Source organism: Nycticebus coucang, chromosome 11 (assembly GCF_027406575.1).
Source record: "Nycticebus coucang isolate mNycCou1 chromosome 11, mNycCou1.pri, whole genome shotgun sequence".
In the NCBI taxonomy this organism is placed as follows: domain Eukaryota; kingdom Metazoa; phylum Chordata; class Mammalia; order Primates; family Lorisidae; genus Nycticebus; species Nycticebus coucang.
Window position 1 is genome coordinate 36,432,694 of NC_069790.1, and position 576,716 is coordinate 37,009,409.

Here is a 576,716-nt window from a genome sequence, read left to right on the forward strand (position 1 = left end):
TCATATGTAGTAAAGGAAATCCATCACATCCACATGCATAATTTGTGCTATGGTTCCTAGCAAATTAAAGAGACGTTTATAATCCAGACATTCTCACTTGTCTAAAAAGCCAGTGGAATATTTCAAATGACTTGCACTAAATAAGCAAAAATATGGACCCAAAATGTAATGCTATCAGATAAAGCACAAGAAGCAAGTTATGCAGTTGCAGAAATCATAGCTAGGAAAATGAAATTTCATACAATTGCAGGTTCTGTTATTTTACTGGCCTGCTGTGCAATTATCAAAACAATGTTTGGAGAAGAATATAAAATGGAAATTTTAAAAATTTCACTTTCAGATAATACAATTTCTTGGCAGGTTAAGGATTTACCTGAAAATAATTTCAGGTAATATCTCAAAGAAGTAAACGTGTGCAATTCAGTTGGATCAATCTACTGATATCAGTGGTAAACCCCAACTTTTAGCCTTCTGTACATTTGTCTATAAAGAAGAAATCATAGAATAGTTTTTATTTTGTTGACCACTCCAAAAAACAGCAAAGGGCCAATATATTTTTTATTTGATTGATAATTATTTTAATTCTAATAACTTGTCTTGGGATTCCTGCACAAGTATTTGTACAATCAGAGCCCCATCTATGTCTGTAAAAGGATTTGTTACACTTGTCCAAAAAAAGGAATCCAAAATTATTTTTACACATTTCCTACACAGAAGTACTAGCATCAACATCATTAGTGCCTGAATTACAAAAGGCCCTAGAAGAAGATACTGTTAAAATTATTAGTTGTATAAAAAGCAGGCCATTGCAATCAAGATGATTTGCAAGGGTGGCACCTGTGGCTCAAAGGATTAGGGCGCTGGCCCCATATGCTGGAGGTGGTGGGTTCAAACCCAGTCCCAGCCAAAAACTGCAAAAAAAAAAAAAAAAAGATGATTTGCAGAATTATGTTCCTCGATGGATGCTTTTCATGTACAACTCTTACTGTATACAGAAGTGAGATGGTTATCTCAAGGAAGGAAATGTTCTATCAAGATTCTATGAATTAAAAGTATCAACCTTTTTAAAAATGCAACATTCTAAATTAGGTGATTTACTTTGTGATGAGGTTTGGTGTAATAAAGTTGCATTTGTTGCAGATTTATTTCAGTGTTTGAATACTCTTAATAAGAGTATGCAGGGAATCATGAAGATATTCTCACATCTACAGATAAAATTAGTGCTTTCTGAGCAGAACTACTGCTCCAGAAGGAAAGAATTAAAACAGAAAATGCAGTAGAAATGTTTAAACTAGTGAAAAGGTGTAAAGTAGATAAAAATCTTATTGAACACATTTTACAAATTTTAGATTTATTGTACACAAATTTTGAAAAATATTTTCCTGAATCTACATCTGACATAACGTCCTTGGATTGGGTAAGATGTCCCTTTGTTTTAGTGTGTGTACATCAGCAAATTTAAATACTACAGAAGAGGAAGAATTAACAGAAATAAGAAATGACAGAGAATACAATTAAAATATTCAACAACAGATATTACGACCTCATGATTATCTCTCAAGGGTGAATTTCCAAACATTACCCAGAAAAGCAATAGAAATATTTCTTCCATTCTCAATGTCATATTTGTGTGAAGTGAGCTTTTCTACAACAAATAATATTAAAAACAAAAATCAGGGTGGCACCTGTGACTCAGTGGTGCTGAGGGTGGCAGGTTTGAACCTGTCCCCTGCCAAACTACAACAAAAAAATAGCCAGGCATGGTGGGCTCCTGTAGCCCCAGCTACTCGGGAGGCTGAGGCAAGAGAATCACCTAAGCCCAGGAGTTGGAGGTTGCTGTGAGCTGTGTGACGCCACAGCACTCTACCGAGGGTAATAAAGTGAGACTCTGTCTCTACAAAAAAAAAAAAAAATCAATCATGGCCAGAATCCTTGGAATAAGATTTAAGAGTATTCCTGTCCAAAATTTGACCTTGCAAAGAAGATATTCTAAAAAACGTCAAGCTCAGATATCTCACTAAATGTTAAATTATAATAACAGAAAAATAAATATTATAATAAACTGTTTGGTTTTTTTTTTGCCTGTGATGGTGCATTTTGTTTGTGTTAATAAATCAAAGAAGGTATATTCTTCTTTTTACTCTTTTTTTTTTTTTTTGACCAAAAAATGGAAGTATGCCACAGAAGTTTAACTACAGGTTCAAATGTGCTATGAGATTTAAAAAAAAAAAAAAGGTTGAAAAACACTGCCCTAGAGTCTCCAGTAATGAATGTGGGCCTGCCAATATCTTGATTCTAGTTTAGTGAGACCCATTTTGGATTTCCAACGTGAACGATTGTAAGGTAAGTTTATTATTTTAAGCCACTTCGTTTGTGGTAGTTTGTCACAGTGTCAATAGGAAACTAATACAGCTATCCTTGGGTCCATGTTTCAAATTCATGTCACTCCCAGGTTTTAGAGCCAGTGTATTAGATTCTGAATCTCAGATGAGTATACCTCTGTAATTAAATTTAGCCTTATCGAGACTTACATGCTGGTGTTAAACAATCAGTTCTGTAGGAATAAAGCCCTGGTTTATGGCATATACCGACTTGCAATTTGTACCTACTCTTACCCTGGCTCACGTCATGCTCTAGATGCCCAGACGATCACAGAATGGGGCAGAGGCACAGTGGCTCATCACTATGGAGTGCCTCCACTACATAAATACAATAACCTCAAAAACATGGTTAAAAATAAACTGTAGTGAAGATAACTAAAAGTTTGGAGTAGAGATACCTTTGTTTTTCATGTATCTAGTTGTAAGCTTATGTGATTTAAGTTTTAACAAGGGCCATGTTTAACAACTATCTGGTACAATTCCTAAAAGTGTAACAATTGGCTCTCATGAGCTGGTCTAGCCATCGCCAGCACACCACTGCTAGCGTTTCATCGTCGTCCATCCAGCATTGTTCGAATGCATCATGGAAAGTACTCCTGGACTCCTGCCATGGGAATGGCTAAGTTCACAGTAGGCCTGTTGTCTGGGCTGTGTTGGGATCTTATGAAAGGCCTAGTAGTAGAATGGATTCTGAAAAGAACTGTCATCTCATAAGCAGCCGCCTGCTAGGATGTCATTGAAAGGTTTTATGCAGGGTGTAGGTAGTTTGCTCAGGTGGGTAAGGAACTGCCTTTGAAGACAAGACAGATTTAAGGGCAACTGAATTCCTGGCTTCATCACGTCTATCCAATGTCCCCGTCCTGTCTCAGACTCCCATTCCTTTCCTGGTAGTTCCTTATCTGAGTGTGGTACTTTTCACACTTTCACCCACGTTAGACTCACCTGAAAGACTTGATAAAACACGGGAGCTGGAGCCCCCCCCACCCAAGTCTCCGGCAGTGTGGGCAATGCAGTCGGAAACTGTCTTAGTTTGGGAGAGCTAGTCAGTTTGTGTATGCATATGCTGCTGCAACTGTGTGGCCCCAAGAATCAGGTGTTGGGCTCAGTTCCCAGCCACATCTGCCTGAGGTTACAGGAGCTGTAGGAATCCTTCCATGTTGCCATAATGGCTGCTGACTTTCCAGCTGGACATTCATTGCTTCGATTTTCCCTTTTCCCTAGATCCAGTGGTTCCTACAAGCTTTATAATTACTGTTGCAATTAGCATTTGAAGTGTAACCAACGACTCCCAAGCATAATGACTTAAGGTAATCCTTTTATTTGCCCACATTTGCGCTAAGCTGGTCACTCTTTTCCCATCTGAGAGCTTGACTGGGTAGACTTAGCCTATCAGGGGCCTCCCCTGGGATGTTGGGGACACCTGAGGTGGCTGGAGCCTTCTTCCCATGGCTTATCCTCCAGGAGGGCAGCCCAGATGTCCTCATATGATGGTGCAAGGGCTCCCAGCAAGCAGCCAGAGATGCGCAAGCCATGAACATGCACGCCCTTGCCCCACTTGTGCTAGTGTCACATTGGCTAAGTCTATTGGCTGGGGCAAGGAAATGACTCCTTCCACCTCTTGATGGAAAGAAATGCAAAATATTGTGCCCATTAAAAAAATGAAATCAATCATATCACTATTGTCTCTGTAGCAAAAAAGGTACACAGTCACTTAATTTCTCCATATCTTACATCCACTTGAACTTTATCCTGTGCAACCACTGCAGAATAATTTGCTTAATCAGGATGCCACCACATGCCATGAATCACATCTGTTCTATTTCTCTCAACAAAGGAGGTTATCCATGATGCCATCAAATACATGGGTGAAAAATAATCCCACAATTGCATTTTGAGGCCGTTTCGTTGAACCACTTCATAAAATAATTACAAGTAAGTCCTAACAAGCAAAAGATGGCATACTCAAAGTGGACACTTTGAGAGGAGTTTACCAGAAGGACTGTTTACCAAGGTAGGGGAAGAATTAAAGCAATCATGAATCATGTTTAGTGCAGTATTTTGGAGGTTGCCCTTGCAGGGAGGGGTTACAACCTAAGCCTGGACAGACAATGGGAGGCAGGGATTTCTGGAATTCCAATAGAGTAACCAAATCCTTCCACGGATAACATGATCAACCTCTGATGACCCAATAGGGAGAAACCCAGGGGGATGAAAACCCTGACCTCACTCTCCCACTACCCTCTGATCTCTCACTGATGATGGTTCCCATTGGCCAATCCTAGATATGATCCCTGCAGGTCAACCTCCCAAGGTATAGAGCCAGTGGGGTCAGTCACATGGATGGCCTCATTCTGGCCTCATTCTGCTCATGTCTAGGTCACATGAAGAAGAAGTCACAATCCTGTGGTAACACAGTACAATTGTCAGTCTCTCCCAATTATAGGCCGTGTTCCTGGGCATGAGCTTATTGAAGGGCATGTCAGCTCTGAGTAGCTTGCTGTTCCCGTTTTATAGTCAGAACAGTAGGGTAAATAAGTTTCTAAGAAAGTTTGAGCTTTAAAGTCACACACCTGGTAAGTGGGATTACAACCCTCTGTGATCTTTGGTTGTATACAGTTGTGGGTACGGTGTAAGTAGGCTCTTCAAACCATAATTAGTGCCTGTATCAACATTCCAGAGCTGCCATAACAAAGTACCACAAACTGAATGGCTTTAGGAAGAAATTGTTTCACAATTCTGGATGCTAGAGGTCTGAAATCAAGATGTTGGCAAGGTTGGCCCCTTCTGGCACTACAAAGGAGAACCCATTCAGGCCTCTGCTCTGGCTTCTGGTGGTTTGCTGGTAATCATTAGCATTTCTTGGGTTCTGCATGCATCACCCCAATCTCTACCTTTATGTTCACATGGAGATCTCCCTGAGTGCCTATCTCTGCATCCAAACTTCTCCTTTTAATAAGGAGACCAGTCCTATTGGATTAGCCCCAGGTTCTCAGGCGTCAGACTTTAACATCCGTTTGCAGAACACAATTCAATCCATAACAATGCCCTATCATTAGAAATATGAACTATATTAACTATGTTTATTGAGGGCCTTATGCTCTTTATGTTGCTAAGAAGAGTCAATTCTATTTAATACTGTTTGAGTGTTGTGTTTTGGCCATATTATGTTTTCTAAAAACTCATGGTCAAAGAAAATTATATTAGTCAAAACACGTTATTAGCTAGAAGAGTGTCTTTCCTCCTTGTACCAGGTAAGTGGGAAATCCCAAAACAACAAATAGAAAGATAGCAACAGACCCTGGGTCTTGGTTTCTTTTGTGAAATCAAGGACAGGTGATATCCGAGAGTTTGGGTTTCTGGTTTCTCCCTACCTGGTTTGAACCTGTTATAAACAGCAGGTGTCGCTGTTGCCTGCTCTGTGACTGTTCATTCTCAGCAAAAGCCCTGGGTGTAGAACTGAGCAAAAGAACTTACCCAAGGCTACTGCAAGCCCAGTTTCTGCAACTACTAGTCATTTTTTGTTGTTGTTGTTCACTCAACTCTTACCCATTTGGGGACGTTCCATGGGAAAACGTGCGACCTTTCTTGGCCTGTCTCTAGTCCTTGGGACCCTTCCCAGCCTCCATCTCTGCATGCGCTAGCTCAGGACAGAAGACGGGTCCACGTGATTAGGAAGTTGGGGATGAGTTCTGTGCAGTTCAAGCCTGCAATTTCACATGTACCCACCACTGATCCTGCCCTGCTGGGTAGAGACAACGGTGGTTGTCTCTCAAGGGTTGTTAGAATTGTCATCTGTAAGGATGTGGCTTCCATGGAGCTTAGTGGGGCCTGCCAAGAACATTAGTTCCCACTTTCCCCTTTTGTTAGGGTGAAGGTATTTGTTTTAAATTCCCCCCTGGGTCTGCATTTTAAGGCCGAATTTCTTTTGCAATAAGTGGTTAGTGCAGCACAGTTGGGGTGACAATGGGGGCAGGTTCCTGGCATTCTTCCCACAGGGTGACTAGGTTGGGCAGGGGTGCTCTCCTTTCTCTGGCTTGTACAGTGACAGATGGGAGGGAGGTACATCCTTAAAGGTTGTGGCCCAGATAATAAAACTCTTCCTTTTACTCCCCCACCAAACACAAACAAATCAGGGCTTCACAGGAAGTTGGGGAAGGATAGGTGGGGCAAGGAAGGAGAGGAACTCCATCTGCTTGGCAAGCAGGCAGGGTCCTGAAGGCCACAGGGACGGGGCAGCTGCTTCTGGGAGGGTGGAGTCAAGGAGGTGCCTGGAGAGAAGGGAAACAGAGGTGGGGACAACAGCACAGCCACCTGTTTCCCACATGGTTGGAGATATGTGCAGACACTGCAGTTTCTGGGGGACCCGTGGGAGTGGCCTCGTGTGGGGTGGGATGTTCTAGGACAGTCCTGATCTCAGTTACTCAGACATGATATTAATATAATTTTCTCAGTTTTATATTTGTCTGTACTTTTTTCCATTTGGGGGAAGGCAATATGGTAGATGTATAACAAAATGTGCTTTAATTTCCATGCTTTAGCAAGAGTTTTCAAGAGATAGCTTTTCAAAGATATTTTGATTATTGTGATTTTTTTTCTTTTTTTTTTTAATTAAATCATAGCTGTGTACATTGATATAATCATGGGGCATCATTCACTAGCTTCACAGACCGTTTACCAAGTTTCTATTGTGATTTTTTAGTTAGGATTAGATCTGATTGTGGTGACATTTTAAGGAGCTCTCCAGTGCATCAAATGTAAATTCCTTGGATGCAGCAAAGATTATGTCATTTATTTATCCACACATCTGAGAAACAAAAGGGACATTTGATAAGTAAGTGGTAGTCCTTGTTATCCACAAAGGTTTTTCACTCCTTCTCCTTTCTTCACTATCTATTTGGAAAGACAAGCCACCAGCAGTTGTTAGGAGGACTCTTAGTATTTACAGTAAAGGGCTTTCTCATAGCCCTTCAGGGAGGGGGCGCTGCCTTTGGGACATCTTCCTGGGGAAAGGCACTGCATGAGCTGAGAAGGTTGAGCAGGAGGCAGAGAGTGTGGGAAGTGTCCTTATTCCCAGGGTAGCCTGCATGAAGGCCCTGAAGGAGGAGCCAAAAATGGCAAGCATTGTCTGGGAAGAAAGGAAAGCACCGCTGGGGCCTTTGCAGGAGTGGCAGGGAGAGTAGTCAGCTGCATGGTTTTTCTCTGACTCCTTGGCAGAATGGAGGGTGGGCGGGAAGGGATGTGGTGATAACTTAAGGCTGGGCGACATCCTAGAAATGGATAAGAGTCAGGCAGGACCTGAGCATGGTGGGACATTGGCTTAAAAGCACGTGACCTACACCCAAGGTGTCCAGGGTGCTGAGCGCTGGGTGCCTGGTGAGCTATCGACAGGGACAATGCCTGGGACAGGCTTTTCTGGAAACCAGCACCACCTCAGGAGGGCAGAACCATGCTGCAGACTGTGCAGAGATGTGAGCGGGGGAGGCAGGGGAAGATACCCCCTGGGACTCCCTGCGGAGAGAGCTGGGATAGGTGGCAGCTGGAGATGACAAAGCCAGGCTTGCTCGGAGGAGGCAAAGGGACTGGGGCCTGTCTTGGAGCCAATCCCTTGAACTGCTTGCTTCCCGTGGCCCTTGGCTCCTCATGCTTATTTTGGGCCTCCAGCTAAAGAACCACACCCTCTACTCAGTCTCCTTCAGTGGCTTCTAGAAATTAGCATATTCTATGAATGCCAGTGACTTTCTTAGCCACTGCTTCCGCAGCACATCTAAACCACATCTGCTCACTCCAAAAGCAGTGATGTCAGCCCTGCTCCCAGGGCTCTGCTGCAACTGTCTGAGGGGTGAACTCAGCTTTGGGATTTTTACAAGCTCTGCAGGCAATTCTATTGGCAGCCAAGTTTAAGAACCATTGAATGTGGCAGGCTCACATATTCCAGGCACTAAGAACATTAATCATCTCATCAGGCCTCCTAACTGCTGAGTCTTAAAGTGGGGTCCCTGAACCAAAAGAGTCAACATCCCCTGGAAACTTGTCAGTAATACACTTCTCAGTTTTCTATCGAATCAGAAACTCTGGGGTTGGGACCTAGCCACCTGTTTTAAGATGAGGAAAAGAGAATTATCCCCAGTTAAGAACCACTGACATAGCTCAAAAGAATAAATCTCTAATGGTGGAATTTCAGGTGTCAGTAAATTATGTAAAGAAACATACGGGGACACCTTACAGATGTTGTGGGTTTGGTTCCAGACCACTGCAATAAAGCAAATCACATAAAGTTTTTGGTTTCCCAATGCATAGAAAAGCTATAACTACACTATATTATAGGCTATTAAGTGTACAAATAGCATTATGTCTAAAAATGTACATACCTTTATTAAAAATACTGTGTTGCTGGGCGGCGTCTCTGGTCCAGTGAGTAGGGCACCGGCCCCATATACTGAGGGTGGCAGGTTCGAACCTGGCCCCAGCCATAATTGCAACAAAAAATAGCTGGGTGTTCTAGTGGGCGCCTGTAGTCCCAGCTACTAGGGAGGCTGAGGCAAGAGAATCGCATAAGCCCAGGAATTAGAGGTTGCTGTGAGCAGGGTGATAAAGTGAGACTCTGTCTTAAAAAAATAAAAAAAATACTGTGTTGCTTAAGAAATGCTAAGGATCATCTGAGCCTTCTGAATAATCTTTGCTGGTGGAAGGTCTTACCTTGAGGTTTATGGCAGCTGATTGATCAGGGTGGTGGTTACTGAAGGTTGGGGTGGCTGCAGCAATTTCTGAAAATAAGACAACAGTGAAGTTTGCCACATTGATTGAATCCCCCTTTCTCAAAAGATTTCTCTGTGGCAAGAGATGCTATTTGATAGCATTTTACCCACAGTAGAACTTTTTTAAAAATTGAAGTCAGTTCCCTTAAACCTCACAACTGCTTTATCAACTAAGTTTATATACTATTCTAAGTTCATTGTTGCTGTTTCAACAATCCTCACAGCATCTTCACCGGGAGTTGATTATGTCTCAAGAAACCACTTTCTTTGCTCATTCAGAAGAAGCAAGTCTTTATCCATTCAAGTTTTTTTTTTTTTTTTTTAGAGACAGAGTCTCACTTTATCACCCTCATAGAGTGCTGTGGCATCACAGCTCACAGCAACCTCCAACTCCTGGGCTTTGGTGCTTCTCTTGCTTCAGCCTCCTGAGTAGCTGGGACTACAGGTTGCCCACCACAACACCTGGCTATTTTTTGTTGCAGTTTGGCCAGGGCCGGGTTTGAACCTGCCACCCTCGGTATATGGGACCGGCGCCCTACCCACTGAACCACAGGCGTCGCCCTGAACTGGAATATTTTTAAAGGAATTTTTTTTTTTTTCCGAGCAGTGGGTCTCAACAGGAGATTTAATGTACTCAGTAAACCATGCTGTAAGTAGATGCGCTGTCAATTGTTCCATTTATACAGCACAGCCAGAGTACACAACTCAGCAGGGCCCTAGGATGTTTGAAATGGTAAATAGGCACTCACCAGCTGCATTAACCCCTAACAGAGACGTCAGACTGTTCTTTGAATCTGTAAAGCCAGGTACTGATTCTCCTCTGCAGCTATGTAAGTGCTACTGTGTCTTCCAAGAGAAAAGGCTGTTTCATCTACCTCTTTCAGCGTAGCCACTTTCTTCCGTGATCTTAGCTAGATCTTCTGAATAACTTGCAGCTTCCCCATCAGCACTTTCTGCCTCACCTTGTGGTTTTATGTTCTGGAGATGGTTTCTTGCATTAGACCTCATGAACCAACCTCTGCTAGCTTCAGGCTTTTCTTTGGCAGCTTTCTCTCCTCTTTCAGCCTTCACAGATGTGAAGGGAGTTAGACGTTTGCTCTAGATTGGAGGAGGCTTTGACTTAAGGCAGTGGTTCTCAACCTTCCTAATGCTGCGACCCTTTAATACAGTTCCTTGTGTTGTGGCGACCCCCACACATGAGGAGCGGTGTCTCGGTTCCTAAGACCATCAGAAATATGTGTTTTCTGATGGTCTTAGGTGACCCCTGTGAAAGGGGAAAGGGTTGTTCAACCCCCAAAGGGGTCGCAACCCACAGGTTGAGAACCGCTCATGTAAGGGAATGCTAAGCTGATTTGACCTTCTATCCAGACTCCTGAAATTTTTTCCCTATCAGCAATAAGGCTGTTTTGTTTTCATCATTCCATATGTTCACCGGAGTAGCACTTGTAATTTCCTTTGCATTCACAACTTAGCCAACAGGTGCCAAGAGGCCTGGCTTTGGTTTGTCTGCTTTTGACATGCCGTCCTCACTCAGCTTAATCACTGCTAGGTTGTGATTTAAAGTGAAAAATATGCAACTCTTCCTTTCACATGAATGCTTAGAGGCCATTGTGAGATTATTACTTGGTATAATCTCAATATTCTTTTGTTTCAGGGAATAAGGAGGCCTGAGAAGGGAGAGAGATGGAGAAACAGCCAGTAGGTGGAGCAGTCAGAACACACAATTATTAATTAAATTTGCCATGTTATACGGAGAGTTTGTGGCAATTCAGAATAATTACAGCAATACATCAAAGATCACTAATAATGAAGAAATTTGAAGTAGTGCAAGAATTACCAAAGTGTGACAGAGACACAGAGTGAGCACCTGCTCTTGGAAAAATGGTGCCGATAGACTTGGTCAATGTGGGTTACCACAAATCTTCAATCTGTATTTAAAAAAACAAATCCTGTCTTAGAGACAGAGCCTCTCAGTGCCTCTCAAATCATACCCACAGCTGACTGTCACACATTTCCTAGTTTTGTAATTTGAGGAAAAGTGAACACATTCTGTCTGTCCCTTTTATCTATATATAAAATTAAAATCTGTCAAACATGGCAAAAGAAAACACTGGCAATTGTTTTATTAAGATAACTTCCCCCGATGACAGAATTAGCAGTATTCTTTTTGTCCTTTGTTCCCAGAGTGAGCTACAGAATTTGTTGACACTTTTCTTTAGACAGTTCGATCCTTACAAAAGGCAAGAGTGAAGTTCTTCAAGTTCCTGGGCCTGCAGGGACCCACTCTCATGCTCCAGTGATGTTACCAAGAGCTCCCCGATGAGGCAGCTCCCAGGATAACCCACGTGCTCTGGCCCTGGCCCTTTCCCCTCAAAACTGATTCCAGAGTGGATGTCAGGTGGCAGAAGAAAGCAGGGAATGGCGTCTGGGATCCTGAGGGTACCTGGCCTCCTGCTTCCAGTTAGCCCTTTAACTGCTCTTAATCTCTCACTCAGAAGAAACTAGTGATAAGGGAATAAGGAACCAAAGCAGGCTGGCTGGTGTGGAGTTTGCAGGGAGGCCATCCTTCCTCAGGTAACTGCCTTGGCCTCTCTGCCTTCTTTCCCTGAATGGCGGTGCTTGCTGCACACCTCCTGGAGCCTGGCCAACAGCACTCCTAGTGACTGGTAAGCAAGTGCATGTGCAAAAAGCTGAGTTTCTTTCCTGCAGGACTTCTCAGGGCCTTTATAATGGGCTTTATAGCTATGGTTTACAGCTATTTCTCCTAACTCAGAAGCTCATTTACCAGGGATAAATACACAAGGTGGGTGATCTGCCGAGTTCGTAATGACCTGCTGGCAGTGGTGAGGGGAGAGGAGGTGCTAAGGTTTGACAGTATCATTTCTATGGCCTCATTGCTAAGTAAATGAGCAAAATCTTCTCTTTTTTTCTACCAGCTTGAATTTTTAAGAACATGGCCCTAAATACTTCTATTCATTGCTAGTTTTCTTCTGGGTCTTAAGTGGGCAAGCACATAGCAAATATAACACTAAAAATTTCTTATCTATAAACTATCATGAGCACTTTATATTCAGCCCTGAGCCATTTTTGCTTTTGCCCAGTCATTGGAGTCAATAGCTTAATCCCTTCATTGCCTGTATTCTTATGGCAACTTTCCCTCTCTTGCAGACTCAGTCTCCCTGGGGTAAGCTGCAAATTGCCATAAATTTAATCCATCTTGGCAGCAGGGCATTGCCAGTAGCCCCCTTGAGCACAAAGCCCCATGTTCTTTACACCTTTGTGAAATAACCACATCTATTATTATTATTATTATTATTAGATCATAGCTGTGTACATTAATGCAATCATGGGGCACCATACACTGGTTTTATAGACCGTTTGACACATTTTCATCACACTGGTTAACATAGCCTTCCTGGCATTTTCTTAGTTATTGTGTTAAGACTTTTATATTCTACATTTAGTAAGTTTCACATGTACCCGTGTAAGATGCACCGCAGGTGTAATCCCACAATCACCCTCCCCTCTCCCCTCCCTTAACCCCTTCACCATTTTCTTAGGTTATAACTGGGTTATAGCTTTCATATGAAAGCCATAAATTAGTTTCATAATAGGGCTGAGTACATTGGATACCTTTTCTTCCATTCTAGATACTTTACTAAGAAGAATATGTTAACAGCTCCATCCATGTAAACATGAAAGAGATAAAGTCTCCATCTTTCTTTAAGGCTGCATAATATTCCATGGTGTACATATACCACAATTTATTAATCATATTAGTGGATCGATGGGCACTTGGGCTTTTTCCATGACTTACCAGCTTGAATTTTTAAGAACATGGCCCTAAATACTTCTATTCATTGCTAGTTTTCTTCTGGGTCTTAGCAATTATGAATTGGGCTGCAATAAACTTTCTGGTACAAATATCTTTGTTATAATGTGATTTTTGGTCTTCTGGGTATATACCTAGTGGAGGAATTATGGGACTGAATGGCAGATCTATTCTTAGATCTCTAAGTGTTCTCCAAACATCTTTCCAAAAGGAATGTATTAATTTGCATTCCCCACAGCAGTGTAGGAGTGTTCCCTTTTCTCCACATCCATGCCAACATCTCTGGTCTTGGGATTTTGTGATATGGGTTAATCTTACTGGAGTTAGATGATCTCTCAAAGCAGTTTTGATTTGCATTTCTCTGATGAGTAAAGATGATGAGTATTTTGTCATATGTCTGTAGGCCATGCGCCTGTCTTCTTCAGAGAAGTTTCTCTTCAAGTCCCTTGCCCAGCCTGCGATGGGATCACTTGTTCTTTTCTTGCTTATACGTTTGAGTTCTCTGTGGATTCTGGTGATTAAACCTTTGTCGGAGAGATAACCTGCAAATATCTTCTCCCATTCTGAGGGCTGTTTGCTTACTTTACTTATTGTGTTCTTGGCTGTGCAGAAGCTTTTTAGTTTGATCAGGTCCCAGTAGTGTATTTTTGAAGCTGCTTCAATCGCCCAGGGGGTCCTCCTCATAAAATACTTGCCCAGCCCTATTTCTTCAAGAGTTTTTCCCTGCACTCTCTTCTAGTATTTTTATAGTTTCATGTCTTAAGTTTAAATCTTTAATCCAGTGAGAGTCTATCTTACTTAATGGCAACCTGTCTTCTACAGGTTGCCAGCCAGTTCACCCAGCACCATTTGTTAATAGGGAATCTTTTCCCCACTGAATGTTTTTAATTGGCTTGTCAAAGATCAAATAACAGTAAGTAGCTGGGTTCATCTCTTGGTTCTCTATTCTGTTCCAGACATCTATCTCTTTGTTTTTGTGCCAGTACCATGCTATTTTGATCACTATCGATTTGTAGTATAGTCTGAGTTCTGGTAGCGTAATTCCTCCTGCTTTGTTTTTATTTCTGAGTAATGTCTTGGTTTTTTCTGATTCCATATAAAAAGAAGTATTATTTTTTCAAGATCTTTAAAGTATGACAGTGAAGCTTTAATAGGGATTGCATTAAAATTGTATATTGCTTTGGGTACTATGGACATTTTAATAATGTTGATTCTTCCATGAGCATGGTATGTTTTTCCATTTGTTGATATTTTCAGCTATTTCTTTTCTTAGAGTTTCATAGTTCTCTTTATAGAGATCTTTCATGTCCTTTGTTAGATAAACTCCCAAATATTTATCTTTTTGGCACTACTGTGAATGGAATAGAGTCCTTAACTTTTTTTTTCAGCTTGACTATTGTTGGTATATATAAAGGCTACCAATTTATGAATGTTGATTTTGTAACCTGAGACACTGCTGTATTCCTTGATCACTTCTAAGAGTTTTGTAGTAGAATCCCTGGTGTTTTCCAGATATTCAATCATATCATCTGCAAATAGTGAATGTTTGATCTCTTCTTACCCTATATAGATACCCTTGATTGCCTTTTCTTCCCTAATTGCAATGGCTAAAACTTCCATTACAATGTTAAAGAGCAGTGAAGACAATGGGCAACCTTGTCTGGTTCCTGATCTGAATGGAAATTATTTCAATTTAACTCCATTCAATACAATATGGGCTGTGGGTTTGCTGTAGATGGCCTCTATCAGTTTAAGAAATGTCCCTTCTATACCAATTTTCTTAAGTGTTCTGATCATGAAGGGATGCTGGATATTATCAAAAGCTTTTTCTGCATCAATTGAGAGAATCATATGGTCTTTGTTTTTTAATTTGTTTATGTGCTGAATTATACTTATAGATTTACAGATATTGAACCAGACTTGAGACCCTGAGATAAAACCAACTTGGTCATGATGTATAATTTGTTTGATGTGTTGCTGGATTCTGTTTGTTAGGATCTTGTTGAATATTTTTGCATCTATATTCATTAATGATATTGGTCTATCATTTTCTTTTCTTGTTGGGTCTTTTCCTGGTTTGGGGATCAGGGTGATGTTTGCTTCACAGAACGTGTTGGGTAATATTCCTTCTTTTTATACCTTTTGGAACAGGTTGAGTAATATAGGTACTAGTTCATGTTTAGAGGTTTGGTAGAATTCTGACATGAAGCCATCTGGTCCCAGGCTTTTCTTTTTAGGGAGGTTTTGTATGGTTGATGCTGTTTCAGAACTTGATATGGGCCTGTTCAACATTTCCACTTGATTCTGGCTAAGTCTTGGAAGGTAACGTGCTTCCAAGGATTGGTCAATTTCCTTCAGATTTTCATATTTCTGAGAATAAAGTTTCTTGTAATATTCATTAAGGATTTTTTTTAATTTCTGAGAAGTCTGTTGTCATTTCATCTTTGTCATTTCTGATTGATGAAATTAGAGATTTTACTCTTTTTTTCCTGGTTAGGTTAGCCAAAGGTTTATCTATTTTATTGACCTTTTCAAAAAACCAACTTTTTGATTTATCGATCTGTTGTATAATTCATTTGTTTTCAATTTCATTTAATTCTGCTCTAATTTTGGTTATTCCTTTTCTTCTACTGGGTTTGGGGTTGAAATGTTCTTCCTTTTCCAGTTGCTTGAGATGTCCCATTAAGTTGTTAACTTCCTCTCTTTCCGTTCTCTTGAGGAAAGCTTGCAGTGCTATAAATTTCCCTCTTGGGACTGCCTTTGCGGTATCCCAGAGGTTCTGATAATTTGTGTCTTCATTGTCGTTTTGTTCCAAAAATTTGGCAATTTCCTTAATCTCATCTATGACCCAGCTATCATTCAGCATAAGGTTATTTAACTTCCATGTTTTTGTATGAGTATGCAGATTCCTGTCGTTACTGAGTTCAACTTTTATTCCATGGTGGTCCGAGAAGGTGCAAGGAATAATTTCCATTCCTTTAAATTTACTGAGGTTAGACTTGTGACCTAAGATGTGATCAATTTTGGAGTATGTTCCGTGGGATAATGAGAAGTATGTGTATTCAGTTTTGTTGGGATGAAATGTTCTGTAGATATCTGCTAAATCCAAATGTTGGATGGTTAGGTTTAAATCTAACATTTCTTTGCTCAGCTTCTTATTGGAGGATCTATCCAACACTGCCAAAGGAGTGTTAAAAATCTCCGACTATTATGGAGCTGGAGGAAATCAAGCTGCTCATGTCTGTAGAGTTTCTCTTATAAATTGAGGCACAATCTGGTTGGGTGCATAAATATTAATAATTGAAATCTCGTCATATTGAGTATTACCCTTAACAAATATGAAGTGACCATTCTTATCCTTCCTTACTTTTGTTGGTTTAAAGCCTATTGTGTCTGCAAATAGAATTGCAACACCTGCTTTTTTCTGATTACCATTTTCCTGAAATATGGACAACCATCCTTTCACCCTGTGTCTATATTTATCTTTTAACATAAGGTGTGACTCTTGTATGCGGCAAATATCTGGCCTGAGTTTTTATATGCAGTCAGCTAGCCTGTGCCTCTTTAGAGGACAGTGTAAGCCATTCACATTAATGGAGAATATTGATAAGTTTGGTAAAATTTTGGGTATCCAGTTTTTCCAAAGTCCAGTGGACATCCTTTCACCACTGTGGAAGTTGGAGTTTGAGCAAAAGTTTCTGAGTGAGTTTACTTTGTTGTAGAGGATTGGTCTGGTCATTATGGAGGATAGTTCTGAGAATATCCTGAAGAGCTGGTTTGGTTATGGCAAATTTCTTCAACATATGAATGTCATTAAAGTATTTAATTTCTCCATCATAGATGAAACTCAGTTTAGCTGGATACAGGATTCGAGGTTGAAAGTTATTTTGTTTTAGGAGATTAAAAGTCGATGACCACCCTCTTCGGGCTTGAAAAGTTTCAGCAGAGAGATCTGCAGTCATTCTAATATTCTTCCCTTTGTAGGTAATGGATTTCTTACATCTGGCTGCTTTCAGAATTTTCTCCTTCATATTAACTTTAGTGAAGTTAATTATGATGTGCCTGGGGGGTGTTTTATTCGGGTTGAGTCATGCTGGGGTTCTGAAACTGTCTGCTAATCTGAATTTCAGAATCTCTTGGCATGTCTGAAAAATTCTCTTTCATAATTTCATGGAGAAGGATCTCTGTCCCTTGTGAGGCCACTTCATCACTTTCAGGGATTCCAATGAGGTGGATATTAGCCATCTTTGAATTATCCCACAGCTCTCTGAGAGAATGATCCATTTTTGCTCTCCATTTCTCTTCCTCTTTGAGAGTCTGGGAGTGTTCAAAAGCTTTGTCTTCAATGTCAGAAATCCTTTCTTCTGCTTGCTCCACTCTGTTACTGAGGGATCCTACTGTAGTTTTCAGATCTTTGAGGGCTGCAAATTCTTGCTTCAGTGCATCAAAATTTTTGGTGGTTTTGTCTTTAAATTCGTTGAATTCTTGAGACAACTTTTGAATTGCTCCTCAAATTTCTAATTCCAACTTTTCCTCCATTCTGTTAATCCTGTTTGCAATCCAAATTCTGAATTCTATTTTTGACTTTTTGGCCAGCTGTTTATGAATGGGATCTTCAGTTACATCTGCTATATCTTTCCTTGGGGGGGAGGGGTTATCTATTCTGTTTATTTGTGTTACCAGAGTTTTTCCGCTGTTTCTGCCCCATGTTTATTTGTGTTACCAGAGTTTTTACACTGTTTGACTTTTCCCTCTGGAGCTTTGTCATGGACCCATACAGTGCTACGGCCTGAGAAACTGGGGACCTGCATGGTTGTGTCTTGTTTTCAGCTGGTCTCTGTCCAACCCTAGTGAAACAGTTGCTCTGGGTTGAAGTCTCAGCTGTGGATAAATACCAGCAATTAAGTCACCCCGTCCCCCACAGGCAACAATTGGAGAAGGAAAATAAAACCTTCCTACAACCAGACACCCAGGGCACCACTTGAATAGTCCTTGGGCGATTGGCTCAGTTCAAAAGGTCCAAATCAATTGTCTCAGTCAGCACCTATCTCAGGTGGAGAGTTTAAAAGGTCTCTGGCAACTGGATTGTAGGGGTCTGGTGACAACTCAAATATGACTTGCTCCAGTTCTCCGTGAAGTCAGGAGAACCCACCCAGCAAATAGATTAGTCTGGGAAGGTTGATGCCTCCTTCACCACCTTGTATCTCTGTCATACCCAGCCACTGATAGCCCTGCAGGGCTGTGACCCAGTTGCCTCCAGTGAGCAGATACTCCAGGGGTTTGCACCTGCCTTAATCATGAGGAAATCTATATCTGCTTAGTCAGGCCATTGTTCTCGGCCTCTATCCAGCAACGGGAGGTGAGGCCTGACAACCTCGGACACTTGATGGAGGCTGGGGGGTGTTCACTCAGTTCCAGCCCCGCCCCTGATTGATGTTACTGACTGAACAGAACAACTTTGTGGGAATTTGTTTCTGTCCCTGCTAAATTCCCCTATAGAAGAGAACCTGTTTTGAGTTCCCAGAACCTGTGCCTCAGGCCCTGTCTTTGCTCCTGCAGGTTTGTATTCTCAGCATGGTCAGGTGTCAGTTCTAGCCTCCTGCTTTCCTTTGTTTATAGGCTGACGATCCCCTGAGGGCTGGGTACATCTTAGGCTTAGTAAAGTGGGCCTCTGAGTCAGACCTGCACTGGGAATTTCCCGGCTTTGCATGTGCATTTTCTAGTCCCCGTGCTCCACCCAGGCCGGTACTGCCTCAGGCAAACCCTGTACTCATGGGGCCTGCATTTCTGTCCCAGATCTGTTCCACAGTCGTTGCCACCTGAGAAGATGCCCAGCCTCCTTTGGTTACCCAGGGAGACAGGGGTGCGGCTTAGGAATATCCGGGGGTGAGCCCTGTTGTTGCCAAAACGGCTGCTGCTCTGTACCTTGGGGCACTGTTGCTCCGGCATGATTCCCTCTCAGCCGACCGTCCTCTCCTCACACCCAACCCGTAGAATCAGCACTGACCAGCTGCAGTCTAGGCCCTGTCCACACCCCTTAAGAAATCACCCAAGAATGTGGACTCCTGGGGGACAGGCCTCCAGACCTCAGAGTGAGAGTGGAGGGGAGTGCTGGGAGCTCAGAATTGTAGGTAGAGAATATATACAGTTTTATGCCTGGCAGGAGAACACCATGCATGCTAGTAGGGGAGGTAGGTCCAGTTTTTAGAGGGTCTCTCCCGTGAAGTGTAGTGGGAGGATCTTTGAACTCTGCTCGTTTGTTTGTGGGGCACTCTGAGCCGTTCTCATGGGGGAGAGGACTCCCATCCATTTGGTGATGGATTTTGTACCTTTTGTTTGTATCCTTCGGGTCGCAGCTCGCCTCAGCAGGATTGATGTGCGTTCTTCAACCTTCTCTCTTGGTGTAGCTCTAATCTACCAGGTTACTTGTTAAATTTCTGTCCTTTAACTCTCCTTCTGGACAGGAGCCTCTGTGGAAAGCTGGCTTCAGTCAGCCATCTTGTCTCGAATCCGAAATAACCACATCACAAAACACAGACTGTGACTAGAATCTAGGCATATCATTGGTCCCCCAGGAAGTAAAACACTTAGAGCTTTCAAAACATAGAAAAATGCTGTGTATGTGGGAAGATTTAGCTTTTCATCTTCAGCTAAAAGTGATACACAAAATTATGATGCTGTTATGATTCCTTAGGATTTGGAAAAAGGTAAGGTTGGCTCACATTTTCCAAGTACAAGATAAGTTATTGCTTATAATAACCAAAAAAATGGTTAAACACTTTTTTTAGATGTGCATTCAATGCTCGTTCTTTCTAGAACAGCACTGTTTTCTGTGTTGCAGTGATAGAAATGTTCTGTATCTGTTCTGTCCAGTAAGGGAGACACTAGCCTGAGGTGGCTCTTGAGCCCTTGAAATGTGGCTTTTGTGATTGAGGAGAGAATTTTAAATTTTAATTAGTTCTAATTACTTTTAAATAGCCACACATAGCTATGTGTTGCACAGGGCTGTTCTGGAGATGTTGATGCGTGAGGGAGTCGGGAGGCTTGCAATTAGCATAGGAATATTAGGGGAGTCTGAAGTCAGCAAGCTGAGTATAAAATATTGGCCAGCCAGCAAGTTGCTTCTTCTCCTTGCCAGCTCCAGGGGAGGTTACTGTACAAGGATAATTAATGAATACCATGTCTTCTACTTACCTAGCATAAAGAATTGGTTACTATAGTTCAGAGGCTATTAATGAGCAGGGCTACAAACTATGAAATACTGTAGAGCTCAATGTGATTGTCAGAAGGGCAGCCCCAGGGAGCCTCCCTGCAGCCATGATGTCATGTTTTGTTCCCCACTCCCACTCACTTTTCTGTCTACCCTCCTTCCAGCTACCTTCCCCCTGTTCCCCATCCTAGTTGATTCAGTCCTACTCATGAAATCCTAGGAATTGCTTATTTCTTGGCAGAAACAATAATAGTGTAATATGGATGACCTCCATTCTCCTTAGGTGTAAAGAAATGTCTTTACTGTCCTTAAATCAAATTGCCAAATAAGTCAGGAGTTTAATCTCAGGTGCTTTGGCAGGCAGCCCCCTAGGTGCCAAGCTCAGCCCTTCTCCCTAAATTCCCGCCACTCCCAGGGAGCTAGGCAAGGACTCTTGATCTGCAAGGCCACCTCTCTTCTCCTGGTTTCCCCTCATTCCTCACAGTGAGCTGAGGTTTCCCGAAACCAGACAGAAAGTAAGGTAGTCTTTGTGCCCCTGAGATAAGGGAACATATTGGCCTGACGTCCTCCTTAGGATTAGGAAGTGAAAAAAATCAGAATAAGACCCAAAGCAACTGCGTTTAAAGTGCTCAATGGACACTGAGGCTGTTGCCACAGGTCTGGACAACACAGACACAGAACATTCCCATCGTTGCAGTGGGTTCTACTGGTCTGTGTTGGGCCAGACCAAGCCCTGTGGTTAAGATTTTACATGTATTAATTCATTTAATTTTTCATAACATACAAGTTAAGAATTATTTATTATTCCCACTGTAGACCCAGAGAGGCTTAAGTTTAACTAGATGTCCTACAGCCAAGCTGAAGTTTCTAATCCAGGTCTGTGAGTGTTGATCGCCTGTTACTGCAGAGCTTGGGAGGCTTCTCACTCCTGTGACCATGCACAGCTACCATTAAGACAGTCTTGGGCAGTTGCCTGTGGCTCACTGGGTAGGGTGCCGGCTCCATATACCAAGGGTGGCAGGTTTGAACCCAGCCCCAGCAAGAAAATTGCAACAAAAAAATATCCAGGCATTGTGATGGGCGCCTGTGGTCCCAGCTACTCAGGAGGCTAAGGCAAGAGAAACGCCTAAGCCCAAGAACTGGAGGTTGCTGTGAGCTGTGACGTCACAGCACTCTACCCAGGGCAACAAAATGAGACTCTGTCTCTAAAAAAAGACAGTGTTAAAGAAATGTGCAGAAAATCTTGTGAGAACATTATCATCAGAGCACGTAGTACTCAGTAACTGGAGGAAAGGCTGCTTATCTTGGAGTGGTAGGCTGAGGGCAAGAGCAGGGATATTTGTTTTTCTAGCAACAAGTCTGAGTGCCAGAGAGATGTGAGAATCTCTAAAGTCTGTCCTCATTGCCTTAAGTAACCAAAGATAAAGCCCAGACTCTCAAACAATGGTGGGACTGTTTACCTCTCTGCTCTTGAGAACAGCATCTGTTACTCAGCAAATGGAAGCCTGATTGTGACCAGGCCCAGATCTATCAGTCTGGTACTTCAGCGGGGAGCTGCCTCAGTCTTGTCCCATCCCCCACTGCCACCGTCCCTGCAGCCTCAGCTCCTGAGTCCTGCAAGTTGACTCTGGAGAGGGCTCTGGCCTCAGACGGGCAGCACAGGCCCCTGGAGTGGAACAGGAAGGAGGCCTGTGTGCTTTCCCCCTGCTTTTGAATATCGAGGGTGTCTGAAAAGACAGCCTGCTTCTCACAACACGGGTGGCTCATTCATGGGACTCCCAGGTCTAGATAGGAAACATGCTGAGAGAAAGCAAAAAGTGAAGGAAGACAAGAGATTAAAGGTTTTTATTTTGGTTAGTTCTCCCCATTTATGCTTTGTGTGCCACACACCGGATTACACTAGAAGCATTTAAAAAGATTTACCACTCATTAATGTGCCACAAGGCTGGGTAAACAAAATTTACCCAGATGTGAGACTCTTAACTGACAAACGCAAGGCAGGATGTTATAAAAAGCCAAAATCTATTATTTTAAGGAAGGAAATTTTTAACAGAAACTTGCAGAGAGCTCTTTAACTTACAGAGTACTCTTACATGTATTATTTTTTTTTCCTCAGTCCTGATGGCTGGGTGAGATTATCACCACCGTACAGGTAAGCAGACTATTTAGGGAACCTTGGACAGGACATTTGACCTTTCTCAGAATTCATTTTCTCGTGGGTTAGATGATACCTATTTGTCAAAAGCTAGATGCCACTAACAGGTTCAAGGACATCATCCAGGATCATCTGGAGGGAGAAAGAGTGGGCAGAATTAGTAGGAAGCCATCAGGGATCAGTCACAGAAGTTTGGGCTGAGCTCAGGCCTGGCAAGAAGGATCAAAGAGGAAATTGTGTAGTCAGTGTCATATACAAGCAAATGCCTGCGTGGTGACCCCAGTTGGTCACACTCGTGTGTAATCCCCTCCTCTGGAGTGCAGGTGGAACCTGTGACTTGCAAAGGCTATGGGGGCCATTTCCCCAGCTAGGTTCATTGTGTGCAGATGAGCAATGTTGGCAGGGAGCTCTGAGTGACCTCTCGGGCTGAGAGTGGCCCTTAGGCACAGAGCCAGCAAGAGATGAATTCTGCCAGCAGCTTGAGTGATCTTGAAAGCAGATTTTCCTATGGCCAAATCTTCACAGGAGAACCCAGCACGGCTTAGACCTTGATCATAGCCTCTAAGAACTGGCCCAGCTAAGCCATGCCTGATTCCTAACCCACAGACACTGAAGAAATAAATGGGTGTTGCTAAGCTGCTAAATTTGGGTAATTAGTTACATAGCAATTGAGAGCTGAGGTTGGGGGAGACACTCTCAGCTGCTGCCTGCAGGGGGACTAAAGACCAACTACCCAGTGCCCCATGTGGGCAGGTGCGTGCTGCAGGGGCCCCAGTTGCCTTGTGCGAGAGTTGAGCGTGTGAAGCTTCTAGGGCAGTGTTTCTCAACCTTTTTTAATCTCATGGCACATTTGAACCTGTAGTTAAACTTCCACAGCACACTTAAACTATGTTGATCAAAAAAATAAGAGTTAAAAAAAGAATATACTTCCTATACTTTGAAATTCTGTCAAAAATAATTTAAAGATCTTTAAAATTTTTCAAGGCATACCTGTTGAAAATCACTGCTCTCATATGAGCTCCAGGAACAGATGACTTCACCTTGCTGTCCGAGAGGCAGGAGCTGCTCATGGAGGCTGACAGATGCCAGTTATGTGCCCATTAGGATCACACAGGCCAGAAAGGAAGCTGCTTGTTAGGGAAAGGGCATCCCTAAGGTGATGAAATGAGTCGATGAGGCTAAACCCCTGCCGCCAAGCCTGGAAGGGCCCAGGGACACAGTACTCTTCTCCCTGAGGGACGAGGGTACTACAAGGTGTGTTGATTAATCAGGCAGATACCGAGGAGCTGATTTTACTTCCAGATACACCAGCTTTTTCAAAGGCGATGAGAGCAGCGTTGTCAATCAGGAAATATCTCTAACCTGGATTCAGGAATTTAAAACAATAATTATTTTAAAAAAATAATAATAAACCCAATAATTACAAGCTTGCTGTCATCTCCTAGGACAAAAGTCCACACAGCCACCTGCCTGGGTCATGAGCTGTCCACTGATATGTGTGAGCTACTGGGGAGAGGTGTTCAGAGCTCCTGAGCACAGCTGAGGGAGGCTCAGATGCTACTACCAGTCATACAGAGTTCAAAGCCTTGTACGCCAACCATATCTTGTTTGAGCTCCAGGCTGCCTGAACTTGAGCCCTGCTTTAGCATTATTTCACCGAGACAGACACCCATGGACAGCTGTACCCTGAACATGACAAAGTTTAGCTTATCTTTGATAAGTACCAGGCCAATGTAATATTGGCTGCACAAATATTTCCCCATGAGAGCCGTCAACAGATCATTTTGAATGCCCATAAGTGCCTTTGTGGGCCACGCAGAAAGCTGGCTCTTCCTGGATTCCCATAGAAGTTAATAGGACTATATTTGGGGCATTCAGGCTCCAAATAAAGCTGTGATTCTCAACCTTGGATGCACATTAGAATGTCCTGGCCATACCTCAGATGAGCGATAGCAGAATTTCTGGGGGCAGACACCAGGTGATTCCAAGGTGCAGCCAAGGGTAAAAACTACACAGGTGATTCCAAGGTGCAGCCAAGGGTAAAAACACTGATGTCCAGGGAACTTCTCTGCTTTATCTCTAGCATATGGGCCTGAAATTAGCCGACCTCTGGACATCCACGCACATTTGAATGTAAGCAGACATGTCTGTATTCACACACACATACACGTTGAAGCACATACATTATCTGTCCCTTCAACCTGACAGGCATACCGCTAGGACTGTGTCAGGAGAATGTGAGGAACTGAATCCCATAGATGTTCATGTTACTCCTTTAACTCTTAACAATAAAATCATTCTTTGGTGGCTGGTGAGTTAACACGTATACTTATCTTCTGCCTTGGGAGTTGATTCTCAATATACAGCCACAAGGATGGCACTTTCTGATTGGCCCCAGGTAGGTTTTTAGCAGCGGAACAGGATGATAGTGTTCCACTGGCCCCCATGGTTTCCCTCCGTGGTGTCATAGTTGCAGGCTGGAGCCCGTGGCCAGCCTTGGCTTCCAGGCACTCTATGCAGTGATGCCACACACGGCATTTTTTCTCCTCCTTCCTCACTCACTGCCCTGGGCTGGCTTCAGGATCTATTTTCTGTAGGGCCGAGCAAACACAGCAGCACTGGGAGTAGACCACTAATGTCACAGTTACAGTATGCAGAGGCTATCCCCCTTCCCCCTCCTCCCCCTGTTATGAATGAGGAAACCAAAGTGACGTGATAGCTGAGGTCACTTTTACCCCGCCCTCTCGCTGTGCTGCTCGCTCGTTAGACCCAGATCTCGCACCTCTGAGTCCCTGCCTCCTTCCCTTCCACATGACAGCCTCCCGACGCCAGGACAGGGAGGAAAGGAGGCTGGGGTGCACCTGTGCCAATTGTGTCAGCTGGGAGAGAGGCATAAAGGTGAAGATGTCTGGACGGGGGAGAAAGACCACTGTGAAAAGAAAGTGAGTCTCCTACCATCCTAGGAACTGTGGCAAATCCTTCCCAAAAAAGGAAGTGCTGGGTTAGAGCAGTGGAAAAGGAAAGTTTCTTTTTATCATGTGGATTAAATGATTCACATTAAATTACTCCAGCAAGTTGGTATGATACTTCTAGGCCTTACTCTCAATCTTTGTCCTTATGCTATCATGGACAGATAACACATCATCTGCCAACCACTTCTTTGAGAAGCATTGGCCGAGAGGACATCAAATACTCCATGCTGATGATATTTATGACATTTCCATTGGCCCAGGAATGATAAAGGTGTGGAGCCTGCCCCCACACTCCTGCCGGCTGCGGATCCTGGCACCAGTCCAGACCCAGGAGGCCCGGTGGCTGCAGGCAGGAACACAGGACCCATGCATGCACCTTCCAGATCTGGGGCCCAGCAGCAAGGCCCAGCTGGGAGGCTGCTCAAATTTGTACAAATGAACTATCATAAACTAGGTGTGCCTTTCTGAGGCCTGAAGAATCTGGCCTAGTTAGCAAGGTGTTGTGGCAGACTCCTGTAGTCCCAGCTACTCCAGAGGCTGAGTCAAGAGAATCTCCTAAGCCCAGGAGTTGGAGGTTGCTGTGAGCTGTGTGACGCCACGGCACTCTACTGAGGGCAATAAAGTGAGACTCTGTCTCTACAAAAAAAAAAAAAAAAAAAAGAATCTGGCCTAGTGCCTGGAGAAAGGGACTGTAATTTAATTCTTTCATCCCAAAAGTTCTAGCGATCCTTGAGCTTCCAAAGGTAAATAGTTCCAATGTATTTTGAATCTATTAAAAGTATTTCCATTTCGGTGGCATTTCCTTAAATATCTGATTGTTTTGTTGATGGTGGTTGTTTTTCTTTTTTTCCTTTTTTTTGCAATTAGTATATTCCTCCATTAGCCAGAAACACATCCTTTCAGTTTTACTTCTAATGATATCAATATAAAAACACCCTGTTAATCAAAATTAGCCTTTGTGAGCTAATTGAAAAGCAGGGAGAAGTCTATTTCTCACACAGTATCTAATACCTTAATGAGATAAAATATTGGATGTTAGGTGAAAAAATTCTGCCTTGTGGAAAGATGGAAGATATAGGCAGCCCCGTGAAATGTCACAGTTTGGCAGCATCTTCAGATGCAGCAGATGGTTTTTACTTTGTTGCCCACTAATAGTTTATTTATATATTCAGAGATGGGAATCATTTTCTTCAAAAAAAATGAAGCCACTGGCACCCCTTAAGACCAGGCCTTACAACCCTCTCATGGGGTGAGATTTCTCTGCTTCACTTCCTGCGAAACTCTTGAACCTCTAACAGCAGAAGGCACCTCTGGGAACTCATTTTCCTTGGCCCACACTTAGAAAGGGTAAGTACAGTGCTGAGGAGGGTGCAGCCCCACAGCTGGGTGTTATTGCTATGTCTGCCCGGAGCTGTGGGGGGAGGGAGAGAACAGCTGCATTCAGTAGGAAATGCTGATTTAGACGTTTGAAGAAGGAAAGAGGGAAAAAAATAAACTCTTTAGGATTTAATTTAAAAATCAAAGAAGGCCAGGGAAATCATTTATTACTCCAAAATGTGGAAGTCTGACTCTATTCTTATAGGCCCACATTGACTCTTTAATACATTTTTCCTTTCGCTAGAGTAAGAGATTTTTGAGGGTGAAATGAGGGTTTAATGTTGTTTAGTTAATATTTTATTTTTAGATAATTTTAGCCTTAGATGATTTGCAAAAAATAGTACAGAATTCTTATATATGCTTCACCTCATTCCTGCTTATGTTAACATCTTGGGGAACCAAGAGTATTTATGAAAGGTAAGAAATTAACCGTGTTACAATACTATCAATCAAACTTCAGACTTTGTTTGGATTTGACCAGTTCTCAAACTGTTTCATTTAGTTGTCGTGTCTTCTTAATTTTTTTCCATCTATGACAATTCCTTAGTCTCTTGTCTTTAATGACCTTGATACTTTTGAAGAGTACTTGTCTGTTATTTTGTAGAATGTCCCTTGATTTGGGTTTATGTGATGTTTCCTCACAATTAGATCAGGATTATGTAGTTTGGGAAGGACGCACGGGGGTTGCCTTTCTCAGGGCACCATATCTATCAGGAGTACGCAGTTTTAGTATGAGTTATGGGTGATGTTAATTTTGATCACTAGGTGAGGATGGTGTTTGTCAGGATTCTCCAGCATAAACGTACAGTTTTCCCATGTTATTATAAAACACTGAGGAGCCATACTTTGAGACTATGCAAATATCCTATTTCTGCTTAAACTTCTTAGGATGCCCCTGGGTTTGGCATCCATCATTGGATCTGCTTTGTGACAGTGACTACTACGCTGTTCTAATGATGGTTTTCTGCTTCCTCCTTCCTTCCTTGCTTGTTAATTGGAATTATTCTATGAAGAAGACTTGGTTCTCCCTCGTTTATTTACTTGTAAGTTTGTATCAATACAGACTCTCAGATATTTATCTTACTCTTTTTGTTATAATCTAATCTAATCCAATGATCTATTTTGCCCCTTCAGCTATTCCAACTTTGGTCTTTGGGAGTGGTTTCAGGTGGCTCCTGTGCCCTCTTGATATGCCTATGTCCTTTTTTTTTTTTCCCCCTTAGGACTTTTTCACTTTCTGCACCAGGCTCATTTTGCATTTTCTGTGCCCCGGCCCTAGAATCACCCAGTTTCCCAAGGAACGTTTTATTGGAGAATGGTATTTAGGCATCAGCTGTGGCTCAAGGAGTAGGGCGCTAGACCCATATACCAGGGATGGCGGGTTGAAGCCTGGCCCCGGCCAGAAAAACTGCAAAAAAAAACCCTAAACAAACGAGAATGGATTTAGGAACCAAGATCTAGGCAGGGAAGACCTAGGCCAAGATCTAGGAGGGAAGCCTAGCTGGACTCATTGCTCCTGGCAAACCACTGAGTCCAGCCACTCTCATGGATTGAGTTAGGTAGTATCTGTGTGTGCACTAACTCACGCACATGCACACCTCTACTTTTATTTCTGCATCCGTCTACCTTGGTGTCTGAGCGTGCACATCTCTTTTTAAACAGGAGTCAACACTGATACCTCTGACTCCAGTCAAGCACCTGAGCATTCATTCTGCCCTTCCTCCTTTCCTGACGGATAACTTCTTTTTCCAATAGTGAGAAACTGCCTCTGCAAAGTGCATTCATTTGTTGTGTAATGATGGGGTTATGTTCTAAGAAATGTGTCTTTAGAAGATGTTGTCATTGTGCGAGCATCGTAGGGTATATTTACACAAACCTAGCTGGTACAGCCTGCACCTTGACGATATGGCACAGCCGATTGCTCTGGGCTACAACCCTGTCCAGCATGTTCGTGTCACTGTGCTGAATACTACAGCAACTATAAGACAATGGTAAGTGTTTGTGTATCTAAACATAGAGAAGGGACAGTAAAAATATTTTAAAAGATAAAAAATGGTATACTCATATAGGGCTCTCATCATGAATGAATGGAGCTTGCAGAACTGAAAGCTGCTCTAGGTGAGTGCGTGAGTGGGTGGGAGTGAGGACACTACACTCCCGTAGACTTTATACACACTGCACACTTAGGTTACACTTAATTTATTAAAAATATTTTTTAATGATAAATTAAACTTTGCTTACTGTAACAGTTTTTTACTTTATAAACTTTAGAATGTTTTTATCCTTTTTTACTCTTCTGTAATAACAGCTTAAAACACAAACACATTGTACAGCAGTGCAAAAATACTTTCTTTATATCCTTATTCTATGAGCTTTTATTACTTTTAAATTTTTGTATATTTTTCTTTTTTAAACTTATTTGTTAAAAACTAAGAAATAAACACGCGTTAGCCTAGGCCTACCCAGCGTCAGGACGATCGATATCACTGTCTTCCAGCCCCACTTCTCCCCCGAAAGTTCTGCAGGGGCAGTAACGGGCGTGGGTATGCCAACCCCTGCACTAACAGCGTGGTCTTTCGGAGTACCTCCCAAAGGGCCTGCCTCAGCCTGTTTTACAGCAACCTTTTAAAAAACATTAAGTAGTAGTATACTCTAAAATAACAATAAAAACTTTAATATATAAATAAACCATTAACATCACCATTTATTATCATTATTAGTATTATGTACCATACGTAATTGTATGAGCCATACTTTTGTATGCATAGCAACACAGAAGTTTTGTTTAAAACAGCGTCACCACAAACACACGCATAATACATTGTGCTACAACCTTAGGACAGCTACAATGTCACTGGGTGGAAGGAATTTTTCAGTTCCTTATAATCTCAGGGGATCACAGTAATACATGCAGTCTGTCATTGAAGATCAGTATTCAGCTCATGACTATATATTTCCTCTCTGGTATACAAATAATTTTAAACTTTCTAACCTGGACCCCCGTGAGGATACATTTATCAACCAGAGTATAGTGTGGGAGCACAGTTTGTCTTTGGCATCAGAGTCTCCCATCAAAACACTTTTCAAAAGTGTTTTAGTAGGTAGGTAGGGTCACTTGGTAGATGTGTGTTTAACTTTGTAAGAAGCTGCCCCTGATTTCCCAAAGTGGCTGTACCATTTTGCATTTCTACCAACAGTATGTGAAAATGCCAGTTGCTCTCACTTTTGTCAGCACTTGGTATTGCCAGGTATTTTGAGCAAATTACTGAGCCTTTCTCATCAGCTTCCTCATTTATAAAATGGAGTTAAAAACAGAACCTCCCTCATTCAGTCGTATGATGGTTAAGGGAATCAATATGTATAAAGCAGTCAGGAGAGGATTGTCACATAAAATATAGGATTCCCATATCCTATTCATCTAAATTTTTTCAGTATAAATATTTCCCATGTAAATTTGGTTTATAATATGTATTATGAAATATTTGTTTATCTAAAATGTGAATTGAGCAAATAAAAATGCAGAATGCTGGGGCGGCGCCTGTGGCTCAAGGAGTAGGGCGCCAGTCCCATATGCCGGAGGTGGTGGGTTCAAACCCAGCCCCGGCCGAAAACCACAAAAAAGAGAAAAAAAAATGCAGAATGCTCAAGTTAAATTTGGATTTCAGATAAACAATATATATATATATATATATTTTTTTTTTTTTTGAGACGGTCTCAAGCCGTCGCCCTGGGTAGAGTGCTATGGCGTCACAGCTCACAGCAACTTCAAACTCTTGGGCTTAAGCAATTCTCTTGCCCCAGCCTCCCAAGTAGCTGGGACTACAGGCACCTGCCACAGTGCCCGCATATTTGTTGGTTATAGTTGTCGTTGTTTGGCGGCCCAGGCTGCCTTCGAACCCGCCAGCTCCAGTGTATGTGGCTGGCGCCTTAGCTGCTTGAGCTACAGGCACCAAGCCAAACAATATTCTTTAATATAAATCTGTCTGATGTATTACTTGGGATGTGTTTATACTAAAAATTTGTTCATGTGATATTTTAGGAGTCCCATTTAAGGGATACCTTTTCTCTTCAGGCCTCAGTTTAGTCTCAAGAGGATGGGAACTCTTTGCCAAATAAATTTCCAAACTTGTGAAGAAGATAGAAAACTTCTTGGGTATGCTTGGACTATAATTCTTGGTGAGGTATTTGTCGTACATTTGCACTGAAGTTGAATTATACATGCAAAGTGTGTGCACAGCTCACAAGGGCACTATGGGATGAATTTTCACCAAGGCAGCATACCTGGGGACCCAGCCATTCCTGACCCTCTGTCCTGAATTGTCCTGCAGAACACTAGTTTGGGGCTGGCTGGTCTTTAAGCCGATTTAAGATATGGATTTTTTTCTCCCTAGAATACTTGGAAATTTCCTGAGAAGTTTCCTCCCAAAGTAGCTGCCTTGGGGCTTTCTTCTTAAAAGTGGGTTGTCATTCTTTTGAACAAAATTGGCCAAGGGAGACAAGTCTGAACCATGGAAAGGGATCTTACAAATAAGGGGTCTTCCTACACGCTGGTAAGTGCTTAATTGATTGAAAGAATCTGTAATTTTATTCCCTCCTAAGTGTTTTTCTTTTCTTTTTTTTTTTTTGTAGAGACAGAGTCTCACTTTATGGCCCTCGGTAGAGTGCCGTAGCATCACACAGCTCACAGCAACCTCCAACTCCTGGGCTTAAGCGATTCTCTTGCCTCAGCCTCCCGAGTAGCTGGGACTACAGGCACCCGCCACAACGCCTGGCTATTTTTTGGTTGCAGTTTGGCTGAAGCCGGGTTTGAACCCGTCACCCTTGGTATATGGGGCCGGAGCCTTACCGACTGAGCCACAGGCACTGCCCTCCTCCTAAGTGTTTTTCAAAGACCTGATAAAAACAGCAAATTCCTCCATAGCATTTACCATGTGGCAGGTGTTCAAAGCACTTTACATGGGTTAACTTCTGGAATACTTACAACAATCCTACGAGGCAGGTGTTATGATCATCCCCATTTTTCAAATGAGAAAACTGAGGCACAAAGAGGTCAAGTACCTTGCTCAAGATCTCATGGCCAGCAAGGACAGGCTGTGATTTGAACCCAGGCCATTTGACTATAGGGTTTATGCTTTCAACAACGTCAACGTAGAGCCTAACAGTCCTGGTGGGGGCCCAGACACTGCTCTTTCCTAAGATAGAAATACAGTTTTAAATCATTTTGCTTCTCTGGAATACCTCTTATATCACCTTTAACAATTGTTAAGTAAATTTTGACTGTCTTTATGCATTAGTTTGCTAGGGCCACCATAACAAAATGCCAGATGGGGTGCCTTAAATGACAGAAATTTATTTTCCCACAGTTCCAGGGGCTTGGTCCAAGGCCCAATTGCTGTCAGAGCTGGTTTCCTCTGAGGGCCAAAGGATCCATGCCTGGCTTGAACATGGCCATTCTCTTGCTGCCTCCTCAGATGGCCATATGTATCCATATTCCAAAACCTCATGTTGTGGGCCAGGCATGGTGGCTCACGCCTGTAATCCTAGCAATCTGAAAGGCTAAGGTAGGTGGATTGCTCGAAGTCAGAAGTTCAAGACCAGCCTTAACAAGAGTGAGACTCTATCGCTACTAAAAATAGGAAAAATTAGCTATATCATCTAAAAATAAAAATAAAAATTAGCTGGACGTTGCAGCGGGCATCTATAGTCCCAGCTACTAGAAGACTGAGGCAAGAGAATCACTTGAACCCAGGAGTATGAGGTTGCTGTGGGCTGGGATGACACCCCTATATCCAGGGCAGCAGAATGGGACTCTGTCTCCACCCCCTTTTGTTGTACACAAGAAATATATACTTTTTTTTTTCAATTAAAACATTAATTTAAGGCTGGACTATATGGCCCACACCTGTAATTCCAGCACTTTGGGAGGCGAAGGCAGGATTACTTGAGCCAAAGAGGTGGAGACTAGCCTGACCAATGTAGTGAGACCCTGCCTCTACAAAAAATTCAAAAATTAGCTGGGCGTGATGGTGTGCACCTATAATTCTAGTTACTGGGGAGGCTGAGGTGGAAGAATCACTTGAACCCAGGAGTTTGTAGCTGCACTGAGCTGTGATGACCACTGCACTCCAGCCTGGTGATAGCATAAGATCCTGTCTCTAAAAAATAATTAAAAAAAAAAAAGAACAGCATATTTTAGCACTGTGATCCAAAATTTATAATTATAGGTACAACCTAGAGAAACCCTACTGCATGTGCAAGGACAACTATAGCCACGTTATACCTAACAATAGCAAAAAGAGAAGCAGAAAACTACATTGTAGGGTGCTAGTAGGATAGAAATGTATAAAAAAGCAAGAAAAATTATGCAGACCTAGATACATATCAACACGGCAAATCTCAAATATGTACAATTCATTAGAAAAAGCTAATTGTAGAATAATCTATATATTCCAAAACTAGTTTTATAAATTTACAAATAAAAGTTAAAGAAGAAACCAAGCTAACAAATTTGTGCAACAATCCTCCCTTATCCTTGTACAGCAAACCTCCCTTATCCCTGTACAGCAGCCCTCCCTTAGCCCTGTGCAGCAGTCCTCCCTTATCCTTGTACAGCAATCCTCCCTTATCCTTGTGCAGCAGTCCTCCCTTATCCCTGTGCAGCAGCCCTCCCTTAGCCCTGTGCAGCATTCCTCCCTCATCCCTGTGCAGCAACCCTCCCTTATCCCTGTGCAGCAGTCCTCCCTTATCCTTGTACAGCAATCCTCCCTTATCCTTGTGCAACAGTCCTCCCTTATCCCTGTGCAGCAGCCCTCCCTTAGCCCTGTGCAGCATTCCTCCCTCATCCCTGTGCAGCAGTCCTCCCTTATCCCTGTGCAGCAGTCCTCCCTATCCCTGTGCAGCAATCCTCCCTTATCCCTGTGCAGCAGTCCTCCCTTATCCTTGTACAGCAATCCTCCCTTATCCTTGTGCAGCAACCCTCCCTTATCCCTGTACAGCAACCCTCCCTTATCCCTGTGCAACAACCCTCCCTTATCCCTGTGCAGCAGTCCTCCCTTATCCTTGTACATCAGTACTCCCTTATCCCAATACAGCAGTCCTCCCTTATCCCTGTACAGCAGTCCTCCCTTATCCCTGTGCAACAACCCTCCCTTATCCCTGTGTAGCAGTCCTCCCTTATCCTTGTACATCAGTACTCCCTTATCCCTGTGCAACAACCCTCCCTTATCCCTGTGTAGCAGTCCTCCCTTATCCCTGTACAGCAGTCCTCCCTTATCCCTGTGCAACAACCCTCCCTTATCCCTGTGTAGCAGTCCTCCTTTATCCCTGTACAGCAGTCCTCCCTTATCCCTGTGTAGCAATCCTCCCTTATCCCTGTGCAGCAGTCCTCTCTTATCCCTGGGCAGTAGTCCTCCCTTATCTCTGTGCAGTAGTCCTCCCTTATCCCTGTACAGCAACCCTCCCTTATCCCTGTACAGCAGTCCTCCCTTATCCCTGTATAGAGTCCTCCCTTATCCCTGTACAGCAGTCCTCCCTTATCCCTGAATAGAGTCCTCCCTTATCCCTGTACAGCAGTCCTCCCTTATCCCTGTACAGCAACCCTCCCTTATCCCTCAATAGAGTCCTCCCTTATCCCTGTACAGCAACCCTCCCTTATCCCTGTGCAGCAGTCCTCCATTATCCGTAGTTTTACTTTCTGTAGTTTTAGTTATCCAACTAAATTGTGGTTGGAAAATATTAAATGGAAAATTCCAGAAATCAGAAGTGTTAAATTGCATGTACCATTCTGAATATTATGGTGAAATATCTCGCTGCAGTGTTCTGTGCCTCCCAGCATGTGAATCATCCTTTTATCCCCCATGCGTAGGTAGGTCAGTAGCCATCTTGATCAGACACCTGTCACCTATCATGGTGCTTGTGTTTAAAGAGCCCTTATTTTACCTAATAACAGCCCTAAAGTGCAAGATTAGTGATGCCAAAATATTGTTGTAATGGTTCTATTATTAGTAATTATTATGGTTAATTTCTTATTGGGTCTAATTATCATAGGTATGGTGTATAGGAAAAAACATAGTAGTACAGGGTTTGGTACTACCTGTAGTTTTAGGAATCCCCTGGGGGTCATGGAACATTGTATCCTCTGAGGATAAACAAGGGGTACTGTATTAGCTTGCTAGGGTTGCCATAACAAAATACTACAAACTGGGTGACTTAAACAACAGACACTGATTTTCTCACAACCCTAGAGGTTGGGGTTTGATTTCTTCTGAGACCTTTCTCCTAGCCTTACAAATAGCCACCTTCTCTCTGTGTCTTGGCATGTTTGTTTTTTTCTGTGCACACGCATCCCTAATGTCTCCCTGTATGCACAAATTTCCTCCTCTGATAAGGTCACAGTGAGATTAGATAGGTCCTATGCTAAGGCCTCATTTTAATTCAATCACCTCTTTAAAGGGCCCTTCTCCAAATACAGTCACACTTTGAGGCACTGGGTATCGGGAGTTCAACGTCAGAATTGGAGGGGGGGTGAAACCCAGCTCCACCTTGTTTTGGTGTTGAACCTCCCCAGTTTGGTGTCTAGGCTGATGTTACTAAGGAGGACCCAGTTCAGAAGCAGGTGTCTGAGGTGAGCAGTGAGTCAGCAGGACAAGCATTCAGTAAACCCAAGAACAGCTGTCCAGACAGCCAGGGTGGGGGGAAGCCGAGCTGCAGAATGATCTGAGCTGAGGTCTCCAAACTTCCGGGGGGAGGGCTGCAGTTAATGGAGCACTGATTTCTCATCGCAGGTGATAAATCTTCCTAATGGCATTTCTAACACATTGTTCTAAATTTAAATATTTTAATATTAATTTATTCTAGTGCCACCTCAAGTGGATAATGAACAACCCTATCAGTGGAATTAAAAAGAGAAAGGAAAATTCATAGGCAAATCCTTGCAAATTTTCTTTACCCTAGAAGTGAATCCAGGGTAAAGTTCCATCAAAACTCAATTCTTTTTTAGTTGGTAAGAATGGTACTCAAAATCATAATAAGTATAAATGATTACTAAATTTTTAGCATTGTGAGAAATCCAACAGCTTAGCTGGCTACTTCTTTAAGACTCTGAGTTGTGGCCAAAAGTATAGCATAGTGACAGAAGGATGTTTACTATGCATCTGGTACTTTCCAAGTACTTTGCACAGATCATCTCATTTAACTCGTCTATCACACAAGCAGGTGCTCTTTTTCCTCATTTTATAGGTGAGAAAATTGACATTCCAACACTTAACAATTAAACTAAATGTTGGAAATAGGGTCCTTCTGGGTTTTATAACCCTGGCTCATAACCACAGCCTCTCCTGACAGGAGCTCATTTGCACTATAAACAAGGCCGAGGGCAGTGGCTCACACCTGTAATCCCAGCATGCTGGAGGCCCAGCAGGGTGGATTGTCTGAGCTCAGGTTCAAGACCAGCCTGAGCAAGACCTCATCTCTTAAAAACAGCCAGGCTTTGTGGCAGGTACCTGTAGTCCCGTCTACTTGCGAGACTAAGGCAAGAGAATTGCTTGAGCCCAGGAGTTTGGAGCTGCTATGAGCTATGATGCCACGGCACTCTACCCAGGGTGACAAAGTTAGATTCTGTCTCCAAAAGAAAAAGAAAGAAAGAAAGTCAAGCAACAGCAGCAGAGCCTGCTCAGAGACAGTAAAAATAGAGCATGTGATGAGACCGGAAATCTGAAAGTGCAGAAAGTGAGTGTCCTGGAGCACTGAGTGGCAACTGAGCAGTGGAGGCCAGTCAAAGGCTGGAGTGGAGTTGCCCAGAGAGCTCCCTCAGTGATTGGGAGGAAGGAATATAAGCACAGAGCAGCGTCACTTTGAAACCATGTTGGAAACTGAAGTGACGCTCTTACAAGCTATGATTCATAGCCAAGCGCCCTCTGTTGACACAGGGATGGCAGGAGAAACCAACGCAGCTAGCTGTTAGGTATTGTGGAGCTAAAAACAGCCAGGAAAGTGACCACATTTTTTTGGTTCCTACTAGGATATAGGAATTCTTGTGTCATTTACTGATTTATTGCCTGAGCTCCAAACATACCCTTTAATATATGCTCTGATACACTGGGCACCTGCAGGTCAATGGTTAGGGCGCTGGCCACATGCCCTGGGACTGGTGGATTCAAACCGGCCCAGGCCTGCCAAAAAAAAAAAAAAAAAATTGCACAGCATTGTGGCGGGTGCCTATAGTCCCAGCTGCTAGGAGGGAGGCTAAGGCAAGAGAATCGCTTGAGCCCTGGAGTTTGAGGTTGCTGTAAGCTGTGACAGCACGGTACTCTACCAAGGGCGATGAAATAAGACTATCTCAAAAAAATATATATATATATTTGTGTATATATGTATATATATATGCTCTGATAAGCAATGAGATTCTTTTAAGGATCTCCTTTAAAGTAAGCAATAAAATTAAAATGGTGAATTTTATTATATATACATATATAATTTAAAAATGAGTAGCTGAAAGTGTTATTCTGTTTCCATAGAGGCACTAAGGGTCACTGTGGGAAGAAAAGGCTCTTCTCTTGTCTCTGAGGTGGTGCAGGAGTTGGTGGGGGTGTGAGGTCTTTGCTGGAACCTGCACCAGCCTCAGGCCCAGTACATGGTCCCTCTGTAACCTTGCAGCCTGGGCCTGCCAATAACCTTTCTGCAGCCATCTCTAATGAAGACCAGAGGCTCCGCTGCCCATGTAAGGGCTTCCACCCACCAGCTCTGGATTCCCACCACCAAGGCCTCCAGGCCCAATGGCCAACTCCTTCACCTGTGCTTAACAGGGCAGCCTCCAATTTACCCAGCAACTTCACATCGAACTTCTCTGCCATCTGGTAGGCTGAACCATAACTACTTCAACTAGGGAACCCCTGTCAAGCTTGTCCTTCCTTGAGTAACCTCTCTGTCTTAGGGTACCCAATAGAGTTTTCTTATATCTTATAGTCTTTTTTAAAAATTAAAAAATATTTATTTTAGAGATGGAGTCTGGTTACTTGGCTCAAGCTGGACTTGAACTCCTAGCATCACGGGCTCCTTCTGCCTCAGCCTCCCCAGTAGCTGGGACTATTGGTGAGCCCCACCCAGCCCTCCCTTATAGTCCATTAAACTCCTCTGTTTGACAATTGGACCCAAACTGCTATACTTTCTGTAGGCCACCTATTTGCACCAAATTTTCCTACAGTGGTGGGAAATCTGGTTAAAAAAACTGAACTTATTAATTTATTTGCTTTCTGTTCCCTTTTATTTTTGGCTGTTAGGGTGGTTTTAGGAGCATGTCAGTTCTCTAGAGCACAGGCACAGGCCTTGATTCAAATGTAAATGTATGATCCTCTTCAAGGACAGGCCTCAGCTTTTAATCTAATCTCAGTTCAGGTTATACAAGATGTTTATTATTGGCTCGGCACCTGTGGCTCAAGTGGCTAAGGTGCCAGCCACATATACCTGAGCCGGTGGGTTCAAATCCAGCCCAGGCCCGCCAAACAACAATGATGGCTGCAACCAAAAAATAGCCAGGCATTGTAGTGGGCGCCTGTAGTCCCAGCTACTTGGGAGGCGGAGGCAGGAGACTCGCTTGAGCCCAGGAGCTGGAGGCTACTATGAGCTGTGATAACATAGCACTCTACCCAGGACGACAGCTTGAGGCTCTGACACACACACACACACACACACACACACACACACACGTATGAGGTTTATTATTTACTATTCTCCAGGCTCCAGGAACTCTCAAAGCCACTACAAATCAACAAAAATAGAAAACTTTGCATTTGCTACTGAAAAGGAAAATTGAGGCTGTGCTCATTGAGGGTGTAGAGATGTAGTTAATGAATGCCCTGAAGGCAGGGCCAAGCCATGGGTGAGGGTGGAAGACAGCCAGGTAAGTTGATGGGTTTCAAAAGAGGGCATAGGTTGAAGAAGCCTGGCAGAATAACGGCCAGGCCTGACACTGGGAAGTGAGACACAGCCTGGTTTGCTTTCTTTGTACCAAAAGAGTTTATGGAAACTTATACAAAGAGAAAATATGGAAACAATTTGCTGTATTTGTGGGTTTTTTGCCATCATTTTGCTGTTCTGGATAAAATGGGCATTTTCATAGTAAGTGGGAAATTCAGCAGACATTATTATTCAGGTCACATCACCCTGGGGCATTTTGCCAGCATAACAAGATCAAGTTCTAAAGTGACATCTTTCAATGTTGACACTAAAAACTGGAAGCAAAGAAAACCAATGAAAGTTTGTGTCTTTCAGATGACCCCATCTTCATCTTTGGCCACTTAGGAAATGAGAGAAGTTTACAAAATAAATGGGGAGCATCCCCACACTTAAAAGCTGAGGCCTGTCCTTGAAGAGGATCATACATTTACATTCGAATCGAGGCCTGTGCCTGCGCTCTAGAGAACTGACATTTACAGCAGCAACTAAAGTGGACTCCAGAGCATGAGGAGCATCAAACAAGAGAGCCCAGCATCTCATCACCCCAACATCCACAGGGTGACGCACCCAGCGTCACTGCTGCTGGACAAACAGGATGGACCAAAGTCAGCTGCTGGAGGGTTTCTTTTTTTCTTTAATTTGTTGGCTTTTGTTCCATTTTTGGCTTTCAGGGTTGTTTCAGGAACAAATTCTCCTTAATCTCTATTTATGTTGTATGAGATGTTTATTATTTATTATCAAGGAGAGTCTTCAGTGGCTATAAATTTACATGGTTCCAAAAGGAAAGTCTTAGCACATCATGCCCCAGCTTAAAACTTCTTTGCCTATGTATCCCCTATCGTAGACAGGTGGGAACTTCTTAGCATGTCATACAGTGCCCTCCTCAATCCAGTCCTTGGCTGCCCTTCTGTCTCCTGCCATTACATCTGTGCCCATTATATCCTAGGAACATCGGAGTCCTGCAGTCCCACCACTGCGTATTTCCTGCCCTCCATGCCTTTGCTCAGGGCATAGTTATCCGAAGGGCTCTCCCTCCACCTTGGCAGGGGCCTACCTAGTAGTGTGTTATGTTAAATGCCTAACAGCCAGCTCTCTCCGAAGAAAAAGCTTGATTCGTAGTGTATGCTGATTTCTCACACTTGCTGATTTCAAGCCACAAACCTGGTCATTGAACGTAGAGTTGGTAAGAAATGTACACAATTAGCTCACAAGCCAGTGTGAGTGGTGTCAGCCCACCCTGACTAACCTCCCCTTTAAAAATTCCTCTCGGCATCACCTTCTCCAGGAAGCCTCCCTGATTACAACCTTCACCGGCCCCCAGACTCAGCTGCGTGCGCTCGGAATCTCCTGTGCGTTTCTCTAGCGCTGCACTTCCATGCTTTAACCTGTTCCTTTCCACTTCTCCTCTCTTCCTCAGACTTAGCTCTGTGCCTGGTACCCAGTCATCATCTGATATGTGGTTCTTGAGTGAATAAATGCACCATTGCCAAAATGCATTTTTTTTCTGCTTTATCTGGTTATATTGTCTAACATTCTTTTTTTTTTTTTTTTTTGTACGAAAGGTTTTTATTGGCGAGGGAGGGATGCTGCAGAGCAGCACCAAGGAGGGGAGAAAAGGGGGGGGGAGAAAAGAGAGAGAGAGGAAAGAGGGAGAGTGGGAGAGAGGAGAGACCAAGAGAGACAGGAAGAGAGAGGAGGGGAGAGCTATTGTCCAACATTCTTAAAGTAAGCCTTGTCACGTACCCGTGTGACAAGCTGGCCCAAGAAGGGAGCGTTGACCTGAGTGGGAGGGTGGAGAAATGAAGAGGGACACACACGAGACGAGCGATGGGATGGCTGAGCCATGGGAAAGCTTTATTCGTACAGTATCTTAACAAGGTTGCATAAATCTTAACACATGGGGTAGAGATCAACCTTAAAGAGGAAAAACTGTTCTTGCTGATAACAAGGAAAGTATCTGTGGGCTACGTGACTTCTGACAGGTGAAAAGAATGTTAAGGGAGGAGAAGTGGTTGGGGATCACTCCCTGAGCATTTCCCACAAAGCCTTCTCCAAACTACCTATTGGAATGGCTTCTCTGGACTTGGTATAAATGGAGCTGAGGAACATTTGGCTGGGTTGGGAAATGGCTAGAGAGCTGGTTTCTCCAGCTGGTTCTCTGGAGCCTAGGACAGCCCACCAGATTTCAGTGTGGAGCAACACCAGTCATTACAATGCCTTTCAACCTCCTCTGTTTTCTTTGTTTTAATACCATGTCAGTATATGTGTACATAAGGACCTTGCACTTTTTCTAAACCTCAGGCTTATAAGGCTTAAAACTTTCCCATAGGCTTTCCAGTTCTCCATACTTGACACAAGTCCTTCCAGCAGTGGTTACTGGTTATACTCCCGTGGAAAGCATGTTGACATTAGCAAGATACATGTGAAGAAAATTCATATTCAAAAATAACTGTTACTTCCATAGAATCACTGTTGATTTTTAAGCAGGATGTCTCCCTTAGAAACTGAGGAAGACAATCTGACTTTAACAGAAATTTCTATAATTGGTCCAAATGATGAATCTTTTTCTTTTCTTCACAAATCTTTGACTTGAGTAATTAAACAGGCAAAGTGAAAGGAGAATACATATTTAAATGAATTAGGATGATTTTTAAAATATTTGTTTGGATTCTTAGGCAAGTGTGCAGACCAATTCCCAAAGATTATTTTATTCTGATTATATAAGGATGTCACCATGACCCTATGGCCATTGATATTTATATCCTAAGAGGGACAGCATGTCAGAAGATATAGTATTCTGATCTCCTATCTGTGAATATGTGAAAAGTAAAATTACATATCGGGAATACATACTCGGTGATACACACATCTGATAAAGGACTTATACCTAGCATACATAAAACTCTGCTACAAAGCATTAAGACAATTCAATAAAAAGTAAACAACAGACTTGAATAGGTTCTTTTCTAAAGAAGATAAGTATACAAAAAACTGCTCACCAGCTTTACTTATCAAGGAAGTACTTAATAAAATCACAATAAAATGCCACTTCATATTCATCAGAATGTCTAAAATTAGAAAAGCTGACAATATAAAGTGTTAACAAGCATATGAAGCAACTGGAATTCTCGTACATTACTTGTGAGATTGTAGATTGGTACAACCTTTTGGAAAGTTGGCAAAATCCACTAAAGCTAAATTTGCAACATCTGTGACCCAGCAGTTCCATTGTTACATATATGCCTATGGCAGTTATTGATTTATTGTCTCCACAACAAATTGACCCTTTCTGACTGCTCTGTGAAGATGAACCTAGGTCTTTTAAAGAGAAAAACTCTTTGCCAGCTGCTACTGCAGCTTGGTCAGTAGAAGCTGCTGATGGACCCTGCAGGAGGAGTTTCACTCCCTGCTCAGGCTCCTTGCTGCACGGTGGTCCTCCAGCATCCAGCTCCATTAGTGCCTGTGACTTCTCTAGTCCTCAGCTCCTCAGTCAGTTTCATAGCAAGTGCCTCAGATATGACACCGCCCTGTGAACAGCTATCCCTGACACCCTAAATGATGAATTTTCAGCTACTTCCAGAGGGCATATTTCCAGAAGTTTCCACCAATGCAGCAGTATAGTGACTTCTCAGCTATTCAGTGAGCCATGGTCATGCCCTTTCCAGTAAGTTCTGTATCTCAGTCTTGAGGCAGAAATTGGAGGTAGGTCTTCCTTGAGTGTTCTGTCTCATCCCTAGGATTACTAATGGCTCCTTTTATCTAGTTTTTCTGCATTCCTTAAATATCTCTTTACTTCCTCCCTGGCAATCCCTTATTCCTCCTGTTAGAAACATCCTTCATAGTATACTTTTCCTATTCAAATTACTGTGTGGTTTAGCTCTTCAGATTGGATTGATACAATGCTCAAGAAAAATATATATATTTATATCCACCAAAAGACATTCTAGATGCTTCTTTCATAATAGTGCCAAAAGGGAAAGTATCCAAATGTTCATTGGCAGCAGAATGGATAAATTGTTGTGTATTTATAGAATGGAATACTCAGCAAAAGAAAAAGAAGGGACCTACCTGTGGATGAATTTCATAGTAAGCATTGGGTGAAGTTAGATGTAAAAGATTATGTACTGTGAGATTTAATTTGTGTCAAGTTGAAGAGACAAATCCATGGCAATGGAAGTCAGAATCGTGGTTACATCAGGGGCAGAGATGTGTATTGACTAAGAAGGGACACAAAGCATCTTTGGGGGATATTTAACATTGAGTTTTCATCAAATCTCATTACATGGCATATATTTATGTAGAAGTCGGTAATTTGTGTACTTTGTTATTCCCTAATTTTAAAAAGGAAATAAAAGGTCATGGAAAAGAGTTATGGGAGGAGAACTATATAAACAGGAAGCCCTCTAAGAAGTTCCCTTGGCCCCTTCCATCTCAGTAACATGAACATGGTATTTGAGAACCTCCCCCTGAGGCGGATGGCTATAAATATGGTCTGAGAACTCTGAGGTGTTGAGTGTTTGAAACTGAGGGAAGTGATGAGAAGCCTAGTGATTTTCTCATGTACACAGCCAGGTAGTGGCAGAAATGGAAACTCCTCAGCCTTCTATTCCCAGCCAGCGCACTTTCTGCTCATCACGTGGCCTTTCAGAAGGTTTCTTTCTAAAGATGTTTGAGATGGGCAATGGGGTGTTTTATAGAATATGGCAGAGAGTTTCACAAAAGTAAAGCCAGGAGAGAATCATTTTGAAATAAAATCCTGTTCACAGTTGGTTGGCACTGACGCGAAATTTTTTTTCTTTATAATGTCTTCCTGACTATGGTGATAAAGACTGCAGGGGAGTTGGTGAAAGGGAAACTGTGCCAATTTGTTAGCTGAAATCATTCCACTTCAAAACAGAGAACAGAAATAAGAGAAATCAAAATAGTTTACCCCCTGCTCCCTGCCTTCCTACTCTTCTTGGGCAGGAATCAAAGGAGGAAAAGCCCAGCAGTAAAGCGATCTCCAAGGCCTGGTGCCGGAATGAGCAACCAGCGTGAAGATAAATAATTCTCACCTCTAGAATCCTGGTTGCACTTCTTGGATGTGTGAGTAAAAGGGCGCCCCATGCAGGCACACAAAAACAAAAGATTTTTGTGAGCTTGGGGTAAGATTCTTAGCCCTGGGTACGCCTGCATGGAGTCATTTAGTTCCTGGTTACTCTGCATTTTTTTTACACTGAGACTTGAAGGAGGTAGCTCAGGATTCAGTATAGAGTCTACCAATCTATTGATTTGGGGAGAGGGGAGAGTAAAAGTTATTTGTCCTCTCTCTGGACTCACGTAATCCTTTAACTGTACTTTTTTCTTGGTGTCTTTTCCAGCTGTTAATATATTGCCTTGCAGTTCCAAACCCATTGCCCCCACTCCCACCCACTCCCCTTTTTTGGTGTGGCTTTGGAATCCTGCAACTTAAAGTTCTCCTTGGACAGCAGGTTCAATTGGGCTCTGCCAATAGAGGGCGCTGCAGGGAGACTGCAAAGCAGGAGAGGGACACTTCTTCCTTGAGCTATTTCCCAGTCTCTGAGCAAATTGAGGTGCTGAGGGTCCCAGCAGTGCTGGGTGGTGATGGCTCTGAGTGCTGAGGTTAGCACCCTCCGGTAGCCTGTTTCTTCTTGGAGCCACACCCTCTCTCCAGGGGTCTGTATCACAGCCTTGAGGGACACTCCCCTAAATCTTCTTTCCTTCCTTTCTTTCCCTTCTCCCTTGAGCGTGGTAGCTGCTTTTACACCTTCCACCTCTGTTATGCCTGACAGTTCTTTTATGCCTTTAGTAGTTAATCTTCCATTGCCTAGTCAGCAATGCTTTATACCAGATCCCCACTGATACTAATGGGGCTTGTCTTTTCACAGATCCCTGCCAGGTACAACTCCTGATGCATCTGACCTGTGCTGTGTTTGCTGGTTTATGTGTCCTGTGGTCCCTTACGGACCCTCTGTGCTTTTGGCTCCTAGGCAAGCAGCTCAGGGGTATGCTAGACTGAATATATTTCAGGGAATTAATTTCCAGATCCCAGACTTCCCACATGAAGGCTTTCCTAATAAGATCAGCCTATGAACATGCCTGCAGGGAGATATCATGAGAAAGCTTTTCCTTCCCTAGTTTGCCTTCTATGTTCAGAAAGAAAGGCTTACCTCTCCTGGTTTTATGCTGCATTATCTAAAAGTTCTCATGTATTTATGTTCTGATTATTTTCATAATTTTAATAACTCAATCTAGAAGAAAAATTTTAACATTGTAAGCCTTAGTATAACAGGAAATTTTAAAAACGAATTAGATTTATATTATTAGTATTATGATAGCATGACTAATAACAGATTTTTAAGCATGATATGCTTAAAATGGGGTAATATTAGGGAAACGGAATTATGAGCTAAAGGAAAAACATTATTACTATTAACTATTACCATTAAAAGGTTGTTCAATATATTTTCAAGTTTTGGATGATAAATATGAAATTGCTGTCTACATTCCTTTGGACAATGGAAGTATATAGTTGGTACCTGTGTTCCTTTGGTGATACACAAAAGCATGCATTAACATTTTTCATTATAAATTGTCAGTGTTAGCTACATGCCAGAATTATATTCTTTGCAACTATTTAAGCACAGGAAAGAGATATTAAATCTCATATTCAAAAAGTTCAAGGAGATATGTAGGGGGGGTTTTGTTTTGTTTTGTTTGAGACAGAGCCTCAAGCTGTTGCCCTGGGTAGAGTGCCATGACATCACACCTCACAGCAACCTCCAACCCCTGGGCTCAAACGATTCTCCTGCCTCTCCCAAGTAGCTGGGACTACAGGCGTTCACCACAATGCCCAGCTATTTTTTAGTTGCAGCTGTCGTTGCAGCTGTCGTTGTTGTTTGGTGTGCCCAGGCTGGATTTGAACCCACCAGCTCAGGTGTATGTGGCTGGAGCCTTAGCTACTTGAGCCACAGGCGCCAAGTCGATATGTAGTTTTCTAAAATTGTTTCAGGAAATATGTGAGTAAACAAACTTGCCTCACTCATTATAAACCATGAATGAATGAATGAAGACTGGATGCATGAATAAACAAGTGAATGAAAAACTGAAAGCAAGAAAACCCTTCCAGAATAAATGAAAATAATAGTTTCTCTTTTCCTGCCTGGGTTCAGTTTCTCAGCTCCTCCTGATCTTGGGGAAATATGTATGTGGAAAATGGCAAACAAGAGCAATGCATTTCCTTAAAGCCCACGTCTTGTCTTCATTTTGTCATCTGCAAAATGGATATAGAACTTCAAAGTCAGTGACAGTTGGAATATTTATTTTACATTATGGGGGAAACAGCAATGGTATAGTAGAATAACACTAGGCCTGGATCACCAAGACTTGAGCTGATGTATGAATTTTGGTAGTAACTGGTTGCATGATGTTCATCCAGTGTCTTCATGTGTCTCCACCACAATTCATCCATAAAAAGGAGATGGTGATAACTATGAGCCTTACATGAGATCGTGGCTGTAACTGTCCTTTGCACCTCAAGTCCCTCAAGTAAATGTTTGCTGAAGTACTAGTTTGCAATGCACCTTGGGTACATCCATCTCCCTCTGCCCTAAGAGCTTCTGTTTAACAGGTTAAATTAGTTGGTGTCTATGACTGCACACCACCACGGGTCTTGATCACATAAAGGCACTTACTAAACATCCTAATGAAAGTGTGAAACATTCGATTGTTACACTTTAAGAGTTCCACGTCACCCCCACAAATGTGGTTTATGTAAACTCTACAGATAAAAGTTTTGTGGACATTTCATCTTTGGGATCTACTGAAGCAGTCATTGTCAAGTATTTATCATCAATAAAACTATTAAGTATTATATAAAATATAAAACACAGGCAACATAGCTTCATGCCAAAGTGGTTAGTGAATCTGCTGTCTTGCAAGTGCAGAGTACTGACTGACCTCCCAAACAAGTGAATTATAAACTGACCAGTACCCACACCCCCGCAAAGTGCTTTCTTTATACCACTCGATGACAGGCCTCTGTCATCAAAACTACGGTGGAAGATGGCCTGGAATTTTTTTTGTAGAGACAGAGTCTCACTTTATAGCCTTCGGTAGAGTGCCATGGCATCACACAGCTCACAGCAACCTCCAACTCCTCGGCTTCAGCGATTCTCTTGCCTCAGCCTCCCGAGTAGCTGGGACTACAGGCGCCCGCCACAATGCCCGACTAAGATGGCCTGGAATTTTATAAGCAGTGGTGATCAATTGAAGTGAAATGCTTGTGTAAAGTGCCTAATAATATTTTAAGATTTTTGTTCATTACTGAGATATTAATGAAGAGAAGAGAAAATGACTCTGGTTGCACTGTTAGATGCTACACTAGATCAGAGTTGCTTCTACACTAAGACCACCCGTTTTCTTTGAAATCAAGATTGCTCACTGAGCACTTCATGCATTTACTTTAAGATGAGAGATGAATTTGAAAATGAGTCTTTTGATACTCTGTGGAGAGTAAACCCTCAAGCTATATTCCTATAAAGATTAAGAATCTCTTTCCAGACCCCAATTAAACTAAAGGAAATAATGATTGTAAAAGGACTGTAAAGGAAAATCAAGTTTCTGCAATGTAACGGACTCCGGCTGAGTGTTCTCCCAGATACTGTCTCATGGCTCTTCACTGCACCACGGTGGGGCGGACACCAGTCCTTCTACTTCAGAGATGAAAGCACCGAGGTTTAGGGAGTTTCAACTAGGGACCAGGCCTTGAGTCCTTGTCTGTCTGAGACTGAACCCACCTTCTTTCCTTTTCACTTTATTAATTCTAACTGTGGCTCCAAAAGGTGGATGCTCAGAAAAATAGGGGCTATCCAGGCAACATTAGCATTCTATCCCAATGGAAGGATCTAGAGCAGTGGTTCTCAAGCTTGGCTGCACTTAGGAACCACTACTGTTCCTTGCTTATAAAGAAATCTCTTAGGGCAGTTTTTGTCAACCTATAGTGGGGTCAGAAGTTTGTTAAAATAGCTTGTCAGACCCTGTCCCCAAAGTTTCTGATTCTGTACATCTGGGGTTGGCTTAAGAATCTGCATTTCTGACAAATTTCCTGATGCTGCCATTGCTGCCAGTTGAGGACCTCACTTTGTGAGCCACTGGCACAGGACATTGTTTCTCAAAGTGCCATCCTGCTCCGGAGTGTCCAGGTTGGAATTAAGTGTGGACTCAGATTCAGGTGCCTGGCCTACGTCTATAGGATCAGACCTCAGGGGAGAGGGACCAGGGATCTGGCTCTTAAAAAGTGTTCCAGACAGTTCTTCTGCTTGCTGAAGAATGAGAACTGTCACCCAATGGGTCTTTAAGCTCTCTGATCTCATCTATGGCTGGCTGTTAACTACTGTCTCATTTTGAATGAGAGCCGCAAGCAAAGCTCCGCTTACAGTTGACCATTAGCTGCTGCTGTGACTCGCTCCTGGTTATTTAAGATGCCCATAAAGGGTCTTTTAGTCCATGTTTCATACATAACACAAAGCAAAGAGAAGGAAATCTTTATTCATTGAGTTATTTTTTAAACTCTGCAGTTGTCAAGTTTCTGACTCATGGAGGGCAAAGAGGCCTGACCACGTAGTGTTTGTTTCGTGCTTCCCCAAACAAGTGGAATCAGAGGAGCAAAGCGTTCTATAGGACAGCCTACTCCCCTTCCTCTCTGCCTCCATTTTTTACCCTCGGCTATTCAGTTCCATCACCCTCTGTGAAAATGAAGCTCAGACTCTGAGTTGAAGGGCGTTTGGTGGCCTGGTATCCTGTTGCTGCAGCTGGGAAGCCACATCGCCACCACTACAGCTTCCTCAGAGCAGGAAAAGGTTTACCAAAAGCGCCATTCAAAGGCTGAAGGCGGGAAGCCAGACCCAGGCCCGGATGTGCTCTGGAGAGCAGCAGGTGCTTCCTACCCACCCCTGCCCGCCCTCAGCTGAGGGCTCCCAGGGGAAGCCAGCTGCCAAGAGGAGTATTTATAGCTGCTGTGGCTGGCTGGTTCCCACCCGGTTCTCACCAGGCAGCCTGCGGACCCAAGCACCATTGGCTGATAAGAGGAGGGAAGGCTGGGAAGGCGGAGGTGGGGCTGGCCCAGCTGTCCTCCCTGAAGAGTTGCAGGTATTAGCCCCCTTGATCTGAAGTTACAAATACAATGGACTTTCAAAAGAGGAAGAAATGAAGGTCACATGCAAAGATTTCCCATTGTTCTTTCGTGGTTTCAAGTCCACTGTTTGCCCAAAAGAACCCCACCTCAGGAGGACCTGTGCTGCCATCTGCAGAAGTGACAGTCCACTTGTAATGAACGTGAAAAAGTCTACAATCTCCCAATGCCAGCCCTGCCCAGAGGCTGTAAAACTGAAACCGGCTCCACTGTCCAAATTCTTAAATCAGTCACCACAAACAATGGCCCCTTTTTCTTTCTCATCTTCTCATTTAAGCCAAACGGGTTACAGAAGACAGCCTATCTAAAAGCTCTCTGCGGCTACCTTGTGCCCCAAGGACAGCCCCTAAATTCATTCAGGTGGCAGGAAAAGCACACCTTATGGGGGTGTCCAATTACTGATTTAGGGAAGGAGCCCCAGGATCCCCATTCTCACGGGTAGCCCGTGAAATACCTTGTCAGAATTTAAAGGTGAATACTCTACACGGAGCCCAGCTCGTTAACTAAAGTTTCTAGGTGAAATCGTTCTATCTCCAGGGGAAAACCAACAAAACATTAAGTGTTCCGGAAAGGGTTTCATTTCCTAACTGGCAGCGAGCCTGAGATCAAAACCTGTTACTCAAAGTCACAGATGAAATTCCTGTAAGAGGCACAATTCATCCTATTGTTCCGTCTGAGGCCCTTACTTCTCCTGGGGTTGCTGTGAGTGGTCAAAGCACAGGGTCCTCTACAGCTGATGGGACTTTTTCTCAATGGGCATGACTAGTGTGTCTACAAAAAGTCTGTAGCCCCTGGAATCCTCATGGTAGATGTAATGCAGAAAGCCCCTTCCTGAAAGCAGAAGAGAATTTATACAATAGAACCTCCATAGCTGACCACCGTCTAAAGTTGACCTTATTTTCATAGACCCGACAGGCACCGTGTGTGTATCAGTACAGTAGACCTAGTTCCTTATGTTCCCCATATGCTAACCCATTTGTTACAGTCCCTTGGGTGGTCAATTTATAGAGGTTCTACTGTATTTTACTTTTCCTTTTTTTGTGGGAAAGTAGATAAAAGTAGAAGGATGAACAGTTTGAGGTGATTGAAGTCTGCATAATGGTTAGGGCTAGGGAAACAATAATAAATCGCCAACCCTTGGCATGCACTTTCGGGTCGCCATGTGTCCGCTCATTAATCCTCGTGATGCCCCAGTGATGTGTACAGCTGCACCTGAGGAAACTGGGACCTGGAGAAGTTGAGGGACTTGTTCTTTGTCATAGGAGGAGGATAGCAGAGTTGGGATTTAAACCCACTGTCTCCCTAAGGCCCCCTTTCTCTGACCAGAGCCCCAAGCAGAGATGGGCCCATTGATTCCACGGCTGGTCTTCTCTAGGAGCTGGTCAGTGTGTGTGTCTCTGGTTTCCTTGCATCATCCAGATGTAGGGGACCCAGTGGTATGGGACTCAGCACCCCCAAGACTCAGTTTGCAGGGACAGCCTCTCAGTCTGGCTCTGGACTCTGTTGAGACGTCCCTTGTCCCACTCCTACAGACTTCAACACAACCTTCCCTAACCTCAGTGCTTGCCCGGCCTGCGGTTTAACTGGGTGACTTTTTCCTGGTGCCTTATGCAGATCAAGTTCCTGGTGGCTCCAGCCAAGTGGAAGTGTTTCGCCTGGCTCCTGCGTGCGCTGGGGGTGGGGAGCTGAACGCAGAAAAGGTGGCTGGCAAATGGCAACCCTGGGAGCTGCCGGGGAATTAGCAATGCCACACTGCTGCCTTGCCATGGATGAGCTGTTGTCCTCTGGGGGTTGCTGGGGGCAAGAGCTGAATCCATACAGTGTGGAATGGGCACAGCAGTGGGAGAAGTTGTGCTGCTTAGAATTAAAGAGCTTTGAAGTTGGGTGAGATGATCATTTGTATATTTTTTGGTTAGGTAGGATGTGCTACATTTCAGGCAGGTTCAGAGAGAGCTTTTCCTCCCTGGACTCCTGGTCTTCAGTTTCTAAGTTGCCCGGACAGGGTTTTCATTTATGTCTTGCATGTTTCTCTTGTGTCCCCGCACAGTTCCTCCCATACAGCAGGTGCCTCATTGATAGTTATTGAAGTAAATGAGTAAATGAACGCCTAATTGAATAAATGAATCAATCAACCATTAATCTTAAGTCCTCAGTTCCAGAACTTATGGGAGAACACGATGCTGGGATTTTCTGTGTTGGTAAAAACACTGTCATTTCCAAGCTGTGGGAAGCGTGTCAGTTTGGATTCTGTAAGAAGCAAGTTTGAAAGGTGCAGGTTTATGAGGGGAAACACCTAGAAGGAGAGAGAAGGAAGAAGCAGGATTAGAGGGGAGGGTCACTGTGCAGAGCTGACGCTGCTGGTGGAAGGGCTGGAGTGAGCAGCCGGGGAGGAGGGTGCCTCAGACTGCAAAGCACGCGGGCGGTTCCCACCACCCTGCTGCGGGTGTGCCGAAGCCTCTGGAGCCATCAGTGGGTACAGCTGCTAGAGAAAACGGTGGGAATGAGGAGGGTGCAATAATGCTTATCACTTCCCTTCTCTAAGTGATGTCTTCTCGTCCTGTGTTCCTCCCACATGGGGAGGAACACCCCCCAACTGTACCGTATCACCCCTATACCTTATTTATTCCCAGAAACACTACAAATCCTCCCTCTTACCCTGGAGGCAGCCCACAAAACCCTGGCCCTCCCTCGGCCTTGCTTCAGTTTTTCTCTCCATATGCCTCAAACTCAACACACCCAACCTCCCTGGAGTGTGTTCCTCCCCCTGACAATTTCCTTTCCTAAGATTCCAGGTCTGTCAGACCTACATGGTTAGATCCCACAGTTCAGAATCTAGCGTTCCTCCTCACCTCTCCCTGAGTTGCTTTGCTGGTGGCACCGAAGCTTGACCAGCCCCCACCTCACCCCCAACATTTGGGAAAGGGCTCTTCAAGAGCCCTGTTCTTCAGGCCTCACAGGATAGCACATAACATCCCTGTTATAGCCAGAGAGAGTGTCCAGTTATCAGTGTCTGAGTAAACAGCCCAAACAAGGAAGCCTCTGCTTTTGGCAGGGGGGGAAACAGGTTTGTTTTCTAGACTCTGCATCTGGCAGTGGGTGTGCTGCATAAGTTGTGGTGTTTACTTATGGTAAGTCCTTTCCCTTGGAAAGTGCTAGTTCCAGTGCAGAACCTTTCAATGCTGGGATGTGAACATAAAGTTGTATGGTAGCCATAGACCTCTAGCATTCATATGTTTATCCATCATCTCTGCAATGAATGCACTGCTGTGCTCATTAATTTATTCATTTGGTTTTTATTCATACCACAAACATTTACTGGGCACATTTGCCCAGAGAGAGGTGCACAGACAGTGCTTAGGAGGGTGGACTCTGCAGTCACACTTCCTGGGCACAAAGCCCAGCCTGGCCCTGGTCTAGGATGCAGGACCTTAGTTGAATTACTTATCCTCTTCTGCACCTATTTTTTCTCATCTGTAAATGGGGATAATTAGGACGTTCCACCTGAGAAATTACTGAGGATTAAAATATTTAAACAGTGTTATCTGGCACGTAAGAAACAAGAAACAACCTTAAATCCTTGGTCTCAAGGAAGTTCCAGTCAGGTGGGAAAAACTGACCGCAAATAATCACAACACTGGCGTGAGCTGTGGCTAAAATAAACCCAAAGCTTATCTGACTTTTGTAACATTTTTAAAATAGGAAGGGGATACTACAATAATGAAAACTACATAGTTTTTGAAATTATATATTGACTAACAAATTTGTTTCAGCCTAGTTGTAAAACTATAAATTGTGCTATTCAAATGAATATGAAAATAAAACTCTTTTTACAGACGGAAAATAGCAGCAAAACTTACAGCAAAAAAACATTTTCTTTTTTGAGACAGAGTTTCAACTTTGTGGTAGAAGGCCGTGGCGTCACAGCTCAAGCAACCTCCACCTCTTGGGCTTAGGTGATTCTCTTGCCTCAGCCTCCCGAGTAGCTGGGACTACAGGCGCTCGCACACAACGCCTGGATATTTTTTGTTGCAATTTGCCTGGGGCCAGGTTCAAACCCACCACCCTCAGTATATGGGACCAGCCCCCTCCCCACTGAGCCACAGGCGCTGCCCACCCTACAGCAAAATTTTTTAATAATTTTAAAGTGATTAAGAAAATATAAGCAGAATAAATATTTTGGTACATATTATATTCAGTGTCTCAGTCATATTTGCATCTAATGTGGTAAGTTATTGGCATTTTTGAAGAATATATTTATTTCAATTTTATTTTTAATTTTTTTAATAAAATTGCCTGCCATATTATTTACAGTTGCATTTTATGATTGATAAACTTGAAATGAACCTTTCTCTGTGGTTCAGAATATTTTCAATTGAGAAAATACATTCTCTACGGGTGCTGAATTATATAGCAAGCTCAGAAAAAATGCAGCTACATAGAAGCTATTCTCAGTTTGAATGCCTTTATACTGAATTGTGTTAATATTCCAGCACAAATAACTTTACAAGGAATGTCTTTTGCCCCTATTCATCTTTATTCAACAAATATTTTTACAAGGCACAGCTTGTCCAATCTATTTCTATTTATGATAATTCTTTTGAAAGTTTCACCAAAATTAAATGTTGTTAAATCACAGGCCTTTCAAATTACATTCTATTTCCCTACAGAATACAAATTGATCCAATTAAAAGCAGGAACTTCATCAAAAATCCTTCCCATAAGTCAAGGTAATGTATACCTCTGAGCTCCCACAATTTAATTTGTTCATTTCTTCCCTTGCTAGAGACAATTTCAATGTGTCCCTGTGTAAGCATGTTTTAGATAATTACAATTCTCAAAAAGCTTCAAAACCTGAAATGTTTTGTACTCCATTGATTGAATAATTTATTAAAATAGTTCAACTAATTTTCATCAAAATGAAACCACTATTCAAGGAATTATTCCAAAAGAAGTCAATAGTATTCTACCACATTGTAGATTGATACACCAAGTAGTTATTCAAAGGCTCAATGTTTCCAAAATCAGATTGCTAATGAACAGCAGAAAAAGAAAATGTGGGCTACCAAGCCGAAGTTTTTGTTACTATTGTTGAGGCGTGGTTTTTTTTTTGTAGAGACAGAGTCTCACTCTATCACCCTCGGTAGAATGCCGCGGCATCACACAGCTCACAGCAACCTCCAACTCCTGGGCTTAGGCGATTCCCTTGCCTCAGCCTCCTGAGTAGCTGGGACTACAGGCGCCTGCCACAATGCCTGGCTTTTTTGTTGTTGTTGTTGCAGTTTGGCTGGGGCCGGTTTGAACCTGCCACCCTCGGTATATGGGGCGGGCACCCTACCCACTGAGCCACAGGTGCCACCTGGTATTTTTTTTTAACTGGAGGAAGAAGGGTTGGTTGAATACTTAATATAAGCTCTGTCACAAGAATTTTGTACTTTAGTTATCTTGTTTTCATACAGAAATATTTGAAATTTTTGATGATGACAGTTTCCATTTCCTTCTGGGGAATATCACAGTGGTTTGGACACAATTAAGAATTTATGTGCTCCACAACCATTTCCAAGTACATTCTGCTCTGTAGCTTTCTTAATTTAGTAAGAACATTATTTTTCCATGAATATTGCCCCCCAATTTGTGTTTCTATTATTACTGCAAAAATACATCTTATCTTCATTGTTGAACTTTTGAACTGAATGTATAACAGCATTCCCAACAATGTCAGCTATCTTACCTAAGAAAAAAACTTCCAAAAGTTTTACTTTGATTTCACGAATAATGTGGGGGAAAAAAATCACATCATCACTGGAATTAACCAATTTTCTCTTTGAGGTATCTGAAAATTCTGTTGTAAAAAGAGCTTCATGAAACTGGTTGGCAGCTGTTCTTTTGCTAATGTAGCCAGCATATATATAGCTATCGGTTGTTCACCTTTCTTAATGTATATACTTGGAATAAAAACAGGCAAAATTAAAAGAATTGTTTGATCTAAACAAAAAGTCATGCTTCACAGGGCAATTTGTAAACACATTCTCTGCGGCTGTTTGAAATTGTTTGAGAGCACAGCCTTTTAAAAACAGTTCTAAGGACTGATGATTTTCACATGGTCAATAATGGACCCCCGGGTGGCACCTGTGGCTCAGCAGAGTAAGGCACCAGCCCCATATGCTGGAGGTGGTGGGTTCAAACCTAGCCCCGGCCAAAAACTGCAAAAAAAAAATGGACACCCAAGGGTACAGAGTGAATGTCATCACATCTTTTGTTATTTTGTACAAGTTATATATTTTTCTTGATACATGGAAATTCAGTACTTAGTTTTTCATTTAACATGCACCTTTTGGGTGGAGGGGTGTTATTCAGTTAGTGCTGGAAACATTTATTGCCAAATTTTTCCATAGTATTGCCAAATAGTAAAGTAAATAGTTGAAATTTTATCCCATGTTATAAATGAAAAACATGAAAGCCTCTTAGCCTCTAATTCTCATGTATTTTACACAGATACCAAATGTATAATTTTCTTTATTTTCCAGACCACGCTGACTAGAGGCCTGGAGGCTTGGTGTCTCATTCAGGTCACTCCACTGGCCGAGACAACCAGCATACCACTTATTTCTGGCAGGAGCAGCGGTATGGAATCCATCTTCCACTACCTTCCAAGGTCAGAAGAGTTATACATACTTCATTTAATCAGCAGTAAGTCCTTAAAAGGTATATGTTAGTTATCCCATATTCCAAATGTCATCTAGAAAAGCTTGGTAAAAGACAGAAGTTACTGTTGATCATCTTTCAGATATAAGCATGCATTAAAGTGGGAATGTTGTTTACCGCTTATACATCTTACATATATTTGCAGAAGCTAGAAATAAAAAGTGGACATCTACCAAGCTGACTCCAACTTATTTCAATGAAATTATCACCAACAGTATTTTATAGAAAAATAAAACATCTGGGACAAGTCATACTGCTCCTTGGGGGGAGTACCCAAAAGCAACAGAGATTTCTTAGGACAGGAAACACCTGAGCAGAACCTTAAAAGTTAGGTTGAAAAATATCAGGTAAAGTAAACATTTCTGCACAGCAAAAGAAACAAAATTAAAAATCAATCTATGGGTGGTGCCTGTGGCTCAGTGAGTAGGGCGCCGGCCCCATATACCGAGGGTGATGGGTTCAAGCCCAGCCCCGGCCAAACTGCAACAAAAAAATAGCCGGGCGTTGTGGCGGGCACCTGTAGTCCCAGCTGCTCGGGAGGCTGAGGCAAGAGAATCGCGTAAGCCCAAGAGTTAGAGGTTGCTGTGAGCCATGTGACGCCACAGCACTTACCCTCGGGCGGTACACTGAGACTCTATCTCTACAAAAAAAAAAAAAAATCAATCTATGGAATGGAAAAAAAATATTTCTAAATCATACATCTGGTAAAGGAATAATATCCAAAATACATAGGAAATGCCTATAACTCAGTACAAAATAACAATTCAATTAAAAAATGGGGAAAGGAAATGATCCAGGGATGGAGAAACTTCAGCCTTAACGCTGCATCCTTAAGTGCAGCCTTTTGACTAAATCCAAACTTTAAAGAATACATTTGATTTAAAAAAAAAAAAAATACATGCACCTTCCAAGACTTAGCCAGAATCAAGTGGAAATGTTGAACAGGCCCATAACAAATTCAGAAATAGCATCAACCATACAAAACCTCCCTAAAAAGAAAAGCCCGGGACCAGATGGTTTCACGTCTGAATTCTACCAAACCTTTAAAAAGGAATTAGTACCTATATTACTCAACCTTTTCCAAAAGGTAGAAAAAGAAGGAAGACTACCCAACACGTTCTATGAAGCAAACATCACCCTGATCCCCAAACCAGGAAAAGACCCAACAAGAAAAGAAAATTATAGACCAATATCACTAATGAATATAGAGGCAAAAATATTCAACAAGATCCTAACAAACAGAATCCAGCAACACATCAAACAAATTATACATCATGACCAAGTCGGTTTTATCCCAGGATCTCAAGGCTGGTTCAATATACGTAAATCTATAAATGTAATCCAGCACATAAACAAATTAAAAAACAAAGACCATATGATTCTCTCAATTGATGCAGAAAAAGCTTTTGATAATATCCAGCATCCCTTCATGATCAGAACACTTAAGAAAATCGGTATAGAAGGGACATTTCTTAAACTGATAGAGACCATCTACAGCAAACCCACAGCCAATATCATATTGAATGGAGTTAAATTGGAATCATTTCCACTCAGATCGGGAACCAGACAAGGCTGCCCATTGTCTCAATTGCTTTTTAACATTGTAATGGAAGTTTTAGCCACTGCAATTAGGGAAGAAAAGGTGATCAAGGGTATCCATATAGGGTCAGAAGAGATCAAACTTTCACTCTTCGCGGATGATATGATAGTATATCTGGAAAACACTAGGGACTCTACTACAAAACTCTTAGAAGTGATCAAGGAATACAGCAGCGTCTCAGGTTACAAAATCAACATTCATAAATCGGTAGCCTTTATATATACCAACAACAGTCAAGTTGAAAAAACAATTAAAGACTTCAACCCATTCACAGTAGTGCCAAAGAAGATGAAATATTTGGGAATTTATCTAACAAAGGACGTGAAAGATCTATATAAAGAGAACTATGAAACTCTAAGAGATAGCTGAGAATTTTAATAAATGGAAAAACATACCATGCTCATGGCTGGGAAGAATCAACATTGTTAAAATGTCCATACTACCCAAAGCAATATATACCTTCAATGCAATCCCTATTAAAGTTCCACTGTCATACTTTAAAGATCTTGAAAAAACAATACTTCGTTTTATATGGAATCAGAAAAAACCTCAAATAGCCAAGACATTACTCAAAAATAAAAACAAAGCAGGAGGAATTATGCTACCAGACCTCAGACTATTCTACAAATTGATAGTGATCAAAACAGCATGGTACTGGCACAAAAACAGAGAAGTAGATGTCTGGAACAGAATAGAGAACCAAGAGATGAATCCAGCTACTTACCGTTATTTAATCTTTGACAAGCCAATTAAAAACATTCAGTGGGGAAAAGATTCCCTATTTAACAAATGGTGCTGGGTGAACTGGCTGGCAACCTGTAGAAGACTGAAACTGGACCCACACCTCTCACCATTAACCAAGATAGACTCTCACTGGATTAAAGATTTAAACCTAAGACATGAAACTATAAAAATACTAGAAGAGAGTGTAGGGAAAACCCTTGAAGAAATCGGGCTGGGCAAGTATTTTATGAGGAGGACCCCCCGGGCAATTGAAGCAGCTTCAAAAATACACTACTGGGACTTGATCAAACTAAAAAGCTTCTGCACAGCCAAGAACACAGTAAGTAAAGCAAGCAAACAGCCCTCAGAATGGGAGAAGATATTTGCAGGTTATGTCTCCGACAAAGGTTTAATAACCAGAATCCACAGAGAACTCAAATGCATTAGCAAGAATAGAACAAGGGATCCCATCGCAGGCTGGGCAAGGGATTTGAAGAGAAACTTCTCTGAAGAAGACAGGCATGCGGCCTTCAGACATAGGAAAAAATGCTCATCATCTTTAATCATCAGAGAAATGCAAATCGAAACTACTTTGAGATACCATCTAACTCCAGTGAGACTAGCCTATATCACAAAATCTCAAGACCAGAGATGTTGGCGTGGATGTGGAGAAAAGAGAACACTTTTGCACTGCTGGTGGGAATGCAAATTAATACATTCCTTTTGGAAAGAGATATGGAGAACACTTAGAGATCTAAAAATAGATCTGCCATTCAATCCTGTAATCCCTCTACTGGGCATATACCCAGAAGACAAAAAAGCACATCATAACAAAGATATTTGTACCAGAATGTTTATTGCAGCTCAATTCATAATTGCTAAGTCATGGAAGAAGCCCAAGTGCCCATCGATCCACGAATGGATTAATAAATTGTAGTACATGTACACCATGGAATATTATGCAGCCTTAAAGAAAGATGGAGACTTTACCTCTTTCATGTTTACATGGATGGAGCTGGAACATATTATTCTTAGTAAAGTATCTCAAGAATGGAAGAAAAAGTACCCAATGTACTCAGCCCTACTACGAAACTAATTTAGGGTTTTCACTTGAAAGCTATAACCCAGTTACAACCTAAGAATAGGGGAAGGGGGAAAGGGAGGGGAGGGAGGGGGGAGGGAGGTGGAGGGAAGGGGATTGGTGGGATTACACCAGTGGTGCATCTTACAAGGGTATATGTGAAACTTGGTAAACGGTCTGTGAAGCTAGTGAATGATGCCCCATGATCATATCAATGTACACAGCTATGATTTAATAAAAAAAAAAAATACATGCAAATGACCAACATCACTAATTGTCAGGGAAATGTAAACTAAAACCATGGTAAGATATCATCTCCCACCAGTTAGGATGGGTACAGGTAGTCCCCAATTTACAAACATCTGACTTATGTACAATTCGCACTTATGAACAGAGGATATTACAGGTTATACATAAATGTACCCATTCCAACTGATATACAAATTCAACTTAAGAACAAACTTACAGAACCTATCTTGTTCCTAACCTGGGGACTGCCTGCATTACCAGAAAAGTAGAAGATAACAAGTGTTGGTGAGGATGTGGAGGAAAGAGAACCTTTGTATGCTGTTGACGGAAATGTATATTAATACAGCCATTATAGAAAAGAGTTTGTATGTTTCTCAAGATTAAAACATGAACTACCATGTAGTCTGGCAATCCTGCTGCTGGGTATATATCCAGAGAAAACGAAGCCCTTATGTCCAAGACATGTCTGCCTTCCCACACTCATTGCAGCATTATTCACGATGGCCAAGACATGAAGCAACCTAACTGTTCACTGATAGATGAATGGATAAAGAAAATGTGATGTATGCACAGAACGGAATTTTATGTAGCCTTAAGGAAGAAGGAAACCCTGTCATACACAACAACGTGGGTGACCGTGGAGGAACTTAACGCTGAGTGAGGTAAGCCACAGAAGGACAAATCCTCTATGATTCCACCCATCTGAGGAATCTAAAATAGTCAAATTCATGAAAGTGGAGAATAGAATAATGGTTGCCAGGATTGTGGGGGGAGGAGGAAATGGACAGGTATTGGAAGGTATGAAGTTTTGGTTGAGTTAGATGAACAGGTGCCGGAGCCGGGTGCAGCACGGTGCCTGTGGTTGATGATGTCGACCTACAAATGTTACTAAGGAGCTGGATCCGGCAGCAGCAGCAGCGGCTGTCCTCGGCTCTGCTTCTCTTGCCATCAGCCTTTCGCTTCCGGAAACATGGCCTCAGGTGTGGCTGTCTCTGACGGCATCATCAAGGCCTTCAAGGACGTGAAGGCGCACAAGTCTTCAACGCCAGAGGAGGTGGAGAAGCACAAGAAGGCGATGCTCTTCTGCCCGAGTGCAGTCAAGGACATCATCCTAGAGGAGGGCAAGTAGGTCCTGGGAAGTGGTGTGGGCCAGACTGTGGACGACCCCTACGCCACCTCCGTCAGGGTGCTTCAGACCAGGACTGCTGCTATGTCCTCTAGGATGCGACCTGTGAGACCAAGGAGAGCAAGTAGGAAGACCTGGTGTTTCTCTTTTGGGCTCCTGAGTGTGCACCCCTTAAGAGAAAAGTGATTTATTCCAGTTCCGAGGACGCCATCAGAAGAAGCTGACAGGGATCAAGTATGGATTTCAAGCAAACTGCTACGAAGGGGTCAAGGAGAACATGGGGGCAGTGCCATTATCTCCCTGGAGGGCAAGCCTTTGTGAGCCCCCTCCAGTCCCCTGCCTGGAGCATCTGGCAGCCCCAGACCTGCCCCCTTCCTGCCAGATCAGAGGTGCTAGGGAGATCCCAGCAAGGGGAGGGCAATCCCTTCACCCTTAGTTGCCAAACAGTCCCCCCTACCCCTGGCTCTTCCTCCTCCTTCCATTCCTGACGTTCTGGCCTTCCCAAAGCGCTTTTGATCTTCTGATGCCTCTCGGGTTGAAGCACAGCAAGCTCCCACCCTCACACCCCAGTGAGGGGAGCCTGTATTTTTTAACAACACCTCTACACCACACCTGCCCCATCCCTTCCCATGCTGCCAACTTCTAACCGCAATAGTGACTCTGTGCTCCTCCGTTTAGTTCTGTGTATACGTGGAGTGTTGTGGAGATGACCTTTCCCTTTTCCCTTGGTCAAAGCCACTCTTGGACGCAGGACCAGTAAGGGACCTTCGATGAAAACAAAACAAAACACACACACACAAAATTTACTAAGGGATAGATCTTATGTTAAGTGTTCTTAACACAAAAACACTATATAAAAAGAATGAGAAAAACCTTTTAGAAGTGATGGATATGTTTATGGCATAGATTCTGGTGATGGTTTCACTGGTGTATGTATACTCATCCCTGAACTCATCAAGTTGTATACATTAAATATGAACAGATTTTTGTATGTCAATACCTCAGTAAAGTAGTTTTTAAGTATATAAAGCAATAAAAATTACATTGTTTGGGCAGCGCCTGTGGCTCAGTGGGTAGGGCGCTGGCCCCATATACCAAGGGTGGCAAGTTCAAACCTGGCTCTGGCCAAACTGCAACAAGAAAAAAAGCTGAGTGTTGTGGTGGGCACCTGTAGTCCCAGCTACTTAGGAGGCTGAGGCAAGACAATCGCCTAAGCCCAGGAGTTGGAGAGTTGCTGTGAATTGTGTGACACCACAGCACTCAATCGAGGGTGATAAAGTGAGACTCTGTCTCTACGCCCCCACAAAAAAATTACATTGATCTCTGCAAGCCTTTTATTCATCTAATTCTTATAGAAACCCTATGGTGGATAATATTATTACTCTCATTTTACATAGCAGGAAACCAAGGATTAGAGAGGATAAGAAATTTGCTAGGAATTGGTAAGACTTCAAACACAGTCCTGTGACTCCCGAGTCCGGGAGTCCCATGGGGGTCCACTAGCCTGCGTTCTGCTTATGTGGTGGCTGAGGATGACAATGGCAGGCACGTTGGGAAACTACAAGATATTCTGGCAAAAGCAGGATCTAATAAAGGATGCTGCTGAAGGTGGGTGGAGGCCAGGCTAACTTGAATGAAGTCTTCAGATTTGCAGAGAGCCTGTATCACACCTGTTATGCTCATGAAGCCTTCCAGGTGAGGGCAACCTGCACTCACCGCTGTCCCTGTCTCTGAACCCATGGTGCATACTGCTTACAAGGGAGTTTTAGATGTGGCTAAATAAATACAAGTTAGTGCTTTATGGGTTACCATCTTGTGTACGTTTCTTATTGTTCTACATAAGTGCATTTGGTCTTTAAAGCAAAATGTTAAGTTTCTTTAAGGCAGGGATGGATGTTACTATAGATTTCTTAATAACTCCCCCTTGGTCTTGAGCATACAGGAAACATTCAGAAAAAACACTTGTTGATGAAAGAAGGATTGTCCCTAAATGGCTTTTGGATCATCTAAAATGTTTAAAAATTGAACTTGCATTTGAGCTTGCTTTAATTTTCCTTTTTGACACATACCCGCTTTGTGCTGTGCCTCCAGCTTTGCTCCATGCTTGGTCTGTGCCTGGTGCTTCCCTTTTAGCTGCTTGTGCCCTGGTTGCCTTTCCTGCCTCTTTCCTGCTGTGTCTGAGTAACAGCCTCATTTTCTTTTAAGCATTCAAGGCTGAATGGGTCCAGGTGTGCAAGCAGGTGACTCTTTCCTCAATGCCTCGTTGGCCATTCCCATCGGTGTGTTACTCGATCTCAATCTCAGGTGATGAACCTTCACTGGTTTGTGTAAATCTGGCCAGATCTATGTGGGACTAGAACTCTGGAATTATGTTGTGCCACATGTGGCTATTTATATATGCATTAAAATTAAATACCATTTAGTTGCACTATTTCAAATGCTCAATAGTCACATGTAGCTACCCTATTGAAAAGCACAAATTTAGAAACTTTCTACCACTGCAGAAACTTCTGGAATACAACAAATGATTTGGGGGTGAGGTCTTGAATAAATTACCAAATTCTAGGGCCAAACTCAGCCATGTAAAATGAAGTTTTAATAAATGACTCTTATTCTGGTTTATTGATTACTTAGTGTAATATTAGCAGAATTCCAGAGGATAAAGTTACTTTGTAGAACTTACTATGTAATCCTTTGTTTAAGTATCTGTAACTGCTAACAAATCAGTGAGCTTTTCCAAGATAGGGAGCATGTTTTATCCTTCTGTGTCTGGCATAGAAAGGGTTCAAAAAATGTTCAAGGAATGCTTAGAAACTTCATTTAATTTTTTTATTGCAAACTATGGCTATTAATCTCACAAATGATATTCTGAGATCTATCAACTCTTTTTACCTGTTCTTACTATTCTTAATGCTACACCTTCTGAGAATATGAAAGAAAGAAAACGTTCAAGAGCAACATACAAATTCATTTGAAAAGATGAGAGATCCATGGTGGGGCACAGAAGGAAAAGCCCCCTAGGGGGCGCATGTGATCCACAGAGGCATTACTTTGGGGGACAACTTGACCCTCCTTTGACTTTCTTGTGGAGTCAGTAGGAGCTGGTCTGGGGCCTTGTGATTTTGGATGGCCACAGGTGTCCTGTCCCTCAGTCTGAAGAAGACAGTGCAGACATGGGGAGTCAGCCTCCTGTCCCTTCCCTTGCCCTCGAGGGGCCCTCTGCCAGAGCCCTGGAATGCTTATCTGGGCTCTGCAGATTCCTGGAATGAAGTCATCCAGGAAGTTGAATCCTTTTGGTACAATGATCTCTGTATCCTTGGCTTTTTGTTCTTGTGGAGAATGACCGGTGCCCCCTGTGTTTCTTACGTGGTTAGAACAGCTGTTTTGAGGCGGATGCCAGATGTAGGCTCCTGGGTGAGTGAATACATCCCCCCAGCTGTCAGGATGGGTCAAGTGGATGCAGGTGGGCCCTTCCCACCCTACACAGCCTGTCGCAAAGCCACACAGGATTGGAGAGGAGAAAGGAGAACTTCATCAGTGCTGGGCAATCTCACACCCACACTCGTAGGCATGCACACAATTTCATCATGGCAAAGCCTAGCCATTTTTCCTCTTTAATTCATCTTAGTTGACAACCAGTTATACCAGTTCCAAAAGCTCATTCTTTCCTGATGGGGTAGGGGTGGGTAAGTTTTTGAAATAAGATTTCTTTAGAGTTCTAAGTCCATCTCTTCACATCTTTCCATCTATCCTTCCTAATTGTACATGCGCACCTGACAATCTCGTCTGCCCAGGAGGAATTCACCCAAATACCCACAGTTTGTGTCCCCTCTCCTAGGCCAAGATCCTCTCCCCAAAACTAGTTTGGCCTAACGTGTCCTTGTGCTTTTGTGAGGAAAAAATCACTCTTTGGGGTTACAATGAGCCATTATGTGGAGGGGATAAGGGGTTGGGAATAGGAGGGGGACTCCGGTGGCCACTGGGGAAGTTTGGTCAAATAACCAGGACACTCGTGAAGTCTGCTTTTTTTTTTTTTCTCTGTCCACTCATCTTTCCTCCTCTGTTTTCCTCTTCCATTCCCAGCTGATTATTGAAATGCACTGTGAGCAGTCGGGCAGCACCTGTTGGCAAGAACTGCAGGGCTGACAGGCTTAGCGATTTTCTACCTGAGGTTGAGCTCATGAAGCAACTGGGTATCCTTTGCTCTTAGGGAATGACAGGAGTATTTCCCTAGAAAGAGATAATACTCCTATTGTACAGTTTTACCATTGTTCATGTACACAACCCATAGCACAACAACAAGCTAGATGAGTAAACTATTAGAAACCAGGGAAGGGGAGGCTGTCTGCTTCCCACTGGCGAGGGAAGGAGGGCAGGAATTGTGAGTTATAGTGAGTGACGTTGCAGGTTTTGTCTGCCTAGCATCCACTCTCCTTTTCTCTTGGTACTATTTCCCCAGTTTCCATTTAGGCATTGTACTAGTCGAGGTCTAGGAAGGAAACGGATGGCACAGTCACAGAGTTCACTGAAGGGCTTGTCACAGAGCAGCGGGCAGATGGAGACCTGCCTGAGTCCATTTGGACTGCTGTAGTGAAATACCACAAGTGCCTTATGAACAGCAGAAATTTATCTCTCCAAGTCCTAGCAGCTGGAAAGTCCCAGATCAAGCTGCCAGCGGATTTGATGTCTGGTGAGAACCCTCTCCTCATGGGCAACCACTTTCTTACTGTACCCTCCCACAGCACAAGGGGTGGGGGTCTCTCACAGGCCTCCTTGATAAAAGCACTAATCCCATCCGTGAGAGTTCCGCCTCCTAATGCCATCAGGGATGAGGATTCCAATATATGAATTTGGGAGGAACATAAACATTCAAACAACATCTGGGACCAGCAAAGAATGGTGGTGCAGCAAGGGGCTGGCAGGCCCCAGGAGCTGTTATTACCCTGGGCTCGATGGGGTGAGGGAGGGAGCAGTGTTACCAGAGCCTGGTAAGAGCTGGAGCTGAAAGGCCTTTGAGTCACTGAAAACAAGTCATACCTCTGTTAGAACCATGGCAAGACAGGGAGTGAGCTGGGGACACAGTTGTCCTGGCCCAGTTCTCCTCCCACCCTCTGATTTTCCACTGGCGTTCCCATAAGCAAATCCAGCTAGCAGCCAGACAGCAAGGGAGCCAGGCTGATGTATTATTCCGAAGAGTTGGCCTCTTCAGGCAGAGAGCAGAGCAGGGGCATTGTGCCTCTTCTGCCGGTCTATGTGCTCTGGGAGAGGAGACCTCCCCAACTCCAAAAACATAGCTGTGGATTCTGCTAGCTAATCCCCAATCAACATGTTTCATCTCCCTGGCCACAGTGCTTGGGCAAGAACATATGACTCAGATCAGTGAGTCAAAAGGGAAGTTTTTCTACAGAATTTTTGGGAAAGAAGATGTCTCACTTCTTGAGGAGCCTTTGAGAGAGAATTTCTTCTTTTCTTGCTGGACATAAACGAGGAAAACATGAAGTTAGCTCCTTCCATCTGTTCTGTAAACATGAAGGGAGGCATCTTTAGGATGAAGCAGGTAAAGAAACTGTGTCTATGGTGACATCTCAAGTCACTGGAGCTCACTTTACCACTGTAGTTTTCTTTGCCGTGCCGACACTGTCTCGGTATTATTTCTGTCAGTTTGCGTTGGGGCTTCTGCCACCAAAAGCACCTTGACAGAGCCAGCAGGACTGAGCCTGGAACCTGGGAAGTCCTTCCCATTCAGCGCACTCCAGAGATGGAGAACCTTAGGATGAGGTGAGCTCAGTTTGGTAGGAGTAACTGCAATGTCAGTGCCAGGGAGAATAAGAATGGGATCAAGTCCAAAGCTGCTGAGGAGGTGGAAGCTGCATTCACAGAGCCAAGGGTTCTGCGTCCGCTATAGGCAGGATCAGGGAAAATTCAGGTCCCCAGCGAATGAGGAAGACCAAGCCATCTGTCTGACAGGCATAGAAGGCCAGAGGCAGGTCGGATAAGCAGTTTTGAATGAGGTAATCCCATTGTTCTAGCACAGGAAACAGCTTTCTTGTTCCTTGAGAGTACTTGGCAGATGAGGCAAAACCATGGTCTATGTTCTCAGCATTCCCGTCACAACCCACAGAAAATAAGCCTTTGCACTTGGCCCCTGGTTTCAGTTAGAACCAAGCCAGCCACGGGTGGAGCAAAGAGGATGAGGAGCTCACTTTGCTGTGAGCATTTGAATAATGTTGAAGTTTCAGAGTCCAGCAGTCATCCGGGGTCCAACAAAACATATTCTTTGATAGCTTCTTTTTCCTTTGTTAAAGATCTTGATAATTCTTCTCCTCCATCACAAGGTTTAAGACGTATTCCTGGTAGTGCTGTTAAATCCATTCCAGGGTTAGTGGGCAGTTAGGTTGTTTCCACATTTTGACAATTGTAAATTGAGCTGCGATAAATGGTCTAGTGCATGTGTCCTTATGATAAAAGGCTTTTGGCTATACTACAAGGTCACAGTGATCAAAACATCATGGTATTGGCACAAAAATAGAGACGATGACATTTGGAACCAAACATCCTGATACCAAAACCAGGAAAAGACCCAACTAAGAAGGAGAACTTCAGACCAGTTTCACTAATGAATATAGATGCAAAAATTCTCAATAAAATCCTAGCCAATAGATTACAGCTGCACATTAAAAAAAATCATTCATCGAGATCAAGTAGGTTTCATCCCAGGGATGCAAAGCCCGTTTAACATATGCAATTTTCCGTTTAATATTTTGGACTGAAATTCACTGCCAATAAGTAAAACCATTTGAACTGAAGAGAAAGGAACACTTTTACACTGCTAGGGGAACTGCAAAACCATGAGATGAAACTAACATCTTACAGCCACCTGTTCTTTAAGAAACCAATTAAGAACATTCACTGGGGGAAAGAATCCCTATTCAATAGTGTTGAACTGGATAACTACATGTAAAAGACTGAAACTGGACCCGTACCTCTTATCACTCACAAAAATTGATTCAAGATGGATAAAAGATTTAAAACTAAGAGACATGAAACAATAAAAACCCTCGAACAAAAATGTGGGGAAAATACTTGAAGCTATAAGCCTGGGGAAAGATTTTATGAAGAAGACTTATATGGCAATTACAACAACAACAAAAATAAACAAATGGGACTTAATTAAACTGAATAGCTTCTGTACAGCTAACGAAACAACAACCAAAGCAAACAGACAACATTCAGAATGGGAAAAGATATTTGTATGTTATGAATCATATAAAAGCTTGATAACTAGGATCTATAGGAAACTCTAATTAACAAGAAACTCCAACAATCCCATAGATCATTAGGCAAGAGAGATGAAGAGTAAGTACCTTCTCTAAAGAAGACAGATGAGTCGGGCGGTGCCCGTGGCTCAGTGAGTAGGTTGCCAGCCCCATATACCGAGGGTGGCAGGTTCAAACCCGGCCCCGGCCAAACTGCAACAAAAAAATAGCCGGGTGTTGTGGCAGGTGCCTGTAGTCCCAGCTACTCAGGAGGCTGAGGCAAGAGAATTGCCTAAGCCCAAGAGCTGGAGGTTGCTGTGAGCTGTGACGCCACGGCACTCTACGGGGGGCAACAAAGTAAGACTCTATCTCTAAAAAAAAAAAAAAATGAAGAAGAAGAAGACAGATGAATGGCTAACAAACATAAGAAAAAATACTCTTCATCCATTTCAATCATCAGAGAAATGCAAATCAAAACTACCCTGTGATATCACCTAACCTCAGTAAGAATGGCCCACATCACAGTCTCAAAGCTGCAGATGCTGACATGGATGTGGAGAGACAGGGAACACTTTTACACTGCTGGTGGGACTGCAAACTAGTACAACCTTTTTGGAAGGAAGTATGGAGAACCCTCAAAGAACTCAAACTAGACCTCCCATTTGATCCTGCAATCCCATTACTGGGCATCTACCCAGAAGGAAAAAAAAATCCTTTTATCATAAGGACATTTGTACTACACTGTTTATTGCAGCTCAATTTACAATTGCCAAAATGTGGAAACAACCTAACTGCCCACTAACCCTGGAATGGATTAACAAGCTGTGGTACATGTACACCATGGAATACTATTCAGCCACTAAAAAAGATGGAGACTTTACATCTTTTTTATTAACTGGATGGAGGTGGAACACATTCTTCTTAGTAAAGCATCACAAGAATGGAGAAGCATGAATCCAATGTACTTGATTCTATTATGAAGGCAGTAGATGAGCTTATACAAGGCGGGAGGGGGGATGAGCAAGTGAGGAGAGGGGAGAAAGGAGAGGAATGGGGAGCACGGTGTCTGGCACACCTCTTGGGGGCAGGACAAAATTATAAGAGGGATTTTATCTAACAATCAGTGTAATCTAATTCTTCGTGCCCTCAATGAATCCCAAACAAAAAAGAAAGAAAGAGAGAGAGAGAGAAAGAAAGAAAGAAAATTGCAGAAGTAAACAATTCACAAATTTTAAATGGTGCACAGTTCTGAGTAGTGTGTTAAAATCTCGCGCCACCCTACACTGTCCCACCGGGACATGAATCATCTTTGTCCAGGGCATCCACGCTGTCTAGTCTACACCATCCGCCCATGAGTCACTCAGTAGTAATCTTGGTGATCAGTTTAAAACTGTCTCTATATAGCATATATAGTGCTTGGTACTAACAGAAGCCTCAGGAGTCTGCTGGGGGTCTTAGAACGTACTCCCTGAGGATAGGAAGAGGCAGATGTAAATGTCATCCTTCCACACGCATTCTCCTAAATATGCAACATGACGTGAGATTCATCCATGCTGCTACGAGTCCCACTGGTTTACCCATTTTTCATTGAAATGTGAGATGTCTTTTTATGAGTGCACCACACTTTATTTTTGTTCTTATGGTTGTTATACATTCAGATGGAGGTTCTTGCCTTTACAAATGTCCCTGCGAACATTCCTACATTTGCTTTTGTGCCCATAGACAAGAGCTTCTCCACAGATTAAACCCACAAGAGGACAGCCTGGGTTCTGGGGGTGTATACAGCCTCAGTGCCCCTGCTGATGACTATTTACCAAAGCGACTGGGTCAATTTACACTTCCACAAGCAATATATAAGTTTCTATTACACTGCAGTCTTGGCTTATCCTTGATACTATCGGATAAAAGGTATTTTTTTGGTCAATCTCTCAGATTTAAAATATTTCTCTAATTTACTAATGAGTTTGAGTATCTGTCACATGCTCAATGTTTGATTCCTTTGTGGAGAAAGTCCTACTCATACCGATAATTTGAAGTAAATTACCCTGAAAGATTTTCTAGTGCCACCCTAACTTTGGCCATACGTATTTTATGTGTTGTTTATTGGTGGATTTGGTTTCCTCACATTTTATTTGGTGTTGTTGCATTTGTGTTCACGGTGAGATCATTATATAATTCCTCTCGTACAAGTCTCGTGTTATTTTGCTACATCAGCTTAGGAAGCTGGTTGGATTGTTCCATCTTTCCTCCTGCGTCCTTTTCCTCCCTCCATCTCTGTCTCCCTCTACCTGTCCTTCTCTTTCTTCTTCTCTTAAGAGGTTGTATGATCCATGAATATTTGTTAGAACTTACAGGAGCTTTCTTTTCAGGAAGACAAACCCCACAACTACTGATTGAATTTATTTTAAGGTTATAAGAATGGTCAGTTTTTCTATTCTCAAATCAGTTTGGAAAGTTAGACTTTTGCAGAATTTTTCTATTTCAGCAAAACTCATTGGCATAACATTTGTACTAGATTGTGGGGTATGCACTCTCCCTGCACCCCCAAGACAGAAGCACCCATTCCTACTGATGCTGGGAGTCTCAGCACACTCCTCTCTGGGGATTGCCCATGGCTGAGAGAGCTGCCTTGCAAAGTTCAGGCCCATTTCTCATAGCTGACTCTATCCCCCATTAGGCCAGCACATCCGTATAAACACTCGGCCCTTGCCTGAATTCTGAAAAATCCTGAAGGCCACGGCAGCCCTCCAGAAGCTCTTATAGGATTGGCCGAGGTCATCGTTGCAGTTATGTCCCGGTTCAGAAACAGATTTGCAGTAACTTGCATTGCTTTCCTTCAAATCTCACTTGTTATTATATTCTTTCATTTCTAGTAGTTGTCTGTTTGTGGCTTTTCTTGTTACCTCAGCAATTTTGTTAGAAATTCGTTAATTTTACCAATTTTTTCAAAGATTCGATATTAGTTTCATCGAGCCTCTCAAAGTTACCTTTATCATCCTCTTCATTAAAAAAAAATTTTTTTCCTGCCTTCTACTTGCTTAGGTTAATCTCCTTATCTGTCCTAATATCTTAAGGTGAATGTTTAGCTCATCCTTTTCTCAGACTTTCTCCTATTTAGCATGAGCCTTTTAAGGCTTTAAATGTTCTTCCCACTATAGGTCTATGATGCTGTCAAGGTGATATATCCGCATCTAACCCGGTGGTTGCCACTAATTCCTTTACCTGCTTCTCCCTTTCTTCCCCATTTCAGAAAAACCTCCTCTATTCTTCCAGTTTATCAGGACACAATCTCAAAGTCACCTTTGATTCTCTCTTTCTCTTGCAACCTATTTCCAACTTGTCAGGAAGTCCTTTTGGCCTTAGCAGAGCCTGGCCATGGCTGCCGCCTCCATTGCACTGAGAGGTCTACAGCATCAGTCACCACCTGTGCTTGGCCTGGTGTCCCACGTCCTATTCCCCTGTAGTCTATTTTCCACACAGCACTCAGGGTGAGCTTCCACATGTTAACTCAGCCTTCAATGTCTCTCCATCTCTATCTTTTTTTTTTTTTTTTTTTTTTTGCAGTTTTTGGCTGGGGCCAGTTTTGAACCGGCCACCTCCAGTATATGGGGCTGGCACCCTATTCCTTTGAACCACAGGTGCCGCCCTGTCTCTCCATCTCTTTAGAATAAATTCCAGTGCACTGGATGGCCTACAAGGTCCTCCACAGTCTGGGTACCTACGGTCCCTTGGACCCCATCTTCTATGCTCTTCTTTGGCTCACTCAGCTCTATATACCTCCCTGCTCCTCAGACATGCCCAGTTTTGGGGGGGTTGCACTGATGTCCCCTAAATATATGCATTGGTCACGTCCTCATTTCTTTCCCATCTTACTCACATGTTACAGTCTCGGACAGACTTTCCTTCACCAAACAAAGTCCCTTATTAGCCTCCTTACTCTTACTTATTTTTCCTCTCAACCTTCCTCTTTGCCTGAGATCCCTTTTTTGTTTGTTTCTTGTCTGTCTTCCACTATTAGAATGGGAGCTCTTTCAAGGCAAGTTTTATCTACTGTGTCCACTGCTCTATCTCCAATGTCCTGCTCATAGCCTGGCACAGAGTAGGTGCTCCAAAAATGTTTGAATGAATGAATGAATGAATGAGTGAGTGAGTACAGGTTGGCTTCAAGTTACAAATTCTTAGTGAGGGGGCTGCTTCTCCTCTAACCCAGCTCCATCACCTCTGCGTGACAGTTTTGTTCTTGTTTTGTTGTTAGTCAACTTTCCTGTGAAGGTGCAGTAGCCCTTTGGAGATGTAACTTAATATGTGAGCTGGGGCGGAGGAAGGCAGCTTCGTCTTTGGCTTTCTCCCTTTCAAGGCCCCAAGGCTTCATCCTCTGTCTTCCTGAGTGAAAACTGACAAATGTCCCCAAGGCAATCTTTGGCTTCACTGTTTGTTGTTGTTTTAAACTCTGAATTCATGGCTTTTACTTCTCTTTTTTTCTTCTTTTTTTTTTCCTGAGGATTTCCCATATGTTCTTGTAAGCCTAACAATGCATTTCAATTATTGCTTTATTTTATTTTGAATTTTATGTTAGAAGTTCAGATGATCTGGTCTGCCGTATTATTGAATATGAAACTCTTCAACTTTCCATTTCTTTAATGTAGTACCCAAGAGCCCAGAGGACTGACTTGACCAAAGTGTCACTGTAAATAAATACTGCTGAGACCAGCCCTGGGGATTCCTCTCCTCCATGGCAGTGCTTGGCTGCTTGATTAGGCTGGTGTCTACCCTGTTTCCTAAGAGAGTCTAGTGGTATGGATATTCCTAGTCTAAGGAGTACCCCTAGACAGTGAGGACAAAGAGGAAAAACAACAACAAAACCATAGTCTTCCAGTTCCAAGAAAACTGTTGAAACCCCTGAGCCATTTGTAAATACATAATGAAAGCTCTGGGAATCGTGGCTGATTTCAGCAGGGTAACTTTTGTCAGAAGCTGCCCTTATACTATTTCTCTGGACAAAAGGTCCATTTTCCTAATGATTTTTACTAAGTCTAGAGCTGGAGGCCAACTCCCTCCAGTTCCTGCAGTTCTGGGATGATTGTCAGTTAGAACACAAGCATTGATACCTTGATAATTATAGAAGGTTTTTAAAAAAATATTATTGGCTCTGGTGAGATGGTGTAGCTAGAAATAGGCTATACGTAAGCAAAATGGCTGCAAATCGGTTGAAAACTGAGACATTCAGTCAATCAATCAATCTTGCTTCATATGATTCCAGCTGATTCTTTCCATTTTAAACCTCATTTGTCTCATTGAATTGACTGACTTTGAGCCTAACTTGACTTAATTGCATGACTGCTTTTGATATATGGTAGACAGTGATTGCTCTGTTGGGCCATGATCAGATGCAACAAATAGGCCATGGGTAATAGTGGATACCCCAGTTGGCAGACGACTTGCTGACTTTTCTCTTGCAAAATAACTTACTGGCAATCTGGTTTTAAAAACATGTGAACAAAACAGAGTACAACATTCTCTTCAGTGAGTTAAATTTTAGCCTATAACACCAGATTATTGTGCCACTTAACCAAGGATAGAACTTTGATAGGTAAGATTATGATGACCTTAGAGAAATATGCAATGAGCTATTCTGAAACACTTACCTTGTTTTCACTTTGGAGAGCTTCTTTACTTATAAAAGCATTAAATTATGTTTTCTGATTACAAAAGTATTATTACAATAAATATTTGAAAATTCTACCTACCCAGAGATGGGTGACAATTAATACTTTAGTATATTTCCTCCCAATCTTTTTTCTACGTTTTTTACTAATTTAGATGATACTGTGTCCTGATGTAATTTTTTCACTTAATTTACCTTCTGATATTTTTTTCTTCATTGAATATGATGACTCTAGTATTTTTCCATGTTATTTTCAACTCTTCATAAATATTTTTAGTGGTAACATAATATTCCATTGCATGAATGTAGAATGATTTACTTCAACATTCTATTATTGTTAGACAGTCTTGTTATTTGTTATTATAAATACTACTCAACTAAACATCTCTATACATTAATATTTTTCTATATTTTAAATTATTTTCTTAAGATAGCATCCTATAATTATGGTGAAATTATTCAACCAAAGGATATAGATATTTTTTAGGTGCCTGAGACAAATGGCCATTGTTTTCCTAAAAGGATGTCCTCCTTTATATTTAACCCAACAGTACACAAAAAGACCTGTCTCACTATACTAAGACCAGTATAGAGTACTATGCTTTTAAAAAATATTTTGTATTTTAATTTGTGAAAATTATAGCTTTTTTAATTTACTTTTTGTTCTAATTATTCTTAGACTTGCATATAGTTTACTTTTGCTTATTAGTCATTTTTCAAGGGGATGATGAACTAGTCAGTTTATGCCCTTTACCTATTTATATATTGAGATTTCACTACTTTTTTCTCATCAGTTTATATGAAATCTGTGTGCACTATTAAATTTGGGGGGGAAATCACTAGGCTAGCACTGGGGAGGGGAGAGAAGGAAGGGGGGAGGAAGGAAGGCGATTGGCGGGAGGAGGGATGGGAGTTGGTGGGATCTCACCTAATGTGCACAACACAAGGATGTTCAGAACACACCCTGTGCGAAGCCCTCAACTACAACTTGAACTTTACCTTAGCAGCGAAAACAATCTAACCTAAATATTTGTACCCTCCTATTAGTCTGAAATTTTTTTAAAAATTAAAAAGTTTTTAAAAAAAAGTAAATTAATTTTTGTCATATGCATGGCAAATTTTGTTGTCAATTCTCTACATTTTATTATTATAAAATGTATAAAATGTATAAAATCTCTCCATTTTTATGGATTATAGCTATCATCCCTTTATTATTTTTTACATTAAATTTAAGTTTGGGAACCAGAGATAGATAGCAGGTAAAGTCATTCATCATGATATTACACTTAATGGTGTTACAGAGGTACAATTTATTTACCATAATTTTAATTAACCATACAACTTAATGGATTTTGGTAAATTTACAGAGTTGTACAAACCTCATCACAATCTAACTTTAAAATATTTTTATCACCTCTTCTCCTCAGTCCTAACCCCAAACACTAACCTACTTTCTGCCTCCGTGGATTTCCCTTTTCAAGACACTTCTTGCCAATGGGATCATACAATACGTGGTCTTTTGTGATTGACTCCTTTTACTTAGTGCAATGTTTTGTTTTGTTCTGTAATGTAAAGATTTAAAATATTTTCCCCTTATCCCATTCATCTGTGCTTTCTTTTTATTCTATTAAGTTCGCATTTAAATAAAGCATTTTTTTGTGATCTTTGTTTTCCAAACATCTCCTCTTTACACACTTCAACATAAAAACTTATCTTTTTTCTTCTCATCCAAAGAAAAATAAGCATTTCCTAGCAATTTTTGTCATATGAAATGCTAAGATAAACTAAATGTGACTATTTAAATTATTGGTGACTGCTTTACATCTGTTTGAAAATAATGGGATAAAAATCCTTTTAAAAAATCATACAAATCAGTAGGTTTATCCTCAAAGTATTCTTGTGAGTATTGTAATAAAGTTATCACCCAAGCCGTTTAGGAAACAATCCTTTTGGAATTGCCTTGCATTGCCTGCATTTTGTTTTGACTCTCCTGTAGCAGGTGAATTTTATTTTTAGAAAAAGTGTAAAGTCATTTGGAAGCAAACATAGTAAGGTCACTGACTGAACCAGAAATATGGACCACACAGTAACACCCTCATGCACATACATGCACACACACACTGGGTCACCTTGTCTATGTGTTTCCTAGATTAAACCAGAAAACAGCTCAGTATTTTTCAGTGGTAATAGTGTTAGTTGAATAAGAGAACAACCTTCTATAGTAACATCTTTAAAGATAAAAACATTCAAATAGATGTACTATTTCTAGCATATTTGCTTAAAAGTTTATCCAGCTTTTGGTAGTGACATTTCATTTCAAAGTTAACTCCGATAATACTAAATTCCAAGTTTTATCCATACTAAAGATGTTCCCAAGGGCAGTCCTAATTACAAAGTCTTTTTTTTTCAAGTGCAATCTAGTTATTTATTATATTGTTTCCTGTTCATTCCCTGTCTCTTTAAGTCAAAGAGAGAACACGATAACCCAACACCAGAAACCAAGCTGGAATCCGAGGCAAGAAGAGTCATGAAGAAAGCACATGCAGCATCTTCCTCTGTCTCCCCGAACCATCAATACCAGCTACTTGGGAGGCTGAGGCAGGAGGATCTCCTGAGCCCAGAGTTCGTGTCTTCAGCCAGCTGTGTTGACACCACTGCACTCCAGCTTGGGTGACAGAGCAAGACCTCATCACTATATGTGCTAGAGGTCCCATCTATGGTTCAACAAAATTCTTGTGAGTCCAAAACTTTAGTTTTGAGCTCCCTAACTGAGAATGTCGTGCGTTTCTGGTTCCACTGGCACCATGTATTGAACTTGATGACTGGTAGGGATGTTGTCTTCTTCAGAATGCTAATGATTCATGTTTCTTATAAAAATGTTTTGGTAAATTGTTTTTTCTTGTAATTTGCTGGGCTTCCCCTCTCTATATCTGTGTTCAAAAAGGTGTTAGATGACACAATATCAAAGCTGTCCTGAAGGCCAAAAAGCAAACTTTTGGAACTGAGCTAGAATATTGATGGAACTGCTTAGGTATGTCTGAGGGTGACAGGGAAAGACTTCAAAGGGTCAACTCTACTGGCTTGTGAATGGAATGTAGATAAAGCAGCCTCCATTGTGACCCCTTTGACATGGTGTGTGGTTTCTGACACCTCCCCAGGCCTGAGTTTCCTCAACTGCAAAATGGGTACATGATGAAAACTATTTGTCGACACAGTGTGGCAAGTTTGCAATGCAATGCTGCCCAGCACAATGTGTGGTGCGTATTAAGCATTCAAACAATGGTAACTGAGGCTTTTGTCATCTCCATCACATCATCGCCCATCACTATCCATCTTGACTGCCCTTTCAGTGCCTATTTTATAAGAAGAGCACAATAAGTGGTATCTCATGTTAAGGTCATCTTTCCGTGCTTTTCATCACCTAGCGCAAAGGTCAGCATACCACCAGTGTTCAGTGAATGAACAAGAAGCTAGTGAAAGAGTCTACTTTTAACATTGTGGTTGCCAAATGTAACTGATAATGGATACTCAGAAAAATGATGTTTAACATTATTTTTTAATCATCAAAATCTTCCTATTCTTCTATTATGGGCTCTGAGAAGGGCAGTGGAGTGTGGTGGGTTGTCACAAGCACAGGTGCGGGAGCTAAATGACTTGGGTTCAAATCCTGGTTATGTGTCTTACTTGCTGTGTGTCCTAGGATAGGTTACCTGCTTTCTCTGTGCCTCATTTTCTTCATCTGTTAAATAACACTGTCTTCCTCACACAGCTGATTTAAGGATTAGAGAGTTGATCCTCGTAGGTGATTAGAACATGCCAGGCAGTTAATAAATTCCATATGTGTATGTGCCAGACAAGGGACTCACAAAAGGGTATAGGCAGAGCCCTTCTCCTCAGAGCAGCTCTCAAGTCCTCAGGGATGCAGTTCTGCCCACGAGGCATGCAAAAGCATGAAAGAAAAACCAACTGTATATGAAGAACTGAGAAGAACCAGGATGTGCTGGGATGCATTTAACCAGCTCTCTGGGAGAACAAAGTACTGATTTGAAGCTTCTCCAATTTCTGTGGTTCTATTCCTGCTGTGGCAGACTTCAAGCCATCAAGGGGACATCACTGAATGAGGGATGGGGGAGACAGACACAGTTGGTTCTTGCAGGCTGACGTGAGCCAGGATGCAGGATATTACTGGATAGAGCCTTCAAGATTCCTAGATTTACATAGCCTACTCCTGTGCCTGTACCCCAAAATTCTACCAGTGAGTCGATAAATCCTTGCCCTGGAGATTACCATGGAGCGGAACAATTATGAAGACAGTTCAAGTTTGCTGTGTTTGAGAGAGAAACAGGCATGGGTTGGGACTCTGAGTGCCTCAGGATGTCGTCTCCTTTAGGTGTCTCAGGGAGAAAGACCACAGCAGAATTCTAGCTTCTCCCTGACTCCCTGGGTAACTAGGAAAGTACTTAGACTTGCCATTTCTCATGTTTCCCACAACAAATGGATATAATAATTAATATGGTGGTAGTCATTACTTCTATACATCAGCTATTTCATGGATCAGCCTTTCAGATATATGATAGGATCAAATTCCTGACCTTGTGAACAGCTTCTGCCAGTAAATCATGAAAGGAAATCAGGATGTTACTTCTGAGCACGGCACTTAATTGCTAGAAGTGGATACTGTACAGTGCTCCTTCCGGCTGCCATAATGAATAGCCACGGTGAGGTGACGGCTGCTCTGTCAACGTGAACCCTGCAGGGAAGCCAGCGTGGAGAAGATCCCTCAGCTGAATCATGAGGGAGCAGGTAAAAATACAGATGGGTTGTGTTAATTCACTAAGATTGTGGGGATTATTTGTTATGGAGCATAACCTGTCCTACCCGGACATAGCCATTGGCCGTGATAATCAAATGTATTTATAAAAGTGAACAGAAATGTTCTGACATTAAAGGACCCTACCCAAGGAAGGAATTAGCACCTCTAAATGTATATCAAGTGAGGATAACAATTTTAAGAGAACTCATTCTTTGAAAATTATTTGCAATTATTTCTTCAGAACAGAAATTGAACTCAAAGGAACTGCACCTGCTCTCAAGGCTCACATTTCACTTTCCTGACCCTGGACTGGAGAACAGCCAGTTTCAAGCCTTTGGGATTAAGATTCCAGAAGTGTTAGTTGAGGAAGGGAAATAGTTGTGTTTTTTTATTTAGGAGTAGCAAAATCCGCCATTTAACAACAGCACCACCTTCACACAAAGAGCAAGAATGGTCTTTTCTTGAGTACCTGTTTGCTTACTACTGTCCAAGAAGTTTGGGCAGAAGAAATCTCACATCTGCAGTACCTCACCTCCATATTCAGGGAGTTAGGGCTCATCAGAGGTGATGTGCGACAAAGGCATGGCAGCCGAAACTCAAACCAAGCCTGTCATAGACTGTCTCAGTTAGGTTTTCCCAGAACACCACCTTCAGGTAATGTTTTAAACGCAAGTGGTTTCTTCGGCAGTGAAAAGCAATGCAGGAAAGGAGGGTGCATTTTTACATCAGCTACTGCTATGGGTAAATGCTCTTGAACTCCAAGGGTAACCACGTAAAACCCACCGCCCAGAATTATTCCACCGAAGGGCTGAAGGAGCTGGGATGTTTATGTATCAACACTTGACAGTCACTGTTAGAGGGCTGCTCCCAGGGTCAGGGTGGCCTCTGATGGCTTGAGGAGCAGAAGCCCATGGGCAATTAGCAGTCATCTCTAACATATCACTGTCCAAGGACATGGGTGAAGATATGAAAGCGTTTGCTCTATGCTGTAAAGCCTGTGGTCTCTCCACATGTCTACGCTGCTCAGCTCCTTCGATCTCTGGGTAGGCTCTTGGGACATGACACGCCCCCACCCCCAGCCCTGCTAGACACAAGGAAATCACCCTCTGACTGCAAAGGGCTGCATCTGGATGCCATCCAGTGCTCAGCAAGTAGAGGAAAAAGCTCTCAGACAAGACCACTGTGCGTGTAGGTGAAGGTCTCCACTCAGGGTGGTTGGGAGGATAAGATGAAAACATGCCATGCTCTTAGAACAGTGTCCAGCACATAGCTAAAGGACAATAAATGTTAGCTTGTTATGGTGTTGATGACAGCAGATTGGGCAGGAGAGAAGGAAGAGAAGTGTGAAGGATGGAGGGAGGGAAGAACAGGAAGGGGGGTAGAGAGGAGAGCTTAGGGAGCAAGGAGATGAGAGGCCCTGGTCCCGGGATGTCCTTCCCAAGGCGTCAGCACCAGCAGCATGTTCTCTTTAAATTTCTCAAGGCTCAAGGACGATGGTACTTTCTTATCAACCAGAACCGTCTGAGATAGCCTCCTGAAATATCTCTAGCTTTCATTTCTGCTCAAAGTTACGTGCCTGATGTTACTCCACTAAAAAGAGCCAGATGAACACCTCTGACTGCAATTCTGTGCTTCAGAGCAGCAACCTAGGATGGGTTGGGCTTTCCACATGGCCCCATCCATCGAGGCCCAGACCTGGAATTTCACATTTGCTTATGAGATCTTGCCAGTTCAGAGCATCCTGAGAACATGAGTGTGTACGCATGCACATATATTTAACTTGCAGGATGTATGTCATTTCAGATATTCTGGGAAATAATTGCTCTTGATTAGGACAAATGGCAGTCTCTAGTTCCTATTTTCACTGTAAGTTATGGGAGAAAAGCAGTGGCTTAAATCACAGCACAGGTGTGTCAGATTAGACATAAGGAGAAATTTCTTTTTCAGATGGGTTTGATAAACCCCAGAATGGTTTGCCCAGGGAAATTTTGAAGCCTCTTTCTCGGGAAGCTTTAAAAATAGGATAGATGCTCATCTGCCTGAGAGAGTGGAAGCATAATCCTTTCTGGAGACGGCATGATAGATTGGCTGCGGGGGAGGGAGCAGAAAGGAGTTTCCTTTCTCCTGAGATTAACCCACTGAGCCTGCCGTTCCATTTTTCACAGCATTTTCAGCATTACTGGTTTTATCTGATTTAAAAAGTCACTAATGTTCATTATTTAAAATTCAGAGAATACAGAAAGATACGAAGAAGTAAAAAACAAAATCCTACAATCTAGAGGAAATAAAAAATGATTTATTTTTGATATATAGAGTGGCCATAAAGTTTGCATGCAATTTTAAATGGTACATGAACCTTTATGTCCACCCTGTGTAAGTATATGTGTCTGTGTGTGATGTATACACACACACATACCATATACACACACACACACATCTCTAGACTTTTTTTTTTTTTTTGCAGTTTTTGGCCGGGGCTGGGTTTGAACCTGCCACCTCCGGCATATGGGGCCGGCGCCCTGCACCTTTGAGCCACAGGCGCCTCCCCATCTCTAGGCTTTTTATGTACAAACACAAATATAATCTACAAAACATTATATCATACGTTGCACGCCTTTGTAGTCTAGCTTTTGTACTTTTCATGTTGCAGATTCCTTTCCATGTCAATAAATACCACTATACACTATTTTTGGTGTCTGAAGAATATCCCATGGTATGCGTTAGCATAACCAAGTTTCAGTTGTGGAGGTTTGGTTTGTTTTCCTTATAATCCTTGTGCAAATGTCCTTGTGAAGTCCTCCAATTATTTCTTTTTTTTTCCTTTTATTAAGACATATACACATGGATCATGAATACATTTGTGCATTTGTGGGGTACAATGTGTTGATTTTTTTATACAATTTGGAATGGTTACATCAAACAAATTAGTATAGCTTTCACCTTATTTACTTAATGATTGTGTTAAGACATTTATGTTCTATACTTGGTAGGTGTGACTTGTACCCTTACAATATGCTCCACAGGTGTGGTCCCACCGTTCATACCCTCCCTCCAATTATTTCTTAAGAATAAGTCCCTGGGGCTGCTGGAGGCGGAGGCGGCGAGGCGCGGGGGAGCCGCAGAGGTTGTAACCCTGGCAGTCCGGGAGGGTTACAGAAGCAAGATGGCAGCTGAGTAACAGCTTCCTTGCATCTGGGCACCGTGAGTCTGGGGAGATAGGACTCCAGGCATCTCCGGCTGGTGGGAACTGCCTATCATCAATCCTATGAGGATACAGGGAGTCAGCGAGAGACTTCTGGACCCCAAGAGGAGGACTAAAACAGTGGAAAACCGGCAAGTGTTCGCGTGTGTTCAATCTGTCTAAACCCGCCCACAACTGTAAGTTCAGTAGCAGCGAGACTGCAAACCAGAAAGGCCTTACCTGTGAACTGTTTTGATGTCCTTGGACTTGGCACTGAGTTGAACTGCCTTGGGGAAGGCCTGAGCGGGAGTGTGGAGAACTTTGGCCGTTGTCTAGGGCCCCAGTCTGAGCCGCTGAGCCAGACGGAGCTAAAAGTGTTTGGCGGTGGGTCACACCGAGCCATTGTCAGTGATCTGCCCCGGCAAGCTCCACCCTCAGGGTCACAGACCTAGAAACGGGTGGGAGCTGGTAACCCAGCAACCAAGTAGCCTAAGGGTGGGGTCTGAGCCGCCTTGCAGCCCTAACCCTCAGGGGCAGAGTGAGACCGGTTTTGGCACACTGGGTAAGTGGATAGCCACTTCAGCAGTGATTCCAGCGAGAAAGCTGGGAAAGCTTCTGCTCAGCAAGTTTACAAGTTCAAAGTACCTTTTAAGTGGGCTGAAGAGAGATTTAGGGTGTCTACCTGCTGAGGTTTGAGAAATCAGCAGCCTCCAGTCGTATCAGAACTGTGACTAACATCCCATACCCCAGAAGACCATGTGTTGCCCAGACAATATTCAATAACATATACAAACTGCTTTGTTTTTGGTTGTGTATTTTTTCTTTTTTTTTTTGGTTTGGTTGTTTTTTGTTTGTTTATTTTGACGTTGTTGATGTTCTTTTGTTTTTTAATTTCAATCTTTTCCATACAGATCCCTTTTTCTTTCTCAGTTTTTCTAGTTTAATTATAATTTCCCATTGCTGCCTTTTTTAATAACTACAACTTCATTTTTGCTAGTGTTTCTACCGCTATCATTTGGTTTTTCACCCAATTTTATCCCCGTAAAGTTTTCTGTTTGCTTGTTCTGGTTTGATTTATAGCATTTTTGTCTTTCCTCTCCACTTGGTGGAGGTGGGGTACTGTGTCTGATCAGGTTAGCAAAGAGCTGCTGACCTCAAGGGAACCACCCCACTGGCCACCCCCAGAAGGTGGGGTTTTTGAAGGTTGTGTCAAAGTACCCTACTGTACACCTATATTGCCCTGTCTCCCTCTTTCTGTGCCTCTCTTCTTTTTGTCAATATTCCTTACCCCCACCCCCTCTCCTTTCTCTATCTTTCTTTTTTTTCTTATCACTCGGTCCTCCTTTCTTTCATCCCTTTTTTGCTCTTCAACCTTCTCACCCATCTGGTCCTGTAACCCTTAGTCCACAGGCACAAGAACTTAAAGAGCAAGAGGAAGTGAAAGGAAAATTAGGGCAAGGAAACAGATAAAAGAAATCACTCATGAGGAAGAATCAGCAGAAAACTCCAGGCAACATGAAGAACCAGTCCAGAACGACCCCGCCAAGGGACCATGAGGTAGCTACTGCAGAGGATTCCACCTATACAGAAATGTTAGGAATGACAGAAAGGGAATTTAGAATACACATGTTGAAAACAATGAAAGAAATGATGGAAACAATGAAGGAAACTGCTAATAAAGTGGAAAATAACCAAAAGGAAATCCAAAAACAGAATCAAATCAGAGATGAACGATAGGAAGAATATAAAAAGGATACAGCAGAGCTGAAGGAAATGAAACAGTCAATCAGGGAACTTAAAGACGCAATGGAAAGTATCAGCAATAGGTTAGACAATGCAGAAGAAAGAATTTCAGAGGTACAAGACAAAGTTTTTGAGATAACTCAGATAGTAAAAGAGGCAGAAAAGAAGAGAGAGAAAGCAGAACGTTCATTGTCAGAATTATGGGACTTTATGAAGCGTTCCAACATACGAGTTATAGGAATTCCAGAAGGGGAAGAAGAATGCCCCAGAGGAATGAAAGCCATACTAGAGAATATTATAAAAGAAAATTTCCCAAACATCACCAAAGATTCTGACACACTGCTTTCAGAGGGCTATCGGACCTCAGGTCGCCTCAACTCTAACCGAGCTTCTCCAAGACACATTGTGATGAACCTGTCCAAAGTCAAGACAAAAGAAAAGATTCTTCAAGCTGCCAAGAGTAAGCGCCAGTTGACCTACAGGGGCAAATCCATCAGAGTGACCGCAGACTTCTCTAATGAAACTTTCCAAGCAAGAAGACAATGGTCATCTAACTTTAATCTACTTAAACAGAACAATTTTCAGCCCAGAATTCTGTACCCTGCTAAGCTAAGCTTCAAAATTGACGGAGAAATCAAATCATTTATGGATATACAAACATTGAGGAAATTCGCCACAACAAGACCAGATCTACAGGAAATACTTCAACCTGTTCTGCACACTGACCACCACAATGGATCAGCAGCAAAGTAAGAACTCAGAAATCAAAGGACAGAACCTAACCTCCACACTGATGCAAAAGATAAAACTAAGCAATGGACTCTCACCAAATAAGACGAATAGAATACTACCACACTTATCAATTATCTCCATAAATGTTAATGGCTTGAATTCCCCACTGAAGAGACATAGATTGGCTGACTGGATTAAAAAACACAAGCCATCCATTTTCTGTCTGCAAGAAACACACCTGGCTTCAAAAGACAAATTAAAGCTCCGAGTCAAGGATTGGAAGACAATTTTTCAGGCAAATGGAATTCAGAAGAAAAGAGGAGTTGCAATCTTATTTTCAGATACATGTGGATTTAAAGCAACTAAAGTCAAAAAAGACAAAGATGGTCACTTTATATTGGTCAAGGGAAAACTACAACAAGAAGACATATCAATTCTAAATATTTATGCACCCAATTTAAATGCTCCCAGATTCTTGAAGCAGACCTTACTCAGTCTGAGCAATATGATATCTGATAATACCATCATAACAGGGGACTTTAACACACCTCTTACAGAGCTGGACAGATCCTCTAAACAGAAATTAAACAAAGATATAAGAGATTTAAATGAAACCCTAGAACAACTATGCTTGATAGACGCATATAGAACACTCCACCCCAAAGATAAAGAATATACATTCTTCTCATCACCCCATGGAACATTCTCCAAAATTGATCAAATCCTGGGACACAAAACAAATATCAACAGAATAAAAAGAATTGAAATTTTACCTTGCATCTTCCCAGACCATAAGGCACTAAGGGTGGAACTCAATTCTAACAAAAATTCTCGACCCCACCCAAAGGCATGGAAATTAAACAATCTTCTGTTGAATAACAGATGGGTGCAGGAAGAAATAAAACAGGAAATCATCAACTTCCTTGAGCATAACAACAATGAAGACACAAGCTACCAAAACCTGTGGGATACTGCAAAAGCAGTTTTGAGAGGAAAATTCATCGCTTTAGATGCCTACATTCGAAAAACAGAAAGAGAACACATCAACAATCTCACAAGAGATCTTATGGAATTGGAAAAAGAAGAACAATCTAAGCCTAAACTCAGTAGAAGAAAAGAAATATCCAAAATCAAATCAGAGATCAATGAAATTGAAAACAAAAGAATCATTCAGAAAATTAATGAAACAAGGAGTTGGTTTTTCGAAAAAATAAATAAAATAGATAAACCATTGGCCAGACTAACTAGAAATAGAAAAGTAAAATCTCTAGTAACCTCAATCAGAAACGATAAAGGGGAAATAACAACTGATACCACAGAGATACAAGAGATCATCTCTGAATACTACCAGAAACTCTATGCCCAGAAATTTGACAATGTGAAGGAAATGGATCAATATTTGGAATCACACCCTCTCCCTAGACTTAGCCAGGAAGAAATAGACCTCCTGAACAGACCAATTTCAAGCACTGAGATCAAAGAAACAATAAAAAAGCTTCCAACTAAAAAATGCCCTGGTCCAGATGGCTTCACTCCAGAATTCTATCAAACCTTCAAGGAAGAGCTTATTCCTATACTGCAGAAATTATTCCAAAAAATTGAGGAAGAAGGAATCTTCCCCAACACATTCTATGAAGCAAACATCACCCTGATACCAAAACCAGGAAAAGACCCAAACAAAAAGGAGAATTTCAGACCAATCTCACTCATGAATATAGATGGAAAAATTCTCAACAAAATCCTAGCCAATAGATTACAGCTTATCATCAAAAAAGTCATTCATCATGATCAAGTAGGCTTCATCCCAGGGATGCAAGGCTGGTTTAACATACGCAAGTCCATAAACGTTATCCACCATATTAACAGAGGCAAAAATAAAGATCACATGATCCTCTCAATAGATGCAGAAAAAGCATTTGATAAAATCCAGCATCCTTTTCTAATTAGAACACTGAAGAGTATAGGCATAGGTGGCACATTTCTAAAACTGATTGAAGCTATCTATGACAAACCCACAGCCAATATTTTACTGAATGGAGTAAAACTGAAAGCTTTTCCTCTTAGAACTGGAACCAGACAAGGTTGTCCTCTGTCACCTTTACTATTCAACATAGTGCTGGAAGTTCTAGCCAATACAATTAGGCAAGACAAGGAAATAAAGGGACTCCAAATGGGAGCAGAGGAGGTCAAACTCTCCCTCTTTGCTGATGATATGATCTTATACATAGAGAACCCCAAAGACTCAACCACAAGACTCCTAGAAGTCATCAAAAAATACAGTAATGTTTCAGGATATAAAATCAATGTCCACAAGTCAGTAGCCTTTGTATACACCAATAACAGTCAAGATGAGAAGCTAATTAAGGACACAACTCCCTTCACCATAGTTTCAAAGAAAATGAAATACCTAGGAATATACCTAACGAAGGAGGTGAAGGACCTCTATAAAGAAAACTATGAACTCCTCAGAAAGGAAATAGCAGAGGATATTAACAAATGGAAGAACATACCATGCTCATGGATGGGAAGAATCAACATTGTTAAAATGTCTATACTTCCCAAAGCAATCTACCTATTCAATGCCATTCCTATCAAAGTACCTACATCGTACTTTCAAGATTTGGAAAAAATGATTCTGCGTTTTGTATGGAACCGGAAAAAACCCCATATAGCTAAGGCAGTTCTTAGTAACAAAAATAAAGCTAGGGGCATCAGCATACCAGATTTTAGTCTGTACTACAAAGCGATAGTGGTCAAGACAGCATGGTACTGGCACAAAAACAAAGACATAGACACTTGGAATAGAATTGAACACCAAGAAATGAAACTAACTCCTTACAACCACCTAATCTTCGATAAACCAAACAAGAACTTACCTCGGGGGAAAGACTCCGTATTCAATAAATGGTGTTGGGAGAATTGGATGTCTACATGTCAAAGACTGAAACTGGACCCACACCTTTCCCCACTCACAAAAATTGATTCAAGATGGATAAAGGACTTAAATTTAAGGCATGAAACAATAAAAATCCTCAAAGAAAGCATAGGAAAAACACTGGAAGATATTGGCCTGGGGGAAGACTTCATGAAGAAGACTGCCATGGCAATTGCAACAACAACAAAAATAAACAAATGGGACTTCATTCAACTGAAAAGCTTCTGTACAGCTAAGGAGACAATAACCAAAGCAAAGAGACAACTCACACAATGGGAAAGGATATTTGCATATTTTCAATCAGACAAAAGCTTGATAACCAGAATCTATAGAGAACTCAAATTAATCCACATGAAAAAAGCCAACAATCCCTTATATCAATGGGCAAGAGACATGAACAGAACTTTCTCTAAAGACGACAGACGAATGGCTAACAAACACATGAAAAAATGTTCATCATCTCTATATATTAGAGAAATGCAAATCAAAACATCCCTGAGATATCATCTAACCCCAGTGAGAATGGCCCACATCACAAAATCTCAAAACTGCAGATGCTGGCGTGGATGTGGAGAGAAGGGAACACTTTTACACTGCTGGTGGGACTGCAAACTAGTACAACCTTTCTGGAAGGAAGTATGGAGAAACCTCAAAGCACTCAAGCTAGACCTCCCATTTGATCCTGCAATCCCATTACTGGGCATCTACCCAGAAGGAAAAAAATCCTTTTATCATAAGGACACTTGTACTAGACTGTTTATTGCAGCTCAATTTACAATCGCCAAAATGTGGAAACAGCCTAAATGGCCACCAAACCAGAACTGGATTAACAAGCTGTGGTATATGTATACCATGGAATACTATTCAGCCATTAAAAAAAATGGAGACTTTACATCCTTCGTATTAACCTGGATGGAAGTGGAAGACATTATTCTTAGTAAAGCATCACAAGAATGGAGAAGCATGAATTCTATGTACTCAATCTTGATATGAGGACAATTAATGACAATCAAGGTTATGGGGGGGAAGCAGAAAGAGGGATGGAGGGAGGGGGGTGGGGCCTTAGTGTGTGTCACACTTTATGGGGGCAAGACATGATTGCAAGAGGGACTTTACCTAACAATTGCAATCAGTGTAACTGGCTTATTGTACCCTCAATGAATCCCCAACAATAAAAAAAAAAAAAAGAGAAAAAAAAAGAAATTTTAAGATATAAAACAAACAAACAAAAAAGACAAAAACCCATTTCACCATTGCCTAAACCCTGAAAAATATCATTATTTTATTTTGTTTCCAAGAGTGTAACTACATCAGAAATAGTATTATATAAGTGTAATCAGATATGCTACATCTGTATATTTTTGACTTGTATTTAAATATGCATAATGTCATCAAGGTATATATCTCTATTGCATCTATGATAAGTTTATCTGCTTCTGAAAACCTCAAAAATAATACATTATATTCCAAATTGTATTTCTTAGTAAGGGTAGTTTGGATTGCTTTCATCTCCTGGTTTTTGTGAACATTAGTGTATTAATGTGGGTTTGTAAATAGCTGTTAGAAAATAAATGTAAGAATTTAAAAAAAAAAAAAAAAAAAGAATAAGTCCCTGGAAGTGAAGTTGCTGTGTTAGGGAATGCCTTTTTCATAGTTGCTGCCTATGGCTAGATTCTCCTCCAGAAAGGTCAGATCATATCAATTCACATCACCACCAATGGCGATGGGCGGGGCTTGTTTCCCCATTTTCTGCACAACATTGAGTACTGTCCGTTGCTGGCTACTCTCAACATTCTCATGCACACTTCTTTCAGGCCTAGAAATGTTGAAGCCTCTACGATTTTCAGTCATTTATATTTCTTCTGTTACTTGTTCTTTGTGTCCTTTACTAATTTTTCTACTTGGGATATAAAATATATAAATATCCTTTTGAACTGCTGGTTTTGGATTTGTTGTATAGAAGTTTGCTACACAGAAGATTATTCTTTGGACTGCATTAGTTGTAACTAGAATAAAATGACCTTTTAGCGTCTTGGCCATAGCTGTGTCACTTGCCTCTGGGCCAGATAAGTCTGAAGGGCAAGTTACCTGGCAGCACTGGGCAGAGGGTGGGAGTGAGGGTGAGGATGCATAGTCATGGCTGGTGCACGTTATTAAAGCTGGCCAGGGTTGCCCGTTATTGAACAAAGTCAGAGCCACTTGGTCAGGAACCAAGTCTTCCGCACATGGAGCACACGATGGTGGTAGACGGAGAGATGGAGGACAGAGGGCGTGCAGACAAGATGGTCTTTCCAGGCCAGTCCCTTGGTTTCCCACCATCTAGACAGCAGTATCTGCCCTTCCTTGGTCCCACCCCCTACCTCCCTTCTCTGCACAAAGTGCCTATCCTAAAAGGCTTTACCAACCAGGGCTATGGTTGGTTCTGTCCCCTCCTCTGGGTCAAGGAGAAGAGAGAAAGGAACACTTTGCATACTTGGTGACAAGGCAAGAAAGATACAGGCACATAAGACAGGGGGAGGACCAGGGCATTCTGCCTGGGGTGGGGCTGCTTCTGGGGACAAATCTGTATCATGCTGTGTCACCAGATGGATACAACCTGGCCCCACCTCATCCTTCTGACTGCAGATTCTCTCTGCTCATCCCTGATCACCTTAGCTGTTTGGGGTTGCTAGTTCGTGAGTTTTTGAGAGTAAGTGATTAACTGTTCATGTCACTCAGTAAAATCCAAATGTCTTGTCCATTTTCTGTTGTTATAAATGAATACCTGAAACTGGATATTTATGAGGAAAAGAGGTTGATTTAGCTTACGGGGCTGCATCTATTGACCAAATGGCCCAGAAGTGTTTTCCTACGGGGACGTGGGGGCTGCTGCTCCTCTGTCAGCCCTGTCTAGGGAAGAGAGCCAGGAGGGCTGTGGTGGCATCTCCTGTGGGTAGGGAGGTCCTCCTCTCATAATGGAGAGATTTGTCCTAAATGTAAATGACCAATTTTGGGGGGAAGGATTTATGGAAAACCAACAAAAAAAAAAATCACATGCAAAACCTTTAAATATCGAATTTTTATCTAAAATGTTTCCAGTGGATTAAATGTTGTGGGATGAGGTTGCTTTCTCATTAATGTCACCATGAGCAAATCCAGTTAATCCAGTGGATTAAATGTTGTGGGATGAGGCATCTGGGAACACCAAGGCCCAAAATAAACACCCACAGGACTGTGGAGGGAGTGCTCCAACGTGTGGTGGCCTGGGCCCCCACACTGCCCATCTCAAAGGGCCACTGTGGCTTATCTGCCCCATGACCAGGGCTGACTGTAAATTATTCTGCTGTTGGCCCATCCCCAGCAGCCAGATTAGGTGAGGGTGGCTGGGTGTTACTGGCTGCGGCTATTGTTTTAGAAGATCCACCAGGCTCACTTCCCCAGGGTACTACTTCACTTGGCCTAGACATGCTAATGAGAGACTGAATTGTCCTTTTGTGAACCCTCTGGTCAACTAAGGAAGGATTTTTCAGAAAGCTACAAATTCCCAAACACGGAAACTCCCCAGATGTGACATGTTCATTTAGGAGATTAGATTAGGAAGGCAGGCTAGGGAGAGAGAGGTTTATGTATCGCCCCATCTGCCAGGCTGCCAGCGGCTTCTCCCCCTCTCCTGAAGAGGAAGAGAGTGGCATCAGGGAGAGACTGGGTGGAGTAAACACATACTCACCTGCACACACAGACCGGTTTGGTTATTTGGGCTAAAAACTTGTCCATTCATCCTTAGCTGATAGGTCTACTGCCTGGGCCCAATACCAAGTATGTAAAATGTATTTGGTCTAAGATGGGACCTATTCATTTTTTTGTTAAGATTCCAAAGTAACTACTGGGGTTTTTTTGTTTTGTTTTTTTTTTGGCCAGGGCTGGGTTTGAACCCGCCACCTCCAGCATATGGGGCTGGCGCCCTACTCCTTTGAGCTACAGGCGCTGCCCTATAACTACTGGTTTTGCTCTATTTAATGTCTGATCACCTCTGTGTACCAGACATTGTGATGGGCCCAGGCACACAGAATGAAGACATGGTTGGCACTGATGGATGGAGCAGTGGATTCAATCAAAATGCCCAAACTAATAATGTGGGACAGCTGTTTCAATAGGATACCAAAGTAATTATTCAAAAAGGGGGAAATTCAGTAAGTCAGCCAGGTATTATATCTATACAGTGTTAGATGATTACATTGATGAGTTTTTTCTGAAGTGACAAATTAAACTCATGTTATTGTTTTGGACTATGTAGAGGCACCCATTTGGGGAAGGTTTTTTCTTTTTTTGGGGGGGGAAGGTTTTTTCAATACAGATTCCTAGGACCCTACCTCAGACCTCCTGGATCAGAATCTCTGTTTCCAAAGTTTTTCCTAAGCAGTGTTCTCAGCCTTGGTTGCACGTTAGAGTTACTGTTGAAGAGCCCAGGCTATATATACTCCAGCCCCATTAAATTAGAAGCTCAAATGAGGGGAGAGAGGAAAATGGGGACTCCAGGCACCAATACTTTTTTTTAAACTCCCTAGCAAGCTTCAATGTACAGCCAAGGTTAAGAACCCCTGAGTTAGGCTACATGGGGATCTTTCACAAGCTTCCTGTGGTTCTAACATGTAGAAATCACACAGTGTGCTCTTAGCAGCTATTTCCATGGTGAGCATGTGACCATTCTTTCTGGAGCTGTTTGCTACAGAAGTGATTCATGGTAAGGTTTTTCCCAGCAAAGAATTGTTATGGAGAGAGTCTACCAGTCCCGTGCCTGTAGAAAGCTCCAATCTTTAGCTCCTAATATTTTTCCTATTGTACATCGTGATTTGTAAGGACGGGTGTTAAGTGCCGGTCCCTCCCAGAGCATCCCCAGGTGCATCCTGGCTCTCTTCCCTCTCGCCTTCCCCCGCTTCCCCTCTCCCCTCCTTTTTGCCAGAGTCCAGGTTGCCTGGGCTTTGCTCCTTGTGTGGGAGAACCTGCTGTTCTTACCAATCAATCCTTATTCACATAAAGAAGGGAATCATGAGTGATCAAGAAAAGGCTCAGGTTTTAGTAGGAGTCTTTTGGAAAGAACAAAGCAAAATAAAGCAGATAAAGCAAAAATCTCCCTCTGAGCCCAATCTTGGTCTAATATCCTTCTTTACACAGCACTACAGCAAGCACTAAAAACAGATCAGAGTTGTGTGGGAGTCAAAATCTTCCTGTCATCCCTGCCTTAGAACAAAGCAGACTCTTCCCTGGAGGAGACAGTCAGCGTGGCAAGTGCAGAGGAAGACAGCCTGGCGATGGTGGGACTTTGGCCTCATGCCACTGGTTGAGACTACCCTGCTCCCTGTCATTAGGAAGCAAAGTAAAAAAAAAAAAGAAAAAAAAAACAAGTTTAGCAATGACAAAGCTGAATATCAGAAAATTATTCTTTATTTTCCCCATTCTCATCCTTTAAGAGTTTTCCCCATCTCATCCTTTAAGAGTTCCATCTTTCATAGACAGACAAGAGGTCCTGAGGTTAGTGCCTTGGTCATACACTGGAAGGGAATATTCAGAGTCTGTGACATTCCTAATTTAAAAAGGACCGAGCTCCCCCCACCTTGTTTAATTTATTTTATTGTGCCAACCTAATTTGACACATTAATCTTCTTTCTTTTAGGTAGATATGCAATTTCAACCTTTCCAGGTGATGGAGCTCTTTGATAATTTGGTGAAATCTCTGGCCCAGTATCCTAGAAAAATTTGCCAAAATATGAAAATATGCATTCATTTTCACAAATTCATGACCCTCCACTACCCATCTATGGACCCAAATCAAGAATCCATGTACAACAAGGAGAATTCTCTCAAGGAGAGAAAAACAGAGATTCCCACCAGATGTCTGCACCTCAAGCCATTTCATATTAGCTAATTGTCCAGAACACTCCTGGTACTTGCCAACTTCCATTTAGAGAGCAATACGGAACCCCAAAATAGGCCAGACTTTGTGCAGGAGACAACACTATTTTTATCTCCTCAATCTTAGCATGAAGGCACAGCTCCCATGGTAGGCCAGGCAGTGCAGGGCCGAGGGTACAGGAGGGGAGGTCCCCTGGACTTGGAATGGCTTTCTTTCTCCCCTCCCCTGCATTATCTCTTCTTGTCAAGATGGTTCCCATTCAAAACATCACAGCTTCCTGGAGAGTTAGCCCTACCATCCTCTGAACCTCCTGCTTTCCTCCCTGTTGAAACAGGAGGGTTCACTTGCCTTCTTTATCATAAGGTAAATGCTTTATGGGGAGAAATTGTCTTATCTTTATGGGCTCTGCAATACCAACCTTATTGTCAGAACTCTAACAGAAAATAATGCTGTCACTGTTTAATTAGCAAACTTAGAAATGAAATGTGATGTGGCCACTTACTGCCTCCATTCTCCTCTAACCCATGAGATATAGGGAGGAATGCCCCGTTCAACAGGAGCCTTGCCCAACAGCTGAATTGTGGGGTGTGCACAGCTCAGCTGACTGTACTTAAAGATTACTGGATAGAAACAAATAGAAGCTTAGAATTCTAAGATTCATTTGTGAGTGGGCCACAGATAAGTGTGTCTGGTCACCCTGCCCACCAGCGTAACCATTCTAGGAAGATCATCCCATAATCACGTCACTAGCCAGTGTTAGGCCAGTCAGTTCAGAGGGCGGGTGCTGCCCAGTGTTGGTGAACCTGGCATGTTAATGAGTCAACTGATACCTCACTGAACCATAACCTCCCAGAGCCATCTGCCAAAGGAGGCCTTGTCTCTGGGAAACCGGAGCCTATGGAAATATCCAAAAGGATTTGGGACATGATTTAGGATCTTCCCAATGGATTTGGATTTAAATGAAGGAATACATACCCTAACTTTCCCAGAAACTTCTTCCCATATATTCGTTAGTCTTATCCTTGTTCCCCAATCCTATCTGTACACAACTGGTCAGCTGGGCCAACTGGACTCATGGGATTGAACCATAAAGACACTTTTATTTTTGTTTCCCACTGTCTGTTCAAACCTTTTCAATATGGCTGTTTTTCCCCTGTTTCTGGATGAAAACTCAGAGCAATATCACAAAGTTTCTGGTTGCTGTCAGATAAAAATCTTCTCATTAGTTTGACACAAGCAGGCCCAATTTGGACATGGATTTCTTCTACTCCCTCAGTGACTCCGTAGGAGCAAGGTTGGTGGTTTCTTATTTATAGTATCTGATGTTTCTACTGACTAAATCTTTTGGACCTTCAGGCTGAAACAAAAGGAAGGTTGGAGGATAGTAAGTTCATACATGATTGGTGATAACATAAGATGGCATCCCACTCCCTAGACCAGTGTTTTTCACCCTTTTTTAATCTCACAGCACACTTGCACCTGTAGTTAAACTTCCACAGCAACTTAAATTATGTTGATCAAAAAAAGTAAAAAGAAGAATATATTTACTGTGCTTTGAACTTGTTTCAAAAATAATTTAATTAATGATTTTTAAATAATTTCACAGCATACCAGTTGAAAATCACTGCTTTAGCTTTATGCAGTGACAGTATCTTAGCCAATGAAGTTTATCCAAAGTGCAATTATTGCTAATTGAACACTTTTTCCAATACCCCCCCATGACAACTTGAAATATAGTCAGCATTGGCAATTTTTGACAATCTCTAAGGAGACTGAATTTAAAAAAAAGAAAAAAACATCACTGCTCTAAACCTTTCTCTTGCAGGCGTTTTCCTGGGTTCTGCTGAGACTCACCCCACTGGCCTTTCTGAATACAACCTCCCTGACCAAGACAGCACCTCTCCTTTGGCTGGCTTCTCCTGATCCCCCTCCATGTCTGCCCCTGATATTACACCCCCAACCTCCTCCTCTGGAGTCTCCCTTCCCTGGGCACAGTCTCCATGCTGACTTTCCTCGCACAGTTTCCACTTCTGACTCCCAGGATTTATGCGCCTTGAGGGGCCGATAGAAAGTCACTTCCTAGATACAGTTGTCCATTCAGTTGCCACCAGCCACGTGAGCTTTTTCAGATATGATCAGACACCATTCTTGTGAGTCCCTGTAAGGAAGACATATTGATCTTTCTGAGGAGGGACTGTTAATGCTAGGGGTAGGAGTTGAGGAAGGGAGATTGGCTCTTTCCAAATAAACATATATTTTTTAATTTTTAACAATTTTTTATGTGTTTAAATTTTTTTAACTGAACATATTCATGGGTACCTAGTGATGTTTCAGTACATACAATGAGATTTTTCCATTTCTGTGAAGTATGTCATTGGTATTTTGATAGGGATGGTATTGAATCTGTAATTTGCTTTGGGTCGTATGCCCATTTTAACACTGTTATTCTTTTAAGTCATGAGCATGGGATGTTTTCCTGTTTGTTTATATCCTCTTCAATTTCTTTTTTTTTCTGTGTCTTTTAGTTTTCTTTATAGAGTTCTTTAACCTCATTGGTTATATTTATTCTTAGTTATTTTAATTTTTTATAGCTATTATAAATGAGATTACCTTCTTGATTTCTTTTTCAGTTAGCTTGTTTTTCATGTATAACAGTGCTACTGACTTTTGGATATTGGTGTTGTTATTCAACATCTCTACTGAGTTTGTATATCAGATCTAAGACTTTTTTGGTGGAGTTCCAAAGAAATAATTTAAAAAAAATTTTTTTTTAATTTATTGTTCGGGATTCGTTAAGGGAATAAGAAACCAGGTTAAACTGATTGCTTTTGGTAGGTAAAGTCCCTCTTACAATTGTGTCTTACCCCAAAAAAGAATTTTAAAATTTTTAATAATTAAAAAAATAAAAATATTTTAACAATTAAAAAATCCTTTCTTTACCCTTTGTCCTACTCAATATAAGTCTGAGAGTAATCTTACGGGTGCTCAACCACCTGTTAGAAATACAGCCATGTGCCACATAAGAATGTTTAGGTCAGTGATGGATTGCATTCCAGTGATGGTGGTCTCATAAGATTATAATAGCATGTTTTTACTGTACCTTTTTTACTTTTAGATACACAAACACTTACAATTGTGTTACAGTTGCCTATAGTATTCAGTATAGTAACATGCTGTAAAGATCCATAGCCTCGGAGCCATAGGCTATACCACACAGTCTAGGTGTGGTACAGGCTATACTGTCTAGGTTTGTGTAAATACACTCTACCATCTTTGACAAGGACAAAATTGCCTGACAACACATTTCTCAGAACATATCCCATATTTAAGCAGCACATGACTGTATCTACATGGCTGTTTTACAACTCAATTTGACATCCAATATCCATAATACCTTGGTGTCCTGGTTGAAACTTCCAATTTAACACTTGGTTCCATGTTATGGCCTTTCTTCCTCATCCACACTAATGAGAACAGGAGTGAATTCATGACCTGAGGCCAGCCAATTTATTGGTTGAGTAAAGACCTATGATTTGGGTGTTCCAGCTCAAATAAACAAGCAGGGATGATCAAGTTTGAGTGAACAAATTTGAACAAAGTAATACATGGCCACCCATTTGTGGCAGGAATTTGAGGAATCTTGATGCAGAGTCAAAACTGGTGGTCTTGTTGGAGGAAGCAAGTTGAGAGAGACAATGATGATGAGATCACAGGAGCGCAGGTGAGGGAGGTAGTGTGGAGTCTGGGAGAAGGAGGAAGCCATCTCCATTCCCAGCTGCCCACAGGTAATCTTCCTGTGGTCCTGCTGGGCTTGGCTTCTGGTCTTTGATTTCCATGAGCTTGCCCATTGCATCCTCCCAGCCCATCCTCTTTATCTGGCTAACACAAACAAGCCTCTGTTTCTTGCAACTCAAGCTGACTAAAACAGGAGACAAATGAAGTTCTGGGTGTCTCAGGTGTCAAAACTCTGAGCCTATTTCTTTCAGGCCATTCCTGTCCCTTCCAGCAGCAGATGTACTAAATGTTGCAGCAGGTCAGCTGTTTTCATTCTGTGGCTTGAGTAAAAAATGCACACTGTCAGCTGGATTGGCAGGTCTGTATAGAGCACGGTTGGTTTTCTCTCTGTGGCTTGAATGTCATCCTTCTGGAGATGGGATAGGATATTGGCCCACAGGAAATCCCACATCGTGTTCTTGTTGTTACTTACCAGGTTTGGGGAAACGTAAGCAGACAAACAGCCGGTGGCTGCTGAGCTTCAAGAAGTGCTTCTCAACCGTGACTGCACACATTAGCCCCACCTGGTAAGCTCTGAAACCTTTCAGGGAGCAGCTTAGGCTTGATACCTTTTCAGATCACCCCAGGTTATTTTAATGTGCAGCCAAGGCTGAGAATCACTGGACCAGGGGAAAGGGCAAAGTAACGAATAAAGGAAATGGATCTTTACTGAATATCTACCAGGTGCTGGGCCATTTACTGATTAGAAGCTAGTATTTATTGGTGCTTACTCCTAGATTCCCTTGCTAGAGCTGCTGTAACAAAATACTGCAGATACTGGGTGGTTTCAACAACAGAAATGTGCTTTCTCATCTTTCTGGAGGCTGGAGATGTAAGATCAAGGCATCAACAGAGTTGACTTCTTCTGAGGCCTCGGCTTATAGGTGGTTCCCTCTCCCTGTGTCCTCATATGATCTTTCCTCTGTGTGTATCCTAGTCCCCTCTTCTGATAAGGACACCAGTCATATTAGATGAGGGCCCATCCACATGACCTCATCTAACCTTCATTATCTCTTTAAAGGCTCCTAGCTCCAAACATAGTCACAGTCTGAGGGGTTGGGGGTCAGGACCTCAACATAGAAATTTGAGGGTGTACACAATTTGCCCATAACACTTAATATATGTAAGGCTTAAAAGTTTTATATCCATTGTCTAACTTAATATGCATAATAATCCTCTGATAAATGATCTCCATGTCATAAATGAGGACACTGAGGTGACAAGAGACCACAAACTAAGCGTAATGGAGCTCAGTTTCAAACTAAGGCAGAGTGACTGCAGAACTCACATTCTTCACTATGACGTTTTACTGCCTCACAACAGCCCTGGCCACTAGTGAGGGTGGACTATATTACACCGAGCAGAAACAGTAACCTAGAAATCCCATAACACATCAAAGATTGTTTCTTATTCACACTATCTGTTCATTAAGGGAGCCTAAGGAGATGGGGGTGGAATGAGGGGGAGATGGATGCTATACTCCACAAAGTCACTCAGGGACCCAGGGTGAATGACGTTTCACCATCTCTTGAATTGCACTATCTGCATTAATTTCTTTTCTACACTCCATGAGGTGGCTTTTCTCCCTGGTATACAGCTCTCAGATTAAGAAATATGCCTACAGAGACAGAAAGTTTGCAGTTGAGCCTTACACTCAGATGGTCGCTCTTGAATTTATGGGTTTTTCTACCTCATCAGCGAACTGTAAGTGCCTGGAGGGGGTATTCTCTGCACCATTTACCACTTATCTATCCCAGAGGGAATCTAGTAAATGCTAAACAGCACCAAACATAAGGTGACACTAGAAACGTCCAGGTTGTAAATACAGATAATCGTACTATTTTTGTAAAGTGTGCTCATTAAATTATCAAGTGAAGAATATAATGCCATCTAGGGAATAGAGAAATTCATATTGGTAACTAAAATTCATATTGGTAACTAAAAATAAAGGACTGATTTATTGTGGGTTGCTAATAATGTAGTTTCAAATTAAAAAAAAAAGCAGCCACCAAGTAGCATAACTCATATGCATGTTAAGTGGCTCAGTGAGCAGGGCACCGGCCCCATATACCGATGGTGGTGGGTTCAAACCCAGCCCTGGCCAAACTGCAACAAAAAAAATAGCCGGGCATTGTAGCCAGTGACTGTAATCCCAGCTACTGGGGAGGCTGAGGCAAGAGAATCGCCTAAATCCAGGAGTTGGAGGTTGCTGTGAGCTGTGATGTCATGGCACTCTTCCAAGGGTGATAAAGTGAGATCTGTCTCTAAAAAAATAATAATAATAAATAAATAAATAAAAGGTTACATTTACACGGGTAGTGGCAACTTTTCACAGTTTCTGGAGTTCTGCCATCCCCAATAGCTCCAGGTACAGAGTTGACAAGTTGGAAGAAAGATTTTTTTCTCCCTCTCTCTGTGATCAGCTGTAACTATGGTTGTTTATTAACCGATGGCATGAACAGGAGAAAGGAATTCACTAAACTGAAAACTCCACACTTGCAACTGAAACTTGGAAAGTGGTGAAATTTCTCAACTTATCCAATTGCTTTTGACCTATTGTTGAGAATTTAGGCGTCCTCACACTTTTTAAACAGGGGGCCAATTCACTGTCCCTCAGACTGTTGGAGGGCCAGACTATAGTTTAAAAAAAAAAAACCTATGAACAAATTCCTATGCACACTGCACATATCTTATTTTTTGAAGTAAAAAAACAAAACGGGAACAAATACAATCACACCGCCTCATGTGGCCCACAGGCCACAGTTTGAGGACCCCTGGTTAGATTATTACACCTTAAAATATTGGGTATTTTCCAAATGGTCAGTGCTATGATCTGAATGTTCGTGTCCCCTCAAAATTCATAAGTTGAGGTCCCGGCCCGCCCCGCATCTGGCCAATTAAGACGTCGATGGAGGCCCCGCCCCCAGCCGCTATGCTTACCAGCTAGCGCAGCATCTGGGGTTACGCAGCCTAGGGGATTCCGAGGGATAAAAGTGCTGGGCCTGAAACCCAGCCCTGAGGACATCTAGCAGCTTGGGGCCAGTGACACCTGCTGTGGAAAGCTGGGCCATCGCAGGATGGTGGAGACTAAAGACCTGCTGGGGCTGCGGATGCTCAATCTAGAGCTCCTGAGGCGGCTGTGGGTTGGGCAGGATGCTGTGCGGCGGTCAGTGGCAGCAGCCTCAGAGTCCAGGCTGAAGTTCAGCAACAACTACGACCCAGAGACTTCATGGTCCCAAGAGACTTCCTCAGCTTCCTCCAGAGCCTCCTGCCCACGGGGCAAGTGCCATGCTAAGGCCCCACCAGATGCCCACCAAAGTGACCCCTTTGATGTGGCCAGCTGCAAGGTGCCCTCTCCCCAGCCTGTCAAGTGCCAGCGCCAGGCATTTCTGGGCCAGCCGAGATCCCACTCATCACCCTGGGTGGCCACCTCAGACTCGAAGGACCCAGAGCCTTCTGTAGGGCCAGGTGATCTGGGGTCCCAGGAGAAACAAGCCCTGAAGTCCGTCTCAGCTCAAGGAGCAAGCAGTTTAAACCCAAAGTGACCTTCTCTGAAGAGTCCTAGGAATCTGTACTACCTGACAGGAGCTGGCGCCTCCGGCCATACCTGGGCTACGACTGGATTGCAGGGACTCTGGACAACAGCTCTCCTGTCACCAGCCAGCCTGAGACCTTCTTCTCAAAGCTGCAGGAGTTCCGGGAAGCTAACAAGGAGGAGTGTATTTGCAGCCACCCGAACCCCAGTTCCTGGGCCAGCCTGAGAGCAGCAATGTGAAGGAGGAACATGAGTGTGTGTACTGTTACCGGGTCAACCGACGCCTGTTTGTGGTGCCCTTGGATCCTGGCACCCCCTGCTGCCTGTGCAGGAAACCACGGAGCCAGCAGGACCATAAGACCCTGGAGAGGCCAGTGCAGGTCAAGGTGAGCATCCCACTGTCCATCCTGGACCCTCCCCACCAGTACCGTATCCACCGGCGTAAGAGCTTAGACAACTCCACCACGCTGGCCCTGCCCCGGCACTGCCTACTCCCTCCGAAGTCCGAGAAAAGCTCAGCCCCGAAGAGCCTGGACCTCTGGTCTGCTGTCTCCTCCGGGGCCCAGCATCGGAAGCCGTCAGCCATCAGACTTTCCTGCCTGGCTTTGCCAGTGAGGGTCCCACCCCCAACCTGGATAGAACCCCAGGTCCCTGTGCCCCATGTCCCACGGCAGTAGCCCTGAAGACTGACCACTTGGAGGGACAGAGTTCCTGCCACCCTTTGGATGCTCCTAGCTGGTCTCAGCTGCCCATGGCTTGGGCCTTGCTGTCCCAGGTCCGCCAGGTCATGGGCCCAGGCTTGTCTCCTGCCTGGGGTCTACAGAGGGTGGACTTCTGGGTGCAGGAGGAGGAGATTCTGTGACAAGTTTGTAAATAAAGCTTAGGTCTTTGCAAAAAAAAAAAAATCAATAAGTTGAAAGCTAATCACCAAAGTGATGGCAAAAGGAGACGGAGCCTTTGGGAAGTGATTAGGTCATGAGTCCAGAGCCCTTGAGATGAGACTAGTGTCCTTATTATACAAAAGGATTTCAGAGAGCTAGCATGCCCCTTCCACAGCATGAGACACAGCTACAAGGCTCCATCTCTGAACCAGAAAGAGGACTCTCATCAGGGACTGAATCTGCCATTGCCTTGCTGGGACTTCCCAGACTCCAGAACTGTACGTTTATAAGCCACCCAGTCTGTGGTATTTTGTTACAGCAGCCAGGACAGACTAAGATGGCCAGCCATGCTGATAGGAAGGGAGAATGGGAATGGGGACCCCCAACTGCGCTTGCCTTGACATGGAACTACTGTGTCCCTAATCCCCAGCAGAGACCCACAAACAGGGCCTAGAGACCCCACATGCAGGTGTGTTGTGCCACCTCCCTCCTGTACCTCCATGAGCTGCTTACTTGCACAATATCCACCTCATAACTTAAGTCTGTGTTAGGAATTGCTCCTGCATAGACTTTGACAAGCCTGTCCCAAATCTCCCTCTCTGACCTAGTGACAGAGAGTGTGACAGTGCCCCAAGGAAACTGCTTTCCTCTGACAGTGCCCCAAGGAAACTGCTTCCTACAGAAAGGGGCTGAAGCAAAAGCTCCTAGGGCAGCTTAGTGGAAAAAACAAACAAACAAAAACAGTGATGAGGAGGTGGAGCAAGATGGCAGCCGAGTAACAGCTTCCTTGCATCTGGGCACCGTGAGTCTGGGGAGATAGGACTCCAGGCATCTCTGGCTGGTAGGATCTGCCTATTATCACCCCTGAGAGGATACAGGGAGTCAGCGAGAGACTTCTGGACCCCAAGAGGAGGACTAAAACAGTGGAAAACCGGCAAGTGGTCACGTGTGTTCAATCCGTCTAAACCCGCCCGCAACTGTAAGTTCAGTAGCAGCGAGACTGCAAACCAGAAAGGCCTTACCTGTGAACTGTTTTGGTGTCTTTGGACTTGGCACTCAGCTGAACTGCCTTGGGGAGAGCCTGAGCGGGAATGCGGAGAACTTTGGCCTTTGTCTAGGGCCCCAGTCTGAGCCGCTGAGCCGGACGGAGCTGATAGTGTTTGGCTCTGGTTCACAGGCAGACATTGTGAGCGATCTGCCCCGGCAAGCTCCACCCTCAGGGTCGCAGAGCTGGAATTGGATGGGAGCTGGTAACCCAGCGACCAAGTAGCCTAAGGGTGGGGTCTGAGCCGCCTTGCAGCCCTAACCCTCGGGAGCAGAGGGAGACCAGTTTTGACACACAGGGTAAGTGGATAGCCACTTCAGCAGTGATTCCAGCGACAAGCACTTCCCTGAGAAAGCTTCTGCTCAGTAAGTGAACAAGTTCAAAATGCCTTTTAAGTGGGCTGAAGAGAGATTTAGGGTGTCTACCTACCTGCTGGGGTTTGAGAAACTAGCAGCCTCCAGTCGTATCAGAACTGTGATTAACATCTCATACCCCAGAAGACCACGTGTTGCCCAGACAATATTCAATAACACATACATACTGCTTTGTTTTTGGTTGTGTTTTTTTTTTTTTGTTTGTTTGGTTTTTTTTTTGTTTATTTTGATGTTGTGGATTATTGTTTTGTTTTTTAAGTTCAACCTTTTCCATACAGATCCTTTTTCTTTCTCAATTTTTCTAGTTTAATTATAATTTCCCATTGCTGCCTATTTCAATTATTAGAACTTCATTTTTGTCAGTGTTTCTACTGCTATTATTTGTTTTTTCCAGCCAATTTTATCCCGTAAAGTTTTCTGTTTGCTTGTTTTGGTTTGATTTATAGCATTTTTGTCTTTCCTCTCTACTTGGTGCAGGTGGGGTACTGTGTCTGATCAGGTTAGCAAAGAGCTGCTGACCTCAAGGGAACCACCCAACTGGGCCCCCACAGAAGGTGGGTAATTTTTAAGGTTGTATCAAAGTACCCTACTGTACACCAATATTGCTCTGTCTCCCTCTTTCTGTGCCTCTCTTCTTTTTGTCAATATCCCTTTTACCCACCCCCTCTCCATTCTCTATTTTTCTCTTTTTTTTTTCTTACCACTTGGTCCTCCTTTCTTTCATTCCCTTTTATGCTCTCAAACCTTCTCACCCTTCTGGTCCTGTAACCCTTAGTCCACAGGCACGAGAACTTAAAGAGCAAGAGGAAGTGAAAGGAAAATTAGGGCAAGGAAACAGATAAAAGAAATCACCCATGAGCAAGAATCAGCAGAAAACTCCAGGCAACATGAAGAACCAGTCCAGAACAACCCCGCCAAGGGACCATGAGGTAGCTACTGCAGAGGATTCCACCTATAAAGAAATGTTAGGAATGACAGAAAGGGAATTTAGAATACACATGTTGAAAACAATGAAAGAAATGATGGAAACAATGAAGGAAACTGCTAATAAATTGGAAAATAACCAAAAGGAAATCCAAAAACAGAATCAAATCAGAGATGAACGATAGGAAGAATATAAAAAGGATATAGCAGAGCTAAAGGAACTGAAACAGTCAATCAGGGAACTTAAAGATGCAATGGAAAGTATCAGCAACACGTTAGACCATGCAGAAGAAAGAATTTCAGAGGTAGAAGACAAAGTTTTTGAGATAACTCAGATAGTAAAAGAGGCAGAAAAGAAGAGAGAGAAAGCAGAACGTTCACTGTCAGAATTATGGGACTTTATGAAGCGTTCCAACATACGAGTTATAGGAATTCCAGAAGGGGAAGAAGAATGCCCCAGAGGAATGGAAGCCATACTAGAGAATATTATAAAAGAAAATTTCCCAAATATCACCAAAGATTCTGACACACTGCTTTCAGAGGGCTATCGGACCCCAGGTCGCCTCAACTCTAACCGAGCTTCTCCAAGACACATTGTGATGAACCTGTCCAAAGTCAAGACAAAAGAAAAGATTCTTCAAGCTGCCAGGAGTAAGCGCCAGTTGACCTACAGGGGCAAATCCATCAGAGTGACCGCAGACTTCTCTAATGAAACTTTCCAAGCAAGAAGACAATGGTCATCTACCTTTAATCTACTTAAACAGAACAATTTCCAGCCCAGAATTCTGTACCCTGCTAAGCTAAGCTTCAAAATTGATGGAGAAATCAAATCATTTATGGATATACAAACATTGAGAAAATTCGCCATAACAAGACCAGCTCTACAGGAAATACTTCAACCTGTTCAGCACACTGACCATCACAATGGATCAGCAGCAAAGTAAGAAATCAGAAATTAAAGGACAGAACCAAACCTCCACACTGATGCAAAAGATAAAACTAAGCAATGGACTCTCACAAAATAAGACAAATAGAATACTACCACACTTATCAATTATCTCAATAAACGTTAATAGCTTGAATTCCCCACTAAAGAGACATAGATTGGTTGACTGGATTAAAAAACACAAACCATCCATTTGCTGTCTGCAAGAAACACACCTGGCTTCAAAAGACAAATTAAAGCTCCGAGTCAAGGGTTGGAAGACAATTTTTCAGGCAAATGGCATTCAGAAGAAAAGAGGAGTTGCAATCTTATTTTCAGATACATGTGCATTTAAAGCAACTAAAGTCAAAAAAGACAAAGATGGTCACTTTATATTGGTCAAGGGAAAAATACAACAAGAAGACATTTCAATTCTAAATATCTATGCACCCAATTTAAATGCTCCCAGATTCTTGAAACAGACCTTACTCAGTCTGAGCAATATGATATCTGATAATACCATCATAACAGGGGACCTTAACACTCCTCTTACAGAGCTGGACAGATCCTCTAAACAGAAATTAAACAAGGATATAAGAGATTTAAATGAGACCCTAGAACAACTGTGCTTGATAGACGCATATAGAACACTCCATCCCAAAGATAAAGAATATACATTCTTCTCATCACCCCATGGAACATTCTCCAAAATTGATAATATCCTGGGACACAAAACAAATATCAACGGAATCAAAAGAATCGAAATTTTACATTGTATCTTCTCAGACCATAAGGCACTAAAGGTGGAACTCAACTCTAACAAAAATGCTCGACCCCACCCAAAGGCATGGAAATTAAACAATCTTCTGTTGAATAACAGATGGGTGAAGGAAGAAATAAAACAGGAAATCATTAACTTCCTTGAGCATAACAACAATGAAGACACAAGCTACCAAAACCTGTGGGATACTGCAAAAGCAGTTTTGAGAGGAAAATTCATCGCTTTAGATGCCTACATTCAAAAAACAGAAAGAGAGCACATCAACAATCTCACAAGCGATCTTACGGAATTGGAAAAAGAAGAACAATCTAAGCCTAAACTCAGTAGAAGAAAAGAAATATCCAAAATCAAATCAGATATCAATGAAATTGAAAACAAAAGAATCATTCAGAAAATTAATGAAACAAGGAGTTGGTTTTTTGAAAAAATAAATAAAATAGATAAACCATTGGCCAGACTAACGAGGAATAGAAAAGTAAAATCTCTAGTAACCTCAATCAGAAATGATAAAGGGGAAATAACAACGGATCCCACAGAAATACAAGAGATCATCTCTGAATACTACCAGAAACTCTATGCCCAGAAATTTGACAATGTGAAATAAATGGATCAATATTTGGAATCACACCCTCTCCCTAGACTCAGCCAGGAAGAAATAGAGCTCCTGAACAGACCAATTTCAAGCACTGAGATCAAAGAAACAATAAGAAAGCTTCCAACCAAAAAATGCCCTGGTCCAGATGGCTTCACTCCAGAATTCTATCAAACCTTCAAGGAAGAGCTTATTCCTATACTGCAGAAATTATTCCAAAAAATTGAGGAAGAAGGAATCTTCCCCAACACATTCTATGAAGCAAACATCACCCTAATACCAAAACCAGGAAAAGACCCAACCAAAAAGGAGAATTTCAGACCAATCTCACTCATGAACATAGATGCAAAAATTCTCAACAAAATCCTAGCCAATAGATTACAGCTTATCATCAAAAAAGTCATTCATCATGATCAAGTAGGCTTCATCCCAGGGATGCAAGGCTGGTTTAACATACACAAGTCCATAAACGTTATCCACCATATTAACAGAGGCAAAAATAAAGATCCACATGATCCTCTCAATAGATGCAGAAAAAGCATTTGATAAAATCCAGCATCCTTTTCTAATTAGAACACTGAAGAGTATAGGCATAGGTGGCACATTTCTAAAACTGATTGAAGCTATCTATGACAAACCCACAGTTAATATTTTACTGAATGGAGTAAAACTGAAAGCTTTTCCTCTTAGAACTGGAACCAGACAAGGTTGTCCTCTGTCACCTTTACTATTCAACGTAGTGCTGGAAGTTCTAGCCAATACAATTAGGCAAGACAAGGAAATAAAGGGACTCCAAATGGGAGCAGAGGAGGTCAAACTCTCCCTCTTTGCTGATGACATGATCTTATACTTAGAGAACCCCAAAGACTCAACCACAAGACTCCTAGAAGTCATCAAAAAATACAGTAATGTTTCAGGATATAAAATCAATGTCCACAAGTCAGTAGCCTTTGTGTACACCAATAACAGTCAAGATGAGAAGCTAATTAAGGACACAACTCCCTTCACCATAGTTTCAAAGAAAATGAAATACCTCGGAATATACCTAACGAAGGAGGTGAAGGACCTCTATAAAGAGAACTATGAAATCCTCAGAAAGGAAATAGCAGAGGATATTAACAAATGGAAGAACATACCATGCTCATGGATGGGAAGAATCAACATTGTTAAAATGTCTATACTTCCCAAAGCAATCTACCTATTCAATGCCATTCCTATCAAAGTACCTACATCGTACTTTCAAGATTTGGAAAAAATGATTCTGCGTTTTGTATGGAACCGGAAAAAACCCCGTATAGCTAAGGCAGTTCTTAGTAACAAAAATAAAGCTGGGGGCATCAGCATACCAGATTTTAGTCTGTACTACAAAGCCATAGTGGTCAAGACAGCATGGTACTGGCACAAAAACAGAGACATAGACACTTGGAATCGAATTGAACACCAAGAAATGAAACTAACATCTTACAACCACCTAATCTTCGATAAACCAAACAAGAACTTACCTTGGGGGAAAGACTCCCTATTCAATAAATGGTGTTGGGAGAACTGGATGTCTACATATAAAAGACTGAAACTGGACCCACACCTTTCCCCACTCACAAAAATTGATTCAAGATGGATAAAGGACTTAAATTTAAGGCATGAAACAATAAAAATCCTCAAAGAAAGCATAGGAAAAACACTGGAAGATATTGGCCTGGGGAAAGACTTCATGAAGAAGACTGCCATGGCAATTGCAACAACAACAAAAATAAACAAATGGGACTTCATTAAACTGAAAAGCTTCTGTACAGCTAAGGAGACAATAACCAAAGCAAAGAGACAACCTACACAATGGGAAAGGATATTTGCATATTTTCAATCAGACAAAAGCTTGATAACTAGGATCTATAGAGGACTCAAATTAATCCACATGAAAAAAGCCAACAATCCCTTATATCAATGGGCAAGAGACATGAACAGAACTTTCTCTAAAGACGACAGACGAATGGCTAACAAACACATGAAAAAATGTTCATCATCTCTATATATCAGAGAAATGCAAATCAAAACAACCCTGAGATATCATCTAACCCGGGTGAGAATGGCCCACATCACAAAATCTCAAAACTGCAGATGCTGGCGTGGATGTGGAGAGAAGGGAACACTTTTACACTGCTGGTGGGACTGCAAACTAGTACAACCTTTCTGGAAGGAAGTATGGAGAAACCTCAAAGCACTCAAGCTAGACCTCCCATTTGATCCTGCAATCCCATTACTGGGCATCTACCCAGAAGGAAAGAAATCCTTTTATCATAAGGACACTTGTACTAGACTGTTTATTGCAGCTCAATTTACAATCGCCAAAATGTGGAAACAGCCTAAATGCCCACCAACCCAGGAATGGATTAACAAGCTGTGGTATATGTATACCATGGAATACTATTCAGCCATTAAAAAAAATGGAGACTTTACATGCTTCGTATTAACCTGGATGGATGTGGAAGACCTTATTCTTAGTAAAGCATCACAAGAATGGAGAAGCATGAATCCTATGTACTCAATTTTGATATGAGGACAATTAATGACAATTATGGTTATGGGGGGGGACAGAAAGAGGGAAGGAGGGAGGTGGGTGGGGCCTTGGTGTGTGTCACACTTTATGGGGGCAAGACATGATTGCAAGAGGGACTTTACCTAACAATTGCAATCAGTGTAACCTGGCTTATTGTACCCTCAATGAATCCCCAACAATAAAAAAAAAAACAGTGATGAAATAGCCACCCCTAATTAGCTTTACCACGTGCCAGGCACTCTTCTAAGCATTTTATATGCTAACTTATTTAATCCTCCCAACAACTCTAGGGTACTACTATTGTCCTTATTTTACATATAAGGGCACAGCAAGGCTAAGAACCCCCCCCACACACACACACCCAGTCTTGTAAGTAGAAAGTGGCAGAATGGTTTCAGAGTTAGGCTTCTTACCCAGTGAAAAAAATAAAAAGGAAAAGAAAAGGTTTTAGAGAAAACAAACTGATATTATTGACAAGAGGTGACCCGGGAATCCCTTTGACACATTTATCTTGTGGGCTTCTGTGGGGCCCTGCATGAGATGGGGTTACGTTCTCAGAGAGGACAGACCAGATTCTGTAGTTCCACAGGGTCTGGTCCCAAAGGAGCTGATCGTTAAGAACACATGGGAAACTTTAAAGCCAGCTATTCAATTCCACTTCTAAGCTACTCAGCCAGTCTGTGCCCCAGGAAATAAGATTTTTACGTCAGACTCTCTCAGGTGTTTCTAATGGCCAGGTGGGTTTTGGAGTTGCTGCCATAGCAGAATCAAAATGCTCCCAAGTGCATGGACAGACCATAGAAGGCCTGGAGTAAAGCAGGTGGGCCCAGGACAAATCCCCCAGTAATACTTCTGTGCATGGGAAGTGTATTTAAAAACAACTATCGGGTGGCGCCTGTGGCTCAGTCGGTAAGGCGCCGGCCCCATATACCGAGGGTGACCGGTTCAAACCCGGCCCCGGCCAAACTGCAACCAAAAAATAGCTGGACGTTGTGGTGGGCGCCTATAGTCCCAGCTACTTGGGAGGCTGAGGCAAGAGAATCGCTTAAGCCCAGGAGTTGGAGGTTGCTGTGAGCTGTGTGAGGCCACGGCACTCTACCGAGGGCCATAAAGTGAGACCCTGTCTCTACAAAAAAAAATAAAAAATAAAAAAATAAAAACAACTATCAAGGCTCGATTGGAAGGGGAACATAGTTATGATTCAAAATGGGAAGTGTGCAGCTAGGAATCAGGGTATCAGCCTGTCCCGGTCAGTTGCCTTAGTGATGGGAATGGAGGCCTTTGGAAAATACCTTCTATAGTTTCTTTTTATACGATTAATATGTACCATTGCAAAAAACATGTATCAATAAAAAGAAAATAAAAGCATTGGCATTCTTACCAGCCAGAGTCACACTGCTAACCCCGGGGTGCACAGGGCTGCCTCCCCCAAGATCAGCTTCCTGTCTTATATCAGGGCAAGCTGGTGGCACATCACTTTGCCATCTGCCCATCTGTGGCCTCAGCAGGTGAGGCAGCAGCGAGGTACCCTGTTCCTTCAGTAAGGTAGGGTTGGCAGACCTTGATGCCCAGAGCCTCTGGGGTTGGCAGGCCTGTGGGATCCTGTAAAGCCAGAGCAGGGGGCATATTTGGTTTGGTGAAGCTGTGCCTGCCCCACAATCACCAGCTCCAGCTTAGAGTCACGGTGTTCACCCTGGGAGGAGCTTTAGAAACTACCTGGAGGTCATTTTATAATCAAGGAAGCTGCAGCTTAGAAAGGTGAATCCCAAGCCCAGAACGTCTGTCTTCCCTGGCTGTGAGCTCTGATACCCCTGAAACTAAACTGGTTCTGGCAGAGGAGTCAGGCGACTCCCCAGGGAAATGATTAATGAACAGGCTATAGAAAAACAGATGGGCAAAGTTCAGTAGAGCCTGCCTTAGTATGAACCCATTACGACCACTGGCTCAGTCATTTATTTATATAACCTAACGGGGGCTTAATTGAAGGAAATCTGCTCAATAGGCCCAGCAGCGTTTGTGACAAAACCTCTTTCCTACCACTTCCCCTTGCAATATGATTAGTCATCAAGCCTAAGCTTATAAATTTAAAGTATCTTAAAATGGCTATTTTAATAGATTTACTTTTTTTCTTTGAGACAGAGTCTCACTATGTCACCCTGGGTAGAGTGCTGTGGCATCACAGCTCACAGCAACCTCAAACTCCTGACCTCAAGCGATCCTCCTGTCTCAGCCTCCCAAAGTGCTAGGATTATAGTGCTCTGCACCCAGCCAATATTTTAGGTTTTATGCAGCACAAGGTCTCTGTTGCCACTGCTCAATTCTGTCACACAAAAGCAGCTATAGATGATAAGTAAATAAATAAGCATGACTGTGTCCTAATAAAACTCTACTTAGGAAAAACATAAGGCCAGCCTGCCAAACCCCTGCTCTGTTGATTATTCCTTGGTTTATGAAAAAAGTCTTTATTTGATGAAATGTCAAATGAGAAATCCCTGAATCTTTGGAGTGAATATGTGGTCAGATCTGTTCACCAAAGAAACTTTACTTTGTGATGAAAACTTGTTTTTTTTTTTCTCTGCATTTTACTGACTGCCAGAACAATGTTCTTGCTAAACTTGTGTCAGTGACTCCATGTGAATATAGCCATACTGTGGGATTATTTAAGCTCACACTACACAGTATATGGGTCTCTCTTCAAAAAGATAAAGGATCAAATATCAACCACCAATGATAAAATTTCAGTCTCTATTCAAGCAGAAAATGCTCTCAAGGTAGCTAATTCTTTGTGGGAATTTATTATAATTCTTTTCTGTGTCAGTTAGTGGTGAAAACAACCATCCCAAAACCTAATGCTGTAACACAGTGTTCATTTACTTAGCTCATGAGTCTGTGGATGGCCTGGGGGGGGTTCGTTTGGTCTGAGCCAGGTTTGGATGCAACAGACTGAGCTTGGGCCTGGTCTGCAGTGAGTTGGAACATTTGGGAGCTGGTTGGTCTGGGGTGGCCTTAGGTGTCTGGCAGGTGGGTGACGGTCAGATTGGGCAATGGTGGGTAGAAAAGGAGGTACTGGGTCTCCTGGTCCTCATTCTCCAGCTAATCCAGGATTGTTTACATTGCAGCTCCAAGGATCCAAGAATGGCATGACCCACTGGGAGCATAACTACAAGAAACCCACCCAAGTTTCTAAGAGAACAGGCAGAATAGTTGTATTTTGCCTTTTTTTAAAGGTAACAGTATTAGCATTGTGGAGACAAAAACAAAACCAGCAGGACTGTCATGTATTTTCACAGTGTGGAACCTGCTCTTGTTGTGGAATGAATTCATACAATGGCTCAGGTCTTTCTTCTGTTCATCTCACAGGCCTGCCTGAATTCCAACCTCTTTCCTAGTAGTTTGCCATTGTCCTCTGCCTTAAAACAGTTCTGAGTATGAACATTCAGATCATCAAGAGAGAAATTAGAATGCTATTCTTTGATTGACAAGAATTCTTTTAATTTTTCACAGAAGGTTTTATTACAAAGTTCCTTGAAAAAATGAGTTCCCTATTCACCATGCAATTTACTTCCTACAAATTTGACATGAAAATGTTCTGGGAACTGCTATAATGTGAAACCTGGCCCATTTCCATTTCTCTGGGGACTCCTCATATAGTAAGATAATACCCTTAGTTTTGTTTTTCACCATGTTTTGATATATATATTTAAAGGGCAAATCTATGACAGGATTACTTCTCTTTCCTTTTTAGGGTATCACTCTCTATTGAGATGGGAGGAAAAAGTCCTGGATAGTTCTGTTCAGTAGCTGTGAGTTATGGTGTTAGTTCAGCTAGATGGCACAGGTACAGCGTGGAGCCAGGAGATGGAAATTTGGGATCTTGTCTACAAATATTTCCTTTGTTACAACGTAGCACTTAATTTTTCTCGGCTATAGATCATTAGAGTAGATGCCAGCAGTGTCTATCAGTACATGATTCTATTTGTGGACTGTGAGACTTCACTGGGTCTCAGTTTCTATATCTGTAAAGTGGAGCTAATAATGGTATCTACCTTGTCAATTTCACTGGCTGCTGAGGATCCATAAAGAAAAAAATTTGGAAGTCAGTTTACATAAAGCTCCTAAAGATTGAAACTTAGGGCACCTCCCTTGCATGGCTTTCTTCTAAATAAATATTCTTTTATACCTAATTTTGTATCTATAATTTTGATTTCATTTTCTTAAGGAGGGTCCTCAATATTGACATCTTCAGGATCTCAAAACCTGAATATCCCTCCAGAGATAGTGTATAAAGGAGAATTTTATTGGGGCACTATAGCTTAGAAGTGGGGATCTTTCATTTAAAGCTTCAGCTGTAATTGCAAATACTTCTGGAATGAGTAGCACACAAAGTTTTACTTGTCCTTTACATTTCAGAGTGAATTAGCAGTTAGAGCTTTTCCTCAGAACAGATTCTACCAGACAGAGGAGGATGAGCAAGTATAAAGAGAGAGATCTCAGGACGAATGGGGTGCAGGACACGACTGCAAGAGGGACTCTACCTAACAAACGCAAACGTTGTAACCTAGTTGTCTGTGCCCTCACATTAACCTGAGATTAAAAAAGAAAAAGGAGCGGGCGCCTGTAGTCCCAGCTGCTTGGGAGGCTGAGGTAAGAGAATCGCTTAAGCCCAAGAGTTAGAGGTTGCTGTGAGCGTGTGACACCACCTCACTCTACCAGAGGGTGGTACAGTGAGACTCTGTCTCTACAAAAAAAAAAAAAAAGAAAAAGGAAGAGAATTCAAGGAAAGTAGGGTAATAGTCAAGGCCAAACTCAGGCAATTACCAAACACAAAGGATATTCCAGCCACAGTCCTAGGGATAGGGTTCTGGGTGCCTTTAATTATGAGATCCTAGAGGAGATTCACAAATCCAAGGGGAAGGGTTAGAAGCTCATATAACAAAATGTTAACAAAGCATTTATCTTTGAGTGGCATGAATATTTTCATTTTCTTTTTTGTGCATATTTATTTTCCCCCAATTATAAAGTTGGCATGAATTCTCTATATCAATTTTTTTTAACATTTGAAAAAGTCTACATGTCAAAGCAAATGATACAGAGAAAACACCTCATATTTTTGGACCAAAGCTAGACAAAGTTACTAAGAGCTTAGTGGCATGACACCCTTTTCTACTGAGTGGTTTTATATTTCCAGGCAAACAAACCTATTTGAAAGAAGCATTTTCCTCTTTATGGCTGATTCAAACTAAGTAAAATATTTTAAAATTATGTAAAATTGAGTCTGGTTTTCTTATAAATGCTATTGAGAAACTATTGGGATGACAACCTTTAGCAGAGCTCATTCACATTAACTACTCAATTTAATTCTACAGCCATTATTTATTGGGTGCCAGAGTACAGGAGATCTCACAATGAATAAGACTCTATCCTTATCCTCGAGATGCTCAAAGCCAAGTGAAAGAGACAAGTACAAAGTTAAGAGCCATCAAGTTGTCTGTGATAAGTGCTCCAGCGCTGTTAACTCCCGCCACCTCAATCTAATGGTCTTAACCCCGGAGACATGGAGAATTTTGGACAGCACTTCAGATGTAAGGCAGCACCTCTGTACAGCAATTCATTAATCCTCACCTCCAGCTTAGACACAGATCAAGTTTCAGCCCCAAGACGGAAACCTTGGTCCCATTCTCTGGCTCTCTCTATGGAGACCTCATCCCTAAGTGTTCTTCAAACCCTTCAGCTTTTCCTGTTTTGCTTCTGCCAGGTCCCAGTCTCACCAACATCACACTTCCCTCCTAACAAAGGGAAACTGAAATTCAAAACACTTGTATGTGCTTTGCCCAGTGATTGTCCCCCGAATCTGCTGCTTAACCTTCCTTGCCTTGCCCTTCTGATAAGCCCCACAAAAGAGAGGCACAGCATGAAGCGGCTGGAGGAGAAGAGATGAATTCTGATCAGGATGGGCCATCCGAGAAGGCTTCCTGGAGGAGATGCCATTTAATTTGGGCCTGGGAAGGTGGGTATAATTTCAGAAGGTGAGAATGATACTTTCTGGTAGCAGGATCTCTGTAAAGAAAGGGGCCAGAGGTGAGGATATAAAAGGTGGTTGTGAGGCTGGCTGACCTGCTTTGGGATGGGTGTCCTGGGCTTGGAGAAGGAGAATTATTAATTAGTGAAGGAGAGATGATTGACAACTCTTCTATAAAGGGTCTTGCGTGCCACTCTAGGGAGTTTTAAATTTATTCTTTGTCCCAAAGGAGATAACCCTTAAACGTGGTCGATGAGGGAGCCTCCATAGAATTAAGTGTGTTGAAAGCGAACAGAGAATCCCTCTCTGCAAACCTCTGCACCCAGCTTTTAGTTTTAGATCCTCTCTGTAGCCCAGCTTGTCTGGAAGAAGGCTTTGGAGGTGATGCTTGTATATCAGAACTACATAATCAGCCCCCAGAGGCCTGCAAAAGTATATGCTCCTGGAGTAGACAGTTATTTTTTCTTCGTCTGCTCTACCAAGAAATACTTATTGAGTCTAGGCAGATCCATGGGAGCGTACGAGTAAGCCTCAAGGCATCAAAACTTTACTAAAATCACCCTATGTTCCATTTAAACACATAAAGTCAGGAGCGTGCATTGAGCAAAAGAAATATTGGGAAAAATAGATTTCCTATTATTTTTTTGTGAAAAAGACCAGGTATTCACTCTTGCTAGCCTCTATCACAGGAGTGCTGGAGTCCAATTCAGCTCAAAATGAGGCAAACAGGCGAATTCCTCTCAGGGAAGAAACACATTAGAGAAATAATCCCTCCAGAGCCGTTCTAAAAATTGCTTTTGCTGATCCATGATGGAAAAAACAAAGTGCATTAGATGATTTCAGCCAAGTAAAATCCTGGAAAATTATCTGAGTTAAAAAAAAAATTCAAAGTAGAGCTTAAAAGCATTTAGCTGGTTTTTATGAGTGGGAAAAAAGCTCTCACACGCGCACACACATGCACACACACGCACATTAACACACAGACTCCCACTAGCAATTTGTGTCCTAATGTTGTGTCCCTTTGTAAGACAGTGCCTCCAACCAAGGGTAGCTCATTTAGTGTTTGTTTTCTACAGGAGAGGGAAGCAGAGGCTAGTGAGGCATGAATTTTAAAACCATTTCAAGGAGTAAAAGAAATCGTAAGGTCTTCCCAGGTAGGAGGAATCTGAGTTCCTTATGTTGGTCATTGTTGAAAAAGTTGAAGCATGGAGATTTGTGGGTGGGAGTTCATCTTGAATTATTGTGGCTACATCTTACACATCCAGCAAAGCCATTTGAAATATCTTTGGGGACGTGCACCCAGGGAAACAAGCACAATTCTTAATATTTTACTTTTGTCAGCTGAGGGTTCTCTGTTCTTGGCAGAGATCATGAGAGGTTGCGGCAGACAGGATAATTTGCACCTACGTGTCTGTTGCAATGCCTGGCCAGATGTGATACAGATCTCGCATCCACTGGGCCAGGGCTCCAGAGGTGGTAGAGACTGGGGCGTCTATTATATTTCCACAGATGGAGCACGTGAGACAAGGTTGAGCCGCCCACTATCCTCACGGAATGGGTCTCAGCAATGGCTGCTGCTGCATAGCCAGTGGCTGAGGGCCAGCGAGGCAGGTGATGTGGAGAGCATCTGAGCAGCCTCTGAGATGGGGCTAGTACAGGGAGGCACCAAAGATGCACTGGTTATTAGAAAGACCTGTACTTCTGGCCAGATTACACAACTGTCTCAGGCAGGACAGAAAACTGTTGACATGTTTCACTAAGGTGATCGGGTTCTCAGAACATCACCCCACCTGAGCATTGTGCAGGAACTACAATCCAAGAGGATGAAGACGGGGAGTTATTCTTAAGCCCTTGCTCAGCATCCTCTCTGGTTACAGTGCTGCACCATCAATTTGTCTATGTCCAGAGCTCCAGATGGGTCTTGTTCAGCTCAGGAAGGAAGACCTAATCAGAGCAGGCCTCAGAGGCTGTCCCAGCACATGCCTTGTCACTGGATTTTAAATGAGCATTTACTAAGTGCCAGGCCCTGTAACAGAAAGACATAGAAGGAGCAGGGCACAGAGCCTTCTTCCCAGGCCCCGGAGACATCCAGAGAGGAGGCCTGCCCTGGCCTGGCTGACTCCCATGGTGCAGGGCCCCTGAGCACCTGCTCCTTGAGCAGCCCCCACTCCTGCCGGTCCTGGCTCAGACGCCACCTCCTTAAGGAGGTCTACCCTGAGCACCCTATTTTTAAATTGTGGTTCCCCTGCTTCCCTTACCCTGCTCTTCTTTTTTCTTTATTTCCACACATGCTTCTTCCAACCTATCATATAATGTACTAAGTCTTTTGACTGTTATCTCTGAACAGTATCTTCTCCCAAGAATGTCTGTTCTGGCCTGTTTGGTTTCATTTTGCTCACCATTGGTAACTGAGTGATTTTGTAACTGTAAGGGCCCCCCGGCTGCCCTGCCTCCCTGGTTGTGCTAGATCCGGGCTGTGCTGGGCTCCGGCAGGCTCCTGGATTGCACCTGAGTAATCTCTGATATGCGGCTCAGATCTTCTCCTAACATTATCAATGAACATGAATACTTATAAGCTAATTAATAAAGGGACCCAGGGCTAAATCTTAGAAAGCTCTGTCTCTAGGCTTGAAGCAGAAATCATTTCTCTCTCATTTTATCTCTGATCCCAGTGCCTGGGATTTCACAGTGCTCAGTTAATGTTGGTGGATGAAATGAAATTTAGTACCCCCACCTTCCCAAACATAGAGTCTTACAGCCACTGTTTTTATCACTGTTTTAGGACTCGGCTGCATCTGACTGCACGCCTCCAATTGCAGTCATGTATGCAAAAGGCTGGTTTGGTGAGGGGGTGGGGGCCGGGAGAGATTCCGGTTCCTCAGCACCAGTTTGCACCACAGTTTCTCCTCTTCTGTTCCTAAAATTCCTCCCTAATGAGTTGCCCAAGTCCTCACAGATGTCTGCTCCCCTTGCTATCCTCGCCTGCCATCTCTGAGTCAGCCCGGATTTAATCATGCCCCTCCTTGCTGATTGAATCTCAGATCTCCACAATCGGAAACATTATTTACATCTCTTAGCTCCTTTCTAGGTTACCCAAGATAAGCAGGGGGTGGGAGATGGGGAGTAAAAATAGGGCATAGAGGCCTAGAAATGCTTCCACGAATTCAAGTGGTCTTAGTGGGCCAAGAATTAAGTCTTTCTGCTTCTCATTTGATGGTGAGTTCCATTTCCAAGTGAGCAGCCTGCAACCAGCAAGATGAAGTGTAGCAGCAGGAATTCTTTCCAGTTGCTCTGCTTCTGGAAGGCTAACTGTAGGTCTTTGCAGCCACCTCTTTCCCCCTTCCCCAGGGCTTCTCGGAAGTGTGCAGAAAGCAGGTGGTCCTGCATAGAATCTCTCTGTCGCTGTTGGGCCAGAGTTTGTGTGTGGGAAACAAGCCTTTTCATCAAACTAGATCTATCTTCTCTGGCCCAGACAGGACCCTAGATGGTGTGTCTGGTGTTAGCAAGCCCCTTATCCATTGTTATAACTAGGAGAAGGAGGCCAAAAGCCTTGAAAAGAACACTGTTCCCTCACACTGGGAAAGTACCTTTTCAGTTAGAGGAGCCAAATCAAGTGCCATTGAACCAGAGCGGGAGGGCAGGAAAGGGAATGCAGGTCCTTTCAGTGGAGAGCATTCTCCTGGTACCGGGGTTCCTTTCTGGTGCTGTCAATGCCCACTAGTCATTTGGAGAGTGCCTGACTGATTTGGGGAACCCAGATCCCTGTACTAGCTCCTAGCAGGTAATCAAGTCATTCAAGAGAATGAAGAGAAGAAAGCTATGGGGTGAGGGAACGGGGACCTGGTCCACATGGTGTACCCTCCACCTTTTTCTCAGGTTTGCTACTTGCCGGGACATTGTCCATACCTCTGCCAGACAGGCCACTCCTGCCCCCACCCTGCCACAAGTGGTCATAAACTCCAACTGGAGTCTCAGCAGGAATGTGTGAGGTTGTCATCACCTTCAGATCTGAGTTATCAAAAGACAAGGGGAGTCAGGTCCGCCCCGCTCTGACTGAGGCTACTGCTTCTCATTGTCCCCAAGCATAGGTGTGGCAGGGTCAACCCACTAGCAGCACGAGGCTGAGATTCCTCCAGAAATCCCACCACTGCTGGTGGGCACTGCCTGGGTACCCTGCTCCTCAGCTAAAGCCAGGGTCATCGAGGCGGGGAACAGGTAGGTGAGGTGCCAATTTAATTCTTGAAAGGGCCACTGTTTAATTTAGCATGCCAATTATAAAAACCAGTGTCCATACCTGAGACTGAGAATAAGGACAGGTTAAAAACAAAACGGAATAAAATAAGGAAAGAAATCCTGAATGTTTCTGTTGATGTTAGGTATTCCACTATGTCCAAAATGGGGATATTTTTCTCTATATGGTGTGCTGGACATTGGCCTGTGATTTACTTTGGTTCAGTAGGTTGAAATTAATTTTTAAGATGTTTTAAATGATAGGATTAACAGATCTCCCAGCCATGTGCATAATCATCAGTTACAAATGTCTGCTGTGTCTGGGAAGTCAATAAAACCCAAGCTAACCTAGACTTCACTGTCTATAAAAATTGTCTATTTATGTTTTCTGATCATTTCTAAATACTTGTTGTGGCTCCTATGAACAATACAAGGAGCTCACAATAGCTAGAAATCATGGATAAATACTTCTCCTCAGTGCTGTTGCTGGAACTGAGTCCAAGTCTTAGCCACGAGTCGTAGTCAATTGTTTTGCTATCTGTTTCCTACCGGGTCTTTATCAAAGAATTGGCTTCTCTGTGAATAATGTTCAGCAAAATTAGCTGTTTGGGAATGTATGCGCACGCACTTCAGGTGGAGAACCTTCCTTCAGAATAAACATTTTAAAAAGAAAAAGCTGATTGACGGGGAGGCTGAGGCAGGAGAATCGCCTAAGCCCAGGAATTGGAGGTAGCTGTGAGCAGTGATGCCACAGCACTCTACCGAGGGCAATAAAGTGAGACTCTGTCTCCACACACACAAAAAAAGAAAAAGCTGATTGAAAATGCAGGTACTGGGCGGCACCTGTGGCTCAGTGAGCAGGGCGCCGGCCCCATATACCGAGGGTGGCGGGTTCAAACCCGGCCCCGGCCAAACTGCAACAAAAAAATAGCCGGGCATTGTGGCGGGCGCCTGTGGTCCCAGCTGCTCGGGAGGCTGAGGCAGAAGAATCGCCCAAGCCCAGGAGTTGGAGGTTGCTGTGAGCTGTGTGATGCCACGGCACTCTACCGAGGGCCATAAAGTGAAACTCTGTCTCTACAAAGAAAAAAAAAAGAAAGAAAATGCAGGTACTAACTGACCCGTCTTTATTGTCTATTTTCTGATCTGGCCAGGTTCACTCTGGGGAGTGCCTTGCATAGCCTGAGAAGGATTAGGGAGAATGAGTCCTATTTCATTTGTTTGCTCCCCCTTTGACAGATGCCCTGAGACACTGTGAACTTGGGACTGATGTCTGAGAGAAGAAACATTGCAGGATGAATGGAATGCCAGTTAATTCCATTATGCTATTTATTGACATCTTGGCCGAGCTCAATCTATCCCCGGGGTACTTTCTAGAGTGAAGCGCATTTAATGGGAAATATAGATCGTCTGGTCCTAACAATCCAACAAAGGTAATCCGAGTCCTGGGTTTGACGACTGAGGAAGTCAGTGTGAGAAGCAACAGAACTGGATAGATTCTTTCTCTTCATCCATGTGCCACGCTCTGTGAGCTTGGGGCCGTTTGTAAAGACTGTGTTAATGTGCTGCAATTGGAGCATTATCTGCATGCTGCAAGTCGCATGGGGTAGAAGACCTGAACTCAGCCCCCTCATCACTAGTGATCAGGTGACAGGTCTCTTCCGCCTTCAGTCCTTGGTCACGAAATGCTGAGAACCATAGAGACTCACTTCCTGAGTACACTTCAGAAATGTTGAGGTGACGTCTAAATGTAAACCATTATTATCGCTATGACAATGTACCTATTACACCACCTCTCTTCTCCACTTTAAATAGTGCAGTAAGAACTCATAATTTCCCGAGTTATTTGTCTTTTCCCTTCACCTTCCCCTGGCCTATGAGACAGCAGATCTTTGGAGAGCCATGAGAAAACAGCCACCTCAGCTCCCCCTTTCCGAGATGAAAAGGGGACGGTTGGTTTTACTGAGATTTGAAGGATTTTCCACTCTAACAAGTTATCTGCCTAGCAGTCCTCCTTGAGGTAAATCCCAGCTCTGGTAATTAAGGTAAAATCAACAAACAATAACCTCTTTCACAGAACTTTCGGAATTATGTGGAATTTAGTGTAATTTTTAAAATATCTTACCCAACGATTACCTTCCTTAATCAAATAATGTGAATTACATTACTATGCTCCATTATGATTGCTAACTCTGATAAACAACCCATTCCATTCCAGCCTGAATGTTGGCATGCTTATGAAATCAAAGCTTCCATCATACTGAATTTGATAAGAGCTGAACAGTTTCACGGTCATGCATGGGTGTTGCAGTAGGAGGCAGCTGAGGTGAGGCAGCAACCTTGACTTGCAAGGGTTGGACTATCCAGAAAGAAGCACAGGTTGTGTATGGACGAAGGTCAGACCTGTCTTTATGGGATTGAGATTAGGTCAAAGAATTGAAGTTCAAGTCATACTAAGCCTAGGACTCGGAGTCCTAGATTTCTATCTAGAAGGCACTTTCTAAATACAAGAATCTAAACTATGCAAAAGTATGATTGAGAGTGGACACCGTAAGTATCACCTAGAGCTGGTGAAATGCAGAATGACAGGCCTTGCCCCAGAGTCCTAAGTCAGAGCCTGCACGAAACAAAATGTCCAGGGGATTGGAAGGCACTTTAAAGCTTTGGTGCACTGGTCTAACCCACTCCTCTTGTTTTACAGATGACCAAGCTAAGTTAGAGCAAGTCTAATGGCCTGTTCTAGACATAACACCTACCATATACTCTGGTCCTTTAACCTGTGATTTGAGTAGCAGCAAGTTGTGGGCCTGGTCCCCAGATTGATGCTGGGTCCTCCCAAAGAAATGTGGAATAGCGACATCAAGCAATGCTAATTCAAGGAATTAGTTCTTATTTGAGAAATTTACATACTATTTGTATAAAAGGGTTAGTTTTCACTAAGGTACCACAACTGCCCTGGTGGCAATTTATTCAAATTGCAGGTGGAATACTTGGATGCCTTGAATCGGACAGCTGTGGGAAGGAATGCAGCTTTGCATGTGGGATTAAGGCTCCATGTTGAGGAGGGGTCTGCCTCAGGGCCTCTTCTCTTGGTGTTCTCTCTGCTGGGATGCTACACCTCTGAATCTTCACATGGCTCCCTCTTACCATCCAACTCACTCCCAATCCACGGAGAAGCTTTTCTTAGCCACTCTGTCTAGAACTTCCTTCTCTCCCCATCCCATCCCCCTCAGTAACTTTCTACCCCCATAATCTTGTTTTGTTTTACTTACAGCAATTATGAAAGGGGATTATTTAACACTGTGCTGTCTGTCCTCCCTCCCCGAGTGTATGCCTTTGATGAGAGCAGTGAACTTGCCTCACTTATACAATGCCACATCCCTCTTGACCAAGAAGAGTCCTTGATACACACTAGGTGCTCAATAATTGCTTGCTAAATGAATTAATGAGTAAATTAGAATAAAGTTCGCCATGCTCATGACCAGGATAATCATAAATAAGAGCAAATGTTTGTTGACTTTCACACCATGCTAGACACAGTGCTATGTGCTTTAAGCACAATGTCTCACTTAATTTTAATCTTTTATTATGAACATTTAAAACAGCAGGCAGCTTAGAACTTGTGGTACTAAGTGCCCCTTCCTACAACTGGGAACACTCACTGAAACATGGACTTGACCTCAGGAACATTTCCTAGAGGAAAGCCCCGAGTGACCTTCTGTGCACAGTGGATCACACGGGCTGAATTTCTCAAGGGTCCAGGCTGCCACAGTCTGACCTGCACCTCTGACTGTGTTTGGGCCTCTGACCAGTTTTCCTTTGAGCACATGAATAGGGACAACTAGACTTGGAGGGACAGCTTGGAATGAAATGTCCTGATATACTTTCCAAAATGATGACAGAAAAATACTAACTCTTGCCCATTACCCCTTATGTGACCTATAAAACCATTTGTAACAGAAAATAACTTGTATGGAGAGGAATGTGATGCCAGCCAGAGGACAATCCTTGGTCTTCTCATTTTTCACCAAAGAAACAAAGCAAATAGACCAATTTGGGCCTCAATCATCAAGTACATTTTATGATGCCTACAGAGAGATGAAGGGCAATAAAATTGCCCTCACAGCAGCAAGTCAATACTTCCATTCATTTGTTTCTCCAATTTAAAATTTCCCAAAGTGCTCCATCTCCACGCGGCCCTCCACCTCGGTTTCCACCTGCTCCACTCATCCATACCCAACAGCTGCAGCCGCTGACTCAGTAGGCCCCAGCCCACCAATCGATCAGGAAGTCAGCCAGAAAGGCACGTCTGTAACAAGAAGCAGGAGGGTGGGGGAAGAACAACTTGAGTAAATGCATTTCGTTCCAGAGAAGAGCTTTTTAAAAAGCTGTTTAACATTTAAAGTTCTATTATTATTTTTGGCAGTGTGTTGAGTCCATGTCTCTTTTTTTGGCTACTTTTCTAGTACTTTATGTATTTGGAAGTAAGATTTGCAACTGATTTCAGTAACACTGGGAAAAATTTTCCAGTGTAATTATAGGAGGTATTTAAATGTGAATTTGTATACTCATCAAATAACAATTAGCACTTAAAATAACTCTATAAAATAACCTCTAATATAATTTATATTTATACATCAAAAATGTAGAAAATGCCTTAAGCATTGGTCATCATAGAATTAATTGTATAGCTAAAAAAAATCTAAACTAATAATAATTACCCATAGATCTCACATTAATTACCCAATGCAAAAAATTAGATGGGAAAATAAGACTGTGGGTGGTCCCTTTCATCACATGGTCAGTGATGAGGCCTAGTATATTTTATTTGATAAACTTTTTATTATGGAACATTTCAAAGACACAGCAAAGTAGAGAGACCATGTCCCCATTATCCAGCTGTCCACATTGCCCCTGTGCTTTGATGGTGAGAGGAGGGGCTGTTGGTGTGGAACTTGTGACTGCTGGAAGGCAAAACAGTTATCTATCCTGACAGGGGTAGCTCTGGAGCCAGTTGTCCATATTAACTATTTGGAGCTATAGGTAAAATAAGTAGTTCATAGACTTAGCCCTAACTTCTGCTTTAAGACATCAGGCACAAAATAAACTCATATGCATTTATTATCTATCATGAGCCCATGATTGTCCTAGCTATTATGATGGATAAAAAGTCATCATTAAAACATTGGAACAGTGGGTAGTTTCTGTTATCCTTTTTGGGTTTATAGCCTTCCTATGACCCCGCCCTAACCTGCATCCTGGTAGACTGATCTGTACCCCTTCCCAAGACTCCTGCCCTGTGGCTTCTGTTGGGTAATGGCAAAGAATAGTGGGGAGAAGAGGAACACTGTGGAAAGAAGAGAGCAGAAAACTAGGCAGTGGGTGGCACCTGTGGCTCAGCGGGTAGGGCTCTGGCCCCATATTCCAGGGTGGTGGGTTCGGACCTGGCCCCAGCCAAACTGCAACAACAACAACAAAATTAATAGAAAACTAGGCAGAGAGGGTGCACACAGGCTCATGTAGGAAAGGAGACAGTGCTACAGGGCCCCACTATCCAGCCAAGGAAGTCCAGTTGATTTAAAAAGCAATAGGACGCTAAGTATCACTAATCACTAGGATAATGCAAATCAAACCACAGTGAGATATCACTTCACACCTAGTAGGATGGCTATTGTTGAAAAAACAGAAAATATCACATGATGGTAAGGATGTAGAGAAACTGGAGTGCTTGTGCCTCAATGTGGAAAATGGTATGACAGGTAGTTTCTCAAAAAATTAAACAGAATTATCACATAATCAAGCAATTCCACTACTTGGATATATACCCAAAAGAATTAAAAGCAAGAACTCCAATAGGTATTTGTGTACCAACATTCAAAAAAGTGTTATTTGCAATAGAAGATGAAACAACCCAAAAGCTCATCAGCAAATGAACAAGTGTACATGCGTACAATGGAATATTATTCAGCTTTAAAAAGGGATAAAATTCTGATACTTGCTACAGCATGCATGAACCTTGAGGATATTGTGCTAAGGGAAATAAACCAGACACAAAAGGAGAAATATTGTATAATTCAACTTATATCAAGTACCTACAGCAGTTGAATATATCGACTCAGAAAGTAGATTATAGGTTACCAAAGGCATAGATGGGGGAAAATGAAGAGTTATCATTTAATTGTTACAGAGTTTCAATATGAGGAAATGAAAAAGTTCTCAAGATAATGGCTGGTGAGGTTGCAGAACAATGCAAATGTACTTAATGTCACTGACTGTACATCTAAACGTGATTAAGATGGTAAATTTTATGCTATACATGTTTTACCACCACAACAAAAAAAGTAATAGGTAAACTTTGCATCTTCACCCACAAACAAAGCTTTGAAAATTTCATTTGGCAAAGAAATGTAGCTTTATTGTATAGGATTAACATATGCTTCCTACCCTCCCAGCTGTTCAGTAAACTACTTACTTTGTTACAAACAAAACAGAATTTTAAAAAATTAGACACTTTGTGTATATAGACATGGTGTAAGGAGGTAGGTAAGACCCAAGAAGTTACAATATGGAGGCCTCATTTATTCCCTGTGCATCTCAGCTCTGTTCATTATTCCCACCTGGAAAAACTGGAGCTGAGAAAGATTAACTCACATAAGGAATCATTACTAATTGGCAGCCTGAATGCCAATCAAAGGTGCTTTCTCTAACACTAGAGCTCTTGGGCTCCATCAGAACTGCCAAAAGCAGGCAAGTATATACAGGCAGTCCCCAAGTTACAAACACCAGACTGACATACAACTCACACTTACAAATGGAGGCTATTACAGCTAACAGGTACATTTGTACCTGTTCCAACTTACATACAAATTCAATTTAAGAACAAACCTACAGAACCTATTTTGTTTGTAATCTGGGACTGCCTGTGTGTGAATTTTCTAGAAGACATGATCAAAACGCTCTAGTTCTTCAAGCTGTTTTTAGGACAGGAATGAGAGTGAAGTATTATGCCAAGACATAGGTTCAACAATGCTGTTGATTTCTTGCTTATTTCTTGTTTACCTTTATAATTTTTAAGGGTTTTCAAATCATGACCATTTCGATTCATTGATTCTCATAGAACCCTGGGAGGTAGATGAATTTAAACCCATTTTACAGAAGATTAAACTGGGACATTAGAGAGGCCCTGACTTGTCAAAGGCCACACAGTTAATTTGCTGGTGCGTGAGCTGGGGTTGTATCCCAGACTCCTTGTCCCTGGGGTGCTGATATTCACAGAAGTGAAGAGGTCACTCGGGAGTGGTTCTTAGATATGATTACAACACTGACCGAGGCTGAGCACAGTGGGGAAAAAAACAAACAAAACCAAGCCATTGCAACACTGGTATCTCACATACATGCCTTGTGGTTGCAAACAAGTTTTAAAGAAAAAGTTTTTGGGTGGCACCTGTGACTCAGCGAGTAGGGCACCGACCCCATATAACGAGGGTGGTGGGTTCAAACCCAGCCCCGGCCAAACTGCAACAAAAAACGGCCAGGCGTTGTGGTGGGCACCTGTGGTCCCAGTACTGGGAAGGCTGAGGCAAGAGAATCGCCTGGGCCCAGGAGCTGGAGGTTGCTGTGAGCTGTGATGGCACGCACTCTACCAAGGGCAATAAAATGAGACTCTGTCTCTACAAAAAAAAAAAAGAAAGAAAGAAAAATTTTTGAAGACAAACTCAAAATTGGAAATATAGTCTCCACTAAATTATTTTCTGAACACTGGGGAAAGACCATCATTAACTGAATTTTAGTATTTGAAAAGTTTGGACATAAAGATTAAAATGTTACTACTTTTTGCTTCTGTAACCTTCCTTTGCCAACCAGCAGTTCCGGGAGTCAGTTACACTTAAAAGGAAAATCTAACCCTTTTGAAAAGCAAATCCTCCCAAGAGATTAATATCTTATTAGAAGCCAATTGGATTTTTTCCACTTTTGATTCTAGCTGCCTTTTATGTCTAATGCCCCCAGCTGACCCTTGTCTTCCAACCTTATTCATTCAATCAACAAATACTTCATGAGGGCAGCGCCTGTGGCTCAACAGAGTAGGGTGCTGGCCCCATATGCCAGAGGTGGTGGGTTCAAAGCCAGCCCTGGCCAAAAAAAAAAAAAAATACTGTAAAAACAAATACTTAATGAGCATTTAACATATGCAAGCACTATTCTGGTCTCTTGGGATATATGTTAGTGCACAAACACATAAGAATTTCTGTCCTCTAGAAGCTTACATTCCAGCTAATTGAAGGTAACTTACTATTCAGATATTAATAGCATCAAATATTGATACATTGATTTCTAAGGAGCGTCCTTTGCAATATTCGGTTGTAGTGCTGGCTTCTTCCCACAGCCTTTCAATTACCACATCTGCTGGCAAATAATCTAAGAAATATGAAAAGGGAAATATTCTTATAAATTCAACATGTGCTTTGAATTCCCTGGACATTTGGGATGAGACAGATGAAAGCCTGCTCAGAGTTATCAGAGAGCAGCCCTTAAGCAAATTATCTTTCTGTAGTGAGGCTGAGGGTTAAGGTTAAATCAGAGTCAGAGGAAGGGCCTCATTAATAGCAATCAATTCTAAAGAACTCTTTCCCTCCCTTCTCCCCTGGAAGCATTATACTAACTATTCATTGCTTGCAGATTTCTGACATGTGTATTTTTCTGCACAGAGCTCAGTAATGATTAGACAAACAAAGGGTTCTGGTGGAAATAAGGCAGAATGATGAGTGAGAGGAGTGGGTGATAGACTGGGTTTATCAGATTATATCCTAAGTAGTGTCAACAGGCACAAAACTATAAAGGTTTCATTGGCATTGATGTTGCCTTCCAATCTGGCCCAATCCTTTTAAAATGTAATGCAGTCGTAAAACTTTCAAGATACTGTTTACAACTCAAGGGAACAAAAAAATCTGCAGGTGTTAGGTGATGGAGGAGTAGTGAGGCCTACTATTTCCTTTAGAAAGTGTCCTAAAGTGTAGATATACCTATGTAAATGAATTCAGTAAGTTCATTTTTAAGAGGTAAATGTGAAAGTGTTGAGCTATGTACTTAAAATTTTAAGTTCGAGAGAACTCTAATATTAATAAATTTGGGGTGTAAGTATTTCTTTCATTAAAACTGTTAGAGAGTTATAGATTCTATATGGTTTTTAATTTAAAAAAAATCTAGGGGCAATGCCTGTGACTCAAAGCAGTAGGGCACTGGCCCCATATGCCGGAGGTGGTGGGTTCAAATCCAGCCCCAGCCAAAAACTGCAAAAAAAAAAAAAAAAAAAAATCCAGCATATTCTGAGGGTAGTTTGTTCACGAAGGAAAATGCTATTTGGTACTTTCCATATTCCCGTCATTTAAGTTCTAAAAACATTGCCATTCGTTTCTTAACCCAACTCTTATAAGGAGTGAAAATTTTCTTGGTCATCTTAAAAATGACATTTGACCTTTTGTGACTTTCGAATGTGGGTGTGGGAAGATAACATTAAGGATTATCAAAGAAGTTGCCTTAAACTTTGGAATGTATCTTGGGGATGAGGCAGGAAAGAGGAAGATTTCTTAGATTCTTAGCAGACCAACTGCTGAGTAGAAAGTCCTGGCTGACTGCTGAAGTGCTAAAAAGTACTTCTATTCTGCAGTAGGAGTGAAGGGACTGCCCTTGCTAGAGGTTTAAACAAAAAAGATACCTAATTAGGATTAATAAAATATCGACCTCCTGGGTGTAAGTCATTATTGTAACTGTTTACCCTAAAAATTCTACTTTTAAATGAATGTTATTATGTTTCATGCTCCGCTCATTGATGAAGACTTTTCCTTTCATAGACTTTCTTGCTTAATGCTCACAGGCACTTCCATTTAATTATAACCTCTTTAGCTATAAACTAGACATATAGCCTTCCCCAGATTAAATTTTAGAGAGAGATTTTCTTAGCCTTTGTTAATTTAGAATTGGAAAGATTGCTTGTCTGTCTGCAATGCTGAGGTGTGGATAGAAGTCATATTTACAAAGAGATAGAAGGTGGAGAGTTGGGCCCCTGAGTTACCTCATTCTGACAAGCTTTAGGTGTGTGTGTGCACATGCTTTTGCATGAGAGGACATTGTTCAGTTTAAAAAATCAGCCATGAGCTGAACTACAAGTCCTCCATCCATTTACAAGTTTAAAAAATTGAGTTGAAAAAAGTATTGATTAGATACAAAAGGGGTGAATTATGTATGGGACCATCATGGGCATTCCTTTAATTAGCAGAACTACCAAGGGCCTATCCCCTAAGGGGCGACTTGGGGGATAATTGTTTCCGCACTGAAGCCTCTGCTCAGTCCCTTGCTACCTTCCTCTGCAGAACCTCAACCTCTGGGCCAGTAAATAAGATTGTTCCCTCAAGCCCTGCAGTAGATCATCCCCCTTTTTAATTCACCATTGTCCCTTCTCAAGATACGGCCCTAAATATAAATCAGGAACATCCTAAAATGGAGGGGCTGCGGAACAGGAAACAAATTTGAGTAGTACATGAAGTACACATCACAAAACCTTCCTGCAGTTCTATTAGGAGCCTGACCACATTAACACCATTAAAATTCAAACACTACTGTAAATGTACATGCAAATCTCTAGTTTTAATTTACCAGTTATTACCTACTCTCATGTTGGAAAATCATCAAATGTCAAAAGGTATAGTTCTTTTTTTAATAATATAGAAAAGCCTGAGTCCTCATGAGAGTTGAGATCAAATATTACATCCTGTGGGAATCATATTATGGCTGGTCAGATGGCACCTGTGGCTCAGTGGGTAGGGCGCCAGCCCCATATACCAACGGTGGTGCGTTCAAACTCGGCCCCAGCCAAACTGCAACAAAAAAATTGCTGGGCATTGTGGTGGGTGCTTATAGGCCCAGCTACTTGGGAGGCTGAGGCAAGAGAATCGCCTAAGCCCAGGAGTTGGAGGTTGCTGTGAGCTGTGTGATGCCACGGCACTCTACTGAGGGCCATAAAGTGAGACTCTGTCTCTACTATATATATATATATATATATATATATATATATATATATATGTTATGGTTGGTCAAAGTTGAGTATTCTTCCTTGAATCTAACACAAAATCATTGAACTCCCTTTACTTGGCAAATTGCTGAGATTCCCTGCTCACTACCCACCCTTCCCCTGCCCTAACTCTTGAAAGGTCGTGAAGTCTAAGGGTTGAGAAGGCTTATGAGACAAACACACCCTCTCAACAGGGGGCATGGCACTGCAAGAGAGCACAGAGGTCCTGTTCCATCTTTCTCACCCCAGGGGCATAGAGGAAGAGATTCATCAGCAGCTCAGGGACTAACCCTGCCCAGCTCTCTTTCTTGACTTTTCAGAGGTAGGCCCACTTGAATCTCCATCTTCTGAGAAACCACAAACCCTGCCTGCCTTCACTGGGAGCCCAATATAGACAATGATGGCTAGAAACAGTTGGCCACAAACCAGCTTGGAGAAGTGAGGTTTGTTCTATAGACTGAGGAATAGCACTCACTTGCCTCTGCACACTGAGACTCAAAGGTAAGTGTGGTGGCTCATGGGTGACAAAAGGAGACCCTGTCTCTGAAAAAAAGCCCCCCAAAACTTTGTGATTTCTGTAGTAAGAGTGAGGAGAACTCCCCAAGCACAGGGAACCCACCGGGGTCATGCTTCCCCTCCATCCTACTCCCTTCCAGGCTTTCCAGCGAAGTCTGGAGAGAGGACCTTGCCATGTGACTGGAGTCAGCAAACTGTTTGTATGAAGACCATATAGGAAACATTCTAGACCATGCAGGCCAGATGGTCTCTGTCACAACCACTCAGCTCTGTTGCTATAGAGCAAAAGCAGACAGAGACAATCCACAGATAAATGAGTGTGGTTGTGTTCTAATAAAACTTTATTTTAGAAGATGGAGGGAGGGCGCTCCCCTACCCGAACCCGCTCTGGGGCTGTTGCGCGACGTGCCTAGGATGGCGCGCAGGCGCAGAGCGGTGCGCAGGCGCGAGGGGGTGAGGCGCGATGGCAGGTGTTGGAGCCAGGCTGCTCCCTGTGATGGGGCGGCTGGCGCTGCTGCTTCTCGGGTTGTGCACCGCGGGCTCCTGGGGGCTCTACTTTCACATCGGCGAGACGGAGAAGCGCTGCTTCATCGAGGAAATCCCCGACGAGACCATGGTCATCGGTCAGGCGGGCTGAGGGCAACTATCCCACACAAATGTGGGATAAGCAGAAGGAGGTCTTCCTGCCCTCAACCCCTGGTCTGGGCATGCATGTCGAAGTGAAGGACCCTGACAGCAAGGTGGTGCTGTCCCGGCAGTACGGCTCTGAGGGTCGCTTTACGTTTACCTCCCACACTCCTGGTGACCATCAGATCTGCCTGCACTCCAACTCTACCAAGATGGCTCTCTTTGCTGGTGGCAAACTGCGTGTGCACCTGGACATTCAGGTTGGGGAGCACGCCAACAACTACCCTGAGATTGCTGCTAAGGATAAGCTGACCGAGCTGCAGCTCCGTGCCCGACAGTTGCTTGATCAAGTGGAACAGATTCAGAAGGAGCAAGATTACCAAAGGTATCGTGAAGAACGCTTCCGACTGACCAGCGAGAGCACCAACCAGAGGGTCCTGTGGTGGTCCGTTGCTCAGACTGTCATCCTTATCCTCACTGGCATCTGGCAGATGCGTCACCTCAAGAGCTTCTTTGAGGCCAAGAAACTGGTGTAGTGCCCTCTCCATATAACCTCTGCTTCTCACTTCATTTATTTGGTACTTTCCCCACCCACTCCCTTATCCACATGGATTTTGAGGGGGAAAAATGAAAAAGCATGTAAGTCACATTGGTTCCATAGCAACAAACCATTCAGATCAACCACCTGTTAACCCTGGTTCCCAAGGAATAGGACATTGGTCCAAGATTTCAAAATCATTCTTAGGACTTGTGAAGAGTTGGAACTAACCCAGGACTAAGTCTGGCTTCTTTTGTCTCCAGTGATTCTCCTCTGTTCTATCACAAAATGAGCAAATGAAAAATATCTCCTTTACCTTCTGCTCCCTGTACATCTGCTTATGTAATAGGTAGCTGGCACGCCCAACAGAGGACCTGCCTGACTGCCTGCTGGTCAGTCCTGGGTTCACTCAATGGCTTTGTGAATGTAAATAAGGGGCAGGTCTTGGCCCCAGAGGACTAGATGTTTTTCTATATATTAGAACTATTTTTTGATAAATTATATATTTTCCTTCCTAGTTGAAGTATTACTGCCTATAGCTAGCTGAAAACACCAATGCAGTCCTTCATTCTGTTTATTCACACATTTTTGATAACTACAATGGTAGCTCTTAGGATTTCAGCCTTCTGGGCCAGAAAGCAGATGTTATAGATGCTCTCAAGGCTGTTATCAGAGGGTCAAACTTGGACACCTGTGATTTCCATCCTATAGGACCTCCTGTAAGAGATAAGGTAGTAACAGAGCTAGCACAGGGCAGTGTACTCTTACCTTCTCTATTCCCTTAACTTTTATTTAAGCTATGGTGAATGTTTTCTTCAAGAGAACCAGATTTGGTTCTTTATACAGAATTTTCCAGTGAAATAAAATGTGTTGTAGTAAAAAAAAAAAAAACTTTATTTTAAAAAACAAAAACACACAGTGGGCTGGATTTGTCCTATGAGCTATGATTTGCTGACCCCTATGATCTCCTGAGCAATTGGCTTCCCCTCTTACAGAGGGTCCAGAGCAAAGGCTCTAAGATGATTCTGTTATCCAAAAATAATGATGTGGAGGACACATGCAAAAGGCACTAGAGTTATTTAAATTCAGAGTAAAAGAGCCCAAGGCCCACTGGGCCTTCTGTGGTAATAGAATCTCAGACACTCTGAGCATTCACTGCTGGGATAAATAACCTGTGGGCAGGGATCACATCGTTTTTCATTTGATCAAGACAAGAGCATGTGTTCGTAAGTAAATGCAAATACTCAAGAGTTTTTCAGACTTTGTAGCAAGTGGCATGAATTTACATTCTGGGTTTCCCAGAAGAACTGTCCAAAGGCCTCCCCCTGCGCTCTGCCTTTCTCAGACATCCTGGTTAAGTCCAGGAAATAGTTAAACCGACACCTGCTGCTCGTAGTAAGGGAACTTAAGGCAAAAGTATGAAGCCTTCATAACTATAATTTCTAGATTATAGATTCTACAGGCCAATCAAGCCCTGTAGATCCAAGAACAATGATCATCATTGTGATTTCCAGATATTAGTAGGAGAAGCTAAACAAATCAAGGGCATGGACTGCCCTCTGCCCTGGCCCTTTCCTTCCTTCTAGTTGTCAATTATTGATTCTTGCAGGCCCTCGCCCCGCCACCCATTTTGTTCCCCTCTCTTTCATCATGGAGTCCCTGGCTGTTTCCCAACAGAGGGACAGCTTCTTGTGGCACGGGAACGACAGCCTGTACCCTAATGCCCTGATGTGGCTGACATCTTAATCTAGTCCCCTAACAGTGTGCTTATCCAAGACAATCCATTTGTTCCAGGGAAGGGAGGCATCCAAGGCACCCCTCCCCAGAGTTTTACCAAGCTCGTACTTCACTGCCATTGCTCCTACCCTTTACTGTAGTAACAAGAGGCTGTAAGGCCGAATGAGACCCGCTTTAAGCCTGTGTAAATTAGTGTCAGTCATAAAATTTACCCACCAAATTGCCCAAGAGTCCCTGGGTTAAGAAAGCAATGCGGAGGATCATTAGCTAACCATGCATCTGTGGGGGCCGTCAAGATTTCAACCCCAGGTTCTGTACATTCTGATGATGACAGGGAGGGAGTTTTTCAAGAAGATTTACAAGGAAAATTAATAAAGTCTCCCTGGGCCTATTATTCCTATGTCTGGCTATAAATCCAGAATATTGAAATACTGAAACTTACTCATGAGGAGTTACATATTATTAATTTCTCTCTAAGTCAAAGGAAATTGTCCTCTTTAGGGTTAACTTGTACCCAGTCTGAAAGTTTATTAAATGAGAGTGCTGAAATGCTAATCTGGTTGCATACATCCTATAAATAAATGCTACCTCAGTAATTCAAAACAATGCTAAAAACATTCATCTTGACTCACCCACACAAAGCTCTGGGTGCCCAGTAACAATTACAACATTTGCATTTTCTGCATTTAGCTGGGACGAAGAGAAAGACTAACTTATAACTGCTGAGTGTCCTCTGTCCTCTCTCTCTCTGCCAAAGTCAACCACCACTGTCATTTAACCACTACTCAATTCTGCAACTCTTCTTCCCATTTCCCTGGAAGAACTGGACCCTCCAGGCTAACCTTACATGTACCTTCTTCACATTCACAACTCTACATTTCCTTGGAGCTGGAAAAAAAATAAAAAATCTATCTTCCCCTTTCCAGGTACAAAGGTTGACAGTGAGCTCAGAAGATAAACAGAAAGACACAGTATTTCTTCCAGGTCTGGTGAACACTGCACATTTTGTTTAAAGGGGTGATAAACTGATCTCTGATTAATAATAATTAGAGGTAAGTTTATAAATAGCTAACGTGATTAAGTGCTTACTACATGTCAGGCACTGTACTAAGTACTTCATGTGTATTTTCCCTCACAACGGCTTAGTGCAAGAGATACTAATTGAATACCTCTTTCAGATGGGGCAACTGAGGTATGGGTAAGGTAAGTCACACAGCTAACAGTAACAGTGGAATTTGAAACCAGGAAGTCTGGCCCCTGCTTTTAGCCTCTATGTTATAGCAGAAAAAGAATCGAGTAAGTACCATCCCCAGTCCAGCCACTTGTTGGTTGTGTGACTTCTCCAGGGATACAAATCTCTATGAAGTCATGTGGGATCTACTCAGTGCAAATGGAAGATGTCCAATGGATTAATCTGGTAGCCAGCACCTGGTAAGCCTCCTCCTCTGATCATGCAATCAGTCCCTATCTGTTCAGGCAGTGTAAACTCAGGTTATCATTAGCTGAGGAATAATTAAGAATGTGTATGATTCATGTACGTAAATATTAGAAGTATTATTATAATGCTTTTCTCCTGTCTTTAATTTTGTCTCAAGTGTTATCGTGTAGGGATGATTGATGTCAACAGCCTAATCTCCTAAGCAGAATAGAGTTTTGTTTGTTTGGATTAAATATGTATGTGGCAGAAATCCTTAGTTTTATAGAGACTGGGTATGTTTTTGAATTTTTCAAAGGGGAAATGTTGCTGCCTGGTCTGCTAAAAAGATGCCACTGACCTCTTTGTCAATGGATGCCTTTCTCAACTATTTTCCTGGTGTCTACTGGGAATAACAATATATGTATGAAATGGCCTGGCTGAGCCGGGTTGTAGAATTGCTTTTGAAACAGTGCAAAACTAACTGTCCTGTGTGCCCCAAACAGAAGAGCTTGGCTCCATTGGCATTTATCCTTAATGGAGGTAATTATCTAAAGACAAACTACACACTCGGACAAAACCCTGAATCAACGACAGCAATAAGAGCCAACCTTCATAGAGCCTCCGATGGGGCAGGTGCGGTGTTAGGCAATTCACACATATAAAGTGGGTCACACAGATTGGGTACATTGTCAGGCCCACCTCGAAGGGAACACTGAGGTATAAAGAGGCAAACACCTGGCTAGTAAAATAATAGAGCCAAGATCTAAACAACAGATCCCATTCACAGTTTAGTCCTCTGAATCACTGTGATGCCCACTCAAGTGACCAATTCTCAGCACTTAGAGGGACCTGATGGGCAACTCAAGTGAATGAGGTTAGCTGGTCCAAGACAACAGGGAATGGAAGGGCTGCAACAGATGGAGAGAGCACAGCCTAGTGGGGGGCAGGCGGGGAGCTACTCACATCTGCAGGCATGCAGGCCGGAATGGACAGATCTTTGATTGCCCATAGCAGCCAAAAATATGGAGTCGGATAAGAAATCTTCCAGTTATTTAAAAGTTGGCCTTTAATTTTATAAAAGCCTTATGCATGTCCACAGCACACACCTGCAGCTCATGCTGAGCCCTGGGGCTGCTGTCTTCCATTTATTGCTACCACACTTGGCTCCCTTCACCGTGTCTTGGATGCAACGCACTTACCCACCAACATGACCTTCTGTGTGAAAGTGCTCCTGGATTCTGAGCTCTGATTCATGTGGTTCAGCCTCACGAGCATGTGTTGCCGAGGCAGAAGGAGAGGGTGAAACTACCCACCCAGTGCCCCTACTGTAATTTGCTCTGCTCCGGTGCCAGTGCCCCTGGCCTGCATTCTCCCTACTGGGACCAATACCTTCTTCTTTGCCTGAGTTCTCACAAGGTTCTGTACTGCAGTTGGCTGTGCCATGTCTATCTCCCTCTGACCTCAGACATTTCTGCTTTCTCCCTGTGACATAGTCAACATCTTGGGGACAGACCCAAGGTCTTATTAATTATCTCTCTATTCCTACTTCCTGGGCTGAGGTCACTTCATAACAGGTTCATCTTCCAAATATTTATTGAATTAAATATAAAATTGCTGTACCAGTGAAGCTTGTCTGAATATTATCCTGTTTTCCTGAAAATAAGACATCCTCTGAAAATAAGACCTACTTACAGGAAAGATAAGACTCCCCTGAAAATAAGACCTAGCGCATCTTTGGGAGCACACCTTAAAATAAGGCACTGTCTTATTTTCAGGGAAACAGGGTAGTTAGGAAAAAAAATTCAGTTGCTTTAATGAAGACCTAAAAATCCAGTTAGTTTGCCTCTCTAAACCTCAGTTTTCTCATCTGTTAAATGTCAATTCCCTAAATATGAGAATCACTTAACAGGTATAAATTGCTAAGCATAGCACTGAGTCACAAGAGATGCTCAGTAGAGGTTAGTCTTTATCATTATTGTAACTTTCACAAATCACACATGGGGTTTAATACAGTGTAGCCAAGACTTACCTAACAGCAGGGGAGCTATTACAGGTGGTCCTCATATCACAGATCCAGATCTTTGGAATGTACAAAAGGTTTCTTTCAACTTAAGACACCTAGAGCAGAGGTTCTCAACCTGTGGGTCATGACCCAGAGGAACTGTATTAAAGGGCCGTGACATTAGGAAGGTTGAGAACCACTGACCTAGAGTTCCATATATACTTTTACTGTAATTTCAACTGTAATTATTTATTTGAATTTAATGATGCATATTTTTCTTCATAACAGAAATACAAATCTAAATGATGAATGTGGTAACGACTTTCTATTATGAACTAAATTGTGTCGTCCCCCCCCCACTGCCCAAATTCGTATTTTGAAGTCCTAATCCTCAATACTTCTGAATGTGATCATATTTGAGACAGTGTCCATAAGAAAAGATGGAGATTTTATATCTTTTGTGTTTACCTGGATGGAGTTGAAACACATTCTGCTTAGTAAAGTATCTCAAGAATGGGGGGGGGAATCTAATGTGTTCAATACTAATATGAAACCAATATATAAACAACTACATGCCCTCAAGAAAGAAAAAACACAAATACAGTCTAGAATGGGGGAGAGGCGAGGAGGAAAAGGGGAGGGACAGTGATTGGTGGGATCTCACCTAAGGTGCACTATGCCAGGGTGTTCAGTACCCTCCTAGGTGAAGGGCTAAACTACAACTTGAACTTTGCTTTAGAGTTGAAAACAATGTAACCTAAGCATCTGTGCCCTCTTGTTAATTTGTAACAAAAAAAAATTTTTAAAGATAATTAAGGTTAAATGAGGTCAAATGGGTGGGTCCTAATCCAATCTGACAGTTTTCTGTAAAAGACGAAGAAATTTGGACATACATAGAGACACCAGAGAAAAAGTCGTATGAGGACATTGTGAGAAGGTGGCCGTAGACAAGCCATGGAGAGCAGCCTCAGAAGGAACCAAATCTCCTGACATCTTGATCTTGAACTTCTGACGTTCAGAACTGTGAGAAAATATATTTCTGTTGTTTAAGACAACCAGTTTATGACATTTTGTTATGGCCACCCTAGCAAATGTAAGAGAGAAAAAAAATCCAATTCTTTCTACCTTTCTAAGTTCTTAACTGAACCCCCCATAAGAAAAGACAGATTAACAAGAGAAAAACAGATAATTATTTAAGTTTTTGAAACAAGAGCCTTCACGGGGAAAGGAAGATCCCCCCACCATAAGCAGCTAGAGTTGGATGTTTACATACTGAATTGGGCATGTCCATAGCACACACCTTAAGAAAATGTGCCAAGGCAAAGGGACTTCGGCTAGGGCAGTTAATCACAGAGAAGTGGCTAGAAGACAAGGGCTAGTTTAACAAGGTTTCTTTGTACAGATTTCTCTCAATTTTAACTTTGCGTCCTTGAAGATAAGAATGTTACATTCTTCCTGGTAGGGGGAGGATGTTTTCCATATGGGAGTTTTATCTCCTGCCTTCAGGAAGAAGAGGAGGCGGATCGGAGCACCCTTCTTGCACCTGCTGGCTTTTGATATGGCTTTGGCTCAAAATAATCCCCATGCCCAGGTGGCACATTGTGGGGTAGCGTATTCTGCCATCCTTCACAAGTGAAACACGTTCCTCCTTTGGACCTTGGCGTCTTTTCAGTCATGCAAATTCACAGTGTTGGAAGTAAATGAAAGAAATGGGAGAAGGAGCATGTTTGCCTAAAACTCTTGTCTCCCGGCCTAATGTGGTGGTGGTGGGGGGGGGGATTTTCTGAAGAAGACTCAGGTGTTGGACCCTGTCAGTATCCTGTCTAGATGCCTCCAGGCCCAACCCCTGGAACACACACCAGCCAGACTTGAAACTGCCAGGATCGCATCTCTGCATGTGGAAGGGTTTGTTCTGGTGGCTGAAACCTGCTCTGTCAGTGCTGAGAGTAGACCGGACATGCCAGATATTGATGCCCAATGCCTGAAGGAGTTGAGGGTAAGCACCCCAGCTCTAACACTTTCATATGAGGGAGCTCTGATAACTGGACACTGGCTTCAGTGTTCTCCCACAGGATCGAGCTTCCTTTACCCCAGTGGGAACTTTCTTCATAAGGCACCTTTTATTGGCTTCCTTCTTCATCCCTATTAAGTTCTCCACTAATCTAGGGTATTCCTAGAAGCATCTCCTAAGTGAACTACTACCCTGTTTCCCCGAAAATAAGACATCCTCCGAAAATAAGACCTACTTACAGGAAAGATAAGACGTCCCCTGAAAATAAGACCTAGCGCATCTTTGGGAGCACACCTTAAAATAAGACACTGTCTTATTTTCGGGGAAACAGGATAGCTCTCAAACTCTTATTTCAGGGTATAACCCTGTAAGAACTAAGCTAAGAAACCTGCTTTTGGGCTACCTATATGTGAAGTTTGGTTTGCCCAGGGGGGTAATGATTCTGAATAGGAGTCTGAGAGACTATGGAAGAACAGACTGCTTAGGAACAATACCAGTTGCCCTACATGTGTGGTAAAGCTTTGGAAAATACCACTGCTTCTAAGCCTATTCTCCTTTTACTTAGAGTTTGAAAGAAGCTTCTCTGAAGAAGACAGGCACATGGCCTACAGACACATGAAAAAATGCTCATCATCTTTAATCATCAGAGAAATGCAAATCAAAACTACTCTGAGATACCATCTAACTCCAGTAAGAATAGCCCACATCACAAAATCCCAAAACAACAGATGTTGGCGTGGATGTGGAGAAAAGGGAACACTTCTGCACTGCTGATGGGAATGCAAGCTAGTACGTTCCTTTTGGAAGGAATTTTGGAGAACACTCAGGGATCTAAACGTAGACCTGCCATTTGATCCTGCAATTCCTCTTCTAGGTGTATATCCAAAGGACCAAAAATCATTTGGCAATAAAGATATTTGCACCAGATTGTTCATTGCAGCTCAATTCATAATTGCCAAGTCACAGAAGAAACCCAAGTGCCCATTGACCCATGAATGGATTAATAAATTGTGGTATATTGTCCCGACCCGCGGGACAGCAACGGGGACGCAGGAACCACCTAAAGGAGAAAAACAAACAAGGGGCGTGAGAAAGGGAGACAAGACAGTTTTCTGATCAAGTCTCCAACTTTATTGAAAAAACTTGTACCTTATAAGCATTACGGGGAAGGTGGGTGGGTCTTGTTGGGAGGTTCAGAGGAGTTGTTAACTGGGGATTGGCTAGAGTAAGTAAGATGGGGCATAAGGTGATTGGTTGGCTAGTTGCCAGGTAAAGTTACCGGGAAAAGGTAAAACTGTTTTTTACTTAAAAAGGAAGTAAGGCCGAGCTGTACCTTATATGGCTTCCGACAGTATATGTATACCATGGACTACTATGCAGCAGTAAAAAAAAATGAAGACTTTACCTCCTTTATGTTTACATTGATGAAGCTGGAAAATATTCTTCTTAGCAAAGTATCTCAGGAGTGGAAAAAAAAGTATCCAATGTACTCAGTACTACTGTGAAGCCAATTTATAATCACTCACACTTGCATATGAAATATGACACACAACTTTAGTCTATGATGAAGGAGGGAAGGGGAGAGCGAGGGATGGGGAGGGGGTGGGAGGGATAGTAGGGGATAGTAGGGGGACCACAACTATGGAGCACATTGCAAGTACAAGGTGGTTCTATCATGTGTAGAACACAAATGTCCTAATGCTATAATTGGGTAAAGGAGATGAAAGCTATGCTGATTAGTATGACGTAAGCACTCCAATCTGTACAAATAATCAAATAATCACTGAAATGGGCATAAATGTATTTATGATCTATGTACAAAAGACTTAATAAAAAAATAAAAAAAAAGAGTGGACATCAGAAGGTTTAGGTCTTCTCAGAGACTACTCAGAACAATGCTAAAGACACTTCAAGTTAAGTCCTTTCAGCATTCTGGGCTACCTCAACCTTCTGCAAACTACTCACACCTGAACCCTATGGTTCAGAATGAGGACAGCTCTGAGTTATGCCTTCCGTGTGTGCGTTAGTAAAACTATCCTGACCGTGCCTTTAACCTCCTGAGAGGTTTTGCCACCAAGATCACTTATCTTTGCCTCTTTTGGAAAGGTTTTGTCATAGAAGTTGTCTCTGTTGAGAGTTTGGTGAATCTCTTATATTAGTACATAAATCCTAAGAAGTATGGCCAGTTTAGGGGATTTACAGGAAGCATTCAGGGCTCTGCCATCCTGGTTTTTAATCAGCAGTTAGTGCTACATGGTCTTCGGCACAGGACTAAAGAGCAGGATCACAACTGGCCTGTGGCCAGCCCACTCTGTGCATCTTGGCCCTCTGCTCACTTACCAATCGAAAGGAAACAAAAGCACATAGGACTTTATTATTCTCCCTCTAATCGTTTTGAAAACTTTTCTCTCCTATGAATTGGTTAAAGTATTATAAGGAGGAAAGCTTTCAAGTAGGCCTACCTATTACTTCTAAGGAAGTTCAAATGGACTTCCTTAGAAGTAGGCCATTCTGTGAGACGATCAGGGTCCTAATCCTGTCTATAGTTTAAGCGTGTTTAGTAAGATAATTCCTCTAAGCAACCTATCAGAGTATTAGTTCAGACCTGCCACAGAAAGAATTAGCAGTGCACTGCAAAGCATAAAATCCCTAGATAGGTTCCCCAGAATTTGTTTCCTAAAATTTAAAATTCTTTGTTTGTTTTTGCTTTATTTTAATAAAGGCAAATGAGTTTGTTGAGACTGAGGTTTGACATCATCTTACTATTTGTGACAAGGTACTGAACACCAGAACTGCGTCTGGCAGCTCGTCAAGAGCAGGTATCATCTTTGCCTGAATCTTTCTTTTCGTCTACATCCCACATCATCATCTTGTGAGTTTTTGCTTCAGTATGTCTCAACTCTTCCTTTCCTTCCCATTCCTGCTTTGACTATGTCATAGCCTAGGTTGTTTCATAGCTTATGACTATGATAGCACTGCACTGTCCTCCTTGGTCTTAGTTCTTAGCATTGCAGGCTCTGCCTTCCATCTCCTGGCTAACCATCACAAAACATGCTTCTGTCTCCCCTGCCCAGAACATGCTGTGACCCCTGAGCCTTTGCACACACCTGCCAATGTCCTCTGTCTGACTTTCAGGACCCTCCATGGTCTAGCATGCCCCATGCATCCCAACAGACTTTAATTTTTCACTACTTGACGTGCTTTTTGTTTTTTCCATGTACCATGAAAAGGTGATGACCATTTCCAGGGCCAATGTATAAGACTGTGCAGGTTGTGTTCTGCCAGACACCAAAGGGCACTGTTCACACAGATTTTCACCTAAATGGTGGCTGCTAGCATTATATAACCAACCACCCTGGTCATTGATACTGCCGTGATTTTGTTCCATTAAACTCCCTGTTTAAATCCTTCTCATCTTCAGAATGTAGCTTAGTCATGGCATCTTCCTCAACTATGCCAACTTTCACTGGTCGCCCCTTCCTAGGAAGTTCTGGAAGTCTCAGAAGCTCCTATCACGCACACCGTTCCTACTAAGAACACCCCTCGCCTCCTCCTTCTTTTCATCTCACATCAGAACACATCTCACCCAAAACTTGGTGACCATTGAGTAACTTTCTCTTTCTTCAAATGTGAATATTTTTACTCTCCCAATTAGATTCAAGCTTCTTGTGGGAAGGAATTCTGCCGTCCACATCTCTAGCTAACGTGGTACTGAACATAGAATTAGCATTCTATAAATACTGATTTGATTATGGGTCATGATCAATGGTAAAAACAGAAAGAAAAAAAGGACATTAGATGTTGATATCCTCCTTAAGGTAAAATCAGCATCACATCAATCCCAAAGTTAGCTAAAGTGAACCAACAGCAAGATGGTCAAGCAGCTAAGGCCCATTCCAGGAAGCTGCCAAAATTGTCCAGGGAGAAGAGAAGATTAGTCATTTTAAACCAACAGTAATAAAGTAGATTTCAAGTAAGGCAGTTTAATGATTGAGAACACTGAGTAGCTATTCAAGGTTCTCAATATGCAAACTGAAAGGCAGACAGGCCAGAGAAGCAACCTTACTTTCCACTTGTTAGGGATTGAAATTTTATGAGGATTATCTGTTGTGATGGCAGAAAATTATTCCGAATACATGCCCAATAGTACCTATAAGGAGTCATGAATTCTCTAGTAAATTCTCCAGAAAACAGCCACAAAATGCTGTCATGGCGTCTGTGTTTTTCTTCACATGGAACATCTGAGCTGCCTTAGAAAGACAAATGCGCAATTCAGACAGAAAATAGCCTCCTGCCGAGGCATTACTTTGCCCTTTCCTCCTCTCTCCCATTTACCTCTCACATCTGATCCTCTGCTCACTGTCACATCTTCCTCACAGTCTTGTTGGGATTTAAGCAAAAACAGATGTGTGGGATTTCCACTAGTATTGTCTCTTCCCGGACCCGCTGCCTCCAATCCCTCCAGAATCTCTTAGCCAGCAGACACTGGTCCATCTCACACCCTCTGTGGTGGAGTGTGATCTCTGTTCATTTTCAAGCTTGTGCCTTTCGGTAATGGGAACATCCATTTGTATGAGGCAGATATCCACTAAGGTAAAGAGCGATCCTTTACATTGCCGTTGAATTCATCATTAACAACTCTTTGTGTAAAGGGGGCAGCTTACATCTGTCTTTGTTTTTCATCTGTCCATACGTGCTCACATTTAGGAAGTTAGGCTCGGCCCCAAGCACTTTAGGTCTTAGAAGATTTCCTTCTCTAATTGCCTACTTTTGAAAATCTGATGCAGCCCCTGTCTTTTTTACCAGAAAAACACACAGGCATTTTTTCAAACAATTCCAGGAGGTTTCCAGCCCCTCCAAAGCCTATGCATCCCAGATTGAAAGGAATGATAAAGAAAGTCTTTAACACACTTAAATTCCTGACTGTGCCGGCACCACTCTTAAGTACTTGACAGATAATAACCCATTTATTCTCCCAATAATCCTGTGAGGCACCTTCTATGATGATCCCCATTATCCTCATGTTTTTTGTTTTTTGTTTTTTGAGACAGAACCTCAAGCTGTCACTCTGGGTAGAGTGCTGTGGCATCACAGCTCACAGCAACCTCCAACTCCTGGGCTCAAGCTATTCTCTTGCCTCAGCCTCCCAAGTAGCTGGGACTACAGGCGCCCACCACAACGCCCAGCTATTTTTTGGTTGTAGTTGTCATTGTTGTTTGGCAGGCCCGGGCCAGGTTTGAACCCGGCAGCTCTGGGGTATGTGGCTGTCGCCTTAACCACTTGAGCCACAGGCACTGAGCCTCCCATTATCCTCATTTTATAAATGATTCCATAGATGTAGCCCATTTAGCTTCTCATGATTAGTCAAAGGCAGAGGAAGGATTTGAGCCCAGCCAGTCTGACCCCAATATATTATGGTATTGCTCACTTAGGATTAGAATCTATAAGATGGTAAGAAAGAAGGGAGGTAAGATAAAACTTAACGATGCTTCTAAGACTTTCCTATGAGTTCATGGACCTTTGAATTTATTTCATGCTCTATTCTAATTTTTATGCTGTACATAGAGACCCCCAAATTATCTTATCCATATACCTTGAGAAAACCTAAAACTTTACAAAGAAGAAGCCTTGTTGATCTTCTGAGTGTCCTGTTTAAATAATTTTAAAATTCTATCATTACCATTTTGAAAGGTATCTGAAAGAATGTTTTAAATCTATATATTAGAAAAATGCGACATTATCAGTTTTGATCTGGAATCATAAAATTACAGTTCCATGTAATGCCTACTATGCAGATTACCATATGTAAAGTAATAGGGAATTTAACACATTATTCAGAAGCAATGACATCTCCTCCTTGTGACCAGAAAGTTTACGAGGAGGAGTCAAGGATAACAAAGATACTCCAGAGGACTATGGCCTAAACTCACTCACCCTGAATGGACTGGAGAACCGTCAGATTCTCTCATCTTTGACAGAGAAATTTTGACATTTCACTAGGAATAAAGAGAATCTTTATGAGCAACAGCTTCTCATTAACTGCCTCCCACTTCTAAATAGACATAATAGAGAGGCTATAGGTAACAGATTCCGTTAGCAGCTCTGTTAGTAGCAGTTAGGAATTATTACCCCTTCAAATGTCTCTTCCTCTAGCTCTTCCTCTCAAGGGGCCTGGTCATAGAGAGAAAATCAGATAATTGTCACATTTAGTTTTCTTTTTGTGAGACAGAGTCTCACATTTAAACTTTTTAAGAAAGTGCACAGGCTCACACCTGTAATCCCAGCAACTCAGGACGCTGAAGTGGAAGGGTCGCTTGAGCCCAGGCTGCAGTGAGCTGTGATCACATCACTGCACCCCAGGGAGTGTGTGGGTGGCAGAGCAAGACTCTATCTCTAAAAAAATAAAAAGAAAAGGAAGAAGAAGAAGAAGAAAGAACTTCATTCTTATTTTCATTCTTGTTCTTTATTGCTGCTCTTACCAATATTGCCTCTTTTAAGTAGGTTAGGTTTTATTTAGTAATAAAGTATTTAAATAATCCTCAGTGTTTCTTTTTATTAGATTTGATGTAAAGCTTTAGAACAAAGAAACAAATTTGGGGGAATTGACCAGAACATATTCACAAAGTCTGTGTGCCTGTCAAAGTATATGCAAATTTCATGTAAATATCCAATAAATGTGTACGCATATGTTTGTATGGAGATAATTTTGATTAAATAGTCTTTGTAGTCAAGGACTCTATTCCTTTCCCAGTAGTGCCAAAGAAGATGAAATATTTGGGAGTATACCTAATAAAGGATGTGAAAGATCTGTGCAAAGAGAACTATGAAACCTTAAGAAAAGAAATAGCTGAAGATGTTAACAGATGGAAAAACATACCATGCTCATGGCTGGGAAGAATCAACATTGTTAAAATGTTCGTACTACCCAAAGCAATATACAATTTTAATGCAATTCTTATAAAATCTCCATCGTCATATTTTAAAGATCTTGAAAAAATAATACTTTGTTTTATATGGAATCAGAAAGAAACCTTGAATAGCCAAAACATTACTCAGCAATAAAAACAAAGCAGGAGGAATCACACTACCAGACCTCAGACTGTACTATAAATCGATAGTGATCAAAACAGCATGGTACTGGCACAAAAGCAGAGAAGTAGATGTCTGGAACAGAATAGAGAATCAAGAGATGAATCCAGCTACTTACTGTTATTTGATCTTTGACAAGCCAATTAAAAACATTCAGTGGGGAAAAGATTCCCTATTTAATAAATGGTGCTGGGTAAACTGGCTGGCAACCTATAGAAGATTGAAACTGGACCCACACCTTTCACCATTAACCAAGATAGACTCTCACTGGATAAAAGATTTAAACTTAAGACATGAAACTATAAAAATACTTGAAGAAAGTTCAGGGAAAACTCTTGAAGGAATCGGCCTGGGTGAATATTTTATGAGGAGGACTCCCCAGGCAATTGAAGCAGTGCCAAAAATACACTACTGGGACCTGATCAAACTAAAAAGCTTCTGCACAGCCAAGAACATAGTAAGTAAAGCAAGCAGACAGCCCTCAGAATGGGAGAAAATATTTGTAAGTTATACCTCCGATAAAGGTCTAATAACCAGAATCCACAGAGAACTCAAACGGATTAGCAAGAAAAGAACACATGATCCCATCTCAGGGTGGGAAAGCGACTTGAAGAGAAACTTCTCTAAAGAAGACCGACGCAAAATCTACAAACACATGAAAAAAAGCTCATCATCCTTAATCATCAGAGAAATGCAAATCAAAACTACTTTGAGATACCACCTAACCCCAGTAAGAGTAGCCCACATAACAAAATCCCAAAATCAGAGATGTTGGCGTGGATGTGGAGAAAAGGGCACATTTCTACAGTGCTGGTGGGAATGCACACTAATACGTTCCTTCTGGAAGGACCTTTGGAGAATACTTAGAGACCTAACAATAGACCTGCCATTTGATCCTATAATTCCTTTACTAGGTTTATACACTAAAGACCAAAAGTCACAATATAACAAAGACATCTGTACCAGAATGTTTATTGCAGCCCAATTCATAATCGCTATGTCATGGAAGAAGCCCAAGTGTCCATCGACCCACGAATGGACTAGCAAATTATGGTACATGTATACCATAGAATATTATGCAGCCCTAAAGAAAGATGGAGACTTTACCTCTTTCATGTTTACATGGATGGAGCTGGAACATACTCTTCTTAGCAAAGTATCTCAGTAATGGAAGAAAAAGTATCCTATGTACTCAGCTCTGCTATGAAGCTAAATTATAGCTTTCACATGAAGGCTATAACCCAACTATAGCACAAGACTATGGGGAAAGGGCCAAGGAAGGGGAAGGGAGGCGGGAGGTTTTGGTGGAGGGAGGGTAATGGGTGGAGCCACATTTACGGTGCATCTTGGAATGGGTACAGGCGAAACTTACTAAAGGCAGAATACAAATGTCTATATACAGTAACTAAGATAATGCCACGAAGGCTACGTTGAACAGTTTGATGAGAATATTTCAGATTGCATATGAAACCCGCACATTGTACCCCTTGATTGCACTAATGTACACAGCTATGATTTAACAATAAAAAATAAATAAATAAATAAAAATATTCTTTGTAGAAATTGTTATTTCTGAACACAGAATAACAGACACTTATGTATGTTCTTGTAATTTATAGGGTGTTTTTATAAGCATCATTTCTTTAGCCTTTATAAACACCCTACAGATTGGATTTTATTAGCCCTATCTTATAGATGAGGAAACAGGCCCAGAGAAGTAAAGACTTTGGTTAGGGTCACAGAGCTAATAAATCACAAAGGTCAGACGAAGTCCAGGCTTTTCTGACACCATATTCAGTATTTGTTCTACTATCCTACAGCTCCAAATATCAGTATTTGGAGTATAAAGGATGTGGAAATTATATTTTGGTGGTTGGCAATAAAGAAAGTACTTGAAGAATAACCTGTCTAAAGACTTGGAGTTTGCCTAGAGAGGGGGAAGGGAAGCTGGTGGAAATCACATTTAGAGCATTGTTTGTTCATCAGGTTATACAGCTTTCCTGGGACTCACAGGGACCAAATAACAACAGCGGAGGCCGCACAGAGACGGCCAACCATGAGGTACCGACAAGAGCACCAGCTGCAGTAACAGCCACCTCGAGGGTCAGATTCTTCTCACACACTTGGTCTAATCTTCTCAGCAACCTGCAGTATGGATGTTACACAGAATACAATGTGGGGGCTCAGGTAGACCAGGTAACCTAAGGGTGCATAAGTAGCAGGTGGAAAAATCTTGATTTAAACACAGGACCATTTGATGCTAAAGTGAGTATCTTCCATTTTAACACCCCAGGTCCCTATGGTAGCCACCACTGTGGAAGTCACTAGTTCTGTGTCGGTATAAAAGTGACATTAGCTCCATGAAGGTAGATAGGAAGTAGGAAAGAAAGCATTTTAGCCTGTTCAGATCTTCCTTCTTCCCTATTATCAGAGAGATAATTTTTTTTACCTTGTCCTATAATAATAATTCTCAAATATTTTTGATCTTAGGACCTCTCCACGCTCTTAAATTATATAGGACCCTAAAGAGCTTTTTGTCATGTGGGTTATATCTGTGTCTACGAATGCTTACCATATTTAAATTTAAGGGTGGTGTCTGTGGCTCAGTGAGCAGGGCGCCGGCCCCATATACCTAGGGTGTTGGGTTCAAACCCAGCCCCGGCCAAACTGCAATAAAAAAAATAGTCGGGCATTGTGGCAGGTGCCTGTAGTCCCAGCTACTCCGGAGGCTGAGGCAGGAGAATTACCTAAGCCCAAGAGCTGGAAGTTGCTGTGAGCTGTGATGCCTTGGGACTCTATTGAGGGTGACAAAGTGAGACTCTGTCTCTAAAAAAAAAATTTTTTTTAACTGAGAAATTTCTTAAAAATAGGCCAGATGTTGTGGATCACTCTTTTAATCCCAGCACTCTGAGAGGCCAAGGCAGGAAGATTGTTTAAGGCTAGGAGTTCCAAGGTTATAATGAGTTGTAATTGGGCCACTGCACTCTAGCTTAGGTGAGAGACCCAGATTTCATCTCTAAGGAAAAAGAAAATGGCTATATGTTATGCAAATACTATGTTTTATGAATAATAACTATGTTTTCCAAAACAAAACTTAGAAGAGTGGTATTGTTTTGCATTTTTGTCCATTTCTTTAATGTCTAGCTTTGAAGCAGCCAGATCGTTGTATCTGCTCCTGCATTCTGTCTGTTACAACTTCACAGCTCTATAGGCTTTGGACAACACCAGTATACTCGTGAAAGAATGAGAGCAAAAAGGTCAAATAACATTTTAATATCATTAAAAAAAGACTCTCAAGGCTGGGCACCTGTCGCTCAGCGGCTAGGGCATCAGCCACATACACCAGAGCTGGTGGGTTTGAATCCAGCCCAGGCCTGCCAAACAAAAATGACAACTACAACCAAAAAAGGTGCATTGTGGCAGGCACCTGTAGTCCCAACTACTTCGGAGGCTGAGGCAAAAGAATCGCTTAAGCCCAAGAGTTTGAGGTTGCCGTAAGCTGTGATGCCACGCACTCTACCTAGAGTGACAGCTTGAGACTCTTGTCTCAAAAAAAAAAAAAGAAAAATAAAAGAAAAGACCCTCATGGAACTCCTGAAAGAGTCTTGAGTAAGTGCAGAATCCCTGGTTTACATTCTGAGATTCTCTATGACCATTTTACCATGTACTGCAGCAATGAAATAACTGAGTCTTTGATTACAAAGGACATTATGGGTCATCTGGTCCAATCATCTGATGAAGCAAAATCCCACCACAGCATTCTAAGCTCCCCATTTTGCAAGGATAGGAACCATTCTAGGTTCGAAAAGGACTTAAAATGGACAGAAAAACTTTCATTATGTTGAGAAGAAATGTTTTCTCTGTGGTTTTCCTCTTTGGTCTTAACTCTGCCTAGAATGAGTCCAGCTCCTCTTCAACATATTCGAAATATTTGAAAACCACTCTCTAGTCATCTCTTTCATGCTGTCATCTTCTCCAAGCTAGACACCTTTATATTTAAGAACTTGGGACACCTTTTGCTGCTCTGAGTGTGCTCTGGCCCAGATTTAGATCCTCTGACCAGGATCTTCAAAAGCCAGTTTGAGCTCATACAATATTGCCAATATTCTCTAAGACATTTACTCACTGCTTATTCTGTATTAAGTTCGGGTCAGTGGTACAAGTGCTTAACATCCACAGGCAGGAAGAAGCACGTTCTTAATGATCTCTCTCTCATTTCTGGGTGGACATGACCTTTGACACCTTGCTTCTTTTCCCGCACTTTGGTTAGCCTAGTTCAGGTCCTGCTTTTTTCAAGGCATCCTTTCATCCACACCTTCCCTTCACTCTTTTAAGAAAGGCAGTGCTGGGCTGCACCTGTGGCCCAAAGGAATAGGGGATCCGGCCCCATATTCCGGAGGTGGCAGGTTCAAACCTGGCCCCCACCAAAAACTGCAAAAAAAAAAAAAAAAGAAAAGAAAGAAAGAAAGGCAGTGCAGTCTGTGAAGTACTTTAAAGTTTGCAAGCAACATTACAAGTACCACCTTGCTTAATTAGTACAGGAATTCTGTGCACACAGTGCACTGATACAAATAGCATAAGAAAAGCGCAGAGAAAGCTTCCATGAACTCAATTTTATGGACTACCATTTTAATACCTCATGCCTGGGATCCAGTAACCTGCTTCGCTAGCTGCCCAGCTTTCAGCCTCTCCCTGTTCTAAAGCACTTTACATATTGATGCTAAAATCATACTCCTTCCTTGCTGAACACGCCACCATCTGGTGTCCATTTATAGCCTCCCATCACCCATGGGATAATGTACTTTCCTACAACCTTGGAGACTGATCTGCTCATCTGCCGAGACCTCTGTCTTGCTTTCTGCAATGTAGGGTAGCAGCGTTTAGTTAATCATGATGTTGTGGTTCATTTGTTGATACATACAAGCATTCATTCATGCGTGTTTTTATTTACTTATCAACTACTCTCTGCTTGGCACTGCATTGGATGCTAGAGAGGGATTTGGAGACTGAGCACCATGCTGGTAAGAACAGTCACCAGTTCTTAAGGGAAATGCTGAGAGCGGGACAGTCTCCTGGCTGGCCTAGAGATGGTTTGCAGCCTGGAGACAAGCCCACAAGCAACTTAGTGCTCTAACGAGATAAGATGGTTCGCTGGTCAGTAAGCAGGTGTTGGGCCTCGAACATTTGTGATGCATCAGGGTGGGAGTCGAGCCCATGGGGAAAGAGCACACAGTGATCCTTCAGCACATAGTCCTCGTACGTGGGGCCTCCCAATCCTGTTGTATATCGTTTCAATAAATAGCCCTGGTGGGGGTTACTGGAGGGTCTCCTGCCCCTCTGGTGAGCCTCACCTCTTGCAAGCTTGTGCTGTCAATCCACATACCAGCTGTTTCATGGGTGTGGTGCCGGTGACACAGCGGCTCTGACAGAGGGATACAAAGATGAATCATTTCATCTTTCAAGGGGTTTATAACCTTGATGGGTCAGAAGAGCAAATATAATTTAGTTCAAATACAGAGACAGACTGTGGCAAGGGAGGTGATAAATGTAGAATCATAGTCGGAGGTAAATGTTGAAGTTTACTGAGGAAGAATTAATCCCAAATGGGAAGAGCAGAGAAGGCTTCTAGGAGGCTTTATTCGATCTGTATAAGGGTGAGTAGGTTTCCATAAGTTGAGAAAGGACCAGACTGGCTTGTCTTTCTTGTTGTCTGTTGGTTAAGTTAGTGGCCTTATTACCCTCTTTCTCTGTCTTCTTGCATGTTTGACAATACAGATTTTTTTCTTTTTTGCAAAAATGTCCTAAATGCCAAAAGGCTTGGTGAATTTGTACAAAGACATTTTCAGGATGATAGTAGTACATAGCACATAAAAAGGCATGAATGGCTCATGCCTGTAGTTCTAGCACTCTGGAAGGCCAAGGCAGAAGGACTGCTTGAGCTCCAGAGTTTAAGACCAGCCAGAGCAAAGTGAGACCCCATATCTACTAAAAATAGAAAAATTAGCCAGGCATAGTGGTAGGTACCTATAGTCCCAGCTACTCAGAGGCTGAGGCAGGAGGATTGCTTGAGTCCAGGAGTTTGCGATTGAGCTGAGACCATGGGCAACTCTGTCTTGGAAAAAAAAAAAAAAAAGTTTGAGCAGGCAGACTCTGTTCAAGATTATTAGTGTAATGAACGGTACCCAACTTTTTCAGCCATAGTCTCTGGCAGCAGCCACCAGTACCAGTGCAAATTGTATAAGAAGTTTTATCTTCCCCACAGGTGAATATTGTCATGACACATAAAACATGATGTATTACAAAATTAATAGCACAGTGTCACACAGGTTTGTCATGAACAGTCCGATGGCAGAGAGTTATATTTATGATTTTCAAAAATGAAAATAAAGGGTGGCGCCTGTGGCTCAGTGAGTAGGGCGCCAGCCCCATATGCCGAGGGTGGCGGGTTCAAACCCAGCCCCGGCCAAACTGCAACCAAAAAATAGCTGGGTGTTGTGGTGGGCGCCTGTAGTCCCAGCTGCTCGGGAGGCTGAGGCAAGAGAATCGCGTAAGCCCAAGAGTTAAGAGGTTGCTGTGAGCCGTGTGACGCCACGGCACTCTACCCGAGGGCGGTACAGTGAGACTCTGTCTCTACAAAAAAAAAAAAAAAAAAATGAATATGGCTCAGCGCCTGTAGCACAGTGAGTAGGGCACCAGCCACATACACCGAGGCTGGCGGGTTGGAATCTGGCCCAGGCCATCTAAACAACAATGACAACTGCAACAACAAAAGGCTGGGCATTGTGGTGAGCACCTGTGGTCCAGCTGCTTGGGAGGCTGAGGCAGGAGAATTCCTTAAGCCCAAGAGTTGGAGGTTGCTGTGAGCTGTGATGCCACAGCACTCTACCAAGGGCGGCATAGTAAGACTCTGTCTCAAAAAAAAAGAAAAGAAAAGAAAATGAATAAGGTTTAAAATTTTAGGTTTGAAACATGTTTCCTTATTTTGCTGCATTTCTCTCAATTGCATATTCATTTCATAAGAAAACATAAAAATAGGGTAAGTTTCAAGTATTCAAATGGTTCTATCTGGCATTCTCAGTGGAAGCAATATGGGTAGACGTGGATTCTTGTGCAAGAATCTGCTTTCTGATCTCCTACCTGCCCAACCTTAGCCCTTGGGAAAGTCATGCTCACATATAATCCATTTTGGTGATTACATTATGGAGTGTTGGCAGGATTGAATAGGGAGACAAAATTATATGTAGGTTTCCTATTTTTGAGAGTGGTAAAGCAATGCAAAACAATTTAAATAGGGACAAAATTAAATGTGGGAGATGTTGGGAGAGGATGAACTCCAAAGAGGACTCATTACAGTCCTTATAGTGGTGGTGTTGGGACACTCATTAGCTGGAGGCACATCTATGGATTTATCAGCAGACAAACAGATGGGTGGACAGTGTCAGAATAACACAAGGGAAAACCCAGTTTATGGACAATTTCCTTGGTGCTCATATTCTTGGTAATCTTGATGGGGCCACAAAAATTAAATGAGGAAAAAACGAGAGTCACTCCTCAAATTCCACGCAGCTGAGAACGGAAAATCTTATAGCATGTTCTCCAAGGGCCTGGGCTTAGCAAGGGCAAACTGCCTCTGCTCCACCACTCTCCCCTGTGCCCCCGAGTCTAAGGCCACTCCTGACCATCAAGCTTTTGAACTCTGGCATCTCGCTCTCCCTTGAGCTTCAGCTCACCCACTCCTTTTGCTGGTTGGGTTTTCCTGGGGGCAGGGTCCACTAAGACCTATGGAACTGGCAGCAACTGACTGAAGAAATAAAGTTAGAAACGACAGCAAAGAAAGAGCTATGAGACACAGAATAGAATTAAAGGTGGAAATTCAGAAGTCCATTGCTGGTTTGTGAGATTCCGGTAACGGCCCTGAGTGTTTGTTCCACTGTGCTTTTATTGAAGTCTATTTGCCCAGAGGGTAAGATGAGGGAGGGAAAGACACTAGCAGCTTCTTAGAGTGAGCCTATCAGCTCCTATTATTATTATTATTAACTTTGAGGGTTTGAGTAGCCTTGGGAAACCTGAAATCTGAGCCTTGTACTGGGAGAGCCTCCCGCTTGAGATCACACATACAGATTCCTTTTTCTTTCTTTCTTTCTTTTTTTTTTTTTTTTTTAGAGACAGAGTCTCATTTTGTCACCCTCGGTAGAGTGCCACAGAATCACAGCTCACAGCAACCTCCAGCTCTTGGGCTTAGGTGATTCTCTTGCTACAGCCTCCCAAGTAGCTGGAACTACAGGTGCCCGCCACAACACCTATGTTTTTGTTCACACACACAGATTTCTAGGGAGGTGTTAAACTCTGCTAGTTCCCTGTGGAGTAATCTCCTCTGAGGAATGGGTGGGAGGGAGGGATTTTCCTCCCATCACCACCACAGAGGATCTTCCCCTGTGATAAGGGATATAAGCTCTTCTGCCCATAACTCAGAGCTGGAGCTACTCCCTTGATCTCTGCTCAGGCAAATGCAAACCTCCACAATGGGTATCTGCTTTGCCTGTTTACTAGACAGGAAACAACTCAGTTAATGTATCTTTCTAGGTCTTTGCCATAGTCTCTTCTTTGGCCATTTTTCCTCAGTGTTCACAGACCCAGCAGAGGTGTTTGTGAGCTACATCCTCAACAGGCTAGAATTTCAGAAAAGGCAGGAAGCTTGCTAGCAATGGCTGGCTTAAATGTAAACCAGCTGACTTCCTTTGTTCTGACTAGCTCAGCTTACTTTTTAATTTTCCTCTTTTTCTGGGGATGCATTCCCTTGTCAAGAATGGTGTATTCAGTCCCGATTCTTCCTGCAGGAGCCGTCTAGTTTAGTCGACTGTAACTGCTATATGAAACTAAACCCCCTAAACCAGTCCCCCCTGCCTTCCTGACTTTTCTAAATCTGAAGCCATATTTATTTATTTATTTTTTTGAATAGGTAATATATTCACATATTCTAAGAAATTAATTAATAATTAATTAAAAGTTATAGAAGAACAATCTCCTGCCTTTTCTTTCCCTTGTAGCCAATTTCAATGATTTACAAGACATTTTTAGAGTTTCTTCATTCACATACAAAAATGAGTATCCATTGCCCTTCTTTTCATTCACGAGGGAGTATGCTGAAGACACTTTTTTGAAGCACGTGTTCTGATTGGCTACTGTTGTATAACAAATAACTTTTCAGTGTTTTAATACAATTTATCATCTCTCACAGTTTGCTGGGCAGAATAGTTTTCTTTTTATTGTTATTATTGAATGGATTTATAGATTTAGGGGGTCCAAAGTTGGATTCGCTACACGTATATACTGTCTAGTGCTGAAGTCTAGGCTTTTGGTGCACCCATTGTTCAAGTAGTGTACACTGTACCTCATAGGGTATATCCCTAACCCCTCCTCGCCTCCCTTCCTGGGAGCCTCTAATGTCCGTTATACCACTCAGTGAGCCCTTGTGTAGTCATAGTTTAGTTACCACTTAAAAGTGAGAACATTATGGCATTTACTTTTCTGTTCCTGCATAACTTCACTTAGGATAATGACCTCTGGTTCCATCCAAGTTGCTGCAGAAAACATTATTACATTTTTTCCTTATTGCTGAGTAGTACTCCATGGTATATATATATAAATACCACATTTTCTTCATCCATTAATCAGTATATGGGCACTTAGGTTGATTCCATACCTTTGTCATTGTGGATTATGCTGCAATATATGTGTAAGAGCAATCTTTTTGATGTAAAGATTTCTTTTCCTTTGGCTAGTTACCCAGCATTGGGACTGCAGGACTGAATGGTAGGTCTACTTCCAGTTCTTTGAGAAATCTCCATTATACTGATCTCTGTAGAGGTTATACTAATTTACATTTCCACCAACAGTGTTTAAGTGTTCCGTTTCACTGTATCTGTGCCAACATCTATTGTTTGACTTTTTAACAATGGCCATTCTAATTGGAATAAGATGGCATCTCATTGTGGTTTTAATTTGTATTTCTTTGATGATTTGTGATGTTGAGCATTTTTTCATGTATGTTTGCCATTTGTATATCTTTTTTTTTTTTTTTTTTTTTTGAGACAGAGCCTCAAGCTGTTGCCCTGGGTAGAGGGCCGTGGCCTCACACAGCTCACAGCAACCTCCAACTCCTGGGCTTAAGCGATTCTCTTGCCTCAGCCTCCCAAGTAGCTGGGACTACAGACACCCGCCACAACGCCCGGCTGTTTGTTGGTTGCAGCCGTCATTGTTGTTGGCGGCCCAGGCTGGATTCGAACCCGCCAGCTCAGGTGTATGTGGCTGGCGCCTTAGCAGCTTGAGCCACAGGCATGGAGCCAGTATATCTTCCTTTTGAAAAATGTCTGTTTGTGTCGTTTGCCCACTTTTCTTTTTCTTTTTTTTTTTTTTTTGTAGAGACACAGTCTCACTTTATGGCCCTCAGTAGAGTGCCGTGGCCTCACACAGCTCACAGAAACCTCCAACTCCTGGGCTTAAGCGATTCTCTTGCCTCAGCCTCCCGAGTAGCTGGGACTACAGGCGCCTGCCACAACGCCCGGCTATTTTTTGGTTGCAGTTTGGCCGGGGCCGGGTTTGAACCCGCCACCCTCGGTATATGGGGCCGGAGCCTTACCGACTGAGCCACAGGCACCGCCCCATTTGCCCACTTTTTAATGGGGCTATTTTTATCTTACTGAGTTCTTAATAGATTTTGGATATCAGTCCTTTTTTGAACACGTAGTTTGTAAATATTTTCTCCCATTCTCTAGTTCGTCTATTAACTGAGTGTTTCTATTGCTGTGCAGAAGCTTTTTCATTTAGTTAAATTCCCTTTGTCTATTTTTATTTTTATTGCATTTGGTTTTAGGGTCTTATTCATAAATTCTTTGCCTGGCTTAATGTCTAGATGTTTTCTTCCAGGATTTTTATTGTTTCAGGTCTTACATTTAAGTATTTAATACATCTTGTTTGATTTTTTATATGGTGAGAGATAGGGATCTACTTTTTTTTTTTTTTTTGGTAGAAATAGAGTATCTCTCTTTCTCAGGCTGGTCTTGAACTCCTGAGCTCAAGCAATCCACATGCCTCAGCCTCTCAGAGTGCTGGGATTACTGATGTGAGCCACCACACATGTCCTTGATGCTTTTTTTTTTTTTTGAGACAAAGTCTCACTATGTCCCCCTCAGTAGAGTGCTGTGGTGTCACAGCTCACAGCAACCTCCAACTCTTGGGCTTAAGTGATTTTCTTGCCTCAGCCTCCCAAGTAGCTGGGACTACAGGCACCCACCACAATGCCCCGGGTATTTTTTGTTGCAGTTGTTTAGCTGGCCCAAGCCAGGTTTGAACCCACCACCTTCAGTGTATGTGGCTGGTGCTGTAACTTCTGTGCTGCGGGCACCAAGCCAGGGATCTACTTTCATTGTTCTGTATGTGGCTATCCAATTTTCCCATCAGCTGGGTAGTTTTCTTGCTTGAGTTCTTTATATGTAATTACACTCCTACGTTGGCTAGGAGTCGTCTGAAGGCTTGGCTGGACTGGGTATCCAAAATGGCTTACAAATGGCCAGCAATTGGCCCTGGTTGTTTAATGGGATCTCAGCTACCAGAGTACTTTATAGAGCTTCCTTGCGGCTTGGGCTTCTCACAACAAGCTGGTTAGGTTCTGGGTGGGCACAACCCAAGGCAAGAGTCAGTGTTCCAAGAGAGCAGGAAGTGGGTGCTGCTAGGCCAATTAAAGATTACTTACAGAACTGGTGAAGTCATCTCTGTTTATTCTATTCGGCAAAGCATTCACAAGCCCTGCTCAAATTCAAGGGGACGGAGAAATAAACTCTCTTTATAGGGCAGTGGCAAGATCACATTGCAGAAGAGGTAGGGGGATGGGGGATGCTGAGGTGGCTATCTTTGGAAAACACAATCTGCAAAGCCATATGAAGTAATTCCTACCCCTCCAAATGTGTCCAAGGCCTGAGGATCTTCCATTTGCATCAGCATCTACCACTCTCTTCTTTTTCCTGTTGCTACTGCCACAAGTAATTCAGGTCCTCATCACTTTCTAGATAGTTCATTGTCAGAACTATCTTCCTGCTCTCCAATTTCCCTTTCCTGTAAAATTTGTGTTTTCTCATCATTGGTCTTTCCACAATCTTTAGCTTTGATGCTGTCATCCTCCTAAGTAAAAGTCAGCTGTTGTACCTCAGCCTTCAGGAAAAGTTGCAAACAGCTGGTTTGTGTCTCGTTTGACTTGTGTATTTTTGATACATATTAGATGTACATTTTTTAAGCTTCTAATATTGCAAAATCTGGAAATTTTATATAAAAATACAGATTGAGCTTTACTGAAAAAAGAGTACTCTTATATGGAAGAATTCAATTACTGAACTCAATTATTCTAGAATAACAACAACAAAATCCTGCCCTTATGACATGTATATTTTAGTAATAGAGAGGCAGACAATAGGCAAAATAAAGAAGTGAAATAGATAGAATGTGGGATGGCAGTAGGCTCTGTGGGGGTTGGGAGGGGTGAAGAAAGGAGTGTATGGGAAGAGCTGCAATTCTTTTTTTTGTTTTGAGACAGAGTCTTACTATGTTGCCCTTGGTAGAGTGCTGTGGTGTCATAGCTCACAGCTACCTCAAACTCTTGGGCTTATGTGATTCTCTTGCCTCAGCCTCCCAAGTAGCTGGGGCTACAGGCACCCAACACAATGCCTGGCTATTTGTTGTCGTTGTTGTTGTTATTGTTGTCATTGTTGTTTAGCTGGCCTAGGCTGGGTTCGAATCTACCAGCCTCAGTGCATGTGGCTGGTGCTGTAACCACTGTACTACGGGTGCTGAGCCAAGAGCTGCAATTTTCTTTCTTTTTTTTTTTTATTGTTGGGGACTCATTGAGGGTACAATAAGCCAGGTTACACTGATTGCAAGAGCTGCAATTTTCAATCACATGGTCATTCATTGAAGGCCTCAATAGAAATGGTGGCATTTGAATTTAAAAAGTGAAAGAGGTAAGAGAAATGTGGGTTTCTAGAACTGTGCTATCTAATATGGTAGCCATAAGCAATATGCTGCTATCTAAATTTATATTAATTAAAGTTAAAAGTTCACTTCCTCGTTCATACTAGTCACGTTTCCAATGCTCAGTAGCCGCATGTGGACAGTGGCTTCAAAACAGATACAGAACATTTCTATTACTGCAGAACATTCTCTTAGCATTGCAAAGGAATCTCAAAGATTCCAGAGTGGGACATGGCTTGATTTGAGCTAAATAGTGGAATGGCTCTTCTCTTTACCCATCCCTAGTTATGCTAAGGCTAAATAACATTTGCCACTCATTACCCTCACCTAAGCCAACTTTCCAAAGGCCCTTATTGATATTGCGTGTTAATACTTGGTCAGTGCCACAGAATCTATGGGACCAAGTGCAGACTCCTTGGCTTTGCCTGGAGAAGCTGTGCACTGAAGGAGCCTGAGGACCGAGAACCTGGAGCAGGCGCAGCACACATGTGCTCTGCTGTGCAGCAGAGTAGGTTCAAGGGTATCATTCAAATGGTATTGTCAGGGGTGATACAGCACAAGCACCCACTAGTCAGACAGAATATTCACCAAAAGTGTCCTAGAGGGCTTCTAGGAGACAGCTGTTCACCCTTTAGTTAGTGTGTCATGGAGAAGTTTGAAGCGTGGCAGGAGAGCGGCACTCTGGGGCTCAAGGCAATGACGACACTACAAAAATTGATACAGTCTGACATGCCACGTGCAAGTGGTATTTCAGCCTTGGATAAATATATGTCATAGGTATTTGGAAACTATAGTGGATTATAGGGTTTATTATAAAGTCTTTGCCAGTAAACATAACTCAGATTTAAGGCCTCCAGCAGGGTGTCACCAGCATCCTTCTGGTATTTTCTCTTACTTCCTCATTGTGTTATCTTCACCTCCACCAGCATGACATATTCTCAGGGGCCTGTATGGCACCAACTGGGTGTTTTTCACCTGTTTTTCCTCTTCCTTCCCTTCATTGGTTGTCTTTGCCATTCCAGACCAGAAGTGTTTCTCTCTCCTACGGCTGGGAATGTTCATTATCCATACTTACTTGGCAATTAGCAAGAGTCCAAGGGCAATATCTTTGCTTTTCTATGTGTTTATCTACTCATAGGCCTAATCTTACCTTCCTTAAGGACAAAGGTCACAGGTCCTTTCCCTTTTTCCTGATGTGGCCACATTTCCATACATATGTGCCACACCTTTACTACATGAGGGCTGAGGTACAATGAAAAACCAACTCAGTGCCCTGACCACCTATAACCTTTTTTTTTTTTTTTAATGTGAATAAGCTTACTCAACTCTTTCAAATCTTAGGCAAAATGGGGACCCTAGTTCCCTGCTGATGAGGAAGGAAAGCCCTGGATTGTCCTTGCACAAGATAGATTAAGCTGGGATGTGAAGAGTCACAGTTTAAGGCCCTACTGGAATAGTTTCATTCTCAATGCTCTGCAATTCCTACCTCCTGGAAGTGTAAACAATGATTCACACCCTTGTAGGCCTTTACAGTTTACCAAGCACATTCAACACACGCAGCAGGCTTTCAGGGAAGGTCAGGTTCCAACACGTTAGCAGAGATTCACCTTCGGGTCACCAGACTTGCACTTTGCTAAACACCTATTGCAACCAGAAAAAAAAAAAAAAATATATATATATATATATATATTTTTTTTTTTTTGTAGAGACAGAGTCTCACTTTATGGCCCTTGGTAGAGTGCCGTGGCATCACACAGCTCACAGCAACCTCCAGCTCCTGGGCTTGGGCGATTCTCCTGCCTCAGCCTCCCGAGCAGCTGGGACCACAGGCGCCCACCACAACACCCGGCTATTTTTTTGTTGCAGTTTGGCCGGATTTTTTTCTTTTTCTCCCCTCATCCTTTAATGCTGAGCAAGCCAAGAAGGGCCAGTGGGGGACAATTCTGTATCTGGCCTATTTTGAAGTTCCTTGGCAAAAACAGTTTCTAGACGATGTGGGGGAACACGGGGTTGGGCCCACATGTGGCTTCTGAATGCTTGAGTGCAGCCTTTTGACCAAATCCAAACTTTACCCAAGGGGATTTGTTCAGTAAAGTGTGGATTCGGTTGAGGGGGACCGTGCTTGGGCGTCTGGAGGGCCACGTGCAGTCTTGAGGCTACAGGTTCCCCAGCCTTGACGATTGAAGTCCAATCAAGCCTGGCTATTAGGAAAAGGGAAGTGAAGCAGGGTTGTCAGCCTAAAGGAGAGGAGGGAGGGGCAGAGGACGGCAGAGTGGGCTTGGTGGACGCCTCGGGGAACATGGCACCTGTGGGTGAGCGGGTCCCCAGGACGCCCTCGTCCCAGAGGTCGGGACTGGGCGTTTCCCGGGGCCAGACCTGCGGGCGGAGGTGTGCCGCCAGGAGGGCGGGGCGGGGCGGGGCGGAGCGGGCGGCGCACCTGGGCGGGGAGGGGCGGCGCGGGGCTGAGCCCGGCGGGGGCCGCGGCGCGCGCCAATGGGCAGCGGCTGGCAGCGCGTCCCGCGCCCGAGCCGCAGTCGCGCCCTCTGCCTGCCCAGCGAAAGCGCGGACGGCGCGCGGAGGCGAGCGCGGTGGAGAGGAGCCGCCGGCACCGCACCGCCGTCAGGGCATGAGGATGGCCGTGGGTTCCGTCAAGATGCAGCCGCCCTGTGAGAGCCCAGCCCTGGCCGCGGCGGCGGCGGCGGCGGCGGCAGACGGCGCCTTGCGCCGCAGCCCCAGCGCCCGCGAGCCAGAGCGCGAGCAGCCGCCGGCGTCGCTGCGGCCGCGGCTGAGGGACCTGCCGGCCCTGCTGCGGAGCGGACTCACGCTGCGGAGGAAGCGGAGCGCCGCCGGGGGCCGGGTGAGTGGCCCGGCCCGGTCCGGGAGAGCGCGGGCGGCGCGCACGTGGAGCCCGGGCCGCGGTGCGGGGCGTTTGGAAGTTGGGGCGGCGGCGGACGGGGCGCCCTGCTGCTGGACTTGGCTGAAGAGGGGCACGGGACAGGGGGTTTTGAGGCGCCCCCCTTGGAGCGACGGCTTCCCCTCCCCCAGATGCACCTGACTTAACCCAAGGGCACTTGGATTCAGGCTGCGCGAGCGGGCGTACCGCCGGAAGAAGAGCCGTTCGCCTCTTGGTGGAGGGGAAGCTGCAGGTGTCGGTGCCTAGCGGCCTGCCCGCCGGGTCATGACTGCAGGCTTCAGGCCGCGCGAATGGGATCCCAGTGTGCAGGACGCAGGCGACGGGTGTCCTTGTTTTGGACATCCCGTTGCAAGCTCTGAGCATCGGGACTGGCTTGGCGCCCGCCACTGCTGAGGGGGGAGACCCAGGAGTTGGAAATTGTGGAGTGAACTTCTAGTTCCTGGGTTCGGTTGTCCCCTGCACTTAATACTCCTGGACACCCCTTGAGCAGGCGGGTGCACGCCCCCAAGAATCTTACTGACTTCCTGATGATGTGTTGAGATAGAATTTCCTGGTGAAGGAGTGTCCCTTATTGGATTCTAAGTGCATCTAATGACCGGAGCAGGTCGGGCATGTTTTGTGTATTAAAAGAAGCGGGAAAGGCCTGCTGAGTGTCTCCTGCGACCTTTAGGAAGCCACGCCGGGGGCTGTGCCAGGGCCTCAGGACACCCGGCAGACTCACTAAGACCTCCTGGCTCACTAGAGCTTGGGGTACCTTTGGTGGGTTCTACTTAGCCTCTAACAATTTGTTATCATTAAGTAGTCTTTATACGGAAAAGCTGCAACAATGTAGTTTTTGCGATTTTTTTTTTTGGCTGTAATAAAAAAAAAAATGAAGTCTTGCAGATAGCTCGCTGTAAAAGAAGTCCTTACTGGGAGACTTTTAGCTCTTGCAAACATGATTTGTGTAAATTTTCGGGTTAGGGAGAAATGCTCGCTTTGATGTGCCTGCCTTTGGATGAGGAAGGGTCTGAATTGATGTAGGTCTTCACCTTCTCTGGGCTGTGTTCCTTCCTAGGCGTTTTCTCTCCTGTGTAGGGATGACTGCACATGGTCCACCTCAGAAGGATGTTCTGAGTGAGGATTGGCTGGGTGTGACTGGACGTTGTAAAGTCAGTGGCCAGGGGAGCTTAGGAATTGCCCACAAGTGATCTTAATGCCTGGCATAAAGGATTGACTGCAGAGAAGGCCAGGAAATGTGTCCCCAAGATGTGGTAGCTAAATAAATGCAAGACCAGAGTTGTAGAGTTTGCAGGAATCTAGGGAAAAGTAGGTCAAATTGTGTTCCTATGATCATTGACAGTTAACTTTTTCTTGGCAGGGAATACTGAAGACACGAGGGCAGCAGGCAGTCTGGGACAAGAGTTGCCAGGGTTTTTGTGTAAATAGATTTGTAGTCTTCCTCTGTGTAGATATTTGTGTTTCTTGCTGCCTGGGATGATGTTGTTTACCTGGCCAATGTATATATTTACTCTTATTTTCTTAATTACTCTGTGGTTACATCATGTAACATTTATTTTATCAACCCTCTTTGATTCTAGTACTGTATTACTTCATTTTGCAACTTTTCAAACACATGTCATACATGCATGGCCAGTTTTTTTTTTTTTTATTGGAGGAAGATTGTCACATTTTCTGGTGTTGGAGACTTAATGCTTTTCAACTGTTTCCCCATTCTTCTGCTTTGGGACCACTTTTGTGATTTGGAAACCTTCCCCATCAAAGGAGTAGGAAGGGGTTTGAATGAAAACCAAATGAAATATGTACCTGTCTTAGGCAGCTCAGGCTGCCATAACAAAATACCATAAACTGAGTGGCTTAAGTAACAGAAGTTTATTTTTCTCGCAGATTCAGGAGGCTGGGAAGCTCAAGATTAGTGCTCAGGCTGATTCTGTTTCTGGGGAGGACTTTCTTCATGGGTTACAACCCATGTCCTCAGATGGCCTTTCCTTGGTATAGAGAGAGAGGTCTCACTCTTAGAAGGCCACTAATCCCATCATGAGGGCCCCACCCTCATGACCTAATCGAATCCTAAATAATTCCCAAAGGACCCTATCTCCAAATACCATCATATTGGGGTCTAGGGCTTTAACATAAGAATGTTGTGAGGCATGCAAACATTCAGTCCATAAGGGAAGGGATTTGAAAGAAAGAGAAAAACCAGATGAAATACGTGACAGACTGGTTGGTTGGTGACTTGTCAGCATTTAGTATTGTAGTTTAGCCCCGTTGGGTAGGACGATGATGCTGAAGGCAAATAAATTATAGCTTAAATCCTATAAGCTTTGTGGACCTATAGCTTTGTGTCTCATGGGCTGTACCTTTAGATTACAGCTGAGTAATCTTAGGGGCAAGGTGACAGAAATTCATTACCACTGGTAAAGAAGCAGCTCTGTGGGTTATGCAGGTTGGTAAAGCTTTCAACTCCCCTATTGACCAAGATCTAATTTAGGAATGTGTGTGGTTCTTGTCCATTCTGCGTTGGGCTCCCAAAACCTGGACAATGTAACGTCAACTGACATCAGCTAAGCTCTTTGTGTGTTGTGTTGCTGTATCCAGGTGCACTGTAGCTTATCTCTTACTAGGAAAAGTCAAGCTATCATTTGGTTACTATACTAGAGTCCTTGATTCCTGGGGTCAGTCACTTCTAATTGTATTGAATTCAACATGCCTTCATTAAGATCTTTGTACCTCTTTAGGAAGAGAGAAAGACTAAGTTTTGCATTGTGGGAGAACCTTAGTTACCCTTAAATACCAATGGCCAGGAAGGCCACAGATTGAATGCCCATCAAACCCTTTATCATTTTTTAAAAATTGCATAATGGAGATTGAGTGAATGGTATGTTGAACTTGCAAACTTCTACTGTTACTAACATTTTGCCAGTCTTCCTTCATTATTTCTCTCTCTTTTTGTGGTGGTTAGTATATTTTAAAGCAAAATTATACACGTATATCGTGTCTTCTCACTTATAAACGTTCCAGTTTCATCTCTACTAAAGACATTAACAACAACAAAACTTTTGCACCTTTTTCATACCTAAAATTTTAACAACTATTCTGTCATGTAATTTTCATATTCGGATTTTCTCAAAGATGTCTTTTTACTTTGTTGGAATCAGGAACTAAACAAGGTCCACCTGTTGTATTTGATTGTCAAGTTTTTAAACCTACTTTATTTTATAAGAGTTGACCCTCCCTTTTTTCATGCCATTCATTCATTTGCAGGAGAGAGTAGGTCATTTGTCCAAGTACAGTGTCCCACTTTCAGGGCTGCGGTATTGTTTAACTTGTCGCTCTATTCTCTGTTTCCTATTATCTGGTAGTTAGATACAGACGCTTGATTATATTCAGGTTTTATGGCAAGTATCCTTTATGGATGATGCTGTGTGAAATTTACTGCATCATGTCACAAGACATAAAATGTCTGGATGTCTCTCTTTTCGTAAGGTTAGGATTGGTTGATGGGTATAGGTAGTATCACTTTCTACCTTTCACTTAATGATTTTACTGTTATATAGATGGTTGTAGCCTGGATCCATTTCGTCAGGGGTTGCAAAATGGTAATAATCTAAATCTATCATTTTTGCATTTATCAATTGGAATTATGTCCATAAAGAACTTGCCATCATACATTATTTGGGTTTCCTAAAATTGAGATTGCACAGGAAAGATGGAAAAGGCTGAATTTTTTTCCTTTTATCAACTGTCAAAGTAATGATTTTGTGTCCTAACATCCTATAGTGATAACAACTGAGTTTTTCTTTCTTAAGTATCATTTAGAACTTACAGATCTTAATGGATTTGTTTCATTCCATTATAGTCAGTATTCTTTTTTTTTTTTTTCTGAGATGGAGTCTCACTATGTTGCCCAGCCTAGAGTGATTTGGGGTCATAGCTCACAGCAACCTCAAACCCTTGGGCTCAAGCGTTTTTCTTGCCTCATCCTCCCAAGTAGCTGGGACTACAGGCACCCACCACAATGCCCAGCTGTTTTTGGTTGCAGTTGTCCTTGTTGTTTAGCAGGCCCAGGCCAGGTTCAAACCCACCAGCGTGGGTGTATGTGGCTGGCGCCCTACTCATTGAGCTACGGGCGCTGAGCCTTATAGTCAGTATTCTTTTTGACACTCAGTAGACTTGAATAACCTTTCTTACTTTTTCGCACAAGATAATCTAAGCATATCTTATCCATTCTCTGCTCCAGACCTGGAATCAGCATTTTCCCAAAGAGCACTGATTCTTTTTGCTAAAAATCATTCATTTCCCCCAAACTGTTATCTCTCTTAGTGGCTGCATTATTTTTACCTTGGTTTCAAACCTCCCATGTTATTTTTCTTTCTTTCTTTAATCCTTCTTTTTTTTTTTGGCCGGGGCTGGGTTTGAACCCACCACCTCCGACATATGGGACCGGCACCCTACTCCTTGAGACACAGGCGCCACCCTCTTTAATCCTTCTTATCAGACTATTTTAAGACTGATACCCCTGCCCCCCAGCACCCCATAAAATAGCTGGTAAGACCCCCTTCCCTCTTTCTATATATACTGTCAAAATGCTGGGATTGACTTATTTTGAGCTTTGACTACTGTGATGTTTTCTGCAGCACTCTGCACTGTCTCCATCATCTTGAAATCTGTTTCATTTATAGCAGCCGGAATGATTCACCAATGGTGCCAAATTGACTGCCCACCTACAGCACTCCAGTGATTCTCAGTCTTTGAATTCAACATCAGAAAGGTCTAATTCTCTTTAACCACCCTTCACTAGGCAGGGTCCCTATGGCTGGTGCTCTTCAACATTAAGAAACTGGGAAGAGCAGCTGATGGCCGTTGGAATGAGGTTTTCTCCTTTTCATTCACAGTCTCTTTGCCGGGATGACTCCCTTTCAAAGAGGAACAGAGTGGGGGCGGCGCCGGCCCCATATACCGAGGGTGGCGGGTTCAAACTCGGCCCCGGCCAAACTGCAACCAAAAAATAGCCGGGCGTTGTGGCGGGCGCCTGTAGTCCCAGCTACTCGGGAGGCTGAGGCAAGAGAATCACTTAAGCCCAGGAGTTGGAGGTTGCTGTGAGCTGTGTGAGGCCACGGCACTCTACCGAGGGCCATAAAGTGAGACTCTGTCTCTACAAAAAAAAAAAAAGAGGAACAGAGTGACCCTCTCCCTTTGTCTAAGCTGGAGTGCTGTAGGTGTGACTGAGTACTCTCCTCTGCCAGAATTTGATGTTGGTGTAGAAAGAATACTGCTCCAAGTGATGCCAAATAGGTCCAATTTATAGTCATTTTGGACACCTGTTTTTTACAACCAAGCATGTAATTTGTGTTTTGTGTTTAAATCGAAATCAATAGCTCACATGTGATAGCCCTTATTTATGTGCCATGCATGTTCTGATATAAAGTTCCTTTAACCCTCACAACAAGCCTGTGAGTTAGATGCTATTATTTGCATTCTACAGATGAGGAAACTTAAACACAAATGTAACTTGGCCAAGGTCACAGAGTGTGTGGGCGGTGGGGGGAGAAGTTTGAGCCCAGGCAGTCTGCTTCCGTGGAGCCAGGTCCATGCTCTGAATTGACTATCTGGTTTTCCTCAGATGAGCTGAGGGCAAAGAGTCTATTTACTCTAAGCCACCATAGCCTTATATTACGTGCTGATAACACCTTACCACTGTGAGAGTAGTCAATAAATGCTGTTGATAATGCCAGACTTTTAATTTTTGCTTGAGCACACAAAGGGTTTGCTGATTGGCCTACTGAGTGTAGGGGTGTTGGAGAGAAGCATTGTGGTTGCAGGTGAATGGCAGCTAGTATTTACCTAAATTAAAAATAGCAGTAGTGTGTCATAAGCAAAAATCATCCAGCTCAGTTTGATCAAGGTCAATCAAAAAACCTGTGAATTAGCCCAGCTTACTTCTTTCTCCCATGCTTGTACTAGTATCCTGACAGAGGCTAAAAGCCATTAAGGAGGCACACTTCTTTCAAGGAAGGTAAGTCAGCTCAGATATGAGGGACAGGGGCTGAACTTACTTGAGAAACACTGACTTCTGATCAGGTGCCTCTGATTGTGGACATACGACCAGCTCAAACCTTGTTATGAAGCTATGTTTTATTTTATGGCTACACATAAAATAAAACTCCAGATGTCACCTCTAAAAATATTTATTTGGGAAGAAGGAAAAGAAGCTAGATTAATTTATTTTAATTTCATGTGAATTCTAGCAAAGGAACATTAAATGGCAAGTTAATACTTTATTTCTATTGATCCCCCCACCCCTACCCTGGACCCCTCAACCCTCGACTTTGGTTGCATAATTAGATCCCAGGAAAACAACGTGGCTGTGGTTTCAGAAACTGGGATTGAGTCCAAGTGCCATTGTGTGGTATCCTCCTGTCTAATCTCTGCGCCTCAGTTTCTTCCTCTGTAATGAGATAAGGGTGCACCAGGTTGTTCTAAGAATAGAGACAATATATATAAAGTGTTGGACACATTGGAACTAAATAGTTCTTTCCCTGGCTGAATGCTTATTCTAGGCAAATGGACTTTCATAGACATATTTATGGAAATCTAGGCACAAAAATTTTTTGCTTTCATATGCAATGTCAGATTCTATTTTTTAAAAACATGTGACATCCTATAGTGAATATTTTAGGTGGTGTCTAAATACTGACATTGCAACAAAATAGGCAGAGCTTCACATTTGCACTGTCTCTTAAATTCACTTGGCAGTAATTGGTAACTTGTGCAGCTTAAAATAGATGGAAAGGTAGGAAATAAGTCACTGATAATGACTTTAAGTGCTTATGATTTTTTTTTTTTTGCTTCAATATTCTGTAACAACATTGGGTAGGAATAGAGATTATTCCAGTAATGATATGTGATATGGCAGTAGTTTGTGAGAAGTTAACAAGATTTTATGTGAAGGCAAAAAGTTAAAATCAATGACTTAATTTTCTGTGGCGAGTTATTATTATAATAACTCATTCATAAATGGGCACAGGCAGGGGAAAGTGTATAGAAGCCACTGTGGCAGGTCTTTACCAGATTGAAACCTCTGTAGTCTCCTAAAGGGAGGAGGTATTTTCACCTATGAAGAAATTACAATCCAGACAGGTTAAGAACTTTCCCATGGTCAACCAGCTAGGAAATAGCAGAGGAAGAATGGAAAAGACTATGGCCTTTCACAATATATTGTCTAAAACTTTGATATGATAATATACTGTCTGTGGAGACAATGGATGCACGGAACACAGGGTTCATTTTCTTTCCAATGTCTTCAGTGGTGGCATCTGGGATCAATCTTTAATTACTCACAAGCTTTGGCTATGGCTGGAGATGAGCAGCTGTTGGGTTTTAATAGCAAACCAGCCACTGTATAAAAAACGTGAAAGTTTGGGATGACTCATCCTAGAAGCCATTGTTTTCTCAGCTCTGTATTACAAATCTACTTGGAGATTTATAAAGCAAGCAAGTTCTTTTTCTGGCTTATATGGAAAACTGAAAGAAGAGGGAAATGAACTGTGTTTTTCACAAACACTTAAAATAGTTTGTGCAGCCATTGTTTCAATACACCATATGTTATTATCATGTCAAAGTTTTAGACAAAGTGATGTTGTAGAAAGGCCATAGTAAATTCTTGTAACCCCAGATTTATGTTTCTGATGTTAAAATGCTTGATATTTAAGAAAGTTCAGTTTAGGAAGTTGAAAATGCACAGACCTGTCAAAGTAAGTGAACCCACTTACAATTGCATAAAATCATTGACAGGACACAAATACAGGGTGGACAGTAAGTTCGTGTGCAGTTTACTATTTTAAACTATTTTAAATTGAACACAAACTTACTGTCCACCCCGTATATTGTAATGAAATTAAACTTTGGTATATTTATGTACTAACCTTTTAATGTCGTGTGATTACCTGAAGTAAATGTTGTTTTTTTTTTAAAAAAAAAATCCAGGCCTTTTTATGCATAAAAAGATAGAATTGCAGAAAAACATACATGCAAATGTACTTTTGCATCTTGTTTCAGAGGACTTTAAGGTGTTATGAAGCCTGGGCCACACTGATCTCTGGTTAGAAAGTCCTTCTTAACCTGCTTCTAGAGAAAAGCACCATGGTTTTCCTTCCTTTAAAAATTTGGCATAGGTAGGGCCAGGCGCAGTGGCTCACACCTGTAAACCTCTTATGGGAGGCTGAGATGAGTGGATTGCCTGAGCTCAAGAGTTTGAGACCAGCCTGAGCTGGAGTGAGACTCCATTTCTAAAAATAGCCGGGCGTTGTGGCAGGTGCCTGTAGTCCCAGCTACTCGGGAGGCTGAGGCAAGAGAATTGCTTGTGGCCAAGAGTTTGAGTTTGCTGTGAGCTGTGACGCCATAGCACTCTACCAAGGGTGACCGAGTGAGACTGTATCTCAACAAACAAACAAACAAATTTGACATAAGTACTCATTCAGTTGTCAGTATTTTCTTGAATTAAAATAATTTTACCAGTCTGTTAAATTGGAAATTGTTCACCTCTGAATGTAGCAAATGCTTCAGTGAGGCCTGCTAGGTGGTGGTGCTAATAATGATGAAAACCATTATATTTTTAACACATTTCATAGAACACTTGTTATGTTGGTTGTTTGAAGTTCTTTAAGAACAGAATTAGTTTAATACTGGTCACAACCTCACATGGTAGGTGGCATCCTTGTCATCCTTCTTCCATAGGAAAAGGAGCTACAGAGAGGCTAAGTTTCCTTACATCACCCAAGAAGTGAAAGGAGCCAAATCTGGCTTCATATTACACAGTCTAAATCCTCTGTATCTTCTTTCTAAATAAAATGATGTATTTACTTGACTAGAGTCTCTCTCTGTCTGTCTCTTTTGTTTCATTTTAACACTTCCAGAATTGGAATGTATCTTACTGTTGATGTGATCATTTGAAGGAGTACTATTTTCCTCCTTGTAAAGCTATTATTAAATTGATGGTATGTCTTAAAATTATTTGGTGTTTTAGGATAAGGGCTATAAAGGGTATATTTTAAAAATACAGCTGCATAGTTTATGGAAATATCAGTAAATCACAGCTTTAAAATGGTACATACAAACAAAATCTCTGTGAAGTGTGAAAAATGTAAATTAAGATTATATTAATTTACATGAACACTGATATTGCTTAGGTAATGATTTAAATGTCAGAGGAGAATAAATTTAAATTTTTCCTACAAAAAAATATGAATAGCCTTAGAGTAATGTTGAAGATAGAAGAAACATTCTAAGTGGGAGGTTAAAAATGTGTGTGTATATATACATAATTTATTATGTTTCCTCACAGATTTTTTTAAGAAAGTAAAATTTAAAAGTTAAACTTTCCATATAAATTTCTGAAAACTGAGATCATGAATATAACCAAATGATAATAGCTTTAGACTTTCCTTTGAGTCACCATAATTTATGTGACAAGTTGGCAGATCTTTCTGTGACTCAGTTAATCTGTTTTGTGTTTTATCTGCTTCGTTTATGGGACATTGGGCTTCTCACCTATAAAATGATTCTCTTTCCATTTTGCATTGCTTATGTTATTTGTAGAGAAAACACAATTCGGGATTTTTAATAAGGCAAATCAAACCTTTACTAAAGTTAAAGAGTCCTGAGAATCAGGAGTTTTTCATTCCAGCTGGTTGTCTTCCTGTATTTTTTCCCTAACTGGTCTAGCAACTTAAAGTCCAGCCCTATTGGTGGTTTCCTTATTCGGTTGAATTTGACCTTGTCAAATCATTTACCTGTAGCTGTTATGAGGTGTACATGCAAATACTTGTGATTGCCCAACACTTAGGGCTTTGGTGCTGACTGTAAATTTGTTTTACTCTTTCTTGTTACTATCGAGGGAAGTGAACAGCTTATCACCTCTGCTTGCTCTAACACTGTAAGTGTTGGCTATAATGATCAAACACTGCAAATGGTTGAGTCATCATGTTGTACTGTGAATTTGTATGTAGGTATGAAATTTTTTGTAAATTTTTTTTTTTAAAGTAGAGAAGAGGATGTGATGGTAACTTCTAGAGATCAGGGAAAGTAGGTTAGCTATGTTGACCCATTACCATACAATTTGGTGGTATATTAGAACATTTTCTATGTATTTTTCACTTAATGGTTCTTTGACCTGGAGGAAATAAAATAACCTCTCTGAGTTTCTCTCTCTGAAATGGAATACAATGCCAATATTCTATCATGGGACTTAGTGGTGGGATAGGGAATCAGTTTTTACTCCTTGCTCCTTGTCTGACCAAAGTCAGAGCAGCGGTCTTTGTGTGCTGAGATGCTAACTCAACCTGCCAAACACTTTGGGGCTTATCTTAGAACAGCGGTTCTCAACCTGTCTTAGAAGAAAAGATGGGTCTGGGGAGGGAGAAAATAATCATTAGCAGAGGGAGCATTTATTTTTATTTATTTATTTTGTAGAGACAGAGTCTCACTTTATCATCCCCGGTAGAGAGCCGTAGCGTCACACAGCTCACAGCAACCTCCAACTCCTGGGCTTAGGCGAGTCTCTTGCCTCAGTCTCCTGAGTAGCTGGGACTACAGGCGCCTGCCACAATGCCTGGCTATTTTTTTGTTGCAATTTGGCCTGCGCCGGGTTAGAACACGGTACCCTATATGGGGCCTGTGCCCTATCCACTGAGCCACAGGCGCCGCCCCAGAGGGAGCATTTAAAGATGCAAAAGGAATCTGATTAAATCAAGAATCTGTCTTGTCACAAGAGTAAAAAGAACATATCTATAAATCTGTTTCTAGAAGATTAAGTGATTTGTTCAGCCAGAAACAGAATCTCTGGGAGAGGTGTCGGGAGAGAACTTAGTGGCAGCAGCCCTGTATGTCTTTCAGAGATCTTACCAGGTGGTTTTCATTTGGTTAAGATGTTTGTTGCTATTTGTCATCAATGAAGGCTATTTCTTAGCCAAAAATTAGTGTCAGTATTTGCTTTCTCCTGCTATTTCAAATTTTCAAATAGCACTTGCTGAAGCTTTCAAACTTCCCACTGCCTTTGCCACATAACTCCTTAAAAGAAAGCTGCCTAGATATAGTCTAGTCTATACCCTGAGTATCTCAAATGATGTTTGAGCTTAAAAATACCTAACAAGTTCAATTCCTGTGTTCACTCTGCCATCATTTATATACTATTTATGTTTACAAAGTGCTTTCATATGCATTCTTTTATTGTTTTCATAATTCTTTAAGAAATGCAATATTTCTTTTATAGAGTTAAAGGCAAAGTACTGAGATTTTCTTTATGCTGTAACCTCATCATCTCTGAAGACAGTGCCTACCTAGTAATGTAGAGAGTGTTCAGAAAGTGCAAGCTGTGGCTGTTGTCACTGACCTCATCATTGCTGAGGGATTCCAAGGTCAACTGTTTTGGAGAGTTGAAAGGGATCTTATTGGTTATACTGATAGAAATTAAATAAGAAAGCAGGCTCCACAATTGGTACATGTATCTTGCTGCAGGGGATAGTAACGAATTTAAAAGCCTTGGGGGGCACCTCAGGCTGGACTTCTCTTGGTCAGGGTCTCTGACGGTTCTGCTTTAGGCTGCTGGGAAGGGTGGGGGCTAAAGCAGAGCTTCTCAGACTTTAGCACGCATTAGAATCCCTGGAGGGCTTCTTAAAACACAGATTCCAGGGCCCCAGCCTTAGGAGACTTGGATTCAGTAGTCATGGACGAGGCCCGAGAATCTGCATTTCTGTCAAGTTTCAGAGCATCCATGGGCCACATTTAGTAGTTTGGTCTAAGTGGCCTCAGAAGTTTGGTGACCTTCATCATCTGGAAATTGTTGGGGCTGGGAGTCCACTGACCATCTATTCACCACCTCTAGGATGGAAAGCCAAACCAAAACGGAAGACCATAACTGTAAGAATTTTATTGAATTAATAATACTGGAAACTCCCCTTATTGGTTTCTGCAGAGGGACTGGTAGTTTAAAAAAAATGAAAAAAAGGTGAGTGTTTGGAGCACACTGCCCCGGGCAGTTGTGCTGGCCATTCTGTTTGTCCATCCCGTGTACTCTCTGCACGCAGGAGGCTGCCTGCCGTGGGCGTTCATCACCAGGGCTGCCTAACCCTTGGGCTTTGGTGTAAGTTCAGGTGGTGGAAGGTCAGAGAGCGGGGCCAGGTGTTCTAGCCCTCCTGCCTTCTTTCTTTTTCCTTCTGGGGCTGGCAGTGACTGCCCCACCTGGCAGCAGCTCCCCGGCATTCCCTCTGCAGTGGAGCTGGGTCACCCTTCCCTTGGCCTCCCGCCATTGCGGTTTGTCATGACTAGTTTCTGTGTGCTGCAGCATCTCTGGGGGACCTCTGAACCCCACCCACCACACATCTTCGATAGGTTCTTTCCTGAGAGGACCCAATTGACTGATGTAGGAGCCCACGAAGACCCATGTTGGAGAATGTGATGGTGGAAGAAGATGTAGCTGGGCTGAGAAGAAACTCTCTAACGGAGAGGACACTGGGGGGATTAAGGTAGGGAAGTGGAGTGTGGGTAGAGGTCAGGGAGAGGGGCAAGGGAAGGGCCTGACTTCGAAGTGATGCTGGGCTTAACTGCAGAGAGTCCTGGGAGGTCTTTGGGTCTGGTCAGAGAGCTAGGACTGTGCTGGAATGTGACTGGAGTGCCATTCCTATGTCATTCCTGTGCCTACACATTGACTGCCACACTAGAAAGTTTTTTTCTTCCTTGGGGGCCACTGTGTTTTATTAGGTCAAGTTGGGTCAAGATACTGTGAGTTGTAAATGCTTCACGAGGCCCTGGGCTCAAGCCTAGGTTAAGTTAAATGCAGCTCACATGGCAGTTAATGTGCTAAACTTGGATGGTAGGGTTCAGAGTCAGAGAAGCTGTTGTATGAGGAATGTGCATTCCTTCCCTACAATTGCCTGGCTAAGTTTTTTCCCTGCCCCTGGCACCCTTAGCATTGTCACCCTCAGACAGGAGTTATAAAACCTTTATGTGGTACTTTGATCTTGCTAAATTTTGTCTCAGTATATCCAACATGTTCTGAAATGCCTGCCAAAACAACATTCACGAAGTAACAAATAGTTGAATAGAGTAATTACACCTTTGGTTCCTTTGCCCATAGGTTTCCAGGGATGGGCATATTAGTAAGATAGAAAACCTTTTTTCATGGTTTTGGCGCTCAGCCAAGTCATCTTTCACAGTAGCCTGCCCTGAATGAGGATGTAACACACACTCACATCTGGTCTCCGTGTTTAGCATTTCTTTTGTATTGAAATGTTGTTCCAGGCTGAAACTAGTTCACAGGTTTTTTGAATAATACTGGGATGGTAAAGGCTGGATCCCAACTTCTGAACACCTTGTCTTAACGAAACATTTAAAGACAAAAGAAGCCCTTGACTGAAAACGTCCACTGTTACAGTTTTTTAGGTAGGAGAAATGCTGTTTATGAGGGAAAATCGACACTGAAATTTTTCTCCTCTTTCTGGGTTTTTGTATGTTTGTCAGAAAACGTGGATGTGTGAAGGAGGCAAGAGTGTGACCTTGTACAGTGATGACTCACTTCCCCTTCCTTAGCATGGTAGTTAAAATGCCTTGTGTTTTCCTCCACTTTTCCTTTTTTCCTTGTCCTTTTCCCAGTAAGGCTTGGTTGCTGGATGCTGGGGGAAGGTGAGCCACTGGGACCACAGAGGCAAGGGGCTGACACCTGCCAGGAAAGAGTGGGCCTTCCTGGAGCGGCCATGCCTGAGGCCCCAGTCAGTGGAGACTGAACAGCAGGAGGAGGGGAAGTGTCTAGTGCATGTGACCCTGGCAGGGGGACAAGGAGGAGCTCCGTGGGCAGGAGGCACTACAGGTGTCCCCAGTCATGAGGACAGTTTCATGCTAATCCACCTTGTTTTCACCTCAAGTCTAGAGTGTTCTCTATATCCCTGTGGTCCCCAACCCCTAGGCTGCTGACTGGTACCAGTTTATAGCCTCTTAGCAACCAAGACTCACAGGAGGAGGTGAGTGGTGGATGAGAAAGCGAAGTCATCTGTATTTATAGCCACTTTGTGTCACCAGCTTATACCACTGCCTAAGCTCCTCCTCCTGTCAGAGCATTGGTGGCCTTAGATTCTCATAGGGGTGCAAACGCCACTGTAAACTGCATATGTGAAGGATCTAGGTGTGCACTTCTTATGAGAATCAAATGCCTGATGATCTGAGGTGGAGCTGAGGTGGTGATGCTAGCACTGGGGAGTGACTGCAAATACCATTATCATTAGCAGAGATGTTTGACTACACGGAGACCATCTTAAGTCAATTGGCCTGTAGATGCTCATCAAAATACCATCCCCCCAACCTGGTCTGCAGAAAAATCGTCTTCTATGAAACCAGTCTCTGGTGCCAAAAAGGTTAGAACTGCTGCCCTATCCCTTTTAGCTAGGGAAAGTGTCCTTTCTTTTCAGAGCTTCAGGTCTAGTATCTATCTCTTCTTGTGATTTGGTCCTACGATATCTCTGATTAGTCCTGGCATGGTGGCTCACGCCTGTAATCCTAGCATTCTGGGAGGCTGAGGTGGGTAGATTGCTTGAGCTCAGAAATTCAGACCAGCCTGAGCAAGAATGAGACCCTGTCTCTACTAAAAATAGAAAACAATTAGCCAGGTGTGGTGGCTCATGTTTATAGTCCCAGCTACTTGGGAGGCTGAGGCCAAGAGGATCGCTTGAGCCCAGTAGTTTGAGGTTGCTGTGAGCTATGACACCATGGCACTCTTCCCAGGGTGACAGAGTGAGACTGTTAAAGAAGAAAAAAAGTGGCTGGGCCAGGTGGCTTATGCCTGTAATCCTACCACTCTGGGAGGCCTAGGCAGGTGGATAGCTTGAGCTCATGAGTTCCAGACCAGCCTGAGCAAAAGTAAGACCCCATCTCTACTAAAATTAGAAAAACTGAGGCAAGAGGATCACTTGAGCCCAAGAGTTGGTGGTTCCTGTGAGCTATGATGTTGTGGCACTCTACCCAGGGTGACAGCTTGAGACTTGGTGTCAAAAAAGAAAAAAAAAGAAAGAAAGAAAGAAAAAGCCTCTGATTAGCTTTTCTCCTGATTTTTTTTTTTTTTTTGAAGATTCCTCTCCTTACTCCCTCTCGTGGAGCTGTCCATCAGGGTTTGACTTCCTTTGGCTTTGCCATCCCCATTTTCTTGTTCTCCTCCCCCAGCTTCTCCCCTCAGGCTTTTCTGGTAGGCTGCTTTCCCAGTGCTTCGCCTTTGAATCAGCTTGTGCTCCCGTTTTCTCTCATTGTTCCCCTGCACTGCTCTCCTGTGTCTTCATCCTGGCACCGGTTTGTCAGTTTACCTGGCCCCCGCGAGGGCTCTGTTTCATATGGGGAGGAGGCGGGATGCCCTTTTCAGGAGTTTGAGTGACTGAAGCCCACCTCTGCATGATAAGGGCGCAACTACAAGATGAACTTTACCTAATAAAGTCAAATATTGTGATCTGGTTGTTTGTACCCTCACATTAACCTGAAATTTAAAAAATAAATTAATTAAAAAATTAAAGACTCTCATAGGAGCCCTCACCTACAACCCAACATATCTATTTTACATCTATTACTTTTTTTTTTAGACTATTTATGTTTTCACCCCCCATTCTCCCCGCCCCCACCTCTGCTAGGATAACTGTTGCAAGGGCTTGAGTAGCCACCTTCTTGCCTGATCTGCATTAGGGAGTGGAGAGTTTACACATGTATCGATTGCTGATTAGCAGTACATTTTCCAAACTGCCTGCTTTAAATAGAGACTTCTGTTTTGGGAAAGGATAGATGCAAAGGATGTATGCAAGATGTTGCTCTGGTGAGAAGTAAGATTGTGAAATTCAAAACCTGGTTTCCTTTCATAATGACTACCATGTAGAAATGGACACTTCCACTTGAGCAACTAGCTTTGGGAATACAAAGCTACGCATAAGCCGTAAAGTGGATTTATGATTTTGTTAAGTGTTTCCTGCCCCGTAGACAGCACTCGTCCCTCCCGTCACAGCCTGCCGTTTGGTACAGTCGCTCACTTTTGCCTTTCCTGCTATTTGTTCTTCCTTCTAAATCTGTACTGTACACCTGGTCTCTGATGTGTCCATCAGGATAGTCCAGGATTTGCTGTAGTTACAACAACCACACACACACAAAACCCCACCACAATCTTTGTAGCTTAGTACAGCCAAAGGTTTATTGCTTGCTTACTAAAAGGACATTTTGCATCTGGATGCTCTGCAGTGTAGCTGTGCTCCATTAGGGAGCTCTGCTTCTATCTCATGAAATTTCCATGTCACCATCCTCTCCCACAATGATTGCAGCATGTGAAGAAAGAATGGAGAATTGCCACAGATTTTTAAATCTCTACCCAAAGTGACTTTTGCTCACACTGCATTGGCCAAAGCAAATCTCATAGCCTCATTTAGGTCACTGGGCAAGTGTCATCCACCCAAGAGCCTTTAAGGAGAAAAGAAACATGCACAAATATTTGTAATGTCTACCTCAGACATTAGAAGCTGAAAATTCAGAAATGAATAAAGGCATGATGGTTTAGTGCTCATAGCACAGTGGTTACGGTGCCAGCCACATACACTGAGGCTGACTGGTTCGAAACCAGCCGGGCCAGCTAAACAACAATGACAATTGCAACAAAAAATAGCTGGGTGTTGTGGTGGGTACCTGTAGTCCCAGCTACTTGGGAGGCTGAGGCAAGAGAATCACTTAAGCCCAAGAGTTTGAGGTTGCTGTGAGCTGTGACACTACAGCACTCTACCGAGAGTGATGAAATAAGACTCTGTCTCAAAAAAAAAAAAAAAGAATAAAGGCATGAGCCTAGTCCTCAGCTACTTGGAGTCCAGTAGGGAAGATAAATACGTCTATAGTATTACAATTTAGTTTTACAAAGCTATAGGAACTTCAAAATACATAGTATGTTAACTAATGATAGAATAGAAAGTACCACGGGGGTACAAGGGTATACAATCTACCTCTCTGCATGGGGATGAGAAGAATCTTTGAGTTGAAGGTGACTAAGAGCTGGGGTTTGTTCACCAGGTTTAAATCATCTGCATAACATCTAAACTCATCATTTGGAATAAAGCTCTAAAAAACAGGCTTACCTGTTCTTTGAGACCTGAAGAAAGAAATGAAAGCAATCTGTCAGCCACAGAACAGATCTGCTAGTTCAAGTGAAATGCACCACGAGTATCCTTTTAATGAAGATGTGCTAAAAATACTTCTACAGAGCAATTATGCTGCTGACAGTTCTTTGATCTCTAAAAATTAAACTTACTGTTACATATGAAAAGAATAAAGCCAAGTGCGAAATAACAATCAGGGTTAGTTATTAGGCAACAAAGGTGGCATGTACAGTACTTTGATTTTCCCAAGATTCTAATGTATTTTACATTAGGTACACAGGTGAGGGGTGTGCTGACATTGCAAAGTATATGCTTCATAGATGAATGAAAACTGAATCTTTCTCAAATCTATTTTTTTTTTTTTTTTTTGAGACAGAGTCTCACTATGTTGCCCTAGGTAGAGTGCCATAGCATCACAGCTCATAGCATCCTCAGACTCTGGGCTTAAGCACTTCTCTTGCCTCACTTCTCTTGGTCCCCCCAAGTAGCTGGGACCATAGGCATCTGCCACAACACCCAGCTATTTTTAAATTATAGTTGTCATTGTTGTTTGGTGGGTTTGGGCTGGATTTGAACCCGCCAACTCCAGTGTACATGGCTGGCACCCTAGCCGCTTGAGCTACAGGCGCCGAGCCACTTTCTCAAATCTAATAGAGCCTTGTTGTCCTCTTGCACTGCTGTAGTCCCACTGGACTTGCCCTTCCCACTGAGCACCCTCTAACCTCAGGGCCTTTGCACTTGTCTTCTTATCTGAACCTCTGTTTCTTCAGGTAAGCCTCACTTGTCTTTGCTCAAAGCCCTTTTTCTCCGTGAGGTCCCTATTTTAAGTTTGTAACATCAACCTTCTCTCCATGTCCTAGTCCTTTCCCACCTTCTAACATAAATAATTGACAATTACCTATTTAGTTTCTGATCAGTCTTCCCCCACTAGAGTATAACCCATCTCTATACCACTAGACTGCTCTTCATAATAAAGTAAATTTAGTTTTATAAAAACCTTATTCTATTGCCCTTATTGTGCCTTACATGGACATTTTGGAACTGTCTCATGTAATACATACAGGTTTTTTGGGACAGAGTAACAGTGAGACTATATGTGGACATGATCTAACAGATGGAAGGTGACAGTTACTGTCACTTGAAAAAAGCACTTCTTCAGAAAGTTAATCTTTTTCTAGCGAGTGCACAGAATGGAGAAAGGGGAGGTTGAGGTAGGGAAATCTCTTGAGGGTTACTACCCAAGTGCATAGGGTAGCGGACCAGTGCTTAGATGGAAGCATTGGGAATGAGAAATCTGAGTTTGAGAAGCAAGGGATACTAGGATTTAGTGATTTGCTTTCTGCTTTAATCAGCTAAAAATCATCAAGAACCCAAGGTAAGTTTCCAGTATTGAGAGGAATATAATTGGCAGAAATAGGACAGAAGGTTGTCTCATCTCTACAGCAGGTCTCTTGGGTTCTTAAGACTCTTTAAGAAATTATAATACGAGTAAGGTTGTGTATGTGTGCATGTTTGAATGAAAGGTTGTCTCCATTGTGGAGATGGAGAGGGAAAGGAGGTGCTTTTTAAATGTCTAAATAAGGGTATCTGTCTCTTGGACATTTTTTGAGATTTTAGTGTTTTTGGTTCGGGAAAGGAGAACTAGCTGGCATTCTGTGACTCAGTCTAGTGTGTCCTTCCCCCAAGGTTGACACTGCTTTGTGCCCTGCACCCCCACCACCTTGTCCTCAGGCTGCATCTGGCCCATGCCAGGGCTCCACCCTCAGAGCCAGATAGGCATAGTGCCAGCTGCCTGCAAGCCCAGCCTTGGGGTTAGGTGGCGGAAGATAAAGTAGCAGATAGCCCGTGTGGGAAGACAGGGAGCTGACTGGATAGAAAGGACAGCATTTATTCTCTTTATTCACCCCTGACTTTTTCCACTTCTTGAATTTCTGTGTGTGTGAAGTTGGGGAATAGTGGCTTAAAGATACTCATACTTGCCTGTCACAGTAGACTTCGGTAGAAAACTGTGAACTTATGTAGCTGACCATAGGAAATCCACCTGTCTTCTTGAAATTGAGAAGAACAAACACTTTTTCTTGCTTTCGTAAATTTCCCAAGAGCTGTTTTCCCCACCAGGTGAGGCAAGGGTTTGGCTCACTTATAAACACGCATGCCTCTGCTCACCTCACCCCTGCCCGCCGCCCTCTCCTCAGGTAATTGACTCATTATTGGGGCAGAATACAGTGGAGGCTTTTGTGTTCACATACACTCTGATCTTTATAATTGGATTTGGGACAGAGTCAGTCAGGGGTTTTGATTGCAAACAAGAGCAAACCAACTCTGAAATTACTGGAAGGATGTTGTGATGCAGGCTGGCTTGCCAGGTTATTGGAAGGCTAGAGAAGTAGACTTCAAAAGGGGCAGGGACCAAGGGCATTCTTCAGAGAAGGGGATGTTAGATATTATGAATAGAAATGCTGGAACCAGCCGGCCAGGGTTTCTCTGCCACTCACCAGCTGAATGACTGTGGGTAAGCTACCTTTTTGTTCTTCCAAAGATAATTATGTACAGAAATGCATTAATATTTGTAGAAAGTGCTCAGCACAGTGACCGGCAAGTAACAAGCAGTATATCAATATGCAGTAAACATATTTTGCTAATTGAGCTTGTGCGTACCTGTGTTATGTTGGTAGGTGCTGCTAAATAAATGCCAGGTTGCTCTCTGGGCTCTCACTTCCCTTCCAAGCCACTTCTCTTCTTTGCCTGCACTAGCTTTTCTCTTATCACAGGGGTCCTCAAACTGCAGCCCAAGGGCCACATGAAGCGGTGTGATTGTATTTGTTCCCATTTTGTTTTTTACTTCAAAATAAGATATGTGCAGTGTGCATGGGAATTTGGTCATAGTTTTTTTTTTAAACTATAGTCCGGCCCTCCAACAGTCTGAGGGACAGTGAATTGGCCCCCCATTTAAAAAGTTTGAGGACGCCTGTCTTAGCAGAATTGCCAATCTTTGTTCAAGGGCTTTGTTTCAGTTCTTCATGGTTCCTTGAGAAACACTATTCTGGAACACTATTAACATGGAGGAGACATAAAGATCTACATTTGGGGCTTTAGTTTTACTTTGCTCCTCTTAGGGATAGTTTAGTCAATTTTTTCTGCCAGTTTTAACCGTGTTTTCATGATCATCAGTATTTCTTCCCATTATTTTGTTAAATGAGAAAGACCCAAAATGGAAACACTTGTAGAAGATAAAACATCCTTTCTCTGTGGAGGCATTTAGAAGCCTCCCTCTTAAAATTGCAGCATTGATACTTAGAAATAAAAAGAATGGAAGATTTCTGCAATGCATGTTATTTTCCTTCAATTTGGTTCAAAGGAAATTTCATCTATCCATTCTTTGGTTGAAATAGTCTTTTCTTTTAGGTAAGATTGTTAAGAGTGTGGTTAGTATGGAAAACTCAGATCATAGTCTGTTTATAGTGAAGCTTTACCTAAAACAAAAAAAGAAGAAGAAAGATCAAGGCCCAGTGCAGTGGCTCATGCTTGTAATCCTAGCACTTTGGAAGGCTAAGGTGGGAGGCTTGCTTGAGGCCTGGAGTTCAAGATCAGCCTGAGCAAGGTCAAGATTCAGTCACTACAAAAACAAGAAAAATTAGTCAGGGGTGGCAATTCTTGTCTGTAGTCTCAGCTACTCAGGAGGAGCACTTAAATCCAGGAGTTTGAAGTTGTAGTGAGCTGTTATGAGGCCACTGCACCCTAGCCCCAGTGATAGAGACCTTTTCTTCTGAGGAGATCAATGACTACTTACATCCCATGCATCGAATATGCTGTTGTAGGTTAGGGTCTCTCTGTCTTTCCTCTTCTCCCCCCACCAGCTGCAGTATCTAGGTATATAGTTATGCAGTTTAGCCTTATTTTAATATGTAAGTACTTAAATATTTATCTTTTGTATATCAGTGTAGCTTTAAAAAAGTGGAGGCTGGCTTGGCGCCTGTAGCACAATGGTTGCAGCGCCAGCCATATACACCGAGGCTGGCGGGTTCCAACCTGGCCTGGGCCAGGTAAACAACAATGATAACAATAACAACAACAACAACAACAAATAGCCAGGCATTGTGGTGGGTGCCTGTAGTTCCAGCTACTTGGGAGGCTGAGGTAAGAGAATTGCTTAAGCCCAAGAGTTTGAGGGTGCTGTGAGCTGTGATGCCACTGCACTCTACCCAGGGTGACATGGTGAGACTCTGTTTCAAAAAAAAAAGGGTGGCTCCTGTGGCTCAGGGAGTAGGGCACCGGCCCCATATACTGAGGGTGGTGGGTTCAAACCAGGCCCCAGTCAAACTGCAACCAAAAAATACCTGGGTATTGTGGCAGGTGCCTGTAGTCCCAGGTACTCGGGAGGCTGAAGCAAGAGAATCACCTAAGCCACAGAGCTGGAGGTTGCTGTGAGCTGTGACACCATAGCACTCTACCAGGGGCGACAAAGTGAGACTCTGTCTCTAAAAAAAAGTGGAGGCTTTTTGCGTTTTTATTGACAATTACAACACTTGGAGAATCATAATGAAATGCCAGCATTTAATTTGAGCATATATCTATCACATAACTGAAAGGGCTCAGAGTTTATCTCACTTGGCAGGGTAGAGGGGTTGATTTAAAGCATGTTTTTTTTTTTTTTTTTTTTGAGACAGAGCTTCAAGCCATTGCCCTGAGTAGAGTGCTGTGGCATCACAGCTCACAGCAACCTCCAACTCCTGGGCTTAAGCGATTCTCTTCCCTCAGCCTCCCAAGTAGCTGGGACTACAGGCACCTGCCACAACGCCCAGCTATTTTTTGGTTGCAGCCGTCATTGTTGTTTGGCAGGCCTGGGCTGGATTCAAACCCCCCAGCTCAGGTATATGTGGCTGGTGCCTTAGCCATTTGAGCCATAGGTGCCAAACCAATAATAAACATCTTGTATAACTTGAACTGAGATTAGATTAAAGAGAATATGCTCCTAAAACCACCCAAAGCCAAAAATAAAAGGGAACAGAAAGCAAATAAATTAATAAGTTCAGATTTTTAACCAGATTTCCCACCACCATAGGAAAATTTGGTGCAAATAGGTGGCCTACAGAAAGTATAGCAGTTTGGGTCCAATTGTCAAACAAAGGAGTTTAATGGACTGTAAGGCAGGGCTAGGTGGGGCTCACCAATAGTCCCAGCTACTGGGGAGGCTGAGGCAGAAGGAGCCCGTGATGCTAGGAGTTTAAGTCCAGCTTGAGCCAAGTAACCAGATTCAGCCAATTGAGCTACAGGCACTGAGCCCATTTAAAGCGTTTTGATTCAGCTACATACATGTATATATATATGTTTGTTGGACCTGGGTAACCATAAAAAAACATGCTTCTTACTATGAGTTGCAGTAAAAAGAGGCCAAAAGTCTGCTGATTTGAGAAAACAGCCGCAGTCCCTTCCAATGGTATCTTTGTGCACCTTGCAGTAGGTTGCACCCTCAGGCAGTGGAGCGTTAGGAAGTCGGGGAGAAGGTGCTTAGAGATTTAATAATGGATTGCCTGATGGTTAATAGGACCGTGATTGTGTATAAGTGTGTTGTCCAGCTTGAGATACATAGGACTTAGGTGAGGGTTGTGTGAAAGGAATTGCCTGCCTTGAGTCATAGAATTAATTTATAATTGGAAAGCTTTCAAAAGCAAGTTTCCCTGTGTGTGTCAAGTCTCAGTCAGTAATAAGAAACGGGGTTCAGCTGTTGAAAACTTTTTGTTAGCATTGAATCTTTACTACAGAAAGGTGGGTGAGAGTGGAGGAAGAAAGTGAGTTTTCAGGAAGAGGAAAGTTCTGTTTTCTGCAGGAGGAAAGGTCCTTATTTTTACCTTCATGTTGAAGGATTTATTTGTAGGGACGACTTGTGCTGCAGTTAACTATACTTGTAAGAAGACAACATGGGCACACAGTTGTGCTAATTAACTCCTGGAGTGTCATTTGCTCTTGATTACATTTCTAACTTTGCCATTTAAAACCTCTAAGAAATTAAGAAGAAATCTCTACATGGCATGGAGGTATAGCAACACTTACAGACAGACTGTCCTGGCATAGAACCGGCAATTTAGGGGCTTTGGAGATTGTAATTTCCAAGTATATTCAGAATTTCAGGATCTATTAAACACAGTTTAATTTTTTTTTTTTTTTTTTGGAGACAGAGTCTGACTTCATCACCCTTGGTCGAGTGCCGTGGCATCACAGCATTCTCCAGCTCTTGGGCTTAAGTGCCTCTCTTGCCTCAGCCTCCTGAGCAGCTGGGACTACAGGCGCCCACCACAACGCCCAGCTATTTTTTTGTTGCAGTTTGGCCGGGGCTGGGTTTGAACCTGCCACCCTCAGTATATGGTGCTGGTGCCCTACTCACTGAGCCACAGGCGCTGCCTTAATTTTGTTTTTAATTGTAACATACATGTAAGATTTACTATCTTAACCATTTTTCACTGCACAATTCAGTAGCAGTAAGTACAGTAACACGGTTTTGCAACCAGTCTCCAGAATCATATTACATAGATGTTTTAAAGGTGGAAAGGTATAAAAAAGGTTATTATAAGTATGCTTTTACCCTAGATTTTTTTATGTTTTAATTTTTTTTTTTTTTTTTTTATAGAGACAGAGTCTCATGTACCGCCCTCAGCAGAGTGCCGTGGCGTCACACGGCTCACAGCAACCTCCAACTCTTGGGCTTCCGCGATTCTCTTGCCTCAGCCTCCCGATCAGCTGGGACTATAGGCGCCCACCAGTTTTAATTTTTTTTTTTAATTACCCTTAACGTGAAGAACAGTATCCTAGGATTTTAACAATGTTTTCTAAGATTTTTCATTACTTTTAGCAGTTTTCTTCATGACATTTGAACTATGTAATAGAAACAGAAGGAAATCTTTGCTTACCTGCTGACTTCTGTCACCCTTCCGAACATGCTATTTCTTTCTTGAATTTTCTTAGTCAACTCAGAATCTCCCATAACTTTTTAAAGGGGTCTTGAGCCTTTTATTTCAAGGGACACACATAAGATCAAACTCAAGAAGGTGTAGAAATACCAAGCTTCTGTGGATCTTATAACCTCAAGATGGGAATAAATCTTAGAAAGAAGGAAAAGGGATCAAACCCAGCCCCGGCCAGAACTGCAACAACAACAAAAAAATAAAAAATAAAAGAAGGAAAAGGGTTCAGTTACCCCATTTTATGTTCCACCTATGAGTTTTAAAATAGTTTCTGTCTAGCCTAGGAACTGCTTTAAAAACAGTTGTCTTGGTGATTTAATCTTATTCTCAGTGGAAGATCGGTGTGGAAAAGTAGTCAACTGAATATATTTCAGGTTCTTTAAAGCCCATTTCCTCCTGTGGCTTGCTGAAGCCTGTGTACTGGCATTCTCTTGTGTCAAACTGTGGGTGGTGGTGGCATTGAACTTGTTAGCTAGAATGGCTCTTCTGGGAAGGGGGTAAGAAGGTCAGCAGGCTTCCATCTTGGTGCCACCCACCTTAATTTTGTCCCAAGTGCTTGCTCACACCTGGTGGAGGGACCACCTTTCCAATCTACCAATCAGAACTTAGCATGCCAACTGCAAAAGGATGTAGAAGACTCTCTGGCTAACAACAGACGTGATGGAGTCGGAAAGGCTACCTAAAACAGCCTCAAGACTAATTAACCAGTCATTAGTGTAAATACACATAGTAGGCCACACTCCCCCAGGGACTCTCAGAGAGGCTTATGGGAGGTTCACATATGCAGTAAGACTCTGGTTCCAAGGTGACCCCTGAACCCCTAGGTAGGCCTGACTCGGGTGGTATAAAAGAGAATCTCCAGCTATAACTTTTGCTTCTCTGGCTTTTTCCTTGTCTTGACAATGGGGGCCTGTTCACTGTCTATGGCGAATATATTTTGCTCCCTAAACCTATACCTTGTTTTTATGCTATAAACCTAAAAATTCTCTTTTTCTTTCTTTTTTTTTTTTTTTTTGTAAAGAAGTAAATATTTATTATCTCACAAAGGTCAGGAGTTCAAAAGCAGGTTAGCTGTGGGGCCATAGTCATCTGAAGGTTGATTGGGGTTGAAAGAACTGGTTCCAAAGTGGCTTACTCACTTGCCTGGCAAGTCAGTGCTGATTGTGGGAAGAAATAAACCTCTGTTCCTTGCCATGTAGACCTCTCTATAGGCTGCCTGGGTATCCTTGTGGCAACATGGAAGTTGTGATGTCTTTTATGACTTAGATCAGATCTAGAGGAGGGCAGTGGTTTTCTGGGAGAATTCTCTCAATAAACTTTGTGTCATGCTTGCCTTACTTTGGGGTGTCTAGTCATTTTCCAACCAAGAACACTCCAGGAACTGAGGATCCAGGCAGCATTTTAGGAGACAGGCAGCTGCCTTGAACACTGACAGGACTCAGACTCGTGGCAATGAGGGAGGCTGTGGGGCAATGAGCAAAGCTTCAATTCTTTTTTTTTGTTTGTTTGTTTTGGCTGGGGCCGGGTTTGAACCTGCCACCTCTGATATATGGGGCCGGCGCCCTACTCCTTGAGCCACAGGCGCCACCTTAGCTTCTATTCTTGATTATGGTTCTAATGAAGTCAGTGCCCTGTGTATGCAAATCATATTTTATTACAAAAAAAAAAAAGAGTGAATATCCCAGAGTGAATATTGAGGGCACTGCCTGCACTCTGGGGCGGAGGGAAGCATTTGGATTTTACTAGAAACTACATTGACCACATGCCTTCAGGTCACTTGTTAAATGTAGCTATCATATCATAAGCCAGTGCACATCTCACACTTTCCCTTTGGAAGCTGATACAGAACCAGGTTGTGTACAGACATAATTAAATCCAAACACTGAGAACACCCAAAGTATCGATATTTGACTTTGGAATGTCTTCTTCCTGAATTGTTTTCTTGTTGTTAGATTTGATTGTTCAGGAGCTAATGGCAAGAGAAAGTGATCTCAAACCCTTTAGCAGGACTGTCCAGAAAGCAGGTACGCCAGGCAATGATGTTCTCAGCAGCTCGCAGCAGTGCTCTTTACCTATGAAGGGCTGTTTAGAATGGGAAGGGCCGCCCCATCTCTTCCCACTTTGCTGTTTGTGGTTTCCTCACTGTAGGCTCTGTTTTCTGCTTGTCTTTTCCTCACAGAGGGCTCTTTCCCTCACCAACATGTTCTCCATCCTCATCTCTCTCGGGGCAGGCAGAGACAAGTGGCCGGGTCAACCGCTGAGCAGAAAGGGGCCATCATTGCAAACATCCTTACTAGCAGAACCAAGCCTCAGCCTGTCTTCCTGCCTCTTTCTCTAGAGATTTAGCTCACCTCCGCCTATCCATAAATATACTTGCGTTAAAGTGAATTAAAGTTTGGCTTTCTTTCTGACTGCTGACTTGTTCTTAATCCTTTATGTATAAAGAGTTGCCATTTTTATCTGTGAACTTTGCCTTTCCTTTATAGGGTTGGAGGCAGGAGGACAGTAAGTGTGGAGATTTTATCTTGTTTTATAGCTTCCCCCCCACTCCCCCCCCAGTTATACAAGTAATATATTTATGTAGAAAACTCAGAGGTTTAAAAATAAACAAAAATCTCCCCACACAGAGCCCATTTTATTAGCATTTTGGTATAATCTATTCTGTTTGGTTTTTAAGTGTTACTGATCTTATATTGTCTCTTCAGTTTTACTGACTTCTATTTATTCTGTTTTTGCCAAAATACCTCCTTATATTAGTAACTCTTTAAAACATTTGAAGTGGGTGCATAATGTTTCATTATGTACTTGGACCAGGGTGCAGGAGAGGAGTACATATGGAGAGTAAAGGGAATTGTGCCTTTTGTAACCCATGGATTGTAAAAGTCTTTTAAGTCATAAACATACCCTAGCAAGGGGTCCCTTCCTCTATAATTTATACGTGTTGCATTGGCTGATTCCCTAGTGCCCCACTTTTGGAATGTAAGGCACTTTATTAAATTTAGATCTTTCATCTAGAAATGGATTACCAATCAAATAACATGCTTTTAAAGAGGCTTCTTTTAAAAGAAATTAGGGTTGTGATTTACCTTAGCTGAGTGGAATAATGCTATAATAATAATAAGAATTAAGTTTGTTACTAATTTTATACAGATAAAATGGACAAAGAGTGCAGGTGTAGGTGTTTAAAATGAAGTTTAATTAAAATTAAAAATTGACTCTGGGAGGCCGAGGCAGGTGGATTGCCTGACCTCACAGATTTGAGACCAGCCTGAGCCAGAACAAGACCCCATCTCTAAAAATAGCCGGGCATTATGGCAGGTGTTGCAGTCCCAGCTACTGGGGAGGCTGAGGCAAGAGAATCACTTAAGCCCAAGAGTTTGAGGTTGCTGTGAACTGTGACATCATGGCACTCTACCAAGCATGACAAAGTGAGATGCTGTCTCAAAGAAAAAAATTAAAAATTGAGAGTCCTGAAAATGGAACCCCTTATGAAGTACCTCTTATAGTAATTATGCTTAAAGAGGACAGGTATACACACAAAATTTAAAGTTGCTTTTGGATCTTCTATAGCAGAATACATGTAAATTAGAATCTGAATAGACTTTCCCCTTAGAATCTGAATAGACTTTCCCCTTAGAGCAGTGTTTTTCAACCTTTTTTATCTCACGGAACACTTTAACCTGTAGTTAAACTTCCATGTCACACTTAAATTATGTGTATCAATAAAAGAGTAAAGAAAGGAATACACTTACTGTGCTTTGAACTTTTTTCAAAGGTAATTTAATGAATGATCTTTAAAAATTTTCATGGCATACCAAAGATCCTCACATGATATACCAGTATGCCATGGCACACGGGTTGAAAATCAGTGCTTTAGAGGGTGAAAACAAGTAGAGAGGTGGTGAAATACTTGGAGAAAGTTTGGGGCAGTCACAAGTTGCTACAGCTTGAGGATCTGGTAACTCTGGTCTTGGCCTTTTTGCCTGCAGTTTATCTTGGCTGTCTAATGTTCTGCTTTTGGGGCCAACACTTCTCTCCTTGACCTCCCCAACCAAGGAAGTAGGAGGCGGAGGCAGCATCGCATCTAAACTGGATTAATATATATAGTGACAAGTCTTTGGTGGGAGGCCAGTAGGAGTTTAGAGGGGTGAGTGCAATACTGTGTAATTGTCAGTAGAGGTGCTCACTCACTGGGACAGCTTACTTTACTGTTTTCTATTAACACACATAAATGTGCTTTGAGATGGTATTGGATGTTTAGACAAATAAATATGTGTTACAAACCCCTTGGTCAGATGTGTTGGAGAAATGTTGGATTTAATGGGTTTATTTACTATGGGATTTCTTTAGCACCTTAAATATGGTTATGTGTATTTTTCATGTCTAAGGAGGGAGAAGAGAGGAAACAACATCCTCAAAACTAATTTTGTCCATACAGTCATTTTCTGGAGGACCTTTGCTGATATCTTTGTTACTGGAAGAAGAGGGTCTGGCCACCTGTCATGTTCAGTCAAATGCAGAGACAGGGATTAGGTCTAATAAGCCTTATTATCAGAAGGCCAGCAATATTGGAGAACAGTGAGAGTGGCCTCTCCAACATTGTTCTTTCCTTCGATTTCCAAAGCCACAGTTTAATACATAAAAGTTCAAAGTAAAAACATGTTAACCCTTATCTTAAACAACAATAATTAACCTTTATCTTAAATAACAATCAGCATAAGCCATGACCCATAATAAATACAAATTGGCATAACCCACGATCCAAATCTGCATTTCTAATTCAGAAGTTAATCTTCTAAATCAATCGCCCTAAGCTACTCAAAATATACACTTTTAGGTTAAAGCTCAAAATACAGAACGACAAAGATGGAAGACATGAGGTGAGGGTCATGTAGAACCTAAGCCGACCAGACCTGCTGTGTTGCCTGGGCCCTAACCTGACTCTATCTTATTCTCACTACCTGTGCTCTCACCTTGAGGGCCTTTTTAAATTTAGAAACATTTACAGTAGGAAGCACCTGTAGGTGGTATGTATCTATCGATCAACACTTCTCAAGTTTCACTGTGATGTGAATCACCTGGGGATCTTGTCATCTTCTGAATGGGTAAGTCTGGGTGGGGGCGGAGCCTGAGAATCTCCATTTCCCAGAAGCACTCAGTAATATAGATGCTGCTGGTTCACAGACCACACTTGGAGAAAGCTGTAGATAACTGTTCATTACTGCCATCTGGACATAGCTGTGAGCCTGAGGAAGGTAATATTTGCTGAGTGGTTGTAGTAGCATGAGCAGGGAGAAAGAATGATGGGCATTTGTTGATGCCTGCTACCACATATGGGGAGTTTCCAGAGGAAACTGGAGAACTAGACATTCCCCTGAATTCCAGAACATCTGAACATGCTCTGGTGACCTGTGTGGTTTACACTGTGTTTCTTGTTCTGCCTGATGTGACTACTGACTATGTTTGCTGGAACAGTAGTGGGTCTTTGTTTCAGAGTAGAAAGGTAGTAGAGGAGGGAAACAATTAAGAAAAACTCTCTGTGATGATGTATTAGATAAAATAAAAGTTGTCTAGACAAGTTAGAAGAAATAATTTAGTAAGGAGACTAGAGAGAAGGTGATTTTGTGGAGCAGAAGAAAATCTAAACTAGTGTCAAGGAGTTGGAAAGTGTGAGGACATAGTTAGGACAAGAAACTTGTTGGTATCTAAGCAGCATGATGCTGCGTAGGCTTTTTTCATTAGAGGGAAACTCAGGAGAAAGTGAACCTGTTAGGAGCCTTGCACTTTATGGACCCTGATTTCAACGTAAGGGAAGCGTAGTTAGAATGTCATAGCTAGAAGCATTGAGAGGAAAAGTGGCATAGGATGTAGATGAAGTTCCCATTCTATAGTAACATTGTCCAAACGTATTAGAAATGTAGAAGGAAGTGATAGAAGCTGGTGTGGCTCTAAAGCAGGGGCCCTCAAACTTTTTAAACAGGGGGCCAGTTCACTGTCCCTCAGACCGTTGGAGGGCCAGACTATAGTTAAAAAACAAACTATGAACAAATTCCTATGCACACTGCACATATCTTATTTTGAAGTAAAAAAACAAAACGGGAACAAATACAATCGCACCGCCTCATGTGGCCTGCGGGCCGTAGGTCGAGGACCCCTGCAAGTGAGCTTCTGAGGGACCCAGATTCTAGAAAGACATGTATTCAAGAAGAAGGAAGGACATATGGCCCAGGGTAAATAAAGTTTCACAAGCCGGTAAGACTTGAGTGCCAGCTAACTGAGGGCTATGAAGTAGTAAGTGAAGGACAACAAAGCTAACAATTTTATCTGGGATCGGTACAGGAAAGGCGGAAGGAGTTGACCAATGCTAAGGGGTTGACCAATGAGAGACACCATCCTGTGTTAAGAGGATAATTTTTTAACTGGAATTGTGAAAGATAGGCCGTGATAAGAGTTCTTAACTGTACTAAATGACCTTGATGCTGGAAGTTTTCAGTGGGTTACATCACTGCTGTTAGGATTATTTGCAAATTTCTGACAGATGTGTGTCATCATCCTGGAAGTGCAACTTAGAAAGGATTTTTTTAAGTTATATATGTGAAATTGTAGATGGCTAAAGTTAATTTGGATTTTCTTGAATACTAAAAAGAAGTATTAACTAAAAGATTTAGGAGAACTAAGGAAGATTCGTAGTTATAATCAGGACATAATGGAGGTTTAGAGTGAATCACAGGATTCCCATTTATCAGTGTCCAGGTAAAACTTGTGTTTATATAAAAGGCTGTAAACAGCGGTGGCAGCAGGGTTTTACCATGCCAAAAGCCCGCGCAAATTTTATACCTATTTGGAAAAGGAACCTGGTCCCAAGAACCTAGTAACAGCTGACTGATTCCAGGTGAGCTCTTCCTGACTCCCAAGTATGGGGACTAGGACATGACCCTTATGGGTCTAGAGGGTGAGTGAAATAGCCAGTGTCCAAAAGAAGCCTGATGGGAGACCCCAGGGAGTGTGGCCAGTAGGAGAAGTTTCCTTCTCACACATCCTCTTTGCCTTTCTGACCAGGAGGAACCTTGGGTAAAAGGATTCTCTCTGGGTGTGTAGAGAGTTCTGTTAGTGTTCCGTTGGCCTTGCTTTGTGACAGGCACTCTGCCATGTCCTAAGGATGTGGGTGAAAAAGATACGCTCCTGTCCCTTGAGAAGCTTACAGTGTAGCAGGGGAGATCCACATTTATGTACCTAATAACTCTAAAGTTTACTGAGTGCTCAACAATAACAACACTGAACCATGCAGTGCATTGTTCTAAGCTCTTTATATAATTTTAAGGTAATGGTTCTCAAAATGTATACCTAGGGCCAGTGGTATCAAGATCCTTTGAGAACTTTGTAGAAAGGCAGACTCTCAGGCTTTACTCCCAGACCTACTGAACCGAATTTATGGGTAGGAACCCAGTGATCTGTTTAATAAGCCCTCCAGGTATCAGGTGCATGCTGAAGTTTGAGAATCACAGTTTTAAGTCATTTATTCTTCACAAAAAATTTGTGAGTAAGTTATTTCGCTCATTTGAAGAGGTGGAAACAAGCACAAATGAAATAGCTTGTGCAAGGACACAGCTTTTAAGTGGTGCCGATGTTACCGGATGAAGAGGGTCTGGCCGCCTGCCACTGTCTGCCGGTGTGCAGAGATGGGGATGGGCCACCAAACTTTGTCAGAAGGCCCTGGGGAACAGAGCAGCCTGTCCAAGACTGTTCTGTTCTTCCAGTTCCAAAATCACAGTGTTATACATAATGGTTCACAGCAAAAACCACACTAACACTTACTTTAAATAATAAACAGCACAACTCAGTGACAATCTATTACAACATTTCCAATTCAAAAGTGAATTTCCTAAACTATTCAAGATGGGCACGTTTGGCGTGGGAGCTAAATGACAAAACAATAACAAACAGGAGGTGAAGATCACTTAGGACCAGACCAGACAGCTGTGTCATGTCTGCCCTGGCTTGACTCCATCCTGTTCTCACTCCATGTGCCCTCACTGATGGGCTTTGAATCCAAGCAGTGTGAACCCAGCTCTTACTGCCGTGCAAGGCTGCCTCCCAGGAAAGGAGGTGCAGTGCACAGAGGCAGGAGCCGTAAACTCTGGATTTTTTTAACATTTAGTGAGAATTAACTATCTGCAAGCCATCATGTTAGATACGGTGGACATTTAAAGTGTGAGCACAATATAGACCCTATTTTTAAGATTCTTATGAAGTAGGGGAAAGCCAAATGTAAATAAGCATCTGGAATCTAAAATGCCTTGGAAACACATAAAAAATTCTAACAGGAGATTTGAACATATGAATGCATTTTAACATAAACTATATGAAAATGTATGTGGAGAAAGGCATTCTAGGTGGAGAGAGTATTATGTGCAAGATTCAGATGTTTGAAACAACTTGCGCTCTTGGATTTAGTAGTATTTTTGTATATTTGGCCTTTAGCATCTGTTTTGTGTAGTCTAGACTTGTCTAGATTGTGGCATAGATTGGAAGTTCCAAATTTAAAAGGAAGAGTTTGTGAAACTAATTGCTCTTTTTAAAAACCATTTTATTGAGGGATGATTGACACATTAAACTGTACATATTTAATGTGTACAACTTGATGACCTTGGAGGTAAGTGTACACTGTGAAACTATTGCCATAGTTTATGCCCCGGCTTTCTCTACCTCCAAAAGTTTCCTCCTATTTTCTTTATTATTTTTTGTTTTAAGAACACTAACAAAAGATCTACTCTCAGCAACTTTTAAGGCATACAATACAGTATTGTTAACTATAGACACTGTGCTGTATAGTATATCACTAGGACTTATTCACCTTGTAAAATTGAAACTTTGTACCGTTTGGCTAGTCCTTTCCCTCCCCCCTCCCTTTTTATTTTGGCTGCCACTTCTTGCTTTTATATCACATAAGTGGAAATGGAAATGTGCCTTAAATGTGGAAGAAATCTTGAATTGCAATAGGAGATAATTTTGGTTCCCCAAATGAGAGTTCTTCCCAATAACTGGTTAAGCAATGGAATATATTGCTGGGGACATTATGGAGCTCTTCTTTCTCTGCAAGATTTGAAATCTAGACCAGGATTGGTGAGCCTTTTCTGTAAGGGGCCAGAAAATAAATGCTTTTGACTTTGCCAGCCACTATATAACTGTACCATTGTTGCAGGGAAGCAGCCAGTGTTGATATGTAAACAAATGGCATGGAGAGTTGCAATAGAACCTTATGAAAACAGGTAGCAGCTGAGTTTGGTCACTGGGCCCCAAAATCCAGAATCTCAAGTGTCTCATATAGTTTAGATCAGGCGTACTCAAACTGCGGCCCGTGGGCCACATGAAGCGGTGTGAATTGTATTTGTTCCCATTTTGGTTTTTACTTCAAAATAAGATATGTGCAGTGTGCATAGGAATTTGTTCATAATTTTTTTTTTAAACTATAGTCCAGCCCTCCTACGGTCTGAGGGACAGTGAACTGGCCCCTGTTTAAAAAGTTTGAGGTTTAGATGAAGGCCCAGTGACCCTGGGAGTTCATTTCTGGTGTTCCTTTTTTTGTCCTCTTTGTATATGTTGAGTGATTGAAAAATAAAAAGTGGAACTAATGGGCGGTGCCTGTGGCTCAGTGGGTAGGGCACAGACCCCATATACCGAGAGTTGTGGGTTCAAACCCGGGCCCAGCCAAATTGCAGCAATAAAATAGCCAGGCGTTGCGGCAGGTGCCTGTAGTCCCAGCTTCTTCCAGACTTACCTAAGCCCAGGAGTTGGAGGTTGCTGTGAGCTGTGACATCATCTACCGAGGGCAATGAAGTGAGACTCTATCTCTATCAAAAAAAAAAAAGAAAGGGGCGGCGCCTGTGGCTCAGTGAGTAGGGCGCCGGCCCCATATGCCGAGGGTAGTGGGTTCAAACCCAGCCCCAGCCAAACTGCAATAAAAAAATAGCCGGGCGTTGTGGCGGGCGCCTGTAGTCCCAGCTGCTCGGGAGGCTGAGGCAGGAGAATCACGTAAGCCCAAGAGTTAGAGGTTGCTGTGAGCTGTGTGACGCCACGGCACTCTACCCGAGGGTGGTACAGTGAGACTCTGTCTCTACAAAAAAAAAAAAAAAAAAAAAAAGAAAGAAAGAAAAAGAGGAACTAATATTCTAAATTCTGTTTTCCACCAGGAGACTCTACATTATTGCTTCTATTGTTTTGCAGCTTTCAAAAATTTACATACGTCTTGACAAGAAAGATGTAAGAGACTAAAGTGCTTTTAGATGTCCAAGAAGGGAAGAAAGGAGGCTGGCCTAAGGTTTTTTCTGATTTGATAGTAATATAGGAAATGAAAAGAGATTTCTTTTCCTATTGACCCCACACAAAACAGCGTAAGTGTTTTTCACTACAAAGAATTGATTGGTATTCAAATGTATCTTTCAGTTTTGAAACAAGCACAGAAGTCATTCGGTATATCCTTGTACACTTTGGTATGTCCTTGTACACCTTGGTATGTCCTTGTACACCTTGGTATGTCCTTGTGCACCTTGGTATATCCTTGTACACCTTGGTATGTCCTTGTACACCTTGGTATGTCCTTGTACACTTTGGTATATCCTTGTACACCTTGGTATGTCCTTGTACACTTTGGTATGTCCTTGTACACCTTGGTATGTCCTTGTACACCTTGGTATGTCCTTGTACAGGTGTACTTGCTCTGTATACACCCTAGTCTCTGTGCTCTGTTTGAGCCTGACTATGTAAGGCAGGGACAGGAAATGAGGCAAAGGGTGGGCGGTGGTTGGGGTGGGGCTGTGGGTTTCACGTCATCCTTTACCACTTGGCAGATTGTCAGACAGTGTGACACTGGCGAATCACCACAGGATGGTCAGCTCCTGCCACCCACCGTAGAAGGTCCTAGATGTACCAAAGGCATCATCCTCACTGAGGGTTATGAGGCTGGTAGAGGGGAGGCTCCCACACCTGCAAATGGAGCCGGGAGGCACTGTATCTGAGTGGCAGAGATAGACTAGTGCTAGTGTGTGTGTGGGGGGAGCCTCGTCGTGAGAGGTCAGGGCTCGGGGGGCTTCGTGCAGCATTTGTGTGCACTGAAAGAAAGGCAGGATGTCAAAAAATGTAGAGAAATAGACAAAGCAGAGGTCATCGCAAGGCCCTTGGACATGGGAGAGGAGAGGGATGAATGCTCATGGTTCATCTGGTGAAGCCCAGCGACCTGCCTGACTGAAGGAGGGTTTGTAGAAAGGAGGTGCAGCAGGGAGGTGTGGACTGTGAGCACGCAGGAGGGCAACCTTAAAAAAAAATTCTCTCGTTTTAAAAATCTCAAGATGATATGTAAGGAGATTTTGTAGAGAGATTAATCCGTCTGCCTGAAGGTGCTGGATACCAGAATGGGCAGGAAAGCCGTCAGTCATTCTGTTGTGCAGCCTGAGGAAGTTATGTAGACAACAGTGCGGCATTTAGAAGAAGAAAAAAAAAAGCTGTATTTTGAAATTGTATTTAAGTTTGGGGGGGAATGTGTTTGTGAGAAAGACAATTACTTTTATTATTATTATTATTACTTTTTATTTTGAAGTAATTTTAGACTTGAAAGTTGCAAAAGTACAAAGGGAGTTCCTTTATAACCACACCTGGCTTCCCCAAATGTTAACATTTTTATAACCACAGTACAGTTGTCGGAACCAGCATGGATGCACATTATTGACTAAAATGCAGACCTCATTGTGTTTTGCCAGCTGTCCTAGTGAGGTTCTTATTCCAGGGCAGGATCACACAGGGCCTTTAGATATCAGTTGCCTTTGGTCTCCCCCAATCTGGGAGAGTTCCTCAGTTTTTACTGGTCTCTGTTAACCAGAGTTTAGCGGAGTACAAGCCAGTTATTTTGAAGAATGTCTCTCAGTTTGGGGTTGTCTGACAGTCCATCGAAAAATCTTCATGTCTGCGTTTGGACAAAAACACCACAGAAGTACCTTTCTCCCTCATTTCGTCCTATCAGGAGGCAGATGATGTCACCACGTCTCATGATGGGTGGGGTGGTAACTTTTATCACTTGGGGCAGGTGGTGTCTGCTAAGCTCCATTATAAAGTTACTAATTTTTCCTCTGTGCTTATTAAGTATCTTTTGGGGAGGCGCTTTGACACCGTGGGTACTTTGTTACACTATCTTGTATCTCATGCTTTTGTCCACTAATCTCAACATTCATTGATGATTCTTCTCTGCAGCATTTACTACTGTGATGTTTGCTCAGTGATGATTTTCTGTTTTTCTCTTATCACTGCATTTAGTAATTGAAATTATTCTGTAAGGAAGGGCTGTCCTTTCTCCCCCATCTTCATTCATTTATTTATTCAGTACTTTATTTACATCTGTATGGACTCATAGGTATTTATTCTGTGGGTTATAAGTCAATACTTTCATTATTTATTTTGCTGCTGAATTGTCCCAGATTTGGCCAGTGGGAGCTTCTTCATGTTGGCTGCTATGGGAATGGTCCATCTTGGAGGACAAGTATGACAGGGTGGGGGTTGATGTTAATACAAGTAGAGAATTCAGTGACAAGTGGAAATAAGCAGAAAGCTTGCTAGTTTAACCATTTACCTCAAATCTTTATTTGATGCCTAAATTTATAAAATTATTTTTGTTTAATAACATCTACAGTAGAAAACTGAACCAAATGCTGCAATAATAGTTTCCAATCAGAAAAAAATTTATGGAGTTTCAACAGTAGGATACAAAAATGGTGGATGTATTAAGGAGTGGCAAACATTTTTATGTCTGTAACAGCTTTTTGCTGAAAAAAGCATACAAAATTCCTAAATTTTAAAGGCTTTTCTGTGATTGCATTTACCAGGGAAGCCCACCGTGGCAGGCAAAACTGTTCTCTTGTTTGTAAATAGAACCAAAAAGATATTTTCCCAAGTATGGAATAAGATAAAACTGGTAAGGCTTGGGGTTGGTTTCTGTTGTACCTATTGTCTATATTTTCCCAGAAGCTGTTGGTTCTTGCTGTTTTATCTCCCTAGGCAGGCAAGATTATGAAATGTTCATAAGTATTCTTAGGGCCTGCTTTCATTTTCTACTTTATCTTTTAAGTAAGGAAGCATGTTTATACTAGAATAGAGCCCTTTAATAATGGGAGAAGTCAAAATTAAATTTAATGTTACTGATGCCATCAAAAGGGTATTCTCTTTCTGAAGTTATGTATATAGGTACTATGCTGCTATGCAGACAGGAAGATATTTTGGCTTAGGGCTATGTCTAGGAAGAGGTATATAGAAAATACATACCCCAGGAGCAGGTGCAGGGTGAGATTTGCTGAAACAGTGGCTTTTTGTTTTACACAAGCCACTTGGAGGCTCAGCCTCAGAGCCCAGTGCTGTTGGCAAATGGCTGCATCTCACCTTCATTCTTAAAGGCATGTGCGGGAGGTGATGGTTTAGCCATGTTTAAGCCCCGTAGCGGATGAGAAGAGGTTCAAATTGCCATTCTCAATCACTTATTTTTACAGTTTTACTCAAACCTGGCTGCACATTAGAACCACATGTGAGACTTGGGACAAAACTGCCCAAGATTCTAATTTGGTATGTCTGGGATGGTCCCTTGGAACCTGCTTTGTTTTCCTTGAATTTCCCAGATGGTTCTATTTATATCCATGGTTGAAAATCACTGGATCTAGCATATACTGTTTGTGACTTCTTCTTCTTCTTCTTCTTTTTTTTTTTTTTATTAAATCATAGCTGTGTACAATAATGCAATTATGGGGTACAATGTGCTAGTTTTATATATAATTTGAAATACTTTCATGAAACTGGTTAATATGTTTGTGACTTCTTAATGGCAGTTGGATGCACTTGTTATGTTACTTTTTTTTTTTTTGTAGAGAGAGAGAGTCTCACTGTACCGCCCTCGGGTAGAGTGCCGTGGCGTCACACGGCTCACAGCAACCTCCAGCTCTTGGGCTTACGTGATTCTCTTGCCTCAGCCTCCCGAGCAGCTGGGACTACAGGCGCCCACCACAACGCCCGGCTATTTTTTTGTTGCAGTTTGGCCGGGGCTGGGTTTGAACCCGCCACCCTCGGCATATGGGGCCGGTGCCCTACTCACTGAGCCACAGGCGCTGCCCCTTGTTATGTTACTTTTAAGTCATTGTGTCTGTCCTATGTTAAAAGATACATGGATGGGGCAATGAATAAAGATAGGCTTGGGTTGCAGATTTCTTGATTTTCTCTGTAAGTCTAGTATTCTCATCTGCAAAATTGGATTAATAACAGTACCTACCTCAGAGTTTTTAAGTAATGATGCATGCAAAATACTTAATATACTTCCCTGCACATAGTAGAGGGAAAATGTTAAGATGGAGTGGTGGCTTTGGAATCAATCAAAATTTGTCACAGTCCTGATTCTTAAATCCACAGCTCTGGGACCTTAAGTAAAATGTTTTGTTTCTCTGATCTTCAGTCCTCTTATCTCTAAAGATAGGAATAGGTGGGAGCATTTACTACTATGCGAATGTGCTTAAGACGAAGAAGGTGCCCAGTAAGCATTTCTGTCACATTCCTTTCTACTTTCATAACATATCACACAGCAGTAGAAAAATATTGTTTCAAAAACATTATTGACTCCGGTGTACCCTTGCTATGTTGAGAAGATATTATTACAATTGGCCTTTGTGGCTGTGGCTGGCTGCTGGGGGCATGCCCCTTGGAGCCCTGAGGAAATGGTTGTGGCCCTGAGTTGTAACCAGAGCTCACAGGAGAGTCGTGGTTCCCTGCCCTTCCATCTCAGCAATTGGCTCATGTTGCCAATTTTCATTAGGCCTGACTTTGATGACTGGGTATTCAGAGGCCTGCAGTCTAGCGGGATTCTGTCCTTTTAACCTTGAATGAGCTTTGGTTGACATATAAGTTTAACTTGGGTCTTAAGTAGGACCCACAGTCTTAGAAATCTCCTGGGCAGTTTAATAGATCACAACCCTTGTTATTTTATTCTATAATCTCTTAATATATGTGACCATGACCACCAGTTGCATAGGCCTTTTGGTTTCCTTTTTGTATGAAAATTGAGTTTACTTATTCTACCATTCTACCTTTATATTCTGCTTGATCTTCCAGAATGGGAAAAGGGACAGTGGCCAAAGTTAGCAGAAAGTTGTGTCATGAACTGACTGTTTCATTGTCAATGGCAGTTCTTGTTGGTTCAGTAAGAGGGCAGGTCGTTCTTCTGTGGTGATTGAAGTGATTCAGTCTTCTGCTTTCACTTCTCTTACCCCTTAGTAACTTACATACTTTAACTGAATCAAAGAATGGTATTAAGATATCTCCTTTAACAGGTGATGAAAAATGTGCCTTAAGTCTATTACATAGTTGAGCAAGATATTTTTAGCAATTCTGGAATGAGTTCCATGCTTGCTTCAGACCTAGCTTCATGAATTATCATATTTTAATTTTAGTGAACACTCAATTTAAAAAAACAAAGAATATGTTGTTGCTAACCAATTATTTTTTTGCTTTGTGCCATTATTTTTTCCTGAAAGTCCATTTATAAATATTGAAGTGTTGTAATTTTCTAATACATGTTTACAATATGAGGTTTGCCTGAAATCACTTAGGATACCATTTGCCATGGCTCATTAAAATGGAAAGAAGGAGAAATAAATGTGAATCAAAATCTATTTTCATTTGTGCTGTTAGCATTCTTCTCTCTCTGGGATTTATGTGTCTTTCATGAAAGAATGGTTGCATCCAGCTTTAGTAATTCTAAATTGAAAATGCAAGGGAAAGCCTGTAGTCCCAGCTACTCGGGAGGCTGAGGCAAGAGAATCGCTTCAGCCCAGGAGTTGGAGGTTACTGTGAGCTGTGTGAGGCCACGACACTCTACCGAGGGCCATAAAGTGAGAATATGTCTCTACAAAAAAAAAAAAGAAAGAAAATGCAGGGGAAATAAGGAATCACCACCTTGTTTAGGCATTACATTCATTATGGTGAGAGCCATTTAAAAGAAAAACCAGCACTGGATGCACAAGTCATAGAGCAAATAGAGAAATCAGGATTAACACAGAGAATTTTAGGTTTAAAATGTTCTTTTGATACGTGGGTTTTCCATATGAGGGATGGTATCTCGTTCGTGTGTCTGTTTCTGGAAGCTCCTGTGATGCCTGGCAAGGATTTCAGTAGGAGCTTTGTAAATAGGAAATGAATGGAAGTAAGCCGCCCCAGGAGTGATGAGACGAAGCCTTGGAATGCAAAGAGGAGAAATGAAGCCATTCATTTAAAAATGAATCTAGGGGGCAGTGCCTGTGGCTCAAGGAGTCGGGCGCTGGCCCCATATGCTGGAGGTGGTAGGTTCAAACCCGGCTCTAGCCAAAAAAAAAAAAAAAAAAAAAAAAAATCTAGGCGGGTACCCAGGCTCACACCTTTATTCCTAGCACTCTGGGAGGCCAAGGCAGGTGGATTATTTGAGCTCAGGAGTTCGAGACAGACCAGCCTGAGCAAAAGCAATATCCCATCTCTTCAAAAAATAGAAAAAAATTGCCAGGCGTGGTGGCCAGCTCCTTTAGTCCCAGCTACTTGGGAGGCTGAGGCAAGGAGATTGCTTAAGCCCAGGAGTTTGATGTTGCTGTGAGCTATGATACCACGGCACTCTACCCAGGGTGACAGAGTGAGACTCTGTCTCAAAATAATAATAATAATAATAATAATGATAATGAAAGAAAAAGAATCCAGCTAAGCAGAATGAAAGGGTGAAAACACATGTTAAGGAAAGCACATTGACATGGAAGGGGTGGTGCTTTGGGTGTTCTTGTGATATTCTTACTGGTAAATGCTGCCCGAAGCAGCAGTGGGTTGGCCCGTAGTATTCCTCTGATGAAATCAAGCAGCAGTTCTTTCCCAGTACTTGTTAAAAATGAGGTAACAGATGGACCATACCCCCATGGTTTTTTTCCCCTTAAATCTTTGGCACTTGCTATTTTTGGTCAATACTGAAAACTAGCATAAAGTAGTCTCTACAAAGTACAGTTATGATAGTTATTTTAGGTTTGAGATGTCAGTACTTCACTGAGTTCTACAGAGAGCTCTGTGGCTTCCCTGGGCCCAGCTAACAAGTTTGAGAACCGCTGTCCCAGAGTGTTAATGAAGCAGAGATCTATCTCCTGGGACCAGTGAAGGGAAGATTTCACAGGAGCTTCCTCTAAAAGGCGGTTATTATGTTGCTTGTGCGGGTTCCCTGGGGCCTAGTAGTTTATCTAACGCTGTTACCAGTCCAGAATAGAAGAATCCCCTTGTTTCATTTACTCATCCTACCAGCCTTTTGAAAGAAGCCATGGGGGGCGGGGGGTAGTTTCTGTTAAGTGGAATTTTGTGAGTGTAACACTAGTGTGGAAACAGCCAGATTCAGGATGGCAGCGAGAGAGAGGCAAATGGTTTGTTTTCTTTGGTGAAACTGCCCCTGCCCAGTTTTAAAAAAACTTGTTTCTACCTAAAAGCTTTGTCTTGAACTAGATAATGCAAAGTATTGGCTATTGTGGAACTGATTTAGCAATTAGACAAGTAAATAGCGAATGTGAGTTCTGGTCTGCCATAATGATTTTTTAAAGTCTCCCCTGTTGAAAGAAAAAAAATAAATTTTCATGATGATTCATTTTTATATAATCTGGTACATATGCAAGTTTTAAGTTGTTCAGCATTTCAATAAGTAAATATATTACATAGGCTCAGATTGCAGAAGGCCGAGGAAGGGTGGTTTGAAAGTGTGTACGGAGTAGGCCACAAGGGTGGGAGTTAAAAATGGGCTATTTACCTTATAACATTTATTTTCTTTGAAGCATGTTGAAAATCTTTAGCACGGTATCAATTGGCATTTCCAGGTAAAGAGTTCCTACATTTTATTACAGTTTAATTAGAAGATAAGTGGTGTGGGAGCCATATGGACTGGGGAAGGGGCAGAATGGACATTTTCTTTCTAGACTAAAGTTCGGTAGAAGGTTCAGAGGCTGGAAGGTGATGAGGGGCAGGATGTGTTTCATGAATCTAGAAAATTATTCTAAGAAGTGGAGGAGGCTGGCTAAAAAGGATGGGATCCCAAAAGACAGAGAGCCTTAGAATACAGTTGTTGACAGCTTTAAACAGTAGGTTGGAAGTTTAATAAATATGAGTTTCTGTTTTTGTTTTTCTGTTCCTATGCTGCAGTGGGAAATGATAATAATTCTTCAACGTGTTCAGGCCCATGTGGGTGATGCTGCTGCTTCCTGGATTGTTGTTAGGTAGGACGGATTAGCTCCTGCAATCAAATCACTCAGCAAATACTTATTAAGTTGAGATGGATATGTAAATAAATAGAAAAATAAACATCTTCCTGCAAGGTTGTGGGCTAGTGCCATGAAAGCAAAGCAGTATAACTGCCAGCCTCCCTCAAGGAGCTTATAGACTCGGGGCCAATGTAGGCCCAGAAAACAGCCCACACCACAGAGCTCCCGGATGCTGCCAGGCTAACTGTAGCATAAACGAAGGGGAACAACCCCAGGCAGGAGGAGCTACACTCAGGAGGTGCCTGCAAATCTGGACTTGGAAATCTGGTGGGATTCAGGGGAACATCAAGGAAGACGGAGGACTTTTAAAATGGAAAATGGTGTATGCGGAAGTAGGGTAGGAGTGGGTGGTTCTTCTGACGAGGAAATCTTGCTAAACTGAAGAATCCTTCCTGGGAGGTGCAAAGAGAATACTAGAAACCTATTGGAGACAGGCTATGGTGAGCCAGCAATTGGAAAGGCAGAGGTTGGCTTGACTCACATAAGCAATCAGGGACCATTATAAGTGGGAGCCGTGTTGAGGTTTGCAGGGTAGCCTGAAGAGGGTGTGACCAGTGGGCAGGAAATCCACTGCAAGCTAATGCGTCATTTTTGGGTATAGTGAGTTAGGGTGGGAGGAGAAGGATGGGAGAAATGGAATCCAAATCACATTAAGAATGAAGTGACAGGCTTGTGCCTGTAGCTCAAGTGGCTAAGGCGCCAGCCACATACACCAAGGCTGGCAGTTCAAATCCAGCCCAGGCCCGCCAAACAATGACAACTATAACAAAAAAAGAGCCGGGCATTGTGGCATTGTGGTGGGTGCCTGTAGTCCCAGCTACTTGGAAGGCTGAGGCAAGAGGATCACTTAAGCCCAAGAGTTTGAGGTTGCTGTGAGCTGTGACACCACGGCACTCTACCCAGGGCAATAGCTTGAGACTCTGTCTCAAAAAAAAAAAAAAAAAAGAAAGTGACAAGTACAAAATAAAATTCCAGTCTTTCTGTTGCATTTTTGTTGCTTGTGTTAACTTGGAGGCTGTTCAAGTGGCATGTCCTGTTCTGTTGATGTGAATGTTGATCGATATTTACATCAGGCGAGAATAAGGACCCTCAACCCATATGGCCCATGATGTGAAATGTAAGCTCATTTTTAAACACAGACAATTCCTGGGCCTGCTGCTGTTGCATATATTTTGCCCTTTTGGTACAAGGTTTCTGTTTGGTTCTAATTTCTTCTTTCTCTTTGTTTTAAAATAGACTCTGTCGAGAAGAATTTCCAATCCATATCTTGAACACACTTCTTCCCAGGTATGATTCTTTTCTCTTATTGCATTTTCTGTAATAATGATTGACAAACTCTGGTGTAGAATTCTTAAGTTATAGCTATTCTCGTTGCTCCTGACCACATGGAGTTTTGCAAGGATGCTGCAGGGATCACATTATCTTTTCCCCTAGAGATAGCACGGCAAAGGTGTTTGAGATGCTCTGATCATTGTGTCATGATTCAAGATGTTTACTAGATAAGAAAAGAAAAAAGATTTTCCCGCTTTCTAAATGCTTTACATGAGCAAATTATCAATGTGGCAGAGTAGCTATGCAATATAAATATTTTCCAAATTGCTTTGTTAATCGAAACACTATGTTTTACAGATAGCATATATTTTGTACTAAGAACTTTGTGTAAAAAGGGATTTATATTTAATGTTATCTATTAGTGGTGGACTGTCTCTGGTGTTCTCATTGGTAAGAAAAAAATGATATCTTCATTGTGTTGGATCGAATCAGTCGACAAAGTTGCATTCTTTAGGTTACCAGGAGACTGAACTTCGTGATGTCTGGGACATTTTCTACTTTGTTGACCACTGTGTCCCCAGCATTGAGAACAGACCTGACGCTTGACAGCTGCTCATTCAGTGCTTTTTGAATGACTTAGTGAACTACGATGTCAGGACTAGTCAAGTGTCAGCTCACTCAGACCTCTGCTTTGGTAATGCTTTTTATCACCTGGCTTGTTCAAGCTTCGTTTTATTAAAAAGAAATAGTTGTTTTTTTTTTTTTTAGACAAAGTCTCATTTTATTGCCCTCAGTAGAGTGCCGTGGCGTTACAGCTCACAGCAACCTCCAAATCCTGGGCTTAGGCGATTCTCTTACCTCAGCCTACGTAGTAGCTGGGACTACAGGCGTCCACTACAATGCCCGGCTAGTTTTTATTGCAGTTTGGCTGGGGCTGGGTTCGAACCCACCACCCTCGGTATATGGGGTCGGCACCCTACCCACTGAGCCACAGGCGCTGCCCCAAAACATGTTAAAAATAATTACATGCCCTTCTCAAAGATCTGGTTGTAGTTAGGAGATAACATCATGAAAATAAAAGAAGTGTAAGGATGTGGTTGATGTGTTCCCCAGCAAGTCATAGTCCATATATTATCAATTTGTTTGCTTTGAGAGAAGATTTATATTTTGTAGGTGCAGAGAAAATCAATAAGAAAAAAAAAATGATGTAAGCATTTACACGCTAGCATGTAATATACAATTAATATAAATTTTCACGAGCCTTTACCTTATGAAGATAGCTTGTTTCCATTTAGCATCCTTCACAGCATTGCACTGTGGAGGAAGGTGCTGGTTACAGAGCAGGAGGTAGTATTAGGATCTAGGCCTTTTTGGATCTAAAGGACACCCTCTCCTTCCTCCAAGAATCAGAGACTCATATGGGGGAATTAGAAGATTAGAAAAGGAAGTTAAATGACATTTTTATCTGATAGATGGACTCATGAGATAGATAAAACCAGGATGTTTGGAATTAACTGTGAACTCTGCCATTGAATGAAGCTTCAGCCTGGTGTCAAATTGTGTCATGTTTGCTAGATTGGAAAAATATTTTCCCGTCTTCCAAGTTCTTTATATGCTTGCATTAGCAGTATGGCAGAGTTAATATATAATATAAATATTCTTCAATTTACTGTGTTGATAGAAGCCCTGTATTTAAAAAATAGTGGATAGGTTACATTGAACTTCATGTATAAGGAAATTGTTTATAATTGTAGTTGAATCAGTTCAGCATTTGGAAAATAGTTATTACAGCTTAACAATGTAAGTGAACTAGTAGCTAAAATAAAATCAGGTGATTGGAGATCTGTAGCTATATTGGTGATTGGAGATCGGTAGCTATATTGGTTGCAATGTGTCTCAAGTTTAGGGACGTGGTCACAATTTCCCATAGTTAGCATTCTATTGGTAGCTCACAAATCATCACATTGTTGTATGTTTACAGTGAATGTTTTTCTATTTAGATTTATGGAGAGAATTCTTCTTGTGCAGGAAGAGCATTGAGGAATATTATCATCGTTCAGGCAGCTGACCTGATAAAGGACAGAGTGAACCTCAAGGGGTTTTACAGGTAACACAGTTTTCTAACACCTTGTCAAAAATTCTCCTTGTGGGAAGAAAAAAATCCCAACTTTGTGCTAAAATTATAACCTTGATCAAGGAGAGGTGGGCTATATAAGCAATCGGAAGGGTTGGTTTGTTCTGTCTCTTGAGGCTACTGGTGATGACTTTGTTAAAAATTGTGCATTTGTTTAGTTAGACTCCTAGCTGTGAAGTTCCCAGCCACGAGCCTGGTGGGTTCCTGAGAGAGTCCCTTGTGTGCTTTCTCTGAGATATGATATTTTGTAATATTTGGGGGTGTGTACTACACTAGGGACTTGGATATGGATTCCTTCGTCAGGGACCATATGAAGGCTCTGTAAGGACTCCTTGGAGGTCCACGGGCAGAGAACTGCTCTGACTCTTGGGGAGAGTGAGGCTCCTCGGGCACGAAAGGAGGTGGAGAGGCAGGTTGGCAGGGGGATGGCAGCAGTCTGCTTTGGCCAGTGAACAAGGGCAGAGGTTCTAGAGTAAATAAGTTTTTACTTATTTACTGGCCAGTTTTTTAGGACAGCTGGACTGCAAAGGCGGTTACTTAGAAAGCTTGATGTATGTGTCTTTATTTCATGAAACAATTTAAAGCAAAAACCAAAAGCAAATTATCAGTTATTTTGCCAAATAAAGATATTAAACCAAACAGTGCAAAAGAAAACTAAACAAAAAGGAAAAATAAAACCCATTACTATTTGTTATCACTATTCCTTTTTAAAGAGATGACATTGTAATTACCAGCAGGAGTGTCCAAACTGCAGCCCAGTGAGTCCAGCCGCAAGCTGATTTTGTGAGGACTATTTTTTGCTTATCTGTAGTGTTTGATATCACAGAAAGTATGCACAGACTTTTTCCTTTTTTCTTTTTTTTTTGCTAATCAGATTTCCTTAGTGTTTGTATGTTTAATGTGTGGCAGAAAGGAAAAATAAAAAGATTGGATACTCCACCATTATAAAAAGTAGGAAGAATACCCAGAATGCATGACACCAAAAAAAAAAAAAAGTAAGAAGTGGTATTAGAATAAAAGTTAAAAAGGAACTTTTAACTTTTTTTTTAAGTTAAATAAATTTAGCTTTATGATAAACTCATTATAATATTTCATTTTTTTTTTAATTTACCACAGATGGAAAAAATTTCATCATGGGCTAGATTTTTGGGATAGTGATTCCTGGATTCTAATAGAAGTAAGAAGAGCCCCTTTGTATTGAGGCATACTTTATATATAATTAAGTCAATCTTAAGGGTATGGCTTGATGAGTTTTTATTTGTTACACACCTATGTGATCATTATCTATGTAACTGTTATCAAGAGCTGAGGATTTTTATGCTTCAGAAAGTTCCTTCATGCCGCTTTCCAGTTAGTAACCATTCCCTGCAACCACCTACTTTTTTAGCTTCAAAAACTCAGCAGAATCTATATTCTTATGAACCAGCAAATGAGCAAATACAAAGTGTCAGGAGGAACCACAGTGAATGAAAACTTTAAAATCCTGTATTTAATTAATCATTATAACATTTACATAAGTTTTGAAAAATATGCCATAGATAGGCTATATACATATTCTGTTTCTAAATAATGCTTTTGTGTGTATGGACTCATGAAGCTCTTGAAAAAGCTCCAAGACCCACCCTTTTCCTCCATTAGGGATTCACAGCTTAGAGTCTGAGGAGGATTCCTTTAGAGCTCAGGGCAAGTCCACAGGACAGGGAGTGCAGGGTGCAGTGAGGTCTGGACCACTTCACACGGAACTTCCTTTTGTTCCTTAGTAGACGATGGCATCACCTTCAAACACATCTGATTCGCGTTTGCCATGATAAGGCCAGAACCCCCTTTCTTTTTTTTTTTGTTTAAGAACCCCCTTCCTTTTATAATCTAAGGACCAATTAACGTTCTGGCCTTAAACATGAAGTGCTCATATGATTGCTAAGGATGGATCATTTTCATTTGTCTGGTGGTGGGTTGAGGTAATTCCCCTCTGCCCCATGAGAATTCACTTTTAAAACTTTGAAATGTTTCCTACTCATTTTGTACTGTATTAAGAATCACACTAGCTTATGAATCTTTGTTTTCTTGGCACAAATACCATCACCCCAACTCTGGGGATTGCTGGAGTTCGTGTTTTGTTAAGGCAGTTACATGGCTTTGCAGCTAATCACCTCCATATCACAGTGTTGCAACTGTAGTTAGATCTACATGTACTTGGAACAGTTTCTGGATTCAGTACAAGACTGAAAATATACTGTGGGTAAGAACTGTTGCCTGTATTTAGATTGCTCTGTTCTAGCCATCTCTGTTTTGTTCCTCACTGCTCTCCCTTAAGTCCTATGAATTTAGGTTTTTTAAGCAGATTGTTCCATACCTGGTCAGCCAATCATGGGGCTAGGAGTTAAATACAGAAGCAATTCATCTCATGTTGTTTGTTTAGGTGATATTAATGGCAGTGTTTACCCTTACCCCTAATGTTTTCCCTTGTGCAGAGGGATCACTGTAAGTGATTTGAAACATGGTAGAGTTAGGGGAGAGGGTAGAAAGGGATCTTGTGCAACTGGAACAACAGCTTGCTAGGAGAGCAGGGCCCAGTTTTTAATGTTGTCATGGCAACACCGTGTTACCGTATTGACTCAGAGCACTGCTTCCCCTCCAGAAAAACAACAAAACCGTGAACCCTTTCCAATGAGAAAGGAGAGAGTCACCCCCGACCCTGTTAGGAATGCACAGGTCTCACTCAGCTTTGCTGTATCAGAAGCTGTACTTCAGCAGGATCCCCCAGGTGACTCTTTAGCACAATTTTTGAGAAGCCCCAGTTGAGAAGCTTCTTCCCTGTCACCTGTAAACAAACAAAACAGATGCATCTATCCAGCCACCTTTTGCAATTTGGTGGTTTAGTTTGTTTAGTAAATATTTTATTGTGTGCATTCATGTTCCAGGTGAGCAGCTACATTGTTGTGAGAATATGAACTAACGTGATACAGTATCTAATCCAGGGGATAAAAGTGCTTCCAAAGCCTTAAGATGCTGGCTAATCGACAGAGGTGTTGAGGAATTAATTAGTTAATTAACACGTTGAACCTTTAACATGAAAGGTGTCCTATAGAATTAGAAATTAATCTTGTCTGTGAGATCTAATTGCCTGTTTTGTTGCCATCTGTTTCTCATTTTGTTTAAAAAAATCCATGTATTTGACTGTTAATCTTTTTATTGTCTTAATGCTAACTTGCAACTAATTAAATCTGTCCAGAAGTGGCTTATCTTTCAAATAGTGATATTGTACTAAAAAAAAAAAAAAAGATGTTTTATTAAAAGTTAGAATATTTGATTAAATATCTCAGCAAAAAAGTTCACTACCTAATCTTTCTTCACCTCATGGCATTTCTTCACAATGTGATTCCTGGGTACTTGTGACTATGCCAATCCTAAGAGATACAAAATAGGCACTGTCTGCTTTAGAAATACAAATAAATGTTGACATCTCCTGATCCCTTGATCCATTATATAAAGATTATTATACCATTATACCATTCACTAAAATTTTTGGAAATTCAAAGAAATTTTTGTGAAACAAAAACACATATTTCCACAAGTGTTTTTAAAAAAATTTCATCTGAGGTTGATAAAGATGAAAAAGTAGGTATGAGGATACTGCTTATATGATAATACCAGGTTATGGCATTTCAAAAATACAATGTTTTAAGGTACATTACATAGATGATTTTTTTTTATCTTTTTTTATTGTTAAATCATAGCTGTGTACATTAGTGCAATCGCCTGTGCCCATTCTAAGATGCACCATAGATGTGGCCCCACCCATTACCCTTCCTCCACCAAAACCTCCCCCCTCCCTTCCCCTTCCTTGGCCCTTTCCCCATAGTCCTATGCTATAGTTGGGTTATAGTCTTCATGTGAAAGCTATAATTTAGCTTCATAGTAGCGGTGAGTACATTGGATACTTTTTCTTCCATTCCTGAGATACTTTGCTAAGAAGAATATGTTCCAGCTCCATCCATGTAAACATGAAAGAGGTAAAGTCTCCATCTTTCTTTAAGGCTGCATAATATTCCATGGTATACATGTATCACAATTTGCTAGTCCATTCGTGGGTCGATGGGCACTTAGGCTTCTTCCATGACTTAGCAATTATGAATTGGGCTGCAATAAACATTCTGGTACAGATGTCTTTGTTATATTGTGACTTTTGGTCTTCTGGGTATAAACCTAGTAAAGGAATTATAGGATCGAATGGCAGGTCTATTTTTAGGTCACTAAGTATTCTCCAAAGATCCTTCCAGAAGGAACGTATTAGTGTGCATTCCCACCAGCACTGTAGAAGTGTGCCCTTTCCTCAACATCCACGCCAACATCTCTGGTTTTGAGATTTTGTTATGTGGGCTACTCTTACTGGGGTTAGGTGATATCTCAGAGTAGTTTTGATTTGCATTTCTCTGATGATTAAGGATGATGAGCTTTTTTTCATGTGTTTGTAGATCTTGCGTCGGTTTTCTTTAGAGAAGTTTCTCTTCAAGTCCCTTGCCCACCCTGAGATGGGGTCACGTGTTCTTTTCTTGTTAATACGTTTGAGTTCTCTGTGGATTCTGGTTATTAGACCTTTATCGGAGGTATAACTTACAAATATTTTCTCCCATTCTGAGGGCTGTCTGCTTGCTTTACTCACTATGTTCTTGGCTGTGCAAAAGCTTTTTAGTTCGATTAGGTCTCAGTAGTTTATTTTTGATACTGCTTCAATTGCCTGGGGAGTCCTCCTCATAAAATATTCACCGAGGCCGATTCCTTCAAGAGTTTTCCCTGCACTTTCTTCAAGTATTTTTATAGTTTCATGTCTTAAGTTTAAATCTTTTATCCAGTGAGAGTCTATCTTAGTTAATGGTGAAAGGTGTGGGTCCGGTTTCAATCTTCTACAGATTGCCAGCCAGTTTACCCAGCACCATTTGTTACATAGGGAATCTTTTCCCCACTGAATATTTTTAATTGGCTTGTCAAAGATTAAATAACGGTAAGTAGCTGGATCCATCTCTTGGTTCTCTATTCTGTTCCATACATCTATCTCTCTGCTTTTGTGCCAGTATCATGCTGTTTTGATCACTATGGATTTATAGTACAGTGTCAGGTCTGGTAGTGTGATTCTTCCTGCTTTGTTTTTATTGCTCAGTAATGTTTTGGCTATTCGAGGTTTTTTCTGATTCCATATAAAATGAAGTATTATTTTTTCAAGATCTTTAAAGTATGACAATAGAGCTTTAATAGGAATTGCATTAAAATTATATATTGCTTTTGGCAGTATGGACATTTTAACAATGTTGATTCTTCCCAGCCATGAGCATGGTATGTTTTTCCATCTGTTAACATCTTCAGCTATTTCTTTTCTTAGAGTTTCATAGTTCTCTTTGTAGAGATCTTTCACGTCCTTTGTTAGGTATACTCCCAAATATTTCATCTTCTTTGGCACTACTGTGAAAGGAATAGAGTCCTTGACTGTTTGTTCAGCTTGCTTATCGTTGGTATATATAAAGGCTACAGATTTATGGGTGTTGATTTTGTAGCCTGAGACATTGCTATATTCCTTGATCACTTCTAAGAGTTTTGTAGTAGAATCCCTGGTGTTTTCCAGATATACAATCATATCATCTGCGAAGAGAGAAAGTTTGATCTTTTCTGACCCTATGTGGATACTCTTGATCGCCTTTTCTTCCCTAATTGCAATGGCTAAAACTTCCATTACAATGTTAAAGAGCAATGGAGACAATGGGCAACCTTGCCTGGTTTCTGATCTAAGTGGAAATGATTTCAATTTAACTCCATTCAATACGATATTGGCTGTGGGTTTGCTGTAGATGGCCTCTATTAGTTTAAGAAATGTCCCTTCTGTACCAATTTTCTTAAGTGCTCTGATCATGAAGGGATGCTGGATATTATCAAAAGCTTTTTCTGCATTAATTGAAAGAATCATATGGTCTTTATTTTTAAGTTTGTTTATGTGTTGAATTACATTTATAGATTTACGTATATTGAACCAGCCTTGAGACCCTGGGATAAATCCGACTTGGTCATGGTGTATAATTTTTTTTTTTTTTTTTTTTTTGTGGTTTTTGGCCGGGGCTGGGTTTGAACCCGCCACCTCCGGCATATGGGACCAGCGCCCTACTCCTTGAGCCACAGGCACCGCCCTGTATAATTTTTTTGATGTGTTGTTGGATTCTGTTTGTTAGGATCTTACTGAGTATTTTAGCATCTATATTCATTAGTGATATTGATCTATAATTTTCTTTTCTTGTTGGGTCTTTCCCTGGTTTGGGGATCAAGGTGATGTTTGCTTCGTAGAATGTGCTGGGTAATATTCCTTCTTTTTCTATATTTTGGAAGAGGTTTAGTAGTATAGGTACTAGTTCTTCTTTAAATGTTTGGTAGAATTCTGACATAAAGCCATCTGGTCCTGGGCTTTTCTTTTTAGGGAGATTTTGTATAGTTTATGCTATTTCAGAACTTGATATAGGCCTGTTCAACATTTCCACTTCGTTCTGGCTAAGTCTTGGTAGGTGGCATGCTTCCAGGTATTGGTCAATTTCTTTCAGATTTTCATATTTGAGAGTAGAGTTTCTTGTAGTATTCGTTAAGGATTTTTTGAATTTCTGAGGGGTCTGTTGTTATTTCATCATTACCATTTCTCATTGATGAAATTAGAGATTTTACTCTTTTTTTCCTGGTTAGTTGGCTAAAGGTTTATCTATTTTATTGATCTTTTCAAAAAACCAGCTTTTGTATTTATTGATCTGTTGTATAATTCTTTTGTTTTCAATTTCATTTAATTCTGCTCTGATTTTGGTTATTTCTTTTCTTCTGCTGCGTTTGGGGTTGAAGTGTTCTTCTTTCTCCAGTTGCTTGAGGTGTTCTATTAAGTTATTGACTTCCTCTCTTTCCGTTTTCTTGAGGAAGGCTTGCAGTGCTATAAATTTCCCTCTTAGGACTGCCTTTGCAGTATCCCAGAGGTTCTGGTAATTTGTGTCTTGATTGTTGTTTTGTTCCAAAAATATGGTGATTTCCTTCTAAATCTCATCTATAACCCATGTATCCTTCAGCATAAGGTTGTTTAGCTTCCATGTTTTTGTATGGGTATGCAGGTTCCTGTTGTTATTTAGTTCAACTTTTATTCCATGATGGTCTGAGAAGATGCAAGGAATAATTTCTATTTTTTTAATTTGCTGAGGTTAGATTTGTGGCCTAGGATATGGTCGATTTTGGAGTATGTTCCATGGGCTGATGAGAAGAATGTGTATTCAGTTTTGTTGGGATGAAATGTTCTGTAGATGTCTGTTAAGTCCAGATGTTGAATGGTTGAGTTTAAATCTAAGATTTCTTTGCTTAGCTTCTTTTTGGAGGATCTATCCAGCACTGCTAAAGGGGTGTTAAAATCTCCAACTACTATGGAAGTGGAGGAAATCGAGTTGTTCATGTCTGTTAGAGTTTCTGTTATAAATTGAGGTTTGTTGTGGTTGGGTGCATAAATATTAATAATTGAGATCTCATCATATTGAGTATTACCTTTAACAAATATGAAGTGTCCATCCTTATCCTTAATTATTTTGGTTGGTTTAAAGCCTATTGTGTCTGCGAACAGGATTGCAAAGGCTGCTTTTTTCTGCTTTCCATTTGCCTGGAATATAGATGACCATCCCTTCACCTTGAGTCTATATCTGTCTTTTAATGTAAGATGAGATTCTTGGATGCAGCAGATATCTGGCTTGAGATTTTGTATCCAGTCCGCCAACCTATACCTCTTTAGAGGACAATTTAAACCATTCACATTAATTGAGAGTATTGATAAGCCTTTTGAGAGACCGGTGGACATTTTTAATCCTTTTGCCACTGTGGAAGTTGGAATTTGATCAAAAATTTTTTGGGTGGGTTTACTTTTGTGGTGGAGAATTATGCTGGTCTTTACGGAGGATAGGTCTAAGATTGTCCTGGAGAGCTGGTTTAGTTGTGGCAAATTTCTTCAACATGTGAATGTCGTTGAAGTATTTAATTTCTCCGTCATAAATGAAGCTCAGTTTAGCTGGGTACAGGATCCTGGGTTGAAAGTTATTTTGTTTTAGGAGATTAAAAGTTGATGACCATCCTTTTCTAGCTTGAAAGGTTTCAGCAGCGAGATCTGCAGTTATTCTGATATTCTTCCTCTTGTAGGTAATGGTTTTCTTTCGTCTGGCAGCTTTCAGAATTTTTCTCCTTCATATTAACTTTAGTGAAATTGATTATGATGTGTCTGGGGGATGTCTTATTTGGGTTGATTCATGCTGGAGTTCTGACACTGCTATCTGAATTTCAGAATCTCTTGTCATGTGTGGAAAGTTCTCCTTCATAATCTCATGGAGAAGAGGCTCTAAGCCTTGTGAAGCCACTTTGTCACTTTCGGGGATCCCTATAAGACGAATATTGGTTTTCTTCAAATTATCCGAGAGCTCTCTGAGAGAGTGGTCTGTTTTTGCTCTCCATTTCTCTTCTTCTTTGAGGGTTTGGGAGCATTCGAAAGCTTTGTCTTCAATGTCAGAAATCCTTTCTTCTGCTTGCTCCATTCTGTTACTGAGGGATTCTACTGTGTTTCTCAGATCTTTGATGGATGCAATTTCTTGTCTCAATGTGTCAAAATCTTTGGTCATTTGGTCTTTGAATCCATTGAATTCTTGAGATAACTTTTGGAATTCTAATTCGATCTTATTTGCTATCCAGATCCTGAATTCAATTTCTGACATCTCAGCTATTTGTTTGTGCATGGGGTCTTGTGCTGTTTCTGCCCCATTGATCCTTGGGGGAGTTGATCTACTCTGATTATTCATATTGCCAGAGTTTTTCTGTTGATTTTGCCTCGTGATTATTTTTCACCATTGCCTCTGGCTGTCCTCAGAGTTGGGGAGGTGTCTCTCCAAGATTAGACCCCAGCGGGATCACTCTATTGTTGCTGGATCGTTGTAGGGAGTGACCCTGTGTAGTTCCTCTGGGGCTGCTCTAGGTAGGGAGTTCTGGTTGTGGAAGCAGCTCCGGTTTGTGACACACCCGGATCCAGCAACAGGGCTGGGGGTGGTGCGCCCGGTTCTGGGAGTGCCAGGCACCCAGTGACTTTGGCACAGAGAGCCCAAGGCTCCAGCAGTCTCTGGCCAGGAGAAGAGCTCTGCGCAGAGGTAGGGAGGGCTCCAAAGGGCACGTAGCTACCAGAGTCCCTGTCCAGATGAACGGGCTAGTGTGGAAGCTGGGAGGACACAGGAGGGAGGACACAGGGTTGCGTGGCTCCCGCAGTTCCTGGTCAGGGAATGTGGAGGCCCGGTGGGTGCTGGTCACCAGTCGGGGGTCGCTGCACAGTTCTTATGGAGGTCTGGGAGGCGCCAAGCCTAGGAGTTTGAGGTTGCTATGAGCTGTGACATCAAGACACTCTACCCAGGGCAATAGCCCAAGGCTCCAGTGTGCCAAAACTGTCTCACTCTGCCCCTAAGGATTAAGGCTGTAAGGCAGCTCAGTCCTCGCCTTTAGGCTGCTCAGTCAGTAGGTTACTTTGACCTGCCCAATCCTTGCTCTGAGACCCTGAGGGCGGAGCTTGCCGGGGCAGTTCTTTCACATTGGCTTCCTGCATCCAGCTCAGTGGCTCAGTCTGGGGCCCTAGACAATGCCCAAAGTTCTCCACACTCCTGCTCAAGCTCTCTCCAAGGCAGTTTAACTGAGTGCCAAGTCCAAGAACACTGAAACAGTTCACAGGTAAGGCCTTTCCGGTTTGCAGTCTCACTGCTGCTTGTACTTACGGTTGCCAGCGTGATTAGGTCGATCCAACATACGCAAGCACTGCCAGTTTTCCACTGTTTTTGTCCTCCTCTTGGGGTCCAGAAGTCCCTTGCTGGCTCCCTGTATCCTCCCTGTATGATTATAGGCAGATCCCACCGGCCAGAGATGCCTGGAGTCTTGTGTCCCCAGACTCGCTGTTCCCAGTTGCAGGGAAGCTGTTACTCGGCCGCCATCTTTAATCCTGTCAGATGATTTTGTGTGTGTGTGTGATTAGTGGCATCCAATACATATATTTGCATTTATGGGTTTATAATATAGGCTGCTTCCCTAGGTTGCTTAGATTATAATAAAAGAATTAGCGATCAAATTTATTGTTCTTTGAGACACATTTTAGGAGTAGCAAACAAAACTCTATACTATTGACTGTAGTCTCAATTTTGTCTAACCCTGGAATTATTTGTTTTCTCCAAGGGACTAGATAAAATGCTATAAATATTCAAACCAAAGTTTATCACTACCAACTTAAGGTATGTAGCTTACCAGGGCAACACATTATCTTTATTTAAAAAGGCTGCTATAACTTATTCTTTCATTTATGCAAAGATATTTTGGGAATTTACTATATACTGTGTATGAACTGTTCTAATTTGGGGGGATTAACATTGAGTGTATCAAGTCCCTATTTTCCTGAAAATTATTTTCTAGTGAGGAAGCAGACATTTGTTTGGGAAGATGTATAGTTACTAAGGTTAGTTGACTCAAAGAAAGAAAAAGTGTAAGAGAATTTGACTTTTCAGTTTTGCAAAGAAAATGATATTTGAGCTTTAATCTGAAAATGAATAAGGAGTATGTTATTTATTCTTGGGTCACTTATTTAAAAAAGCAAGCGCATTAAAGGCATGGTGTAAAATACCAATTTTTTTTGAAGAGGGGTGGCAATAGTATCTTACTGTGAATGGCTTTGTTTTTGTTTAGGAGAAGCTGTGTTGGGTCAGAACTGGTAGACTGGCTTCTGGAACACTGTCCTTTTGTCCAATGCAGATCCATGGCCATAGGGGTCTGGCAGCTCCTACTGGACATGGGAATTATGACGTCAGGTTAGTATTGAATGTTTTGAAGACATAGCATCATTATTAAGCTATCAGATGAAAGCATACTTGATTTTCTAGAGAATGTTACCTGGACAGAAGGTAAATATTTGTATTCTTTTATTTCCTAAGTAAAAGTGACAGGTCATTTTTTGATTCACTTATTTCTCTCACACCTTTTGTAAAAACAACTAGGCCCTTATTGATTCATTGACTTTACTACCCATGAGAATCTTTCTTACCCTTTTCCTTTGCTACTCAAAATGCTGCTTACTAACTTTTTTTTTTTATCAGCGACATCTTTAGCTGCTTTGAGTGTGTGATTTATCTTGTTGTACTTGGAGTAATCATCAGAAACTGATTTTATGCATGGAATATATATGCCATTCATGAACACTAAGTAATCATGAACACTTAGAGATATGACCTATGAAAAGCCGATGTTTTAATAGAAGAGAAAATAGATGTTAACTGGGAACTAAAATAGATGATAGATTATTTCTTTTCTTAGTTGAGCCCAGGTAATTGAAGGATTAGAAAGCAAGCAATCAGGATTCTTTATTTGGCCGTATCTCTCTGGTGGTGGGTGGTCACTGAGAAGCTCTTTTTATCCTACAGGTAATAAATAGTAAGGATATACCCCTGGTCCCATTGTGAATAAATAGTACAGAATTCCCATGCGGATGTAATCTTCTTAGATAGTCAATAATATTTAGCATCTAATACTCTTACTTAGGAAACCAATTAACTACTTTTGAGGAATGGAGGTATTATTAGTTCGCTGGCTAATTTCAGGCTTCTGATTAGTAAAATATTTTCTGTCAGTGCTTTTTAGAAAAGTTCCCTTCTTGATCCCTTTTAAAGAGGGTTTCCCAACCTTAGAAGGACTGACATTTCAGGTTGGATGATTCTTTGCTGTGAAGGGCTATCCTGTCCATTGTAGGATTTTTAACAGCATCCCTTTTGTTTTCTACCCTCCAGCAGCATCCCCCCCAACCCAATTGTTACAACCAAAAGTGTCTCTAGACATCACCAAATGTCCCCTGGGGGAGGCACAGTCACTCCAAGCTAAGAGCAGCTGATCTAAAACTTCACCTTTGTGTTGTTTTGTGCACCACTAAGGCAGTCACAATAAATCTATTAGTTTTTTGGGAGGCCCACTGAAAGAGAATTTCTCCCCACCCTGTTTGATTTGCTGTTGATTTCATCTGCACCTGCCTCTGAAGCAGAAAAATTATAAAATACATGTGAAAAAGCTGATCCAATCTTTAGGTAATAGAAATAGACTAGCCAGTAAGTCCTTTTTAGTTGATTGGGATTATAAACATGAATGAGCTTAGAATGTAATTATAATCTTACCTCTAGCTCTTCCCTAGTAATTATTAGGGCTTTTAACTTATTCAATTTTTGATTCTCCAAATAATATACACATATCCTTTAAAAAATTGATCACACTTTTTTTTTTATTTCAAACAGTGGACCAGCACCTGTACTTCCAAGATACTTACGTCTTCTACCAGTTCTCCTCGGATGAATGCAGCTACTTGTACTGTGAATTTGAAAGAGAAGAAGAATGGCAAAATGGTGTAAAACTTTTACTGCAACTTGTGCCTCTTATTCCCGCTAGAGCTGACATCTGTGAACTGTAAGTAGTGGCCCCTCTCTTGGGCCATTATTAAATTATTCTTTTTTAGACAACATTTAGTGTGTCCAGAGACTATGCTGTGCTCTTTAAGATGGCTATTTCATTTAAGATGTAATTGTGCCATTCCCATTTTTTCAGATGCAAGTTCAGAAAGGTAAAATAAAATGCTGAAAATTAAATCCAGATAGTAAATGAATGAACTGGTATTCCGATTCCAGAAGCCTCACCAGCTGCCCCATGCTGCTTCTCATTTACCATCTTTATATGAGTAGATGATCTAAATTAGGAATAAACATATGATTGGGCTTAAGTTGAATAAAATAACTCACATCTTATCCGCATCGTGACTTTCCTAAGGAAGGGCTCAACAGAACATTTCTGAAAATAATCTAGAAGCAACATTTGGCAAATTAAAATGGATGAATCATTATCACATGAACATACTGAATCACGATATGATTAAAATAAATTAAAATTAATGAAAGTGTCTTGGGAACAGGACTTGAGTCATGATATGGTGATTCTGACATGTCTTTGTTTATCCATGACGGTAGTGACAAGCTTATTTCCGAACTCTGAGTCACGGATTGAATTTGCAGTTAAAAACTTTTACATATGTAGAATACTTCAGTTTTCAGAATACTTTCCTGTGCTGTGGACTCTTTCTGTGGTTTTAGCAGAGCGAGTGGTATTGGTCCTTATTTCCTAGGTAAAAAAGGAGGTTCAGAGAGAAACACCTGCATGGCCATAACAAACTAAGTTACTAGTTAAAAAATGACAGTTAACACTGATCAATTAATATACACTTTGTGTTTTTAGGACACGAAATAAATTTCAGAGATTAATGAGACACTGTGCTAATAGAGAAGTTGATTGTAGAGAATATGTTAGGCACTGTCCTAAACACTTTGTATTCACTTTCAGAGGAATTCTACAAGACAGGTACTATTATCTCTATTTATAAGTGAGGAAACTGAGGCACAGAGGTTAGGTAATCTGCCCAAGGTCATACAAATGTCAAGCAGAGTCTTAGTATTTGAATCTTTGTGTGTCTGACTCTAACGATTACCCTTTTGTCTTCTGCTATGATGTGTCCTCAGAGGTTATGGGTATTGTTTGACCATCCCTTTCTGAAAAAGTACAAATAGGAGCTATGAAAGTGTTAGCCTAAGCTCTGAAATGGTTATGAGTTTCCCGCCGCCACTGTTTATAGAGGGCCTTGCCATGGTAAAGCAAAATTCAGATATCACTCAATCAGTCTGAGTATGGGAAATGTTCTTCATTGTAATATGCTTTTAATGTAGGTCGGAAGTGCCTGAGAAAAGTTGAGGAGCAGCTCAGTAAACTTTAACAAGCTTTCTAGGAAGGAGTGGCATGCTTTTAAACTAGATGTGGCTGCATTAGGCATCTCTAATTTGCCATCCTCCAAGTGACTTTGAAATAATGTGAGGAAACCATTTAACATCTCTATGTAAACACAATTTTGTTTCGTACAAATGCATTTCTATAAAGAGAAAAAGTAAAGGGAATTTTCTCCTTTAAGAAAGTATACTTGAGGCTGGGGGGCAGATTAAACTACTGTAGGTTTCTGGGTTAGTTTGAGGAAATAAAATTCATTTTCTATGTAAAATAACTCTTATAACCAAACTGAATAGGTAACTAAAAAAAAAAAAAAAAAAAACATGACTAATTTGGCTGTCAAGGATACTATTCTGGGGAAAAGAAGAGCTGTCATGGTGTCTCATTTCTGACCACAAGCCAAACCAGGTTACCCAGAATGTACTTTTTCTGACTCCTCTCTTTTGTTTTGGCCAAGGGAGCAATGATGAAGTAACAGCGTAGGGAAAGGCATGAAAGAGAAGCCTTAGAATACCTTCTCACACTGGGAATTTGGGCTGTGAAAAAGCTTGGCCATTTCAACTCAGCTTCCAGCTTACCGGGGCAGGAGTGGTAGGGCTGCACACAGACAACCTATGAACCCGAAATGCCTGTATCCTACCACTTACAGAATAGGTAACATTTGTGGGTAGTTTAGAGACTTGTAGAGGATCACTAGTATGGAGCTCATTAAAGACAAGTGTGACTTCTTTGTTTTTCTCTAAGTGATTTGATGTTTGTTTACATGAGCCTCCATCCTGCTGGTGGCCAGAAAGAAGGAAAGGAATCCCCACAATTTTAGTCCAAACCAGTAAAATTATTTTACATAGTAATTTAAAAAGTCTTCTTAGTTTACTGTTTAGCATATGAGGCCTGACAATTAAGTTCACAAACTCACATTAGAAAAAGTGCTACATACCACATTGCTGAATATCCCTACAGTCACCTTTGAAGTACTCCCCTTGGGAAGCTATGCACTACTGCCAGTGCCTAGTTCACCCTTAAAAGCAATTCTGGAACTCTTTTCTGGGGCCATCAAAGCTGTGATTGTATTACCTTTGATGTCCTGAATGTCATCAAAATGTCTTCCTTCCAATATTTCTTTTATCTTCATTAAAGAAAAAAATCATTGGGGGCCAGGTGAGTAGGGAGAGTGTTTCAATGTAGTTATTTGTTTGCTGGCTGTAAACTCCCTCACAGATAGTGCTGTGTGAGCTGGTGCATTGTTGTGATGTGAGAGTCATGAGTTGTTTGTTGGCCAAGATTTTCAGTTGAGATTTTTCTAACTGTTTCTCTATCAATGTTTACTTGGTCTGTTATACTTCTCACATTCAGCTGATTATTTTGACATGCAATTCCATAATTTTTTTCCAATGTTTATGTCAGTTCTGCTCATTACTGGCTGCCTTGATCTCACTTCATCAGTGAGGCTCTTTCTCCCTTCAGAAAAAACATTTAATCCATTTGTGTATTGCCATTTTCCTCATGGCATTATCTGCCTAAACTTGGAATAACATGTCCCTGATTTCACTTCCACTCTTGTCTACTTTAACAAGAAATTTATGAATGTTCATTCCATTGCTCTAATTCGAGCTTCAGCATTCTTATAACAACACACAAAAACATGCAACAACCATAATGAATGCCATTCAGCAAGACAGCAGCACATGTTGACACATGAACAGCTGTGAGACCCTGATATACCATGGCTGAGAACCTGTACCAAGTTGTTCATACAATGCTGCCAAAGTGGCGCACAGTGGCAGATTTGCAAACTGTATTGTCAGACTCTCATATATTGGTAGAATATATGTTGGTAGTCTCTCTGCACTGCTCCCTGATCCTCGAGATCGCCCTCTGGGTACATGGTGTGAATGGTGCAGGCCCCTTGGCCTTGGCAGAAGAGGGTGGGAGGCTTTCTTATCAGAATGGCTACTTTTTCCTTTCATTGGCTTTGGCTAGTGGATGGGCTGCCAGCTTCCTGGTGACTCCTGAAGGCTTGCCGTAGGTGTCTGCTGGTGGAGCCTGGGGCTGGTGTAAGCTGGGTCTCTCTCTCTGTTTGATCAATACCTGGTGGTCCTGCCTGGCTGACCTGCCTTCCAGATTGCCTTTGGCATTGCTAATATTCCTAAATTCTGTATGTGGTTCACATAGACACATGTTCAGCCTCTTGGTCTTTGCTGAAACAGCCCAATACTATCTATCCCAATATGGCTAATATTATCATGACATAAAGATGATTTGCCACTTGGCTGACATTTCTGAAACTACCACAAATTTAGCTTTATATGCATATATATCCAGAAGGGATTTCCAAGATAGTTGAATTTGTTCCTCTGAATTTTTAGGTGAGGAAAAGCAAGGAGTAGAGAGTCTGGGAGAAGACAGCGCTTACCACCAACACTTTGCTGAGTGACTTATTTAGGAGACACTTACTAATGATCAGCTCTGTGTAAAGCAGTCTGTCTGGCTTGTAAGGAGCATGAAGATTTGTAAATAATGTAAGGCCTTCAGGGATTAAAAGGGGATGACATCAATTCATACAGATAACAAGGTAGGAAGTACATAGGAGCTTATGAAGGTTCTGAAGCAATGGGAAAAATGAAAATAGTTTCTGAGAAATGAAAATATTTTGTACTGGGGCGGCACCTGTGGCTCAGTCGGTAAGGCACCGGCCCCATATACCGAGGGTGGTGGGTTCAAACCCGGCCCCAGCTGAACTGCAAACCAAAAAAAAAAAATAGCTGGGCGTTGTGGCAGGCGCCTGTAGTCCCAGCTACTCGGAGGCTGAGGCAAGAGAATCGCTTCAGCCCAGGAGTTGGAGGTTGCTGTGAGCTGTGTGATGCCACGGCACTCTACCGAGGGCAATAAAGTGAGACTCTGTCTCTACAAAAAAAAAAGAAAATATTTTGTACTGTGTATTTCTAAATTCAGTGAAAATAGGTAATAACTGTATAGACTATTCAACTCTTCTCAGCTATGGAAGATTATTTTTTAATTGTTATCGGTTATTCCTGCCTTTTGTGTTTTAGACATTTTCATTATCTTATTACACTCCAGAATAGAACTGAGTGACAATCTTTTAGCTTATCTACTCTTAATGATTTTCCCTGAAAGCCTTGACTTTTTGTCCTCTTGCTTATGAGAAGTGAAATATAGCAAGACGATCAATCATGAATTCCACTGGAAAGTCTTGTGAATAATAATCTATTTATGGGGTGTCCAGGTCATGATTGAATTAAGTTTATTTTATCTCTTGTATTGTTTACAGCTAAAATATTTAGATAAAATATAAAGTACATACATACATAAATACATACCTGAGCTCTCTGAAAAATAAACAAAACTAAGCAAATTTTGGAAAGAATGAGATGTTGGAGAAGTGACCTACAAGTCTGAGCTTTTCTCTTTTGTTGTTCTTTTATTTTGCAACTTTGCCTGGAAGTCAGGCCCAAGTTATATACCATAGGGGAAAGGGTGGTACAGGTGTCAAAATTTCCACTAAACCCTATCTTTCTGATAAGAAGGATCAAGGAAATGGGCCCAGGTGATTTGAAGAATGTGTGGTCCTTGGGGTGGGAGGGGGGAATGGAGAAATTCTTGTCTCGATTTTACCTTTTTCTTGTAGTTTTGTTCAAGTCTCAAAGCTCTGGTGGTGGCAGTGTAGGCAACTATAAAAGATAATGAAGAACTCTGGTTTGTTTTTGTGTTTGGCCAAAAGAACTTGTCAAAGGGGCACCCCCTGCAAATAGAATGTAGAAGAATATAAGAAAGGATGGAGTTAGAAAACAGGATTTATTAATTTTATATATGAATTGCACAAATGTGGGTTGACTCCTGAGTTGTACATCTGTGGAACAGATCCAGAGCTGGGTAGAAAGACTGCACAACGTTATGTTCAAAGTGGCTGGGATACAGTGCAAAATCACTTGACACAGAATAACGAGGAAAGTGTGACCAGTGGTCAAAGAAAAGACAAGCAACAGATGTTAATCCTGAGATGACCCAGATTTGGAAATTATTAAAGACTTGACAACAACTATTTTAACTATGCTCTGTAGGTAAAAGTAAACATATTTTAAATGAATAGAAAGATAGAAATTCTTAGCCAATGTATAGAAAATGAACCAAATGAATGAACCAAATGATGTTTTAGAACTAAAAAATACACTTGAAAGTAAAAATTTATTGAATTGGCTCAATAGCAAATGAAGGTGACTGGAAGATAGATCCAATGTGAAGGACAAAGAGAAAAATGCATTGAAAATAGATGACCACTTTTAGGAATTTGGATAGCATCATAAAGTCTCACACATGTTGGCATCCCAGGAGAGGACAAAGAAATTGGGGCAGAAAAACATATTTAAACAAATGGCCAGAAGCTTCCCGAATTTAGTGGAAGAAAAATGTACAAATTTGAGAGTTTCTTTCTTTCTTTCTTTCTTTTTTTTTTGAGACAGAGTCTCACTATGTCGCCCTTGGTAGAGTGCTGTGGTGTCACAGCTCACAGCGACCTCAAACTCTTTTGGGCTTAAGCAGTTCTCTTGCCTCAGCCTCCAAAGTAGCTGGGACTACAGGCACCTGCCACAATGCCCAGCTACTTTTTTTTTGTTGTTGTTGTTATTGCAGTTGTCATTGATGGTTAGCTGGCCTAGGTCAGGTTTGAACCTGCCACCCTCAGTGCATGTGGTTGGCGCCGTAACTACTGTGCTATGGGCACCACCCCAAATCAGCCAGTTAGAGTATTTGCTATTACTCATTACCCCCTTTCCCAAAGACACAATTCTCTAAAATTTTCATTGTTTATGTAAACAAAACTTATCCCAGGTAGGGGAACAGATTGCCTATTTTTATTAGGGTACCTCTGTACTTAAGAGTCATAGAGGAACTTTAGCAAAAATTGAATATCCAGGCCTGCTTGTATTAGCATTTGAAGTACAGTTGTTTCTTTAAATATTAAGCATTAATCTTCAAATCCTCAAAATCAAATGTGAAAATGAGTATCAGTGATATCTAATTTTATTCATTAATCTAATTTTAGATTAATGCATAACTGTATACCCTGAACCTTTAATAAAACATGTCACAATTTACTGCTGCTTGGTAAATTTTTTCTATAAGCATGACTAGTAGTCTGATGCTGTGAACATTTATCTTCCCTTGGAAATGTAATTAGATGTTTGTATTTATGATGTTAAAGATTTGAAGAAAAAATCTAAAATCTAATTCTCATTCTTCTACCATTCCTTTTTCATAGGAAGTTGCTGTATTAAGCAAAACAGACCTGTTTAAAATACGGATATTATGGGTAGGAGAAATGGGGAGATGTTAATCAAAGGATACAAAAACTTTTATTTATAAGATGAGCAAATTCTGAAGCTCTAATGTACAGTGTCAGTGGTTATCTGCTAATTAATAATTTGATTGTGATAATCATTACACAATGTATGAATAAGTCATTGCATTGTATGCCTGGAATATAAAAATTCTTTATTCATTTAATTATTTTCAAATGAAAGACTCTGCTTTCGGCAGTGCCTGTGGGTACTGGCACTCAGTAGGTAGGGCACCAGCCCCATATACCGAGGGTGGTGAGTTCAAACCTGGCCCTGGTGAACTGCAACAAAAAAATAGCTGGGCATTGTGGTGGGCACCTGTAGTCCCAGCTACTTGGGAGGCTGAGGCAAGAGAATCGCCTAAGCCCAGGAGTTGGAGGTTGCTGGGAGCTGTGATGCCACAGCACTCTACTGAGGGTGATAAAGTGAGACTCTGTCTCTACCAAAAAAAAAAAAAAGACTGCTTTATGAATGAGAGGGGAAGCCATTCAAGGATTTAGACACAGGGATATGAACTAACTTTCATTTCAGTAAGACCACTATGGTCCTGGTGAGAGGTGTTGTGGCAGGAGCCACAGTGGTGGTGATGGGGGTGGTGAGAAGTGATCAAATGACAGAGATGACCTGAAGGAGGAGCCAGTCGGCATTCAGGTAGATACATGGTGGGCTGTAAGAGAGGGGAGTCAAGATGACTTCCAACTAGAAGGATGAAGTTGCCATCAATTAAGGTGAGAAAGACTATAGGAAAGGCAGGACCTTCCATTTTGTGATTTTCCTTTTGGGTGAGGGTGGGTAGAATGGTAGGTAACATGTCCAGTTTGATGGTTAGAGGGACAAAGGCAGAAGGACCATAGGCTTTTGCCGTCCCCGCAGTCTCAAATGGCGCCCGTAGATATTACAGACCTCTCAAATTTACGAAGGCATCTGCCTGTAGCACCAGCTCACTGTACTTTCCCCTGGAGAATGACCAGGTCTGCTTTGGGCTGTTGGTGAGCAGAGACGTTGAGAAGCAGGCCTGGGAATTCCTGAAGCGGAGCACCTGTTGGCCTAAACCCTCAGGGGTGGATCTTCACTCCTAGTGTCACTCTCTTTCTCTTCTTTTTCTATCTTAGATCACTTTTCACTGTCGTCACCTGCTGATTCCACCCAGAGTTTCTTTGTTTCCCTTCTCTAATCACTGACAAGCCAGACCCACAGCCACAGTGCAGCAGCACAGCCCCCTTTAATAATAATGGACAATATTATGCCAGTATTACGTGTACCCTCCATTCTCCTCTGCCACATCTATTTCATTATTAATATTTTGATCTAATTTTCTTGGGTTGCGTTGATGTGTATTTACATAGATGGAATCAGAATTTTTTATATTTTGTAAAAATACATTTATTGTGGCAAGAGAGTCTGCTGTTTCTGGGTGTTTTAGCCTAGAGTTGGGGAGGGGGCTTAGGTAAAAGTGACTGCATTAGTAAAGGAGGAAGCGGAGTGGCTGAATGTTACCTCCCTCTTCTGTCTCTTTTCAGGCCCTGCCTGTTACTTCCAGTCCTGTTCCCATAACCTTCCTTTAGGTCAGGTGAGGTGCAGGGGCACAATGGCAGGGAGGGAGGAATATTTCTGAATTCTAGAACACTCTGTAGGCAGTGGGGATCACTGAAGGTTTAGAGCCTGGGGAATAGCAAGACTAGATCTAGGATTTAGAAAGGTAATCCTGGTGTCTGTTGAGGATTGGTTGGGGGAAGAGAAGCCAGAGACAAAGAACTGGGTTAAAATAATGTGTTCAAGTTTAGTCATTTCCCTTCCCTTCCTGCCAAGCCTCTCTGTCAGAGAGGATCTGGGGCCTGACCAAAGGCAGGCAGTCAGGAGGGATGGAATGGCTGCAGGGTGAGCAGAACCCAGGAGTCCTGAGAGCTACCAGTAGACTGGTGAGGGCAGGAACAAGATGAGTGCAGGGTGAGGGAGGCTGATTTCACCTTAAGATCCCCAGGTGGGTGAAAATACCATTCCTGGAATTGCCACCGAAAGCCACTTTGAAGGCAGATGGAAAAGACTTGGGAGTTCTGGCTGAAAATCCTGATGATTGAGGTGATAAAAGTGGATATGGACTCTGGGACAGCTCTCAGAGGATCATTACTCTGTCTTACACACAAATTTCCATAAGAAATGTGTTTTGCCATGGCATGCTTTGTCAGGCTGGAAGAATGATGAAATATAGTTTTGCTTCTGAACAGGGACTAAATGACTTGTCACTAAAACAGCAGCAGCTGAGCCGTTACTCATGAAATAGCCATTATCAGTCATGTACCCAAGAGCTGCCCCTGGAATGCTGAGTTCCTCTCAGCAGCTTATTGGAAACCGCTTCATGACAGAATCTGTGTGAGTGCAAAATACCTCACACCCATTATCTAATACTTCAGGTATCTGTGGGACCTCAGGAACATGAAAAGGCACAGCCGGCCCACGCTTCACTGCAGAGGCCTGGTCGGGTGCTCTTCATTTCCTGTCAGATCTGTTCAGTCACTGCAGCTTAATCATGTCAACATGGTATGGTGGCTTAGGTCATACAGGGTTTCAGATCTCTTCCCAGTATAACTTCATTTATATGGAACCAGTAAATTCACCCTTGTGAACAAGGAACTTTCATAATAAAGCCTATTGTTTGAAACATCCCATCCAGGTAACTTTAAATAAATAAATATATATATATATATATATGCTCAGTTCTCACTGTTTTTTTTTATTTATTGGGCAGACTGTTAGCAGGCGTTCAAACGCTTTGCTCCACTGAACACTTAAGTTATTTGACAACAGCCCTGCCTCATGCCTATGTATTGCAATTCTTGTAAAGACAGTGGTTTGTAATTCATTGCCATGATTTGAAAGGTGTGACTTTTTTCCTGGAAAAGGGTTGAATAACATTTACAGAAACAAGAAGCCAATACCAGAATTGATCCAACCAGCTTTTCTCTTCTATGAGCTGGGAGAAGCCCTCTTGCCCCACAAGGCTAGTGTTCCAGCTGGCCCGCTGCAGTCCCCGAGATTGAAATCAATCACTGGACTGCAATTCTGATAACATTGCTCTGCAGGGCAATTACCTTGAATCCCTCCACATCCATGGAATGTATTGAAAGGGATTGTTTGTGAAATAGGTCTGGGAGACAATTTTATGTATTCAATTGGCAATAGTCAAATTTTGTTTTTTACCACACCGGGGGTGGTGGGGGTGTAGTTTATAAGATTTTTCTTTAGAAGTAGATCATTTTATATGTTAGCATATACATTTGTGTGGCAAAAATTTTATTCTTGAATTAAATTAAAAAGATGATTTTTTTCACCCCTAAACAAACAAATCAATCTTACACTGTTACATGTCTTATTAGTTATTTAACATATGTATAATTTCCTGGGCTTCTCAATGGGGTACAGTCTCTTGAAAAGCACAGTTCTTTTGCCTTTTGTATTCCTTGTAATTCCCATCATGGTATTAGGCCTGTAATACACCATTTTAGAGTACATTTATTTTGGCTGAAACTCAGTTGTAAGGGATAATTCACATTTCATATTTTTAAAATCTGTATTTCATTTAGATTTAGAGGAAATTTAAGCATTTAACCATCTTCTACTTGAATCTACTTCATGCATGCCCACATGTGTAAATCTGTGTCAGAGTTATTATTGTATGACTTGGAGAACAATACATGGTCCTAAGGATTCAATTGGTGCATTGTGAAGAAGTTCTTGCTAATTAGTTTCGAAGGAATAGTTGACCTGCAATAGGGTTGTGTTCCTGTGGCATTCTGACACAACAGTATTTGCATGAGTACTTTCACTAATATATTAACAATGCCATTACTTGGCCCTTCTTCCCCCTAACATAGTAGATAAATTTGAGAAGCCACAGCTGATGAGTAATTTCTTCTTTCTTTTTCGAAGGTCTCATCAGAAAATTGAAGACTCCGAAGAAAGCAGTGATGAAATTCTCGCTCGTCTTACGTCTGCGGTAAGACCATGCAGTGTCCCTGCCTCAGGGTGCAGAAGTAAGGAGGCTGGGGTCTTAGAAGGGAAGCAGTGTGGGTAGTGGTGCAGGAAGAGATTTGCCCTGCAGCTGCCCAACGTGGTGGGAGGTCCAAGGCAGATGGAGAAAAGACGATGGCTTTGACTTTCTTCATGCAGATGCATGCAGCTTCCTTTTGAGAACACAGATATTCCTGGTTCCTTTGGCCACAGATATTCCTCCACAAAGGTGGAGCTGAAGTATCTGATTTTTTAAATACAGTATGATTTAACGTAGGAAAAGTTGTGACCTGTGCACAAAAAGAATCTCTGTTTCATTAGGGGGAAAAAAAGAATAACCTCAGCCTTAAAAGGCCAGAATGTTGGTTTTTAATGCACTGTATTGCAACATTTACACTTTTAAAAACCACCAATAGCCTTGTTGGCTAAAGGAAAGCTTATTATGCCTTTTTTTTTTCATAGCAAAAGCTGGTTATGGTCACCAATCACTGAGTTCCAGGTTTTGACAGGGTCTAGCAATCTCATGTCACCAAATCTTTATCCTTTCACTTGGATACTTGGAAACTTTGCAGGCCTTCCCAAAGAATTAATTTTGCTTTAACTCCATTATCAAAATGGATAATTGCTGAAAATCATGCTTGAATGGGTTATGTGTGTGGATGGAACTGCACAGAATTTTATACATCAGTTTTTGTCCACTGGGCACAGCTTGAAGATTGAAAGTGACCTTTTCCATTCTTCCAGAATAGAGTTTTAAAAAGTAATTTTTTACTAAATATGGTGATCTATAGAACTTCGTGAAATAGAATCTTGATAGTATGGTATAAAAAATATTTAGCATGACCTTTGCAATTTAAAATATTAAACATAGAGGAGTGCCTATTGTATGCAAAATTGTAATAGCTGTAAGTGGTTACCGTAGACCAGATACCATGTTAAACATTGTGTGTGCATGCGCGTACACATAACTCACACGTTCAGCTAAACTGCATAACAGCACCATGAAGTAGGTGACATTATTTTATAGGTATGAAAGTTTGGGAGATGCCACCTTCCAGTAATTCACCAAAATGACAAAGACAAAGGGAAAGAGGAGAGGCGCCCGATACATGTTCTCTAGGCCTTTTAGAAAACATGGAGTTGTTCCTTTGGCCACATATATGCGAATCTACAAGAAAGGTGATATTATAGACATCAAGGAAATGGGTACTGTTCAAAAAGGCATGCCACACAGATGTTACCATGGCAAAACTGGAAGAATTTACAATGTTACCCAGCATGCTGTTGGCATTGTTGGAAACAAACAAGTTAAGGGCAAGATCCTTGCGAAGAGGATTAATGTTCGTATTGAGCATATTAAGCACTCTAAGAGCCGAGATAGCTTCCTGAAACGTGTGAAGGAAAACGATCAGAAAAAGAAGGAAGCCAAAGAGAAAGGTACCTGGGTTCAACTGAAGCGCCAGCCTGCGCCACCCAGAGAAGCCTACTTTGTGAGAACTAATGGAAAGGAGCCTGAGCTCCTGGAACCCATTCCCTATGAATTCATGGCATGATAAGCATATAACATAGCACACAGGAGTACCAGTGGACCCATGTTTTTAGGATCAAGAACCTATTTATTCCCTATGAGTTCAGGCATAATATATGTACAGCAGGGGCACACAAGATAACCAATAGTCCCCATGTAACAGTGATACAAGGTGCTGGGACCTATTTCCCACGAATTCAAAAGTCAATCAACACTTTGTCACATTAAATGGCAAGGTGCCTCCCTGAGCTGCTGGAACCTCTTCCCCTGTGAATTCATGGCATGGTAGATACAAATAATAGTATAAAAATGTTTCTTGTTCATTCACTACAAGTGTGGTTCCCCCCCACAAAGAAGTATTAAAGCAAATTTTAATGTGTCCTAAAAAAAAAAAAAAAAAGAAAGTTTGTGGGGGTTAAGTAACTTGGCTAAAGTCACCCAGCTAGAAAGGAACAAAGCCAGAATCTGAACTCAACATTTTCTATCTCTAATATTCTCTTAACAACTATGCCTCATTTTTATATAATGTAGTATAGTTATTGTGATAGTTTCAGAAAAATGTGGTTCCTACAGCTATACCAAGAGACAAGACATATATGTTTAGAAAGTTAACATATAAACTAGTTGGAATTTGAGTACCAAAATTCACGGTATGTAGACAGTGAATTCAAGAACTCTTGAGGCTTCATGGAGGAGTCTGTACGTGAACCACCACTGAAGGCAGTCAGGTTTGGCCAGGTAACAGGATGTGTATTTTAGCTCTGGGATTTATTGTGGGCAGGCATAGGAATGAGAAAGTACATAGGAAAATAGTGTGTAGAGCCCTCTGGTTAGAGAAGAAGACCCTAATTAAGAGGTTAACATGATGAAATAGATGTTTAATAAAGGAGTTGGAGATAGGGAGACTGGCTGAGAGGCTGATGAAAACCAAGTTTATGGTGGTTTCTGTGGAATCTAAAAAGAAAACAAGTTTAAAATTGAGCACAAAGAATTTTTTAAAAAATATCAGTAGGACTGGATGACAGTAGTAGGGTCAGATGACCAAAGTTCTGAACTCACATGAATGGAGATTTGATGATACCCTCAGGAAGCTGAGTAAAATACGTGGAGTGAGAGAGGATTTTGGTGAGGGACGTTGAAGTTTGAGGAAATAATGTAAAAATATCCAGGAAACACCTGGAAATATGAGTCTGGAGGTTAGATTTGTGGGTCATACACAGATTGCAGATCCTCATTTTTTTTTTTTTTTTTTTTACTGCAATAGTTTATTTCTTAGTCCTCTCTTAGGTTCATTGAGGGAAAGGTTCTTTCATTAAAAAATACAATACCTGGACTTCTACTCAGGAAGAAAATCCAAGTCAGTTCTCTTATTGAAGGAACATGAGCAGACAGTGCGTGAGTAGATGGAGTCTTGGGGATACCCGCAGTCAGCAGGCCACAGGGAGCTGAGAGGACACGGAAAGAAGTGGAAATAACGGAATGGTTTATACTGTGAAGGGGAAGGAAAGCAAAGTGCTCACTACAGATTTGGCTGAGTTGTTCTCTGGAAAAATCCCCAGTCTGGAAGACTGAATAAATAGATGTAAGGTGCTGGAGTGGGTATTCAGGAGTGAAAATAGATGGCAGAGGAGAAAATTTCATTTCTTCAATTGACGAGTAAATCAGCCTGTAAGAATGAAAATATTCTTATACTGAGATTATGGACCTTGAGTCTTATTTCCTCCAACAGTATGACATTGGCCATCTTGAGTGGTTGGACAAGACCAGCGATTCTCAACCTGTGGGTCGCGACCCCTTTGTAACAATGAAAATATATCGCGGCATTAGGAAGGTTGAGAACCACTGGACTAGACGATGTCTTTTTTAAGTTTTAAAATTCCATTGCTTATTCTGTAGGTATTTATTAGTGGACTGTTTCATAGCATGGGTCCTCCTGCTGGCAATGGTATATCAACTTCAAGTTACATAGATGTTAATGCATGTAGGAGGGTATTTATATATACCACTCAGGTACACCTGTTCTTTTTTTTTAATTTTCCTGCCTTCTGTTATTATTATTATTATTATTTTTTATTAATTCATAGCTGTGTACATTAATGTGATCATGGCACACCATATACTGGTTTTATAGACCATTTGACATATTTTCATCACACTGGTTAACATAGCCTTCCTGGCATTTTCTTAGTTATATCCTATTTATATTATATATTCTATTTATATTATATTCTTATTTATATTCTACATTTACTAAGTTTCACATGTACCCTTGTAAGATGCACCGTAGGTGTAATCCCACCAATCACCCTCCCTCCGCCATCCTCCCCCCTCCCTCCCCTCCCCTCCCTCTCCCTCTTCTCCATATGCTTAGATTATAACTGGGTTATAGCTTTCACATGAAAGCCATAAATTAGTTGCATAGTAGGGCTAAGAACATTGGATACTTTTTCTTCCATTCTTTTTTTTTTTTTTTTTTGAGACAAGCCTCAAGCTGTCGCCCTGGGTAGAGTGCTATAGCATCACAACTCACAGCAACCTCCAACTCCTGGGCTCAAGCGATTCTCTTGCCTCAGCCTCCCAAGTAGCTGGGACCAGAGGCACCTGCTACAATGCCCGGTTATTTTTTGGTTGCAGCTGTCATTGTTGTTTGGCGGGCCGGGGCTGGATTCGAACCTGCCAGCTCAGATGTATGTGGCTGGTGTCTTAACTTCTTGAGCCACAGGTGCCAAGCCATTTTTCTTCCATTCTTGAGATACTTTACTCAGAAGAATATGTTCCAGCTCCATCTATGTAAACATGAAAAAGGTAAAGTCTCCATCTTTCTTTAAGGCTGCATAATATTCCATGGTGTACATATACCACAATTTATTAATCCATTCGTGGATCGATGCGCACTTGGGCTTTTTCCATGATTTAGCAATTATGAATTGCACTGCAATAAACATTCTGGTACAAAAATCTTTGTTATAATGTGATTTTTGGTCTTCTGGTATTTACCTAGTAGAGGAATTATAGGATTGAATGGCAGATCTATTTTTAGATCTCTAAGTGTTCTCCAAATATCTTTCCAAAAGGAATGTATTAATTTGCATTCCCACCAGCAGTGTAGAAGTGTTGCCTTTTCTCCACATCCACACCAACATCTCTGGTCTTGGGATTTTGTGATATGGACTAATCTTACTGGAGTTAGATGATATCTCAAAGTACTTTTGATTTGCATTTCTCTGATGATTAAAGATGATGAGCATTTTTCATATATCTGTAGGCCGTGCTCCTGTCTTCTTCAGAGAAGTTTCTCTTCAAGTCCCTTGCCCACCCTGAGATGGGATCACTTGTTCTTTTCTTGCTTATACGTTTGAGTTCTCTGTGGATTCTGGTCATTAAACCTTTGTTGGAGACATAACCTGCAAATATCTTCTACCATTCTGAGGGCTGTTTGCTTGCTTTACTTACTGTGTTCTTGGCTGTGTAGAAGTTTTTTAGTTTGATCAGGTCCCAGTAGTGTATTTTTGAAGCTGCTTCAATGTCCCGGGGGTCCTCCTCATAAAACACTCGCCCAGACCGATTTCCTCAAGAGTTTTCCCTGCACTCTCTTCTAGTATTTTTATAGTTTCATGTCATAAGTTTAAATCTTTAATCCAGTGAGAGTCTGTTTTAGTTAATGGTGAAAGGTGTAAGTCCAGTTTCAGTCTTCAGTCTTCAGTCATTTGTTAAATAGGGAATCTTTTCCCCACTGAATGTTTTTAATTGGCTTGTCAAAGATCAAATAACAGTAAGTAGCTGGGCTCATCTCTTGGTTTTCTATTCTGTTCCATACATCTATCTCTCTGTTTTTGTGCCAGTACCATGCTGTTTTGATCACTGTCGATTTATAGTATAGTCTGAGGTCTGGTAGCGTGATTCGTCCTGCTTTGTTTTTATTTCTGAGTAATATCTTGGGTATTCGGGGTTTTTTCTGATTCCATATAAAACAAAGTATTATTTTTTCAAGCTCTTTAAAGTATGACAGTGGGGCTTTAATAGGGATTACATTAAAATTGTATATTGCTTTGGGTAATATGGACATTTTAACAATGTTGATTCTTCCCAGCCATGAGCATGGTATGTTTTTCCATTTCTTAACATTTTCAACTATTTCTTTTCTTAGAGTTTCATAGTTCTCTTTATAGAGATCTTTCACGTTCTTTGTTAGATAAACTCCCAAATATTTCATCTTCTTTGGCTTTACTGTGAATGGAATAGAGTCCTTGCCTGTTTTTTCAGCTTGACTATTGTTGGTATATATAAAGGCTACTGATTAATGAATGTTGATTTTGTAACCTGAGACGCTGCTGTATTCCTTAATCACTTCTAAGAGTTTTGTAGTAGAATCCCTGGTGTTTTCCAGATATACAATCATATCATCTGTGAAGAGTGAAAGTTTGATCTCTTCTGACCCTATGTGGATACCCTGGATTGCCTTTTCTTCCCTAATTGCAATGGCTAAACTTCCATTACAATGTTAAAGAGCAGAGTTGATAATGGGCAACCTTGTCTGGTTCCTGATCCGAGTGGAAATGATTTCAGTTTAACTCCATTCAATAGGATCTTGGCTGTGGGTTTGCTGTAGATGGCCTCTGTCAGTTTAAGAAATGTCCCTTCTATACCAATTTTTTAAGTGTTCTGATCATGAAGAGATGCTGGATATTATCAAAAGCTTTTTCTGCATCAATTGAGAGAATCATATGGTCTTTGTTTTTTAATTTGTTTATATGCTGAATTATATTTATAGATTTACATATATTGAACCAACCTTGAGACCCTGGGATAAAACCAACTTGGTCGTGATATATAATTTGTTTGATGTGTTGCTGGATTCTGTTTGTTAGGATCTTGTTGAATATTTTTGCATCTATATTCATTAGTGACATTGGTCTATACTTTTCCTGTTGGGTCTTTTCCTGGTTTGGGGATCAGGGTGATATTTGCTTAATAGAATGTGTTGGAACAGGTTGAGTAATATAGGTACTAGTTCCTCTTTAAAGGTTTGGTAGCATTCTGACATGAAGCCGTCTGGTCCCGGGCTTTTCTTTTTAGGGAGATTTTGTATGCTTGATGCTATTTCAGAACTTGATATAGGGCTGCTCAACATTTCCACTTGATACTGGCTAAGTCTTGGAAGGTGACGTGCTTCCAAGTATTGGTCAATTTCCTTCAGGTTTTCATATTTCTGAGAATAAAGTTTCTTGTAATATTCATTAAGGATTTTTTGAAGTTCTGAGGAGTCTGTTGTTATTTCATCTTTGTCATTTCTGATTGATGGAATTAGAGATTTTACTCTTTTTTACCTGGTTAGTTAGTCAAAGGTTTATCTATTTTATTGGCCTTTTCAAAAAACCAACTTTTTGATTTATTGCTCTATTGTATAATCCTTTTGTTTTCAATTTCATTTAAGTCTCTCTAATTTTGGTTATTTCTTTTCTTCTATTGGGTTTTGGGTTGAAATGTTCTTCCTTTTCCAGTTGTTTGAGATGTCCCATTAAGTTGTTAACTTCCTCTCTTTCCATTCTCTTGAGGAAAGCTTGCAGTGCTATAAATTTCCCTCTTAGGACTGCCTTTGCAGTATCCCAGAGGTTCTGATAATTTGTGTCTTCATTATCATTTTGTTCCAAAAATTTGGCAGTTTCCTTCTTAATCTCATGTGTGACCCAGCTATCATTCAGCATAAGGTTATTTAACTTCCATGTTTTTGTATGAACATGCAGATTCCTGTTGTTACTGAGTTCAACTTTTATTCCATGGTGGTCCAAGATGTAAGGAATAATTTCTATTCCTTTAAATTTACTGAGGTTAGACTTGTGACCTAAGATGTGATCGATTTTAGAGTATGTTCCATGGGCTGATGAGAAGTATGTGTATTCAGTTTTGTTGGGATGAAATGTTCTATAGATGTCTGTTAAATCCAAATGTTGGATGGTTAGATTGAAATCTAAAATTTCTTTGCTCAGCTTCTTATTGGAGGATCTATCCAGCACTGCCAAATGAGTGTTAAAATCTCTGACTATTATGGAGCTGGAGGAAATCAAGTTACTCATGTCCGTTAGAGTTTCTCTTATACATTGAGGCGCATTGTGGTTGGGTGCATAGATATTAATAATTGAAATCTCATCATATTGAATATTACCCTTAACAAATATGAAGTGACCATTCTTATCCTTCCTTACTTTTGTTGTTTTAAAGCCTATTGTGTCTGCAAATAGAATCGCAACACCTGCTTTTTTCTGATTTCCATTTCCCTGAAATATGGACGACCATCCTTTCATCCTGAGTCTATATTTATCTTTTAGGGTAAGATGTGACTCTTTTATGCAGCAAATATCTGGCCTGAGTTTTTGTATCCAGTCAGCCAATCTGTGCCTCTTTAGAGGACAGTTTAAGCCATTCACATTAATGGAGAATATAGATAAGTCTGGTAAAATTTTGGGTATCGAATTTTTTTAAAGTCCAGTGGACATTTTTAATCCTTTCACCCCCGTGGAAGTTGGAGTTTGACCAAAAGTTTCTGAGTGAGTTTACTTTTATGGTAGAGGATTGGACTGGTCAGAATGGAAGATAGGTCTGAGAATATCCTGAAGAGCTGGTTTGGTTATGGCAAATTTCTTCAATATACGAATGTCATTAAAGTATTTAATTTCTCCATCACATATGAAACTCAGTTTAGCTGGATACAGGATCTGGGGTTGAAAGTTATTTTGTTTTAGGAGATTAAAAGTCGATGATCAACCTCTTCTGGCTTGAAAAGTTTCAGCAGAGAGATCTGCAGTCATTCTAATATTCTTCCCTTTGTACATAAAGTATTTCTTACGTCTGGCTGCTTTCAGAATTTTCTCCTTCATAAGAACTTTTGTGAATTATGATGTGCCTGGGGGATTTCTTGTTCGGGTTGTGTTGTGCTGGGGTTCTGACACTGTCTGCTAATCTGAATTTCAGAATCTCTTGGCATGTCTGAAAATTTCTCTTTCATAATTTCATGGAGAAGGGCCTCTGTGCCTTGTAAAGCTACTTCATCACTTTGAGGGATTCCAATGAGGCAGATATTAGCCTTCTTTGAATTATCCCAGAGCTCTCTGAGAGAATGATCTGTTTTTGCTCTCCATTTCTCTTCCTCTTTGAGAGTTTGAGAGCATTCAAAAACTTTGTCTTCAATGTCAGAAATCCTTTCTTCTGCTTGCTCCACTGTTTTACTGAGGGATTCTACTGTATTTTTCAGATCTTTGAGGGCTGCAAATTCTTGCTTTAATGTGTCAAAATCTTTGGTGGTTTTGTCTTTAAATTTGTTGAATTCTTGAGACAACTTTTGAATTTCTCATCGAATTTCTAATTCCAACATTGGAATTGCTCCTCGAATTTCTAATTGCAAATTTTCCTCCATTCTATTAATCTTGTTTGCAATCCAAATTCTGAATTTGATTTCTGACATCTCAGCCATCTGTTTATGAATGGGATCTTAAGTTATATCTGCCATATCTTTCCTTGGGGGGGTTGATCTATTCTGGTTATTCATGTTACCAGAGTTTTTCCGCTGATTTTGCCCATGATTATTTTGCACCGTTTGACTTTTCCCCTGGAGCTTTGCCAAGGGCCTGTACAGTGCTATGGCCTGAGAAACTGGGGATCTGTTTGGTGTGGTAGGGCTAAGTTGCTCTGTCTTGTTTTCAGCTGATCTCTATTCGACCCTAGTGAAACAGTTAACGCTGGGTTGAAGTCTCAGCTTTGGAGAAATACCAGCAGTTAAGTCACCCCGCCCCCCACAGGCAATAATTGGAAAAGGAAAATCAAGCCTTCCTACAGCCACACACCCAGGGTACTACTTTGATAGTCCTTGGGCAGTTGGCTCAGTTTCAAAGGTCCAAATCAGTCGTCTCAGTCAGCACCTGTCTCAGGTGGAAGAGTTTAAAAGGTTCTGGCAACTAGATCACAGGGGTCTGCTGACAACTTAAATATGATTTGGTCTGGTGCTCTGTGAGGTCAGGAGGACCCACCCAGCAAGTAGATTAGTCTGTGAACATTGATGCACCTCTGTCACACCTCACCTTGCACCTCTGTCATACCCAGTCACTGATCACCCCACGGGGCTGTGACCCAGTTGCCTCCAATGAGCAGATACTTCAGGGGTTTGCACCTGCCTGAATCACAAGGAAATCTATGTCTCCTCAGCCAGGCCACTGGTTTTTGCCTCTATCCGGCAGGGGGAGGTCAGGCCTGACAACCTTGGGGGCTTGATGGAGACTGGGGAGTGTTCACTCAGTTCCAGCCCTGCCCCTGATTGATGTTACTGACCGAACATACAACTTTGTGGAATTTTTTTCTGTCCCGGCTAAATTCCCCTGCAGAAGAGAAGGTGTTTTGAGTTCACAGAACCTGGACCTCAGGCCCTGTCTTTGCTGCTGCAAAGGTTTGTATTCACAGCTCGGTTAGCTGTCAGTTCTAGCCTCCTGCCCTTCTTTGTCTAGGGTGATGATCCCCTGAGGGCCGGGTGCGTCTTAGGCTCAGTATAGCAGTCCTCTGGGTCAGCCCTGCCCTGGGAATCTCCTGGCTCTGTGCATGCGTTTTCTAGTCCCCACGCTCCACCTAGGCTGGTTACACCTCAGGCAAACCCTTTACTCATGTGGCCTGCATTTCCATCCCAGATCTTCTGCTGGTGGTTGCTGCCTAAGAAGCTGCCCGGACTCCTCTGGTTGCCCAGAGAGACAGGGGCTATGGCTCCAGAATATCCAGGGGTGAGCCCTATTGTTGCCAAAAATGGCTGCTGCTCTGCACTGCCGCTCTGGCATGATTCCCTCTCAGCCTACCGTCCTCTCCTTACTCTTGTGCTGCAGAATCAGCCCTGACCAACTGAAGTCCAGGCCCTGTGCATCCCCCTCGAGAAATCACCCAAGAATCTGGACTCCTGGGGGACAGGCCTCCAGACCTCAGAGTGAGAGTGGAGGGGAGTGCTGGGAGCTCAGAATTGCAGGTAGAGAATGTATACAGCTTTACACATTTTTATGTCTGGCAGGAGAGCGCCATGGTACCCTAGTAGGGGAAGTAGGTCCAGTTTTTAGAGGGTCTCTCCTGTAGAGTATAATGGGAGGACTTTTGAACTCTGCTTATTTGTTTATGGGGTCTGAGCCATTCTCATGAGGGGAGGGGACTCCCGTCCGCTGGGTGATGGATTTTGTACCTTTTGTTTATACCTTGGGGTTGTAGGTCGCCTCAGCAGGGTTGATGTGCATTCTTCAACCTTCTCTCTTGGTGCAGTTCCAGGTTACTTGCTAAATTTCTGTCCTTTAACTGTCCTTCTGGACAGGAGCCTCTTGGTGTGATTTTTCATAAAGGACAGCAGATCTCTTGCCAGATAACACCATTTCTTTGGGTTCAGCTGTGTGATCTTGGGCAAGTAAATTAAACTTGGTAAGCCTTCATTGTTCATCTGTAATATTGGAATGATAATTCTTTCTACACCATAGAGTTGATATGATAATTGAGATAAATACCTCTCCCGGAGGCAGAGTGAGGGCGCCGGCAGCAGCAGACACTTTTAGCCTGACTTTCCTGCGTTCGCCTGTGAGCATGTGTGCGCCCAGAAGGCCAGGTACACCTTTTCATTGGCCATGACCCCACATGCAGTAAGGGGAAGCAGCAGTGACATCTGTGATGTAGATTTGCCAGCGTGCTCTTTGAGGGCTCCTACATTTTGGGGGTGTTGGAAATGGGACAGTGGTTTCCAGCAGCACAGCTGACTGTGCTCTCTTGTATATTTACCTGTGTAATTCAACGCGGGACCTTTGTGTAGGACTGTCTTTTAAAAATCCTCATTTGTTTTAACACTAGTAGTTTAGTTCCTTGTTCCCTCTTAGGTTCATTGGGGGAAAAGTCCTGTCATTAAAAATAAATAATACTTGCAGTTCTACTCTGGAAGAAAATAAAAGTGAGTTTTCTTATTGAAGGGACATGAGAAGACCGTCCATGAGTAGAAATAAAAATTTCTTTATGATTCCATCAGATTTAGAGTTGTTTAATTTACACAACTGAATTGTGTAAATTGAACAATTGAAATGTTCACAATTGAAATGTTCCTTCTATGCTTCTAGTGATTTTCAAGGAAGAGCCTCCCCTGCAAGTGTCAGACATACAAAACAGAAAGCAGTGGACCTCTGTAAGAAGTTTTCCGCTTGAGGAAAAGGACATGGCTATAGCCCCTTCCCATTATGTATGGTCTTCAGAACCTTCTGGGGAGTAATATCTGCATCCAGTGTGACTCTCCCTGTCGCACATAAGGTTTCACCTTAGTACCTAAGTGTCCTTTCTCAGATCTATTGGTGCTATCGATTTTAACCCGAAAACCTCTTTTCTATTGGCTGAAAGTCTCTGTTGGTAGGCTAATAAAGCTGGTAGACTTAGAAGGGCATTTGAATGACACATCCTACCAGTTTCCATCCTTGAATTTCTGAGCATTATTCAAATTCTTCCAGTGTTTGTGACAAATAGAGTATTTAGAATTGAAGAGACGATTGTATATTCATAATATGATCCAGGGATCTGCTTGCTCAAAACTGAAGTAAACATAGGGAAAATTTTATAGTGAATTATATATTGCTTTCAAAGTCATCATTTTAAAGAGTGTAAATTTAGGAAATAAACTAAACTTTGAGGCATTGGAAAGAACTGAGACATACTTGGGAAATGTTCAAAGACAGGGAATAGAAACATGACTATTCTTCAGTAGGAGATTAAAAATTGATTCTAGACTACCATCTCATGTTTACTTAAAATCAACAAGCAGAAGAAAGCATATTAGGTTATTTCTGTTTCTTAAGGCTGTTTCCATGATGGAAATTGTAGAGATAAGAAAACACAAACATCTCATCTGGGCTTTAATGAAATTTGTGATTTCTATTCAGTTGTCAAGCCTCTAAAGTGATAGAAGTTAGGCTGAGTTGTGAATTGTATGCATTAGATGCCTGTTTGGATGGATGGTCAGGAGGTAAGTGGGGTGTCGTGTGTTGCTTGTTCTCATTAACTCAGCCATCACAAAGGGCGGAAAGAGAAGAGTGAGTGTGATTGTCAGAGCAAAACATTGACCTGGTGGTGGTGATGGTGGGGTTTAGGGCTGTATCTTGAGAGATGAATTAAAATTATAAATCAGATGTTCTGCTTTTAGGAAGAGAGATCAATGGGGATGATAACATCAAATGCTCTTGGGTTTTATAACTAGGCACTCTTTTTTTCTTCTCTTTTTTCATTAAATCATAGCTGTGTACATTAATACAATCCTGGGGTACAATGTACTGGTTTTATATACAATTTGAAATAAATTTTCATCAAACTGGTTAACATAGGCTTCACGGCATTTTCTTAGTTATTGTGGTTAGACTTCTATATTCTATGCCTAGTAAATTTCACACGTACCCTTGTAAGATGCACGGTGGGCACCTCTGACTAGGTGCTCTTGTACCCTGTCTTCCTTGTCAGACTGATTCAGTGTATAATTTTCATCCATTAAGATTTCCCCATTGGTATGGTTCTACTATATCACTGGCTCATTTTTTTAGTTTATCCAAAGTCATTGTAGGACCTCTGTCTCTGATGGTTTTTTTGTTTGTTTGTTTTTTTAGAAACAGAATGTCACTTTATCGCCCTCGGTAGATGCCGTGGCGTTACAGCTCCCAGCAAAGTCCAGCTCCTGGGCTTAAGCAATTCTCTTGCCTTAGCCTCCCGAGTAGCTGGGAATACAGGTGCCCACCAGAACACCGGGCTATTTTTTTGTTGCAGTTTGGCTGGGGCCAGGTTCGAACCCACCACCCTCAGTATATGGGGCTGGCGACCTACCCACTGAGCCACAAGAGCCGCCCTATCTGATGCTTTTAATGATAGGTTCTAAATTTCTTATAGTCTTCAAGTATAAAGGATTGGTCACTCCTCTGAGCAATACCACTGAGCTAACATCTTAACTGCCAGACAGGCCCAAATTACAAAAGAAGGCAATTTCTGTATGTTCTAGAAGATCTGGAAGGAAAGGAAGTGCCAAGGAATAAACATCCATGCTGGAATATTGTAACTTTCAGTGAAAGTGTTGGAGAACAAGAAACTTCTATGGAATTTCTTTTTTGCATTTCCTCTATAACCAAAGATATGTCTACAATTAATTGCTGTGCAGTATCAACTTCACAAAAGCATTTTTTCGTGTTTAGTGTCCAGAGATTGTAACACAACGTCATCTGTCTTCATATCAACTATGAGCTTGTTTTCTCTTGCTTTCTAGCATTCTTTCTTGTAAAAGCCTTGTTCTCACTTTCTCTACATTTGAGAGAAGCAGGCCAGATAAAACTGGTCTGATTTTACTCTAACCAAGGCCTGCACTTAGGCTGGGCTTGTGATTCTTCTCCCAGGCTGCCACCTCCAGAGTTCTCTTGGGCAGTCCGTGTTACAGAGCCATGCCAAGTGGAGTTACGTCTTTTTTTTGAGACAGAGCCTCAAGCTGTCACCCTGGGTAGAATGCTGTGGCATCACAGTTCACAGCAACCTCCAACACTCCTGGGCTCAAGCGATTCTACTGCCTCCGCCTCCCCCATAGCTGGGACTACAGGCACCCACCACAATACCCGGCTATTATTTTTTTTTTTTTTGGTTGCAGCCATTATTGTGTTTGGCGGGCCTGGGCCGGATTCGAACCCGCCAGCTCAGGTGTATGTGGCTGACGCCTTAGCCACTTGAGCCACAGGCACCAAGCCTGGAGCTGTGTCTTAATGAGCAATGAATTGTGAAAGCATGAAAGCATGAAATTCAGAGATCTAAACTCTTCGAGATTCTTTGTCCTCTTAGCTATCGCATTTCTTTAATGTCGCCTGTTCTCCTATTTTCCTTTCACTCATTGAAATCCTCCCATTTATGCCGTGAGTGTCTGACCTTTAACCTGAAATGTCAGCTGTTTTCTGTAAGGTTTGTCTTTTTTCAGAACTCCATTTACATGCTTTTTCGGTCCTGGAAGGATGTAAAGTACTTTGAGTTGTTTTAGTTTGTCATTCTTGGTGACTCTACAGTTTGGATTTGACACATTAGAGAAATTCCATTGTCAACAGAAGAATCTGAGTAACATTGACGGCTTTTTTGATTAGAAATTTTTAAAGTTAGTATTGGTTCAGGAAGCAGAATAACAGAGATTGTAATTTTGATGAATTCTAATTTTAAAAAGATAGAACTGTAGGGACTAAAAGAGACAATCGTATGCCAAGTTTGAACACAGATGGTCCCCAGATTATGATGGTAAGACTTAAGGATTTTTTCAACTTTAGGATAGTATGAAAGTGAGAATCATTCAGTAGCAACTGTACTTTGAATTTTGATCTTTTTCCAGGTTAGCAATGCCAGGCAGTAGCAGGAGCTACAGCCCAGGCAGCCCAGTGATCAGAAAGGTCAGCGAATAGTATTCCATGGTGTGCCCTGTTGCCAGGTGACTTTGCCCAATTGTAGACTAATGTGCACGTTTTGAACCCAGTTAAGGCAGGTTAGGCTAAGTTATGATGCTTGCTAGGTGAGGTATATTAAATGAATTTTTGTCTTAAGATATTTTCAATGTAGGATGAGTTTATCAGGACATAACCATATCCTAGGTCAAGGAGCATCTATATATGAGGAGCACTGTTAAGTGATGAATTTTTAACACACTTAGAAATGTGTTTAAAATGTACAGTAACTAGTTTCCACTCACCCTTTTGCCTGGCTACCTGCCTTCTCTTTTCTTGAGAATGGGGAAATAGAATGTGGGTAATGCTCTTGCCTTAGTCTTCCCTTAGTCTGTCTGTTCAGAGAATAAAAGTAAGTTTCTCCCCAATGGGAAGACTAACCTCTCTGGCTTCCACAGAGTCATGACTATCTTGTTATCTTGTATTTCTTATCTGTAGGGTATGTACAGACCCTGCTTGTCTGGTTTCAGCCCTTCCACTGGCTTAAGAGTTGCTATGTGATTTGGGGAAGAGCCAGAAAGATTGGGTTTTCAGAGGTGTTAAGTGAGACCTGGACAGACAGATCTGGAGCATTAGAAAAGTCCAGTTGAATTGTAGCATATTCTGGTAGCAACATGTTTCTGTTAAGGAGCTTGTTACCCGTCCCTCCTGTGCCTTCGTGCTGTCCTCATCCAACTATAGTTCCAAAGGGCTCTGGGCTAGGGACAGTAGGTCTCCAAGACCACTTGGAATGTTAGTTAACTCTCCTTCAGTTTCAATCAGGTAGGATCTCCTGGTAATACTTCACAAACCCATGAATAGGTTGCTGAACAGTATATTGCTATACTTTTCAATAAAAGTGTTTCTATGTTTTGTGTCTGTTTCATATCAAAATTATGTTCTTCATCCTGGAGATACATCCCCAAATACCATAACATACAGGTGTATAGACACACACACACACACACACACACGCAAAGGTTTTCAAAATTATTAGTCATCATCTCTAATTCCAAAGTAACTATCTAAACCTACCCCAATCATATGGTAACCTAATCTAACTTCCCTGAGAGTCATGTTTGGGTAGGCAGCACAATGTGGACTGTTTTACCTACTTAAACAAAGCAGTGTTAGGCCATGTGTTTTAAAATATCTGTTCAGAAAGGTGTGAGTGTGCTGAACTCTTTCAAAAGTAAAATATGTCTCAGTGAATCCCTTGGGAATAGGGTAGGAAGGTTGTGTGTGTTTTTGTACATGTATATTATGGTATTTGGATATCGGCTCCCAAAGCGAGGAGAACCACTTGGCTATGCAAGATCCACAGAAAATACAGACTTTTTTTTTTTTTTTTTTGACAAGGACTAGAAATCCAGCATTCATTTCTCAATTTGGATATTGACATCCATGGATTTGTGAAGTGTTAATGTGAAATGCTCTCTGAGGGAAGCTGAAGAGCTTTGAAAGGATGATCCATGAATGTTTCACATGGGGGCTTCTTCCTTGTGCATTTGTGTAAAATAGAACTTAGAGCTTCTTTACATGAAATGTAAGTTCACATGCTTAACTCAGGGTTACAGTGTGTCCATATAGGGAGGAAGGCCAGGGGGCATATGTTAAAAAAGGGAAAATTACGTGAGTTTTTTGGTGGTGATGGGATGAGGTAAATTTTAAATTAGTTTCTGTTACTTTATGTTATTGTAAAAATTAGAACATAATGATATTTTTATTTGGATACGTAGTAGAAACAGTATGAATTCTTTTCCTGTGTTTGTAAATATCAAATGACAGTGAATCTGGCAGTGAGTTAACAGTTCCGTGAACTATGCTTTGCAATTTCCTTTTCACTTATCTGACACTTCAGTTATTTAACTTCAACATAAAGACTATAAATTAAAAAAAAATTGCAAAATAGAAAAAAAATTCCGGTAATGAAACTACCCAGAAATAATCCATTAATAACACTTCAGTAGGGCGCCGGCCCCATATACCAAGGCTATGGGTTCGAACCCAGCCAAGCCAAACTGCAACAAAAAAATAGTTGGGTGTTGTGGCGGGCGCCTGTAGTCCCAGCTACTCAGGAGGCTGAGGCAAGAGAATTGCCTAAGCCCAAGAGCCGGTGGTTGCTGTGAGTTGTGATGTGATGGCACTCTACCGAGGGCAACAAAGAGATTCTGTCTCTTAAAGAGATTCTCTCTCTCTCTCTTCAGTATTTATTCCTTACCAGGTAGTTTTCGTGTGTGTGTGTTTTACAAAAACAACCAATTCCTCCCCCAACATATGTTTTTAGTGCTAAAAGTGCTACCTATATCGTTTTTAGTGATTCCGAAGTATTTCATACCATGCATTTATCATTGTCCCCTGTTTTTGAGTGCTGTAGTTATTTTCAGTCTTTTGCTTTTAGGAACAACACAGACTCAAACTTCTGTGAGGGGAGCTCTGACTGGTTCACTCTCATCCCTGGGTGAATCTTCAGGCAGATTTACAGCTTTTCTCAGCTTTCTGGGATCAATCTTTAGCTGTTTAGAAGTGCATTTGAGTCAGAGCTTTCAGCTCTCATCCACTTCAGAGCATCTCCTTGCCCCTGACCTGAGCCCCGGGAAAGGGGCGGGGTTTGCTTTGTTGGCATTTCCCATCTGTTTTTACACTTCTTCTTTCCTCTCTCCTCCTTTCCCCCACCCTGCTTGCTGCCTCTAGCTCAGTCAGGGTTTGAGAGCCTAGAGGGAAGAGATGTCAAGTCAACTAAGGTCTCTCTCAAGTGCCACAGTTACCATCTGGCATTGGGGTTCTCTCTGTGTGAGAGAGAGAGAGAGAGAGAGAAATCTCTTTCTTGCTACATGGGGTCATTTTGTGACTTCATTGGATACACTTGTTTCTACAGAGCTACTAATTATAATTTCATGACCCTAGCAATTTCTCTTCCTGAAGCCTTAGGACTGTCTGTCTCTTTATTTCTTACAATTTTTTTCTCTTGGAGTTAGCTTACCTTTCTAAGAGATCATTTTCAGACACATAGGAAACATGAAATCACCACTGTCTTGCCAAAATCTGGCACAGCTCTTCTATGAGAGAAGTCTCTTTGTCCCCTAAACTCCAGGGACAAGTGCCAGCTGATGCAAGTGGTTGAGGACCCCCCACCCCCAATTTGACCTGAGGTGTGTGTGTATGTATCTACTCCTGTAGCACTCCAGCTGTTCCCTTTAAATAAATGGTTTTTATTGATTCCTCCTGAGTAGTCTTCAAGCCTTCCTTGATATTTCCTGGAGATGGGTGAAGGTCTGAGGGTTGTTGACATGGTTCTGCAGAATTTTGCTGCTTCATGGCTAATATCCCGAGGAGAGGTACCTAGCACCTATCTTTAGGAGGTCTGAGCACTTTTCACCAAATGATCTTGACTTTGGCTTCCAGTTGAAATGCCAGAGATAAATCTCAGTAAAGCTCATAAGAGCTAATGTGAGATGATGCCTAAGAATATTTCTCAGTAGATAACACAGCAAGTTTTCAAATTTAGTAGATCCTGTGCTAATCATGGAAACATTAAAGCATCATTTTAATTTAATTTGAATTTAGGTTAGAAGAATTATCAAGAATAAAATCCAACTTCTATACAAGCATCTACTGGTAGGAAAGGCTTGTGGCAGTGATTTTGAACCAGTGTGCCACTGGTGTGCCACAGGAGGATCTTAGGTGTGCTGAGAAATTTTAAAGATCACTGATTAAATTATTTTTGAAAGAAGTTCAAAGTATAATAAGCATATTCTTTTTTTACTCTTTCTTTGATCAACATAATTTAAGTGTGCCGTGGAAGTTTAACTATAGGTTCAAGTATGCCCTGAGATGAAAAAAAGGTTGAAAAACACTGGCTTAAAGGAAAGGCTTAAATATATTAGCACTTAATCTACTTAAGGGACACAGCATATTGAGATTCAGTACAAGCACAGAATGAGCAAAAGAGAGATTTAAAAATAGACAATAAAACCCTCTGAAAAACTATTACTAGGCTCTTCCAGCTATTTAACAAAAACTTGCTCTTTAACATGAAAGAATCCATGGATTCTTTGGAATATTAGTGGCAACTTTCAGTGGTTTCTAAAGGAACCTGAAGAGGCCACGTAACTGGGTAAGGAATTTCACACATGAGAGGTCTGATGTACATATATGAATTTAATGTATTTAGGTCATCGTTCAAGGGCTTACTGTGCAATTACCATAGGTTAGGTTTAAAAGGTGCTGTGCAGATGAATTAAGACAGCAAATACATGGAAAATCTTTGGAACAGTGCCCAGGTATGTAACAAGTGCTATGGAGGTGTGCATTTTGTTTTATTATTTTATAGTTTGTACCCTGTGTAGGGGATTAAGGCACCCAGTGTAGAAATGAACTAGGTGATCTTTACATTACTTCTGGCCTGTGATTCTGGTGATATCAATACTTTTCTTAAATCCAAAAATACTGACATAACAATAGCGGTGGTGCCTGTGGCTTGGTGGGTAGGGCTCTGGCCCCATATACCAAGGGTGGCAGGTTCAAACCTGGCCCCAGCCAAACTGCGACACAAAAACAGCTGGGCATTGTGGCAGGCACCTATAGTCCCAGCTACGCGGGAGGCTGAGACGAGAGAATCGCCTAATCCCAGGAGTTGGAGGTTGCTGTGAATGGCACTCTACCAAGGGTGACATGTTGAGACACTGTCTCAAAATAAATAAATCAATTTATTCCTATAATTTATACCAGATAATTAGCATTATGTTACATGTGTAAGTGAATTTAGGGTTACCTTTTTGGTCATAGGGGCTATAGGTGATTTTTCCCCATCTACTTTTAGACGCTTTTCAAATCTGAAAATAAGTATACATTAAGTAAATAATCACCAAAAGTGACTTTGTTTAAAAATTAATATAAGTATAAATTATAATACATTTTTGAGGTCATGCACACTGTATGATGGTAGCAGAAGTAAAAGCGAATCAGAAAAGTTATGTACATCTTGATCATTAAGGTTACCTCCATGTAGAAATTAGAATGTCACATTTTGAATAAAGTAAGGACAAGAACGTTCTAGACAGATTATAAGACTTGGAAGACATGTTAAGGGGTGAAAATGGAGACGAATGGACTAATTTGAATGATGAATTTGGGGTACTGGTTGTGGCTTGGGGGTACAGTAAGAGAAAGCCATAGAGTTTGGTGTGATCTAATAAAGATTTCATTGCACAGAAATCATGTTCCAGAACTAGGCTCTCTTAGCAGGTTACTATATAAAGCTCTATAAAGAGATGAGGGAGGGTGGCGCCTGTGGCTCACTGGGTAGGGCGCCGGCCCTATATACTGAGGGTGGTGGGTTCGAACCTGGCCCTGGCCAAACTGCAATAACAACAACAACAAAAAGAGATAAGAGATAGTTTTTCAGGAAGCTCCAAGGATCTGTTATTCTGTAATGGGTAAAATGGTCCTCCAAAGATGAAACCTTATTTGGCACCTGTAAATATTATATGAAATGGCAAAAGGCACTTTAGAGGTACAATGAAGGCTGCAGACCTGGACTGTCTAATCATATGAGTCCTTCAAATAAAGCAGAGAACTTGTTCTTGTGGGAGTTGAAGAGATATGGCAGAAGGGAAGGTGAGAGAAGTTCCAAGCCTGAGAAGGATTCATTGTGTCATTGTTAGTCTGAGATGCAGGAGCCTGTGTACAAGGGCCAGAAAGAGGCGTACAGGAGGTAAAGCAGCTTCTAGGTGACAGTCAGCAAGACTGCAGGTACCTCAGTTTTGCAGACGTAAGAACTGCGTTCTACCAATTACCCAAATGAGCTTGGAAGCACATTTTCCCCCAGAGCCTCCAGTAAAGAATGCAGCCCAGCCAATGTTTCTCAGGCTTGGAATTTTGATTTTGGCCTTTTGAAAGACCTTATGAGAAGCAGAAAATCCATTTGAGCCACACTGTACCTGGACTTTTGAGCTACAGAAATACGAGATTGAAAAGTTGTATCTTTTAAGCAGTAAAATGGGTTGGATTTAGCGCAGCAGGGATATAAAATTAACACACACTCCTTGTTGAACATATAGTCCCTTGATTCATAATACAGCAGTTATCTTTTGAATGTCAAAAGATGCCAGGCCATAGCTCATTGATTGATAACTCTGCAGTTTCAAAGTAAATTTCAAAAACTAAAGCCTTCATATATTTATAAAAGCTTCAAGCTTCTATGGAAATCTAACAGTTCATTTTTATAGCAAATGCTGAAAATATAGCACTTTAGACAACTTTTCGATGAAATGTTTCATTCCCTTTCATGCTCGCTGGATGGGCATGGGTAAGGTAGGAGGGATGTAATAGGTGGAGGTGATGCTGATGGTCGGGGGGGGGGTTATAATTTAGATGGGAAGAAAGAGCTTAACGCACAATATTAAAGCAACTAAAGACTGGATATGTCCTTTCTTCTGTTGCTCAGCTCAACTGTTTTAGTTGTAATAACGTGATAACTCAACTGTTTTAGTTGTAATAACATAATAGCTAAAGCTCAAATAGCACTTTACTCTGTGAAAGGTACTGTTCCAGATGCTTTATACATATTAATTCATTAAATCTGGCAACAGTCTGTAAGGTAGAGGACTATGACTCTCCCCTACCATCTAGAATCTTATAACTCCTCTCAAGGTTGGTGTAAAATAATTGGAAATTTCCTATTCCTGTTTTAGATTTTTGGATCCTAAGTTCTGAATCTTGTTCTTCAGGAATCCTCACACATTAGTATAGACAGATATTCTAGTCAGAAGGGCTTAGATGATCAGGGTTTATCCCATTATCAGTGTTTCTAGTGTAATATCCCTATAAAGCTCTTCAGGAATCTCCTGGAGACCCCTACCATCAAAGATCCCTAGATCACTGGGACTTGAGTTGATATTATACTGTAATTTATAACTGTACTTGTAAAAAGCACAAGGATTGAGGAAAGATATGTAAGGGATGATAGGGAATATGGGATAAAAGGGATTGTTAAGACATGAGTTTGCAAATTATGTCTTTAAATGATGCTTTGTTAAGGCTTGGCGCCCATAGCTCAGCAGCTAGGGCACCGGCCATATACACAGGGGCAGGTGGGTTCAAACCTGGCCCAGGCCTGCCAAACAATAATAACAACTATGACAAAAAAATAGCCGAGCATTGTGGTGGGCACCTGTAGTCCCAGTGACTTGGGAGGCTGAGGCAAGATAATCACTTAAGCCCAAGAGTTTGAGGTTGCTATGAGGTGTGACACCATGGCGTTCTACTGAGGGTGACATGGTGAGACTCTGTCTCAAAAAAAAAAAAGAAAAGAAAAGAAAAGATGATACTTTGTTAAATAAACTATATCATGTGAATCCATTAGAGAATTATTTGCAGTGTTTTTTTTTTTTTTTTAAGGCAGATTCTCACTTTATTGCCCTTGGTAGAGTGCTGTGGTATCATAGCTCACAGCAACTTCCACCTCTTGGGCTTAGGCAATTCTCTTGCCTCAGCCTCCCAAGTAGCTGGGACTACAGGCACCCAACACAAAGCCCGGCTATTTTTTTTGTTGCAGTTTGGCTGGGACCAAGTTCAAACCCGCCACCCTCAGTAAATGGAGCCGGCGCCCTACACACTGAGCCACAGGTGCCGCTCGAATTATTTGCATCGTTATACTGATTGAAAAATACTCTGTGCTTACCAGAAAATGAAACAAAAACTTAAAGCTTAATGATATAAACACAAGGAATGTTTTATTTCATTATTAAAGCAAACTCAGAATGTCCAATATATACTTGTTTCCTTAAAATACATTATATATGTGAATTATTATTTATCAGGAAATTCATGTTTGTCAGCAGTTAGGGCTTTGGAGAAATCACTGATCAGAGGTTGTAAACGCAGTTTTAAAAATCCAAGGAGCAAAAATACCTACTCTTTTGAAAAGATGTTAGTGTCATTAGCTTGCTCTTTTCAGACTTTTCAAACATCTATAGCTTTTTCTGCTCTTTGTAACATGAAATTCATGAGATTTCCACAACAAAAGTGGCTTCCAACAGTTCTTTTCATCTTTTTGTTCAGATTTGCACCATCTCTGTCAGGTGGATTAGATGACAATCAGATCACCGACTGTTTGACTGCTGGCTGACAGATGTCACCACCACCCTCCAGGTGACATGAAGAACCCTCATATTCTCAAAAGAGGACATGTTATTCCGTCTGAATAGTGGGGTGATTATGAAAGAAGGCATTTCTAAAATAAATTTTAAAATGGTTCCTTAGGTCATTTCTGATATTTACCTTCTCATATAAAGCATTGAATCTCACATATAAACTGTTTCTACTGTGGACAGCTCTGGCTAAAAAGTGCTTAGGTTGACCTAAAACATGCCTTTTTGCATGCCTTTTAGGTCCTCTTTACTGATCTGAATTTTACTTTTAAACTTTCAAATATTTGAAGTTAATAAGCGCCTTTCCTATAAGCCTTCTCATCTCAGTGGCAACCATAAACATTTCACTTGTGTTTGTGATTACAAACACAAGGAATGGTGCCAGGAGCCAGGATCAGAAGGATGAATAAATGAGTACATTTCAGTGGGCTTATAGACCCCCAGCTCGTGGGATTTCACTTGCGTGTGATAAGTGGTATGGCTGAGATAGGCACAGAATGCTACTGGAGTATGAGCAGGACTTCACATAGCTAGGGTAGCTAAGTTGGGACCTGAGGACAAGTAGGTGACAGCCACACAAAGTAGAGCCATTCCAGACGGAACACGCAGAGAGGCCCAGAGTGATGAAAGGACATGATGGTCCATTCAGAGAATTGTTACATTTTACGAAGCCTGGATCAGGGAATATTTTTTTTTATTATAGATTTTGAAAGGAATGGAGATAGACGTGATACTGAAACCACATCTTAAGAATACAATATATGCAACATCAGTTATTAGACTCTGTCATAGTATTGTGGAGAAGGCTTTGAAGAGTTTTTCAGGAAAAGATGTAATATTAGAAAATTTATATTTTAGGATGATTAGTTTGGCTGCTTCTGTAATAAAGAATGATGTAGGATGAAGAGATAGATGAGAGACACTGGTCTGCCTGGGAGAAAGAGTTGGAGTGAAGTAAATCAGGAATACTTCATTTCCGGGCCTGGGACTCAGGGTCTGTAGTGGTCCCATTCACTGACCATGGAGCCGATGGAGGGAAGTGGTAAGAAAGCGGCTTCACCTTTGAGAATGTGCAGTTTGAGCTGTTAGTAGGACCTGGGCCATCAGGACCAGAAGATCTGGACTGATGATGCAGTTCTACCTGAAGACATGTAAGTGAATGGAAAGAGAAGAAGGTCCAGCGGGCTGAGAATCAGTCACTAAAGAGCATCAAGTTGTTGTGGAAAGGCAGGGCGAAGGGGGAACCTTGCGAGAAGAGAGGTAATAGCCAGAGAGAAAAGAGAAAGCCTGGAGTATGTGATGTCATGGAATCCCAGTGGTTGGAATTCTTAACAGTGTCATATGGTAGAGGGAGGACAAGGTAAGTGAGGACAGCTGTGTCTGTCAAGTCAAGCTACAGGAGGTGACTTTTTTCTGATTGTCCTCCTCTGATACTTCCAGTTCCTCATGGACCTCAACCAATGGTATTTCAAACCTAACACAATCTGGATGTTGATCTTTCCAGAGTCCATTATTATTATTATTGTTATTATTTTTGACGTGTCAAACCTCTAATCATATTCCTCACAACATCATTATCCATTCTCGTTATCATCGTTATCCATAAGTAATCCCATTCCAGTTGTTATCCATAGTATGCTTGTGATTAACTAAAGCTATTGGATTTTTTAAATAGCTTTAGTTATAGATGTGTGCATATTAGACTTACCAGTGAACAATAGACTTTTAAAATCTAAGGGTAGGGCTTCATTCTGGTTCATTATGTTAGTTTCAGGACACTTCTACATATATTCATCTTTGAATGGCCAGCTGTTGTCGCATTTACAATAAAATGAATAAGCATTTTTCAATAAGTTATGCATTCAACAGAAAGTCTATTTAAGAGATTTAAAAGATATCCCTAAGTGCCTTGGAAGAGATGAATAAGCATTAGTATATTTGGTCATGATAGCATGCTTAACAAACACCTCCTTAATGTGGCAATTATTGGGGAAACTATTCAATACATAAACTGTGAGGTGGAGAACAGTAGTGTCTAGGCAGATAAATTTTCTAATTATTGATTGGCATTAACTGGTTTGGCATGATTATCCGTGTGTCAGACTTATAGTGATCTTAGTTGTTCACAACAAAATAATCAACTTGGAAATAGGAGAACATGCCTCTGAGAAACGAAGAAAATTGTTACTTACCTCACAGGTTACTTGTTCATAGGAGAAAAATCTAGCCACTATCATTACTCAGTTTGTGTCTCATACAAAAGTGTATTGACTGAGGAGTATATTTATATATTTTTTCCAGAGTTCTTAAAGTCCATACTAGCTAAAAATGTTATAGTGGCTTAAAACTTGAATATGTTTGGGAATAAAAATATAGAAGAGAGTCGGACTATGTTTCTTCTTGTACTTAATTTAGGAAATTGAGAAAAACAGCCTGTATGTTTTAAAAACACTTCCATTATGCTATCAACATTTAAATAGTTCTAAGATTAATAGATATACTAAAAACCTTTAGGAAATTTGTGAATTGGTGATTCGGTTTAAAATTAGTTTGTAAGGACAACCCCCAAGACCTCTTCCTAAAAAGTCTTTCTCTCCAGAGTAATGCTTTATTTCAAGGGCCTTTTCTTCATGCAGCCTGCTCACGTCTTCTCAGTTAACCTCTCCCACTGAGTTTGCTTTTGACACTTTCTGTTGCCTCTTGACTCTTAGCTTTGATGTAAAACAACATTGTGAGCATTTGGTTTTTGAGGCTTTGAGACTGAAGGCACTATTAAAGTGCCAGCAAAAAAAAAAAAAAAAAGGAATACTGGACATAAGACTGGGTCTGATCCTTATTGAATGTCAATGCTGTTTTGTGAACAGCCATGCTGGTTATTGAAAATAGAAAGCTAAAAAGATTTCAATATGTTTCCGTGTCTAGTTTCTGATGGCCAACCAGGAAAGAGTGAAAAATGGGGAGATGTTCTATTAATTCCTTAATCATTTCCCAGGGCAAATATAACCCTCAGCTGCATGCATTTTTAATTACATAGTTTTTTTTTATATTGAATAAATGTTATTTTAAATTAAAGTTGTAGCTTCTTCAAAAACTTTTTTATAATTTACCTTATACTTGATTAGATCCTGTTTGTCAAATTGCTGTTATAGTAAGTGAGTCTTCACAGTTGATTGGATTATTTAACATGATTTTTAAAAAATATCTAAAATAGCAAAGACCATATTTCCTGACAAATGAATTAAATTAGAAGAGAACAGGGAGGGGTGAAGGCGTGAGAGTGCGTGCGGGAGCGGTGGGGCTTTCTCCATACTGTCAGAGGGAGCCGGAGCGCTTCTCTTGAGAGAAGAAGCAAGATGGCGGCCGAGTAACAGCTTCCTTGCATCTGGGCACCGTGAGTCCGGGGAGATAGGACTCCAGGCATCTCTGGCTGGTGGGATCTGCCTATAATCATCCCTGTGAGGATACAGGGAGTCAGCGAGAGACTTCTGGACCTGAAGAGGAGGACTAAAACAGTGGAAAACCGGCATGTGGTCGCTTGTGTTCAATCGGTCTAAACCCGCTGGCAACTGTAAGTACAGTAGCAGTGAGCCTGCAAACCGGAAAGGGCTTACCTGTGAACTGTTTTGGTGTCTTTGGACTTGGCACTCAGTTGAACTGCCTTGGGGAGAGCCTGAGCAGGAGTGCGGAGAACTTTGGCTGTTGTCTAGGGCCCCAGTCTGAGCCATTCAGCCAGACGGCGCTAACAGTGTTTGGCTGTGGGCCATAGGTAGCCATTGTGAGTGATCTGCCCCGGCAAGCTCCGCCCTCAGGGTCGGGAGCAAGAATTGGGGGGAGCTGGTAACCTAGCGACTGAGTAGCCTAAGGGTGGGGTCGGAGCCACCTTACAGCCCTAACCCTCAGGGGCAGAGTGAGACTGGTTTTGGCATACAGGGTAAGTGGATAGCCACTTCAACAGTGATTCCAGCAACAATCACTTTCCTGGGAAAGCTTCTGCTCAGCAAGTTTACAAGTTCAAAGTGCCTTTTAAGAGGGCTGAAGAGAGATTTAGGGTGTCTACCTGCTGGGGTTTGAGAAATCAGCAGCCTCCAGTTGTATCAGCACTGTGATTAACATCTCATACCCCAGAAGACCACATGTTGCCCAGACAATATTCAACAACATATACATACTGCTTTGTTTTTGGTTGTGTTTTGTTTTTGTTTTTATTGTTTGGTTATTTTTTTGTTTATTTTGATGTTGTTGATGTTGTTTTGTTTTTTAATTTCAACCTTTTCCATACAGATCTTTTTTCTTAATTTTTCTAGTTTAATTACAATTTCCCATTGCTGCCTTTTTCAATAACTAGAACTTCATTTTTGCTAGTGTTTCTATCGATATTATTTGGTTTTTCACCCAATTTTATCCCATAAAGTTTTCTGTTTGCTTGCTTTGGTTTGATTTATAGCATTTTTGTCTTTCCTCTCTACTTGGTGGAGGTGGAGTACTGTGTCTGATCAGGTTAGCAAAGAGCTGCTGACCTCAAGGGAACCACCCAACAGGGCACCCAGAGAAGGTGGAGTTTTTTTAAGGTTGTGTCAAAGTACAGAACCTTATATTGCTATATTCCTCTGTCTCCCTCTTTCTGTGCGTCTCTTCTTTCTGTCAATATTCCTTTTACCCACCACCCTCCTTTCTCTATTTTTTTTTTCTTTTCGCTTGTTCCTCCTTTCTTTCATCCCTTTCTTGCTCTTCAACCTTCTCATCCTTCTGGTCCTGTACCAAAAGGACTCATCGAAACCTTAGTCCATAGGCACAAGAACTTAAAGAGCAAGAGGAAGTGAAAGGAAAATTAGGGCAAGGAAACAGATAAAAAAAATCACTCATGAGGAAGAATCAACAGAAAACTCCAGGCAACATGAAGAACCAGCCCAGAACAACCCCGCCAAGGGACCATGAGGTAGCTACTGCAGAGGATTCCACCTATACAGAAATGTTAGGAATGACAGAAAGGGAATTTAGAATACACACGTTGAAAACAATGAAAGAAATGATGGAAACAATGAAGGAAACTGCTAATAAAGTGGAAAATAACCAAAAGGAAATACAAAAACAGAATCAAATAAGAGATGAACGATATGAAGAATATAGAAAGGATATAGCAGAGCTGAAGGAACTGAAGCAGTCAATTAGGGAACTTAAAGATGCAATGGAAAGTATCACCAACAGGTTAGACCACGCAGAAGAAAGAATTTCAGAGGTAGAAGACAAAGTTCTTGAGATAACTCAGATAGTAAAAGAGGCAGAAAAGAAAAGAGAGAAAGCAGAACGTTCACTGTCAGAATTATGGGACTTTATGAAGCGTTCCAACATACGAGTTATAGGAATTCCAGAAGGGGAAGAAGAATGCCCCAGAGGAATGGAAGCCATACTAGAGAATATTATAAAAGAAAATTTCCCAAATATTACCAAAGATTCTGACACACTGCTTTCAGAGGGCTATCGGACCCCAGGTCGCCTCAACTCTAACCGAGCTTCTCCAAGACACATTGTGATGAACCTGTCCAAAGTCAAGACAAAAGAAAAGATTCTGCAAGCTGCCAAAAGTAAGCGCGAGTTGACCTACAGGGGCAAATCCATCAGGGTGACTGCAGACTTCTCTAATGAAAATTTCCAAGCAAGAAGACAATGGTCATCTACCTTTAATCTACTTAAACAGAACAATTTCCAGCCCAGAATTCTGTACCCCGCTAAGGTAAGCTTTAAAATTGACGGAGAAATCAAATCATTTACGGATATATAAACATTGAGGATATTCCCACAACAAGACCAGCTCTACAGGAAATACTTCAACCTGTTCTACACACTGACCATCACAATGGATCAGCAGCAAAGTAAGAACTCAGAAATTAAAGGACAGAACCAAACCTCCACATTACTGCAAAAGATAAAACTAAGCAATGGACTCTCACAAAATAAGACGAATAGAATACTACCACACTTATCAATTATCTCAATAAATGTTAATGGCTTGAATTCCCCACTGAAGAGACATAGATTGGTTGACTGGATTCAGAAACACAAGCCATCCATTTGCTGTCTGCAAGAAACACACGTGGCTTCAAAAGACAAATTAAAACTCTGAATCAAGGGTTGGAAGACAATTTTTCAGGCAAATGAAATTCAGAAGAAAAGAGGAGTTGTGATCTTATTTTCAGATTCATGTGGGTGTAAAGCAACTAAAGTCAAAAAAGACAAAGATGGTCACTTTATATTGGTCAAGGGAAAAATACAACAAGAAGATGTTTCAATTCTAAATACTTGTGCACCCAATTTAAATGCTCCCAGATTCTTGAAACAGACCTTACTCAGTCTGAGCAATATGATATCCGATAATAACCATATTAACAGGGGACTTTAACACTCCTCTTACAGAGCTAGACAGATCCTCTAAACAGAAATTAAACAAAGATAATAAGAGATTTAAATGAGACCCTAGAACAACTGTGCTTGATAGACGCATATAGAACACTCTATCCCAAAGATAAAGAATACACATTCTTCTCATCACCCCATGGAACATTCTCCAAAATTGATCATATCCTGGGACACAAAACAAATATCAACAGAATAAAAAGAATTGAAATTTTACCTTGTATCTTCTCAGACCATAAGGCACTAAGGGTAGAACTCAATTCTAACAAAAATTCTCGACCCCACCCAAAGGCATGGAAATTAAACAATCTTCTGTTGAATAACAGATGGGTGCAGGAAGAAATAAAACAGGAAATCATCAACTTCCTTGAGCATAACAACAATGAAGACACAAGCTACCAAAACCTGTGGGATAATGCAAAAGCAGTTTTGAGAGGAAAATTCATCGCTTTCGATGCCTACATTCAAAAAACAGAAAGAGAGCGCATCAACAATCTCACAAGAGATCTTATGGAATTGGAAAAAGAAGAACAATCTAAGCCTAAACTCGGTAGAAGAAAAGAAATATCCAAAATCAAATCAGAGATCAATAAAATTGAAAACAAAAGAATCATTCAGAAAATTAATGAAACAAGGAGTTGGTTTTTTGAAAAAATAACTAAAATAGATAAACCATTGGCCAGACTAACGAGAAATAGAAAAGTAAAATCTCTAGTAACCTCAATCAGAAATGATAAAGGGGAAATAACAACTGATCCCACAGAGATACAAGAGATTATCTCTGAATACTACCAGAAACTCTATGCCCAGAAATTTGACATTGTGAAGGAAATGGATCAATATTTGGAATCACACCCTCTCCCTAGACTTAGCCAGGAAGAAATAGAGCTCCTGAACAGACCAATTTCAGGCACTGAGATCAAAGAAACAATAAAAAATCTTCCAACCAAAAAATGCCCTGGTCCAGATGGCTTCACACCAGAATTCTGTCAAACCTTCAAGGAAGAGCTTATTCCCGTACTGCAGAAATTATTCCAAAAAATTGAGGAAGAAGGAATCTTCCCCAACACATTCTATGAAGCAAACATCACCCTGATACCAAAACCAGGAAAAGACCCAAACAAAAAGGAGAATTTCAGACCAGTCTCACTCATGAATATAGATGCAAAAATTCTCAACAAAATCCTAGCCAATAGATTACAGCTTATCATCAAAAAAGTCATTCATCATTATCAAGTAGGTTTCATCCCAGGGATGCAAGGCTGGTTCAACATATGCAAGTCCATAAGCGTTATCCACCATATTAACAGAGGCAAAAATAAAGATCACATGACCCTCTCAGTAGATGCAGAAAAAGCATTTGATAAAATCCAGTGTCCTTTTCTAATTAGAACACTGAAGAGTATAGGTATAGATGGCACATTTCTAAAACTGACTGAAGCTATCTATGACAAACCCACAGCTAATATTTTACTGAATGGAGTAAAACTGAAAGCTTTTCCTGTTAGAGCTGGAACCAGACAAGGTTGTCCTCTGTCACCTTTACTATTCAACATAGTGCTGGAAGTTCTAGGCAATACAATTAGGCAAGACAAAGAAATAAAGGGAATCCAAATGGGAGCAGAGGAGGTCAAACTCTCCCTCTTTGCCGATGACATGATCTTATACTTAGAGAACCCCAAAGACTCAACCACAAGACTCCTAGAAGTCATCAAAAAATACAGTAATGTTTCAGGATATAAAATCAATGTCCACAAGTCTGTAGCCTTTGTATATGGCAGTAGCAGTCAAGATGAGAAGCTAATTAAGGACACAACTCCCTTCACCATAGTTTCAAAGAAAATGAAATACCTAGGAATATACCTAACGAAGGAGGTGAAGGACCTCTGTAAAGAAAATTATGAAATCCTCAGAAAGGAAATAGCAGAGGATATTAACAAATGGAAGAACATACCATGCTCATGGATGGGAAGAATCAACATTGTTAAAATGTCTATACTTCCCAAAGCAATCTACCTATTCAATGCCATTCCTATCAAAATACCAACATCCTACTTTCAAGATTTGGAAAAAATGATACTGCGTTTTATATGGAACCAGAAAAACCCCATATAGCTAAGGCAGTTCTTAGTAATTAAAAATAAAGCTTGGGGCATCAGCATACCAGATTTTAGTCTGTACTGCAAAGCCATAGTGGTCCAGACAGCATGGTACTGGCACAAAAATAGAGACATAGACACTTGGAATCGAATTGAAAACCAAGAAATGAAGCTGACATCTTACAACCACCTAATCTTTGATAAACCAAACAAGAGCATACCTTGTGGGAAAGACTCCCTATTCAATAAATGGTGTTGGGAGAACTGGATGTCTACATGTAAAAGACTAAAACTGGACCCACACCTTTCCCCACTCACAAAAATTGATTCAATTTGGATAAAGGACTTAAACTTAAGGCATGAAACAATAAAAATCCTCCAAGAAAGCATAGGAAAAACACTGGAAGATATTGGTCTGGGGAAAGACTTCATGAAGAAGACTGCCATGGCAATTGCAACAACTACAAAAATAAACAAATGGGACTTCATTAAACTGTAAAGCTTCTGTACAGCTAAGGAGACAATAACCAAAGCAAAGAGACAACCTACACAATGGGAAAGGATATTTGCACATTTTCAATCAGACAAAAGCTTGATAACTAGGATCTATAGAGAACTCAAATTAATCCACATGAAAAAAGCCAACAATCCCATATATCAATGGGCAAGAGACATGAATAGAACCTTCTCTAAAGATGACAGACGAATGGCTAACAAACACATGAAAAAATGTTCATCATCTCTATATATTAGAGAAATGCAAATCAAAACAACCCTGAGATATCATCTAACCCCGGTGAGAATGGCCCACATCTCAAAATCTCAAAACTGCAGATGCTGGCGTGGATGTGGAGAGAAGGGAACACTTTTACACTGCTGGTGGGACTGCAAACTAGTACAACCTTTCTAGAAGGATGTATGGAGAAACCTCAAAGCGCTCAAGCTAGACCTCCCGTTTGATCGTGCAATCCCATTACTCGGCATCTACCCAGAAGGAAAGAAATCCTTTTATCATAAGGACACTTGTACTAGACTGTTTATTGCAGCTCAATTTACAATCGCCAAAATGTGGAAACAGCCTAAATGCCCACCAACCCAGGAATGGATTAACAAGCTGTGGTATATGTATACCATGGAATACCATTCAGCCATTAAAAAAAATGGAGACTTTACATCCTTCGTATTAACCTGGAGAGAAGTGGAAGACATTATTCTTAGTAAAGCATCACAGGAATGGAGAAGCATTAATCCTATGTACTCAGTTTTGATATGAGGACAATTAATGACAATTAAGGTTATGGATGGGGGAGGAAAAGCAGAAAGAGGGACAGAGGGAGGGTGGTGGGGCCTTGGTGTGCGTCACACTTTATGGCGGCAAGACATGATTGCAAGAGGGACTTTGCCTAACAATTGCAATCAGTGTAACGTGGCTTATTGTACCCTCAGTGAATACCCAGCAATAAAAAAAAAAAAAAAGAGAGAACAAAGTAAAAATAAAGAGCGATTTTGAGTTGAAATGATTATAAGATTGAAGTATAATCTTATAGAGAGATATATTCCTGAGTCTTGGGGAAACTAAGATATTTTCCTGTCTAGGGAATTCAGGTATGGTAAATTGAAAGAGGAAGATGGAGATGTCTGTTTTTGATCCTTGATGGGGAAATTAAATGATCTGCCTCATGTGTCATTTTCGATCTCTGCTTTTTTTGTATGTGTGAGTCATGCTCGGGTCTTCCATAGCATCAGGAAGCCACTGACAAGGTGCCACTGAGCATTTACAATGTACATCTTTGCCCCACCCCCCAAATATTTGTAATGTTGTGAAGGAAGGAAAATCCTAAAAGGAGATGGTAGTACTGTGATGAACCTTACAAATAACTTAAAATACAGAAGGTACCCCCAAAATGTATACATATTTTAAAAGATGTTATCTATGATGTTAGACAGGTATGCTTGCAAACTTATTCTAGAAAAAGTGCTACGTACGTCATTGCTGACTATCACTGCGTCCACCTTCGAAGGACTCCCCTTGGGAAGCTGTGCACTGATGCTAGTGCCTAGTCCACCCTTCGAAGCAATTTTGGAACTCATTTTCTGGAATGCTCATTAGAGCTATTTCATATGAGGTCTGACAATTTAGTTTTGTAAACTCGTACTAGAAAAGGTACTTTAAAGGGTGGACTAGGCACTGGTATTGGTGCATAGCTTCTGAAGGTGACCGAAGCAACATTCGGCAGTGAGGTATTGAAGCACTTTTTCTATGATGAGTTCGTGAACATAATTGTATGATATGTATGTATTACTTTCCAAAGTTGACTTGAAGGTTATCAGTCCAGTGTACTGAGACATGCTGCACATACCCATTTTACCAGCAAGTCATTTTTTGGGGGGGAGAGGGGGGTTACCGGTTTTACTCCCAACAAAATTGCTTGAAATTTGCGTGTTTTTTGCACCCGTGGGACATGCAATAATTTTATAAACATGCAATAATTGATGTTTTTACTTTGTTGCTTTTTAAAATTATTTGAGTACACATGCAAGTACTTATAAAGGCTTTCGTGTGGTCACGCATCACTTCTATTTGCCCCAGTTTTCTTTTCCTGCTAAGTTCTTTAACTGTAACTTTTTCAGCTAAGACTATATTCAGAGCCTAGACTACCAAGGTTGGAGAAGGACTCCTTGTGCCCTTTTGAATGGCGTTCACACTAGACAATCAGAGAAAGCCGGGCAATAAAAATGGTAGATAGGGCAAGAAGTTAAATTAATTTAAATAGGAAATCTGCATTTCAACTTGAACTCTTCCCATATTCTTTCTGTAACATGTCATTACTGCAATACTCGTATAGTTGACTGTGTGACCCTCCCAAACTTCTCATCTGAGCACACAGACTACTCAGCCGAAGTGACTGTGTCCTGAAAGGGAGGGCACTTTCTCATTATGGAATTTTTATTGCTTACCAAACACAGATTTCTCAAAGATTATCCTCATGTTATCTTTACAAGTGACTGTACTTATCTTTTTTTGTCAGTTTCTTGTTCATCTTTGAGAATGTTTTCAAGGAAGGATTTAAGTCTTCAATGTGGGAAGGGCAAGAGGATGTGCAAGCCCAAAAACTTTTGGACAAATAAGGGAGATTTAAGACATTTAGGGTTTTAAAGTTCATCTAGTCTGTACCCATTTCACCTGCCCTGTGAGTTGATGGCCCTTGCTTTTATGTCGTATCTTATCCAAGATGGGTGCTGTGAGCCCATCCATTGTCTTTGAGCAGAGACAGGGTCACTTATCTCAACTTTTCTAGAATTTCTATATAAACCACATCTTTAGATATAAATAATATTTAGGCCATAGTATCACATATACATATTTTAATTCCTATCACATTATATTGGAATTTTATATAGTTATGTTTTTGAGGTACTTTTCATCATCATGGCACATATACTAATACATTTTGGCAACCATGTAACTTTTTTTTAAAACTATTTTTGGCCTAAAATTCTTATGCTGAGGGTTTTTTTTTGTTTTCATGTACTAAGCAAAAGCAAAAAAAATGATAGCAACAAACCTATATTTAATTTTGCAGCAGGTCTTAATTTGGGTTCTATATCTAAAAACAAAGCACTGCTTTTGAGAGCCACTTCTTTCGTCTTCTAATTTGATTTTTTCCCCTAATATTTTACTAGGTGCAGAGAGAGCTCGCAGCTGTCATTGCTTTGAAAGCAAGGAAGTCTGGTGAGTAGTCTTTTGTGGAGAGAAAGATTTTAATTCTTTGGAGATACTTCTTATGCCATCTGGTAATGTGCAGTTGAGTGTATGTCAGGAAGCTTTCGTGTAGAATGCAAAGAAGTATCACCATTTGTTTTCAAGATCTTTATTCTACCATTGAAATAGCACAGGCCTTTATAGTTCTGTAACGTGAAATTTTACCGCTTTGCTCTAATCTATTTCAGATTTCAAGAAAAAAATGAAATTTAATATTAAAAATACGTAGTCTACTGCAACCATGAAAAGGATCTAAGTGCGTGATAAAAACAAGCAAACCGCCTTGTAGTATGTATCTTAATGACAGAAGACAGTGAACACTATAGAGGTCTTTTTTTTTTTTTTTTTTAAGAGACAAGAGTCTCACTTTGTCCCCCTTGATACAGTGCCGTGGCATCACAGCTCACAGCAACCTCCAGCTCTTGCTGGGACTACAACGGGACTACAACGCCCGGCTGTTTTTTTTGTTGTTGTTGTAGTTTGGCCAGGGCCAGGTTCAGTCCTACCATCCTCGGTATATGGGGCTGGCGCCCTACCCACTGAACCACAGGCACCACCCAAGGTTTTTTTTTTTAAGACTTTAGAAAAAAACTCCAACTTGTTTCTTCTAAAAATAATTTAATTATTTAATGGCATTTCAAAGAAAATGTTTTTCGTGGGACTGATTTATGTATCTGAATCTTCACATCTGTGGGATATGATCTGTGGAATATGTAGAAAGGGAAAGGGGATTTAAATACATTTTAAAGGAGGAGAGAACATACTCTGATGGGATTCATTATGAACTAGAGATTCACTAAAGCGGAACATGCTTGAATAGAGAGCCAGAATGTCAGAGGGAGGTATCCTTTGCTTTACTCCCTGTTCAGAGGGAGGAGGTCAGTGCCGAACAGAATGAGAATCAGAAGGGAAATATTTCCTGGATAATGTTAAAGTAGAGTAAGACTTTTCAGGTGGAAAGACTGTGAGAAAATCAAAGTGATAACAACATGAAAAAATAAATGGAACAGAACCATATATTGTATATCTTTCTTATTCTAGTTAGAAACTTTAAGGAATTACATTTCTCTCAGTTACTATTTGAATCTATTTGAATCAAACATACCTTGGTATGAATCAGTGTATTCACTCTATTATCTTTGTTGGATTGGCAGATTTTGAGGACAAAGAAACTGGATGTTATAAACGTGGTGGGGAGGAGGATGCATGAAACAGCAGTCTAGGGTATTGAACGGAGAGCAGCGTGAATAGGGCTGCTTGGTGAACAACATTATATTTGCAGAGGCGGAAGCTAACATCAATAGAGGACATCAGTCATGACATTTGTAGGAAGAAAATGCAAATCAAAACCTCAATGAGAGGACGGGCACAGTGGCTCACGTCTATTGTCCTAGCACTTTGGGAGGCCAAGGTGGGTGGATTGCCTGAGCTCACAGGTTCAAGACCAGCCTGGGCAAAAGTGAGACCCCATCTCTAAAAATAGCCAGGTGTTGTGGCAGGTGCCTGTAGTCCCAGCTACTTGGGAGGCTGAGGCAATAGAATTGATTGAGCCCAAGAATTTGAGGTTGCTGTGAGCTATGATGCCATAGTACTCTACCAAGGGCAACAAACTGAGACTCTTGTCTCAAAAAAAAATCCTCAATGAGATAGCAGGTCACCTCAGTTAAAATGGCTGTTATGAAAAAGGCAAAATGAAACAGATGCTGGTGCGTGTCATTGGATGTGGAAAAATGAGGATTGTCCTATACACTGTTGGTGGGAACATTTATTAGCATAGCTTCTATGGAAAATGGTATGGAGGTTTCTCAAAAAACTAAAAATACAATAACCATGTGATCCAGCAACCTCACTGCTAGGAATATATCAAAAAAAAGAAAAATAAACATGATCAGTATATCAAAGAGGTATTTGCAATCTCATGTTTATTGTAGCTGTTTTCACAGTAGGTAAGATATGATATCAACCTAAGTGTCCATCAGCAGATGAATGGACAAAAAAAGATGTGGTATATATGCGCAATAGAATACAATTCAGCTGTATAAAAGCATGAAATTCTGTCATTTGCAACATGATGAACCTGGAGGAAATTATGTTAAGTGAAATAAGCCAGGCACAGAAAGAAACATATCACATGTTCTCACCATATATAGGAGCTAAAAGAATTGGTCTCATAGAGATAGAGAGTAGATACTGGTTACCAGAGGCTGGCGGGGCGCAGGGATAAAGAAAGGTTAGTTATTGGATACAAAAATACAATTAGACAAAAGGAATAAATTCTATTGCTCAATAGTGTAGTAGGGTGACTATAGTTATCAATAAATTATTATTTCAAAATAGCTAGAAGAGAACATTTGAAATGTTCTTAACACAAAGGAATGATAAATGTTTGAGGTGATGGATACTCCAATCACCTTGATTTGATCATTACACATTATTTGCATGTCTCAAAAAATCACACATGCTCCATAAATATGTACAGTTATTATTTATCCATACAAAGCAGCTCTTAAAAAAATATTGTAGGATGGAGGGGTGAGAAATAAATTTTGGAGCTGATTTTTTTTTTTTGGAGACAGAGTCTCATGTTGCCCTGTGTAGAGTGATGTGGCATCACAGCTCACAGCAACCTCAAACTCTTGGGCTCAAGCAATTCTCTTGCCTTAGTCTCCCAAGTAGCTATGACTACAGGTGCCCACCACAACACCCCAGCTATTTTTTATTTTGTTGTTGTTTGTTTGTTTGTTTAGCAGGCTTGGGCCGACCGCTAGCCGCTGCACTCTGGGGGCTGAGCCTGGAACCAATCTTGATTCTTGTCATGCTAATGAGAGAAAATGTATAGTCTGTACAAGTTGGGGTAGCAGTGCCTTGGAGGATAGGATATAATTTTTTTCAAGTTTCGAAGAAAGTAGGGAAATAATCAAAGACTTACAGTGTGTCACTACTGGAAAAAGAACAGGTTAATACAGATAATCAAGCTGGTGAAGGAGGTGCTGATTTACACGGAGTGGGGTGGGAAGGCCTCTGGCAGGGACATTTGAGCCAAGACCTAGTCAGTGAGGGAGTGAGCCCTTTGGATGTGCTCAAGAGCTTTTAAACAGAAGCGTTGGGTCCGATGGGTTTGAGGGGCAGCAAGGTGGCAAGCGTGGCTTGCCTTTATATTAAGGCAAGAGGATGAGACAGAGAGAGGTAGGTTTTGATCTCAGGCTAAGACTTTTGAACATTCTTGTGGTGAAGAGAAAGGAAGGTGATCAAATAAGACCGATAGGTGTTAGATTGTGCAATGTAAAAGATCGGTCTGAAGTCAGTGTTATTCTGCCTGATGTCACCATATGAGATTAGCATGTCTGTTTTTCTTATTTATTTTTTGCTCTATGGAGCTTGGAATGTGAATACAATTTTGGCAGCTTCTCAGAGAGTGAAGTGATCTCACACACCTGTACTAATGATGAGTCATAAATTCGTAGTTTTTCAAGAAAGCCATTGTTTGGTATATTCGAATGTCCTTAACTGTATGACCCAATAACTGTACAGCTGGAGGTCTAGCTGAGGGACATAATCAGAGATGCATGTGGCGACTAAGGTAGAATAATATCTATTTCATTGTTCTTTTTAACAAGAAGAAAGTAGAAACAATCCTTAAGGCCCCATCAGCAAATGGTAAAATTGGTAGATTGATGTGATAGAATATTAAACGGCTTTTAAAATAATGTTTTGAAAAAACTAATATAGTAAAATATTCAGTGAAAAAATAATATACAGTAGCATGTATTTTCTTTTTCGTGATGAAAATAGCTTCATTTATTTTTGTTACAGGGGAGCATGCTCGTGGAAAAACTTGTAATACATGAATGTATAGAGAAGAAATGGAAAAATCACATATCATCTTACCAACTTAGATAACCACCATTACTCTTTTGTTGTTATATTTTCAAATGTTTTACTATTATGCAGATATTAGATATTGTATGTTCATATGCGTATTTTATAAAAGGGGAATTATTTCATATATGCTATTTTATTTTGAGATGATTATAATTCATACACAGTTGTAATAAATAATGCTCACAGATCCAGAGTACCTTTTACCCAAGTTTCCCCAGTGGTGACATTTTTCAGAACTATAGTATAGCATCACAGGCAGGCGGGTAACGTGCCCATCACCACAAGGATCCCTCATGCTGCTGCTTTACAGCTACACAGACTTTCTACCCACCTCTTCCCCCTCCTTAAACCCTGGCAATCACTGCTCTGTCCTTTATTTCTATTATTTCTAGTATATTATACAAATAGAGTCAAATAGTATGTAACCTTTTGGAATTGGCTTTTTTTTTACTTGGCATGATTTTCTGAAGATTCATTCATGTTGTTTTGTATATCAAAGTATTCCATGTTACGGAGGTGCCTCCATGTTATGGAGGTTATAGTACTTATAACTATTCATCCACTGAAGGATCTCTGGGTTTTTTCCAGTTTGTTAGCTCTTACAAAAGAAACTGCTACAGAGACTCATGTGCAGGGCTGTGTATGTGGGTGTGTGTGTGCGCCTACATCTTCATTTCCCTGGAATAAATATCCCGGACTGTAATTGTAGGGTTGCACAGTAGTTGCGTGTTTAGTTTTTTGAGAAACAGCCAAACTGTTTTCCATCCTCTCTAGCAATCTATAAACGATGCAGGTTCTCTGCATCTGTGCCAGCATCTGACATCATACTATTTTTTCTATTTTAGCCACTCTGATAGGTGTGTGGTGATACCTCATTGCAGTTTTAATTTGCATTTCCCTGATGGCTAAGGATGTCGAACACACTTTTGTGTTCTTATTTGCCATCCAAATGTTGGCTTTGGGTAAATGATTGTTCACGTCTCTTGCCCATTTTTTAAATTGGATTGTTTTTTTTTTTTTTTTTACTGTTGAGTTTTGAGAGTTCTTATATATTCTAGGTGATCGTTCTTTGTCAATACATGGTTGGCAAATGTTTTCTCCCTGTCTATAGCTTGTCTTTTTTAATCCTATCAGTCTTTAACAGAACAAAGGTTTTTAATTTTGATTAAGTCCAATTTATTGATTTTAATGGAATTTTGTTTATCTCTGTGTTACAAAGTTTTTGCCTAGCCCTAAAGCCCTAAAGATTTTTTCTCATGTCTTTTTTCCCCTAAAAGTTTTATAGTTTTGTTTTATATTTAAGTTAATGACCCATTTTGAGTTAGTTTTGGTACACAGTGTCAGCTATAAGTCAAGGTATTTTTTGTTTGTTTGCCTATAAATGTCTGTTGCTCCAGCACCATTTGTTACAAAGACCATTTTTCCTCCATTGAGTTGCTTTTATACTTTTGTTCAGAAATCACGTGGGCACATTTGTGTGGGTTTATCTTCTGTTCCACTGAACAGATTCAGCTGGTATCCACTACCTCCACAGTGCTGATTATCATAACTGTATATAAAATTCCTCTTTATAGGATTATGTTTATGTCAATAATATAAATTACATCATTATTATTAAATGTATATACTATGCAATTTATTTAATTCTTAGTTGTGCATTTATGTTTTTATTTTTTTCCCATTATAAGTAATACTGGGAGGACCACATATATGTTTTGCTCTTTCCCTATTATTTCCTTAGAATAAAGTACTAAAAGTAGAATAGCTAGGTTAATAGCTAGGTATGAACAGTGTTAACTGGTCATCTGAAATGTATTTACATGTATGGTGTGAGGTAGAGCCTCATGTTAAGCCAGTTAACCCAGCAACATCCACTGGATTCCTTGCCCACTGATCTGTAATGTAAACTCTGTTGTATATGAAGTTTATATCAATATATATGTTGCATTTGGATTTATTTCTGTTCTCTTTATCCCATTGTCCTGTTTATCCTTGTGCCTACACTATCCTGTTTTAATCAGCAAAGGTTTATAGTAAGACTTTCGGGGGAAGTCGTGGTAGATGGGAAAGGCAAGTCTCTTAACTATTCTTGTTCACTTTGTAGTTTTAATTTGTCACATTCCGTGAAGAATATGTCACACTCTTATAGGGATTTTTTTAGAACGCATATTCAGTTTATAGCTCGTTACATAAATATGACACTTTTGAGATATTGTGTTTCCATCCACACACCTAGGATATCTTCCCCTATCAATCTCTTACATATTTTTTATATGATCTGTTTTTAGGTACCTTGTAGTTTTGGTTACTATCAGAAATGAACTGTTTTACTATTATCTTTCTTTTTTTGGTACTCATCTCAGTCTTGGTCATTCATGAAACTTTTTTTTTTTTAAGAGACTGTATTTTTTAGAACAGTCTAAAAAATAGGTGTACAGCAGAATTGATCATACAGAGAGTTCCTCTCTTCCCCCTACCCCAGCCGTGCACAGTCTCCCCACTACCAATATCCCAAGTCAGAGTGTGGCACGTTTGTGACAGTTGATGAACCTACATTGACATGTTGTCACCCACTGTCAACTCGGTATTTATTGTACGTTCTGTGGGTTTGGACAAATGGGTAGTGACATGTAGCCACCATTATACATCATATAGAGTAGGTTCACTGCCCGAAACATTCTCTGTGCTCTGCCTATTCATCTCTATCGTCTCCCAGCCCAGGACAACCGCTTTTTTACTGTCCCCATAGTTCTGTCTTTTCCATCATGTCATCTGTTGGAATAATACAGGATGTAGTCTTTTCCAACTGGTTTCTTTCACTTAGCAGTATGCATTTAAGTTTCTTCCATGTCTTTCCATGGTCTGAAATCATGTTTAAGTGCTAAATAGTATTTCATTGTCTAGGTATACTACAGTGTACCCATTTACCTACTGAAGGATATCTTGATTGCTTTCCAGTTTTAGCAACTATGAGTAAAGCTAGATGCAGGCTTTTGTGAGGATCTTAGTTTTCAGTTCATTTAGGTAAGTAGCAAGGAGTTTGATAGATTGTGTGGCAGAAGTATGTTAATTTTTGTTAGAAATTGCCAAATTGTTTTCCAAAGCAACTGTACCATTTTGCATTCCCAGCAGCAATGAATGAGAGTTCCTGTTGCTCAACCTTCTTACCAGCAGGTAGTTTTGTCTTTATTCTGGATTTTGACTATTCTTAACAGGTGTGGTGTGCTGTCTCATAGTTTTAATTCACAATTCCCCAGTGTCATGTAATGTTGAGCATCTTTTTTGTGCTTATCTGTGTATCCTCTTCAGTGAGGTATCTGTTCAGGCCTTTTGTCAACTTTTTAGTTGGATTGTTCATTTTTTAATTGTTGAGTTTTAAAGAGTTCTTTGTATATTTTGGAAATGGCCCTTATTACATAAATTTTTTACAAATATTTTCTCTGTGGCTTGTTTTCTCATTCTCTTGGCAATGTCTTTGCAAAACGTAAGTTTTTTTTATTTTAATGAAGTCTAACTTCTCTCATAAATCATGCCTTCTAAAAAGCCACTGCCAAACTCAAGGTCATCTAGAGTTTTTCTTATGTTCTTATCTAGGTCCAGGGGTTTTATAATTTTCCATTTTATATTTAGATCTGTGGTCCATTTTGAATTTATTTTTGTGAAAGATACAAGGTCTGTGTTAAGATTTATTATTATTTTTTTGCATGTATATGTCCAATTGCTTCAGTATGATTTGTTGAAAGATAATCTTTCTCCATTTTATTGCCTTTGTTCATATATCAACTGTCAGAGATCAGTTGGCTATATTTATTTGGGTTTATTTTTGGGCTCTGTATTCTTTTCAATTGATCTATTTGTCTATTCTTTCACCAATACTAAGTTCTGGCTTTAAGGTAAATGTCAAAATCAGATAGTGTCAGCACTGCAATTTTGTTCTTCTCTTTCAATATTGTGTTGACTATTTGGGGTCTTCTCCCTCTTCATAGAAACCTCAGGATCAGCTTATCAATATCTACATCTATTATTTCTTCTAGTTGGCTTTCATTTCATTTGCTGTATGAGAAATCTTGATTTTGTGTCTTACAAATGTGTTGAACTCAAAAGGATTCCAATACCTTCTTTTAAAAATTTTTTATTAAATCTTAACTTTGTACATTGGTGCATTTATGGGGTTCAGAGTACTGCTTCAGTATACAATGTGAAATGCTTACATTGAACTAAGTAACACATCCATCACAATTATACTCCTTTTTTAATAGTTTTGAAATGTGCCATTGCATTATGCACATTACTTGAGGTCCCCAAATACCCATCTTCTTCTCATATCCCCCTTCCCCCCTCCTTTCTCTCCTCTTCCCTTCTATTTTCTGGACTATAGTTAATGTTTTGCCATTCATATCAGTGTGTAGGTGATTACATATTGATTTCATAGTAGTATTGAGTACATTGGATACTTTTTTTCCCATTCTTGAGATACTTTACTAAGAAGAATATGTTCTAGCTCCATCCAGGTAGACATAAAAGATGTGACATCTCCATCTTTTTTATGGCCACATAATATTCCATGGTGTACATATACCACAATTTATTAATCCATTCATGGCTCAATGGGCACTTGGGCTGTTTCTGTGTCTTGGCTATTATGAATTGGGCTGCAATAAACATTCTGGTACAAATGTCTTTGTTGTAAAATAATTTTTGATCATCTGGGTATATACCTAGTAGAGGAATTGCAGGATCGAACGGTAGGTCTACTTTTAGTTCCTTGAGTGTTCTCCAAACTTCTTTCTGAAAAGGTCATATTAGCTTGCATTCCCACCACCAGTGTAGAAGCGTTCCCTTCTCTCCACATCCACACCAACATCTATAGTTTTGGGATTTTGTGATGTGGCTAATCTCACTGGTGTTAGATGATATCTCAAACTGGTTTTGACTTGCATTTCTCTGATGATTAAGGATGATGAGCATTTTTTCATGTGTTTGTAGGCCCTTTGAATGTGTTCATTAGAGAAGTTTCTGTTCAAATCTCTTGCCCACATAGAAATGGGGTTATTTATTCTTTTCTTTTTTTTTGGTTTTTGACCGGGGCTGGGTTTGAACCCACTACCTCCGGCATATGGGACTGGTGCCCTACTCCTTGAGCCACAGGCGCCGCCCTATTTATTCTTTTCTTATTGATTAGTTTGAGTTCTCTGTACATTCTAGTTATCAGACCTTTGTCGGAAGCATAACCTGCAAAAATCTTCTCCCATTCTGAAGGTTGTCTGTTCACTTTACTTACTGTGCTCTTGGCTGTGCAAAAGCTTTTTAATTTGATCAGATCTCAGTAATGTATTTTTGGGATTGCTTTAATTGTCCAGGGGTCCTCCTCATAAAATGTTTTCCCAGGCCAATTTTTTCGAGTGTTTTCCCTGCACTCTCTTCTAGTATTTTTTTTTTTTTTTTTTTTTTAGAGACAGAGTCTCACTTTATGGCCCTCGGTAGAGTGCCGTGGCCTCACACAGCTCACAGCATCCTCCAACTCCTGGGCTTAAGCGATTCTCTTGCCTCAGCCTCCCGAGTAGCTGGGACTACAGGCGCCCGCCACAACGCCCGGCCATTTTTTGGTTGCAGTTTGGCCGGGGCCGGGTTTGAACCCGCCACCCTCGGTATATGGGGCCGGCGTCCTACCGACTGAGCCACAGGCGCCACCCCTCTTCTAGTATTTTTATAGTTTCATGTCTGAAGTTTAAATCTTTTATCCAGTGAGAATCAATTTTTGTTAATAGTGAAAGGTGGGGGTCTATTTTCAGTCTTCTACAGGTTGTCAGCCAGTTCACCCAGCACCATTTGTTAAATAGGGAGTCTTTCCCTCACTGAATATTTTTGGTAGGCTTGTTGAAGATCAAATGACAATAAGTAGCTTGGTTCATCTCTTGGTTCTCTATTCTGTTCCATAAATCTACCACTCTGTTTTTATGCCAGTACCATGCTGTTTCGATCACTATAGTTTTGTAGTATAGCCTGAAGTCTGGTAACATGATACCACCTGATTTATTCTTATTTCTGAGTAATAGATTTGCTATTTGAGGTTTTTTTTCTGATTCCATATAAAATGACATCCTACTTTTTCAAGGTCTTTATAGTATGACAATGGTGCATTAATAGGGATTGCAATAAATCTGTAGATTGCTTTGGGTAGTATGGACATTTTAACAAAGTTGATTCTTCCCAGCCATGAGCGTGGTATGTTTTTCTATTTGTTAACATCTTCAACTATTTCTTTCTTTTTTTTTTTAATTTTATTATTTTATTTTTATTGTTAAATCATAGCTGTGTACATTAGTGTAATCAAGGGGTACAATGTGCTGGTTTCATATACAATCTGAAATATTCTCATCAAACTGTTCAATGTAGCTTTCATAGCATTTTCTTAGTTATTGTATGTAGACATTTGTATTCTGCATTTAGTAGGTTTTGCCTACCCATTCTAAGATGCACCGTAGGTGTGGCCCCAAGGGACTCATAAGTAATGACGGCACCCCTATCACTTAGGAAATTTCAAGGAGTTTAGAAGCCCTGTGCCACTTTGTGCACAGTAAATACCTAGCAATACCATTTTCTGGTTGAATGGTAGGGACACTGTAATTTTTAATAGATACTGAAAACTCCCCTTTCAAAGGCATACTAATTTACTTTGTACCAACAGTACAATTTCCTTTGTTACTAAATGTCATATTCTTTTTTATTAGATGTTATTCTATTCTTTTTCCTTTTATTTTACTTGATGAAAAATTTTGATTTTCATTTTGTTTATTTTTTTATTCGTAAATCATAGCTGTGTACATTAGTGCAAATCAATTAGTGCAAGCTGTGTACAGTGTGCTGGTTTCATATACAATCTGAAATATTCTCATCAAACTGTTCAACGTAGCCTTTTCTTAGTTATTGTATGTAGACATTTGTATTCTGCCTTTAGTAAGTTTCCCCTGTACCCATTCTAAGATCCTAGGTGTGGCTCCACCCATTACCCTCCCTCCATCCTAACCTCCCCCCTCCCTTCCCCTTCCTTGGCTCTTTCCTCATAGCCTTGTGCTATAGGTGGGTTATAGCCTTCATGTGAAAGCTATAATTTAGCTTCATAGTAGGGCTGAGTACATTGGTTACTTTTTCTTCCATTCCTGAGATACTTTGCTAAGAAGAATATGTTCTAGCTCCATCCATGTAAACGTGAAACGGGTAAAGTCTCCATCTTTCTTTAAGGCTGCATAATATTCCGTGGTATACATGTACCACAATTTGCTAGTCCATTTGTGGGTCGAGGGGCACTTGGGCTTCTTCTATGACTTAGCGATTATGAATTGGGCTGCAATAAACATTCTGGTACAGATGTCTTTGGTATATTGTGATTTTTGGTCTTCTGGATAATAAACCTAGAAAAGGAATTATAGGATCGAATGGCAGGTCTATTTTTAGATCTCTAAGTATTCTCCAAACATCTTTCCAGAAGGAATGTATTAGTGTGCATTCCCACCAGCAGTGTAGAAGTGTGCCCTTTTCTCCACATCCACGCCAACATCTCTGGTTTTGGGATTTTGTTATGTGGGCTACTCTTACTGGGGTTAGGTTATATCTCAGAGTAGTTTTGATTTGCATTTCTCTGATGATTAAGGATGATGAGCTTTTTTTCATGTGTTTGTAGATCATGCGTCTGTCTTCTTTAGAGAAGTTTCTCTTCAAGTCCTTTGCCCACCCTGAGATGGGGGTCACGTGTTCTTTTCTTGCTAATATGTTTGAGTTCTCTGTGGATTCTGGTTATTAGACCTTTATTGGAGGTATAACCTGCAAATATTTTCTCCCATTCTGAGGGCTGTCTGCTTGCTTTACGTACTATGTTCTTGGCTGTGCAGAATCCTTTTACTTTGATTAGGTCCCAGTAGTGTTTTTTGATACTGCTTCAATTGCCTGGGGTGTCCTCCTCATAAAATATTCACCCAGGCTGATGCCTTCAAGAGTTTTCCCTGAACTTTCTTCAAGTATTTTTATAGTTTCATGTCTTAAGTTTAAATCTTTTATCCAGTGAGAGTCTACCTTAGTTAATGGTGAGAGGTATGAGTTGAGTTTCAATCTTCTACAGGTCGCCAGCCAGTTCACCCAGCACCATTTGTTAAATAGGGAATCTTTTCCCCACTGAATGTTTTTAATTGGCTTGTCAAAGATCAAATAACAGTAAGTAGCTGGATTCATCTCTTGGTTCTCTATTCTGTTCCAGACATCTACTCTTCTGTTTTTCTGCCAATACCATGCTGTTTTGATCACTATTGATTTATGTACAGTCTCAGGTCTGGTAGCATGATTCCTCCTGCTTTGTTTTTATTGCTGAGTAATGTTTTGGCTATTCGAGTTTTTTTCTGATTCCACATAAAACAAAGTATTATTTTTTCAAGATCTTTAAAATATGACAATGGATCTTTAATAGGAATTGCATTAAAATAATATATTGCTTTGAGTAGTATAGACATTTTAACAATGTTGATTCTTCCCAGCCATGAGCATGATATGGTTTTCCATTTGTTAATATCTTCAGCTATTTCTTTTCTTAAAGTTTCATAGTTCTCTTTGTAGAGGTCTTTCACGTCCTTTGTTAGGTATGCTCCCAAATATTTCATCTTCTTTGGCACTACTGTGAAAGGAATAGAGTCCTTGACTGTTTTTTCGGCTTGGCTATTATTGGTATATATAAAGGCTACAGATTTATGGGGTGTTGATTTTGTAGCCTGAGACATTGCTGTATTCCTTGATCACTTCTAAAAGTTTTGTAGTAGAATCCCTAGTGTTTTCCAGATACACGATCATATCATCTGTGAAGAGTGAAAGTTTGATCTCTTCTGACCCTACGTGGATACCCTTGATCGCCTTTTCTTCCCTAATTGCAATGGCTAAAACTTCCATTACAATGTTAAAGAGCAATGGAGACAATGGGCAACCTTTCTTGGTTCCTGATCTAAGTGGAAATGATTTCAATTTAATTCCATTCAATACAATATTGGCTGTGGGTTTGCTGTAGATTGTCTCTATTATTTTAAGAGATGTCCATTCTATATCAATTTTCTTAAGTATTCTGATCATGAAGGGATGCTGGATATTATCAAAAGCTGTTTCTGTATCAATTGGAAGAATCATATGGTCCTTATTTTTTAGTTTGTTTATGTGCTGAATTACGTTTATAGATTTATGTATATTGAACCAGCCTTGAGACCCTGGGATAAATCCGACTTGGTCATGGTGTATAATTTTTTTGATGTGTTGTTGGATTCTGTTTGTTAGGATCTTATTGAGTATTTTAGCAACAATATTCATTAGTGATATTGGTCTGTAATTTTTTTTTCTTGTTGGGTCTTTCCCTGGTTTGGGGTTCAATGTGATGTTTGCTTGGTAGAATGTGTTGAGTAGTATTCCTTTTTCTATGTTTTGGAAGAGGTTTAGTAATATAGTAGTAATATAGGTACTAGTTCTTCTTTAAGTGTTTGGTAGAATTCTGACATAAAGCCACTTGGTCCTGGGCTTTTCTTTTTAGGGAGATTTTGTATAGTTGATGCTATTTCAGAACTTGATATAGGCCTGTTTAACATTTCCACTTCATTCTGGCTAAGTCTCCAGGTATTGGTCAATTTCTTTCAGATTTTCATATTTGTGAGAGTAGAGTTTCTTGTAGTATTCGTTAAGGATTTTTTGAATTTCTGAGGGGTCTGTTGTTATTTCATCGTACCATTTCTGATTGATGAAATTAGAGATTTTACTCTTTTTTTTCCTGGTTCCGGTTGGCCAATGGTTTATCTATTTTATTGATCTTAAAAAAAACAACTTTTGGATTTATTGATCTGTTGTATAATTCATTTGTTTTCAGTTTCATTTAATTCTGCTCTGATTTTGGTTATTTCTTTTCTTTTGCTGGGTTTGTGGTTGGAGTGTTCTTCCTTCTCCAGTTGCTTGAGATGTCCCATTAAGTTATTTACTTCCTCTCTTTTCATTTTCTTGAGGAAGGCTTGCAGTGCTATAAATTTCCCTCTTAGGACTGCCTTTGCAGTATCCCAGAAGTTCTGGTAATTCGTGTCTTGATTGTTGTTTTGTTCCAAAAATTTGGTGATTTCCTTCTTAATCTCGTCTATAACCCATCTGTCTTTCAGCATAAGGTTGTTTAGCTTCCATGTTTTTGTATGCAGGTTCCTGTCATTATTGAGTTCAACTTTTATTGCTTGATGGTCTGAGAAGATGCAAGGAATAATTTCTGTTTTTTAAAATTTGCTGAGGTTAGATTTGTGGCCTAGGATGTGGTCGATTTTGGAGTATGTTCCATGGGCTGATTAGGAGAATGTGTATTCAGTTTTGTTGGGGTGAAATATTCTCTAGATGTATATTAAGTGCAGACGTTGAATAGTTAAGTTTAAATCTAAAATTTCTTTGCTTAGCTTCTTTTTGAAGCAGCTGTCTAGTACTGCTAAAGGGCTGTTAAAGTCTCCAACTACTATGGTACTGGAGGAAATCAAGTTGCTCATGTCTGTTAGAGTTTCTCTTATAAATTGAGATGCGTTCTGGTTGGGTGCATAAATATTAATAATTGAAATCTCATCATATTGAGTATTACCTTTAACAAATATGAAGTGTCCATCCTTATCCTTAATTATTTTGGTTGGTTTAAAGCCTATTGTGTCTGCGAATAGGATTGCAACACCTGCTTTTTTGTGTTTTCCATTTGCCTGGAGTATAGATGACAATCCCTTCACCTTGAGTCTATTTTTGTCTTTTAATGTAAGATGTGATTCTTGTATGCAGCAGATAATCTGGCTTGAGTTTTTGTATCCAGTCAGCCAACATGTGCCTCTTTAGAGAACAATTTAAACCATTCACATTAATTGAGAATATTGATAAGCCTTTTGAGAGTCCGGTGGACATTTTTAATCCTTTTGCAACTGTGGAAGTTGGAATTTGATCAAAATTTTCTGGGTGGGTTTACTTTTGTGGTGGAGGATTACGCTGGTCTTTATGGAGGATAGGTCTGAGAATATCCTGGAGAGCTTGTTTAGTTATGGTAAATTTCTTCAACATGTGAATGTCATTGAGGTATTTAATTTCTCCATCATAAATGAAATTCAGTTTAGCTAGGTACAGGATCCTTGGTTGAAAGTTATTTTGTTTTAGGAGATTGAAAGTTGATGACCATCCTCTTCTAGTTTGAAAGGTTTCAGTAGAGAGATCTGTGGCTATTTCTTCCCTTGTAGGTATTTCAGTAGAGAGCTCTGTGGCTATTTCTTCCCTTGTAGGTAATGTTTTTCTTTCATCTGGCTGCTTTCAAAATTTTCTCCTTCATATTAACTTTAGTGAAATTGATAATGATATGTCTGGGGGAAGTCTTATTCAGGTTGAGTCCTGCTGGAGTTCTGACACTGTCTGCTATCTGAATTTCAGAATCTCTTGGCGTATCTGGAAAGCTCTCTTTTATAATCTCATGGAGAAGAGACTCTGTACCTTGTGAAGGACAAAGGGATCCCTATAAGACGAATACTGGTTTTCTTCGAATTATCCCAGAGCTTGCTGAGAGAGTGATCTGTTTTTGCCCTCCATTTCTCTTCCTCTTTGAGAGTTTGGGAGTATTTGAAAGCTTTGTCTTCAATGTCTGAAATTCTTTCTTCTGCTTGCTCCATTCTGTTACTGAGGGATTCTGCCGTGTTTCTCAGATCTTTGAGGGCTGCAAGTTCTTGTCTCAATGTGTCAAAATCTTTGGTCATTTGGTCTTTGAATTCGTTGAATTCTTGAGACATCTTTTGGGTTACTGCTTGGAATTCTAATTCAATCTTATTTGCTATCCAGATTCTGAATTCGATTTCTGACATCTCAGCTATTTGTGCATGGGCTCTTGTGCTGTGTCTGCCCCATTGTTCCTTGGTGGAGTTGATCTACTCTGATTATTCATATTGCCAGAGTATTTCCGTTGATTTTGCCTCATGACTGTTTTTCACTGTTGCCTCTGGCCATCCTCAGAGTTTGGGAGGTGTCTCTCCAAGATTAGACCCCATTGGGATCACTCTATTGTTGCTGGATCTTTGTAAGGAGTGACCCTGTGTAGCTCCTTTGGGGTCCCCCAGCCAGGGAGTTCTGGTTGTGGGAGCAGCTCCAGAGTGTGACACACCCAGATCCAGCAACAGGGCGGGTGTGGTGCACATGGTTCTGGGAGTGCCTGGCACCCAGTGACTTTGGCACAGAGGTCCCAAGGCTCCAGAAGTCTCTGGCCAGGAGAAGGGCTCCATTCAGAGGCAGGGAGTGCTCCGGAGGGCACGGGGCTACCAGAGTCCCTGGCCAGACGAGTGGGCTAATGTGGAGGCAAGGAGGATACCGGAGGGAGGTTGCGGGTCCCTGAGTTCTTGATCAGGGTGTGTGGAGGCTTGGCGGGCACGGGGCATGGGTTGTGGTTCGTGTTACAGCCCTTCCAGAGGTCCAGGTGGGTACGGATCGTGGGTCGTGGCGCAGCTCTTCTGGAGGTCCACCTAGCCTCAACTATTTCTTTTCTCAGAGTTTCATAGTGCTTTTTATAGAGATCTTTCATGTTCTTTGTTAGCTAAATTCCCAGATATTTCCTCTTCTTTGGCACTACTGTAAAAGGAATAGAATCCTTGACTATATTTTCAGATTGTCTATTGTTGGCATATATAAAAGCTACTGACTTGTAAGTATTGATTTTGTATCCTGAGATGCTGTTGTATTCCTTGATCACTTCTAAGAGTTTTGAATTTGAGTCCCTCTGATTTTCCATGTATAGGATTATATTATTAGTGAAGAGTGAGATTTGATTTCCTCTGACCCTATTTGGCTACCCTTGATTGCCTTCTCTTGCCTGATTGCAGTGGCTAAAACTTCCATTACTATGTTAAATAGCAGTGGAGACAGTGGGCATCCTTGCCTCGTTCCTGATCTGATTGGAAATGTTTTCAATTTTACACCATTCAATATGATATTGGCTGTGGGTTTGCTGTAGATGGCCTCTATCAGTTAAATGTTCCTTCTATGCCTATTTTCTTAAGTGTTCTGATCATGAAATGATGGTGGATATTATCAAAGGCTTTTTCTGCAACAATTGAGAGAATCATATGGTCTTTGTTTTTTATTTTATTGATGTGATGTGTTATATTTATAGATTTGCATATTTTGAACCAACCCTGTAACCATGGAATAAAACCAACTTGATCATGGTGTGTAATTTTTTTGATGTGTTGTTGAATTCTGTTTGCTAAGATCTTATTGAATATTTTCGCATCGATATTCATTAATGATATTGGTCAATAATTTTCTTTCTTTTTGGATCCTTTCCTGGTTTGGGTCTCAGGGTGATATTTGCTTCATAGAATATGTTAGGAAGTATTCCTTCTTTTTCTATGCTTTGGAAAAAGTTGTATAACATAGGTATTAGTTCTTCTTGAAAGGTTTGATAGAATTCAGATGTGAAGCCATCTGGTCCTGGACTTTTCCTTTTTGGGAGATTTCATATTGTTGATGCTATTTTAGTGATTAATATTGGTCTATTCAAGATTTCTGATTCTTTCTGCTTGAGTCTAGGAAGTTGGTGTGCTTCCAGGTATTGGTCCATTTCTTTCAGAGTTTCGTATTTCTGGGAATAGAGATTTTTGTTGTAATCATTGAAGATTTTTTGAGTTTCTGAAGTGTGTATTGTTATTTCTCTGTTATTGTTTCTGATAGATTTTACTTTACTATTTCTGGTTAGGTTGGTCAAATGTTTATTAATTTTGTTAATCTTTTCAAAAAACCAACTTTTTGTTTTGTTGATCTTCTGAATGATTCTTTTGTTTTCAATTTCATTTAATTATGCCCTAATTTTGGTTATTCTTTTCTTCTGCTGGGTTTGGGGTTGCACTGTTCTTCCTTTTCCAGTTGCTTGAAATGATCCATTAAGTTGTTGGCTTCCTCTCTTTCTGTTTTCTTGATGAAGGCTTCCAATGCTATAAATTTCCCTCTTAGGGCTGCCTGTGCAGTATCCTACAGGTTTTACTAATTTGTGTCTTCATTATCATTTTGTTCCAAAAATTTGGTAATTCCCTTCTTAATCTCGTCTTTAGTTTCCATGACTTTGTTTGAGAATGAAGAGTGCTGTTGCTGTTGAGTTCAAGTTTGATTCCATGGTGGTCCAAGAAGATACAAGGAATAATTTCTATACTTTTATATTTGTTGAGGTTAGACTTGTATCCTCCAATATGATCTATTTTGGATGATGATCCATGGGCTGATGAAAAGAATGTATATTCAGTTTTGTTAGGGTGAAATGTTCTGTAGAGATCTGTAAAGACCATTTATTCTAGGGTTAGGTTTAAGTCTAATATTTCTTTGTTTAGTTTCTTCTTGGAGGATCTATCCAAAACTGTCAAAGGGGTGTTAAAATCTCCCATTATAGTTCAGGAGGATATCAAGTTGTTCATATTCATTAGGGTCTGCTTTATGAATTTAGGAGCATTCTGGTAGGGTTCCTAAATGTTAATTATTGAAATCTCTTCATGTTGGGTGTTTCCCTTGACAAATACATAGTAACCTTACTCATCTTTCTTTATCTTTGTTGGTTTAAAGTCAATTGTATCTGCTACTAACATTGCAACCCCTGATTTTTTCTGGTTTCCATTTGCCTGTAGCATACAAGTCCATCCCTTCACCTTGAGTCTATTTTTGTCCTTTAAGGTAGGGTGAGATTCCTTTATACAGCAGATATCCAGTCTGAGTTTATGTATCCAGTCAGCCAGCCTATGCCTCATTAGAGGACAATTTAAACCATTCACATTAATTGAGAGAATTGATAAGCCTGGTTGTGTTTAGTATGTCATGATATTTGGATGTCCAGTGGACATTTTTAATCCTTTCACTACTGTGGAGGTTGGGTTTTGTTCAAAAATTTCTGAGTTTACTTTGGAGGTGGAGCATTGTGCTGGTCATTGTGGAGGACGGGTCTGAGAATATCTTGGAGCACTGGTCTAGTTACGACAGATTTCCTTAACATGTCTATGTCATCGAAGTATTTGATTTCTCCATCACCAGTGAAACTCATTTTAGCTAGATAGAGGATCCTGGGCTGGAAGTTGTTTTGTCTTAGGAGACTGAAGGTTAATGACCATCTTCTTCTGGCTTGAAACGTTTAGGCTGAGAGATCTGAGGTTATTCTGATATTTCTCTCTTTGTAGGTCATGCTTTTCTTATGTCTGCTGCTTGCAGAATATTCTCCTTCATCTTAACTTTCGCAAAGTGAATCAAATGTGTCTAGGTGATACTTTATTTGCATTGAGTCTTGCTGGGCTTCTGAAACTGTCTGCTATCTGAAGTTTTGTATCTCTTGCAGTGTTTGGGAAATTCTGCTCCAAAATCTCATGGAGTAGAGCATCTGTATCTTTAACACCATCCTCTTCTCCTTTGGGAATTCCTATAAGATGAATGTTTGATCTTTCAGAGTGATCTCACAACTATCTCAGAGAATGATCAGTTTTTGCTCTCCATTTGTCTGCCTCTTTGAGTGTTTGGGAACGTTCAAAAGCTTTATCCTCAATTTCAGAGAATCTTCTGTCTGGGGATTCTACTGTATTTTGGGGCTCCTCAACTAACTTTTTCATTTCTTTGTGCTCTGTTTTCTCTTTTCTCATTATGTCCATATCTTTGGTGACTTGGGCTTTGAATTCATTAATTTCTTTTTTTTTCTTTCTTATTTATTTGTTTTTTTTTAGAGACATAATGGCAGTTTGTTGCCCTCAGTAGAGTGCCGTGGTGTCACAGCTCACAGCAGCCTCCAACTCCTGGGCTTCGGTGATTCCCTTCCCTCAGCCTCCCGAGTAGCTGGGACTATAGGTGCCCACCACAATGTCCGGCTATTTTTTTGTTGCAGTTTGGGGCTGGGTTTGAACCCGCCACCCTCAGTATGTGGGACTGGTGTCCTACTCACTGAGCCAGAGGCACCACACTGAATTCATTAATTTCTTGAAACAACTTTAGAACTACTCTTTGGAATTCAATTTCTATCTTTTCTTTCATTCTGTTTATCTTATTTGCCATCCCATATTCTGAATTCAATTTCTGACATTGCTCCCATTTCTCTATGCATAGCACCTTTAGTTTATCTCCTTTTTCATTTCTTGGGAGGGGTTGATCTACTCTGGTTATTCATATTGCCAGAGTTCTTCTGTTGGGTCTGCACCATGTTTATTTTCTACCATTTGGTTATTAGAACTGTAATTTGTTTTCTTGAATGCTCTTCCTTGGAGTTAACAGCTTGCCAAACTTCTTTCTTGGCTCAGCTCCCCACCTTTGGCTTCACAGAGTCTGGTTCTGTCCAGTTTTTCTTCCTCTGCTCAGGAGTCCAATACCTTGTTTTAAAATTCTCTTATCTTTTCTCTGTGGGCAAACTCATCACCTATCAGCGATAACTATTTTGTCTCTATTTTATCAATCCATGTAAACTTTTTCCATATTATTTCCTGTATTTAGAGCCCTGTAATATAAGGTTGAGTAATATAAATGACAATTGCATTTTTATTTTTTCCTAACTTTAATTAAATATGTTTTCTGATTAGAAAAAGTAATATAGTTTCTCCAAGATTATTTTGGAGAAAAAAAGACTTCTTTCTCACAAACCCCCAAACCACACTAAATTTAGGAACCAATCTAGGGTTAACAATAACCAAGAAGGTATATATTACTATATATTCAAAGAATCCAAATATGGAAATACTAGAGATGCCCACTTCTTTTATTCTATGTTCTCAATTCTTGAGTTGGAATTGAGAGTGAATGAAAAATAACAATGGCAAGGTGAAAGATTAAATCATAGATATTGTATTCATTCATTTATTCCTTTATCAAATTCTAGCTGGGCACCTACTATATGCTAGGTGCAGTATAAGGCACAGAGGATACATTAGTGGGCAAGGACAAATGTGGCCCCTGCTGTTTTTATATCAGAACATTTGTTTGATAAATAGAATCCAATAAGGAGTCAAGGGTTGTCAGGGTAACCTTCTTGTGAAGGTAGGAGATGATAAACTGCAGAAGCCTGAACCACAGCCTTCATTCAGTAGACTTCCACCTGCAGAATGGTGCTTTCTATGTATGCTTTTTGTTTCTTAAAACTATTTTGAGGTACCTTTTTAAAGGGAGAAGAAAAACAAGCCGGTATACATCTAACATCTAAGAAAAAAAGTATTAAAATGATAGTTGGCACATCTGGAGGTTGAGAGAAGTAATTGATTACCCTAATATCTCATGTCTGGCAGTAAAACTATTAATTAGGGCTCAGATGATCCTGCCAGATTTATGTCTAACTGCAAAGGGTTATTAAAATGAGCTTTAGTATGAAGAAAAAACTTTGGTCTCAGAACACCATACAAACAGAAATAAAAGTAACACCCAATCAATATAGGTTCTATAAATGATTCAAGGCTCTAGTTTAAGAACGAATCCATTTTGGGGCGGTGCCTGTGGCTCAAGGAGTAGGGCGCCAGTCTCATATGCCGGAGGTGGTGGGTTCAAACCCAGCCCCGGCCAAAAAAAAAAAAAAAAAAAAAAATCCATTTTGTTGTAATTTTCTAAAAGGCCATTAGGATGTGCCTTTGAACAGTTTTCTCCTCTAAGAAGTAACCTTAGTGGATGTGAATAGCATTTTAAGTCTTCATAGGATTTACAAGCATTTGCACAGATATCCTCGCACCTCCCTCTCTTTGCTGGATTGCTCCTTCTGCTAATATTAGCTTATTAGTGTCTTGGGAGACGTGTTACTTCCCTTTTCTGGGGAATCCACAGCCAAAGCACTTTAGCTCTCATTGACTTTAGATCACATGAAATTTGTGCCACAGTGAGCTTCTATTTCTGGAAAGCTGGAAGTCTCCTTGGCAGTTTTTAAATTCTACTCTCTCTTCATTGCCCATAGCTAATAGCAAGTTAAGTATTTTAAAACTAAAGTGCCTGGGATATTAAAATTTGGAAAAGGAAGGAGGGGTTCCTGGCTCTGTTTTTGCCATTAAATGTCCTTGTGGCTGGGTGTAGTGGCTCATGCCTGTAATCCTAGCACTCTGGAGGAGAAGCTGAGTGGATTGCCTGAACTCAGGAGTTTGAGACCAGCCTGAGCAAGAGTGAGACCCCAGCTCTAGAAATAGGTGAGCATTGTGGTGGGTGCCTATAGTTCCAGGTACTCAGGAGGCCTAGGTGAGAGGATCATTTGAGCCTAAGAGTTTGAGATTGCTAATACCACAGCACTCTAACTTTAAGACTCTGTCTCAAAAGGAAAAAAAAAGTCTTTGTGACCTTAACTATATGATTTCAATTTCTCTCTTGTGGGGCCTGGTATAGAATCTGGTAGTCTTAGTGAGTCATTCCAACTCTAATATTTAATTATATCAATATTTTCACTTTTTTACTTCCATTTCCTTTGGCATTATTTATTTATTTATTTTTTTGGTTAGTATTCTTTCGGGTGTATTTGATAGAAAAACAAATAGAAAACCAAACATGTTTTGACTCAGAAAATCTGTGGAGTTTAGCCATATCTGCAGAGAGATTGTCTGGGTAGCCCCAATGGAAGCCTGAGTGAAGGAGCTCCTTGTTGGAATTAAGTGAGTAGCAGGGCAATGGCAGCAGGGAGGTGGAGGGGTCAACTTGGTCCTACGTGACTTTGCAAAGGACACCCGCAGAAGAGTGACAATCTTGAGATTGAGAGAGGGAGTGTCATTCTGAAAGTTTGCAGACATGATGTAATTCCAGGTTATCCAATCCCCAGTGTTTCTAACTACACTCCCACTCTTGGCTAATAATTTTCAGAATTATGAGAGTAAAGATATGATTTGTGAAAAGGCATTCTAATTTTCTACTTTTATGTCTGGAAATGGAAAAGAATACAGTAAAAGCTCATATACTCTTTAAGTCATGGGCTACAATATTTTGCCCCTCCTTTTAGGGCAAACTAGTCAGGAATTCAGATTAAAGTATTGTTTGTATACAAAGACTTTTTATTACATTTTTGAGGCAAATGCATATATAGGTGTGTATATACACATACACATACACACACACACACATATGCATAGCATACATACAGGGTGGCCATAAAGTTCTTGCGCAATTTTAAGTTGCACACTATTTTAAATTGCATGCGAACTTTATGGCCATTCTGAATATAGTGGGTTAGGATAGTGTGTTTTCTTTTAGCCTTTTAACATTCATTTATTTTTTCATTAAATCATAAACACATAGATCATGCATACATTAGTGCATTTATGGGGTACAATGTGCTGATTTCATATAGAATTAGGAACACTTACATCACACTGGTTAATATATACCTCATCTCCTTTAATTATTGTGTTAAGACATTTATACTCTATACTAATAGATATTACATGTACCCTTGCATTATGCACCATAGGTGTGATCCCACCATTCAGCCTCCATTGATCTGACCTCCCTCTCCCCCCACTCCTTTATCTTGGGCCATAGTTGTGATCTATTCTTCATATGAAAGTGTGAGTGATTGTAAATGAGTACATTGGATATTTTTTCTTCCATTCTTGAGATGCTTTACTAAGAAGGACATGTTCCAGCTCCATCCATGTAAACATAAAAGAGGTAAAGTCTCCATCTTTTTTTAAGGCTGCATAATATTTCATGGTATACATATACCACAATTTATTGATCCATTCATGGGTCAGTGGACACTTGGGCTTCTTGGCTATTATGACTTGGCTATTATGAATTGAGCTGCAGTGAACAATCTGGTACAAATATCTTTGTTATAAAGTGATTTTTGATCTTTTGAATATACACGCAGTAGAGGTGGCAGGTCTACTTTTAGATCCCTGAGTATTCTCCATACTTGTTTCCAAAAGGGACGTTTTAGCTTGCACTCCCACCAGCAGTGCAGAAGTGTTCCTTTTTTTTCCGCATGCATGCTAATATCTGTAGTTTGGGATTTTGTTATGTGAGCCACTCTCACGGGAGGTACATGATATCTCAGTGGTTTTGATTTGCATTTCTCTGATGATTACAGATGATGAGCATTTTTTTGTGTTTCTGTGGGCCATGCACCTATCATCTTCAGAGAAGCTTTTGTTCAAGCTTCTCTGAACAATGAAATGGGATTCCTTGTTCTTTTCTTATTAATAAGTTTGTGTTCTCTGTAGATTTTGGTTATCAAACCTTTGTTAGGAGCATTACCTGCAAATATCCTCTCCCATTCTGAGGGCTGTCTGTTTGCTTTACTTACTGTGTTCTTGGCTATGCAAAAGCTTTTAGTTTGATCAGATCCTGGTAATGTATTTTTGGTGTTGCTTCAATTGCCTGCGGGTCCTCCTCATAAAGTATTCTCCCAGGCCAGTTTCTTCAAGTGTTTCTCCTGTACACTCTCCAGGAATCTTTATAGTTTCATGTCTTAAGTTTAAATCTTTCATCTAGTGAGAGTCAATTTTTGTTAATGGTGAAAGGTGTGGGACCAGTTTCAGTCTTCTACAAGTTGCCAGCCAATTCTCCCAGCACCATTTGTTAAATAGGGAATCTTTCCCCCAATTTATATATATATATATAAGTATATATAAATATATATATTTCTTTTTTTTTTTTTTTTGCAGTTTTTGGCCAGGGCTGGGTTTGAACCCGCCACCTCCAGTATAAGGGGCCAGTGCCCTACTCCTTTGAGCCACAGGTGCTGCCCCCAATTTTATTTTTGATAAGCTTACCAAAGATCAAATGACGATAAGTGTCTGGGTTCATCTCTTGGTTCTCAATTCTGTTCCATACATCTACCTCTTTATTTTTGTGCCAATACCATGCTGTTTTGATCACTGTAGATTTATAGTATAGTCTGAAGTCTGGTAGCATGATTCCTCCTGATTTGTTTTTATTTCTGAGTAATGTCTTGGCTATTTGAGGTTTTTTTCTGGTTCCATATAAAATGAAGTTCTATTTCTTCCAGATCTTTAAAGTATAGTGGTGGTGCTTTGCTAGCTATTGCATTAAATTTGTAAATTGCTTTGGGTAGTATGGACATTTTAACAATGTTGATTCTTCCTAGCCATGAGCATGGTATGTTTTTCCATTTGTTAACATCTTTAGCTATTTCTTTTCTCAGAGTTTCATAATTCTCTTTATAGAGATCTTTTATGTCTTTTGTTAGGTAAATTCCCAAATATCTCATCTTCTTTGGCACAACTGTAAAGGGAATAGAATCCTTGACTGTTCTTTTGGCTTGACTATTATTGGTATATATAAAAGATACTGACTTGTATGTATTGATTTTGTATCGTGAGACACTGCTGTATTCCTTGATCACGTCTAAGAATTTTGAAGTTGAGTCCCGGGGTTTTCCAGGTATAAAATCATATCATCTGTGAAGAGTAAAAGTTTGCTCTTCTCTGACCCTATTTGGATACCTGTGATAGCCTTCTCTTGCCTGATTGCAATGGCTAAGACTTCCATTACAATGTTAAAAAGCAGTGGAGACAATGGGAAACCTTGCCTGGTTCCTGATCTGAGTGGAAATGTTTTCAGTTTTACTCCATTCAATATGATATTGGCTGTAGGTTTGCCTCTATCAGTTTAAGAAAAGTCCCTTCTATACTTATTTTCTTAAGTGTTCTGATCATGGAAGGATACTGGATATTGTCAAAAGCTTTTTCTGCATCTATTGAGAGAATCATATGCTCTTTGTTTTTTAGTTTGTTTATGTGATGTATTATAGTTATAGATTTATGTATATTGAACCAATCTTGAGACCCTGGGATAAAATCCACTTGGTCATGATGTATAATTTGTTTGATGTGTTGCTGGATTCTGTTTGCTATGATCTTATTGCATCTATGTTCATTAAAGATATTGGTCTATAGTTTTCTTTTCTTGTTGGGTCTTTTCCTGGTTTGGGGATCAGGGTGATATTTGCTTCATAGAATGTGTTGGGAAGTATTCCTTCGTTTTCGATGTTTTGGAAAAGGTTAAGTAATATAGCTACTACTTCCTCTTTAGAGGTTTGGTAGAATTCTGATGTGAAGCCATCTGGTCCCAGACTCTAATTTTTGGGGAGATTTCGTATAGTTGATTCTATTTCAGTACTTGATATAGGTCTGTTCAGCATTTCCAATTCTTTCTGATTAAGTCTAGGTAGTTGGCGTGCTTCCAAGTATTGATCAGTTTTTTTCAGATTTTTGTATTTCTGAGAATAAATTTTTTGTAGTATTCTTTAGAGATTTTTTGAATTTCTGTGGTGTCTGTTGTTATTTCACCTTTGTCATTTCTGACTGATGATATTATGGACTTTAACTTTTCTCTTTTTGGTTAGGTTGACCAAAGGTTTATCAATTTTGTTGAATTTTTCAAAAAAACAGCTTTTTTATTCATTGATCTTTTGAATAATCCCTTTGTTTTCTATTTCATTTAATTTTGCTATAATTTTAGTTATTTTTTTCTTCTGCTGGGTTTGGGGTTGGAATGTTCTTCCTTTTCCAGTTGCTTAAGATGTCCCATTAAGTTACTGACTTCCTCTCTTTCTGTACTCTTGAGGAAGGCTTGCAACACTACAAATTTCCCTCTTAGGACTGCCTTTGCAGTATCCCACAGGTTCTAATAATTCGTGTCTTCATTATCGTTTTGTTTCAAAAATTTGGCAATTTCCTTCTTTTTTTTTTCATTAATATTAAATCATAGCTGTGTACATCAATGCCATCATGGGGCACCATACACTGGTTTTATAAACAGTTTGACACATTTTCATCACACTGGTTAATATAGCCTTCCTGGCATTTTCTTAGTTATTGTGTCAAGACAATTATATTCTACATTTACTAAGCTTCACATGTACCCTTGTAAGATGCACTGCAGGTGTAATTCCACCAATCATCTCCTTCTGCCCATCCTCTCCCCTCCTTCCCCATATTCTTAGGTTATAACTGGGTTATAGCTTTCATATGAAAGCCATAAATTAGTTTCATAGTAGGGCTGAGTATATTGGATACTTTTTCTTCCATTCTTGAGATACTTTACTACGAAGAATATGTTCCAGCTCCATCCATGTAAACATGAAAGAGGTAAAGTCTCCATCGTTCTTTAAGGCTGCATAATATTCCATGTTATACATATACCACAATTTTTTAATCTATTTCTGGATCGATGGGCACTTTGGCTTTTTCCGTGACTTAGCAATTATGAATTGGGCTGCGATAAACATTCTGGTACAAATACCTTTGTTATAATGTGATTTTTGGTCTTCTGGGTATATACCTAGTAGAGGAATAATAGGATTGAATGGCAGATCTATTCTTAGATCTCTAAGTGTTCTCCAAACATCTTTCCAAAATAATGTATTAATTTGCACTTCCACCAGCAGTGTAGAAGTATTCCCTTTTCTCCACATCCATGCCAACATCTCTGGTCTTGGGATTTTGTGATATGGGCTAATCTTACTGGAGTTAGATGGTATCTCGAGGTAGTTTTGATTTGCATTTCTCTGATGATTAAAGATGATGAGCATTTTTTTCATATGTCTTTAGGCCATGCGCCTGTCTTCTTCAGAGAAGTTTCTCTTCAAGTCTCTTGCCCAGCCTGTGATGGGGTCACTTGTTCTTTTCTTGCTTATACGTTTGTGAACGTATAAGCAAGAAAAGAATTCACGTACTCTGTGAATTCTGGTTATTAAACCTTTGTCGGAGACATAACCTGCAAATATCTTCTCCCATTCTGAGGGCTGTCTGCTTGCTTTACTTACTGTGTTCTTGGCTGTGCAGAAGCTTTTTGGTTTGATCAGGTCCCAGTAGTGTATTTTTGAAGCTGCTTCAATTGCCCGCAGGGTCCTCCTCGTAAAATACTCACCCAAACCGATTTCTTCAAGTGTTTTCCCTGCACTCTCTTCTAGTATTTTTATAGTTTCATGTCTTAAGTTTAAATCTTTAATGCAGTGAGAGTCTATCTTTCTTAATGGTGAAAGGTGTAGGTCCAGTTTCAGTCTTCTACAGGTTACCAGCCAGTTCACCCAGCACCATTTGTTAAATATGGAGTCTTTTCCCACTGAATGTTTTTAATTGGCTTCTCAAAGATCAAATAACGGTAAGTAACTGAATTCATCTCTTTGTTCTCTATTCTGTTCCAGACATCTACTTCTCTGTTTTTGTGCCAGTACCTTGCTGTTTTGATCACTATCAATTTATAGTATAGTCTGAGTTCTTTTAGCGTGATTCCTCCTGCTTTGTTTTTATTTCTGAGTAATGTCTTGGCTATTCGAGTTTTTTTCTGATTCCATATAAAATGAAGTATTATTTTTTCAAGCTCTTTAAAGCATGACAGTGGAGATTTAATAGGGATTGCATTAAAATTGTATATTGCTTTGGGTAATATGGACATTTTAACAATGTTGATTCTTCCCAGCCATGAGCATGGTATGTTTTTCCATTTGTTAACCTTTTCAGCTATTTTTTCCTTAGAGTTTCATAGTTTTCTTTATAGAGATCTTTCATGTCCTTTGTTAGATAAACTCCCAAACATTTCATCTTCTTTGGCGCTACTGTAAACGGAATAGAGTCCTTAATTGTTTTTTCAGCTTGACTATTATTGGTATATATAAAGGCTACCAGTTTATGAATGTTGATTTTGTAACCTGAGACATTGCTGTATTCCTTGATCACTTCTAAGAGTTTTGTAGTAGAATCCCTGGCGTTTTCCAGATATACATTCATATCATCTGCGAAGAGCGAAAGTTTGATCTCTTCTGACCCTATGTGGATACCCTTGATGGCCTTTTCTTCCCTAATTGCGATGGCTAAGACTTCCATTACAATGTTAAAGAGCAGTGTTGATAATGGGCAATCTGATCTGAGTGGAAATGATTTCAATTTAACTCCATTCAATAGGATATTGGCTGTGGGTTTGCTGTAGAAGGTCTCTATCAGTTTAAGAAATGTCCCTTCTATACCAATTTTCTTAAGTGTCCTGTCATGAAGGGGTGCTGGATATTATCAAAAGCTTTTTCTGCATCAATTGAGAGAATCGTATGGTGTTTGTTTTTTAATTTGTTTATGTCCTGAATTATACTTATAGATTTATGTATATTAAACCAGCCTTGAGACTCTGGGATAAAACCGACTTGGTCATGATGTATAATTTGTTTGATGTGTTGCTGGATTCTGTTTGTTAGGATCTTGTTGAGTATTTTTGCATCTATATTCATTAGTAATATCGGTCTATAATTTTCTTTTCCTTTTGGGTCTTTTCCTGGTTTGGGGATCAGGATGATGTTTGTTTCATAGAACGTGTTGGGTAGTATTCCTTCTTTTTCTACATTTTAGAATAGGTTGAGTAATATAGGTACTAGTTCCTCTTTAAAGGTTTGGTGGAATTCTGACGTGAAGCCCTCTGGTCCCGGGGTTTTCTTTTTAGGGAGACTTTGTATGGTTAATGCTATTTCAGAACTTGATATTAGCCTGTTCAACATTTCCACTTGATTCTGGCTAAGTCTTGGTAGGTGACGTGCTTCCAAGTATTGGTCAATTTCCTTCAGATTTTCATATTTCTGTTAATAATGTTTCTTGTAATATTCATCAAGGATTTTTTTGAATTTCTGAGGAATTTGTTATTTCGTCTTTGTCGTTTCTGATTGATGAGATTAGAGATTTTACTCTTTTTTTTTTCCTGGTTAGGTTAGCCAAACATTTCTCTATTTTATTGACCTTTTCAAAAAACCAACATTTTGATTTATTGATCTGTTGTATAATTCTTTTGTTTTCAATTTCATTTAATTCTGCTCTAATTTTGGTTATTTCTTTTCTTCTACTGTGTTTGGGGTTGAAATGTCCTTCCTTTTCCAGTTGCTTGAGATGTCCCATTAAGTTGTTAACTTCCTCTCTTTCCGTTCTCTTGAGGAAGGCTTTCAGTGCTATAAATTTCTCTCTTAGGACTGCCTTTGCAGTATCCCAGAGGTTCTGATAATTCGCGTTTTCATTGACATTTTGTTCCAAAAATTTGGTGATTTCCTTCTTGATATCATCTTTAACCCAGCTATCATTCAGCATAAGGTTATTTAACTTCTATGTTTTTGTATGAGTATGCAGATTCCTGTCGTTACTGAGTTCAACTTTTATTCCATGGTGGTCCAAGAGGATGTAAGGAATAATTTCTATTCCTTTACAATTTCCTTCTTAATCTCATCTATGATCCAGCTATCATTCAGAATAGGGGTATTTAGTTTTCACGTTTTTGTATGAATATGCAGATACCTATTATTGGTGAATTCAGCTTTTATTGGCTGATGATCTGAGAAAATATGAGGAATATTTCTGTACTTTTAAATTTGCTGAGGTTAGACTTGTGACCTAAGATGTGATAAATTTTGGAGAATGTTCCATGGGCTGAATAGAAGAGTGTGCATTTAATTTTGTTAGGATAAAATGTTCTGCAATTGTCTGTTAAATTTATTTGTTGTATGGTGAAGTTTTAAGTCCAAAATTTCTTTGGTTAGTTTCTTTCTTTTTTTTTTTTTTGTTTTTGGCTGGGGCTGGGTTTGAACCCACCACCTCCAGCATATGGGACCAGTGCCCTACTCCTTGAGCCACAGGCACCGCCCTTTGCTTAGTTTCTTTCTTTTTTTTTTTTTTTTGGCCGGGGCTGGGTTTGAACCCGCCACCTCTGGCATATGGGACCGGCGCCCTACCCGCTGAGCCACAGGCGCCGAGGATCTATCCAACACTGCCAAAGAGGTGTTAAAATCTCCACCTAATACAGTGCTGGAAGATATTCAACAGCTCATGTCTGTTAAGGTCTCCCTTATAAATCGAGCAGCATTCCAGTTGGGCACATAAATGTTAATAATTGACATCTCATCATGTTGAGTGTTTTCCTTAACAAATATGAAGTGACCATCCTTGTCTTTCCTTACTTTTGTTGGTTAAAAACCTAGTGTATTTGCAAATAAAATTTCCACCCCTGCTTTTTTCTGATTTCCCTTTGCCTGGATTACAGATGCCCATACATTCACCCTGAGTCTATATTTATCCTTTAAGGTAAGATAAGATTCTTGTGTGCAGCAGATATCTGCTCTGCATTTTTGAATCCTGTCAGCCAACCTGTGCCTCTTAAGAGGACATTTTAAGCCATTCATAATAATTAAGAATATTGATAAGCCTGGTAGTATTTTGGGTGTCATGTTTTTCAAAAGTCCAGTGAACATTTTGAATCTTTTCACCACTGTGTAAATGGGGTTTTGTTCAATTTCAGAGCGAATTTACTTTGGTAGTAGAGCATTGTGCTGATCATTATGGAGGATGGGTCTGAGGATATCCTGAAGAGCTGATTTGGTTATGGCAAATTTCCTTAACGTGTGTATGTCCATAAAGTATTTCACTTCTCCATCAAGAATGAAGCTCAATTTAGCCAAATACTGGATCCTGAGCTGTAAGTTGGTTTGTTTTAGGAGATTGAAGGTCGATGACCATCCTCTTGTGGCTTGAAAAGTTTCAGCAGAAAGATCTGCAGTCATTCTAATATTCTTCCCCTTGTAGGTTATGATTTTCTTATGTCTGGCTACTTGCAGGATTTTCTCCTTCATATTAACTTTGGGAAGTTAGTTACAGTTTGTCTAGAAGATGCTTTATTTGGGTTTAGTCATTCTGGGGTTCTGAAACTACTATCTGTATTTCATTATTTTTGCCATGCTTCGCAAGTTCTCCTCAGTTATCTCTTGGAGTACAGTATCTGTGCCTTTTGGACCATTCTCTTCTCCTTCAGAGATTCCTATGAGGTGAATGTTTGCTTTTTTGGAGTGGTCCCACAATTTGCTCTCCTCCTCTCTTCCTCTTTGAACGTTTGAGAGCATTTAAAAGCTTTGTCTTCAATGTCAGAGATCCTTTCTTCTGCCTGCTCCATTCTGTTAGTGAGGGATTCTACTGTATTTCTCAGATCTTTGAGGACTACAAGTTCTTGCCTCAATGTGTCAAAATCTTTGTTGATTTTGTCTTTGAATTCATTGAATTCTTGAGACAACTTTTGAATTGCTCCTTGAATTTCGAATTCCATCTTTTCCTCCAATCTGTTAATCTTATATGTGATCCAAATTCTGAATTTGATTTCTGACATCTCAGCCACTTGCTTATGAATGGGATCTTCTGTTGTGTCTCCTTTGTCATTCCTTGGGAGAGTTGATCTACTCTGATTATTCTTGTTGCCAGAGTTTTCCCACTGACTCTGCCCCGTAGAGAAGCTGGCAAGGCGAAATTGAATTGAGGCCTCCTGGAGTTGTAATTAACCAGCCCTTTACCAAAGAACTGGGACTGGTGATTGCAGCTTTTCCTTTAGAGCTTTACAAAGGTCCCATTCAGAACTACTGCCTGAAACTCTGGGCGCCTGCTTGGTGTGGGGGGGCTAGATGGCACTGTCCGGTATTCAGCTAGTCTTTGTCCAGTCCCAGTGAATCAGTGGCTTTGGGCTGATATTTCAGCTGTGGAGACATATAAGCAACTAAGACACCCCGCCCCCCCAACAGGCAACAACTGGAAGGGGAGAATTCCACACTCCCACAACAACACAACCATGGTACAACCTTGGTGGGTTCCCGGGTGATGGGCCCATGTCAAGAGGTTCAAACCAATTGTCCCAGTCAACACAGACACCGATCAGGTGGGAGGGTTCAAAGGGTCTTCAGCATCTAGGCAATGGGGGTTCACGGGCAGCTCAATTTGACCCCAGTGGGAGGGACTGTGGAGCTGCCACCACTGTCAGTGGCAGCGCTGTCACTTTTGGGGATGGTTCCACCAGTCTGGCATACTGCTGTATGCATGTCGCAGGAGCCGGCTGGGAGCTGGAGGGTGACTGGCTGCAAGGGTTACAGGAGCCAGGGAACCAGAAGGTGGAGCTGCTGATCCCTTGCCTAGGGTCACAGGAGCCCTGTGCTGACGGAGCCAAAGGGCAGAGTCGCTGGCTGTGCGCTGCAGTTCGCGGAACCAGACAGGGAGCCAGAGGGTGGAGTCTCCAGCCATGGGCTGCTAGTGGCTGGAGCTGGGGGTGGGGTGGGCACTAGCCACAGGTCACAGTTTGCAAAAGGTGGGTGGGTTGGGCCCAGCAGGAGTTGCTGCCACAGCTGTAGGTCGCAGGAGCCCTGTGGGGAGCTGAGCCACCCACCATGGGCTGCTGAGCCAGGAAACCAGTGGGTTGTGGTTCCTGGTGGTTGGTAGCGTGGACCTGAGCTATTCTCTTTCCAACATGGGGCAAGTCTCTCCTTGTGACTCCCCACCTCTATTAAAGTTATAGTTTCAGTGCAAGTCCCACAGCTCATGAGGTGCCCCAACCTAGAAAAACTTTGCCAACAGTCCAGATTTTGCAGGGCGTTGTCTTCCAGACTGCCAGGAGATGTAAGTGGGGGTGGATTGGGAGTTCAGGAAGTTAGGGAGAATATTAGATCAACTTTTGGCCCAGGCAAGAGATTGCCTGGGCTTGCAGTGATATCTCTCCATGGAGGGAGCCCCGGCCCTCAGTCATTATCTACTCTTTGGTGAAACAAAAGGTCCTTTGTTCTCTATTCACCTCAACCCACTCTCCTGGGAGGGGGAGGGAAAGGGGAAGGGTTCCCATCCTCTTTGGGATGGGTTTTGTACCTGAAACTTGTTTCCTTGGAGTCCCAGCTTGTTGCAGCAGGGGTGATGTGAACCTTTAGATCCTTTCTCTCAGCTCAGCTCTTGCTCTTCCACTTCATTGGGTTATTTCTGGCCATTATTTCTCCCTCTGGATCGGAGCCTCTGCCCAAAGCGGACTTCAGTCAGCCATCTTGCCTCCCTCCCTTAACATTATTTTTAAGGGTGGGAAGGATGAAAGAGAAAGGGGTGTTTTACATTATATTTTTAAGACAGAATCTCACTATGTTGCCCTCAGTAGAGTGCAGTGACATCACAGCTCACAGCAACCTCCCATTCTTGGGCATAAGTGATTCTCTTGCCTCAGCCTCCCAAGTAGCTGGGACTACAGGTGCCTGCCACAAGGCCTGGCTATTTTTTTTGTTGCAGTTGTTTAGCTGGCCCGGGCGGGTTCAAACCCTCCAGCTTCGGTGTATGTGGCTGGTGCTGTAACCACTGTGCTATGGATGCTGAGCCAGACTCTCTTGTTTGTTTTATCATCTTCAAATCCACATTCAAGCTTAAATAAGCATTCATGTTTGGTTATATGGTTTGAATTACCTGATTATAATTATTTGCTATGACATTGAACTCCAGATAAAACATTCAGGCAGGCATGATATGATAATCATGGTGGACCTGTTAGATAATTTGAGGGTTTTGTTGTTGTTTGTTTAAATCAACTTAGTAGCCTAGTGAAAGTTCTAGCTTTCCAGATCTGCTGTTAATAACAATCACTGGTCACCAGTAAGACATTTAGGAAAGTATAGTGGTTTTAAACCCACTTCATAAATAACAGGTATGTATAATTTGAGGAAATGACATGTTTCCAGGACTTTCTGATATGAGGCATTTGTGAGGACAGAATTGAAAATGCGTATGCTATTTAAGAGGGTAATATTCCAGAGAAAAGATATTCATATTGTTTTTTGTCATGAGAAGTGATATAGACTAACCATTTTTAACAATAGAGAAAAAGCTTTCCCTTTTTCACATTTAGATGAAAAAAATTACCTGTAAACCTATGGAATTGCTCCTACTTTTATTGTTGTCTACCTTTTTTATTTTATTTTTATTCAGCAGAATTTTTTAATATAATACCATATTTCAAGTTAGCCTGATCCTTTTGTAAACATGTAACTCATATTTAGGAGAATTCATGACAAATGGGATTTTAGAGTAGCCATTAATAATAAAATTAAGGGCCAGCAAGGACAGGCTTACTTGCTAGTGTAATTACTGCTATCTCAAATTCCTTTTACCTTTTGGATAATGTGTGATTATTTTTTATTGAAAAAAATTTGAATCCTCTTAAAACAAAAAGCTACAGTGATCATCTCTTGATTGACTTTTTTTCTATCTAATCTCTGAGTGCCCTATAATGAATGTTAAAGCTAAAAAGTACTACTTCATAACAGAGGTCTGCTGGCTATATTTTAAGTAATTAGGAGAGTATGCTTATTTTTAGTGATGTTTTCCACTATTTAAATTTTCCTGAGACTCTCACAGCCTGTCCTGAAAGGATGCACCTGTGTTCTTTCAGAAAGGATTTTTCCTTTTCTTTTCCTTGCCACCACATCAGTGCTGTGCTCTTCAGCGTCTGTCACCCTCATTTGAGGTCAGTGCAAGTCTACAGTCATTGTCCTGTCTCCCCCCGAATGTATTGTCTGACATTTACCAACCAAGAGGAAAGAAGTAGGATGTGTTTTCACCTAAAATAACCATCATTCTTGTCTTCCTGATTGATCTAGGATGTTTTCTCTAAAAGAGAGCTTTGCATAACAGGAGAGTTGATTGTTGAAGTTTATAAAATATCTTTTCTCCTTTGGTGCTATAATAACTCCTTGTCCTAACATTTTTCGAGACAGTTGCTCCATCTCTGCTTGCTGACAGATTTTGTATATTCACGTCCTATCTTCACCCGTGCATATTCTTATTGAGCGGTGGCCAAGTCAGTGGTTGACAGGGTGTATTTTCCTTTATTTTTCAACAACTAAAACCACAATAGTAGTCTTGAAACAGTAATTCTCAATGCAGTACAAAACTTAAAAGATACTCGAAAATGTAAAATTCTTACAAGTCAGACAGTAACAGCACTGGTAAAACCCAGGAATAATTGAAAATGCATGCGGCAGATGTTTTTGTAAATTTTTCCCAACTCTCCCACTGGGATACAAAGAAAATTGCCTTTTAAAAAGATCCTGTGACACCGTCTTTTGTAATTAGAGCTATTAAGTCGAAATGATAAATAATCATTCAGTGGCATACCATAAAAGAAAATAGCCCTTTGCACAGATTTTTCCTGAGTAGCAAGAGATCTGAGAGTATTGAGTATAGGAAGTGAGATTCCTTAAACCTTGAGAATTGTTAAGAATTGAGAACATTAGAGAGCAGGGCAAGACAATTTTCTTTTCATCCTTCATGTCCATTAAGATAGTAAATGAACCTGATTTGCCAAGGAGGTCAATAATTACAACCACAGCAGAGCATACTTCAGAATGCAAGTTTTTTTAGGTTTTGGTTTTCAAAAACATGCTGCAGGTCACTTTAGTGAAGGTATGTAACCCTTAAGAGGCTCAATAGACAGAGGTAATTCGATTCTAAATGGGAACTCGTTCCTATTATAGAGAATTAGGTACTGAGGAGAAGGGCACACTGATGGTCCCTGCCCTAGTACCATGGTGGCGCACAGGGCAGGTTCCCTTCTGGTCTTGTGTGGTCCAGGACAATGACAGTGTACTGTCCAGAGTCTTCCTTTATTGCGCATGTTTCAGACGCATTGCTGAGGCTAGAGTAACAGTTTTCTAAATTTTGAGCACAGAGGCAGGAGAGAGGCATAAATGGGAGAATCAGGTTTTGTAGCTGAGAGTGAAGAAACAGCTTCCAGCATTGCAGCTCCTGGGAACATGTTTTCTGTGAGGAAACTAGATGAGTATAATGAGTGTACCCTGTGCATAAATCCAATATTAGTTCTACACCCAAGGTCAAATGAAAGTTAATGACCATTTGCACACCAGAGATCTGAAACTGGTGTTTTATTTCTTTCTCATAACGACAAAAAGGGAGAGCAATTTATATTTAAATTGATTTAAATTTCAAGGCATAAACACAGAGGGGTCTCTGGTGCCTTTCCCCGCCTTTTTTTAATCAGGAAAACTTCCTGGCAGGGCTCAACTTTCATACAAATTAAGTCCCATCCCATTTTGTTTTCCCATTGTGGACAGTTTTTTGTTTTCTGTGGAACTACCCTGTTCTCACCCTGCCAGGTTAGTGACACCAAATCAGAAGTCAGGCAGTGCAGTCGGGGCCACTTTATGTAATGATTTAGGTTTCATATTTGTTTGAGCTAATTAGCTGATTGAGACAACTAATGGGTGTCTTTAATGCACAGTTGACTGGGCACCTTCTCTCCTGAAGCCTGCCAGCTCCTTTGTTCTTGGTCTTCTGGTGAGTGGGAGCCTCTTCCTGGCTGAACATCTGATATATGCCACCCAGTACTCAGAGGCAGGGCCCTGGAGGCTGTTATGCTAATTACCAGGTGCCCTAAACAGAACATGCACCCGCTTAAAACCTCATTTCTGAGGTTTTGTATATTTGAATATGTAGAATTTTGTATATTTGTATATTGGAATATATAGAATTTTGTACCCCATTTGAGGGTACATGGGTGAGGACAGGGAGGAGGATTGTCTATTATTTATTCTTAAAACTTGTAATTCTGTGATTGCTTCCCTTTATACCCATAAGGTACAAAGTAAAAACAATCGGTAGATGTTTTAAAATATTAAAGGAAATATTAGAGGTTCTCATAATTAAATGAAAAACCATTTAGTGGCTAAAATAATCCTTTTTGTATGCGTAAAAATATTCCTTAAGAAGAAGAATCAAAAAAAAAAAAAGAAGAAGAAGAATCCTTGTCATATGTTGTTTTTATAGAGTTACGAAATTCTGCATCTAGTAGACAGTCTCCTACCAAAATTTAGCAGTTCTTGGAGTATTGTCAGGAAATTTGACTTCTACACTGGCTATATTACCCCTGATAAGTCACTGTCTTCTCACAGTTTTCACTGTCTTTTTAATAAAAGGAAGAAGGAGATTTGGTTGGTAACTAGAATACCACACTAGGCCTGAAGGTCCTGTCCAAGGTACCAAGTATTAGGAAGCTTCACTTCTCCCAAATTTTTTTTTTTTTTTTGATATTTACTCCATAGGAATATGAGAATAATAATTGCTAATAATTTAATTTCCCTCCCAAACTCTTTTCCTTTCATTGTCTTTTCCTCACTGAAAATCTACAGAAGATCCTCTTTTCCCCTCCAGGGTACATTTTCTTATGTCATTTATATTGACAAGTAAGAGCTGCCAAGGGAAATCTTTGTCCTGGCCACATGGGCCAGCTCTAATCCATCATTCATCACATTAAAAGTATAAGTGTATACACAGACATGAAAGTGGGAGTGTTCTGAGGAAAACTGAGAATGAAATGAACATAGCATGTTTGAATATAAGTATATCCTATTCCATAGTGAGTAACATAAAATGCATAATTTGCTTTAGCTGAATTCTACTGATACTTATGACAAAAGTGAAGTTTACTTCTCATACTGGCCTTTTCACTTATATAAAACAAAATACTTTTGAGACTTTCTAAATCAGACATTATCTTTGTAAGTGAATAAATACTATCATGCAGTGATTGAGATCTGGTTTGGTGGTAAGATCAGTGATAGAAATTTTTACCCAATTAATGATGACTTGTGGTGTACGGTTTCAGCTTAAGCAGTACGTTTTGGATGTTTATTTTATTTATTTCGAGAGGAAGAAATGTAGGTAGGTAGATATTTTATAAGATAATCCTAGGTCTCTATCTGAACAGCTACATTAGTCCCTCTTTGACTAAATAAAATTTTGCTTTTCTGAAGCAGTGGTCCTCAGATTTAATATGCATAGCAATTATCTACTGCACTTGTTAATAGTGCTAATGCCTTGGCCCAGACTCTTTGGGCTTCATTTAAGTGTGGACAGTGGCCCTGGCATCTGAATTTTAACCAGCCTCTATCCCTAGGTGATTTAGATGCCAGACTTTGGCCAAAACATCCCAACATCTGTCGGATCTGCAGACTCAGAGAGTGAGCTTGCGTTTTATAAAATCAGTTTAACAAATCAAGCATGGTAGAAAGAATCAAAAAGAAACGTGTACTTTATACTTCCACATCTAACCCATTTTTTGGGAGAATTACCTAACTTTTCAGTATTTGTCTGCCTGAACAGAGAGTTTCTCATGGGAGTGATAAAAGAATTATAAAACACTCATGACATTGGCTGTAAAAGCTTTATAAATGAAAAGAATTATTACCAGGCTTTATTTAGTGGGCCGAGTCAGGAATAAGCACACATTCTGACTAGTTTCTATACTTGACTTTTCAGGAAGACATTTTTTGAAGCTGATTTGTGGTTGTTTAAAGTGGAAATAAATTTAAGCTTGGCTCCATTTAGGTGTACCTGAATAAAGCCTTATTCTTGTAAACCGTGTGCAGGTCCTAAGTCATTGGAACTAAAGGGCTTATATGGTTCTCCGTTCACTAAGAAATGCCTAACTTTTGTTTATGGGAAATGCAGGTATTTAATAAAAAATGAAGCCTTTGCGCTAAGACTTATAAAGATGTTACATAGTAAATAACATAAAATGCATAATTTGCATTTTGCATGCCCTTGGGAGATGTTTACATCTTATCCTGTTACTGTTTTTCTGATGAAAGAATGCGAGAAATTTGAGTTGAGGTTATCTATATAACCTTAGGAATAGGCGGGAGTTTTTAGAAATGTTGCCCGTGTTTTTCCATTCTAGCTACAATAAAGAGCAAACCATGATTGATAGAATTTAACATCTTCATTTTACAGGTTCTAATTTTCTTTATTTTGATTTTTTGTTTAAGTTGCTTAAAAGGCATTTCCTATATCTTAGTTCTGGAGGTGGAGCCAAGTGCAAGTTCTTTCTCTCTGTCCTTGTATAGCAAACCCAGATTTGGTACATGTGCGTAAGAAAGCAAACCTCTTCACCCTGTTGAGGGTTATGGGGAAGATTAAGGGAAATTGGAGATTGATAGTAACTTCTGGCTGAGAACATGTCTTGCTGACAGTGGAGGAGTGGGGAGCATGGTCCTGGTAGCCTTTGGTCCACAGGGAATGGTGTATCTGCCTGGTCTGGTCAGGGGAGAGAGGGATTCCATCATTGGCCCTTAAGGATCTTACAGCAACACACCCTGTCTGAAGGCTTTTACCCTAGGCACCTCAGAGCTTCTAGTCCTCGGGGTTAGCATTGGTACCTAAATCCAAGTTAATTGAAAGTGTTTCATTTTGCTCATGACATTAGCCCCACACGAGTCAGTTAATTTCATGGTTAGCATGTAACCAAATGGACAGTCTCATCAAGAGATCACATTTGTTTAAATGGCTCAGCCTCCCCCACCCCCACCCAAGAGAATTTTCTACTCGAGTATAATTTTTTTTTAAATTACCTTAATATTTTAAGAAAATAGCCTATGGTTTTGTTCATTTCTGTGAACATGTACTTTTACTAATTTGAGGGGAAATATGGCTCAGTGAACTTGAAAATGGGCAGTCTTTAAATAAATGGTGCTAGAAAACTGGATATCTATATGCAGAAAAATAAAATTTGACCCTTATTACCCATCATATATAAAAATCAACTCAAAGTATATTAAAGACTTAAATTATGGTTTCAAACTATAAACTACTGAAAGAAAACATAAGGGAAATTATACATGAGATTGATCTGAGCAATGATTTCTTTCTCTGTTTTCTTTTTTTTTTTTTTGATATGACCCCCAAAGCACAGGCAATGAAAGCAAAAACAGACAAATGTCATTGTGTCAAACTAAAAAAGCTTCTTCACAGCAGAGGAAACAATTAACAGAGTAAAGAGACAATTCACAGGGTAGTGGAAAGTATTTGTAAACCATTTATCTGATAAGGGGTTAATATCCAAATTGTGTAAGGAATTCAAACAAGTCAATAGCAAGAAACCAACCCAATTTAAAAATGGGGAAAAGATTTGAATAGACATTTTCCAAAGACATATAGATGGCCAGCAGATTCAACATTACTAATCAGGAAAATGCAAATTAAAATCATGTTGAGTTATCATCTGATACCTGCTAGAAGGGCTATTATCAAAAATGAAAGATTAGTGTTGGTGAGGATATGGAGAAAAGGGAACCCTGATACACTGCTAGTGAAAATGGAAATTTATACAGCTGTACAACATTATATAGGTTCCTCAAAAAAACTAAAAATAGAATTACTGTATGACCCAGGAATCCCACTTCTGTGTCTCTACGCAAAAGAATAGAAATTAGAATGTCAACAAGGGACCACACTCTCCTATTCACTGCAGCATAATTCACAATAGCTGCTATATGAAATCAACCTAAGTATCTGTCAGTGGCTTAGACATCACAGAAGAGAAGGATCTGATACCTGGGACTTGGAGTTGGTTCTTGATAGGCAAAAGAAAGTAACATTTCTCTGAAGGCCCTTTCAAGACTATTGTCTTGCTGTAAAATTCTACCTGGGATGTCAGAATATAAATATTAATGACTTTCTTGTTACATTCCTTATCTTCCACTCTACCCCAGTGGTAGGTGGGTCTGATTGGGGAAAGGTTGCATTCGCAGATGAAAATGCAAAAGAGAAAAGTATATTACCATATTTTGTAATGTAAAGTCACTACCCCTGATTGACATCATCTTACAGGTGGTGGGCATTAATATCATCCCCCTTTTACAAGTCATGAAATCGAAGCTTGGTGAGTTAACATAACTTGACTAAGATTGTATATTAGAAGTATCATAGGACTAATGCTCTGTTTTTTCCCCAAATGTATAATAAAAGAAATCCTTTAAATTCTAGTTGGATAGATTTGGTTAAGGGTGAAGGCAAATTTTATAATCTTCTTTCCTGGACTCTTCTTGGGCTATCTCTATGCTTTATTTCTTTAGTGGTCTATATGGTCCCATTGCTTGTATTTATAAACACAGGGACTCCTAGGGAATTCTTGGCAATTTTGTGTGTTTTGAAATTCCAGTGTAATGTCAATGGAAAGATTTAACAGATTTAACAGTAGAATTGCTGACAGTTCAGAAACAAACTTTATGAGCATATGAGTGGCAAAATGATTGTAGTAAATATTATTTTTTAAATTTAGATTATTCAATTTAGATTATTTGTCTACCATTACCTAAGTTAATAAGAATGTCCATATAGCTCTGACCTGTTGAGTTTTCTGGTTTACAATCCCCAAGGCAGAAATATGTAGCTGTGAAATGCGAATCCAGGACTTAGGTACAGTCCTAACTTAGCTACTTGTTATGACTTAGTGGCTTCTAGGGACTCGTTTTCTTATTCTGGGAAATGGAGCTACTGGCACTTGCCTTTGGGGCTTGTTGGAGGGGCTAAATGAGATGGCATAAAACATACAGAGCTTCAAGCTGACACACAGTTCAGGAACCATTTTTTTTTTTTTTTTTTTTTTTTTACTAGCAGAGATAAATATTTTAAAATTTAATTCTTGAGAAAGGCTGTAGAGAGGGTATCCTACACCAAAGTGCACTAGGACATTTTTTAATGAATGAACATTTTGCAGCATCTGAGAGTCATTGCTATTCATTTTACCCGTCTGATGATAGCAGATTGGTCTGAATCTGTCTTGTCAACAAAACACACCCTTAAAAAGGCACCTTACAAAACTAAAGTGTGTCCTCCTCTCAAGAAAAAGGGTGAAAAAAAAATTGTTGCTAATGTTAATTTGATTTTTGGGTATTGAGGTTTTGTTTTAGTTGGATAATATATAAGCCATTTTTGTGTGGAAAGAAAACCTTTTTTTTTTTTAGTACAATTTCTCGTAAGAATGGCAATGAAATAGGCCACTGGGATCAATTACCGATTACTTCTTTATTATCCAAGCCAATGGAGTAAATATGCTCTAATTTAGGGACCTGGTGTAGGATACCCTTTGCCCCAGTGACATCATTTCTCTATTAAATAACTTTTAATTACTTTCCATTGACTGGACATATATTAAATCTTACTCAAAAGAAAGCACTGTAAAAACCTATTAAGTAGAAGAGAAGTTGGGAGCATCTTGGCTGCAAGAAAAAGACATAAGAATTGAAATGGAATCTTTTCTGCCTTAGGGTAGGGAGAAATCATACAGTCAGTTGGGAGCAGAAGGAATTGTGGGGCCCAGAGCCCTTCTCCTGGTGGCTTGTGCCCTCCGGTCGGGTCTGCTGAGTGGTGCATTTGATGCCAGAGGTTGGAGGTTTTCAGCTCTCCCAGATGTCAGTCTCCTCACTGTAGATTGATTGTGCCGAGTGCTGTGCATTTTCACAACATCCACACACTTACGTTCAAATGTTAATAAAAGTGACACATCTCTTTTGTGTAGCAAACATTACCTGTCCCATATAAAACCATAGGTCAGGAAGGGTGGGAAGGATTGGAGAAAGGGAGTGGGTGGGAGAACTAAAAATCCTCTAACTCATTATGGCCCTAATTTTCAAAGACTAAAGTCCTGGTAGGAAATCCAAGTCAGTTTATGCTTAGACTGTTGATATAAACCTTCTGTTTTCTTTGTGTTCAGCCTCATTTCTGTTCAATTCATTTTAGGCAATTTAATTTTTATTACATCCTCAGTACAGGTAAAGAATCAGACCTGGATACTTAACTGTCTCTTCTGCTGACTTCCTATGTGATTCTAGACAAGCTATTTGGCATCTCTTCTATCTATAAAATGAGCATGATCTTAAGAGTGCTGAGGGTCTGATTAAGCAAAGGGCTAATGGTACACCTGCCCTAGAACATCACTCTTATAATGAATATGTGCTCTTGTTACATTCAGATTCCTACATGAAGAATCTATCAAATGTAATGGATCCTGCTTTAGCCAAGGAAGTTGGTCTTATCTACTGAAAATGTGTAAACATTACTTGTTGGGTGTGTATAACCACTGAAGAATACTTTTTCAGTGAACAAAAGCTCATTGCTCAAGCCCCACCAAGGCAGCTCCACCAACTGTAGATTTGGTAACTTGGTTAGTGATTGGTCATAATTCTGAAAACAGATCACACATTGGATGTTGCTGGCTCTAGACAATAAGATTTGCCTCTCTCCTTAGTGTTAGAGAAATAATTGTGAATGTCAGAATATATATACAAATACAGTATGTCAATTTACAATTAAAAAACTAACATTTTTTACATGTAAGAAAATTACCAAGTAAGACAATTCAAAATGAGTGAATTTCTAAGTTTCAAGAAATGATATTCACCATTTCTGAATAGAAACTCAGTTTCTCACTAGCCATGCTAATAAATGCTGAATAGATATTTAACAAATGTTGGCATAAAGAGGTATCAAATTGTTAACCTTCCCCCAATGACCACATACCCCAGTCCAGCCTTGCCAGGACCTGTAGAGGCTACAAGAGGAATGTGGGGAAGACTGAATGGGATAATCCACATTAAGAGTTTATCATGGACCTGAAACATAGAGCTAAAGAACTGAATATATATCTGTGTGTGTGTGTATATAATGATATATATATATATGTGTGTGTGTGTGTACGTATAGACATGTAAAACAAATATTAAAGTGATGATGGTCTTTCCTTTACCTCTCCAAGTTCCTCAGCTGAGCATCTCAGCCCAACTTACTTCTCCAGCTTTGTTTTCTGACACTAACCAATGCTGTTTTCCTTACTGTTCTGACGTCAGGTCCCATGTGTTTCTCCAGCTTTCCCTATGATTATGCCAATTCTCGACCTTGACCCCCTCCCCTCCCCTCACCTGACCTACCTATTAAGATCTACCTTGATGCCTCTCTTTCCTAATGTTAACCCTTTCCCCCTCTATTGAATGCGACGTTTGTCCTCTCTTCTACTGAAGAACTTATAATGTAGATTAGTAAAGACAATTGTTTGTGTTGCTGACCATAAAACTCTGAGATAAAAAAAAAACATGAATGGGGCGGCGCCTGTGGCTCAGTGAGTAGGGCGCCGGCCCCATATGCCGAGGGTGGCAGGTTCAAACCCAGCCCCGGCCAAACTGCAACAAAAAATAGTCGGGCGTTGTAGCAGGCGCCTGTAGTCCCAGCTGCTTGGGAGTCTGAGGCAAGAGAATCGCGTAAGCCCAAGAGTTAGAGGTGGCTGTGAGCCGTGTGACGCCACGGCACTCTACCGAGGGCGGTACAGTGAAACTCTGTCTCTACAAAAAAAAAAAAAAAAAAAAAAAAAACATGAATGGGCAGAAAAAGAGCTGTAAGGCCAGGAGGAGGGCTCTTCGTTTTGTTGCAGGCCTCCGATGCTGGTCATAAGGACTCAGAGGGCTCTTTACTAAGGCTAGGGAGCCCTGTGGACAAGACAAACCAAGTTTCACCTGGTTAAGGTAAGGAGGAGGCCATCCTGGGCCAGAAACAGAGTGGGAAATACACCCAGGGAAGGGGGTCTATGAGGTCAGACAATTAAGTTTGTGAAAAAGTGCTACATACCTCACTGTAGAATATCACTATAGTCACCTTCTAAGTACTCTCCGTGGGAAGCTATGCACCAATGCCAGCACCTAGTTTACCCTTCAAAGCAATTTTGCACCTCTTTTTCTGGAATAGCCATCAGAGTTGATACCGTACAAAGTCTGACAATTAATTTGATGAACTCATCCTAGAAAAAGTGCTACATACCTCATTGCTGAATATTATCACGGTTACCTTTGAAGTACTGCCCTTGGACGTCTGGTGAACATAGTGGCCTGGGCTTTTAGGCCTGGTCTAGGGCTTCCATTTGAATGTTGGCCAGTATAGAATAGAGTAGGGGTCAGAGGTGTCAAAGCTTTCAAACCTGCAGGTGCCTGGGCTAAGCCCCAAGGCATCAGAAACACTGAGGACGGGGCTGTGGAACTGGCGTTAGTCTCCCTGTATGATTCCCATGTCCTCAAAAAAAGTGGAAGCAAGGTAGAAATGACGGATTTACTGTGAGACTGATGTTTCTAGCTTCAGTACTTGGTGATGATCAAATCAAAATAGAGACTGCAGGAGAGGGAAGAGGCTTGTGATTCCAGACCCTTGTGTGCTCACACCCTTTAAGTAGACTGCTCTTTATAGAGGCAAAGATTGTGCCACCATACCTACCATGGCAATATGCTTCACTTATTTTTAAATTATGTCTAATTATTATTAATTACAACTATTATCTTTAAAAGTGATCTTATTATAATTATAATCATTAAAATTATTGGTAGATAATAAGTGTATGTCTTTATAGGGCACATGTGAGGTTTTGATGAGGCCTACAATGTGAATTAATCACATCGGGGTAATCAGGGTATCCACATCTCAGGCATTTATCGTTTCTTTGTGTTAGGAACATTCTAATTCCACTCTTTTGGTTATTTTAAGGTATACCCTAGCTTATTGTTGATTATAGTCACTTTGTTATCAAACATTGTTCATTCTGTCTGACTCTCCAGCTACATACTTGTACCCATTCCCCATTCCCACTTTATCCCTCTTTCTCCCCGCTACCCTTCTCAGCCTCTGATAACCAACATTCTACTCTCTGTCTCCACAAGATCAATTGTTTTTAATATTTAGATTCCACATATGTTATAGTCTGAGGGCCTGGAACTCAGAGAAGCAGGCAGCGATGGAGACATAGATTTGGGAATAACCCGCATAGCAGTGCAAGTTGAAACCTTAGGACAAGATAAGATCACCGAGGAGAGAGGCAGAGAGGGGGGGGAAAAAAAACAGCCTGGGGAAAACTTGCATTTTTAGAAGGTTTAAGGACAGTAAGGACACAGAAAAGTATTTTAAATCAACATCTCAAGTTCAGTTGTCAGACTGAACAGAGAGGGGTTGAGAGAGAAACTACTGGGACAAAGAAAGGTTAGCAGCTCTTGGTCAGCTTTCAAAGAGGAGTTCAATGTTCAGTAGCATTGCGCAAGCCACATTATAATACCATATTGATTGGCATGATGGTAAATATTGACCCTGTTTTTCCTATGTTAGCCCTAAAAAAATAGAGTGATGAAGTGAAGAGTTATAAGTGATTTTTTTTTTTCCTTTTTAAGGAAGAGAGTTGAACATTTGGACACATCTATGATTATACACTGGTATAGAAAATGAATATTCTTTCTTTGCAAGCTTGTTATGTTACTATGCCCTCCCACAACTCCTTGCCGAATGTGGAAGGAGTGTTGCTGGGCAGATCTCTAAAGTAAATATTTTGACCCCTCTCCTGCATGGGGCAAGGAATAGCTGATGATTTAGATAATGAGGAACTGGATTCTGTCTCCTGTGGCCTGGAAACACTCGGGTGTTTTCCTAACATTTTTATGTCCACCACCCTCAAAACACATAAAACATTCCAACTAAGTATACATTTCATTTATATTTTGAAAAATGCATTTGGATCTTAATTTTTTCCTATCCTTTATATTTTATGCCATTCTGTTTCATTAAAAAGGAAAGGAAGAGAGAAGAAATCCTGGCCAGGAACCACATGAGTGGGTTTGCTGATGGGCAGTTTGACTGGTACTGTCCCCCTCCACCCTTGCCCGAGGCAGAGATAAACTGCCACAGACACAGGTGTCTTATATGTGAGGCCTAGGGCAGGTTCCTTTATCTCACTGGTCTCAGTTTGCTCATCTGTAAGATGGGCATTACTTTTATCTCCCCCAACTCCTCAGGTTGAGCCTCCAGTGAAACCCCATATGAAAGAGCTTCTTTTCTGTAAAGACTACACAGGTGAAAGATTATATTATCACCAAATTTCAACTCTTGGCAAAACATCAGTGCTAACAAATTCTTTTTCTAAACTGTGCTTGCTAATTTCTCACATAGAGACTTGAAATGCTAAATGTCTTATCTGTCGTAAAATTTTTAAGTTTTTTTTTTTTTAAATGGGCGGGTTGTTTTTTAAAGAGTGATCCCAACTATAGCCACTTATGCATTACAATCATGGCATTAATTTTTTCCATTAGTGAAGTTCTTTACCCTACAAAATTGATTAGCAGAAATTAAATAAGCATCTTTTTGAAAGGACATCAACCCCGTCTGTGTTTAAATAGTATGATTAGTAGAGTTACTAGGAGAGTTTTCAGATCATCCATTCTAGTAGGTCATGGAAAGGGAAAACCTGTGATTGTCCCCAAAGCAACAAGAAAGTGATGTCAAGGTGACAATCTTTGGATGTTGTCAGCAGTGGCTCCTCTTGAATCCCTCTTGGCTAGTTTACAAATAGATACATTTTAAACTAGGTAGTCTTATGTGAATTAGAGTTAATTAATCCACATGTGTTCTTCGTTCTCATGTGGGCTCTAATGTTCACTATTCAAAGTATGTGCTTTAGATCTTGTACTTCTATCTTTTGTTATGAGAAGTTATTTTCAAAGGCCTTTGCTTGTTTTTAGATTCTGTGTGTTGAGAGATAAGAAGATGGTTTGTGTTGGCAGAGAGTGAGGCTCCTAGCCTCCCTCGGTCCCAGCAGCTGTCATTCCTGTGTACGTGTTTTGCTGGAGGGAACTGTCCCAGAATCAATATTTGCGTAGGAAATTTTCCCCAACTTACCCTTATTCTGAACAGATAAAAGAAGAATTAACCTCAAAAATCTAAATAATTGCTCCCTTCTTCTTCTACCACATGAGCCACACCACTAGAAGGCATTCAGAGAGAAACTGTCTCCTTATTTCTCCTCCACAGTGTGCATGAAAAGGTCCACAGGGCTCTCCCTCACTTGTGGGTGGCTCTGTGTATTTCATACTTGTCACTTCATAAGCTAATCATAAGCCTTCAGAGTCCAAGATAAGGAAGTTTTTGTTACCAAGTGGTATATGTGAACCATTGGCTAAAATGCTTTTTTGGGATTATATTTTTTCAATATTTCCAAGCAAATAATGTTATTTGTGTGTTGGAAGAGAGTGATCTCTTCATCATCATGCTAAAGAGTCGTAGCAGAATTTTGAGAGACTCCATCATGCAGATTGAGATAGGTTGCCGAGTTACCTTTGCCAGGCCCTTTAACTTGCGTGTGCTTCTAATTCTCACTGTGTTGATATCAGCGTAATGCTAGGCGACAAATTTTGAGGTCTTCAAAGATGGACAATAAACGTGTCATTGTTGAGGATGGGCTAGAAATACAAGACAGACATTTTATCCCTAGTGTGGTTTTATGCTCATCGATTCCTCTTTTAATTCTATTTCTGTGTATTAAGAATTATGCCTAATTCTTTTTTTTTTTTTTTTTTTGAGATTCATTATGTCACCCTTGGTACAGTGCCATGGCGTTACAGCTCACAGAAAGCTCAAACTCTTGGGCTTAAGCTATTCTCTAGCCTCAGCCTCCCACGTAGCTTGGACTACAGGTGCCAGCTACAACGCCCGGCCAAGAATTATGCCTAAATCTTAAAAAACAGGGTAATTGTCATATGAAATTCTTATTTGTTATCTTGAATGTTGTGTGTCCTGGTACAATGAGGTAAAAAGAAGAAATCCCTACAATCTTGTTTTCAAAGCATCTTCCAAAATTTAATTTTCTTCATATTTATTGGAATTTAAACTTTGAAGAGTAAAAATTCAAATCAAGCACAAATTAAGTGGTATGTATGGTTGTTCTTTACATGAAGTTATCCCACATTGGTATATGATCCGCCTCCCCTCCAAGAAAATGTCTCCCCTTTCCAGGATGAGGAAACATTTCAGAGATTATTTCAACTGGTTAAGTAGAGCTCCTTACTTCCATAGCCAATTGCATTTTAAAGAAAAATATAGGATGTTATTCTATGTTTTATTTTTTCCTTTGTATTCTTGCCTCTAGTTTTTCAGAGAAAATATGAGTGTTTTTCTTTCTTCTTAAGTTTCCTTCTAACTGGGCAACAGTAGCAACAGGGGACCCCTTTGAACAGGCATGAATGGAACCTTTTTTCTGAAAATAGAAGAAAAGCTTCTACCCACTTCAGCTATTCCTACCTTGCCTATAGGTGCTCAGCTGGTAGGAGTTATCCTAGGTATTTATGGAGTTTGACAGAAGAGTTTTCCTCCCTCCGTCTTTCATATATAGCTACAAAGGCAGTAGCTTATTATGTAAGTAGGTGTAGTCAAGTGGCGCCATTGTGGTCACTTGGGGATGAATTGTTCATCCCGGTTAGCGTTTGCAGAGTTGTGCTGTCTCCACGCATGGTAGGTGGGCTCCGTGGTAAGCGCCACGCAGCAGGCATGAGAGGCATACAAAAGCAAGAGGTACATGAAATAATATTTTAAAGCATACAGAGCAGAGAGCATAATATTTAAAAGCATATAAAATAATGCAAATTGAATTCATAAGTATAGTGGGTGACCTCACTGCCAGCTGGCCTGGAATGTTTCTGACCTTCATCTGATGGAGAGGAAAGAAAGGACAAAGAGTGAAATGGATATACGCGATGACATACTCTGCCTAGGAGTCATCCTTGATTGCTGTTTCTCCCTCTTCTTCCTTTTTTCCTCCCTCTGTCTTCAATTCATTAGCAAGCTGTGTCCATTTTGTCTAAAAACACAGCTCCAGTCCACCATGTTTCTCCTGGTCATGGCCACCGCTAGTCTGAGCTGTTGTCGTCTCTAGGCAGGGCGAGGAGATCTCTACTCTCCCTCCTCTGCACTTTCTTTGCTCAAGTCTATTCTCCACAAAAAGCCAAAAGGAACTTTTGAAAATACGTATCATACATATTAAATCATGCAGTCTCCCATGTTCTTAGGCTCACATCCGAATTTATCAAGGTCTCTACTATATCAAGTTTGTCAAATGTCACTGTCTCCAGTTACGGACATAGTAGGTGCTCAATTAGTATTTAAGATGGAAGAGAAGACAGTATGATGAGAAAAGCAAAACAGTCATGATGCTTGGATCGGGGTCATGTAAAATGCACTTTGGGGTGAGTGTGAAGTTAGAGATTGGGGGAGCTGGAGACTTCAACAAGCCCCTGCCATGATTGAACAGAAGTTCAGATTTTTTAAACTGAGCAGTACATAGGCCAAAACCTGGCACATGCTATTTTTACATTTTGGGGGACTGATTATTTTAGCAGTTGTGCCCAAGCTGGAGTCGGGGGCTTTGTGTAAGAGGTTATCACCCTAGTGAGGAAAGGATGATAAGGGCTGGACGGGGAGATGGCTAGAGAGAGGAGAGATGAATTCAACACTGTACAGTTTGGGATTCTGTGGTAACAATGCACTAAGCAACCCACATATAAAATACTACGTTTCCTTTATTATGTGATAGTAAAACTGCCAGACAGCAAACCACATTTTAAATAAGTATGAATGGTCTCACATGAAATGAATAGAAATTGTCTTGTATACCTCTGGCTTCCATTATATTAAAAGCAGGATACTGATATGATGATATGTGGATGAGTTTAGGAGAAGAAGAGAATTAAGATTAAAAGTTTCCACTGTCATTGTTTCAATAAATGAAATAAGGTACATGAAAAGTTCCCAGTGCTATTAGTTAACGTTCCATTTTAATAACAAAGAATAGTGCCAAGATTTACATTTTATCAATCTACCTACCATCAGTTTTTCCTGTCAGATTGCTATGTGAAAGAAAATTATCTGAAACGTCTTTCTCTTGATGCTACGTTTAATAGTGTTGCGTTTTTGTTTTTTTTTTAAATCAGTTGAACAAGATGAAGAAAACAGTGACAAAAACACAACTGTAACAGAAGCCGAAGGCGTTCCAGGTCCTCAGGTATGGTCCATTCCGTGACAGCCCCTCGTTCATTGTACTCTTCTGTGCCAAGGCTGGTAAGATGGTACAGGTGCTCAGAAATGGTTTGGCCTTTTCTGTGTTCAGTTTTAACATAGATGTATTTCACAAGAAAGACCCTAAATTACTAACCATATTTATAATTTGATTCATGGGAGAGGGACAGATAGGTATGGTCTACTTCCCAGAGAAAGCAAGGAACATAATTGAAGAACCAGAAGAGGTAGCTGCCCCCAGGAAAGACCTTTGCCTGAAGAAGGCAGACAGGATGATCCGACTGACAACTTTGACCTGCCAAAGGGCTGTCCCCCAAGAGCTAAGTCATAGCAGAGATATGCTTTTGTAGGAACTTACCTCCAAATACTATTGCAGCATTAAAAAAGTGGGACACCCTAGTGTTATCAGCTGTTAACTTTATGTAACAGTGAAGAGTTTAAAGATTCTTTAAAGATTCTTAATTAGCCTGGTTAGTTCACCACTTCACCGTTAAGGTTCTAAATCTATCAGTTCTGGACAGAAAAATCATATTATCTTTTTTGGGGGCAAGATTGCACAGGTTATAATGTTTTAATAAATTTGCATTGTTTTGCTATGGTAGTATTAAATACTGCAATCTACAAGTTCATATTGAAATTACACTTCAGGATTCCAAGCAAACCTCTGTCAGGATTTCCTAACTCAAGAGTTATTTACTACTTTAAAGGTTTCTTACATTCTTTAATTATTAGTGGAACAAGTATTTCTAAATTTAAACTGTTGTTGTTTATTTGTTTTGAGCTTATTCTGTGGGAAAGTCTGCTTGAATGCAGTTTACTTCTCAAAAAGGTACGCAGACCTTGCTCTTCAGGATTTTGTGATTCTGTTCAGCAATAAGTGACAATGACTGCATACTACAGGACTTATAGAAAAATGAAATCATGAAGCCAGGAAATCGATAGTTAGGTCAGGAACAGATTCTATTTAGGTTTGGGAGTCAAGAGTTAAGTTCACCAGGAGGTATACTTATGATTGTTATAGGCCTGGGCTGAGTAAGGAGGCAGGTAGCTGTTACCTCCTCTGGTGTATCTGAGAAAGCGTGATCAGTTACTATGGTAGAACCACCAGTTTTGTTGGTTTGATTCTGCAAGTCTATCTATACAAATGTCTTAGTGGAACTGGTACTTTAAGTCATGTGGAGTAAGCTTAAAGAAAACTTATAGATTTTGCCATTAGATACCTAGTCAGAATTAGAAATAAATGTGTCTGCTCATGGGCGTAGACATACGATGTCTGACAATTAAGTTCACCAACTCATCCTAGAATAAGTGCTGCATGACCTCATTGCTGAATATCACTACGGTCACCATTGAAGTACTACCCTTAGGAAGCCATGCACTGAGACGAGCGCCTAGTCTACCCTTCAAAGCAATTTTGGAACTCTTCCTAGAATGGCCATCAGAGCTGTTATTGTACAGATATTACTCTTGATGTCTTGAATGTCATCAAAATGTTTTCCTTTCAACATTTCCTTTATCTTCAGGTAAAGAATAAAGTCACTGGGGGTCAGACCAGGTGAGTAGGGAGGTGTTCCAATACCATTATTTCTTCATTGGCTAAAAACCCCCTCACAAACAGTGCTGTGTATGCTGGTGCATTGTTGTAATGTAAGAGCCATACTTTTCACATGGCAAAGTTTTCAGCTAAGATTTTCCTATTTCTCTGTCTATATCTACTTAGTCCATTATACTTCTCATAGCTGATGATTTTGATACACATTTTGATGAATTTTTGCAGTGTTTTCATCAGTTCAGCTTGTTCTTGCGGCCCTGACCTCTCTTTAGCAGTGACACTTTCTCTCCCCTCAGAAAAATGTTTAATTTGCACACTGCCATTTTCTTCATGGCATTATCCCCATAAACTTGAATAACATGTCCCAGATTTCACTTCTGCTTTTGCCAAGTTTAACAAGAAATTTAATATTTGTTTACTCTAATTCAAGCTCTGACATTCTCCTGATAGCACACAACAATAATGAATACCACTCACTCAACAAAATACCTCCACACATTGATGTGCACACAACTGTGGGACACTGATATATCAAGGTTATGAACCCTTACCAAGTTGTTTGTACTGTGCTGCCAATGTAAGCAAGCCTACAGTGGAAAGTTCATGAACTTAATTGTCATTGTAAGTTATGTGTATAATTTACATGTGCAATTTATTTCATTGATGTATATACATATAATTGCTTAACCATCTATATGACAGACTCCATGGTAGGTATTTCAAATTACTACAATCTTCACTCCAGAGTATTGAAGTAATTTTAAACAAGTTAAATAGAAATTGGTTTCTCATTCCTTACCTGGTCTCCGAACTTAAAAAATGTGTTGCTTTGGGAAAATGCCAGGGATATCCAACCTTTTTTTTTTTCTGTCCCACACGGAAAGAGTAAGAGTTGTCTTGGGCCGCACATTACATATGCAAACACTAGTGAAAGCTGATGAGCAAAAAAAAGAAAAAAAAAAATCAGTGCATACTTTTCATGATATCAGACACCATAGATAAGCAAAACAGTCCTTAAATAATCTGCACATGGCCAGCAGGCCACAGGTTGGATACCCCACAGGCTGTTGAAAACTTTGGGTATACAAAGGGTTAAGATGGTCTCTAACCCCAGAGAGCCCTGCGGTCCCCAGGCTTCTCACTTCCCAGAGAGCTCTAATCTCCTTCATACATTGGCTCCTTCCTTCTTTCTCTCACTAAAAATATCTTTCCTTCCTAAGAAACTCCCTGTTTTAATGCAGTGACTGTGGGTGGAGTGAAAAGAGCTGTTTAGACTTGGGTTTGCATCCCAGCCCTTCTTCCTTAAGGGCAAGTTCCTTAGCAGCTCTAAACCTGTAGTTCTGTAGGGTGCCTGAGTCTTTGCCCCTGGGGCATCCCCACTGGGCTGAGCAGTACCTGGCAGGCAGGGCTGTTGTCTCTGTAACATTGGAAGTATTATAAGGTTATTATGAGACTGAAATGAAGCAAAGTTTAAAAAAAAAAAGTTTGTTATCTTGGCCCATAAGAGTTTCAATAAATGTTAGGCAGCCTGCCGTGAAATTTAGGGGTGCTGACTCTACGGCAGAATCCTTGGGTTCTTTTCCTAGCTCTGTCACAGTTACCTTGGGCAAGTTAACTCTCCTGTGTCCATCTTCCTTTTCTGTAATAATACTGAAAATCAGCACTTAGGCAGTTCTTTATACATATTTTTCTTCAACACTCTTTTTAATTTTTTTTAATGTATTTAAACCTCACAGCCAACCCTATAAAGTAGATAGTAGGTTTCAAATAAAGGCAATCCAGTTCCAGCATCTTTGCTTTTAACCATTGTGCAAACTGCCTTGAAATGGAGATAATTGTTAGGTTGTTTTAAGATTAAATGACTACACATGAAGCAATCAGACTAGTGCGAGACACACAGTACACACTCAGAAACATTAGCCTTGGTGAGTTATCATTGTCCTGATCACTTGTCTCGTTGCTTTGGGTTTGAATATTTAAGGTTCTAACAGGGCTCAGATGTGGTGCTTTGTCAGAATATATTGAAATTTTATCAGGTTCTAGCTTAAAATTCTAATTACATCTTCAATAAATAATTTGTTTTGAACTTTAGAAATTCAAGCTTTGTTTCAGTTGGCCATTGGCCACTGGATTCAGTGACTGTTTGCCTCCTGTCCTACATTTGAATCGCTCATTTTACTGTTAAGTAATAATAATTGTTAATTATATAAGTTAATCGCCAAATATTTAATACTTTATCAGTAGCCAATGGTAACTTTAAAAAATATATACTGAAGAAAACTCATATTTAAGGCTGTTACAGAAAACAGATGATCCTGTTAAATCTTTTGTGTTAAAATTTATTAGTTTATTTTATTTATTTTTTAATTATTATTTTCCCACTTTGCTGCCCTGCTTAGCAGTCTGGTTGATAATGTGTACAGATCTGAGCTGTAATTTCTCTCAGGTCAAAAGAAGATAGAATTTTGGTGGCCTCTGTGATCAAGCCTGAAAGTTCAAGGAATCAAGTATGTGAAATGAATGAACCCTTTCTTTGTCAATTATGTAAATTTATAATTCTATATTTAGAGTTTATTCAGAAAGCATAATTTTCTAACACAATAACTTAAGATAGTATTAGAGGTAAATAACAGTTATAATCTCATGTAGCTGTGATTTCTGCCTCCTTCCCTGCTCTCATGATGCTCTGGCAGGGTATGGTCTCTCGTAGTGTTTATACAGGATGGAGATCATACTAACAAAAGTAATTGACAAAGGAGGAGGACCTGAACTGCCGTTGCCTTGCTGTGCAGTGAAGGGCTGGGAGTCACAGAATGATTTCTAAGGCTCTGCGTGCCCTGGTGTGATGTCTGAGGCCTACACTAGTGATGCCCTGGGAATCAGTGATGCCCTGCCTAGACCGTCACACGTTCTATTGTGTGTATTTCTCACTGTGGATGCTTCTTAGTTCTTTCTCCCATTATCAAAGCACATATTTTTCTGTCCCAGATAGGGAGAGCTTTTTCATAGTGTTCTTTCTTTCTTTGGGGAAATTTGAGAAAATGAATACTTGCTGCCCTAAAATTATTATTCTTTTTTTGACTATAACTGTCCTCTGAATTTCTCTGGAAAGAAGTCTTTATATTTTCTGTTTCAGAAATAGGTGCATACAATTGAGTAATATATCGTCTCAACCCATTAGTGTTTTATTCTGTCAGTTATATTTTCTATTTAAAATAGCAAAACGTTCTATGAATTTTTATTTAAGGTTTAAGTTTTAATGAAATGAATGTATGATGTAGTAATCAATAAGAATTTATCCGAATGCCTTGAATTGGTATTGAATAGCATTCTCTTGCTACAAAAGTGCCTTCATGGAAGGTAAACACTTTCTTCCTGGTTTTCCTTCCCTCGAGAGCAATTTTTGCATGATGTTTTCGTGTTTTAGGAAAAGTGACTTTTAAAGTTAAGATAATGCAGAAAATACTTTCATACATAGAACTGTACTATTTTACCTCTCATCACAGTAAGATGCTCATTTATCATCCATGTGGTCTTTCCTAAGGAATCTTGTTCAAGTTTCATTTCACTTCTGAGAGGGTGGACCCAACATTTTCATGACTCCATTTGTAAAGGAAACAGGCTTGTTTCATTTGTATTCATAACATTTCTCTTCTCAGACGCTGAAAATCATATGAATAGCTTTAATTATACATTGCATAGATTTTTTTTTTTCCAAAACAGACCTTGAAATAAAGTTCTTAAATAACTCTTCTGACAGTTATACATTAATCTTTTATTTTTTCCTGGCTTAGCAGTGTTAGGTAAACTGTTTGTAATTAATTTCACATAGACAAATTAAATAGACCAAGAGAATGTGAAAGCCTAGATCAAGGGCCCTTAGTTATCTTGCTTCTCCTGCCATAAGAAAGCTCCCGAAATATATTAATAAATTTATGGGTTTCCTGAATTAAATCACTAAATTATAGAGCTATGAAAGGGACCCTCAGAGAACACCTGGCTTAGCATGGTGCTTCCAAAGAGCAACTGCCTTGTAAGCCACTTAGGATGTATGGGCTTAAAGTCCTCCAGGGAATGAAAAAACATTTATAACCTTCCTTGAAAGCCTTTCTTGATAGTTGTTATGTAATGAGTGCTATAGAATTGATTGTCTAGTGAAAATACATCTAGAATTTATATGGAAGCCAGAAAAATCAAGATAGCAATAGTCCTTTCATTATAATATTTGAAGTAGACATGAAATAATTTATTCTAAAGACCATTTTAAAAAGGAATAGCTTTTTGTGTATAAAATACATATTTGATTTGTGTACCCAGGTATCTGGTCCTAACAAAAATATTTCTGCCTGAAAGAAAAGTTAGTGTTTAAGATCCTAATCATATGATTATGAAGAGTGTTTAGAGTTTCTTGAAAACTCACATTCACACAGAAACCAAAAAAAAAAGTTAAGACCTCTTCAGTTTCTTTTATTTAATTCCAGTCTTTTATTGCTGATGTTTTTATGAGTTGTTGAAGCACACACACCTGTATCTGGGACCTACAGATGGAAGGAAGGAGTTTCCAGGTTGGAATCTGTGGGAGCGTAGCTAAGTTGCCTTGCAGCCTGTGTGAAGGAAGAGGGGGAAGGCTCCACAGAGCTCACCCCTCTGTCCTGCACTGCTGGCCCTCAGGCCCCCATCACACAGGAGGGCTGCGCTGGGAAACAGGGAGGTCAGGGCACTCACATCACAAAGCAGGTGCCCAAGTTGGATGGTCATTGGCATCCTCTCCCCACTAGCAGGGCAGTGTATTAAAGATTGTGGATGACATGACAGGAGAGAGAAGAAATCCTAGGTGTTGACAAAAATGAATTTTCTAGAAAACAGAAATGTATTCCTTTACGTGTCAAAACATTTAAATGTTAGTCATTTGTGAGTCGAAATTGCCACACTTTCTTGCCTTCATAGTTTGAAGGAAGATGGTTAACAGCATTGAAACTCTTTTTACCTTCTTTAGTATTGATTAAAAGAGCATCTTCATGATCAGCCCATATATTTAGTGTTGTCTCAGGTTATAGACTCCATTAAAATTCTGACAAACAAAAATATGCTCTGAAAGAGGAGGCTAGGATGGTAAAAGGACCAAAAAACATGATCAAGTTTACCCTCAGTAATGCTCGACGATCCTGTTCTATTTCCCTTGCCCAGTTTCCTCTTCTCTTAGCCCAGGGGTTGAGAAACCACAGCCTACTGCCTGTTTTTGTAAATGAGGTATCAGTGGAATATAGCTGGGCTAAAAATGGGTAGTTTCAACAGAGACCTATGGCCCACCAAGCCTAAAGTATTTGCTCTGTGGCACTTTTCAAAGTAAAGTTCCCTCGTGCTTGCCAGTGAAATGATTATTGCGTAGCCTTCCTTCCTCATGCCTCTAACATCTTCTCTCCATTTCCCACTCTCAGATGGTAACTTGACTTCTTATTCTACTGGGAAATAGAAGCCTTCAGAACAGAATTTCCACATGTCCCCACCACCAAATACACCAACCTACCTGCATATTTACCCCTGCATTCACTGTCCCTCTCGTTCCAGTGGATGAAATATGTATCGTCATGTTTCTGCCCAAAGTTAGATCTTTATCCTCCCTTTTCTATTCAAGAGAACATTACTCTTGAAAATGTTCCCATCGGCTCAGCACCCATAGCACAGTGGTTACAGCACCAGCCACATACACAGAGGCTGGTGGGTTCAAACCCAGCCTGGGCCTGCTAAAACAACAACGACGACTGCAACAAAAAAATAGCCAGGCATTTTGGCAGGCACCGGTAGTCCCAGCTACTTGAGAGGCTGAGGCAAAAGAATCACTGAAGCCCAAGAGTTGGAGGTTGCTGTGGATGCCGTGATACTCTACTGAGGGCAATATAATGAGACTCCATCTCCAAAAAAAAACAAGAATGAAAGAAAATGTCCCCATCCCTCTTCACTAACAAATTTCCCTCTCTACTGGATGATTTCTTTCTTTCTTTCTTCTTCTTTTATTTTGGGGGGCAGGGGGGAAGCATTGACATTTTATTTAGTTTTTTAATTTTTATTAAATCATAAGCGGTAGATCATGTATACATTAATGCATTGAGGCAGTACAATGTGCTGATTTCATATACAATTTGGAACGCTTACATCATACTGGTTAATATATCCCTCTCTTCATTTACTTAATTATTGTGTTAAGCCATTTCTACTCTACACTTAATTAGATGATTTCTTTTCTTTTCTTTCTTTCTTTCTTTTTTCTTTTTTTTTTTTTTAGAGACAGAGTCTCACTTTATTGTTCTGGGTAAAGTGCTGTGGCGTCACAGCTCACAGCAACCTCCAACTCCTGGGCTTAGGCTATTCTCTTGCCTCAGCCTCCCGAGTAGCTGGGACTGCAGGTGCTTGCCACAATGCCCAGCTATTTTTTGTTGCAGTTTGGCCGGGACTGGGTTCAAACCTGCAACCTTCAGTATATGGGGCCAGCGCCCTACTCACTGAGCCACAGGTGCCACCTACTTAGATGATTTCTAATAGAGATACATATGCTGGAATATCCCTTATACTAAAAGAAGCAAAACTCCCTTCAGTATCACTCTATAGTACTGCCCTACTTGTTGTCACACATTACTTGGAAGAATTGTCTCCCATTCCCTACTGAATTCATGCTAATAAAGCTTTTGTCCCTACCACTGCAAAAAGAAATTGCTCTCCTCCAAGTCAACATTTATTCTTGTCAAATTCAGTGTCAGTTATTTTGAACCCACTTTGGTATTTCAGCAGCATTTGATGGAGTTTTTTGCTTTTTCTTCATTGAAACACCGTCTGTACTCTTCTCCAGATTCTCTTTCTGGGGACACTTCTCTTGAGTCTTCTTTTCTAATTACTCCTCATCTTCCCAGAATCTAAGCATTAGACTCAGTGCATGGATTCACACCACTGCATTGGTGAAATCAGAGGAATACCATCTACACTCTGACACTCTGGTAACGCCCCAATTCCTTCTCCAGCCTGGGCCTGTCTCCAGCGCCCCCCAACTGCCATCACCGTGACTCCACTTGGATGTCAAATAGACATCTTCTTTCCCAGCCCTTCCAGCCTTCCCTGTCTTTCTATTCTCAGTAAATGATAACTCCATCCTTCTAGTTGAGTAGGCCAAATAGTTAGGAGACTCCTAAACAACAAAGTCTTGTGTGGAAGAGACTCGTGTGGAAACCAGTCTCCTAACTGGCCTTCTAGCTACAACTACTTCCCCTTACCTAATCCAGGACACGTAGTGATCATGCTAAAATGTACGTCATCTGTTTGAAACCCGTCAAAGGCTTTCTGTCTCATTCAGAGAAAGAATCCAAACTCCAGCCTGTAAGGAAACTATGTAATCTGATCCCACATCACCTCTCTGACTGATCCCAGCAGTGTCCCTCTTACCAGCTCTGTTCTAGCCAAGCCGTTCTCTCTGCTGATCCTCGCCCTTGCACTTGCTGTGCGTCTGCCTGGGACACACTTCATCAGGATATCCATGTCACCTCTTCTTCACTTCCTTTATGTCTTCACTCGAGTGTCATCTTATTATAAAACCCTTCCCTGACATTTATGTTTTAATAATGCCTATGAAAAAATTATGAAGAAATAATACTTATTTCTCTGTCCCCTTATCTTGGTTAATTGGTCTTCCTGTCTTATGTTACCACCTAATATTTCATGTCTGCATATTATACAATTTACAGTTTTGATTGAATGTAAGCTCCAGGATGTGAGGGGGATTTTTATTGTTGTCCACTACTATATTCCCAGAACCTCGAGTAGCTTGTTACTACTTGTTGAGTGAATGAATAAATGAACAAATAAAATAATTAGGAAACTAGAGACATAGATCTGGAGAATATTAAAAGGAGGATATAATATTTGTATTTAAATATTTGAAAGCTTGTCATATTGAATGAGAAATTGGCCTCATTTCAGTTGTTTTAAAAGGCAAAACTGGTATTCATGGGTTAAAGTGAAATGGGTTCAGAGTTTTGTCTTATGTGATAAGGGATTTGCCAATAATTCTGGCTGTCCAACCCTGTACAGTCTGTCTTAAGATAAACTGAGATCCCTGTCCAAGGACACTTCAGAAAGAAACTGGAAAACCACTTGTGAGGGATGTTGTAAAAATAAATCTCTGACTTTGGTGGAAGAATTTCACTTGCTGGCCTTTGGGAGTCTGTGATTTGGGCCACTTCAGGAATTTCTTTTTGTTTGTTTCCTTCCTAGTTGGAGAAACTGCAGATAAGGAGATGTCACTGCCCTTGGGAATAAAGATTTAGTCATTACTTTGCGGGATGGTTTTGTTTCTCTGATGCCCACCCAACAGTGTGTAAACTGTAAAGACCATGAAGCTTTGGATCCCTTGCTGACTCCTTCCCCATATTTGGTCATGTTACTAAATATATTCAAATCCTGTAGGTTATATTGTGTAAAACAAAAATTCCATAGTTCTGACTGCTCCTGCCAAGCCTAATTTCAGATTTCTTTATTAGATCATGTCTTGGTATGTCCTTTTGGAAAGAATTTGAGCAGAAACCGTTCATAGCTTGTGTGTTAGAATGAATCTATTTTTCTTAGTTCTAAAGCCCTAAATTTGTCTCTCTCCTCATATTCTTAGTATTTAGGTGCTTTGACCTAATAAAAATATACGATGCTTTCTGGATCATTTCTAAACCCGTAAGCTTTCTTTTTCCAATTTCTTATTGTTAATAAAAATTCTCACTATCTTTCATGCAGTATTAGGGGTGTTTTACTAATGCCCCATAGTAATTTTCCAGTTGTGAAAAAAAAACATTATCTTGCAATCTTCTTGTTAACTGCACATACGTGAAATGAATGATCTGGTGGTGCTGAAGACTTGGGAGGTTGATACAGTTATTTTTAAGACTCTATCTCTTAACCCTTTTGCCAGCGGGGTTCCTGGCTAACTTTCCCATGAGTTTTTAACCTCTTGCTAGGCTCTGTTTATGTAACAGGAAACAGGCTGTCAGGAACAAACAAACGGGGGCATGTCAGGCTCACACTTGGTAGCAAATGATTTAGTTTTCTCTTCCCTTCACCCTCTTAAAGTAGACTCATACATGCTCTCAACTATAAGTCTCCTGGCATGGCGTTCCTGGATTAAAATAATATAATCGCCATTTGGGAAAGGCAAAATATTTTACCAAGACCATGATTTAATACAAGTGATGGAAAAAATGAGCTTATTGTTCTAAGGTGAACTTTGCAGTGGTGTCATGTCCTGGGACTGTGGATTTAAGTATATCTTCGCTCTTTCTCCAACTCTTAAGGCAGGGGTGATGTGCAAACTTCAAGAGAGAGATGACATCGGACGGATTGAACTGGTCCAGAAGCTGGCAAGAGAAAACTATCAGTTTTTACAGACGGACAAAAAAGAACAGGAGAAGTCTGAACACGTAAGGCTTTTATTTCTTGGGGATGTAGGTTTGAAGGGGTAGAAAATGTTTCTGCCAGGCAGAAGCATTCTTCTTAGTGAAAATGACAAACTGCTCATAGCTTTAAGCAAGTGATTTATGGCACTGGATCTATAAGAGATCTCTTCTCAAAAGTAAATCATGTCAAAATATGAGCATTCAAGAAAATATGAATGTATGTCTGTTTATGATCCTGGTTTGATGGCTTTCAAGTTTGACTTGGAAGTTTTGGAGATAGTTTGGAGAATATGAATTTTGAAAGAATATTCTGATGTACTCTTATGTTTAGATGGATCTAGTTACCAAACGAATGTGTCCTAAGTCACTAGAAACAGCTAAAGAAGAAAAGAACAGATTGTAGATGCTCTCACCAAGTGGGAGGGTCAGAAGGAAGTTTTCCCAGTATCTCATGAAGAGTTCTGTTCCAACAAGAGTCATATTGTTTGAACGCCGTTATAATTGGAGGACAGGGAAATTCTGCTTGGTCTTCCTGAAAGCAGTTATTCAGATTGAGTCTTAGAATTGGGAATGCTGCCGTCAGGCTGAGAAGACAATGGGACCCCTTTTCTTCTGCCCTGAGTTGTCATCTACTGGCTTGGTGGTGGTTTGTCAGATTTCACTGCTCTGTGCTGCACTCTCCAGGATGGCTCGTGAAGAGGAAGATTCCTCTGTGCTTATCCACATGTCTTTCTCTGACTTTAATTTTTCCTTGGAATTTTCTTTTCAACCCTTTCCAAGGGGGAAATGTTGCTTCATGCTTTTTCTGCTCCAAGTCCATCAATACAAGTTGAGAGGCTTTTACTGCCCAGGAGAGAAGGTGACATGTCTAAGGCTGGCTGTTTAGTTTAATAACACAGCACATCTCCAACAGTGGGATCCGGAATAGTAACAGTGTAATTTCAAGAGGGAAAATAATTAGGAAGTTTCAAATCCCTGTGATTGGGGTGGGGGTTTCAGGCACCTTGTCTTGGCTAATTACCACTGAAAACTTCAGCAGCTTGTTCGAGTCATTAAGAGGACCCTGACAGCTGACTGTATGATAGCCTAACTCCCAACCGTTGCCATGTCCTTAGGAGATTTGACTATCATAGTATGTGGCTTAAATTTCTCAGAAAAAATATTGCTTTTGAGTCACTTTAATTAGAAGAGCAACAGTTTCTGCATGCCATATTTTATTGATTTCAAGATACACGTTTCCCCCCACATTTTAGCATCTCTGAAATCAGGATGAGTCTTAACAATTGGCAACATAAAAACATGGCACAGTTTAATTATGAGCCATTTTCCTGTCCTAGTGGTCATAAAATGCTGTGTGTTATAATTGATTGCAGATTAGATGCAGTAAGCCAGTGACAACTTGGGGTATGTCACCATCTCTCAAAGTCAAAGAAAATAGGGTACCGCTTCACTAACATTAGAAATAATCAGTTTTGGCTCGGCGCCAATGGCTCAAGCAGCTAAGGTGCCAGCCACATACACCTGAGCTGGCAGGTTAGAATCCAGCCTGGGCCCACCAAACAACAAGGACGGCTGCAACCAAAAAATAGCCAGGTGTTGTAGCGGGTGCCTGTAGTCCCAGCTACTTGGGAGGCGGAGGCAGGAGAATCACTTGAGCCCAGGAGTTGAAGGTTGCTATGAGCTGTGATGCCACGGCACTCTACCTAGGGTGACAGCTTAAGGCTCTGTCTCAAAAAAAAAAAAGAATCAGTTTTAGGCCTCAGACAACTTCGTGCTTTGTAAAAAGATACCTATGTGTATCTTTGTCTTATATTTAGTTCAACCCGGAATATTATAAATATTTATAGTTAATGAGGTTTTATAACTGTAGAAATCTGAACTTAGTGCTTGTAGCTATAAAGGCTTTTAGCATGAGACAGCAATTTAGTGTTTGAAGATTTGCAGATATGCTTATGGTTATTTGCTCTCCATTACTTTTAAACTTTCATTTCAAAATAGAACAATAAGGTTTTTTATTTCTTGCAGGAATGTGATATGGTAAATGCGTTAATAGCTCTGAAATGTTTGTACTTTTGAGAGGAACGATGGTGCATATAAATAAATTCAAATAAACATTGAAATTAGAACTTCTTCTACATAGATTTTTTTGCAAAGCTTAACGTAAAGAAAGGGAATTATTAAAGACCGTTCCTTCTTAGTGATAAATATAAACACAGCCATTCTGTGATCTCCCTTCTGCAGAATGATGCCAGTTGAACGAGTCAACTCTTGAGGTTATATTAAGTGGACTCTTTGGTACTAGATGCTATACTTTTTATAAGAAGTTATTAGGCATAAAAACCACTTGATAGTTTAATCTTTCATGTCTTGAGCATCTGCTATATCTATACCTTTGATTACACCGTAAGTTCACAGCATTTGTGAAGTTGGTGCAACATTTTCACTTATCCTGCCCTGTCTCTTAGTAGCCAGCCATCTGCAGTCATGGAACCTCAGTTATAACATGCAGCATGGACAGAGGAAACTGCAGTTTGCTTATCAAAAACCTAAGTCTCCAGTTTCCTCTTCTTGTTATAACCATGATACCCAACCTCAGAAGTTACACACATACAGATTTCCTTTCTTTTACGATTTTAACATACTTCAGCTATCTCATGTACCATTCCTGGGCCACCGCTAGGTAAGCAGACAGTGATCAAATTTGAGTTAGAATACAAATTACCTATTCAGTCATTCTTTTTACTAAACTACATTGCTTCTCCAATTCTAGAGTACCACCTGTGTGCCAAAGAGAAAGCTGCTTCAAAGAACTACTGGAAAAGCCATGCATTTGATAGAATAAAGCCTCTGTTGCTGGTACACCTTATAACAAACTGAAGGAGATTAGAGCTTTCTGAGTAGGCATTTCTCATATTTTCTTAACATGGGAAATGCCATGATTCTAAATGCATGCAATTAGAGAAACATTTCATTCTGTGCTTTTGCCAAGATGTTTCTGAAATTAAAAATTGGATAATTACCACAGGCTTCTCAGGAAGTACTTAGTTTTTCGATATTCTATTATAATAAATAGCTGTGGGCAAAATTAGGCAGCATGCATTCCTAAATGTTGAAAATAATTAAGTGAGGACTTTCAGAAGGGACAGAAATTGGCTGTCTTCTAAGCATTAGGATCATAGGATTGACACTTAGTCATTAGTTCTTTAAAGAAGTGACCCCTTATGACGGCATTGTATTTCCTAGTTTTAATCTTGTGATTACATTGATAGAGGAAAGGGCAGGCATGATCCAATGGGGATTTTTGAGCTTGTCCCTGAAGGATGACTCATGATCTTAGGGAAAGGCAAGGTGAGTGTCTCAGATAGAGGGACCAGCAGGGAAACACACATCTGGAGTTCTGGAAATTCATGGGGAGTGGACAGGAGAAGGTGTGAGGCCCAATAAATTACCCTCAGGAGTTTAAACTTGCCTTTCTGGCAAAGGAAAGCCATCAAGAAAGGAAGTGGGGGCGGCCCCTGGCCCCCGGCCCCATATACCGAAGGTTGCGAGTTTAAACCTGGCCCTGGCTTGAAATAGAAACTGTAACTAGAAAATAGCCAGGCGTTGTGACAGGCACCTGTACTTCCAGCTACTCGGGAGGCTGAGGCAAGAGAATTGCCTAAGCCCAGGAGTTGGAGGTTGCTGTTATGCCACAGCACTCTACCGAGGGTGACAAAGTAAGACTCTGTCTCTACGAAAAAAAAAAAGAAAGGAAGTGGCACACTCATAGGTGGCCTTTGCGAGGTCTCTCTCACAATGGTTTAGAGGAAAAATTGAATGGGGCAGAGGGAGATGTTGGAGCGAAGCCTTAGAAAGATACTGCAGTGAGTCCGGTGGGAGGTGTTAGCCTGACCCAGGACAGCAACTATGGGAACTGAGAAGGCAGTAGAGGCTGAGAGTCATTTAGACAGTGAAGTTGGTGGAATTGGGTAATAGGGGATGTGTGTGCTATTTTATGTTAAGCATTTTTTTAAATTTTTAAGGTTTCTTAAGTGCTTTCCTGCTGTGTGGAGTCTGAATTAGTGTCACTGGACTGTCATTCTAGAATACTCTTTTATCTTTATTCATTCATTAAATTTTTATTTAAGCTGACATTAGAGGACCCAGAATAACTGTGGTGGCTCCTATCCTCAACAAGTATAGTCTGGTTGTGGAGAAAAGATATTGACACAAATAACTGAGATACAGAAGGCAGTGATGAGAATCCCGAGAGAGATACCAGGAGGGAGAAGAAGTGACACCAAGGAGACATGATTCTCCGTTAGAAGGTCGAGGTAGAGTTTGGGCTGGACCTTAAAGTAGTTTGGGGTCATATTTAAATAACTCAGTTGAATAATAGCATTAGAAAATGCACAGAGATTTCAAAATGCAGGATGTTTTTCCAAAATCTGAAACCATTCTTGGTGGAGAGGAGGCAGGAGAAAGGATTTAGTGAGACGTGGGGCTGGGAACAGACTGTGGAGGAGCCCAAGGGCTGAGAAGTTTCACCGCAGTTCTAGAAAAATGAGAATACATGGAGTGTTTAGTTTGGTTGCTTTTCGTTAAAAAGGAGGTAGAGAGGCAGGCCTTTGTGAGGTAAATGGTATTATTTTGGTCTGACTGATTAGAGGGCTGAAGCTGCTGAGCCACTGGGCAGACTGGGGTTGAGAGTGAACCTCTGATTGCCTCTGGAGCACTTCCTTCAGCCATCGTCACTGGAGGGAGGACTACCAGAGGCTAGGAAGCCGAGATGACTGCAGTCCCGACAGTCCTGAGGACGAGGGGATAGACACAGGGCAGCTCTAGAGGAAAGAGACAAAGTGAATGTGCAGAAACGATGTGGGGTCAGGCCTACGTGTGGCTTCTATGTTCTGGAATACAACCAGCGCTATTCACCAGCAAATGGAAACTGTTTTTCCTGAAATGTAGCTTATGCTTTGCAGTGTATTAAATAGAAATACCAACATGAGGCTTGGTGCCTGTAGCTCAGCAGCTAAGGGCGCCAGTCACATAAACCGAACGTGGCAGGTTCAAATCCAGCCCCAGCCTGCCAAACAACAATGAACACTGCAACCAAAAAATAGCCAGGCATTGTGGCAGGTGCCTATAGTCTCAGGTACTTGGGAAGCTGAAGCAGGAGAATCTCCTAAGCTCAGGAGCTGGAGGTTGCTGTGAGCTGTGATGCTATGGCACTCTACTCAGGGAGACAGCTTGAGACTCTGCCTCAAAAAAAACAAAAAAATACTAACATGAGCTCCTAAACTGACTTCCCAACTTCCAGTTGCAAAAACGAAGAGTGTCTCTAAAATGTATATGAAAACCATGTAAACACTTTCCCCAGGGATCCCTCCCCCGGCCCACCCCATTTTCTTCTGTTCCTTTGTTAAGTCTGGGGACCCACCCTACTTCCTTCCCCTTTCCTAATTCACTCATGAAATAATGTATGGGTGGGAAGGGGATTTTGCACATTCTGAAACTGAATCTTGGCACAGTCAGCGGTAAGGGTAGGGTCCCTATCACTCAACCTAAACCGGAATTTCCTTTTCCCTGTTTCCTGCAGCCTCATCCTGGAATTCTGCCTACGTCAAAGGGCTCCTTATTTAAAGTTTACTAGGGAAGAAGTAGTTTGGCGTATTCTGGCTGCTGTCATTCTTATTTTACGTATTAAAAGTTGGCCTCTACCTTTTCCCAACTTACATTTGGTCTGTTACTTTTTTAAAGGCAGTTCAATGTGAAGTGAAAATCCTCTTTTTACTCTATCCAAAATACAAAAAGGAAAAGTGGCTTTATCATTCTTTTTCAAACTTAAACATCCAGATGAGTAAAGTTTTGTACAATCTAAGCATTATGTGAAGTTTGCCAATAATTTAGTTTAAGAAACGACTTAAAGGCAAATTGAATTTTCTAACATTATTGTTTAGCATTGAAAGCCAGAATCCAGATGCAATAGGCAATTCATAATACATTAAGTTGCCTACTCTTAAATTGAGAAATCACTATTTGGAAACAATGTTATTTTTCTTATTAATAAAATCTTGACTTTCTGTTGAGTTAGTATTAAAGTATCTTTTCATAGGAAAGAGGCTTCCTTGAGTGAATTATTATAGTCCATTTTTAGTAGGGATTAACATGGCCATAGAATAACAAAAAAGTGGTAGAAGATAGTTCTTGCCTCCAAGAAGTTTGCAGTCTAGCTGGAGAAAGAATTTATGCATGGAAAACTGCAAACCATTCAAGACAGCATTTAGTGGAGTGTCTATGTGAGCGTTTAGGGAGAGGAGAATAAATCTGGGCAACACATTTCACAGCTGCAGCAGTCTAGGCTCCTCTCATTTATTCAGGAGCAAGGTTTACAGTTTGATTCACTCTGTGTGCTCTTTAAATTTCTCCTCCAGAAAAATGGCAACTGGACTGCCAGTGAGAGCCGGCGGTGCGCTCCTCCTGTCTGGGGGCGCCATCTGCTCATTAGCTGTATTTTTAGTTTCTTGCAAGAAGCCCATCCCAAGTCCTGACATTTTTTAAAAAATTAGTTTGAGCATTTTTAGAGAGAGAAGGATTTGTGATTGTGGTATTTATTTTTTTGAAAATGTTTGAGTTTCCTTTAAAAGGCCCAATTCAGAAAATTGATACTGGCTCAGTTAGTTTGGGCTATCAAACTCACGTTATCAAAAGAACCTTCTATTCCCTGTATAGATGCCATCCGACTTTATTAGGTTCTTCTTCTCATAAAATTAAAATAGTATATCATCTGCAGTATGTTGAAGAAATCACTAAAGTAAGATATTGAAAAATAGGTTATTTTTCCGTGGCTTCCCCTTTGCCAGTGTTGTACCTCACTGCAGACCCCCGTGACCTTACATTGTTCTTCTCTGCCTCCACCAAGGTTTGATCTGCACTAATATAACAGTGCCAATGCTTTACAGACTGTTATCTGACCAGGTAATGCTAGAAACCTTTGGCAGTTTGGTTTTATTTGGGTTTATAATAGATATTTTGAGACAAAAAGTTAGGGGGCAAATGTGCAGAGATCCTTCATGACCGCTGTGTACTACTGAGGCTTGGAGAAAGGAAAAGAAGAGCTCTCAAGGGGTAGAGAGACATAGGCACCAATCCAAGTGCGCTTGCTTCTCTGAGGGCTGCCCTGATACGCGGTCACTGTGCTCACCTCCCCCAACCCCCAGCAGATGCTGAGCAAGCTCTGGAAGCGTCCAGCGGGACCTCAGCCAGTCTAGGGAGTCAGGCGTGTTTCTCTGAGGAAAATGGAATTGGAAGGGTCAGGAGAGCTCTGAGAAGTGAAGAGAGATGGGCATTCCAGGCAAAGGGGCCTGATGCAGAGAGGATGGGGAAGAATCTGTGGACGGGAGAGGCACAGTGTCCAGAGCATGCGGGACCTGTGGCCTAGCCACATGTTGTGTGTAAGAGCAATGTCAAGCTCTTGTAAGGAATTAATAAGCAAGGGAGAAAATACGGAATCAAATGTTTGAGAGTCCTCTGCTGCAGTGTGGGAATGGGTTTGAAGGAAAGAGTGGGTCCTACTCACTGCTTGGAAGCTTTCCAACCCTCCTTTCCTCACAGCCCTGTTGGCTTCACATGAAGCAGTCACCAGCACACAGGTGAAGAGTTTCCTGTGAGGAGCGCAAGTCCCAGGACTTCATTCTGAATTTTTAATTATAGCTTATTTCAAATTTATTAGCTTTACCCTAAAATATGCTATTATGTCATCATCTTTCTTTTAAAAAGTTCACTCCAGTTCAGTCCTGCTTGTGTAGAAGTGAACTTGAACATGCGAGTAATGTGAATACCTTTTGTAATGTTCGCTTTAAATACAGTTTACTCTGAGATATGATATTAGCTTCATATTGATTCAGTCCAAGTTTGGTGACTTCTAAGTGATTCATATACTTTGGTTGCTAAAGATGAGAAATAGGATTGAAAAGATTTCCATGTAGGATGCAAAGAACCTTTTTTCCTTTTGCAGTGGGAAGTGGGTGGAAAGGAAAAAGTCCATCTGGCATCAAGCAGCCCTCAGTGTTGTTTTAAGATAACAAAAATAGAAGATTGCTGAAAATACCATAACAGAACATAACAGACTGTGGGCAAGTGTACAGTACATATTTTTCTATTAGATCGTGTTGAATATCCATATTTTGCTTAAAACATAACAATGTTCTTATTTGCTGTTACATAAAAATGTGTCTCTAAGTTTTGTGAAAAGTTATTGAGTTGTCTTGGTGTGAAGAGGTCAATGCCATCGCACTTGGTTTTAACCGGCATGGGTTTTTGTATTTTAGGGTTTTTTCTTTTTCCAGAATCTACCTCTTATATTAAAAAAAATGGAGACTAAGATATGGCATGTATGTTCATTTATTGTACATTTGTACGTAATTACTCGAACAAGGCACAACCCTCTTAACAAACCCTTGTAAATGTTCTCTTTGTTCAGGTTCCAGGAATGGCAGGGCTGGACTGAGGCAAAGTGAGTCAGAATAAAGGATTAGGGACTCCTTGAGATCCAAGAAACACATAATAGGAGAGAATAATGGTGATAATAAGACAATTAAGATGTCAGGAAATGGCCTGGGGGGACGGATTTGTAAGGAGGTTCTGGTGAGCAAGCTTGGAAGCCTGTGTGGGTGACCTCAAGGTTTGGGAGGGGGTGGAATGTGTCAAGGTAAAGTTTGGGGCCACTGGAGAGGGGAGAGAGTGGCACTTCATATAGATGATTCTTTGCACCCTTCATGATCTTGCCTTGGCTAGGATTTATAGAGGTGGAGCAAGCTTTACATTGATGCCCTTGCGAATAAAGAATTCTAATGATCCCCAAATGGTGCCATGTGTAATAAAATCCCCAAATGAGTTTTATGGTTGACGGATGCTATCACTCTCCCCTGCACAGTGAACTTATTGTTATTACTTATTGTTATTACAAATCGGGGGATTGTGATGATGTGTAGTTTTTCACAATCAATCTGAGTAGCCTGGAGTTTTCCCCTGAGAGTCATAGGCATTGGGAAAACTATAGATACCACGTGTCTTGATGCTTTGGGTAAGAAAAAATTTCTTTCAGAAAGTGGTACCTGTTAAATAGGATTATAAGCAGTGTATTCTAAAATGGGCAGTAAATACCATCTGACCTTTAGTTCTGTTGTAAGTACAAGTCACAAGAAAATGTTAAGGTATTTCCACTGATAATATTCTTCTAGTAATGTAGTTATCCTTTTGCTTGTGTAATCAGAAGCAAAAAAAATCAATAAAAATATTAATTATTAGAGATCCTTTGGGTTTGGTAGAAGACACTGTAATTCAATCTTTTGTGTTTTTATGTCTTTGTGTTCTGAAGTTATATTTTGTGGGGCCCCAAAGTGTGGCCAGCCTGATTGAAATGACCCTTACCCTAATGAAACTCTTCTTTTGAACTGTTCCTCTCCTATTTATTAGCAGTCACCCTATTAGAAAATTAGCAACTCATGGAAACAGGCACAAACAATTTTGTCAGCAAGAAATAAATGGGATTATTCAGTGCTTCTCATTAAACACCCACAGAGAAGCACATATCTAAAAATTATCTCAGTATTAAAACAACTCTCAGGTATAACGTTTGAAAACATAGGGAAGAGAGCATAATTGAAGCCATGGAGATAATACTGTCCTCTCTACTGATATGCATGACTGGAATTTTAAAAGATTTAAGTGAGTAAAACTATAGGATATGAAATGGAAAGACACATGGCCCGAGTTGGTGTCCATTTATTTATACCGACAGGTTTGAGGTGAAGGGATAAGACATAAGAGATGAGAAGAGATCAAGCCTGGATAAGGCAGAAAATCCAAGAGAAGAAATGTTGGAACGAAACGGAGAGCCAATTAGGTTCTGATTGTCTTTAAGGAATATACTTGAACGCCAGGTGCTTGTGCACAGAAACCTTTCATGACTTGTTGAACTATTAAATGACTTTTCCATTATAATTTGGCAATCACGTCTAACCTTTATCTCAGTTTTAATAAATCCCATTTCCGTCCTAAGTCAGTAAATCACAAGTTCCTGTCCTTCTGTGTTATTCATAATCTTGGCATCTCGAGCAGATCTGCACAGACCTGAGAGAATGCACCACACCCTGGAAAAGCCTTATTAATAAAGATCAGAGCGGCCCTAGCTGCCCTGAACATCTGCAGCGGCGTACTCTTTGTGCCCCACCCTCTGTGGTTTGCTGCTTTTGCCTCTTAGCTCTGACCTCTGCTCTATGCTCCACATCTGGCTGGACCTGAACCTCTGAGGAGGAATGCAGTGGGAGAGCATCTTGGCTCAAACCTAAGTTTTGAGATGGCTTCAGCGCCGGCCAGAGGTGTCTTTCTCAGTCTGGGGACTCCAGGAAGGAAAGAAGAGTGGGGTAGCACAGGCCTGTGGGAGGCCCAGAGTGAGCTGTATTATTCCTTTGCAGAATGTGGTGAGCCCCAGACATGGGGAATTCAGTCACTTTGTTACTGCACCGAGCTGTTCAGATTGGGGCCAGCATCCCTCAAGCTCAGCTTGCTGCCACCAGAGGTGGACATTCACCAACAACACCTAAAGTTGACTTATTTTTAATGTCAGTGCAACTTCCTCTTTTCATACTTGGAGCAGACTTTTTACAGATCTGGCTAAGATTAATTTGTTCTTGTCTTCATGTACTGAGGAAAGCATGTGTTGAGCATCTATGAACCAGGCATCGTATAAAATCCAACAGAGACAGAAATTGGCAAGATGTAATCGAGTCCCAAAAAGACTACGATGGAGGGAAAGAAAGGGATGAAAAAGCCAGGACAGGAGATTGAGGAAGAGGGACAATGAGCAGACAGAGGAGAGCGTCAGGAATTATTTCTAGAAGGGAGAGAAAAGTGTACTTTGAATAAGTTATGTTTCTAGAAAACTTACCTCACATTAAGGCATTTGCAACAGTAATCATATTTTACTTCCTGGGCTATGGCCACATCTAGATACAAATTATAAAAAGAAGATGATATGTTGTTGGAATTTACTATTCACTTCCCCTCCCATTTTCTAGCTACAAAAGATGATTTTCCAAAAAAAAAAAACTTAGTGTATTATACATGGTCCTTGACTTGTTTTACTGATTGAATTTGTTTTTGAAAACACACTTTGTATGGAAGAGGTTTAAAGGTGTTCAATGGTCCAAAGGTGTCAGGCAACTCGGTGGAATTTATAGCACATTTATGCTAAAAGTTTTTTTGTTTTGTGAAGTTGTTCTACTATTGTAAAAGTAATATATGCCTTTTAGAGAGAATTTAGAAATAATAGGTACAAGAAAGAAAAGAAAAATTTAGTGGTAACTAATCACTATTCCTCCTCACTTTTCTTGTATTCCCCCAATCTTTGCGTTCTGACGTTTTCCTTGGGTTTTCCTAACACAATTTATTTAGCCACGCTTTCATTTGGCGGTGAAACATGTTTTCAAAGTTTTCCTATTATAAATGATCTGAAATGCATAACTCTATAAAAATCTTTACATAAGTTTATATTTTTAAGGGTAAATGCCTCGCATTGTAATTACTACTTATGAACTGTGTTAATCTCTTTTATGTTTTTGCTCAGCTGCTTTCCACAATGCTTGTGCCAATTTTTACTTATACCAGCAATACGTGAAATAATTTGTTATACAGTCCCCTTGACCTCGTATTTACCTTCTTTGAGTATTACAATTCTTAGTAGGAGAAACTAAATATTTCTGTTAGGTAAATGGGGGGAGGCAAGGGGAAGGAAAATATTATCTTGTTCAAATCTATTTTTTTCCTAGTAAAATTGAATATTTACATCTTTTATTCATCTGTTTATCTTCCGTAAGTAAGCCATTTTTCTCCTGTGCCCATTTTTCATTAATTTGTATAAGTACTTTATATATAAAGGATACCAAATTTTTTGTTATACGTAGTTTCCCCCCATTTTTTTTCTATTTATAATTTTTTATATACATATGAGCACAATTGTTAATTTTTTTAACTAAAAGTTTTTCTTTAAAATTAGAAAGCTCTTCCCAATTCTGTGGCCAAATACTCAATTTTATTTTATATTTTTCTATTTCTTCTAGAGTTTCACTTTTCATCTGGGTCTTTAATAGAGCTGTGATTTATTTTTGTAATGTAAAAGTAAGATTTCTTAATTACCTATCACATGCATAACTTTTTTCAGTTAATTTACTGTTTTGTTATTAGCATTTAAAACAGCAGTTCTCAACCTGCGGGTTGCCCACAGGAACTGTATTAAAGGGTTGTGGCATTAGGAAGGTTGAGAACCACTAGTTTAAAAAGTCAATATTAGACCTGCACGGTGGCTCACGCCTGTAATCCCAGCACCTTCGGGAGGCTGAGGTGGGTGAATCTCCTGAGCTCATGAGTTGGAGACCAGCCTAAGCAAGAGCAATACCCCATCTCTACTAAAAATAGAAAAAAAAAAAAAAACTAGCTGGGTGTTATGGTGGGCTGAGGCAAGAGGATCGCTTGAGCCCAAGAGTTTGAGGTTGCTATGAGCTATGATGATGCCACAGCACTGTACCCAGGGTGACAGAGTAAGACTCTGTCTCTAAAAAATAAGTTGATTTTGTTCTGCAAGAATTGAAATTCTGTGAACAAACTTCTTCCAGGTTTGTATGTCAAATACTGATTTAGTGAGTCACTTTACCTTTCTGAACTTCAGTTTTCTCTTCTATTAAATTAGGACCTTAGAGATCTAAGATTTCTGCTCACTCTAAAATTCCTTTTTTGCCTAGATTATCTGCTCTCCCCCACCCCCCAAAAAGTCAGCAACATTCATATTTTAAACTTTTAATTTTTTTGGCAAAATCTCACCATTTTATAATGGATACCAATTGATCACTTAAGAAAGTTTGAGTAGTTTTTTTTCTTCTAACTGAATATGCCTATCAATGCCAAGAATCATTCTGTTCTTTTGTGTTCTAAAAATACTCTAGTGGATACAACGTCTAAAAATTTGCTGTTTGTGAAATGGTGTTGATACAGGACAGATGGCTTATGTAGCATATTCAGCTACAAGTGTCTCTGTTATCAGGGTATTAAAACCATATTTTAAGTCAAGTCATTAAATATTTGGAATTGTTTGTCTGGGTTCAGAATGTCCTGAGGAGGATATTTTTTTTTTAGTTAGATATTAAATTGCCTTGAATTCATGGAAAGTGGACTAGTTATTGATATTAGCCAGGCTCGTTAACTAACCACTACCCACAGCCTAGCTCCAAACTACTGTTTCTAAGAAATGCAAATTTTTATCTTTTATGTATCTCTTTCAAGTGAAGAATTTACTCTTTGAGGGCAGTCACATGTTTCATTTGATTTTTTTTTTTTTTTAAATCCCTGATGGCTTTCAGTTTATAAAACTAGATCTAGTAGAAAAGACAATTGTGGGTGATTTGAAATCTTTCTCGAGTTCAAGCACAAGTTCAAGATTTACTCAAATCTATTCAAATCCAAACTGTACCATCTCTGGGATTCCAGTTCCCTGGAGATTTAAAGTGTTAAAAGTTTTCTATAATGGAGAATTAACCTGGAAATGGCAAGCCAGAAAAGCAGAGAGGTTCATCACCAATAGCCACTTTGTAACTCTAGACATGCCCGTGGGAGACGTCATCCTTGGTGAAGTGTAGACACAGGTGATCAGACTCTCAGGGGTCACTGTCTACCGAGCAGGCTCTTACCTGGACGGGTTTGTATGTGTGTGCACCACAAGTACACATTCACATTCAGGAAAAGAGAACGTTTTCCCCATTCACATTAGCATTAAATTACTATTTCCATTTCATCCTTCTCTTTCCTCCATAACTATCCTCCACTTCAGAAAAGAAGCAAAAGAGATGTACCACTATGCAACCGAATTTATCATTGTCTTATTCTAACGTCCTCTCAACCTTTTCCCCTCCTGTTTTTTTTTGTTTGTTTGCTTGCTTGTTTACTTGCCTGCCTCAAATCAATCTAGCAACATTTTATTGCATTTTAAATTCTGTTAATCTATTTTTAGTACCAACTTTCCATTATTATTCAGTGTACTGAGTGATATATTGTCTTACTTTTTTTCCCAATCTTGTTTCAAACTGTGAAATGAAGTTTGTGAGATGGTTACTGCAGAGACTAAAGGCATGCCTCCCTAAAAACACCAAGGAATGTATAAAACATGAAAAAACATGAGTGTTTACTCAAAATGCTTTGTGTATCCTCACTTCCATCCCATGTGATTTACCCATTGCTATGGTAACTAGGAATTTTTCATTCCATCACTTGCATAAATACCAAGGCTGCCCTTTTTTTTTTTTTTTACTGCTTTGCCCTCTCTGAAGTTACACATACACCCAAAGTATATCCCCATGCACACACTTGCAAACATGGTTTTATATACCCAGAAAGGAGATTTGGAAAGAGTGATAATGTTCCTTTCCATTTGAAGCTTTTCCATTTTTAAGTGTATAATAGTTCATACTTTCTTAACTTTTTAAGTTTGAAGAATACTTCTGCTGGGTATGCTCGGAGTAAAGAGTTAATTTTTTAAAAAACAATTTGTTTATGAATCAGTCTTCGCTTGATCGGGAAGTATTATCAAACACAAGTGAGTTTCAGATCATATAAGAGGAATTTAGGGGGAGAAGCCCACATTATACAGACCGCTCAGCGCTAGCTGACCAGTCCTGTTATTCTCTTGTATCCTCTTCATATTTTAAAATCTTGTATAAATCTGCGACGATAAATTTGTCAAACACCAGGTGACAAATATGTCTGCAACTAGAATGCAGAAACTCTATACCTAATCATAGTTTAGGCCTACGTTTTATCCTATCTTTGGACTGCTGGTGAGAAGCGTCAAAATTGATATTTTCCCCTTAGAAAAATGTTGCATGTCTCTCTCTCTCTCTTTCTCTCTTTCTCTCTCTCTCTCACTCACACACACAGACACACATATACATACGGAATGATTTGAGAATTCTTAAAAACCAGAAAGCATTTCTACATAACATTAATTTCTGTAAAACCTCCTAGGAAGCAAGATTTTAGATTTGTTTATTTATTTATTTTTGCCCTTTGGAAAATAATTCTCAGCTATTATAAGTCATTAGCAAAAAAACATAAAGCAAGAAATATACATTAAAATGATGTATAACATGATCACATTTATTTAAGAATGTATTCCAGTATCAAATGGCAAATTTCAACAATGCAAAAAGCACATTCACTTTTCCACCAACCCAATATGTTGTATTTTGAGGGCCATTGAGATACACCAATTATAGGAGGTGGAAATAAGTGCTGTCCTCTACACTAAGTCATATCAGCTTTGCGAATCCCAGCATGACAGACCCTGTTGTGAACACATTGTACAGACTTTGTGTGGATGCTGGGGATCGATAGAGCTCACACGTTCTAAGAATTGACAGACACGAGGTTTTTCTCCAGTGATTCTGGTCGTTGGCAAGATTTTTTCCTTCTTCTGTGTGTTAGGAAATGCTTCAGGATCTAATTTAGATTTCTGAAGGCATCCTCACTTCTCCTGAAGGTTCTCAGCTAGGTCTCTATCGGCCACATGTGCACACACAGCAGTGCCCTCAGCTGCACTTTGGCCAGAGCTACTTGATTCCAGGAAAGCCCTGGCCCATGGTGTGCAGCTAGTAGGTGACTCAGAAAGTCTCAGTGACCTCCCAGCTCAGCTGACCTTTCCATCTTCCTTTGGGCCTGCTAACCAGGTGATCGGATCTAACTCACCAGTCTCAGCAAAATGAAATAACCACCTTATCACAGAGGAGGGACAGAAACAGTGGTGCTCCAGTGGCCTTACCTCAGGTGACAAGGCTGGCATCACATCTTGTTTATACTTCAGTCATGCTGACCTTGCAGGTCTGCAGCTACTCTCTTGCAGATAATCAGGACTCCCATCCACAACAAATGGCTCAGAAGACATTAACTCTTGACATTTTATTTTTACCAATATAAATGTCGGAGACAACTGAATGTTCTCTTCTCCCTTCTTTTGGTTTTCATTCTCTAGAGGTGCACACTTTCTGGCAAGTGAGATGTTGATTTGAAGGGCAAGGTGAGGGCCGGAGAGGAACAACCCAGTTCTCTCGTGAAATAATCCATTTCATCATTCCCGGTCCTCCTTTGGCAGAAGGGCTCGAACCGTCTTTCCTCCAGGTTCATTGAGTTCTGCATTTAGTTCCCGTGTTGCTCTCTGCCTCTCAACAGGGTGTACAGCACCGTAGGGAGTAGCTTTCATTGCAAATGAAAAAAAATCGTGATAATATGTTATTTGTATATATTTCTTTAAATTTAGATGATAGTCATACAGACATATATATGAATAAAATTACATCAAGGCCCTGATACAAATTCGATTGTTATACTTTGGTATTCTTGGATGTTACACGGTTGCAATATGGTGTGTGAACACATTTATTTCTCTGTGTCCAGCAATCAGTTAGGGCTGTATCTCATCAGGCAAGAAAACTGACGCTCAGAAAGAGTGAACAACTCAGTCATCGACCACCCAGGCATCAAGTGGCAATTCTAGAATGGGAACAGCAGGCCTGTCTCCGCTTTGGTGGATATCAGTTTAATTTGATCCAGGCTGTAAGTTTTTGAAGGGCTGCTATCATCTGAGTTTAATTTTTGTACTATTAAGAATTGGTTATTACCCATGAAATAGAGAGAAATGGACGATACCTCTGCCTTGTGGTTTGGTAGGAGGGATCTTGGTAAGGTATATGAATTATTAAACAAATTAGATTTGTCTAGTCATTGATGATTAAACAGTGGTTGGGGCAGGGCCATACTAGGTCTTTTGCATATATTATCCTTGTTAGTGCCTAAATGTCCCTTGAGGGGTAGATGGCATATTTCGTTATATTTGGGGCTTGGGAAGTATATTTTGCCCCAGCAGGATGGCTATTGGATGGTTGCCAGGATTTGGCTCCAGGTAAGCCATGTTCCAGGTAACCCCTGTCCTCTGTATGGTCTGAGGCCTTGTCTGCAGCTGTGAACCTGCCTTTCTGGAGGACAGGCCTCTCCCTGGGTGAGAAGAGGCTCCTGAGACCCCAGAGTTGGAATTCAGCTCTATTTTGCTGCAAGAGAGCTGTGCCTGCCTACATCTGGCTTTGGGTGCTTCGGTTCCTAGTCACAGTAGTCTAGATCTTGGCCTTTGGTTTTGCAGATTTCTATCTTGAACTCTTTTGCCCTAGCCCACTCTCTGGATTTAGCTCCTCTGGGGCTGAACCTCTGCCTCTTGACCCTTGGTGACCTCTCTGTCCTTGATCTCAGGCCATTCTGATTTCTAGTACCTATCCCCTCACGTACTCCCCAGGCCGTTTGTTCATTCAGAAGGTACTGATTCTGGATGGTGGGCAGAACAGAAAACTCAGCTAGCGCTGATCTCAGGCAGGTAACATCAGAGTGGAGCTGGCCCTGCTGTTTCCCTTTCCTCTTCTACCCTCCATCCCTCTCTACAATTTGGTCATCAACTTTTATATTGGAACTAAAGGACTGCTGGGAAAGATTTTCAAAAATTTAAGCTTTTGTGATAAAAAACAGTAATACCTGTGTGATGGAATAACTAAGGTTACATGGAAGTGTGGGGAAGCTAAATTACAGTAAACAGATGTAGGTGCTAGGCAAGAAGGAGTATTAAGACCAAAAAACGCAGGAATTACGTTTAAGTAGGTAAGTGCAAAAATACCCTACTCCAAAGTGTTTACATCAGTGGTTCTCAACCTTCCTAATGCTGACATGCATTTTCATTGTCAAAAAGGGGTCGTGATCCACAGGTTGAGAACCGCTGGTTTAGATATTTTAGTTGTTTTCCAGGCAACAGGGAAATGGACTGCATGACCCACAGGATATAATGTCTAAATTAATGAAAGATTGACACAGGCTTCTCTGGAAACTGAAGCATGCGGGATTGTCTCCATTCCTGCCCCTTCTCCTCTCTCACTTCTGCCCTGTGCTAGTGATCAGTGATTCCTGGCCACTGTGTACTGCATCACCCCACAGGTCTTGCCCTCCTGCTGTGAATGGGATGCAGCCATAGAGGAGGTGGGAGATCAGAGGGCAAAAGGAGAGATGGGGCAGGGTGATTCTTCTGCCCACCTCTGTCCCACTTCCTCCTCGTGGGCCGGGCGCAGTGGCTCACTCCTACAATCCTAGCACGCTGGCAGGCAGAGGTGGGTGGATCCCTTGAGCTCAGGAGTTCAACCTGAGCAAGGTGAGACTCCATCTCTACTAAAATAGAAATGGGCATTGTGGTGCGTGCCTATGGTCCCAGCTACTTGGTAGGCTGAGGCAAAAAGATCGGTTAAGCCCAAGAGTTTGATGTTGCTGTGAGCTATGACGCCATGGCACTCTACCAAGGATGACAAAATGAGACTCTGTCTCAAAAAAAAAAAATATCTTCTTCTTTGCTTGACTCTGGTCATCTCACTATTTTTGCTTAGTTTCATCCAACTCACCTACACATCTGTCCTGTGGTCCCAGGTGCGTGCCTGTGGTCCCAGCTACTTGGTAGGCTGAGGCAAAAAGATCAGTTAAGCCCAAGAGTTTGAGGTTGCTGTGAGCTATGACGCCGTGGCACTCTACCAAGGGTGACAAAATGAGACTCTGTCTCAAAAAAAAAAGTATCTTCCTCTTTGGTTGACTCTGGTCGTCTCACTATTTTTGCTTAGTTTCATCCAACTCACCTACACATCTGTCCCTTCATTAGACACTTTCAAAGCCCTAGATAAGTGTGTATCCCTTTTCTGCCAGTATTCAGAATGATCCCTCAAGCTAGTACAGCACGATGAAGTATACTTGTGGTGAAAAGACATTGACTTTTTATTTCAAAATCATGTAGGCCACCCCCATCTCTTCTCTGCTGTGCAGTAGGTTTACCAGCTAAAGTTGATCCCCAGTCCCTAGGCTTGCTCTAGTTTTAGGGTTCTTAGACAACTTGTTTTATAGATAGGATGCTAATTCTTAGAGGCAGTAGGATCTAGTAGATGCAGCTCCTCTCTAGCAGCCAGAAGCTTTCCATCTAGTTATCTGGTTGCGTATACTGATTTTCTGAGTGAGTCTGGGCAAGTTCCATAATAAATTTGTATATGTTTTCACACTTGAGAAAGTCAAACTTTACCTAGATTTTTTTTGATGTTTTAATTTATTTATTTTTATTGTTAAATCATAGCTGTGTACATTAGTGCAATCAAGGGGTACAATGTGCAGGTTTCATATACAATCTGAAATATTCTCATCAAACTGTTCAACGTAGCCTTCATGGCATTTTCTTAGTTACTGTATGTAGGCATTGGTATTCTGCATTTAGTAAGTTTCACCTGTACCTATTCTAAGATGCATCGTAGATGTGGCCCCACCTATTACCCTCCCTCCACTAATCCTCCCCCCTCCTTTTCCCCTTCCTTGGCCCTTTCCCCATAGTCTTGTGCTATAGTTGGGTTATAGTCTTCATGTGAAAGCTATAATTTAGCTTCACAGTAGAGCTGAGTACATTGGATACTTTTTCTTCCATTCCTGAGATACTTTGCTAAGAAGAATATGTTCCAGCTCCATCCATGTAAACATAAAAGAGGTAAAGTCTCCATCTTTCTTTAAGGCTGCATAATATTCCATGCTATACATGTACCACAATTTGCTAATCTATTCGTGGGTCGATGGGCACTTGGGCTTCTTCCATGACTTAGCAATTATGAATTGGGCTGCAATAAACATTCTGGTACAGATGTCTTTATTATATTGTGACTTTTGGTCTTCTGGGTATAAGGAATTATAGGATCGAATGGCAGGTCTATTTTTAGGTCCCTAAGTATTCTCCAAATATCCTTCCAGAAGGAACATATTAGTGTGCATTCCCACCAGCAGTGTAGAAGTGTGCCCTTTTCTCCACATCCACGCCAACATCTCTGGTTTTAGGATTTTGTTATGTGGGCTACTCTTACTGGGGTTAGGTGGTATCTCAAAGTAGTTTTGATTTGCATTTCTCTGATGATTAAGGATGATGAGCATTTTTTCATGTGTTTGTAGATTGTGCGTCTGTCTTCTTTAGAGAAGTTTCTCTTCAAGTCCCTTGCCCACCCTGAGATGGGGTCATGTGTTCTTTTCTTGCTAATACGTTTGAGTTCTCTGTGGATTCTGGTTATTAGACCTTTATCGGAGGTATAACCTGCAAATATTTTCTCCCATTCTGAGGGCTGTCTGCTTGTTTTACTTACAATGTTCTTGGCTGTGCAGAAGCTTTTTAGTTTGATCAGGTCCCAGTAGCATATTTTTGAAGCTGTTTTAATTGCCCAGGGGGTCCTCCTCATAAAATATTCACCGAGGCCGATTCCTTCAAGAGTTTTCCCTGCACTTTCTTCAAGTATTTTTATAGTTTCATGTCTTAAGTTTAAATCTTTTATCCAGTGAGAGTCTATCTTAGTTAATGGTGAAAGGTGTGGGTCCAATTTCAATCTTCTACAGGTTGCCAGCCAGTTTACCCAGCACCATTTGTTACGTAGGGAATCTTTTCCCCACTGAATGTTTTTAATTGGCTTGTCAAAGATCAAATAATGGTAAGTAGCTGGATTCATCTCTTGGTTCTCTATTCTGTTCCAGACATCTACTTCTCTGTTTTTGTGCCAGTACCAGGCTGTTTTAATCACTATTGATTTATAGTACAGTCTCAGGTCTGGTAGCTTGATTCCTCCTGCTTTGTTTTTATTGCTGAGTAAAGTTTTGGCTATTCGAGGTTTTTTCTGATTCCATATAAAATGAAGTATTATTTTTTCAAGATCTTTAAAATATGACAATGGAGCTTTAATAGGAATTGCATTAAAATTATAATTGGGATGATGAATTTTGTTAGTCCAGTTTAGGTGCTTTCATTTGAGTTATTTATCTTTATTTGTGCTAGATTTTTAAAAGAACTACTTATCATTATTTAAATACTCCTCTTCCAGAGTAGCCTGTACAAAGAAGAATTCTTTAAGCCAAAGTCAATGCCCTTGCAGTTGGGTGAATCTAAATGGCTCATCTTGACACATATCTGCTTATTTAATCTTTCTCTTCATCAGTTCTGTCTTGCCAGCAATATTCTGTTGACCTTTTTTTCCCTTAAAAAGATCTATTTACTTCTTCTTTCCACGAAAAAAAAAAGAATCTGAGATACAATGTCAGCAAATTCTGTGAAGATTGTTTTCAAACAAAATTCTTTTTGACTGGAAATTTTTTTTTTTTCAGATAAGTATTCCAATTCTGCTGTACCCACATTTATAGTACAAGAATAGATGTGGGCATTGGTGGTTTTGTCTGCTAAGCTTTGTGTGTATTTCCACAGTGCGAGATGGGAAGAGATACCTAACTGCTAAATCGTGTGCTGTCTTCCTTTATAGGAAAGCCAACACTTTGGGCTTCTGTGAAAATAGTAGAATGAGGACAATGAATTCTGTAGAATCTCGGTGCTGGAAAGCTTTCAGAGCCTAGTCCCTGCCTCAGTCAGGAGTCACCTTACTTGTTCTATGATGCTGTTGACAGGCTCTGCCCCCGCGTGAGAGAGCTCGTCCTGTCTTGTTAGTGCTTCCCTAACAGGAGCCAAAGTCGGCCTCCTTTATCTTGCCACCCACTAGTGGAAAGTCAGGCATCATGAGTAATCCAGGGCTCCCTGTCCCACAGGCAGCGTAGCTCCGAGAATAGAAATGACCTCCTGCGGTCATCCCCCTGGATGCTTCTTTCTTCAACATTTTGGCTACCTGGGCTGTACCTTTGGAGCACCTTGGTGCAGATTCCTGTGTGCTGTTCAGCAACCCTGTATCCACAGGCTCATCTCTGCCTTGTTCTTTCTTTTCTTTTCATTTTGAGGTAAAATTCACATAACATAAAATGAACCATTTTAAAATACACAATTCTGTTTCTGCCCAGTTCTGGAGCCCGTCAGACAGCTGCCCAAGGAGCTTAGGCACTAGGAGCCCCATCCCTCCCAGTGTCCCCGAGGCGCGTGGGCATAGGTACATGGGAGCACACAAGCCCCACCTTCCTTTAAGTCTAACCCCTGCTGCATCTAACTGTTCCTGCCTTGGTCTTTGCCTCACTTCTGGCCAGCACGTCTGTTTTCCTTTGAGCTCTGCCTACTCTGAGCTGCTTAGGGCCAAGCTGGTAGCCTTAACTCCGTGCTCGGCCCTGTCAACCCTCCTCTTGTCTTGGAATGCAGTCAATCCCTTGAATGGCAATCCCAAGCCATGCAGGCCATCCTGAACTAAAACCTGGCTGTGTTGAAAGTTTTGAGCCTTGCCATGGTCCAGGTAGCCCTGTTGCCTGACCCACCAGCAAACTGCCCTGGCTGTCGGTAGCAGGGTGAATCGAATCCCAGGTGATAGCTGCAATCTGTAGTACAGAGCATGGGCCATCTTACCAGACATCTGTCATTCCTGTTCAGGGTACTAGTTTGAGCTTGTCTGGGTTCAGTCTCAGCTTAATCATATCTCTGCTCCACAATCTTTCTTGGTCAAGTTATGGGCTTGAAGCCTGATCTCTCTGGGCTTCAGTCTCTTATCTGTAAAATGGGGATTTCATAGTATTTACTTCATAGGATCACTGTAATGACTGTTAAATTTGCAGTAAACCCACAGTCAGTGTTCATTGTTGTTGGAGGTTTATCTAACTGGTCATGGCTGATTCTTCCCCGGGTGACCTTTCTAGGCGGTCTGGTTGCTGCCTAGGATACTGCTGTCTCATAGTTTTTGAGCTGTGGTTACCTCTACCACTATGGAATAAAATTGTATATGTTATTAATGGTCCACTAACTAACGACTGCCTGATATTTTACACTTAAACAAAACCTTTATCATGCATTATCTTAAGTAGTAGCCACGGCCCAGTGCTGTCTCCCCAGTGGCTGCAGCATGAGCCACCCTCTCCCCATCTAATCCTGGAGTAGAGCAGGCTCTTCTGATCTGATGTGTAGCCCCCTTGCCAATTTTAGCCACTGCCTGACCTGATGCTGGGTTCAGCTGTCTGTTGGAGTGTCTCCGTCAAACCTGCAGTCAGGACTCAGTGCAGGGTGGGCCATGAGGCAGAGGTTGGTGGCACCTCCTCAGACAGGCTCCTCTCAGCACCCTTTGCTTCTTGGCCCTTGCAGAATTCACCACGGAAAAAGTGTTCTTTGAGATTTAAGGTGTTATTCTCTAAACCTCCACTTTAAAGTGCACATTTTCCCATTCATCCTTTTGTTCATAAACACACTAATTCAATCAGTGTTCACTGAGAGTCTATGGGGTATCAAGACTTGGCTAATTGTTGGGAATTCAGAGTGGAAGTAGGTAGGGTGCTTGTAAGTTAGGCTGGGGAGACAGAAAAGTGCTTCGGCAAGTTCTCCTCAGAGTGCTGAGTTAGAAGGACATAGGTGGGGCTGTGAGGTCACACAGAAGGGACAGGAGGCCAGCGGGGCTTCCTGGAGGAGGTGATTCTTAAAGTGAAGTTTGTGGGATGAACAAGATTAGGTCAAACAGTTGTGAAAAGAAAAGCAGCATAACAAGCTTTTGCCTATAAATACCTTCCTGCAAATTAGCATCTTCATGTTACCACGCTCACAAACCTGAGGGCAAACAGCTTTGGAACTTGTGCTACTTCTTGAATGCCATGGTGTCAAGCTAGGTGATTCTCAGGGTTTGCCGTCTAGAAGATTGTCTGGTGCCTCCTCTTCACACAGGTTTGATTCTGAGCAGTGAGTGTCTTCACGCTGACTGCTTACCTTTATAGTGAAGTGTCCAGGACACAGTCTTCCTTCCCTGTTCCTTCCTCCTTGGTTATTCACACTTACTCTTCTTTCCCTCCTCCCAACCTGAAGTGATCACACCACCACTTTTTCTTAAACTTATCATCTTTGTACATTTCACAATGTTGGGCTTTTCCCTGGATACAGCGCCCTCCTGGGTCTCCTGTCATCCTCTTGGTTTTGTTCTTTGTAGCCGCTCTCTCAGTAGGTTCCCTGAGATGCTGGCACTCTCCTCTTTATTTCTTCCCCTTACTCTCTGTTTTTAGTTCCTCTAATCCCCCATGTTCATAGTTCCCCTCTTTCCTGCTCCCCTTTAGCAATCTCATTCTCTGCCAAAACTTCAATAATTCACACACTTGTGTCTACCCTTGACCTCTGTCCAGAGGCCTTGCCCTTTATTTCTGACTCCTGCTCAGTACAGCATGGTACCGTATCCATGCTGAAACATTGGCTATCTGAAAACAGGTGTGTCAGTCTCAGCAGAGCTCATCTTATGTTTTTTCCCCCTATTTAAAGGCACTCCCATTCTCTCAGTCACCCATAGTTATTTGTGACTGTCAAATTCCATGGATGCTACTTTTGCATGGTCTCTCGCCTTTGGCCACATCTCAGGGTACCCGTCTACGGTGTCACAGAGCCTGTTACCTTGTCAGTTAAGAGCAGGGTACCTGTCTCAGTCATCTTCACTTGCCACTTGGGGTCTAGCACAGTGCCTTACCCAGAGGAGGCCCTCACCTGTTCAGTAAATTACTGTCAATGAGGTGCTTTAATGCTTTACTTTCATTTCATGAACTATTTGTCACTGAACATATTTTCCATCACTCATCCTTGTAATACTTTTATTCTTAACCAAGCAAGCATTAGAATAAAATTTCATACATAGGATCTCACCTATGGTATTTCTGCTTTTTTTAGGAAGAGAGATTAGTTCAAGGTGTATGGCCCAGGAGGCTTTCATTTAACTTTCCTTGTTGAAAGATCAATTTAATGCATAGGCTTATAATGTTTTCATGGCAATTTTAGATAACTTACATCTCCTTTTTTATACATTGATTTTTCTGCCTTTTCTCTCCTTTATTTTTAACAGGTTTTCAGCATGGAAACTATCACAGTGACATAAGATGCTATTGATAGTACATCAATATGATTCAGCTATTCCCCTGCCCAGCAGAGTGTGGCTTCTGTATGCATAGCCATGTAATACATATTAGTTACACGGGCATTAGAGAAGCCCTTCCCATCCATATGTATGTGCGTGGCCTGTGGAAGTTAATAATGCCATATATCACATGCACACAGAATGTAAAATGTACTTCAGTGTGATAGCAGGCTCATATAAAATGAGTATTGGTGCACGATTAAAGGAAAGCAGGGAAAGATTTTTGTCCTTTCAAAAAACAGAATTATTTCTCTGTTTCTGTGTGTCTCAGCATCCCAGACTCTCATTCTGCTTTTTTTCCTCTTTTTTGAGGGGTGTGTGTGTCAATATATGCCCCTCTCTCCAGCCATCTTATTTCACTCCAGCCACATGGATAACAAAAGAACCCCTTTGGAGAAATGAAAGATAGCAATTATACATTGGTATTCATGTTACAGGAGTCACACTGCCGTCCTCAGGGAGTTTAACGATGAATATCCAACATTAATTGCCGCAGTAACTCTGAGTCTGACCTTGCTGAAATGTAATACATCAGTTTTACATAGTAAAATTATTTGCCACTGAAAGATTAAAAAAGAATCATCATAAACTTATAGTGCTGTTTAGACTGGCCAGTATTTTTTGTTTTTAAGAAAATCCTGGAGGAATTAAATGACTAGGTTGCTAGGTTTTTTAAAGATTTTACATTAGGAGGTAAAAAAATAAATCATAATTTTCTTACTGATTTGGTTGGCAAGTATAGCAAGATTAGTGCCATCCTATTCCTAATAAAAGGCAAATAAAAACATTGACACCCCTGATTGGTCTTTGGAACTAATTAGAAAGGCACAATGGATATGGTACTTTTCACCTCTTGGGAGTAGGGATATCCTTCTCTTTTACATTTGTACCTTAATTATCAGGTAGGATTTTCTGTCAGTAGCATTTTTAAGATTTAACTTTTCGTATTTTAATCTTTTGCTCACATCATCAGAAACAGAAAAAGCTAGATTTTCTCATGTGCACCTTACAGTTCCTTTTTCCCAGGCCGCCTTACCCTCCCTGGGGGTTGCGCACTGGGTGAATTTCCCACTAAACACTCTGGAAGTGTTCATCACTCAGAGTCAGAGCCACACTGCTGGGTCAGCAGCACGTCCTCCTCTGTGACAGAGCCACGTCAGCGGGCCACACTGGCTCTGGGCTGTGGAAGCTGTGTGTGCAGAAATGAATGATGGTTCAGCCGTCTCTCCTTTCTACAGAGGGACTGAGGGGAAGAAAGTCAGTGCACTCACCCGTGACATCCGAATTTCAGCCTAGATGAGATTCTAACTAGAGAGACATTTTTGCTTGTATTGTGGCAAAACCAGTACATGGTAGATTTGAAGCCCATCTCAAGTCTGAAAAATAAAATTGAACTGAATGATCAAATGGGTAGTTTTTTACCCTCCTTTTAAAGCAGGGCTGTGAAGTTAAATGAACAGGAGATGTGCTGACTGCGACTTCTGATTAAGGCTTACTCATTGTTTCGATGCTTAAGTAATGTAGGTTTTATATGATTTTTCTGTTTTAATGAAGTGCTTAATAAACATTAACTAGGTAAAAGAGAACATTGCACACATTCAATAAGCATGTGGTCCTTTTTTAAAACTTTGAACCTTGTATTCCCCAACTCAAATTGTTTAGTTTTAAGAATAAACTCTGTAATCCCACCTCCACTTTTTTTTTTTTCCTATTTCCTTTAGAGTCTGTAGGTCTCCCTAATGCTTTCTGTTTCAATGAAACGTGAGCCTGGATACTGTCCAGTTAGAGAGTGATTTTGACTGGCCTCTTAATTTATTTTGAATCTTGAAAGAAATGATGCTGCTATAAAGCATCTCTAGAAAATGCAGCTATAGTTAGCTCCTTCCCTCCCCCCTTTTAATTCTCTTTCTTCTTTTCTCATCCATCACTCCCATCCACAATTAAAGCAGGATGATGAAGTGACGACTGTTCAAGTGAAAGAGCAAGACCGGAGCGTCCTGGTGCTGAAGAAAGTGCAGTGCTGTGGCCCAGCCCCCACAGCTGGGAGCCCCGAGAGCCTTTGCAGGTGAGAGTTTCCCTGCAGCCGGGAGGCGCGCTCCTGTTTCCCTCTGGCTGCCTGCCTTCCCTTTTCACTAGCTCTCTGCCGCCTCTGCCCTCCCTCCCTCCCTCTTCTCTCCGCCTCTCCAGCGTTCTAGCTGACTGCAGAGCTCTTAGCAGCCAGATGGACTCAGTTCCTAGCGAAAGGACAGGCATGGCAAGATCCTTTAGCATTTGAGGGGATGCCTTTGTTAGTAACGGTTCACAATGGGCAGCTCCCGGCTGAGGGTCTTTGACCCTCATTTAGAGAGGAAAGATGCCACGGCACTCTCAGACCGAGAGCTGCCCTTGCCCACCTTCGATGTGCCTTATTTCAAATACATTGACGAGGAGGACGAGGATGATGAATGGAGCAGCCGCTCGCAGTCTTCCACGGAGGATGACTCAGTGGACTCTCTGCTCTCTGACAGATACGTGGTGGTGTCCGGAACCCCGGAGAAGATTTTGGAGCATCTCCTGAATGACTTGCACCTGGAAGAAGTCCAGGACAAAGAAACAGGTAAGGCTCGGAGTGTCTCCCCTGCGTCCAGATTCACAGCTGCTGATGCCCTTGCCGGCATCCTCCGTGGGGGGAAGGCTCCTGCTGGCAGCTGAAACCAGGGTGCTCTGAAACAGCCTGTGCTTTGTGTGCCTTGCCCTTTGCCTTGTGCCATTTTGTTTAAATCCAGTAAATGGACACATGTAGCTCCCGAGCAGCTGCCTGGGAAGTAGCTGTACAAAGAAAACGATATGGGGGCAGATGTTTCTTTGGCAATTTTTACCCAATCTCACCTAAAGGCAGTTGGCAAGAGGCCAACATTTTCTAGCCCACGTTCAGTGGAAAGAAATACAAGAGGAGGAGGGTTAGCAGGCATCACCTGGCATGTGGGAAGCGCTGCGCTGGGGAGAGTAGCCCCTGCTGAAACGTCAACAATTAAGGGGACTACTCAGCAGCTACAGGGTTAGCAGCAACTTCTGCCTTTTTCCAAGTGGTTTACAAACTGCCTGCTCAGAGCAAGCCCTGGGCTGCAGAATATGATACTCATATTGTTTCAGACATTGTAATTTACTGGCACTTTATTGATCAGATTTCTCATCCTTTTAATTTAATCGGACAGCGAAATACCCCATTAGCTTTTTCATCTATGCACTTTTGGAAACACTACTGTTCCATTTATAAAATTACTTACTTATAACTTCCTTTATCACAGAAGGGAGAGTACTTGTCTTAACCAGAATATGTACTTTGTTCCAGCCTAAAGCAATTATTCCAATGAATAGGCCCTCTGGCTATAGCTTGAGTTGCAACTTGATTCCTTGACTAAAGTGTACTTTTTGCTGCTGCCATAGCACCTGTGATACCCACAGCTTCCTTAGGTTTTTACCACACAGAAGGGATTGTGAAATGACAGTTTAGGTGGGAACAAGAGTTTCCTTGTGTCCAGGGAGTTTGGACTGAACATAATAAGCCATGTCTGAGTCTATAGTGTGCATTATAAAAGGTAATAAGGGAAACATGGGTATATACAATATGCAAATAGGAAAAAAAGTAGCAAAATAACCTAGTGGTATACCTTACAGTAGTGTTACTGTTTGATCTTAAAATTTAAATAGATAACATTATTTTGCATATGCTTGAAGAAAAATATAAATAGTTATCATTAATGCAAAACAAAGAATAAGCTAAAAGAAAAACATTCTTGTGGCATTTGCTGGGTTGATTTTGTATACTTGTAGATTAATATTTTGTGCATTTGATCACGACTCTGCTTCATCAAATACAATTGCCATAGAAGTGAACATAATTTTCCATGTGCTCATTACCAGACTGCTTTACACAGGTGGTTGGTACTAGTCTACAGGAACAGGCACGTTGTCTGTTATGGAAAGGACATTTTAAATGTGGTAGAGGTTTGGAAGAGTTGAATTCTTGCTTTCTCTTCATAACACCACAGTTTTATTCTACAAGTACAAGCGTTTGTGTCTAGGTCACATTAATAAGCATAGAAATTATTAAAGCCTACCCAGGCCTAACTCGATTTCTTTTTTCTTTCTTTCTAATTGTCATTAGTTTGTGTGTTGTTTGCTTGTGAGGAAAATGGCCCAGGTGCTCACCATCCAGTTTCCACTACTTAACGCTAAGAATGATAAATCACAGTCATTACTGTTACTAATGCCAGAAGCTGCCTCCTGTTGGGAAACAGTGATGTGCACAGTGTCTTGTGACTTATTCCTACTTTCTTCTCAATCATTCCAGACCGAGGATCGAGTATGTCGTTTTAGCCACGTGCTCACAAAGCACAGAGGACCAGGTCTCAGTGTCTTTACTCTGGGAGCACAAACCTAAGCAGGACAGAGGGGTATAGCATCGCCTGATTTCTGCTTGTTACCTTGGAGTTTGGGGGGAAGCACACATAAAACTTCAGAGTTTTTCAGAGACATGTGAGGAAAAAAAAAATGGTAACAACTTTTCCTACTTCCAAAGAATTTTCTGAAAATGAAAAATTCAATTTTGGAAAAAGTGATGTGTATATAACACAGATGCCTAAGGGAAAGCCACATGTACCTCTTTAAAACTTCAAAAACAGCCCTTGGAGAAAATAGTAGAAAATCTACCATGTGGTTTTTGTTGATAAAATTAAAAGAAATATAATAAATATAAAATGAAATAAATTTTGTGTGCACAGATTGCAGAAAAGTGGCTGTTAATTGTTTGAATACTAAATTAATCAGATATTTAAAGAAGTGAGGCCCTTTGTCAGTGACAGAGGTGAATTCTAGTTCTTCATCTCGGTCAGGTTGGCGATCCTCACTATCAAAGGCCTCTGTGTGCAGCAGCCTAATAGAGCTGCATGAAGCATATGGAGGACAGATGGGGAAAATGAGACAGGGCTGCAGTAAAGTATACAGCAGCATTTTATGTTCCTGCACACTCCTTTTAGGGAGGTAGAGCCATCTGGGGCCCTACCCATGGCCTTGCTAGCAAGGAAGAAGAAAGGGTACAAGGAAGGAAATGGTACTAGAGGCTGGGATGAGCCTGTTTTGGATTCTTATCTTCTGGACCAACCATAGGGGATGGTAACAGAGCAAGAGATGTAATTCCCCATCTCTTTCCCTTGGAAGTCACTTGGTTATGAAAGTGTAGGTGCACAGGTTCCAACAGAGGAGGCTGTGTATGCTTACATAGAATGAGTCGAAGTGATTACTGATCGATAAAACATGCAAGGGAGAAAAACTGACTGAATCTCAGGGAATAAGGAGGAGAGTGCCAGGGCAGTAGAATTAAGGCACTTCTGTTGCTTCCAGAATCAAGAAAAAATGGAAAACAGATAAACAATTCCTACATTATTCTGTCACCAAATCAAGCTAAGTTTTTTTTTTGTTTGTTTTTTTGAGACTGAGTCTTAGTATGTCGCCCTCAGTAGAGTGCTGGCGTCACAGCTCACAGCAACCGCAAACTCTTGGGCTTAAGTGATTCTCTTGCCTCAGCCTCCAAGTAGCTGGGACTACAGGCGCCCGTCACAATGCCCAGCTATTTTTCTGTTGCAGTTGTCATTGCTGCTTAGCTGGCCAGGGCTAGGTTTGAACCCACCAGCCTTGGTTTTTTGTATTATGCCATATATATATAGATGCTGAGCCAAATCAAACTAAGTTTTAAAAGCAAAAATAATTTGAAAGATACTACTAATCATTTTCCTGAATGACTTAATTGACACACACCTACCATACTTCTTTTATAATCCTCTGATGCTATACCTTTCCTCCCTGGTAGTACCAGTTGTAACAAGTCATCCGGTGATATCTATGGAATGAACTAATGAATTAATGAATTCCTTATGCTCTTAAATAGAAGATGAGCAAGTAAACTAACCAGGCATTTATTTGAGACTTCTGTTGCACCAGATTTGAAATGTTCAATATCTGTGACAACCTCTCTTTTGTCCACTACATTAGCAATATAATACCCCCAAATAGCAAGCCACAATGAAACTTGTTATAATCTAAATTTTTCAACATTTCTTCCTTTGTCCCATACTTCTTCATTGTTTAAAGCAGAAAAACTAAAAGTCTGGTAACTGGATATTTATTTGTGAACATGGAAAGTGATTAAAGGTGTTTGCCGGGTTCCTCCCCCCACCCCGCCCAAAAGGTTCAGGTTCTGACTTGAAACATTTTGAAATGTTAGAGGAAAATCAAGCAGTTTCTGCAGCTCTGTCTTTCATCTTTCATCCTCCCAGAAATAGGGCAGTCGTTCTGGGCATGAGATTTACAGGAGAGAAATACAAGAAAGGCAAGGAAGAAAAAAACAAGAAGTTGTGAGCAGAGGAATTGGAGGGCTGGAGGAGCAGGCTTGACCCCCAGACCATCTGTGGTCACAGTGGTTGCTGCACCTGTTTAACCCCTTCCCCTCCCTGGAGAGGATAAAGTATATTTTGCACACAGATGCTTCTGAGGGAAATAATTTCTTTTTCAAAGCAAGGAGAAAAACCATATAGGGAGAAAAGCCTTCTTATGGATTTTTCTCTCCGAATCTGTGTTATGACAAGTTTGCATTAAGGAAAACACAAGAGGAAATATGTTATTTCCCATTTCCTTACTCCCATTTCATTATTCATCTTTTGAAGAAAGTGCAGGCTTATGATTACAGGTTTCCAAGAAAATCAAGCAAATAGAATAGGAAAGTAGAACTAGGTAATACCAGCTGATTCTCATTAGACCTGACCTAATTTCTTTAAGGTATGGCTGCTTGCTTTTTCTTTCTTTCTTTTTTTTTTTTTTCTTTTTAACTTCGTGAGGTCATCATTCAGTATAGTTCATTAACGTGCCTCTGTGGAAATGTCCACACAGCCTGCCTTGATCGTCTAGGGATGCCTCAGTATTGGTGCTTTGCTTTAAGCAGAGCATAGTAGATTGAGCATGGGATTGAGGAGTGAGTCCTTACTGCTCTAAAGAGACTCCGTGTGAAAGTGCCAGCTTCATGTTATAGGAGTGCTCACTCATGGATAGAGTCCAGAAGCTCTCCATGGTCAGCCCGTTGGCTTTTTCCAAGCATTGCACAAACAAAGACAGGAAAGGCACCTCATTTTCTATTAATGATTTTATATTCTCTCCTGCCAACACCAAGCTCATAAGGAGCCCTTGATACATAATTTCTGTTGAGGAAAATAAATTAATATTCTGATTGATGGAAAGATAGAGGACAATTCAGGTAAACTCCTTCCTTGCTTACCTTGGTTTTTAGGATATCTGGAATGATGTCTGGCGCTGCTGTTCCTGTTTTTTTCTCCCAGGTCATCAGACCATGAAGATCCAGTAATAGCATTATTTTTGCAGAACTAAAAATTTTTGTGAGTGGGTAGAGAAAGTTTTAGGTAGTAGTTAAGTCTTTCCATGATTTCGTAAAATTGATAAGCACATGCAATTAACTTGTGTTTATGTCTTTTCTTTATTTCTATAATGTCAGGTACCAGATAGATCAAGGTAGCTTATCGGCAGCTGCGCATTAGGAGCACCTAATAGGCACTTTTAAAACATACCGAGCCCAGAGATTCTGATTTAGTTGGCCTTAGTTGGGGGTCTTGGTCTAATGGGCTTTAAAAGCTCCCCCAGGTGATACTAATAGGTAGCCAGGTATGAAAGTCACTAAAAGAGAACATTGATTATGTCTCATGCCCATTTTTAAAGACCTAGTCCAGGTCTCTAAAGGTTATAAATAGCATTTTCTTATATGAATTAGGGGTATTGTGCCACCTTTCCTCCTCCTCGTTTTTCTGACCTCTCCGACCCCTCTCCAGGGCTACATGTCCAGCCTCATGTCCAGTGGTCCCTGCCCTGGACCTCTGCAGCCTGAGATGTTCATAACTGACAAACTAGCACTGCTAGTCCATCCACTTTATATCTATATAAAAGGATACAGGAGAGAACAGAGCTATTGAATACACATGTCAGGTTTCCTCATTCTTAGAATGAAGAGGTGAGGATATAGTGAACAAAACCCAAATGGCTTTTTGTAAGGGTTTTGTCACACTACAAAAGTCCCTGTGTGGTCCTTGGGTCTCACAACCAACGATGCTTACTTCTGTAAATAATAGACTTTAAAGTGGAGGAAATGCATGGAGCCGAGTAGAAGGGAACTAAAATGAGATTCTGAAGCCTTCAGTCCCAGATCTGGACTCAGTTGGTAAACCAGCCTGAGACTTTGAGCAAGTCAAAAATGAGATGACCACTGAAGTGTCTTTTATCACTAAAAACTCTTTGATTCAAAGGGATCTGTATCCTCTTTTCATTCAAAATATTTCACAGAACCACAGGATTCTAGATCAGAGGGAGACCTGAGAATTCGTGTCAGTGACCCCCCAGAATCTTGTCGTTTTATGCCAAAAGCACCATCACTTAGCCATTGCAGGAAGGCTTAGGAAATTTGGTCTGATCTCGCTTTGTGTTACTTTATATGACTGCTACATTTCTTCAACCTCACAAAGCTGTTAGAATGTTGATGTGGTATTAAGTTTAGGATCTAAGGTTTAGTGACCATACCTGGTGATGATTTAAGTGTGTTTTTATATAACCTTGTCCAATGGGGAACTTTGTAAGTTCCTTTGAGAAATTACTATGCTGTAATATTTCCAAGGAAGAGTTTTGATACATTACTACCAGTAAAATCCCTTAGTAGAGTTTTATTACCAAGCCATTTGGGGATATTTAGAAATGGTATTGTAGGGGAAAAGCAGCAGTTTCCCCCCAGTGATGAAATATACCACATCATCTCTCTTCTAATAGCTGTTTCCCTGTAATCCCTTCTCTTTTAACTCTACACACTCCTTTTGTACAAAGTGTAACAGTGCCTTTTTCATTATTCAGTTTCTGTATGCACCTGAATGACAGATAGACATACACCTTCAACAAATTTAATCGCTTCATTCCCTATGTAAATATCTTTCCTACTATGTAGGCACTAAACGCCAGGGACACAACTGAAAACAAAACGCCCTTACTTTCTTTACCTGTGTGGAGGCTTACATTCTATTCGAGGGAATCAGATGATAAAATAAGTAGGAAATTCACATATTAAAGGACGTGTGTTAAGCTTCCAATATCATTATAAGCAGTAGTTTAGGACAATTATATTCACATGACTTTAAAAATAAAAGAGCTAGAGAATATTTTAATGTATATAAACTGTTTTAAGAATTAACATGAAACTTCTGGTCATAGTCAAAGGATTTTCAGAACCTAATGAAATAGACTTAATGGAAATAAAAGAAATACCATAAAATAGATTGGAAATAGGTATGGGTAGCCCCACATGGGGAATAGTTACTATTAAAAACCATAGGATCTATATCCTTGGAAATGTTTGATAAGGATATTAGCCTTTTCCATCTTAAACTGAAAATAGCTCTCTAAGACAATTAATGGGACTAGGCTGCCAATTGAGGGGTTTTCAGCTTTTTAAAACTGTCATTTTAAAATTTTAGGTTAATTTTATTTGCATACAAACTAATTTAAAAAAAATCAACGCAAGAGTAAATTCATTAGCACAAACTCTACCTTCCCTGGATGTGCCTCAGGGGCTGATGAAGGGTTCCTCTGTGCAGTAAAGGGCTTTTTTTTTTTTTTTTTTTGCAGTTTTGGCTGGGGCCAGGCTTGAACCTGCCACCCCCATATATGGGGCTGGCGCCCTACTCCTTGAGCCATAGGCACCGCCAGGGCTTGTTTTTCCAAATACAGCAAAGACTTGAAACAGATATCCACAGTGAGAGTAAAAATCCCCAAAATGGTGTCAAGAGAGAAGCTACAAATGCTCAGATTAGAATATAGTTTCTGCCCTGCTCTACAATGTTTGTGCTAAATGGTTTGGATTTTGGCAGTGCCTTGATCTTCTTTCCTAATTACTTATATGGATAATGCAGTGTACTATATCTGCTGACCATAATTGGAGCACTGGAAGACTTTATAAATAAATGTTGACAAAGTGATGCGATAATTAGAATTGTATAGAAATTTCTTTCTCAGTTGCCTCATTTATAAAAGCAGAGGCTGTAGACCATTTGACAGTGGCAGAAGTGACTACTAGATCTGAGAACCAAGGTTCAAAGATTACTCGAGATACCAATTCATTTATCCAAACCTTGTCCTATGAGATAGATCTTTGCGCGTTTTAATTATCCCCATTTAATAGACAGAGAAGCTGAGGTAGAAGTTGATTAAATTGGTTCAGGGATTGAGTGAACACTTGAATCCGCAAATGAGCCTAGATACAGTGCAAGTTTTATTCCAAAGATCATTTTTTTAGAGACTGGAATTGTAGATGAAAGCCATGATTGAAGTGAAAATCTACCGTTAATTCAAGTTATAAACCCCAAAGCAGGTGCCTCAGGACCCACTTACAGAGATCTAATCTCCAGCATAAAGACCTGCATCTTGGCTTCCAGCTGTGTGCAGGATGGCCGGTGGCTGAGGCTCACTGCTTCAAAAACATTTAAAAAAGAGGAAGAGAGAAAGAGTCCTAGTGCTAGCTGACACTTTATCAGACCCCTCAAATGAGAAGAGATTAAAAATCATATTTTGACCATGAATTTCATTTGAGGTGTTTATCCTCTGGGTTAAAACATTCACACCACCTTTGAACACGCAATATTATGTATGATAACAAGGGAATAGATACTTTTACACTGCCAGTAGATTGTGGGTTAATTAATACCCTTGTTGTTAATGAAGCAAGATGAAGTGAAGTGAGACTGAGCTGAAGCTTAAGATCATTAGCATACACTGATTAATAATGGAAATGTGGAAGTTTTCATACAGTGTAACCAATGGGCAAAGAAAGATACCTAATGGATAAGGATTTAAGTGGGAGCACAGCAAACCTTTTAAGGAAACAATCCCTATTTAGAATGAGAATGGATCATTTTCATGTTTACTCCACATTTGAGCTTTGGTTTATGATCTGAATTTTTTTTTAGTATTACAAATAATTGCAGTATGAAAGTTTATATTCAGTTTTCCAATGATATTAAGGTTGTCAGAGAAACATAGAGCATAGAGCACTTTATTCAATGATTACCCAATATTTGTAGTGAATAACGTGGAGAGAGAGCACTTTCATTAAACTCTTAATTTTGATTACCTTTCAGTTCCTACCCTTGCTTATTCTGTGCCCACTTGTATAATTTACTATAATTTGTGTATTTGGGAGTGTGTGTGTTTATTTATAAGCAAAAAAATAAAACATTAGGTAAGTAAAACTATAGTATTTAATTGAAGAGAAATTATAATCAGCTTATCATATGTGGCTTTTGCCATAAAAGGGTGACCATTTTATAGTAGACTTTTTAAGTCTGCAGCACATTGGAAATCAACTAAAATATTGTAGCACTATGGCAATTAATTTCAAGAGGCTCTAAAGATGAGGAATAGAAAATGGAGTATATGAGAGAAAAGAGAGAAAGGAATGACCTGAGAAATTAGATTCTTAGCTTCCTGATTGTAAGGATTATGAAAAACTGGGTTTTCTTAAGCATTTATAGCCTGCCTTCTTTATATACTTAGAAGAAAAGTATCAAGCACTTTCTGATGGGTGAAGGCTTTGTTTTAGAACCTGAAGATGAGATAGTTTTTGGAAGTTTCATGCACACTGTGTTCTAAATGCAATGTGTATGTGACTGTATCTGTAGAGTCTGTCCCAGTAGTGACCTCAACCCTCAGACCTGGTTTCCCTATGTCACCTGTACCCAATATGGAAGATGTAGAAAATAATGGAATTTTTCCTTTATTTTCATTTTATGTAGACTCCCCTGGGGAACCTTAGTTCTTTCTTTCTTTGTAGTTCAATAACTTTCTAATTTTCTAGAACAGCTGGAGGACAAATTATTACAAAAAATGAAATATTCGGGCGTACTAAGAGGTGCTAAGTACATGAATTGTCAGTTTTCTTTTTTTTTCTTAGAGACAGAGTCTCACTCTGTAGCCCTTGGTACAGTGCTATGGCGTCACAGCTCACAGCAACCTCCAGCTCTTGGGCTTAGGCGATTCTCTTGCCTCAGCCTCCCAAGTAGCTGGGACTACAGGTGCCCACCACAAAGCCTGGCTATTTTTTGTTGCAGTTTGACTGGGGCCAGTTTGAATTGTCAGTTTTTGAAGAATCAAAATATATAAACTTAACAATTGATTTTCAAATATAAAATGTAATGGCCCTATCTGAAAAGTCACAAAGTTCATGAAAAATTAGGACGTTGTGTGACTAGTCCTCAATTTTATTATTATATAATACTAGTATAAATCTTTATATAACCTCTTTAACATAAGATGTAAGTTGCTTTTGGTCCTTGGTATAACTCATTTTTTTTCTCATAAAAATCAAATTGAGACGAGTTAACAACTTGTTTAATATTCTCTTTACAGTCTCTCTCCCTCCATTACATGTACCCTTTAAGAATGAAGGCTACATCTCTTTCTTTCCTATGTAGAATACTTTGGAAAAATAATCTCTACAGCACAGATTCAAAGTTAGTTTAGTGTTAGCTAGAGTTTTTGTTCTTTTAAAAGGAAAATTCTGTTGTCAAATCTTAAAAGTTTTAAAATAAGTGTATTTTCTCAGTAAGTTTTGGATCTATCAGCATATTTGGTATCGTACTTTAGCAGAAACAAATGTGATTTTGTCAATGTCCAGCTGTATTTCCAGGAACTTGTTTAAGTGTGTGATGTAAGTCAGGCATTTCTGGAGCAGCAAATTGAAAGAAGCAAGAAATACCAAAGTTCATGGAAACAAGAGAGTGAGTTTGACAACCTAGTAATTGTAGCAAAATGATAGTTTCTCTCTAACATTGGCAACTGAAATTACTTGAAACTGTTTAAGGTGTCAGTGGCTGAAGCCTTCTTCCCTCTTCCCCCTCCCCTTTCCCCACCCCATCTCCTTTTTCCTCTTCCTCTTCTCTTCTGTGTCTCAGAGACCTTGTGTCATTTACCCAGACAGTTGTTAGACTGAAAATGAGATCATCAGATGTTCTTGTCTGATTTTAAAATGCTTTTGATTTTAAAATCTTGTCTGGATTTTAAAATGCTTTTGACATCTTCCTCAAATAAAAAGTAGCATCCTATCAGAAAATGGGGGGGGGGCAGGGATTGGGGGGTTGTATAAGAGTGTACTTCACTTGGTCTTGTGTTAGCGGATGGCAATTTGTTGATTATAATCACTGCATGTTAATCTCTCACAGCATCTTCCAGTCAAATTATTGCTTCATTTCAGGAGTGTAATGTCACAAAATTACTGTAACTGACAAGCATATATCTAAAGGGGGTATTCTTTATGTGGGAGAATGTTTTCCTCTAACCTACCTATAATTGAGCTTTTCCTCATTTCTCTTTGCAATCTTTCCCACTATAACCTCCCCTCCCATTTCCCATTATCCTCATTTTCTGCCCTCGGGCTTTCGTGCTCTACAATTGAAAGCATTCTTTTCATTCTGTTTGCAGTGTTTTGCCTTGTATCTAAGGCTGCTACTTGGTTAGCTGTCCTTCCCCACCAGTCTCAAAAATAAATATGAAATTAGAATTGTTACACATGGATGAACAGAAAGGGTAGAAAACTAAACAACAATAACAAAAAACCAAATATCTTGTCATATAGTGACAGAAAATAAATTTCAGGAAAATTCTGTAGCCTTTTCTGCTTCAGACTTAGCTTTCTTGTCTAGCATATAGGATACCTGGTGAATCTTCTAATTTTTTAAATCTTTTAATCCTTTAAACAAGCTTCACTTACTACGAACAGGAAAAGTACAGTTTAAAACTGTGTATTACATACCTGGATAGATAGTTCTACTTAAATTCTCAGTCTAAAACTGATCCTTCTGCTGTTTTCTTTCCTTCTTACTATGTCCCTGTCAATGATCTTTAAATATACCTTCCACAAAGAAGGGTGTGCATGGTACTGAGGGCAGGTTAGTTCTTTTCTCTAAATTTGCTTCCTGTGATGCTTGATACCACATATTTCGTTTTGGTGTAATAACTTACAGATTTTAAGTTGAGTGTCACATCATGTGTTTTAAGAGGAGGGTGGTTCATACTAATTTTGGCTCTTCTCCCCAGCGCTGGACATCTATGTCTTTTATGTCTTAGTTCCATTTTATCTGAAACTGAAGGCATTTGCAAGCCATTTTTATTTACTAATGACTTTTGTAGAGTAATTTTAGCAAACTCAAGTTCTGCCAATGCCCATTGGCATAGTATGCATATCTCAGAATTATTATGACAATTTTCTCTATTTGACAGCCTACCAGGGAGGGTGTTTGTTCTTAAAAAAAAAAAATGCAAGGCAAATGTGTCTTTATCAGCACATTTCAGAAAGTCATAGCAGTAAGATCCGGATAAATTCACAATCCTTGTTGCTCCTTAAATGTCCTTTTCCTACTTTGGGTAACTTGAGTTTCTCAGAGAACCAGAACCATGTGCTTGAGTTCTGACAGTGTTCGACATAGATGGATTTTTTGTGATTAGGCATGGCTGAATGTAACAGAAAAACCTCGAACGGTGATATAAACATGATATAAATGTATTTCTTTCTCATGTGAAAATAAATATGGAGAAATGCAGCCCAGAACAGGTAGGCCTCTCTGTTGTCAGTCAGCCCTGAGGTCCTTGCCATTTTTTGCTCCATTTTCCCTGATGGAGAAAGTCGTGAAGAGCACACTTGTCCATCGCACAGGGCCTCTGCCTTGTGAACCCAAACTTATTCCTGTGGCCCCATCTAGCTGCAAGTGAAGCTGAAAAATACATCATTTTTTTAATTTAAAAATATTTGGGGGGCAATGTGCACAGAAAAAAATCAAAGTTTGACTGCTAAAGAAGGAGGAAATGGTATGTAATTTATAAACGGAAGCTTACATTAGTTTTGATTGTTTTGATACTGCAGACCCAAGGCCATAATTATATATGTGTTTCTTTAAAGAAATATAAACATACTATGATTTAAGGAATTATATAATTTTTTTTTAATTCTATAAAGTGATTTGGCTCTTAAATCTTAAGAGAATTCCTTTAACCGTGAATATTTAGAATAATCTCATGTATTCTTAGCATGCAAGGTTTACTTAACGGTAAGTACTTTTTTTTAATATTAGGAATGACTTTAATCACAGTGTTATTTCGTTTTTTTCTCCTAATCCACAATTTTACTTACAAGGTAGTTCATATGTTAAACAATAAGTGCACCAGTCTGATTTGAGCTATCTGATTCCTGTTTGAGAATTCTTCATCATTCACCCCAAAATTCTTCCTAGGAGTTGTTAGAAATGTTTTTCATAAAAGAAATTAACCATATACTAAGAAATATTTCATATATGATCACTTGGAAGAAGTGGGTTTTTTAAAACAATGGTGGAAATTAAATTTGTTCTTATGTAAAAGAAGCTTATTTTATATAATTATATGTGATATTATATTCTTGTGATGTAATACAAAAGGTATATTTGGTCTCTGACCCTGGTTTCTTGTACAAAGCTACTAAAAGTCATATTTTATGAGTGATGGGGTAATAGGAACATCTTTCGTTGTAACATTTTGTCTCATCCCCTGGTTCCTAATACAAGACCTTCTAATACCCTTGGGATCTCCGGAGTGGTAAGAGTGTCCTTTTGTATCTGCTGATGATGTAGTTTCAAGATGGGGGATGATCTTCAGAAAGACCAAAGCCCATCTATGGGATGGGACTTTCAGCCTCGCTCCTGGACTTCTGGGGAGTAGGGAGGGGCTGGAGGCTGGAGATTATCAGTGATTTTATCAATCATGATTACATAATGAAGCCTCCATTAAAAAGCCTAAACAGCGAGGTTTAGGGAGCATCCGTATTGGTGAACACATCATTTGCCAGAAGAGAGGTGAACCCAAACTCCACAGGGATGGAGGCTTCTGTGCCCAGGACGTTTTCAAAATTACTCTAACTCTTCTTCACTGTCTGCTCATCTGTGTCCTTTCTACTGTTCTTTAAAAATAAACCGGTAAATGTGGTTTCCTCCATTTTACAAGCTCTTCTAGCAAATTATCAAGCCTGAGGAAGGGGCTGTGAGAACTCCTAATTTATAGACAGTTGGTCAGAAGTAAGTGACAACCTGAGACTTACAGCATCTGAAACGGGAGCAATCTTGTGGGCCTGAGCCCTCAACCTACGGGGTCTATACTTACTCTAGTCAGAGTGTCAGAATCGAGTTGTAAAACATCCAGTTGGGGTAGTAGTAAGTAAGGGTAGAAAAGGGTTTTTTCTTTTTATCATATAATTATATTATTCTTGGTGATGTTTCAGAACTCTTGTGACCTTCACATAGCTGTATGTACCACTATGAATCGTGTGCTTTCAGTGGTAGGAGACAGACCTAAGGATGTTGGTAGGTATTTGTATGAGTAGTACACTTATTTTAAAACAAAACAAAATGGACCTATTAGAACCATTTGAGACAAAGGAGTTCGTAGGAGTGCCTTTAGCTTAAAAGCAATAAGAAATATATTTTAGCCTAAAAATGTTTTTAGTGAGTGACAACTGGGACATATCTAATGGCCTGTTTACCCAGGTGTTGGGCTGATTGGCCTGGATGATACTGAGATAAAGAGCCCACCAATGTTTTGACATGGCAGTTAATTCTTTTGATTTAGGAGTGAACAAAGCAGTAATATAACTAATGAAGTTTAGAAGGAAAGGAAGAAGTTTATGATTTGGATTTTTTTTAACTATTTTTAGTTTCTGCCTTGCCATTTCAGTTTTTAAAATATAAATATATAATTGGCCAATAGAACATTTTCAAAGCATTATGAATTTATGTACTATTTTAATCCTTCCATGTGACTGTCAGTTCTACCTATAGAAAAGCAAATTGATCTCTTTTATCTATTTCTACTGTCCAGCCATTCACCAGGAAATTTTTAAAAAGTAAAATTAGAATGAAAATAAGCTCCATGGAAATAACTCCAGCATGCTGGCACTTAGATGGAAAACAACTTCATAGGGGCTTCTTTGGTGATTCCAAGCCAATAAAGAAACCATGTTTCTGTATCCATGACCCTTCCCCCTTTCCAAATCTGGGAAGTCCATGGCTTCCCTGTACTTTCTTTTCCCACACCCCAGTATGGACTGTTTTGATTCACACCCTCAGAAGAGCATGGTACCATGAAAAAGCCATTGGTGGAGCATAGCTGACCTTGAAACTTAGGCCCCTTCTACCATCATCAGGCTAAGGAGTGCTGGGTGATTATTCACCTAACTTAGCTTCAGTGTCATCATCTCTGAAAAAAGAATATGAGACCTGTCCCCCTGGGTGCACATGAGGCATACAGATCATGTAGGTAAAGCTCCTGGTACCAGCATGCAGTGTGTGGTCAATAAAAGGAGGGCTGCTGTCATTTCCTCCCTAGTGTTTCCTCATCGCCCACTGAAGCCACTGCTGGGTTCCTGGTCTGTGGGAAGGAGTAAGTGTGGTTTAAAACAAATCTGGGGCTCTCTAGGGCTAAAACGGGTGCTTGGGAGGGTTGGGAGTGGGGACTTGCTCAGACATCCACATGACAGCTGGATTTTCAGCAGCCAGAGTGTGTAGACTGCCTGATGTGGCCCTTCCTTCATCTCACTGAATTCCTAAACCCTGCAAACAGAGAGCACGGTGCTCAGCCCCTACTCACGGGAGGTCACTTACCCGATACACACTGAACCTTTCCTTGTGACCCTGAACCCACAAGTCTTGCTTTCACCTGTGTGAGAAAGAAAGCAGCTATGTGTTCTTTATGACTGCTCTGGAAACCAGAACATAAAGGCATGCCTAATGTCGGTCACTGCTTAATGTATTAGTCCTAGGACTATTTTTAAATATAGGAAATATAGTATATTTAAAGAAACTGGCATTAAAGTAATTTTGTGTGCATGTTGGAAATTTCAGTTTGTGTAAGATCTTGTGCCAGGTTATTTAGAAAAAGCCTTAATGGTGTTTAGTTATGTTTTAGTAAGTTTTGTGGAATGTCTTTTTATCTTTAATATATCTATCATGCCAACTCTTAGCTTTGAAAGAGGCAGTTGACCATCTATTGCAAAACTTTGAGGAAAATAACTTCTTTCTAGTATTCCTAGAATTTCTCTTAACTAGAAACAAACAAAAAATAAAAAAGTAAATAAAATTTTATTTTTCTGAAATTCAATACTAATGATTTACCATGACCAGAAAAAAATTAAGACAATGATGACATATTTTAAGTTTTGAAAGGAAATTGATAATACAGACTGTGTTTGATGATTTAGAGGGGAAAACATTGCATGCATCTTACCCTATGTTGATTCAAAGAGCAGACTATTAATTTGCTTATAATAAGCATGTCTCAGGCTTCTAATTTAAGATTTTATGTTTAAATTATTTTTTTCTTTGTTTCCTGAAATTTTAGAATGCTTAATTGACAAGCACTTAGAAACACAGCTTGTATCTTAGGAAGGCATTCTGTGATGTTAATCATATGAGGCTGCAGCAGCTCTGAGAGGTCAATTATGTGAGACTGGGGGAATCTTAGGACCGGATATTAATTTTTGTTGGTAGATGCTGGCAGATTGGTATTGAAGACTTCATGCCCATGACAATTCGCACATTTTAATCTATACAGTTAAATAAAGTGATGCTGGCATCGATCATGAAGAAATTTTTCCTCCTAGCTCATTTGTAAGAACAACTGCTGTTTCTAATCAATGAGCCCTACAACTGTAAGAAGAGTCTTTGGGGAGAAACAGTGTGATGTATGGTGTGAGAGCCGATTATCAGACTATCCTTAGTTCCCTTTAACTAGAGAACATCCCCACCATTTACAAAGGGGCATCCCTCCAAGGCCATTAGACCCAGGACCACCCACACAACAAATCAATGGCCTTTGAATGCTGAGTCTGATGAACCGCCTTCCAGCAGCGTTTGATACTTAGGATCCACTCTCTTTTCCAGTTCTTTTTTGTTGTTAGTTTCTGTTACATTTGTGTCTCTTTATTCTCCTATTTCTCTCCTTCTTCCCTTTCCCCTTCTGTAATTTACCTTTTCCTGACCATTGCCCAAATGTGAATATCCACTCCAGCTCAACCCTTAGGTCACCGCCTATTTTTTCCTAAGTCATATCAGAGAATTTGTGTTGGCCTCGGCCATCCTCTGTAAGCAGTGGCTAATATCATCAGCCCTGTAACCCTCTTTGGGAAGCTCTGGCTTTTAATGTTGTTTTTTGGTTTGTTTGTTTTTTTCCTAATAGCTTCACTTGCGTAATCTGGGGAACTCAAGCTCAATAAGTTTAAAGGCAAGCTCACCTCTCTCCCTTATCCTTCCTTTGTGTAGGCTGACTTCTGTGATGCAGCAAGCTTAACCTCTACCTCCTTCTCACTCCTGGCCTTGAAAACCTCTCTTTACCTCACTTTTCCTGTGCAGAGAGCCCTAGGCTCCTTAGTCTGACACTTAGAGGCCCTCCAGAAATTGGCCCACCTGCTCTTCTAGCTTTACATTTCAATTACACCATGTGATTTCTTCTATTACTGTTTCACAGCTAGTTCAGAGACTAAGACTTACATAAGTGCATGTCCACAGACAGTTTAAGTGAATGAGTGAAGCCAGCCAGGGTGGGACAGTGTTAAACTGGAGAGCGCCCCCTGCATCACAAAGGCAAGTTGGCTCTAAACCATGGTTGCCATATGAGATGTGGGCAAGATATTGTGATTTCTAAATTTTGTCAACTCACAAAAAATATCTCTAGGTGTTAAATGAGACTTGCAGGTTTGTGGCTCCGCCAGCAGACACACGCACATGGGTTTCCTTGCTCACATTTCCTCTACCTCCTCCTGCCATTCTTCTTGGAAGGTCATCATCAGTTCTCAATACTCAGTTTCTGTTGGTTGATTGGTGCACTTAGAGAATTGGTACAGGATCTAAATAATTTTATTTTATGAGAATAAAGAATGGGTAGCATTTACTGAATGCGTAGGGTATGCCAGGTTTTCTGCCAGTTACTTTATACATACTATCAGATTCAAGGCTCACTACAACTCTGATAGGTTATGACAGCCACCATGCAGGTGATCTAGCTAAGGCCTAGAGGGATTAACTACTACCCCTTGGGCTCGCCAGGTAGGATTCCAGCTCTGGGATTCGTTTTGCATTCTTTATACTGTTTTCTGAGCTTCCCATCAGGCCAGAGAGTTACACAACTGTGTGTAGATACTGAGAGCAGCTGATTGGGGCTGGGATCGTTCCAGGAGATGGCTCTCCTTGCTCTTAACCCCAGAGTGACCTGCAATCGTGGCCCCTTCTCTGGGTGCCCCCGTTGGACAAGCTAGGGGAGCACTGAGTTTATTACTCCATGCAGCTCTTAGTAGCATTTTTAAAAAGCAGTGCATGAAATTAATGTATCTAAGAACATAATACATATTGTATCCAAATCACTTTTTCCTGAAGACAGTATGTTGAGAGTTTAAAACTGAACTTTACAAGTTAAAATAAAACCAGAAGAGTGCATCCAAACCCTGTCTGTAGTAAGTTCTTGTCGTTAAAGAGGTGACTTTGAAGGTTTGCTATATAAATAGTATTAAATCAGCATCTCCTGTGTGACAGATATCTAAATAGAAAGCTAGCTTTTGAGATTTGGTAGTTTTAGAATGGCTAAGCAAAACTGATGAAATTGTAAAAATAGAAAGGAATTAAGTGAACTCAAAAGCTGCAGTAAACAGCAGCATTTTAGATCATTACTTTCACTTTCAGAAATGTGATATACACTCAGAAAAAAGCATAGCTTTAAATGGCATAGCGCGTTAATCTAGGATCCCTCCCTGAACATTAAAAAAAAATTTTTATTTGTATTTAATCAAATTACATGGTACGTTTTGGCACTACTTCTCAAAAAATAATGGTGAATTGTAACATTCCTGGGCCAGAAATGGGCCCTTTCATGTTCAAAGCTTTTCTTGGCTCCTTGAAATAAAGGTTAAGTAGAATGCATTTTAGGGTGCCTTAAATTCCATTGCGTCAGAAGTAGAAATATAGGTGAAACAAAGCTATTAACAGTACTTCAGGGAATATGACTTAGTACAGAAATGTTGAATATTCACATTACAATACTTAGATTAAATGGCTACTATAAGGCAATTGCCTGCCAAAACTCTTTTAATTTGCTTTCTTGGTATTTCACTGTAATAGATGAGTGGTTTCATTACTGTAGTGCATTTTACTCATGAGTGTTGAAAAAATAACTGAGGTAGATTTCTACAATTGTTCTATGAAACCATATATGCCTAACATTAAGAGTTTCGTTTTTACCCCCCCAAAAAAAAAGAATTTGATGAAATTTACATAATAGAACCCCATAAAAAGGATCTGTACAAAACTTCTTACTGTTCCCCCTTGACACAACCCCCAGAATGTTGTGTTTTGCAGAAGTGAAATGGGAATTTTCAGTGCTTGATTCACTTAAAATGAGTCTGAGAAAAGTTTTAATTGATACATACAAGATAAAAATGTTCAAGTAAAATCAAATAATTATTTTCTTATACCTTAAAAATTTGAAAAAGTAGAGGTTGCTGTGAGCTGTGACGCCACTGCACTCTACCAAGGGCGACAAAGTGAGACTTTGTCTCTAAAGTCATCCTGACAACCCTCAAAATCAGAAGGTAAAATACTATTACAATTGTAAGTAACTTGAAATAAAATAGATCAATGTGCTATCAAAGTCTAAAACTGTCATAGAAATGGTCATAAAATTCATGCCTATTTTCAGATCTCTAAAAATAGATCTGCCATTCAGTCCTATAATTCCTCTACTAGGTATATACCCAGAAGACTAAAAATCACATTATAATAAAAATATTTGTACCAGAATGTTTATTGCAGCCCAATTCATAATTGCTAAGTCATGGAAAAAGCCCAAGTGCCCATTGATCCATGAATGGATTAATAAATTGTGGTATATGTACATCATGGAATATTATGCAGCCTTAAAGAAAGATGGAGACTTTACCTCCCTTCATGTTTACATGGATGGAGCTGGAACATATTCTTCATAGTAAAGTATCTCAAGAATGGAAGAAAAAGTATCCAATATACTCAGCCCTACTATGAAAGTAATTTCTGGCTTTCATATGAAAGCTATAACCCAGTTATAACCTAAGAATATGGGGAAGAGGGAGAGGGAGGGGGGAGGATGGGCGAAGGGATTGGTGGGATTACACCTATGGTGCATTTTACAAGGGTACATGTGAAACTTAGTAAATGTAGAATATAAATGTCTTAACACAATAACTAAGAAAATGCCTGGAAGGCTATGTTAACCAGTGTGATGAAAATATGTCAAATGGTCTATAAAACCAGTGTATGGTGCCCCATATCACATTAATGTACACAGCTCTGGTTTAATAATAAAATAAATAAATAAATAAAACTAAATTAAAATAAAATGAAATAAAATTCATGCGTATAATTAGCCATACTAATGCTATGGACTTTTCTCCATCATCTGCTACTTTTTCAAATTTACAGTATTTCCTATATTCAAAAAACCCATGGGAAAAATATACTTTTATTTTGGTGGAGTGGGGAGAATATTCTCAAAAGTTTAGTGATAAGCCAAAAATTTGGGGTTAGATTTCTTAATTTAATAATAGATTTCTTCAGGAAAGTTTTTATATATTAATACTTAGGTATTCAGTGTCTGAAATAAAAATGAGTGTATTTTTTTCTTTTTTTTTTTTTGTAGAGACAGAGTCTCACTTTATGGCCCTCGGTAGAGTGCCGTGGCCTCACACAGCTCACAGCAACCTCCAACTCCTGGGCTTAAGCGATTCTCTTGCCTCAGCCTCCCGAGTAGCTGGGACTACAGGCGCCCGCCACAGCGCCCGGCTGTTTTTTGGTTGCAGTTTGGCCGGGGCTGGGTTTGAACCCACCACCCTCGGTATATGGGGCCGGCGCCTTACCGACTGAGCCACAGGCACCGCCCGAGTATATTTTTTTCAAAGGTTAGTGTACATAGCCACTATGAATTTGTTTAAATGAAAGATACTAATATATATGCAAAAGACTATAATCCTGAATTACTATTAATTAGTATTTAACTTAATACACAATCATCATGTTTTAATTTGGATACTAGTGGCTTTGCTAGTTTTTCTCAATAGCTGTTAACTAATAGTCTTCAGGGATCATTCATATAACCACTGTGATTCTAAAAATGTCTCTAAAGCATGGCTAAGCATGTGGTTCTAAAAATAGCTTTAAAGCATGGCTATTATTAAATGCACTTTTATTTAGCCATGTTATGCTATGCAATAACAACAAAAATACTAATGCTGAAAAAAGAATTTTAAAAACTCTACATGAAGAAAATTTTCAAAAGAATATAGTAGTTAAATGGAGAAGGATTTGAGTTAGGAGTATTGGGAATCTGTTCTGGTTATTAGGATTTTCAGCTATTCTATTTATTAGAATTTTAACTTGGAATATTTTTATATAGCCTCATTGTTTTTATTTTAATTAATATTTCTATGAAATAGAGATAATTAGGTAAGTGCTGTTGAATATTAAATATCCTAGTAGCTAGGGGAAAACAAACATTTCTGGGTCAAAGTCCTTAATAAAATATTGTTATATGTGAGCTGATTAATTAAATTGGAAGCCAAATGGGTTTGACACCATCCAACCATAGTCAGTTCATTACCTAAGGTTGTGCCAGGATGGAATGACTGGTTATGTCAAAGTTAATGGTGTTCTTTTTAATCTCAGCTACTAATGGAGTTAATCTTGATTAGAGAATACTTACAGCCTCATTAAATGCAGCTAAGTGTGAGACCATCCCATAATGTCTGAACCTGTGTGTCACATCAAAACACTTTAAAGGTTGAATATGTGAGGTTCTGGGTGCTGTCATCCGGTGGTTTCTCCACATTGGTGGCTCCTATTTACAAGAGCTCATTGAAAACCCTAAATAGATTCCAGGCTACTATAGAGTCCTTGCTGCATGTATCTGAACACTGAGTGCAGAGAAGACTCCCCTGGATTTCGAATCAGACTCAAAGAATTGGAAGATTTTCACCAACCACATTTAGCACAAAGAGCATAAAGGAATGCTACAATTTATGAACATGACTGTTCACCAGCATCCCAGAGGGAAAGTTTTCAAATTGTATTTTCAAAATATCCCAGAGTTTCCGACATTATGCAAATGGAAAATTTTAATTTAAACTATTTTAAAGGCCATAATTAAAGACACCATGTATTCTAAATTTCTCGTTAGTATGAGCAGCGATTAACTTGAGCTGCCAGGTTAACTAGTTTGGAAACACGTGTTCTCGCCTGTAATCCCAGATACTCGGGAGGCTGAGGCAGGAGAATCGCTTAGGCCCAGGAGTTGGAGGTTGCTGTGAGCTGTGTGAGGCCACGGCACTCTACTGAGGGCCATAAAGTGAGACTCTGGCTCTACAAAAAAAAAAAAAAACAAAGGAAACACGTGTTTAAAATAAAGTTTCTTCTGCCTTGTTGTGTGTATATTTGGAATTTTCATAAACAGGGACTCTATAGGGAGCTCCCACTCTTCTGTGTATGCAGACTGTTCATATCCACTCACTTGAAACTGTCCAATCAGGCACATTACCATAGCTTTCCTATACTGGCCTTAATTTATACCCAGCAAGGCCTAGACACATCTGTTTGGGAACCAGCTTTTGCCATAGTGGAATGGTAAATTAGATTAGTGATTGCTAATGTATTGCAGCATGATACAACATTATAAGTGCAGGCTTTTTTTAATGTTTTAGATACATTATGTATGTAAGATTTATTATTTTAATAAAGAATGCTATTATTTACCATAAATAACATTTAAATTCCATTAAGACCTTTGCTTTGTTTTAATTAAGGGTATCTGACAATTAAAACGCAAGCTTTATATATAGCATTTATCTTTATAGATCAGGATTGTTTTGATGTTCTGCAACCAAAGAAAACATAGAAATAAATAATAATTATAGATGTCATCCCAATCTCTTACCTCAGTGTCTTGTGTTCATAAATATAACCTTATTCTCATTGATCTACTTCTGAGGTAACTGTTACTGGCTATTCCTAAAAGATATAGAATTTTTCTTTCATCTAGTCTTCAACATGGTGCTATAGAGCTCTGGTCCAGACAATTCTTTTTACTTATATAACGTGTAGATCTTGGAAAGCATGAGGGTTCTACTCCAGTGGCCTTATCTAATTCTAATTACCTCTCAAATGCCCCATTTCCTACTACTATCATATGAAGGGGTAAGGTTTTCATATGGAGTAGTGGGGGTGGGGGATATAGTGTTCACTCCATAATAGCATACAAGCTTGTTACTCTTAGAATTTATTACTGTTTCATATAACTAAAGATTTGATGTCCAGAATGAAAAAGATGTGAAAATTAAAACTTATCATAAAATAAATTCTAAGTTGAGGAGACTGGATAAGACTATCATGGCGGGCTCGGCGCCTGTAACTCAGAGGTTAGGGCACCAGCCACGTACAGCAGGGCTGGCAGGTTCAAGCCCAGCCTGGGCCTGCGAAACAACATTGACAACTACAACAAAAAAATAAACAGGCATTGTGGTGGCGCCTATAGTCCTAGCTATTTGGGAGGCTGAGACAAGAGAATCGCTTAAGCCCAAGAGTTTGAGGTTGCTGTGAGCTGTGACTTTATGGCACTCTATCTAGGGTGACACAGTGAGACTCTGTCTCAAAAAAAAAAAAAAAAAGGCTATCATGGCAAAATTACTAGCCTGCCTTCTGCATGTCATCTATCATTTTGTAAATGATATTGAAGGTCAGAGCTTGCCTGTTTAGCAGTTCCTTATTATGTGTGAACTGGACTCTTCCAAGAGCACTGAAGGCAAAGAGGTGAAGCAAATGTGACCTGATTTGATTGGTTTAAAAAAAAAAAAGAAAAGAAATCAGGAAGAAGCATGTTATAATATGTGGAACCCAATTCTTTTCGATCTAATGCTGATATACTGCATAAAGACCCAGCAAGGCCTTTCTGTCTAGAGTCTTCTCTGTGCACACATTCCTTCCTTCTGGGTGTACAGGGCCCTCCATAGAATAGGGGGCTCGTGACCTACAGTCAAAAAGGTAGATAAGAGTATTTCTCGATGGCCCCTGCTCTCCACTTTTAACTTGGACTCAACTCTGTCTTCACTATAATAAGAAAATCACTCATCGCATTCCCAACTTCTTATAGATGCATTTGAGAGATAAATTGGAATGGCCTTGGAATTGGATGTGGATCTGCTGTGTTTTATTAATTCATTGTTCTTGCCTAAACTTAAATAAATGACTTTGGAAAGCCTTAATTTATTAGATATGAAGGCTTCATTCGCTGCAGGACTGGAGTGTATACCTCAGAAATCTTGTAGAATTCTTTTTTTTTGGTAAAAGCACATTATTTATGCATTGGTTTTCTATAACATTTACCTACAAATATAAATGAGGTTAGGAAAAAATGATGGTAAAATTGTATGTTTAGAGCAGCAGTTCTCAACCTGTGGGTCACGACCCACAGGAACTGTATTAAAGGGCTGCAACATTAGGAAGGTTGAGAACTGCTGGCTTAGAGAGCCTTGCAACAAAAAAATATCTCATTGCTTGAGGCATTCTATGTAAGGAGTTTTTCAAATCTTAATTTTAATAAGTAATGTATTTTGTGGCAAAATTCTTCTTTTCTAACCCCTCCCACTACCATCATCATTTACTATACTTCTACCACACACAGTCTCCTGGGGCCTGGATACACAGCTGTCCTTCTTAGCAACCTCTTAACTTACCTTGTATTGTCTGTTTGCTTTCTTTGCAGAGACCCTCCTCGATGACTTCCTTCTCACGTACACTGTTTTCATGACCACTGATGACTTGTGTCAAGCGCTGTTAAGGCAATATCCTTTGTTAACTTCAGGATGCCCGGTCGGCTTCCCCTCGGACAGATGTCCCATTTTAGGAATGAACTGCCTTTCTTAATTTACTCAACTCCACGGTGGAGTGTGGATACTTAAATATTAATGTAACAATATCCAAAGTAAAAGATGAAATGAGACAGAACAGACAGGGGGAACTGGGAGTGCCGAGCAGTTGTTTTCACACTCTGTCATGTGGGTAACTTGTGCTGTTTATATTGAGTTTGCTCAGATCTGTGCTTTGTGATCACTTAGATTTCTGGAGGTAAATTTGGCCTTCTGGGTAAACCCCCAAATTAAGAGGTTAAATGGGTTGGCAAGATCACACAATAAGTGGACTTGGAGGAAACTTAGTCACTGAGCATCAGAGCACTTGTACTGGGAAATGTACATAACATGTGATAACATAATATGTGATAACATGTTCCTGGCAGGCATCCCAGGGAGTGAGGCCATTCCCGCACTTGGGAGGTCTAGACTAGCCCCTGGAATTATCATCTTTTCAGAGCTTTGTCACTGCATGCTCCCTCAGAATGGTAGATATGATGAAAAGGTTAATAACCAGCTAAGACCTGTATAATTTTATCTACTGTCTAGAAGAGAGGAAACATAGAAACAGTAGGAGGCCAAAAACCAAAGCCATGTAAACTTAAGGTCTCCAAATGGGCTTCTTGTCTCATGATGTTTAAAGAAGATGCTTAAGAAACATTACGTAGCCTATTAGCCATCCTGTTTGTATTAAACCAAACCAAAGATTTCACACTACCCCTCGTGAGTTGATTAAGACCTAATGATAATGGTCATTCAGTATTCCTTTCCTGTTAAATACAGTAGAACCTCCATAGTTGACCACCTCCCTGCATGGACCACCTCCTTAAGTGACCTAATTTTCATAATCTGAACATGCACCACATGTACAGATCAGTACAGCAAGCCGAGTTCCTTATGTTGATCACCTCCGTATGTTGACCAGTTTGTTGCAGTCCCTTGGGTGGTCAGCTTACAAAGGTTCTACTAATGTCGACTGTACAGCATTTTCCCACCTAAAAGAATACTTTAAATTAACAATGAAGGACATAAAGTAAAACCTCTTTTAAAAAAATGTATAAACTAGACATTACTTTTTAGTGCTTGCTTATATCTTTTAACCAAGCAAAGCTATAATAGATGTTTTGATCCTTTTTAGAACCAGTTCATAAAACTGATTTTGAAACATTAATGGTTAGTTTTCAGTTTGGAAAATTTCAATGATCTGTGCAGATTTCTTCCAAGTAGAGTGTTGCTAAGAAACTTAGCAATAATTGTAAGATTTTGAATTCCTCTTTCTTCAAAAGTGTTTTGGAAAAATATCTGTGAGGTAATTTCATCTACATTTTAATGCTAACATATTTCTAAAACAATCACCATCCATTAAGTAATATAAATTGTGTCTTTATGCAAAGTAGATGCCTTCACACTACTGTCTTTAACTATGACCCTAATATTCTTTGTGATTACCATTTAATAATTTAGCGCTTCATAAAATGTCCCTAAACAATCTTTAAAACTGTGAGTGTTTGACTAAGACTTTTTATGTGAAATTTTAGTTTAGATTCTTAGCAGCCTTTTTACCAATTATCAAAACCCATGAAATCTAAAACATTTTAAGCCAGGAGTCTTTCTATGTGATGGTTTCTATATAATTGCATCCTCTGCCTTTTTTGAAATATTACAAAACACAACTAAAAATATGGCATCCATATTTAATGTGAAATATTTGGATGCACCGTTATTAGTGAAGATGTCTATTCCACTACTGCCAACTTCTGAGGAGTGGTCCAAATCGTTTTGTTTGTTTGCTTTTCCCCATGATTTTTGAATAGTATTTGTAGATTACAGCCATTTGTGCTGGATTTGGATGTTTTAGATAAGTATTTTTGTTAGAATAGGATTTAATAACTTTTTTTTTTTTAAGACAGAGTCTCACTATGTCACCCTCAGAGTGCCGTGGCGTCACAGCTCACAGCAACCTCAAACACTTGGGCTTAAGGGATTCTCTTGCCTCAGTCTCCCAAGTAGCTGGGACTACAGGTGCCCGCCACAACGCCTGGCTATTTGGGGGGGTGGGGGGGGAATTTAATAACTTTCATCTTTTATCACCATAATGCACATCATTAAGCTCATGGTCCTGGGCCAGTTAATGTTCTTTACATCACACAGAAGTTACCACTCTCATCCCATGCCGTTCCACTGTACCCACCATAAGCTAACTTTATAGATCAGTATAACCTAGCACAAACTAAATGTAAAATAATGTATATACCCTAATATTGAAAACTGGACTAATACAAATGCAGATTTAACCCCCAAATATTTTAAAATTATATACTTTGCCATGAGGAGAACAAGGTTTAGCAAATGGATGTTACAACTATGTTAGAAGAATGGTTCAGGGGTCAATCCCTGAAATTGCTTTATTCTGCTGGTCTCTAAGTGTAGAATCGTATGTATGGATTTGAATAAAAAGCTCAGATCTTCACTTACATGTGCTGGCTTAAAAAAAAAGCTCTTAGGATTTTTTTAATTTTCTAGATTTTTTCCTTTATATTAGTAAAGCAATGTTATACTCACAGAAGAAGAAAGGATGTTTGTATAAGTAGAAATAATGTAAGATAAATCTTTATATTTTGCCTCACACTGCCACCCAAGCTGGAGTGCAATTACAACATTATAGCTCACTTTTATCCTGACCTCCTGGGCTCGATCCTCCTGCCTTAGCCACCCCAATTGCTGGGACTGTAGGTATGTGCCACCCACTGTGCTCAGCTAGAGATTTATCGTAAGTTTAAACTAACCAATCCCATCTATATGCTATTTGGAGAAAATATTTATTGGACATGGTATAATTTTAAAGAATAAGAGAAAAATTAGGAGAAATAGGAACTTTATAAGATACTTTCTGTGTTTGCCTGAGTCTGTTTCACAGATGGAAATCCAAGACGGGCTTAAGGTACTTCTGCAGGACAGGGAGGTAGTGACTGAATTCTACTTTAAAATAATACAAAGCCTCCTTACAAAGCCTGCTATAGAATTTATTCCTATTTTGCAAATATATCATCATAAAAGAATATATAATTCTGTCCAACAACCCTTAAGCCTATCTGTCTTTAGTGTTAGAGCATTTCCTGTTTCTACTCATCTTCTTGGTGTGTCCAAGACTCTCAGAAATTATCATTTTGGAGACAGATCAGTTTAGAACATGCCAAGATGCTGTCTTATTCCTGGTCATTTAAATACTTTGCCCTCGAGGTTATAATTTTAATAGCATAGTTAATACATGGTCATTGTATACAAATCAAGAAATACTAATAAGTAAAATAAAAATTCTTGTTCCTTGAAATCTCATTACCTTGAGAAGCCACTGATAACTATTAAGGACATAGCCCTCCAGATAGTGAGATTATTCATATAAATAAGCATTATTAACAGAAACGTATAATCCTAACATGGTTTTTTCTTACTTTTCTAACTCAGCAATCTAGTATGAATGTTCCATGTCAGTAAGTTGTCCCGCTGCACCGTCATTGTTTTGGCTGCAGAATAGTCCGTTAAGTGGACATGTAGTAATTTAGTTAACTGTCCTCAATTGTCGAAGGCTTTGGGTTATCTCCTATTTAATTTTTTTAATTTTATTTTAATCAAAATGAAAATGAGCAATCCCTCTACCTCTATGTTTGCATATTCATCCTATGCTGTTTTTGAAGTAAATTCTTAGCTCTGAGCATCTGAATCATGTCACAAACAGTGCTTCAGAAATTTGCTCATTTGGAACTACTTTGGAAGTACCTGGTTTTATGGAGTGTAAATTTCTGAGGATCAGAAACTATCTGGCCTAGTTCTGACCTAACTTATTGAAATTAATAGTATTCACCTGCGCAGTGAGGCCAGCTCTCTTCTTGGAGCCACTCTGGAAATTAATGGGCCTCTGAGCATCTCTTTGAACTGGCATTAACCCCATGCTGCCCGTGGAGCTGTGTCAGCAGCTGCCGGTGCAGGCGCACACCCTTCACTTCCTGGCTGGCCACTGAGCAGATTTCAGTCCTTTCCTTCGGTTAGTGTTTGCTCTTTTCAGGGCACATCTTTTGTTGTCCCTGTAAAATTATTCTCTTCCTCTTGCATGTTTGTATACTTGTATGCCTCAGTGCATTATATAAAGACAGGAATAACCGATCTCTTTGCATGTTTTTATTGTCAACAATGCGATGTTCTTTCTTAACCATTTGCACCTATTCTGCTAAGAAGTATCAAGGCAAAGAGGAAAACTCAGATGTTCCTTGTCGGAAGCGTAAAGTCTTGCATCTTGTTTCCCAGTGGATTGCTCTGTACAAAGACTGGTTACATGAAGACGAACATTCAAAAATGTTCCTAAAGGTAATCTAACACTTCCAGACAGTCCTGGATGCCAAATGACGGATTTTATTTTTAGTTTTGCATTTCAAAAATCTTATTTGTTAGGTAATAGTCATTCAACTTTTTTGTGATAGTTAAATCACAAGTTGAGATTGAGAATATATAATTTGATTTTAACTTCTGAGGCTTGATATTTCCTACTGGAAGTCATGGGAATTTTTTTGGAGACAGAGCCTCACTATGTTGCCCTTGGTAGAGTGCTGTGGCGTCACAGCTCACAGCAACCTCAAACTCTTGGGCTTAAGCAATTCTCTTGCCTCAGCCTCCCAAGTAGATGGGACTACAGGCACCCGCCACAACGCCCAGCTATTTTTCTGTTGCAGTTGTCATTGTTGCTTAGCTGGCCGGGGCTGGATTCAAACCCTCCAGCCTCAGTATATGTAGCTGGCGCCGTAAACAATGTGCTACGGGTGCCGAGCCAGTCATGGGAATTTTTATAGCAAATGAAATAAGGAAGCTAAACCAAAATATGTTTTAAGATTTGATTCTATTTGATATGTTGAAATTTATAAGGGTTTTTTGTTTGTTTTTTTGTCGGGGAGGTGTTTCGTTTTATTGAGACAAGGTCTCACACTGCCAACCAAGCTAGAGTGAAGTAACACCATTATAGCTCACTTTTATCCTGAACTCCTGGGCTCAAGCGATCCTCCTGCCTTAGCCACCCCAGTAGCTGAGACTGTAGTTATGTGCCGCCCACTGTGCCTACAGATTTATCATAAGTTTAAACTAACCAATCCCTTTTTTTGCATTATTATTATTATTGCTTAATATTTCGATGTACCAATTGTCTGATTCCTTTTCAGAATGCATTTGTTTGTTCGTTCTTTACAAGGTTTTTTGTTTCTAATCCTTATCTTAAACATTGTTGTCATTATTAAAGTTTGTCTTTTTAATTTTGTGAAGGCAAAAAAAAAATGGAAACATAATTAACACATGTGTATGTAAAAATTAAAATTAAAACCAATCCCACATATACTATTTGGAGAAAATATTTATTGGACATGGTATAATTTGAAACAATAATAATTTATAAAATAGATCTAACCTAGATTTACATTTGGAATTAGATCAAAGTGATTTATTTTTTCTGATCGTTAATAGGCTTCAGTATCTTTTCAACACAGATGATTCTCTGGAGATGATTAGCAGATAGTTGGATTCCTTTGGCCACCAAAACCATATTGGATATACAGGTTAAACAGAGAAGAGGTAGGATGGAATTCTAGCAGAGAATTCTAGCTCTGGTTAGGCAAGTGCCTAAATTGATTCTGCCTTTCATGATGGAAACCACTTTGAATTCAACTTTCAGATGTCATGTAGGCATCCAATTAAAAACTGGTCTCACCAACTCTTTGGCTAAACGTATTATTTTTGAAACAACTGGATAATTTAATTCAGTTGATATTTTGTTCTCTCAAATAATTATGTGAATATTATTTTTTTAAATATTAGAATATTCAGGGACATCTTGAGTATCTAGCTTGGGATCTTGAAGTTTCCAGAATTCCTAGCTGTAGCTCTTAAAAGTAGGTTGAGAACCATGGCAGTTGAGTGAGGGACTAGGAGAGAGAATCCCACTCCCGATCTCACTGGAGCCTTGTTAAACCCTTGTATTGTTCTAGATTACTTCTATTTCCTTGGGCAGGATAGCCATTGTATGAGCTTTAATGCCAACAAAATGAGCATTAAGCCATTTTAACTGTCATTTGTCTTTTCTCCCCAGACCATATATAGGAATGTACTGGATGATGTCTATGAATATCCAATACTTGAAAAAGAATTGAAAGAATTTCAGAAGATACTTGGAATGCACCGTCGTCAGTGAGTATTTCCTTTTTCTCAGTTATAGTCCATGAAAAAAAGCAGCAGCCAGTGTGATGGAGTTTGGGATATCTTATGCATTAAAGTTGATTTTGATCAGTTTGACCCAGATATTTCTTGATTCCTCAGCTTTTCTAGTAGTAAATAGTATATTTGATTCTTGTATCTCAAAAATGAAGGAACACTGAATCAGACTCATTGACTATTTCTTAACCCTGTTTGATATAATAAAAACAAACTGGACTATAACAATCTGGTATATAAAAACATTTAATAAATTATTATATTTAATTTTTAAAGTTTGTTTAACTTGTCATTTGGGGGCTCAATGAAATAGGAATAAAAGTTTTATAAATAGGTCCCAGTGAGCCATGGAATATTTTAAAAGCTCAACATTATGGGTTCCTTGAGGTTTCCTTATAAATTTAGAAAGATTAAAGAAAATGATTTACTCAAAGACTCTTGGCAGGTCCAAGTATCCGCTAGGTATAGGCTATTAATCTTTCAGGTTGGAACAGCCAACTTTACTGTAACATTACCACTCTCTCTCTTTATTAATTTTGGTAAATGAAAACATCAGGCCATTTAGTTTTCAAGTACAACTGCATAATTCATCTGAAGGGAAAAATCATCCTCTGATTTGCAACGTAGTTTATGCTTAGTAAACATGAAGCATATATATTGTCAAGTTGTGAAAAGCTTAAGTGTTCTGCAGTCACAAATGCAATTCTCATAGAAAAATGTTAATTCGGCCCTTTTAAATTACTGATTTGAGATTTAAAGTCTGACTTAATTTTAGTGAAGAGAGACCCCCATTGCAAATGAAACATCTTTATAAATGAATCTTAGGGAGTAAACCATATGTAAAACTCAGTCATCAAAACCTCACATTGAGAGATTCAGAAGCAAGGTACAAGTTAGCACAGTACTTTATAAATGAGTGTTGTGGTGGTCTTTTATCACAATATATATAATTGTTTTTCAACTTTTTTTATCTCATGGCACACTTGAGCCTATAAAACTTCCACAGCACAATTAAATTATGTTGATTAAAAAAAAAAAAGAAAAAAAGAGTATCTGGGTGCGGTGGCTCACACCTACAATGCCAGCACTGTGGCAGGCTGAGGAGGGAGAATTGTTTGAGCTCAGGAGTTCAAGACTCTCCTGAGCAAGAGTGAGACCCCGACTCATGAAAAAAATGGAAAAACCCAGCTGGGTGCCGCAGTGAGCACCGATAATCCCAGCGGCTTCTGCAGACTGAGGAGGGAGAATTGTTTGAGCTCAGGAGTTCAAGACTCGCCTGAGCAAGAGTGAGACCCCGACTCATGAAAAAAATGGAAAATCCCAGCTGGGTGCCACAGTGAGCACCTATAATCCCTGCAGCTTCCGCAGGCTGAGGCAGCAGGATGCCCATAGGCCGAGTTTGAGGTTACAGTGAGCTACAACACTACCACACTCTGTTCAGGGGCATCGGGTGGGACTGTGTCTCAACAACTACAACAAAAAAGGCAAAGAAATAAAATAAACCAAAAAGAAAGAAGAAAAAAGAGAGAGTAAAATAATAGAATATACTTATTATGCTTTGAACTCTTGAAAATAATTTAATTATCTTCAAAAATTTTTGTGGCCCACCTAAGATCCTCTCACAGCACACCAGTGCTGTGGCACACCGGTTGAAAATCACTGGTCTGTTTTATATTAAATTTCTATAGCCTGAGACTAATAAGAACATATGAACTAATAAATGAAACAAAAGAATAAAAGTCAAGCTTTTCAGGGCAGCGCCTGTGGCTCAATGAGTAGGGTGCCAGCCCCATATACCGAGGGTGGCAGGTTCAAACCCAGCGCAGCCAAACTGCAACAGAAAAATAGCCGGGCATTGTGGCAAGCACATGTAGTCCCAGCTACTCAGGAGGCTGAGGCAAGAGAATCGCCTAAGCCCAAGAGCTGGAGGTTGCTGTGAGCTGTGACGTCACAGCACTCTACCCAGGACAATAAAGTGAGACTCTGTCTCTTAAAAAAAAAAAAAAGTAAAAAAAAAATTCAAGCTTTTCATTAACATAATCCCCCAAAAGGAAGTTGCTGTGTGCTATAAAGCAGACCAATTATAGTTAGAAACTTTAATCCATAGTTTAATATATTTAAATAATTAAGTACATTAATGGAATTTTATATATTCTGTTTTAAAAACTTACATAAGAGTGGTAAATAATAGATCAAAACAAGAAAACGATATTAAGAAATGATTCTTGCCTTTTTAGTATAAGATTATGAAATATCTTTAGATTCTAGAATAAGATTTGAGCCCAGATATTGAACTCATAACATTTTTCTGTAGCCCCAGTGCACAAATAGAGGAGAAAGTATTTTTTTTCTGAGAATAAGATTGATACTTTTAACTTATGGTTTACCCAATGCATGAAATTGGCCCCAGCCCCTGCTCCCCATAAGGGGAGGTAGCCTTCAGAAGTCACCTGGCAGAGGGAATCTGGGAGCATGATTAGAGATGGGCTTCTGAACGCGCCCCACTTCACCACACACTGGAAAAGATGCACCTTGGCTAAACTTTTTAGGTATCTAAATAACAGTTTTACCTAAAATCTATCACTTATATGAGAAAATTTACTCCTGTGAGATGAAAATTGCAATTAAAAAAAATTATTTCTATGGACCAAGTTCCCATGGACTGGATAGATCCAGTTCCTCCCTCAGTTTTTGGCTTCACTTTCTGTGGGTAGAAAACAAAACGCACCTGTTGAATGGAAAGCTTCTTTACTTCCTGGTTCATTTGAAATGCAGAGTCTACTGTTAAGTGTGTTATACATAGTAAATTAATGAATGCCATGTTTTATCTTTTTTTAAAGAGCAAAATACTCTACTTGGTGCATGAAAATGAGTCTTTCATAACAATAACTGCATTATTCTGGGTTTGGGACAAAGAGTGACTTCTTATCCTTTTCCTTTTAGCACTGTAGATGAGTACTCACCACAAAGAAAGGTAAGGCAGACCCTACTGTATCTGAAATGGAGTGATCTGGTTTGCAGACCTGGCCTTGCCTCACTTGCCATTTCTTCATAATTAAAAGAACATTGCCTCAAGCACAGCAGAGCAGGCTGCAGCCTAAACTTTCCTGCTTTGCCTTAGCTTCCCTGAGCTGGTTGCAGATCTGACTTCAGCCATGTGCCCTTGACTTTATGATATTCTGCTTATTTCGTGGTGCATTTTGGAGTCTCAGGATTTCCCACTGTCCCCAGTGTGATAAAAATTAGAATTTTAAAATGTCTATGCCAAAAAAGAAAAAAAAATCTAGGCAGGAATTTTGACTTCAAGACTGAAGTCATCTAAGGAAAATATTTGCAAAAAGAAAGAGAGATGGGAGCAAATGTGAATGTGTTCCCTGTTCAACTTGATGCAGAATGGATGCCAGGGACCAATTTAGGAGAATCAGACATATCAGACAGATAATCACATTAAACAATGTACCTATTTCCCCTAAGAAAGTTATTAGACTGCAGCAGAAGTATTGAAACAATCTCAAAGTTGCTTCTGTGAAAAATTTTAAAAGCAGAAGATCAAATTGAAATAACTATGACTTTGAGGTTATAATATTGGGAAGGGGAAATTATGTTTTTCTTAGCAAAAGACTCCATGTGATGTTTGTAGCCAGAGGTAGAAAATTGTGGAAGGATAGTGAAGCTTGTCACAGGGAATAATTACAGGGCCTTTTGCCTGCCCACCAGCCCTAGCCAAGGTCCATCATATTGCTCAGACTCTCCAACTTCGTTTGCATTAATTGTGTCAAGTCCCAGTTTATTTCTCTAAGATTGGATGGATGAACTTCATATTCTTTTTAAAAATTGGCTAGTTCTTTTGGAACATGTTGTAAACAGCTATGGTTTTCCAAAGGGCAGGAATGCATTCATTCATTGTTCTCTTTCTCCTTTCTCACAGAATAAAGCCCTTTTCCACCAATTCAGTCTTAAGGAGAACTGGCTCCAGCACAGAGGAGCTGTGAGTGAAACAGAGGAAAGTGAGTCTGATTTCCAGCAAGGGTTTGGGGTGGGCAGAGTAGCAGTTAATCACATCATCTTCCTGTATTAGCACACCAACCAGGCTTGAGCCATTGTTTCCAACTGTCATATTCCTTGGACCAGCATGTTAACATCAAATAGAATGGTTTTCCTTTTCATATTTTGAGTGTGAGATTTTATAATACTGTCCTGGAGCAAGGAAAGGAGGTTTCACAAAGAGCTTCATTGCTTTCTTGAGCAGAGATGGGACTGGGAAACTAAACATTTTCCTCCCAGAACCGTCTCCTCCATCTGGCCATTGCCCATGACTAATTGAAAACACTATGAAAGCCAATGTACAGGGTTTTGGCTGAGTCAGTCCCTGAGATTTAGGAAAGAAAATCTTGGGAGAAGAATGAAAGGAAAGATATGCAGCAGAAACTCCTCCCAGGCCAGGCCGTGTGGGCAGTGCCACCCATCTCAGCCACTGTAGGTCAGAGCCGCAGGGGCTCATGGCCTCGCCTGAAGAGGGCTATTCATTCAACACAAGGGGAAACACCTTTTTAGCACCCTGAAGATGCTGACATGCTTTTCCACATTAATATTTTATAGCAGGACAAGAAATGTCAGCAGTGGTCTCTTCCTGCCTAGGTAAAGGTTATGTGCAAAGTTGGTGTTCATGCTATTGTGATTTTGAGACTTGCTGTCTCAACTCACCTTTCTCCATGTGCTAAAATTCTAAGTGTGAACATTTAATATTTACCCAATTTCTTGACCATTTTTTTAAAAATTCACAGGAGGCTTATTCTGTCACATGTTTGTATATGATGCCGCTGACAGGTGGATTCTGTTGGATCACATTAAGTGTCTTCTCCACCTAGTCAAAGAACAAACAAAATGGTCTTCAACCTCCTAATTCATTAGTTGCTGACCTTCCCTGCCTGCTTGTCATTTAATTTAACTGTATAATTTTCCAAGCTGAGTTTCAAAGAGGCTAACAATTTCAAGTCCCCTGGCTTCGTTTTGTCCATCCGTTTATTAAGCAAGCTATAAACTCACCTGACATCTAGTGGCTTTTAGACTGGATTTTACCCTGCTCAAAAATTCCTTTTTTCGGGCGGTGCCTGTGGTTCATCGGTAAGGCGCCGGCCCCATATACCATGGGTGGCGGGTTCAAACCTGCCCCCGCCAAACTGCAACCAAAAAATAGCCGGGTGTTGTGGCGGGCGCCTGTAGTCCCAGCTACTCGGGAGGCTGAGGCAAGAGAATCACCTAAGCCCAGGAGTTGGAGGTTGCTGTGAGCTGTGTGAGGCCACGGCACTCTACCGAGGGCCATAAAGTGAGACTCTGTCTCTACCAAAAAAAAAAAAAAAAAAAAAAAATCCATTTCTTAGCTGGGCATTGTGGCGGGCGCCTGTAGTCCCAGCTACTCGGAAAGCTGAGGCAAGAGAATCGCCTAAGCCCAGGAGTTGGAGGTTGCTGTGAGCTGTGTGAGGCCACGGCACTCTACCGAGGGCCATAAAGTGAGACTCTGTCTCTACAAAAAAAAAAAAAAAAAAATTCCTTTTTTCAGTGGAATGGGGAAGCTTTCTTTGCTTTCACAAACCTGTTCACAAATATAAAGCAACTATTTGTTAAATGCTATTTTTTAGTAACACGCCCAACCAAACCGAATATATGAAGTGCTTCCTGGTGATCTGTTCACTTTGAATTTCTATACTAATATTTTTTTTTATTTTACTTTTTTTTTATTAAATAATAGCTGTGTACATTAATGCAATCATGGGGTACCATGCATTGAATTTCTATACTTATAAACTCATATTTACATTTTTACTTCATTTGCATTTCTATGAAAATGTTCCTGAGTTTATTTTCGTGGTGCTGTTTAAATTGTGAAATTCCTCTAGGAGCTGCACTCCCACTTTTTTTTTTTTGCAATACAGGATAGCATAATATTTAAGTATTTGATTGTTCTTCTGTCTATTCTAAAGAAACTAGTGTTCGGTACATTCAGAACAGCTGACATAGGAAGCAATGTGTTAACTACCTCCATTGCTATTAAAGTATTTTCTGCTACTCAACACTTAAAGAGAAATTTGTCCAGGACCCATTCACCCTAATAGTGATAATGTCCTAGTAATAATTATTAACACTGTACACAATAAAAAGGAAACTTAAAAGGCTTAGAAATGTAACCTCCATTTGGAAACTAAATTCATCACCACTTTGACTGTTGGCGAAGGTCATTTTTAAATGATAGAGAAAGTTGAACTCAAAAAAACACGACAGGTGATAGATTTTTCGGTAAGCTTGTGAAAATAGCAAAGTGTGGTATTCTTGATTGGGTCACTGAGACTGTTCAAAAATGTGTAAAATAAAAATTTATGAGTTAGACACTTCAATATGCTACTTTGGGAGATCTCGGCAACTCACAAAGGGATTCAGAATTACAGTGTGACTCAGGCCTGTAATCTTAGCACTTTGGGAGACCAGAGTGAGAGGATAGCTTGAGGCCAGACATTCAAGACTAGCCTGAGCAACATAGTGAGACCCAGTTTCCTCAAACAATAAAAAAGTTAGCTGTGCACAGTGATATGTGCCTATGGTCCCAGCTACTTGTGAGGCTGACAAATGATTGCTTGAGCCCAGGAGTTTGAAGTTACAGTGAGCTATGATGATGCCACTGCCCTCCACCCAGGCAACAAAGCCAGGACCCCATCTCAAAAAAAAAGTACAATGTGTGTACCACAGATTCTACTATATTGTGATCTACTTGCACAACACAGGTTTCTTGCAACAGTATGAGAAGTTCAAATATTACTCACGCTTGTTTGGCAGCTTTCTTGTGTCTGTGTCTCATGTGTTTGCAAGCCCACATTTACAGGTATATACGCTTAAGCAGTCACGTATGTACACACATGTGTAAATCCAGCAGCATGTACTTTATACCAAAGAGAACAGCAAGGTGGGTGCCTAGATTTGAAAAAGTCATGACCACAGTTCTCTGCTCTCAAACAATTCTTTTGACTTGTGCAGCATTTTGCCATGTGTATATAACAGAGCACTCCTATGTCAGTGTGAAGGCAAAAGTTTCCAGCACAGCTCAGGAGATCCTGAAAGTCGTAGCAGAAAAGATCCAGCATGCAGAAGAGGATCTGGCTCTGGTGGCCATCATGTTCTCTGGAGGTAAATTCATTTTTATCCTTGTATTAATCTCTCATTGGATCTCCTCTGAAAAGAGAAAGTTGACATTTTTTGTAGAGTAAATGCGCACCCTGTCCCTTCTAGGTGCGCAGCTGGGTTGACCACAGGAACAATACAAAGCTGCCTACCAGAAGCGTTTCCATGACAACAGTTGGGTACTGTTGGATACTGAATTTCCTCCCCTCCAACTGAATGGAGAAGCCCGCCAGTGTTTTGAAATACATTATAAACCTTTTCTTATTTTGTGCTCTAAATAAGCCTTCTATTTTCATATTTAAATTAACATGGGAAATCGCTATAGAATGAAATTAGGAGAAAAAAGAAAGATGGCCTTGAACTAGTCATATGCAGGCTGACGATTTAAGAGTTAAAGACTCTTTAAGGTAAAAAAGAAAACTGTACAATAAACCACTGGCAAGACAGTGCTTCCTCAGGTGGACCTGGGGACTGAGGCCTGGTTACAGCTTCTGGCTCTGTGGGGCCTTATTTATCCACAGAGAATGGTTTATTGTCTGTTTTGAATAAGATCACACAGATTACAAGCTGATGCTATTGATCTCTGCTGGCCTGAACAGACCCTTTGGTTTGCACTGGGGCCTGTCAGACCTTGGTGTCACTGGCCTCCTTTCTGGCTTGCAGTCTTTATCTAATATCTCATTAACCCTGAGAAAGATAGAAAGACAGTGACTTAGCGTCAGGAATTGAAAAGCGCAGCACTGTGTGAACTAATCAAGCAGAGCAGAGGGGGCCGGGAGGAGAGCAGGTGAAGTCCTCCAGTTTACCCTTCCTTATCCTGCTGCAGTTGGGAGATGAATGTCAGAAGGTTAAAGGATAATGTGGCAGAATGTTGTCCCCTTGCTTTCTTGCTTGCAGGCAGGTAACATGGTGCTTCAAGCCAGGTAGTTATACATGCAAACAGAGCCCTCCACCCTAGGCGTAATAAATGAGAGCCTTTTTTCCCTCTCCCAGGGCTCTACATCCAGGCAAAACATTATCTAGGATTTTAAAAAAAAAACAAAAAAACAAGAATTAGAGGAACATGTGGGCTAACTGAATTTTAATTAGGGAGGGCTTGAACTTTTAATAATATATTTCAGATAGTTATGACAAATGCATATTATATTTGATTTTCAAGTGACCAAAAATATTAAATGATTTTAAGCAATATTTAGCTTCATTGAAACCAGCAGCTGCCTCTCAAGATAGTACCACTACAGAAAGTAATCGTGGGAGTCTCCCTTCAGACAGAACGTGGCAGAGAAGGAAGAGCCCTGAGTGAACTTTGCAGTACAACTGAGACCCGTCCCCCTGTCCCCCTGTCCCCTGGTTCCCACCCCCCACCCCATCCCACCCCTGGGAGCCGACACACAGTCAGCTCAGGGCCTGAGGAGAATCTGGCAATTAATGAGTGGCTTTTCAGTACCCAATATCTCTTTGATGGCTATGAAATACCACTTTCACACTCTATTAAATTAGATTCATCAGAGTGGGCAATGACTTTCTAATGTGGATAGACCCATTGCTAATCATCATTAAGAAACATCAGCTTATCTCCTGAATTATCCTACAGATTTGGACACGTGCCATCATTTTCCATCTATTAGTTTTTTGTCTGCAAAGAACCTTTCTGCCTTCATGTTATTATTCTCCAAACAATAATGTTTTAATGAAGGGAAAAAAAGGAGCTTAATATATTCCTTGCTCTAGTCATATAATTTTTAATATATTATGTTTCAATGCTACGTCAGAATGAAATAACAGATCTGGTTTTTGCTTTTTATCAAAAAAAGTTTTAAGATGTTGGCGTGGATTTTTCTAAAAGGAGTGATACTATCACTCTCAAAGCTTTCTAGGAATTTTGTATCCAGGGTAGATATATGTGTGTACTAACAATAACAAATTCAGTTGTTCAGAGGCTAATATCCTATCAGTTTTAATCTTTTATAGTTGAGTGACTAACCTGAAAATCAGGGGGATAATAGGTTGCTTGGCAAATAGAAAAATTGGTATCAAAAAGCTGTGGCATTTTATTCTGTAAAGTATGAGTGACTCATAAATTCAGATTTAAGGTATACAGTAGGGACACAGAGGGCTGTAAGAAATTGTAGCTAAACAGAGAAGGAGGAGACAGAACTTCAAAACCCAGCCATGGGACCATCAATTGTACATGTTGCAGCCCAACATTACAGTATTATTGATCTGTTTTTTTTTTTTTGAGACAAGAGTCTCACTTGGTCACCCTTGGTAGAGTGCCGTGGTGTCTTAGCTCACAGTAACCTCAGACTCCTGGGTTCAAGCCATCCTCTTGCCTCAGCTCCCAAGTAGCTGGGACTACAGGTGCTTGCCACAATGCCCAGCTGTTTTTTAGAGACAGGGTCTGGCTCTGGCTCAGGCTGGTCTCGAACCTGTGAACTCAGGCAATCCACCCGCCTTGTCCTCCCAGAGTGCTGGGATTACAGGAGTGAGCCACCGCGCCCAGCCCAGTATTATTGATCTTTATAATACTAGGCCTTAAAGAATAGATTGGATTATTATTTGTGTACTCTGTGTTAAACTGAAATGTTCAAAGCAAAACTTTATACTTGAACCCATTAAATTACTTAGAAAAAGATTTGTGGGATATCTCATTGCTCAGTCATGCTGGACAACTAAGCAGCTACATTAGGAGAAGTTGATTCTATCACAGTGAAATAGAATTTGGTATTATTTCATATACTTCCATATGCATCTTGGGTTTGGAAAAGAGTAGTTTTTTGTAAAGAAAGCTATTGTGTTACAAGATGGCTCTAACTGTAGTAGAAAAATGGTCAAAGGATAGGAACAATTTGGAATAAGGGATATAAAATAAAAGAGGAACACATGAAAAATATTCAGACTCACTGGTAGGCGAGAAATGCAAGTTAAACCAAGGATCTTTCTTTGGTTTTAGTAAAATAACAAATTTACCGAAAGTAACAATCAGTGTTGGTCACTGTACAGTTTTATACCTAATTTTAGGAAAATTCATTGACTCATTTTCTAAAAAATAAGAATTAGCAATTTGGCAGTTTGTATCAAAAATTTCAAATATTCACTCCCTTGGAGCCCATAATTCCAGGACTAGGATCTATCTTGAGAAAATCATCTATAAGGAGACAAAGATTTATGCACAAGGATGTTGACTTCAGTGATGTATATTATGGCTGTCATAATAATAGATACCATTTATCAAACCCATGTTATGTGCCAGGCTCCGTGCTAGTACTTAGCATATATTGTGTCATCTAATTTATATAACCAAAAAATTAGAAACCATTAAATGTTCATCAATAGGGAAAGATTAAATGATGGTGTAATGGACTATTATATAACCAATTAAACATGACATTAAATGTAAATTATTATAAATTTTGGTGAGTGTATAAGTGCTTATATGTGTAATAAAACCAGAATATAAAACTGTGGAAAATTTTATATATGAATGCATAAATAAATGCAATCATTTGTGTATGCACCTGTAGACTTGGGGTGTGTGACCAAACAAAAACACACCTGAATGTGACCATTGCTAATGTTATATGGTTATTTTAGAGGGATGAGTACATTTTTCCTTAAACTATTCTGTGTTCTAAAGAATGATTAAATATTATAAAAAAGAACCACAAGGGCTCTGTGCCGTAGCTCAGCGGCTAGGGCGCCAGCCACATACACCCAGAGCTAGCAGGTTCGAATCCAGCCTGGGCCTGCCAAACAACAATGACAACTACAACCAAAAAAATAGCCTGGGTGTTGTGGTGGGTGCCTGTAGTCCCAACTACGTGAGAGGCTGAGGCAAGAGAATCGCTTAAGCCCAAAGAGCTTGAGGTTGCTGTGAGCTGTGACTCCATGGCACTCTACCCAGGGTGACATGAGACTCTGTCTAAGAAAAAAGAACTGCAAGGAGTCTCCACTTCCACAGCAATGTTCGTGATCCCACTCATGTTATTGTGTATAGTGTGCGGAACTGATTACCACCTTAAGTTCTGTTTACTGTGAAATATTTTTCTGTGACAAGTTCTACTCTTTAGAGTAGAGTAGTAAAGCAAAAATAGCCTTTGCTATTCTTGTGCTATTAGTCAATCTTTTTTTTTTTTCTTTTTAATAAAGAAAAACATGAACTTCAGCCAAATGACTTGGCCATCTCCAAATCCTTTGAGGCATCTGGTCGGATATATGTCTACCGGAAAGACCTGGCTGACACTTTGGTAAGAACCTTTACCCTTGATTTGAAACATTATGCATGCACACAAATGTTAGGCTCAATGTGCATTTTTGTTATGCTTTATAATGAATGTTAGAAAAATACATTAACCTATTTCCTTCCCTAGCCAATGATATACTTTCTAAATAACACTACTTTTGTGGCCCAACTTGAAGACTTCTAAATGTCTCCTGAATCAAACCCTTTCTCAAAATGAGGGATTTGGGACAATTGACAAAATCCCTCTCCTGTGGAATTTTAATTTCATTTCTTCATTTTTGATGAGTATGTAGAGAATAGACTGAGAAACGCACCCTGTGTAGAGTTAGGGGGAAGCAACCTTGTTTTAGTATATTTGGTGCACTTTTCCCATTCCCTTAAAGCCTTTCCTGTGTGAAAAGATGTCATAATGATGGGACATCAGATGCCACTACAGAATAAGAGTCTGAGGAAATGTAGAATCCACACTTTAAGTTATTTTCAGTCCACGATTTAAGAACATTTACATGTAAGTGGATGATTTGTTTGTTGTTCCTAAAAACCATGATTGTGTGGTTGGTTTCTGAGTAGCAAGAAGAGGCCTCAGATGCTATCTAGAAATACAGGCTCTAACAGATGGTGATTATGTCTGGACTCCATCACGCCCTGAATGTTTTCCCCCAACTTTGGACATCACCTAAAATGTCCTCACTGGAATCATAAGTTTAGATTGTTTCATCTCTAAAAGATATAAGTTAAAATAGAACATCCTAAGGGAAGAGTAACATGAAACCATCAGCGCCCGCTCGTACCTTCACATAGATGAGTTCATGCTCTGGGAAAGCAGGAATTAGAGCCATGAAGAAAAGGGATGGAGAAACACAGTGGTTCTCGGTGATTGTGGGGGACAGCCCTGAATAACCAGAGGGCAGTGACAGGGCAAGGGAAGACATAGGAGGGACAAAAGCCAAGTAAAAATATCCTTACACCTCCAAATATTTGTGTCACTTCTAAGCTCTGGTTCCTCCTTTGCAAGTCTGCAATACTGGGCCCAGAACCAGCTAGACCAACTGGGCCCAGCCTAGCTATACCAACACCTGAGCAACCTTGGTTTTTCTTAAACCTCAGAATTTGTAAGCTCCTTCATTCAGACAGTGCTTTCTGAGCTTCACACTGTGTCCCACACAGGGGACACAAAGACTGTTTGTACCTTGATCTGCTCCAAAGACAATCAAGTCTGTGAGAAAGCTCTATGAAGATCTGTAGTGATTAGTCTTTCTTTCTTTCTTTTTTTTTTTTTTTTTTTTTTTTGTTGTTGTTGCAGTTTTTGGCTGGGGCCAGGTTTGAACCTGCCACCTCCCATATATGGGGCTGGCGCCCTACTCCTTGAGCCACAGGCACCGCCCATTAGTCTTTTTTCTTTTGATTAGGATACTTTCTCCTAAATATAAAACTTTTAAAATGCAAATAACTTATTTTTCAATTTAGATAGAGATTAATATTTGGCATCCAGAACATTCCCTCTATCCAACCATGTCATTTATTTTTGTAAAGTCCCTTTTATTTTTAAGTCATTACTGTTGGGAGAATTTATATTTTAATTTAAAAATATCAAATATTTTACAAAGATGCCAAATAATATCTTGAATAACTTTAACAGTGGGGAAAGATTTGAAGTCATGGTGGCACTTCATAATTTTATGCCTGATTTTAATGCAGTACTATTACCAGCCTCATATAGGGCAGGGCTTTTTTATAGCAGCGAGAAAGCAGTTGATACTTAAAATGGGGTGTAAATGAAATAACTTTTACTTTTTATTTCTTGCTACATGTTTTCACTTTCCAGAGGCATTTTAATAAAATTTGTAAATGTGTGTCTGGGATGAGGCTTGTTAAACACATTTCCTGTAAAAGCCGTGTCTGTCTTTACTGAAGTGCACCATGACATTTCTTTTGTTTGTTTTTATACTAACCCTGCTGGCACATTGATTCTTACCAGAAGCCAAAGTGATTTCAGGGCTTTCGCTTTCATTATGCTGTCTGCTGGGGCAGTGTTTTATAATCAGATTTGTGCGCGCGTGGGGGGATGGGAATGGGGACTGGGGTGGGGGAGGGGCAGGCTAACCCAGGGAAGTATCATTGATCACATTCTACTGTTTCCAAGACCGTTTCCTAAATTGGCTATAACTCACTGAAGGTGAACAGACCAGGGAAAATATTAAGTGCACTCAGAAAAGATTACTTTACTAATCGGGGCTTCTAGTGCCTTTTCATGGCCATCCAATTCAGCGCAAAACATTTGGGAATTACTGAGGATCCTTTTGCTTCTGTCTGTTGGTTTAGAACCCATTTGTAGAAAATGAGGAATCCCAGCAAAGGTCGATGAGAATTTTGGGAATGAACACTTGGGATCTTGCTCTGGAATTAATGAATTTTGATTGGATTCTATTCAATTCTATTCATGAGGTAAGTAAGGAGTGAAAAAATAAAACGTAAACGCTGTTTTAAATTTGAGTTCTTTTTGAAGAATACTCGTATCTATGTGTATGGTGATATAGTTATGCTAGGATAATATGGTCCAAAGGAGGTTTGGGAACTTTACATATATTAAAAGACTGACACAGTCCTAGAAAAAGCAAAATATATGAGCACATTTTGTTTCTCCTAGCTCAATCATGTGTTTGTGTAAAGTAGTATAAGTATGCTGTACTTGATATGTATTTAAGTATATATGGTGCACTACTGGGGTTGAAGAACCATTTTATCTTTGATATTGATGTTCTTATTTTTTCTATGAAATTTAAAGTAGTCATATAAGAAGCATATTTATATTGATGTATGTATACACACATATTCATCTTTTTACTTAAGAATATTCTATGAATTTGGACTGTCCTGTAAGTCTTCGAGTACTCTCTTTAAAGTTTTAGGTATATGGACATCCTGTATTTCAAGTTTTTTCAATGTCCATCAACTTCTCACTTGAGGACAGATTAGAACATTTATAAAGCAACAGATTAGGAACCAAATGCTACCCACAATTAATGAGTAAATTTGGCCCAGTGGAAAGGCTCACAGGAATAAGGAGATGAAAAATGTTAGAGCCTGGTGTGTGTCACACTTTATGGGGGCAAGACATGATTGCAAGAGGGACTTTGCCTAACCATTGCAATCAGTGTAACCTGGCTTATGGTACCCTCAATGAATCCCCAACAATAAAAAAAAAAGAAAAAGAAAAATGTTAGAGCCCTGTGCAAACCATATGTTGCATTTGCTTTGCCAGGTAGTGAAATTTTTCATTCTGAGATGGCCTTTCCTTCTGAAAAAGGAACCTCATCCCCAATTTAGGGACCATAAGTTTTATTTTCATTTTGGGGTATCTTTTAAATGTCTCTTATTTTCTCATTAAAGAAATTTCAGCATTATGATCTGAATTTGAACAAGTAGTGAATTCATTCAGGCTAAGTGACTTGTGTCTTTGGAAATGTTAATGGAGTGGGATGTCATCCTGTGTATGCAGTGGGAGAATGTGGATTGTATCTGTAAAATACACACATGCTCACACTCATTTTTGCTTTGCACATGATCTATCTGTATAAATAGTTACTGTTCTTATTTGCTTTCGTAAACTATTGGACTTTGCCCTAATCTCATTTCTTCCTTTGACAGTATCTTAGTATCAGTGCTTCTCAAAGAGTAGGTACCAGACCAGCATCCTCAGCATCACTTGGGAATGTGGCAGAAATGCACATTTCCAGCACCTCCACACACCTACAGGATCAGAAGTTTCAGGAATGGGCAACCGGTGCCTTAACAGGGCTCCACCCTATTAAAGTGGCATCCTATTAAAAGTGCTCCACCAGGACCTCCAGGTGGTCCTGATTCACACTCAAGTATGAGGGTCATTGTCATAGAGAACAGACCTATGAGGGGCTAATGTGTACCTTTCAAATTCTAGTAATGCTAATGTTCCTTTTTGCATGAATTTTCAATGTAAGTTTGGGGAATTCCATTTGGCCTATTAAACTTTAGAATGTCTTAGATTTTCATATAAAGATGTCTTCCTTAAATTTCTGGAAAATTACTTTTATGTAAGGATTCTAGGTGAATATTATTGAATGAGTTCCCTCTAAAACTATATATAAATTATTTTGGATTGAAAACATTATTATTTGCCATATTTTCTGTTAGTTTATTAATGATATGGGAGTGGGCTACCTGAAGTGTCTCTTAAAAATGGACTGAATTTACTATGAATAAACTCTGGCATGCATACATTTTCTTTCAGCAAGAGCTGATCTACTTCACGTTCAGCAGACAGGGAAGTGGAGAGCACACTGCAAACCTCAGCCTTCTGCTCCAGAGATGCAACGAGGTCCAGCTCTGGGTGGCCACAGAGATTCTGCTCTGCAGCCAGCTGGGCAAGCGGGTGCAGCTGGTGAAAAAATTCATCAAAATTGCAGCTCAGTAAGTTTGTAGCAATGGAAAGTGCTATTCCTCTCATCTCCTTGAGAGAAGACATTGTTTTTTGGAGGGCGGGGATTGGATATAAAAGGGTAATATTGAGTTAAGTGACCAAATGTTTTAAAGGTCTCTTCTTGAATATTTATGTCCTTGCATTTCAAGTGTTTATATCTTAAAGTAAATGTCAAAATATCACGTGGAAGGGCGGCGCCTGTGGCTCAGTGAGTAGGGCGCCGGCCCCATATGCCGAGGGTGGCGGGTTCAAACCCAGCCCCGGCCAAACTGCAACAAAAAAATAGCCGGGCGTTGTGGCGGGCGCCTGTAGTCCCAGCTGCTCGGGAGGCTGAGGCAAGAGAATCGCGTAAGCCCAAGAGTTAGAGGTTGCTGTGAGCCGTGTGACACCACGGCACTCTACCGAGGGCGGTACAGTGAGACTCTGTCTCTACAAAAAAAAAAAAAATATCACGTGGAAGCACTGTGCTCTGTGCTTCACTGTGTACGTGTCCTCCATCCTGCAGCTGAGCAACAGTGTGGCTGGGTGAGCTCCAGTAGGCTGGGAAAATAAGGAGATGACGCAAGAGAGTGAGAGTCATTGCAAGTCACGTTCATTCCATGACTCTGTGCATTGTTCCTTGATGCTCACAGAAGGAACTTTGGCATACTCACTTGTCAGAAGGCCTTGCGCCGGCTGGTCCCACCTCACCTCTAAGCGTGCCCTGCTGAGTATGCCCTGTTTTCCAGCCACTCAGAATGTCTGTTTCTTTCACATGCACATCATCCTGCAATTCTGGATACATGGTGGCTCTGCCAAGAATGGCCACTTCCACCCAGTAAATAGCTGCTTTCTTGAAGACCTCGAGCAAATAATGTTCTTTCCTTTCAGAAGTGATGCCTGACTTTCAAATGCAGTGTCAATGACTTTCCCCTTGCACATATGTGCTTTTTACTGTTTTTTTTATATTAAAATGTATTTTTTTTTATTTTTTGGAATTCATCGAGGGTACATAGAATTAGGTTATACTGATTGCATTTGTTAGATAAAGTCCCTCTTATAACTGCATCCCGCTCCCAAGAAGTGTGCCATGCACCATGACTCTCCCCACGCCCCACTTGCTCATTTCTCTACTCCCCATTTTTTAGCTTTTTAAAACTTCTTTATTATATTTATTAGACATATCCCTTTATATAGGATTTCTTCACTGGGCTGTGTTAGTTCCCAAAGATCAGGGACTATTCTAATCACTCATTGCTCCTTGGTGCCTGGTACTGAATTTGGTAAGTAGCAGTGATTCAGTACATGTTGATTGAATGAAACTTTAGTAACTTGCCAGGATTGTCTCTTAAAATACCTCAGTAGTATCCTGAGACTGTTCTTTGGACAAGCACACAGCAGAAGCAGGCAGCGTGGATCCAAATCTTCCTCAGTTTCTTTTGCCTCCCTGCCTTCCCATTTTATTTCTTCTTTGTCTATTTTTTTTTTTTTTTTTGAGACAGTCTCACTATGTCACCCTGGGTAGAGTGCTGTGGCATCACAGCTCACAGCAACCTCAAACTCTTGGGCCTAAGTGATTCTCTTGCCTCAGCCTCCCAAGAGGCTGGGACTATAGGGTCCCACCACAATACCTGGCTATTTTTTTGTTGTAGTTGTTATTGTTGTCTGGCAGGCTCAGGCTGGGTGCAAACCCACCAGCTCCAGTGTATGTAGCTGGCGCCCTAGCCACTGAGCTACAGGCGCCAAGCCCCTCCTTTGTTTTCTAAAGTAGTTTTTATATCAAATGGTTTTCAAGTACATGTCAGTGCAGGATATTCGGGAAATATCTGTCGATCACTCATTATATGTGCACATCTGTATGTGGTAGTGTGGGGAAATCAGACTGAGTCTTACCCAATCCTGCTTTCATGAGGCTTGCAGTCCTCTGGGGTCCACTTCTGTAACTCAACTGGCTCCTACACAAAATGGAATGGGGAGTGACCTGGTATGAGATCTAATTCTGTCAGGAGCATTAGTGGAAATGATCATGCCCAAGGATGTGGGAGCAGGATCAGGAAGACATTTACGAAGGAAGCAGCATTTGAGGGCCTATTTGAATTCTGCGTAAGAATTCAGAAGCACACACTCCCCATGGAGAGTAAATTCCCTGAAGACAGAGCAGCAGATGCGGTGGTCCTCATCCAATTTGGCAAGTGTGAATGAGTATTCCTAAGGAAATTGTGGGAGATTGATCTGTAAAGAAAGACCAGAGCAAACTGCAAAGGATCTTGAATTTCAGATTGAAGAGCTCGAACTGAATGGACAAGGGAGAAGAGGTCCTTTAAAAGCTGTTGGGCGGGAGACCAATATGATCAGAGTTGTCCTTGAGAAAAGTGGGTCTGAAAGCCGCACGGAGACTGCGCTGCAGGAAGGAGACCCCAGAGACAGGGTGATTTGTCTTCTCAGGCAAGAGATCATGGAAGTGCCTGACCTGGTGTTTAATGTGACTGGGAATGAGAAGATAGGTAACAGATATGCTTAAATCTGGAGCTATTTTAATGGCAAATGCACTTTCTCTCTCTTTTTTTTTTTTAATTTGGCCAGGATATTCTAAAATAGCCTTTGAAATTTCTGAAGGTAAGGTTCTTTTGGGTAAAAAGCTTTCTTATAAATGCCAGTTACGTGGAGAAATGGGAAATTAATGTTCCAGGCAGTAAAATGACACCACCCAGCTCAGTCCCCAGTATAAGATTATATCTATCCTCGGGGAAATGAAATATATTCACATCTTCTCCATATGGCCCCATGCCCTTGAATTATTTATGGTACAGGTCTCTATCCCTAGCCCATGGCATAGAATGCCAACAGAAACATAAAGTTAAATTCCTTATAATCACACTAGTGGGAATAACCAAGGGAAAATAGTAATTTCCACAATTGTGAAGTGCTTTCCCTGCCTAAGGCATCCTATTTGCATATTCATGTTTCCACTCCTCTCACCACCCCCATCCCCCACCTCTGTGGATTGAGTGGATTTCATTTCCTCACACAGAGACAAAGGAGTGTTTGCTGAACTGGAATGTTTAGTGTCAGGCAGCCTGCTCTTATCACGGAAGGAGTGGCCCTTGGTAACAGGTTTCCCAGTGGAATGGTATCTAATATTTGCACTGTATCAATTTGTCTTCTACAGAAATTGTGTCTATTTTAATTCCTTTTTCTAAACAACAAATTCAGTTGTTAGTTTATATGTGTAGTTTTATTTCTTAAAGTATGACTAAAAAGCTATATGTATTAGGAAAATTATTTATGGGAAGCTAAAAGATGGGAATTATATCTAAGATTCCAATAGGTAAATGATGCCAAATAAGAAGAGAAATAATAAATTTTTAAAATAATGAATAACGGCAAAACCATTTTCCCAGAAGTTCTTGTTTTCAAGTCGGGCAAATGCTATTTGACAGGCTTGCTGTGTGACGGGCAGAATGTAAAGATAAATAGACAGGTGCTGCAGCCCTCAGGCCCCTAGTGTGCAGCAGCAGTGAATGGTATAACCAGCGGGTCTCCAGCACTGGTAGGGTGGACCCAGGAGGCATGGAGCCCTCTTTTCTGAACACAAGAGCCTCAGCAGAGGAACCTAGTTTTTTAAATGTCAAGTGAAGAGGCTCGGCACCTGTAGCTCATTGGTTAGGGTGCCAGCCACATATGCTGAGGCTGGCAGGTTGAACCCTGCTAAACAAGGACAACTGCAACAAAAAAATAGCCGGGCATTGTGGTGGGTGCCTGTAGTCCCAGCTACTTGGGAGGCTGAGGCAAGAGAATCACTTAAGCCCAAGAGTTTGAGGTTGCTGTGAGCTGTGATGCCACAGCACTCTACCAAGGGTGACATAGTGAGACAAACAAATAAATAAATGTCAAGTCAAGAGATGGCACTAACTGAGATCTGTTCTAGCTGGTGTGAACTTTCAAAGGATACAATGAGACAGGGGAGAATTTGGGCTGTGAAGTGGGAAAGTGAAGTCACAGTACTTCTTAAGCCTTTCACAGCAGCCATTCTCAAAAACAGGCGGGTTTCCAAATCATAGCCCAGGAGGTATCTAGTTTTGGTTTGTTCATGAAATATAACAAGCAGGGTTCACCCAGAAGACAGTTCACAAGAAACCAGGGAGGGCTCACTTGGATTGAGGTCCAGGGCCCCACACTACAGAGAAACTGTAAGCAGAGCCGAAAGCTAGACAGGAGGGCTTTGAGAGAGACAGGCATGCCTGGTGGAGGCTGAACACCTACAGGATGGGTGTTCACCATGATTTCTTCCACTTTAAGTGTGGTGGCAGCAATGTCCTTTCAGCTTCCATCATACTGTCAACAGAACTTCCAAAATGCTCCCAAGTCTGAGTGCCCCAGATACAACACAATTTCGGCAGTACCTGGTCAGTGAGGCTGGCTCCAGGCCAGGCCGGTTCAGGCAGTACCTGCCAGAGTACAGCCTGTCTGGACTTTCCTGCTTACTTTAAGAGCCCAATCCATTTTCCTGGTTCTGAACTAAACATTCTTACATACTACCCGTGCAGCTGGAAATCAGTACAGCTTTGGTGACAGCAGTGTGTAACACGTTTCTAGAACCTTTAAAGTTTTCATAGCTGTTAACCATTCATGTCATGGCTGGAAGTCTAACTTAATGAAAAAAAAATCATAAATACAGTAAAAAGATGGGGCTGAGTATAGTGGCTCACACCTGTGATCCTAACACTCTAGGAAGCCAAGGCAGGCGTTCCAGACCAGCCTGAGCAAGAGCAAGACCCCATCTTTACTAAAAAAAAAAAACCAAGCCAGGCATGGTAGTGAGCACTTGCACTCTCAGCACTCAGGAGGCTAAGACAGGTAAGAGGATCACTTGAGCCCAAGAGTTTGAGGTTGCTGTGATGCCATAGCACTCTACCCAGAGTGACAGAGTGAGACTGTCTCAAAAAAAAAAAAAAGAGTTGTATGCACAAGGTATTCATTGCAGCATTCTGTGTAACAGGGAGGAATTGAAAATAACTTAAATTTCAATAATAGAGGATAAATAAGTTATAGTATATATTCTTGATGAAAGATTGTAGCCATTAATGACAGTAGTGAAGAATCCATAGTGCATCATGGAGCATGGTATTGAACTGGAAAAGTAGGCTGGAAAGTCACACATACCCAGTACCCAAATTCCACTTGAGACATTGGTGGAGATGCTAAACTAACATACATCAGGTCCAGTTATGCGTCCTGCTGTACCCGGTACTTTTCATACACGCCTTTCCCACTGCCCTGGAAGTGCACATTCCCTCTGCTATCCCATGGCCTCCCCGCTGGCTCTGAAAATAGTGGATGTGCCTCAGTGTAACAGGAGGGGGAGCTTAGACCTGTGCAGGGAGGGGCTTGTCTGTCAAAAACAATGAAGAAAACATTTTGATGGAGTTGAGACCGGAGAGCTGTGACAAGGAGAGAATGGCATGTATGAAGAAATGTGGATTTAAAGGAGGGTTCAGTTGGAATTGTAAATGCACACAAATTAGATTAAAAAGAAAAAGAAAAAAAAAAGACTCTTGCTAAATGTCAGGGTATTGTCCAGGGCAGATTCTGTCCTAAAGGTAAGGATAGGCTGAAGTATTTGTAATCGTTTCTGGTTTTCTGTGGGGTGCCGAGGGTACCTAGGCTATAGAGCAGAGTTCCTGAACTCCGTGGCCCAGGAGTCTTTTTCAGCTTTGTCTTTTGTAAGCATCCAGCAAAAGAATATTTCCTCAGAGTGTCCCCTGCTTTCTCCACAGCTGCAAAGCCCAGAGAAACCTCAATTCTTTCTTTGCTATTGTGATGGGTCTCAACACTGCCTCTGTCAGCCGACTCTCACAGACCTGGGAGGTGAGCCTGGGGTCCCGTTGTGGGGGGGTGAGGGCATGTGGACAAATAAAAGGAAAATAATAAATGAGATATGTACTACTAGACTAAAAATGTTAAAAAGTAATGTGTCAAATGCTCTTTGAGATGGTTCTATATAATATATAGTATATGTATATACAAAAGAGATACAAATTGAAAAATGCTCCCTAGATAAAATCAGTCTTCCCTTCTGCGCTCTCTGATGGTGGTTCCTCTTCCAGGCTGGTCTTTCAAGCCGCCCCTGTGTGACGACATGTGCTCAAAGGCCTATGTGCTGTGGTATTAATGAATCTAAGTGTCAGGGCCTCTCCCTTGTGAGGCCCCTGGCAGTGCGTGCACATGGATGATATTCGTGTGTGTGTGTGTGTGTGTGTATTCTTATAAAATGTTCTAAAGTAATTTTGTATTTTTTTTTTTTCTTAAAGAGGATTCACAAAGTTTCAAGACTCAGGGGCCTCCTGAATCTTGGTTTAGCATCTTTGTATGATGGAGGCTGTTGGGGTTAAAAGAGGCAGAGGCCCACTAGAGTTAGCACCAGTTCTGACATTGGACTGTGTGGGAAAACCTGGAATTGGGAGCCCCTAAACCTAGCCAGACACGGACGCAAGACTGCCTGGCCCACGGCCCCTCACCTTCTGTCCTTGGGCTTCTGTTCCCTTCACTTTCCTCTCCCTGCTGGCTGCCTCCCTCCCTCCCTCCCTCTGTGCGCCCTTTCTCTTCCTCATCATTTCTCCATGAGCCTCGAGGCTCCTCCCTTCTGGCGCTAGTCTGCATCCGGCTCACTGGGGTCATCTTACCTCTCTCCACAGTCCTCTCAGATTTAGTTCCTATCACTGACTGCACTGTTCTCTTTATGGCTCCCAATTCAAACTCCTTCAAGAGAAAGGCCAGTAGGTCAGCTATTTTTTTCTCAGAAACAGGTCTCTGGGCAAGTGAAAAGATTTACTTCCCTTCAGTGAGGGCCCATACCCTAGCAGGAGGCACTATGGTGACCCGATAGTCTAGTTGGAGTCAGGACCCCTTAAAGGGATTCAGAAGAAAAGAAATGAAAGGTCTGCCTGCTCTGGTTAAGCAAACAAAATATTCTTATACATCCTGAGATTAAAGGAGATGGGGGACAAATATCACAACTGATCAGAGCAGGAGGAAAGCAAATGGCTAGTGAATTTGAATTAAACCTTGAAAGAAACTCTGCTTTACAAAACTTAGTTCAGTGGAATTCAAACAGCTTGCATTTAATCTGCATATTGACTGCCTACTAAGTGCAGGGTGCTGCCTCAGTGCCCTGGCGAATAGGAAAAGGAAACATTAGGGTGGCGCCTGTGGCTCAGTGAGTAGGGCGCCGGCCCCATATACCCAGGGTGGAGGGTTCAAACCCAGCCCCGGCTGAACTGCAAGGAAAAAATAGCCGGGCATTGTGGCAGGCGCCTATAGTCCCAGCTGCTCAGGAGGCTGAGGCAGGAGAATCGTGGAAGCCCAAGAGCTGGAGGTTGCTGTGAGTCCTGTGACATCATGGCACTCTACCGAGGGTGGTAAAGTGAGACTCTGTCTCTACAAAAAAAAAAAAAAAAAAAGAACTGAGTGTGCCTGCAATGGAGGAAGTCCTGGGCCAGGGTAGAGCAAATGGAGGGACTCATTCTGGGTCAGGGTAGCTGAGAAAACTCTCATGGGAGTCCCCACACAACAGGGCCTTGGATATTGAGCTAGGAGTTACTGGAGTGAGGTGCAGTCCCAGGCAGAGGTGATCAGAGGATCTCTGTGGACCATGTGACTGGAGTGTGATAACACAGTCCCAGGTAATATAGGAAAAGAAGTAGATTTGAGGGACTAGATCAGAGGTCAGCAAATTTCTTTGGCAAAGGGCCAGAGAGTAAATATTTTTCAGCATATGGTCTCTGTTGAAACTTCTTGACTTTGTACTGGAAAGAGCAGCCATAGTTAATATGGAAAAGAATGGCCATGGCAGTAATCCAATAAAGATTTATTTGTAAAATCAGATGATGGGCCAGATTTGGCCTGTGGCAGACCTCTGGAGTAGATCCAATTAATTTGACCTTGGACATGTTGAATTTGACATGCATATGGGATGTCCAACAGATTAAAATGCACATCAGAAGAAAGATTGGAATCACTTGCAGATATCTGCACTTCATATCCTCTCCCTTAATCTGTCTTCCATTCAGGGATGCATATGTGTGTGCACATTTGTGTATGGCAGTAGTTTTCAAACAGGTTCACCTGCCTGTTTGCTGTGACACATCAAGTTCAGATGCAAAATTATCAGATTGAAAAATCTACTTCTAAATAATTTAAAAGTTCAATTACTGTGGGGTTTGCCTCATTGCTTTGATTCATTTTAGAAAAATAAAATCTCATAAATACTTTCTTGAATATTGTTAGCATTAATAGCAGGAATTTGTTAAGTATCAGCCTGCCTTGGACTGTATAGACACTTTTCAGGTGTGTATCTATATCCTCAGCTTGAGAAAAAGATCAGCTAGAAAAGGACCGAGTCAGGATTCAGATCAGACTGGCTTCAAGCACATGCTGCTGCTTACCACTAAGTCAGTATGAAACTGAACATTCAAGTTTTTGCTTATCTGTGTTAAAGGCAGCCCGAGACATTCGGACCCTTCTTCTTTCGGCCTGAATTTTTACTTGGGAGGATGGCATGTGTTTCCATCCTCCGTCATTTTTGCATGCCACTTGTTGATGTCGTTGAGCTTTGCAATTGAAGTGCAGGCTTCGTCCTTTACAGTCTTCATGTCCCTTCACTATTTAGCCCTCTGCTGTGTATACAATTATGTCAGCAACATTATTATTTCCCACTCAGCAAGACTATTAAGAAGATGAGAGCATTCATCAAAGGTGGGACATGGGATTGAAATCTAAGTTTTTATTAAATAATCACCAATGTGTGGCATATCTAACCAGTCAGATTCCTGAATCGTGTGGCTGTTATTTTAAATTGTTTCTAGAAGTATTCCTAAGGAATGTCACATTAAGGGGATGATGAAAATTGCACCAAGAGCAATCGGGGCAGAACCAAACGACAGAGGTGTTTATATTCAGAAATGTGGCACAGTTAAGCACAGCTTAATGGAAACCTCTCAAAGTAACTCACCTTTTGCTTGTTTTTTCTTTGTTTGTTTGTTTGTTTGTTTAGAAAATCCCTGGGAAGTTTAAGAAACTTTTCTCTGAACTTGAAAGTTTAACAGTAAGTAGTTGAGCCAAAGGGGACTTGTTCTTTCACAATAATTGCCATTGTCTAATTTCCTCACAGACATGTGAGTGGTTGGTATCTGCACTCCACTTTGTCAGGTAGCTTAGACTAGTTCATTCGTCTGTGAAAATGTAGCTCTGCTTCTCATGGAGAGAATCTAGTTGACAAAAAGGGTGCTGAGAATAATCCTTTCAGTGAGATTTTTCACAAGGCAGAGTTTTAAGAATAGTCTAATTCGAAGCCTATAAAAGTAATCAGTATAAATTTAGTGTGCGATTAGTGCCTTATGTATTATTCTTTTCTTTTATTCTTCTTTTCACAATTAAGGTACAAAATGTATAGTTTCTTTTTAGAAAACACTTAAACGGCATTCTCTTGTTTTCTCTGTATCATCTGTGCAGTATGAGGGCAGTTTTTCTTGGCAGTGTACCTAACCAAAGATCTTGGGTTAACTCATGGTAGAAATTATGCAGAGGAAACTGTACTTAACCAACCTATTAGAGGAAAATAATGGGGCAATCAAAAGGTATCTCTCATTTGCAGTCATTTCCCATTATTGTAAACCAATAACTTGAGTTTCATTCATTGCCTAGATTTCCTGCCCTAATTTAGTGAGTATTCTCCTAGGAAACCTTTATCTACTTCATTCTTAGGAAGAACCTCTCTGTATCTTTTATAAATCATGTTCAAATTGTGTAGCAAAAGGGGGTTTAGAATTCTTTCTATAGCATATTGATTTTTCTTTCTCTTCGTAATCTCCTTCATTCTGCAGGATCCTTCCCTAAATCACAAGGCCTACAGAGATGCATTCAAAAAGATGAAACCGCCAAAAATCCCCTTTATGCCCTTATTGCTTAAAGGTAACAATTTTTTATCTTTCATGCTATGTAATTCCATATTCCAGAAATTTATCACCCTAACTGTAGAGGGCAATAAAAAAAAAGGATTTCCCATTTATTTCCTTATAGTAATTTTGGCATTTAAGCCTAGTTGTGTTTGCTATGATTGTATTTCAAATGCTGAATTGTTTGTGGTTCTGAGAGTATTTCATTGTGCTTGAGAAGACATCAAAGCATTTTCACTCAACTCACAAAGCCTGGCACTGGAAACTTGTGTTTCTTTTTCACTCTGCTTCTAAGCCCTGTATTATTTTGTTTGAGTCTATATTCCACTAACTTCAACCAAGAATAAGGCTGGCAAAAAGAACCCAAATGGTGATCAGTTATGCTGTATGTTTGCAACCTGAACTTTAGAAATACAGCCTACAGTTTGCTGTTGTGTGAGAATTACCTTTGGTCAATATCAACAGTATAGTGTATGAAAGTTATTGGAAAGTTATTGATAAAGAGTATACTTTCCTTTCAAAGAGTGGAATCTAGATAAGAAAGAATTTGACAGCTCCAGGTTAGTCTGCTGACCTCTCTTCTGTAGTGCACCAAATAATTCATCATTAAACACATTAAATTTACTGATGAGATCCAGTGATCTCATTCAAAATAAGTGGATAAATACAAGGAAACTCTGTTTGATCTGGCTTATACTCCTGACATTCAGCACATAACCTTTCCCTGTGTGTTTTGTAGGGAAAGGGGGCTTGGCATCGTCCTCTGCCACGTTTGATTCCTTCAGGAGGTCTTGTAGGAATACTCCATTCAGCCTTTGCTCTTCAGAGTCCTGTAACTTCTGCCAGATTAGGCCCCAACAACTGCTTCCATAAATGTGATTCTGGAAATAAGTCTCATAAGAACTGGATTACTGGCTCAGTGCCTGTAGCTCAAGCTGCTAAGGCACCAGCCACATACACCAGAGCTGGTGGGTTCGAATCCAGCCCAGGCCTGCCAAACACAATGACAACTACAACCAAAAAATAGACAGGTGTTGTAGCGGGTGCCTGTAGTCCCAGCTACTTGGGAGGTTGAGGCAAGAGAATCGCTTAAGCTCAGAAGTTGGAGGTTGCTGTGAGCTGTGACACCACAGCACTCAGGGTAACCACTTGAGGCTCTGTCTCAAAAAAAAAAAAAGAACTGGATTGCTGATTGGCGTGGCCATCCTCAACCCCCATCTTCCCCGCTGCCTCCCACACTGGCAATAAAGCCAGTATTCCCTCCTCAGCTTCTCTCAAGAACAGCCAAAGCTGGGAGGATGAGTGTGAGTTGCTTTGCCTCCCTGCAGCTGCGCTTTTAGTCTTCACCAAATATAAAGCAAGAATCTCTGAACGAATAGGACATTCGGACAACTGAGAGATGCACGACTACTTCAGTCAAGTGGAAAGATACTGTGAAATGGGAGTGGACGGAATAAAGAGAGAACGTGTTGCCCAAATAACAATTTAAATGTTTATTTGGTTCTTCATGTGAATTTGCTTTTATGATGAGTTTATTCAGGCTTATGCTTTTTATTTGCAAAATGACAACACCTTCACCTGGAGGGCCGTTGGAGACAGGTGGGAAGTAACACTTATAATCATTTAGACACAAATAGAGACAGTAGAAAATGAGAGCAGATGTAAGAAAGAATTGATTTTAGGAAGAAAAAACATTGAAACAATGAATACGAGGTAATGAGAAATTAGTTGATAGTGTTTCTTTAACTTAATTAGATATGAATAGAGCTTTCTGCTAGATATCAGTGATTTTCCCAAAAAAATATTTACTGTAGTCAAGTGTCTCCTGTGCATGTTTTAGCTTGGATGCAATTTTCTGCTCTACTGAGTTTATCGAGACTTCTTTGTTGGCAGCAAAACAGATTTCCCTTTTTATACTGACAGTACATTCACTCATTCCAAAAATAAGAAGTAAATTAATTTTTTTTCTTTTTCATTAAAGCCTTCTTTAATGAAATAAACACTTAATTTTTCTTTATCTTAATTTTTGTCATAAAAATAGTATTAGTACTCCATTGTATTTAAAGTTAACTGTTTTTAAGTGTCATGGATTATTTTTATTTTGTATTGGTTTTTATTTTTTTGAGATGGGATCTTGCTATGTTGCCCAGGCAGGACTTAAACTCCTGGGCTCAAGTGATCCTCCCACATTATACTCTTGACTGGGACTACAGGTGTGCACCACTGTGCCTGGCTTTTAAAGTTACTGTTTTTGTCTAAAATAATTTCCAAAGAAAATAGGGTGATATTTAAAATATATACATTACATATATTTGTATTCATGTATGTCTGAGGCATTTTGGCAAAAATACACAATGCTAATTTTTAGAATTTTAAACTGTAATTATTTTTAAAGTTGCAATTAACTGCTTTATAGCAACCACCTTAGTTTTTAATGGAAATTCTTTTTGCTCCCTCTTGTACCTTCTAGAATGAGTTGCTTTTCATTAGAGAAATTGGACCAAATTGAACTCATTGGGTATTTAGCAATGTTTAAGCCTTCCAAGTTTGTTTTTTTGATAAAGTCAGTTCTCAGCAAGTAGGTGATCAAGTAGGTGGATGACCTGAGGATCCTTCCAGCCCTCAGTTTTCCTCTTTTCCAGTTGAATTTCTTGCCTTTGGATATACTGTCCCACTACTGGCCAGAAAGGGAGGAATGGGAACCCCAAGTAAGTGCTGGAAAGATCCCGCTGAGCTGAAAGTCAGATGCACCTGTGCAGTGTGTATTGTGTGCTGTTTTTGGCAATGATGTCCTTTGTACCACTGTCTCCATAATCGAGGTGTTCAAAGAGAAACTCAGGTCCTTGGTGGGCTGTGCATGTATCTTAGAGTAGACACTGTTACGGACCATGTGGGTATTTTAAAGGAAAGAATGTCAGGCTGCTGGTGTGTTATTTGGGCAACACATTCTCTCTTTATTTCATCCCTCTTCCATTTGCCATCTCTTCGGAGTGTTCTTTCATCTGGCAGTTCTGTTTGATGAGAGGTTTGGAGTGTGTTCAGATGGCTCCAGCTGAAATAGGCTTGGCCATTGATCATTTCCTAAACCATTAAACTGCTTCATATCCCATGACTGAAATTTTGCCATCCTAGTTTTTTTTTTTTTTTTTGGTCTCACGTACTGTTTTATTGTCACCATTTCCCTGGTTTGTCACATTTCCTTGGAAAACATTATTTTTTAATAGCAGCATAAAATTCCACTCTGTGGACCAACTTAAGTGTGTTCAAACAACATCATTGTTGATTTTTTTTCTGGTTCTTTTTCTTTTTTTTTTTTTTTATTGTTGGGGATTCATTGAGGGTACAATAAGCCAGGTCACACTGATTGCAATTGTTAGGTAAAGTCCTTTTTGCAATCATGTCTTGCCCCCATAAAGTATGACAAGGCCCCACCCCCCTCCCTCCGTCCCTCTTTCTGCTTTTCCTCCCCCCCCATAACCTTAATTGTCATTAATTGTCCTCATATCAAAATTGAGTACATAGGATTCATGCTTCTCCATTCTTGTGAAGCTTTACTAAGAATAATGTCTTCCACTTCCATCCAGGTTAATACGAAGGATATAAAGTCTCCATTTTTTTTAATGGCTGAATAGTATTCCATGGTATACATATACCACAGCTTGTTAATCCTGGGTTGGTGGGCATTTAGGCTGTTTCCACATTTTGGCGATTGTAAATTGAGCTGCAATAAACGGTCTAGTACAAGTGTCCTTATGATAAAAGGATTTCTTTCCTTCTGGGTAGATGCCCAGTAATGGGATTGCAGGATCAAATGGGAGGTCTAGCTTGAGTGCTTTGAGGTTTCTCCATACTTCCTTCCAGAAAGGTTGTACTAGTTTGCAGTCCCACCAGCAGTGTAAAAGTGTTCCCTTCTCTCCACATCCACGCCAGCATCTGCAGTTTTGAGATCTTGTGATGTGGGCCATTCTCACCGGGGTTAGATGATATCTCAGGGTTGTTTTGATTTGCATTTCTCTAATATATAGAGATGATGAACATTTTTTCATGTGTTTGTTAGCCATTTGTCTGTCATCTTTAGAGAAGTTTCTATTCATGTCTCTTGCCCATTGATATATGAGATTGTTGGCTTTTTTCATGTGGAGTAATTTGAGTTCCCTATAGATCCTAGTTATCAAGCTTTTGTCTGATTGAAAATATGCAAATATCCTTTCCCATTGTGTAGGTTGTCTCTTTGCTTTGGTTATTGTCTCCTTAGCTGTACAGAAGCTTTTCAGTTTAATGAAGTCCCATTTGTTTATTTTTGTTGTTGCAATTGCCATGGCAGTCTTCTTCATGAAGTCTTTCCCCAGGCCAATATCTTCCAGTGTTTTTCCTATGCTTTCCTTGAGGATTTTTATTGTTTCATGCCTTAAATTTAAGTCCTTTATCCATCTTGAATCAATTTTTGTGAGTGGGGAAAGGTGTGGGTCAAGTTTCAGTCTTTTACATATGGATATCCAGTTCTCCCAACACCATTTTTTGAATAGGGAGTCTTTCCCCCAAGGTATGTTCTTGTTTGGTTTATCGAAGATTAGGTGGTTATAAGATGTTAGTTTCATTTCTTGGTTTTCAATTCGATTCCAAGTGTCTATGTCTCTGTTTTTGTGCCAGTACCATGCTGTCTTGACCACTATGGCTTTGTAGTACAGACTAAAATCTGGTATGCTGATGCCCCCAGCTTGATTTTTATTACTAAGAACTGCCTTAGCTATACGGAGTTTTTTCCGGTTCCATACAAAATGCAGAATCATTTTCTCCAAATCTTGAAAGTAGGATGTTGGTATTTTGATAGGAATGGCATTGAATAGGTAGATTGCTTTAGGAAGTACAGACATTTTAATAATGTTGATTCTTCCCGTCCATGAGCATGGTATGTTCTTCCATTTGTTAATATCCTCTGCTATTTCCTTTCTGAGGATTTCATAATTTTCTTTATAGAGGTCCTTCACCTCCTTCGTTAGGTGTATTCCTAGGTATTTCATTTTCTTTGAAACTATGGTGAAGGGAATTGTGTCCTTAATTAGCTTCTCATCTTGACTGTTATTGGTGTATACAAAGGCTACTGACTTGTGGACATCGATTTTGTATCCTGAACCATTACTGTATGTTTGATGACTTCCAGGAGTCTTGTGGCTGAGTCTTCAGGGGCCATCCTAGTTTTTAAGCTCAGCCATCTATTTGTTTCTTTCTCTCAATCCTTCCTAATCACACACCTGCCATTCACCTGCCTTCAAACCTTCAGCCATGTGTACCCTACTCCTTCTCCTGGACTTCCGCCCCGTCTAGCCACTCTCCCTCCCACCTAGCCACCTTCTCAGCCGCCTGCTCACACCTCCCAGGCACCCTCCCTGCCCTATGGTTGTGCCAGCATCAGCCTGACGAGCCTGCACCCAGCAGAGCAGCCACCCATGTCTGCTGATGTCAGCAGGTCCCTGAGAGTTAAGAGTAAGAGAGACCACAAGGAAGAGAAGAGATTCAGTTGTGAGGGAAACTAAAGCATTGCGGAAGCAACTGATGTCCCCTAAATTGAGCAAGTTAACTGTACTGGCAATAAGCAAAGTCCAAGTCCTTTCACTCCCAGGGGCCCAGAGGTGAGAGGCCTGTCTGGGTTTGAACCCTGGCTCCGACGATTGTAGCCACCAATGTGGGTCTGGCATAGCCATCCTTTGGGCCCTAGCTTCTTCACATGCTTATCTCTGAGGATTTTTATCTTACAGACTTTTATGAGGATTAATGAGTTCGTGCAGCTAAAGCCCTTAGAGCTGTGTCTGGCACTGGTAATAAATACAAGGTGCCAATATCACCACCCTCATCATCATCCTGAGGTGCATGGGGAGGTGCACGGGGTGGGAAATCAACCTCATAACACTGGGGCAATGGGCAAAGTGACTCTGAGGGGGTGTTTGCAGTCTGGAATTCCCTAAGAGTTAGTAAAGGCCAGGCTTTTAGGTGGTGGTTAGTATGAATAGAATACACAAAGTGTTTTATTTGCTGTATAAAAAAAGGTAAAAACTGTGTTGACTTCGCTTTTCTAAATATTGTGTCACAGAATGAAAGCTTGCAATTACTTTCTGAAAGCAAAACTGCAAAAGATAATAAAATAACCAGAGAGTTTGTCAGAACACTGCGTAATTAATTGTGAATCATTTTCCTACTAGGACATCAGTTTAAAAGAAAAGGGGAAAAAAGTTCATGAGAATATGGCAGTCCACACTAGAAGCTGTGTATAGGGAGGCCTGAGGAAAGTGTGCACTGTAGCTATGCAGTGGAGTCACCTCCCGGCTGCTGTCAAAACTCACAGGCAGGTTTCAGGAGCACCTATTGCATAATTAGGGAACAGCAGAAAAATGTCTAGATTAGATGCAAATGCTTTCTCTTTCTATTCATAGGAGTTTTTAAGCTGTTCCTTTCCCTCTTTTTAATTAGTTTACTTTAATAAGATTTTTTAAGATTATTTGTGTGGCTCTCCATGTCTGTAATAAAACGTGATTTTTTGCACATACTTTATTTTTCATTCTTCTTTGAGACAGGGTCTCACTGGTACCCAGGCTAGAGTGCTATGGCATCATAGCTCACAGCAATCTCAAACTCCTGGGCTCAAGAGAGCCTCTTGCCTCAGCCTGTCAAGAAGTTGGGACTACAGGCACCCACCACAATGCCTGGCTAGATTTTCTATTTTTAATAGAGATGAGGTCTCGCTCTTATTCAGACTGATCTCGCTCCTGAGCTCAGGCAATCCACCCTCCTCAGCCTCCCAGAGTGCCAGGATTTCAGGAGTGAGCCACTGTGGCTGGCCTCTGTGCGTGTGCTCTAAACTGCAGTGCGTTTCTTTTTGTGATCCTTGTCTATGACCATTCCCTAATGCTTAGTCATCAACCCTCTGAGTTTAGCTAAATGCTCAGCTGCTGCCTTTAATGTAACTAATTCCCAAATCTATATCTCTTGAGGAGACACTCCTTTGTTTTTTGCAGCCAAAAGGAGATTTTTTAGTGAATATCGCAGTTCACTTTAAACGCAGAATCTCAGACCAAGTTTAACTTTCTGGGTATACCTCTTCTCCTTCTTCCGTTCTCTCTCCTGAGCCCTAGCCTCATTCTCCTGCTCTCTTATAATATGCTGTATTTGCAACAGCAAAAAGCTCCTCCAAAGGCGTCTCGTAGTCTTAAGACAAAAGCTTTTGGAGTTTTCTCCTGATGTCTAAAGCTGATTGAGTTAAGAACTTATCTCTTGACATGGACCTTCATCCTGTTTTGCTTATTCGATTTTTATCAGTGATGCTTTCTTTCTACCAATTGAATGGCACCAGAAGTCCTGCCATTTTCAAAACTACCTCTTTGCTCACTTCTGATGACAATCAGGTACCAATATTTAGAACCAAAATCTTAAATTTAAATCTCTAGATCGAAATCTTCACTGTTTTAAGTAAAGCGCATCCCATATACTTTGCTAGGAATTTTTTAAAAGCAAACACACTCTTACTAAAATCCTGTTGTTTCTGGGTCCTTTTCTATGTACCCATCTGGCCTAAAAGCGTAATGGAACCAGTAAGTTATAGGATAATGTTAGCTTATACTTAGTAAGCACGTTGAAGTTAAACGCTTCATTGTGAGCACAAAATATGTATATTCAGTACCATTACAGTGTTTTTACACACACACAAATTGTGCACTTTCATGTCACATGCTATACGAATTTAATTTCAAGTTGCCCTGCCAAGCGAGTAGAATGATCTGCAATGTTTAAGAAAAATAACTAAATTGCATTGTGTGTTGACCTCTTCAGTGCTGACGGTCATGATCTATTCCTAATAGTACCTATGTCTTTTTGTTTCTTATTTTCAGATGTTACATTTATTCATGAAGGAAATAAAACTTTTTTGGATAATCTTGTCAATTTTGAAAAGCTGGTACGTAAATTTCACCATTTCTCCATTTTCCACAGTACAGGAAATGTATGCCTTTCCTTCCTGCTCTAGGACATACATGGTTTAGTACTTTTCTCCATTGAATGCAGGGTGATTTCTAGAAGTTTATTTGCTGCATGTTGTACATTGTCAATAATATGTGTTTCAATTAACAGTAGATATGCTAGCAAGGCTTTTGAGAACCAAATATGAAAATCTGCTTTTTATTTCTAAAAATGGAGCTTCATTAGATTAACAGTAAGGGTTGAGTGTGTATTATTAAACCAGAAACAAAACCATAAGGTCTCTGTCAGGAGGAATGCACTCATGCAACTAAGTTTACTGCTTTCAAGGCATCCCACAATGTCCCAGCCAGCTCAGAGGGAGAAAATTCTCCTCCTGGGAAGGTGTCTCTTTCAGTCTGTCAGTACTCCAAGCTTGGATGTGATACTGGAATTTGCAGGGTCTGTGTGTGCAGGGGAAGGCCACTCCCTTTCCAACCTGTGGGCAAATGGTGCCACCTCTGAACATCATGGACAGAGCCGCCCAGTCAAAGTGCCGTCCCTGCTCCGAGCAAGAGGTCCCCAGCTCATCTCTCTCCAAACATTTTTGAAATGCCTCTTACTGAATCATCTCCAGGACATCCCCAGGTGTTTTGTCCTGCTGTGGGCTCCCCAAACGCTTTCTGACCTGCCTTTGGGCAAAGGAAGAGTGACCTATAAGAATGCAGCGACTGTGAAGTGCTCCAGAGGGACCTGCTCGTCTGCTAGAGGAACGCATTGGTCTGACAGATGAGCTTTAGGGTCATAGATTTAACTGTCCATCCTGGTTAAAGATGAGGGCAATAACCCTGCTACACAGGTCCTGACCTTTGAGCGACCTTTTCAGTAATGGAAATGGATTTATGTGAACTCTCTGAAGAACTGCCCCTGGTTCCCTGTAAGATTGGGTCAGGCCCTCGAGAGAAGTTTGAGCGAGGCAGGGGCCGTAGACCATGACCAAGGAACAATACAAATTGATGAGTCCAGCTGGCTTTGGCGTCTGACCTTTGCTTCGTAAGCTCTGATGCCTAGACTGACTCCCCGTGGGGGGGTGAGGCAGCCCAGCAGCAGTGTTTCTGCCTCTTACACGGCCCCACAACCTGGGCATCTGGATTCTGGAGGACAGATGTCCTGGAATATCTTGCTCTAGCTCCATTTTAAGTGCTCCGAAGATGATCACTTCATAGCTCATTTTTTTTTGAAAGACAGAGTCTAACTCTGTTGTCCAGGCTAAAGTGCTGTGGCTTCATAGCTCACAGCAACCAAAAACGTTTGGGCTCAAGCAATCCTCCTACCTCAGCCTCCCAAGCAGCTGGGACTACAGGCACCAGCCACAACACCTGGCTAGTTTTTCTATTTTTAGTAGAGGTGGAGTCGAGCTTTTGCTCAGGCTGGTCTCAAACTCCTAAGCTCAAGGGATCCACCCACCTTGGCCTGTAAGTGCTAAGATTACAGGCAGGAGCCCCTATGGCTAGTTTGCCTGTGGCTAGTTTTTTTTATTTTTTTTTTAGAGAGAGTCTCACTTTGTCACCCTCGGTAGAGCACTATGGCATCACAGCTCACAGCAACCTCCAGCTCTTGGGCTTAGGCGATTCTCTTGCCTCAGCCTCCCAAGTAGCTGGGACTACAGGCACCCTCGACAACACCTGGCTATTTTTTATGTTGCAGTTTGACCAGGGGCAGGTTCAAACCTGCCACCCTTGGTATATGGGGCCAGCATCCTACTCACTGAGCCACAGGCGCCAACCGTGGCTAGTTATTTTTGAAGTGGATGTCTATACATTTTTAAGTCTGTCTCTGCACTAAGTGTTTAGAATCATAATTCAGTTATTTTGGATGCTATAGTCAAACGATCAGAGCTGGAATGGTGAGGTTTCTATGTTTTTGTTCTTGGTTTTGGTTGCTGTGTGATGTTCTGAAGATCCCAGGGCACCTGTCAGCAACCAATCTTCAGGCACATTCAGAATCCTTGTCTCTAAACAGGAATGTTTGACATTAATGAAATGATTGTGAGAATCTGAAGCCTTTGATCAATATGTACTTTGCCTCCTGGCCAACACCCCTGGCTAAGAGCACCCAGTGAGCTTTGCAGAGCATTATGAAGATGCAGGATGACTTGTGTCACACCAGGTGGAATTCTCTGTAAAGCTCTAGTAATTTCTTCCTTCTGACTAATCCAGAGGGGACAGGGGAAAACAGCTGTATTCTCTATAAGCTGACTGTTGTCTGCTATTGACAGTAGACTGGTGGCTCGCCTTCTCCCAGCGGTGATCCAGTGAGTTGATTTCATTCTTCATGTCATTTCCCCTCAGTGCCCCCAAAGTGAGGGAACAGTTCCTGAAACGCAGCCTTGGAAAACCTCTTTGTTCTTTCCTTCTTACCAGCATTGTGGTCTTCCCTTGTGTCTCTAAGAGTCTAACCAAAGTCTTCTAACACATGCTGAGACTTCTGCCTAACTGCAGTGGCTGAAACAAAGTCTAAACAGTGTAAATAATATGTGTTTTAAATTCCTCAAGAGAGCTTTTATTAGAAAGAGAAAAGGGCTACAGCTCCACGTGCACACACAGACCCAGGCAGGGACGACTAGCACATCTTTTCTGCATGGGCTTCATGGTTTCAGTGAGTTCCCTCAACACCTCCCGCTGACTCCTCTTACATGGAGAAGACAGGGTGAAGTTAGAATTTATTTTCAGAAGGACAAAAATCGATTTTTACATCTATGAAGCCCAATATTCTACTTGGATGCTGGAGAATGAGACCGACCCTCCTAGTAGATAGACACATTATTTTCAAGGAATGTTTCTTAGCAAAAGACAGGGTTTCACTTAAGCTAAAACAGGATCATCTTTCACATTAATGACCTAATAGAACTTAAGTAAATTAACTTGTGAGAAGCCAATCCCTCGCGATGGACTTTTAGCTAAGCCAGCTAGCAGTGTATTTTCTCTATCTGCCTGATAAAGGCCAACACGTTAAGTCAGGAGTGCTCAGTGGGTCTAATAGGATTTCTTTTGTGCCCTGTGCCAACTTCCTTGCTGCCTCAGCAACTCTAAATGTTTTCATCTAAAAAAAAAAAGAAACTTAAATAAGAAAGACAATCCCTCTGTGTTAAGAGCATCATACCTTACCGTATCTTCCTCTTTCCCCCTTCAGAGAGCTTAAATGTGAGGGTCAGGACTCAGGTGTCAACACCACACTCAGTACCAAGCCTTACGTCACTTTGAGCCTGGCACAAGCAATGCAAATGGCACATGATAGAAATCAATGTGATGCCACAGCTAAAAAAGCAAGAAAACGGTCCTGGGAAAAGTGGTCAGATTTGGGGAAGGAAATTTAACAATGTGTTCACAGACGTGAGTCAGGTCTCATTTCCTCTGCAAATGCAGCTTGAGCTGCCGCTGCACTCACTGTCCTATTTAACTCTCCACTATTGAATAGAAGTATGTGAGAAATATGGCTGGGAGAACAATATGATCAGTAGGTCATAGTGAAATAACGTTTCTATGGTTCTGCTAGGTTTTAAGTAAGAGTCTTTCTTAGTGTTAAATTATTTAAGCAATAATTTGTTGAGGGTTTGCTGCAGACAGGGGATCCTGTGTTCAGTGTGTGCGAGCATGTCATGAAAAATGGTGACCCAGCTGGGAGGTTTGGAGGTCCAGGTGATTACTTATTCTTGAATAATAACATTATGTTTGGGTTTTGATACGAAACAAAGTCAGGTGTTACTGTAGGTGCTCTGGAGAACAAGACCATGACAACAACAGTATTTAGACATTATTCTGGGAACTATGTAGGAGGAGCTAGAGTAGAAGATTGTTTCTTCCAAAATGGTATTTCCTTCATCATGGAAGATTAAAAATGGTAGCGATATCTAGCAGGCTATTGAAGGTACACAAAGATGAGGTGGAGAGATCTTGTCAAAAGCAGCTGTAAATTTAAGAAGACTTTTGCCTGGAGATCAGTGAGAACCTTAAACAAAAAATTAAATTAGAATACCAGAGACTGTGAAGGAATGTAAACTAGGAACAGAAAACGGTCGTATAGGGCTGGACACTGGGGCTCACGCCTGTAACCCTGACATGCTTGGGGGCCAAGATGGGTAGATCCCTAAGACTCAGGAGTTCGAGACCAGCTTGAGCAAGAGGGAGACCCTGTATCTACTAAAAATAGAAAAATTAGCCAGGCATCATGGCAGGCTCCTGTAATCCTAGCTACTCGGGAGGCTGAGGCAAGACGATTACTTGAGCCCAAGAGTTTGAGGTTGCTGTGAGCTATGATGCTACGGCGCTCTACTCAGAGACAGAATGAGGAAAAAAAAAAAAAGAAGAAAGAAAAATGTCATCTTACAAGGTTGTTGATGTTTCAGAAAATGTTTATCTTTTATAACTACGTAGTACTGCATTTCCTGTCACCATATGAGAGAGTTGAGCCTACAGAAATCCCCTCTGCATTCAGCGGGAACGTGCACACTCTGACCTGGTGGATGTGACGTGCACAGAGCCCTGTGGTGGACTTGGTCTAGAGGGCAGCCCAGTGACAAAAGCCAGTAGATACTGCACAAAGAACAGCAGGAATGCTGAGAATAGAGCCTCCAACTCCAGCAGGGAGGTCCCAGAAGGCCTCGTGGAGAGAAGGCAGCACACGCTGCAGTGAGAGTTTGAGCAGATGGGGGAGGTGCTGCCCCTCTTCACACTGTGCTTTCCTTTGGCTCAGACAGAATCTGCCACTGGTTCCAGTCCTGCTGTTTCTGCAGACAAGGACAAATATTCTCTTATAAGCCAAGCTCAGTAAAATCAGTTAAAGTTGCATCCCCACATCTTCTATTTACACCCCAAGGTGTTAGACAACCCACCCGTCCTGGACACTGCTACTTCAGCAGCGCCCCCAGTGGCCCTTTCACTGACGTGTTTCCTGTTCTGCCTTCCAGCACATGATCGCAGACACTGTCCGAACCCTGAGACACTGCAGGACTAACCAGTTTGGTGAGTAATCGGAGTCAGGCATGGAATCTAATTTGACTGTACATCGGTACCCACAAACGATGGTCGCAAGACAGGTATTTGGTGGTAACAAAATTAAATAGACAAGAACCAGAGGTGCACACATACGCAGCAGACGCTCTCTTTGTTTTCTTACTGCGTGTTTGGGATGCAAAGAAGGATAACATACGGCAGATTTTTATCCCCTTATGACAGCAAGTACACACTAATCAGAAGTCCCCCCACCCCACTGCTGGCCCCAGGAAGTCTTGCTCTGTTTGCCCATTGGCTCAGAATTACAGTGGGTTTAGCAGGGGCGACCCTGTCCCTTACCTCCTAGCCTGAAGCCTTCCTGGACTAGGACTGTAGTTCAGAAAAGTTCCTCAAGTAGCCTTCCAGAAACTTTCCTCTCCAACAAAAACTTCCTGCCTGGAACTCCCTTTCAGCTGAAAAAGTGTTTTTCTGAGCACTTTTGTAGAATCCCCACTAAGACTAATGCATGTAGGAATATTTGTTTCATTTTATATCTCAGGCATAATTTACACTGTTTAAATGGTTTTATTAGAACATTGCAGGAAGGAAGGAAATCAATTTTATGGAGTTGAAGGAGCTTTCACATGGGCAATGGAATCCTGACAACAGAGCAAGTGTATGAATGAGCACTATTAACCCCGTAGGTGCAGAGCAAAACCCAAGGCTCAGATTCCCTTACTCAGGTGTTTTTCAAACTGAGTCTGCCTGAGTTCCTTACCCAAGCCCTTTTCTTTGCTCTCTGCAGATTCTATAGATAGAAGGGATAATAAGAAAAATAATTGAGCTCAGTCATTATAAATTAAAGGTGACCACTAAGTAAAACTTAGTCTGTTAAGTAGTACATCTTCATTGTAAAACAATCTTTTCAAATCAGTACAGAAGTATCTATGAAGTTCCGCCTCCCAAGGAAAGTACTGCTAACAATTTGGCACACATTCTTAAGAATTTTCTTCTGTCCAGCATTGGTACAAAACCTAATGTTCTAAGTGTTCATATCAATTAATAACATTTTATATGTGCTCATACAGTTTTTCATTAAGTGCACAGGTATGATGTATTATAACTGAAATAGTAATAACATTGTCACGGAGATTTATTCAAATGTACAGCATAATGTTGCTGATGAGATTTATCTCATCCTCCTCTGCTTTCCAAGTATATACTAGGTACGCAGCTAATTCGAGGATAGCGATCTCACTTTCCAAGGGACTCTAGTTTATGTATGCTCCAAGTATGGATGGGAAGGTTATACTGGGTTGGCTGGCCTTCCACCTGCCTTCAATGTCCTAGTCAGCAGGCAATAATTCTTCACGTAGCACTAAGCAAAGGAGAGATTTAAATAACTATCAAGCCAGTTTGTGACCTAATATTTATTTACCAGGTCTTTCAAAATTGGGTTTGGGATTATATTTCTTGAATTCATTCTATCAGTTTATATGGGCGTAGTAAACCAATGCCAGCATTTGAGATAAAACAAGTTAATAGTAATCTAGTCACTTATAAAATGCCATGTTAGTGTCAGCTGTCACAGTTGGGGTCATTCATTTTGCCATATTTTTAAAGCTTGCAGATTAACGATGGAAATTATCTTTGCACTATCATGCTTTCCAAACCAGTGTGTACTAAACAGGAAGCAGTTTCTCAGTGTCTCTTCGAGAAAGCATTCTAGAATAGTACAGCTTTTTGGTCACATCCGAACAGTGTAATGGTAAAAATTTTAACTCCTAGTGCTTTTCCTTGCTGAAACTGAGAAGCCTTATTTCTATTAAACCTTAAAGTTACAAGTCACCCATGACATACCAGTCTTAAATTTTTTCCTCATAAAATGCATTTGTCAAAGAGGAGGGGAAAATGGGTTTTCACCAAGAGAAAAAAAAAGGCTGCAATAAAATTTCCAGCCTCCTGCAGGCCCCTTCCCTCTGCTCAAGCTGAGCCGCAGTGGCTCACCCTGCCTGGCCCATCTGTAATCCATGAAGTGAGGCGATGTGACCTCACCATCACTCACAGTCACATCACCTCACTATAGCACTATGGTCAACCAGCATCCTGGGCCTAGAGTGATTTTGTCTTTTGTTTGTTTTGACTGTGGTACGTGTGCTTGCCCCATTGTCCGTGCTGCCTTATCTCTGGCCCCTTATCAGAGCTGCTAGTACATGGCACGTCCGTGTTCGCACTACACAGAAGCTTCTTGCGGCCCCCCCGTCTCTGCTCTGGATGAGTGGAAAACCTCCGTACCTTATTCCTTTTGGGGTAGACTTTAGTTCATACACAAACTTTCTGAACCTGCTTTGCCTGATAACCACACCTCGGGTCTGTTCTTTGGCACTTGTTCATTTAATTGCTCTGTTAAATTTTTTTCCATAATAGAGGACTCCAAAGTGTCTTTACCACTTAACTTGCGACTACACTCAGTTTCCTTATCTATAGCACAGGATAATATAATACCTAAATAGTATGTAATATCAGGTAATAAATAATTTGAATACCTTGCTAGTCTGAATGCCTGACCTGAGGAATCCAATCTGCACTGAGAAAGCATTTCCATGTTAGGACAAGGACACCTCTTCTGGGATTCTGACTAATGAGAACCTACCTGGTAGATTTACTCCAAGCCTCAGTCTGGGATTTGGCTGGTATTTAGAAAGAGCATTATTGTTCTCCTAAGATTCTCTCGTCTATTTCCTACAAAACAGGGGGTGACCTGTCTCCAAAAGAGCATCAGGAACTGAAGTCCTACGTGAATCATCTGTACATCATTGAGAGCCAGCAGGCCCTGTTCGAGCTCTCACACAGGATCGAGCCCCGCGCGTGAGCCGCCTCACCACCGCAACGCTGCAGCACTTTGAGCTACAGGAATGTGTATGCCAAGCACGTCACTTTCCTGTGAGAAGAGAAGCTGCTGAGTTTTATCAGCGTACCCCAAGACAGTCACAGGAAAGCCAGCCAAAGCGTGTTCAGGAAGCAACGTCAGCCCCCAAAGTGACAGAGAGGCCTCTCCACGCTACTCCCAGAACAAGAAGGCAGAAAGAGCATCGGAAGTATTCTTGAGATGAAGTCTGGTCTCATGATTTCACATTATTGATCCAAACCATTCTCAATTTGACATGTGACAGCATCAAGACAACAAAACATGTCTTAACACATTAACGACCTAATATTTCAGTAAGAGTGTGCATGCAACAAGAAAGGAGATTTACTTTGCCTGGTGTCAGATTTCTCTTACGGGCTCCCAAAGTAGTTCTTTTGAACACCTAAAGATAGTGACGGCATCTCCAGATGTCCAGGGAGAAGGGGAGGTCTCTGTCAGTATGAACTGTGACATCACTGACAGCCACTTGTGTCCTGCGAGTGAATTAGGCCCACAGCTAACACCTGTGCTCCGACTTGCGGATGAGAAACATCTCTGCTAACGCTGCTGTGTGCCACACTTACCAACGTGTGCTCGCAGGTGAAATGAGTTCCTGTGCAGACAATTCGCAGCTATAGGCCAGGTAGACTAAATTGCTTTGCTGTAAGGAAAAATAGTATTAATCTTTAAGAAATTGACTCATGGTTTAATTTCTGGGGATTCACTTTACATTTGTAAGCAGGCTTTTACCTTTTATTGGGCATGACGTGATTTTTTAAAAAGCATAGTGCCTGACACCTTGTAGGCGCTCAGTAACTGCTGACTGAGGTGACTGAGTGTCAGAGCCCTGCATTCTTGTGCCTGACATCCCACGCAGGCTCCTCGCCCACGGTGTGGAAGGCCGGCAGCCATGCAGGGACGCTGAGTGAGGTTTACTGTATGAAGCCCTTCGCACTCCCTACAAAAGCAAGGTAATGAGGTGGTGGTGATTACCAGTCTTTCAGCAAATGGAAAGTGCCCAGAAATACCCAGATGTCTCATTTATGCTGGAGCCTTAGAAGTCCTGCAGTCCACCTACCAGTCAAAGCAGGGAGCCTTTCTGTAATTTGCCTTTTTTTAAATTTCAAAATCTCAGAGCTTCTGAGTCCTTTCTTATTATCCCCATTTTTACCAGTTGGATCTCTCATAGCAAATAAGACTTCTTGCTGTTCTCAAGGCCTGATTAGAGGAGAATTTTCAACCTCCAAACAAACTAAAAGCCTGTGGGTTAAAAAAAATGAAATCCACCCTTGCCCACTAGATACATGCGTCCTGCCACTTTGCCAGCACCGAGGGCCTGCCTCCTGCCGTCAGCACAGTCGCCAGATCTTGGCTGTCATCTCGGAAGGGCCCCATCCGACCTGTTCCCTTTTTGTCCTTTTGTTTCAGCAGCACCTCGTTCATCCTCATTGCCCAGTCGTGCCCAGTATTTTCTGACATATTTATGGCAGTGCCATTTCCTGGGCTCAGGAACCACACAGAGCTTTAGATATTGTTGGGAGGGAGTTTCTGGGAGGACTTTCGCAGAGACCCAGTCTTGCCCAGCACATAAAACTTCAGTCCTGAACATTTATGGGGTTTTGTAGGAAGGCCCCATGTAGGGCTGGTCTGCTCAGAGAATTGCTTCGTGCTGCTGGTAATGGAATGAGACACACACACCACCCCTCACCCCTCACCCAGCCCCAGAGGAGACCAGGGCCATCAGAACCAGAGAGTGTAGACGTCCCTCACGCCAGTCACACACGCCCTGCCCTCAGCAATCCCTGAGGACGGCATGGGCTTTCAGCACATCTTTTTCCTAGTCTAGGGACTAGAGTTTGGCTAGTCTACCTATGTAAGGTCATTTTGACATCAGTTCTTTGTTTTCTAAGTTAATTTTTATTTACATTAGCTCTACATTGTTCCAAGGAGAGCATTACTATTAGGAGACTTATTTGTGAAGAACTAATTCAAGACAGTGCATGCTGCTTAGACCCCAAGTCAGACATGTACAATTGGCCAAATGAAGCTACACAAACATTGTATTAAATGCATTTGTGTGGTGTATTCAGAGCATCTTGCGTGGCATGGAGGGAAACAGGCAGGGGAGAAAGTGGTGCTTGCCACCATGTCCTCCTGCATGGTCATATTGCCCTCATGGTAGCAAAGAGAAGACGTGATTTGGTTTAGATTTGCTTTTCCATCCTTGTCTTCTGAATGTCTGAAACTTCTGAGTCTTTCTGAAATTGAATAACCATCTCCAGAGATTTCCCAGGCAGTAACTCTCAAATTTCAGAAGCTTTCAAGAGCCTTAAATCTGGAATTAGGGAATTGAAGGCAAAATTGTGAGAACGAGATTTTGCTCCACAAGAACTCTTTCTAAGGAATCTGAGCTGTCTGACTATGACCAGGCCACAGCAGGACTTACATGCTTCCCGTCACTGGGATGGGCCCTGTTTCCTCTGCATGTTCTCCAAGGCCACTGAGAATGGTTTTGTCCTGGCTAGAAGGGTGGACAGGACGATGTCTCAGCTCTTCTCCAGATCTCTTTTGTATTTTTATGGTTGCATAAAATCTCCATTCACTCTGAAAATCTTGTATAATCTGCTTGTGTAAAAACCTTGTGTAATCTACAGCAGATGATGCAGGGTCACTTCTAAGTGGTTCCTCTTTGTTACAGCACAACTCTCAGTCCTGTAGGTCTTTGGATTCATCAGCTTTCCAGCAAACCAGCCCTGCGTTGGTGTTAGCACAGGACAGCAGAATGCCGGTTCTGTAGGTAAAACCACAACCTTTCCACCTTTTTTTAAACTTTGAAATACACATTTGCAGATGTTCCACAGACTATGGTATTTTAAATTCACTCTTTGTTATAACCTGTACAATTGCCAAATGGTTACAGTGATAAATAGCATGACTTACATTCATTTTTCTTTTAGTAAAATTAATTATGTTTAGAATAAATTCATTTTCCTAAACCAATACCCACAGGCAGAGAGTGCAGAGTGTACAGCAAGTTTAGAAGCATGAGGAAGAAGTAAATGCCCACACCTTCAGGCTGCCGGTTAAGGTGTTGCATGAACGAGAGGTGCCCATCATGACTTCATGTCCCCAAAGGTGGGCTTTCCCTTCTGCCCACACAGCAGCCCTGCAGTGCAGTTCCACCCAGCAAGAACATGGCAGACTCAGGACACAGTGTCTCTAAAGTGCACATCCAATCTAAGCTACTCAGAAACTGGGGGAAACAAAACAACAAAAAAAAAGAAAAGAAAAGAAAAAACATTAAAATAGGGGAGATCAGGTCCATTGCATTTGTCCAACACAGGATTTCTTTTAAATGTTTCAGAGATATGTCCTTAAAATTTCAGCCTGCTTCTTAGCAAGCGGGCCAGTTTTGCTTAAAACTGGTAGGTGAAAAAAAGTTTTTAAAAATTGCCAAAAAGATGAATATGTACTACTGTATAAAGCAAAGCTGTATATACTAAACTTTTTTTAGCAGAGTACTATTTATTTGCATAGTCTATTTATTGTATTTGTATTACACTGTTATTAAATACTGGGATGAAATCATTGACCTGGAAGCAAGGAATCTTGCCTTTTAATATATCATTAATTAGGACTGCTGTGATGTTGTCAGCTTGCGTTAACAATTAGAAGATAGAAAACCCGCAATCAGGGTATCTACCTAATTTCTCAGGGACTACACTTTGTAGTTTTCCACCATTATAAGAGCTGGTAAATATGAAACATTTGTTGAATTACCAGAATTGCCATCAACAGTGTTTCCTTTCCCATATTTCTTGCTTTCTGTCTGTATATATTACTGTGCTATTATCAAAGCTAGTAAGCAATAATTTATATGTAAAAATGGCCAAGCAATATAAGGATAAAACTTATATAAGTAACCATTACCTGACCTTGTATTTTCAAAGTGTTTTTTTTTTTTAACTGCTTTTCCAAATATAAACTCTCTTAAAGATACTGCTCACGCCTTGCAGTTTCTTGCTTTCTCTGTGACGTTTGGGGGTGAAATAGCCTGTGTACCGGGCAGTGTTTGATGGCCAAGTGTTGGACTCTAAAGTCACTTGTTCACCAAAGGAGCTGCAAGGAAGTGACAAGGTTCTCAGGCAGCCTGTCTCCTGCCATTGGGTTATTGTATGTTGGAAGTGGCGTCAGTTCTCATAGGTAGAGATTTGGGTAACTTGACAATCGCTGTCATTGCCTCACCCCACAGTAGTAGGGTCAGCAGTTATCACAGCTCCTTAGCCTTGTGGATGGAGGGGTAAGTGAGTGATGAGGGCATTCCAAGGTAGGGGATGACTGACTGTATAAACACTAGCATAAACTATGTTCATGTTCAGAGTCTTGTCTGTCTCTGTATAAGCAGGAGATTTGCGCATCAGCTTCATCAAGGTCAAGCTTAGCTTTTGGCATGTAGGAGTATTACATGTCTAACTATGTGGCACTCAGGACTGGCTATAGGCCTTGCTTTTTCCTACAGAAAATGGGGAAACCTAACCCATGAGGCTTGTGTGTGGAAGCTTTACGAGGCAGCCTGGGCCACGTCTGCTCTGCTAGGACATCTGCACTGCTCCAGGTGAAGGTGTCTGTCAGTCTGGTCTTAGAACAAAGGCAACAGAGCAGAGATCCAGCCTGTCAAGGATATGTAACTGGAATGAGAAAACTTCATTGTCCCTCAGAGCCACTGAGATTTGGGAGGGGTTTGTTACTTGGCAGAATTTAGCCTCCTCTGACTAATACACTCTCCCAGAGAACACTTGATAAATTGCCCTTTCCCTCTGTCCACATCTGGGCAGCAGCAGTGGCTATCTATAGCACCTAGGGATGAAGCCAGCTGTTGTCACACACCCAATGGAAAAAGCTTGTCTTTATATGGGGAAAGGTAAAGAAGATCCAAAGACTGTTTTCTCGGGCTCTTATTCATTTCCTAGGACATGGCGCTGTGTGAGACAAGGAGAAATGGGAAGAAAGCGTGCAGGCCGTCACCTGAGACACCACAGGCAGCAGAGAGAGCAGCAACTCTGACCTTTCTTGCTTTTGTCCTGGTCTCCAAATCACTTCCTCCAGGGAGACGGACCCCGCAGGGTGCTCCTGAAGTGTGGAGCAAGGCAGGAGAGGAAGGGAGAAGGGACGGGCTGGGCTCCAGATTGGGAAGGGGATGGGAGAAGGAAGGGCACCGCCTTTGCTACGGAGATGATGGGATTTTCTTCAGTTACAAGTGGGAAAGCCCGTATTGAATAGGCTCAAGTGAGCTCAGAAACCTGTTCTTGCTCAAATTAGCAAACCTTAAAGTGAGACTTCAGGTCCTAGTTCTGGCCTTGGTGTGGTAGCTGCAGAAGCTTACTTCAGGGCCTGAAGCCCCACATCAGCTCCCTGTTCTTTGAGATCTTCGGGATCCTTCACGAGAACGTGTGCATTTGCTTTCCATTCACTACTTAAACAAGTGAGATTCTAAAGCTTTAGACTTGTTAGTGTTGGTTAGTGAAGCATCCCAGTTACTGCAGGGAGCAGGAATTTCTCTTAAAGAAGCAGCAGTTCTCTTTCCCAGCGCTTAAGGGGCAGGGTGGACCTAGGGAAACGTGGAGGACCCTGCTAGGGCATGGCTCCTAGGGGACGCACGCTGAGGTTCCTGCCCGTCCCCCCCGCCCCCCGCCCCCCGCCAGACTCAGAGCCGGGCCAGCTGTAGCTCTGTGGTAACTTGGCGCTGGGGGGACTCGGCCTATGTTTTGGCCCTCCTGTGTGGCTCCTACTTACACACCCCTTCCTAGGGTTGGGAATCTTCCAAGGGCTGGGTTGGAGTTCCTTGTGGTTAGCTTTATGGGCATTTCTGCCCCGAAGTCACTTCACTCCTCACCAGGCATTCCCATTGTAAGCTCTGCTGCCACCTGTGATTCTATTGTTCTGGCCCTGGCCTGGAAGAAGGAACTTCCAGATTCTCCTCACAGGACACTTACAGTCCAGGGTAAACCTGGCCAGTGGAAGGTGAGGAGTAATACTCTCCCCTGTCTAACCATACCACGTTCCCAGCCATTTCCCACCACACTATGCTGAAGATCTCTATGGGCCTAGAAATTTTCCCCTAAAGCAGATTCCCCAGTCCCTCTGGTGTTTCCTACACTCCTGGGTTGTCAGTGGAAGCAGGAGGGTGTGGACACCAAGCCCTCCTGATTGGATTTTTCTTCTCCCAGGAAGACCCTGTGTAGCCTCCTGACATGCTACCATGGGAAGTGACTTTGAGTCCTCTTGAGAAGGCCTCCTTCCTGCTCACAGACATTTAAAGGTTCCCAAGTTGTCTGCATGTGAAAAAAGTCTGAAATTTCTAGTTAGAACCTGAGTGAAAATCCCTGCAGTAGTTACCCTGTTCTGGGAGTCCTGACCGAAAAAACACAAACAAATAACAAAGCAGATTGAAGTCTCAGAGGCAATTAGCCTGCCCGGGAGGCCTGAGGCTGTGGCAAGATCTTTCCCAAGTTCTGAGGCCACAGTGGCTCTGATGTCCCCTAACTCCATTCCTCAGGGAGAGCCTCAGATGGTGAGTGATGCTGCCCTCCCACCAAGTGCAGCCCGTGGAAACCGTCTTGACCCCTCGCGTCGGCCAGCCCTCTGCTCATGAAGTTCTCCACCCTCTGCCCTTTGTCCTGCTCCCCCTGCAGCTGTGCAGGGTCCCTTGTCCATCACCACAGTTACTACAGTGAACTTCCATATAATCCCCAATATAATATCCATGCTGCCATCAAAAAATTGTTCTTAAAATGCAAATATCACATTTCTCCCCAGCTCAACATCCTCTAATAGCGGCTCTTTGGCTGTTCTACTAAACTTTCAGTACATACAAATTCTTCCTGTGCTGATCTCTTCTTACCTGTCCAAGGCCAAAGAAATCATGCGGATGCCCCTAAGAAATCTCCCCTTGAAACTGATACTCTAAATGTGGTGATACATTGATTCCTACTAACTAAAATGCCTGTTGAAAAATCACCTCCACCAACTATTTACTAAGTAATACATGTGAGATTTACTTGCTATTTTCAAAGTGTTAAATCTTAAAGCCAGACTGATGAGGATGAATATATAGCTCTGTGTGTGAGTGTTGGTCCTGACTGCAGGGGTCCAGGCCTCCAGAACTGCCTGGATAACAAGTCCTTTCCCACTGGAGATGTGCAAACAAGCATGGTTTCGAGGGCAATCCAATAGTACTCAGGCATCTCAAAGATCCTTCCAGCCCATGGCTATTAAGAAAGCTGGGACAAATCTGTGCTTGCTAGAACTAAATGGTTTTTTGGCAGGTTTTTTTTTTTTTTTAAGTGACTTGGCTAACGTAGGGAATCAGAACTGTTCGTGTTCCTTTGTGTTCAATTGACCTGGGCTAGGCCTCCGAAGCTGGAAGGGAAAAGGCCGTGGGAGGATGCCGGAAAGGAACACCTCGCCCCTTCCCTGTCCTGCGCCCCTTGCTGACTCCACAGTCCTACCAGGAATGAATGTCTGCAATATAGAAGCAAAAAATCCCCTGGAGTCAACACATCAGGGCCTGCTTCCAAGTGCCAAACCGCCTACCGCCTCCCTGACAGTGGGTGCTGTCCCCACTCTGACCCTGGCTCCCCGCAGCCTGCTACCAAGCTGCCTCATCACCAGGCCCTTCTCCTCCCGCCCAGTGCCCAGAGCGCCTTCTCTACTGCCAGACAGGATCGTGCCACTCCCAAGCCTTCCTGACACTGGGCCCCCATCACTCATCTGAATTCCTACAGTAGGTCCCACCGTTACTCTTTGGGGGTTGGTGAACCACCTTCCCGTTATCAAGAGCTGGAAGAACTGGTGAGAGTTACTGCTGGCTCTTGGCTGCTGTTTCTGCATCTCATAAAATGGGTATTCAAACGCTACCTACTTCACAAGGTTGGGTAAGAAACAAAATACAAAAATGTGTGTAAAGTGCTTAACACAGTGCCTAGAGCGCCCACGACATAATTAGTGATAATTGGTTATTATTACCATTAACACAAGGTGCATGCCATTACTTATACATGGCTGTGGGCAAGTCACTTAATTTCTCTTATCCTCATTCGCTTCTATTCAAGCAAAATAATGGTAACATCTTAGTCACAAGGCAGTTTGGAGAATAAAATAGACAATGCACATGAGTGTCCTTTGTATGTGCTAAAGTGATAAACTGGAGAGATTTCCTTTAGGAATCCCTGTGTGCCTGGACCACACTGGATAAAGCAATGGCTCCCCCTGTGCTGGCTGATTTTCGTACATATCTGAACAAAGATGCCTGCATGTAGCCACCAAATTGGGGTAATAGTAATGTTGGAATCAATGTTATTATTAACATAGTCTAATTAGCCCACGGGCCTGTTTGCCCACAACTTCTCTGAGTACTCAGTGGAGCTCTCAGGGCAGTGCTGTTGTGTGGCCCTATCCCCTTCCTCTCCGTGGTGCCCCTCTGCTTGGACTTCAGGCTAGGAACCCCCAAGCAGCAGCTCCCGTACGAGCCTTGGGCTTCTGCTCAGCACCATGGAAGGATCACCATTTCTGCCAAGATCCTGAGGAGGCCAGGCTGTTCCCTGTACTCCAGTGGTGTCCTCTGTGGTTGGGGAAAATCTCCAGTTTCATTTAGAGTTCATCCTGCAAGCATGCATGGCTGAAGCTGCGCTCTAAGCCCTGGGCTGAGATGGAGTCCCCTTTCTCCTTTATAAGAGAGAAAAGCAGGAATGGCCCTTGTCTGGTCTTTTTCTTCTTTAAGTCAGCCAATAACTAACTCCTCCTCCCATTTCTATCTGCGTGGGGCTCATCTCCTTCATCTTATACTCACGCGTTGACCGTCTCTGTGCCAGACACTCTTCTAGGTGATGGGAGAGCAACCATAAACACAACAAAGCTCCTTGCCTTCGTGGATTTTGATCCATGGAAGAGATAGGCCATAAATAAGGCAAATAAGTAAAACGTAGAGTAGCACACTAGGTGGTTTTTCTGAAGAGAGAAAAAGCTAACTCAAGGAAGGGGGTTCGGGACTGCCAGGAAGGATGGGTGAAATTTTAAATAGGATGACCAAGAAAGGGCTTTGTTATGGGATGAAGTGTGTCCCCCCCCCAAAAAAAATATTTGAAATCCTAACCCCAGCACCTTAGCATATGACTTTTTTTTTGAGATTGAGTCATTACAGAGATAATTAAGTTAAAGTGGGATTGTTCGGGTAGGCCCCAATCCAATGTGGTAGCAGCTCTGGAGATAGACACCTGTGGGGAGAACAGCCTTGAGAGTGTGAAGGCAGCATTGCAGGCCCAGGCGGGACAGAACCTGGAGCGCGTCCTTCCCCCCAGCCCTTGGACGAAACCACCCCTGCCAGTATCTTGACTTCTAGTCCCCAGAATTGGGAAATGGTCAGTTTCTGTTGTTTGAGCCACTCTGTTTGTGCTGTTTTGTTAGAGCAGGCCTGGGAACCTGCTATAGCTTTTCTTAGAAGACCTGAGGAAGTGAGGGGACTTCCATGCTAATATCTGGGGGAAAAGCATCTGGGCAGAGGGAACAGCAAGTGCCAAAGTGCCAAGCACGCACAGCCCAGAGATTAAGGACCAACAAAGAGCCTGGTGTGTCTGCAGCCAGTCAGGAAGGGAGAGAAGCAGAAGAGGCCAGAAATAACTGGGCCAGGTCATGTGGAGCCTGGATGGTTACTGTAAGTCAGGGGAGAAGCCATTAGAAGGTTTCAAGCAGAGATTGACCGTCAATCGCCATCCATTTTAGGGATTTCTCTAGGGTCAAAGTTACTCTATGAGCTGGAATGTGTGCAGAGTGAGTACATTTTTGTTGACTTAGTCTAAATAATGATGTTTCAAACCTCCAGCTCCAAGCTCCAAGCATTCCCAAAACAGCCATGTGGAATGACTTCAAAGCACAGAAGTTCTTCAAGTTCAACTCCCTTAGGTGGCAAGTCGTCTCACTGCAGGTGCAGGCTGCTGAGGCTCTGGGCACTCTCCCTCTAACAAGCACACTTTCAACTTGGACTTCACAGACTCGTTAGGGTTTCCCTCCCATAAGAAATATCAGAAATATGAGTCACAATTCTGTCATTACAGATTCTGGAAGCATCAGCCAGCCAAGATGAAATACAATGTGCCTGGAAGACAGACATGTAAAAATAGGTCCTCAAAGTGTTCCCAGACACCCAATGCCTGTATTACATTGCGCAGATAGATAAACTTTCACCTTAACAGGAAAAAATTTTGAGACAATCCCTTTGGGTTACCGTTTTTTGTCATCAAAAGAATCCTGGGAGCAAGGAATTTTTATCTGCCAAGCTCTCAGCACCACATACAATGCACATTTGTTGCTTAATCAATAGTTGTTGACTGAATATAGCCTTTGCTGCTATCCTGACCAAAATGTGAGACACTGGCGACATCTGGTGGGCACATGGTGACACCGGGCACAGTGTAAACAGATTCGTGTTGTTGAGGACCTGGTGGTTAAATCAAATGGCACAGGGCGCTGCTGGAAGCCTGTGTCAGTCAGAGTGATGGGAAGAACTTTGCTGCTCTGCCTCACTGGGACAAGGTCCAGGGTGTTATTGTTTTGCACGTTTACAATATCATGTGGTCTTTTACTTTTTTAAATATAGAAATCAAAGATATAGAAAAGGAGCTGAGCTAGAAAGCTGAACTTACAACAGGTCGAGCAGGCCCTGTAATCTGCTGGCTCCTAAAGGGATGAGGAGATGAAGGGCCAGGACAGACTGGACAGCAAGGCTTCACCTCCTCCTCCCGCCACTGGCCCTCAGAGAAAGAGGAGATGCCCAAACGTGACTTAACTGGGTGCACCCTGCATCCTTCTCCAGCCTACCTCTGGCTACTGCTCCCTGCCCCTACCGCACACCGCAGAGGACACGTTCATAGCCACCTAAAACACCCAGTACTCCCCTCCAGGCCTCTGAGCATCAAGCAGGACAAGGGGCTGCCTTCTTTCTGAGGGACTGCAGGCTGTATTGACACGAAGCTCTCAGTGCAGTGAGATGGCTTCCCTGCTAGATCACCGTCAGCTCCTGACTCAAGTACCCGCTCCGCACACCCCGGGTCTTGGCACCCCCAGGAATCCTGCCATGGCCCCCTGGACTGCACTGGATGTCCCTCACCACCACCAAGTGCCTCCAAGCTGGCTTCCCCTCTCCAACTAAGTCACAGCAACCTAGGTGTCCTCTCAGGCAGCTGGCTGTCTGTTTTACCAGTGATTTGTCACTGTTCATCACAGAACCAGCCATCTGGTTGGTTCCTGTGTGGGTGCTGGAAGAGCTGTGTTTTTGGTCACAGACCCAGGTAAAGGACAGAGTTTGCTACCTGGAGATGCTATGGAGAGTGAGCCGGAAACTCAGCAGCATTGTCACCATCACAGCCAAGCTGTGGGTCCCCAAGAGAGTGACCATCCCATGGACCTGTCTCCTCCCAGTGTTCTGGGGTCAGCCTGTCCCAAGGACTGGTAATGATTTCAGCATATTCTTGAGCACTTATTGGTAAGATGAATCCAAGTTCATTTTCCCAGAGCAGGTTCCTTGTGAACCATGCTGGAGGTCTGTGTCAGTGGCAGTCAGTCTAGAAGGCCTGGGACCACCATTAATTAGTCCATTCTCCATGAGGCTCTGAAGCTGTGTCTGCAGGTGGGAGGAGACAGGGCAGGACACTAGCTAAGCTGTCTAAGTGGCAGGGGTGCTGAGAATCTAATCCTCTGCTCCGCTTCCCCTGTCCACCCACCCTGACAATCCCAAAGGCTAATCACTCTGGCTGCTCACGGGCCCATCAGGGCCATGGATCTCCCCAGTTCTCACAACCAGGACTGACCAACCTGCTTCCCCAGCCATTTAGACACATCTGGAATGTGCCCAGGTGTGGCCCCAGCAGACCAGCCTGAGCCTTCAAGGAGCAAGGGATGGGGGAGGGGAAATGCAAAGATCAAGATGGAACCAGACTAGGCTTTGTTCCCACCCTCCTCCTCCCTTCTATCCCGTGAAAGAGCCCGATGGCAGATCCAGAGGAAAAATCCTCAGCGCTCCACCCTTCAGTCCCTTGTATGGCCCCATTCTGTGCCCTTTTTGTTCTTTGGCTTGGGTGGAGTTTATCGCCACACTTTGCTGGAAAGGTCAAGGCCACGACCCTGGGATCAGCCCCTGGCACTGAAGGAGCCCAACTTTTCCACTGTGCATTAAAATGCCCATTGCCCTCAGCCAAGCTTCCCCTCGGAATCAAATAGGTCACTAAGAACTAAAGACAAAGCACAAACAGGGCCTGGAAGCCAAGTGCTGTGATAGAAATGGAGATAAATAGGCATTTCAGAGCCAAAGCGGGCGGGCAGGGGGTGTAGCGCTTTGTCCCTTCTCCCGCGAGCAGTGCCTGGCCACTTTGTCTCCAGTGCTTCCATTTTGGAAATTGTTTTGGCCCCAAAGCTTGACTGTTACGGGGTGTGCTGGGGGTAGGGAAGATGGATAGCACCTTTATGGAAAGGTGCCTTGTGAATGACAAATGTGGCACACTCCTACATTTTTTGCTCCTATACAAACACTCTCAATGTACAAGGGCACCCCTTTTTGACAATATTACTTTTCATTCCTTTGAAAATAGATTAATAAGTTTCCAATCACAGGGGTTTTTAAACAATGCAAATTCTGGCCCTTCAGAGCTGCCTGGTGTCTTCGGCTAGACATTGTAAATAGCCCAGTCTCACTGTTTGCTCTGCCCTTCGGTTTACTTCACCCAAGGCTCTACCCTGTTTCCCCGAAAATAAGACCTACTTACTGGAAAGATAAGACGTCCCCTGAAAATAAGACCTAGCGCATCTTTGGGAGCACACCTTAAAATAAGACACTGTCTTATTTTCAGGGAAACAGGGTAGTAGAAAGGTTTCCGGAGACTGTGTCAGGGAACATGGTTCTGGTTCCTACTCTGCTGCCTTCCAGGCAGCGAGACATTGACCAAGTCATTTATCCTTTCTGGGCCAAATTTTCTAACATTCTGTGACTACGCAGAATCACGGTGGTGGGGGGGCAGAGGGAGAGGCATGTCTTAGTAGTTCACTGTGTTACCATGTAATCTTTGTTTGATTCTTTATTGGTGACCTCATCTGTGCATTCATTAAATATTTAATATCTGCCAAGAATCACAGCAGGCACAGAGATGCAATGTCGAATAAGACACAGTCTTGGTCGGGAACAGGCAGCGTGACGTGACGGAAAGAAGCCCTAATTTTCTGAGGGACACATCCGGTAGCAGGACAATTAGCTCACAATTAATTAGCTTAGTGAGCTCAGCCACATTCTTATGACTTTTCTGAGCCTTGTCTATAGTCTAATATTTTAAATTGCACACAAACTTTATGGACACACTGTCTAATGAGATGATCGTGTGGGTTGACAACTCCCAGTTTGCCAGGGACTGAAGGGTTTCCTGGGACACAGGACTTTCAGTGCTTAGACCTAGAAAGTCCCAAGCAAATCTGGTGGAGTTGGTCACCTAGAGGACTGAAGTGACTATCACTGTGCCCCACAGCTAAAGGCTGCTCTATAAATGCAGTCAGTCACATCCACATGTGTCCCTCATAACATGGTCAGGGAAAAAGAAAATGTAAACAAATAAACATGGTACAGTGCAGACAGCACCAGGACAGCAGGATGCTGAGGGGCCCGGGCAGCTGGGTGGTAAAGGAAGAGCTGGAGCTCCTCAGGAGAGGAGGGTGGCTGGGGAGGGGCATTGTGTGAGAAACATCTACAAATGCACAGAGGATGAAGAGCTTATAGCCTGGGGTGTGCTGTGCGGCCAGAACTAAGCAAGTAAGATCCTAAAGGCAAGGTCGATTCGTATCAGAAAGTCCTATGCACAATTCTAAAATATGTGAACATTTTTAAGGTCTCCAAACACTCTTGAGGATGCATCCTTCGGTTAAAAAGAAAAAATTAAAAACCCACATCTCCCCCAATACATATATATGTGTGAATAAATAATGTATAGATATAGTATAAATAAGTAAAATGTACAGAAAATAGAAATGAGAAATGTTTAAAGGATCAGATAAAAGGTAAACACAAATAAGAATTGTGTTTTCCTTCTGTGTTACAGGGAATTACCCTTCCAGCTTCCTCAAGGACACACATCCTACCTTTGAGACTGCTGTAGGCAGTAGAGGGTCACAAAAGGTTTAAAAGCAAAAAACTGACATGTAAAAGTTCAAGAGAAAGAAGGTACCAGAGGTCTAGACGCAGGCTGCAGCCGTAGGTCCGCAGAGGTGATAGGCTGGAGAGACTTTTGGGAGGTGAAATCAAGAGGACATATTACTGAGAATGGGCACATTTATTTACTGAGTTAAATAAATAAAGGAATGCATGCATCTTAAAAGATGTCCTCAAGAAGAGATGCACCCTGGGACCTGGCATTAAACATTACTGACATTTCTGGTCTACATTCCAAATGTGATATAGAAAAACAAGGCCAAGTTCCGCCTATGACTTTGTGACTTTCATGGGCCCTTGACACTTTTATTCTGTGGATCCCTTCCCCTCTTTCATATGTGTATGTATATATATATACCCATACACACACACACACACACGTATGTATTTATTTATATATATAAGTATACTTTACTATTGCTGAATATAAGCCAGGTGTGGTGGCTCAGGTCTGTAATCTCTGTACTTCAGAAGGCCGAGGCGGGGGGATCACCTAAGGCTGGGAGTTAGAGATTAGCCGGGAACACAACAAGATGCCATCTCTAAAAAAATAAAATAAAAATTATCCAGGCGTGGTGGTGTGCACCTCTAGTCCCAATTAGTCAGGAGGCTGAAGTAGGAGGATCACTTGAGCCCAGGAGTTTGAGGTGCAGTGAGCTAGACAATGCTAGTGCACTCTAGCCTGGGTGACAGAATGAGACCTGTCATTCTAAAAAACAAAGTAATAATAATGAATATAATCTAGGAGCATTTAATTCATTTTTTCTTTTTATTTTAAAGGAAATCAAAATACTTCTGTGGGTCCCTGGACAGTCACGTCCACAGGGCCTGAAGCACAAACTGTCCCTGGAACCATCCAAATTCCAGGCAGGCTGCAACTTTGACAGGTCCAAGGTGAGCACCGGGCGCCATCTAGTGGCTCACAGGCTCGCCAGGCTGCCCAACTGCTTCTGCCCCTCTAAAAGAGGTTAATCCGCAAAATTTCCAAGCAGGGATCCCAGACCAGCCCACTCCCTATTATTACTGGTTGCCTCAGACCCAAACTGCCCAAATCCAGGTTTGAAGGCTGTTTGGCAGGAGCTAAAGTGAGACCAAAAAGACAATGAGAGCTCACAAACCAGCTGAGGAAAGCTGACCGTTCCATCTTTTCATCAGATTGTGTAGTGTAGTGGTTTAAGCAGTTTTGGGCTTGAAGCAACCTATTGAAGGGAGGATAAGATGAAGATAAGTTTAAGAAAGAAATTTTAAGATACTAAAAAAAAAAATCACGGTTTTTCAGTATTCATTCATCATTTCTGGCTCTCTTCTTGACTGCACTTTCTTCCTTATCTACAAGACAAAACTATCCCACATTTGGTAGCCCGTTTTTCTTTGCAGCCAACTTGAGATGCTTCCTACTGGCTGCACATTGTAGCCTGCTCTGAGCAGTCCGTCTGGCAGATGTCACCAGAGCAGGCACAGCCTCAGGGAAGCTAGTGCTCACCTGTGCCCCCCAGGGCCCAGAATGCAGTGAGGTGCTGGCCAGTGCCACTGTGGTAATGTCATCAGCTTCCCAAAGCTAGGATTCAGGAGTTCTTTTAAAGAAGTGAATTTATAAGTGCATTTATAAATAATCACTACCATACATATTGTGATGAGGTAAGCTGTGTCCCCTAAAATTCGTATGTTGAGGTCCTAACACCCAGTACCTCAGAATGTGATCTTATTTGGGAATTGGGCCATTGCAGATGTAACTAGTAAAGTTACACTGGAGTTGAGTGGGGCTTCTAATCTAATATGTTCAGTGTCCTTTGTAAGAAGGGAAATTTGGACAGAGAGAGGTGCACAGTGGGAAGATGGTGTGACAACATGGGGAGAGACAGCCATCTGCAAACCAAGGGGAGAGACCTGGAACAGACCGGTCACTCAGCTTTCAGAAGGAGCCAACACCCTGATACCTTGACCTCAGAACTTGAGACAATAAATTTGTCTCCAGCCTCCAGAACTTGAGACAATAAATTTCTGATGTTTAAGCCACCCAGTTTGTGGCACTTTATTATGGCAGTCCTAGCAAACTAACAGATTTTTGGTGATTTGCTGGCAATCTTCAGCATTCCTTGGCTTATAAAAGCATCACCCTGATCTCTGCCTTCTCCCCAAGGCAGGGAAAAATGTGTACACTACAGTGGATATACATGTTCCCTGTTGGCCCAGAAGACTGCTCTAGAGGAGGGTACCACTTGCCAAAGCAATAAAGAACACGCTGGTATTAGGACTCTCCTCCATAGCCTAAGGCTGATGGTAACATATGTCATTAAAAGACTGAATTCATACACAACAGTGGGGTTGATGGGTCCCCAAAACAATGGAGAGAGTGGTTGTGCTCAATTGTCAAAAAGTAGGTGGATACAAGTATCACAGTGACCGCGGAGTCTAAGTATTAATGGAGATGGTTGATAGGATACAGCAACCCTTAAGGAACAAAATAAATGGGTGGCTACCAAAGGTACTGACCAACACCTTCAATAAAACAAGATCAAGGGTGGCTAATGGCAGTTATCCCAATGAAAAGGTTTTAATCTCTTACCCAATTGCTAGGCCTGAGCAAGTGTTCAAACCAGATCTCGCCGAATGAAGGATGCCTGGGTCCCCAGGATGAAGACCTACGGCAGCAAGGCATGAACAGGGGATAATGACTCCACAGGCTTTCCTCAAAGAGACTTGTCACCATTTACTTAGGGAACCATACACTGAGGATGGGGAATACTTAAAGTTAGATACAGGGTCCTACTTGGCAGTAATTGAGCCAAAGACCCAGAGCATCATCACAGGCCCCCAGCTTGAGTGTGGGAACATGGGAGGCAGGTAACCTATGGAGCCCCAGGCCAGGCCTGCTTCACAGTAGACAAGCTGGATCTGTGGCTCCACCACGTAATCACTGTCCTGGTCCTCACAGGTGTGACTGGTGTCGCCATACTTACAATGAGCACGAACCCCATGTTGGTTCTTTGGCCTCTGTGATAAGGTCATTATACTCGAGGAAAAGAAACATCTGAAACCACACCCTACCCAGGTCAAGAAGGCAAATCAAAAACATTATCACATCCTGAGGAAATGGTAGAAATTAGTGCCATCCTTAAAAATTTGAAAGATGGGCTTTTCTCTCTTTTTTTTTTTTCTTAATTCACCAGTTCTCTCTCCTATGAAAACCAAGCACATCCTGAAGATAACAGTGGAGTACCACAAACTTAATCGAATATTAGCCTCAGTTGCCGTACTACACCAGACATGGCATCTCTGCTAGAGTAAATTAACATGGCTCAAGTATGTAGTACATGGCCCTTGATTCAACAAATGCATCAGAGAAAGGGGTCAGAAAGAGATTGTGTTAACTTTGAATAGACAACAGTACATATTTACGGTTTTGACCCAGGGCTCTTTGAACTTCCTCACTCTCTGCCATAATATAGTTCAAAGAGATTTGTTCTGTCTATAGACAGTCCAGGGAGCACCAGAGCATCACACAGACCCACTGTATCAAAGACAGCATGCTCGGAATAGTGAGCAGGAAGTAGCTGGTACTTAGGAAGCCTTGGTAGGTCACAGAAGCGCTGTGGGAGAGAGAGGCATCCTAGGAACAGTCAGGTCCCCACATCAGAAGAATGCTAAGGGCCCATTGGTCTGGAACTGCTATGACTTCTTCCTCATAATAAAGAACAAATTACTGCATTTGAGCCTCCCACCACTCAGAAAGAGTGCTGGTTTGATCTGTTCTGGGGATAACAGATTCCATAACTGTAGTTACTGCTACAAACCAAACAGCTGCCAGCTTCAAGGGTGGTTCAGAGCAGGTCCTGGCTGCAGTGCAAACAGCTCTATTGTTGGGACCACAGCACCTCACAGAACCTGTGGTTTCTATGATGGGAATAGTCACTAGATGGAATTAATGGTAAGCTCATTAATGGAGAGCCACACAACATGGGTCCCTAGGGTTCTGGAGTCAGGCCGTGACATTTTCAGCAGAGAACGATATGCTCTTTAATAAACAGCTCCTGAAGCCAGATGCAATGGCTCACACCTATAGTCTCAGCTGCTCAGGAGGCTAGGAGTTTGAGGCTCCAGTGAGCTGTGATCACACCACTACAACTCCAGCCTGGGTGACAGGTGCTACTGAGGCCTGGTTGAGACAGAGCACCTGTCAAACTCACCAGACATAATGTCCAGTGAAGCCAGCAGGAATCCACCATAAGATGGAAAGTGACACACCTGGGATGGACGTGAGCAGACCTAGTGTACCCAAGCAAGCCAGGGGAACAGGCAGCCCAACTCACGTGCCGTCCTCCACTTCCCTTGGTTTCTCTCCCTCCGACCAGCTGGTAGGAGAGGAAAAGTCCAAACTGCTTCCCCAAACACATCAGGTTGGCCTGGGACAGCAAGCTGAAAATGGACAGTGATTACATGACTGCCCCATTCATAGGTGGACGTGAAGGACCGTCGGGATGAGAGCCCTTCCCCTGGGAAGCACGGCAAGGCATGTACTGGGTCACCCTCTTTAGGTGGACGGAGGAGAGGCCAAAGCAAGAAACTCATGGCTTTCATGGCCATTGACAATATGCTGGCTGCTGGGCCGGGGCCTCGAGGGAGAAGGGCTGGAACGATGGGAAAGATGAAGGGAGTAGAAGGATGTGGATGGACATATGGGACTCGGCACAGCATGTGAGTATCTCTATGTGACATGTTAACAGCCCCCAAGGTGGAAGCCCCTGGAGAAGAAGCACCAAACAACGGGGTGGGGAAAATGGCGGCCAGGTGACGTCAGCTGGCATCCAGGCCAGGTGTAGCAGATGCATGAATGGAGGGGCTGCCATAGTGCAAGGAGGCCGTGCATGGCCCCACAGAGTGCCCTCCCACCAACCACAGATGGCTGGTGCCACTGCCAAACACCCAACCTGCCAGCCATTGAGGCCAGTGCAGAGCCCCGTGTGGCACCATCCCTTGAGAAGATAAGTTATATTAAACCCTGAATGTCCTGTTGGATCAGAGATTCACGTTGACAGAACACACACAGTCCATTCTGGACACACGTGTGTCCCTCCTTCCCACAGGGCCTCAGCCAGCACCACTACCAGACCTCTCTGCACAGAGGAGCCAGACAGGTTACCAGCAGAGCCTCGTGTCATAGTATAAATGACACCACCCCACAGCTCCTGTCGACAAAGCCTCAGGATGGCTGTGGGGCCTCTGCTGAAGTCCAGCTTGGAGGTAGCACTATGTGCAGATGGGGCAACTTCCTCTGCACCCCGGTGCACACCCTAAGCCAAGGCCTGTATGGGGTGCTGCATCCCTGTTGGGTAGAATGCGTGGTCCTGGGACCTGTGGGCTGCAATCAGGAGTGGCCCCCATTACCACTGTCCCAACACCTGATTGGAGGATTTATGCTTCTGAGACCCACTGCTCTGGACTCTGCTGTTTAGAGACCAATCAGATGACTCCCTCATGCTCACTTTCCACTTGGGAAGAAAGTAATCTTTATGAGGCCCAAATGTAGTCAGCACCACCCAGCCTCCCACAGTCTGGGAAGAAAGAACAAGCCCATGCTGAGATCTTCGCTAGTTCCTGCATTCTCAGGCTCGCCCCTCTAGTTCCATGTCCTACTTCGGTTCAATTAGTACAATTTAGGGATGCTTGTTGGCCCACATCACACTCTGTCTAGTCACATATTAATTCAACTCCCTTATCCCAGCAAAAATATTAATTAAATGAATGATAACAAACAACACACACATCATGTGATGAATAGCAGAGTCACATTATAATGTACCTCATGTAACTGAGGCATCGCAAAAATGAAAAGGAGAAACAGTGAGAAATAATAAGAAACTTTTTCCAGTAACTCCCCCACCTGGGCTCTGACAAAGCTGTAGGCCAGCTCCCTTCACAGCTCCGGCTGACTCTTACTTCCCAGCCACTTTAACAGTTGAATTTTGGTTACAAAAATTCTACCCTGTATTTTTTTAAACTTTTAAAATGATACATAATAGATGTACATATTTTTGAGGTATAAATGACTATTTAATACATTCATATAATTTGTAAAGATCAAATCAGTAACTGGGATATCTATCACCTTTTATATCTTTAAAACTCCATTGCCGTATCCACTGTCATCCCTACAGGGCAGGGAAGGGTCCAAGGTGCCATGACCTGGAACAGTGGGGCCCAATGGGAGTCGGGTTGTTCCTCTCACCCTTCCTTTTCTCTGCACGCACCTGGGGGGAGGAGGAGAGCCAGGCTGCAGTTCAGAGGGTCCCCAGGCCCACCCTCAGCTGCCATGATTCTCCAGAAGGACTCACAGAACTCAGAAAAGTTGCTATACTCACAGTTACAATTCATTACAGTACAAGGACACAGATTAAAATCAGCAGAGGGCAGAGGCATATAGGGCAGAGTCTAGGAGCAGGTCCAGGCACCCGTCTGTCCTCTTCTGGCAGAGTCATGGAGTAGCACTTCCCTTTCAGGAATGACATGTGGCAACACGCGCAGTTTTGCCAACCAGGGAAGTTCCCAACTTTTAGCGTCCACAGGGTGGCTTCATGGACGTGTGACCCAATCACATAGGGCCTGTGGTCAGAGTGACCTATCCTCAGGGGTACAATGCTCTGTGGCTTCCATGTTGAAGTTCTTAATGATCTTGCCTTTGAAGCTGTGTTTTGTAAGTGGTACCCGATGGGACCGTGCAGTATGAGCTGGGGGCTTGGAGGCTCCACTCGACAGCGGTTCCTCCTCCGTCCCAGGATGGGCTCTCAGCGCCCTGCTCCCTCATCCCTCGGTGCCCCAAGTCCACGCGGCCTCTTCCTCCTTACCCCTCCTCCCCATTCTGCTTGCCTTCCACGCCCAGCAGGGGACTGGACCTAGACGTGGGGAGAGTGGGGGTGCTTCACAGCATCTGGGGGCAGGGCCAGCAACAGCCACCCCCACCCTGGGCTTCCAGCACCACAGCATATTGGGAAGTGACTTGGCAGGAGTGAACCTTTTATCCGCCCCAATGCAGTTACCTAGGGCACCCCAACACAGGAGTTGCAATACACCACAGCATATTGGGAAGCGACTTGGCAGGAGTGAACCTTTTATCCGCCCCAATGCAGTTACCTAGGGCACCCCAACACAGGAGTTGCAATACCCTTGGAAATACCCACTGTGGGTTGGGATAGCTGGCCCATGGGAACTGTTGCCACCTGACTCTACTTCTCCGTCCCAGGCTGTGACATGGTGTGTGGGTCCAGCAATTGATGAGAAAGACGAGGAACCCAGCAGCCAATGGGGCGCATGCACCAAATGTACTGGGGGCCTGGGGGAGTCTGCCCTCACTCCACAGGTATCCCTATGTCCAAGAAACTATAACATTCAAGAGAAGATTTAAAAACATCATGACAGGTCACGACAGACCACAAAAGAAAAGGAAAAATATTTATAATTTTAGTACCTTTCACAGCCATTTTCCCCTTGATTTTTAGCAAGAGGTCCTGCAGTTTCATTTTCCACTGGACCCTTTCAATTATGTAGTCAGTTTTGCTGGCATGAAAGCAGTCACCTGTACAGGTCATAGTTAAAACTATTTAAAAATGTTTAATAGTATCTCTTGAGCTCCTGGCTGGATTTTGTTTATAGCTGGTACAGCGGACCAAATAATTACCCCTAATTCCTGGCCGCCATGAGTATGTTATATCACTTAGCAAAGAGACTTTGTGGATAGAATTAAGATTACTGGCCTTACGATAGGGAGATCATCATAGGCTGTCCAGGTGGGCTCAATGTAACTGCATGGACTCTTAAAATAGAAGAGGGAGGCTAAAGAGCTACAGGTGTGGTAGAAAAGGGACGCCAAGAAGAAATTCAAAGTCAACTACTGTTGACTGCAGGACCTCTTGCTGGCTTGGAAGGTGCAGCAAGAGAGCCCTGAGCCAAAGAATGTGGCTGGGCAGCCTCTACGACAGAGAACAACCCTCAGTCTCCAGTCAGCAAGAAAGGGGGCCGCAGGCAACCAGGTGAGAGACTCAGCTCTGCCAACAACCTGAGCCCTCCTATCTCCAACGTCACTACAGCCTGTGAGCCCGCTGAGCATCTGACCTATGCACTATGGTATGATACATTTGTGGTGTTTTAAATCTCAAAGTTTGTGCTAATTTGTTACAGCAACAATTAGAACACTAATACAGTTGGTCAATCTGGTTGCAAGGAGAATCTTGGAAAAGTCACAGCATGAAAACTGTGAGAAAGCCACAGAGGCAGGCCCAGGGTGTGCAGTGATCCCATTTTTGTCCTCTCTTAGTAATATCAATTACACTTCTTTTTAAAACTCTTTAGTTGTTTCCTTTGCAGTTGCCATATAGATTTTCAACCAAAGTCTTCTTTCAAATAATACTCTACCACTCCTGGTCTAAGTATCTTATAAAAGGCTGTTTTCAACGTCTTCCTTCCCTCCTTTATAGCATTGCTGTCATTCACTTCAGAAATCCCGCAGCTTTTATCACTAAACACATGGTTTTATTATTTTGAAGAATCTGTTACCTGTTAGATCAATTAAGAAAAGGTTTCTTTTACCTTAATGTATTCCTTCTATACTACCCTTCCTTTCTTTATATAGATCTTAGTTTCTGACATAGGATTTTTCCTTTGCTGTAAAGAAATGTTTCACACTTCTTACAAACCAGATCTATTGCTGACCAATTCCCTCAGTTGTTTTGTTTGAGAAATTCTTGTGTTATTTTGTTTTGCTTTGTTTCGAGAAAGTCTTTATTCTTCACTTTTGAAGGATAACTGACCTAGGTACAGAACTCTAGGTTGATACTTCTTTTAATCTTTCAAACATTTTCACTCCAGTCTTTCATCACTTGCATGGTGTAAAGAAGGCTCATGTAAATCTCATCCTTCTTTCTGTACAGATAAGCAGTTATTTTCCTCTGGCTTATTTCAAGACTTTTGTCTTAGATTTTGTGGAGTTTGCATATGATGTGAGTAGGCATAGATTTGGTGGGAGTTATCTTGTGCGGCATTCTCTTCCTGGATCTGCACAAATTTGGTGTCTATTATTTTTAGGAAATTCTCAGGAAATTTTGAAGCAAGGAAATATTGCTTCAACTATTTCTTTAAATGTTCATTTCTCTCTTCCTACTCTTTCTGGAATTGCACTTACCTCTGTTACACCTTTTGCAATCATCTCACAATTTTTTAATATTCTTTTTTTTTTACTATTTTTTTCTCCTTGAATTTCAGTTTTAGAAGTTTCTATCAACATTTCTTTAAGTTCATTGATTCTTCCCTTGGTCATGTCCAGGCTATTAGTGGACCCATCAAAAACATTCTTTGTTTCCACTAGAGTGTCTTTGATTTCTAGCATTTTCTTTTGATTCTTTAGCATTTCCATCTCTCTACTGACAATACTCACCTGTTCCTGCATGTTGTCCACTTTTCCCACTAGATCCCTGGGCATATTATTCACAGCTGCTTTAAATTCCCAGCCTAATAATTCCATCACCTCTGCCATACCCAAAGCTTCAGTTTGATGCTCTTTTTTAACCCTGTTTTCTGTCTTTTAGTGTGTCATATTTTTGTTGTTGTTGTAGTTAACAGGCAGGACATGATGCACTGGGTAAAAGCAACTGAGGGAAGTAGGCCATTAATGTGAAGTTTCATGGTACCTGGCTGGGATGAAGCTGTTTTTACTGTAGCCGCCACTGTCAGAGGCTAAACTTGCTTCTGGTGTCCTTGTTTTCCCTGCCTGGTTGCCTGTGGATTTCCCTAATAACTTCTTAAATATCTGAGATGTGCAGCTCTCAGTTGCATTCTCTGTTGGTAGGGGCCCCATTGCTATGGTACAGTGTGGGGGAGGGGAATAGTTCTGCTGTCCTGTGATTAGGTCTTTCAGTGAACCTGTGCCTCTGCCCTATGACCTTCACCAGTGCATCTCAGTTTTGTTTCATTTTGGGTTTTTCCTTCCACAGGTGAGACCAAATGGTTAGAGAGTATTGGAGCTGTGTGCTTCCCTCCCTCTCAGGTTGGTTATCGTCTCTAAAATAGTTTCTCTGAAGGGCCTTGTTAAGAAGAACAAGTGGCTCACGCCTGTAATACCGGCATTCTGGGAGGCCTAGGTGGGTGGATCGCTTGAGCTAGGAGTTCAAGACCAGCCTGAGCCAGAGTAAGACCCCATCTTTACTAAAAATAGAAAAACTAGCCTGGTGTTGTGGTGGATGCCTATAGTCCCAGCGACTCAGGAGGCTGAGGCAACAGGATCGCTTAAGCCCAGGAGTTTGGGGTTGCTGTGAGCTATGATGCCACAGCATTCTACCCAGGGTAACTGAGACTCTGTCTAAAAATTAAAAAAAAAAAAAAAACAGAAGGCTCCAGGTGTATTTAAGAAAGGCGACTTTTCCCCTGCCCCTGTTGGAAATGTGAAGGGGTTTTACTCATCTTCATCCGTGTTCTTTAAGGACATATACAAACCTGGCAGGGATTGAGAGGAAACCCAGAGCCTGTGCCCTGGAGTTTTAACTCTCAAACCTCTACTCGTCTGCAATTCCTCAATTTCACCTTAGGTTTCCTGCCCGGGGCTTCTGCTCCTGAGCTTCTTTTCAGGTAAGTTGTGATTCTCGTATCCCCCCCATCTGTTTCTCCAATTTTGGGGTCAGCGGGTTGTCCTAAGACCTCAGTTTTCTGGCAGACCTAAAATGAGCTGATTTTCCATTTGCTCAGCCTTTTTTTTTTTCTTTTCTTTTCTTATTGCATGGATGAGAGAGATAATCTCCAGGCTTTTTTACATGTTGAATGGGAACCTGAAAGTCTAATAGAATTTTTTTAATTTCCTATAGTTTTAATTATATAGGAAGTAGTATCATAGTGGAAAAGAGCTTCGGAGACCTGGATGGTTATGCTAGCTGCCCCTCCCCTCCTGACTGCTTCAGGTAAAGCCTGCTGTCCATGGTCAGCAGCAGCCTCCATACTGGCAGCTTATCAGAAAAACAGCATCTCAGGCCCTGCCCCAGGTCGACTGAATTAGAATCCACATTTGAAAAGCTCAGGCCTGAAGTTATAGCCAACGTTGGAGCACTAGTTTCTTATCTCAGTTTCTAAAGTGTGCGCTGAGGCTCCCGGGGTACCCTGGCAAACTGGCAGGGGCAACTCTGGTGCTCAACGTGGTGAACTACTAGCTTAAGATAGTTCAGTGTCAACATTGAATTACTACATTCCTTTTGATGAAGTCACATGCCTTATGAGAAACTAGGATTTCAGCTGTAATAAAACATCAGTACTGTGGGAAAATCAATGCGAGACAAGAAATAAGGTGGCAACGTCCTATTTGGTTCCAAAATCTGAGAAGCTATGCAGGGCTCAGCAGGGGCTAAGTTGTTAGGATATCAATACTTACTAATTTGTTTGAATCTGGCTACATAAAAAACAGAACTGTTAGAGTTTTCTTTTGGCCTAAGAATGCTGGTACAATAAGAGCGCCATAAACTGAGAAAGTCTGGAAACCCCTGGCTTAACATTTGGTTTATCACTTCTCTCTCATTTGATTTTTGAGTGCCCTAAATGAGATAAGGTTGTAAGTCCCTTTCCGGTGAACATTAGTTCATTTTACTACTTTTCTTGTTGAACTTCATCTGTGTTCTTTAAAGACATATACAGAGCCATCATCCAAGGTCAACAAACCTACAGTATACACTGACAACTACGTATCAATTTCCTACCACATTGTGCTTCTACTATATCACTCTCTCCTGTTTACAAACCACTTCTTGTACATAATCTCTTTGGATTTTCACAACCTTAGGAGGACAGCCAAGAAAGGTGTTAAGTTCATTTTGAAGAAGAAAAACCAAACCCTGAATTTCAGAGAGGTTACCTAATTGCACAAGGTCACAGAGCACAGCCTTGCTACTCCAAGACTAATGCCCTTTATTTCCTTTACTGAGGAACAAGAAAGGTATCTGAGAGCTGGGTGGGGTAGGAAGTTTTAATCTAAACTCTGATGCTGGGTAGAGAGCCAGCTTCCTGCGGGAGCAGGAAGCCTCTCACTATAACGACTGAGGTCAGCTAACAGCTGGCCTGACGGTCACACTTCTGACCTTATGATTAGAGCCCAGTGATCTCCAGCAATTTGTAGGTCCGATGGTAGCAGCAGATATCAGCCCAGCCTGATGGGATGACTCCATTTAGCACTGAGCAACTGCTACGACAAAAGACTCTGTCTCCAAAAATAAATAAATAAGCAAACTATCCTGCAGTTCACCTCCTCCCTTCAGTGAACTGAAAGGAGTCGCTTACTTGCAGGGGTTGGGGCTTCTGCTCCACGGTGGCACTGTCTAAGTAAAACAAGGTAACTATGCTGGGAGGCCTGAGGAAAGGGATCTTTTATTCTGCTCTATTTTCTTTTCATGTGATTTACTGAACCTTACACATACACACACAGCAATTTTGGAGGGTCTGAGTAGATTGGAGGTTGATAATGGACTCTGCTCCCTGTGACAAGAATGCTTATGGCTAGAAAAAACTGTGACAGTTCATAGAAGCAACTGAGGCCTCCACGCAGGGCCTCAGAGATGAGGAAAATCTACCTCAGAGCTGAACACACTGTTGCCTCTGGATCCCTCACTTGGTCCTTGTCCAGATCAGGGGTGACCAGAAATGATGACCATCTGTCTACTCCTTAGCCTCCAGCCAGGGCCAAGCAGGCCTGGCATGCACCACTACTGTTTGCCCATCCCCATTTTAGTCCACTGGGCACAGTGTCCTGCTTTGGTCTTTTCCTACTTCTCAGGTTTAATCCTTGCTTAAGGAGGCAGGGTACAGAATCACTTCTTCCTTTTAGTAGTAACAAAATCTAACATTTACTGAGAAATCTCTACTAGCAAGCAGCGGGCTATGTGCTTTTACATATAGTGTCGTCATCCTCCCAAAAGCCAGGGCCCTGCCTTGGCTTTTTAATAGTTGCTGGGACTGCCCAGCTGGAATGCCACAACCTGGGTGGCTTACACAACAGAAATGTATTGCCCATCAGTTCTGGAGGCTGGAAGTCTGAGATGGAAGGGCAGGGCAGGGCTGTGCTCCCTCTGAGGTATGAGGGAAGGACCTGTCCTAGGCCTCTCTCCCGGCTTCTGGGAGTTGCCTGGCTGTAGTCACCTCAGTCTCACCTTCACGTGGCGTTACCCCAGTTGGTGTGCCTATCTCCAGATTTCTCTTAGCTGTAGGAACTCAGCCTATTCTGGCATGACCTCATCATATAACTAATTACATTTGCAATGATGCTGCCTCCAAAAAGGTCACATTTTAAGGTACTAAGTGCTGGGACTTCCACATGTGAATTTTATTAACCAGGGAACACCCCTCCAACTAACACAGAACTGGAGAAGTTAAATAACCTGCCTGTAGTCACAAGGCTAGCGAGTAACCAGGCTAGGATTAAAACTAGGGACGTGTGATTCCAGCGACTCATTACTGGTTTTCAAACTTTGACCTCAAGATACCTGAAACTCTTTAACACAGACTGCAGAGCCCCACTCCGAGTCTCTGGTGCAGGTTTCCTGGGTGGGGCTGAAGCATTTCTATTTCTGACATTTCTAGGTGCTTTTGCTATGCTGCTAGTGGTTCAACACTACAGTTTGAAAACTACTTTTCTGGTGGTTCTCAGACTTTAGTGGGCATAGAAAATAGCTCAGACCTTCTGTTTTGTTTCATTTGTTTATTGAGTAGATCCTGTGGCTCATTTTAGGAAAAAAAAAAATTTTTTTTTTTTTTTGAGACAGAGTCTCAGTATGTTGCCCTCAGTAAAGTGCTGTAGAGTCACAGCTCACAGCAACCTCAAACTCTTGGGCTTAAGTGATTCTCCTGCCTGAGCCTCCCAGGTAGCTGGGACTACAGGTACCTGCCACAATGAACAGTTATTTTTTTGTTGCAGTTGTCATTGTTGTTCAGCTGGCCTGGCCTGGATTCAAAGTGCCAGCCTGGGTGCATGTGGCCAGGGCCCCACCCACAGAGCTACCGAGGGCTACCATTCCAAGGAATTTTGATTTGATAAATCTGAATGGGACCAAGAAATCTGCATTGTAAACAAGCAAACCAGATGATTGAGAGTCAGATGATCGGGGCCACACTTCAGGAAAGAATGTGGTTCCTGCTTCCCCAAAGACCCCCAGAGTCCTGAGCTTTGACTGCACATTGGAACCACCTGGGAAACTTTCAGAAGTTTGAAACTGAGCCAATGTTCATTTTTTAATCTAAATAGTATGGGAGGTGGTCCAAGCCATTGGATTTTTCAAAATATCTCTTCCAGGTTGCTCTAACATATGGACAAATTTGAAAACAACTGCCACTGCCCCAGGCATGGTAAGGAGCTGTTTAGAGGCTGGTACTGTGTGTGAGGCTCTGGAGCCCTAGTTAACTTAGCCTGGGGACCCCAGGATCCCTAGTTCTTTGCAAACAATCAGAAAAGATCCTCCTCATTACTAAGACTTTTCCAACCTAAAAGCCTGTAGCTTTTCTCAGAGAACTCACTGAAACCAGCACACAATCATTCATTCGCTCACTCATTAATTCCTTAGCTTATTAATTCATTCACAAGTGGCAATTGTGCTCTGATTTGCTGTAGGAGCAGGAGCCTGACTGGAGTGCGACGTCATGCACATTGTTTATGAGGTGTCTCGCTTTCTTTATTTGACAACCAGACCTCCCAGGCTTGTTGTGAGGAATAAGTGAGTCGCTGCAGGTGGAGACCTTATAATGATCTCCAAATGAGTGTGCTTTATGCTTAATAGTTGATCAAATAGGTCTCCAGCAGCTACCACGTGCCAGGCACTGGCATAAAACAGATTAAAACACAAAGTCCCTCATCTCACTGAGCTGACAATCAAGGAGGAAAAAGTTAAAATATATAACACGAGGTTAATAAGTTATTACATCTCTTAGAATCCCTAAAATGCCCAGAGGCAAAGCGAGGGGGCTGGAAATCAAATCTGCGCCCCCCTCGCCCCACCGCAATGCGCTGAGGGGTGTGGGTGCGCACAGTGGTCAGGGAAGCGCAGATTAAGACTGGAGTCCACCAGTTCACTGCCCTCAGCCCGCCGCTTTCTGGCGGCTGGTTAACCCTTCCAGGAGGTTCTCTCCCTCTCCCCCTCCGTCCTCTTCTCTCTCTCCCTTCCTCTCCTCCTCCCTCCCTCCTTTCTTCCTCTCTCTCCGCCTCCCTCACTCCTTCCTTCCCGCCCTCCTTCCTATCACCTCCCTGCTGCTGCTCCCGGGGAAATTTCCTTGCGTGGCTAGAAGGGTTTCTCCCACAGAGGCGCGCGCGGTGCTCGGAGGCCAGCACAAGCCTGGCCGGAGGGACGGCAGGAGTGTCAGGGAGTATCCAGTGGACGATAGGGTCACATCCTTCCCTTTCTGCGGGGCTCATGTGGCTCCCACGGAATCTCCCAGCCCACGCTGGGGGACGCTGGTCCTTTGACTTCCTAAAAGGCATCCAGTCCCCCTGCAAGACCTCGCGGGCCTGGGCCAGCGGCGCTCCAGTCCCCTCTTCCCGCAGCGTCCTGACGGGCAGCTCCCGGGCCGCCCTCCCTGTCCCATCAAGAGCAGGGTCGCCAAGGTCTAGTCCACGGCAGGTGTCGCTGTGGCCGGGAAAGTGGGAGGCTGGGGGAGCCCGCAGGCTGGGCCCCACCCGATGTGGCTTTGGGGACTGGGACGCAGAGGTGACAAACCAAGTCTTCTATAACCGCATTCCCAAACGGACTGCATGTCATTCCCCGCTGAGAGCGGCTGGAACAAATGTCCAGGTCCAGTGGAATCCCGGGGCCACTTCTGCCCGGATCTACCCGGGTGATCCTCAAAGGCAGCCGGATCCCCACTCCCACCCCAGAGTTTCTGATGTGAACCTAAAGGGATGGGACCCAGGAGTCCGCAGCTCTAGCCCACTTCTGGACTGTCACGGTTTGAGCCCCTACTTTGAAAACCTCTAAATAGGAGAATCAAATTTCCTGGAGATTTCCTAGAAGGAGGAGCACTGTTTCAAAAGATGTTTCGCTTTTGTAACTTTACCTCCAAAGGACAGAACCAGTGGCCGTTTTCACCACTGACCCGGCTGCATTTAGGATCTGATCACTGCAATAAACCCTAGCTGACGACGCACACTGTCTCATTTGTTCCTCGCAAAATTGGATGGCGACGATCTATCCATTTCTGCGCAGGGAAACTGAGGCGCAGGCGCTTGCCCAGAGTCGCTCAGGACCGAATGTCTGACTGCACAGATTTTGTCTCACACACACACCCCCAGGCGCAGTTTGTATGTGTGTGAGAGGATAAGGGAACTGTGGGCAATTGGTCTATCAATCTGACCCCTGACATGATGAAGTGCAGGTTTGCAGACTTCTGATGGGTCTGGACTCAGGTAAAGTACTGGAGATGTGACCAGGAGGCCACTGACAACTCGGCGGGGGTTTGGGGTCTTCCCGCCAGGCGCGCGCTGCCTCCATCGCCACCTAGAGTCTGTTCTCCGCACAGCAGCCCAACTGAGCCTTACAGAAATGTCCCTTAAACCTTTTTTTTTTTTTTTTTAATTAAATCATAGCTGTACAATAAGGCATTTATGGAGTACAATGTGCTGGTTTTATACATGATTTGAAATACAACAAACTGGTTAACATACCCTTCACCACACTTTCTTGATTATTGTGTTAAGACATTTATACTCTACACTCAGTAGATTTGACATGCATCATAGGTTGGTCCCTTAAACCTTTCCAAGGCTTAGATCAAAATTTGAAGACTTCACTGTGGCCCTCAGGCTCTGTTGGGCATGACCCAGGGTGGCTGCTCGCTCCTCAACTCCTACCATTCCTCGCTGCTCCCTGCTTTCTTTATGTATCCTCATTTTTTAGGCTAAGGTCATTCCAGGAGTTGTTTTCTCCCTCTAGAACCCTCATACCCGCCCCTCCTTACCCCCACATCCTGGTAGCAACTGCTCACTCATTCAGGTCTCTGCTCAAATACTATTTTCCCCAGAATCACACTACCCAAGAAAATCGCTCCCTCCCCCTCACTTTCCACCACCTCACTGCTTTTATTATTATTCTTCATGACACTTATCAGTTACCTAAAAATATTTTGTTATCTATCCCTTTAAATCTCCTTTTTCTGATTAATTTTTTTGCTCACAGGTAATAAAAAGCCTTAAAATAATCACTTCTAATAACAAAACAGTTTCAGTTTGGTAATTTAAAGGAAATACAAGTAATAGTCAACATTTCAATGTTGCCTTTAAATTGAGGCATTGTCCCCTCTTTGATCTTGAGTCTTAGTCTTGAAGGGAGCTTTAGCCCAGAAAGGGGGTCTCCCCCTTCTGTCCTCAGAGTCTGTCTCTCTTTTCTTTCTTGCTTTCTTAGGATCTGGCTTTTCTGCAAAGCACCCCAGGGTGGGAGGACAAGTAAGGAAGCTAGACAGTTCTGGCACTGGAATAGTGAAAGGTGACCCAACATTAGCACTCTGTGGATTTGGCATGTTTTTAGCACATGTGTGTGAATGTGTATCATGAGGGTTCTTAGGAACCTGACCAACCCTGGCAATTCTCCAATAGTACCTTTTAATAGGGCAGAGTGCTCACTTAGAGGGGCTATGAATTCTTTCCTTTCCTCCCTCAGGCCTCAGGAATATAGCAATCCTCCAGCTGAGGTCACACCAGCCATTCCTGGCTACCTCCTACACAGGACCAAACATGACCCTATGATCCGAAAATCTTCCTCTCCTATGTCCTCTCTATAGTTTGGGTCACTGAAAATGTTCATGCAACCCTTGTCCAGGCTACACTTGCAGGCCAGCCCCAAGGTAGCAGCCACTGGCCCATTCCCCCAGGCCCACAGCTACCCGCCCTTACATATTCATCACTATGGAGCAGTCACTAGTAACCATGACCCCCTAAACGCCAGGCACACAGAGTAGGCCCACAGAGTGGTCTCACTAAAGCCCCTTCCAGTGCTTTCCCTGTGTAGAAAGGGCTTTTACAAATACACTTATGGGGCACTGTGCTTCACCTGGTGTTGTGACGCGAATGTGCCCCAAACCAGTTTGCATGTGATGAAGGAGAAATAAGATTTGAAATGTATAAAGTCTGTATGAAACTTGTGTACAGGCTTGGCATCCGTACCTCAGTAGTTAGGGCACCGGCCACGTATACCAGGGCTGGTGGGTTTGAACCCAGCCTGGGCCTGCTAAACAACAACAAAAATAAAGCAGCCGGGGCCTGCTAAACAACAACAGAGCCAGGCATTGTGGCAGGTGCCTATAGTCCCAGGTACCAGGGAGGCTGAGACAAGAGACTCCGTCTCAAAAAAAAGAAAGAAACTTGTGTGCAATCAGCAGAAATGTAATATTTAAGTAGAGGCTTTAGTTCTCATTGATGGTGGGTTCAAGTAGTTCTATCTTGTCAGAAAACAAATGTTTTTAAATTTATGATGGGTTATCACAATAGTGACATGTAGGACAAATATTCATAAGCATCTTTAGTTTATAGCACTTAAAATGAGTCACTCCCTAAAATCTTAAAGTTCACATTTGGGAAAAACAAATTAATAGAGATTTTCTTAAATTGATACCAATTCTAAAAATTAACATAATATGAAGAATATCAAGTTGCAGGGTGGAGCCTGTGGCTCAGTGGTTGGGGCGCTGGCCCCATATACCAAGGGCGGTGGGTTCAAACCTGGCCCCAGCCAGCTAAAACAGCAATGACAACTGCAACAACAACAACAAAAAAGCCAGGCATTGTGGCAGGCACCTGTAGTCCCAGCTACTCAGGAGGCTGAGGCAAGAGAATTTACTTAAGCTCAAGAGTTGGAGGTTGCTGTGAGCTGTGATGCCACAGCACTCTACCAAGGGTGACAAAGTGAGACTCTGTCTCAAAAAAAAAAAAAAAGAAAAGAAAAAATATCAAGTTGTTTTTATTTGGCATTATCAAAATCATGATCATATAAAATGCAGCCAAATGTAGGAAAAAAGGAATGGTTGGCTGGCCCCAGTCAGTTAGTGTATACACAGTAATATATTTATAGTTTAACAATTATAAACTACATATAATGCCATGTCTCTGGATTTTGTGATGTTTGTGATATTTGTCAGCTTTTTAAAACTTATTCTTGGTTGCAATTTTGTTTCTGATTCTAAATCATCACTTTTATGCTTCCTCTGCTCACGGCTGCTTTTATGAAATTGGTGTTTAAAAAAAAAAAGGAAGATTCTGCTGCCCAGATGGACAAAAAGAGGCAAGCAACCCCTTACCAGAACCTTCGTTAGGGCGCCATTCACCACACTAGTAGCTAACCAGAAAGGGCAAAAAGAAATAGTTCAAAAGAAAGGAGGCCCTGTAAAGAGAAGGAAGAGTACAGAAATTCAAGCTGAACAGGTGAAAGTGGGCAGGAAAAAGATGAAGTCCAAATAATAGCAGCTAACTAGCAAGAGACACATAAAGCAAAATATTAGGAAAATGCAGAGTCAAACAGACTAAACACTTCAGAGGATTTGCTAACTCTCTGCCAGGCCTTTCCCAGATGGTAACTGAACCATTTGTTTAAATTAAGTCTTGCCTAAATTATAAGGAGCTGAGCTAATTTTCAATGTCAAGAATTCTTGGACTAGAGCCACAGGGGGTGGGAGAATGTACAGCACTATAGGGTGCAGAAGAAGCAAAACACCTGTCAGCTGAGGGTTTCTGGATCTTTCTGGTATTCACTCATGTTTAACGCAGCAGTCACCCTGCAGAACCCAGCCACTTCATCATTGTTGTGCTGAAGCCTGGTCATGTGAAATAGTCAGCATCTTTAATAGAAAACTTCTTTTTAAAAATTCCCTGAAATAAATATAACAGAGGAAAAGTGAAAGTCAGGGTGGTAGCATTGTAGTTGGCTTTCTCCTTCCACTTTTTTCTCCTTTTTATTAGATATTTTATAAAGTTCTCTGAATAAGAAAGCATTTTAAAACAAATAAGCAACCTATGAGATTAAGATAAAGATAAAGTTGGCCTTCTTTTCATGAATGTGTCCTAAACAGCCACATGTAGAAGAAAGAATTTCCTGGCATTACTAAATAGATTCTACATTGATGGTGCAAGATTTAAGATACACTATAAAGGAGGGTGGAGAAAACGCTCTCAAAGTGAGCAGACACCACAGCGGCTCGTTCTGAACATCTGGAATAGAGAAGCACCTCTCAGGATAAGGACAATTTGTCCTCCTGCACCCTCTTAAAACCCTTTGCTCCTTTGCCCCTGAAAGCAGCTCTTGGGGCCATCTCCGAACTAATCCAAGTTCTTGGTCAGCTGGCTTCCTTCACATTCACCTGCCCCAGCTGTGTTTTTCAAAAACACGTAGAGACTACAGCCAAGCCAGTTAAACTTTCGATCTTTATTGAGAGGTAAATTAGGAGTTGGGAACAATCCCAACTTAACTTTCCTAATACTGTCACTAAGTGGCCACGGGTAATTGCTTGAAAGCTGCAGCTGCCCGCCAGATGACAGTTTGAGCAGAGCAACCCATGGTGGTTGGCAAACTTAAAAGGGTCAGTGATTTAGCGCCACTCCATTGCCAATTATTTGTCTGCTTTACTGAACCTTAGAAACACCAAACCTCCTGGAGCTGTGAGATTTGGATCAGAACTGAACAGCTTCTCCATCAGCTTTTTTGGGCTAAAAGGACACGCATTGTAAGTGTTGAAAGCTAACGATGATGATGTCTAATAGAAAATTACTTGCCCGTGTACCCATGAAGTTGGATCTGTTGCTGGGGACTGCTCACCTTGTGCCAATGACTTTTAGAGTATCTCAGTGCCACAGGCACGAGCAGTTCAACTCTTTAAATTTCTTCAGGGAATATAAAAGTGGTATGGTATATTGAAAGGAAATTGAACCCAGTTCCAAGTCTGCCACTATTGCCTACCCATGAACAGTGCAAAGGTAAGTCACTCCATCCCCGGGAACTTTCGTATGCCCCTCAGTAAAAGGGGTGAGGAGGTAGCAACTAACTGCAAAGGGTAGCTAATGAGACCAAAGTGACTTTGAGATTTCCATGCCGATGTAAATAGAGCGTATTATACAAATGACAAATTCTTTACCACTGGCACCTGCGTTTATGGTCTTCATCTGCAGACCCTCCTGAGGGGCCGAATCTGCTCCCCCCAGGGTATGTCAGCTGGTGAGGAACTATCCTGTGCAATTCCTTGCTTGGGTTTGTGATCAATGAGATTTTTTTCTTATTGGTAACAGGTAAAGTAAGAGTCCATAGTATTTGCAAAGTCCCTTAAAACTAAAAGAACTTCAAGAGGTATCTGACTTACCACAAGTTTGTTCTGAACTTCAACCAGCTTCAAACAAAAGCATGGGGATGGATAAGAATGTGGTGACCATGCACCGGTGAGAGAATGAATGGGTGTCACGGAAAATCTTAGGCAGCCTGCAACGTTTTCATCAGTCCAGCATGATAACAAAGTGAATGGACAGAGAGCATCAATAACCTAAGGAGTTTTGTTATTTCCTACTCCATGGACAGATTTTCCTAGCCCACTTTTTTGCTCCTACTAGATGGTTATTAAGCCTAATTGTAGTTTTCTGCTAAGTGCTATCTTAACTTGCTTAATTGACCTTAAACTTTACAAACAAAAGAGTAGCTATTTTTTCTTACAGTTATGTTTTAATACTGGAAAAAATATTCCTTCTTGGAAGGAAGTAAGAAAGTAATTTCCAGCGGTAGTAAAACAGACCTCAAAGCTTTCAGGGGGTAAACTGAGGACTTAGAAACAAAGAGAAGGCTGGGCATGGTGGCTCAGGCCTGTAATCCCAGCACTCTGGGAGGTCAAGGCAGGAGGATCATCTGAGCTCAGGAGTACAAGATTAGCCTGAGCCAGAGGGAGACCCCATCTATAAAAATAGCTGGGCATTGTGGTGGGTGCCTATTTGGGAGGCTAAGGCAAGAGAATCGCTTAAGCCCAAGCCTTTGAGATTGCTGTGAGCTGTAATATCACAGTACTCTACTGAGGGCAACAGAGGAAGACTCTGTCTCAAAAAAAAAAAAAAAAAAAGATCTTGTTTGCTTGTATTTATATGTCTTTGCAAATTAGAAAAGAATATATACTTTTGTATAGTATTTGTACAGAAGTACAGAAAAGTAAAAGAGACAAAAAAATACTATTAACACATGAGCACTTTTCCTTCTAGGATTCCTCTGCCACCCCCAGCATTTGTCATAGCTCAAATCAGTTGTTTATTATTAGGTCTGTGCAAAAGTAACTGCCCTTTTGGACCATGAATTTTAAATCATTATGACTAGGCTCAAACACATCTTTATCAATCAAAATAGGAACCATTACAATCAATGCATTTTTGCCAATGAGAAATAAGTTTGCTTCTGCCTGTAGCATAAAAATCTGTGCTTCGAGATTCCACAAACTCTTGGAAAGCATTTTCTGCATCCTGCTGGTTGGGGAATCATTTTTCTTGCAAAATGTCGTCGAGCTGCTTGAAGAAGTGGCAGTTGGTCAGGTGAATATGACAGATGAGGCAAAGTTTTGTAGTCCAGTTGGTTCAACTTTTGCTGCAAGGTGCAGTCGGCCATTGTTATGGAAAAGAATTGGGCCTTTTCTGTTGACCAATCCTGGCTGCAGGCATTGCGGTTTTCTCTGCATCTCCTCAATTTGCTGAGCAGACTTCTCAGATGCGATGGTTTCCTGGGGATTCAAAAAGCTATAGCGGATCCAACTGCTTGCAGACCACCAAACAGTGACCATGACCATTTTTTGGTGTATGTTTGGCTTTGGGAAGTGATTTGGAGGTTCCTGTAGGTCCAGTACTGAGCTGATCATTGCCAATTGTCTTATGAAATCCACTTTTTGTCACATATCAGAATCCAATCAAAGAAATGGTTCACTGGGGTGTAGAGTAAGAGAAGACGACACTTGAAGATGAAGATGGCTCTGCTGTTGGGTTAGCTCATGAGGCACCCACTGTTGAGCTTTTTCACCTTTCCAATTTGCTTCAAACACCAACTGACCATAGAATGATCAACCTTGAGTTCTTCATCAACTTCTCATGTAGTTGTCAAAGGATCAGCATCGATGATTACTCTCAGCTGTTCATTATCAACTTCTGATGGCAGCCACTATGCTTTTCATCTTCAAGGCTCTTGTCTCCTTTTCAAAACTTCTTGAACCACCACTGCACTGTATGTTCATTAGGTGTTCCTGGGCCAAATGTGTTGTTAATGTTGCCAGCTGTCTGCACTACTTTGCAACCCATTTTGAACTGGAAGAAGAAAATCGCTCAAATTTGTTTGTTGTCTAACATTCTTTCCATAGTTCAAAATCAAAATAAACAAGTAATAAGTCATTAGCAAAAAAAAAAAAGCAAGAAATGTGCATTGAAATGATGTATGACATAACCACATTTATTTAAGAATGTATTCTAACATCAAATGGCAAATTTCAACAAAGCAACAAACACAATTATTTTCACACCAATAATTTTGGTGTGGCATCTATGTAACGGGCACTGTGCCGGCTAGGAATTTACTTGGAAGACACTGGCCAATTGTGGATTACCTTCTTCAGGGCTTCTCTCAAAGACAGTGTTTTCTCTACACATTTGCTAGTATGTCATAGGCCACGGCTGTAAAATTGTTCTCAATTGCCTTCCTATGTGAATTGTTAATAATCAACATCCCTGTCTAAGGCACACCAAAGTCTCTGCCCATTTGTTATTTATAATAAAGCTATAATCCTAGTGTAGCCGGTCAGTGATGGATAGAACCCATGAATTCCGACAATTCTTGTTGCCTTAGCTCAGATGGTTCATCTTTTTCTGTAGTGGGGTTGGGGAGTGGGAATTATGCCACTGTTTTTATCCTTGCTCACATAACATGGAATTGTTCTCTGCAACACTCCCATAGCCCCATAGTCTCTGACATTTTGTGTAGTGTAGGCTTTCCAGATGGCAAATCAAAGAAAAGAATGAAAGCCACGTATTTTCTCTCTCAGTTACTGGCAGCTAAGAACACAGGTACATATCTGACTGCAGCACCATTCAAAATCTCTCTCCCTTGAAGGCAGCAAATACCCCCAGCCCCAGTCAAAAGTCAATTAAATTCCCACTGATTTAATTGGCCTCCCCAGTCACAGAAAAGGATCTCTCCATTTTCCTTTGTCCCCTGGCCTCGCCTCCAGCCCTTTAACAAAATGGTGCAAACATTTGTACACAATCAAGCTCTGAGTAGTGTTTGGAAGGCTGAACCCAGGAGAGTGTGAGGCAGATGACAATTCCATCTGAATGCCAGGGATCCATCTAGGAAACTTCAGAAAGTCTCCCACTTTTTTTTTTTTTTGTAGAGACAGAGTCTCACTTTATGGCCCTTGGTAGAGTGCCGTGGCCACACAGCTCACAGCAACCTCCAACTCCTGGGCTTAAGCGATTCTCTTGCCTCAGCCTCCCGAGTAGCTGGGACTACAGGCGCCCGCCACAACGCCTGGCTATTTTTTGGTTGCAGTTCAGCCGGGCCGGGTTTGAACCCGCCACCCTCGGCATATGGGGCCGGCGCCTTACCGACTGAGCCACAGGCACCGCCCAGTCTCCCACTTTTTTGATAATATTTTCTAAGTCTCTTTCTTGTTTAGCACAAAGGTAAGTTTTCAGATCAGTTTTCTAAAAATCAGTTACACCCAATATTTTTCATATTGCTGAAGTCAATGAACACATGTATTGAGATTAAAATACCAAATGTCTGGGTGATTCCCTGCTAAAGTTTTTCAGAGTTTTGTTGACTTTTGCCATTCATTTAATTCAGCATGATAATTTTAAAGTGCTTATTAAAAAGTCTTAATCCTCAAGAAACAGTCATTAGAAATTAATGGTGTGGCTATAGGTATACATACATATGTATACATACATACTTCATATATAATCATATATTTTTCATTTTTATAAAATACAAAACATTCTTAAATTTAACGTTTTTTTTACTGAAAACTTTTTTTTTTTTTTTTTTTTTTTTTCAGTTTTTGGCCTGGACTGGGTTTGAACCCACCACCTCTGGCATATGGGGCCTGCGCCCTACTCCTTTGAGCCACAGACACTACCCATGAAAACATTTTTTTTAATGAAAGATCTAAGGCAGTTGAGTGTTCCTCTGTGTAGTTTCATGGACCATTTATATCAGAATATCCTGGGGAGTTTTTGTTCAACTACCTTTAAAATCCCTTAGATCTCCAGAGAATCTGACTTAGTGGGACCTGGGAGTCTGTATTTTCAACATTCATTAGCTCATTTTAACACCAAGCTAGATGTGGGACAGGGAGAAGGAGAGGGAGAAGTCCTAAAAAAAGCAAAACCATGCTCTACGCTTTAGTTCCCTAAAATAATAGTGACAATGACTACCACCGAGTTACTGGAATGTTCCAGGCCCTGCACTAGACATATCCCCTATGTTACCTTAAATTAAACACATAGTTTATTGGGAACTTATTACTTTGACTTTTAGGTTATCTAACCCAAGTCAAGAGCATTTCTTTAGCCTTAGGGGAATATTTGTTTTTAAACCAGACATTACATGAACAGTCTATTAAAGTTTGCTTCCGACTGTTTTACTTTGGTTTTCTTTCTTTTGGTGAGGTACACAAAAGAAAGTTGTGATAAGTTAAAAAACTCAGACAGTCAAGAAATAACACTACAAGTGACAGAAAGCACATTGTTAAAACATAAAAGGGAAGTGCTGTTTTGACAGGTGAGCTGATACTCTGTTTTGAACAGTATCAGTAGGGTTCTTTTGTGATGCTGACAGTACACATAGCAAATGCCTCCATAAATAGACACAGAGATATAGATAGACCCATCCCCGTATCTGTATATATTTGCTTGTTCATTTGATTAATTATGCTGATTTCAGTTGTTAGACTCATTATTTTTATACCTGAAGTAGAAACATTTGCAAGTTTGGTTATTCTTATAAGCTGTCTTCCAAAGACCAATTTCAGAGCATGGTCTTTACCTTTTTTGAGATGACCCAGGTTGCCAGAGGTCCCCTTAGTTGTTAATGGAAGTAGGACTAGAATCTTCAAGTCTTCCTTTCACTTTGTTAGTCACACTTGTGGAAACAATGTGAATTTTTAGGTCTAGGACCCGGTCGCTGCCCTCCAGTCTTACTGGGATGTCAAAGCATTTGAGAATACGTAGAAAAAATCGCCACACCCCAGTATGCTCTTTGAACTTCCAGAATCCACTGTAGAAAATATTTATTTATTTTAATTTTATTTTATTATTAAATCATAGCTGTGTACATTAATACGATCATGGGGCACCATACACTGGTTTTATAGAACATTTGACATATTTTCATCACACTGGTTAACATAGCCATCCTGGCATTTTCTTAGTTATTGTGTTAAGACATTTATATTCTACATTTACTAAGTTTCACACGTACCCTTGTAAGATGCACAGTAGGTGTAATCCCACCAATCACCCTCTGCCCATCCTCCACCCTCCTTCTCCTCCCTCCCCTCGCTCTCCTCCCTCTCCCACTTCCCCATATTCTTAGGTTATAACTGGGTTATAGCTTTCATATGAAAGCCATAAATTAGTTTCATAGTAGGGCTGAGTACATTGGATACTTTTTCTTCCATTCTTGAGATACTTCTAAGAAGAATATGTCCCAGCTCTATCCATGTAAACATGAAAGAGGTAAAGTCTCCATCTTTCTTTAAGGCTGCATAATATTCCATGGTGTACATATACCACAATTTATTAATCCATTCATGGATCGATGGGCACTGGGCTTTTTCCATGACTTAGCAATTATGAATTGAGCTGCAATAAACATTCTGGTACAAATATCTTTGCTATAATGTGATTTTTGGTCTTCTGGGTATATACCTAGAAAAGGAATTATAGGATCCAATGGCAGATCTATTTTTTTTTTTTTATTATTTAGGTGCTCATTTTTTATTTTTTATTTTTTTTATTTTCTGCAGTTTTTGGCCGGGGCTGGGTTTGAACCTGCCACCTCTGGCATATGGGGCCACAGGCGCTGCCCATGGACTTAGGATTTTTCTTTTTTTTTGCATATTTTTTTAATTGTTAAATCATAGCTGTGTACATTAGTGCAATCGCCTATACACATTATAAGATGCACCATAGATGTGGCCCCACCCATTACCCTCCCTTCACCAAAACCTTCCCTCTCCCTTCCCCTTCCTTGGCCCTTTCCCCATAGTCTTGTGCTATAGTTGGGTTATAGTCTTCATGTGAAAGCTATAATTTAGCTTCATAGTAGGGCTGAGTACGTTGGATACATTTTCTTCCATTCCTGAGATACTTTGCTAAGAAGAATATGTTTCAGCTCCATCCATGTAAACATGAAAGAGGTAAAGTCTCCATCTTTCTTTAAGGCTGCATAGTATTCCATGGTATACATGTACCACAATTTGCTAGTCCATTCATGGGTCCATGGGCACTTGGGCTTCTTCCATGACTTAGCAATTATGAATTGGGGTGCAATAAACATTCTAGTACAGATGTCTTTGTTATATTGTGACTTTTGGTCTTCTGTGTATAAACCTAGTAAAGGAATTATAGGATCAAATGGCAGGTCTATTGTTAGGTCTCTAAGTATTCTCCAAACATCCTTCCAGAAGGAACGTATTAGTGGGCATTCCCACCAGCAGTGTAGAAGTGTGCCCTTTCCTCCACATCCACGCCAATATTTCTCATTTGGGGATTTTGTTATGTGGGCTACTCTTACTGGGGTTAGGTGATATCTCAGAGTAGTTTTGATTTGCATTTCTCTGATGATTAAGGATGATGAGCTTTTTTTCATGTGTTTGTAGATTTTGCATGGGTCTTCTTTAGAGAAGTTTCTCTTTAAGTCCCTTGCCCATCCTGAAATGGGGTCACATGTTCTTTTCTTGCTAATAAATTTGAGTTCTCTGTGGATTCTGGTTATTAGACCTTTATCGGAGGTATAGCCTGCAAATATTTTCTCCCATTCTGAGGGCTGTCTGCTTGCTTTACTCACTATGTTCTTGGCTGTGCAGAAGCTTTTAGTTTGATCAGGTCCCAGTAGTGTATTTTTTGATACTGCTTCAATTGCCTGGGGAGTCCTCCTCATAAAATATTCACTGAGGCCGATTCCTTCAAGAGTTTTCCCTGCACTTTCTGCAAGTATTTTTATAGTTTCATGTCTTAAGTTTAAATCTTTTATCCAGTAAGAGTCTATCTTAGTTAATGGTGAAAGGTGTGGGTCCAGTTTCAATCTTCTACAGGTTGCCAGCCAGTTTACCCAGCACCATTTGTTACATAGGGAATCTTTTCCCCACTGAATGTTTTTAATTGGCTTGTCAAAGATCAAATAACGGTAAGTAGCTGGATCCATCTCTTGGTTCTCTATTCTGTTCCAGACATCTACTTCTCTGTTTTTGTGCCAGTACCATGCTGTTTTGATCACTATGGATTTATAGTACAGTCTCAGGTCTGGTAGTGTGATTCCTCCTGCTTTGTTTTTGTTGCTCAGTAATGTTTTGGCTATTCGAGGTTTTTTCTGATTCCATATAAAATGAAGTATTATTTTTTCAAGATCTTTAAAGTATGACAATGGATCTTTAATAGGAATTGCATTAAAATTATATATTGCTTTGGGCAGTATGGACATTTTAACAATGTTGATTCTTCCCAGCCATGAGCATGGTATGTTTTTCCATCTGTTAACATCTTCAGCTATTTCTTTTCTTAGAGTTTCATAGTTCTCTTTGTAGAGATCTTTCATGTCCTTGTTAGGTATACTCCCAAATATTTCATCTTCTTTGGCACTACTGTGAAAGGAATAGAGTCCTTGACTGTTTGTTCGGCTTGGTTATTGTTGGTATATATAAAGGCCACAGATTTATGGGTGTTGATTTTGTAGCCTGAGACATTGCTATATTCCTTGATCACTTCTAAAAGTTTTGTAGTAGAATCCCTAGTGTTTTCCAGATATACGATCATATCATCTGCGAAGAGTGAAAGTTTGATCTCTTCTGACCCTATGTGGATACCGTTGATCGCCTTTTCTTCCGTAATTGCAATGGCTAAAACTTCCATTACAATGTTAAAGAGCAATGGAGACAATGGGCAACCTTGCCTGGTTCCTGATCTAAGTGGAAATGATTTCAATTTAACTCCATTCAATATGATATTGGCTGTGGGTTTGCTGTAGATGGCCTCTATTAGTTTAAGAAATATCCCTTCTATATCAATTTTCTTAAGTGCTCTGATCATGAAGGGGTGCTGGATATTATCAAAAGCTTTTTCTGCATCAATTGAAAGAATCATATGGTCTTTATTTTTAAGTTTGTTTATGTGTTCAATTACATTTATAGATTTACGTATATTGAACCAGCCTTGAGACACTGGGATAAATCCGACTTGGTCATGGTGTATAATTTTTTTAATGTGTTGTTGGATTCTGTTTGTTAGAATCTTATTGAATATTTTAGCATCTATATTCATTAGTGATATTGGTCTATAATTTTCTTTTCTTGTTGGGTCTTTCCCTGGTTTGGGGATCAAGGTGATGTTTGCTTCGTAGAATGTGCTGGGTAATATTCCTTCTTTTTCTATATTTTGGAAGAGGTTTAGTAGTATAGGTACTAGTTCTTCTTTAAATGTTTGGTAGAACTCTGACTTAAAGCCATCTGGTCCTGGGCTTTTCTTTTTAGGGAGATTTTGTATAGTTGATGCTATTTCAGAACTTGATATAGGCCTGTTCAATATTTCCACTTCGTTCTGGCTAAGTCTTGGTAGGTGGCGTGCTTCCAGGTATTGGTTGATTTCTTTCAGATTTTCATATTTGTGAGAGTAGAGTTTCTTTTAGTATTCGTTAAGGACTTTTTGAATTTCTGAGGGGTCTGGTGTTATTTCATCATTACCATTTCTGATTGATGAAATTAGAGATTTTACTCTTTTTTTCCTGGTTAGGTTGGCCAAAGGTTTGTCTATTTTATTGATTTTTTTCAAAAAAACAGCTTTTGGATTTATTGATCTGTTGTATAATTCTTTTGTTTTCAATTTCATTTAATTCTGCTCTGATTTTGGTTATTTCTTTTCTTCTGCTGCGTTTGGGGTTGAAGTGTTCTTCTTTCTCCAGTTGCTTAATATGTTCCATTAAGTTATTGACTTCCTCTCTTTCTGTTTTCTTGAGGAAGGCTTGCAGTGCTATAAATTTCCCTCTTAGGACTACCTTTGCAGTATCCCACAGGTTCTGGTAATTCGTGTCTTGATTGTTGTTTTGTTCCAAAAATATGGTGATTTCCTTCTTAATCTCGTCTATAACCCCTGTATCCTTCAGCATAAGGTTGTTTAGCTTCCATGTTTTTGCATGGGTATGCAGGTTCCTGTTGTTATTGAGTTCAACTTTTATTCCATGATGGTCTGAGAAGATGCAAGGAATAATTTCTATTTTTTTAAATTTGCTGAGGTTAGATTTGTGGCCTAGGATATGGTCAATTTTGGAGTATGTTCCATGGGCTGATGAGAAGAATGTGTATTCAGTTTTGTTGGGACGAAATGTTCTGTAGATGTCTGTTAAGTCCAGATGTTGAATGGTTGAGTTTAAATCTAAGATTTCTTTGCTTAGCTTCTTTTTGGAGGATCTATCCAGCACTGCTAAAGGGGTGTTAAAATCTCCAACTACTATGGAAGTGGAGGAAATTGAGTTGCTCATGTCTGTTAGAATTTCTCTTATAAATTGAGGTTTGTTGTGGTTGGGTGCATAAATATTAATAATTGAGATCTCATCATATTGAGTATTACCTTTAACAAATATGAAGTGTCCATCCTTATCCTTAATTATTTTGGTTGGTTTAAAGCCTATTGCGTCTGTGAACAGGATTGCAACGCCTGCTTTTTTCTGCTTTCCATTTGCCTGGAATATAGATGACCATCCCTTCACCTTGAGTCTATATCTGTCTTTTAATGTAAGACGCGATTCTTGGATGCAGCAGATATCTGGCTTGAGTTTTTGTATCCAGTCCGCCAACCTATGCCTCTTTAGAGAACAATTTAAACCATTCACATTAATTGAGAGTATTGATAAGCCTTTCGAGAGACCGGTGGACACTTTTAATCTTTTTGCGACTGTGGAAGTTGGAATTTGATCAAGGATTTTTTGGGTGGGTTTACTTTTGTGGTGGAGAATTACGCTGGTCTTTATGGAGGATAGGTCTAAGAATGTCCTGGAGAGCTGGTTTAGTTGTGGCAAATTTCTTCAACATGTGAATGTCATTGAAGTATTTAATTTCTCCGTCATAAATGAAGCTCAGTTTAGCTGGGTACAGGATCCTGGGTTGAAAGTTATTTTGTTTTAGGAGATTAAAAGTTGATGACCATCCTCTTCTAGCTTGAAAGGTTTCAGCAGAGAGATCGGCAGTTATTCTGATATTCTTCCTCTTGTAGGTAATGGTTTTCTTTCGTCTGGCAGCTTTCAGAATTTTCTCCTTCATATTAACTTTAGTGAAATTGATTATGATGTGTCTGGGGGATGTCTTATTTGGATTGAGTCGTGCTGGCGTTCTGAAACTGTCTGCTATCTGAATGTCGGAATCTCTTGGCATGTCTGGAAAGTTCTCCTTAATAATCTCATGGAGAAGAGACTCTGTGCCTTGTGAAGCCACTTCATCACTTTCGGGGATCCCTATAAAATGAATATTGGTTTTCTTCAAATTATCTGAGAGCTCTCTGAGAGAGTGGTCTGTTTTTGCTCTCCATTTCTCTTCTTCTTTGAGGGTTTGGGAGTGTTCGAAAGCTTTGTCTTCAATGTCAGAAATCCTTTCTTCTGCTGCTCCATTCTGTTACTGAGGGATTCTACTGTGTTTCTCAGATCTTTGAGGGATGCAACTCCTTGTCTCAATGTGTTGAAATCTTTGGTCATTTGGTCTTTGAATCTGTTGAATTTGAGATAACTTTTGGAATTCTAGTTCGATCTTATTTGCTATCGAGATCCTGAATTCAATATCTGACATCTCAGCTATTTGTTTGTGCATGGGGTCTTGTGCTGTTTCTGCCCCATTGATCCTTGGGGGAGTTCATCTACTCTGGTTATTCATATTGCCAGAGTTTTTCTGTTGATTTTGCCTCATGATTGTTTTTCACCGTTGCCTCTGGCTGTTCTCAGAGTTGGGGAGGTGTCTCTCCAAGATTAGACCCCAGCAGGATCACTCTATTGTTGCTGGATCTTTGTAGGGAGTGACCCTGTGTAGTTCCTCTGGGGCTGCTGTAGCTAGGGAGTTCTGGTTGTGGAAGCAGCTATGGTTTGTGAAACACCCGGATCCAGCAACAGGGCTTGGATGGTGCACACGGTTCTGGGAGTGCCAGGCGCCCAATGACTTTGGCACAGAGAGCCCAAGGCTCCAGCAGTCTCTGGCCAGGAGAAGAGCTCTGCGCAGAGGCAGGGAGGGCTCCAAAGGGCACGCAGCTACCAGAGTCCCTGTCCAGATGAACTGGCTAGTGTGGAAGCTGGGAGGACACAGGAGGGAGGATGCAGGGTTACGTGGCTCCCGCAGTTCCTGGTCAGGGAATGCGGAGGTCGGGTGGGTGCGGGTCACCGGTCGGGGCTCGCTGCACAGCTCTTATGGAGGTCTGGGCTGTGCCAAGCCCAGGAGTTTGAGGTTCCTATGAGCTGTGACGTCAAGGCACTCTACCCAGGCAACAGCCCAAGGCTCCAGTGTGCCAAAACCGTCTCACTCTGCCCCTAAGGATTAAGGCTGTAAGGCAGCTCAGTCCCCGCCTTTAGCTTGCTCAGTCACTAGTTACTTTGACCTGCCCAATCCTTGCTCTGAGACCCTGAGGGCGGAGCTTGCCGGGGCAGTTCTTTCACAGTGGCTTAGGCTTACTGCGCCCAGCTCAGTGGCTCAGTCTGGGGCCCCAACAATGCCCAAAGTTCTCCACACTCCTGCTCAAGCTCTCCCCAAGGCAGTTCAACTGAGTGCCAAGTCCAAGAACACCGAAACAGTTCACAGGTAAGGCCTTTCCGTTTTGCAGTCTCACTGCTGCTTATACTTACGGTTGCTGGTGTGATTAGGTTGATCGAACACACAAACCACTTGCCAGTTTTCCACTGTTTTTGTCCTCCTCTTGGGGTCCAGAAGTCCCTTGCTGGCTCCCTGTATCCTCCCTGTATGATTATAGGCAGATCCCACCGGCCAGAGATGCCTGGAGTCTTGTCTCCCCAGACTAGCTGTTCCCAGTTGCAGGGAAGCTCCAGATCTATTTTTAGAACTCTAAGTGTTCTCCAAACATCTTTCCAAAAGGAATGTATTAATTTGCATTCCCACCAGCAGTGTAGAAGTGTTCCCTTTTCTCCACGTCTATGCCAACATCTCTGATCTTGGGATTTTGTGATATGCGTTAATCTTACTGGAGTTAGATGATATCTCAAAGTAGTTTTGATTTGCATTTCTCTGATGATTAAAGATGATGAGCATTTTTTCATATGTCTGTATGCCGTGCACCTGTCTTCTTCAGAGAATTTTCTCTTCAAATCCCTTGCCCAACCTGTGATGGGAACACTTGTTCTTTTCTTGCTTATACGTTTGAGTTCTCTGTGAATTCTGGTTATTAAACCTTTGTTGGAGACATAACCTGCAAATATCTTCTCCCATTCTGAGGGCTGTTTGCTTGCTTTACTTACTGTGTTCTTGGCTGTGCAGAAGCTTTTTAGTTTGATCAGGTCCAGTAGTGTATTTTTGAAGCTGCTTCAATTGCCCAGGGGTCCTCCTCATAAAATATTCGCCCAGACCCATTTCTTCAAGAGTTTTCCCTGCACTCTCTTCTAGTATTTTTATAGTTTCATGTCTTAAGTTTAAATCTTTAATCCAGTGAGAGTCTATCTTAGTTAATGGTAAAAGGTGTGGGTCCAGTTTCAGTCTTTTATAGGTTGCCAGCCAGTTCACCCAGCACCGTTTGTTAAATAGGGAATCTTTTCCCCTACTGAATGTTTTTAATTGGCTTGTCAAAGATTAAATAACAGTAAGTAGCTGGGTTCAACTTTTGGTTCTCTATTCTGTTCCATATATCAACCTCTGTTTTTGTGGCAGTACCATGCTGTTTTGATCACTATCGATTTATAGTATTGTCTGAGGTCCGGTAGCATGATTCCTCCTGCTTTGTTTTTATTTCTGAGTAATGTCTTGGCTATTTGAGGTTTTTTTCGGATTCCATATAAAACAAAGTATAATTTTTTCAAGATCTTTAAAGTATGGTAGTGGAGCTTTAATAGGGATTGCATTAAAATTGTATATTGCTTTGGGTAATATGGACATTTTTAACAATGTTCCCAGCCATGAGCATGGTGTGTTTTTCCATTTGTTAACATTTTCAGCTATTTCTTTTCTTAGAGTTTCATAGTTCTCTTTATAGAGATCTTTCATGTTCTTTGTTCCCTCTTCTGCAGGGCAATTTAGCTGGGACAGAAACAAATTCTGCAAAGTTGTTCTGTTCTGTCAGTAACAGAGTTCACAGAACCTGTCTTTGCTGCTTCAGGTTTGTATTCGCAGCACGGTTAGCTCTCAGTTCTAGCCTCCTGCCCTCCTTTGTCTAGGCTGATGATCCCCTGAGAGCTGGGTGCATCTTAGACTCAGTAAAGTGGTCCTCTGGGTCAGCCCTGCCCTGGGAGTCAGCCGGCACTGCATGTATGTTTTCTAGTCCCCCACACTCCACCCAGGCCGGTACCCGCCTCAGGCAAACCCTTTACTCGAGGGGCCTGTGTTTCTGTCCCAGATCTGTTCTCCCAGTGGCCACCTGAGAAGATGCCTGGCCTCGGTTTCCCAGAGAGACAGGGGGTGTGACTCCAGAATATACAGGGGTGAGCCCTATTGTTGCCAAAAATGGCTGCTGCTCTGCGCCTCGGGGCACCACTGCTCCGGCGTGGTTCCCTCTCAGCTGACCAGCCAATCCTCACTCCCATGCTGCAGAATCAGCACTGACCAGCAGCTGTCCAGGCCCTGTCCACACCCCTTGAGAAATCACCCAAGAATCTGGACTCCTGGGGGACAGGCCTCCAGACCTCAGAGTGAGAGTGGAGGGGAGTGCTCAGAGCTCAGAATTGCAGGTAGAGAATATATACAGTTTTACACAGTTTTATGCCTGGCAGGAGAGCGCCATGGCACCCTAGTAGGGGAAGTAGGTCCCGTTTTTAGAGGGTCTCTCCCATGGAGTATAATGGGAGGACTTTTGAACTCTGCTCGTTTGTTTGTGGGGCACTCTGAGCCATTCTCATGGAGAAGGGGACTCCCGTCCACTTGGTGATGGATTTTGTACCTTTTGTTTGTATCCTTGGGGTCGCAGCTTGCCTCAGCAGGATTGATGTGCATTCTTCAACCTTCTCTCTTGGCACAGCTCTAATCCACCAGGTTCCTTGCTAAATTTCTGTCCTTTAACTCTCCTTCTGGACGGTAGCCTCTGTGGAAAGCTGGCTTCAGTCAGCCATCTTGTCTCTGCCCCCCAAAATATTTATTTTTAAAGAGCTTAGCAAGCTTTGGTTTTAAGAATGTTTCATCTAAAGACCATATGATTCTCTCAATCGATGCAGAAAAAGCTTTTGATAATATCCAGCATCCCTTCATGATCAGAACACTTAAGAAAATTAGTATAGAAGGGACATTTCTTAAACTGATAGAGAACATCTACAGCAAACCTACAGCCAATATCATATTGAATGGAGTTAAATTAGAATCATTTTCACTCAGATCAGGAACCAGACAAGGCTGCCCATTGTCTCCATTGCTTTTTAACATTGTAATGGAAGTTTTAGCCACTGCAATTAGGGAAGAAAAGGCGATCAAGGTTATCCATATAGGGTCAGAAGAGATCAAACTTTCGCTCTTCACGGATGACATGATAGTATATCTGGAAAACACTAGGACTCTACTACAAAACTCTTAGAAGTGATCAAGGAATACAGCAGCATCTCAGGTTACAAAATCAACATTCATAAATCGGTAGCCTTTATATATACCAACAACAGTCAAGTTGAAAAAACAGTTAAGGACTCTATCCCATTCACAGTAGTGCCAAAGAAGATGAAATATTTGGGAATTTATTTAACAAAGGACGTGAAAGATCTCTATAAAGAGAACTATGAAACTCTAAGAAAAGAAATAGCTGAAAATATTAACAAATGGGAAAACATACCATGCTCATGACTGAGAAGAATCAACATAGTTAAAATGTCTATACTACGCAAAGCAATACATAATTTCAATGCAATCCCTATTAAAGCTCCACTGTCATACTTTAAAGATCTGGAAAAAACAATACTTTGTTTTATATGGAATCAGAAAAAACCTCGAATAGCCAAGACATTACTCAGAAATAAAAACAAAGCAGGAGGAATTACGCTATCAGACCTCAGACTATACTACAAATCAATAGTGATCAAAACAGCATGGTATTGGCACAAAAACAGAGAAGTAGATGTCTGTAACAGAATAGAGAACCAAGAGATGAACCCAGCTACTTACTGTTATTTAATCTTTGACAAGCCAATTAAAAACATTCAGTGGGGAAAAGATTCCCTATTTAACAAATGGTGCTGGGTGAACTGGCTGGCAACCTGTAAAAGACTGAAACTGGACCCACATCTTTCACCATTAACTCAGATAGACTCTCACTGGATTAAAGATTTAAACTTAAGACATGAAACTATAAAAATACTAGAGGAGAGTGCAGGAAAAACCCTTGAAGAGATCGGGCTGGCGAGTATTTTGTGAGGAGGACCCCCTGGGCAATTGAAGCAGCTTCAAAAATACACTACTGGGACTTGATCAAACTAAAAAGCTTCTGCACAGCCAAGAACACTGTAAGCAAGCAAACAGCCCTCAGAATGGGAGAAGATATTTGCAGGTTATGTCTCCAACAAAGGTTTAATAACCAGAATCCACAGAGAACTCAAATGCATTAGCAAGAATAGAACAAGGGATCCCATCGCAGTCTGGGCAAGGGATTTGAAGAGAAACTTCTCTGAAGAAGACAGGCGTGCAGCCTTCAGACGTATGAAAAAATGCTCATCATCTTTAATCATCAGAGAAATGCAAATCAAAACTACTTTGAGATATGATCTAACTGCAGTGAGACTAGCCTATATCACAAAATCCCAAGACCAGAGATGTTGGCGTGGATGTGGAGAAAAAGGAACACTTTTGCACTGTTGGTGGGAATGCAAATTAATACATTCCTTTTGGAAAGAGATATGGAGAACACTTAGAGATCTAAAAATAGATCTGCCATTCAATCCTGTAATCCCTCTACTGGGCATATACCCTGAAGACCAAAAAGCACATCATAACAAAGATATTTGTACCAGAATGTTTATTGTAGCTCAATTCATAATTGCTAAGTCATGGAAGAAGCCAAAGTGCCCATCGATCCACAAATGGATTCATAAATTGTGGTACATGTACACCATGGAATATTATGCAGCCTTAAAGAAAGATGGAAACTTTACCTCTTTCATGTTTACATGGATGGAGCTGGAACATATTCTTCTTAGTAAAGTATCTCAAGAATGGAATAAAAAGTACCCAATGTACTCAGCCCTACTATGAAACTAATTTAGGGTTTTAACATGAAAACTATAACCCAGTTACAACCTAAGAATAGGGGGAAGGGGGAAAGGGAGGGGAGGGAGAGGGGAGGTGGGTAGAGGGAAGGGGATTGGTGGGATTACACCAGCGGTGCATCTTACAAGGGTATATGTGAAACTTGGTAAACGGTCTGTAAAGCTAGTGAATGATGCCCCATGATCATATCAATGTACACAGATATGATTTAATTTAAAAAAAAAAGAACGTTTCATCTTTGCACCTTTGGGTGGCAAAAGCATGAATTGTCAGTCTACCTGGTTCTAAAGCCTCTCTACACTTCCCTGGATTGTTCGAGTTGTTCTGAGTACATCTTGAACGTAGCTCAAAAGAAGACTAAAAAGCTACAGGTCTTGGGCAATTTCTCCTCAATGAAACAGAACTGGGATGCAGTTAATAAAGTTTCAAGAGTTCTTAGTCAATATAATTACAGCTAAATTTTAAGCATGAGGAAAAAGAAACTATCTTTCTTTTATCTATCTGGACTGCTAACCTGACGGTCATGAAGTTCCTCTCTGATGATAAAAAAATCTCTCTTGAACAGAGGCTAGTCACTCACTTAGCAGATACTTAAAGCGTCCCTTCTGTGTGCCAGCAACTGGCCAGGACTCTTGGGATACATCAAGGAATAAAGATCCCTTGTCTTGTAGCTTTTATTCTAAAAGCTTTTATTATTAAACTCTTAAGCATTCTAGGTTATTTGTAAAATATCAACAGACTATAGATATTCCATTGGTCTATGAGTTACAAATTGGTAACCAAGGCTTAATTTAGCTCACAGATGATTTCTTTGGTTAGTCAAATGGCATTAAAATTTGAGTTGCGTGCTTTCAAGGAGTCATACACTATCCAGAAGACACAAGCCCACACTGTTTCTTATTGTTTTACACCTCCCTGGTTTCACTCAAGCACTCATCATGCACTTGCCTGCCTGGCCTCTGTGGTTTGATATACTTCTGTTTGGCTTTGGTTCCTCTTCTTTATCTGAAAGTCTTCTCTCACCTCAAAGAGTTTTAATGCCCTGAAGGTACTGAGAGCTGGGTGTAAGTTGTTGGGTTGTTCACCGCCTATCAACTCACAAGAGAACTCACATATAGAGACTCTGAGGTCAAAGAGGCCAGTGACTGCCATAGTTAGCAATTGCTAAGATGATTCAAAAACTGCTTAATTTCTTTCCCTTACCCTGGAAAACAAAGTTGATTTTGTTTTTCCTGTTGGCAAAATTGTGTCTGGTGTTTACAGGGAGGAAAGAGTTTTTGCATTTAATTTTTAGGAAGATAGTGAAAGTCTTGTCTTCCATTCCTCTCACACAGCCTCTTGCACTGTGTGAACTCCTACACTCGGGTTATCTTCTGAAATTGAAAGCCCATTTCCCATCCCCACTTACTCCCATAAATCTTCTCTATCTACTCAATCCAACTCATCTTCCATCAGGGTTCCTGCCTCATCCAGAACAATTCATTCTACCCTAACTCTTGTTGATTTCCCTTTCTTTGACCCTAACTCATTCTACCCTAACTCTTGTTGACTTCCCTTTCTTTGACTCTACTGCACATTTAGAGTAATGTCATTCGTTCATCTATTTATTCAACATTTATTGATTGGCTGGCAACCCTGGTCTACCCCTAGGAACTGCAAATTTAGCATTTAATTATATACTGTCTGATATGGTTTAATGATACTTGTGATATGTTCGCGTTGTTTCTTCAACAAAATGTGCATATTCCAATGTGAGAGACATGTCTGAAGCCACCCTTACCCACACTGCTCTGTACCAGTTGGAAAGGAGGCTTCTCTGGACATATCACTTGGAGAGGAGCAGCCGGCCCCTGTTTGCTCCTCACCTGTGCACCCTCTCTATGCACTGAACACTGAGCAATCATACTGGAGAGTCTACCAGGCATAGAGCAGTTTCCAGCAGAGAGCATACACCTCATAAAATCTTGATACATTTTATTTAAAATATAAAAAGTCTTTTTTTTTTGCCTTTTTTTATTGTTAAATCATAGCTGTGTACATTTGTGCAATCAAGGGGTACAATGTGCTGGTTTCATATACAATCCGAAATATTCTCATCAAACTGTCCAACGTAACCTTCATGTATTTTCTTAGTTATTGTATATAGACATTTGTATTCTGCCTTTAGTAAGTTTCACCTGTACCCATTCTAAGATGCACCTAGGTGTGGCCCCACCCATTACCCACCTTCCCCCTCCCTTCCCCTTCCTTGGCCCTTTCCTTATAGTCTTGTGCTATAGTTGGGTTATAACCTTCATGTGAAAACTATAATTTAGTTTCATCATAGGGCTGAGTACATTGGATACTTTTTCTTCCATTCATGAGATACTTTGCTAAGAAGAATATGTTTCAGCTCCATCCATGTAAACATGAAAGAGGTAAAGTCTCCATCTTTCTTTAAGGCTGCATAATATTCCATGGTATACATGTACCACAATTTGCTAGTCCATTCGTGGGTCCATGGGCACTTGGGCTTCTTCCATGTCTTAGCAATTATGAATTGGGCTGCAATAAACATTCTGGTATAGATGCCTTTGTTATATTGTGTTTTTGGTCTTTTGGGTATAAACCTAGTAAAGGAATTATAGGATCGAATGGCAGGTCTATTTTTAGGTCTCTAAGTATTCTCCAAACATCCTTCCAGAAGGAACGTATTAGTGTGCATTCCCACCATCGGTGTAAAAGTGTGCCCTTTTCTCCACATCCACGCCAACATCTCTGGTTTGGGGATTTTGTTATGTGGGCTACTCTTACTGGGGTTAGGTTATATCTCAAAGTAGTTTTGATTTGCATTTTTCTGATGATTAAGGATGATGAGTTTTTTTTCATGTGTTTGTAGATCGTGCATCTGTCTTCTTGAGAAGTTTCTCTTCAAGTCCCTTGCCCATCCTGAAATGGGTTCACGTGTTCTTTTCTTGCTAATATGTTTGAGTTCTCTGTGGATTCTGGTTATTAGACCTTTATCGGAGGTACAACCTGCAAATATTTTCTCCCATTCTGAGGGCTGTCTGCTTGCTTTACTTACTATGTTCTTGGCTGTGCAGAAGCTAAATTATAGAAAGTCTTTAATTGTTTTTTTTTTTTTAAATACATTCTATGTAGCTGGTACTGAGACCCTTCTGTTTTTTTTTTTTTTTTTTTTTTTTTTTTTTTTATTGTTGGGGATTCATTGAGGGTACAATAAGCCAGTTACACTGATTGCAATTGTTAGGTAAAGTCCCTCTTGCAATCATGTCTTGCCCCCATAAAGTGTGACACACACTAAGGCCCCACCCTCCTCCCTCCATCCCTCTTTCTGCTTCCCCCAATTGTTAATAATGGGATGAATCTTCCTAGCTTCAATTTCAATTTCTGTATTATAGGCTTCATGTAAGGACAAAGCACACTTTGTTGAGTGCTTGGTTTTTACTAGGGTCCAAACTTGGACCCTCATGGGAGTGAGAGGAGAAGCATACCCTCACAGCAGGAGTGAACTGGGACTGTCACAGGTGAGCGGGGATGTAATAAGGAGTGCCTTTTTCTACCAACTATTTAAGAAGGTATCAGGTCACTCGGACAACATAGCAGGGTCATTAGCAAGGACTGTAGCAATGTGCTGCCATCACTGAATTTCAGAGAATTGAGTGGGCTTTGATCAGTCTGACTAGTCATTATGTTCTGCTACCCTGGTCCTTTGTGTTAGGGCAAGGGCTTTCAAAATGTCACCACTCCAGTGAGAGGCTGACCCCTCCCCACCTTGCAAATCCTTTGTGGTCCCATTTTCAGCCCTGATCATTACTGTCCCCCACACTGTCCTTGTTGAACATCTCAGCACCCACAGTGGGCTGGCATTATAGCTCTTGATAAATGTTAATTGGTCATCTGACTGGGAGTGGGGAAGGTGAGGAGACCTTCTTCCTATCCCAAACGGGAGGTGGAAGGAGACTAGAACTATGTGTATTCTACCGGGAGGTGGAAGGAGCCTAGAACTATGTGTATTCTGTGATTTCTGTCTTAAGGCAAAGGAAGACGTTCCTGAAAATGTCATTAAAGAAACTTAAAGAAAAGAGAGCCAGGCAAGGTGGTTTGTGTCTGTGATCCTAGCACTCTGGGAAGCTGAGATGGGTGAAATGTTTGGGCTCAGGAGTTCAAATTGTGGTGGGCACCTGTAGTCCCAGCTACTTGGGAGGCTGAGGCAAGAGGATCACTTGAACCCAAGAGTTTGAGGTTGCTGTGAGCTATGATTCCACAGGACTCTACCAAGGGTGACAAAGTTAGACTCTGTCTCCAAAAAAAGCAAAATAAAGAAACTAGAAGAAAGGGAAGGTTACCTATTTCTTGGGAGCTTCTTAAAACTCAGGATCAAGAAAGTTTCACTCAATTCTGGCTTCTTGCTAAGGAAGATCTCTAAGTAAGACGAGTCTTTCAAATGTGGAGGACAAATGGTTTAAAAGTCTTTCAAATGTGAAGGACAAATGTTTTAAGTAGTCTTTCAGGAGCTTCCAATCTATTTGAGGACACACCAAAATATTTAAGACCCTGAACCATTTTAGAGTGAGAAACACACAGTGCGGTACACAAGGTCCCCTCTATTTATGCCTAGGTCCTTTCTGGCTATGTGCATCTCCTTTCTGTACAAATAGATGCACATAAACACCTTTTATCTCGGCAAAGAAAGGATGTTCTATTCATAGGAAAATAGTTGGGTCAGGCTTTCTGGGCTTTTTGTTTGTGCGCCACGGGGTGCCTCATAGCACTGCAGGGGCAGGGGAGGATGTCACGCCAGCCACCTACAGCACGCACAGCACCAGGCCGCAGTGAGAGCGCTAATTAGAGGGTGTCAGGAGACAAGAAGAAAAGGAGGGGGCAAAAAAAAAAGCCCATAAAACTTTCCATGAAGATGAAAAGTAAAGGTGGGGGGGTTCTCCTTTTTATTTTTGGTGGGAATTCTCTGCTTTTGGACTGTACTTACTTCAAAATAGTACTTTCTTATTTTATAGTTTACAGCAAAGAACTGGGTTTGTGGAACTAGATTAACTTTTGAATGATGGTGATCTGCTTATAATAAACAATTTCAATTTGCTTTTATCTGTACTTAGATTATGCCAGCCCGTGCTGACAGAGACATAAGCAAAGAGCTTCATGAAGCTTCCTCTGTTTCTTGAAATTAATCTTCTCTGGCCCAGCACTTCCTATCTTCCTGGGGGCCATTTGCAGCTTTGCGTTGATCATAGACATACCTTCCTATTTAAGTGGTTGAAGTGCCCACACCCTGGACGATTGTGTTGATGGACAAAGTAGATACCGCCTGTGATAAGCGCATTATTATACTACTAATAAGTTACAATGACTTCCAGCAACTAATGCCAGCTCACTGGTTCTAATCAAACATTTGCCATTTCTTTCTAGATCTAATACTAACCCTTTTTTCCCACACTGCCTGTAGTTACCTTTTCTAGGTAAGCTTTCATGATTCCGTTTGAATTTTAAATAATCTGAGGAAGTTAAAAACACTGGTACCTGAATCTCACTCTAGACCAGTGGAATCAGAACCTGCAAGGGAGAGGGGGAAATATCCCATCTGAGCATTGCTTTCTGTAAATGTTGTCCAGAAGATTCTGATATTCTGTTGGGGCTAAGTGCCACTGACTGGTTTTGTCACCCTGGATAGAGTGCCATGGAGTCAGAGATCACAGCAACCTCAAACTCTCTTGGGTTTAAGCAATCCTCCTGCATCAGCCCCCACGTAGCTGGGACTACAGGTGCCCACCACAATGCCTGCCTGTGTTTTTAGAGACAGGGTTTTGCTCTTGCTCAGGCTGGTCTCAAACTCCTGAGCTCAAGTGATCCACCTGGTTCAGCCTCCCAGAGGGCTAGGATTACAGGCATGAACCACCATGCCAAGCTCTCAGGTGATCCAGGCCCAGACCAAAGAGGCATGAAGGAGGCACCCAGGGCACAAAATTTAAGGAAACACTCTTAGACTCTCTAGGCACCTCTCTTGTCTCACCCTAGCCCTGGCCTGCAAATCAATTGACCTTTACAGAAACTTATACTTGGCCATTTTTTTAAATTGCCTTTAGAGCTAGTACCAAATCATCATTTTTTTGTTTTGTTTTATTTTTTGTTTTTGAGACAGGGTCTCATTCCATCACCCAGGCTAGGTGATCTTGAACTCCTGGCCTCAAGCAATCCTCCTACCTTAGCCTCCCAAAGTTCTGGGATTATAGGCACAAGCCACCATGTCAGCCCAAAATCATTATTTAAAACATTGTTTTCTTCCCTTTAGGGGAATGGTTGATTGGTTTTTTTACCAAAATATTTTATCCTAATTAATTTGTTTCAATTTTTCCAAGTGCAGATTCCTCCTCCAAAGACCAAATCCCAAAAATCTTGTTTTGTTTCTGAGAAAATTACATTATGAAGTTCCAAGGGCCTTTGTATACCCCATATGTAATATATTATCACCCCAAAACTATCTTTACTGTGTAGAACTATTGTACTCTCATGATAATAGATGATGTAATTTATTTCACATGGCTATCACAGACCCTGGACGTCCCAATGGCTGTCAGTTTTCCTTCATTTAGACCCTGTTTCCTACCTACTGTGTTCACCTACACCTGGAAATCCCACCCCTGCCTCAAATGAACGTGTCTGACACTCACCTCCTTAGCCTTCCCTCCAGACCTCCTACTTTGAAATCTTCCCTCTCCTGGGTTCTCATTCCTGGTGACTCCCTCTACTGCCCATGGGCCTGCTTCAGACTAGATTCCTGGGAGGCAACCTGCTATGCCCCCTTCCCTTTAATCCTCCAATCAGTCCTGTCTCAACACCTGCTGATTCCACCCTAAACAATTCCTCTAAGCTGTTCTCTCCCCTCCATGAATAATGTCACCCATTTCCCAAACACACCATGTTCCCTTAAAAGTTCTGTGAAAATACTCCCTCCTTCCCCATCTCCAGCAACTGTACATACGAAGTTACCTTTTCTTAAGCCTCTTTATCTTTGCAAAGTTTTCCTTCCTACTCAGTGAGTTCTTGCAACTCTTGTCAGACCGGTGCATGGTCTCCCTGACGTAGTTACTGGCCACCACCCGAGAGAAACCTTTGAGCCCTCCAGACAGTGGACTCTCAGTTCTGTGTCTCCACAGCCCCAGGCGATTTCACCATATTTACTATAATCATCTGTGACTATGAGTCTCTTCTCTAAGAGACCTTGATTCCTTAAAGACGAAAGACACTTTCCGTCTGTCTCTGTCTTTCACCTGGTTAATGGCAGGTTTATTAACCTGTGTGGTAAGTGGTAGAATAGTGTAATGGTGGCAAAGAGCCAGGGGTCTGGAGTTAAACTACCTGAAATCAAATGCTTCAGCACCATTGCCTGCTGGTTTGCATGAGTCCAGACACATTACTTGAGCTCTCTCAGGTACAGTTTTCTTATCTACAAGTTGATATAAAAATAGGATCTATTCATGGGATTATTGTGAACAGAAAATGTGCTAATAACTTTAAAGCACTTTTTTTTTCTTTTTTGAGACAGAGTTTTACTTTGTCACCCTTGGTAGGGTTCCGTAGCATCACAGCTCACAGCAACCTCCAGCTCCTGGGTTGCCTCAGCCTCCCGAGTAGCTGGGACTACAGGCGCCTGCCACAATGCCTGGATGTTTTTGTTGTTGTTGTTGCAGTTTGGCCAGGGCCAGGTTTGAACCCCCCACCCTTGGTATATGGGGCCAGTGCCCTACCCACTGAGCCACAGACGCCGCCCTCGAGTGATTTTTCTTGTCTCAGCCTCCCAAGTAGCTGGGACTACAGGTGCCTACCACATTGCCCAGCTATTTTTAGAGATGAGGGTTCGCTCTGGCTTAGACTGGTCTCGAACCTGTGAGCTCAGGCAATCCACCCTCCTCGGCCTCCCAGAGTGCTGGGATTACAGGTGTGAGCCACTGTGCCCGGCCCTTTAAAACACTTTCTAAACCTGAGATTTAAAAATATTCTGTGAAAATACCCCTTCCTTCCTCATCTCCAGCAGCCATACCTATGAATTTATAGACTATGGTAGACTTCTTGAAATCTCCTGTAGCACCTAACCCAGTGCAGTGGTTGAGATGGATTCTTTCATAGGACAGTGGTGAGAATGAAGGAATTAACACATGTAAAGGACAGAGAACAGTGCCTGATGCCCCACATAGTATGTGCTCAATAAACACACACTCTTATTATTTCCTTAATAAAATTATTATTGCCACTTCCCTCCCCAGTCCCTTCAGTAACTCTTCGATGTTAACCTAAGTATGAGTAATCTGTAGCCCAAGAATGTGACTCATGTACCTGCTTCTCATTCGGAAATAACATTTACTACCTTTGCAAATGTTGCTCCCTTGACCCAGCACTCCTTGCCAATCCTGCTCAATTTTCACTTGTTGGAATCCGCTCAAGCTTAAACGAACATCTTAGCTGTAAAAGTCCTAAAACAACAGCTTTGACTTTTCTAACTATGCATGAACTATTTTATTCTGAATGCCCCACAAACTTTGTCTTCATTATTTTTTATACTGCCATTTATCAAGCATGTACTATGTCCCAGGATCCTGATAAGCATAAAATATACATATTGTGACTTTTACCTGGAGAAAGAAGTGAGAAAGGATTCAGATGGGTTAAAAAGGCAATGTAGTGGTTAGGTGTGGCTGGGATTGTTTCTGCCCTTGTCTGGGCTTAGCCTTATACATTTTTATGGAAAGTAATCAGGATATTATGCAGCAGAAAAGGCCCTTTGTTTTTGTCTTGGAAGATGGAGATTGTGCTTTATTCATTTTAGTAACACCCCCTAGTGTAGAAATAAATTTCTACACCCTAGTGTAGAAATAAATTTTATAATATTTTTTCCTTCTTTTTTTTTTTTGTAGAGACAGAGTCTCACTGTACCGCCCTCGGGTAGAGTGCCGTGGCATCACACGGCTCACAGCAACCTCTAACTCTTGGGCTTACGCGATTCTCTTGCCTCAGCCTTCCGAGTAGCTGGGTCTACAGGCGCCCGCCACAATGCCCGGCTATTTTTTTGTTGCAGTTTGGCCGGGGCTGGGTTTGAACCCGCCACCCTCGGCATATGGGGCCGGCGCGCTACTCACTGAGCCACAGGCGCCGCCTAATTTTATAATATTTTTAAATGTAATGTATCCTAGTTAATAGATATAAATTTTATTTCATCTTAACTTTAAAGAAAACATAGTACACTCTTTCTTTGATGATCCAGATATTTTCCTCTGTTGACAGGAAAATCCACTACCAATGCTCTAAAAGACACAAAAGCCCAAAGAAATGTCTCCTCCTGATGTCAGGGATGAGCTGTCATTATAATACATCCATTTCCATTGGTTCTCATTTTACTTTATTCCTGATCAGTGCAAAATGTGCTGCCGTTCTTCCAATGAATCATCTGTATTTAAATACTTTAAGCATAATACTGAGCTGGTTAATTGTTAAACCTCACTAGTGGACTAACTTGAAAATACTGTATGTACATCAGTTACCTAAGGAATTTGACTCCCTGATCTGCCAAAATGGAGACTGTGTCATCACTGGAATAATTTTTAATGTGTATTAGTCTAGTGCAGGGATCCTCAAACTATGGCCCGTGGGCCACGTGTGACCCACCGAGGACATTTATCCGGCCCGCCAGGTGTTTTTGCCACAGCTGCCTGTCCTGCTTAGCAGCTGACTCGTCCTGGCCCACAGTGTGCATGTGTGGAATGTGCACCAACTCTCCCACTCCGCTCCTTCTCTCTGTCTCTCGACTCCTCTCAGTCTCTGGTGTAATCGAAGGAGTCACCAGGTTGCCTGTGCAGAGCCTGCTGCTGCCTAAGGACCAAGGTAAGAACAAGTTAGGATTTTTTTTTTTGAAGTTAGGAGGTCTATTTTTTTTTATTTTGCAATAAGTGGGGCCTTTTTTTTTTTTTTTGCAATTAACGGGGGCCATTTTTTCCTGAAGTTAGGAGGTCTATTTTTTTTTTTTTTATCAGATAGGGGGCACCTTTTTTTTGAAGTTAGGAGAGGCTTTTTTTTTTTTAAGTTGGTTAGTTGGTTGGGGGTGGTTTCTAGGGGGGTTGCATCACAGTGATAATGCAAATAGTCAGTGCTCAGTACTAATGCAAATTGTCAGTGCTCAGAGGTAATGCAAATGGTCAGAGCTCAGAGGTAACACAAATAGTCAGTGCTCAGTAGTAATGATAATTGTAAGTGCTCAGTGTTAATGCAAATTGTTAGCTCTCAGTATTAATGCAATCAGTGTTATCGCAAATGGTCAGCGGTCAATGTTAATGCAAATGGTCAGTGCTCAGTGTTACCACATGGGGGCCCCAAACTGGTAATCTGCCTAGGGCCCCGTGGGAACTTAATCCAGCTCTGCAGATAGCCAAGGAGTAGGAAACCCAATTTAATTGACAGTAAGTGCGTTTATATTCTGATTGCTATTCAGTTGTGTATGAAGTTGTATGTTGTGTGCTGTGTAAGCCCCGGTTCACACTGTTGCGATCTCTGAGCAGTGCGAGTTCAGCCATACAAGCATATGGCTGAACTCACATTAGATTTGGAAGAAAAAAGGCATATGTGCCTTCTTTTTTCCTACAGTGGAATCTGATTCCAGTGCAAGATCACATATTGCAGTGTGGTTCACACAGGGTAGTGTGAACTGGAAAGGTGGTGGAGGAACCAGCTCTGTAATTGTGCCTGTTCCCACACCACACCAGTGTGAGCCTGAGGTAAAAGCAGAGTTCCACCATATGGGCACTAGCGAGACTGAAATGATGTGGACTAGCAAGGCTGCATTGATGGACACTGATCAGACTGCATTGATGGGCACTGATCAGACTCCATTGATGGGCAGTGCAGTCTATATGTCTCTGTGTGGGCAAACTTATTGCTGGTATATTGTTTTTGGAGCGCTGTATATATATATTGGTATTTTCCTAATAGCAATTTGGAATCCCTAGGAAACAATGATATCAAGAAAGATAAAAATCAGCTCTGCGCCTGTGGCTCTAGCAGCTAAGGCACCAGCCACATACACCTGAGCTGGCGGGTTCGAATCCAGCCTGGCCCGCCAAACAACAATGACAACTGTAACCAAAAAACAGCTGGGCATTGTGGCGGGTGCCTGTAGTCCCAGCTACTTGGGAGGCAGAGGCAGGAGAATCGCTTGAGCCCAGGAGTTGGAGGTTGCTATAAGCTGTGATGCCATGGTACTCTACCCAGGGTGAGAGCTTGAGGCTCTGTCTCAAAAAAAATTGAAAGAAAGAGAAAAATTGACTTGGAATATAGGATATTCAAAGAACAGTGGACTTGTGATTACTTTTTCATGCAGTACAAGGAAAGAGCTGTGTGTTTGATATGCCAGAATATAGCGTCTGTGTTCAAAGAATACAATTTGCATCGACATTATCAAACTCAACATAAAGATAAATATGATAGTTTGGTCAGAGAAGTGAGAAAAGATAAAATATTAAAACTGAAATATACATTGAAAATTCAGCAAAATACTTTTGTGAAGCAGAAACAGCTAAATACTTCATCACTGTGAGCAAGTTTTCAAGTTGCCAAGATAATAGCGTGCACTGGCAGACCATTCGTGGAGGGAAAATTTGTTAAAGAATGCCTTCTTTCTGTTGCCAAAGAGAGGTGTCCAGACAAGGCTCATTTATTTAGTACAGTGAGTCTTTCAAGACCCTCAAATACATGAAGGATTGAAGAAATGGGAGAAAATTTGCATCAGCATTTGCAAAACTCTGCAAAAAACCTTTCCTATTTTTCCTTGGCACTTGACGAAAGTAATGACGTTCATGATTCTGCACAACTTCTGATATTTATTTGTGGGATGAATGACTGTTTCAAAGTCACAGAAGAGCTTGCTGCACTGCAAAGCATCAAAGGAACAACTACAGGAGAGGATATCTATGAAAAGGTTTGCCAAACTATGAATAGTTTGGAGCTGGACTGGACAAAACTAGCCAGTGTAACAACTGATGGTGCTCCTAGCATTGTGGGGTCTAAGAAAGGAGTAATTGCTCACATTAACCAAGAGATGGACAAACATAACCATTCTCATCCAATAGCCATACACTGCCTCATCCACCAACAAGCGCTGTGTAGTAAATCACTGAAGTGGGACCCTGTTATGAAAACTGTAGTATCTTGTGTTAACTTCATTAGAGGTAATACACTAAACCACAGACAAGTTCAGGAATTTCTGTCTGAGCTAAATGTTGCCTGTGAAGATGTTCCATACCATACAGAAGTCCATTGGCTGAGTCGAGGGAGAATTTTGAAACATTTCTATGACTTACTTCCACAGATTACAGTTTTTCTGCTTTCAAAAAATAAAGAAGTACCAGAGCTCAATAATGCAGAATGGAAATGGCACCTTGCCTTTCTGGTAGATGTAACAGAGCTACTGAACAGTTTCAATGTGCAACTTCAAGGAAAGGGGAAGCTCATCTGTGATATGCAATCACATTTGAAAGCATTTGAAGTAAAATTAGGCCTCCTCATCAAACAAGTGAAGGAGGAAAATTTCTGCCATCTCCCCACAACTCAAAATCTGTTAGCAGAAAATCCATTGGTTGCATTCCCAAATAAAACATGTGTGGATTCACTGGAAAAGTTGCAAAAGGAGTTCCAATTTAGATTTAAAGAGCTTTATCTCCATCAACAGGACATACAGCTTTTCCATAACCCATTTTCTATTGACATTGAAAATGTGGATACGATTTACCAAATGGAAGTGGCTGAACTGCAGAATTGTGACTCTCTGAAAGATGCATTCAAGTCAAGTAGCCTTCCTAATTTCTATGCATCTCTCCCCTCTGAGACATATTCTAATCTCAGGAACCATGCACTCAAAATGGCAACCATCTTTGGCAGCACTTATGTCTGTGAACAAACTTTTTCCAGAATGAAACATCTGAAATCTCCAACCAGATCTAGACTAACTGATGCACACTTGCATCACTTGTTACGACTAGCAGTGACAAATATGGAACCGGACATTGACCATCTGATTAGCCAAAAGCAGGCCCATAGTTCCCATTGAAATACTGGTAAGTTTGTTGATTTAACTTTACTTGTTCTTCATTTTAAATATTGTTTTTGTTCCCGCTTTGTTTTTTTACTTTAAGATATGTGCAGTGTGCATAGGAATTTGTTCATAGTTTTTTTTTTTTTTAAACTACAGTCCAGCCCTCCAATGGTCTGAACTGGCCCCCTGTTTATAAAGTTTGAGGACCCCTGGTCTAGCGGAACATTAAGCTTGTAGATATGTAAGTGCATTTACAGAACTTTTTTGGATAAACTCCGGTGTTGCTGTCTACTCTGTGTCAACCCTGCTGTGTGCTAACTGGAAATCAAGGGGCTTCTTACCCTCTGGCCCTAGTCTGGTTTGGCCAGTGGGGAACACTGATAAAAGAATAGAGGGAGGGAGGAGAGTCACTGGGTATTTATTTCCTGGCCCCTCCCTACCATGATGCCTTTGTCAGGGTCCTTCCCACACAGCTCCCTGAGGCTGTAGAAATAAGCCCCGCACCTTGCCTGCTGAAGCTTAGGGAGAGCAATAGCTCCAGGGTCAACGATCTGTGGTCTGCTTACCCCTGATGATGTCTTTCCAAACAGTCCTCAAATTTCCAAATTTGAGTCTGCTCTCTGTTTCTTAGATACTTCCTCAGAACCCACCATTGCTGGGTCTATATCTCGCAAAGTAATTTAGCATCCAAGGTCAGACAAGCCAGAGAAAGCCACCTAGCTACAGCTGGGAGGACTTTCCAAATCTAAAGTAAGTTCTGAGCTCCGACCAAAGCTCTTCAGGAGAGGCCCTTACTTGGGGAGGAATTTCTCCTGGGGTCTTCATGTGGGACTGTTCCTATGTAGAACACTGTTTCTCCTTCTTAGAATTGGATTTGCAGCAAAAAACCAATGAATTCTGGAGACAATTTGTTGACTCAAATCCATGTTTACTTGAGAGGCTGCAAATTCATTGTGGCAGGTTTTAAACAGAAAATGTCTGTCTACAGTGAAAACTTGGGAGCTAGCAATGCCTGATTCACAAATAGAAAGTATCATTTTTTTTTTTTAATTGGGAAGATGGCTGTAAAGTGGAAGATTCTGTTCTGTTCTTAATTATGTGCCTGGGCCTTCATAGACTTTGTAGTCTAATCTGCATAGATACAAAAATTACACTGCAATCTGGAATCTTAAAAGAAGGAATGAAAGAAAAGAAAAAATGGCAGTAATCAAATGACAAAAAAGATATTCAAATAAAATTAAGGGTTTGACTTGAAGCCATGGGGGGCGTGTCCCTTTGTTTCTTCCTGTGTAGCCTTTAAAGGAGAATGAAACAAAAAGAGCATTCTGGAAGTGTCTGAGCACTGACTTACAGCGCAGGCTGAGGAAGGTTTGCGGGTGCAAAGCAGTCTGGCCAGCACATGCGTCGTGCTGCTGTGGCTCCATCAGTGTGCTCATGTAAAATCCCCAAAGAAGAGGCCAGATCCAGAAAGAAGGAAGGCCCTCTGAATTCAGTCGTTACACTGACTCATCACATCAAAGGGTTAGAAAATCCAATCTCAACTAAAATGGAAGTTATTTCAATCATAATAATGACAAAAGAGGAATATTTCAGGTATAATGAAAAACACTCACTTGCTCACTCATGTTTCCTATATGTAAACATTTTCCTAGAAAAATGTTTTGAATATAGTTGAAGCCCCTTTAATAGGCCTTACTTTTCCCATTCTGCACACTTTCACCAGAGGCATCCACAGTATTGAAGTTGATGCATACATTTTCTATATTTTAATACTTTGACTACATAGGTATATGTTTAAAATAGTATCATTAGTATTAGTATATTCTGAACTTTCAATCTCTAGATAAAGATTAATATACTGCATTGTGTTTTCAAGAATTGCCCTACATTACGCCATTCAGATCAAATGCTGAGCACTATTCCATTGCTGGGAGTATACACCATGGTTTATTTCCTATTGACAAATATTGAAAATGCTTCCAATTCTTCCTACTGTTGCAAACAATGTTTTGATGAACCTCCTTGTAAGCATCTTGTCTGCACCTGCGAGAGTCTCTTAGGAATTATCCTTCAAGCTGTGTGTCATGTCAGTGTCAGTGCACCTGCTCACTGTCAGGCCATCGAGAGTGGCTGAAGAATTTACATTCTCAGCAGCAGGATCTGAAGATATCCAATTCCCCCCATCCTTGTCAGTGATCGGACTTTAAGCTTTTGCTAATGTAATGTGCCGCACCCACGGCATATAGCCGTAGTGAGGCAGTGCTGTCCGCGTTACAGAACGACGGGAAGGTGGTTTGTGCTCCCCGGAGTTTTGCCCCCAGCGCCCCCAGTATGCACAGCATCAGAAATGTTGCCTAGCATGCTCAGTTACCCGCTTAAGTTTAAAGATTGTGGCGTCTACTCATGTGTTTGTCATCCTGTACCAGAAGTCTGTTTGTTCTGATAAATTGTCAATATGTACTTTCCTAAGAATGAGCACAATGCACTACTAATCCAGATAGAGCACAGCCTTGTGAGCTGCTAAACTCAGTGGCACCAACAATGAGCACATAAAGATGTTTTCCCACCAGTGAGCTAAGACGATAAGCCCAAGGACATGAAATACAAATTATCTACATAAGTTACAAAGTCACTGAAACACATCCACCCACCATAAAGTCCTGTTCAGAACATCTTGTTTCACCAATTGTCACGCATAATAAAAATCAATAGGAAAAATAATACTTGTCAAGGAATTTACTCTAAATCAAAATTATAATTATCAATAACAATAAGATCAAATAGTAAATGTAAAATTAGTCAAGCATTAACGTAAAGAAGATGTCAAGCTGTTCTAAAAAGATAATAAGAAACTGAGATAGGAGGAAGCGGGCAGAGTTGACTAATAACCGCCACCCTCCGGAAGCGGAACGTTAAAACATAACAATGCATGATAAATCACACTTGTAAACGCAAAGATAACCCGCACACGTAAGCAAAAAGATTGCATTATGTAAGCTCTGTAAAAATATATAAATACCAACATGTATACCCAATAAATTCACAGCTGCTTCCTTCATCACATGCTGTGTGGCAGTCTGTCATTTTTCCTGCGCCGACCTCTCAACTTTCCTCGTTCCTTCTCCCTACTCCCCCTCGGACTGAAACCCACCGACAGAGCGGCCCGTAGCAGTAATGGTGATTTCATTTGCATTTCCCTGATTACTAGTGAGGCTGAATTTTTTCTCAAATATTTATTGCTGTTCAAGTTTTCTCTTCTTCAATATATTCCTTTCATGAAGATTTTTGCCCTTTGTTTGGATTGTCTTTCACACCTGATTTGTATGGCTGCTTAGGCTGGATTCTTGTCCTTTGTCAGTTATACATAAAGATCTCAGGGAAATTCCAGGCTCTGTGTTCTGAGCAGCAAGCATCCCATGCCTGTTGGTTGCCTCCAGGGGTCCTCAAACTTTTTAAACAGGGGGCCAGTTCACTGGCCCTCAGACCGTTGGAGGGCCGGACTATAGTTTAAAAAAAAACAAAATTATGAACAAATTCCTATGCACACTGCACATATTTTATTTTGAAGTAAAAAAACAAAACGGGAACAAATACAATCACACCGCCTCATGTGGCCCACGGGCCATAGTTTGAGGACCCCTGGAAGGAGCCTGTTACGAGGTGCACTCTGAAGTGAACATGATAGTAAAGTAAGTGACAGTCCTTTTGGATTTAAGGCCTGACTTACTGGGGCAAAAGATCCTGGGAACAAACCAAAAGCAAGTATTTAGGATTCTGTTGGAGAGTAGGTCAAACTCACACAATAGGGAGCAGCCTGGAAATTTACAGAAGGACAGAAGCGAAGAGTTTCCAAGAAAATGTGCTAAATGGTGGGTAGAGGTCTGAGCTCTGTGGTGGATAGGAGGACTCCCCAGTTGGATGGTATCTAATGGCTTGGAACCTAGAGAAAGAGGCATCCTAATTCCCCACTGTCAGCCCAGTGCCACAGCATGCTGGGTCGGGGGCAGCAGGCAGAGACAGCAAAAGGATCAGTCAGCTGATCTTTAGCACTATTAGAGCCATAGTGACTTTGGCCAGGCTACCATCCACTGCAGTGTGATAACCATGATGGGGGAGGCACCCAAACTCAGAGCTGTCACCAGATGGTGACACTGACTTCACATGGTGTCACTTGACTTCACATGGTCATGCTGTATTCTGTGCTGATTCCAACCTAGAGATAGCAAAAAGTAAAACCAAAATGGTTTGCCTTTTACCTTGTTTGCGTCCCTTCCTATCTGCTAAGTAGAGGTGGTGTGGGTGGCAACATGCCCCTCCTCCCGCCCTCTGCACAGATGGCTGGATACGAGGACTGATAGTTGCATATTAGCCAAATTGGTCCTGTCTCCTGCTTTGGACTACAGGGACCTGTATGTTTTTACCCAAGATAAGCAAAGGCTGGAAAGAAATGAAACTTAAAATTCCCCCAAATCAAAACATCTCTTGGCTTTCTAACTATTTCAGGTCCAAATAAATCAAACTTCTTGACAAACTTGTTTAACTTGGATGGGAAAACACTACCTTTTAAGTCAAACAAGTGCGAGAGCTGAATCAACCCCACAATTAGTTACATTAGAGAAGAAATGAAGAAGCACTTGCATCCTACTCCTTAAGCTAAGCACAGCCTTTCCCTGTAAAGGCTGATGTCAATTTTTACTACCATTGCTGTCTTCTGCTAGTACTTGTGGGAGCTGGTGTTCTCACCTGAATGCAGACTGCACGGTAGTGAAATATAATGCATAGCAGATGAGGTAAGGCTTGCTGTAAGCATGTAAGTAACTATGATAATAAATAAATAGGATATTAAATAAACTAGTCCTACAGTATTGATTAATTCTGAAATCTTATTTTTTTTGTTCTATTTCATTCAACAAAGTTTATATCCTCTCATTTCTACCTTCATGATCTATTAGAACCAATTTTACCATGTCCTCAAAGCAGATTTGGCAAACAAAGGCATATCAGGTAATTCCCGGATTAATTTTTGGCAGTATCCAATGGCTATTATCCCAGAGCCATGCAATGTTGTCAGAGATAAAAAAAAAAAAAAAAAGACAAAGAAGAATCAAATCAGTCTAGTGTCACAGACCATCAGGGAGTGAATTAGCATGTTAGAGAATGTCCCCTGCCCCTTTGCAGCATTTAGGAATAACAGACAAACAAAGTCTCTGGTTAACATGACATTTCAAACAAGGCAAATGCCTACCTCATCCTTGACATTCATCTTTACAATTCCATTAAAAGGTGTTTTTTTGTAAGAGTAGATTATTGGGTTTTCAGAAATGAACTGACAACATCACTTCATAAATATCTTTTCTAAGGGTATCATTTGGTTGTGCTGTCTCTGGAATTTCTCCTTCCTTGCAATTTAAACCAAAATTTACTTTTGCACAGGGATACGGTCCAAATTAGGCTGTAGCCCATTGTAAATTCTCTATTCCTATTTTATAAGGAATTCAACTTTCTCTTGTTTCCAATTTACTTCTAAGCAAAAAACATAATAAAATTAAAAATATGTATTTTATACCAAAGGAAAAAATTAACAGAGTGAAAAAGATAGTTAATAGCATAGGAGAAAATATCTGCAAACTATTCATCCAACAAGAGATCAATATCTACAATATGTAAGGAACTCCAATATTTCAACAGCAGAGAAACTAATAATCTGATTAAAATGGGCAAATGATCTGAACAGACATATCACAAAAGAAGACATACAAATGGCCAACAAATACATGAAAAAAAGTTCAACTTCATTATTCATCAGAGAAATGAAAATTGAAACCACAATGAGGTATCATCTCACCCCAGTTATGACGACCATCATCAAAAAGAAAAAAAAATAACAAATGCTGGTAGGATGTGGAGAAAAAGAAACTCTTACACACCTTTGGTAGGAATGTAAACTTGTACAGCCTTTATGGAGAACAGTAAGGACTTCCTGAAAAAGCTACAAATTAGAACTAGGGTGATCCAGAGATCCCTCTACTGGGAATTTACCCAAAAGAAAAGAAATTAAGTATATCAAAAAGATATCTGCACCCCCATGTTTAATGCCGCACTATCCATAATAGCCGAGATAGGGAATCAGCTTAGGTATCCAACAATAGAGGAATGAATAAAGAAAATGTGGTGTCCCATTCAGCCATTAAAATAAAAATACTGTTGGGCAGTGCCTGTGGCTCAAAGGAGTAGGGTGCTGGCCCCAAATACCAGAGGTGGCAGGTTCAAACCCAGCCCCAGCCAAAAACTGCAAAAAAAAAAAAAAATTATTGTCACTCATGGCAAAATGGATGGAACTGGAGGACATTGTGCTAAGTGAAATAAGCAAGAACAGAAACACCCATGTGAAGGCTAAAAACGAAAGTTCATCTCATAGAAGTAAAAAGTAGAACAGAGGATGCTAGAGGCTCGAAAGAGTAGGGAGAGATTTATTAAAAGATACAAAATTATAGCAAGATAGGACAAATACATTCTACTCTTCTGTGCCACTGCAGGATGATTATAGTTAGCACATTTCATAGTTTCTAATGACTAAATGAAAGATATTGAATTTTCCCAATACAAGTAAATGATAAATGTCTGAGATGATAGATATGCCAATTACCCTTAACTGATCCATGTACATCATATATATCAAAACATCACCATATACTCCATAAATATGTATAATTATGTGTCAATTTTAAAATTATATTAATTTTTAATTAAGTCCTAGTAGGGAGCTGATCATAGAGCACATTCTGCAAGGAACTTAAGGCACAAATATAGAACACGGTAGATTTGAATTGGGGTTTTAAGAGCTTCTGAGTCCTGATTTTGTCTTCCATCTTGTCATGTTGGTTCAGCAAGTATCAAATAAAGCAAGTACATGAGCTAATCCCCACCAAAAGAAAATAAAATGCATGTTTTTAAATTAGATTTTACCTAAATTTCCCTAATCTTTTTCTCAGTCATATTCCAGTCAACTATTTACCTGTGTATTTTGGAAAATATTTCTCCTCAAAAAAGTGATTTTGCCACTTTCTTCAGAGCCCAACGATATCCCCTGTACAAAAAGTACTATGTGAAGGGAGCTGAGGAACGACCATTACTATGTGGGGGAACAAGGTGGGATGTGTTGGTCAGGCACACGTAGGTGCATAGGAGAAGTCTCTCGGCCTTTCTCAGTGGCACTCCGGCTAGCTGCACATTAGAATCACCTGGGAAAGATGAACACCCAAGTCCACCCTACTAATTAAATCAAGATCCAAAAGTGATGTCCCTGGACCAGGAATGTCAGCATTGCTTGGGAACTTGCTAGAAATGCACATTCTCTGCTCCATCCCGACCTGCTGAATCAGAATCACAGGGGGTGGGGCCCATAATCCGTGTTTAACCCTCCCCGTGATTCTGATCATGTTCAAGTTTGAGAGGAAATGCCCTGAAGTTGATACTCTATATAATAAGTTCCCTAGATAACACTGTTGCGCAACCAGAGCTGAGAGCATCGAGGTCTTTCCTTCTCTTCCTGTTTAGTTACTTCTGGTTTGTTTCTGTGAAGAAAAGATCGACGGTCTATCTCATTTCTGCTTCTTTAACTCAAATATCTGTGGCTGAAAGAGGTCTTCCTAAACAATGGTTCTAAAACTCTCAGGCTAAAATGTGTCTGGGAGAATCTTTCTGCTCTTTGGCAGAAATGAAACCTGATTCCAGAGCACTGAAGAAGTGAAGAAACACATTATAGGTCACTAGAATACTAATCATATCTTTTTTTTCATATTGATAAAGTTCAAAATCACAAGACCTTTTTGGTTTGTTTCCAAGGGATCTAAGTGACTTCTAATTTTTTGTTTGTTTGTTTGAGACTCTGTCACCCTGGGTAGAGTGCTGTAGCAGCATAGCTCACAGCAACATCAAACTCCTGGGTTTGAGCAATTCTCTTGCCTCAGCCTCCCAAGTAGCTGGGACTACAGACGGCTGCTACCACAGACGGCTGCTACCATGCCCAGCTGCTTTCTAAGTGTCTTCTTGAGTGCTATTCACTTAAGAAAACCTTAGGCCAATTATTGTCTAACTTAAAATTTGATGCAAAACCTTTCAGTTTTAAATCGAAAAAGAGATGTCTATGAAAGCATTTCCTCCCCTCAACTCCTGTTTCTTACAATTTTTCTCCTTTCCCTCCCCCACCCCGTCCCTTGTTTCTATCAATTTTCACCATATGTTGTTCTTTTCTCTCTATATTAGCAAAATTTCTGCTCCTGTGTAAGACAAGATGTCACTCTTACTGCAGCCACAATCCTCTTTCCAAAATCCTCAGGACAGATATGTTTTTGAAATTCATATTCCTTTCTATTTAAAAAGACTAACACATTATACATACTTGTATACAGAGAGTTAAAAAGAAAAGTAGAAATAGTCATATCAAAGGGAATAGAGACTATAAAAATAGCTTTATGATGGGTAAAGTTAGGTTTTGCCATCAAGTGATTTAAGAAGAAAAGCTTGGGGACTTTCAGAGCTTTTTGCTTTTCAATATTTGAATATGGGATTGTGGGTGGCGATCGTTATCTTTGAACCCAGGAATAAACCAGCATCAGCAGTATTGAAAAGTCACAGAATCCTGAAAACAAGCTTAAGACATCTTAATTATATTGAATTTGGATTATTGTCATTTAAAGGGAAGAATTTATGCTTATGTAACTTTGAGCATTAAGTGCCAAGAACTTATGGCCGACTTTAAAAAGTGATTTCCAGCTCGGCACCTGTGGCTCAAGTGGCTAAGGCGCCAGCCACATACACCTGAATCCAGCCCGGGCCCGCCAAACAACGATGGCTGCAACAAAAAATAGCTTGGCGTTGTGGTGGGCGCCTATAGTCCTAGCCACTGGGGAGGTGAAGGCAGGAGAATCACTTGAGCCCAGGAGTTGGAGGTTGCTGTGAGCTGTGATGCCACTACACTCTACCCAGGGTGACAGCTTGAGGCTCCGTCTCAAAAAAAATAAATAAATAAAAAGTAATTTCCTATGAGATAATGATCTGAGATGGTCCAATTGCTCCCAGCCAGGTATTGCTAAACAAATGGTATTGGGATAATGGCTAACCTCATGTAAATAAGTGAAACCGATCTCTTGCCCCCTTCTTAACTATAATTCCAGATAGATCAAGTCATGAACATTCTAAACAGAAATACAGGAGTGAATATTTTTATAATACTACAATCGGGAAGTCTTTTTGAACATAATGAATACCTTGAAAAGTCATAGAGATAAGACTTGTTAAATCATAGGAATATCAAAAACTTTGGGGGGTAAAAAAATACTATAAGAGAGCCAATAATGGTAATAAATATTTGCAAGACATGCTGAATCAACATGCATTAAAAAGTACTTTTAAATATCAATAAGAGACCATTCACTTAACCCCAAAATGGGCAAATAACCAAGCCACAGACAAAAGACTTGCAAATTTCTTTGAAACAGTAAAAGAACCTCATTTTTAGTTTAGTAAGATTAAATGTGTAAAGCATCAGTTGTCAGATTGCTAAGGATTAAACCATTTGGTAATTCTGTTTTTAGAAATTTACCCTACAATTATACTCACACAATTGAATGAAGATACACACTCAGAGATTTTTACTGCAGTGTTATTTTCAATAGATTAAGAATTAGAAACAACCTAATTGTCCTTCAGTAGAAGACTGGTTAAATAAAATGCTGTCACAGGCCAAAATATTTCATACATATTTAAAGGAATGACACTGACTTACATGTGCTGATGTGAGAAGGTGTCCCTTGTGCTTTGATCATTAAAAAGAACTACAGCTGCAGAACAGGTTGTGGGGTAGGATTACACCTGTGCGTATGCTGGTATAAGGACAGAAAATGTCTGAGCTGATGCCCACCACACTGGCAACAGTGCTTACCCCTAATGAAGGCAAACACAGAGAAAGGGGGCGTTTTGCACAATTTTATATACTGCTTGATTTATTTACAATAAGCGTGTGTTCAATAATATACTTTGGAACATTTAAAATCTGTGCACCATTCTTGGCAATCAAAAGCTCTGAGTCAGCCTTCTGGCTGGGCATAGGGGGGGTGAAGGAATAGTATTTGAAAACCTTTTGCAAGAATGCCTTGTTTGCAATGGATGCCTTACTGTGCTTGTCCAAGAACAGTATGCAGAATGCCTTCTTACATCATCTTTTGCTGAGAATCTTAGCGATTTTGAGCCAATCCTCAAAGGGGTCCCACCCTGGGGATACTGAACTCACTCAAAAGAAACTTCATGGTATTCAAATGTTCTTGACTGAGGAACATTCTTCCTTTTATGGCTTATAACACATTGCATGCTGTCCAGGCTGTCCAGCGTGTCAGGGACCAAAAGGAGACTGGACGCTGACTGGGTCTGCCAGTAGCCAGGAAGGTCACAATGCGAGTGCAGCCCTGAGGGGGCCCTGGCCAGCCTGCTTTATCCTTTGTAGCTGTTCAGGTCCCCTTCCAAAAGCTTTTGCCGGCTGCCTAGGAGGATGTGATGAGTTAAGTTTGAAGCCCAAAATCCAGATGAGCAGAGAGAGGAAGAGTAGGTTCAGTTTTGTTCCTGACAGGGTGGGAAGAAGAGCTGAGGTGACATCAGCTCCTCAGTCTCTCGGTCCAGGCTGTCCTCTCACAACCCCACTGCTACAAAAGACTCAACACACTTTAAACCAAAAAGCTCTCGGTTTCCTGATCAGTCAGAGCCTCAGGCTGAAGACCGACAGTGGGGCCGACTGGTTGACCGGGGCCCAAGTCCCACTAACAAAGCAGCCCCTCTCCCTGTCCCAGGGGCGCGGCCTGAGAGTAACCAGCCAGAGGCCTGAGGGAAAAAGCTGGGACTATTGACGCAGTCTTGTCATCATCTCTCATTTTGCCTCCTGGGGGGTAGGGGGCAGGAGCAGAAATTCAAACTGATGCATTTTAGGCTTTAGCACCCCAAGTAGGGTAAGTAGGCTTTCCATTAACAGCGTTCCCTTATCAAAAAATAATTAATGAATCAAAAGGGGATCTACTGTGAAAATAAAAGCCAAGAAGCCTTTTATCACTATGATTTGCTCCCCTAACTTCCCAGCGACCCATCTGATTTACAATGACAGCTTCATGACTCCAAATTTAGGACATTTATTTGGGAACTTTGCTTCAGTCTTTTAACAGCCGCCTCCTGACAGGGCGCCGTGAGATATACGCTGTATGTTTGGGGTCTGCTAATCCAACAGTCATTTCTGAGATCCATACAAATAAAAAACATACCAATAAGACACCAAACCCTTAATTACCCTAATGTATGTACCCGGGCTCTCCTCCCTGCCCCCCACCTCCCTTCACTCCTCCAGGCACAGCCCACTAGCTAGAGCGTCCAGGCTCTGGCAGTTCACTTCCATGGCTGCGGGAAATCTGTTTTACAAGGCTGGTTTTAACTGAACTACCTGCTGTGCGCCACATTGCTACTGTTTGTGAAATGAATGATGGGAAAGGCAAGTCTGTGATTTCATTTGTTCAGACCGATTACTCACACGTTGCACACGGTATCATTTCCTTGTCACATAATGACTGACCAGCCTGCGCAGTGAAAGAAGACCTCAGCATAATGAGGAGCTGAGGGAAGTAGGGTGCTGTTTTACCTAAAAGAAATGGTGCGCGGAAATCCAGCACAGCTGCAGGTGTTCCGATGACAATGTGGGAAGCAGTTAGCTTCCAATTTAGCAGAAAATTAAGAGCGGAAAAAACTGTTATTTGTGAGCGAAGATACTCATGGAAGGCAATCATCCTCGCTCTGCAGCCACAAGATGAGCATTCAGCTGTCTTTGTCGTGACTTAAAACAATTGGTATCTTGGGCTGCATTCAACACCAGATTGGTGCTTATTATCTGCAGTTTATTCTTTCCTGGGATATTTTGTTTTTTTTCCCCCCCAACTATTTTATGGTTAATTTGCTTGCTTGAATGTAAAGTCATTTAAGCTGAAAAGTCTGGATGGTGGCTGATCATTGTGCCAGGGCTCTGAGCTGTATGATACAAGATAATTGGCAATTTTCAAATTCATAATCCATTTTGTTTCTCTCACCCCCCAGACCCCCCCACCACCACCACTACGTCCCTTCTGCTGGCTTCTCTACTCCGTTCTTTGGCAGAGTCTTTGAAACTGGTCACAGAGGGAAGAGGAAGGCACACAAATTCCTCCAGTCAAGACCCCAAACTCCTGATACTTACTTTTGGGGAAATTAAAAGGAATAGTTCTGTGACATGAACCTCTATATGCCTCCAGGAGACCAGTCATGGAATAAAAATTAAAAGAAAGAAAAAGGAAAGTCCCATGGAAAGGTTTAATTCTATTTGGAACCAACACACAAAGTCATGTTGGTAGCTTTAAAAAAAAAAGGTTTTTACGTAATTGGAGGTTTTGGTTTGAGGCAGGCAAAAAAAATCCTGATATTCTATAAACCCACAGACAGTTTCCCATTTGGTAGATCCAGTATCCAGGGGATAGAGCTACCATAGCTTGTTGGATTCCTGTTGCTCCTTGCTGTGTTAATTAAGGCGATGATAAAGACACCCAAATCTATGTCGCTGATAACATTTTCTATTTTAAACAAGTCTAGCCCATTTACTCCTAATGGTGTAATCTCTTTTTACTTCATTCTTTGGTTTTCTTGACATACCAATGTATCCAAATTCACTCATTTTACTGAAGTTATTCTTCTTTTCCTCTTCTTCTGCTTTTGTTTGTTTATCTGTTTTTGTTTTTTGAGACAAGGTCTCACTCTGTTACCCATCCTAGAGTACAGTGGCATCATCATAGCTCATAGCAACCTCAAACTCCTGGGCTAAAGCAATTGTCCTGCCTCAGCCTTCCAAGCAACTGGGACTACAGGCATGTGCTACCATGCTCAGCTAACTTTTTAAATTTTTTGTAGAGATGGGGGTCTCACTATGTTGCCCAGGCTAATGTCAAACTCCTGGGCTCAAGTGCTCCTCCCGCCTCAGCCTCCAAAGTGCTGGGATAACAGGTGTGAAGCACCATGCGTGGCCCATCTTCAGATTTCTTTAGAGATGAAGTAGCATGCTCCTGCTATTCTATCCTGACATGGACGCAGGGCCATGGTTAGTACTCTGAGTACAGTTTCTCAGTGGGACTTACGTGGGTAATAACAGCAGTTTTTAAGCAGACCAGGGAGCTGCCAACAATTGCCTTGCTGCCTCAGCTACACAGGATATGCAGAGATTCTCTCTCCTTAGTAAGGTGTACTTCTCAATAATATTTTTTTTACTTTTTTCACATGGCCAGACTCTTTTTTTCTTGAGAGCAAGAAAATAATGTCCTTGTTCACTTTTCTTCTTATTGATTACAGTGCATTAATTTTTCCATTCTGTCACTCGGCTATTTGTATGGATACCTGCTAATAACATAACTTAAAACTGTAAAACATTGACTCTCGCGCCCGTAGCACAGTGGTTACAGCACCAGCCGCATACAGCAAGGCTGGCAGGTTCAAACCCAGCCCCGGCCAGCTAAACAACAATGACAACTGCAACAAAAAATATCCTGGCTTTGTGGTGAGCTTTAAGAAACTTTAAGAAAGTCTTAGCTACTTAGGTGGCTGAGGCAAGAGAATCATTTAAGTCCAAGAGTTTGAGGTTGCTGTGAGCTTTGATGCCACAGCACTCTACCCAGGGCGACATAGTAAGATTCTGTCTTAAAAAAAAAAAAAGTACCTTGGTGTGTGTCACACTTTATGGGGGCAAGACATGATTGCAAGAGGGACTTTACCTAACAATTGCAATCAGTGTAACCTGGCTTATTGTACCCTCAATGAATCCCCAACAATTAAAAAAAAAAAAAAGTAAAATATTATGTTTCCCCAGTTTCCACTTGACTTGTAATGCTATTTTTCATGTACATTTGTGTAAATTCACCGGAAGTACTAAAGAAAAGGAATAGAAAGCACAAATATGGTGACTAGTCCTGAATAAAGCAAATGACACATTAGTAGACTGACGAGGAAACTGAGCAGAGAGGGGATGAAAGGTTTTCTACCTTCAGATCCTATTTTGCATTTTGTGTTTACCTTTTATTACTCTTTCTGTTTTCACAGTCACTACCCAACTCAGATGCTCAAACTCCCTTTCACCATAGCTGTTCTTTGGCAGGCCTAAATGTCTCATTTATGTGCTGTTTTTTGTGGTATAAGTAGGTTTCCAAGCACTCCCCATCCCATGTGTGGTTTTCATTTTACTACTTCCTTGCACAGATATTCTGTTGTCACCAGCTGGCCTGAGAAAACACTCAGCCACACTCTATTTTTGCGTCCACTAATAGTCGCTCCATCTTCTGTTCTGCCAGTTTGGTGCATAATATTTTCATTTTCTCTCTATTCATTTCTAATGCTCCTGTCACCTCTCAGCATCTCCTTCATTAAGCTTCTCCTCTGGTTTAACAGCAATCAGCGATGAAGGATCCTTTGTGAGGCCAGGGGAGAATTGATCTTGTCCTCTCCCCACACTGGCAGAGCTGCCAACGTGGGAGGATTTACTGCTTGTCACACAGATTGCCTGGAGGATGCTCCATGTCCCCATTTGTCACATGGCTTCCATTGCTCACCAGGCACATGGGCTTGTAAACTTATTTCTGAAAATGTGAAAGGATTATCCTTGCTCATAAAATGCAAAATTTGCTTAACTGCTTTAGGAGATTTAAGGCTGTCCCACTTGTTTTTAAAGAAAGGCTTATTTGAATTACAAAGTATGGTTGCTGTGGTGGTGGTGGGAGAGCGGTATGATGCCTCAGTGGTGACCACAGGAAGCTGTCCCGGGGACTCTCATGCTATTCTATACCAAATAAAGTTGCAGAGCAGGACATCTAGTTACTTAACTGAGGGATTCTTGGACCAATCTGCCTAATTTTCTTAAAGGGCAAAAACTTTAAGAAAAGAAAAACTTTAAGAAAAATAATCGCAGAAGAGCATTTGAAAAGGATTAACTCACTTGGCGCTCATAGCTCAGTGGTTAGGGCGCCAGCCACATGCACAGGGGCTGGTGGATTTGAATTCGGCCCAGGCCTGCTAAGAATAAAAAATAATTGAGCCGGTAGTTCCAGCTACTTGGGAGGCTGAAGCAAGAGAATTGCTTGGCCCAAGAGGTGATTTTGCTGTGAGCTGCAATGCCAGAGCACTCTACTGAGGGCAATGTACTGAAACTCTGTCTCAAAAAAAAAAAAAAACAAAGAAAGAAAGGAAAAAGAAAAGAAAAGGATTAAACTCTAGTTGTTGTTTAACTTTATTTGAGCTCCTGAGAAATCGCACCTTCTAAATAGAATATACAGAAATTCAGTCCAAGGGTACAATATCCATATTTGGTAAGTCCAGTCACAGCCTCTTAAATAAACACATGAAGGATTTATTTATCATTTACTGAATCCCATAGTTAACTTATTTTTATACCCGTCTCAGACATAAACTACCTCCTACAAACTAAGTTGGGTATGACATTTATAACATACTGCAAATATGAGTATATTTTTGTAAAACCTTTAACCAAACAAAAAATCTCCAGTCCCCTTATTAGATTCAGATCCTTCAAATACCTTCTAGGTCTAGCAATAAAATAAAATGACTTATGAGGGGGGCAGCTGCATCTCTTGACCATCCATTCTCCAGGACCAGCCTCGAAAGGAAGATTCATCTATCCGTCCCTCTCTGCAAGCTCCTTGGCAACAATGACTATATCTTACTGAATTCTGTATCTCACACTCCTGTATTTGTGACTGGTACACATTATGTGCTCAGCAAGTGGGTCCGAATAAATGGATGAGGTATGTGGTTTCTGTAGCCATTTATTTCTTTTTCTTTCTGAATGATTTCAACTCAGACCCATTCAAAGCTCAGTAAATTCACAAATGTTTAAAAGGATGGGATAGATATTTTTGGTGGAGAGAAAACTTTTGTTGAGAAAGTGAAATTGTGGAGTTAGAGGAGATTTCTAAAAAAAGACATTAAGGAGAATGTTCAAATGTGATCTCATGGTATGGCTGAAATAAATGATAGCTACAGAGATGGAAGAAGGAAACAAGGGATGTTATGCTACCAGCTGAGACCCACGTCCCCTTCAGAGATGAGAGGAATGACCCTGCCCGTAGCCACTGCCAGGGGGGCATCTCACTGAGTGGGTTTCTCCAGCCTTGGAAGTCAGGGGAAGTTCGATATTCTTTTTTGTGTTGGGGAGGTGGTTGGGAAAAACTCATCTTTTCTTTTCTTTTATTTTAAATTTCAGATTGAGACATTTAGGTTACAATGTTTGTATTTGTTAGGTAAGGTCCCTGTTGTGCTCCTCACCCAGGAGGGGTGCCATATACCCTTACATTGTGCCCATTAGGTGGAAGGACCCCAATCCTCCTCCCCTCCTCCCCCAGCTTGAGTTAAATTGAGTTTTTCTCTTGTGTGGGTGTGTCTTTTTTGGTCTACTGGCTTTATGTTAGTATGGAATATATTGGATACATTGATTGATTTTCCATTCTGGTGATACTTTCCTAAAGAGAATGTTCTCCAACTCCATCCAGGTTAATACAAAAGATGTAAAGTCTCCGTATTTTTACGACTGAGTAGTACTCCATGGCATACGTATACCACAGCTTGTTAGTCTGTCCGTGGGTTGACGGGCACTTGGGTTGTTGATTCCGCATCTTGGCGATTACAGCTTGCTGTTCTTTTTCTGTCTCTCCATTTCTCATCTTCACTCTGAGGTAAACTGTGCCCTCAGTCTGCTACATCCCTCTGTCACCGAGGAAACTGCAGTGTGCTTTGCCATTCTTACCAAGGCAGGACAGCAGAAAGCAGTCTTGTCACGGCCCCCCATAGAAATTAAACAGTGTACCTAGGAAAGGCTCTGGGACTATAGAAACAGGGAACTAACTATTCTGTCTAGACATGACCAAGCAAATCCTCTTAGCCTAGTATTGGGTTTGACACTGGAATATTCTTTTTATTTTTCCAGAGGGAGTCTCACTTCGTCACTGTTGGTAGAGTTCGGTGGCACCCTAATTCACAGCAACCTCAAACTCTTGGACTCAAGGCATCCTCTTGTGTCAGCCTCTGGAGTAGCTGGGACTACAGGCGCCTGCCACAACACCCAGCTTTTAGAGACGGGTTCTGGCTCTGGCAGGCTGGTCTTGAACTCCTAATCTCAGGCTACCCACCTCCTCGGCCTCCCAGAGTGCTAGTATTATAGGCGTGAGCCACTGGAATATCCTTTTTTCTTAGCATCCCTAGGATGGTGCTATTTGCCCATTTCTGTCTCATTGTCTTCATGGGTTTCATTTTCATCTTCAGTCGCCTTTGAGTGGCCCTTTCCTGACTATGAAACTGGCCCCATCTCCCATTTGGAGATGGGCGTTCTCTCCTTTCCTCCCAAGACTGGACCAGCCTCCTCTAAGGGACACCCCTCTGCACCTTCCCGACTTGGTCAGCTGCCTGATCCTGCCCTGCACTCAGGATGCCGCTCTCTCCTCTCACTCAGGATGCCGTTCTCTCCTCTCACTCAGGAGCTCTCTCCTCTCACTCAGGATGCCACTCTCTCCCCTCACTCAGGATGCCGCTCTCTCCCCTCACTCAGGATGCCGCTCTCTCCCCTCACTCAGGATGCCGCTCTCTCCTCTCACATTCAGGATGCCGCTCTCTCCTCACTCAGGATGCCGCACTCTCCTCTCACTCAGGATGCCACTCTCTCCCTCACTCAGGATGCCGCTCTCTGCTCTCACACTCAGGATGCCGCTCTCTCCTCTCACACTCAGGATGCCGCTCTCTCCTCTCACTCAGGATACCGGTCTCTCCCCTCACTCAGGATGCCAGTCTCTCCATCACTCAGGATGCCGGTCTCTCCCCTCACTCAGGATGCCGCTCTCTCCCCTCACTCAGGATGCCGCTCTCTCCCCTCACTCAGGATGCCGCTCTCTCCTCTCACTCAGGATGCCGCTCTCTCCTCTCACTCAAGAGCTCTCCCCTCACTCAGGATGCCGCTCTCTCCTCTCACTCAAGAGTTCTCCCCTCACTCAGGATGCCGCTCTCTCCTCTCACTCAGGAGCTCTCTCTTCTCACTCAGGATGCCGCACTCTCCTCTCACTCAGGATGCCAGTCTCTCCATCACTCAGGATGCCGGTCTCTCCCCTCACTCAGGATGCCGCTCTCTCCCCTCACTCAGGATGCCGCTCTCTCCCCTCACTCAGGATGCCGCTCTCTCCTCTCACTCAAGAGCTCTCCCCTCACTCAGGATGCCGCTCTCTCCTCTCACTCAGGATGCCGCTCTCTCCTCTCACTCAAGAGCTCTCCCCTCACTCAGGATGCCGCTCTCTCCTCTCACTCAGGAGCTCTCTCCTTTCACTCAGGAGTTCTCTCCTCTTGCTTCGGAGCTCTCTCCTCTCACTCAGGATGTCGCTCTCTCCCTCACTCAGGAGCTCTCTCCTCTCACTCAGGAGCTGTCTCCTCTCACTCAGGATGCCGCTCTCTCCTCTCACTCAAGAGCTCTCCCCTCACTCAGGATGCCGCTCTCTCCTCTCACTCAGGATGCCGCTCTCTCCTCTCACTCAGGAGCTCTCTCCTCTCACTCAGGATGCCGCTCTCTCCTCTCACTCAGGAGCTCTCTCCTCTCACTCAGGATGCTGCTCTCTCCTCTCACTGAGGAGCTCTCTCCTCTTGCTCAGGATGCCGCTCTCTCCTCTCACTCAGGATGTCGCTCTCTCCCTCACTCAGGAGCTCTCCCCTCACTCAGGATGCTGCTCTCTCCTCTCACTCAGGAGCTCTCTCCTCTTGCTCAGGAGCTCTCTCCCTCACTCAGGAGCTCTCTCCTCTCACTCAGGATGCCACTCTCTCCTCTCACTCAGGAGCTCTCTCCTCTCACTCAGGATGCCGCTCTCTCCTCTCACTCAGGATGCCGCTCTCGCCTCTCACTCAGGATGCCGCTCTCTCCTCTCACTCAGGATGCCACTCTCTCCTCTCACTCAGGATGCCACTCTCTCCCTCACTCAGGAGCTCTCCCCTCACTCAGGATGCCGCTCTCTCCTCTCACTCAGGATGCCGCTCTCTCCTCTCACTCAGGAGCTCTCTCTTCTCACTCAGGATGCCGCTCTCTCCTCTCACTCAGGAGCTCTCTCCTCTTGCTCAGGAGCTCTCTCCTCTCACTCAGGATGTCGCTCTCTCCCTCACTCAGGAGCTCTCTCCTCTCACTCAGGATGCCACTCTCTCCTCTCACTCAGGAGCTCTCTCCTCTCACTCAGGATGCCGCTCTCTCCTCTCACTCAGGATGCCGCTCTCTCCTCTCACTCAGGAGCTCTCTCCTCTCACTCAGGATACCGCTCTCTCCTCTCACTCAGGATGTCACTCTCTCCCTCACTCAGGAGCTCTCTCCTCTCACTCAGGATACCGCTCTCTCCTCTCACTCAGGAGCTCTCTCCCCTCACTCAGGATGTCACTCTCTCCCTCACTCAGGAGCTCTCTCCTCTCACTCAGGATACCACTCTCTCCTCTCACTCAGGAGCTCTCTCCTCTCACTCAGGATGCCGCTCTCTCCTCTCACTCAGGAGCTCTCTCCTCTCACTCAGGATACCCCTCTCTCCTCTCACTCAGGAGCTCTCTCCTCTCACTCAGGATGCCGCTCTCTCCTCTCACTCAGGAGCTCTCTCCTCTCACTCAGGATGCCGCTCTCTCCTCTCACTCAGGATGCCGTTCTCTCCTCTCACTCAGGATGCCGCTCTCTCCTCTCACTCAGGAGCTCTCTCCTCTCACTCAGGATGCCGCTCTCTCCTCTCACTCAGGAGCTCTCTCCTCTCACTCAGGATACTGCTCTCTCCTCTCACTCAGGAGCTCTCTCCTCTCACTCAGGATGTCGCTCTCTCCCTCACTCAGGAGCTCTCTCCTCTGACTCAGGATGCCGCTCTCTCCTCTCACTCAGGATGCCGCTCTCTCCTCTCACTCAAGAGCTCTCCCCTCACTCAGGATGCCGCTCTCTCCTCTCACTCAGGATGCCGCTCTCTCCTCTCACTCAGGAGCTCTCTCCTCTCACTCAGGATGCCGCTCTCTCCTCTTACTCAGGAGCTCTCTCCTCTCACTCAGGATGCCGCTCTCTCCTCTCACTGAGGAGCTCTCTCCTCTTGCTCAGGAGCTCTCTCCTCTCACTCAGGATGTCGCTCTCTCCCTCACTCAGGAGCTCTCTCCTCTCACTCAGGATGCTGCTCTCTCCTCTCACTCAGGAGCTCTCTCCTCTCACTCAGGATGCCGCTCTCTCCTCTCACTCAGGATACTGCTCTCTCCTCTCACTCAGGAGCTCTCTCCTCTCACTCAGGATACCGCTCTCTCCTCTCACTCAGAAGCTCTCTCCTCTCACTCAGGAGCTCTCTCCTCTCACTCAGGATGCCGCTCTCTCCTCTCACTCAGGAGCTCTCTCCTCTCACTCAGGATGCCGCTCTCTCCTCTCACTCAGGATGCCGCTCTCTCCTCTCACTCAGGAGCTCTCTCCTCTCACTCAGGATACCGCTCTCTCCTCTCACTCAGGATGCCGCTCTCTCCTCTCACTCAGGATGCTGCTCTCTCCTCTCACTAAGGATACCGCTCTCTCCTCTCACTCAGGAGCTCTCTCCTCTCACTCAGGAGCCCTCTTCTCTCACTCAGGATGCCGCTCTCTCCTCTCACTCAGGATACCGCTCTCTCCTCTCACTCAGGAGCTCTCTCCTCTCACTCAGGATGCCACTCTCTCCCCTCACTCAGGAGCTCTCTCCTCCTGCTCAGGAGCTCTCCCCTCTCACTCAGGATGCCGCTCTCTCCTCTCACTCAGGATGCCGCTCTCTCCTCTCACTCAGGAGCTCTCTCTTCTCACTCAGGATGCCGCTCTCTCCTCTCACTCAGGAGCTCTCTCCTCTTGCTCAGGAGCTCTCTCCTCTCACTCAGGATGTCGCTCTCTCCCTCACTCAGGAGCTCTCTCCTCTCACTCAGGATGCCACTCTCTCCTCTCACTCAGGAGCTCTCTCCTCTCACTCAGGATGCCGCTCTCTCCTCTCACTCAGGATGCCGCTCTCTCCTCTCACTCAGGAGCTCTCTCCTCTTGCTCAGGAGCTCTCTCCTCTCACTCAGGATGTCGCTCTCTCCCTCACTCAGGAGCTCTCTCCTCTCACTCAGGATGTCGCTCTCTCCCTCACTCAGGAGCTCTCCCCTCACTCAGGATGCCGCTCTCTCCTCTCACTCAGGAGCTCTCTCCTCTTGCTCAGGAGCTCTCTCCTCTCACTCAGGATGTCGCTCTCTCCCTCACTCAGGAGCTCTCTCCTCTCACTCAGGATGCCGCTCTCTCCTCTCACTCAGGATGCCGCTCTCTCCTCTCACTCAAGAGCTCTCCCCTCACTCAGGATGCCGCTCTCTCCTCTCACTCAGGAGCTCTCTTCTCTCACTCAGGATGCCGCTCTCTCCTCTCACTCAGGAGCTCTCTCCTCTCACTCAGGATGCCGCTCTCTCCTCTCACTGAGGAGCTCTCTCCTCTTGCTCAGGAGCTCTCTCCTCTCACTCAGGATGTCGCTCTCTCCTCTCACTCAGGAGCTCTCTCCTCTTGCTCAGGAGCTCTCTCCTCTCACTCAGGATGTCGCTCTCTCCCTCACTCAGGAGCTCTCTCCTCTCACTCAGGATGCTGCTCTCTCCTCTCACTCAGGAGCTCTCTCCTCTCACTCAGGATGCCGCTCTCTCCTCTCACTCAGGATACCGCTCTCTCCTCTCACTCAGGAGCTCTCTCCTCTCACTCAGGAGCTCTCTCCTCTCACTCAGGATGCCGCTCTCTCCTCTCACTCAGGAGCTCTCTCCTCTCACTCAGGATGCCGCTCTCTCCTCTCACTCAGGATGCCGCTCTCTCCTCTCACTCAGGATACCGCTCTCTCCTCTCACTCAGGAGCTCTCTCCTCTCACTCAGGATACCGCTCTCTCCTCTCACTCAGGATGCCACTCTCTCCTCTCACTCAGGATGCCGCTCTCTCCTCTCACTAAGGATACCGCTCTCTCCTCTCACTCAGGAGCTCTCTCCTCTCACTCAGGAGCCCTCTTCTCTCACTCAGGATGCCGCTCTCTCCTCTCACTCAGGATGCCGCTCTCTCCTCTCACTCAGGATGCCGCTCTCTCCTCTCACTCAGGATACCGCTCTCTCCTCTCACTCAGGAGCTCTCTCCTCTCACTCAGGAGCTCTCTCCTCTCACTCAGGATACCGCTCTCTCCTCTCACTCAGGAGCTCTCTCCTCTCACTCAGGATGCCGCTCTCTCCTCTCACTCAGGAGCTCTCTCCTCTCACTCAGGATGCCGCTCTCTCCTCTCACTCAGGATGCCGCTCTCTCCTCTCACTCAGGATACCGCTCTCTCCTCTCACTCAGGAGCTCTCTCCTCTCACTCAGGAGCCCTCTTCTCTCACTCAGGATGCCGCTCTCTCCTCTCACTCAGGATGCCGCTCTCTCCTCTCACTCAGGAGCTCTCTCCTCTCACTCAGGATGCCGCTCTCTCCTCTCACTCAGGATGCCGCTCTCTCCTCTCACTCAGGATGCCGCTCTCTCCTCTCACTCAGGAGCTCTCTTCTCTCACTCGTGTTGCCTGTTCTCTGGTAAGTCCCACCCAGTGGCGGCCACAGTTCATCGTAAACGTTGTTCTCATTTTTCTCCATTTTTACTGTCACTACCCCAACCTAGGCCTGCATAACTTTGTATTTGAATTATCAAATTAGCTTATACTTTTTTCTTGTAACTGCACCCAACACACACCCACACCTTCTCTCCTCATGCAGCCAGCATGCAGCAGCCATGTTAATACTACAAGAATACCACCTTCAGTATATTTATCTCATTTTGGTAAATAACCCTTTCATTTTTTTTTTTTTTTTTTTAGTGCACAAAACATTGCACGTATTTATGGTGTAAAACATGATATTGTGATATATTTATACATTGTGGAATGGCTTCATCAAGCTATTTATCATATATCTATCACTTCATATACTTATTCTTTTGTTGTAGTGAGAACATTTAAAGTCTCTTACAATTTTCAAGTAGACAATGCATTGTTATTAGTAACAGTCATCATGTTGTAAGATAGATTTCCTGGGCTTATTCTTATCTCCTTCTTAAGAATTAAAAATAGGGTGGCGCCTGTGGCTCAAGGGTAAGGGCGTCAGCCCCATATACCAGGGGTGGTAGGTTCAAGCCTGGCCCCAACCAAAACTGCAATAAGTAAATAAATAAATAAAAACTATATATATATAAAAAAAAAGAATTAAAAATAGTCTTCTACTTACAGGAACAGCATAGATTTTATGTAATTTTATTAAATATATCTTAATATAAATGTAACAAATTTTTTATACTTTAATACAAAGAATATTAACTTTCCATAGTTCAGAATGCAACTAAAAAGTGCCTCAGGACAACTACCTACAAAAAAAAATCACTCTCTCTTTAGTTTCAAGTATCTCCAAACTCTGACTCCTCTTACCTAAAAGATGCCTTTGTCTACACTAAGTGCCTTCTGCATCTTTGATTTTTTTCCTCAATGATAAAAGCTTTTCTTTTATCCCTGAAGATGGTTTTAAATGGAAAAAAAAGAAACATGTAGATTCATTCAGAAGAGATAATTGTTACATAAAAACTGATAGTTATTCCTTTCACTTAGTCCACGCTTACCCTGACATATATTTTGTAAAAACATTGTTTATTGAAAATTCCTTTTGCATAGACTACTTAAGATTGTATTTAAGGTCGTATTTGAACTGTTCTCACTTCTAGGTTGAAATAAACAAGGGCACTGAATATTTTATTATAAAAGGACTATGGCTATTTCCCTTTCTGATTCTTTTAAAGCACATTTGGACAGAAATTTTTTCAAACTATTATTTTTTCTATAATTTTGCATGAGATAGCAGTAGTAGGGGACCCTTTTTTTCAGCTGACATCTTGCCTGGTTGGTAGCTATGCAAAGGCAGGTTGGGACCAGAGAGCTGAATGGTTGTGCATAATAAGGAGAGAAACTCCAGAGGCCAATGTGAAAGGGAAGAGAAGGGAAGTGGAAGGGGAGACAGGAGTTGGGCAGCCAGATGGAGATACAGTTTTGTATGGGACAAGTTAGCCAGTGAGAAATCCTAGTGTCTGGGCAAATAAAGGTGAATGGAAGGACTTTCAACTACAGGAACAATGGAACACCCTAGAAGTCCTCAGAGGGAGCAATAGACTTGGGCATATTCATGTAATGCCAGACTTGATAGAAAATAAATGAATCAGAGCTACATAAATCAACATGAATCTTATAATTTTGAGTAAACTTTTATAAAAGCATACATAATATGATGCAAGTGATGTGAAATTTTAAAACATCAAAACAATGTGTCATAAAAATATCAATAAATACATGGGAATAATAAATACCAAGCGCAGGATAGTAGTAACTTCTGGAAGAAAGGAGTTGAGAGTGTAACTAAGGAGAGGTACTTAGAGGACTTCAACTCTATTGATAAGCTAGGGGAGTGGGCACATGTATCCATTTTTATTTTTTGACCTTCTTTTTGCATCTCATAAATGCTTAGGAATACACTTTTTAGAATAAGTTTAATTTTACAAATTTCAGATTTACAGAAAAATAGCAAAGATATATAAAGAGTTCCCATGTACCCCAAAGGCACCCAACTTTCTCTATTATTAATAATTTACATTAATACAGCATATTTGTTATAATAAGTGAACCAGTGTTGATGTATGACAAACAAGTCCATATTTTATTCAGGTTTCTGTAGTGTTTACCTAATGTCCTTTTTCTGTTTCAAGGTCCCACCTAAAATATCGTATTACATTTAGTCATCATGTCCCCTTAGGCTCCTCTTGGTTGGGACAGTTTCTTAGGCTTTCCTTGTCTTTGATGACCTTGATCGTTTTTAGAGTACTGGTCAGGTATTTTATAGAATGTGCCTCTATTAGTTTTTGTCAGATATTTGTTTCATGATTAAGCTGGAGTGTGTTTTAAGCACAAAGACCCCAGAAGTAAAGTGCCATTTTCATTATGTCATATTGGAGGTTCATACTATCAGTGTAACTTACCAACACTGATGCTGACCTTGAACGCCTGGCTAAGACAGTGTTTGTCAAGTTTCTCCCCTTATACAGTTACTTTCCCTCCTCCCCCACCCATGGTAGGTTTTGGAAGGAAGTCACTATGCGTAGTTCACACTTACAGATTAATTTGTTACATTCCATCTCCTTGAGGGTAAATTACCTATATAAATTGTTTAGAATTGGACACAGGAGATTTCTTCTCCCCCATTAATTATTTGGCTAATCATTTATTTTTATCAGTATAGACTTACGGATATTTATACTTTCATTTCATTTTAATACGACTCTGTTTTGTTACTACAATTTTCCCATTGGTTCTTGAGAGTTTTCTCTACTTGCTTCCTATATCCCTTTGGCAGACCCGGTGGCTGTGGGTGATTTGTTTTGTTCTGTTTTACAGCAGTCCCCCCACCCGCATCCACAGCAGGTACATTCCAAGATCCCCAGTGGATGCCTGAAACTGAGGATGGCACTGAACCGGATCACCATCAATCAGAACACATTTCTGTTCATGTCTTCTGCCTGCACGTGCGATGCCTTTTCCATTGTAACTAAGCACTTATCACACGCTGTGGCCACAACCTTGTGGTTTAAGGTGCAATGGCAAAGCTAGCATGAATTTCTTTTATCTTTTCCACAATTTCATGGACAGAAGATTTAGAATTTGAAAATCTCAGCATTTTTCTTCCATTTCTTACTAAGTTGAGAACTTTCACCTTTTCACTTAATGGAAGTACTTTATGGTTCTCTTGGGTATAGTCAAATTGCTAGCATCACCATTCTTGTGCATTGGGCCATGATTAAGTAAAACAAGGATTCCTGAAACCTAAGTACTGCAATACCACAATAGTCAGTCTGAAAACTGGGCAGCTACGAAGTGACTAACAGATGAGTAGCACATGCAGCATCGATACCTTGGACAAAGAGATGACTCGTCCTGAACAGAGAGGAAAGACGTGCAATTTCAGAAAAGTATGCAATTTAAAACTAATGAATTGTTTACTTCTGAAATTTTCCATTTAATATTTTTAGACCACAGTTGACCATGGGTAGCTGAAACATCAGGAAGTAAAATTGCAGATCAGGATGGAAAAGAATTTAGTGTAATCACTTTCTTATTTTCTGGCACTGTAAGATGCTCCAGGCTTACCTTGTAAACGTCTCATCCACGTCAGGTATTTAACCAAGGAGTCCTGGGTGTTAGACACCAAGATCTTGGCGTAAGATGTGTTCATTGCTACTGGGATGTTATCTCTCCTAGGCTCTGTACACAGACAAAGCAAGGAAATATAGACATACTAACCCATACATATACACTTGTTTGTGAATATTTCTGTGTATAACCATCTGTGTCCACAGTATACTCAGCTAAATAAGTGTTCACCCTGGTATCTCCAACTCTGAAATCCATTAATACCCAAGACATTCTAGTCTCTTCCTCTTGCTTATCTGTAAGTTCTCATTCCAACAGTGAGAAAACTGACTCCTACCATAATACATTTAAGCCAGTCTAAGAATTGGAAGAAGAGAAAAAGTTGTGTGGGTATGAGTGGAATGCTAATAGTTCTCCTGTTACAGAAAGCTAATTCTGCTCATTGTAAGCTTACACTTGGAAGTGAAAAACACAGCAACTGAATTGTAATAAGACTGTACATATCCCAGAAACAAGATATATATACATTGTACTTTAATATACAAATGACCATTTGAATACAGGAAAAGAGAATTGAAACATACAGGTATCTATCTATCTATAGCAGGGGTCCTCAAACTACGGCTGTGGACCACATGCAGCCCGCCGAGGACATTTATCCGGCCTGCTGGGTGTTTTTGCCACAGCTGCCTGTCCTGCTTAGTAGCCGACTTGTCCCGCCCAGGCCACAGCACGCATGTGTGGAATGTGCGCCAACTCTCCAACTCCATTCCTTCTCTCCGACTCTGCTCCTTCTCTCTGTCTCTCACTCTTCATCTCAGTCTCTGGTGTAATCGGAGGAGTCACCCGGTTGCCTGTGCAGAGCCTGCTGCTGCCTAAGGACCAAGGTAAGAACAAGTTAGGATTTTTTTTTTTTTTTGAAGTTAGGAGATCTTTTATTTATTTATATTTTTGCAGTTAGTAGGGCCTTTTTTATGCAGTGAAGGGGGGCCTTTTTTTCTGAAGTTAGGTCATCTTTTTTTTTTGCAGATAGGGGGCACCTTTTTTTGAAGTTAGAAGAGCCCCTTTTTTGAAGTTAGGAAAGCCTTTTTTTTTAAGTTGGTTGGGGGCAGTTTCTAGGGGGGTTGCATCACAGTGATAACGCAAATAGTCAGCGCTCAGTGCTAATGCAAATTGTTAGTGCTCAGTATTAATGCAAATTGTCAGCAGTCAGTGTTATTGCAAATGGTCAGTGGTCAGTATTAATGCAAATGGTCAGTGCTCAGTGTTACCGCATGGGGGCCCCAAACTGGTAATCTGCCTAGGGCCCCATGGGAACTTAATCCGGCTCTGCAGACAGCCAAGGAGTAGGAAACACAATTTAATTGACAGTAAGTGCATTTATATTCTGATTGCTATTCAGTTGTGTATGATATATGTTGTGTGCTGTGTAAGCCCCGGTTCACACTGTTGCGATCTCTGAGCAGTGCGAGTTTAGCCATATGCTTGTACAGCTGAACTCACATTAGATTTGGAAGAAAAAAGGCATACATGCCTTCTTTTTTCCTATAGTGGAATCTGATCACATGGGTCTTTTCACCCATGAGATCAGATTCCTGTGCGAGTTCACAGATCGCAGTGCGATTCGCACAGGGTAGTGTGAACTGGAAAGGTGGTGGAGGAACCAGCTCTGTAATCATGCCTGTTCCCATACCACACCAGTGTGAGCCTGAGGTAAAAGCGGAGTTCCACCATATGGGCACTGGTGAGGCTGAAATGATGTGAACTGGCAAGGCTGCATTGATGGACACTGATCAGACTGCATTGATGGGCACTGATCAGACTGCATTGATGGGCAGTGCAGTCTACAGGTCTCTGTGTGGGCAAAGTTATTGCTGGTATATTGTTTTTGGAGTTCTGTATATATATATAGTTATTTTACTAATAGCAATTTGGAATCCCTAGGAAACAATGATATCAAGAAAGAGAAAACTTGACTCAGAGTGTAGGATATTCAAAGAACAGTGGACTTGTGATTACTTTTTTGTGCAGTACAAGGAAAGAGCTGTGTGTTTGATATGCCAGAATATGGTGTCTGTGTTCAAAGAATACAATTTGCGTCGACATTATCAAAGATAATTAAAGATAAATATGATAGTTTGGTCGGAGAAGTGAGAAAAGATAAAATATTAAAACTGAAATATACATTGACAACTCAGCAAAATACTTTTGTGAAGCAGAAACAGCTAAGTACTTCATCACTGTGAGCAAGTTTTCAAGTTGCCAAGTTAGTAGCACACACTGGCAGACCACTTGTGGAGGGAGAATTTGTTAAAGAATGCCTTCTTTCGGTTGCCAAAGAGATGTGTGCAGAGAAGGCTCATTTATTTAGTACAGTGAGTCTTTCAGGACCCTCAATTACATGAATGATCGAAGAAATGGGAGACAATTTGCATCAGCATTTGCAAAACTCTGCAAAAAACCTTTCCTATTTTTCCTTGGCACTTGATGAAAGTAATGATGTTCGTGATTCTGCACAACTTCTAATTTTTATTTGTGGTACAAATGACTATTTCGCAGTCACAGAAGAGCTTGCTGCACTGCAAAGCATCAAAGGAACAACTATAGGAAAGGATATTTATGAAAAGTTTTTCCAAACTGTGAATAGTTTGGAGCTGGACTGGACAAAACTAGCCAGTGTGACAACCAACTGATGGTGCTTCTAGCATGGTGGGGTCTAAGAAAGGAGTAATTGCTCACATTAACCAAGAGATGGACAAACATAACCATTCTCATCCAATAGCCATACACTGTCTCATCCATCAACAAGCACTATAAATCACTGAAGTGGGACTCTGTTATGAAAACTGTGGTATCTTGTGTTAACTTCATTAGAGGTAATGCACTAAACCACAGAGAATTTCAGGAATTTCTGTCTGAGCTAAATGTTGCCTGTGAAGATGTTCCGTACCACACAGAAGTCCATTGGCTGAGTCAAGGGAGAATTCTGAAACATTTCCATGACCTACTTCCACAGATTACAGCTTTTCTGCTTTCAAAAAACAAGTACCAGAGCTCAATAATGCAGAATGGAAATGGCACCTTGCCTTTCTGATAGATGTAACAGAGCTACTGAACAGTTTCAATGTGCAACTTCAAGGAAAGGGGAAGCTCATCTGTGATGTGCAATCATATTTGAAAGCATTTGAAGTAAAATTAGGCCTCCTCATCAAACAAGTGAAGGAGGAAAATTTCTGCCATCTCCCCACAACTCAAAATCTGTTAGCAGAAAATCCATTGGTTGCATTCCCAAATAAAACATGTGTGGATTCACTGGAAAAGTTGCAAAAGGAGTTCCAATTTAGATTTAAAGAGCTTTATCTCCATCAACAGGACATACAGCTTTTCCATAACCCATTTTCTATTGACACTGAAAATGTGGATACGATTTACCAAATGGAAGTGGCTGAACTGCAGAATTGTGACTCTCTGCAAGATGCATTCAAGTCAAGTAGCCTTCCTAATTTCTATGCATCTCTCCCCTCTGAGACATATTCTAATCTCAGGAACCATGCACTCAAAATGGCAACCATCTTTGGCAGCACTTATGTCTGTGAACAAACTTTTTCCAGAATGAAACATCTGAAATCTCCAACCAGATCTAGACTAACTGATGCACACTTGCATCACTTGTTATGACTAGCAGTGACAAATATGGAACTGGACATTAACCATCTCATTATCCAAAAGCAGGCCCATAGTTCCTATTGAAATACTGGTAAGTTTGTTGATTTAACTTTACTTGTTCTTCATTTTAAATATTGTATTTGTTCCCATTTTTTTTTTCTTCAAAATAAGATGTGTGCATAGGAATTTGTTCATAGTTTGTTTTTTTTTAAACTATAGTCCAGCCCTCCAACAGTCTGAGGGACAGTGAACTGGCCCCCTGTTTAAAAAGTTTGAGGACTCCTGATCTATAGCCACACTTATCTCCTCTTTACAAAAGAACACATTCATAAAACTAATAAGCCTAAACATTTACAAATCAGCCTTTGTAAAATAGTTAACTAAATTCAAATTAAACACTTGATATTACTTTTCTCCCACATAATTAAGAGATATTGGGAAGGGGCAGAATTAGTGAGCACATTCTCAGCCTGCATTCTCCTTCACCACTGAGAATTTTGCAAATTGTCGCTCCTTTCCCAGAAAGAAATCTGACAATAAGAATGAAGAGTTTAAAAAAATGTTCCTAGCCTTTAGATCAATAATTCCTCTTCTAAAAGCCTTTTCTAAAAGTTGAGACTGAAAAGTAGACAAATATTTTTGCTCAAAAATGTTTATCACAAGTTGCCTTAAGGCAACAAAAGATTGAAACAACTACATTAGCAACTAGAAAACAACTAATTTATGGCATTTCCAATAAATAGCCATTTTGTGATCATGGAAAATAATGTGCATAAAGAGTTTTGAATAATAATGGGGAAAGGATAACATAAAATCCTGAGTGAAAAAAATCAGGAACCAGAATTTTCTTAGTATAATCTATGTTAAAAAATATATAGTACAATTGTGTAATACATGGCAAAAAAATCAAAATGTGTATGTCCTTAGATTAATTTCTTCCTATTCATAGATCAATTTATACTACAGATACACTGTGCAAGGATGTGCAGTCTATTCCATTATTGTGATAGCAGTAGATGGGCAACAACTTAAATGTTCACAGAAAGGGACCAGTTAAATAAATGATGATACCACAGTGCCATGAAGACCATGCCCTGAGGGCTTGTGAATCATTATATGTGATCCTGAAGATTCAATATTGAACAAAAAAAGCAAGTTGCAGTACAGTATTTTTTCTTCTTTTTTAAAAGATGAGAATACATTCACATAATTTCTTATATTCCTAGGATAGAGCTGGAAAGATGCACAAAAACTAGTAACAATAGTTGGCTCTAGGGGTGGGTTGGAGGGTCAGGGATGCGAGGGAGAATTCTTACTTGTTTCGGCTATTACTAAGGGTAATACTACTGAATGTATTACTAAGGATATGCGTTGGTTCTTTAAAATAAATTAGTGTTTTAATTTTTAAAATGAACTAATTTATAGCTGAGGCAGGGTCTTGCTCTGTCACTCAGACTCAGATGCAGTGGAATGTCATGCAGGTATTAGTTCATTTGCAGATGGTCGTTTTATTAGTGCCACTCTCAGAGAAACAGACAGTCCTTTGTGCTGTGTATGGAATTATGAAGCTGTCAGAAGATGTGAGACTTGTTACCACTGCAGAGAAAAAAACAAAAGAAGGCTTGTTATTTCCATTAAAAGAAATTATAATGTCTTGGAGAACATGGGGCTAGCTTGAAGCAGGAAAATATAAAAGTCAGTTCATTTGCAGTTCAGTTATATCCAAACTGATTAACAGTGAGTATAATTTGTGAACTATTACTATATCCTACCACAGGCAGGTTTTACGATTTTCCATAATTATCTGGAGCATATTTTATAAACTTTTGACAGGAATGAAAAATAAAGGTCTGCGATTTAGGTGGATAAAGACATGCTCTGTAGTAAAACAATTTGACAGACAATTTTCCTTGTCAACACAGAGAAGGGATTTACGACAGAACAGAAACAAAAAGCAAAACCCAAAGTGATTTTAGATCCATGAAGATTGCTTCTTAATTTCTTTTTAATTGGAAGTTGAATCCCTTCTTAAATGGAGATTCATATTTCTGATATATTGTCTTTTCTGAAAAAAAAGATTTATATTATTTTTAACACACTATCAAATTTACTAGAAAAATGCGGACACTTAGAATTTTTCTAACCACTGGACACAAATCTCAGATTATAAAATCAATGATAGCAACATAGAATATATAGCAATACATTTAATTAATGGTCTTTGTTATCACTAGTTATGAAAAATATATGATTGTGGAAATCACTAAGAGTAAATGTGTCCCCTTCAATCTCCGATTTCATCACAGGCTTTGATATAAAATTATTTAACTCAACCAAAAAAGCCTTATTACATTAACCAATTCTCCAAATATCATTAGTTAGAAACATGGTTATATTATCTTCAATTTTATCTCTTAAACCACTGCATCACATACGTATTGCTGCCTAACAACAACTCCCAGACTCAGTGGCCTAAGGTTTCCTTGATTTTGTGGGTGAGTTATTCATTCTCATGATGGCTTATGTAGGTTGGCTGGGAAATTATTCCGCAGGGTTCTTCTGAACTCACTTGTTGAGCTGCATTCAACCTGGCGAGCCAGCTTGGTCGAAACTTAGCTGTGACAGGATGGAAGGCCATTCTCTCCAGGTCTGACAATCATCTGGAATGTCAACTAGGACGCCTCAGTTGTCCTTCACTTGGCCTCTTGCCCTCTCTGACGGAATAGCAGAAGTGTTCTGAAAGGGCAGAGGCTGCAAAGACACTTAAAACCCATACTCCTGAACTTGGAAAATGTCCCTTGAACTACAATCTTGGTCAAACCAAGTCACAAGCCAACCCAGATTCATAGAGTGGAAAAACAGACGCTATCGGGGGATCAGAGCACCTGCAAAATATTTTAGTCATGTCTTCCAATCTGGAAGTTCAGTTATAACCGAACTAATTAACAGTGAGTATAACTGTGGGGATAACAAAATTCAGTCCCCAGTGATAGCTGAGCATATCAGGACAAAACGCATTCTTTCCTCAATACTGTTTACCACTATCTTCTAGAAAATGACAATAACTACACAGATCTATGAGGAGTACTAATAAGAATGATGTGTCCTGCAAATATTCAAAGCACAAACATACATAACCGTAAATAGTTGTTCTGCTCAACTTCAGATTGATGGTCACTGTATTAAAGGTAATAAAAGTTAGGCTATCCATAGGCACTTGGAGATAATAAAATAAAGGGGGCAGAACTCTTTAGTCTTAAATTGCTTATGATGATAATAGATTGCAGTGGTCAAGAGCTCAGACTGCCCGGTTAGAGAGTCTCAAATGAAATCCTGGCTTCATCATTCATGAGCTGTGTGTTCTTAAGCAAAGTGCTTCTGTGGGAGGGTGGGGGGGATGATAACAACTTCTCCCATCATCTTAATAGTAGGAAGTGAGGGATGTAAACCACATAGAGAGTGCCTGGCATCTAGTAAGTGCTGAATGAATACTGTTTTCATTGCCATCACTGTCACCATCATCACTGGTGAAATGGGGAAGCCATCAGTATGAAAAGGGGAGAGAGGTTTCTTCTAAACGGAATCATCTTGATATCCAAAACAATAAATCATATGACATCAGGTCCCAGCTGCAAACCCAAGCTGTATGTTTGGGATAGATAGAAGAAAAATTTAAAAGACAATTAACTTGGATCATTTCTGAGATAAAATTTTAATCAGGCATTAACCCCAAAATTTTCAAAATTTGGAGAACTAGGACACTTCATCAAATAATTAGGAATGGCACAACACGGATAAAAGTAAATGATGAAAAGCAGGAATTGTCCAAGGACTTTGGCTGAGTATTTTGTTAAAATATCTGGATTTCATAAGAAGCCTCTGAGTAATCTCTTAGAAATTGAGGATTTTATAGTGAATAACAGTGAGCTTCCATAAGAAATGTGTCCAATACACATTTACATATTAAGGGGTTGAACATTCCAAACCCCCAAATCTGAACTGCTCTAGAATCTAAAACTTTCTGAGTGCCAACATAACATTCAAAGAAAATGCCTATTGGAACATTTCAAATTTTGAATTTGTGCATTTGGCATGTTAAGCCAGTAAATATAACACAAATATTCCAAAATATTAAAAAAAATTAAAAGTCTGAAACACTTCTGTTCCCAAGCTATTTTAATAAGGGATACTCAGCTTGTATGTAATAGTAACTCTCCGGGTTCTCAAAGGTCTGCTCCATGAATATGGGTGTGTGTGTGTTTGCACTTGGTTATAATCCAGGAATCCCAAGAGATTCTCAGAATTAATCAGGATTAGAGTGCCCTGCTCCCACTGAAACATGGTCCATGGGCCTGCAGCAGCACCCTCCCACTCAGGCGTGTAAATAAGCACCATGTGAGTTAAGAATCCCAGATCTTCTGAATCAGAATCTGCATTTTAATAAGAATTTCATATGATTCCTATACGTGACAAAGTGACTCTCTCTCAAAAAAAAAAAAAAAAACAAAAAAAAACCTACAGGTAAAAATCTCTGGTAGCTATTATTTTTTTCCTTCTCCTACCTTTTAAGAAACCTCAAATTTTAGTACTTTAAGGCAGGGTGCAGTGGCTGACACCTATAATCCCAGCATTCTGGGAGGCCAAAGTGGGTGGATTGTCTGAGCTTACAGGTTTGAGACCAGTCTGAGCAAGAGCAAGACCCAGTCTCTAAAAAAATAGCCCAGCCTTGAGTTGGGCGCCTGTAGTCCCATCTACTTGGGAGGCTAAGGCAAGAGAATCGCTTGAGCCCAAGACTCTGAGGTTGCTGTGAGCTGTGACACCACAGCACTCTACCGAGGGTGACAAAGTGAGACTTTGTCTAAATAAATATAAGTAAATCTTCAGTACTTTGATGTTAATTCCTCCCTAATTATATTGCTCAGTTGTGTATCGCTTCTTCTTTTTCTTTTTCTTTTTTTTTGAGACAGAGTTTTTACTTTGTCGCCCCCTCAGTAGAGTGCCATGGCATCATAGCTCAAAGCAACCTCCAACTCTTGGGCTCAAGAGATTCTCTTGCCTCAGCCTCCCAAATGGCTGGGACTACAGGTGCCCACCACAATGCCCGGCTATTTTTAGAGACGGGGGTCTTGCTCTGGCTCAGGCTGGTCTCAAATTTGTGAGCTCAGGCTATCCACCTGCCTCAGCCTCTCAGAATGCTGGGGTTACATGCATGAGCCACTGCGCCCGGCCTGATCACTTTGTTATCTAATAGAACGCTCTAGTGGATAAAACATAGTGCAATTTCTTTTTATGATTTTGCCTCATTCATTCATTCATTTATAATAATGAATGAGCTCAACGTGTTTCAGGCTTTATACTCATGAAAGCAACACAGAGGAGAATAAAATACAATCTATTTTTTTTTTTGAGAATATCAATCTAATAGAAAAGACAGATGAGAAGATCAGCAATCTGAACTCGAGTCGGTAAGCAGTTTAGTAGCATTTTAAGGGCTGCAAAAGAGAGGCTCAGGAGGAAACTTACATAGACTGAAGTGACCCAACTGCTAAGTTTCTAATGGCTGAGGTGACTCCGTGAGGAAAGGTGTCACAGTCAGTAGAAGCAAAACAGGGAAAGGTGTGAAATAGCCTGATACATTGGGGGACTATCCTACTTCACTGTTGTTGAAGCGAAGGACCAGGTTGGACAACTAAGTTTGAGAACTGTCACTGTGCACTTACATTGGCAGCATTGTACAAACAACTTGGTATGGTTTCATAACCTTGGTGTATATGTTCACATTGATGCATGGCAGAGTCTTGCTAAGTGGAGTGCTTGATTGTTTTCTGTGCTATCAAATGATAGCTCTGATGGTCATTCCTGAAAAAGGGTTCCAAAATTGCTTTGACTAGGCACTGGCATCGGTGCCTAGCTTCCCAAGGGGAGTACTTTGAAGGTGACCACAGCAATATCCAGTAATGAGGGATGCAGCATGTTTTCCAGGACGAGTTTGCAAACTTAATTGTCCGACCTTGTATGTGCTTCTGTTTAGACATGTGGTAAAAATGTTGGCAGAGGCTACATGGAGCGTGCCAGCCTAAAAAGCTTGAACATTATGCTGATGGCAACGGGGAGCCACTGAAGGATGTAGTCAGGAGAGTGAGAGCAGCAGAGGCGAAGTTTGGAAAGATCACGCTGCAGACAGGTGGAGGACAGAACTGAGACGGTGGGGTGTAGCTCTGACTTTCATTACAAGCTTGGCCTCAAACAACTCTTTCCTCCTCTCTACACCAGTTATTTCTCTTGGAAAATGGTAATTTTAAGGCAACTCAAGTACATTGAAAAAGAAGTTGACATGACAGACAGTGAAAATTTTGCTGTAATAAACAATCTCTTGCTCCAGACCAACTGAAGGAAGTGTCATCATTCAGTATCATTGGGATTTTCAGCTGCCATGTTGATGCAGGAATTCTAGGGATTTCCTAAAACATGGTCTTGCTGCCTAATTTGACTTTTAAAAAAATGCATGCGTGTGTGTACATATATACATGTATACATGTGTAAACAAATATGTAACTAATTGTTCAGGCAAAAGCAATTACCTGCAATTAAAGCCTGTCAGTCAACATTTCCTGAGTTTCAGACCTCACAGCACATTACACCTGCCTGCAGTGAGAAACTAATGGGGCTTAAGTGACATCCCACTGGCTAATCCCTCTGCTAAATTTGGAAAAGCATGGGAAAAATACTGCAGCTGAACCTACCTGAAATGCATTCCTCAGTGACTATTAAGGAAGTCAGCAAGGGAAATGTTTTCTTTTTTACTTTCTTTTGTCTAAAAAAATGTTATTTATTTATGTAAGTATATACCTGTATTTATGAGATACAAAAAGATTTGGGGCACAAACTGGTGACTCCTGGATCAAAATTTTATCACACTGCTCTGTTGGATTGATTTTCGAATTTTAAAAACTGACAGATTTCATACAAGAATCCACATGTGGGGCTGTCTCATGAAATCAGAAAGGCTGCCAAGGATCAGCTACATTCAGCTGCGTGGCTGAGTCAGGCTCTTCACCAGTCAGGCTCCTGCATTTACCTGTTTGCTGTAAACATTCAAGTTTTTAACTCCCAGATTTTAGAAAGGAACAAGATTAAATTATCCACTGATAACCCGATTCTGGCCCAAACTTCATATCCAGTCAGTTACGTTCCTTCACCACTTTCAGTTCACCTCTATGAATAATTGATCTGTATTTAGCTACCTAACTTCTGTCTTTTCTAATCTGTAGCCGTGTTAACTGCTGTCTATATTCATCTGTTTAGCTACTCCTTTGATACCTACTTCTGATATGTCTTGAGGGTCTTATTAATATAATTGTCTTATTCTCTATGTATGGTTTTGGAGAATAGAATTCCATATCAAGGATCAGCACCCTCTTTCTGCAAAGGTCCAGAGAGTAAACATTTTTTAATTTTGCATGTCGTGTAGTTCTATATGACTCAAATCAGCCATAGCACAAAAGCAGCCAACGTCAGTTTGGTCTGCAATAACAAAATACCCTAGATTGGGTGGTGGTGGGGGGGTTAATTTATATTTTGTAAAGATGGAGTCTCAGAATGCTGCCCGTGCTGGTCTCAAACTCCTAGCCTCAAGAGATACTCCTGCCTCAGTTTTCCAAAGTGTTAGGATTGTAGCAAGGCCAGATTGAGTGGTTTGAACAACAGAAACTTATTTCTCACAGTTCTGGAGGCTGGAAATCCCAGATCAAAGTGCCAGCAGGGTTGGGTTCCAGGAAGGGCCCTCTGCCTTCCTTGCAGGCAGGCGAGTGCTCTCCTGGCCTCTCCACCGCATGGAGGAGAGGTTCTAGCTCTTCCTCTTCTTTTAAGGCCACCAATCCTATCAGATTAAAGCCCCAGCCCTAGGATCTCATCTAGCCTTAATTGTTTCCCCAAAGACCTGACTGCACATACATTCTCACATTGGGGTTAGGCCTTCACATACGCATTTGAGAGGGACATACTTAGTTCACAGCAGATACCCTGTGACTGAATGAGCATGACAATATTCCAGCAAAACTCAATTTCCAAAAACAGGCGACAGGCTGAATTTAGTCTGTGTGCTGCATTTTGCCAACTCCTGTTCTAAATTATTTCTTGATTAATTTTGAAAGTCTGTTTGTAGGCAGCAACACTGCGCCCTTAGCAAGGACAGAAGGAAAGAATCCATTTCATTCCAGGGCTAGGAGTTCAGTTTCCCACCACCTGACACTGAGCCAGAGGCCCCACACAGAACAGGCAACACCCCCAGCCACCTCCTCTCTTTGTTTACATCCTATGCACACGACATTCAGCAGTCAGCATAAACAGTGTCACTGCAACATTCTTTGTTGTTTTCATGGAAGGGCGGTGTTGACATGAGCTACCTAGCTGTGAACTGTGAACGTAAACACGGAGCTGACAGCAGAGAGGCAGACGGGTTAGCAGGTATGCTGCTTACCGGGGCAGATGTTTAACCTTGACATGAATAATAATTAAGCAGAACCTCAGAACCCAGGGCCTCCCCAGGAACCAATTAATAATTTGGTGGGGGAAATGTTAGATGCAAATTTCCTCCACAGATCGCTTTAGAGGGAGCTTCCTGCCTCCACCCAGTGGACTGAGCTGGGGACTGATTTCCTATGGCGCTGGTGGGAACAAATTGTAATTAGACAAATTAAACGAGTGTCCCATGTCCATCAATTAGTTTTTGTTTACAAGATACACAGCACTTGGTGCTACCTGCGTTGCATGGAGGCTTCATCTTGACAGCAGCCCTCTCCCTGTTCCAGCCCGTTGACACCCACCCCCAGTGAAGCCTTTGCCCCTGGTTAATTCTGCTTCATTCCTTCATTTTATTTATTTATTTATTTATTTATTGTTTAGAGACAGAGTCTCACTTTGTCACCCTCAGTAGAGTGCATCCCCACCCCCACACCCGTGTACTCACTTTGTAACAACTATGTATCGGTGACCCTGCAAGTAGTCTTGTGACTTTTAAAAGAAAAAAAGAAAAAACATACCCCAGTCCGCTTCAAATGCGGTTTATAGAAATCCACGCACCTAGCACGAATTGCTCTTTCTGGGCACAACAGTGATAACATCCGTTTCCTCCCCTACTGAGGCAAAGAAAATAAAATAAGCCTTCCATGCAAGAAGGGTAGGCACAAGTTGGGGACTTCCCCGCAGAGTAAATTGTTTGGGGGAAGGCACATGATTCAATATAATTGTCCCAAGTTAGATCCCCCCACTGTGGGTTTATGTGGGACTGAGTCATCCCACTAAGAAAAAAAGCCTCACAGGAAATGCAGTTAAATAATCAGCCTCTCAGTTCTCGCTACTTAGACAGATTGTGTGGCGTTAACCCCCCTCAAGGCTGCAACTGTGTCCCCGTTGAGCTGTCAAAATTTGCATGCTAAAATTTCATGGAAGAAAAAACTAAAATAATTTCTTTACTGTATAGGGCCCCGACAGGGAAAGAATAAATAAAAGCAAACTTTAAGCCTCCACTATAATTTAGTGCTAATGGTTTCTTCATCTTAGACTGAAGGTCTCAGATGCTGAACCTTCATTCACTACCATTATTTACTTTTCAACAGAAGCTATTATCCATCTCACCCTGGTAATACTGATCACTCAGGAGGTAAAGGGTTTCCAAGCAAGATGGGCAGTGAGGAAGGAGCGATGGGACTCTGGGGGTCTGGGGGCCAGTTGCTGCTTTCCTGGCAGGTCAGCACCCCCTGCTGGGGAGGAGGGGTCCAAGGCACCATGAGAGGTGAGGACAGGTGCCCACTGGGTGCATGGCTTGGAACACTTCAGCCCTGGGGGCCAAAGCATGGTTCCTCTTCTGTCCTTTGTGATTTGAGGAAAGGAGACGTGTGGACTAGGAGCAAAGGAACCCGAGGATACCCTGCTCCACTGAGAGAGCCAAAGAATGTCCCAGGACCTGAGCCCCAAATTCAGCAAAAGGCTCAGGCTCAATTTGAGAATACTTTTTATAGCTAACTGCTTTATATTTATTATATAAATATAAATAGATTATACCATATGGCTAGATGAATGGATAGATGAGCATTTCTATTAACGTTGGTCTTTTCTGCACCCTGTAAAGCTTCCCATCTCTGGTGCTGACTTTATTCCATTGTCCCATGTTAAACACTGCTGTCTGTGCCACCACAAACTCTTCAAAAGCAGACCCCAGTCCTTTTTTTTCTTTTGCACCACTCCCTCCCTGCCCCGTCCCACTAGAGTGCAGTGGTGAGCACTGCATAGCATGGGTGCTAGAATACAGCCTCAAATACATTCCAATAGGTCCATTATCCGCAAACGGGATATAGCATAGGAAAGTAAAATCCTCAAGAATTTCAGGTGTCAAGGAAGGACAGTCAGTCACAGTCCCGGATTCTGAGAATGAAGCCCCAACTGCTAGATGTGCCTCACCCCCAGCCTCTGCCAGCATCACTGCCCACCTCTTACCACTTTCCAAGCCAACTCTGCTCCACTCATATGGATTTGTTTTTCCATTTTTTAATAAACATGTTCTTTCCTTATCCTAGACCTTTTCTCTCCTGTTACCGCCTGATCCTTGTCACACCAGCTGATGAGCAACTTCCAATTGTTCATGTGTCCTTGTGTTCCTTGTGTTGTGTTAAAACTCACCTCCTCTGGAAACCTCCACTGCTCCCACCGCAGAGAAAATCTACGTTCTCCTTTTTCATGGTCCCACAGCAGCCTGCTACCCTCCTTTGCGATTGCCACGCATGTGCGATGTTCAGTAGCTGTCCTTATGATGGGCTCTGGGTTTGAGGAGAGGGAAGGGGCTCCTAACTCAGGAGATGTTGTGTCTCCTGCCTGGTTATGTGCAGGGGTGGATGAGAGGATGAAGGGGTGCGCAGGTAGAAGGACAGATGAACAGGTGCATAGGTGAATGGATAGATAGATGGGTAGATTTTTCTCTCTCTTCCCTTTTGGGGCTGGAGACACAGGGCTCTGCTGGGGGCTAGGTTCTTCAGCCCAGAGCTGAGAGGAGAGTGGGGCTGTGCAGATGACCACTGCAGGGGGCAGATCAAAGGGCAGACCCGGAGCTGTCAATCAGAAGTAGGGGCAAAATGGGAAACCAGAGGACTGTCTGAAGAAAAGGCCAAGGAGAAGAGACAGGTGTGCTCTGAGGGTGAGAGGCAGCAGCAAGGCTTCCACTGTAAGAAGTCTGGAGACCTCCTGGAGGGGAGCTATTTCTCTGTAAGGCTAAAGTAAATAGAGGTTTCCCGGCTTTCTCTGACGAGCAGTAGAAGCTGTGAACATGTTGCGCTGCTTTAAACAAACATACAAACTTAAGAAAAGAGTCATCCTGTAAAGTATTTTCTCCCAGAAGTTTAACACAGAGATATGCTCTGTTGTTTTACATGTTTGATTTTGCCAAGCCAGCAGAGCAATGACGGACTATAAATCTCACATTTAACATGCCCTAACTCAGTGGTTCTCAAACCTGGCTGGAAATTAGAATCACAAAAGAGCTTTCAAAAAATAAAAAAAGCCCTAAGGAGCCCAGGCCCACCCACAGTCAAACTATGTAAGTCAGGGACTGTGTGTGTGTGTGTGTGTGTGTGTGTGTGTGTGTAGAGAGAGAGAGCGCGATTCTGATTCAATTTTATGTTGCATCCCCTCAAATCTTCTGAAATATGGTGTTATAAAAAGAAATGTACAATTTTATCTCTATCCAGATACAGTTTTTAATTGTTTATCTGCCACATGCATTGCACATAATAGGTACTTAATAAATGGCCTCGAGAACAAGGAAAGAGGTTGAATTTCCCAGCTGACAGGACTGAAGATTAGATTCTGAAATTAAACCAACTTCAGAAAAATACAGCATATGACATTGTGCATGTGAATCTACAGACTGGGATTCATGCTCGTTATGCTTATTTATGCTACAAGATGTAACACAACCAGAGCGATGGCATTTGTCACGTGTGGGAGCTTCTGACCTACAGACTATGTAATGGTACCGTAACAAAGGACTGGTGAGGGGGTGTAGAGATAAGGTGTTCCAGGAGAGACCTGAGCTACGGGTGGGAAAGGAGACCGAGCTGCTTTGTGTAGCCTATTTCACCTTTGATGCCCAACCAGCAGCATGGATCAAGGAGCACCTTCAAGATTCTGTCCCCAGCATTACAGTCAGAGGTGACTAACACAGAACCCCTGCCCTTGGGGGGGCTCATTGTCTCAAAGGGGAGATGGATTTAGAAAATAAATATTGGGTTTGGCATGGTGGCTCACACCTAAATCCCAGCACTCTGGGAGGCCCAGGCCATTGGATTGCTTGAGCTCAGGAGTTGGAAACCAGCCTGAGCAAGAGCAAGACCCCATCTCTACTAAAAATAGAAAAACTAGTGGGGTGTCATGGCAAGCATCTATAGTCCCAGCTACTCAGGAGGCTGAAGCAAGAGGATCTCTTGAGCCCAAGAGTTGGAGGTTGCTGGGAGCTCTGGTGCTGAGGCTCTCTACCCAGGGTGACAGAGTGAGACATTGTCTCAAAAATAAAATAAGTAAATAATAAATGTTCAGTGGTTGCATAAAGAAGTAATAAGTTAGTGGAAGGACTGGTGGGGGGAGGCACGTCCAGGTTGTTTTGTGCAAGAGATGACTTTTATATAAGTCTAGCAAGATACATGTATGTTCATCTGGGTGAAATGGTTAAGAGGAAGGGACAGCATCCAGAACAGAAGCTTAAGTAAAGGCAGAGTGTCACGACGGCAGGCAGGCTCAGGAACAGTGAGAAGCTCAGTGGTATCGGGGGCTCTGGAAAGGCAAGACGCACACAGGAAAGAGCTGTATAGCGAAGAGTTTATAAGCCATGTGGAAAAGTGTGCGTAGTAATCTGAAGGCAGTGGGAAGCCGCTAAAGGAGAGGAGAAAAGTAACAAAACATTCGTATTGATTTAGAAGATGAGGCAGCAAAGAATCCACACTCGAGTGTATCTCTCAGAGACACCATCATAGCAATTTTAGACCCAGTACAAATAGCAGTAAGTGTACCTTTGAATTAATAAGAGTCCAGGTCGGGGAGAAGAAGGAGAAGGAGCAACCCAGGCTGGCATTGCTCCGCCCTTGACCTTCGGTCTTTAGCTGCCCAGTGGACAGTCCTGGGGTCAGGAAAGAGTTTATAGCAAGAGCTGAGTATAGAGCAGGGAAATGAGGTGCCCTCAAGCCACAGAGTGCGGTTCCCCGTGCCAACCTTTGCCCCTGGCCACCAATGACCAAAGGAGGGGTGGACGCCTGGTGGCAGCTGAGCCAGGAATGTGGGCATCCTCTAATTCCTCAAATGTCAGAGTGGTTGGAGCCGAATCTCATCAGTGTGAGAACTCCATGGATCAAGACCACGTACTCCATCCTGTGGAGTCCTGGGAGGAGGCCCTGCATAGGTGCTGTGAGGTCTCCAGCATCCTTCCAATCAATCTCCCTCTGAGAGGAAGCCGAAGGAGCAGAGCTGTTTTCAGCTGCTTTATGAAAACAAAAAAAGCACTTAACTAGGAGCAACACATCACAAGCAGCAAACACATGTAACTGCTTTAGATGGTGGCCCCCTCTGCATTCAGGGTCCATGTCCTACTGGGAGGGGACAGTGCCTTATGTGGCAACAGCTACCCCAGGGCAGCCCTGGCGCCTTGACAAGCCCAGGACCCCAGGTGAGGCGTGGGTGCACCTAGTCTTCTCAGTCTCCCCATACTACGGTCATTGCGTGTCCCCACTCCTGCTGACATACAAACCCTGTGCAGGAAGAATCCAGCCAGTCAGCTGTCAGCAGGATGGCAGAGTCCCTGCTCCTTTCTTTTTCCTCTTTAACACTTTCCATGGAGAGGAATATCAGCTTTCCTGTTACAGATACTTGAGTAACAAAAGAAAGATGTATATTAGCAGAGAATTGAAAAAGGAGAAAATCTGAAGTGAATTCCAAACTAGGCCGCTTTTCACTTTTTCGTGTGTGGCCGTAATGCTCATTATAATATTTCATGTCGTGGAAAAGGCCGGGAGGTTTGGGGTGTCCCCCAGCCTGTCCTTTAATCATGTGTTTGAGTTGGGTAGAATGACATTCGCATTCTGAATTTTAGATGAATTCTTGCTTGATATGGTTTCTATGATATGTAGAACTTGATTAAAATTCTTTGCATTAGTTACTGTATCTTAACGTATATTTCTATAATGTGTAGGACTATTTAATTTAGCGTAATTATCAAGATGAACCACATTACAAGAAAATTGCAACTTGTCATAAAAGAAGCAAGGTCCCAGATTATAGCAGAAGCCTTACCCTCGGCGTTACCCTGTTAGAAAAGCCAAATAATGCAAATAAATCCTCGCTCACCAATTTGATGCTGCTTTAGTGATTTGATTAATTATTGTGAAGTGAAACAGCTAACAAAGAAGGATAAACAAAAATAACTTCTTGCATCCAAAAAAGGGTATAAATTTTAACTCCAATGCATGACAGCAAATGTAAGCAAGAATTATAAACAATGGAGCCGGCTGAATGAATGAATATGCCTCAGCCTTTGTTACTAGAAATAGGCCCCTGTATTGTACTGGTAGACTGTGGTTCCACTCAGTGCAAATCTGGCTTTTCTTTTCCCCTTCTCCTGGGAATTCAGAGACTGTTTTCTTATTAACAACAACAAGGAAACACCATGGCAGAGAGATCCCTGAAGGGGTGCAGTATCTTTCTGTGAGCTCTGTCCTTTTTCCTAGACCTTATTATTTTTATAAAGCATTTTGGGTTGGGTTAGGGTTGTTTTCATTTCTCTTATTTCGTTAGTATGAACAAGAAACTCTACAGACAGTCAAGTTCCACTACAAGTTCCTGCTGGTTCATTTCTACCCTGTTTCCCCGAAAATAAGACAGTGTCTTATTTTAAGGTGTGCTCCCAAAGACGCGCTAGGTCTTATTTTCAGGGGGCGTCTTATCTTTCCTGTAAGTAGGTCTTATTTTTGGAGGATGCCTTATTTTCGGGGAAACGGGGTAGTAGATGCTTCCTGATCTACCTTCTGGGTCATTGTTGAAAATCAAACATAACCCCAAAAGCTATTTTAAATGTTTGACCTTTCTGCAATCCCCCAACCCAAGCTGGCCTCTAAGCAACTACTTTATCAAGCGTAAGACCAGTGGAGGCACAGACCAGCAACTATTAGGCACTTCATAAACATTTGCGAATGGCAGCTGCCCTAATGCACACAACACCCATCAGCGCGTCATCTTCCTTTAATGCTCAGTCCCACTCCTTCTAGGTTCTTGAGCAACCTTCCTCCCACCGATTTGCATCTTCCAAAGCTTCCACCACTGCTTTTTCTTTCCTAACTGCTATCCTTCAGCCTCCAAATATGTTGCAAAATTTTCTTTTAAATAAAACAACCAAAAAAGCCAATGAACCAACCTGCTATATAAGCCAAAAAAGCATTGTTCCCTTACCCTTGGAACTCCGAATCCCTGGAAAGCTGGGCACAACTATTCTATCACAAAATAGGCCTGCCCTGGCCTGTAATGCCAGCACTCTGGGAGGCCAAAGCAGGTGGATTGCTTGAGCTTGGAAATTCAATATCAGCCTAAGCAAGAGTGAGATATGGCAGGTGCCTGTAGTCCCAGCTACTTGGGAGGCTGAGGCAAGAGGATATGACACCATAGCACTTTACCAAGAGCAACAGAGTAGGAGTCTGTCTAAAAGAAAAAAATAAATAAAAGAAAAAGAGAGAAAAAGGGGGTGAAAAAAGAAAAAACAGAATTTTTTAAAAAGGCCTGCCCTACTAGTGGTGCAGAGGAGGGCAGGCACCTTTCCCCGCTGAACTATTCAGCCTAGAAGATGCCATTTTTCTTTCTTTTTTTTTTTTTTTTGAAGATGCCGTTTTTCATGTTGTCCAAATGTCCCTCTCCCTGAGTGTTTCTCCGTCATTCCTTTATTACACTTGCGGTTGAGCAAACATCCCCTTTCTTGCACAACTTGGATCCATCCATTCCCACTTGTCCTGAATTCTCCTATTCTTCAGGTGGAACACCTCCAGTGCCAGCCCTCTCTTGTGCTAACATGCATCACCTCTCGTCACATAGCTTTGAGATGTGACATTACCAAAACCTCCCACCCACAAAGCTGGATGCTAAGAGGGAACGAAGGGGAGGGGCTTCACCTGACCCAAGTGCTGCTTCCATCCCTACTTTTCCATTGCTTTTTATTTCCTGATAAATGTTTTGAAATGGTCTTCAACTGCAGCACCCATCTGTGTTATTCAAGACTGATTCTGGCCCAAACTACCCTTTGCCCTCCTCCCGTTGTGGGGCCACTCTGTAGTGCCCTTCTGAATGTGCAGTTTCCTTACCCCCCTCTGTCTGATCCCCAAGGCACCCCTTCTTCCTCCCCCCGCAAACATTTCCAGTACCTGACTTAAAAATTTCCCCTATCTTGGGTGGCGCCTGTGGCTCAGTCGGTAAGGCGCCGGCCCCATATACCGAGGGTGGCGGGTTCAAACCCGGCCCCGGCCGAACTGCAACCAAAAAATAGCCGGGCATTGTGGCGGGTGCCTGTAGTCCCAGCTGCTCGGGAGGCTGAGGCAAGAGAATCGCTTAAGCCCAGGAGTTGGAGGTTGCTGTGAGCTGTGTGAGGCCACGGCACTCTACCGAGGGCCATAAAGTGAGACTCTGTCTCTATAAAAAAAAAAATTTCCGGGCGGCGCCTGTGGCTCAGTGAGTAGGGCGTTGGCTCCATATGCCGAGGGTGGTGGGTTCAAACCCAGCCCCGACCAAACTGCAACAAAAAAATAGCCGGGCGTTGTGGCGGGCGCCTGTAGTCCCAGCTGCTCGGGAGGCTGAGGCAAGAGAATCGCGTAAGCCCAAGAGTTAGAGGTTGCTGTGAGCCGTGTGATGCCACGGCACTCTATCCGAGGGCGGTACAGTGAGACTCTGTCTCTACAAAAAAAAAAAAAAAATTTCCCCTATCTTCTCCTATGCTCTCTCCATAAAAACTTCATTCCCATTTCCTTGGAAAGGCTGATCTCAACTAGACGTTTAATTAAAAAGAGGGGTTTTGTGTGCTCTGCAGACATGGTTGGGTTGCAAATTCACACTATTCATATTTAATAGCTTCTGCCTGCTCTGCTAGGTTCAGGGTGCTTATGGACTGTGACTTCGTCCAGACTCAAACCAGCTTGTCAGGGAATCATCAGATTCAGTCCCTTCTCCAAATGAACAAGGTGCCAGCATTTTTCTTTGGCACTCTGTTCAGTGGGCATCTGGTCTTAGTATTGCTAAGTACCCAATTTCACCAAGCCAGTCATGCATCCACACATCATTCACTACAGCCAAAAGTGGAGCGGGGAGAGCAGTATGTTATAAACGTGTGCCTGTGGGTCCATGTCTACGAACACTCACACACAACTGTGGGAAACTAAGCCCCTCCGTCTGGGAATCTTAATTGCAATATAAAGGAAATGCAGCAATGTCACATTAAGGTTTCAAAAAATACATGATATGTTTTCATTTTTCCTACTACAACTGTAAAGTGCAAAGGCTACCTACTGACTACGCTGGGTCATTAAATCTCCATTAACTTTCTATTGATGGCACTAACCTTCCTTTTATTAGTGACTTGTGACCACCTCATGTTCAGGTAATAGCTGCACTTTGACACTTGTCATCTTGCGGTCATCCTCTACATCATTTGGGAGTGCCACAGTGGGACACGATCGGAAAGCTTGGGTACCGAGGGGTACAAGGTAGGAGTCTCACCCTAAAGGGGCTATAAATACATGATATAGTAACAAAAAGCTCAAAGTATTACAGAAGTGGTGTGGTAAGTGGGACAAAACTCATAAACCTATCCTTAGGATCAGAGTGGGAAGATAAAGAGGCAGAAGGGACCTCAGGGTTGAGGATGAAGGGCTCAGCCTGGTGAATTATTAACATATATAAATAAATATGTTGTTAATCAAAAAAAGAGGGACATCAACAAAGAGGACGTGGCCCATCAACAGTTGCAGAGATAATAGCTGGCAGGGTCCACGGGAGCAGGTCACACTGGTTGCCCAGGAGAGAAACAGTGTGAGTAACCTGTCGAGTGCGAGGGTGGAAGGAATGAGCCACCACAGCCAGATGCGAGTATACGCTCGGGGGTCTGATTCTTTGCTCACCAAGCAACCCTGCAGTAATTTGGCCACACCTATACAACTTATATACATGGAGCGATCATGTTTATGACAACCCATCCATCCTCTGTGGAAGTGAGATTCTATTTCATTCTGGCCTTATACATCAATTTCTTATGGAGATTTTCAGGGTTAGTCAGCCTCCCTGTTAGCGATCATTGCTGGAACTTTGGAAAGGTCATATTCTTCTGCACTTACACAACTGATAGCCAAACTCTGTGTCTAGGGTAGAGTTCGCTATTTGGTACCTAAAATTTATTCTCTCTTCTCCTAAAACTAATAGAACTCCTGGATTTTAGCTGGATACATGGCCTCAGAAATAAAAATCGTATTTCCCAGCTTTATCATAACTTGTGGCCTCCTGACTAAGTTTTGCCAGAGGACGTACAAGTAGAAGTGATGTGTATATGACCTAGCCAGTGTCCTTGACAGGAAAGCATGTGCCCAGGTGGCTTCTCCTTGTCCTTTTCCTCTTTCCTACTCACTGGAACGTGGACAAGTAGTCTCAGATGAGATGAAAATAAGCCACAGGATGGTGAATCCAAGAACCCAGGTCCCCAACACCCTGGGGTCACCAAATCATCCCTGAACATCTTACTGTCAATGATCACATGAGCAATAATTTTCTATGCTGTTTAAGCTATTACTATTTAGTTAAGCAATTGTCATAGCAACAGAGACTGTATCAACTAATAGCGTAGCGTATCAGTTCATCTTTAAGAGGACAGCCATTAAGCCTCCGCCAGGCCATTCATCTCACTGGGGGTCTTTCTACTAGAAATGTCCAGCCAATGCAATAATTGGCAGAAAACAATTAACAAGTAGAGAATAAAATGGTGAAAATGGAATACTGAAATGCTAAGAGGAAATATGCACAGACACAAGTTAAAAGGAAAAACAGTAGCAGCCCATGTTATCAAACACTTGCTATACATTAGACAATTTAAAGGGTTAGCATATTCAAACTCAATTCTGTTTGAATCCAACACATTAAGTTGGCCAAGTCAAGGCCCATGAATGGGTCAATTACCAAAACAGGAATTCTCACTGGTTAGACATCTGCATCCTGGCTGGAGGGGACAGACTGAGAAAAAGTCAAGATTACATATACTTCAGAACGATTTTAAAATATACTTATTTAATCCCTAAATGCTTAGGTACAGGAAAAAGAGGAATGATTCAGGAGAGCAAATATGAAAAAAAACTCATCAGATCCTTAACTTGTAGTCTAAATAGCCACCTACTTCAATTCAGAACTTTTCTATAGAATAACTCAGGAATTTGGGCAACCCAGGCTTGAAGGCCTGTGTTCAATTATGTCATTAAAACTCATTAAATCTCACTGTAACCACCACACAAATCAGCTCTAATCTTTTTAACAAAAAAGATTGCAAATGGTTTTAACTGAATTTTTATAATTAGTGATTATCTGGAAATGACACTCATATTTAAAATGCTTTAATTTTTTTTTTTTAAGAAACTTTATTTACAGCTGTTAAATTAGAATCCTATTTGTCCACCTGCTGATTCTTAGAACAAATATTGAAATTGAGTGCTCATTGCATCAGGTATCTGTTAGCCTCTGGCATCCCTGAAGAAATCTGGAATAGTCTTAGTTTGCCCCAAGAGCAATCTGTTAAGGTGGAGAATAGTCATTCCTATCAATAAAAGATTGCAGTCAAACTCTACAGGTGGCATGCAAAAGTCCAGAGCCTGGGAGCATAAAAGAAAGAGCAACCATGATACGGAAGCTGTTCTTGGTCCTTTCTCCAAGAAGTGAGGTTTTCAGAGCAGCACCTCCTGTTTCTGTAATTCATTCTTCTGATTCTGTACCCTGAGTCTGGGGGAGAACACATCTGAAGAGAGGGAGACTGCACATCATGTGGGTAGTTCCTTCTCAAACTCATTAAAAAGTGCCGTATTTTTGGGCGGCGCCAGTAGCTCAGTGAGTAGGGCGCCGGCCCCATATGCCGAGGGTGGCAGGTTCAAACCCAGCCCCGGCCAAACGGCAACAAAAAAATAGCCGGGCGTTGTGGCGGGCGCCTGTAGTCCCAGCTGCTCGGGCGGCTGAGGCAAGAGAATCGCGTAAGCCCAAGAGTTAGAGGTCGCTGTGAGCCGTGTGACGCCACGGCACTCTATCCGAGGGCGGTACAGTGAGACTCTGTCTCTACAAAAAAAAAAAAAAAAGTGCCGTATTTTTGCCGAGAAATTTAAAACCAAAATATAGACTAACCAGTCAACAGCTCTTTCTTCTGGACTATCGCTATCATGGCCAGACAAGTCAAGTTACTCAGTTTCCTAGGAAAAATCTATGAAGCTAAATTACCTGAGTAGTTTTTAGAAAACATGTTTGAATAAGTTTTAGAATAGCTTTGTGTATCATGCTGCTTACCTTTATTAATTACATCTACATGGTATTTTGTTAGTGACTTAAAAAAAAAACCTTATTAGGAAAAAGGAGGCAGCTCCGTAGACTAAATGCTAAATAAAACGTGTCTTCAGGGCAGCACCTGTGGCTCAGTGAGTAGGGCGCAGGCCCCATATACCGAGGGTGGTGGGTTCAAACCCAGCCCCGGCCAAACTGCAACAACAACAAAGGTGGCGCGTGCCTGTACTCCCAGCTGCTCGGGAGGCTGAGGCAAGAGAATCACGTAAGCCCAAGAGCTGGAGGTTGCTGTGAGCCGTGTGACGCCACGGCACTCTACTGAGGGCAGTAAAGTGAGACTCTGTCTCTACCAAAAAAAAAAAAAAAAAAAAAAAACCATGTCTTCAAAGTATTTTATTTGTAACTCTTCAATAGTAAAAAATTTCCTAAAACAGTTGAGTAGGTAGGTGGCTTCCAAGCTACCAAAAAGGATTGAATACATAGTATCAAAATTAAGGGATCTGTATTTGGAGAGTATTATGAATGAATGATTTTCAACATCATCATTATTGATAGACAATGTGAAGTATGCCTGTTTTGCCTAGTTCTGGAAATATCATATAGCAAGAGGCAGAGCAAAAGATTTGGTGCAAAATGACCAAATACTCAATAACATACCAAATGTGTAAAAAAAACCCTCTCACCTTCAAAAGTTTGTGTTACTATTAAACTTTCGTATTACCTGGGAAGGTATTAGCTTCATTTGTATTGGTATATTTACATATTGAAGTAATTCTGATTTGTAAGTGATGTAGCATTTTACACTAAACACATCATCTGATTTTACGTAGTAATAAAAATATAAGTTCTATACATGTTATTATTTTTTTTAAAAAATCACTGAAACAATAAAACCTCAAAGGAGGAGAATAATTTAAATGGATATATGAAGAGCCATGAACTTAACAGTAAGAAAGTATTAAAGAGGCGAAGACATGTTAAAAGTAAAATACTCTATTATCTAGCCATTCAAAACAGGATGTTCAACAACCTGAACTTGTAAACGCACTGGCAGGATGCACAGTTGGACGTGTGGTATGAGCTGAACTTGTAAACAATGAAACAATGAGCTTAGAAAATGTCTGAAAGGCTTGCCACCTGTAGCACAGTGGTTTCTGTGCCAGCCACTTACACCAAGGCTGGTGGGTTTGAACCCAGCCTGGGCCAGCAAAACAACAATGACAACCACAACAAAAAATAGCCAGGCGCTGTGGCAGGCACCTGTATTCACAGCTCCTGGGAGGCTGAGGCAAGAGAATCGCTTAAGCCCAGGAGTTTGAGGTTTCTGTGAGCCGTGACTCCACAGCACTCTACCCAGGGCGACATAGTGAGACTGTCTAAAAAGAAAAAAAGAAAATTGCCTGTAAGAGAAACAGAAGAAAACATTAATAAAGGTTATTTGGTAGTGGAATTTTTGAGTAATTCTTATTTTTTGTACCTATCTGTGTTTTCCAAATCGCTATAATAAGCACGTACTATTTGTGCCTTCTCTGCTTTCTTTCCTTCTCTTCCTCCTTCAGCCCTCCCCCTACCCCCTTCTAGCTCTCCTCCTTTCTCTCCCTTCCCCTTCCCTGTTTTTATTGATTACCTACTCAGCACCAGGCCATATGCCATCTTCTGAGAATAAAGCACCTACTCAGCACCAGGCCATATGCCATCTTCTGAGAATAAAGCACCTACTCAGCACCAGGCCATATGCCATCTTCTGAGAATAAAGCACCTACTCAGCACCAGGCCATATGCCATCTTCTGAGAATAAAGCACCTACTCAGCACCAGGCCATATGCCATCTTCTGAGAATAAACAGATATGAATAAAAAAGTCCCCTGAAGCAGTCTTCACACTAAACCTCCAAAGCGCAGCTGTAAACACACTAAAGGTTTCTTATTCAACTGATATCAGTGGAACAGAGGCATCATCATCGTCGCGTTGAAATTTTTAAGTAAAATGTTGTTAGTAATAATGCTTATTATAAATCATGACCATCTTTGGACAAATATTCCCTTCCATGCAGAAATACACTGAATAGAGACTTTAGCACCTGTTCTTGAAATGGATACGAGGAAGTACAATTCCTTTTGGATCCTCCCCGAGGATCCTGGGAAAAGTCGGTGGCTGTAATGGTTCCACAGGGGCCAGTGGCAGATATTCACACCCCACTCCCTGCTTACTGCCCAGAGAGAGAAGACATCCAGATGCAAGAGGGGTCAGCATGGCAGCCCATTGGCCTGCTTCTCTTGACCCTTTGGGCCTCTGAGGATGGAAGGTACCACCTGCCTGCTGCTTCTCCTCCTGGGCTCTCTCAGCCCATCCCGGGGATCAGTGTCCAGCTCTCCAGGGGAACCCTCAGCAATGACAGTTAAGGCCTCTGGTTGACAAAGACAGGAGTGTTCTGTACCTGGGGTAGGCACAGTTGCAGAAAAAAATAAAAATAAAAGCCTCTTTCTTAGGTCTTGATGTACAGCTTTCTTTTCTCTTTTCTTTTCCTTTTTTGGTCTTAGAGGCTGCTATCAAAGACCAGCAGAATTGTAGCTCAGGAGAAAAAAAAAATCGAAAGACAAGCCGGTATCCAGAAAGCTAGAAAGAAGAAAGAAAGTCTCATGAGCATGACTCTGACCTCGGCTGTCTCAAATAAGGTGTTCATTAGCAAACGATTAGAACCACCTACACAGGACCAAATGAATTTCTAATCAACAGGTAGTAATAGCAAACCCCTTCTATAGCCAAGAAGCATTAAAGTGGATTATCCATGAAGAGAGGATTAGAAAAGGAGAGACCGGAATCCAGCAAAGGAAACCCCAGCGGGCCAGCTGGCTAATGTTTGGGATAATAATTCCAAACGTATTAAAATAAATTGTGAGAAAGAAAAGGCTGAAGGCAATAAAAGCAAGCTTCACACGATACTGTATATTGTGGATAAAAATCATGCACATTTGCAATAATCACTCCCCTAGAGGCAAGCAGCAAAGGCAGGGCCAGTAGGCTCTGGCAGAATTTAAAGAGGCACAAAGCCCACTGCATGCTAACGGGAGCGGCTAGAAGAGGCAGGGGAGGCTGATAACCGGGGCTGTTGTCCTGAGGTCTGAGTACTGTCTGAGGAACAATGTTGCAATGGGAAGGAAATGGAGAGAATAGACAATTCCTCTCAACAGTCTTTACTGTGTCTTGAAGGCAGAGGTCACCAATCAATCCACCAGGAGCTGGCTTCACCGAAGACAGTTTGTCCTCAGATGGGGAGGGTGGGTGGGAGAAGGTTTGGGTTTGATTCAAGTGCCCTACATCTCCATCTCAGAGCATCAGACATTAGATTCTCCTTAGGAGCACAAAACTTAGATCCATGGTTACAGTAGGGTTTGTGCTCCTATCAGAGTCTAATGATGCTCGGAGGTGGAGCTCTGGCGGTGATGTGAGTGATGGGGAGCAGCTGTAAATACAGCTGTAAATTCCCTGGCTCACCTGCCACTCACCTCCTGCTGTGCACCCGGTTCCTAACAGGCCACGGAGCAGCACTGGTCCAGGGACTGGGGACCACAGTGTTAAGGGACTCCATTCCTTAAGAAAGGAAAGAACTACTTCTTGGTTCCTTTCCACTCTGATGGAGTCTCACCAGTAACACAAGTGTAGGGCATCGAACCCCCTTTCCCTTGCAGTCTTGTTCATCAGAGGAAGGACTGGAATTCAGAAGTTGACAGGATAGGGTCTACTTGTGTTTTCTCCTTATCTAGAGCCTGTGCCATTTTTTATCTTGAATGTCTGATATTTCTTTATTTAGTTTTTCCTGCCTATTTGAGGGGGCTTTGTTACTTTCAGGAAATCTGTAAAAGCTATTTAATGAAATGTTCCCCATAGTTATTTACAATTATAGCTGAAGTCAATGAAATGTAACGAGCCTAAGTCAGGGGAGTCCCTGGGCCTAAGGTTATGATCACTGGGCCAGAGGTTCCTGTAGTTTTAGACTTATTCCTAAATGTTTGCTTCACGAGTTCTAAAATTCCTTTATCCTTAATTTTTGAGTAATAGATGGTATTATTTCTGAAGAATTTCCTTCATGACTTGCGTGTGCAATGAGGCTTTGGTTCTAATGCCATCCATCCATCAACCCGTCTAATTATTGAGTTCCTACCATGTAGTAGGCACTTTCAAGTTGAAAATGAATTCAAATATGAATAGAATATGATTCTCATCCTCCAGCCTTTATGGTTTACTGAGGAAACACACTTGTAACAAGTAATTAAAGCAATGGTTTCAGAAAGGAATAAGGACTTTCAGAGAGCTTCATGGGAAGCCCCAAGAGAAAACACCTGATTCTTCTAATAGGGAGTGAAAGAATCTGTATGGAGGATCTAAATGTGAATTCACCTTGAAGAAAGAATGGGAAGCCAGAGGTCAAAGTTATTCATGGGAGAAACATGCCAAAAAACATGGGAGGAAAATGCAGGTTCTGTAGCTGGGAGGCAAGAAAGAGCCACGTCTGTTTAGGGAACCGCAAGAAATTTGTCCTGGCTGGATCTCAAGTGTGATTTGGGGGTTCTGAGGTTGGAAGGAGAAGGGATGAAACGGGGAGAAGGGGCAGGAGATGACAGAAGGAAGCAAGCCAGTGGCAGTATCAGGTCCCGGTTACACCCATGAAAGAATTTCGCCACCGCAGTTTCCTGGATACCGAGTGGTGTTTATTGTATCAATCTTGCGTTGTTCATAGTCCACCTTCCAGCTAATTAGATCTTACTAAATATTTCAGAATCCTCCCTCTTGGATAGCTGTTCATCTAATTTGTCTTGACACTTCTGATATATGAGAATGTCACAAGGGCATGAAGTAATTTACCTCCTTTTGTGGACTTCTCAAGAAATCAGACCAAGATTAAGTCCATTATCTCTTATCCTGGTGTTACCTTGTATAAATCTCCAACCAGTTTCAAATCTTTCCAACAAGGTTTAGCATAGAAAATTGCAGGTCTGAATTTTCAAATCAATTCAAAACTGATTGTCACTTCCGCAATTTTACCAAACTATTGCACCACAGGTGTAAAACTCTTCAAGAGACATGTGTATCATTGCAAGGATTAGGAAAATATAATCTAGTAGGTTTAGCCTATTAATAGTTCAGAATAAGAATTTTTCCTTTTTATTAAAAATTATTTATGGACTAGTACTTGTTGAAACAAGTGAAACAATAAAACACAGATAAGTAAGAAGGCAAAATTGTAATTCTAGTTAATCTGCACTAAACATAACACAATATAAAATTAAAGGCTCAGTGTCTCGGGCAGCACCTGTGGCTCAGTGGGTAGGGCACTGGCCCCATATACCAAGGGTGGTGGGTTCAAACCCAGCCCCAACCAAACTGCAACAAAAAAATAGCCGGGCGTTGTGACGGGTGCCTATAGTCCCAGCTACTCGCGAGGCTGAGGAAAGAGAATTGCCTAAACCCAGAAGTTGGAGGTTGCTGTGAGTTTTGACACCATGGCACTCTACCGAGGGTGATAATGTGAGACTCTGTATCTAAAAAAAAAAAAGTTTTTACTCCCTCAATCCTGCAATTTCAGTTCTATACATGCAGCCAAAGGTATATTCTGAAATAAAAAAAAAAAAAAGGCTCAGTGTCTCATGCTGGTAATCCCAGAACTTTGGGAGCCTGAGATGGGAGCATTACTTGAGGCTAGGAGTTTGAGACTAGCCTGGGCAACATAGAGATCTCTACAAAAAAATTTAAAATTAGCCAGACATGATGGTGTATGCCCATAGTCTCAGCTACTTGGGAGGCTGAGGCAGGAGGATCATTTGAGCCCAAGAATTAGAGACCGCAGTGAGCTATGGTGACATCACTGCACTCCAGCCTGGTGACAGAGTGAGCCCCTGTCTCAAAGGAAGAAAGAAAAAAGATTGAAGGCAGTATGGTGTAGTGTAGTTGTTAATGGTCTTGGTCAAACAAATAACATCTACTAGCTGGGTGACCTTCGGCAACTTACTAGGTCTCTCAAAGACTCAGTTTTCTCATCTGCATAAAAGGAATCATGGCACCATTCCAGAGAACTGTAGTAAGGATTAATTGCAATACGAGCAATTAAGTACATGCCCAGGTAATGAGCATGTGCTAACTGGGATTTTTATTTTCTTTTTTTTTTTTTTTTTGAGATAGAGTCTCACTCCGTCACTCTAAGTAGGGTGCCGTAGTGTAATAGCTCATAGCAACTTCAATCTCTTGGGCTCAAGCAAAACTCTTGCCTCAGCCTCCTAATTAGCTGGGACTACAGTACCCGCCAAAGACCTGGCTAGTTTTTCTATTTTTAGTAGAATGGAAGGATCTTACTCTTGTTCAGGCTGGTCTCGAACTCCTGAGCTCAAGTGATTCACCCACCTCAGCCTCCCAGAGCGCTAGGATTACAGGAGTAGGCCACTGTGCCTGGCTTCTAACCAGAGTTATTTAAAACCCCAAAGGATAAGTAAGGTCTTAGCTCATCCACCAGTGGGAAGCATTTTTGATGTCACCGATCCGCCATCCACCCTGCAAGACTGGGTGATGCCCCTCCTAAAAATTATATTCCCCTAAAAATAATTTTCTACCCCTACTCGGGAACCTGTGTCATTCCACACTGCAGTTTCCCATTAGTGGTCTGACTCCACCCACCAGCTTGTGAACAACGAAAGTCCAGGACTGTGTCTTGTTCACCTTTGATTCTCCAGGCCCTGGCACAATGCCTGACACTCAGTTCATGGAAATGCTCAGAGAGCAACATATTTTAAAATACACTAAAGTTCAAAAAGAAATTCTCGATAGGTCGCAGTAGATAAACAATGCAAGCTTCACAGATTAAAGGTCTGCCGGCTTCAGCACAGAGAAGCCTGGATGTTAAACCAGGTTTTGCCACTTGGTGGCTGTGTGAGTTTAGGAAAACTACTTAACTTCTCTGAGACCCCAGTATGTAATGGTGCCTGCCATATGGTAGGCACCCATAAATGGAAACCACTGATTTTGCTGAAGTCATCTAAATTGTGTTAATACCTTTGCTGATGTTTGTAGGCGCTTGGAATAAATATGAGTATATAATTGTATTGGCCATGGAGACAAAGGTAGATGATACTTATTACAGGTTTTTTATCTGCCAGGCAACTGTTCCAAAATTTTATTAATTTTGTTTTGCATCGTAACAGTTCCATGAGATAATATACCATTATTATCATCATCTCATTTTACAGATGAGGATATTGAGTAAAGAGAGATTAGCAACATACCCAATACACAGTTAGTAAAGTACAGAGCTTAGAGTCCAACCCAGGCGTTACACGGGTCAAAGTCAAGCCAAGAATACAACTTAGGGAAAATACACTGTGGCAGGAAGATGAGATGCTGCCTCTGCTCAGATTTTTATGAGACAAAATCCCTCCAGCTCTGAGACTTTATTCTCCCCTCCGTAATATGAAGAATAATGCTTGTCCTCACAGGATTCCAAAGTCAAGTACAGACAGACTACTTTTTATTTCCATACTGGTTTCCTGGGAACCACATTGCAAGGTACACTCTGCCAAGTGTTGCATATTTTCCTATAGGAATGACATTCACACGGGAGCTTGTATTTCAGAACAAGGCCTCAGAATCAAGTGATTCACTAATACAACAAAAATGTGTCAAAGGAGTAGACGTAAAATAGCTACAAACTTTTAGCATTAAAAAAAAAATTGTCTGGCAGGCTCTACAAAATAGGCACATGTATACCATACCCAGATTACATAGTGTGTACAAGTGCGTAAGGCAGAAAGGCTCTCCTAACAAATTAAACTCATGCCCGTTGATATCCTTGCTATTAATAACTTTTGATTAGTGATAGTATTGTTCTTTTTAGAATTTAGAATCATTTTGGAGGAAATCATTTAATAGCTCACAGCTTACAAATGTTTCTATGAAAATCAGAGGCATTGAAAACAACTCCAGGGACCTCCATGTTCCCCTTAAAATTGGGATGAGTCCCTTCTAATTTAGTCACTAAATTAGAATCTAAATATTCAAGGCAGCACACAGGAATGGTGGTTCAGAGAAGAAAGGCTTCTTGAAACCGGTCTTTTTATTTCCTGTTCTGAGATTCAACTTCAGCTCTTGCTCACTCCCCCTGTTCATGTGAGGGACTGTTGGAAAGTGGGGGGGTGGGTGACCTAGAGGGTTGGGAAATATTTAGCTCCTTGTTATTTTTGCCTTCTTATTAATAGAAGGTATTTCAAGGCTGAATGAATGGATAAACACAAGAGACCCACGTCTCCAGCAGAGTTGTTTCAGGACCCTGTTATCCACATAAAACTGAAACAAAATGGTGATGTGCATTGACCTAAACTGGGAGCATTAAAGCTTTTGAAACAGCAATGACTGTTTCTATTGCTAAATGGAGAAAATTGTTTACAGGACAATAAATACAATGTGATCCCATACTGGGACAAATAATAAAATCCCAAAGAAATCTCAAAGGACAGCTATTAGGGTAATTCTATTTCGATATGTCAGCTTGTCTTTATGTTTTTATACATCCACAAATAACAAAAATTCTTTGCAATTTTTTTGTTAATTTCAAGAGAAAAACTCATACTCCCAGATGCAAATCTGTTTCTGTTTGGTCCAGCATGAAACCCTTCAGTAACATTTGCAGGCTAGCGTGTAGCTTGAGGGCTTACCCACGGACCGACCAGGTTTTTGCCCTATTAGAACACATTTGTTAATAAGATAGAGCTGTGAATAACAGTAACCGAAAATGGAGGTATAAACCTTTTTTGGCTCATTTTAGAAGAGAAGCAGAAAACTGGCACAAAAATTTCTAGAGTGTCCTGTAATTCTGAGTCACGCCAGTAGATGGCAGTCTTGTATAAAACCAGCCCATCAGTTGGGGCTAACAGGACTAAAAAGAGATTTTTGCTTTCTAGAAGAACCCTTCCTCCTCAACCGACAAATCATAGAAATTAGGTGAATAATAAAAAATATTTTCTTTTGTGCTACAATGTGGATGGTGTTAATGAGAAAGTTCTTTTATTTATTTAAATAAGTACATATTTGGTAATTCCAGGGCCTGAATCTTTTATCCATGACATTAACTATTAACTGAGCTCACAAGATGAACCCTCTCTTTCCTCATTCATTCCCCACGTTTAACAAACCCTTGGTTTAAAAAAAGAGGATATGACATGTATAATATAATTTCTATTATTTCTCTCCCCACTGTTGCTACTCTAAGGTAAAGGTGTGAAGTGAGGGATTGGTACCATTTAAAAAGAATTTCTTTTTCCTTAGGTTGCTTATATCTAAAAACCTACAGTTATTTGGTGGAAAGCTCATATGCTTTAAATCCCAAAGAGTTCTCATCTTGGGTTTTCCACTCACCACCTGAGCTGATTGCATGATCACCACAAGCCCAAGATTTCTTGTCTGGGAGAAACGTCATCAAAGCAAGTTTTCAACACGTGGCTTTAAGGGATCAGAGGTCTCCACATACACAGCCTACTGACATGCCTGACAAAGAATAGATTCTCAGTAAATTGTGACTATTGGTATTAAAATCAATATTGTCATTTAGTTGATTAACTTGTTCTGTGATTAATTTCTACTTTTATGCAATCTTGGTTTTGCCAGCCTCAAGGTGGGATCTGGTTCATTTCTTAAGCAAGTATGGGCTTCAGCCACTATTTCAAAATAATGTGGATATACTAGAGTGCTATCTAAATAGAAACAAAATACTGTTTTGGTAAATGAAGATGATGGTTGTTGCTCAAGCACCGCTAATGGTAGAGGGGTAGTCTGCCCAGCACAGCCATTGGTAATTCAAGATTTCATATCCAAAATGTACATTATATCTTATGTGATTCAACATACTCGGTGTACAAATAAGAAAACTCAGATCCAGTAAGAGTTTCTTTCTTTTTTTTTTTATAAGTAAATAAAACTTTTCTTTTGAAATAAGTTTAAACTTACACAAAATTTGCAAAATTATACAAAGCATTCTTGTAGACCCTTTGCTGCCTCATCTAATCTTAACATCTTATATAAAGGTGTTACTTTACATACTTTACATATTAAAGTATGTAAAGAAATTAAACATGGGCACAATACTATTAACAAGTCTACTAACTTTATTAGAATTCACACCAAGATCCTTTCTCTGTTCCAGAACTCAATCTGGGATCCCACGTTGCAGTTGTTCGCCTCCTTAGCCTGTGACAATGTCTCAATCTTCCCTTGCCGTTTCTGACCATGTCATTTTTGAAGACTATTAGTTATTTTGTAGAATGTGCCTCAGTTTGGGATTGTCTGATATTTTCTCTTGGTTTAACATTTTTAGAAAGAATACCATGAAAGAGATAGTGTGCCCTTCTCTGTATATCACATGGTGTTATGTCTATTACTAAAGATACGAACTTTGATTACTGGCTAGAATGGCACTAACTACTTTCTCCACAGTAAAATTACTATTATCTTGTTAGTAATGAATAAATATATTCCAGATTGAGTCCTGTCCCCCCAAAAAAAAGTGTCAGTAAGAATTCAAATAAGGTTAGTAAGTTAGTTAATAATATTGTGCCTATGTTTCATTTCTTTACATAGTTTACCATGTTTAAGAGCTATTGTCGTAGGAAGGCCTGACAACTTGCCAACATGTGGTATTTATCAGCACTGGGTAAACAGCTCAGGAAGGTCTCATAACCTTGGTATATCAGTTTCTCACAGCTGTGTTTGTGTCAAAGTGTGCGAGTGGAGTTCATTATTGTTACATGTCTTTGTGTGTCATATGATGACAACTCTGATGGTCAATCCAGAAAAAGAGCTCCAAAATTGCTTTGAAGGGTGGGCTAGGCACTGGTGTTGGTGCACAGCTTCTTGAGGGGAGGACTTCGAGGGTGGCTATAGTGATATCCAGCAGTGAGCTGTGTAACACTTTTTCTAGGATGTGTTCCCAAACTGCGCTGTTCCTTTAGCCCTACACTGTCAAGTCAAAATCATGTTTTCCAAATTTACTTACATTTCTTTTTTTTAAAGGCATGGGAAATATTACTAAGGTTCTGCACATCAGCTATGAAAAATGTTTACTCAGAGAAACATTTCCTAGGAGTAATTCTTGCTATCCCATTCCCATTCTCCCATCTTTCTGCCTGGTTGCCAGCTATTCTCTGTAGGCAACCAATCTCTTTCATTTATGATTTCTCATTTTAAATTTCTTTTGCACAAATAAGCAGATATATTTATATTTTTTCATATGTCCTTTCTTATACAAAAGATAGTAAATGCCAGATAGGCTTTTAAAATTTGCTTTTTATGCTTAACAATATATCCTGGAAGGGCTAGGCATGGTGGCTCATTCCTGTAATCTTAGCACTTTGGGAGGCCAAGATGGAAGAATTGCTTGAGGCCAGGTTTTTGAAATCAGCTTAAGCAAGAACAAGACCCCCGCCCCCTCTTATCTCTACAAAAAAAATAGAAAAATTAGCCAGGTGTGGTGGTATACACCTGTAGTCCCAGCTACTTGGGAGGCTTAAGCCCAGGAGTTTGAGGTTGCAGTGAGCTATAATCATGCCATTGCACTGCAGCCTAGGTGACACAGCAAGACCCTGTCTCAAAAAAAAAAAAAAAAAAATACACACACACATATATATGTATATATATCTCCTGGAAATTACTCTGTATCACAGAGTACCTATGTGGATGTGTCATGGTTTCTTCAACCCACTCTGCTATAGATGGGCATTTAAATTATTCCCCATGTTTTGGGAATACTACAAACAGCACTACAGTGAATAACACATACATATATACATAGTGGAGCCTCCATAGGTGACCACCTCCCTACACTGACCATCTCCTTAAGTTGACCTAATTTCATAGACTGGACATACACCACATGTCTGTGTCAATCAGGCCTCATTCCTTACGTTGACTACTTCCGTGTGTTGACTAGATTGTTACAGTCCCTGGGTGGTCAACTTACAGAGGCTTTACTGTATTTTTGTATTGTTAGCTCTTTATCATCGATGTAGTTTCCTAAAAGTATAATTGATAGATCCAAAGATAAGTACAGATCTGGTAAACAGTTTGACAGTTCCAGAGGAAGTTCAACATAGAATTACCACCTGGTTTGGCAATTCCACTCCCAGGTATATACAGAAATGAAAGCAAGTATCCAAATGGATACTGTTACACCAATGATCATAGCTGTGTTATTCACAAAAGCCAAAAGTGTCCATCAGCAGATGAATAGATTTTTTAAATGTGGCATATACATATCAGGGGATATTATTTAGCTTTAAAAAAGGAAGAAAATTCTGAGCAGCACCTGTGGCTCAAAAGAATGGGGCGCCAGCCCCATATACCAGAGGTGGTGGGTTGAAACCCAGGCCTGGCCAAAAACTGCCAAAAACTGCCAAAAAAAATGAAAAAGAAGAAAATTCTGATACATGATACAACATAGGTGAACCTTGAAAACATTATCCTACTATGTATAAAGTGGGCCAGACACAAATGGGCAAATATTGTATGACTTTACTTACAGGAGTGACATCAAATAGTCAAATTCATTGAAACAGAGAGACAGAGAGTAGAATGGTGATTGCCAGGGGCTGCGGAGGCTGGAATGGGGAGTTAGTGTTGAATGGGGACAGAGTTTCTGTCTGGGATGATGACATTATACTGGAAATGAATGAATTCAACATTGTGAATGTGCTTAAATGCCGCCGAACAGTACACTTCAAAATGGCTAAGATGGTAAGTAAATTTTGTCATGTATTGTAGCAACCACATGAATGATCATGTGAGACACGGATTGACAGTCACGCTGCAAGAAGTGAGGCTGACCATAGGTGCAGGATAGCCCCGAGCACTTCTCGCAGAGTCCTTTCATTGAGAAGATACATAATGGGTGGAAAGATTACTAAGCAAAGACATGCAGGGGCTGCGCGCTCAGGGAAATGATCTCACAGGTGCCAAGAGAGTATGTACTCGGTAAGGAAATGATCTTCAAAATACTAAATGCAATTGTTCTCCACTAATCCTTCAAGGAATTGTCATAAAATGCTTAATGTTTATCAATAGCCTTACTACCACAGGACTGAACTTTGCTCCTCCAGGATTACTGAGTTACTTGGTGGCTTGCCTTCCAAATCACAAGAGATTTCCAGGCTTACCAGGAGAACGTCTTGTTCTCATTAATTCCTCAGATGAGTCATGATTTTGGTGGCTGTTGTAGTAAGTATGATGTTTAATCCTCTATAATGTATATTTTATCAAAATAAAAAACTGGAAAAAAATAAATGCATGGGTATTTTTGTTAGATGTTGCCAAATCTGCTCCCAGCAGGAATTTATAAAGTCCCATGGTTATATCCGACACCTGTTTGCCTGCAGCCTCACCAACTGCAGGTGTTGTACTTAGGAGAGAAATGGTTATCAGTATTGTTTTATTTGCATTTCTCTAATTATGAGAGAACTTGGGTATATTTTCAGGTAGCCAAGGGCTATTTTTATAACCTTTTTTGTGAGTTGTCTGTTCGTTTTCCCCCATTTTTAGTGGGTTGTTTTTTTTTTGCCTCTCATTTTTTTTGAGTTTTATTTATTTTTTTTTTTAGTGGTAAAATAGGACTTTTATTAGAAGTTAGAAAGGAATACAGAAGAAGTAAAAAGCACCAGAGCTTCTGGAAGGGGGAAAGAACTAAAGATCTCAGGAGTCTCCACGTGGGCTCTTTTATTGGAGTTTTATTTTCTTTTTTTGTACAGACAGAGTCTCACTTTACCGCCTTCAGTAGAGTGCCATGATGTCACAGGACTCACAGCAATCTCTAGTTCTTGGGCTTCCGCGATTCTCCTGCCTCAGCCTCCCGAGCAGCTGGGATTACAGGCGCCCGCCACAACGCTCAGCTATTTTTTGGTTGCAGTTCAGCCGGGGCTGGGTTTGAACCCGCCACCCTCGGTATATGGGGCCGGCACCCCACTCACTGAGCCACAGGCGCCACCCTGGAGTTTTATTTTTATATACACATTAAGGATTTTAGACCTTTGGTTATAGATTGTACTGCAAATATCTCTTCCAGTTTGCTGGATAGTGCTTTTGACATGCAAATGTTGAAATTTTATGTAATCAAATCTATTGATGTTTTTTCAGCCTCTCTATTTTGAATCACAGTTTTAAAATTTTCTCTACATTGAAGTTGAAGAATTCTCCATGCATTCTTCTTGTACACGTATGGTTTCATTTTTATCTTTAGATCTCTAAAGCCCTTGGAGTTTACAACTTGTCTTTTGTGAGATATGGATTTAATTTGATCTTTTATTCCAAATGGCTACCCAGCAACTATGCCACTTATTACAATGTTTGTCATTTCATTTGAAATGTCACTGTTATCATATACTAAATTTCCATACATATATAGGTCCTTTTTTGTTTTTGGTTTTGTTTTGTTTTTTGAGACAGAGTCTCATTCTGTTACCCTGGGTAGAGTGCCAAGGCGTCATCATAGCTCACAGCAATGGCTGGCGTGATGCTCCTACCTCAGCCTCACGAGTAGCTGGGACTACAGGCACCCACCAGGATGCCTGGCTAATTTTTCTATTTTTAGTAGGGATGGAGTCTCACTCTTGCTCAGGCTGGTCTCAAACTCCTGAGCTTAGACAATCCACCTGCCTCGGCTTCCCAAGTGCTAGGATTATAGGTGTGAGCCTCTGTGTCTGGCCACATAGTTCATTTCGGGGCTACGTCCTCTGCTCTGTCTATGCTTGTGCTATTACCACATGTATCAAATTATAGAGATTTTTGTGGTATGTTTTAATCCTGGTGGGATTAGTCTCCTTCATAGTTTTTCTTTTTTGGTGCCTTGCTATTCTCATATGCTTGCTTTTTTATATGAACTTCAGTTTCAACTTGCCTAAATCCATGAAAATATTTTTTGACATTTTTATTGGGATTGTATTAAATTTATACATTAACTTAGAGAAAACTAGAATTTTTTTCATTTACTAGCGTGTACTTTTAATTTTTTTAACTTCTATTTTAATTAACAAAAAATTTAGATGTATATTATGTACAACATGTTTTGAAATAAGAAATTGTCGTGCCTGTGGCTCAAAGGAATAGGGCACCAGCCCATATAACAGAGGTGGTAGATTCAAACCTGGCCCCGGCCAAAAAAACTGCAAAAAAAGAGAAAGAAATTGTGGACTAGCTAAATAAAACTAGTTTACATATCACATTCTTTTCATTTTTTGAGGTGAGACATTAACGCACTTAAAATCTATTCCCTTAGCAGTTTTTAAGAATAAAAGACATCATTATTAACTACAGTCACCATATTACACAATAGATCTCTTGAACTTCTTCCTCCTACCTAACTTAAACTTTATGTTCTTCTACCAAGGTCTCCTTGACCCCTTTTTCCCAGCTCCAGCCAACCATCATTTTACCCTGTACTTCTATGAATTCAGCTTTCTTAGATTCCTCATATAAGTGAGGAAGTTTTAGATTCCTCATATATGTGGTTACGTTTTCATAAGTGAGACGGTATTTGTCTTTCTGTGCCTGCCTTACTTCCCTTAGCATGATACCTTCCAGGCTCAGCCATGCTGTCACAGATGACTTGATTTTCTTCTTTTCTAAGATTAACTAGTATTCTGTTTGTATACAGAGGGTCCATCAGTGCAGGAGTGGATAAGGAAATATAGATGGATGGCAAATATAGAGGGTGTAAAAAATGTATATACATTTTAAGAAAGGAAAAAACCGTATTAAAATTGTAATACTCAAGTCACTTTATGTCTGCAATTACAGGAGATATAAGAAACAATATGCAGATACCAAAGGTTATTGGTATATATTGAGTATTACAATTTTAATACGGTTTTTTCTTTCTTAAAATGTGTTTTGGGCACCCTCTCTATATACCATATTTTCTTTATCCACTCATGCATTGATGGACACTTAGGATAATTCCATATCTTGGCTATTGTGAATAATGCTGCAATGAACGGGGCAGGGGGGGTGGTGCAGATATCTATTCCATGGACTGATTTCCTTTCCACCGGCTATACACTCAGTAGTGGGATTGCTGGATCATAAGAACTGGTGTCTTTACAATGTTCAGTCCTTCTGTCCAAGGATGGGCAAAGCCTTTCCATTTATTCCCATCTACTTTTGTATCTTTCAGAAGTGTTTAAAATTTTTTTATGAATAGATTTCCACATTATTTTGTTATATGTATTCTTAAGTATTTTATTGTTTTGTTGGATCTCTTAATGGGTATTCTCCACTATAATGTTCTCTAATTGGTTATTGTTTGTACGTATCAGGCTATTGATTTTTGTTTCTTAATTTTATATCCTATTATCTTATTAAATTATTTTCATTTGTAACCTCTGAATGACTTTTGAGTTATGCTATCATATCATCTGCAAATAGACTAAGTTTTATTTCTTTCTCACACTATAGTCATGTGCAACATTGCCTAGTGAATTTTTTTGTACAGATGGGCTCTCCCTCTTGCTCAGGCTCGTTTTGAACTCCTGGCCTCAAGTCCTCCTGCCTCCACCTCCCAAAGTGCGAGGATTACAGGCATGAACCACTGCACCCAGCTGAATTTCTACCACAAAAGAGAGCTTATGTATCTGCTACTAACAATTATAAAGGTATGGAAGAAGGAACATTGAGCAAAGGCCTGAGGGAGTGAGAAAGTGAACTGTGTGGATATGAGGAGAAAGTTCCAGGCAGAGGAGCCTACACCTCAGAAGTTGGAGTGGCAGTAAAGGAGTATCATCCAGAGGGAGTCAGTGAGAGACTTCTGGACCCCAAGAAGAGGACAAAAACAGTGGAAAACTGGCAAGTAATCATGTGTGTTTGATCGGTCTAATCCCGCCGACAGCTGTAAGTGCAGTAGCAGCGAGACTGCAAACCGGAAAGGCCTTACCTGTGAACTGTTTGGTGTTTTTGGACTTGGCACTCAGTTGAACTGCCTTGGGGAGAGCTTGAGTGGGAGTGTGGAGAACTTTGGGTGTTGTCTGGGACCCCAGACTGAGCTGCTGAGCTGGACGGAGCTAATAGTGTTTGGCTGAGGGCTGCAGGGAGCCATTGTGACAAAACTGCCCCAACAAGGTCTGCCCTAGGGGTTGCAGAGCAAGGAATGGGCAGGACCTAGTAACCTAGTGACTGAGCAGCCTAAAGGCGGGGTCTGAGCTGCCTTACAGCCCTAACCCTCAGGGGCAGACTGAGACCGGTTTTGGCACACTGGGTAAGTGGATAGCCACTTCAGCAGTGATTCCAGCGACAAACACTTTCCTGGGAAAGCTTCTGCTTAGCAAGTTTAGAAGCTTAAAGTGCCTTTTAAGAGGGCTAAAGAGAGACTTAGGGTGTCTACCCTGTCGGGTTTGAGAAACCAGCAGAAGCCTCCAGTCGTATCAACATTGTAATTAACATCTCATACCCCAGAAGACCACCTGTTGCCCAGACAATATTCAACAAGATACATATACTGCTTTGTTCTTGGTTGTTTATTTTGTTTTTGTTTGTTTGTTTGTTTGTTTGTTTATTTTGATGTTGCTGTTGTTGTTTTGTTTTTTAATTTCAAACTTTTCCATACAGATTTTTCTTTTCTTTCTCCAGTTTTCTAGTATAAGTACAATTTCCCATTGCTGCCTTTTCCAATAACTAGAACTTCATTTTTGCTAGTGTTTCTACCCCTAATATTTGGTTTTTCACCCAATTTTATCCCGTAAAGTTTTCTGTTTGCTTGTTTTGGTTTGATTTATAGCATTTTTGTCTTTCCTCTCTACTTGGTGGCGGTAGGGTACTATGTCTGATCAGGTTAGCAAGGAGTTGCTGACCTCAAGGGAACCACCCAACCGGGCACCCTAGAGGTTGGGATTTATTAAGGTTGTGTCAAAGTACTCTACTGTACACCTATATTGCTCTGTCTCCCTCTTTCTGTACCTCTCTTCTTTTTGTCAATATTCCTTTCCCCCACCCCCTCTCCTTTCTCTATTTTCTTTGTGTTCTTTCCTTCTTTCTTTCATCCCTTCTTGCTTTTCAACCTTCTCATCCTTCTGGTCCTATACCAAAAGGACTCATCGAAACCTTAGTCCACAGGCACAGGAACTTAAAGAGCAAGAGGAAGTGAAAGGGAAATTAGGGAAAGGAAACAGATAAAAGAAATCACTCATGGGGAAGAACCAGCAGAAAACTCCAGGCAACATGAGAACCAGTCCAGAACAACCCCTCCAAGGGACCATGAGGTAGCTACTGTAGACGATTCCACCAATAAAGAAATGTAAGGAATGACAGAAAGGGAATTTAGAATACACATGATGAAAACAATGAAGGAAATGGCTAATAAAGTGGAAAATAACCAAAAGGAAATCCAAAAACAGAATCAAATAAGAGATGAACGATATGAAGAATATAGAAAGGATATAGCAGAGCTGAAGGAACTGAAACAGTCAATTAGGGAACTTAAAGATGTAATGGAAAGCATCAGCAACAGGTTAGACCATGCAGAAGAAAGAATTTCAGAGGTAGAAGACAAACTTCTTGAGATAACTCAGATAGTAAAAGAGGCAGAAAAGAAGAGAGAGAAAGCAGAACGTTCACTGTCAGAATTATGGGATTTTATGAAGCGTTCCAACATACGAGTTATAGGAATCCCAGAAGGGGAAGAAGAATGCCCCAGAGGAATGGAAGCCATACTAGAGAATATTATAAAAGAAAATTTCCCAAATATCATCGAAGATTCTGACACACTGCATTCAGAGGGATATCGAACCCCAGGTCGCCTCAACTCTAACCGAGCTTCTCCAAGACACATTGTGATGAACCTGTCCAAAGTCAAGACAAAAGAAAAGATTCTGCAAGCTGCCAGGAGTAAGCGCCAGTTGACCTACAGGGGCAAATCCATCAGAGTGACCGCAGACTTCTCTAATGAAACTTTCCAAGCAAGAAGACAATGGTCATCTACCTTTAATCTACTTAAACAGAACAATTTCCAGCCCAGAATTTTGTACCCTGCTAAGCTAAGCTTTAAAATTGATGGAGAAATCAAATCATTTATGGATATACAAACATTGAGGAAATTCGTCAAAACAAGACCAGCTCTACAGGAAATACTTCAACCTGTTCTACACAGTGACCATCACAATGGATCAGCAGCAAAGTAAAAACTCAGAAATTAAAGGACAGAATCAAACCTCCACACTGATGCAAAAGATAAAACTAAGCAACGGACTCTCACAAAATAAGATGAATAGAACACTACCACACTTATCAATTATCTCAATAAATGTTAATGGCTTGAATTCCCCACTGAAGAGACATAGATTGGCTGACTGGATTCAAAAACACAAGCCATCCATTTGCTGTCTGCAAGAAACACACCTGGCTTCAAAAGACAAATTAAAGCTCCGAGTCAAGGGTTGGAAGACAATTTTTCAGGCAAATGGAATTCAGAAGAAAAGAGGAGTTGCCATCTTATTTTCAGATACATGTGGATTTAAAGCAACTAAAGTCAAAAAAGACAAAGATGGTCACTTTATATGGGTCAAGGGAAAAATACAACAAGATGTTTCAATTCTAAATATTTATGCACCCAATTTAAATGCTCCCAGATTCTTGAAACAGACCTTACTCAGTCTGAGCAATATGATATCTGATAATACCATAATAACAGGGAACTTTTTTTTTTTTTGTAGAGATGGAGTCTCATTTTATGGCCCTCGGTAGAGTGCCGTGGCCTCACATAGCTCACAGCAACCTCCAACTCCTGGGCTCAAGCGATTCTCTTGCCTCAGCCTCCCGACCAGCTGGGACCACAGGCACCCACCGCAACGCCCGGCTATTTTTTGGTTGCAGTTTGCCCGGGACCGGGTTTGAACCCACCACCCTCGGCATAAGGGTCCGGCGCCCTACCGACTGAGTCACAGGCACCGCCCAATAACAGGGGACTTTAACACTCCTCTTACAGAGCTGGACAGATCCTCTAAACAGAAATTAAACAAAGATATAAGAAATTTAAATGAGACCCTAGAACAACTATGGTTGATAGACGTATATAGAACACTCCATCCGAAAGATAAACAATACACATTCTTCTCATCACCCCATGGAACATTCTCCAAAATTGATCATATCCTGGGACACAAAACAAATATCAACAGAATCAAAAGAATTGAAATCTTACCTTGTGTCTTATCAGACCATAAGGCACTAAGGGTGGAACTCAACTCTAACAAAAACGCTCGACCCCACACAAAGACATGGAAATTAAATAATCTTCTGTTGATGGGTGCAGGAAGAAATAAAACAGGAAATTATTAACTTCCTTGAGCATAACAACAATGAAGACACAAGCTACCAAAACCTGTGGGATACTGCAAAGCAGTTTTGAGAGGAAAATTTATCGCATTAGATGCCTACATTCGAAAAACAGAAAGAGAGCGCGTCAACAAACTCACAAGCCATCTTATGGAGTTGGAAAAAGAAGAACAATAATGAACAATAATGTCTACTGACAATAAGAACAATAATGTCTACTGACATTAAGCCTAATGTCAGTAGAAGAAAAGAAATCTCCAAAACTAAATCAGAGATCAATGAAATTGAAAACAAAAGAATCATTCAGAAAATTAATGAAACAAGGAGTTGGTTTTTTGAAAAAATTAATAAAATAGATAAACCATTGGCCAGACTAATGAGAAATAGAAAAGTAAAATCTCTAGTAACCTTAATCAGAAATGATAAAGGGGAAATAACAACTGATCCCACAGAGATACAAGAGATCATCTCTGAATACTACCAGAAACTCTATGCCCAGAAATTTGACAATATGAAGGAAATGGATCAATATTTGGAATCACACCCTCTCCCTAGACTCAGCCAGGATAAATAGAGCTCCTGAACAGACCAATTTCAAGCACTGAGATTAAAGAAACAATAAAAAATCTTCCAACCAAAAAACGCCCTGGTCCACATGGCTTCACACCAGAATTCTACCAAACCTTCGAGGAAGAGCTTATTCCTGTACTGCAGAAATTATTCCAAAAAATTGAGGAAGAAGGAATCTTCCCCAACACATTCTAGGAAGCAAACATCACCCTGATACCAAAACCAGGAAAAGACCCAACCAAAAAGGAGAATTTCAGACCAATCTCACTCATGAATATAGATGGAAAAATTCTCAACAAAATCCTAGCCAATAGATTACAGCTTATCATCAAAAAAGTCATTCATCATGATCAAGTAGGCTTCATCCCAGGGATGCAAGGCTGGTTTAACATACGCAAGTCCATAAACGTTATCCACCATATTAACAGAGGCAAAAATAAAGATCATATGATCCTCTCAATAGATGCAGAAAAAGCACTTGATAAAATCCAGCATCCTTTTCTAATTAGAACACTGAAGAGTATAGGCATAGGTGGCACATTTCTAAAACTGATTGAAGCTATCTATGACAAACCCACAGTTAATATTTTACTGAATGGAGTAAAACTGAAAGCTTTCTCTTAGAACTGGAACCAGACAAGGTTGTCCTCTGTCACCTTTACTATTCAACATAGTGCTAGAAGTTCTAGCAAAAAAAAAAAAAAAAAGAAGTTCTAGGCAATACAATTAGGCAAGACAAGGGAATCCAAATGGGAGCAGAGGAGGTCAAAGTCTCCCTCTTTGCTGACGACATGATCTTATACTTAGAGAACCCCAAAGACTCAACCACAAGACTCCTAGAAGTCATCAAAAAATACAGTTATGTTTCAGGATATGAAATCAATGTCCACAAGTTAGTAGCCTTTGTATACACCAATAACAGTCAAGATGAGAAGCTAATTAAGGACACAACTCCCTTCACCATAGTTTCAAAGAAAATGAAATACCTAGGAATATACCTAACGAAGGAGGTGAAAGACCTCTATGAAGAAAATTATGAAATCCTCAGAAAGGATATAGCAGAGGATATTAACAAATGGAAGAACACACCATGCTCATGGCTGGGAAGAATCAACATTGTTAAAATGTCTATACTTCCCAAAGCAATCTACCTATTCAATGTCATTCCTATCAAAATACCAACATCTTACTTTCAAGATTTGGAAAAAATGTTTCTGTGTTTTGTATGGAACCGGAAAAAACCCCGTATAGCTAAGGCAGTTCTTAGTAATAAATATAAAGCTGGGGGCATCAGCATACCAGATTTTAGTTTGTACTACAAAGCCAAAGTGGTCAAGACAGCATGGTACTGGCACAAAAATAGAGACATAGACACCTGGAATCGAATAGAAAACCAAGAAATGAAACTAACCTTTTACAACCACCTAATCTTTGATAAACCAATAAATGGTTTTGGGAGAATAAATGGTGTTGGGAGAACTGGATATCCACATGTAAAAGACTGAAAGTGGACCCATATCTTTCCCCACTCACAAAAATTGATTCAAAATGGATAAAGGACTTAAATTTAAGGCATGAAACAATATAAATCCTCCAAGAAAGCATAGGAAAAACACTGGAAGATATTGGGCTGGGGAAAGACTTCATGAAGAAGACTGCCATGGCAATTGCAACAACAACAAAAATAAACAAATGGGACTTCATTAAACTGAAAAGCTTCTGTACAGCTAAGGAGACAATAACCAAAGCAAAGAGACAACCTACACAATGGGAAAGTATATTTGCATATTTTGAATCAGACAAAAGCTTGATAACTAGGATCTATAGAGAACTCAAATTAATCCACATGAAAAAAGCCAACAATCCCATATATCAATGGGCAAGAGACATGAATAGAACCTTCTCTAAAGAAGACAGACGAATGGCTAACAAACATGAAAAAATGTTCATCATCCCTATCTATTAGAGAAATGCAAATCAAAACCACCCAGAGATACCATAAAACCCCAGTGAGAACGGCCCACATCACAAAATCTCAAAACTGCAGATGCTGGCGTGGATGTGGAGAGAAGGGAACACTTTACACTGCTGGTGGGACTGCAAACTAGTACAACCTTTCTGGAAGGAAGTATGGAGAAACCTCAAAGCACTCAAGCTAGATCTCCCATTTGATCCTGCAATCCCATTACTGGGCATCTACCCAGAAGGAACAAAATCCTTTTATCATAAGGACACTTGTACTAGACTGTTTATTGCAGCTCAATTTACAATCGCCAAAATGTGGAAACAGCCCAAATGCCCACCAACCCAGGAATGGATTAACAAGCTGTGGTATATGTATACCATGGAATACTATTCAGCTATTTAAAAAAATGGAACTTTACATCCTTCATATTAACCTGGATGGAAGTGGAAGACATTATTCTTAGTAAAGCATCACAAGAATGGAGAAGCATGAATCCTATGTACTCGATTTTGATAAGAGGACAATTAATGACTATTAAGGTCATGGGGGGGAAGGAAAAGCAGAGAGAGGGAAGGAGGGAGGGAGGTGAGGACTTGGTGTGTGCCACACCTTTTGGGGCCAAGACAAGATTGCAAGAGGGACTTTACCTAACAAATGCAATCAGTGTAACCTGGCTTATTGTATCCTCAATGAATCCCCAACAATAAAAAAAAGAAAAAAAAATAATTACAAAGATATGCAAAGACAACGAACAAGATCACAGTCTGATAATTTGGAAGGTTGTACAGTTTTCCATTGAAATACAGAGTTGCTTTCTACAATTACTCCTAATTTGAGCAAAGAATTTGCAAAGAAATATTATTCCTTATCACAATATAAAACTGGTCTCATCAGATTTGGCTGGTTACTAACACAGGTGAAGCAAGAATAATAATTTACTGTATATACTTTCTTAATTTACTTTGGTTAAGTTTTCATAAGAAATCTCTGATTAGACTTTTAAAAGTATCTTGAAGGTGTGAAGCCAAGCCAAGAACTTGCCATTAGATTTCACCCAAAGCACTTACCAAAATGCATGAACTCTTCTCTTTCCCAGGTCTCCAGTATTTCCCAAAGTTCCTGCCATTGCCAGAAAGTTCACCCATATACCTGGGAACCCTGAAAGCCAGGTACCAGGTCAGTTTTCCCAGCAGGGCTTTGTAAACATTTTCTCCATAAAGTCAGCATAGTTCTTTTCAAGTATTTGCTCACATCAGACTAAAAGAGTATCATTCTCAAAAATAATGTTCCAGGGAAGCCTTGCCTACATAGCTAATGCCCCAGGTATGTCTTAGTAAAAATGAGGACATACCCAACCAATGCAAGTAATTATATTGCCATTAGAATAAGAATATTCTATACGAGTTTCTGGATTCTAGAGGCACCAGGCAGGGGAGAAAAAGAGTTTTATTTCTGTTGACAAGAACATATCTACCAAAATGTTATGACTTACAGATAAAAGAAGATAGAAAGAATTTCCTTATATAGGGTGGCACCTGTGGCTCAGTGAGTAGGGCACTGGCCCATATACCAAGGGTGGCGGGTTTGAAACTGGCTCCAGCCAATCCACAACAAAAAAATAGCCAGGTGTTGTAGCAGGTACCTGTACTTCCAGCTACTTGGGAGGCTGAGGCAAGAGAATCGCCTGAGTCCAGGAATTGGAGGTTGCTGTGAGCTGTGACGCCACAGCACTCTACTGAGGGTGATAAAGTGAGACTCTGTCTCAAAAATAAAAAAGTATTTCCTTATATATTCAGAAAATAAAACATTAAGACTTCAGCAATATTCAAAATAACCCCCCAAAAACAAACAATCATGTTTATCAGTTATTCAGTCCTATGCAATTGATTCTTATTCTACTGTATCTTGAATGAGCAGTCACATGAATCCATCTGCTTCACGTTCAGAGCTCTAAAAACACTGACTCAGGACACTGATATGATTTCAAAGTTTTTAAACAATGCCCTCAAAAGTCTGTACACCAAAACACCTGGCACAATCCTTTCCCACAAGGCTCTCTAACACTCCATTTTTCAAGATAAAGCACTTGGCTTGTAACTGTTATACAAGCTTTTAGGAAAAAAGCAGGTAAAACAAAAAATGGTCTGTAGAAGACACAAGACTGAACATGGTTGAGTTTAACTTATTCCTGTTCTCAAAAGTGAAAGATCTGATGAGAACTCATCATAAGAATTGTACAACTGACAAGGAAATTGTTTGTTTCTGTAGCATGCAAAATAAGATAAAAGTTAATCCAAAACATTTTTGACAAAATATCTACAAACATAATGATTAACCGTATTTTCAAAGAAGAGTCGATATTACATTTAATTTATAGAAATTAATAAAATATCTTCACAGAGAAAAAAAGTAAACTATTACAAAAAATAATCTTGTTATGGTATATGATGAATATACCAACACATAGTTAGAATATGGCAAGAGCATCAAGAAAAGAAGTTCAGTAAATAGCCAAGTGTTGTGGCAGGCACCTGTAGACCCAGCTACTTAGGAGGCTGAGTCAAGGGAATTGCCTGAGCCTAAGAGTTTGAGGTTGCTGTGAGCTATGATGCCTTGGCATTCTACTGAGGGCAACTAAGTACTCTGTCTCAAAAAAAGAAAAAAAAATAGAAAAGAGGTTCAGTGAATCTGGCATAGGTCCTAGACACCTATATATCAATAAAACCTCATAGGCAAGTGATGGGAATATCCGGTTGAAAACCACTGGCCTTTAGATGCTATATTCAAATTAAAGGAGTACAGTTGCAATAAATTCAACATTTCAAAAAATAATGAAAATTATTACTAATAGTATACAGTTTTGTATGATATCAAACAAAACAGCAATTCTCTGGTATTTATCCATATAGCCTAAGATTTCCGGAACATTTATCCATACAAATTTACCCAAGGGAAAACTAAACATCTCTTTTGATTTGGCACTGCTTCCCATGTAACTCATCAATAGTTCATTTATTAAATTAGCCTATTTATTCCTAATACCTCACTTTTTTTCTTAGTTTGTGGCCTTATTGCAGCTTTCATTCAAAATTTACTTTATGTAATCTGTGGTTCAGGAAATCCCTATCTTCCTGTCAGGCTAAAGAAACAAGAAACAGAGTAGGATAATGATTAGGCTTTAAGTCCTGGAGAGTTTTGAGCCCCAGGTAGTCTCTGGTAGACCACCATGCTCAAGTTCATTTGTGTTAATAAGATTGGCCCATTTTTTATAGAACGTAGTTTTTCAGTTCCAGGAACAGGTAAAAACTGGACAGCCCAATGATCTATAATGGGTGACAGCTCAGGGATAGGACCATTTCCTGGGTTCATTCTTGGAATTGTACATTCCATGAGTTTTGATGAATGTATGATGACCGATTCCTACCATTATAGAATCATACAGAGCAGTTTCACTGCCCTAAACATCCTCTGTGCTCTGCCTGTTCCTCCTTTCCACCTCCCTAACCCTTGGAAACCACTGACCCTTTTACTGTCTCTGGTCTTGCCTTTCCAGAATGCCATATAGCCGGAGTCATCCAGTAGGCAGCCTCTTCAGATTGACTTCATTTACTCCGTGATACACATTTAAGGTTCCTCCACGTCTTGATAGTTCATCTCTTTTTAGTGCTGAATACTATTTCTTGTCTGGAAGTACCATACTTTATTTATCCATTCACCTATTGAAGAACATCTTAGTTTCTTCAGAGTTTGGAAAACAATTATTAACCCTCTCCAATCCAATTTCTCTGCCACCCACAGACTCCCCAGCTATTATTAATTTGGGGCAAGAAAAGATTGGTGGATTGCTTGTAATCATCCTACACTTTTAAAAGAGAAAAACATAGATATGAATTCACTTGATGATTTTATTATCTATTTTAGGTTACATAAATTAATTAAATTGTTTTTGTTCTAAACAAAAAAAATTATATTGGACAAGGTCCAATACAGGATTGCAAAGGGTTAAGGAAGCTTCCCAAAAGCAACTGTGTGCATGTTTTTTACAACTAATTTGGGGGAAATACCAAGGAGTGTAACTGTGGATTGTATGGGAAGAATATGTTTAGTATTACAATAAAATGCTAAACTGTTTTTCAAAGTGAATGTACCGTTTCATGTTCTCAACAATGAATGAGAGTTCCTGTGGCTCCACCAATGTCGGTGGCATTTGGAGTTGTCAGAGTTGTGGGTTTGGGCCATTCTAATAGGGATGTAGAGGTGCCTCATTGTTTTAATTTGCACATCCCTGATGACATATGATGCGCAACATCTTTTCAAATGCTTATTTGTCCTCACTGTATCTTCTCTGGTAAGGGATCTATTCAGATGTTTTGCCTACTTTTAAATCACGTTGTTCGTGTTCTTATTTGGGAGTTGTAAGTGCTCTTTGTATATTTTGGATGGTAGTCCTTCATCAGTTATGACTTTTGCAAATGCATTCCCTCGGTCTGTGGCTTGTCTTCTCACTTTTTTGACAATGTCATTCATGGAGCAGAAGTTTCCAGTTTCAGTAAAATCCAGCTTATCAGATATTTCTTGCATGGATCGTGCCTTTTCGTGCTGCATGTACAAAGTCATCACCATACCCAAAGTCATCTGGGTTTTCTCCTGTGTAATCATTTATCTTCCAGGAATTTTATAGTTTTGCATTTTACATTCAGCCCTGCAATCTATTTTTAGTTAATTTTTGTGAAGGGTGTAAGGTCTACGTATAGATTCTGAGGAGTTTGGAAGTTTGTTCGTTTGCGTGTGGACTTCTAACATCTCATGTTTTACAAGGTGATAAAACACATTCTTCGCGATTTTTTCAAGAGCCTTTGGGAAACCTTAAAGATGATTTTAGTTGCAAAACACATCATTTAGGATGAGATTTTAGGAGAGCAAAAATTGAAAGTTGACACAAGACTTGAATACCTAAAATGAGAACATGGTAACACCCCTTGTGTGTCTTAAATATATATGATATTTATTTGACCATTATACCACAATAGAACTGGGGGGGAAGAGAGGAGTCACGGGTGCCTGAGAGAAATAATGTTGTTGCTCATTTCAAAGTAACAACGAAGTGCTTAAAAATAAACATAAAAGGTAACATGTTTGTAAAGAACCTCAGCTCTTTCCTAAATGAGAAACTTTTCAAGGACATAGTAAAGTCCACACTAACTGTACATTACTTTCTCTAGACACAAAGGCAAAGAGTAACCTTTTCAGCCTCTTAAGAGCAGATCAAAAATCCAAGCAAATTGTGTCATTTTAACACAGAGACAACCAAATTTTAGTTTTCATCGGAATAATATGTGATACTAGAGTTCTTTCTAAAAATCTTATAAATAAACCCATCGAGCCTTTGCCAGTTGTGACCACATCAAATAAAATTTCTTTTCTGAGAATCTTCTCCAACTTTCTGTATCAATTCAGGTTTTGTCCTTATACGCTCCTTCTTCTCATTCTGGAACAACCAGTTATTTTACGTCAGGGAAAAAACAACTCTCGTTTCTCGTGAACGTAAACACATCCTACATAGTTGGCATACAAAGGGGACACCGGTGTCCCAGTAGCTCATTCACATATATTGATTATAAATTTTAACCTCAGCAACTTCCATTTCACAGAGAAAAGAAGGTCGGTAATTGTGAATTGTTTGGTATTTTGCAATAGACTAGCAGAGCTCACAACTTATTGTTATGATATACATTCCTTATAGGTGAGTTTCGCTAAGTGGCAAGATAAACATGTTTGTTACCAGACACAAATATATATATACATAGCCTGTCTCTAGCATGTATATATTATGAGACAGAAAATACATATGCTTAGTAATTGAGGTTTTAGTACTCAAAACCTAAAGTATTTAATGAATATCCATTAACTCAACTGAGTATAAGTTTAAAGTTTCATGTCACCTAAAGATCCTAAAGATCGAACTGAAATATTACAAAACATCATTACTGTGGAAATAAGGTTTTTCAATTTGGCTAAACACAAATTTACATTTTTTATCATTTTAAATATGAAGTAGATGTAATGCTTGCTGGCTTATTTGATAAGTATACCTTTATAACTTTAGGAGTAATGTACGTAAGTAGAAAAAGGTATGTGTATATATTTGCTTAATTCTGAGAAGACACAGAAATCACAGCTGTTTTTATTAAGGAAAAAATTTTAAACTAATCTTTTTGCCAAAGATTTACCTAAATTATCTGAACTTTAATTCATAATATATTTTTGAGTTAATGCCTTGAAAATAGCATTTGTTTTCATGTTGAAAATATATGAAGTTCAATTTTCTTTCTTTCTTTTTTTTTTTTTTAAGACAGAATCTCACTCTGCTACCCTGGGTAGGGTGCGGTGACATCAAGAGGGTCTCTTGCCTCAGCCTCCCAAGTAGCTGGGACTACAGGCACCTGCCATGACTCCTTGCTATTTTTAGAGACAGGGTCTCACTCTTTTCAGGCTGATCTCGGACTCATGAGCTCAGGCAATCCACCCGCCTTGGCCTCCCAAGTGCTGGGATTACAGGTGTGAGCCACCACACCCAGCTGATGGACATATCTTTTTTTAAGACAATCTCACTCTGTCATCCTGGGTAGAGTGCTGTGGCATCATAGCTCACAGCAACCTCAAACTCTTGGGTTCAAGAGATCTTCATGCCTCGGTCTCCCAAGTAGCTAGGATTATAGGTACCCACTACAAAGCCCAGCTAGTTTTTCTATTTTTAGTAGAGATGGGGTGTCACTTTGCTCAGTCTGGTCTCAAATTCCTGAGCTCAAGCAATCACCGGGCTCTGCCCCCCAGAATGCTAGGATTACAGGAGTAAGCCACCACACACAGCCAATCTTAACCATTTTTAAACATACAGCTCTGTAATGTTAAGAATATTCCCATGGCTGTGCAAAATCCAGAACTTTTTTATCTTGCAAAAATTAAACTCTGTACCCAATAAACAACTCCCCCTACCCCCTACCACAGTTTCTATCTACCTCCATTGATGTTTCTAGTTCTACTGATTTGATTCCTCTGGACACCTCACATAAGTGGAATCCCACAGTATTTGTACTTTTGTGGCTGGTTTATTTCTCTTCAAGGTTCATCTATGTTGTAGCATGTCTCAGAAATTCCTTCCTTTTCAAAGCTGAATAATATTCCAGTATGTCGTATGTGTATATACAACATTCCATATATTCATTCATCCATTTGTGGACACCTGGGTTGCTTCTGCATTTGGAATATTGTGAATAATGCTACTAGATCTTGATATTTTAAAGAGTAATTAAAAGCTTAATTGGCTGAAAAATATCAGGGGCTTCAAATCATACATTATGCATTCTTTCATTAATTTCTTTAACGTTTATTGAGTACCTGCTGTGAGTAAAACATTGTTCAAAGCACTACAGGAAGAAACAAAGATGAATCCAACTACAAGTAAATTCTACTCTCAATAGGGCGTGTGTCTAATGCACTTGATCTTATATTGTTATTCTTGATAAATTATGCTCTCCTCTAAATAAACCCTGGCTTGATGGGGAAAAAAAAGACTAAAAGAAGAATAACAGAGATAAAGGAAAAGCAACCAAAATCAAAGACAAAAGAGGCATTCTCTAAAATGGTATCTGGGAGAGTTCTTATGAATACACACCTTTCCGTGGCTTGTGAGTCCTTGTGTTCTGCTGTCTCAGCATGTTTGTGCATTTATCAAAAACCCCTGGTAGACTGGTCGCCATTTTTCTGAACTTTTTAATTGACATATAATAGTTGTACATATTTGTGGGATACAGAGTGGTATTTCAATACACATATACAAAGTGTAATGATCAAATAGAGGTAGTTAGCAAATGCATCACTGTAAACATTTATTATTTCTTTGTATTGGAAACATTCAAAATTCTTCTTTCTAGCTGTTTGAAAATGTATAGTAAATTTTCAGTAAGTATAGTCACCCCAGTGTTAAACGTGTGGAACACTAGAACTTATTCATCCTATCTAACTATGTTTGCCTTTAACCAATGTCTCCCTTTCCTCCTCTCCCCTACCCTCCCCACTTCTAGTAGCTACTATTCCACTCTATACTTCTAGGAGATCAAGTTTTTTAGCTTGTGCATTTGAGTGAGAATATGCAGTATTTATTTTCGTGCTCCTGGCTTCTTTCACTTACCATGGTGACCTTCAGCTCACCCATGTTGCCAGGAATGACAGGGTTTCATTCATTTTCATAGCTGAGTAAGAGTCTATTATGTAAATATGCCACATTTTCTTTATCCATTCATTTATTAGTGGACACAGGTTGATTCTTTTTTTTTTTTTTTTCTTTTTTTTTGTAGAGACAGAGTCTCACTGTACCGCCCTTGGGTAGAGCGCCGTGGCGTCACACAGCTCACAGCAACCTCTAACTCTTGGGCTTATGCGATTCTCTTGCCTCAGCCTCCTGAGCAGCTGGGACTACAGGCGCGCGCCACAACGCCCGGCTATTTTTTGTTGCAGTTTGGCCGGGGCTGGGTTTGAACCCGCCACCCTGGGCATATGGGGCCGGCGCCCTACTCACTGAGCCACAGGCGCCGCCCCACAGGTTGATTCTTTATCTTGGCTATTGTGACTATTGCCTCAATGAACATGAGAGTGTAAATTTCACTCAACATACTGATTTCCTTTCCATGTGCTATATACCCAGTAGTGAGACTACTGGTATCTTTACGATGTTCAGTCCTTCTATCCAAGAACTGGGAGAAGGGGGTGCCTTTTCATTTGTTCAAGTCTACTTTTGTATCTTTCAGAAGTGTTTAATATTTTATGATTAGGTTTGTCAATTGTTATATTTATTCCTAAGTATTTTATCTTTTTGTTGGTTCTCTTAATGGGTTTTGTCTACCATTATGTCCTAAGTGGTTATTATTTGTATGTATTAAGGCTATTGCTTAGTTTTTTTAAATTTTGTATCCTACCATTTTATTAAATTATTTTTTATTAGTTTGATTGTTGATTCTGTAGCACTTTCTAGTTCTGTTGTTATATCATCTGAAAAAAGAAAAAAAAAATGTTTCTTTTTTACCCACCTGTAGGGTCAGACAAAATTGTCTGGGCTTCCTCACTCATAGTGTCCCCACAGTCACATTTTTCCCAGATAACTGTAACTGTGCACAGTGATGACATCTTTATATAACTGCTGTCTGACACCTTGCCTCTGTTGTTCCCGTGGGTACGATGGTGTCCCAGACCTCCCACTTGTGCAGATTGCAGATTGCGGACCTCCCATGTAGCTCAACTCCCTGGCCACTGGGAGTTGCATAAGGGCAGATCTTCCCTGCCCCACACCAGCCACTGTGAGCTGAATAAAGACATGTTGCATCTCCCCTCAGTGCCTGAGTTACTCTGCAGTCCAATCAGAACACTTCATTACACCATACTTGTACCTCTAGCTGATTTATCTTGTCTAACTGCATTGCCTACCACTCTAATGCCGATTTTAGAAGGGAAGATAGTGAGCATGGTTGGCTTATTAGTGACCTTAGTGAAAACACTTTGAGCATTTTCTCATTAAATAAGGTATCAGCTTTAGGACTTAGATACACACACACACACACAGAGGCATATGTACATACATGCACATATAAGAAAATATTTATTTTTTATTATCATGGGTTTTTTAATTTTTTTTTAATTATTTAATTTATTTATTTTTTTGTAGAGACAGAGTCTCACTGTACCACCCTCAGGTAGAGAGCCATGATATCACACGGCTGACAGTAACCTCTAACTCTTGGGCTTACATGATCCTCTTGCCTCAGCTTCCCAAGCAGCTGGAACTACAGGCGCCCGCCACAATGCCCAGCTATATTATCATGGTTTTTTTAATCATCAATGAATGTTAAATTTTCTCAAAGGCTTTTCAGCATGGATGGAGATAATGATATGATTTTTGTCCTTATGTTTATAAATTTGATATAACTATCAATGAATTTCCTAATACTGTATTGAATTAACCTTGTATTCTTCAGAAAAGTTTTGAAATATAAAACTTAAATGCTGTAAATTGAGGTATAATTCTATGTACAAAATGAAATATATTCTAAACATTGCTCAGAGTCTAAAAAAATGCGTGCTTTTATCATTAGATACATCAAAATAGTCTATTTGCTGTAAAGCCCAAGATTATGTATTTTAGTATGTGAAAGGAAGACTCTATATGACTAAATGATAGAAGAGTAATTTATTGAGTCATCCCTTAACTAAATACACCATGAAAAAATAAACCCTCATATACATATACAAAAAGTATGCCACTTGGAAATCAAAGTCACATCACATAATTAAAATAAAGTAACCAGACCTGAGACCCTTTTGCAGCAGCACTCAGGTCAGGATGTCCTGTGTGGGGTTTCTCTGCTCTAAACCAGTGAGTCTCAACCTTAAATCACTTGGACAACTTTAGAAACTACTGATGCCCTTCAGAGATGGCAATGTAAGTAGTCTAAAGTGCTGCCTGACTTTCTGTATTTTTAAAAAGCCTC

General features: G+C 41.2%; 1 protein-coding gene, 1 non-coding gene and 2 pseudogenes across 6 annotated transcripts; all 4 read left to right on the forward strand.

The window, feature by feature from the left end:
• The first annotated feature begins 60,151 nt into the window (after positions 1-60,151).
• On the forward strand, positions 60,152-60,628 carry LOC128560015 (cofilin-1-like; annotated as a pseudogene).
• Positions 60,629-94,153: 33,525 nt separating this feature from the next.
• Positions 94,154-94,294, forward strand: LOC128560446 (U4 spliceosomal RNA). Its single transcript, XR_008372953.1, has one exon. It is a non-coding gene; the product is annotated as a U4 spliceosomal RNA (small nuclear RNA).
• Positions 94,295-130,092: 35,798 nt separating this feature from the next.
• Positions 130,093-131,198, forward strand: LOC128598623 (transmembrane emp24 domain-containing protein 4-like; annotated as a pseudogene). The gene has a single exon (XR_008383674.1). The product of XR_008383674.1 is annotated as a transmembrane emp24 domain-containing protein 4-like (transcript).
• Positions 131,199-160,676: 29,478 nt separating this feature from the next.
• Positions 160,677-431,789, forward strand: RAPGEF5 (Rap guanine nucleotide exchange factor 5). 4 transcript variants are annotated; one of them, XM_053609433.1, is made up of 26 exons: positions 160,677-161,032; positions 204,761-204,811; positions 206,797-206,903; positions 217,677-217,798; positions 219,266-219,434; positions 230,075-230,141; positions 265,494-265,542; positions 316,817-316,887; positions 327,777-327,902; positions 354,781-354,899; positions 355,342-355,430; positions 379,754-379,832; positions 384,116-384,260; positions 386,023-386,120; positions 389,088-389,118; positions 390,073-390,151; positions 393,171-393,320; positions 397,464-397,561; positions 399,880-400,002; positions 401,825-402,003; positions 407,770-407,860; positions 411,045-411,095; positions 411,874-411,961; positions 419,826-419,890; positions 424,856-424,910; positions 427,634-431,789. In XM_053609433.1, the coding sequence occupies exons 1-26, from the start codon at positions 160,802-160,804 to the stop codon at positions 427,750-427,752; spliced, it is 2,652 nt and encodes an 883-aa protein (XP_053465408.1). In that variant the 5' UTR covers positions 160,677-160,801; the 3' UTR covers positions 427,753-431,789. The 4 variants fall into 4 exon arrangements, with proteins under 4 accessions (XP_053465408.1, XP_053465409.1, XP_053465410.1 ...); XM_053609434.1 differs by having other exon boundaries at positions 354,784-354,899; XM_053609435.1 differs by lacking the exon at positions 160,677-161,032 and adding an exon at positions 203,452-203,479.
• Positions 431,790-576,716: the final 144,927 nt, after the last annotated feature.

Bases quoted from the DNA above. Each gene is read 5' to 3' on its own strand.
- RAPGEF5 (XM_053609433.1), top strand. From the start codon at position 160,802: ATGAGGATGGCCGTGGGTTCCGTCAAGATGCAGCCGCCCTGTGAGAGC. The intron at 204,812-206,796 runs GTATGATTCTTT...TTTTCTATTTAG, and splicing joins TTGAACACACTTCTTCCCAG to ATTTATGGAGAGAATTCTTC. The intron at 419,891-424,855 runs GTACGTAAATTT...TCTGCCTTCCAG, and splicing joins TTGTCAATTTTGAAAAGCTG to CACATGATCGCAGACACTGT.